Source organism: Macrotis lagotis, chromosome 5, assembly GCF_037893015.1.
Source record: "Macrotis lagotis isolate mMagLag1 chromosome 5, bilby.v1.9.chrom.fasta, whole genome shotgun sequence".
NCBI classification, from domain to species: Eukaryota; Metazoa; Chordata; class Mammalia; order Peramelemorphia; family Peramelidae; genus Macrotis; species Macrotis lagotis.
The window spans coordinates 149,106,527-149,683,242 of NC_133662.1; the positions used below are offsets into that span (position 1 = coordinate 149,106,527).

General features: G+C 34.9%; 5 protein-coding genes, 1 long non-coding RNA gene and 1 pseudogene across 11 annotated transcripts; 5 read left to right on the forward strand and 2 right to left on the reverse strand.

Annotated features, from left to right (window-relative positions):
* Window positions 1-8,457: 8,457 nt before the first annotated feature.
* Window positions 8,458-19,986, forward strand: HEBP2 (heme binding protein 2). The gene is made up of 4 exons (XM_074187701.1): window positions 8,458-8,779; window positions 9,447-9,582; window positions 10,531-10,711; window positions 13,328-19,986. The coding sequence occupies exons 1-4, from the start codon at window positions 8,678-8,680 to the stop codon at window positions 13,524-13,526; spliced, it is 618 nt and encodes a 205-aa protein (XP_074043802.1). The 5' UTR covers window positions 8,458-8,677; the 3' UTR covers window positions 13,527-19,986.
* On the reverse strand, window positions 13,370-277,433 carry NHSL1 (NHS like 1). Its single transcript, XM_074187692.1, is given in 10 exon segments — window positions 13,370-19,721; window positions 25,936-26,068; window positions 26,769-30,110; window positions 38,627-38,758; window positions 44,192-44,384; window positions 59,385-59,509; window positions 87,743-87,895; window positions 275,820-276,091; window positions 276,093-276,310; window positions 277,200-277,433. Coding segments are annotated over 9 exon segments (5,187 nt in total). The 5' UTR covers window positions 276,206-276,310; window positions 277,200-277,433; the 3' UTR covers window positions 13,370-18,997.
* LOC141488022 (uncharacterized) lies at window positions 277,052-290,402 on the forward strand. Of its 2 annotated transcripts, XR_012468567.1 has the most exons (4): window positions 277,055-277,280; window positions 277,496-277,616; window positions 278,657-278,710; window positions 288,385-290,402. It is a non-coding gene; the product is annotated as an uncharacterized LOC141488022 (long non-coding RNA). The 2 variants fall into 2 exon arrangements; XR_012468566.1 differs by having other exon boundaries at window positions 277,052-277,616.
* Window positions 290,403-313,610: 23,208 nt separating this feature from the next.
* LOC141489932 (large ribosomal subunit protein bL35m-like) lies at window positions 313,611-322,912 on the forward strand (annotated as a pseudogene).
* A 15,002-nt stretch (window positions 322,913-337,914) lies between these two features.
* On the forward strand, window positions 337,915-353,168 carry CCDC28A (coiled-coil domain containing 28A). The gene is given in 8 exon segments (XM_074187700.1): window positions 337,915-338,040; window positions 338,043-338,145; window positions 338,147-338,405; window positions 341,307-341,506; window positions 346,541-346,704; window positions 348,544-348,698; window positions 349,423-349,445; window positions 352,599-353,168. Coding segments are annotated over 8 exon segments (1,014 nt in total). The 5' UTR covers window positions 337,915-337,985; the 3' UTR covers window positions 352,654-353,168.
* A 1,453-nt stretch (window positions 353,169-354,621) lies between these two features.
* Window positions 354,622-467,030, forward strand: ECT2L (epithelial cell transforming 2 like). 2 transcript variants are annotated; one of them, XM_074187693.1, is made up of 22 exons: window positions 354,622-355,055; window positions 359,289-359,425; window positions 359,861-359,973; window positions 396,873-397,035; window positions 399,687-399,939; window positions 402,721-402,889; window positions 407,505-407,643; window positions 410,400-410,568; window positions 429,190-429,318; window positions 433,040-433,132; window positions 435,219-435,401; window positions 439,491-439,594; window positions 445,175-445,282; window positions 450,638-450,724; window positions 452,425-452,639; window positions 453,714-453,861; window positions 456,459-456,532; window positions 456,629-456,785; window positions 459,775-459,840; window positions 461,033-461,121; window positions 463,905-464,077; window positions 465,838-467,030. In XM_074187693.1, the coding sequence occupies exons 2-22, from the start codon at window positions 359,300-359,302 to the stop codon at window positions 465,966-465,968; spliced, it is 2,889 nt and encodes a 962-aa protein (XP_074043794.1). In that variant the 5' UTR covers window positions 354,622-355,055; window positions 359,289-359,299; the 3' UTR covers window positions 465,969-467,030. The 2 variants fall into 2 exon arrangements, with proteins under 2 accessions (XP_074043794.1, XP_074043795.1); XM_074187694.1 differs by lacking the exons at window positions 354,622-355,055; window positions 359,289-359,425 and adding an exon at window positions 377,820-377,872 and having other exon boundaries at window positions 359,903-359,973.
* A 1,638-nt stretch (window positions 467,031-468,668) lies between these two features.
* REPS1 (RALBP1 associated Eps domain containing 1) lies at window positions 468,669-550,162 on the reverse strand. 4 transcript variants are annotated; one of them, XM_074187696.1, is made up of 20 exons: window positions 549,994-550,162; window positions 516,949-517,072; window positions 512,529-512,725; window positions 510,346-510,499; window positions 509,439-509,563; window positions 508,737-508,899; window positions 508,362-508,425; window positions 507,394-507,548; window positions 501,251-501,372; window positions 496,859-496,936; window positions 487,648-487,735; window positions 484,222-484,323; window positions 481,889-481,958; window positions 480,267-480,385; window positions 477,303-477,367; window positions 475,377-475,562; window positions 472,430-472,528; window positions 471,234-471,382; window positions 470,463-470,568; window positions 468,669-468,939 (listed from the first exon to the last, which is right to left on the reverse strand). In XM_074187696.1, exons 1-20 carry the CDS (start codon window positions 550,144-550,146, stop codon window positions 468,871-468,873), a joined length of 2,388 nt encoding a protein of 795 aa, XP_074043797.1. In that variant the 5' UTR covers window positions 550,147-550,162; the 3' UTR covers window positions 468,669-468,870. The 4 variants fall into 4 exon arrangements, with proteins under 4 accessions (XP_074043797.1, XP_074043796.1, XP_074043799.1 ...); XM_074187695.1 differs by having other exon boundaries at window positions 496,859-496,939; XM_074187698.1 differs by lacking the exon at window positions 549,994-550,162 and adding an exon at window positions 544,811-549,387 and having other exon boundaries at window positions 496,859-496,939.
* Window positions 550,163-576,716: the final 26,554 nt, after the last annotated feature.

Sequence of the window (576,716 nt, forward strand, 5' to 3'; positions counted from 1 at the left end):
ATTTTTCTAAAGCAATAGTTATTAATATTCACTAACTAGTTATTGCTATGATTTTATGTTTAATCTAATACAGTTGTGATAAATTAAATTCATCCTATTCTATATATATCACTGCTAACTATAGCCAAAAGTCCTAGGACAATTCCTCTGGTAATATCATATTTTTTTGTCTTCTATTTCCCTTGATATTCTCAATCCTTTCCCTTTTTCAATTCCCACTCCAAGTCTAGGAGATCTAAGTCTGAAAATGCTTTGACAGACCTGCTTATGCAAGAATTCCAAAGTCAAGATCTCACTGATTCACTGGTACAAACAAGATGACCCTTAATTTAATGTAATCAAAATTATCTAGTTTGTTTTTAATGATGTTCTCCATCTCTTCCTTGGTCATAAACTGCTTTCCATTCCATAGATCTGACAGGTAAACTACTTCTTGAATATCTTAAATTAAGAAGCTTTTGCACAGACAAAACCACTGTAACCAAGGTCAAAAGAAATGTAGCAAATTGGGAAGCAATTTTTTATTATTAGTTTTTCTGTCAAAGTACTCATCTCTAAAATATACAAAGAACTGAGTCAAAAAATTTTTTTTTTAAAAAGACAAGCCATTCCCCAATAGACAAATGGTCAAAGGATATGCAAAGGCAATTTACAGATGAGGAAATCAAAGCAATCCATAATCATATGAAAAATTGCTCTAAATTCACTAATTATTAGAGAAATACAAATGAAAACATCTCTGAAGTACCAACTCATACCTCTCAGACTGTCCAATATGACCAGAAAGGATAATGATTAATGTTGGAATGGATGTGGAAAATCTGTAATACATTGTTGGTGGAGCTGTGAACTCATCCAACCTTTCTGGAGAGCAATTTGGAATTATGCCCAAAGGGCAACAAAAATGTGCATATCCTTTGATCCAGCAATACCACTACTGGGTCTATACCCTGAAAAGATTATGAAAAAAAGGGTAAATCTATCAGTTGTACAAAAATATTCATAGCTGTTCTGTGTGTGGCGGCAAAGAAATGGAAACTGATGGAATGTCCATCTATTGGGGAATGGCTTAATAAACTGTGTATATATATGTAATGGAACACTTTTTCTTATTAGAAACCAGGAGGAATGGGAATTTAGGGAAGCCTTGAAGGATTTTCATGAACTGATGCTGAGCAAGATGAACAGAACTAGAAGAACATTGTACACCCTAACAGCAACATGGGATTGATGATCAACCTCAATGAACTTGCTCATACCAATAGGGCAAAAATCAGCCACAATTTTGGGCTGTCTGTGAAGTAGAAGTACCAGGAGAAGGACATCTGTATTCTGAGAAAGAATTGTGAAGTTTGAACAAAGACCAAGGACTATTACCTTCAATTTAAAAAAATGTATTATGTAATTCTGCTACATCTCATATTATGTTTCTTCCTTAAGGATATGATTTCTCTCTCATCACATTCAACTTAGATCAATCTATACTATGGGAATGATGTAAAGACTAGCAAACAGCCTTCTGTGGGGGAAGGGGGAGGGAAGCAAGATTGGGGAAAAATTGAAAAATTTAAAATAAATAAAACCTTTCTAAAATTTTAAAAAAGAAGACACATAAAGGAATGGAGACACTGAAATACTAGAGATTTGTCTTTCTGAATGGCAAGTGGGAGTTGATTCTAGCTTCATCTAATTCTAGAGTTGAAGGTTTAAAAAAAAATTAAGTAACAAGATAATAATTCCATGATACTAGTAATAAAAATAAACACCATTTGAAAATATTGTTGCTACCACCAAATATTAAGGAAATGGTCTTCAATTAAGTGGTTAAAAATTTTCTCCAACTTGCTCATTCCATCAGTGCAACCATCAGGCACAATTTTGAGATACCTGCAATGGAGAATACCTTCTGTATCCAGAGAAAGAACTGTGAAGTTTGAACAAAAGACCAAAGACTATTACTTTTAATTTTTTAAAAAAACCATTATCTTATTATGTAATTTTGCCATCTCTTATACTTTATTTTTTTCCTTAAGGATATGATTTCTCTCTCATCACATTCAACTTAGATCAATGTATGCCATGGACACAATGTAAAGACTAATAGACTACCTTCTGTGGGGGGTGGAGGGAGGGAAGTGAGATTAGGGGGGAAATTGTAAAACTCAAAATAAATAATATCTTTCAAAAATTTTTCTCCAAGACATAATAAAGATTGAGCTCAATTCCACTAAGTACTTCAGGGAATATACTATTCTAACCACCTTTTCCACTTTAAAAGCATCTAGTCTTTTAACTCTATATTATATAGACTATTTTTTATACCATCTCTGTTTTAAAATGCTGACTTTGTATGAGGATTATAATATAAGTTTCTAATTGCTTAAGAGCTGTTTTCTTAGCCTCCAATATTGTTCCCTAAAAAAGTGATCTTTTCTTGTAGTATTTTCCTCTGGTACACACACACCCTTGAAGTGTTTTATAGCCACTTCTAAACATAGGTCCCAAAACTATACACATATGGGGTCTGATCTAACTTTTCATTGGTGGTTTTATGGGATGTTTAATATCTAAGTCATTACTTGTGCTTCAGGTTCAGTAACTGAAATGAAAACCAAAGAAAAAACCCCCCTTTAATGATTAACTACAATGAAAATTTAAAAACCAGTCAGCTTCTCTCCTACTTACCATATTTCCCCCATGTATAAGATGCACCCTTTTCCAAAAATATTGGGGTTTAAAAACAGGGAGCTTGTAGATTTTTTTTATTTGCATTTCTCCCTTTATCATGCTTCTTGTTTTTTTGTGCCCATTGTTTTGCATTTGTTACTGGTATATTAGGTTATGTTTTACCACATTCTGCCGAGAAATGGCTCAGAAAAGATTTTTGTACAATGCTGAATTCAAGTTCAAAGTGATTCAGTTTGCAAAAGTGAATGGAAATTGTTCAGCTGAATGTAAGTTTGATCCTCTTCCAAATGAGGAAACAGTCCAAGGCTACCTACAGGAAGAGATCCTACTGAAAACTCTGTGTAGAAGACCAAGAGAGGCAAGTCAGCCAAACGACCTAATTAGAGAGAGAATTAAAGAGATGGATTGAAGAGCAAATGGTCATTCGATTTTCTGTGTACACAAAGATAGTTCAGTATGAGGCAAGAAGAATTGCTGATGAAAAAGAAGAGGACACAATTGGTACTTCAGTTTCATGAAATCGAACGGACCATGCACCAGACTTGTGCAAAAGATGCCTGGAAGCTATGAGCAGAAGGTCCTTGAATTTCATCATTTTATCATTCATTGTCAGAAGACACATCAGTTTGAGTTGGGACAGATTGCAAATATGGATGGAGTCCCCCTTCAATTTGATGTCCCAAGTAACAGAACTGTTTATAAGAAGGAGGTGACAACTGTAATTGTGAAGACAAGTGATCATGAAAAGAGCCATTATAGACTTGTTCTAGCTTGTTGTGTCAATGGAATCAAGGTGCCTCCTATGCTGATTTTCAAATGCAAAACAATGCCAAAAGAAGACATTCCTTGAGGAGTGATTGTCTACATTCGTGACAAGGACTGGATGGATCAGGGTGGGATAAAAATCTGGTTTGAGAAAGTTTAGAGTAGGAGACCAGGTGGGTTCTTATGCAAACCTTCCCTATTGGTGCTTGATCAGTTCAGGGCACACATATGGTAACAACAAACACAAAGAAGATTGCTACAGAATAAAAAACAAAACTTGCCATCATAATTGGAGGCTTGACATCCCAGCTCCAACCACCTGATGTCAACATTAGCAAACCCTTCGAAGATGCACTGAGACATGAATGGAACCAATGGATGAAGTCTTCTGGGGACAATTTGACACCAGCAGGAAGAATGAAGAAATCAACTGTAGGAGAAGTTTACCCTGGGTAAAAAGATCCTGGGATAATATCAAGATTGAAATCATTGTCAAGTCATTTAAGAAATATGGCATTTCAAATATCATAGATGGAACTGAGAATGAGACAATATATGAAGACAGTGATTTGTCATCAAACACATGAGGACAATCTAATGGATGGAAGTTTTGACAGTGATGAGGAGTTGTATGAATTTTGTGATGAATAAAACTTGAGTTCAATAACTTTATGTAATATTTTTTTTTTCAGATTTCAGGCCCTAAAACTAAGGTGTGTCTTATACATGGGAAAATTTGTTTTCCACAAAGCAAAATAGTTTTTGGAAGACCTCAAATAGAAGCAGCTAGGTAGAGCACAGGGGTAGTTGGTGCAGAGGATAGAGTGCTGGGCCCAGAATCAAAAGACTTATCTTTTTGAATTTAAATCCAGTTTCAAACCCAGAGGGAAAGTCACTTCACTTTATTTGTCTCAGCTTCTTAACCTGCAAAATGAGTTAGAGAAGGAAATGACAAACTACTTCAGTATCTTTGCCAAGAAAATTCCAAATGGGGTCATGAAGAATACAGCATGACTGAAAAACACCTGAAAGATAGAGGCAGAAGGACTTAGGTTCAATCTAGACCCAGATATTTACGTTATATGACCCTGGACAAGTCATTTAATTGCCATCTACTTCAGTTTCCCCATCTGTAAAAGGGGGATAACACATATAAGGCTTTAAAGTTTGCAAAATACTTCACAACTATTATCTCATTAATCCTGGGAAGTAAATGCTATTATTATCTTCATTTTTCAGATGAGGAAACTGAGGCAGAAAGAAATTAAGTGACTTGCCTATATTCAAATAACTAGAAACTGTCTAAAGTTGATTTTTAACTTGGGTCTTCTAGGAAAAAGGTGACTGTTACTACTACTACTACTACTACTACTACTACTACTACTACTACTACTTTTATTACTATTACTGCTACTACTACTCAAACATCATCATAACTAGCATTTATATAATGACTACTATGACCCACAGACATCTTAAATTCCCTATGTGCAAACCAGAAATCATTTTCTTTCCCCTTAAACCCTCTCAACCTCCTATCTTCCCTATTACAGTTATTCCTTTCACATCAAGGGGTTTAGAGCACAGTGGCCCCACAATCTGGAAAATCTGCATAAAATTTTTGGAGCTTCCCTTCATACCAGAGACCTCTGATTTTTTTCTTTTTCTTTTATGGGATATTGATATTATACAATACTATCCATATTTTATGCATTTATGAGTTTCTAAACTTTTTCTGTATTATCTGCTGACTGTCATATGTCATCTGTGGTTTCTGCAAAACTCTCCCAAAATTCCCATTTAATTTCTTATGCCAACCTGTGATGTATTGAAACCACAATGGGGAAAGTAGAGATTTTTACTGCAGAGGGCAACACTATGCTCCCTCAAGCTCATAACCTAGGTGTCATCCTCATTTGACTCCTCACTATCTCTCATTCTCCATATCCAGTCTGTTACTAATGTCTATAGATTTCACCTTGAGGCTTAGGGAAGACTTCACTACCATCTTTTCATCACTGTATTGCCCCCTTTCTGATGATGTTTCTCCTTTATTCTTGAAGAAGACCATGACATCAGGGAGGTGATGATGTTATGACATGCTTGTGAATTGGATCTGAGTGAGAGAGTACTGTGCATCAGGCTTATTTTCTCCTTCAGAGCCATCTGTGTCCATAGGCCAGATATGAATCAGGTTGACTGGAGATGGCCCTGGATGTGAGGCAGTCAGGGTTAACTGGTTTTGCCAGAATCACATAGCTAAAAGCATCTGAGTCTGGATTTAAACTCAGGTCCTCCTGGTCTCAGAGTAGATATTCTAGCCAATGTGCCATCTAGCCCCTTCTATAGGCAGTTTTTGAAACAGTAAATCCTTATTTCTGCACCTGAAGTGGCCACTTTAATTTGGAGGATGAACTGGAGATTTGGGTCAAGGTGAGGAGGATACAAATTTCCTCCAGTATTTCTCAGTATACCCTAAGGCAGATCTAAGTCACTAAGGCTTTACTCAAACCAAAGGGTTCCTGGATAATATGACTTAGTGAACAAGCATAGCTTTTGACAATATTGTCTCTTCCAGAGGCCCTAAGGCCTATCTATCCTCTTTCAAATTTCTACTATTATGCCTTGGAGAGGACTGAATTATCTCTACATTTACTTGGCTGCTTTAACCTTGTGCAAGTATCCAAAAGTATTGTCTGAGAAAGCCAACACCCTCACGGTGCCCATCTGCTTCTTTTTCTTCTCCACACCAATCTCTAAAGAAATTGTATCCTTTCTTGTCAAGACTTAAAGTTACATTTTTTAAAACTTCAAGTTATGTTGAAAATAAACAGCAGAGGCCAGTTTTTCTGCCTTGTAAAATTCTTAAGGTGATAACTAGGTCTGCCTCTACAAACCTGTTCAGTCAGTGAGATCAGCTAGTGAGATCACTAGCTAGTTGATCAGGTCCTGGAGGAAAATATTAATTACTGGCATTTAGTTTTGTCCTTTTCATCACCATTACCACCACCCTAACCCTTAAGCTAAGTACAGTGTTCTCAGAAGGAAAAAAGAAAAAAAAGAAAGAAATTGACATTCAGACTGATTTAAAAAAAAAAGAGGTGATGCAGAAAAAAATCATAAATAATTCAAGAATCTAGCCTGATGCATTAGTCTGTAGAGCCAGTCTTGGAATCAGGAAGACTTGGGTTGGGTGTCACTATTGGCCTACTGACAGTGTGAACATAGGTGAGTCAATTAACTTTTCCTTGCCCAAGCAACTTTCTCATATTATAAATTACAATCACAGATGAGTGAAATCTCATTCAGGGAGTTTCTCACATGGATGAAGGTCATAAGAACATACTTCTAATCATAGGTGTGCACAATATATTTCATTAGGGTTTGTACCTAAGAATCTTAAACATTTATTTTTACAGTTGTGTCTGACTTTTCATGGGCCCATTTGGGGTTTTTCTTGGCATAGATACTTGTATTTTGCCATTTCCTTCCCCAGCTCATTTTATAGATCAGGAAACTGAGGCAAACAGGGTTAAGAGACTCACCCAGGGTCACAGAGCTAATAACTATCTGAGCTTGATTTGAATTTAGAAAGTTGAGTCTTCCTGACTCCAGGCCTGCCACTCTATTCACACATCTAATTTCTAATCATAAAGAATATTGTTTTTGTTTGTCACCTAAAGAAATTAAAATTTAATGTACAAAAAATAACTAAACAGTAAAAATAAAAATAAGATTTAATACCATTTTTTTGACATTAAATACATCAGGTGACCACAGATGTGGATGGACTTAGAGCTAGAAGTCTTATAGCCCAACTTGCTCATTTTATAGAAAAAAAATCTGAAACTGGAGAGGTTGTAACTTGCTCAAGGTCACACAGATAGTAAGCAGCAGAAGTTAGTCTTTTAACTCAGATCCTATGACTCCAAGGGCACTTTCTGGGGCACCATGATGTAAGACATGGGTAAAAGAATGAATGAAAAGTACATTGACTGGAAAGGGACTGAACGTCTTATTTCATTGGTATAAGAAATGCCTCTCTATCAATACTAGATTTGTTCCTTCACAGCAACTTAAAAGTTTACACATAAGGTTGCTTAAACTGGAACTTTAAATACATGCATATTAAACATAAAACACATAATATATATATATATATATATATATATATCATACATACACATACCCACATGTGTATACATATGTAATATATATATATATATATGTTAACATAATTGTTTACCCTCACAAACCTATATATTTTGTAAATTTAAAAATATGAGGTTTTTGAGAAGAGATTTTAGGTTAGCCAGACTGTCAGAGGGGTTCATATCACAAAACACCCCACTCCCTGAGATATTAAGTAACTGGAACAGGATGACACAGTCCCTACGTGTCTGAGACACATACTGAAGCCAGATTTGAAACGCAGATCTCCCTTCTTCCGAGGTGAGCTCAGCCCCTACTGTTTCTTGCTGCTTCTTCTAACTCACATTTTCATCTTTTTAATGTAAATGAATTAAGAGTTCTATTTAAAGAAGACAGAAAGGCGTGTTCCAGGTCGCGTCCTAGATGCCAAGGGAAACTCACATTCCTTTTGATTTTAAAGTTTCCAGGCACTTTTCTCAATCACCCTTTGATATTGGTAGGAAAAAAACAAACACTAAACCTGCAAAACCGGCCCGTGGTCCGGGCACCCTGGCCTTCCTTCGGTGGTCAGACTCCAACCGCAGTGCGGGAGAAATGGGGAGGAGACTTCGGGGAGCTCTGGCACGTAGGGAGAGAGAGAGAGCCCCCTCTTCCCTCCGCAGGTACCGGGCCTTCAAGACAGCCCTGGGGCTACCTGGGCGGTCACCCGAACTGCCGGCAGAGAGGGTTGGGCCCCTGTGGCGGTGCACGAAGGCGCCAGGTCCCCCTGAGGCGTGGCGCTAGCTCCTCGGCCCGCTTCCAGCCGGGTCAGACACCGGGGCTGGGACAGCTCCCGAGCGCGATCCGGGCGGGCGCGATCCGGGCAGGCGCGATCCGGGCGGGCCCGCACGCCGGGGCTCACCCTCGCGCCCCCAGGCCAGCGGGAGGCCCCCGCCTGGGCGGAGTCTCTGGCCGAGGTGCGGTCCCCCGGGAGCAGGGGCGGAGAAGTGGGTCAGATTACGTGGACCTCCTCTTCAGCCGGGCCTGGTCCCAAGCGCCTCGCATCTTTGCCTGGAATTGAACTCCACCGCCCATGTCCGAGATGCCCGACCCAGACCCAGAGGAAGAAGTTGCTGAAGACGCCCCCGCCCCCGAGACACCCCACTGGAAGGGCTTGGAGGAGGCAGCCCGGGAGGTAGTGATTGACTTCTGCAGGCGGGAAGGAGGGAGCAGCAGGGCGCGGAGCAAAGCGGTGACTCAGGATGCCCCAGTTCTGAGGCCCGGGGTGGGGAGCAACTTCCCTCGGGAGAGTGCAGCTGAAACCCATCCTAGCCTCCGAACCCTTAAAACACCCCATGGGGGAGTGGGGAGGAGGTTAAGGAGGAAGGAGCGAGAATTTCCAAGCTGAGTGGTTGACAGGGAGCGATTATTAGTATCTTTGGGAAGGCCTCTGGGACTAATCCTCAAAAAAAATCCCTTTTTGGGGGTAATTTTCAATGTATAAGTAAAAGTTCCCTGGTCTCAGAAGTTTAGCAAAAAACATTACTGTACTTTTAGCAAAGAAATTAATATATAAATGGGAGTCATCATACTTCAAGGCAATAAATAGCAGCCTTATGCTGGAAATGAAGGTCTAAAGAATTTCCTGCTGTAAAAATAAAGAAAATATTGCCTATGACATAGCAGTACTCGGGATTGCAGGTAATTATTATAGCTCTTTGAATTTATAAGGTACATGCAGAACAGGCTAGTTATTTTTGCACTCGGAGTGTGAATTCTAAACGATTTCAGAAGCAGGCCACCATTCTTGTTAAATCTGAGTTAGAACTTCTTCTGTATTCTTTTTTTCTGTTTTCCCTAAGCCTGGTAGTTATGAGATCCGAGAGTATGAACCTGCCAAGTGGGTTAGTACATCAGTTGAGTCAATGGACTGGGATGCAGCCATCCAAGCAGGCTTCACAAAACTTCATAATTACATTCAAGGCAAGAATGAGAAAGGTAAGGGGCTTCAAATTACATTCATATGAAATGGTGACTCAATAATAGGTTCAATGTGACTTCAATTTTAGTACATGAAAAGAATTATTTCAATAGGTAACTATCTTCTGTTTAATATGATAGAAAAATAATCACCATTGTTGCCAATTTTGCCATTCAGAATTGAAGGAGAGACAGGAAGACAGTCCCCATCTCCACCCCCATTTTTTTTTTTTAAGTCTTGGTTTCATGGCCTCAAAGATTTCTGTCAGCTGTAGTTAGTTGGGTCAGCAAAACAGAGAATAACCAGCAAGATGCAGTTCTTTCCCTTTTCAAATTAAGAATCTGGGCCTTAGTATCCTCACTTGTAAATAAAAGGATTGGACCTCTTTCCAGATCTGTGATCCCAAGCAATTGAGTAAATAAAAAAAAAATCTTGTTCATTTCTTATATTTGGTAGTGAGGAAAGTCAGTAGTTGAAGGTAACCTTTCACCAGTTATTTTAGAACATGAGGGATGGGAAGATGGTAAAGTTCTTTAACATATAGCTGAGAACAAAGTTGGGATAATACCCAATTCTTATCACATCCATGACCACAAAATATTTCTTCAGAGGTTTTTCAGTGTTTTTTCTTTCTGTTTCTGTTTAATGAATTCAGTGAATAAGCACCTCAAAATAGTCATCTGATCCACTCTTTCCTAGTGTTTCAAGTTTATCTGATGGATGTGATAACCCCAAATACTAGTACTATTTAATATGGGAAAAACCCATTTGTTTTTTTAAATGAATTAGTGTATGTCTATATTTAAGAATAGAAGTTTCCATTAAAATTGTATATTTACTGGAAAGTATGGAAGATCATTCTGTTCAAGATAATTATAGACAAGTAAGATGAGAACTAACTACATGGAGAACAATATAGTGTCAGCTCATTCTTTTCTTCTCCTCCCCATTTGTAACCATGTCAGAGGAAAAGATAAAGATGACTACCCCAGTGACAAGCTATGTGGAACCAGGTTCAGGGCCATTTTGCCAGTCTACAATTACCATTTCCTTATACATCCCTGCTGAACAGCAATCTGATCCACCCAAGCCTTCAGAGTCAGATGTCTTTATTGAAGACAGAGCTGCAATGACAGTGTTTGTGCGGTAAGTGGGAGGTAATTTAGCTCTTTAGACTGATAATTTTACTCAAGTATACAGTTCCTATGCAACTCAAATCTTATCAGAAAAAAGAACAAATCAACTTGCATAATCATTTCTTCCATGTTTAGAGTCAATTCAATTAAATATTTATTAAAATACCTACTATGTGCAAAGATACTGTCCTGGAAGTTGGAGATTAAAAAAGGAATTTACATTTTGTCAAGGAAAGGGAGGGTGTAAGAATGTGCATGCACCAAAATAAAATATAAAATATAGATAAATAAATTTCAGGGGAGAAGAGTATTGTTTACTAATGGGTCTCAGGAAAGGTGATGTATATGAATGAATGAGCCCATAAAAGGTATTTGGAAGGAAGATGGGGATTCCATGAGGTAGAAGAAGTACATTCCAAAGAGGACCACACATACACAAAAATAATGGAATATATGGAATATCTGGTAGTGGGAAAAGAGCTTGTGTGAACAGGGACACTCAGGACTGAAAAGGTAGACAGTAAGGTATAGCATGATTCTGTGAGAAATGCTTTCCAGGGGCCAACCATGTAGTTAGATAAACTAAGTTCAAAAACAGCTGTATTACAAGGTAGTGTGGGTAGAGACATAAGAGGAATATTAAGTTGAAAAAAGGAAGGAATTGCTCATCTCTGTCTAATGGATCAGGAAAGGCTTAAAGGAGGTGAGATTTGAACAGAAATTTTTACCAAGCCCATTTAACTTATATATCAGAATCTTCTACAAAGTGATTATTATTCTCTTGATTTTATTTTTCAAATGTAACAATACCTAACTTTTAGTAGTTGAAATGTGACTCTCCAACTCTCAAATGAATTCACAGGAATGAAAGAGGTTAGTGGAAAACTTTTTGTTTTATCAATTTATAATGTGTATATGAAATATACATTAGTATAATAAAGTAATATATATTACTGTTATATTTTATTTTTATAAATGATACTTAATAGACATGTGCTCATATATATATTTGAAGGGATCAAACATTTCTACATTACCTCTAAAGAGAACTGGAGGGGTAGGGGAGAAAGAGCAGAAACAGGCAACTGTCTCTCTCCCTAATCTTGATCTCCTCTTTATTCTCAGTTGGTACTTATTTTGGCAGAGATTTCAGGTACTTCTATGTATTTGTCTTTACCCTCAAAATCTACTACTCTCTGTATCATGTATAACCAGTAATTGTTGACACAAAACATTTAAGTTAATAAACCCATGAGGAAGTGAACTGCATTTACCCACATTTCCCCTGGTTCTTATTCCTCCCCGCCCCCATGTATATCATCTAGTATGTTTACATAATTAACAGGTATATGGGGTGTTAAGGGAGGACTAGCACCTCTGATGTGAGGGTGTGCTGAGTCCGTTTCAGGGCTGTTCATCCACTTTGATGTCCAATCACCCAGCTCTCACCTGTAACTCAAAGTGGGCACACTTTGGCAGAAGGGCTAAACCAGATGGAGGGTAAACAACAGGAATAAAATGTTGGCAAATTAGGAGGATGTCTACTCCAATCATGTGAAGACTTTCCCTGGTGGAATTGGTGGCTGAGAACAATTTGTTCCAACCTCATTAAGAAGGCCACTGAAACAAGTGATGTGGAGTGCTTAGAGCTTGGTCAGACATAGAAGACAAGGTCATCCACTGCATCCCAGACCATGCCACTTATCCTGACTTTTGTCTTACTAGACTTCTTTGATTCTGGGAGAATGAGGTTTAACAACTTTGTGCAATTCTGCCTCACTTAAGTCCAGTCTATATGTATCACAAGACATCAGCTAGCAATGTCATTGGAATTCTTTGGAAATAAAAGTACGAATGACTTATTAGCAGCCCATTTGAGTAAAGGGAAATAATTTTGCTGACTTAATGTGAAGATTTCTACTTTTTAGGTCTTTGTGTATTTTAAAATTTGAATGCAAAATTTAAATGCAACTTTTTCTTAAAACTTTCCTTTTATTATTTAAAATTGGAAAAGAACCCCCCTCCCACACACACGTTCTTAAACTCATTAGTGCTGGGTAAATGTTTGATGTGCATATCCCTTCTTACTAGCTGTCTTCAACATAGTTGTTCTGCAGAAAAGGAAAAAAACTATTAAATCTCATTCCAATTTCCTGCTCAGTTACTCTTGCATCTCCTTAAGGGAAAGGCTTGAGTTAGATGGCAAAAACATTTGAAAATAAAAATCCCTTAAATTGGTATTATTCAGAAAAGCATAAATTCCCCTCAAGGGGTTGTTCATTTTTATCATTATATCCCAAACACAATACCTGTTGTAAAATAGATGCTTAATAGATGTTGATTGGATTTCAAAGTTTGCAGTTATAGAGATGCTGGGGTTTGGCAGTACATCTACCAAATTCATTAGCACATTGCTTCTACTGGAACACTGCCTACACTACTACTTTTCTTACTGCCCCTTCCTTCAGGAGGAATAAGAATGAGAATTTTAGTTGGCCTGGGAAAAATTACTAATTTTAACTTTATTTTTAAGTGCTTATGTTAACCCTAAATCTAAGAGTATATGACTATTGTTACTAAATAATAATATTCAAATTATTCACAATTTTACTTTTCTTCTTCACAGGTCATTTGATGGATTTTCTAGTGCCCAAAAGAACCAGGAACAACTCTTGACACTAGCAAGCATTTTGAGGGAAGATGGAAAAGTCTTTGATGAAAAGGTTTACTACACTGCAGGCTATAACAGTCCTTCAGAGTTGCTTAATAGACACAATGAGGTGTGGTTGATTAAGAAAAATGAACCTCCCAAAGTAAATGAATAAAAAAATTCTGCTAAGGGCAAAAATTTTGCTTAATGTAAACCTCAATACTACTGTTAGTCTCTTCTAATTAAGAATACTATTAACTGAACTTTCTTATGTGCCTTTTACTATTCCTGAAGCTTTCCTTTGCTTCAAGAACAGACCGGCAATTCACAATTCCTGCTAAAAACAACAAAATATTTAATCTGATTAATGGTAATAGTCTTTCTCCTTTTTACCAGATGGTCAGAGGAAACGTCTATGAATGTATCTTTCTTCTTTTCTATCCTTGCTTCCATGGGTAGAACACTAGTTTTCTTCCACTAGTGAAATTCTTAAATATTTTACTGTCTGTAGGTGGTGCTAAGCTATCAGCCCTGGAGAGCCTACATTCCCCAGCAGATAGCAGTTAATCAAGATCCTAAACTTCCCATCATTGTGGAGTTCTCTATTCCATTATTAGATAATTTCCACCTACCCTCTTAAAGGACTATTAGTTCATAAAAGTTGCAACCAAGAATAGGGGAAGTGTCTAAGTGATTTCTAACCCTACATTTTTGACTCAGAGTGTTCTATTTCAAAGGATTCCTCAGTTATTTTTTTAAAAATCAATTCAATTTTTTAAAAAAAGTCATGAATCACTTTTAGGAGGAAATTGTAAGGAATTCAAACAAGTACTGCAATTCACATCCTCCCTTCCCATACTAGAAATTTTATCTTTTTCTAGTTTGCTGTTGTAAACTTCAGTATCTTCTCCATCATTTTGATTCCTTAATATCAAAGTGGACTTAAAACTATATGCCTTTCTACTGTTTAACCCGTTATATAATTTTTGAGCATATAATTGCCCTTTGTTAATAAAAATAATTTCAAGAATGACTTCTAGCTTTTGAGGTCGATATTTTCAGTTTGAAAATATATATCCTTATTTTCCAGAGATATTCTATTTATTTTGTAAGATTTAATACTTTCTTAGCATTATTCAGTCTAAGGATCATCCCACTGGCCAGGAAGAGCTAATGCGATTCTTTTACAATTAGTTGATCCAGTGGATCCAATTGTGGTCCTGGAGTCAGAAAGATTAGAGTTCAAATCCAGATTCATTTACTAGCTGTATGACCCTGGATAGGTCACAGGTCACTCAGTTTACTTCCTCATTTATAAAATAGGTATCATAATAGCATCTATTTCCCAGAGTAGTGGTGAAGACCAAATGAGATATTAATTGTAAAAAGCTTTTAGCATAGTGTCTGGCAAAGCACCATATAAATGTCAACTATAATGTTTCCTATGCTGAGAGTAGTCTGAAAGTTCCCTACGTAGAGAATAATTCCTTCTGTTGTTACTGATATACATAAGATATTCCCAGGATATAGCTAGATCTAAAAAAGTAATTTGTACTAATGTAAATATACACAAACATCTCTATATACACACTAACCTTATTTAAAATACTATTTAGTCTTAATAAACAGCAAGATTCTGTAAATTAGGCATGCAATGGACTGGGGAAATAATGATTTTCTATTAACTGACTATTCAGTTTAATATTAGATGGGAACGAACAATGCCATCTGGTAATTTTCAGGCTCCTAAAATTATTTCATTCAAACAGCATCCCAAGGAGCAAAGTTGTTAAAACATACTAAGGATTTTTGATCCTCATGACAATCTCTTTAGGTTACCCAAACTTGCTGCTTTTCCCCTTCAGTTTATCCTCCCTGCCTACACACTAGATCATAGATAGATTTTTTTTCCCCTTTCGCATAATTTTACCTTTTTGTTCCTCAAATGAGAATAAGACATGAAGGGAGAGATTATGAGTAGGCAGTCTGCATACAGCATAAGGTATAAGGAGAAATAGCATAATTAGCAATTGAGAGGAAGGAAAACAAGATAGGAATCATTGGTTTTATCTCTTTGGTCTGCATGGTTTGCTGCTATCCACAATTGTGTGGTCCTTTTGTGTAGTCTTGCTTATGAGGCAGGTTATGGTATGTAGGCTGAACAATTTTGTACCAGGTCAAATTCTAGATGTATTAGAATCCAAAGTTGAACACAAACATTGTACTTCTTTTTGGCTGAAACAATTCCTCCCTGCCTCATAAAACAGGATTCATATTCCTGTATCTTCTGTGAAGCATCTAATGAAGCCTTTGTGTGCCTCATCTCTGGAACCTATCTAGGCAGTAATTATCTTTAAATCCCTCTGCTTAATAATGACTTGATCTTATACTGCCTATGGATCAGAATAGGAGTGTGAGAGTGTGTGCGTGTGTGTGTGTGGGGGGGGGGCAGATGCAAGTGAAAGGAAAAAAGCTTTCTCCTGCTATTATGATTTACCATGTCAGCTAATATTTTTAATTCAAATGGTTTGCCTAAGTCCCACCAAAATACTCCAGGTATAATGGAAAGATTTCAAATAGCATGCTAAACCCAGAATAGCACAAGGGTAAAAGGCTGAGCTTAGAGCCAGTAAATTGGTAGGGGACAATAATACTATTTCCAATCCTTGCTACAGGGTGGCCACCTTAACTGGAAGGTACTAGAAGTCTTTCAGCCTATTTCCTTCTCTGTAAAGTGAGAATAATAGATCAGTAGTCCTTGAAAAGGTCATTGTAAAGAGCAAAAGAGTTAAATTAAAATAATAAGTTAAATGCTTGGTAAACCCTGATCTGTTATGAAATTATTCTTTGAAAGTAGTGTTTAGGGCAGAGATTAGAGGATACCCTATTAGGTTAGTCTAATCATTCATTCTCAGCCCTTCTTATAAAGACTGATTATTTTCTGTTCTCTGTAGTTTGATGGGAAGGAGGCTTCCTGGCCAAAGAATCAATCTATTACTATTTGGCATTTACAAATATTAACGTCAGAGGACAGGGTTGTCAGATTTGTCTTTGTCCACTTTTACAATGTCATTATATCCAACAACAACAATAAAAATGTTTTGTATCCTTAGGATATTCAAGAACACAGGAAGCTAGTTTACTCAATACTAGACAGGTCTTAGAATATATCTAGTTTAAGATTAAGGATTACGCCAGTGATTTCACAGGAATAGAGAATTCCCAGGTTAGGAAACTATCAAAACAGGTCAACAGCTTCTCTGTAATTTTTCAGTATCTTTCAGAGAAAGAAACCCAGGCCTTCCTGGCCCCTAAGTCATTTCACCATACCGCCTTCTCAGAAAAGTTGGAAACCTATGTCCTTATTGCCCTAAATTTTCCATTTGCCTGCAGAAAGCTCCTCCATCTCAGCACAAGCAATCAGGAAAGGCAAAATCCTTCCAAAGGTTATTTATATTTGTTATTTAGAATACAAAGGATTTTATTTGTAATTTCCTGACATGGCCCCTATCAGCACAGTATTTAATGGCCTTTTTGGGCTTCTCCCACTGGAACCTTCTTGTTGTAGTTGTTGTTCCTTTTTTTTCATTCAAGCAAAACACAAATTTGTCCCATTACCACACCATCATCGTGATTAAAACACAGTAGGAAGAAAGTTTTAAAATATTAATTTGTTTTTATTAAAGCAAGTTTAAATAGTATATTTGTACAATTTTAGAAAAATCTAATGATCTCTTAATGAGGTTTGTTATCAACTTTACCTTCAAAGTAGGTAATTTTTTGAGTAGTGGGCCCCAATATTCAAACATTTCTGATCTTACAGAACATTACTTACATTTTTACCATACACAGGAACTTCTTCTACCTTCTAATAATTCAGACTGTAGGACCCTTATACCTTATGTAGAGACAGCATAAACCACTTCTATTGTTAAATTCTAACAGGTCCTGATGACTTCCCAGCAAGAAATAAAATAATTCTACAAAAGATGGAAAGACACTTTTGATACATCCTTCAGACTATTCTCAAAGATACATTTTGTTTCCTGGCATGACTATGAAGTGCCTAGGGTACAGATGTTGGATGAAGAGATAAAAAAACATTAGTGCAGATCTAGGAAGATATTTTCATATAAAAGACAACATAACAATTGGCTGCCTCATTTTATTTGAGCTAAGTATCACAGCATAGTCTTCTTGGATCCCTCTGCTAAAGAAGGCATTAGTGAAGGTCCTGAATTTACATCACTAATAAAGAAGTTTAAAGGACAGGGAAGATGGAAGAGGTAGGGGGTCACAAGCATATTTCCCTAAAATAAATAAAGCTACACTTTCCCCCCACATACTAAAAATGGATAAGTTCTAAGTTGGGGAAGGTTAAAAATGTAATTAGCAAACTTAGTTATTTACAGATAATATAAAAACTGCACAAGTCAATTAATGGAAAACTTTGTTTTTAAATTGAAAAACTTCCTAATAATGACTCAAGTTCAGTTTAACATGCCAATTTCAGCCATATTTTTTTAACTAAGAAGAATTACTCAGCTTTTTTTCTAAGTATCATTTTTAATAGATAAGACAATTAAGATAGACCCTTCTATATTATGAAAATTTTTAAAAGAATACTGTAGGCAGCTTAAAAAGTACACAGCCACAACTTATTCTTTGGTATGACCAAAAGTTACCAAATATTGACATTTCAAGTGATGAGAAACTGCCAAATAGAAACTGAATTCTCGCAAAAATTAGAGTTTTAAAAGGAAAATCTCCACCCACAGTTTTGTAGTGCAAGCTTTCAAATTTAATTTTGAAAATGATTTTATTTATAATCAGAAAATTCCAACTCTAGCAGTATGTCATTTACTCTATTACTCTCTTATTGTCACTAGAGTCTTTTTGCATATCTACAGTCATTTCAGTCCAATTTGTCTAAATTTCTATTCAAGAAGGAAATTCATTCAAAAATACACACACCTTCTGATAATGAGGCTGATGGCTGTGAGTAGGTGGCTGCATAGCAGCAGACACCAAGTTTTAGTGGTGCCCCACACACTTTTGTCATTTTTACAAAAAAGAAACAAATATTTTTTTCCCAGAAAAAAGTACCTGAACCAATGACTCCAGCCCTCTCCCAGCTTCTCTGTATTAACCATGACACGCTTACACTCAAAAGCACACATGCATATATATTCATATGGTTTGAATTAGCAATGCCACCACCTTTCACCAGCTGTGAACCTTTTCCTGTTTATGGAACTCACTAAACTTGATAAATATACTTCAAAAGCATCAACCATCTTGTGTCCCAGAAGCTTCTAGTTACCTAAGTTGATCTCTTTGCTTCTATACTTTCTTCCCAATTAAAAAAGTCTCCCCAAATCCATACAAACTCTTGTGTACCCAATATCGAGGAAAATTTTCCCCAGAAAAGTTAACTTTCAGAAGTCAAGCTTCTACTTGCTTTTAAGCCAGAGGGCACAGATACCATGTAAGTCCTTTATGACCTTCCTCTACCATGAAAAGCCAGCATGCTGTGGCATTCAGCACAACCAATGGTACCAATCTGGGATTGCTCTTGGTACTTATACCTCATCCCCTGTGCATATCATATGGAATACTATAATAAAGTACATTTGTCCTTGATGTCTAACTCTCTTCCCTTAAAGAATTTCTACATTGTCCTGACAGAACTGCCTTATCCCTTGCATCTAATTGCTTAGGAACTGGTGAACCCTTGGAGCCATGCTCTTCAGAATATGGAAGATCACTAGTGTTCATTTCATTCCTGATAAATCCATCCACTTCTTTTTCCCTCCCAACTCCTGAAGTCCGATGGATTCTGTTCTCTGTAGGCTCCATTGCTTCTCCTTCGCCCTCAGAAATGACAGTCATGGGGCTACTTTGAATTCGGTTCCTCATGCTATACCTGCTGCTTGCTGCAGAAGGTGGTGTCCGACTCCGGCCATACCTAGGCCCAGAGAAGGACAGACTCCTTGGCATCAGGCCTTCGTTCTTGGCCCACTCCTCCTGGGCCCTCCTATTCTTGTTTGGAGAACAGCTTGAGGGGCTCTCAGGGCTGTCTGGTGAAAGTTCTGACCTGGATCTGTGAAACCTTGGGTCTGTATTCTTCAGCATCTCAGCTGCTGACATGCGAGAACTGGCATCTGTCCGGCTCCCCTTTTTCAGCAGCAGAGCTTTGAAGTTATCACTGCTGGTACTACTCTTTCGAATGCTTCTCTGTATTGATCCTGCTTGTTTAAGGGAAGTCAGACTGGGGGCAGCACCAGTGGGTGTCACTGGGGGTGATGGAGAATGGTTTCGGGAATGATCGTCGTCAGAATCCTTCCGGCCAAGGACTTTCCGTTTAGATCTGAAATGTATGATCAAATGCTTTTAAGTAAGTTATTGTATACACATCCACAATGAAGCAATCAATACCAACACATTCTCAATCACTGAAGACTCAAGTTGTCATCTGAGTTCTTTGTTCAATAGTAATAATAATAATAACATGCATATATATATGTATATATATATATATGTAAAATAGTTTCATGGTTTACAAAGTTTTCTGGTCTACAAAGAGTTCTATATACAGAGTGTCTCAGTGTTTGAAAAAAAAACTGCAACAAGTCTTTTGAGACACCCTGTACTATTTCAATTGATCCTTATCATGATCCTGTTAGGTAAGTGGTAAGTATTATTATTATTATTATTATCATCATCATCATCATCATCATCCCTTTTTTACAGATGAGAGCACTGAGGTTGAATGAGATTGAGTTGATCTGCCCAGACTAACAAAGTTAATAAGTAGAAGTGTTGGGATTCAAACATTGACTTCAATAGTATGTTTTTTACACTAAAACATTTCCTTATAGAATTTGTATATAATTGAATCTGTGTTAATACAATGCAAATTATGCCATTAAATTTTAACAATTTTTTTCTTCCTTCAGTTCTTTTCCAGTTTGTTTTCCAGCCTGGTCCAGGATAAGCCCAGTATATAAACTAGTTAATAATTACTAAAGACTCAGACTGGTCCAAATGTGGTGATTCACTGCCACAAATACCAATCATCTCAGTCCATTCTTCACTCAATTATTGAAGTGATCTTCTTAAAGTGTAGGTCTAACCTCCTCTCCAACTCAATAAACTCCAGTGATTCCCTATCACCTCTAGTATCAAATATAAAATCATCTGTTTGCCATTGAAAACCCTTTATAGTCCCCCACTTCCAATATTTTTACAATTTATACTCATCCTCATATACTCTGTGATGCAGTGACTCAAACCTCCTTGTCATTTGTTGAACAAGATGATCCATTTGTAAGCTCCAGTGATTTTTACTAGTTGTCCTCTATGTTAGAAATATGCCTTCTATCTCTGTCTTCTGACTTCTCTGTCTTGCTCCAAGTCCCAAGTAAAATCTCACTTTTACAACAAGAGTAGGGAATTTTTCTACAAATATCCTTTTGGATATTTATAACCACATTCTCAGGCTTTATGTGTTCAAACATTTAAAAATTCACTCCTAAAGAGCTCCTAGATTTGTTGAATTTTGAGTCTGCTTACAATTGTTGTCGCAGTACCAGACCAAATAGCCCATGGGCCAGACATTCCTCACCCATTTGTCAAGAAGTCATCTTTGATTCCCGCTTACTTCTAGTGTTTTTTCCTTTGTTGATTATTTTTCATTTATCCCCTATATAACTTGTTTGTACATAGCTATTTGCATATTGTCTTCCTTTTACCTTTCTTTATATCCCCAGGACACAGCACTGGGGATAGCATTGCCAGCAGATAATAAGCACTTAATAAATGTTTATTGACTAATGAAAATTGAATTAAGACTTTCTAAATTTCTAGAACCAAACCTAAATGTCCAGATGTGAAATTATAGTAATTACAAGAATTTATCACCTGACCTTAGAGATCCTGTTTACTCTGGAGTGGTTAGGGGACTAGAGGTTTAAGGGTCATACAGGTAGAGGTTTGGACCAGAAGTATTCATTTTAAAGCTTACTGATGAAAACTGATTGACTTGTGCATAATCTTGTTTGGGCTTTCTTTTTTACTTTGGTTGTTTATACAGACATAATTTCTACTTCTATTGGTATAGAGTGACTATTAGCTAAATAAACAGAACACTGCCTTTTTGCTGTTCTTCCTTAAATATCATTTCAATAATCCTGTGCTGTTCCAACATACTTCCCCTATTATTAGTACATTCATTCCTTCCAAACTGATTCTATAATGTTAAAAAAAAATTTACCTTTATCATGTCATATTCCCTAATATTGTGTTTTTACCAAGAAGCAATTAGCAACTTTGGACACTGTAAATTTTTTTTTTTTACAGATTTATAAAACAGATTTATAAAACAGGAATATAAAAGGACATACTATGATATTCCCTTAAATTACAAGCTCCTCTATGTTTCTTTTCTTTTTGGGGGGGCGGTTTGCAAGGCAATGGGGTTAAGTGACTTGCCCAAGGTCACATAGCTAGGTAATTAAGTGCTGAAGCTGAATTTGAACTCAGGTCCTCCTGACTCCAAGGCAGTGCTCTATCCACTGTACCACCTAGCTGCCCCTTCCTTCAAGTTTCTAATGCCTAAAATAGTATCCAATTTTTTAAAGTTGTAATGTGTTTTAGTAACATATTTACTGTATAAATCAAGGAGAGTCGTAATCTACTTTTCAAATACAAGTTTGAAACACAGCAGAGGGGAAACTTAACTAGATGATCATCAGAAAGGTCCTTTCCACCCTAAAATTCCAATATTAAGGAACTCAGATATCAATGCTGCCTTGCTGTTGCTTATATAATATCTTTCTACATTGTTAGCAACCAAAGAGACGGTAAATATGGAGAAGAAAAATAGCCCATAGATAATCTAAATTAAAACATTGAAAAACTTCAGAACTCTGATCAATGCCACTGGTCTAGTATGACTTATGGGGACTGATGATAAAGTATGTTTCTTACTTCTTAACAGAATGGTGGTAGACTTCAGGTATGTAATAAAGTATATTTTTTTCTGACATTTCTCTGATTACATTACATGTTTAATGATTTGCTTAATTGAACTTATTTGTCACAAGGGACTGTTATTATTGAGGGAGAGAGAGAGATTTAGTCTATCAGGATTTGATTAATGGAGTAGCAACAACTCAATTAAAAGACTGGCTGATAATGGTCAGGAAAGGACTTATATGTTGCCATTTGGAACTTCAGAACCTGATCCTAAAGTTCATTTAATTGTACTGAATAAGACATTGATCTGGGAGGAATGTTAAGTTTGATCCAAAGGTCACTAAAGGTCTACAAACAATCAGCTAAGCTACAAGGTGATACAAAGCCCATTTGTGTACCCTGAACTAAGCTTAAGACCCACAACCTCCACCAAACCTTGATCAACTTCTTATTTAGGAGGATTAACCTGGAGTACAGGAATCTGTTTTAATAACTATTTTATAACTGTTGTTTCAATACTATATTAGTTTCTTTTGTATTCCTAAGTATTTTTTTTTTGCATATCATTCTAAGAAAAAGTCAAAGGTTTTATCAGACTACCAAAAGGGTTAATGACAACAAGGTTAAGAATCCTGTCTTAGATTATTAAGATTAATGAATCGATACCTTATCTCTAGTGTGAATTTGCTATTTTTTTATAAAACAATGTAAAGTGAGTATGGGGACTAAGTTAGTTTGAAAATCATGAATCTCATTTTCTAGAGGTTTTTCTGGACCTGACCAATGTACCAAATTTGTATTCAACAAGTATCCAGGAAAATCTAATATGTCAAAAAAATATTTATTTACAGTATACCTCTGATTATTATTTATATACACATGGGATATATATATTTCAAATAATGTTTTGTTATTTTTATTGTAGAACTATTTTTAAAAAGATCAAATTTCAATTTTTTTATTCAAACAGTTTTAAAAATAAAAACTCTTTGAACATTGTCTCTAGTTAGAACATTTTACTGTAGGCAGGAGTGGCTTATTTACCCTTTCCTTAAAATTTTTCAATCAATAGTCAGCAGGACTGATCTAAATTTTCTGCTCAAATTGCATAATATACTGAAAAATAAAGCATAGTTATAGTACTTTTGGATTTTGTTTTTAATCACTGAATTAGATTAATGATATAGTTTGAAATCTACTGGAGTTGAGAAACAAAGACCTGGGTCTTTGATCTTGACATAAGATCACAACTCTTGAGTCTAATTTCCTTATCCATAAAATGGAAATAATGTGTGTGCCCAATGGACATTTTGTAAACTGTGAACTAAAAGGAACTAGGTTTTTCCTAATATAATATTTTACTCATAATAGCAGAGATTGATTGCTGTTAGACATTGATGTTGCATCAATTTTTAAAGGTTAAAAACAATGCAACAATAGAAAAGCCAATGTCTAACCAAACTCAACAAAAAGATTCATACTGTATATGTGGTTTTTAAAAAAAAAATGACTTTAAAAGCCTACTTAAACAGCTAATATTGGCTTAGAAATTATTTGCTTCATGAAATGTGAACAATTCACACCTCCTCGGGTGCTCTATTTTCCATCTGGCTTTAAATCTAAACTTGGTTGATATTCATTATGAAAGTGCTATCTAAAGCCTGTGCACTTAGAAAAATCAATCTTTCTTTAATTTTCCTTCCCTTTTCTTCCCTCCTTCTTTCCTTCCTTCCTTCAAATATGAAGTCTATATTCTGTTTAAAAAGTATTAGCTATTATGTCCATATCATTTAGATGAATTCTTATTGTTCTTCCTGATTAAATTAAAGCTGACAATGTATATATTTGATTTTTTAAAATCACAAACTACACTACTAGATCTGTAGTGGACTTTTATTTAGGCATCCACAGTATTTATACATGATAGCAAATGCAAAAGGTTGACTTCATATCTTCATATGCAAATGAATCATTAGGAAGAGAAATATTCTATTTTGGTGTTTATTTAAGACCAAGAAAATAAATAAGATCACAGACTTAAAATCAGAACAGACTTTTTAGGTCATCTAATCCAACTTCCTCACTTCAGAGATGAGCAAACTCAGATCTAGGATAATGAAGGGATTTGTCTTAAGTTATAAAGGTGGTTAGTAGAAGAGCTGGAATTTAATTTGTGTACACAATAGGAAAAATGCCTGAGACTTGTGCCAGCTTTTTGGGAAAAGTGCATATTTAGCAAGCCATTAAGGATCAGATTTGCCCATTGAGACCAAGGAATTTGTACTTGGAAAAAAATTCAAGTTAACACATCAAATTGTAGCCTCTTAATTTTTAATCCAATATTCTTTGCAAGTTTGTGGGCTAGTTATTGTATCATTGGTTTTAAACTCAAGAGCATGATTCTTTCTTATTTCCCAGGGTTGAAAGTGGAATGAAATGTTGAAGAGACAATTTTAGCAGCTACTAGAATTGGCTGCTAATGGTTGAATATTTAAGTGAAAAACATTTCAATTAAGATATAGGATTGGATTGTAAGCTCTTATGATTTTTAAAAACAGCTTTATTCATTAGCTTTAATGTGTGCAGAGTATTATTTTGATGTTCTCCAAGATGGGATATGTTTACATTACATAAGGAATCTTGGATGTAGGTAGAACAGTACCTTTTATCCCATTTGTTCCTCAATAGTCTTTTTAGGAAGAGACAGTTCATGTAATGCCATTTTAAATGCAGATAATTGAATACATGTAACTGATAGAATTCTTGTTCTCAGGTACAATATGGTAGTTCATGTGGAGTTTAAAATACTATGATTACCAGGTTATCAAGAGGCAAGAAAAATCATTTATTAAGTAAAATTTCAAATCTAACTTGTATTTCCTTCAAAAAGTGTATGCAGGATGTATGTAAAAATTCCATTAAAAAACCCTCTGAGTCCAGTAGATGGCACTAACAGAACACCTCAAAATCCATTTTTTAAAAGTTATGCTTTCTTTCTGTTTAAAAGCCATCTGCTTTTATTAGTACTGCAAGTTACCTGAAAAAAATCTTTACCAGATTAAGCACATTCAAACCACAGGACACCAAGACACTCATTCCATATCTCATTCGTGATTGGATTATGAGAATCTATAATCCAGCTCTTGTCATATATTTTGTGATATGACTGACACTTGGTGTTACTTGCCAGTATATGTCATGCTTGCCAGGAGGCATGTGTTGAATCTCTGTTCCAAACTGCACCATAAAAGCAGCAGAGTAAAGGAGTTGGAGCGAAAGAAGGAAATGGAAATAGAGACACAAACAAAATCAACAGTGAAGTTAGTCAAGCAAAGAATCACAAAATTTACTGAAGAGAACCTCAAAAAATTTTAGAACTTAAAACTTAAAGATAAAAAATTACCAAAGCAAATTCTGTTTCTTGGATTCCAAGCAATAAAGCATGATTTTTTTTATCTTGATTACCACTATTAGAGAGATCCATCAAGCAGAAATCTAAGCAGGATTCATGTATTTTAAATTTTAACTACTAATAAGCTGGGACCTTTAGAGAGGTTAAAGTAGGAGCTGTCATAAATACTTAAAAGGAAACAGGTTTTAGGTACCTGTGGATAGCTGCAAAAAGATCTTCTGTGGTCCTGGGTCTACTTGGAGTTGTCACCTCATCACCCCCATTTTCCTTAAGACTAATGCATGGTCCAGGAGAAATACATACCCCATCATCCTCAAATACCCCAACTGTAAAGGAGAAAGAATGCACATAGTTTACATAGGAATGATTTTAAATTTCAGTCTTTAAACTATTAAAATAATCTTCATTGCTATTCAAAAAATGCAAAAGCCATAGGAAGAAAGGCATTGTGGTTTAGAAGTTCCTTGTTCTCAGGCATAATATGGCAATTAAAATACAATGACATATAAGATAATCAAGAGGCAAGAAAAATAATTTATTGAGTAAAATTTCAAATCTAACTTGCATTTACTTCAAAAGTGTGTGCAAAATGCATGCAGAAATTAAAGCACTTTTAAAAATCCCATATTCTTTTTTCACTAAGAACAGAGGGAAAAATGGTGAGACAGGGCAATTGAGGAGACAGGTAATAACTTCCATGCTCTTTTCTACTGAATGATTTAAAACTCTATGAAATTCCAATACCTCTTTTTTAAAAAAATTCTTATAACTATCGTTTAGACACCAGCACAGAAATGTTTTACGTAGCCTTCTATTCTCTACTTAGTTGCTTTGACTGAGGTTGTTTTTCATCTAATTAAAAAAAAATCAGAAGCCTCTTCAAGGCAGTGTAGGGACTCTAGGCTATACTATATTGAGTTTTTCAATCTAATCTCACACCCCCTCAGTCCTAGATCCAAAAGTCCCAAACTCAACTGAGTTCAACCACACATTAGCAGAAAAGAAGACAAAGAGCAACAGACTTACCGGTTCCATCCTCTTGAGAAGGGGGACTGCTCACGTTACCACCACTGTCTTCACTGCTCTCTATCCTGCTGCCTTCATCTGAAGTGCTTGGCTCCTCCTGCTTTGGAGCTCCTTGAGCTGGTGATGCATCAGGCTGTACCATATATGCATCCGCTTCCACTCCTGCAAGGAAGGTGGATCCTGCAGCTCCTCCCTCTGGCACTAAGCTTTCAAACTCTGTCTCGGCAGGACCAGGTCCTGCTGCAAAACCCTCTTTTGTCTCTTTGCCATTCGCATCAACCACCTCTCCCCTGGCTGGGCTGCTGGCAGTTTCATTCACTTTGGCTGTTTTCTCTGCTGGGAAATCTACGTGCGGAGGTGGCACGACAAGGAACAGTTTGGGTTTCTTTGAAATAGGAGGTGGTTTCCTGCTGGGTGAGGAGCCATGTGGCTCTTTTGGAGAGCTGGGCTGCTCCTGGAGCAATGAAGTCCTGAGGCCGGCAGATTCCTCATCCTGCCCAGAAGTCTGCCCTCCTTCCTCAGTATTTGTTCCTGAAAAGGATGCATCAGAGCATGGTACAGGATAAGCTGCATCTCCATGCCTTTCAAGGGTGGTTAGCTCAGCTGCCCTGCTGGGCTGACCCCAACATGAGCCCTTTGCAGGAGACTGAAGCATGTTTTTAACAGGGACATTCTGGGCTTTGCTACTGTCCACTCCACTGATGCTCTCTCTGTGTTTCAAGACAGAAGATGATTTTAAAGGACCCTGTGGAACCACAGAATTATTTTCCTGAGATTCTGTTTCAGAAGCTGGCTGTGTTCCTGATGGTTCTGGAGGCTTTTTCACAGGCCTCAACCGTACCATCTGTAATGCTTTAGTGGTTATTAGGGGCATTGGTGGTTTAGTGGTTTCTTCCTTGGTGAGAGGCTGTTTAAATACAGCACAAGAAGAATCCTGCTGGCTATACTTTTTTAAAGAAGGCCAAGCTTCTTTCATCAACTTGGGGAGAAGAGGTGGAGCAGGTGGAGGAACTGAAGGAGGAGGTGGTGAGGAAGCAGCTGAATCTGGTATACTGAAAGATGTGGGGGGAAGAGGAAAACTTGTATCAGTAGCAAGGAAGGAAGAAGCAAGGACTTCTGGTGGGGGAGGAGGAAAAATGGGGGAGTGCTGTACAGTAGATGGCTCCAAGGTATCTGCTATAGGAGGAGGAGGAAGAGGGAGAGGGGAGTGATCAAGAGTATGTACAGATGCTGGGGAAAGAGGAGGAATGGGAGGAGTGCCTAGGACTGAATCTAACTTCTTTATATTCCCACTACCTTCAGTTGAAGTATTGGAAGAAAGGGAAGTTGAAGATGAAGAGATGGAGACTGAAGATATCAGAGAGGATTTTCTTTCAGGCACTTTGGGCTTCAACTTTGATTTTCCATTTCCTGGTGAAATAGATTTTAAAAACACAGGCACCGGTGTAAGCGCTGTAGGGGTATTCGACTGACTGGAATAGCCACTCGATGGGGAAGTAACCCTGTGAGACTTCTCTGGAGAAGTGTTCTTTGGTTTGGCCAGTCCACTTGACACTTGTGGAATAGGTATCCTGGACCCATCCTGGAGATGGCTGGTGGTAAAATCACACAAAGGAGCCCCAGCAGTAGGTTGACATGCTCCACCAGATTTCCCCTGATCTTCTTGCATGCCGGTGTAGTCAATATAATAAGCCCAAGGATCACCATACTCTGACTTGACGCTGCTTGTGTCGCTCTGAGATGGGGTCACGGCGCAGAGGGAATACACATTTGGAGCTGTGGCTGACACCATGCTGCTGCTTGTGCTGACTGTGCTCTGGCTCCGGGAACGGAGGGGCCATGGATCCTCATAATCACTACACGGGCTTTGGGAAGGGGAACTGCTATCTTTTCGTTGCAGGTTTAATTGCAGGGAATGTTGGAGGGTAGCAATCAGAGTCTCACTGAGCACCTGCCCATTAGATTGGGTTTTTTTCTTGGGAGACCTTCGAAGGGAGTCTGTTCTGAAAGGAGGAAGGGGAGGTTTCTTTGCTTTCTTTAAGGAAATGTTGCGTGGCAGAGATTTATCAAAATGTTGTGACTGGTCACCTTGGTTTTTCTGGTCTTTGACATCAAAAACATTAATCACACTGTGCCTGGGATTTCCAAAGCCTTCACTGCTACTGCCCTGGTTTCCTGATTTGAGACCAGAGTCCACAGGCATGGAAATGTAGAAACCATCATGGTCCACTGAGCAGACAGAACCAGCATCCTCTTTGACTGAGGCCTGATCTAAGCTGCTGCTGCTCAGGTTACTAGCAGGAGTGGAGCAGCCAGGAGTAACACAGAGGGGCTTGCGTGGGAACACCCTCTCATTACCAGAGGCTTTATATTCCCAGGACTCTGTGCTAACATGGGCTCTGTCGCCTGAGTAACTGGACTCACTCTTACCATCACTATCTTGGGAATGGTTGTTTCTGCAGCTATAGGCAACATTTCTGGACCCATTCTCCTTGCTTCCTGAAGCATTCAGAGAGACATCTGAGTCACAGAGGGATGCCATCATGGCCACGTTGCTGGTCTGTGAATGTCGTGAAGAGCTACTCTCACTCCAGTTACTGCAAGAAGATGGATGATCATCATTTATGGCACTGATGGTGGCAAGATTGTCTCTGGGCTTCATTGTCTTTGCATAAGATAATGAGCTGGTGATTTTGCTGTCTAATTTTCCAGTATTCTGGACTGTGTGAATAGCAATAACCTCTGATGATGAAGAAATTGTAGCATTTGCTATGAGGCTAGTAGAGTAGGTTGCATGAGGAGAAACAATACAAGCTGGGCTTGTTTTTTCATTTTCATGATGCCTCAGTTCTTCAGATTTGGGCCTTGACAATGTCCCAGGCCTTGAGATGCATCGCACATGCTCAAGGCTCTCTTCAACTTGCAGTTTACCTATCTGGTAGGAGAGGAGACTAGCCAAGTCTTCTTCAGGGTTAACAGCACCCTGTGGTAGCTTTAGTGACTGAAGGGATACTTTTGTTCCAAGTCGAGGAAGGCTATGGAAACCTCCATCACTGTGATGGCATGGAGGAAACACAACACCTGCAGAATCACTCATCACTGACATATTCCCTGATGAGATGGAGAACTGGCTCATCTGAGCAGCAATACCTTGCCCCTTTTGGGCCCTGATTCTTCTCATTGAAGGGGGCACAACTTTTACTTCATCAGTCTGACAACTGGAGTCCCTGGTTTCAGAACGCTGAATGACAGAACGATAGCTGTCAAGCCTTCCTAGTGTGGAGTAGTGGTCTGGGATATACATTGAGTGACCACGGAAATCATTCTGGCTAGTCCCAGTAGCTGGAGATAAAGCAAAAAAAATAGTTATTACCTGAAAATAAATGATATTTGAATTCATCACTTTTCCCCTTTCACACATATAGTACACAAGCTATCTGCCCTAATTCTTGGGCAATTTAACAAAAATACACTCTTTTTTTTTTTTGAATTTGATTTTTTCTTCCCTTCCACTGACATTTAAATCATTTTAAGTACCTGTATGCAATTGCTGGGGGGCAGGGGAAAGCTCAGTGTGCAATTATGTATCTTTCCTTTATTTTCACATTCTCTGATAGACTGAAGACTATATGCAAATCTCAGAAATCAAGGCTTCTTAAATTCTAGGAAGTCAGTAAATATCTCACAGATGATTTTGAAAACACCCAAACCAAAAAATACTGAGGTCTATTTTCTAGACCTCCAAGACAAAGAAGATTACTTTTCCCTCCACAGAGAGGGTGGCTGTTGGTCTGTGACCCTCATTCCCACAAATGGCTACATGTCTGTAGTTGAACCAAAATTGATTATTTAGATGCCACTTGTGAAGCATATTGCTTGAACAGAGTTAATACAACTAATATTTTATATAAGAAGGCATTCCTGAGAAAGAGAAATGTAATTTACAAACTCATCTGCATTTTAAACATTTTCTTCTACATCTTAAACCATAATCAGCTGTTGGTGACATTCAAAATTTCAATAGCAATCTGTTGTGCTATGGACAGAAAAAAGTGACTTCTGGTGGGGCATAAGGAATCAGAATAGATGAAATCTTTCCAAGCAAAGTTCTGAATCTTTCAAATTGCCATTATTTCTTGGAGCTATACATTCAAACAGAACATAAATATATTCTACAACTAAAAACAAGGAAAGAAGCATATAAAGGGGTGTGAGGAAGGAGTAAAAATAAGTAGTGCTAAACATAAAGCTTTCCAGTTTTCCAGGAAAGATCAGCAAGTAAAAAAAAATTAAGGATCCAGAAACTTTGCCAAAGTGAAAAGAAGTTCAATAATGCATAGCAAATACTAGGATAAAATAAATAAGGACAAAATGCAACACAGTAAGAAATAAATATTCCTTTCCATTCTGTATTACTGTCCAAACAAATAATTGATAGAATTGGTACCAACAGTATCCAATCTCTTGTATGATGTCAGTTCAAATATATGGTACTATTACAAAACACTTCTCACAAAAAATAAAATCAGATTTAAATAACTGGGCAAACATCAACTGCTCATGGATAGGTTGAGCTAATATAATAAAAATGACAGTTCTACTGTTTAGTGCCCTACCAATCAAAAGTCCAAAAAATTACTTTGAGTTAGAAAAAGTTATAAATTCATATGAGAAATAAAAAAATAAAGAATTTCCAGGGATTCAATGAAAAAAAAGTGCAAAAGAAGGTGACTTAACCCTACCTGATCTAAAATTATATTATAAAGCATCAATCATCCAAACTGTCTGGTATTGGCTAAGAAATCAAGTGGTGGACCAGTGGAATAGACTAGGTGAAATAGCAGGAAACAATTATAGTAATCTGCTGTTTGATAAACCAAAAGAGTCCAGCTATTGGGATAAAAACTCTCTCTTCAATTAAAACTGCTGGGAAAATTGGAAGTTAGTATGGAAGAAACTTAGATTAGACCAACACCTCACACCCTATACCTAAGATAAAGATAAAAATGGATACAGGATTAGACGTAAAAAACAATATAAACCAACTAGAAGATCAAGGACTAGTTTACCTGTCAGATGTATGGAAAGGGAAGCAGTTTATGACTAAAGAAGAGAGGGAGAACACTAAAAACAAACGAGATGATTTTGATTACATTAAATTAAAAAAAACTTTTGCACAGACAAAACCACTGTAACCAAGATTAAAAGGAAAAAAAGTAAACTGGGAAACAATTTTTACAACTAGTGTTTCTGACAAAGGACTCATTTCTAAAAATATACAGAAAACTGAGTCAAATTTATTTAAAAAAGGCCATTCCCCAATTGACAAATGGTCAAAGGATATGCAAAGGCAAATTACAGATGAGATCAAAGCAATCCATAGTCATATGAAAAATTGCTCTGAATCATTGCTTATTAGAGAAATTCAAATTAAAGCTTCTCCGAGGTACCACCTCACACCTCTCAGACTGACCAATATGACCACAAAGGATAATGATCATTGTTGGAAGGGTTGTGGGAAATCTGGGACACTATTACATTGTTGGTGGAGTTGTGAACTCATCCAACCTTTCTGGAGAGAAATTTGGAACTACACCCAAAGGGCAACAAAAATGTGCATACCCTTTGATCCAGCAATACCACTACTGGGTCTATACCCTGAAGAGATTATGAAAAAGGGTAAAAACATCACTTGTACAAAAATATTCATAGCAGCCCTGTTCATGGTGGCAAAGAATTGGAAATCAAGTAAATATCCTTCAATAGGGGAATGGCTTAGCAAACTGTGGTATATGTATGTCATGGAACACTACTGATCTATTAGAAACCAGGAGGTATAGGAATTCAGGGAAGCCTGGAAGGATTTGCATGAACTGATGCCTAAGGAGATGAGCAGAACCAGAGAAACATTGTACACCCTAATTATGGAGTTTGAACAAAGACCAAGGACTATTACCTTTAATTTAGGGAAAAAACCTGATATCTAAATGTCTGATCTTGCTATCTCTTATACTTTATGTTTCATCCTTAAGGAAATGATTTCTATCTTATCACATTCAATTTGGATCAATGTATACCATGAAAACAATATAAAGACTGGCAAATTGCCTTCTGTGGGGGGTGGGGGGAGGGAAGTAAGACTAGGGGAAAAATTGTAAAACTTAAAATAAATAAAATATTTATAATTAAAGAAATATATATGGTACTAGCTATGACTTAAACAATCACTCATCCATTTTTCATTTCTAATTGAGAATAGCTTTTCTGCTTTTCCAATTAATATTATGGAGTGTATCCATCTTGGGTTCAAAACCATAAAAATTTCCCCAGTTATAGAAAGGTTATATCAATATACTTATAGGAAGTTTGTATCAGCTGTATGCTAGGTATTCTGTGGTAAAAACTGCTTTCCACAGTACCAAACCAATGCCCTCAGTTTCTTTTCTCCTACCTTGATACTGTGGAAAATTCTTATCTTTGGTTCTCTCTAGGGGAGGGGAAAATATGATCAAAAATTATATTACTTGTCTTTCCTAGGAAGCGTTCACAAATGTCAAAACAGAAGAAAAATGGAACCCATTGCCATGGAATGAAAGGTAAGAGGATTATATACTTAATTGAAAAAATGATGATAGTGACTGTATTGACTTTAAAACTACACAGATTTAAAGTTCCAGTCATCCAAGCATAGTAGTACCCCATTTCCACCAAAACAATATTTGGGGACAGATGTTTTTCTAGTAGCATTTTAGATATCAACAATAAGCTGAACAGATTATTTTCCTTTTAAAATGATATTCTGCATTATTTCAGGCCATAATTCTAAGGTCAAATTCAACTTTAGTTTTTTCAAAATGGTAGTAAAATCAGTTATAATTTTATGTAACTAAAGCTACACTTGTGATATGATCGTACCTGGATTAATTATTTTGTTAAATCATGAATATATTCTACTCATCAAAGTATCAGGAAATAAACAAGTAAATATTATTTATATAAAGGTCCATATAGGTCTATATAAAGTCTATATAGAAGAGTTCTGTCATGCCTATTATATCTTATGCCTCAAAATGTTCTGGAACTGTCTCTACAATCTGGAAATATCAGAAGAGGTGGCAAAAATGACTATAATCCTTGAACAAGGATAGAAATTGGGGATTTCAATAATGAAAACTTTTCTCTACTCATGCACATGGGCATGCTCTCTGCAACATATAGGAATTTCTTAGAGCAGAGGAGTCAAATATAAGTGAAAAATATTTTAATAAGTAAAAATACAATAAAATAGAGATATTATTAATATGTGGTTTTCTAAGATAATATAAGGCTCAGATATATATAGATATATATATATGTATATGTATTTATGTGTGTATGTATATATTCTTTAGTGTAAACTGTTTCTTTTTGAATTTGATACCACTGACAGAGCACTCAAAAGTTAAATGATTTTTCCAGGGTTATATTCAGTATGTATGAGAAGTAGGACAGGAACCCAGATCTTCCTGGCTTTGAGATCAATGCTTTCTCCTCTATACCATACTGCCTTTCCACACTGCCTTTCATAATTTTTTTTTAAAAAGGAAAACTAAAATACAATTTAATTTTTAACCAATTAATCACCAACTACTTGGAAAATAGCTGATATCATATTAAAGAGGTAAAGTCCTAAATGGAATAACCAAGGTTCATCTGAAATTTAAATATGGTTTTAAAGATGTTGAATGGAAGTCCCACTTTTCCCCCTTTGTTATTTAGCCTTAAAAAAAAAAAACTAGGCAATTTGATTCACAGATGAAATTATGTCATCAATGACTGTTCTAGAAAAAAATAATAATTATGACCTTTTTAAAAAGGATGATGCCTCTTGAAAAGCTTATTTGTGATTTACAACATACTTTACTATGATATATACTCCCTATTCCATCATATGAGAAATTAAGGTTTTGACTGAGATTCAAAAAGCTGAAATCTGTCAGTAACTGAAGATGTAGTTATAAGGCACATTACCCAGATCATCAATTTGGAAGACTAAATGAAGTACTTTTTCTTAGTGACTGCCTCAAATAGTCGTTATTCACCTAAGTTATTTTACTATATATACTCTCTTTTTTGTGCCATGTCTGGAGATGATTCTTGATTATTCAAGGGAAATTTGATAATAAAAAGTTATAAAATTCAGAATTTCAAAATCTAAGTGTCTACAGTATATAACCCATAAAGAGAAATAAGTAGTCAAAGCCAACTGAAATGGAACACCTTTTGGGTATCTTAGGCATTTCTAAATTCTTATTTTCTAAAAAAAGAAAAATTTCTAGATATATATTCTCATACTCCCACTTTCAAGTTCTCTAATTAACCTATTTTCCCCAGGAAAGAAATTAGATAGAGCAGATGTTTCTTCTAGGAGAAATTAATAGATTTTATAATCTTAGTTGACCTCTGGCTGTTAGATGTATCTTCTCTAGACACAGTTTCACTATAAAGCTCAATATTCTTGGGTATGATAAGCCTCATTCCTCCAAGCAGCTGTTCACAGAATCTCAGAGTTGGAAGGAATATTAGATACTATTTAATCTAACTCATATATGTCAAGAATTTTCTTTGTAATTTACCCATTAAGTGGCATTCCAACTTATGCTTGAAAACATCCAGTGAGGGAGGAACATACTACTTGCTGAGACAGTCCATTCTACTTTTAGATGATTCTAATTATTACAGTGGCTTTTCTCCTTATATAGCAACCCTAAATTTGCTTCTTTGTAACTTTCTTCTGTTACCCTTAGAACACTGAACTTGGTGCTTGTCATTCAGTCCTTTGAGGTTTGATTCCAAGGAGAAATGAGCCTGGGCTTGGACACCATTCCTTCATTGAAAGGATACAATGTAATTACTGGAATATAGTAGACACTGTGAACTCACAATATTTTTCCATTACAATGACTTCAGAGGACAAAAAGAAAAGAGTTGTGCGGTGATTTATGGTATCACTTGGTTCAATGTCCTGTACTCAGATATTAATAATGAACTCCATACTTCTGTAGTACAAATTTTACAGTACAGAAATATATAATGTATACATTTAACAAAATTCTGTCTATATCTCAAACTTAATGTTTCTATGTATGATACACAAGCTACTTGGTTTCATCTGAGAAGAGCATTGATTTGGAATATGATTTATTTCTGGTGCCACTGGAGACAAGTCACACATTGAACTTCAGTTTCTTCATCTATAAAATGAAGGGATTTGTACTGTATAACTTCTAAAGTTCCAGATTTTGATCTACAATCCTACAAACTAGCATTAGAAGTGCAAATAAGCAGCTATGTATGTGATGTGACTTGATGACAAGTGAAAATCCAGTCCATCCAAGAAATTTCTCCTATTCATTTACCAAGTACCTGAATTTTCCAAAGTTTATTGAATCCTTCTCTGATGTTTCATCAAAGTTTAAGGTTACTTTTGGACATTTAAAGGCAGGAACACAAGTTTTGGCAGGTACTAAACCAGACTAAAAAAGACTTAGTCTTTTAAAAAAAGTTTTAGTCCCACAACAGATTATTTGTGACCCACTGAATTCATAAACTATATCAGTTGAAACCAAAACCCACAACAACAATACCACCACCACCACCACCAGAGGATCATCATCCTACATTACTGACTCACTCTGCATGTGACCTCCAAGAACTAAATGGTTGATTTGTTTTTTTTTATAATATAGTATGATTTTCTCCCCTTCCCATGGATATTCTTTTTTTGTTTTTTTTAATCAAGGCAATGGGATTAAGTGACTTGCCCAAGTTCACACAGCTAGGCAATTAAGTGTTTGAGGTCACATTTGAACTCAGGTCCTCCTGATTCCAGGGCTGGTGCTCTATCCACTGTACCACCTAGCTGCCCCACCATGGATATTATTTTAAGAACTGTCAAATTTTTTTTGTGATGATTCAATAAACATTATAAATATATTATGTGTAACATATTTATGATAAATAGGTATAATAAATATTATTATAAATAAATATTATAAACATGTATGTGTATAGAGGAACCCAAGAGTGTTCTGATAACTAAATGATAAGGCATGGAATGGCAGAAATCTTCATTATGTTAAATTTGGATTATAAGATCTTCTCCAGAATTAATTTGATCCAATTGCTTCTCTCACAGTAATAAATTAACCCATTTGCACCCAAATTAATAAATCACCAGATTAGTTGGCAACTGCCTAGTAGGGAATGAGTTCCTTAAAGAGTGAGCAGTTAGGGGCGGCTAAGGTGGCGTAGTGGATAAAGCACCAGCCTTGGAGTCAAGAGTACCTGGGTTCAAATTCGGTCTCAGACACTTAATAATTACCTAGCTGTGTGGCCTTGGGCAAGCCACTTAACCCCATTTGCCTTGCAAAAACCAAAAAAAAAAAAAAAAAAAGAGTGAGCAGTTAAAATTTTGATGAGAGAGGTTACAAGTGTCCTCAACAGGGCAAGCTTTGCAAAGGTGTTACAATGTCTACCCTAGTTAGAATGAATCTCCCGAGGAAAATGATTAAAAAGACTGTGGTACACTAAAAGAAGAGGTATGAGAGGAACAAAATAGAAAAGGTAAAAATGACTATCATTCATTACACAGTTTTGTGGGCAGTTGGCCCTTCCTCTAACCTAAATTCCCTACCTATTATGAGAAAAGAGTATTGCTTTACCTTTGTGGTGATTTTTCACCCAAACATGTAAATTTAGGTTAATATAGTCATTTTTTTGCTACCTAGAAGATGAAACAACAAAATATTCCTTTGAATTTGTTAGAGGGGAAAAAAGACAGAGCTGGTACACTTCAGAAATTGAAGAAAAGGTCATTTAAAAGGGCTGGGAAAACAACTATGCCATACTGGATATATTATTATATTATAAAGTAAGGAAAACTAGAGACCAAATTCAATTCTTTCAGATCCTCAGTTTTATAGGCAGAAGCCAGTTTCATGATCTTGGATTAAAGAAGACATAAAATGCATACTATAGCAAAATTGTTTGTTGCCAAGATATGTTAAAACTCGAACTATTCTGAAATTCCTAGAGTCTTGAATAAATCACTTTCTTGGAAAGTATTACAGAAAATAAGTTGCTCTAAACATGATCAAGAAAATAAAAATAATAACCAAAATATTTTGGAAAAATGTAGAGATGAAAAAAGAGGTCAAAACCCCCTAAACAAAATAAGAAGAGAATGTCAAAAAAACAAAAACTTGCAACTATCCTAAAGGCAACTGAAATGCTGATAACTGTTTTCACAGCTGATGCTGCTGGCAAATAAGTTCACTGAGGAAGTTAGTATGCCCCCTAATCGTTTCCTAGATTATTCTCAAAATAAGTCTTGGATATATCTCAATGGAGACAAAATTTCAATACCATTGCCAAATTATCCCATTACAGTCCTTCCTCATTTGAAGATTTGAATTTAAATTAAATGAAAGCTTAAATCCTGAATCAGTATACCTGTGAAAATATTCAGAATGCCAGGAATACTAAGGTGATAACATACCTCATAGAGCTGCCAGGAGGAAAATGTTTTATAAACTTTTCAAGCACCAGCAGTTAAATGTATAAATTTCTAAAATCTCAATTTAGACTTTAGAAATAATCTCCTCTGTCCACCATCTCACCCAAATTCATGAAGCTAGTCAGCATTCATGGATTAAGTTTGCTTCAAAGGACCTCATGTAGGAAGAACTCCAGCCCACTAGAATCATAACAGGCTATCAGACTGTATTGGCTTTATGAGCATGAGTAAATGGGATTAGTTTAGTAATAATAGGCAGAGAGGATGAAAAGCAATGAAATACAGTTCTGATGAGCCATACCTAGCTCCTTTTGTATGGTGTCAGGGATTCCTGTAATAGTCTTTCTCCTTTTGACTTTCTTCGGCCGTCTTACGACAGTGTCTGTGTAAATTAGAGACCGCCGAAGGCTGGCTTGGCGGTCGAAATTCTCCCCTGATGTAGAGTAGTGGAACAAGCAAAGCAAAGTTAATTTGAAGCACGCTGACACCATGCACTTTCTTCCAGTAGCTTGTTGTAGAAATGAAAAAAGGCATTAATAATGATGTTAGCTCAGTCATATGATAAGAATGTTGGCTTAAGGGAAAAAAAAAAGAGAAACAAAGCACACTATCACATGGAGGCTGGCTTTCACGCTTTCAATGCCCATATGCTTCCCAAAGTAACAAAACCACAAAGGAATTTCCCAGCCACTTTCCAAACATGGGACAAGGCAGCAAAATGTCTTTCTATTGCATCTGAAGTTAGAAGAGCATTACAGTATTATATAAAGGGGGATCCCTTGTTATTGAATTGCCCTGTGTAGTTTCAATGGTCTGTATAACTAATCACTTCTTTTGCGGTTAGTTTATGATCTTCCAAAATTGAAATCTCCATGAAGACAAAAAGACTTTTACATACTTCCACAATGACAATCATACTGCCTCACACCAAGTAAATGTATCATAAAAGAACAAATGAATGATCCAATGAATAGCTGGTATAAATAAGGTAATTTTTAATATATATAGATATAGATATAGATATATAGATATATAAACATCCATTGAAAAAAATTAAAAAGTCTTATAATGATAGAGTGATTTCCACTCAGTGACATCCAGTAACATTGCTGTGTGTAGTTAGAGCTAAAAAACTGGTAACAGTACAACCATTTAGGCTATATTTCATTCAAACTTGATATGCTGATAATAGACTCTGACTTTCTAGAACTTAAGTTTGTGTAATTGCCACACACAAACCATCAAATATATGTGTAAAGTAGAGAAATTGTGAAAAGTTCAAAACACTCAAAGCAAGTATACTTTTTAAAATAACAATAGCTAGCATTTACATGGTATTTATGATGTAATAGGCACTGTGTTAAGCACCGTACCAACATTACCTCATTGATCCTCACAACATACCTGGGAGGTAGGTACTATTATTTTTCTCATTTACAGTTGAGAAACTCTGAGGCAAACAGAGGATAAGTGACTTGCCCAGGGTCACACAGTACAAGGATCTAAGGCTAGATCTGAATTTAATCTCCCTGATTCAAGGTACTCCTGGGTAAATCTCAGCAAATCCCTTACAAAAACATGGTTTATTACAAATGTAAAGGGCAAATGATCATATAAAAATGGAATACAAAAAATGAAACTCACAAGGAAAGCAGATGGACTGCCTATGTAAAAAAAAACAAACTATTTTTTCCCAAATAGTCTTGTCATTAAATTTGGTCCTGATAGAGAAAGGAAAAACATACTACAAAGAGAAAGCCCTGTTATATTGGAATATACCAGGACATAAATTTGCCTGAAGGAGTTACTTTTCTGAAAAAATTTGGAGAGAGTTGAATCAGTTCACTTCATGAGATAAATTCTACACATATATTAACTGGTATTTACATGCATTATATTGAGACGTAGTATAGTAAAATACATGGGGATTCAGACTTAGTCCTGCTCACAACACTACACTAGTTGTATAAATCTGAACAAGTCACTTTACATTTTAATATTCTAGACATTTCTCTAAAACTGTATGTGGCAGAGAACCAAGCTGCTTTGGAAGAGATAGTTGTAGAGTTTTCTCAAACCAATGAAATGGAACTTTTTTCCACTATCTACGCTGTGTGTGGTATACCAAAATCCTTCATTCATTTTTAAGTTATTAAAGCTTATCAAAACTATTGAGGCTACTGTGGCTTAATATTGCACAAAGACTTCTGGAACATCCTAGATATTGTAGTTTTTTTAAAATTTATTTAAAGCATTGGGGTTAAGAGTGATTTGCCCAAGGTCACACAGCTAGGCAATTATTAAGTGTCTGAGACCTATTTGAACTCAGGTCCTCCTGACTTCAGGGTTGGTGCCTTAGCCATTGTGCCAAACAGCTGCCCCCATAGATATGTAGTTTTTATAACATCATTAAGACTTAGAAAATTTGCCAAAATGGTAATAGAAAAAATGCATCTTTTTTCTTTAGTTCTTTTTCTCTTTGAAAAAAGTAAAGACAAACCCAAATGTTTCAAAGAAATTATTAGAAGGAAAAAAAAATCCCCAAACCCCAAAACATCAGAATGAGAATCATCTTCTTTTACATTTTGATGCCAGTTAACTTTCCTTGCTCCACTTGGTACTGTGAGAGCTAAAAGTTTCTAATGTATCTTAATCCTAAAAGGTCAGTGTTATGAAGCAATATGCATTTTTCATCCAGAAATAGTTCAAAATTCAGCACTCTATAAATTTGGCAGTGTTATTTTATAATACTTTTATTTAATAATTAATTTCCTATATTTTAGGTAATTTTGTTCAATTCTATACTTAATTACCCATTATCACCAGATATTTTCCTTTTAGCTAGACAAGCTACAAACCTACCCCGGATGTGCAAAACTACTTTCCATAAAAAATAAATTCCCCCTCTCTCTCTATCTCTCCCCACCCCCCAGGTTCTATCTGGTTCAAGACCCAAAGGATTCAATCGATTTTTTAACCCAAGGTATGTAGCTTACTGTGTTAATGCCCCCTATCTGTGCCTGAAAGCTTTACTTCAGATTTAAAATAAATTTAGGTGTATTCTGTTCCACTGTAGAGACTACAGGATGAACATCCAAATAAATGAGGGCAAAAAGTAATGCCCTAAAAGAAGCTACACTAAGTGTTTAGTCCCCATGCTCTTTCATGATTTAATTTTTTCCATAATTTCTACAAAAACTATATGAAAACTACTTATTTAAAAATAAAAAAAACTTCTCACTCTGTATTGCAAATTAAAATTATTAAGCTAGTAAATCATTGTAGGTACAAAGAATATATAAGATATGGAGAAACTCATAGTGAAATAAAATCAAAACAATTTTTCTTTCAATGTTAATACTGTGAAGATTAGAAAGTCACAAACTAGGTCAATTTGAACAACTAAACTATTTTTGAAAATATTTTATATCCTTTAAAATATAGGGTATTTATATGACCTCCTTTTTCCCTTTATTTTTATTTTTTAGTGGATTTTTTTACAAGGCAATGGGGTTAAGTGGCTTGCCCAAGGCCACACAGCTAGGTAATTATTAAGTGTCTGAGGCTGGATTTGAACTCAGGTACTCCTGACTCCAGGGCTGGTGCTCTATCCATTGTGCCACCTAGTCGCCCCCATGACCTGTCTCCTTAATACTAATACTTTATTTATATGCCTGTACCCATTTTTTATAATTGGTTAGCAATTTAATTGCCAAAGAGAAGAGGACTCATTCTTTAAGAAACAATGCTGAGCTTATTCTCTGCCAATGTTAATGTCACTAAATCTAAATTGCATAGTAAATAATCCTTTGTTCTAAAAAAGTCTCCAATTTCCTATTCTCATGATAATGTAGCCTTCAAATAATTCTTAATAAAATTTTGTGCTTCATAGCAACATTCATCTCAGTTTGTTATTTTACATTTTCTCTGGATTTCAAGTGAATTGCATGTTTATATATTAATTTTATTATTATAATTCTAAAATTGTGAGACTTTATTTGGAAGTCAAAAAAGATGTTAAGTGGTAAGGTAGCTATTTATATTTATAAAAACATAGTTATATGATAGCTACTAGACATAGGAGTATCAAAGGTGATAGTTATGAATGGAACAGCTTAAAATGCCATGCATGCAATATGATGGTCAAGTCTGAAATAAACATCTGTGGAATGAAGATCACATGGAGTTTTAAATAACCTGGTTTTCATTAGGATTTAAGATTTTCAAATGGGGAGTGCTAAATATAACATTACCATTTCTACTGAGTATAAAACAAAAAACAAAAACCAACTCTTCTGCAACCAGCAAGAAAAAAAACATTCCTATTAGCCACTCCCACAATTACCAGCATCACTGTGCAGATGCCTCTGCTGGCAGTGAGCAATTGCAGCCTCACTCACACAAGCACAGTCCTGGTGCTGGGGGAATTGTTTATAATTTTATAGAAAATCCATCACTGTTTATCATTGAGCTTCTTCCCAGGCTCTAAACCTTTAGGTCATATTTTAGATATTCTGATCTATAATGAGCATGATGGTCTATTATGTCCACACTTGGACTAATTTAATTGAAACTGTCAACCCTACATGATATAGGGGTAGATTATCTAATTTTTACATTGTCCAAGCCTTTTGTCATTCCCATTCTATGCTAGCTATAATTAGATATTAAGAAGGAAAGATCTCACAAAGAAATAAAACAACATGCATATAAGAACTATTTCTGAAGTTTATCTTTCTATTTCTATCCTAATTATGACAACTAATTGAGAGTTGACTCAATATTACAAATAATGTTTATATAAAACAAACTATCATTCAAATGTTTTAACTTTAAAACTAATTAATATCCATGTATATACATGAATACATAAGATAAATTCTGGTATGTATGTATATATATATATATATTCATATATGTATCCATTAGGTTTAAAGTTAAAAATCTATTTCAGAATTTGAACCAAGGCTTTTGTTTTTTCTGAGTTCTATTTTTTCAAAGCAAATTAGTAATCAAAATAAAAAAAAAACCAAGACTAGATCTTGGTTCAAATTCTGATATTAACCTCCTGATCCTTAGAATTCTCATCTGTAAAATGGAAATAAATAATATCTGTACTATCTGCTTTGCAGTGTTAAAAGAAAAGCACTTCATTATCCTTAAAGTGCAAGAGTATATGAATGTGAGCAATGTGATAATCATCATTTGAGCAATCACTGTACTTTTCTTGATGTTTCTATATCTTAATATCTCTTTTAGATATTTCTTCCTGAGATAATTAATAGTGTTCCAAAACCCAGTATTATAAGGACTGTATATTACAAACTGCAAGTCACATTGGGAAAAGCAATAAATAGAGAATTAGGAGAGCTAGATTCTAGTATCCCATGGCTACTAATTATGACCCTGGGTAAATCCATATTTCTTCTCTGTGTCTCAGTTTCTCTAACTGTTAAATTCAGTTTTATTTGGTGTCATAGAACCTCTAAGGTATGCTTTTACCTAATATAATCTATGAATCTATAAAAACTTCTTTCATGACTGAAATCTTAAAAGACAGTTGGTCTATTCATGAAAAAATCTTTCTCAAGTTGAATGGCTAAATATCAACTCTTACCACTAGCCTTCAGTAAAATAGATAATTTTAATTTTTAAATTAACATTTTCTTCATTGAATTCAGTGATGGGTGTAGATAAAAGTATTCTTTATGCTCTATAATAAAATGCAAAAGTGGTAAAATTTTGAGAGAAAGAAGTAAGAACTGTAAAAAGTTCTGACCTGGTCTATATTACATATATATATATATATATATATATATATATATATATATATAGTCCTAAACTTGACTGAATTGTAAAAGCATACCAGTTACATTAATAGGAACCACATCTGTCTGGACTGTTTGTGCTTGCTGACGCATCTTCTCCTCTGGTGTTGGCAGTGGAAGTGATTTGGTCCAGTTTGTCTGGGTGTTAATATCCAATAAATCATTTGAAGTTGGAGTTCTGGCTCTCCTGGAACTAATAAGTTTTTCTTCCTCTGAGGAAGAGATGGAGCACTGAAAGAAAAAGAGAAAGGCACACGGTGTGTAAATAGGTAAGGAATACAACTTGTAAATTTCTGTTCTTTTTTTTTTAATAAGATTCTAACAAATCTGATCTAGTCAAAATAAGTAGCAAGATTAAACAGAGGTTTCCAAGGAAAACACTCACACATCTTGAACATTTACCAGGGGATTTTTATAAATTTTATTTATTTAAGGCAATGGGGTTAGGTGACTTGCCCAAGGTCACACAGGTAGGCTACTATTAAGTGTCTGAGGTTGGATTTGAACTCAGGTCCTCTTGACTCCAGGGCTGGTTCTCTATCCACTGCACCACATAGCTGCTCCTACCAGTGGTTTTTGTAGTCAATTGGTAAGAAGAAAGTAGTGAACCTCAAAGGCAAGCACAGCTTCTTCAATAAATATATCATGCCTTATTATTATACTTCCAACTATTTTTTCTATGTGCCAGAGACTTGGATAAAGGCATACCTGATTTGCTTATCAGATTTGCAGGTGATACAGAACTGGGAAGGATAACTAATGAACTTGATGACACAGTTTGGATTCAGAAAATAAAAATTAAAGCCAGAAAATTAGATCTAATCTATGTTGTAATTTCATAGGATTAAGGGTAAAGTCAAAGATTTGTAGGGTCATAGACTTAAAACTAAAAAAAAATCACAGAGGATCTGGTACAATTCCTTCATTTTCCAGATAAAGAAACTGAGGCTCAGAGAGGTTGCCTGGTTGAAATAGTCATTTCCTCCCTCACTGGGAAAACTTTAAGTAAAAGGTTTGAAGAATTTGGTCATGCCATGTGAAAATTCTTATTCAGTATAAGTTTGATTAGGTTGACTTCTGAAATTCTTTAAAGCTCAGATTCTGTGCTACTCTTCTATGAGCCTAAAAAGACAAGTTGAAGAAATGTTATTGCTTAGGGATTATATTTTTCATTTTAATAAATAATTATTGAATCCAGTTAAAAAATATGTTCATATCACAATTTTTAAGCCTTTTCTAATTTGTTCCAGACCATGCATCTGAGAACTAGGTCTTATAAGAAATAGCTATTGCAGAACAAGCATTCTTGTTCTCAAAATATAAGTAAATAAATATACAGAAACATCGGTGTGAAATTGTTAAAATATATCAAGTTTTAATAAATCTTTACTCTGAACCTTATCAGAACTCTATGGGAAACATTGCATACTGTGTAAGCTTTGATAAATATTCCCATACAAACAAAATAACCTTCAAATATCCTTCTTCCTGTAGCATCTTAAAAAGTATTTATTTATAGGGATAGTATTTCTTGGCAATCAGATGGTGATGAACTGAAGTAAAACCATAGCTTATCTTAACTCAATGACAAGAAGATACTGCAGATTTCTCAAAAATCGATGTTGTAGGGGGTGAAGTTACTTTGCTTTTGAGGGAAAATATACTAGTATTCTCTGATGATACATTCTAATTGCAATCTCTTTTAAAAGTCCATCTTGATCTATTTCTAATATCATTGTAATATTTTGCAAGGAAATGTGAAATGAAAATTATAAAAAATTGCTATGATATTAAGATTATCTTGTCATTTAAATTATTTTACTAATCCTGATGACTATATGAAAAATAATCCCTGATATTCAATAGTGCTTTAAAACTTACAGTTAATTTTATATTCATTTTTTTCTCATTTGATTCTTGAAACAATCCTCTAAGATGGATACATTTTATAGACACAGAAATAAAGTCAAAGAAATAAAGTGACTTCATCAAAGTCATTCAACCAGCTAGGGAATGACTGACTAGGAGACAGATCCAGGTATTATATAGTCCCTAGATTAGTATTATACTACACAATAACAACTCAGTTCAATAAAATTTCAAAAACACAATGAAAAGTCAGCAAAGTCACAACACCTGGGGGCCTTGAGAGGTGCCATTAACTTTGCTTAGCCTCAGTTTCATCATCTGTAAAATGAGAGTAAGAATGCTCACCCTATTTCAAAAGATCATTGAGAGCATTAAATGACATAGCATAGGTCTGTCCCAATCCAAACTTAATGTACTGTCATTAAAACAGAAATCAAATTTCTGAAACAAAAGAACTGGTACATAGGTATATAGGCATGTGTGTTTGCATATGTGTAAATATTTAGTGGATTTTAGTAGCAAAAATTTTGGGAGGAAAGGCATATTAAAATCTGAATAATCATTAAGATTCCCAGGATAGCTGGCTCAAGTTATCCCTGTTATAAACTATTTTAATGGAATTCTAGTTTCACTTACTTTTAAGGCATAATAAAGTAGTATGTGATTTTTTTTGAAGACATGAACAGGACTAAAATATAATAACATCAATTTAAAAATAGTCTCAATGACATTGTTACAGTTGTCTTTTTAAAAAAAATTTATCTATCATTGCAAATAAAATGATTCAAATTTTATGCCATTCTAATCAAACTGTTATAGTTGGCAATAATGACTGAAAAGCAGATGGAAAATGAAACATAAAGCTGTGTCAGAGATGCTCAACCTTTTTTTGGAAAAGACTTCCTATTGTCTGACTTTACAAATATTTCCACCCCATTCATACCCTAACACTATTTATATAGCCCCAAAAGATTTATGTCCATATAAACATCAAGCAAGTCATTTACTCCCTTTTGAGCTCAGATTCCCCCTCTATAAAATGTGTGTATATAATTTATTCCAGCTTTAAATCTATGATTTGGTGGAGATAACTGGACTCATATCTGATTGTAGTAAAACTAGGAATGAAATAGACATTTCTCTATAGCTCAAGTGAATCGTTTTTCGTACAGTGGAGAACCTTCTCACCATAGATGAAAATAAAGTTACATACTTTTACTAAACTTATCCTAAACAGAAGAATTAACTTTACACTAGGGTCTAGTATGACAATTTAAAAAAAAAAACCCAAATATTGACAAAATAAGGTTTGTTTTGTTTCATTTTAACTAGAAAGTAAGCAAAGTATTCAGGTGATGAATAATCTTATTCTATACTACACAAAAGTTTCCCTTTTTTGTCCATTTTTGGTAAAGCAAAACAAAACATTGTTCTGCCCACTGTGTGGGTTTCAGTGTAGGTGATAGGTCCCAATACCTACTTTTCTCTTGATAGTTCAGAATTGATAACTGTCTCAGTGAAACAATCAGCTTTGAGGAGGCAGTCACAGAGGACTGCATCAACGTGACAAATGACAAAGACACAAAATAAACCTTTCTAAAGTTCCAAACACCCTTCTGAGAAAATTTCCCAGGTAAGTAAAGCTCAGATAATAATTAATGTAAATGTAGCTCTAATTCAGTACCATGATCCACTATTTACCAACATCTATTATCAATATCCCTCTTCCCTTTAGAACCATTACTTATTGTGCTGAAAAATTATCTCAACAATCTGTGAACTCTTCAGATCCTCCCTAGACTCACCTTTCCAATGTCTAAATCCTCCTTTGTCTTTCTAATACCTTCTCTGATTAGAAATCCCATTTTATGCTCACTAATTAGTGAAACTCTTCACTTCTTTCCATATTCTTCTAAACAAGAAAAATCTTGCTCTACTCAGAAGAAAATGCATCCTTAAATATTGTCTCTAATACTAAATGCTCTTCTCATCCCTGTAAAGCAGAGTAGATATAACTTTGCTGCTTATTCTCATTTTCAAACGATTCCTTTGAGTCCATTATAACTCAGCAGCCTGCTCTGCTTTGAGGATTACATCAGTGCCACTTTTTACCAACATGTACACTTTCATCCAATGACAATGGCCTTCTGGACATTTCATCTCTCAGCTTCAGGCATCTTCTCTAGCTGTCTCCTAGGTCTGGAATGTTCTCCCACTTCCACTCTGCTCATTAACTTCCCTAGTATTCTTTAAGTACAGACAAAAATCCCTTCCTTTATTTAACTCTCTTAATTCTAGTACCTTCCCTCTGCTAATTATTTCTTCTCTATTTTATATACATATAACTTGCTTGATATATTTGCTAACATGTTATCTCCTCCACTAGATTGTAAGCTCCTTTAGAACAGTGACTATCTTTTGCCCTATTTTTTGTATCCCTAAAGCTTAGCACAGTGCTTGGAAAATAGCAGATTATTAGTGTTTATTGTTGAATTGAATATCCAATCACAATTTTTGAAGTCATCTACTAGCCTAAAGGTCATTCTTCATCCTTTTTTCAAGGAGTTCAGGTCTCAGATTTTACTCATCCTCTCTACCGTGACCTCATAGTGGAGACATCAATATACACAGTAATAATCTTTGTGATCATCCTGATCTCTTTATTCAGTAATATCCTAAATAGCATGAACTCCCACCTTCACTTCACTTCACTTCACCACATAACCACATTATACATAATTGTTTCACCTTCATATTTCAAATCTCTGAAATTTCTCTCTCCTAATCTTCACTGTCACTATCAACCTCACTCTTGCTAATTTATTAATTATCCTTTCCACAATCTTTCCAGTTCTTCTCATTTTCCTAATTCAATCAGCCCTAAAATAGGTCTCACTTTCTACCCATCAACTTTGACTCTAGAGATGAAAAGTTCAACCATATACCAACAGCTAGCTTGAACTGTCCATCTGTCCTATCTGTAGTCAGGCCTTGGCAAGCATCATGTCTGGATTACCCTCAATATCAGTCTTCTTTATTCCTACATTATATCCGTTGATTGCTGCTAGAAAAAGGAAGGCAATGATGTTGACTGGATTCACTGTAAATTTATCTATCTAATCTTAACAGGGACCTCACTAATTAATATGGGGACATCTTTTTTTTATTCCTGAGTGATTCTCTATCATATTCATTCTCCAAATATTCTCCACTTGCTTAAATTTAGACCATGCTCTTTCTTTCTTTCCATCTCAACAGAGGATCTCATCTCTTATTTTACTAAATAATAATAATAATAATAGATGCTATATATATCATCGCCTTAAAAAGTCAAAATCCTTCATCATACCTCATTCTTTTCTTCTTTGTACTAGTTTTTCATAAAGAGATGTCCTTTCATGTCAAAGTCAACTCTTCCTAGTGTGCTGCTCTTTATCCCATTATCCTCTCCTAAAAATCATTCCCTCTTTCATCATCAGTATCTCCTTTTTCACTTTTATGCCACCTTCAGTTATGACAAAGTCTCCTTCAATCCAAGATCTTGTTATTCCTTCAATTTTATCATTATAGATGTTTTCTCCCTTTTAAGTCAAACTTCTAGAAAAGACCATTCACCATTTCCCCAGCTCCCACTCTTCAATCTCTTATAATTTAAATTCTGCATCCTTTCATCTCCAAGTATACCAATATATTTTTATAAATAGTTTGTTTTTATATTACCTTTCTTTCCAAATATATTCTTCTACTATTCTCTTCCTTATAATAAAAGGGAAGAAAACAGTTGAGTCAAACCAACAGAAATATCAACTGAATTTGAGATATACAGAGTTCCCTACTCATAGTCCTCCAACCTCTATGAAGAAAGGAAGCAGGTACATTTTCATTATTCCTCTTTGCTGCCATCTTTAGTCATTATAACCTTAGAGCACTTAATTTCTAAATTGTTTCATCTTTTTCTTTTATACCATTATTGTCATATGTATTGTTTTCATAGCTTTATAAAATCATGAAAGCAATGCACATAATATATACATATATAGATAGATGTTGCTCCTGGTTCCTTGTATCATTTCATATAAGTCTTCCCATAATTATTTGTACTGTTCATATTCCTCACAATTTATTTAGTCATTTCCCAATAAATGGACATTTACTTTGTTTCAACTTCTTGATTACTACAAAAATTGTTTGCTAGAAATATTCTGATGGATAGAGGATGTTAAGTACCTAAATTTATCTTGTATTTCAAACTCTTAATCAAAGATAGTCTAATGATCTCAGTAGCAAAATCTAATGGTCTTTCCTCAGGCCTCAGGCTACTACTTAATCAATCCTCAGTGGCTGATATGGGTGAAGATATGCTCTTCCTGGATACTCTTCTTCTCCTTGGCTTTCATAATGCTGTTTTCCTTTTATTTCTCCTCCTCTCTGTATATCCACTCCTTCTGATTTTTCTTTGCTTAATCATTATCCTTCTTCTACCCATTAAGTGTAGGAGTCTCTCAGAGTTCTGTCGTGGAAGTTCTCTCCAACTCTTCACTTCTATGATATCTCACTAGATGCCATACTTTCCAATATTATATCCAGCTGGGTAATTTTGAAGTCGAAAATATCTATCTAACCTTTATTTTCTCAATTCCAGTCCAATTTAATCAATTTGCCTCCAGCATATTTTATCTGAGCATTCCTTATTTCAAATTCATGCAAAAAAGGAAGCTCATTATATTCCCCAAAACTCAATCTTTCTCAAAACTTCCTTATTTCTATTAAGGGCAATACTTAGTTTATACCTTAGAGTCATCTTTGACTCTCTCCCCACACTGTCAAGCCTATATCCTATTAGTTTCCAAGTCTTGTTAATACTACAAATCTCTAGTATACCCTCTCCATATAGTTATTACTGTATTTTGAATACTTCATAATCTCTCAGTTAGACTAATACCTCATAATTAGTTTCCCTAATCTCTGTCTTCCAACCTCCACAGCTACTAAACTGACATTATTAAAGTATATGATCATTTGACTTCCTATTCAAAAATCTTTAGTAGTTTCCTCCAAGAAAAAATATATTAATGCCCCAGGTTTGCATTTAAAGTCTTTCACTATCTAGTCCCCCCTATCAACCTATTCAGTATATTTCATATTAACCCCCATTCATGCACTCTGTTCTAATCACATTGACTTGCGAGCTATTCATTATACATTACACTCTATCACTTTCCTTTGTACACTTGACTCTCTACATTTTGAGCATTATATATCTTCCCTCACTGTAGACCTCAGCCTCACAATACCTCTAGTCAACTTCAAGACACAGATGTCATTGTCTATACACTCTTCTAAGTTGTAAGTGTTCTCTCTCTTGAATTTACTCTGCATGATTTTATATATATATGTATATATATGCATGATTTTATATATATGCATATATATATATATGTTTTGCTCTTGAAATTATTTTGTATTCTCAGAGACTACTTCAAAATAATGAATTCAGCTCTAAAAAAAGTCTATATCACTATTTTTTTTTCCCCTTAAAGTTTCCTTATTCTCTATGAGACTTTCCAGGAATTCTGCCTGGGGAATAGGAAGGAATAATTGTTATATAAAATTTCCAAATAATAATTTTTCATAAAGAATTGTGTAATTCTGACCAAGAGTTATTTAACAAATAGGTCTGAGAATTTCAAAGAATAATGAAAATTCCTGGTAATGGAACAAAGCAAGATCCAGATGCTTAAGTAATTATGCATTTTTCTTCTCTCCACTTATTTTAACTGAAAATAGAAAAATTCTGCAAACATGGCATAGCGTTTTGTTTTATAACCCTGACAAATTACTTCATATTGCTCTAAAAAAAGTTGGTTTGAGTGTGTTTTATGGTTACTAAGAAATCTATAGGCTATTTGAATAAGAGGGATAATTCCCATTTTCAATTATACATAGCATATAATACAGTACAATTTATGTAGAACAACTCTAATATATATTTATTACTTAACAAAACTGTTAATAATAAATTTGATGTGGAAGATAGATATATAAGATTTGCAAAGGGTTTAACATTTATTATCTCATTTGAACCTCAACTTTTGATCATTTGTTCACAACTATGTGAGGCAGTATTCTTATTATACCCTCATTTTACATATCAGGATGAGGTTCATAGAGTTTAAATGACATCAACAGAATCACTCAGACAATTGTGATATTAACTCATATCTTCCTGATTCTAAGTCCATTGTGCTACTTACTTGCTTAGGTTTTACAGAACACTTTGCAATTACTGAGTAGATTTTACTCTATAGCAGTATGCTATAAACTACAGTCTGCTAATTTGGCCCAAAGCCTATTTTTGTACGATCTTCAGAGCTAAAAATGGATTTTACATTTTAAAAAAATACAATAAAAGTTTATTTAAAAATGTAAAAACCATTCTTACTTAGTTGGATAGGGGAGGAGAACTTGTACAAAAACCGGTCAGCAGATTGGCATATGCAGGTTGTAGTTTGCTGATCCCTGGTCTATACTATCATTCATTCATTCATTCATTCATTCATTTATTTTAGGTTTTTTCAAGGCAAATGGGGTTAAGCGGCTTGCCCAAGGCCACACAGCTAGGTAATTATTAAGTGTCTGAGACCGGATTTGAACCCAGGTACTCCTGACTCCAGGGCCAGTGCTTTATTCACTACACTACCTAGCCGCCCCAACTATCATTTATTTTACTGAAGATTTTAGAAATGAGAAACAGTAGGCTATAGTGGGAAGATATAGAAGTCATTGTTGGATCACTTGAATTTAAATCCCAAGTCTGCCACTTAATTGTCTATTGCCTTGGGTTAATTACTACTATCCCCCCTCTAAATTTCAGGTTTCTCATTTAAAAAATGGGAATAAAAATATATGCCCGATCTACCTCACTGTGTAGGAACAAATGGTGCAATAAATGCTAAGAAGTTTATGACCAAAATGGGTTATAAATGAAACCTAGTATAATATAATGGTATAATGTTAAAAAGAAATCCATTGTTTCATGTTGTCTGTCCTATGCATTAAATACATTTTGAATAAGGTACGTTTTGCTTTCTAAATGACTGTTGGATCTATTTGTTCTACCATAACCTTTCTACAAATATTCTAGCTTTATCTCCAATTGCCTTTTAGAAATACTGAACTGGAGGTCTGGTACACATCTTAAATTTAACATATCCAAAACTAAACTCATTATCATTCACCTTCAGTGCTAACTCTAAACTCTAAGCTTCCTTATTATTATCAAAGACACTACCATTCTCCCAGTCACCCAAGCAAAGCAATCTACTTATTATCCTCTAGTCTTTACTCTCTCATTCCTCCATATCCCTATTGGTGGTCAGTTAATTCCTTGTCTTTTCTGCCCTTATGATATCTCTGATACATACAGTTTCAGTATCCTGTGGCTACATGCTACATGCTACAGGTCTTCATCCCTTTACACCTGGACTACTAGAACAGTTGACTCATTGGTTTTCCTGTCTTAAGTCTCTCCCCACTCTAGTCCACCTTCCTGCAAAGTTGCAGTGAAATTAATCTTCCTACAATGCAGGTCTGACCATATTATCCCCCTATTCAATAAATTCCAGTGGTTATATATTACATCCAGAATCAAATATAAAGTCATCTGCTTGGCTTTCAAAGTCCTTTATAATCTGACCCCTTTGTACCTTCCCAATTTTCCTACAACTTGTGTGTACTCAAGATATTTAGTCTCCTTGATGTGACTTGAATGTGACAATCAATCTCCAGACTCTGTGATTATAGTGGCCATCCTATATGCCTATAATGTTATCTATCCTTGTCGCTATGTCCTAGCATTTCTGATTTCCTTTAAGTCTCAGTTGAAGTTTTACCTTCTGTAAGAAGCCCTTCAGTCTCCCTTATTCTTAATAACTTCTCTCTGAAATTATTCCCAACTTATCCTGTATCTTGTACTCTTAATTTTTTTGTACAAAACTATTTGTACATTGTCTCCTCTATTAGATTCTGAGCTCCTTGAGAGCAGATTGGGTTTTTTTTTGGCCTTTCTTTGCATCTTTACAATATACTACAACTGGCCCAGATGAGGGGCCTAATAAGTGCTAGTCAATTGACTAGTTTATTCTTTTTTGCAAACCCCTGGAGTAGTCATTTTCATATTTAGTCAATAGCTTCACTATGTGAATCAGATATATCATATTTAGACTATTTTTAAACAACATTAGATAATGATTTTATTTCCTAACTTGTTAATGAACAATAGCCAAGTGAAAGTTTAAAATCCATTCTTATATTATGAGATTCTCTTTAAAAATATCTCATTTGCCTTTTCAATTACTAAAGCTTTCTATTCTTAGCTAATGCCACCTCCAATGAGAATACTACCTGAACTCCACCATAGTAATGCCAATACATTTTATTAGTATATGATGGTCGATGAACATATAATAATGATTAACAGCTCAGATTTACATAGTATCTTATGGCACATTTAGCACTTTTTTCATATTAACCTTATAGGGACATAGTACCCCAGTATTATTCACAATTTAGAGATAAAGAGTATTAATTGCAAAGAGGTCAGGTTACTTTGCCCATAGTCAATGTCATGCTAGAAACTAAAAATCAGGGCTTGTGACCTTACCTACTACATTATGTTGCTTCTGAACTTTGTTACTGAAAGCAGCAAGGATGTACTCCTATTCTGTAGTCTTACAAGGAAAATTCCATGGCAGAGAATAGTTATTAATTCATTAGTTATGAGTGAAAACAAGGTGGTAAGATGTAATAAAATGGTATCAAGCTGTATATATGACAGCTGGTAGATGGGTTGACAGGTACCTTGAAGTTCCATGGGACCAAGTCACTGCAGATGTTAACATAACACTCAAAGAGGCAGCCTAAACAACTAGGCTGCTGAGTGAGATAGGAGAGAAAAGAAAGAATACGTAGAAATCAATTCAACAAAAACATACAATACACACATGCATGCTGAATATAAAAACAGACAACAATCATTGTAAAGGATGAATTGTGTAGAAAACCAGGGGCATGATTCCTGAACCCATAGTCTTTGCACTTTAAAACACAAGTTAGCAGTAAGGTGGGAATGTGCTTTTTGTTTTTGTTATTGCCTCAATTTTCTCAGGAAAATAAGAAGCTTAAATCCATTAAGTTTTATGAAGATACTATCTGATATGTTTTAGTTTAAGATCATGAAACTTGTGGGGCCTAGGAAAAAATGTTCTAATCCTTTCATTTCTGAGGTTGTCTACTATGGGTTATCACTGTTTTCTAGATTTGTTTCTCCATAATCTCATTAACTATAATGCCCAAATACTACAAACTTGATCTGTGTGATCTCAATAAATCCTCAATGGAATTATTTATTTAATGAACTAGATTCTTTCTCATAGATCTTTTAATATTTCATGAATACTGATTCATTTTCCCACATTTCTTCCTTTCATATATGTTAGTGAAACAGAATAAGCCATCCCATTTTTAATGTAATCAAATAGAATTTGCATCAGAACAAGAAACAAGATGAAAAGGGAAATCAATGAAATTTCACTTCCTTGTGTAACAGACACATTTTCTCTTCTGTATTTATGGGTTGTTGTTTTTTTTACAATATTTAAGCAGTATTTAATCTCATCATTGGAAATGGGGTATTTCTTCCACTGAAACAGATGATACTTTTAAAATAATTGAGTAACTGGTCTCTGAGAGGTGCTGGGGCTAAAAAACTAATCATCTTACAGTCAAAGTAGTCATGGGACAGGAAAAATTAAAGCAGTATTTTGAAAAAAATCCACACTGGTCTTTTCTCTCCCCTTTCCCCACAAAATCAAACTTCAATGCAAAATATTTAAAGTCTGTAGTAGGTTATAAAGGCTTATGAGGCAATTTTGCTAATGGGTAAAATCTTACTATACTTTTAAGATGTGAGTGACAGTTAACAGCACTCCATTAATCAGTATTATTCAAAGCTGTCAGTTTCCCATCTGCCCCTTTATCTGCTTTGTACTAAATTATAGTTTGAGTGACACATTTGTAAAAAGGTATTTCAGATTTTAAAGTATTTATTGTGCAGTAAATTCATACTGAAATGTTCTAAAAGTTAATTTTACCATTACAAAATCTATTTAAAATCAGAACAATTACTTTTGCCAACATACTAATGAAAAAATCTGAAAATCAAAATATATTTTTGAATTTTTAATAGTATTATTACAATTAATATTTAGTTGATTTGAGTACTAAGAAGCATAACCTGCCATAAGTAACATATGGATAGTTTAAGAAATTTAAATTGGGTAGACATACACAAAAGGGCAGTTTTCACACCTTTTCTTGAATATAAATTTACTTGCTAACACCATTCATATAATAAAATCAAAGATTTTAACATAAATATGTTTCACAAAGTTTTCTTATCCACAATGCCTACCAGTGTCATCCACCTTGAATTTCAATTATTTTTCATTTCAAGCGAATAAATATCTTTTTTTTTTAAGGTTTTTGCAAGGCAAACAGGGTTAAGTAGTTTGCCCAAGGCTATACAACCAGGTAATCATAAGTGTCTGAGGCCGGATTTGAACTCAAGTACTCCTAATTCCAGGGCTGGTGCTCTATTGACTATGCCATCTAGCCACCCCACAAATAAATATTCTAACATGGTAAACATTATTCAAAAAAAAAAAGGAGGAAGATGGAAAGAATCATTAGTCAACTTCATGGTTTAAGAAACACAAAAGTAACCAAACATATCATGAAGGTAACTTAGAAACCCTTAAAGACTTCAGTGGCATGACTAGCTACTGAGTAATAGGCTCTGGAATGAGAAGAAAAGAAGCAGTTTTGCTTCAGAACACTCTTTCCAAGAGCACTTTTTTGATCATCTAATCAAATTATAGAAGTTTGAGCCAAAAGGGAATTCAGATACAATGGAAGGAACACTGGAATCAGAGGAGTTAGATTGAAATTTTATTTCTCTCTCTTACTTTACTTCTGTCTCAACACTGGATAGATCTCCTAAATTTTCTGGGTCTCAGTTTACTCATCTGTAAAAATTTGTAGTTGGGCTAGAAGGATTCTGAGTTGACTTCCAACTCTAAATCTAGGCTAAGAAATTATCTAGCTCTAATCTCTTTGAAAAGTTATTAAAGTCCAGAGTGTAGTAGTGGTTAGTCCAGTCACATACTCAGTAAGAGTAAAAACTAGATTAGAACTGAGGATTTTTCATTCTAAATCTAGTGATCTTTCTTCTATCTATATTAAAATCCTCATTTTTTAACAGATAAAGAAACTGAAGCTCTAGGGAAATTAAGCAATCTATTCAAAGTCACTGAGCTAGTTAGAGGAAAAAGTTTGAGCTTAGAATTCGGTTCTTTTGATTCCTATTCCAACTATTCTTTTCACTTTATCATGAAGGAAGCCCTATTGCCCTATGGAACAATGATTAATACAGAAATATCTTGGATCAACAGTGATATGAATATATGATATCATGGTTTTGATACATAAAGATAATAATATCATTATTCACTGCAGACTTTGTTGTTCCTCTATTGGTAATAAATTTGCATGTTTCCATCTACCAGTTTCACAATTAAGAGTGAGGAATTTGGGGTTAAGGGATCTAATTGCAGTCGTACAATAGAGAAAAGCTAACTAATGACCTTCCATTGCTGCACTCCTCCCGGAACTTCCATTTTCAGAAGTTGAGACTGGCCACCTCTTGGTCTTCTCTTACTTCCACTTTTGACTATCTGAACTTTGTCACCAAGTTCCCTTTTCCATCATCCCCCAGCTTTCAGCTCCTTTTCCTGTATTGTCTTCCCTACATAGAATATAAGATCCTTGAGGGATAGGTTTTTTTCTTATATTTGCATGTATTTATGTTTGCATATATATCTTATATTTGCATATAAGTAGAATATGAATAAACAAATTTGAATAAGTATAAAGGAATAAACAAAAAGATACTTAAATTTTTTTTCTCTTTCTTCTTGTTCACTCTGCTTGATACAGAATGTGATAAACTAAGGAGAGATGGTTATTGAAGCTCTTGGTTCTACTCTCAGGGACCAGAATACAACTTACTGCCTTGCTCGTAATAAATGTTGTTGACTTCTTAACAGGACCTTTGTAACAAGTAAATCCACTAGCCTGATCCTATTAGTGAATGTATATTATCCTAAACTTTTGAAATTATGTTCCTCTTTACCATGAGACTGAGTTTATTTGTAAAATATAGGTAATTCTCTACAAAAAAGTGCCATCAGTATGAAGTGGGCCATTGATTTGGGGTGGAAACCAACAATACTAAATTCCAGTTTTCCAGTCCTGCTAGAGGTAAACACAATTTTTGTCTACAATTAAATAATCTACAATTAAATAATTATATTTCCCTCAATATCTGTACTAGGTTGTAAAATATGAAGTCTTAATATATTATACAGCCCAACTAAAACTATTGGTTATTTTTATATCCAATCCATTTACAAAATATCAAAAGCGAAGAAAATCCTTCAGGGAAAGTGAAGCATCAACAAAGTTTTTCTTAGAAAAACTGGACATTTGACAATAGTATTCAAAAATGTACAAAAAAAGTTACTAATAAGCATATTTAACTCTGATTTTAATTATTTGAATGTAAGAACTTTACTTTTATGACATAATAGATGTTAAAATACCTTTATATTTATGTCTATAGCAAAATCATTTTGGTCATAGACACCTTAAAGACTAAAGCTGATTCTAAAACGTGACCAAAATCACAGAAAAATAATCAAACTTTTGTTTGTGTGATTAGTGAATTATTCTATACTACTTTAATATAAAACACTTTGAATAAGGGAATATTCCCACAAACCTTCATACTTTTATCTTCATTCTATCCTTAAAAATAAATTCATTTTTATTTACCTTATAGATAAATATGATTAACCCCAGGGTATCATCAAAGAATGGAAACTACAAAGAAAGCAAACCCTAAACTTAAAACAGCATTAGACTACACTGTTAGTCTATGCCATATTTAGTCTTTTTTTATTCTTTATCACTAAAAAGAACATGGACTATTTAGTAAAACAAGATTTAAAGTTACAAAGGATATCAGATAATCATTATTTTACAAGCAAGAAAATAAAGGGAAATAATTTGCTTAGATCAGACTTACGAGCTAACAGAGTGAGGATTTGAACTCATGTTGTCTTATTTGAAAATTCAGGCCTCTTTTCACTATGTTACATTGTTTCAGAAATGGTTTCAAGTGTACCAGTACATTTTAAGATTAAGTAATATTCTTTAAATATTCATTTGATTTGTAAACTTTACCTTCTGATCACTTTCTTCATCTTCATCTTTAAAAGGGTCACATGCCGAGTTGGATTTAGAGAAAGTTGGTCCCTGAGAGTAGTACTGAGAGCTTCGATAACCATCTCTCCTTAGTTTATCACATTCTGTATCAGACAGAGTGAACAAGAAGAAAGAGAAAATTTTAAAAAGTGTCTTTTTGTTTATTCATATTCTATTTGCATTTTGCAAATCACAATTTTAAAAGCCAAATAAGATATATTAATATCATTTTCAACTTTTATTTGAAAACAAAGAACATATAATAAATCCAAAATTCTATATAAAACTTTAAGCAATTCTCCAGTTCCTTCTTTTTTCAATTAACTTTATATCATATAAACTCCAAAGATAATTTTGATACTCCATGCATATTCAATTTGCATAGAGTGAAAACTGTAAAAGCACTTCTGTTGGTTCCATTAAAGATAGGAATGGGAAATTACTCGGGATGTTATAGGAATCCACTTGCTGCTTATGATTTCCATGAATCTGGGAATAGAGTAAGAGGTATGATGTTATGAGATTCGGGTTGGGGGAATAACATTAGTTGAGTTTTTAGGAATTTTTATTGGTTTTTTTTTATTTTTGCATGGCAATGGGTTTAAATGATTTGCCAATGGGTTTAAATGACTTGCCAGAGATGACAAAGCTAAGTATTAGTGTCTGAGACCAGGCTTGAACTCAGGTCCTCCTGATTCTAGGGGCTAGTGCTCTATTCACTGGGCCACCTAGCTGCCCCTTTTAGGAACTTTGATATCTTTTTTTCTATTATTCATGTTAACACATATTTTAAGAATATAAATGAGGGAGAGGTGATTTGGCTGTAATAACTGCCATATGTTATAAATTTCTTTCCTGAATGAGGGTCCTAATGTTGTAATAACCTCCAGAAGTTTTATTTTAAAAAAATTTTAAATATTAAAAGATCCTAACAAGTCAAATTCTTTAAAAATTGTGGTTTAACGTGTTAAAAAGTGGCTTTCTATTTACTTACAAACTACAACTTTATAATAAAAATGAGCTACAAAACAGTGAGTCCTTTATGCAGCATAAGTTTCTATATCACAATGCCTGTTTTAAATCATAATGTTTCAGATGAAATATAATGCTCGAGTTCAAGATTAAATAGTAGTATAGCTTTATGGCAGCTAACCAATTCTTTAACTTATCAGATTTTTGAAATCTTGTAAACTCATCACATTACACAGCCATATATCATGTTCCAAGTCTTGGTAATTCTAGGAAAATTTCCTTCTGTCAGTTTCAACAGTTCTCTTTGTTTGTAAAAACATGCCTTTGTTCATTAAAAACTAAGTGTATTGTCTGCTAGATGTGACATAAGTAAATAATCCAAAATCATTGTGAATGAACAAAGCCACTTTTCAAGTATTAAACCAATCAAGAGTCACAACTAGACAAAACAAATTCAACAGGGTACAGTCTATGTTGAAAGTATGCAAACTTTTAATACACACTCTTTGATAAGAGGCATAATGGCAAAGTAGAGAGAATACTGGATTTTCAGTTATTATGCCCATTTAAAGTCCTGGTTCTGAAATCTGTAAGCAATCTGTGTGAGACCAAGTTCATTTTTTCCCATCATACCATGAGGGTATATCTAATAATAAAATTAATCTTAGTATATTAAAATTAAAAATTTTCATAAACTACAAATCCTGCTTCCTAATTTTTTCACACTGACATATAACTAAATAAACCTTCCAGATAATAGAGAGGGTTTTTTCCCCTATAATGAATGTGCAAATGAGATTTTAGGAAAACAACCAGTTCTGAGGTTTTGTTAGTTATTATTCACTATTTAAATTTTAACTATTTCTAAACTTTCCCTAACTACTTTTCCTATAATACAACACAAGATATTTTTCTTTCCTCTTCCAATCTTCATTTTTCAAGAGATCTATGCAACACATGTTGGTTTATAACCACATTTTACACTATTTTTTATATTAAGTGCATAAAAGGAGGCATAATCGGTCCATCTAGCACGAGAACCTGTTTCTGACAATGGCAAAGACAATTTTACAGGAAAGAGCAGGTCTCCTTGCTTTCTGCCAGAATGGATAATGTGCTCTAACATCCCTTTAATAATACAGTCATGAATTATCTTTAAATTTCTTGAACCTTTTTTTAAAATAAAATTCATTCCTGATCTTAAAAAAAAAAAACCCATAAGACTTCAAACTTACAAATCTCCAGGTCAGATAATGGTAACTTAGTAGTTAAAATAGTTAAGAGCAGACCATAGAGTAATTAAATCCTAAAACCTAACTCCTAAAGAAACCATAAATCCAAAATAAAACAGGAAAGAGGATACAAGCAAAGCTTGGGAATCCATTAAGTATAGGAATTCAAGGCCCCCAATAAATGTAAAAAAGCAATGTAAATTATATTTTGTAAATGTAAAAAAATGGAAAGAAGAGAAAATTCCACATCTAAAATCCAAATGATGTGGGAATGCCCTCATGTTCTGTGGAGTTGCTTTCTTCAATTGTAAAATGAGACAGTTGAAATAGATGGCTTCTGAGGCCCTTTCTAATTCTAGAGTTATGATTTTTAATAAATACAGTCTAATTAATCTCTTTATTTCAAAGGAAGTAGTATTTTGAGAGGGGAAAGTTCCATTCTTTTGAAATCTTAATTAATTTTGTAAGATCTTGGTTGAATTTAACTATATAACATTTTTTCCATTCTTTTGCTTATCCTTCCTTGTATATATTAACAGCAACATTGTGAGATGATCAATTATGATGGATGTAGCTACTCCTAATAGTTCAGTGATAAGGATAATCATAAAAGAACTGTTAGGGGAGAGTGGCTAGGTGGCGTAGTGGATAAAGCACCGGCCTTGGAGTCAGGAGTACCTGGGTTCAAATCCGGTCTCAGACACTTAATAATTACCTAGCTGTGTGGCCTTGGGCAAGCCACTTAACCCCATTTGCCTTGTAAAAACCTAAAAAAAAAGAACTGTTAGGAGAAATGCTCACATCCAGAGAAAAAACTATGGAGTATGAATTCAGAGCAAAGCATACTATGTTCACTTTTTAAAACAACTTTTATGTTGCTTCTTTCCCTTTCATGGTTTTCTTTCTCCCTATAGTTCTAATTCTTTTTTCACAGCATGATTAATATAGTAACAAATCTCTAGTCTGACAATAATATGAATTAAATATTTTTATTGATGATTTCATTAGATCACTATAAGAAAGAACACTGCTAGATTTTCTTACTAATAGTTCATTCCTATGACTCATTATTTTTCATTTCTATTTCCCTTTGTCTTTAAAGTAACCAGATAGTAATATGTAATGTAGTACATGCATATATACATATTTAAAATATACTCTCCTGCAAAACTATAAAAGCTAAAGACTTATTTAAGCCCATATAATTGTCTTCCAATAAATTTAGATGTTGAGACCATTAAGAACTAATCATCACCTCAATAAATGAATTTAAATTATCCAATTAATCTATCATTAAAGGCCTAGCTTTATTATTTTGTATTAGGAGATGATCTAGGTTTTCAAGGCTATATTAGAGGAGAAATAGCTCTGAGAACCTCTTTGAAGCTGGCAAAGTTTTATATGGACTAAACCATGCACAATATCTGACATCTGAGTATGGTGAAGAGACTCATCACTGGAAGATTTATTACTGAGAATTTCTGATCTGAGTTGGTAGAGGGAAGACATACATTAATGGCATCACTGCTTCTTTGAAGCATATCAATATAAAAAGGCAAAATTAAAAAAAATTGCTTAAAATTCTTACCTTTATAAGAAACCTGAAAATTACTTTCCCTTTGTTGGTATGTCAAACAAAAGATCTTTGTAAAATAAGACAAAATGACTGAATAAAACAAAAATCCTTTGATTACTGATACCATTATATAAAATAAAGAAAAGGCATAGAGAAAGGTGATAATTTGAAAGATGCCAACCCTAGTTTTTTTCACAAAATCTCAAAGGGAAAATGAAAATAAATATACATTAAACTCTAATGACTTACAAAAGAGGGATTAAAATAATAGTATGATACTTTAAACTTAGACATTTATTAATTTGGAAAGAAATAATAACAAAGTTTGACTGTTTGAATTGATATTCATAGTTGGCTTTTTAATTTCCAAAACTAAGGAGAAATGGGAAGATCAAGTGTGATAAAGAGGAAAAGAGTGGTGGAATCAAAATCAACCCAGGATCTGGGTTCAAATGACTACTGCTTATGGCTTGTAAGTCTTGTTATTCTTTGGACCTAGTTTTCTTAGATTAACAGCTGACCAGGTGACCCCTTCCAACTCTTAAATCTATGATTTTATAATCTTAGTAATATGAATTTGAGAACTAAGAGTAACCAAAACATTATTCAAATTTGGCACTAAAATGTATGATGTGGTATCCCAACCACCCAGGGGGTTACATTGATTTTAATTTATTAGTTTTTATTTGTATTATCTGAGCAGCAATCAACTGGGAAAAGTTTAGTAAGAAGCCAAGAAGCAACTAAGGTAGGACCAGGAGAGCCCAGATTTCATCAACTCTGTAAAAATTATTTATGTACTCAATTGTTTAAATGTTGTCTTCCTCATTAGAATACCACTTATTTGAAGACAGGAACTAGTTTTACCTTTGTCTTTTTAATGCTTAACTTTTATGTCCATCACATAATAAGTGCTTACTGATCAATTATTTTTTTAAATGATTCTTTATTCCAAGGATAAACTTAGGGTCAATGAAGACAACTCACCTACTGCTTTTCCTTTCTGGGCCTAGATCATTATTTGCAATGATTTGAGAGACAAAGACATTCATGGACAAGATCTATTAATTGATCAACAAAACAATTTATCAATAGTAATTATTATCCATTGGTTTTTCCTCAGTGAATATTTAGGCTAAGCTCATTTGAGTGGTTATGGATGGTATCCAGGAAACTCTTTAAGGCTTGAAGAAATTTAACAATTTCATCAGCAAATCTATAGAGCCTCATATATTATTCTTTGCTGGACATTCTCCAGATGGCAACAAACATCTATTGCCTCCTTAGATCATAGGATCATAGATCTGGAGCTGGGACAACTTCAGAGATGATCTACTACTATTCCTTCATTTTGCTGATTAGAAAAATGTAAGGCCAAATAGGTTATGTTTTGTACAAGACCACACAGATACTACCAAGTGACATCTGAAATCAAGTTCCTGATTCCAGACATTTTTTTCCCATAGTATCACGTTCTAATAGTTCCAATGTATCTTACAAGAAATTTCTTTTTTTTTTTTAAGTTTTTGCAAGGCAAATGGGGTTAAGTGGTTTGCCCAAGGCCACACAGCTAGGTAATTATTAAATTGTCTGAGGCTGGATTTGAACCCAGGTATTCCTGACTCCAGGGCAAGTGCTCTATCCACTGCGCCACCTAGCCGCCCCAAAAAATTTCACATGATTATGATAAATATATAGGGAACAACTTGCTGGGGAAGATCAAGTATTGTAATGATTTCCTCTATTCCACATATAAATTCCTCTGTATGGTTTTTAAAATTTGAGGTCTCACCATTTTTTCAATTTTTTTCAGTTTTTAAGCATATTCTTGAGCAAAATACTTTCTAATATTTTTTAAAATTTCTTTTTCATTTGTTAAAAATTCTTTTTGAGATATTGGTAACCTGGGTTTCTCTTTTTAAAGTCAAATTAACATTTTATCTTTTTAGTTTTTGCAAAGTAATGGGGGTAAGTGAATACCCAAGATCACACAGTTATGTAATTAAGTGTCTGAGGCTGCATTTGAACTCAGGTCTTCCTGACTCCAAGGTTGGTGCTCTATCTACTGCACCACCTAGCTGCCTCCATTTTATCTTTTTTTAAAATCCTAGTTTAATGAGTCAATGACTTTCTTTAAATACTGTAAAACTTTTCAATGACTTTCAGAATTTCTATGTTGATGCTTAGATGGAAGTGTATTGTTTCGCTAGTTATTTTAATGGCATTCCCAATTCACTGACCATTTGTTACATTATTACTATTGTTGATCAAAGTGTTCAGAGATCAAAATTTTCTCCTCATAACTACTTTGACTGTATCCTAAGTGTGGATATATTTTGTCATTATCTATATTTTATCTGATAAAATTATCTATTGTTACTATGATTTGTTATTTGACCCTCCAATTCTTTAGGATTATTTAGACCCCATTTACATTTAAGTCTTTCTTCAAAGGTCCTTTTTCATTGAGTATAATTTTATTAACTTGTGGAAAGTAAAAGGATATGTCAAGTCTTTCTGCTTTTCTGTGTTTGTGAGATTTCACTTTTATAAAGGTTAGTAAAAGATGAGAAATATATGTTCACTTTTCAATTCCCTTTTGATAAATTACAGAGATCTGACAGATAACTTTTCTAAAGTTCTATTCAAGTGATTATAGCTTCTTTCTCATTAAACTTTCTGTTAAATTAATCTGTCTGAGAGATTTTGAAGTTCCTAACTATTAATATTTTGCTTTATTGTTCTGTATAATTCAATTAATTTTTCTCTCAGTAACTTTGTGAGGATAACTGAGAATAAAATGATATGTGTAAAGTACTTTAAAATGTTTAAAACACATCAGTTATTAAATATTATTGACATTTCAATATTTATTTTGCCTTTAAACATAATGTAATCTCCCTATTTAACTTTTAATCATGTCTGTTTTTACTGTTGCCTTATTTTCAGGTCGTGAATGATATATTCTCTTTTTTGAGTTAGCTTTAAGCATAATATATTTTAGTCCAGCACCTTAATTTACCTCTCTTTATGTTTCAAATATGTCTCTTCTGAACAATATGTTGTTGACTTCTGCTTTTTAATTCACTTTGCTGTCTTCCTCTTTATAGGTGAGTTAATCCCATTCACCTTCACCAGTTATGACTGCTAAATGTGAACTTCCTTCCATCTTACACTTTTCCCTTTCTTTGTTTCCTACTCCATCTTTACATAGAAAATGGTGGTGAAAGAAAAGGAATGTCATCAAAATCAGTCATCTATAGTTGAAGACAGGTAGTTAGGTGGCTTATTATCTAGCTTATGCTAGATTTGGAAAACAGGAAGATGCAAGTCAAAATACCACTTCAGACATTCATTTTGCTGTATTATCCTGCATGATTTGATTAATCTCTCACAGCCTAAGTTTCCTCACCTATAAAAGGGGAACAATAACAACACATACCCTTTAGGATTTTTGTGAGGATGAAAAGAGATGGTATATGTAAACACAATGCATGCAAATTCACATATATATATATATATTGTTTACTTTGCAAATATTAAAAATATATATAAATTATGATGATCTTTTTTTCTCTGTTCTTGAAGAAGACCAGGATTTCAAGGGAGGTGATGCCAGGACAAGCAAGTGAACTGGATTTGAGTGAGGGGCTGCTGTACTAAGTCATCAGTACATTTTTCTCTTTTGGAGCCATCTGGAGTCAGTGGCAAGATATGAATCTGGATGACTGGAGATGGTCCTATATAAAAACTAGCCACTGAGTTCACTCTTTTGTCCATTCTCTTATCCCCCTAACCTGAACCAAATCAATTGTTATTTCACTTTCTTTTTAATCCTTCCTTTAAGGTCAAACTTTCCAAAATTCATTTGTGCTTGATACTTTTACTTTCTCCTGGCCTTTCCCTCCTTCTTAAAATCCCTTTTTTCCCTTTTCCTATATAATGAGTTTCCCTGTTCAGTTTAATGCATTATTCCAACTAAATCTATGTGAGCATATGTGTTCAATTTTCCTTGGTCTGGTTCAAATGGGTGAGATTTATGCTTTGCTCCCCACATTCCTTCTATTTTGTTAATAAATCTCTCCCCTTTCTTCCCTACCATATTCCTTTCTACCTTCCTTTCATTAAAAGATTCTTAGAACAAAACACTGTTATCTTCAATTCCTGTGTCTTCATTCCCTATGTTATCTTTTACATCTTCATTATTCTGTGGGGACATTTGTTTTCTTTCCCCCTTTTATATAAATATATATATATATATATATATTTATATGACATGATCACTTTTTCATCATTTAGTCTATTTCCAGTTGTTCAAATATATTTATCTTTCTGGGTTTCTCTCTACTACTGCCGTACATTTCAATTTCTACTCAGTTCCAGTATAGTCTTCAGGTATGCCTAAATATTTATTTTTCCATTAACAGCCAATTTCTCCCAACTTATTCCCATAAAATTATACTCAGCATTGTGTTATTCTTATTTTGTAAGCCTTGCATGTAGTAGCTGCCAGGCCTTGTGTGATTCTGATTTCTTTGTTTTTTTAAATTTCTTTAAAAATTTGAAAAGATTGTGTTCCCTATCTCATCCTGGCTGGAAATGTAGGGTAAATTCATAGGTCTTATTGGCACAGGTACTTTGTTCTTCTACATTTCGGATCAGGATTGGTTCACTCCTCCTTGGACAATTTGGTTTCTCCCTTCCCTCTTTTCCTAAAAACTACTCACCAAAATGACTCAGAAATTAGTGTGAATATACTAGAAATCCACTATAGCTCAGAACTCGCAAGTTTAAGAGATTCGCTAGCCTCAGACTTCCTACTAGCTGGGATTACAGGTATATATTGATTGTGACTGCTTGCATAATTTAAAAAAAATTTCAGGGACATTAATAGCACCCTGGAGTTGTAAGGACTTGAATTCAAATTTGGCCTTAGACACTTAATAATTATCTTACTGTGTGACCTTGGGTCAAGTCACTTAGTCTCATTACCTTGTTAAAAAAAGAGAAGAAAAAACATTTCTGAGAGTTTTCACTTTGGGATTTCTTTCAGAAAGTAACTGGCATATTTTTTTCTATTTTTACTTTCCCCACTAGGTTAATAGATAAAGAGTAGTTTTGATTAACTACTCTGAAATATGAATTGGAGAAGGGAGTGGCAAGATTGGTATCTGATGATAAGAAATATTTTATTTATTATGAATTTTACAATTTTCCCCTTAATCTTGCTTCCCTCCCCTCACCCCCCACAGAAGGCAGTCTGTTAGTCTTTACATTGTTTCCATGGTATACATTGGTCTAAGTTGAATGTGATGAGAGAGAAATCATATCCTTAAGGAAAAAAACAAAGTATAATATACAGAAAAATTGCATAAGATAATGTTTTTTTTTTAAATTAAAGGTAATAGTCTTTGGTCTTTGTTCAAACTCCACAATTCTTTCTCTGGATACAGATGGTATTCTTCATTGCAGATATCCCAAAATTGTGCCTGATTGTTGCACTGATAGGATGAGCAAGTCCTTTAAGATTGATCAACACCCCCATGTTGCTGTTAGAGTGTACATTGTTTTTCTGGTTATGCTCAGCTTGCTCACCAATGTGATAATTCTTAATATTTCCTCTTGGCCAATTTTCCAGGTCAGCTGATTTTTTGATAAGTGATATCTCATATTTTCTACTATTTTTTTAATTCTTTTAGTGTTCTTATAAGATTTACATTATCTCAGGAAATCATTAATTCTGTTTAAGTCATTATAATTTTCATGACATTCATGAAATACATGGTTTTCTGTCTTCTGTTCTAAGGTTTCTCTTTTCTTCCCAATTCTTTCCTCCAAAACTCTCATTTCACTTATATTTTTAAAATCTTGCTTAATTTATTTTACCCATGTAGTTATTTTCTACTTCAAGACTGTTTTTATAGTTACTTTGAAGTTATTCCCTTTCTCTGGGTTTTTTTCTTGAGCAATATTTGCCTCATTATATTTCTTTAGTGTTAGGTATGTACTTCTGTTTAGAGCTCCAGACTCAATTCTGTTTTAGGACTTTGTATCAGGGCCAGACACTTCAGTATTGGATGCGGTGGTTACATACTGTTTGGTTCTTACATCACTTTCTTGAGTTACTATCACTTAGTCACTTCTCTTAGTGTATCTGCATTCACAGTGCACAGTTGCTTCATAGTCTTGGGTTAGGACTCTGAGGTAGGGTCTTCTATTTATTATTATCACAAATTTACCCTATATATGTATTGTTTGCACACAGTTGTTTGCATGTAGTCTATGCAATTAGACTGTGACTTTCTTGAGAATAGGGATTTTTTTTGCCTTTCTTTATATCTATTCCCAGTGTTTAGATAGGAAAATGGTAAATGCTTAATAAATGCTTATTGACTTTACTTATCTCTGATTTTCTCTTTTGCATGGGGATTCTTCAGCTAGGGTCCTGGATGTAATCTGTTTCCCCTAGTGTTTCTCCAGCTAGGTAACTGCCAAGGGCTTCCCTGTGCAGTGTTCTGTCAAACTTTTTGGCAATATTCATGCAGGATTCTCTGGCCAAATCTCTCTTCTCTCCTTAATACAGTTTCCTTTGCTCTTATGCAAGTCAAGCACCATATGAGTCTTTAAAGCTATGCCTTTAGAATTTGTATTGAACACATTCCTTTTTTTTTTTGGAAAAAAAGAATGTTTACTTAATTATATTACCATATATTCCCTACTGGTGTTATTTACTCAGTGCTTACTGACTAGGCAGTTATCTCCAAGTCTAGAACTACTTGTTACATGTCAATTTGCTAAACAGTCTATATCTATTCATACAAGATTATGGTGTGGCACCTCTCCTTTTTTAAAAAGTAGACTTAACTAATGGTTTATTTATTTTATTATTTTTACAATTTCTAGTTTGATTGACTAATTTTGTTAATAACATCTTTGATATTTAGAATTTCTACCTTCTGTATTTTGATATTTTAATTGCTGGACTTCTAGTTATTTTTATTAGATTTTTCAATTCATTGCTTTGTTCTTTTTCTTTTGTTCATGAAAGTGTTTAAATATATAAAATTTCCCCTAAGGACTGATTCAGCTTTATTCCAAAATTTTTAATTTACTGTCATAATAATAATAATAGTAGTAGCTAACAAATATACAGTTCTTTAAGTTTTACAAAGATCTTTACAAGTATTATCTCATTTCATCTTTACAACAACCCTGATAGTTACTTTTGCATTTATAGATGAAGAATACAAGGTGAACAAAAGTTAAGCGATTTACACAGGGTAACTCAGGTTTAACTCAGTTGTTTCTGACTTCAGGTCCAATACCGTATCCATTGAGACCAAATTATCTATTTTTCTTTTTGTAATTTGTTCTTTGACTCAATAATTCTATGGGATTAAATTATTAGTTTCTGATTAACATTTTTGTGCCACCTCTCTGAAATGAAAATTTTTTATACTGGGCAACTTATAACCCAACTTTTCAGTATGACCAAATTATAAAATTAAGCTTGGTTTATAGCATGAATTAGATGTGGAAGGGGTGACTAATGAGGAAAGCAAAGAAATAAGTCCTATAAATGATGACTTTTATGAAAAAATAAGAAGCTAAATCTCAGATCACTTTGGTTACACTTTGGTCACAAATAAGAATTATTCTATGAAATTAATTCCTGGCTAGAAACTAAGTATAGGAAACTGAAATATTATCTGATACTGAACAGTGAGGAAAGGAGTTTAATGATTACCAGATTATTTAGTAAAACCCTATAGGGGTAGTTAATTTTCTATCATAAACCTCTGTTGAAATAATCATAACTTGTGAAATAATTTTTAACACAGGATTTGCCAGATAGTATTGTTTCAAATGACAACCTAAATTAACCACAGATATGTTTGAGAAATTTGTAGACAAAATGATTCAGCTATTATTATTATTAGTCTTCTTCACTCTCAAGCAAATGGCTAGGTTGAAAGAATACTACAGATAGGGTGGCTAAGGTGGCATAGTGGATAGAGCACTGGCCCTGGAGTCAGGAGTACCTGGGTTCAAATCCAGCCTCAGACACTTAATAATTACCTAGCTGTGTGGCCTTGGGCAAGCCACCCCACTATCTTGCAAAAAAAAAGGAATACTATATATAACTAAAGATGTTTTGAAACCCATTGTGGGAAGAATTTAGCCAATAAAACTAGTATATTATTCATTATGTGCTCTCTATTGGTAAGGTGAATATCACAAGATATCCTTCATATCACAAGATATCCTTCAATTATTTCCATTAAGACTTATGTCAGGTTATATATGACAAATAACAGTAAGTCTGTTGGGTCTGTTTTTACTCACTATATTACAAAAGGTTAATTTTTTACTAGGAGCAAAGAAAGAGATGAGTAGCTAAGTTAAAAAAAAAAGTTATTACATATGCTACCAAGGACTATTATTCAATATTTGTGATAATACAGGGAGGCTACCCTTTGCTCCTTTAAGTTACAATTTGCAGCAATAAAGAACTATTGTGGGGCGGCTAGGTGGCGTAGTGGATAAAGCACCAGTCATGGAGTCAGGAGTACCTGGGTTCAAATCCGGTCTCAGACACTTAATAATTACCTAGCTGTGTGGCCTTGGGCAAGCCACTTAACCCGTTTGCTTTGCAAAAACCTAAAAAAAAAAAAAAAAAAGAACTATTGTTCTACAACTATTTACCATAACAGCAGCAGAGAAGGTGAATTGTTTATAATGTTCTACTAGGTTTTTTTTTGTTTTATACCCAATTCAAGTTAATTCAAAGAGAAAATGATAAAGCTTATTGTATCATGGTTAATTTTCAATAGTTCTGTACTCAAAATAGAATATATGTCTTAGTAAAACTATCACCAGATAAAACTCCCTTAGCTAATGAAGATTGGGTATAGGGCTTGGGAGGGAGCAATGAAAAAGTATGGTAAGGAAAAGATAGTGAGGAGATAAAGGTATGGCCCTTTTATATTAGAGATTTTTTTTTGTCATCAGAAAACATGGACAAATGACAAGCTGAAAGCTAAATTTAGATCTAAAAATTATCTCATCAAAATTTTAGGTCAAAATTTCACAATATGATCAAAGGAAGAAGTTAAGCAGAGTATGGGATAAGTGTGGAGTATCCTGAGGGTGTGAAATGTATTAATTGAAATAGTCAGCTAGAGTGTCAATTTAGGAAAAAAAAATCTGTTGATCCATGTGTTAATTCTAATTGAGAGACAGACTAGTGGGAGAAATGTGAGTAACTCTAATGTTTAAGTGGCTCAATAACTATGTGCAAGATATTTAATCCCTCTCAGCCTGTTTCCTCATCTGTAAAATGGGAATAATACTTATGTTGCATAACTCAGGATCCTAGTTGAAGAAAATCTGTAAATTTTAAAAATTCTTTGAGAGTAAGAGTTATTGTTATTAATGATTCTACATTATAATCATAAACATAAAGCATCATTCTTTTCTTATCTTCAAGGGGCAATACCTTTCTTTCTCTGATTTTAAAATAATAAAATGAACATCATTTCATAAGGCATTGTGATTTTTAGTGGCTTATAATAGAGAGAATATTTAAAATTAGTGTGAAAACAATCACCTGCCCCAAAATCTAAAACATGTCCAAAATGGTATATTGACTAGAAGTTCTCTTTTTTTATTCCATAGTATTTCTACCTGATATCAGATAATGTGGAAGACCTAAACTCATTCAGCTATACAGAGAACCAAGTTTTAAACAAATTAACTTAAGAACATGTGGAGAATTAAATCTAGTTTAAATTTTGGCACAGAGGTTTCTGGGATCCTTTATTAACCTGAGGGAAGCTAGCAGCTTGTAAGTTGCAATTTACACCCTAGCAATGTGCAGTCAAATTGGAAGATATCACATTACATCTCCATATTAAAAAGCCCCTAGTCTCTGCAGTAATGGAGTATCAGCAAGGTTACTCAATACCAAACAGTTTGAAAAGATTCTTAAAAAAAAACAGCAGACACGTTGCTTACATAGAGTTTGATAACAAATCTTATCCAAAGCATATTCAATGAAGCATCTTTACACTATATGAAATTAAATATAGCGGAGGCTCTCAAGTTACTATATCAAGAATTCCCACTAATTTGGTGAAACAGCAGACTGGTTACAATCACACACACACACACACACACACACACACACACACACACACACACACACACACACACACACACACACACAGACACACACAAAACCCTTTTTGTTCCAAACAAATCAAAGTGCTTTGTTACTAATGTGTTCATTTAAATGACTACCATCACTTTTCCCTCTTTTGTCTGTCTCGACTCACTCAAAAAGGAATATTATTTCACTGTACCAAAAATGTTAATTGTTTACTTGTTAACCATTTCTTTACTGTGCCAATTTCTCTTTCAATTTTAAACTGTTCAATGCTATAATGAAAATTTGTTTTTAATCAGAGACATTTACCAAATATTTTCTGAATCCAAAATGATATGGACATTTATATCTTGACTATTAATTTAATATAAAAGACAAAAATCCTCTTAATCATTTTAAATTTCCTGCAATTAAATTTCAGGCCAGTGTTTAGAGTTTGGGTTATTCCTGCTAAGAAAAAGCTTAAGATTGATCTTGATGTATCCAACTTTTAAGAGTTCCAAAAATTAAACATTAGTATTCAATAATGACATAACCGGAATTGATTCAGAATCATTTTTTAAACTCTTAAGTTTCATCATGATAATAGGGATATCAGGGGTGGCTAGGTAGTCCAGTGGATAGAGCACCAGCCCTGGAGTCAGGAGTACCTGAGTTCAAATCCAGCTTCAGACAATAATTACCTAGCTGTGTGGCCTTGGGCAAGCCACTTAACCCCATTGCCTTGCAAAAATCTAAAAAAAAAAATAGGGATATCAGCCTTTTTTCAGGAATTTCAATAAAATAAAAAATCTGAAAAATAGTAATACCTTCCTCAAGCTCTAGTATAACCAACCCTTTATCACAACACTTTATCATTTCAACTTTAGTCTAGAATAAATATTCCTATCTAAACCTTCCAAAGGGTACTATTCTAAACAATCTGGATTTTTCTGAAATATTATTTTTAAAATTGAAAAGTAAGGTACATCTTATGGGTGATCAATTCTACTCACACTTACCCATCTCAACAGTATGCATCTTAGCCTGTAAACAGTCATCATTTTAGAGCTGAAAAAACCTTCAAATTGTATCTAATGCACACTCTATATATGCTATAGATTGATGAGGAAACTGAAGATAAGTGACTTAAACTCCTGTGTTTCGCTCTTAAAGCCCTTCACAATCTGCTATCAAACTTCTTTCCTGGAGCATAATCTACTACCTCCTTTCACATTCTGTCTTCCAACCCAAATAGTCTGTTTGCTTTTCCATGCCGTACAACATTTCAGCTCTGTCTGGTCTCTGGGTCTTGACATAGGCTGGCCTCCCAGACCTCACATGCCTTTCTTCTTCACCTCTGCCTCTTAGAATCTCAGCTTCTTTTGGGAACCTCTCCTCATCTCCCTCAGCTACTAGCTTCTCATTACCTATCCCAATACCTTGCCTGGGGTAGATAGAAGTTCATTCGTTTGAGGGACAGCTTCAGTCTTTGCATAGGTATCCTCAGTACCTACCACTAAGCCCTGCACATTGTAGATGTTTAATAAATGTTTATTTACTGACTGCTATACATTTTGCTTTTACTTCTATCTGTGTGTATTGCTTGTTGTAGACCAGAGGCTCCTTGAAGACACTGGAGGCTTTGTTTTTCTCTTTTGTCTACTATCCCAGGGATATACTAGCTGCTTAACAAATGTCTATTTCTCCACTGACTTAGAATCTTATAGACAGCGGCAACGTTAGGACTGGAAACCAATAACGCCAAGGGTTAGAATTATTTAATTTTATGACTGCCTAGCAATGCATTACACAACACAATGATTAATTCCAGCATTTGAGAAACAGAAATTTTGTGTCACCTATTTTATCTCTTGCTTAGTAGCTGCTTTTTCTTAGGAATCATCCATTACCGCGTTAGTGGGTAGGAAAGGAATCATGGACACTTGAATATAAATGGTCGTTTTTTTAAATGATCAATTTTATAAGTTCTAAAAATTATAGTGTATTTTTTCCATTACTTGTTTTTAGGGGAAGATCTATGACAAGGTCATCAATCTTAAGAACTCTCATTGGGGAACACCCTTCACCCAAGTTCCCTTCACCAACTTCTCTATGAGTTAAGTCCTAAGAAGCCATGAGATATTACCTACCTGTCCGGCTGAGGGTCCCACAGCTAATATTAGGGTGAGGATTTGAACTCTAGTCTTTCTGACTTTAACTCCAACATTCAAAGCTCTATGTCATACTGCCTAGCTTTTATTTACATCAAAATACAATCTGTTAAACAACTCTAAATAATTAGCACTAAACAATTGAAGGTAACTTCAAATGTTCAGTCTTCCAAAGAAATTATTTCAATAATTTTTCTTTATTTTCTGGTAACTGCATAAGTTCTGTATCCTACCAATCAGAATTAAAACATTCACATGTTTAAATCTTTCCATAACTCATCTTTCATTTGCCCTTTAATAACCTGAGCACTCCTTCAAGTTTGCTCAGGCACTAACAACTTGCCTGGATATGTCAGACAAGAAATGCACTTGGTGGCATAAAAATGAAGCAATGATTATAGATATTAATCAAATAATGACACATGGGAAATGTCAAATGCTTCTATCTTCATTTGTTCTGAACTTTTTTTGAATTTAATGGCGAGAAGAACAGGTGGTGATAAAATATTAGAAGACTGAGGAATTACCAACTTGTTTTCCTTCTGTTCAAATGGGGTAATTACTATTGCAGAAATTTTACTGGGAGAGGAATAAATGCTATTAAAGGAAAGAAAACAATTTTCCCTGTGTCATTACACCCCCCCAAAAAATTATGGCTCTCTCTCAAAAATTTAAAAGAAAACAGTAGCCTGACTTCACTCTAGATATTGACTCATAACTCCTAGTCTCAATAACCTCAAAGTGAACTGATTAATTCATGGAAGAAATTGTGCCCTCCAACAAATTTCTGAGAAAACATAGAGTATTAGTCAACAGGTATTTATTTATTTATTAAGTACTTATTATGTTCCAGAAATTGTGCTAAGTCCTGAATAAAAGGCAAAAATCATGCCCTTGACCTCAGAAAGAGCATATTCTGATGTGAATGGAGGAAAATAATATTCAAATAAATATATCCCTGAAAATGTATGTCTAGATATATGAATGTACACATATGCATGTATGTACAGTATATGAAAGGTAACCTTAAAGAGAAGGCACTAGCAGCAGGAGAGTTAGGGGAAGAATTACTACAAAGAGGAGGATATCAGGGAAGCTAAGATGCAAAGGTGAAGGAGAGTATTTCAAGTATGAGGTAAAGTCAGTAAAATGGCCCAGAGTTGTGTAATAGATTGTTGTGTATGAGGAACAATAAGTTGATAAAGATGAATTACAGAGTGAGTGAAGAGTAGTAAAGTGTAAGAAGATTGGAAAGGCTCAGGTTATAAAGAGCTTTAAATATCAAATAGAGGTTTTTCAATTCTATCACAGAGAAAATCAGATGAAACTTATTGAGTAAGAGGTAACATGGTCAGATCTGAACTTTGGGGAAATTTCTTTAACAAGGGAATGGAGGATATAAGATATATTAAAATGCAGAGACACAAATCAGAAGAGCAATTAGAAGGCTACTGAAATAGTTCAATTGAGAGGTGACGAGGACCTATACTAGGTAATAGTTATAGGAATGAAGAAAAGGGGATGTATATGAAAAATGCTATGAAGTAAAAAATGACAAGATTTAAAAATAGACTGAATATGTGGAATGAATAGGAGTGAGGAGTTGAATATGAGACTGAAGTTACAAACCTGGGTGATTACGGGGGACACAAGTGTCTCCAATAGTATAAGCAAAGTTCTGAAGAGAGAGAGAGAGAGTGGTTGAGAAAGGCAATGATTTATGTTTTGAACTTGAAATGCCTATGAAACATCCAATTTGAGATTTTGAAAAGGCAGCTGGTGAAATGAGACAGAGGCTTAGGAGAAAAACCAGCTCTGAATCATCTGCACAGAGATAACTGAAGTCAAGGGAGCTGATGGGATCACTAAATGAGCTAGGATAGACAGAGGTGAGAACCTAGGACAGAGTTTTGAGGGATAACCATAGTTAGGGATCATATTCTAAATAAAGATCCAAAAAGTGAAATTGAGGAATTATCATATAGGTAGGAAAACCAAGACAGAAAAGTATTATGACAACCTACAGAGAGAATATCCAAAAAAGAGATGATCAATAGCATCAAAGGCTTCAGAAGTCAGGAAGGAGGGAAATTGAGGAAAGGTTATTCCATCTGATTGGAAAATTAAGAGATCAAAAGTAAGGCCATCACTGAGAAGGTATTTTCAGTTAAATGATTAAGTTGAAGAGGGTTTAGAATCAGTGAGAGAAGTAGAGGCAATGAATATAAATGTCTTTCTCAAAGAGTTTAGCCCAAAAGTAAAAAAGAAATATTAGAAAACAGCTAGTGAGGATGTTCAGTTCAAGTGAGAATTTTTTTTAAGGATAGAGGAGACATGTGCAGGCTTTTAGGCCTGAATGAGAGTGAAAAGGAAAACAAATCAAGTAACAGACTATTTGGGGGGGGGAGAGTTTGGTATAGCTGTTAACTAGACAGCACACAGCTAAAGAGACCCCACCAACTAGCCTTCAAAACTGCTATCTACCTTGTAATGGTAAGAGTACAATACTCAATAATGCAACTAAACCATAAAGAACACATGTCACTATTTCATAATGGACAGATTCAGTGAGATTTAGAAAATCAAGTTCATAAATTAGGGTTCATAATATAGGGTTTTTTAAAAAATAAATACCAGATGTGCCCAAGGATTTAGAGTTAAAAGTCACTTCCTACTTTAAAGGTAAACTCAAATAAGATAATATTTGTACACTGCTTCACCCAAAGCCGGACCATGGGAAGTGCTTAATAAGAGTTTGTTTTCCTTTTCCTCTTCTTCAAAGATAAAACTCAATTTTTCCCATTTCAACCTAGTACTATTCTAAAGCATCAGTTTAATGTTAGAATAGGGAGGGGAAACAACAGGTTAATATTATTTCATTGGTCAATAAATAGTCAAAAAACATTTATTAATTGTCTACTTGTGGTGGGCTTGAAACTAAGGAATACAAATATTACTCAGTCATTTAAATGACTTCGTGATCCCATATGGAGTATTCTTGCTGTTGTTTTGGGGTTTTTTGGCAAGGCAGTGAGGTTAAGTGACTTGCCCAATGTCACACAGCTAGGTAATTATTACTGAGCTGGATTTGAACTTCGGTCATCCTGCTGACTCCAGGGCCAGTGCTCTATCCACTGTACCACCCAGATGCCCCATCCAAGACATTGGAGTGGTTTTGCTATTTCCTCTTCAATGGATTTAGACAAACAGAGGTTCAGTGACTTGCACAGGGTCACAGTATCTGAGGTCAAATTTGAACTCATGTCTTCCTTGTCCAGGCCTAGTATTCTCTCCACTGAGTCACAGAGCAGTCTCTACCATGTACAAATCCCCCCCCCCAAAAACCCTGCAATCCCTGCCCTCAAGGAGGAAGACAATAAACAAAAGAAAGGTGAAGGGGATGGGAGGAGGATGGAAGGACCTATATAAGGCTATTGGAGAAAACAAAGAAGTTCAAAAACAAATGCATCTAGTTAAAAAATTAGATGTCTGACTTTGAAGTCATCAAATTGAATTATTGCCTCTATCTTTCTAATTTCACTATGGAATTCTAGATCAATATAATGAGAATGAAAATAAACTATATAAACTTTAAAATTATGTCCATTTGGATTTTTGTAGGATGATCTAAAGGAAATATTCTCTGTTTTCTAAAAGAATCTTGGGCTAATGCAGTAAAACCACTAAGAAAAGAAAATAGGAGAGATTCTTTGGGAAAACGGTCAATCATGAAGACCCAGGTTCAGTTTTTATCTCTGGAATACACTGACTATGTGACTCTAGGCAGGTCCCTAAAATTTCATTGTTCCTGTCAACTCACTAAGCCTATACCTTTTACCCTTTATAGAAAGAATGTTTCTATAGGAAATTCCCTATACCAATGAAATCACAGGAAAACTTTTTCAAAAAGGTAACGACGAAGAAGAAAATATATGTTTTTTGCATTTAAAAGAGGGGGAATTTAAAAATCCACCAAGAGATCCAAATATATGCTAGATTTTCATTTTACTAATTCTTTAAATGACCCATGCTTTTTCCTGAAACAAAGTTCCAATGATAGGGTGGGGAGGTGGACATCTGGGAACTCCTTCCAGCACCTCCCTTTTAAGGAGGGCACACACAGAATTCACCTCATCATTTCCCATCAAGTTGCTGCTGTCCTGGATTTCATGATCTCCACTGACTCATCATTCTAGAAGATGAATTCAACTTTGTAACTCATGTCTGCCCAGATCATTTCCTTCGACAGCTCCAGGACATCATCATGCCACTGTGCAAAGTCACCACTCCCATTTTCAGGTTCTTTTTAAAGTGTTGTTTTTCTACATTAGACTGTGACATCCTTTTGGAAAGGGACTCTCATATCTTTCTTTATATTCCCAGGGCTAAGTACAATGCAGGTCACATGCTAAGCACTTAATAAATATTCCTTGACTCTTGACTCTTTTATAACAACAATATTCTTCTGATGGAGTTGTAAGAACAAGAATTAAGGAACACTGCACATTGAAAAGATTTAAAGTGGGAGGGTCACCTTCAATTTTATTCAATGGAAAGGCATATAGTGAGTGGAGCAGTCTAACATACAAACCCCAAAAGGTTTAGTGCAATTATTTAAGCTGTTAGAGATTCAAAGGGCACTCAGTCTTTTGGGAAATCCCATATTACAAATAAAGAATTACAGAAGAGAAGCAGGGTAAAGTATGCCATCAGAAGGTCTCTGGATCAGAAAGAGACAAGTTATCCATATTTCTGGAGGAAGGAATGAGGCTGGAAGGATAGGCTTTTTGCTCTACAATTTGCAGTCAGGAAGTTTTGATCATGTGATAGAATTCCTGCATGGAAATTTTATGAGAAGACGTAGACAAGTTAGTTACTCAAGATGGGCAGGCATGGAAGGTTTACAATCTATATTGTTAAAAAAAAAAAAGAATATCTACATTGATAAGATTCTAACCCTGTACATGTAAATTCAAATTCTAAAGCCTCATAGTTTATATGATTAGTATAAACAATAATAAAAACATTAGTAATATGCATATTTATTACAAAGTGCCATTCCAAAGCTTCCATTGCAGCATGAAGGTTACTCTGAGTCAGACCAGGAATGCATAAACTCTGGAAGGTTCCACAAGTTGAAGAGCACTGAGTTAGAGTCTAGGCATCTCCTGAGCTTTCTGGAGAGATTCATCGCCATGGAGTTAGTAACAAGGTGAATATTTTTTTTATCCATCATAACAATGTCTACAAAGACATGGAAAACATTGGGATTTTTATCAGTGAAGAATGAAAGGTCACCGAACTATCAGGAACAATAGATAGTTCAATTGTTTTGATAAGCATTAATATAGCAGTACTCTTGCATGTTACTTATTCCTAGTTTCTTGAAATGACCTGACTTCTTAATTTTGCAAAAAATCATTTAAAATTTCACTATAGCATTGCCAAAACTGACAACAAATGCATTGTGAACTAATTTCAAACAATAAAAAACAAAGGATAATCATTAATTTAGTATTTGACATAGCCAAAGAGGGCACCTATTCCTCCCTGATTTAAAGCAAAGTCCTGACATTGTATACCTCGTTCTTTTAGCCTTTAATATTCTAAAACATCCAAATGATCTTTATAGGCTGTCAAAAATTCACTTCTTGATATCCCTATAAACCTGGAGCTGACCCTTTTGTTTGCATCGTTTTAATAAAACTGAAAATGACTGTCAGGAGACTAAGCTTCTTAAGAGAAGGATTATTCAGCATTATAGCTAACTCCAACTTAGTTCCCATTCATAATGATCAAGCCATAGTTATAAAAAGGGCAGAATACCACAGACTACCTATTTGCAAGTTCTCTCACTAGACCAATTAAATGCTTTATAGCTAATGGAATCAGTCTTCACCAAGTTTCATGTTACAACATTAACCAGATGTCTTCAAGAAGATGAATAAAGTATTAAATATCGTGTTTCTCAATCCATCTGAAGAGCTTGCATTGGTAGCAGTTTTGTGTTTTTATCCAACTAGCTAAAAGGCCCAAAGCATTTGATTTAAGAGCATCATCACCAATTTTCCATTCATTCTCTAGTGACTTTATGTAGCAATACATAAAAATCTAATATGTAAAAGTAGCAAAAATTTAAACCATTGCATTACTGAAATGAAAATACAAGAATATTATCATACTGAAATGAAAATACAAGAATATTATCATACAGGTAAATTAACCTGATATCATCAACAGCATCAAGTACATAAATAGCTCTATACTTGACTACAATAAATGTAATTCCTAACTGTTGATGGAGAAGAGTCCACTGAGCGTACAGCCATCTGATAGCAACCGCTATAAAGACCAGTAACCTAGACACAGCCACTGCTGATTACCATCTCAATATAAAGTCAACTCAGCTTGACGAATTTATCTTATGAATTGGCAATGACTCTAGTTTACTTTTGTACTCTGATTATCTGCCAGAACCACAGTATCTGAACAGTGAAGTGTAAAGTGTTGGATCTAAAGTCAGAGTAATTATCCAAATTCTGACTCTGTCACTTAACCACACACTTGGGTGACTGTAGATAAATCACATAAAATCTCTGGGCATCGGTTTTCACATCTTGACAAGGCTTTTCACTCTCTAAATTTGTACCCCTAAAGCTCTACCCCTGCAGTATGAAGTATTATCATGATTTTTTCATTTGTTGTATAAGTTTCATTTGTCCTGATCCTGTACCGAGGCTTCAGCCACTGAATCAGAGCAGCACTTATAGTATTTAGATCCTTAGATTAGTAGAATTCTATTTTGTGGCTCATTTGTCTAAGTGTGTGCTCTCAGAAGTTGGTGTCCCTAAGGAGTAGTTTTCTCCCCTCAGAACCAAGAGGAACTTAGTGGAGAAATTTCTTAGACTGAGATATCATTTTTAACTGAGACTATAGAAGAACTGAATTTAGCCACCACTGAGATAACTTCATAGGCCATTTCCCATATCTAGGATGTATTCTTCCTCAAGCAAAGCATATTCATTATCATCTTTAAACCATATTCAAAATTTGCCATTACTGTGAAACCTTTCTAGGCAAAGTTGGCAAGTTTCCAAGTGTGTGTGTGTGTGTGTGTGTGTGTGTGTGTGTGTGTGTGTGTATACACACACACACACACACACACACATATATGATTATGGGTCTGTTGTTTCAATATGTAGTTTTATTGTTGCTTGTCTTTAGATTGCCCTTGAGGAGTCATATATCTCTCCTTATTAATAATAAATCCCCACAATATCAAATTCAGAGTGGGCACTTAATAAATGATTATTATTAAACCACACCTGCAATTTATCATAAAGAATATGATTTCTTTCTATAAGAACAAATGATTGCTAAGATCATAGTACAGAAGAGAAAATAAGATTGAGTTATTTTATATTTTCCTTCCTGTATTTTAAAAAGGAAATAAAATTTAACCCTAGTTAACTTAGAAGGATAACCAGCTATATAGGAAAAAGGGACACACACTAACTGGGTTTTGAATACATAATCCTTCATTATGGGGTAATAAAAAAGAATACACTTAAATTCTGATCTTCATTTCAAGGTATAAAAATGCTTTCTGAGTTACGGTAATGAGGATCAATATTTCATAGACTTGGAAGGAATCAAAATTCTTATAATCTAATCTTCATATTTTAGAAGATTTTTTGTATTTTAGAGGAATCCTAACACACAAGGAGGTTAGATGGATAGGAAGTGACAAGGCTCAATCCTAGGTCCTCTAACTCAAAACCATCCCTTTTATCACTGCAGTGGGCCTTCTAGCTCCAAGCACCATTCTTTCTAGCCTTTTTGTATGCTATCTTACTACATGCTCTATTTTACATGTAAACATGCTCTCTTCAATTTCCCTTCCTCTATCTTCCTACAGTCCAAGGAAGAAAGAAAAGACATACTTAAATAGCTCCAAAAAAACAAATCAAACTCTCCTAAATGCTCTAAGAAAGTTATACTTCAAAAATCAAATAAAGCAAAAACATCAAGTGTCTTCAAAAAATTTGTCTTTGCAAAGAAACCTTTCCATCTCTCCATGTTAAAATCTTCCTTTCATCTTTGTAGACATAACTCAAATACCATGTCCATCATTAAGTATTATCTGATCCTTTCTTCAATCCAATTAGAAATTCACTTCTTCCTCAGACCTTAAATATGACTTTTTTTGCACCTCTCTTATCCTTTTATGCTCTATGCTGAAAATTCTGCATTTGAGTTACTAGTGAATGTAGTAAACTCTGTGAGGATTCTATCATATGTCATACTTATATTTCAGACCTCAATACAAGTGTTCTACATGGTAGATAATTAGTAATTGACTACTGAAGTATAAAACTTTTGTAGAGGAGAAAAAAACAGCAAACAGAGAAGAAAGGAACAAAGGGGAAAGAAGGGAGAAAGAGAAAAAGAGATAGAGAATATGCATACATATCTTGGAGTCCTCCCTCAATCACTATTCAATCAGTTCCTTTCTGTAAAGTCATAAGGCAATTATTTTTAAAATCTCTTTAGTATTTGAAATCAAATTTTAAAATGGACCTTGTGTAAGTTTTCCAAAAACTTGTAATAAAAATATTTTTCTGGGGCAACTAGGTGGTACAGGGGATAGAGCACCGGCCCTGGAGTCAGGAGTGCCCGAGTTCAAATCTGGCCTCAGACACTTAATAATTACCTAGCTGTGTGGCCTTGGGCAAGCCACTTAACCCCATTGCCTTACAAAATAATAATAATAATAGTAATAATAATAATAATAATAATAAATTAAAAAAATTTCTTGATGTATATTTGTTTTTAGGGTTTTCTTTGAGTGAATGACTCTAGGCATGAAAGTAATTGAAGCATTTGTCTTTTTAAAATAATACAAGTCTAGGCAAAACCAGCAATTGGATGATTTGGCATTGTTACACTGAAATGGTAATTTGAAAATGAAATTATGAGATTTGAATAAAGGCACTCAATATGATAAAAGGGCAGGAAAGATCTACAGATTAGGACTTTGGAAAATCTATTTAAGGGTGTTCCAAAAATCTCAGTGCAGTTTTAAGTAATTCAAAACTACTAAAGTTTAAAACTGCGTAAAGACTTTTTGGACACCTTGTTTAACACAGATTTTCCTGAAGTCCCATCAGAAAACTGACTATAGAATTTGAATTTGAATTTGATTTCAATGATTCAAATTGTTGCATTTGAAAATTAGCAATATAAAGATGTCCTATTAAGTAAAAGTATGAGATTTTTATCATTCAAATTCCACAGAATATGAATAATTAATTGCAAGGTCTCAGACTTTTGCCTAGAAATAAAGTAACTTCATACTGAAGACTTGCTAATAAAAGTGGGAAATAATTCAGGAGTATCTATAAATGACATTTACTAAGTTACTAAGAACTAGAGGTAGTTTTAGCAAATGCATTTACTTAAATAGTGAAAGGAGAAGCTAGGTGGTACAGTGGATAGAATGTTGAATCTGGAAGATTCATCTTCTTGAGTTCAAATGTAGTCTCAAGTCAAATAACCCCCTTTGCCTCAGTTTTCTCATCTGTCAATTGTCAGAAGAAAATGGCAAACCACTCCAGTTTCCTTGCCAAGAAAACACCAAAAGGAGTCTATTGAAAAATGAAAGAACCGCCACAAAAAAACAAGATAGAACTGGACATAAATGCAATAAGGGCAATAGTGAAGTAGCAATCCAGAGTTAAATCAGTATCAATTTTTACATAAGTTGTAGCCTATTAATTTATAAGATACTCAGAAAATTTTAAAAGAGTTTGACAGAGTATTATTTTTTAAAAGTTCAAAGTTCAAGGGGCAGCTAGGTGGCACAGTGGATAGAGCACTGGGCCTGGAGTCAGTAGTACCTGAATTCAAAATCAGACCCAGACACTTAAATAATTACCTGGCTGTGTGACTTTTAGGCAAGTCACTTAACCTCACTGCCTGGCAAAAACCAAAAAAAAAAAAGTTCTATGTTTAAGTTTCCCACAAAGATTGATTGAAGTTATTTGGCATTTTAACTTTATACAAAATTGAAGGTGAGTAGCAAAGAATAATTCCCCAAAGGATACCAAATAATAAAATAAAGCCTGATCAATCAAATCAGAGAAAATATTAGGCACACTCCTGTGGGGAATACTGAACTCTCTTTTAATTCCATCAGGAAAAGCATTTGTGACAAGATAAACTTTCCCTCCTGGCACCAGCATATTCTCCCTCCCTCAAAATTCTGTTAACATGGTTCAAACTAATGCTTTAGGGCAGTTAATGCTTGTTGAATTGAATTGTTTAAATGTGCCTTTCCAATATACCTCAGCACATTTTATTTTATAAAATATCCTTATTTGTGTATGTTATTTAAGTTCCCTACTAGACTTAAAAGCTCTTACATAGGAAGAATATAACTTTTATTTTTAAGTTCTGCAAGTATATGATATATACACGTACAAAACATAAAGATAAAATATATTTATTTTAACAGTTAAAAACTCCATTTTTAAGAAAAACAAACTTTTTAAAAGATATTTAATAAATCTTTGTTAAACCTGAGAAAATGCCACAACCATGATATATATATGCAGGGCTTTCCAAGGGCTGTTTACACTATAATACTACACCCAGGTCTTTTACAAAGCTAACTTTTTCTAAAGCAAAATATTAGAATTCTAATATTTTCCTTAGTATGAAAAGAACATACTAAGAATATAATCCAGTGGTGAAAATAGAGCAGGGAAATTCAAGAGTTACTATACATCCCCTACTTCTCTGCCCAATGGATGTGGTTTCCCTCATTAGAATATAATAAGCACATTGAGTTCAGATACAAAATTTGTATTTTGTATTTTGTATCTATATACCAGTGTTTATCCCAGTGCCTGGCATATATTAAAAAGGTTTTCTCATTTATCCATTCACCTCCTCATTCACTGTAAGAAAAAGCCCTGAAAAATCTCACCAGTGAAGAAGTATGATGAGAATTTGATTAATTTGTTTGGAAAAGAAAGTCTGAGCCTGAAGATAATAAAAAGAATTCAGGGTTCATGAAATACTGAGAATCTTTGAATTTTCAAATAAGTCAATGACTAAACATTCTAACCATGTGAACATTTTTCTGTCAAATGATAACAAAGTAGATCTAAAGGAAACCAACTGGTTGAAAGGAATAAAGAGGAGGAAGAAGAATGGAGGGAGGGAGGGAGGGAGGGAGGGAGGGAGGAGAGAGAGAGAGAGAGAGAGAGAGAGAGAGAGAGAGAGAGAGAGAGAGAGAGAGAGAGAGAGAGCGAGCCAAGAAATAAAGAATAAATGAAGAAACAAGAAAGAATGGAGAGTTCTGATACACACAAAAGAGTTTAAAGCTCATAAGCCTATTCTCTCACACATCTTATTCATGTCCATTTTTAAAGTTCTTTGAAGAGTTTTAAATTAAGGATAAATGTAATAAGTAATACTGGGTTTATAATAATTATAAATCACATATAGATATTTCCCCATTTGCCAAAAGGTTTACTTACTTATTTTGGGGAATCACTGACAATTGTGTTAGAAACAGATACAAATATCTAAATTCCCATTAGAACTTGTATTAAACAGAATAAACATAAGACAGAAATATTAAAACATTAGGTTTTGAGACCTAAAGATTTTTTCAAAAGAAACTGAAACTAGTATCCATTGTATTTGTTTAATTAAGTTAGACCTAATGAACTTGACAGTCTAAAAGGCCCTAAATGGTTCTCCCAACTTCAGCCAGGCTTACTTCTGATAACAGAGTAAGTATACAACAGTTTTTAAATAATGCCTTACCATATTATGTGGATCTTTTATAGGATGTGTACCTTTTAGTGAAAAAAAATCTATAAAGTAAGGGTTCTTAACCTGGGATTCACAGACACTCAAGATGTCCATGGGTACATTTCAGGGGGTCAGAAAAATTCTTTCTTGCAATAATTTATTTCCTTCATAATCATATTGTCTTATTTTGTGTGTTTAAAAAGTAAGCTCTGAGAAGTGATCCATGGGCTTCATCAGACTGTCAAGGGGTCCATCATACAAAGGAATCTGAATTGTCCTATATATATAGGACTCTAACAGATCTTCTCCTATAAAATTAAAATTACTGCATAGAAAATAACCAGATTATTGTCATCATATCATTCAATAAGCAAGCAAGAAAAAAAAAGGAATGATGTCAAACATTCTACCTCTCAGTACTGATTTGAGGTTCAGCTTGGCTTGTCGATGCAAGTCTTCCACACAGGGTGGCCTCGTAGTAGGTAGGAAGACATTTTCCTGCTGGTGCCAGGGTGCTGTGTAATGAACCGTCCATCTACTCTCTTCATCTAAATTGGAGACAGCTATAAAGAAAAAAACACAATTTTGAGTGAAACAATATTTGTTCCAGAATAGCTAGATCAAGGTGGGAAAAGGTAACCTGAATTAGAAAAATAACAAGGTACTCTGGAGGCACAAATTTTGATATTTAACCTTATAAACACTGTACTATTAACATTTTAATGGTTTCTAATTAAAAATCTTCAATTTTATTCATCACCCAAGATATAATTTACTTTTCAGCAGACTTTTCTCCCAGAATTCGATAATTCTTCCATAAAAAAATTACAAAATGATTGGATAAGCAGATAAATTATCTATTCCCTTGTCTAATAATTATACTGGAGCATCATAAGGCAATTTTTATCATTAAGTGTTTAATGCCCCATTTAGAGAAGCAAGCACCAAGTAAAGTTAAAAGAAAGGTAAAGCATTCCTTTCTAAAACAATGCTTAAAAGCATTATAATTACAGACTGCCAAATTTTGCTTTACAAAGTAAGAAAATGTCATTTAACAACTCTAAAAAACACTCCTGAGAATTTTTTTAGAAATCATTATTATTCTTTGTAAATAACTAAAATGCTTTATTTTTATTTTCATGCATTTTAGTTATTTCCAAAGAAGACAAGTTAACACTAGTCTAACATATTTGACTTATGAAGCTCCTTAGAACATTCTGACAAATGATTTGAAACAAAAAAAAAAAAGGGAAGCATTTTAACACTTTTACATCTTTACTACCAAGGATTCCTCCACGGAGGTCTTCCAGCTTCTCCCCACATAACCTAAGTTAAAAAGGGAGGCAGCATGAGGAGGAAGACAGCAAATATTCAACTTGCAAGTATTTATTACATGCCCACCTCTGACCTGATAATGATGGGAGAGAATCTGAGGGAATGGCAAGGAAGGGACACTGCTATAAAATGAAATTTTTTTTTGGAGAAACTTAGCTGGAGGAACACCTGTAACATGGATGAAAGAACAGCAGAGACCAGAACTGAGTAGGCCAAGAAGTTGAGTCCAAACCACTCTGATTATGTACTATTAAACATAGCTTTTACAGGTCTAACTTTTGCAACTTTAGTAAATCATAAAACAGACTAACCAAGTGCAAATCATTGGCAGAAAGTCAAAATGAACAGGCCAAGGGGTTAATATTATCTCAATACTTCAAGGAGGTAAGATTTCATCATTGTAGATACTTCTTCAATGATGCAGACTGGGACTTCTGTTGAATCCCATGACTGAAAAATTCATTACCAAATGCCATACCCCCTCTTAAGGTTTATAAATTGCTCAAGCAATTAAATATCAGAGGCAAAAATTTGACTCCCACTTTTCTGACAATTCAATTCTGTAAGTGAAGTACAGTGCTGGATATCAGGGGGTACAAGGGCAAAAAAGAAATAGCCCATACCCTCAAGAGATTTGTATAATTAAATAGGAGGTAATTTGAGGAGGCAAAGAGCACAAAGAGAAGGAAGATAAAGATCAGGAAATAGCACCAAAGATGAGGCCTGAAGGATGCTAAGAGGGAGAGGTGAAGCAGGAAACAGTTCCAGGCATGGCAATGGCCTGTGACTCTCAAGCTGGAGATGGAACCACCAGATGGGAGCACAGTCTGAAGACTTTAGAACTTTATCCAAAGTTCTATACTCTATGGTTGTCTCTTATGTGACTGAACTAACATTTCAGCAATCTGAACTCCCTTTACCTCCTCTATCAAATTGTTTTATAATCCTTATGACCTAATCTTAATCCATTAATCAAACTACAAGCATTTATTAAACACCATTCTATATCAGGGACTGGGATACGCAGATAGAAAGTTAGAAAGTTAATGTTCTAAAGGGACGGAGAGGGAAGAAAACAAAGTGAATGAATGAGTGAGCAAACAGACAAATAAAAATACACACACACTATAAATAGACATCATATATAAAGATATGTAAGGATCGTGCCTTCCCTATGCATTCATCCAAAGAGAAATTAAATCTTTGTGTTAAAGTAAATGCTTATACAGGATCCTATAGTTGATCTGGACTTTGAATTGTCTAGTTTGAATCCCTTATTTTAGATTAGTCGATCAAACATTTTATGTGTCAAGCACTGGGGATACAAAAGGCAGAAGGAAAAGAGGTGGTTGTGGGTATAAATTAGTTTTCAAGAAGATTAGAATACTAGGGCCTCAAGTGATCTGGTCAGTCACTTGGATAGCAGAGTTAGACTTGAACTCAGCTAGTACTCAAATTCCAAATTCTGCTTATCCTTAGTTGCCTTTTCTATTTGCTGAGCTAATCTATTGGTGATTAGGTTTTTATATTAGTCAATTAGACTAATCAGGATCTATTTAATGCCATTCTGACCTCCAATTAGAGGATAATATAGGTAAAGTGCTTTGTAAAAAATTTAAAATCATGTCATCTATTATTAGTAATACTATCACAATCAGTACCACCTCCACCTCCAGTAGCACCAGCACCTATCAACACCACCACCCACCACTACCACCACTACTCTCCACCACTATTGTCACCATCACCACTACCTTAAATGATGTAGGTTTTTTTTCACAACTGATCAAATCAAAGTATAATAATATTCAGATCTCTACATCTTTATATTCTATATTGCTACACATGGAAAATATTTATCAATTGGCTTACTTTGAAGATGCAGTTATCTCCTCACCTTGAACATTACTATCTGCCCCTCCTCTTTCAGTGCAGATTCAAATCATGAAGAACAGTTGGGTAAACATTCTACATGAAAAAACAGTCTCAGATACTATTCTTCTTTGTTTCTATGACAACAGTACATAGAATTCACTATTAAGCAGAATAAACAATTGATACCATGAAAGGAGGAAGAAAGAAGCAAAGTACAAAAAATTATCTAAATATTTAGTCATATTTCCAAGTAAATAAAAAAGTACCTGGATGGAGATTTTTTCTTTAGCAATTTTTCAACAAAACTATACTGCTATGGTTCTTGACTTTAAAATCATCACTCTTCAATTTAGTTACAATATGGTAGGTAGCAAGGCCCCTCTGTGTTTTAACAAGTACACAGCTGGGATCTCCTGAGGAAATTTTATAGCATTATTCCCATCTTAAATATGGAAAAAATCATTCAAGGACTTCCTTACCACATTACCATTTAAATCACATAAGCACACACATCCCTTCCTATATACAGAGGACAATACAAAACAAACAAATACATTTCTTTTGTTTTTTCAAAGTTTTATAAAGGAACAAAGAATGTTGCATAACTTGACTCCTATTTTTAAAATGGTAGGCTAAAAACAAAATGCTCTCCTTGTATTATTTAGTAAAAGTTTGAACCATAACAAAAGCTTACTTGCAAATAACACATAGTTAAATAGTGCTCCCACAAACATTATTTCATTGATTCTTTCAATGCCCCTGTGTGAAATAAAAATCAGTTTGTACAGGCAGCCATTTAAACTCCTGGTAATTATGCATTTCTAGCACTTCTTTCCATTCCATCACTCAAAGGGTAAGAAAGTGAATAAGACACACACAGTAGGGAATGAAAGCAAGATCTATAGAAGAGTGGGAGGAAATTAAGACAAAAAAACTACTTACAATTCTTCTTAAGAAGTTTAATTAAAGACTTGATCTTTGTTTTAATGAATATAACCATTTCCCAAGGTGCCTACATGAAGTTCTATAGTAGTTTATTTTCCATAAGAAGTCAAAAGCAGCAGCCAGATAATATTCAGTCTGAATTTGCCTCAACTTCTGTTGCTAACTTTCCTCCCCTTCTATCTCCACGAATGTAGGCATCTGCCAGAGCGATGTAACGAGGCAGGTCTGACTATCCCAGTGGTTACAAACTACTAACAATCCTTGAACCTGAAAAGCTTATTCTGAAACCTAATCCTCAAGGCTGAGAGCAGCCAGTTACATGTGGGGGGAAGAACAAGAAGCCAATCACTGTTCTTATTTGCATGAAACCCAAATCAGACTTTCTGCCTCAGGGCTCATTCATTCAGTTTTTCTCTCCCACAGATCAATAGAGACTTCCCCTCTTTCTAGTCTACCACAAAGTGCCGATTTCATTCTATAAAATAAGAACAAAAAGAAATGCTTTTTCCATTTTCCCCTAGGCCATTGGTAGCTCCCAGGTCCTTTGTAGCACAGTCGACAGGTCTGTGAGCAATTCCATGTTGATTCTTTGTCCCTCTCCTGCTAAGTCAGACTACATGGAACTGACTTCCAACCCCAACTTGCAACTATTATTTCTCCAACACTGCTCCCCTCTGCCCCACCCCCTACTTCCAACATAGGAACCATTTACAGGCAGTAAAGATTTTAACAATAGCATAGCCATTGAGCTGCAAATGATGACTCCACAGCATTTTCCAGCAAATTAGAATGCCCTGGTTTTCTCACTTTTTTGCTCAGTCTCTGCCAAAGATCCTGAAGCAGCATCTTAACAGCTCAACTAAAGTGTGATTCTCATTTGTATGTTCCTTCTACCACCTAGAAAATTCCTCCTCTTCCCTTAACCAACCAGGAAAATCAATTGCCTGCTAACCAATTAATTTAATCTTTAGTCTTAATTACTTAAATTAATACTTTCCCAAAGTAATGTGCAATACTGTTTTTTTTCAAGAGGATTTATAAAAGTCCTTAGACATCCCACCTTGTTTAACCCTCTCATTTACAGATAAGGAAACTGAGGTTCTGAGTACAGAAATAACTTGCCTAATATCACATAAGCAGTAAAGAATGAATCCAACATTCAGAGTCTACTTCTGATTCAAACCCAATGTTCTTTTGACTAAGTTTCCTCCCCATTATCAAATACTGAGAATCTTCTGGTATGTAATTATTGCATACTATAGTTGGTTGTTCTCTTTGATGCTCAAAGAGGACTATAATGACATTACTATGTTGGGGTTAAAGTATTGACTGTGGTTGATCAGATCTATCTATATGAGACCAGAAGACTCTACCATAGATGGAGAATAAATAGCCCAAATGAACATTTAGAGTAGAGATGTTTATGTTTGCCCATCTCACATTTCTTTTGAGCTACTGTAATTCTGATTTCAAAGTTCAGAGAAATCTTGAGTGTTCTTGTATTGCTTCTTCTGACATTCATGTGAGCTCTTATCTTTTGTGAGTTCTTTGTAAAACAGTCTATTTTGGGTAAACATATGCTCTCTGCTTGCTATGTCATATATACACCATCCTTCACAAAGAGATGGGAATGGGAATTCATGAAAAATAGAAGTACTTTGAGAACAACAGAACAATAAGTAAATGAACCAGACAATAACATTATTGTATTATTATTATTATTATTCCAATTACATGCAAATTACATTCTAAATTACATGCAACAACATTCATCCTTTTGCAAGTTTTTGCAAGCTTTTGAGTTCCACCTTTTTTTACCACTCTCCCTTCCTTCCCCCTCTCCCAAGGCATGGAATAATCTGATATAAATTGTGCATTTATAATCATGCTTAACTCAGAGAAAAATATTTTAAGGGAAAATGAATATAAAGGTGAGGAAAGGAAAAGTAAATCAATCTGGGTGTACTGTGAAGCATCTTAAAAAAGTATAAAAAGAGCTGTTTTTTAAAATTTTTTTAATTTAAGGTAATGGGGTAAAGTGACTTGCCCAAGGGCATACAGCTAGGCAATAATTAAAGTGTCTGAATCTGGATTTGAACTCAGGTCCCTCTGACTCCAGGAATGGAGCTCTATCCACTGTGTGACCTAGCTGCTACCTAGCTGCCTCCACAACCTCCCCCCTCCCAAGCTGATTTGGAACGCAAGAACTCCTGAGGTTCAAGTCTAGGCCTCTAAGACATATTACTTGTATGATCCTAAGTAAGTCCTCACCCCTTTCCAATTAAAATCCCACTTTTTACTGGAAGCCTTATTTCTTTTAATTATCTATTTATCCTTGTGTATACTTTATCTTGAATACATCTGTTTACATAGTGTCTCCTCCATTAGACTATCCTTTTCCCTTTTTTGTATCCCTAGTACTTAGCACAGTAACTGGAACATAGCAGGTGGTTAATAAACATTCAATAATTGATTAATTGATATTCCTATACAATTAATGGTCTAACATTTGACTGGAAAAGAGACTCCTGAAATTTTGTTTTTCTCCTTCCAAGTGAAGTTTCTGAAATAAAATTTTGTGAAGATCTTAACTTATATTGGTATGGATCATAATTGCATGGGGGAAAATGTAATAAGCCATTTATAATAAAAAGTACTTTTTACTAAGACTGAAATTGATGCAAGAGACTTCCTGCAGGGTAAAATTTGTAAAGCATTGTCCATTCCCTCTTTCCTCAAATAGAAAACAAAAACAAAAAAAGCCCACCATGTTTTTTCCTATAGTTCTTTAAAGACCAAAATCATAGGACTATACAGATTTCTACACCATGCTCTATTGCCCTACATAAATATTTATTTATTTAGAAACAAATACAATTGTTAAAAGACAATGTAGAAATATAGAAAATTTTGTCATTACAAGAGTGAAAACTGTCATCATGGACCATAGATAAGATTTAGAATTTGAAGGGATCTTAGTTATCATCTAATACAATCCCCCTCAATTTTCAAATGAGGAAAACCTAGATCAGAGAAGTTAAAAGACTTGCCTAAGGCAACAAAGAGAGTAAATGGCAGAAATGGAATTTTAATTGAGGCCTTTGAACTCCAAATCTGTAATATACCTTCAGATATGTCTTTGGTCTCCATATCAACTGAGGGAAGTCCAATACTAAACAGAATCATTCTAATTCATAGCACACTGATTTGGTGTTAAACTTAAACATACAGAATATTAGAAGAAAAGATCAAATGTTTTTTTTCTAGAAAACTAACTTTAAATAATGGGGCTAGGAAGGAGAGAACATATCTTCAAAACAGCTCTTTTCTCAACTGTTTATAAATCTTTTGATAAAGTGCAAATGCCATCCAAGTTATTTTGCAAAGCAAAATTTTACAATATGAATCCTATTTCCCAATTGGTTTTCACTTAAAGGGATTTTTTTGAGTAGTGCAAAGGAAAAACTAGGCCTGGAGAAAAGGATCCCCTTTCACAGAATTCAATCAGAGTAATAAACTGTTCTCCCTTGAGAATGCCATGTATTACCAATTAGTTCTCTTGTACATTGGAAGCTTATCTAAGGTCACTATGATAGGAATAAAATCCACAAACAAGCATTTATTAGGCACCTTCTAGGCACCAATCATTCTGCTAAAAATTGGAGATAAAAATCTAAGCCAAAAGAAAGATAATCCCTGTCCTCAAGCATCTTATTACATCCCAATGGAGCAAAAACACTAAAGGGAGCCATAAAGTTTGTGACTGTAGCAAAACAGGACATGGTAAAAACACAGAAGAATAAAACATACATTATATTACTATTAAATTCAAGGCTTTGGGCAACAAAAATCAAAATCTTCACTCCATTTATCAAGTATAAACTGAGGGAGTAAAACTAGATGACCTGTATTGCCTCTTCCATCACTAAATCTATGAACCTATGATCAAGTCTTCAACTTGAATTCCATATACAAAATTGTATATGCTCTAACATACATCCCAAGATTGGAAGGTCAGCATAAAAAAATAAACTAGCTTTCACTCAAAAAATGGCAAGCAAATGTGTGACATATGGGTTGGTCTCGGTATATCCAGTTCAGATAACATGGAGGCCTTTGTTCCCTACAATGGGGGTGGGGATAGATATCTTTGATTGGCTACCTACATCTTTAAAACTGGAAAACTGAGCCTATTTTTTTCTAGCTATACTCTCTCCTTTTTTAGCAACTTTCATCTATCAAGCTTAGCAAGAACATAAATGGTAAGGAGAGAAAGAGGGTCCTTCTTCTACTCCCTCTTTTACTCTAGTTACAACAAATGGACCTGGGGCTGATTTCTTTTTTGCTGTTCTCTGTCATTTGTACTTAATTTAAGGTACCAAAGAAGTGATCTTCATGGGACTGGGAGTTCAAGACAAGGGAACTTGGAACCACTATTACAGGAGGTACAGTGCAGCAAGTCAGCCTGGTATGGGAGCCAGATATCTAAGACTCAAGGCTGAGGAGCGTTTTGGTCTTAAAATATAAACTGTGTTCAATGGGAACCAAGCTACGAAGCTGTTAGTGACTAATGGGAACTGGGATGCGTGGTTTCTAGAGCCCCTATAATGGAGACAATATCACTAGTGGGAGCTAGAATCAGTGTCAGACAGTCTAAGCCCTGCAAATCCCTAAAAGGGCACCAGAGATCCTAGGCAAGGATGGAAGGATGATGGTAAGAAATAGTGAATCTAACATACCTTCAATAATAAAAGCCAGGGTGAGTTGTGTTACTTACTCAATAGTCCACACTCCCACTCCATTCCACCATCAATAGAAATGTCTCTGAGGACAGAGCCTGTTTTATTTATTTTTTCTTTATGCCTTTAATGTCTCACACATAGTATATGCTTAATAAATTTTTATAGAATTTGGTATTGAATTATCTTACCTCATAGAACACCTAAAATAGGGGAAATCTATTAGCAGTTTTTCCCTTAAAAATTTATTCAGTATGCCCAAAGGGCAACAAAAATGTGCATACCCTTTGATCCAGCAATACCACTACTGTGTCTATACCCTGAAGAGATTATGAAAAAAGGTAAAAACATCACTTGTACAAAAATATTCATGGCAGCCCTGTTTGTGGTGAGAAAGAATTGGAAGTTGAGTGAACGTCAATCAATTGGGGAGTGACTTAATAAACTGCGGTGTTTGTGTGTGTGAGAGAGAGAGAGAGAGAGAGAGAGAGAGAGAGAGAGAGAGATGGAACACTATTGTTCTATAAGAAATCAAGAGGGATGGGAATTCAGGGAAGCCTGGAAGGCTTTGCATGAGCTGATGCTGAGCTATATTAGCAGAACCAGAAGAACATTATGTACCCTAACAGCAACATGGGGGTGATGATCAACCTTAATAGACTTGCTCATTCCATGCAATGATCATCACAATTTTGGAATATCTGCAATGGAGAATACCATCTGTTCCCAGAGAAAGAAGTGTGGAGTTTGAACAAAGACCAAAGACTATTACCTTTAATTTTTTTTAAAAAGTTATCTTCTTATGTAATATTGCTATCTTATACTTTAATTTTTTTTTCCTTAAGGAGATGATTTCTCTCTCATCACATTCAATTTGGATCAATGTATACCATGGAAACAATGTAAAGACTAATAGATTGCCTTTTGGGGGGGGTTGGGGGGAGGGAAATGAGATTAGGGTAAAAATTGTAAAATTAAAAATAAATAAATTAAAAAAAATTATTCAACTTCCCCCCCAATCTCAGTCATTTTATTCCTACTTGAGAATATAAGAACTAACCAGAAAGCCATTTTCTCCTTTCATTTAGGTTTTAAGAAAATGATGTTCACTTTATTTTGACAGCTTTCAAAATTTCTAAACTTATACTTGAAACAGTTTGATTTAATACAAGAAAATGTAAAATTAAATGTCCTTTCTAATTCACCTTAAGGTTAGTTTCAATTCACCATGGGATAGTGGTAAATAACACTTTTTACAATTTGGTAAATAAGGGCAGACAGGAGAATACTCTCAGATAATAGGTGGTATGAATATAGCACCAGTACTTTTAAAAAATGAAAGAACTTATAAATTTTCAAAAAAAGGTATCATTAAATTTGTTTTATAGGTTCCTGCAATGCCACTTCTTAACTACATTTCCTGGAGAAGTTAATCATTTCTCTGAGTCTCTCTTTCTCTGAAGAGTGGGGATGCCAGTTCAATAAAAAGGGAATAAATAATTTTTTTACCAATACATATAGTTATTCCTAGGAGCATCAATGAGCTAGTCAAGGGAAATTAAAGTCCTATATATACATATTTAATTACATAGCAAAAATATCCACCATAAGAATCTCCTAAATAAATAAAAATTATATAAGAATGGTTATGTACTTGGAAATATTCATAAAGAATTTCATGACATATTTGACACTAATTCCTAAAACCAAGTAGAAACCATGAGCTTATCACTGCCAATTTTGTGGTCTATGTTTTCCAGTCTCTAGGCTAGGGATTCTCAGTTGCATACAAAGAGGGGGCAGATGCCTGTTACATACCCCAGAAGTCTCTGTATGTTCTTTACAACTTAATAAAGCTACTGCAGGTGTGGGGGATGGTGATCGATGACCCACAGTAGGGAATAGTAGGAAGCTCCTTCTCCCTGTACTTCCCACTTCACAAAAGGTTCAGGATAACAAGAGAACATGTCTCTCTCAGTGAGGAAGGAGGGAAAATCATAAGGATAGCTTGGAAGGAACTATGGGAATTTAGTTAGCACTATTCTGTCTTGAACACTTCATGTGGGATAGAATAAGGGCAGACAGGAGAAGAAATACTCTCAGATAATAAGTGACACACACACATCACTTTAGCATTTTTAAAAAATAAAAAAATTATAAATTTTCAAAAAAGGTACCTCATGGGGCAGCTAGGTGGCGCAGTGGATAGAGTACCAGCCCTGGAGTAAGGAGTACCTGAGTTCAAATCCAGCCTCAGACACTTAATTACCTAGCTGTGTGGCCTTGGGCAAGCCACTTAACCCCAATGCCTTAAAAAAAAGGTAAAAAAATGTACCTCATGTTGCTTTAAATCTCAAATATTTCTAAGTCTTAGAAAATCTGAGATTATAATTATGACCTCACTTGAATAAGAGCTACCATTTCTTTTTTTTTTTCTCTTCCACACCAAATCTTTTATAGAGCTACCATTTCTATAGTACTTTAGAGTCTGCACAGTGTTTATAAACTTCAGTCTGGTCTCAAAGTAAACTTTGAAATAAGTAATAAGGTATTATGATTCCTGTTCTTCAGGTGAGAAAACTGAGCCTCAGAAAGGTTCAGTGATTTGTCCAAGGTCATAAAGCTGGTTTCAAACCCTGGTCTATGTGATTCCAAGTTCAGCATTTTATCTATTATGCTAATTATTAGTATTTTGCTTCATAATCCCTTTAAGTTATGAAGTCATGGAATATATATTATAATATATAATAATATAATATAATATATATATATTATATTATATATATAATATATTATATATAATATAATATATATAATATAATATATAATAATATATAATATATATATATAATATATATATATAATATATATATAATAATAATACTTTAGTGCTCTTATATAATAGATCAGCAAAGTGAATCCCAGGGAGATTAAATTTCTTAACCAAAATTAAATAGTAAGTAAAAAAATATAATTTAAACCTAGCTCCCTTGACTCCAAAGGCCCTATATAAAGCCTCTCCACGTATAACATAAAAACATTTTAATATTAAAGAAAATGGCATATTACCTTATTTTTACTGACTAAATAGAAATTATTGAGAAATTCTGCAACAACCTCTATACTAAATGTATACTCTATACTAAAAATGTACATTTTAATTGCTTTGAGCTTAGTCTGAGGTTTTGCCAAACTCTATCTGTACATCTTCAGTGCTCCAATAAGTCGGTCAATAAGTATTTATTATATATGTAATACCTCTGCCAAGTATTCTGCTAGTGATACAAAGAAAAGCAAAAGACAGACCCTGTCCTGGAGGAGCTGACATAATTTCTCAGGAACATAGAAGAGATTAAGCTTGAGAGAAGGGATTTATGACTTCTCCATATAAATGATTTTTGTCCTGCTTGGGCCTACTGTCCTGGATCCCGATTCACTCTAATCTTTTTCATTTCCTAAATTTCAAAAGCCCTTAGATTATGTCAGCTGCTTTCATTTCTTAATCATTTATTCTCCTTCCAGAAGTAGGAGATCTGACTCCTGGACTCAAATCTATTACATTTAAAAATAAATTAGATTAACAATGCACTTTACTGTTGGGATATCTGTAAGTCATGTGGCCCTTTTCCAAACAGATGCCCTATAGTCCCATTGCTTGAGGGCTGTCTTGCTTAAGCCAACAGAAAGACAGTCTGTCATGATTATTCAATAAGGAATGAAATGATCTGAATGACAGGCAGTGCTGTCTTAGGGCACCACTCCTGAAAAACTACCCCTAGCCCTATTTTTGTCATAGATCCCTTTGGCATTTTGATGAAGCCCATGGACTTCACTTCAGAATATTCTAAAATATCTGAAGGAAATTTTAAATTTTAGTTTGCGATTAATGAAATTTATTTTTCATTCAAGTTCATGAACACCCTAAAAGCTATGAGTCTCAATAGAACCCAAATTAAGAACTCTTGAACTAGGAGTTGAAATCAATATCATTGAAAATATAGAATTTAAAAATCTATAATCTGTACTTAAGTCTTTCTGGACTCTTCTATTCAAGTCATAGGTCCCTTAGTCCATGGGTTAAGAAATTTAGCATATTTAAATCACATAGTGAATGTAACAGTGAAAACAGAAAAAAAAATAGGGCAAGTGGTCCTATATGGAACTATCTGCTTTTAAATGTCAGCTAAAACACATCCTGCTTAAACTTATATATTTTAGGGGGAAGGAATTTCAGAACCACTTTCATACCAAGCTTTTGGAAAGTAATAAAGGAAAGCAACCCATCTCAGGATTACATAAGATTCCCCTGTACTCCCATCTGCATCTCTGTTTCCATATCTAGATTGTAGCCAACCTCCCAACTGCTCCAGTGAACCTCATGGAACCTGAATGCCAAAACCCAGACCAAAAGCCATTTGTACCACATTTTCCAATGAAAGGATACTCAAAAGCAGTGAAAGGATAAAGAAGCAGTCAACTTTAATATACTTTAGTATACAGTTCTTGTACCTTATTAATCTGTTACATTGCTTCTTGTCCATTGGTAGAATGTCATTACCCTACCTACCCTTTCAGCTTAAGTCTAATAGCTTTTAAAAAACAACAACAAACTAGCAAGTTAGTGATAAGCTACTGCCTTTTACCATTAAGGCAGTAGCTTACAGATATTATCAACAATTTAGTAATTTCAAAATATTCTCATTCCAAATTAATATTACATGAGATCATAGTTCCTATTTTCTTCTTTATCTCAGGAAGCAGGTCTTAAACTTTAAACACCATATGAAATGAATTATGGGCAACAAGGTAAATTGGAAAGTGCCCTGAAATCAAGAGAAATTTACAGTTAGAATTCTGGTTCTAGGGTTCACTAAGCATGCAACAATGGGCAAAATCATTTATCTACCATGAGCTTCAGTTTCCTCATCTGTAAAGTACATATATAAAAATTCTTATAATACCTGAAGTATTAGTCATAAAAAATTTAGTCTGATCCTAAACTGTAAGCCTTCTTTAATGAATTAAATTGATACTGAATAAATAAGAATAATATTGTATTATTTTTCATGAGTGGTTTATAAACACTACATAAAATGTTTATTAGAAACAATTAATGAAAAACTGAAGCGCACATCACAACTCATCTATACTTCACAGACTTAAAGAATTGTATAGTGTATCAAAAAGGTGGGAAGGGGAGAAATTGAGAGTGAGAGAAGTGTATTTATTTATTTATTATGTATGCATCATCACTATGCTAACAAGCAAGTATGATAATCTCTGACCTCAATGAATTTATATTGTAGTGGAAAAGGATAAGGTAAAGAGGAGGTAGAAAATATGGGGAATAAAGGCAGCAGCATGGTTACACATTATGTGTCTGCCTATGTTTTCCTGATTCTAAAGACAGCCCTTTCCCCAATGGAAAATCCTTCATGTAGTAGAAGAAAATTTGGATTATTTTAACATACCTGTGATTTCCCTGGCATTGGGTAATGCTAGTAAGGAACTATCCTCTTTCAATGTAGATTTACAATTCTCCTGCAAAGGGAATTTTGTAAATGGAATTTTAAAGTTTTGAATAGTAAAGCAACTTAGTCACAAGTCAGCTTGTGTCAAAGACAAAATTGGGTCTAGTTCTTCCTCCATTATTATCTAAGTCCTACTATATCACTAATACAAACTCAGAGAGTTTACTAGTCCTTTGTAAGGAGATAAGGAGACTACAATATGTTCATAACCATAAGAGAAATTTTGAAAATAGAGAACTAATACATAGTTGAAGTGGGGAAGAGAGAACTTGGAAAGGCTTCAAGGAGGAACTATAACCTGAGCTAAACCTTAAAGGAAGATAAAGGATTACAAGAGGTAAAGATGAGAAGTAAGACTATTTCAGGCAAGATAGATACTGTAGTGTCCCACTTCTTGGACTCTCTCAATCTTCTCCAGGCAAGCATTGGAGGGGTGGGAGACAAGTACTCCATCAAGAACCCCAAGTGCTCCATCTATTCACCAAAATACCAGTGCCTAAATACCTATCCAGTCTCTAATCCACTCCCATTCCCATGGCACTTAGTAAGAAAAGATTCTGGTGTTCAAGGACACCAGGTGAAGATAATTTACAGTTTTCCCACACACAACAGCTAACCTTTGGCTTGATCCATAAGAGGGCAGTAGCAGGACAATATGAACTTGAGGAGACTTGAGAGCTAAGCTCTGCACTAAGTGCCAAGCTAAGGGAATTTGTATTTTATTTTAAGGCAATTGGGAACCATAGAGTTATTTTTTTGTTTTTTTTTTATTTTTTTTTTAGGTTTTTGCAAGGCAAATGGGGTTAAGTGGCTTGCCCAAGGCCACAAAGCTAGGTAATTATTTAGTGTTTGAGACTGGATTTGAACCCAGGTACTACTGACTCCAAGGCCAGTGCTTTATCCACTATGCCACCTAGCCTCCCCAAACCATAGAGTTTTTGAACAGTTATTTTATGATCAACTTTATGCCTGATGATTATTTTGTCAGTTTAACAGATAATGATTCAAAAAGAAGTGAGAATTGGAAAAAGGGAAACTAATTAGGAGGATGTTATAGTAGTCTATGCCTGAACTAGGATAGTGGCAGTATGAAGGGACAGTGTAAAAAATGCTACAGAGGAAAAAATCAATAAGACTTGGAAACTGAAAAAGGAACTAATTCCTTTAAAATAATACAGAATATATGTTTTTTATAAATGGTAATAATCTTTCTTGATTAACTGTTCACTCTAGTAAAATAATACCTGAATGAATCTGTTATCTGAGTAATCCACCTTTGAGGATAGCAAAGAATTCATGCTTTTTCTTATCTATATTTCCATAAAACATCCAAAGAGATTTTTTTCTTAGTCTAGGACATAAAATCCCCAAAACTCTTTTCCATGAAAAATAAAAAAAGTCATTATGATAAATAAGAGGTGAAGGAGTACCAGATGAAGGCAGTGAAAAAGATATTTAAGATTGCATGTATTCTACATTCAGATATTGAAGGAAATTCTACCTAATGTACACAGTGCTTTAAGGTTTGCAAGACGTTTTACAAATATTATCTTAATTATCATTATAACCCTGGGAGATAAGTGAAATTAGTATTCCCATTATATAGATGACGGAACGGAGGCAGACCTTGGTTAAGTGATTTGACCAAGGTCACAAATCTAATAAGTATTCTAGGTCATATCTGAACTCAGATCATCTTGACTCCAGACCATTTCTCTGGTCACAGCTCCAATTAATAATATCAGGATGTTGTGTGCATTTTTGTTCTACTATGTGCTCATCAGTTAAAAAAGTAAACCAAAAAAAAAGGTATTGGTAACTTCATAGTTTCACTGATGACATCAACTGAAGAATCTACTGCCAAATGAATTGATCATTCTTCATCCAACAAAAATTGTGTTAGTGCCTATTACCTATAATATAAGTAAAATTATCTTACTATTCTAAGGATCTTTTGGTACAATGATTATTACACCTATATATCCATTTTAGTAAACCTCAAAAGAAAAGTTTTATTGTCATCTGTCCCCTCAGATGAATGAATCTTATTAAAAACAGTAATTAAATAAAGCATTTGGTTTACATGATAATTTTGATTTAGGGAAGCACCTTTCACTCTACATGTGTTGCATCTATGTACTTCTGTCTCAAATCCCACTTAATAATTTAATCTGACACTATTGCTACCATCTGTTCAGCACTCTATTTGGCCAGTTTCAAAACATCAACTATCACTGTCTCATTCTAGTCGAGCCATGATATTCATGGGACAAATGCTGAACAAATAAAAAGATAGGCAGGCAGATAAAAGCATGTTCAAAAACAACAATGGGAGCTTATCTAAAAAAGCACTATAAGCTCATCAGTGTTCAAACTAACAAATGGGAAGATTCTATTCCACAGAAACAGAGAAAGGGGAATGGGAAAGTTTGCAGATTGTGTGGCCAGTTAGTGATAGGGTGATGTTCTATGAACAAGTCTTAACTGGGAGATGAGGCTTGTGTTTTTATTTGATTGAGGGTAGTACATAGGAGAGGATAAGGGAATGTCTTCTATGTCATCTCATTTAAGTGTAACAACAACACTTTGAGGTAGGTGCTATGATTATCACCATTTTATATTAAGGAAACTAAGGCAAAGAGAAGCTGAGTGACTTGCCCACTGCCACACAGCTGAAATGAGGTCTTCCCATTTAGTGCTCTATTCATTGTAAAACCTAGTTACCTCTGCATCTACTAGGGCCTACTAGAGGATAAAAAACGAAATTTCCTAAATTGTTTAGAATTGGTAAGAACTTATAGACACTATCTAGTCAGATTCTGCAAATGAAGAAAATAGAGCTTCCAGGATCAAATACAAAATTTTTGTTTGATTTTTAAATCACTTCATAGCACTTTCCTACCTTTCCAGTCTTCCATCTTACTCCCCCTTCAGATTCAGTTACTGGCCTCCTTACATAAGACACTTCATCTTTCAACTACATACATTTTTACTGACTATCCCTTAACCTCTTCCTCCTCTACTCTACCTCCTGGTTTCCTTCAAATCCTAGCTAAAAATTTCACCTTCTTTAAGAAGCCTTTCCTGGTTTCCCTTAAGGTTAGTACCTTTCATTTAAGAATATCTCCAATTTATTCTGTATATATCTTATCTATATGCAGTTGTTTGCATATTCTCTCCCCTATTAGATTCTGAGTTCCTTGAAAGTAGGGATTATCTTTGCCTTCCTTTGTATCAAAGTATACATATACTCTGGAGAGATCCCAGTCTGGACTTTGTGGAAGAATGCTCCTGTTTTTGGAATAGTTCTCTTAACATTAGGATTTTTAAAAAATAATTTCTTTATAAGGTTTTTTGCCTTGTGTGAATGTGAGATGATTGCTCACTCAAGAATAAAAGAGAGAAAAGAAAAAAGAAAAAAAGCTTATGAGAGGATTAAAAAAAGAAACTTGCCATGATAAACACGAAGTTTAATGAAATAGATACTGGGTTACAAAAAAAACCCAACAAAACAAAAAACAATACTTCAAAAATTTTCAATTAACTAAAAATAAGACACTGGTATGTACAAAGCATATATTTAGATTCAAAAAAATTTGGATCCAAATTTTAGTCCTGCTACTTACTATTTGACTTTGGGCAAGTCACTTTATGACATTCAGTTTTCTCAATAAAATGGAAGTGGTGGTGAAAGAAGTGAACTTTGTGATCTTTAAAGGTCTTTTCCAGGAATAAGTTGTTTGTTTTATATTTTGTGACTATATACATATCATACATACATCCAAGACTACAACTAGGCCTTTCTGCACCTTGACCAAATTCAGTTGGGGAGAGTAAAAGTACAGAAGACAAGTTGATTAGAGGTTTGGATTCAGGGCAAGATATTTGGCTCATTCTCTAGAGATTCTCAACAGTTATCATTGTGGGAAGAGACAGGTCAGATCAGGGAGAAGCACTTCAATGATATAATCTGAGAGTGGTGGGATGGGAATGTTTGATGCCTGAATATAATTATATCACATGGTTCTGTGGGTCAGTGGAGAACCATGCCATGGACCCTCCCAGGAGGATTGCTATAAGAAGAATTCTCCTAGATAGAAAGCCCTTTGGATACTGGTTCTCTGGATTAAGTTCTGGTTGCTCCTTACTAATTATAGTTCTATGTAAGTATTTATTTTTAAAAAGTCCGTTAAAATTTTTTTTCTGAATGAAGTTGTTACAAACCCATTTACATAAAATAAGAAGGCAAAGATAGCTTTGGTAAAAATAAATATAAAAATAAAGAGTAGTACATGGGGTAAGAGGTTGATCTTGATATTGGGTAGAGCTAAGTTCAAAACCTGCCTCTGACACATACTGATTATGTGACCCTGGACAAGCCACATAACTTCTTATTTGTGGCAATTCTCAAATATATGGTAAATGATAGACAAGCTATTTTTTATTGACCAAGACAAATCTCTGTAGATATTACATTAAAAGTCTAGGCAAAAAAAAAAATGTGAAATTCACATTAGATTATAAGCTCCTTGAGGGTAGAGACCATTTTGACTCTTTTTATATCCCCTAGCACTTAGTATTAATGCCTGGCCTATAAATTATTTATTATCAACTGAATGTATCTAATTGTATTATTATCCAGTCCTTATTTCTCTACCTTTTCCACAATAAAAGAATAGGATACTTTGTTGAATGTTTTGTTAAAATCTAGGTAAGTTCTATTTGACATTTCAATTCTCAGCCTCTATCTTCTCATTATACCTTGTCAAAAAAAGAAAAGGTTAGTCTGGTACTAGGGTCTAATCTTTATTTTTGATGTCTTTTTGCTATCATCCCTTACTTTTCTAGAGGCTCACTAATAATTTTTCCAGGAAACAAGTTAAATCAATGATGATGCTGAAAATGATTATGATAATGATGATAGCTTGCACCTATAGTATTTTAAAGTCAGTAGAATCCTCATTTGATCTTCCACAAATCTTGTGAGACAGGTGCTATTATTATCTGTGTTCTACAGATGAAGAAACTGAGGCAGACAGGACTTTTCCAGGGTTACACAGTTCCTATACTCAATTCACTATACCCATCTAACTACCAATAGTTTGACAAACTCTTTTTTCTTCCCTTTGTTTAAAATCAGGACATTTGCCCCAAGCAAATCTTGCAGTAAGTCTTCTGCTTCCCCTAATTCCTCAAATATTATTGGTAGTAGCTAGACAATAGCACATGCCAGTTTTCAATGTCTGAGGCTTGGTTCATTTGAGCCAAATGGCTTGAATTCATCAAAAGTAAATAAATAACTGTTTTCTTATTGTCTCCTTATTTTTCTTAGGTGTTACCTTCTCTGTACCAATTTTTGGTGTAAAAATCATTTGCCTTGATGGACAAAACAGAAAAAAAGTAAGAATTAGGAAGTTTTACCTTTTCTCTGCTATCTGCTAGTGATATCCCAGTTCTACACCTTCTCAGGTCAGTATTCTTTCTATACCATACAGAGGCAATTGGACATCATCTCAAAAGGTCATGAAAGAGAAGTGTTCCATGGAATCACAGCAAGGTGGGCATGTGGTGGTGGTGGAAGTATTTGTTGTTGTTGTTGTTGTTGTTGTTGTTGTATTTCAGACCCTTCATGACCCCATTTTGGTTTTTTTTCTGGCAAAGTTATGGAAGTGTTGCCAGTTTATTTTATAGATAAGAAACCGAGACAAAATGGGTTAAGTGGCTTGTCTAGGGTCACACAGCTAGCAAGTATCTGAGGCCAGGTTTGAACTCAGGAAGACTCATCTTTCTGACTTCAGGCCCAATACTCTATCCACTGTGCCACTTAGCTGCCAAAGGTGGTTGTGTTGAATGGTAATGACAGGCTCAGAATGGGATATAGTAATAAAACTTTACAATTTACTTTAGCTTAAATACAAAATACATACAACTCATGCTTGAAACAAATAATAAAATAATTCATATAGAGTATAAAAATAAATTGGTACAACTTCAGGCAAATTCCTTTAACTTAATTCCAATCAAGTGTATTGGAATAAAAACTTCTAAACCTGTTATATATTACTTTCTTTCAAGCTCCAGAATTATGTTGTCTAACAAAAAAAAAGCTCCCTTAAATGCTCTGCCAAGAAAGATTAGGAAAATATCAAATGAGAAATACAGTAATATTTCAGTATCTTAAGAAAAATATTAGGATTTATCTTGATAAACTTCTAGCACTGTTTTGTACCTAATAATGATCATATTTTTACTACAAAATTTAGTACTTATATGCTATGTTGTCTACTAATATTTTATGTGCTTTAGTCTTGTTTCTCGAATTAAATTGGTAAAGTCCTTTAGAGGAATTATATTTTATTATACATTGTCATAGCCTGTAGTGCCTAGAATAATTATGGATACACAGTAGGTGTACTAATTTAATAATACATAAAGATATCTTGATCAAATGGATAGTTAAATTGAAAGCTATAAAGCTTTCAATGAAAGTATTCAATTAGATTACAGTAGATCATTGCTCCTCTCCCATTTACAATTTTCAATATATTGGCATTTGAGGATTTGTTTAGTCCTTTAGTCAGAGCATTCCCTCTTCAGAATAATTAGAGCTTAAAAGTTCCATCATGGTTTTGCTTGTTACCAAGTCAGCCCTAACACTAATTTCCCCATGTAACTCTTGCTACATCTAGAAATTTCCAAATTATTAATTCCCTCCAGAAAACAGGTGATTCTCCTTCTTTATCTTCAATTTTAAAAAGTTGAGAGAGGTATTAAAATCTTTTGCTACTTTTTTTCTTTTAGAAGTAATTAATATGAATAGTAAAGATAGAGGGCAAGTATTATCTTTTAATAAAGAGAATAAACAACTTTGTTAACTGTAAGTCTTCTCTACCAGATTTGAACAATATACTTCTTAACACTTGCAATGCTTAGCACTAACTCTTATACTAACCCTGTCAAATAACACTAGCTAATTACATTAAGACCTAACTTCATTTTATTGTCCTTATGTTATGTACACAATGAAGTCTTATTCCAGGAAATAATAATAGTGCGCTCTATTTCATTTAGCTTAGTTCTATCAATTCACTTACTCTTTTGGAAGAAAAGGTAATGATATTCAAACACTTAAAAATTCATATTTCCTTTAAAAAGTTTTTGACCCCTTCAAGTCATGACAACATTTAAAAAGGGAAAAAACAAAAACAATAAAAAATTTATGAAGGAAAAATTCTATCAAAAATGTTAAGGTACAAAAATTTCAATTTTATGATCCTATAGATTTGTTTTCAAAAGTTAGATAAATTTGTAACAACTACTTTCTATGTGCTTCAAGTTTTTGATATTACAAATTTTCCATTCTCTAATATCAGGTGTGTAGATATGTGAATAGCCTATGTACTGTTACCTATCTACTGGAGGAAAACAAAGGCATGTGCAAGAGTTTTTTACCAAGGCCAAAAGTTTCTAGCATCAAGTGAAAGACTGCCATCTACAGGAAAATGCTTCAGAATCATGAAAACAACTACACACACAAAAAAAGAGGAAGTAAGAAAAAAAAATTCAAATTTCCAAAATAGTCCCTACATTCTAGAGAAAAAAAAAATGATAAATGAACTGAATTTTAAAAACAGAACAATATCTTCTGGAACAACAAATATCAAAGGAATCTTCATGGTCTTGAAATTATATCCAACAATGGACAAACTGACAGTGTGGTATAATGAAAAGAGTATTAGATCTGGAGTCAAAAAACCTGGATTGCAATTCTTTCTCTTACATTCAAAACTTCGGATAACCATAGGCAAGTCTTTTAATTCTGTAGGTTCATTTTACTAGTCCCTGTGTTACATGCATATAATGTAATGTTTATTACAAAGGAGCAGGGTATAGAGAAATACTCTGTAAAATTTTATATATATATATATGTATATATATATATACATATATATATATACAAATCAAAGTTATTAAAGGATGATGGCTCAAAGTAATGTGTGAACACTCTCTTCGACTGCCTATCATTTGAAAGCAGACTTATATGACAGAACCTTCTAGAATTATATATGGTATATCTGAACCATTAAAATGGCAGCAACATTTGATCAGATAATTAAGAATAAGAGAATCTTGATCATATAAAAGTATATAAATGGACCTAAAATTGAAGGATAGGTTAGGAAGAGTTTGGATAGAGAATATCTGAAAAACACCCCCAAATGCCTGGAAGTCATTTCACTCAAAAATACCCCCAAAAATATCAAATGTATTTCTCTTCATCTGGTTGTTTCAATACACCTAAATAATATTCTGACAAACAAGGATTTGAAGGGGGGGCATAAGAGAGCAAGTTCTTTTTTAAAAGTTCAGTCCATAAACCAATAGAAATCTCTATACTGATAGATAAATGCATCACATATGGGTTAAGATGAATACAGCAATTAATATGCAATTAATAAGCTGGTATGATCAACTGCTTTTGTTAGAAGAGACAGCTGGTTCCCATACAAAATGATAATTAGACAAATTAAGACAGACCATTTTTGTTTGCTGATGAACTGACAGAATTGCTTGATGATAGTTAAATGTTTCTAACTTTATTTGCTTTTCTCACAATATTGAAATATTGTTTAGGTGAGAGAAGTATTTTCCATTTATGAGGAAAAGAGGTCAGTGTACTATTCTTCTGTTTACTATATCACTAAATGGATAGGATTGTTCCTTTAGACAAGGAAACTATGCTTTCTTACTATGTATAGGAACTGGTAAAGATAGTGCCACTAAGGGAGGCTAAAGTGGTAGTGCAGAGAAATGCCAGCTTAAATGCAATAAACATTTACAAAGAACTATCTAGGTATATGGTGAAAAAAATAATGGAATCTTGCCTCATAAATGAACATGTAGGTAGCATAAAGATATAGTCACAGTAGCAGCACTACCATCAAAAAAATGTTTAGAAATGGTTTCTATAAGTGAAAACTCATAGCATACTAAAGAGAAAAAAAATAAAACAAACAAACCCCCCCAAAAGAGAAGGTTAAAATACAGGTTAATGTTTACATTGTTGCTCTTATCCCAGAGTACTAAATTGCAAGTATTCTCTTATTTCTAAAACTCCTTCCTAGATATAAAAGTACACAATTTGGATTTATAAAGTCCAAAAGACTGTAACCATTAACTTTAAGTAGAGAACAACAGGGAGAAGGAAAAGGAAACAAACTAAATGCAAATTCAGTAACTGGGTCCATATAACAGATGAGACAAAGTCAAACAAAACTTAAAGCCCAAATGCTAATATTGGTGTGGAGGAAATCCATCAATTTTAACACCACCAAAAAAATCATCTTTCAGTCCTCCCTATCAATATAGCAGGTTGCTGAAGGCAAACCCAAAATGCAATGTTTAGAAGCTTTCTAGATAGGTCTAACTTTGTTAAAAATGTGAAACTTTAAATAATTATCTTTTTAAAAAATTTTGCAAGGTAATAAGGTAAAATGACTTGCGCGAGATCACATAACTAAGTATTAAGTGTGCGGGGACAAATTTGAACTCAGGTCCTCCTGACTCCAGGGATGGTGCTCTATCCACTGTGCCATCTAGGTGCCCTCAAATATGTATTCTTTTCCTTTTAGTTTTTTGTTGTTTTTTTTTGCAAGGCAAAGGGGGTTAGGTGGCTTGCCCAAGGGCACACAGCTAGGTAATTATTAAGTGTCTGAGACTGGATTTGAACCCAGGTACTCCTGACTCCAGGGCCGGTGCTCTATCCACTGCACCACCTAGCTGCCCCCTAAAGATGATTTTCAACAATCATTCTTTTGTGAATTTTGGAGTTTCACATTTCTCTTCTTGCTCGGATAGAAAGCAAACTAATATAGGTTATTCATGTATAACTATGTTATAAAATGAAATGAATTTTTTTAAAAAAAGAATCACACAGCTTTTAAGAATCAAAGATATACCATAAGCAAATTGGAAGATCAAGGATTAGTCTACCTGTCAGATCTATGGAAAGGGGAGCAGTTTATGACTAAGGAAGAGTTGGAGAACATCACCAAAAACCAATTAGATGATTTTGATTACATTAAACTAAAAAGCTTTTGCACAGATAAAACCACTGTAACCAAGATCAAAAGAAATGTAGTAAATTGGAAAACAATCTTTACAACTAATGATTCTGACAAAGGACTCATTTCTAAAATATACAGAGAACTGAGTCATATTTTTTAAAACAAAAAGCCATTCCCCAATTGACAAATGGTCAAAGGATATGCAAAGGCAATTTACAAATGAGGATATCAAAGCAATCCATAGCCATATGAAAAAATGCTATAAATAATTAATTATTAGAGAAATACAAATTAAAGCTTCTCTGAGGTACCACCTCACACCTCTCAGAGTGGTCAATATGACCAGAAAGGATAATGATCATTGTTGGAAGAGTTGTGGGAAATCTGGGACACTCTTACACTGTTGGTGGAGCTGTGAACTCATCCAACCTTTCTGGAGAGCTATTTGGAACTACACCCAAAGGCCAACAAAAATGTGCATACCCTTTGAACCAGCAATACCACTACCGGGTCTATATCCTGAAGAGATGATGAAAAAGGGTAAAAACATCACTTGTACAAAAATATTTATAGCAGCCCTGTTTGTGGTGGCAAAGAATTGGAAATCAAGTAAATGTCCTTCAATTGGGGAATGGCTTAGCAAACTGCGGTATATGTATTTCATGGAACACTATTGTTCTATTACAAACCAGGAGGGATGGGATTTCAGGGAAGCCTGGACAGATTTGCATGAACTGATGCTGAATGAGATGAACAGAACCAGAAAAACACTGTACACCCTAACAGCAACATGGGAGTGATGTTCAAGCTTGAGGGACTTGTTCATTCCATCAGTGCAACAAATGGGAACAATTTTGGGCTGTCTGCATCTGTATCCAGATAAAGAGCCATGGAGTTTGACCAAAGTTCAAGGACTATTCCCTTTAATTTAGAAAAAACAGATATCTTATTGTCTGATCTTGTTACTTCTTAGACTTCTTGTCTCTTCTTTAAGGATATGACTTCTCTCTCATCACACTCAATTTGGATCAAAATACAACAGTGGAAACAAAGTAAAGACTGACAGATTGCTTTACCTAGGTGGGGAGGGAAGTAATGGGGGGGGCGGAAATTGTAAAACTCAAATAATTAATAAAAAATAAATTAAAAAAGAATCAAAGATAGAATATATATATTCTTAAAAAATCTTTAATTTCGAAACAAATGTTGGAATAGTTGTGAGAAAACAAAAGCAGTAATATACTGTTGATGAAACTGTGAATTGGTATAGCCATTCAGGAAAAAAAAAACTTGGAACTATACTACCCTTTGACCCAGTCTAGACCTATATGACAAAACGATTAAAGAAATGGGAAAAGACACATGCAAAAACAATTATTTACAAGATCTCTTTTCATAGACAGAGTTGGAAACTACGTGTACCCATCAACTAGGGAATGATTGAACAAATTATGGCATCTAAGTGAATTGGAATACTATTGTGCCATAAAAAATGATGAAAGGAAAAGAGAAGGTTTTAAAAGAATGTTGGAAAGATTTGCATGAATTACAGCATAACAAAGAGTACAGAACCAGAAGAACAATTTTTAAAATATTCTCAACATTATAAAGACAAACAACTAAAATTTTCATCAATAAAAGAATCAACCATGGTTAAGCATGCTATCTACTTCCTGACAAAAAAGGTAATGGACTAAGGATATATAGAAAGAAATATTCTTTGGAGACCAACATAGGAAATTGTTTTACATTACTATGAATTTTTTGTTACAAGGTTTTAGTTTTTGTGGGTTTTTTCCTGATAATAATGGGTAGGTGAGAGGCAGAGAAAATAAATTTGTTGATTGCAATAATTAGATAAATAAATGAGTTGGACAAAAAGAAATAAATAAACATTAGATGTATGAAATTTTTGTGCAAATTTAATGACAAAAAAATCTATTTGGACTATATAACAGAGACTTGGGCAGTCCATGCTAGTTGGCACCAGGCTGAAAGAGATTTAGGGGAGAGTAAACCAGATCAGATCATGCATCATAAAATAGCCTTTCTAGCAATTCTAGTAATCTAATCTCTGCAATAGTCTGATCAACCTTTTATCACCTTATCTGGAAACAGATGTCTCTTCCAGAGTAGCAATCTTTGAAAACCATTACATGACAAAATAGGTTTAAATTAGGCTGCCATCATCAATTTTTGTTGGCAAGCAACGTTCAATTAAGGTTACACTTAGGCTGAGAAAGGCAGTCCTAAAATGCTTTCACTTTTCCATATTTTGCTAAATGTTTATTTTAAGAATCTAGTTTTTTCACTTTTTAAAGAGAAATAACTACTTACCAACTGCAGCCCACTGAACAGTAGAATCAGCTGTAGAATCCAGAGAATATATTATATTCATTATCAACATAAATCCCAGAGCTCTAAATGAGAACATTTAACAGGCTCAAACCTCATTCTTCAATAGCCTTCTTTGTCACCTAAAAATTAACTTTTTCATGGTATTTGTATGGATCTTCCACCTGATTAAAGCAGACTACTCCAGTGCAGCAGATACGTCTGAACTCTGTAACTTCCCGATTCTCCAGGCTCATTTAAATTGTGTTAATAAATCTCTCCCCTCCCCACACCAAACTGTTTCTTCATTCTGCAGCTGCTGAGTGCCACAGATAGCTTCTTGTATGGTCTGACTTAAAATGCACCCCAAACTAGATATGTAGAATGGCCAAGTGAATGACTCATTGACAAGAAAAGCATGTAGGTTGTTTTAGATAGCATAATAATGTCAAAGCAGTCAGAGAGATTTAAAGAAAACATATCAAGTTCTTTGTTAGGGTACTAATATAAAAAAGGACAGAGATACTCAGTATATCTCATTAGCCAGTGTAAATGTGGGAGAGAAGGGGGGGGGGGGGATGACCCATGGCACTTTTACTCTTGTGGTTAAGTGAAAGGAGCACAAAAGTTGAAGCCAGAAAAATTGGGTTAAAATCTCTTCTTTTCCTTATTACACATGTGGCCTTGTACAAATCACAACCTTTCTGGGCCTCATTTTCCTCATCTTTGAGGTCTCTACCAACTCTAAAAGTAAAGCAACTGAGGAAAATACTTGTGTTTTCTTATCTGCATTTTAAAAAATACACAAGTTTGAAGTATCAACCATACCTTATCTCAGAATAGTATTATGAATTCAGAACTGGAAATTATTTCTACAAAATTATATTCTTAAATAGTACTTATCACAAATATTCTGGAGACTGATGAAGGCAATTTTGGAAAGAAAAAAAAAGTTGCACCAGATAACTCTGACCCTGAGTTGCAAAAGGGTTGTTGATATGTATTTGTAGAAGGAATTTCCTCACTAGAAATTCCCTGTAGCATGAAATCATAATTTGGGAGGAAAAATAATATGACCTTATATTTTTACTGTATTGCCTATGCATGTATAATTATGGTGAAATTAAGCAATTTGTACCACATAGAAAATACTCATTTCATGATTTCCTAGACAAGTAACCAAACCTTTCCCAGTCTCAGTTTCTTTATTTTTTGCAAAATGGGGGAAATGATAGCATAATCTCACAGGATGATCTGATTATATCAAATTGTATCAAATGACATAATCTGTAAATTACTTTGCATATCTCAAATGGTATAAATGTTAGCAATTATTATTACTTACTTTTCTCATATAAGTATTCAATAAATATTAATTAAGTGCCTTCTATGTGCAAGGTATTATGTCTGATAAATTCTAATCCTATGTATTTCCTGATGTAAAACAATAGTAAAGCTACCAACTCATCTCCCCATCTCTTTTTATTTTCTTGAAAGTTCTAACAATTAAAGGGAACTATATTGAATTAAATACTTCATCTGGTCAGTTTGAAAAAGTCAGAGTTGAAGACAGAAAATTGACAGAATAGTATAGATATATTCTAAGAGATGATAAAAATAGTTAGGGATGAAGAATGAGGACCTTGACTCTACTGACATGTTCTCTTAAAGGAATGAGCTGTAGTCACATAGTGTTTGCTGACCAGTCCCACAAAACCTCAATTTTATAAAGTCACAGATAAAGAACATTCATAGGTCAAGAGTGATGTTCACCAGAATTTAATGAATCAGAGAATTGTAACAAAGATGAAAGCTCTTCAATATATCAAGATATTAGAGAAAAATTGACCAAACTTCTGTTCTAAAGTCTAAAGTGAAAAAAAATATCACTTAGTATTTTTTAAAATTTATATTTAGGGGCAGCTAGGTGTTGAAGTGGATAGAGCATCGGCCCTGGAGTCAGGAGGACCTGAGTTCAAATCCAGCCTCAGAAACTTAATAATTACCTAGCATGTGACCTTGAGCAAGTAACTTAACCCCATTTCCTTGCAAAAAAAATTTGTATTTCAATTCCTACTCCCTAAAATCCTACTGTGAAGTATGAATATTCTGCTGGCTTCTCAAACACTAGATCTGCAGAAGACAAGGTCTGATAGGTTCTGCAAAGCAGGAAACATTTTGAGAACAGGCATGGGGACTGATGGCTTGCCAGTCATCCAAGGATAAGAATAGTTCATCATACTGAGACTCAGTAGCAGAAGGCTGATCATCAGGCTATTATTATTATTACCTCTCTTTTGGTCCCAGAAACTCATGAAAACTATCTGCATAAAGGTGTTGAAATGTTCATGGATATAAGGAATGCCAACATCAATGAATCCTCGAACATCTAAACTATTACAGTTCATAATGCACACTCCAGATACAATGTTATTTCCATTAGGAGTTGTGTAATCAGAAGCTGAGGAAATTAGACAAATGCTTCAGTCAAATAGTATCAGCATCTTATGGTGATAAAGACTAACCACTATTAACACACACCAATTAATATTTAACAATGCCACTTGCTGAGTCTCAATTGAACATATTCTACAGGATAGGCTATCTACCTCTGTTTTCTCTCCTTTTATCAGATTTTCACTAGGCACAATAGGGTTCTAAAGGAATTCACTTTTATACATAAAGGAAAAAAAAAGAAAAGAATTGGGAGGGAAGAAGGAAAAGATGCTTACCATAATGTGTAAGTACTTCAAGTTCCCCAGCTTATAAAAACCTAAATGAATGGATTCAATGGTATCATGATTCAAACTACTCTGAATTTTATAAAAATCAAAATGTACAGAATATATATATATTCAATACATGTATATTCATGCTGAAAATGCTGTACAATTTCAGCAGATGACACAAAATTTCATAATATAACCTATGGATGAAAAAAAATAAACTTTTTAGTGTCCTAATGATATTCATTAAGATAAATACAATTTCACTGATCAGAGATGTACAGTCACATCTTTCTGAATCTCATAACATGATCAATGTTTATTATATCATTAGTTAATTCAAAGTATCAATCTCATTCAAAAGTAGAATTATTTTATAAATTTTAGACCAAAAACACATTTTAAAAAGATTCTATCCAATGAAAAATCCTTTGACCTTAAATGAATGATTGTGGTTTATTCAACAATCAATCTAGGCATTCCTTCCAAGTACAAAATGTCAAGAATAATATGTCTTTGGTGCTATTTACAGAAAGATCAAATGAGAGAATTACAGAGATGTATAATTTAATTTAGCACAACTCGAATGGTTCCAGTACAAGATGATTTTCAATTGCTTGAAATAAACTAGATAACTAGACATCATGAGAAGATCAGCATGGAAGTAAAAAGAAAAAGAAAATCAATACTTCTCTGAATGAATCAATTCATTCCTTGCAAACAAAGTCCATCCACCAGCCTGCAGGCCTTTACATGGAAAACTTTATTTTCAGGCCTTGTGCATTTTTTTTTCTTCTCATGCTTTTCTGAAATACTACTCTATAAACAGCTGAGTATTCCTGGGAAGGAAAATGAAGAAAAGACAATCAGAAATGCTGACAGCTGAGTGCTTACAGAGACTGATATTTCCTCCAAACTTCAATGTTCAGCAAGATTTTGCATGAATGATTCTTTGCTCAATCATTCTGCAGAAATATTTTATTTTAATGTCATAAGCCTCAAATCTTGGAATGTGGATAGGAAGGGGAAAATCCCTGGGTTTTTATAGAATAAATTAAACAGGTCCTTAGTGAACTATTTTTTTGAAATTTAAACTATAACTGGTGCTAAGAGAATAATAATAAAACTAAAGTCATAGCAAAGTAAATAAGTACTACCTGGTTAAAACTATAATCCAAAACATGACCTTCACTTCAATATAGAACATTAAATATATTCTCTCTAAAATAATTCTCATCAGTTTTTCAGTTTGTTTTACTCACATAATGCATATTCCTAAATAGATAGTAACTAAAATGATTTCACTGAGAATGATTTTTCCTTTAAATAAAAGTTTTTCTTCTTGCCTTAGACAAAACAGATTCCACACAAATAATCAAGATCTTACTGACTGATTCATCACAAAGCAACAAAGCCACATGGGTAAGATACCAGTTTAAAAACAAAAGAAGGCAGGGGTCAAGAAAACACCTTCTCACACACCCTGCCATAATATTTTCTTACTTGTCCAGAAGCAAGTGTCCTCTGTTCAATAGTCTTTTTCTGAGGCATCACTGAACCTTGGAATGACTGCCTCCCAAATAATATCTATAAAGTAAAATAAATTCATACTCCTTACCCTGTAGATCCCCACTGACCTCTTTGTGAATACACAACTGCTGGTTTCACAGAAAGGCATCAAAAACATGCAATCTTTAAGAGAGATATTTCAAAGGACTATCCTCAGCCCACAGAGGGTAGGAGCAGGAGGGATCTTGTCCAAGCCCTTCATGGAACTAGAGAAAGAAAACATTCAGAAGGAACTAAAAATAATGAGTTTCTCTTAATTCAACTTCATGTCTTTTTCAGTAAATAAAAATAAATGTTTTATTAATTATCTAAAAAGAATATGCACTTAAAGGAAAAGCATGAAACTACTTAATTTCATATAGATCTCTCAACCTGGATTTGAAAAATCTAATATTGCACTAATAATAAGGATCAGAAAAAATATCTTTATCTGATTCCTTAAATGTTCCTGCTTTCCTTAGACCATATTCAATTATCAACACCTTACTATGACATTATGATTGTTCCCGTACTATGATCAGCCAATAAGACTTTATTTATTATCTACTATGTGCCAAACACTGTGCTAAGTGTTGATGATAAAAAAAAAATGAGCAAAAGGCAACCTCTGCCCTCAAGGAAGGGTACAGTCTATTGGGGAGACAATAAGCAAAAAAATATATACATATAAGCTACATACAGGATAAATAAGAAAATGTTAAGAGAAGGAAAGCTGTAGAATTAAGAGGCATAGAAAAAAAGATTATTGTAGAAGATAGAATTTTTTTTCTCTCAGTTACATGCAAAAACAAGTTTCAACAATCATTTCCAAAACCCTGATTCCAAATTTGATTCCAAGTTCTCTCCTTTCCTCCCACCCTACTTCCCCTTATTGAGAATACAAATTACTTGATATAGATTAAAAATCGCTGGTCATGTTATCAAAGTAAATATACCCCTCCAAAAAAAAGAGAAACCTCAAGAAAAATAAAGTGGGAAAAAAGTATGCTTCAATCTGTATTCAGGGACCATCAGCTCTGTCTTTGGGATGGATAGCATACTTTTATCAAAGTCCTTCAGAGTTTTCTTGGGTCACAGCATTGTTGAGAAAGGGTAGGTCCTTCACAGCTAATCATTCTGCAATATTGCTGTTACTTTGTATACAGAACATTTGCCATTGGATTTGTTCACATAAGTATTTTCCTGAGAGTATTCTGTTCATCATTTCCCATAAAAGAATAGCATTCCATCTCAATCACACAACCCAAATTGTTCAGACATACCCCCAAACTCTGGGCATCCTCTCAAACTCCAGTTCCCTGTCACCAGGAAAGAGCTGCTATAACTATCCCTATTCATATAAGTTCTTTTTCTCATATTTCATCTCTTCTTAAATAAAGACCAAAGAGTAGACCTTGCTTTATAGCACTTTGGGCGTACTTCCAAATTGTTCTACAGAATTGTTGAATCATTTCACAACTGCTCCAACAGTGCATCAATGTCGCAATTTCCCTGAATCCCTTCCAACATTTGTCATTTTCTTCTTCTGTTCTATCAGTCAATCTATAGGTGTAATAGAAGTGTTCCACCGGCATTACTTCTATCAAGGACATTTAAATAGATTTAATTTTAATAGATTTAAATAGATTGTATTGAGAATCTCATCTGAAAATTGTTCACATATCTTGATCATTTATCAGTTGGGGAATAATGACTGATTTTTTTATAAATCTGACTCAGTTCTCTTTGAGAAATGAGGTCTTTATAAGAGAAACTTTTTTCAAAATTTTTCCCCAGTTACTAATGTTAACTGTATCATCCTTCCCCCGCCAATTCCCACTTATTATATTCTTTCCTCTTCTTTCACCCTGTCTTCCTCAAGTGTTTTACATCTGATTACCCCTTCCCACAATCTTCTCTTTTCTAACACCTTCCCCTCCCCCATTCTCCCATTCCTTTCCTCTCCTACTTTCCTCTCCCACTTGAGAGTAAGGCTCTCTAATAAAAGTAAGGCTCAATAATTCTCCCTCAACTTCCCCCTTTTTTACTCCACTGAAAAAAATTTTTCTTGTCTTTTTTATATGAAATAAGTTATTCCATTCTTCCTCTCCTTTCCCTTTCTCCCAGTACATTCTTCTCTCACCCATTAACTCCATCTTTTTAATATAGTAAACCTTCAAATTCAACTCCCACCTGTGTCTTGTCTATAGATGCTCCTTCCAACTTCTCTAATACATAAAAGAGTTCATATAAGTATTCAGTATCATCTTTCCATGAAGGAATATAAGCAGTTCAACATCATTAAGTCCCTAATGATTTGCCTTTCCTACTTTTGTTTTTTGTTTGTTTGCTTGTTTTATAAGACTTGAGTCTTATATATGAAGAACAAATTTTCTGTTCAACTCTGGTTGTTTCATCACAAAAGTTTGAAAGTTCCCTGTTTCATTGAATGATCATATTTTCCCCTGAAAGAAAATGTTCAGCTTTGCTGGGTAATTGATTCTAGGTTGTAATTCAAGTTCTTTTGTCTTCTGAAATATCATATTCCAAGCCTTATGATTACAAACGGTGCTAAATCTTGTATTATCCTGACTGTAGTTCCATGATATTTGAACTGTTTCTTTCTGTCTGCTTGCAATATTTTCTCTTTGACTTGGGAGTTCTGAAATTTGGCTATAATATTCCTGGCAGGTTTTTTTTGGTTTCTCTTTCAAGAGGTAATCAGTAGATTCTTTCAATTTTTATTTTATCTTCTGCTTCTAGAATACCAGGGCAGTTTTCCTTGATAATTTTTTTAAAAATTATGTCTAGGTTCTTTTTTTAGGAGGTTATGGTTTTCAAGTAGTACAATTTTTTTTAAATTATCACCCCTAGATCTGTTTTCCAGGTCAGTTGTTTTGTCAATAGCTAATTCATATTTTCTTCTAATTTTTCTTTTGGCTTTTATTGTTTTTTGATTTCTTACTAAGTCATCAGCTTCCCTTTGCTCCACTCTATATTTTAAAGAAATATTTTCTTCAGAGAACTTTTATATCTCCTTTTCCACTTGACCAATTGTTTTTAAGGCATTTTTCTCCTCATTGGCCTTTGGACCATTTTTTTCCCATTTGGCCCAGTCTAGAAATGAACTCCTCATTGAACAACAAGGATTGAAGGCTATGTGTCAGCAAGTAAGGTATGAGAAAATTATATAGGTGAGAGAGGAAAGAGATGTGGTGGCTAGGTTCTTGAGTTTGGTGATAGAGAACTACTGAAGTATTTAGGAGATGAAGGGAGAGGGGCACTGGGAGAACTGACATGGCCAGACCTGTGTTTTAGGAAAACCACTTTAGTGGCTGAATGGAAGATGAATTGGAGTGAGAGTTGACAGATCGGGCGATAGTCCAAGTATGTGGCAGTAAACAACAAATACATCTATATATACAATCTCACAAGTTTATAGTAGGAATAGAGAAATGCTACATAAATGTTAGCTATTATTATTTTCATTTTCCTCAGCTATTCAATGCCTTTTCTATTCATTTAAGTGTGGGAACATGAGAACTTCCACATGGCATCTGAACTTACAAAAATATTGTAATGTTCCCCATTTTATCAGGGTGGTTGCAATTCTGCATAAGAGGAAAAGTTAACCACTACCAGAGTTAGCTAAATATATATATGTGTGTGTGTGTGTGTGTGTGTGTGTGTGTGTGTGTAGAGAAAGAGATGAAGACATACACATATATACATGTGTATATATGTATTATGTATGGATTACCATTATCCCAGAAGTGTTAAAGAACTGAAAAAAATTTAATAAGACCAAATCTATACATAATAAAGATTGCTCTGAGAAAAATATGAAGGATAAATTGGACACATGGAAAAGTGGATGTGGGAAGTTTATTGAAAAATTGCAGAAAGGAAGAAGTGAGGGCCTAAAGTTGGATGGAAGTTTTGATACTTTAGGAGAAGGGTACAAAGAAGGGTGCAAAAGCTATTAAAGACTAACTCGAACCTGGCAATTAGGTAGCTAGAAAAGGCAACAAAGAAAGGTGACTAAAAAGCCTCCAAAATTATAGAAATTAATAATTGGGTAAATGGTGGGACTATAGACAAAAATAGATCAAAAGGAAAAACTAGTAGGGAGAGGAAGATAGTAAATTCAGTTTTTAATATTTTACTTACATGTTCCATTGAGATATACAAAAGGAGGTAAGGAATCTAGAAATCTGAAGAGAGATCAGAACTTTAGAAAATATTTGAATGACTATATAAAAGAAGTGGTAATTAAAATTAATGGAATGACCAAAGGGAGAGACAGAGATAGAGAGAAAGAAATGAGTCAAGGTCAAACATTGAAGAGCTGGGAAGATGATGAGGATTCAGTAAAGAATACAAAAAAGTGATGAGGATGGTAAGATCAGAACATCTCTGATACCTAAGGGGAAGAAAGTAGTCAGGAAAGAATGTGGAGAAAGAGGGGAAGGAGAGAAGAGTGATCTGAAAGTGTTATAGGTGCAGGGAAATATAGAAAAGAAGATTGAAAAATAGCCCTTGTGTTAAGCTATTAGGAGACCATTGTGACCTTTGAAAAGACAGCTTCATTAGAGTATAGAAACAAAAGATTGATTGTACAAGTGAAGAAAGAATGGGTAATGAAAAAGTAAATACATCAGCAGTAAATATATTTTTAACAGAAGTTTAGCAGAAGATATGGTTATTAATTAAACAGGATAGAGGTTTTTTTTAATCAGGATTGATAGACTTGGAAATTTTTTATAAGAGGGAATAAGAGAAAGGATGCCTGTTGGAACCAAATCCTAAAAGAGGCCCAAAAGAATGACATCAGGAGTATACTTGGAAAGTGAATGATCTCTTCTCTTCTGTGATTAGATGGAAGGAGAATATAGAGAATAATGATGGTAGAATATTTGGGAATGGAGAAGGGCATGCTAAAGAGATAAAATGTGCTTAGTTTTCCTATTGAAATTGGAAGTTAAATGATCTACCATAAATAGGTACGTAAGCTAGAAAAGAGGTGAAAAGGTATGGAATAATACCAATAAAGAATTATGTAGAGTCAACAAGGGAGAAGGGTTTCTGAGCATTAACAAAAGCCAGATGAAGGTGCATAATGAATTTGTGGTGAGTGAAATCAGTTTAATAACTTTAACCTGAAGGCAAAAGCACAAAAATAGATCTAAAGCATTATTCAAAGTGGAATTATTCAACAGTGGAATTAAATAAGAAATTATGAAGTAGTAATTAGAGAGCTTTTAAAATAACAAGCCATGAGCATGAGACTGGTTACTAAATCAAGTAAAAGAAGAATAGAAAAAGATGGAAGAATAGGGATAGGTGAAAGGCTGCAATGACAAGAAGAAGCAGACTTAAGGTGTGTAAATGAAAGAATGAGATAGATAGAAAGATGAATATAATTAGAGAACTGAATTTCAAGATTTCAGAACATAATAGTGGTGAGATTCTGAGTAATGGCATATACAAAAATGGGATCTTTATATGTGGATGAAATGAGATGGAAGATGACACTAAAGTATTCTGAAGTCAAGGATATCTAAATGAATACTGTTGTCTCCAAGGATAATGATAGGAGATGGGATTAAGAGCAAGTTGAAATTGTTGAGAGGTCCAAATAATTTAGTCATTGGAACTGAAATTTCTAAAAAGACATGTAATAATGAAACAACATATTACTTAAAAGGAATCAAAAATTGTGCTCTTAATCATTGCCTTACTCTAAATACTTTATCTCTAACTCAAAGAAACTAATTTAGGAGCTCCCATATGGGCAGACTGCATAAATTAGATGCTTGTTCCTTTGTTAGAAAATTTGGTTTGATCTGGCACCATAGGCTTCTGCCAAAGAAAATTAAGTATTTATATCCTAATATACTAAATAATAAATATTTCAGAACATAATGAAAACATTTCCTTTTATTTTTACTTCAAGTAGAACTCAAAGATAGAAGTTATGTGGTCAGTAATTTCTCAGAAAAAAGATTTTAGATCTAGCAATTTTAGCAAAACCGTGGAAGAATATGGAAGAAGAAATAAGAATTAGAAGTTAGTGGACTAAATTAACAACTTATAATAGTATTACTGCTCTTGAAACAAATTCCCAAAGACAAGCCAGTAAGAAATAACAAAACTGCTAAGAAATGGTAGCTGTGCACTATTATTTCCACATACAAAAATACATTTTGATTTTCTGTATGACCTATAATTAAAGACTTGAATTACTTGAAATGTAGGTAAGAATTCACTAAACATCCTATTATCTTTTACTTTTTATGAATTTTGATAGTAAGTATAATGAAAATCAAATCAGATCTAAAATTGTCCCTTCAACTTCAATAATCTAAGGGAAATATTATATACTCAACCCTCAAAAGTTCATATTAATAAGAAAAGAACAGTATATTTTAAAATTCACAGATAGTAATCTTTTTTCCTGCAAAATCTTTTTTATTGGAGCTGAAGAGGAATAAAAATTTCCTGGTTTGAGATATCAAGAAGCCTTTCAAACTCTATTTTCTGTGATTTAGAAACATTTCCAGCCAAAGCCATCATGAAGTTTGGTTCTAAAGTCATTCTGAATAAGAATCCTGAACAGCATGATATAAACAAACAACACAATTTGGGAAATATATCTACTTATTTTCTGAACTAATGAATCACACTTACAATAGAAGAAAATAATTCTAGATGGGTCTCCTCTGCTTATAGATCCTGGCCACTGTGTGTTCCTTCCTTTCCCTACCCACAGCCCCAATATCCTGTGCATTCTGTCCCCTGCTAGGCCTTATACCAAGGGATTCAGTATAAATACTCGTGTGTTGGGAGCAGCTTATCCAAGCACATAGATGGACATCAAGGCTATGCTACTGGGCTTCACTTCTCTGAGTCTCAGTTTCCTTAAGGAGTGGGTCTATGATTGCTAAATTCTTTTACTGTTAGACATCCTTCAATACTATGAACTGAATGAAAATGGGGTTGAATAAGCCAGCAAGGAATTTCTCAAAGAACTTAAAATAATAGGTTGCCAGTACTGCCTTAAAAAAAAAAAAAAAAACTAAGTCCAAAATGTGTCTGAAAGGGCTGTAACTAAGTTCCAAGTAACAATTACAAAGTAGTTTTAAATCATAAAAGAATGTAAAGAGGGGTAACCAGAATGTCTACAGGTTGGGCTGCTGGTGACATAGTAGACTGAGTCATGAATCTAGAATCATGAAGAACTGAATTCAAATCCAGCCTTAGACATTTACTAGTTGTGTAAAAAGGGTTAAGTAAGTTTGCCTTGGTTTCCTCAACTTAAACTGGAGAATATAATAATAGAACTAACTCTCATGGTAAGGATCAAGTAATAAAATATCTGTAAAACACTTATTATCACAGTACAGGCACAAGGTAGGAACCCATCCCTCATATAGGAAGTAGAAAGCTTGACTTAATATTTCTGTGAAATAAAGAATAGATAGAACAAGTCTGTGCAACTCAGACTCAGAAAAGGTCACAGCCATAGCAGTCCAGTCCCATACCCTTACCATGTATAGGACCTTCATATGATTTAAAAAACAAACATACCAGAATCCATCATAGGTATACAAAATTGTTTCAAATACCACATCTCACCAGAGTCAGCAGTAAGTTTTGGTTTACTGAGAACAGAGCTGTGAAGGTCATTTAGGTGCCAAAGACTTACTTTGGAATTTAACAAATTAGAGGCAATAAAGTGGTGAAGTGGAAAAAAAGTGCCACTTTGGTTTCTTGAGGTAAGCAAACATGACTTCAAATTCAGACTCAATGATAAGTCATAACCTCTGTCTTTCTCAGTTTCTTGAACTGTCAAATGAGGATGATGATAATAATAGCCCCATTGAAAATTACTGTGATAACAAAATGAAATTTGTAAAAAATATTGCAAAACTTAAAATTGTTATGGAAATCTAGGGAAAAAATAAAAGTTGAATTGATAACAACAACAAATACTAGCATTTACATTGTTGTTCAGTAGTTCAGTCATACACAACTCTTCATGACCCCATTTGGGTTTTTTTTGGTAAAGATACTGCAGTTGTTAACTTCATAGTTGAAAAGGATGACTAAATTTTTCAATCAGATTCTAGAGAAGACAAATTACAGGAATTGATGTGGAGTGAAGGGAGCAGAATCAAGAGAACATGTACACATTAACAACAACATTGTGAGTTGATCAACCTTGATGGATGCACCTCCTTTCAGCAGTTCAGAGAACTAGTTCAACCCTAGGAGACCAGCTATGAACAATGCTATCCCCATCCAGAGGAAGAAAAAACAAAACAAAACAAAAAACCTACAGAATCTGAATAAACACTATATTCACTTTTTAAAAATTTATTTTATGTATTTCTTTCCTATCTCATGACTTTCTTTCTTTTTCCTTAATCCTAATTCCTCATATATAAAATGACTAAACTGTAAACATGTTCAACATAAATGTGTATGTATAATATTCACCTGACTGTTTTCCACTGAGGAGAAGGGGGTGGGAAGGGAGGGTGGAAAGAAATATGTATATGCATTTGCATGAATGTTGAAAAAGATTCATAACATGTAATTAGAAAAATAAACTAAAATATCAATTTGAAAAAAAGGATGAGTAATATTCACTTCGGTCTTAAATTATAAGTTGTTCTGCTGTTCAACTGTATTTCTCTTATTCATGACTTTTCTATTTCTTTCTTCTCTTACAGGGGCTACCTTGCAGGCATTAAGGAGAAAAGCTTTGAGAACTTCCAATGTCTTATATAAAGATCTTTCCCAAGTTGACAATATCTTTCATTTCACCCAAACTTCATATATTTAATTAGATTGTATTACTGATTTCCCAATATAGTTCAACCAATACACAACTAGGTTGATGATTATCCTTCAGAGATGATTTGTTACTGGGCTGTTGTTTTTTTTAATGCCTGTCATTCATTCTGTTTTTTTCTTTTTTTCAGTTAAATATATTTTTAAAAGGTAAATAAATACTGTCATGTATATAACATTTATTCTTTTGTCTTAACTTGACAATGTTTAAATATTGAATGCAAACATAGCCAGCTGTATACACACTCATGTAATCCCTATACAGTCTCTTTCTCTTTAGTCTTATTGACATATGGGATCAAGAAACTTCCTTTTACTTGGGGAAGGGAGGGAAAGAATTAAACATCAAAGCTTATACTTTGCAATAGATATGCTATCATTCTTAGATATAAAGCAGAAGCAATTTATTTTAGATTTTAGAATGTTTCAAAGTTTTGCTAAATCAAAAAAAAAAAAGCTTGGAATGACAATGGAATGATATAGTTAATAAGGCTGTTATACCTAAGGAGAGAGAAAGCAAAGCCCTTTGATGACAACCCCCAAATAGCAGCTAAATTTACAGATCCCATTAAATGGCATTTAAATCCAGTTGCAAGAGAACAATAGTAGTCTTCGGTCATTTATTAAATTCACTTACATAACGTTTAAAATTTGTTGTTCAGTTATTTTGTCAGGCATGTCCTATTCTTCATGACTCCATTTGGCGTTTTCTTTGTAAAAATTTTGGAGTGGTTTGCCATTTCCTTTTCTATCTCATTTGCATCAAGGAAATCGAGGCAAACAGTACCTTGCCCAGGGTCACATAGCTAGTAAGTGTCTGAGGCTGGATTGAACATAGAAGATGAATCCTTCAGACTCCAGACCCAGCACTCTTATGCACTGTGCCATCTAGCTTCCTTTTGTGGGTAACAATTCAGCACAGACTGTCCATAAAATCTTCTTAGGAAATTTTAGTAATTTTTTTTTACTTTTTTTTTTTTTTTGCAAGGCAATGGGGTTAAGCAGCTTGCCTAAGGCCACACAACTAGCTAATTATTAAGTGTTTGAGGCCGGATTTGAACTCAGGTACTCCTGACTCCAGGGCCAGTGCTCTATCCACTGCGCCACCTAGCCACCCCCAAATTTTTTAATGTTACAATATTTTGACAGTATATATCCTAAAATACATATTTCTTGAAAACTTTTAAATCTTATATTCTTCTCTGAATGCTAACACCCTATAATACTGGATGTTCTGCAAATTTTTTGACAAAGTTATCCTATAGTAGGCACATTATATTGTGAAAAACAATCTTCTTTCTTTAAGGTTTTCATTTCCTAAAAATCCTGATAATACATATGCTACATCCAACATTAAAAGACACAAACATTCAGGGAACTTTGGATTAGTTGGAAAATTTCTGCGATGTCAAAACAATGTAATATTTAAAAAATAAGATCTGGGATTTCAAAAAAATGATGCTTATTTGAAAAAAAAAATCCTACTGATTAGGAACCAATTTCCCAGTAGTGATTTTTAGTGATGAATAGGACTGTTGTCCTAATAAAGAATATAACTCCAGAGAAGTTTGCGAATTTACTGATATAAACTTAGGATTGGAAGGAATTTGATTTTAATTATAGGTTTTCAGGATTTGGAGAAGTTCATACTAGTAAACTTTTTTGTTGTTTTCTTTTTCACTTTGAAAAAAATCCAATTTAAGGATCCTACACTAAACAGTAACTAAAGTAAAAGTGTTTTTCCATTTAAAAACTAATAAAATACTTTTACTATTACTATTAGGAAAAATTTTAGGCTAATAGAACACAATAGCTAAAAGGGACAATCCTTTCATTTTTGCAGATTAGAGAACTGAGGTCCAAAGAAGTTAAAAAGGACTTGGCCCAAATCATCCAGGTGATAAAAAGCAGATCCAGAATTTGAACCCAGATCCTTGGATTCCAAATCAGTAATTTCCTTCAATATCATAATATCTATGTTTACACAAAAATTACAGTTTCTGCTCTCAAAGGTATAAACCAGATGAAATGCACCGGTTGAGATGATGCTATGGAAGAAAAAAATACATTCTGTGCATTTGAAGGAAAGAGCAAATTTTCCAAAGAAACCCTGAAATTACCATTAAGTCTAAAATATGAGTTTTTTCTTCTGCATAACTTTCAAAAATATTTTTCAATTTGTTAGAGAACAAGGAAACAAAGTGAAGGAAAAAACAAAAGATTGTTATGCAGAAGAGCTCAAAAGAACTAAGATAAATAGTACAAAAATGACAAATAAGTTTATAAAAGCACAAAATAATGAGACTCAGTGCCAATTTATTAACACACCCTTTTAGTTTTCATTCTTTTATTTCTCATGCCTGACTTTATCTTTTCATTAATTATTCAGAGTTATGAACCTTTTGTGATACTTTTGGGGGGGGTGTTGCAAGGCAAAGGAGTTAAGTGACTTGCTCAAGGTAACAAAGCTAAGTAAGCATTGTGTTAAGACTGGATTTGAACTCAGGCCCTCCTGACTCCAGGGCTTGGTGCTCTATTCACAGTGCCAACTAGTTGCTCCTAACCTTTTTTTGAATGATATTTCCCACAAAGAGTAGTTGAGTGAGTGATTTCCAAACTATGAGCACTGTTTAAAAAGAAATTGTCACTTTCTGATTCTACTTATAAGAAAACTTTGGGTGACAGCTGTCCCAAGCGATTTTAACACTTTAAGTGAATTTAAGTGATTTTAAAGTTTTTAAATAAGTATTTAAAGGATTATATTTTGCAGTTGGCATAGAATTCAAACTTACTTGATTTATTACACATTGAACAAAACAGAAGACATATATAGGAAGGAAGGTGCCTACTCTTTTTTTATTCGGAATATGGTATGCCTTACAGGAAAGGATTCTGGATGTGGGACATGAAATTAGATTTAAACTATGAATTAAACCATCTCTTTTTATGAGTACAAAATTCCAAGTTAAGTCAGGCTTCAGACAACCTCTGGCAAAGGATCAAGACTCTTATAAAGTCAATATTTGAAGAACAGTATTAAGAAAAACAAAGGTCTCAACTTTCACTTCAAAAAGAAAAAATTAGTACTAATATAAAATCATAACACAATCTTAGGATCAGACTTTGATGTAGTAAGACCAAAAGCAATGCTCATGTCCTGGTTAATTGATTTTATTATTATGATCTTTTTCCTGTATATTGTATCAACAAATAATAATCCAAGATTCCTTTGTTTTATTTTCTATTTTAGTTCCTGGAAGTCTGATGGACACTCAGAATCCTGACTTTTTGGTTTTAGTTTAATATAATTGAGCTGAGGATAAAAGAAATTCAGACACAGAAATTATGGCTACTGACAGCAACCTGGGAAATGATGACTTCATCTTTGTTAATTAAGATTTACTCAGCGCTATACTTTAAAGACTAGTAGCTATTAAAAAGCTTTCTAGAAGCAAAATTTCTTACTATCATAAAAGTACAAACCAATAAGTGGATTATTTATAAGAGTAACTCCCACTTGGGGAGAGAGGGTGGGGAGAAGGAAGAGAGGGTGGGGGGGAAGGAACATTCAACTGTGCAAAAATTTGAAATTGTTGATCTTTATATTCGAATAAGATGTGCTAAGTATAATTTTATCTTTCTGGTATAGCAAAAAGGTGAGCAAAGATCAATGAACAGAAGAATCAAAACTGGACAAAAGCCATTATTTTAATACTTGGGCATAATAAAGTAGCTAAATGTAAATAATCTAACTATATAATACAGAACCCATGTCAAGTCCTTGAAGTACTGAATAAAACTGACTGTTCAACAGTAAATATCATTTACGTTTAATTTAAAGGGTTTTTTTTTTACTGACATGAAATCACATGTTTATTCATTTTCTGTATGCTTATATACCTATAAATATTTACACACTGGAATTCATAAAACATAACAATGACTAAACTGGATCAAACTCATGGTTCAACTGACCCACTTTTATTTAACAATGATGCTTTTATATATGGGGAGGGGGTATTGTCATCTTTCTTGTCAAAAATCTGAAAATATCCTAGCTTTCTTTTTTCTTCTAGCTAAACTCTTTATTTATATTCTCTACCCAATGGTGCTCATCTACACATGCTGGTCTAGATTTTCTCACATACTCTGTCTTTTGCTTTCATGAACTGGAAATCTTGTGGATATTCTACTAGAATCTCAAATGTAAAATGTTCTCATCTTTTCCTGTGAATTTGTCCCTCTTCCCAATTTAACCCATTTCTTTTGAGATACCATCCTTACAGTTACTCAAATTTCAAACTTTAGTTATTCATGTCTCTTTTTTATCTATAAGACATTTAGAGTAAAACTCAACCAAATCTACCTCCATAAATTCTCATATCTGTTCTTTACTCTACATTTACACAACTTTCATCCTTCCTTCTTTCACAAGCCCTTCTCTTCTCCTGCTCAGATTACTATAATAGCCTCCTAATTGATCTCATAGTATCTTTCTCCTCTCCAATCAATCCTCCAACTAGATGTCAAAAATAATCTTCTGAAGGATGGGTTGATCTAAAGTTACATAAGTACTATCTTTTTAAAAATATTCTCTTGTATGTGATATTGATTTTTACTTCTGTCTTAACAAGTTGATAGTACAACTTTTTACAAACATTGATTCAGAAATGTCCATATTTGTCATCTCTTGTCTGTTTGGAGTCAGTTTCATGTTTTTTGATGCTGTTAAATGTTTTCCATGTTGTCTTTGATATGATTTTGGAAAAATATATTTATGATATACAGGTGTGAAGTTTCTAAGTGGTCTCAAATTTCTTTCACTTCCTAATTTTATTCTTCCTATTTCATGACTTTGAACCCCCTGGTTGCCATCCTTCAAACTCTATTCTCTGTTTCCACTCCTGATCCTTTATTCCCATTCCCTTCAACCCAACTCTCCTCCATGTCCTTTTTGAATGTTTTCTCCATAGAGAAACTTTTCCTATATCTTAAATCTTTTCCTTTCCCACTCCCTTCAATCTTCTTATTTTCATTGATAACACATCCTCCCTGGCTGCCCTTTCCCAGCTGATTCTATTTTTACTCAATCCCTCACCTGATTGTGGTGGGAGAGATGGAATACTCCTTTTTTCCCCAATGCTACTCTCAGATTCTCCCTCTACCATCATCATTCAGTAACCTCAAATCCAACTGAAAATTCTAGTAATTGTTGTCTGTGGACCTCCAGGATACTTCCCTTCTTTCCTCAATGAGTTCAGTCTCCTCATCAGTCTTTATCTCCTTATCAACTATGTCTTCATAATAGAGGGATTCATTATGCACACGGATATGCCCAAATACTCCTTATTTCTCTTACTTATTTCACATGATTTACTTCTCCACCCCACCTAAGTCACACACAAAGATGGCCATACCCTTGATCTTGCCAACAACTACAAATAAAACACTTCCATATTCATGAATTCTGAAATTCCTTCAGCTGAAGACAATCTACTGTCAAAGGGTTTAGCCACAAAATGAAGAAGATATATAGGGAAATAACTTAATAGGGGCAAGACTTTCAATAACTCTTTCTCCATTTTGGACAAGTCTAACAAAAAGAGGAAGAAAAAAGAAAATATAGAATTGAACAAATTGCTGGAGAATTTAATCTAGAATAATCTTAATACAAGAGGGATATTTTTTCTAAAAATTGACTGTATTATATCACAGATATTACAAATAAATGTAAAACAGACAGATAAAACAAAGATATTCTTTATAGACATAACACAAAAAAATTAAAAAAGGAAATGGATCTATATCTACAAAATTGTTTATAGCCTCACTTTCTTGTGGTGGTAAAAACTTGGAAACTAAGGGGATGTCTATCAATTAGAAAATGTGGTATACAAATGGGATGGAATAATATTATACTGTAAGAAATGATGAGCAAAATAGAAATGGGGCAGCTAGATGGCACAAGTGATGGAGCACCAGCCATGTCAGTAGGACCTGAGCTCACATCTGGCCTCAGACACTTAATAATGACCTAGCTGTATGACCTTGGGCAAGTCACTTAACCCAATGCCTTGAAAAAACAAAAGCAAAAAAGATAGTTTCAGAAAAATCTGGGAAGACTTAGGTGAACTGATGCAAAGTAAGCAAAATCAAGAGAACACTCTACAGTAATATTGCACAATGATCAACTGTAAAAGATTTAGCTATCCTCAGCAATACAATAATCCAAAACAATTCTGAAGGATTTATGATGAAAAATGCTATCCACCCACAGAGAAAAAAATATAAATCTGAATTGAAGCATACTTTTTCACTTTATTTTCCTTGCTTTTTTTTGCAACATAGCTTATATGGATATTATATTTCTTCTCAAAGGGGAGAGGAGGCATAAGAGGAAAACAGAATTCAAAACTAAATTTCTTTTAAATGAATGATAAAAAATAAATAAATAAAAAAATTTAAGATGAGGAATCTGAGACTCTTAGAGTACAAGTAACCTCCATGGTTATATAAAGCTATCCAAAAATCTGAGATAGCATTCAAAATTAGCCTTCTTCCTGTGCCAGTATGCCTCTTTTCAAAAGACACAAATGTCTTCCAAAAGTTGAGTTAAAAGTCCTTTTGAAAAAATAACTTTAATAGATCACAATTGGAAAAGGAAGATGGGGAAGGAAGAAGGTAATGAAACCATTCATTCATAATCTCTTAAGCAGAAAAAGTATACACTGATAAAAATAGGAACATGAGGTACACAAAGTAAAAACCAGACAGCCTATTCTATAAAATCAGAAAATTATGTAGGAATGTGAGTGGAAGAGACAAGAAAATACCTATTGAGGTGACCTAAAGAAAAACAATTTTTCAAAGTAAAAAAAAAGAAATTTTAATTATTGAAGGCAAAATGAGCAGGTTAAACTAAATATGTCCCTTACATTTTGAAATCCTACCTTGCTATAATGAAATCATTCATGTAATCTTACCAGATGTATTGAAGTATGTTATGAATCTTAAGGCTTCTGTTCTATGCCACTAATTAGCTTTATGACTGAGCAAAAAAACCACTTAATCTCTCTAACTCAGTTTCTGTATTTGTAAAATAAGCAGTTGAACTAGATAATCCAGATCCCCTTTCTCCCTCTAAAATTCCATGTTCCTATGATTTCTATTCCAAAAAAAATAGCAGAGAAATAGCCTCCAACAATAATTACTCCTATTTATTTTAAGAGCTCTCCCACCACTCCCAAATCCTATGAGGACAATTTTATATAACTTTGCAAATAGCCATACTCTCCTCTCTACAGTTCAAAGAATCAGGAATGCTGAATCATAAGGGGGGGGGGGATAGAGGAAAAAGAAATATACCCATTTAAGAACATTCTTGCTTTCTTAATAATTTAGATCCACCTTACCACTGCTTTATTCTGAATTGAAATCTTTACAATTAAGATATAGGAACCAATTTTCCAAAACTCCATTAATTCCTTGAGACAGAAAATCTCTTATTGAATTTATTTGATAAAGTCTAGAGGCAAATCTTTATAGCTAAATTTAGTATCATAGAAAGCTGTTTTTTTAAGAATTAAGTGAAATGGAATGAAGCTATCTTCACTCCCATCAAGAAGTGATGAACAGTCCTCATTAAAAGAAAGAAATTTAAACCTTAAGCCTATCAATAGCATCAAGCAAGAGAGGAATAAAATGAGAAAAAGACTAACAGGAATCCCAATCCTATAATTTAAAGCAAAACTTTTTTTTTATCTGCTGGACAAAATGATATGACATAGAATGCTATTTCTTAGACAATATTTTTCCTCTCTTGCATGGCTTAGCTTCAGATGGTTATTAAAAACTTTAATATTTATGTATTTTAAATTATAACTAGTCTTATCCCCCTAAAAAGTTATAAAACACAAATGTGGTTTAAATATCATTGTCTACACTGAAAATGAGCTCAATAAATGTCTGTTCAACTTCCCAAAATATGGAAGCAGTACAACCTTGAGATGACCCGAATTTGAGTTCTGGTTCTGAAACATAACTGTCGGAGCCATCTTTAGCATGTCAAATATCTTCTCTGTGCCCCAATTTCCTCACATATTTAAAGGAAACAGTCATACTCATTAATCCATGGGTTTCCACCAACTATTCAGGTGATGACTCATCCACAAATGCCCATCAAATGAGATTTATCCATGTTCTAACTAACCTACATTCCATATAGACAATCCACCCAATATGCAGGAGATCTACCCTTTTTTTTCTCCTAACATTATGACAGTCACAGTGAAGCACTCAGGTTGACCACTGTCATCCCTCATTCTTGACACATAACCAACGTTTATTCATTTCCTACCATACAATTCTTTGAAGACAACCTTTACTCCTGAACTTCTTCAGAGTTCCTTCTTGATTTTATGTGATAGCCTGTTCACATCCACCAAAAAGTCTATCCATTATCTTCTGTACAGTACTCATTTTTATTTCTTCAGAGACAGTAGTAGGCTTCCATGTCTCACTACCATATAGTAACACTGGTAAAATGTTTAAAAGATGGATTTTTACTTTCATGGGAAGCTTGGAGTCAGTAAATGAGGTTTATAATTTCCCAAAGAAAATTCAATTCAACCCTTTCTCATCTTCAATTCTAGACCCGATTACATGGCCTTTTTGTACAGGGTGCCCCATATATACAAAGCAATAATCAAACTCTATAAGGTTATCTTCCTGAAAATGAGGGCACAAATACTTTTATCACCACTTCAACAGGATTGTTCTAGAATAGACCTGACTTTACTTATATTACTACATATTTATGAATTATCGGACTTCCTTAATTGAAACTGGACAGGATCCAAACTAGTTTCTGACACAGATCCTTGTAAGCTTTAAGATCCTAAGACTTAAGAAAAAAGTATTTGCCTCCTCACATACACTTGAAAGTCACCTTACCTAAAACTAGGTAAAAGGAAACTTTTGCAGTGAAAGTAGTAAAGTTCTTACATTCAACTAAAGAGGGAAAAGAAAGCACTATCCTCACCTTTCTAGCCTAAGCCATATGGCCTGACCCAATTTCAGATACTCATACTACATAGAGGCTAGGGAAAAATGACAGGCATTAAGGTCCTTTCCCCTGAAATGGAAGTGAGAAATGAGAATGAAAGAAAAATAATAAGAGGCAAAGACCAAAATAGTGGCCGGGGAGAAATTCTTGGTATGCAATGAACCAAAGCAATCTCACCTATCTCTTCATGGGATTCAAGTTTTCCCCTTAGAGGATAAATTCTTTATCTTTTTTTTGTTTTGTTTATTTGTTTTTAGATTTTTCAGGGCAATAGGGTTAAGTGGCTTACCCAAGGCCACACGGCTAGGTAATTATTGAGTGTCTGAGGTCAATTTTGAACCCAGGTACTCCTGACTCCAAGGCCGGTGCTCTGTTCACTGTGCCACCTAGCTGCCCAATTCTTTATCTTCTACAGATAAGTTCTAATACTCTTCCAGGTTGGTTTTTTTTAGGATTTTGCAATGCAAATGGGGTTAAGTGGCTTGCCCAAGGCCACACAGCTAGGTAATTATTAAGTGTCTGAGACCGGATTTGAACCCAGGTACTCCTGACTCCAAGGCCGGTGCTTTATCCACTATGCCACCTAGACACCCCCTCTTCCAGTTTTAAAATTTGAGACATGAATTTTTTTTAAAGTGGAGAGACAGAAGAAATTATTCCTAAAATCAAGTTAAACTTGTTAAGAACACAATTTTATAATGAATATAAAGAAAATAAGGAAATGCAGAGACATAAAATGAGGGGGAATCAAAATAGTCTGCACAGTCATTTAATACTGCTACTGTGTTCCAGACATTCTAGATGCTAGACTATACATGAAAACATTTAAATATAGAAAAAGAAGCCATATATCTTGAAACTTCGGAGGTACATAGAAGATGATATATAACAAATGTATTTATTTCCTGGCTTTTAATTCATTTTGCTTTGGAGATGCTAAGAGTTTTATGTAAGAATATATAGATCTTATTTCCTTTGTTTAGTGAATGCATACAATGTTTAAAATAGAAGAAGGGACTATATCTGTGATGTTATGGATAAAGAGAAGTCCCATATGAGAAATCTCCCTTCTCAAACTCAGGTTGGAAACTTTCCACCACAAGTCAGGCACCCTCTTCGAAACTTCAAGACTTAAGAGAATTGTCTAGTATGACTGGCCAGGTGACTTGCACAGTATCACACAATTAGCCTGTATCAAAAGCAGGACCAAAACCCAGATCTTTATTTCCAGTCACCTATTCAGTTACAACTCTAAATTGTCTTTTGAAGCTTCATAATAAAAATTTAGGTTTACAATAAAACATTAGAGGGAAAGAATTTTAGCTGATTTTTCTTTTTATATTATCAGAAGAGCTTTGAATAAGTGATTTATGGTTACAACTCCTGTAGGAGGCAGAAAATGATTGAAGTTTGTAGCTATTATTCAAAATAAATAATTCAGGTAAAATCAGTTTTACTACAAATGCCTAAGTTAACTGGGGGGGGGAGGAATTTTAAGGAATTTTTTTTATATATCAAAGGATATATGTGAGGACCTGCCTTGGTTTATAAGACTACCTGGGGAATGGGGTAAGTGCTATTGTAAAAGCCATTTATACTATAGTTCTCTTAGCTAAAGCCTCAAGGGCAAAACTGAAACAAACTGGGGCTCCTTCAGTTAGCCCCTCAGACCACCTGTTGGGACTCTCTGAGACAGTTTAATACGCTCCTGAGAGAAATATTTCCCCTTTACATCTCATATTTCTAGAGAGTTAAAAGGAGGGGACTATAAGGGAAAGTCCTGTACTACCTGTCCCAGGAGGCAGATACAGGGTGGTTTGCAAGCTTTTTACTTCACTCCATTGTGATAGGGAGGAGCTGTAATAAGAAGGGGAAAAAAATAGTCAACGAGTTCTACAGGGACACCAAAAGGTTTCATATTTAATCTTGCGGGTTTGTTATATTTAAAAATGCCCACTGTAATTTACCATTGAAATTCAATGCATCATGTTAAGAAGCATGTTAAGCATGCCAGTCCTCAATCAACAAATGGCCAAAGATATGCAAAGGCAATTTACAATTGAGGAAATCAAAGCAATCCATAGTCATATGAAAAATTGCTCTAAATAATTACTTATTGGAGAAATGCAAATTAAAGCATCTGTGAGGTACCACCACACACCTCTCAGACTATCCAATATGACCAGAAAGGACAATGATCAATGTTGGAAGGGATGTGGGAAATCTGGGACACTAATGCATTGTTGCTGGAACTGTGAAATCACCCAACCTTTCTGGAGAGCAATTTGGAATTTTATGCCCAAAGGGCAACAAAAATGTGAATAACCTTTGATCTAGCAATACCACTACTGGGTCTATACCCTGAAGAGATTATGAAAAAGGGTAAAAACATCACTTGTACAAAAATATTCATAGCAGCCCTGTTTGGGGTGGCAAAGAATTGGAAATCAAGTAAATGTGCTTCAATTGGGGAATGGACTAGCAAACTGTGATATATATATATATATATATATGTCATGGAACATTATTATTTCTATTAGAAACCAAGAGGGATGGGAATTCAGGGAAGCCTGGAAAGATTTGCATGAACTGATGGTGAGCAAGATGAGAAGAACCAGAGAAACATTGTGCACCCCAACAGTAACATGGGGGTGATGATCAACCTTGATAGACTTGCTCATTCCATCAGTGCAACAATCAGGGACAATAGGGACAATAGCCTGATGAAGAATACCATCTGTATACAGAGAAAGAAATGTGGAGTTTGAACAAAGACCAAAGCCTATTACCTTCAATTTAGAAAAAAATCCATTATTTTATTATGTAATTTTGCTATCTTTTTAACTTTATTTTTCTTACTTAAGGATATGATTTCTCTCTCATCACATTCAACTTAGATCAATGTATACCATGGAAACAATGTAAAGACTAACAGACTGCCTTCTGTGTGGGGGAGGGAAGCATAAATGGGAGAAAAAAACTATAAAACTCAAAATAACTAAAATCTTTCTTTAAAAAAAAAAAGAAACATGGGGTGGCTAGGTGGCGCAGTGGACTGAGCAGTGGCCCTGGAGTCAGGAGTAACTGAGTTCAAATCAGACTTCAGATACTTAATAATTACCTAGCTATGTGGCCTTGGGCAAGCCACTTAACACTATTGTTGTGCAAAAACCTATAAAAAGAAAAAAAAGAAAAAAAGAAACATGTTAAGAAATAATATCCATGCCATATTGTAGTATATGCCTCTGAAGTAAAGAATTGACAAGTCAATTTTTGATGGTATGAACTAAATGTGGAAAGTCCAAAGCTTATTATTGTTTTTCAAAATAAAGCAATAATTTTTTTTAAAAAACAGGTATATGTACAGATAAAAGGAGGACACTATCCTTGGACATGGGATGTTTGTCTTATTCGTTAATAAAACGTACATTTTTTGAATATCTACTATATGTGCAGGACACCAAGGGAGGATAAGAAAATCATAAGACCCTTTCTCTACTCTAAAGGAAAGTGGAGTGAAGAAATAAAACCTGACTACAAATAATAGAAATGCAAAACAGAAGATGAGGAACACACGAGAAAGGTAGACTCAGGACAATTAACTTTCTTGATTTCAAGCATTTGAGTGATTTTATTTAGCAACCTCATTTTCCCTTTTATGTTAGCAATCATAGCTACAAACAGTAGAGAAAAATGGGAGGTGTGATGCATGCAAGTTTGTGAAGTGATGATGATGATGATATATATATATATATATATCTGTATATAATATACATATATGTATATATATTAGGTTTTTCACTGGTCTTGTCACAGTATCTTGTAAAAAAAAGCTCCCTACATATTCATTGCATATTTTCATTGTCTTTATTTTAAAAAAAAAAACAATGTTTTGTGTTGAAATTAGCCCCACAAAGCATAGTGCAGGTCCTCTGGTCTCTAAAAGTCCAAGCTTGAAGGGCAGTTAGATGGTGCAGTATATAGAGTGCTGGCCCTGAAGTCAGGAGGCTCTGAGTTTAAATCCAACCTCAGACACTTACTAACTGTATGACATTGGGCAAGTCACTTAACTCTACTTGCCTCACATCCAGACCTACCTCCAGTTGTTCTGATTCATATCTGGCACCCTGGACCCAAATGGCTCCAGAGGAGAAAATGAGACTAGTGACATCTCCCTCACTCAAATCCAATTCAAGTGCAGGTCCATGGCATCACCCCCGTTATCAAGGCCTTCTTCCAGAATGAAGGACAAACATCAATCAAGCCCAAGCCTGAAAAGTCAGTGTTGCAGCTGAATGAGAAAATAGAGGTGTTAGATAAACTTCATGCTGGTATGCCCTTAACCACTGTCAGCTGGAGACCCTTAAGGATCTCAACTCATAAGTAGATGTAGTTGACAGACTACAGACAGTTCTCACTTTATATAAGTGTATCATTCTTGTAATTTTAAGTAAAGCAAACTTCCCGGAAGACATAGAGAAGGAAAAAGAGGAAGGAGAGAAGAAGGGGTCCCTCAAGAGCCTGTGAAGGAAGGAGGGAGGGGACTGGCGGAGGGTTCAAGGACAGATGGGGGCCAGGGACAGAAAAATGAGAGCAGGAAGAGGAACACTGGGGCAGGGGCTATCCACTTGGGGACCTAAACAGAACTGAAAAGGGTAAAGGATAGTGGCACACGGATAGGGGCCAAATGCAGACACAGACAGAATAGAAGTGGTGACAAGGCAGGGTTGAACCCAGACACTAAGATAAACATGCTAGACTGGATTGGGGATGGGAGTGGCAAAGGTCTCTTCTCTCAGTGCCACCAGAGGTCTCAAGCCAAGTCCCAATCTAACTGCAGTAGCAGCTCTCTATTCATCTATTTTTCTGCTTTTACCTGAAGAATTTTGGTGTTTTTGTTGTTGTTGTTTTTGGTGGTAGTGAGTGGGGTGGGAAGAGGTTCTAGATCAATGAGCAAGGAGCAAAAAGAAAGAAAACAGTACTGTATAGTAAAGTTAATCTAGATTTATTTTTTGGAATGCTAATTTCTTTCAACATTCTTTTTTTTAAACATAAAGTGAGAAGCGTCTGAATTTTGAGCTGTGCATCTTCATCACTGCCTTCCACAAGCCATGAAGGACAGAATTTTGGGAGTATCATCTTTTAGCAGCAATGACTTAAGTCCCAGAAACCTCTCCCTTGGTATTCAGAGGACAGTCAAGGCTGAGAGTTTTACAACTGTATAGTATATGGAATATAAACTATAACTGAGATAGTGGAAGGTAAGATTTTGAGTTATTAAAAGTTTCAGTTTTAAGAATTTTATATGCCATATAATATTTATAGTACTGTAGAGTGTGTTATGAAAAGTGAATATTGTCTCAAATAGTTTTTTTTAATGAGATGTAAGCACAAAATATCGCAGAATTCTAGAGTATTACCATTGAGAAGAAATGTTCTGTATGCTTCCCATTTTATTTTGTGGCTTGGCATTTATGAGTTATTTCATGATTACTGTGTTAGGAAATGTGTATACCATCAGAATTTATGTTTTATTATAAAGAATTGTATTTAGAAAAATGTATTTTCAATAATCTCTAGTGAAAATATAGGCTTTGGTTACAGGGAATTTAATAGCCTATTTTGCATACTTTAAATGTATCAATATTCATGTTTTGGATTTTTGCTCCATTTTTGCCCCATGAATGTTGAGGATTGACTATATATACAAAATGCTATAGAGGTTTGAAGGGAAGAATAGGAAAAAAAATTTTCAAAAAAAGTTGAGATATTTCAACAAAAAATTTCTTAGGCAGTTCTGTTGACTGCTTAAATTTAAATTGTTCCAGGAGCAAACATTTTCAGAAAGGAAAACTTTGTTTCAGTTTCTAAAGTGGCAAACTTGGGGGGGGTGATAATAAATTGATAGCATTTAGGATTTATCTGTTCTAGTGTATGAAAGTATTTATTTTTTGTGCTCCTTCCCCAACAAATGTGACACAATTATTTTTATTCAAACTGTGCTTGTATAATAGCAATTCTAGAATAGAAACACTGTACAAGAATTGATGTCAAGAATTCTACTACTTAATGGAAGGCTGACAAATTTTCTTTTCTTTATAATTCAAAACAAAATACAGATACAAAGGACTGACTTGCTTTCCATTACAGGGTTTCAGAGTCATACGACAGGGAACTAAGGAACTAATAAAATTCTACTTATAAAGGTCAGTCAGTAATTTGATAAAATATGAATGCAATTTTTCAAGTTCCATTATTTAAATGAATTACAAACTGTTGAAGAAAGTTCCATCAAAACATTTAGGTCAGAGATTTTATGTATTCCAAATGTATTACAGCATAATCTCATTTATTACAACAAATTAAACCACACTATTTCAACTTATGAAAATATCTACTAAGCCAGTAACATTACTGGAATCCTTATCCTGTAGATCAACATGTTCACAATGGTCTCCATTTTCCATTTACCCAATTTAAATGCCCCAGGGAGTTTTTGATAGTGGCCACAGTAAGTTCTCTTTACTCTCTTTTACTCCCCTGGAAGAATTTTTTTTCCCCCTTACCTCTGCACAGTTTGCTGCCTGGGACAGTCACTTCACTTAATCCCTCCAGTTTTTGGACTCATCAAAGAACCCAGTGTAAGGAGTAGTGGGGAGGGACAGAGCTCAGATTGACAACACTGAGGATGAGAGTTAATGAAGAAGGTGGCATGCCAATCTACTAGATGACATCCTCATCCCTTTCCTCCCACTTCTACAGAGACTCCCTAAAGCCCAATGCTACTTGTCTCCCCCCCGCCGTACTTTTCATCCTTCCTTACCTGATCTTGAGGTTACTCTGAAATACATATGAATTTTTAGAACATATAAAAACTTATCATTAATGCCATAGTTTCCAACCCATCATTAAATTGTAAATTGGTCCTAAGGCAAAAAATAAATGGTGGGAGTCAGAGGAGCAGGTAAAATATAAAATATAATTTTATTTCATGTTTCCTATTTTACTTTGTTAGAACCCTTAAAATTCAAAAAGGTCGTCTTGTTTATGTGTCATTAATAAAGAAGAGGAAGAGAGAAATTCTATCTGCAAACAATAAATGGCATCAGTAGCAAAAGTTAGTAAACAAATTTTATTAGATGGACAGAATTGTACTAAGGACTGGGTACACACAAAAAAAAGCTAAAAGCAGCCCCTGTCCTCAAGGAGTTCACAGGCTAAATAGGGAGAGAGATGACACAAAGAATTATGTACATATAGAATATGTAAGGTAAATTGGAGATATCTCAAAGGAAAACTATTAACATTAAGAGAAGTAGGTTGGAGAGGGAGGAGGGGGAAGGTATGTATAGAAAAGCACCTGATTGTAAAACCATTTCAGAGAAGTGACCCAATTTTTTTTTAGGTTTTTGCAAGGCAAATGGGGTTAAGTGGCCTGCCCAAGTCCACACAGCTAGGTAATTATTGTCTGAGACTGGATTTGAACCCAGGTACTCCTGACTCCAGGGCCGGTGCTTTATCCACTATGCCACCTAGCTGCCCCTCAAGAGAATTTTTTACAATTCTTATCTTAAAAGACTAGATCTTCCTATCTTGCGCATACTGGAATTATAGGGGCTACTCACTGACATTACAAAACTGATAGTATGGGAGCTTTGGTTGATGATGGTGACATAATATGCTAAGCAGCAAAATGCCTTTATCACTCTGCTAAATCTGCTTCCATCTACTGAGTGCCATCTTTTACTAATATGTGTCTAGACTATTGGTGATATCTCCAATATTAAAACTAAGTTAAATGTAGCTCATGTGAGGTCAGTTCCCCAAAAGACAATCAAAGAGCAGAAAATAAATGGAAAAGGGAAAGAATGGACCAGGAAAATGGAGAGAGGAAGAAAGGAAAGAGCCAAATAAATCTAACAGTAGCAGAATGGGAAGAAGATGTTAAAATCAAGACCATAACAAAATATTGCCAGTTTGTTTTTGAAACTGAAGTAATATGACACAGTGAAACAATACTAAATTTCTTAGCTCCAAAAAGTACATCCAGTATTATCCCGCTACAAGGCTTGTTCTAAAACATCCCCCCACATTTTAGATACCTTAAACATTGATATTTCAATCAGTTGGTCAGAGTAACTTCTAAATTGTAATGCCTGCCTCTAAACTTATTTATAGGCTAATGAAGTTCCTGTAATCAAAATAAACAAATGAATGAAACAAGGAGATTGTGATACTTGGTCAAGGGGGGAAGAGAATAAAGGAAAAATGGAAACATTTTCTTTTAAAGAAGGACAACGGAAATTAAAAGAGAAAAAAAGGCTTGATTTGGTTTAGTTCATTAAATTTGAAGAGCTTTGCTCAATATCAATTTGAAAATCAGGTATCTTCAACATATTAAGACTGCTTACTTTAAATTATGGGATAAGCAAATCTGAAATGTCCCCAGACAGTTGTACATCATGTATAACAAGCATAATGCAATTTTAAAAGAGGGAAGGAAGAGAATAGGGAAATGCACACATAGAAAGATTGTTCAGACCCCAGTAAGAACAAAGGATAACAGAGTTACATGTTGAGGGCAATGTAAATGAAATTAATGTTTTCAGGGCCCTATAAATCATTATGCTTAAGCCTAATAAAATTTCATTTTAACCAAATGTCTTACCCTTTTCTCAGTGACTTAATTGACCAGCTTAGGAAAAAATACATTCAAATTATTGTTGTTTTAACTTGAAAAATACACTTGTTTCCACACCACATTAAAAAAAAAATCTGTTTCTGATTTCAAACATTTGATGAAAGTTGCCAAGAAAAGAATCCAAGGAATGTTGTTACATGCACAATACATATAAGGCAACTGTACAGGCCTGTGATCTTTTATGGGATGGGTAGTGGGGGAAAAGAAAGTTGCATTTCTAACATGAACTGTCCTCCAGGGATCAAAAGCACATGCTTGAAATTTTTCATGACCAGAATCTCCAACATAACTCTTCACTAATATAAGGCCTAATGACTGTCCTCAATCTGTAACCATGAAGCATAAAAGGATGTAGAAAATAACCAACAATGTTAAGCATGTAAGACATCTAGTTTATAGAATTTCACAACTCTACCCTCACTAAAAAAAACTGTACATTTCTAACATATAGAAAAGAGCTGAAGAAAATTAGCCAAATGAATTTAGTATAGAAGTCTGAGATAAAAATACTCATAAAACAGATCAAAATTAAATTAAAGGCTTAAAAATCAGGTTTATCACCCCCTCACATAGACTTCTAAAAGCAAAAGAATATGCTTAGATATTAGATAGCAAATATTAGCTATTTCTATATCTGACAACCTAGAACACTACATGCGCTATCTATGAAGGATTATGAGTTTATATTATAATGAATACACCATAACTTTGTTAACCAAAGCCAGCAGCAGCAGCCTTTTAGTAAGTAACTGATCAGATGTTTTCCAGAGAGAAAATATTTGAATACTTGGGTGGTGTGAAATCATCTATCTGTGTGACCGCAATAGCAAAAGGAAATTATCTTATCTCACTTGAGAAGAGCAGTGCGGGTTGCCCAAAGATGACATATGCATCATGCCAAAAGTAATTTCATGGAAACAAAAAACCTAGATAGATATTGTGGCCTATAAAAGGAGAGAAAAGTTTGTGAGAAGTTTGGAGCAAAAGAGCCTACAGCATTATGAGACACTTTCTGAATTCTGATGGTTTTTCTACATTTAAAAACCAATACACAAGAACATAATTCAAGCCAATAATGACATTTCCATTCTTCCTATTGGCAAAGCTAATCATAACCACCGAACAAACAACCCACAAACAGAAGTATAGCTAGATATGATACCTACAAATGAAATGACCAGTTCTCCTAAAACTCCCTAAAGTAAATGGAAAAAAGCCTTGATTTGAAAGTAGTAATATCTAGCTCTTAATCTCTTCCTGTTCAATCATAGTACCCTTCCCTTTATTACATGTTTATATCAATAAATAAATCAATAGCCATCTTTAAAAAAAACCTTAGTAGCAGAAATCAGAATTGTGAAATCACTTTTAAAAAGATCAAAATGTTAAAGGGTTTTCCAGGTTACAAAAAATCAGCACTCTCTTCATAGAAAAAGAATTACATTTAATTATTAATTAAAATATACTTTAATGTAAAAATCTAAAGTTATCAACATATATTCTATGCTTATCATTTCTTAGTTTGCTCTATTACTGAGTAAACTCCTAGGAGTCAATGATATTCCTTAATAAAATTAATTGCTGTTGTGGGATTAGGTGGAGACATTGAACTGCACACACTCACAAACACACCCCACCCTGTGACTATTCTACACCTGCATTCAATTAAAGGGGGAAAAACTGTAAAATTTAAAAATATTATTTCATAACCACTTCAATTTAAACTATATATAATTCTGAAATTTCAATTAAATTTATAGGTAGATTCTGTGTCATTAAAATCATTTTAGGTCAAAAAAATTTATCTTGGAAAAAAGTATATCAGAATAGCAACTTGCCCAAAGTCACACAAATGTTATTGCCTGAGCAAATGTCTGATTCCAAAATGTGAGCCATTATTAATATTCTACAGTGTCTCCAATATTCTATTCTTTATTTCAGGTCACAGTGCTAAAAACCAGTCAGAAAGCTATTTTAACCAGGCATTTGGGTTACATGCTAAACAATAACTTAGGACAGATTTGCTTTGAGTAGAAAATAATACCAATTTTGTTATATATTTAGCAAACTTGTTCATATATCCCATGTTTAAAAACTCTATCATCAAACCCTTTTTAGTTTAAAGGTGTCAACTAGGGCAAGCTCATAGAGATAGAAACTATCTATCTCATTAACAGACTCTGAGAACAGATTAACCAAAGGCAAAGGGACAGCATATGATCATTAATATCATATTTGAGGGGAGACAATAAAATATTTTACATCAATAGAAAGGTATGCATAAAAGAATTTTCATTGTTCAAAGACTTTTCATTGTTAGGGATATAAACTCAAATTCCTAGTAATCCATAGACAATATACTTTAAATTACCTAAATTAAATAAATTATCACAAAATCCCACAAAAATAAAGTATGGAAAAGCAACAACAAAACCATGATTACAGGATAAACATTGCAGACAGCCTTTGTACTTAACCAACTATCACACTATCTACTATAAAATCATTTTCTCTTCAAAGGTGTATGTTATGACAAAACACTGCCAATATTTTGTCCATTTTATATCTCTTCCCTCTACAGCTTTTCATTTCTGAATTTCATTTCGAGGGGAACTTTTCTTATTTTACTAACATGTAGAAATTACAAAGTTCACAAAAACACCCATTTCTTCTGCACATTTAACCACCTATGCATATCATGCCGTATCAATCACAATAACTGAAAAAATTCATGTAAATTACTAAAGAATTGCATCCCCTTGTAGAAAGTTGAGGTGGGGGGGTACTTTTTATAACAACAAAAAAGAATAATAAATCTCAATTTCTTTCTCATACACACACACAAACATTCCATCAATTAGCATTTGGCTGTTAGCCAGGCATGCCTCAGTAGCAGACCTCAAAACTATTTTGTACCCATCATCTAATTGTCATCAAGCCCCTCACCTTTCAGACAGAACATTCTGAAGTAGTTTCATAAAGAAGAAAGTGCTTCACTGTCCACAGCAGTACTAGGCACAGCTGTTTCCCAGTCCTCCTCTTCAGTATACTCAGCCAGAGAAGCCTGGCAGAAGGCCAGCTCATGTTATTACAGGAAGCTGCTACCCAATCCACTGCTTTCTAAGCTCTACTGCTGACACCTCCCTATCCAACCCAATGTAATCTCTCAATACCACCTTAAAAAAGAGAGGGAAGAAAACTCCCCATGCTTCTAGCTCCATTCAATACAATTAAAAGCCCATACTCCATTGTACTGAATTATCTATCAGCAGTTTCTAATGTGATAGATGTAGCATACATCTATCACATGATCCATAAGAGATCCTGAATTTAGAGGGAACTTCCAACAGCCCTTTATTCAGATGAGGAAGCTGAAGCTCAGAGAGTTCAAATGTCTTGCCCAGGCATATAGACAGTGAGTAAAAATGATCAATTAATTAAAAACTATTACAAATGATGAAACCTATTCTTGTCCTTTTTCTCCCATTTGCCAACTCCCTTGAAGAAAGTTTACTTTTCTGAAACAAAAAAAAACAGATTTATGTAAATACTAAAGATTATAACGCTATGCTCTTCATTTCATCTTCAACTATAAATCCTAGAATAGACATAACTTGTAGATGAATAAGGATAATAAAAACAAATTTGACCTCAGGATTTACTCACCTCTAACTCAGTTGCAGCATTAGGTCATCAAAGTCCTATTTTGGATAATTATTAACAATTTTAATCTGCAAGACTGAATAAGCAGAAGAATAAGTGAATGGTTCAAGAATGGTAAATAAAGTATGTCAAATCAGATCCCAAAAGAAATATTCTATTACCTATAAATCATTTCATTCCATGTTCAAAATTATGTTATGATGGCACATTCACAAATGTGTTTCAATTGAATCCAATATTATAAATTTACAAGAGACCAGAAGGTTCTTCATAAATCATTTATTTATAGTGTATATCCTGCTTTTTCCTCCAAGAAATCAATGTTCTTTTGCTTTTGGTATATCCTTCATTGTATTCATATTGTACTTTAGTTTTTTTAAATTGTTTCTTTTATTGCCCAATAAGATATCCCTTAAAAAAGCAAAAGCAGTTCAGCAAGGCCAACATATCAACCATGTCTAACAATATATGCAATATTACAAAAGGTAGTCAGTCCTCTCACACCCTCCACGTAAGCAGTGCATTTTCTTAATTTGCCTTTGGGTCCTTGAAAGGTTGATCATTATAATTATATAGTGTCCAACATTATCTTATCATTCTTTCCACTTTTTTGGGTACTCATTTTGTATATTGGTTTCCTGGTCCTACTTATTTAACTCTGTACTAGTTCTGATAAGTCTTCCCTTGGTTTTTTGAATTCTTCATATTCACCATTTCTTAAGGCAATTAAAATTTTATTATGTTCCTGTGCCACAATTTATTTAACTCTTTACCCAATGATAAGCATATACTCTTTCTAGTTTTTTGCTATTATGAAAAATGCTGCTACAAACCATATTTTTCTACCTTCCTATACATTTAACATATTTATGGAAGCTCAAATGTTCATCTTCAGAGTATTAGAGTGCATTTTATATTATTTTTACAAAGAAAGGAAAAGTAAAATTGACTTATAGAAGTTAAAAATAAGGTCTCAAGTCTAGAAGGACTTAGCAGTAGTATCAAACACAATTTTAATTCATACTTAAGGATTCTTGAAGGTTACATATTAATTTTAAAATATAATATCCACATTTTATTGTATTTTTATTATTCTATTTAATATTTCCTGAATACATATTAATATGCATTCTCAGGAGAGCTGTGGGTGTGGGGGAGCATGTTTGATAGTTCCCGGTGTGTAGGTTTTCTTAAGCATACTACTTACAAGGACAGCTAATATCCAAATATTAAAATTATTATATAGAGGAACGAACAAGAAATAAAGTCAGAAAATCTAGGTTCCAGTCTTAACTTGGCTCTGTGACCTTGGACATATCAGTTAGTCCTCCCTCCCAATCCCCCACCCTTGGGTTTTTATTTCAACACCTTTAAAATGAAGGGATTGAACCAGAACCTAAGACCTCTTGGTAGTTCCATAATTCATGGAAAGGAATTTAAATGAGCTTAGATCTTCCCCAGCTAATCAGTATCTTTTCCATTAGCACCTTGTTAAGTTATACTTGCTGACATGGTTAAAACATAATTTTAACTTGAAAAATACTTCTATCTTTGAAAAAAAAATCTTTATTTAATAGTTATATCTTTCTTAACCTATTTAAGTGTATCCTTTGTTTGGATCTTCCATCAACTGTGAATGAATTCATTGCTAATAGTCTTCCTGTGATTTAGCACAGAGGTTAAATATACTTGCTATATAGGGAAATGTAGAGGAACCAGTTTAAAATGTAATTGCAAAAAACAAATAATATAAAATAAAATTATAATATAGCATAGATAATGTTATTTTTAAGTCAATATATGGCCTGCAAGCATCCTTGAGTATAGTTTAGGAATCCCTTTTTCTATTTCAGTTTGAAATGACTGATTTAGCATACTGTTGAACTCTTTAAGAGTTACATAAGTGCAAGGATTCTCCAATTATAGCAATCAAATTATGTGTATCCTCAAATAAGCTTTGATAGGATTACCAGTTGAGGTGGAAAGTGAGAAAGTAGGTCCTATAATGATAATCTACTGTCTACTGCAATGTCTATTGCTCTTTATACAATACCATCTTCAATACTGAGATGTGTTTATGACCCTTAAAATGCAAAAGTACACATGGAAAGTATTCTTTTCTCTATGTAAGCATAGGTGAAAGTTGGGGGGAGGTAGACCTCCATACCACTAATTGATCTATGTGGCCATAGATCAAAGATTATAAATTCCTTAAGATATTACATAAAACAATTTTCTTCATATTCATTAATTCAGCATTTATATGTATTATCCTTCTGATCATAACAAAGTCCCTTTGCAACATATGACCTTTCTTTGACACCTCTGTGACATTATAATATCCAGTATCATGTTCACTATTAACAATTATTGTATCCATAATAGGGTGGGATGACTACAAAGAGTACCAAAAATGTGCAGAATATTCAATGTTTTCCAAACCTTAAACTATAATTCCAAATCGCACTGGTTCTATATTATTTATGCCATGATTTACCTTTATTTGAAATATCAGGGATAATATAACAATAATAATGTGTTTCAGATTCATATATCACATAAAATCAATGATCATCAGGTTATTACCAAAAAGAAAAAAATCCAATGAAGAATATAAAATTAATATGCTTGACTCATAACTTTCAAAATATCTGGAAAAGTTAGATATGAAAGAGCCATCCTATACACTTGAATTAGAGAAAAACTCTACTTCAGGATTTATGCCCACTTCTAACAACCAAGTCTAAACTATTCAAACACAACAACTTAGGACTTTATTCAGAAATTTCTGAACTAATGTGGTCCTGAGAAATTGCTATAGAGAACAGAATATATAGATAACTAGAATAAAGGAAGACTCAGTATCTCCAAATAAGGAAGTATACCCTCAGTTGACAAGTTTGAAGATAGACCTGCATTCATTAAAATGCTTTCATTGTTCTTTGATTCTACTTCATAATTCTTAAAATGTATTCATTCTATAAAGATATATAAACACATCACTTTTAACCATATTTGAGGGGGGAAGTAAATAGGTTTGCACAGTAATAGAAAGCTACTTGCTGGTCACAATTTCAGGTCATATTTGGTCTTTGTCAAGAAACTCAGGTTCTTCCTCTCCTATGGAATTTATGGGGGGAGAGGGTGTTGTTTAACTTCCAGGATACTTCCAGAATATTCTTAATATAGATAGAGACCTAGCTGGGTTTTTGTTTTTACTATTGACAAAAGGTCAGGAAGTGAAATGTCAAAAAGTCAGTCAGTCATAAAATTTCTAAAGTTGTTGAAGCATGCCTAGATAGTTAAATTATATTATTCTAAATACATAGGCTAGCCAAATAGAGAAATCTCCCTACTATTATATTATACCCTATTATAAAGCACTTCCCTTACAAGAGACCTATAAAACAGAGTACATAGATTTTTTATTCACCAAAGACTGACACTTGCAGAGGTGGTAGCAAATACTGAACAAAATAGCTGATGAAGGATTCAAATCTAGGTCTCCTAACTCCTTTACTCTTTCCATTCCACTGTACAATTTTAACATACATCTCTACTTGTTACTTAACACTTCCTTACCTTGGTATGAACCAAGATGGCAGTTAGAAGGCTCAATGACTAGAGCACTGGGCCTAGAATCAAGAAGACCTGAGTTCAAATTCAGCCTCAGATTCTTACTAGTTGTGATGCCCTGGGCAAATCACACAACCTCTGTTTGATTTAACTAGAGAAGGAAATAGCAAACTACTCCAATCTTTTTGTTTTGTTTTGTTTTTTAGGTTTTTGCAAGGCAAACGGGATTAAGTGGCTTGCCCAAAGCCACACAGCTAGGTAATTATTAAGTGTCTGAAGCCACATTTGAACTCAGGTACTCCTGACTCCAAGGCTGGTACTCTATCCACTGCACCACCTAGCTGCCCAACTCCAATATCTTTGCCAAGAAAACCCCAAGGTCCATGAGTCACAAAGAACTAGACTGCCTGAATAACAATATAAGCCAAGGTGGTACCACCAACTTGATTATTGCTATCTTTACCATGTCATTAGGGTTTTGGGTCCTAGCTATATGAAGACTGGCTCAAAGAAATGTTTATTTTAGACAAAAAAAAAAGACTCTGGGTGGGACAGCATGACTTCAAGACCTTTGAAAGATTGTGTTAGGGAAGAAGAGATTTGGTTATTTTTTTGTACCAGATTAGGATAACTAGGAGCAATAATGGTAAGTTGCAAAGAGGCACATTTAAGTTTAACATAAAGAAAATCTTCTAAAAATCAAAGGTATCCAAAGCTACTGGGTTCTCTTACAGGAGAGATTTTCAAATAAAAGTTGAATGTCTCTCTTGGTTGGATATGCTATAGATTCTTCCTAGATGTTACACTTCCTAGGGCAGCAAGGTCATATAGTGGATGGAACACCAGCCCAGCAATCAGGAGGATCTGAGTTCAAATCTAACCTCAGTCATTTGACACTTACAAGCTTCATGGCCTATGGCAAGTCATTTAACCTGGTTGCCTTGCATCAAAGGCCATTTCCATTTGCCCTGATTCATATCTGGCCACTAGACTCAGATGGCTCTGGAGGAGAAAGTGAGGATGGTGACTTAGCACAGCCATACTCAGTCAAATCCAATTCACTTCCTTGTCATGGCATTACCTCCCTGATGTCATGGTCATCTTCAAGAATGAAGTAAAAATATCACTAACTAGTCAATGAGATCCCTTCCAACTCTGAAATTCTGTGACTCTGGGCATATATATATATATATATATATATATATATATTATGACATCATACCTCTCTGGTCTCTTGAAGAAAAATGACCCTTTTTGTTCTAGAGTAGACCAGAAAGTATGGAGAAGGGCATGAATACAGGCACAGAAAGAGAATCAGTGGCACATTTGGGGTCTTGGGAAGAGTACACTGCATTACTTTTAAATTGCTAGGCTGGATTTTAAAGGGAATAGTTTTTTTTCAAACTAACTACACACACACACACACACACACACACACACACACACACACCTCTACTACAACTGTCAAAACAAACCTTTGAAACTGGTTTACCAATTTTTTTTTCCCATCCTAGGCTACAAATGAAAATTCAATGGGAAAGGGAAAGAAAAAAAGATTATGCTAGAAATGACCGTGCAAAGAATGTTGATGTCAGAGCCCCAGCTGGATAGAATATACACAAAGATGTCAGGACAATTACCACAAATCCCTTTCCTTAAGGGACTTGTAATGGAATGTCATAATGGAAGAACAAACAATAAGAGCAAATTCCAACCTAAATTTGACCTACCCAGTGCCTTAACACTTAGTATGCCTAATTTACAACTTTATATTCTCTATGTTCAAATATTTTGAACATACACAATGAAATATACTTTACTATCTTATATATTGTGCACAATTCATTCCATCAAGAGCATAAATATTCCCATGATAATCTTACACAAAAGAAAAATACTCATACATGACAATTTCCCCAATAAGGTAAACCAAGAGCTTCCTTAAAATAAAAGATCATTTATATCATTTTCTCTGGAGCATCTGAACAATTCAAAGAAGTCAAAAAACTTTCAGCTATGCAAACAGCTGAGCCCCCAAAAAAGCAGTCCTTTCTAAATAATTCTAAAGGGAAGCAATTCTACAAATCAGAGTTGTCATACCCAATGTACAAGGTTCAAAACAACAAGCAATTCATCTGAATATGCATTCCATCATGATTCATCTATTACTGGGTAAGAAAACATAGGTCAAACACCAGAAATAGTGAGAGAAAGATGATGCTTTTTGAATCATCAAGTAGAAAAAAAGAGAAGCATAATAAAATCCATGCTAAATTTTATTTGATATTTTTATTTTTATTTATAATTTTATTTTCAGATATCTTCACTGTCACCATCATCACCACATAGCACACATGTTTTAATCCAATTCACCAGGGTGGTATGGCAGAAAGAGTGCTAGTTTGGGGACAGTTAGGTGGTATAGTGAATAGAGAACTGGCCCTGGAGTCAGGAGGACCTGAGTTCAAGTCCAGCCTCAGACATTTAATACTTATCTATGTGATTCTGGACAAGTCACTAAACCCTACTGCTTTGCAAAAACCAAAAGAAAAAAAAAAAGAAAAAGTACTAGAGAGAATCAGTGGCACATTTGGGGACTTGGGAAGAGTATACTGCATTATTTTGATGAATCATGATGGAATGCATATTCAGATGAATTGCTTGTTGTTTTGAACCTTGTACATTGAGTATGACAACTCTGATTTGTAGAATTGCTTCTCTTTTGAATTATTTAGAAAGGAGTGCTTTTGGTGGGGGGGGGGGGGCTCAAACTAGTACTAGTACAAAACTTTAATGTATGAGAACCTATGACAAAACCCTGACTCTTACTTTCTACCAGTATGGCCTATCATTTAACCATTTTCAATCTCAGTTTGCTCAGCTGTAAAACAAAGGAATTAGACAAGATGATCTCTAATGAATCTTCAAATTCTAAATCTATAAACCCTGGATACTGAGGGGTCATGGTGTGGGAAGAGTATACAAAGAGAAGATAGGAGCCCTGCTTGGATCTTAACCTACTAAGCTACATTATGTATATATGAAGAATAAATAGAAATATAATTATAATTGTTTAAAAGTATAACACTTGACTACCAATCAACTATTTCAAAGACTCAGATTATCTAAATTATGCTGTATATGCTTTATTTGGACATTGTTGAGTGCATAGAGTCTCCCCCCTCCATTAGGATGTGAGCTGCTCAAGGGCAGGGATAGTATTTACCTACCATTTATCCCTAATGATTAACACATTGATAAATAAATAGCTGTGAACTTGACTTTTAAGACATACAAATACAGCATTTTTAAGCAAGCAAACACACACAAACTTTGAAAATTAAAAGCATTGTAAAAGAACCATAGAATATCTCTCAAAAGTTGCTCATTTCTATAGTTACCATATTCTCCAACTTTTGCCCCACCCCTTACATCTTAGAGGAAACACAAAAAAAGGAGATAATCATTCACTTTTCAAATGCCAAGTCCACTGAGTGGTCAGTTTGGAACCTCAGGCCAAAGGAGCTATTTCAAGGCCCATAGAATTTAAAATTATAATGACTAGGAAACCACAGCATTGAAGCACCATTTAGTCTCCTCACCCCCAACCCTGCCCCCCCAACCCCTAGCTTTTGAATTTTAAGAGTTCTAAAATAAGAAGGAAAAAAGTTTTCAAGCTGATGATCCAATTTCCAGGGTGGAGTCTTGCCACATTACATGCTAATCACAGAGTTAACAGAACCAGAGAGAACAGCACATCCCACAAAAGCAACATTTCATATGCTCTTCTTTGATCATTCTTAACCAAACACAATTTGGGCCTTTCCTTCATCTTTATTTTTGCCTTACAGTGACAACCTTCTATCCATCCACAGCCTTAGAAAAGAATGCCCTGATAGGATAAATCTGCAGTGTTATTAATGGTTAACTGTTGAAGTTCTTTAGATTTTGATTAAATGCATTCTATCAGAAACAGCTTCCTAATCAGAATAACTGTATGACCACACAAGTTTAAAAAATAATAAATACCAGTTGGATCAAAAACAGCACCTCAAACTATTTTTTTTCAGATTTTATTTATTCCTCCTGCAGCAGGTGTACTTCTGACAGTCCTATGTAGTTATCAGAAAACCACCAGGGAATTTAGTTTGTATAAAGAAAGGAATGCTGTCTAGTGCTCTTTGAAAGGAGAATTTATTTTTGCTTTCTACAGGAATAGTGACATTATAATACTCTGATTTCATTATTTCCCTCTTTTTTATTTTAAAGCTTTCATTCTATACACAGGGATTGCTTTTCTAAAACATATGAGTTAAATGCTTTTATCATGATTTGATTCAAATATAAGGTTAGTCTAGCACTTACCACACAAATGACAAAATGAACCTGTAACCTTAGAAATGACAGTTTAAAAAGTTGATCAGGAGAAAGAACACATTTCCTTTTGTGAGTGCAGAGAGCTAAAAGTCTCTCAAAGTCTGAAACCATGTTTTAGTCGCTTTGTAAATTTCCCAATAGGGTTTTTATCCACTGCACCAACTAGCTGACCCTTTTTTGTAGCTGGGTTTTGTTTTTGTTTTCTTTGTTTTGGGGGGGGAGGGTGGAACAGGTTTTCAATGAGTATATATTCAATAAGCACTAGTGTTTGGGGGGAAAAATCCTCTTTTAAACTCTCAATTTCAATTTTCTCATGAGCAAAGCAGGAAATCAGGTGGAAGGGATGAATCAGATGACCTCTAAATCATTCCTAGTTTCTATGTTGCTTTGATATGATATAGACAAACTTTGTCAACAACTTACTGTTGAATAAATTATTTACTTCTCTGAACCAGCATTGATTCATCTGTCAAATAAAGTGATTAGGTTAGAAAATCTAAAGGTACCATTTCAGCTTTAACATTCAAGGATTCAAAAAACCCACTTAAAGTGCAATAGTAGGGGCTGCTAGGTGGCGCAGTGGATAGAGCACTGGTCCTGGAGTCAGGAGTACCTGAGTTCAAATCCAACCTGAGACACTTAATAATTACCTAGCTGTGTGGCCTTGAGCAAGCCACTTAACTCCATTGCCTTGCAAAATCCTAAAAACAAACCAAAAAAACTGCAATAATATATGAGTCCTTGAAGAAAGTCCCTACATCTTGAAGAAAAAATAAACATTTTATTACAAATAAATTAACACTAAATACTAAAATATTTCAAATTATATAATTCAGAATAATATGTAGTTCAATATAATAAATATAAAATAAATATAATTTAATATCATTATGATAAATCAACAATTAAAAAATACCAATTGTATTTTAAAAAGGAAAAAAGAAAGTGTTATTAAATCTCTTCTTGACCAAAATTGGACACTAAATTTAAGTCTTAAAGAAGAAAGACATTCCAAGATTCAAACAGAAACACAAAAGTAATGATGCTGCCATCTCCAAATGAAATTGTATTCAGAAACATTTTTGCTAATAATTATTACTATAATTTATCTCTAGTTTGGATCTTTCTATTTACAATTGATTTTATATATGACAGTTTTAAGATGTAAAAAGGGACTTACATATATTAGCCTTTTTGGTCATTCAAACAAAGAGTTAAGTAAAGCAAATATCCCCATTATAGATATAAGTCTATGAGTCAATAAATATTTACTAAGTATCTTCTTTGTGCCAGGCACTATGCTAAGCACAGAGGACACTAAAAGAAGAGAGTATCTTTCCCTCAAGGGGCTTACAATTAAATAATAAGGAAACAGAAGCTTAGAAAGCTTAGGTGACAAGTCGACTTCCTAAGTGGAAAAGTCAGAATTCAAAACCCATTACTTTTTACTGCAATTTCCACTATGTTACACTGCTATTTTTATATATAAAGTTAAATCAATTAACCACTTATTTAACAGTTCTTGATAACCACCACATAGACTTTTGTATTTTATTCTGTCTAGTGAATGACTATACTATTCTAACCTTTGATAGGAACTATATAGAATATTAATGTTTTATTAATGAATTCATTTTAAAAATAGATCAGAACTTTAAGGAATGAATCTTCTAATTCCACAGTGATGGGACCAATATTTACCAGGATTCATGTCTCCTCTATCTCCAATGGAAAAACCAAATGTATTTTCCCTAAAGGGTAACAAAAGCTAAATTTAGTTGAAGGGGAAAAGTTGAGGAAGAGCACAAGGTATGCATCCCTTGTGACCTCTGACTGTGTTAAAGTGGCTTCCTGGTTATCTAAAGGCAAAAAACATTTGATCCATAAGGCACCATACAAGTGAGCACACCCTACCATATGGGGACCATCTGTTCAGTAGAGTATGGTGACTCAAATGGTCTTCTAATATTTAACTTAACCCATGTTGGGTTAGAGGGAGGGGAGAAACCTGGAACACACTGATCCTATAATACCCACTTGTTAAAATAACCCTATTAAATAAACAGGGTCAAAAAATCTCAAGTGATTTTGAACTAAGTTCTTATAAAAGGAAGAACATACTATCTACCTCATTTAGATTTAGAGAACTGCATTTCTTGCTGTTCTTGTGAGATGTAGATGCAAAAAGTGATATGAAATTTATGGAGGGAGATTAATTCTGTCATGTGAAAAATGATTAAATGTTACAGATGAACCAAACATGAGAGGACAATAAGTTGAAAAGAAGTCAGCAATATACTTATATAAAAGGAAATGAGAGAGTGTTATAACATAAAAACCAAGTTAGAAGCTTAAGAGACTTTTTTATCCTTTTCATTTTTTTCCCTCCTTGTTTGGCAAGCTGGTCAAACAACTCAGCAGACAGAAATTTATTTGGAAAAGAGTGAAGAGCTAATATACCTAAGAGTCATGTATGAAAACTAGTTAACCTTTATGGTAATGCAAATTCATAAAGAAGACCCATAATGTTAGAATATCAGTATTATTTCAACAAATATAGCCTGCTTTTCCAAGAAGTAACCTAGAAAAATAAGGAGTTCATCACTCAAAGGATAACTACTAATGATTAATTTATTGATCAGTTAATAAAAAGAACTATAAACTGGCTCAATTTGGTGTGGTCCTCTTTTATTTTTCTGTACTAACTGTAGTAAAATGGCAGAAAAAGTAAAACAGAAGGTCCTCTGAATCACATTTGTTTTTAGACCAACTCCAAGATTGTTGCTGAATGAATTCTTGTCTGTATAGATATTCTCAATAACAATGAAACCAGGAGAAATAAATGCATTGAAATAAGTAGTATAGCTCAGGTTCTCATGTGAATAAAGGAAAATAAAATAATTATCAGTCAGTTTAATCCTGAAACTGTAGACAATCAAAAAAAAAATACCATGTGCAAGGACATGTTTTATCTTGTTATTAGAATGCTCATGAAGAGCATACACACACTACTCCAAAGATAACTCAACTTATGCACCATTTTTTTAACATTGGAGTAAGAAATTGAAAAATTCTATGAAGAACTTAAAGCAGAACTTCTGAGCAAATTTCTGGTGGCAGAACTGGCTTGGTTCACTTCTCAAGGATGATCTGTTCCTAGCTTCCCAAAAAAATCTGCTCCAGGTTGCTCTATCAGTATAGATAACAAAATAGAGGAGCACATGGTTCTGCCCTTTCATGTTCCCATAAGCACCAATGTGAACTTCAGGAATGGAATGAGTGCAAAGATCATTTTTTACAGTCAAGGCTCCATTTTGATGTCCTATATATTTGAAATAATGAGGGATCTTATTTCAAGGGATTCATGTTAGTATTTTTAAGCTCATAATTTTTAACTCAAGGAATAGGAAAATCCCTAGGCCAGCAAGAGTTGGGAATATTTTATGTTTTGGCTTTTCCTCAAATAGCTTTCAGTAATTCTTGCTGGCAAATTTTTTAAATACATGAATAACAAATGTGTCCACATATCCTATGGCATTGATCTGCTGTGCTCTTGGCACAGGTACAACTTGAAATAATTTAACTGTACCCTCTTATGACAACAGCTCTATAGACTGGGTTAGCAAGGGTCACTGGGAGGCCACTGGGAAAAAGAATGGGACTGGGGGGGAGCACCCTGTTCTTTTATAGGACCTTATAAAATTAAGTTTCAACTTAATTTTAAATTAACATGTACAGTGATCCATATAGCTTTTAATGTAAAGGTATACACAAGAATATAGAGAAAAATATTGGAAAATATAGCAACCATTAAGAAATGAAAGAGACAAAACATGCTCTGCCATACATATATATATATATATATGAGTTTTGAGGAAAAGAAATAGATTTAATGAGAATCTCTCTCACTTTCCTTTCTCTCACAACATACCCGGACAACCACACACAAATGCTCCTTAAAGAGTTTACAGTCTAGCCTAGGGGAAGTGCTATTACCCCACACACACACACACACACACACTAGATTACAAATCACTTAAATACTCTAGCCTCAGTTTCCCCATCTGTAAAAAGTGTTGAATTAGATGACCTCCAAAGTCACTTCTAATTCTGTATCTGTGATCCTAAGTCAAAGATCAACTAAATGGTACTACTGTAAGTAGTCTCAATACCAATGAAATCATAGGATTATCGAAGTAACCATTTCTGATTGAAACTTTTAGGTTTTGGAGAATCAGTTTGATTATTTGAAAATTTTTTGTGATTAAAGCCACATAAATGTGGTCAAAGTATTAGTATTTCATTTCCATGAAAAGGGTGGTTATTAGTAACAATTAAGAAAGAATTCCTACCTACAACTTCTCTTCTAGATTTAAAGATACAAAGATCTCTTCTTCTTCTTCCAAACTATAGACTTTCTAACACTATTATGCCAGGGCAAAATATTCCTAAACCAAGTGGATAAACAAGTTCAAAGATAATATTTCTTCCATAGGGTACAGTCAATAGATATGAGGGAAAAAAATCTACAGAAAGAAAATGTAAATAGGTCATACGATGTGATCCCCCACTGGGGATGGACAGCAGGTGCAACTAATCAGCCAAAGTACATTAGTAGGTTTGCCTATGCTGCCTTCCAGCAGGGGGAACATGGATTAAATTGATAATCATTAAATCATGCTTGCCAATTTCCAAGCAATTCTTCTAACACATAGATATGCTTCAGTGAGATTTATAGAGACTGGAGAAGGAAGGTCCAGAAATACTTTTTATATACAAAGATTGCTTTACATACATTCCCACAGTTTATATAAAAGACAAAATACTTGAACAGAAATACAGAAATGATTTTTCTCTAAGTTGAATACCTTCCCTATATTATATCTCAGAATAGGATATTTTTTATCTTTAAGGTTTTCCTATGATCAATATCAAAAGGACAGCATTATATAGGACATAGGCTCACAGATTTTCCCTTCCTCAAGTAGAGAGAAGACTAGTATATAGAAGAAAAAATTGATTAAGGATGGTATTAGGGGACATACAAAGGACTAATGATAATTGTATTTCTCAGACATTCACATACAATTACAATGCAAAACTATTTTGCTCCCCCTCAGCTCCTATCCTGTATTTTTTCCAAGATTACTTTATGCAGTATGAGAGAAAAGTTATGAATGTATCAAAATATTTAATAATTAGCCCAATTGACTCACATGTCAAAAAAGAAATTAGGAATTATTCTCTGATCAGTTGGTTTAATGCTTAGGATTTCAGTGTTACTTTTAGAATAATGATATCCTAAATGAAGCTTACAAATTGCTTGAAGGCAAAAAAAGAAAGGAAGAGAGAGAAAGAAAGAAAAAGAGAAAGAAAGAAAAGAAGGAAAGTAATTAAGCCCTTAAGGCTTTTTTTTATATCCTAAAGAATCTTCAGGGCAGAGATTTCATGCCTACCTAAAATTATAAACTATCAGAAGAGCAACTTCCCAAACATCTACAAAAAACTGGATCTCATTCACTTATTTTTGTAATTTAATTCAAAAAATATTTATTAGGTGTTTACTTAATTTTCACAGCATTGAGCTAAGAATAAAAGAAATAAAGCAATTCTTGCTCTCAGAATACAAAAACAAAATCACATGGTCAAATATAAAATATAAAAACAAAATCACGTGGTCAAATAAAAGAACTACTAGCCTCTCACAAACTGTTTTTACCAGTAATATAAATGAGGAAAACAAAATATATAATTAAAATTTAATTCTGCTCTTCAAACAAATAATTCAATGAAATTAGATTTCTGCCTTATTTGTTAAAATTATAGGCATCATGGCCTAAGAGACAGAAAGCTAGCCTTGGAAAAAGGACCTATGTTTATGATCTGCTTCAGATCTGAATGACCTGCAACCCCAGATGTTTCATAACATATTTGAATGTAAACTCCTAGAAGGCAAAGACTATATTGCTTCCTTTTATGTGCATCCTCAGGGCTCAGCACAATCTGACACAGTAAGCACTTAATGTCTCCCCTTTCTCATTTCTTCTCTCTTTCCCACTCTCTTCTTTTCTCATAGAATCTGTCTGTCTCTCTATAAACTGGAAGAAAAGTTAATTTTCATTGAGGAATAGTTGAACAAATTGAAAATTTAAAAATTTCAATGCACAGAAAGAAATAATAAATATAAAATATTGACAGAAACTTCAGAAAATCTAGAAGAATTTACAAGAATTGAAAGCAAAATCAGGAAAGCAATTTTATGATCAAGACAATAAGGAAAAGGAAAACTACAGGAAATGACTTTAGAACTCAATACAAATGACTAGTCATGACCACAGAGAACTGTTCATAAAACCTCTATCCTACTTCTTGGCAAAGTCAAAAAACATGAGATAATATATGGATTTGGGGGGGATATGACTTGTTTTGCTTAAATATATTTGTTACAAGAGTTTACTATTGAAGGGGTAAGTCACTGAAAAGGTCTAGAAAAGAAAGGAAAAAAGGGCACATGCCAAGAAAAAGATAAATAGAATCATGGAAAGTTAAGGTCAAATTGCAAAATTAATGACTTAATCCTAAGAAAATAGTTTTGATTAACATAGCTACAAATTTATTCTTCAGGGTAGAAATCAAGGTATTTTTTCAAGTATTCAAAGTTTGAAATTTTCTATTGATGATAATGGCATGCAAATAAATATCAGAAAAGTGATTTTAGTAACTATGCCAAATTAAGCAGCAGGCAAAACCACTCACCAAGGTCATTTCACAAGTTGTCTTTTGTGTGTTCTGAAAAAGAACCACATCTAATCAAAAGTTAAGCAAGACAGACCTGAGTTGGGGGTAGGAATTCCTTCTTATCTCATACTGTAATCCAACAAAACCACTTAGTCAGCATCTACTCTAACTGGAGTTTCTAGTTACAAAGTTAACAAGAATCTTAGGAAAATGTGGTGATAATGAGAAATTATGGGCATACAAAATCATTTATATTTTACCTATCAAGATAAACATTACATTTTCAAAGAACCACAGTGTTTTGAATGCAATATTGTCTTTTCCTCTTAGTCCTTCCCAGGGACAGGGAATGGGACCTGCCATGTGTTAACATTAAAGGAAATCACTCTTGAATGGTTCAGGATCAGAAATGTTCCTACTTGGAGGACATGGAAAAGTGTCCATCTGGTCTTGCAAAACCCAGGAATCCTTCCTGGAGACCCCAATAAGATAGAGAAGGTATGAGAAGCTTAAGATGATAATAGGATCAATATGAGGAAATAGAAGAAATGACATCTGGTTTATTTTTTCACTGGTTAAAGATCCATAATGTGATGCCTTTAACACTTTAATAAGCATATAATTCTTAGTTTAATATTTCAAGGATCTTTAATTTTGCAGGGGTGGGTATACACTCCTGTGGGTACACTGCTCCTAGAAGCATCTAGATGGTTGTGGATAAAGTAAAGTCATAAAGACCTCAATTCAAATTTGGCCTTAGGCATTCAGTAGCTGTGTGACCTTAGTTAAGTAACTTAAAGCTGTTTGCCTCAGTCTCCTCAATTGTAAAATAGGGATAGTAACAGCATCTATTTCAGATATTTGTAAAGAGTTCGGAAGAGTGAACTCTCCTTTCATCAAAACAGATGGCAACCTCTCTTGTGCCTTAGTATATTGTCTTGTGGAGTTTCTGTGCCAGAAAAATTTAGCATTCTGAAGTCAAGCTGGTAATGATCTACTCCAAATTTAGCTAGACTGGTCCTCAAACTATGGACATATAATTCAACATTAGCCTCATAACTGGAGTCTTCCCAGCTTTATAGGACCTGCAAGATCATGTGATCTTTTGGTATAAGCTTCAAGATCCAGCCTCATTTGGACAGCATAGTCAAAAAGAGAAGTAGGACTCTAGTGAGAGCATATTGTAGAGTCTAAAAAATAAAAGGCGGTTGGATGAAAAAATTGTATGATTCTTGTTAAGTAAAAATTTGGAGTAAACCAAAAGTCAAAGAGGCAATTATTGCAAACAACTCCAGGCTCTCCAAATAGCAGTTTCAAACCAAAGTGCATTCCTTATATATAAACATATAAAAGACTCTACTGATTATACATGAGTGTTTTAAGCCCACATCCGCATAGGGAAATAGTGATCATTGTAAATGTTATCTTGAAACAGAAAGACCAGGAATAAAAAAAAGACTACTAAGAGCTTATAAAGAGAGATAATATGGATACATTAGGATACAAGAATGCTTTTCTTCAGATGTCTGTAGAAGTGCCTCAAGGACCACTGTGCCTTAAATTAAACTACTATATTTTCCCAATTCTAGGCACTCCACCATCCATCCCCATAGCCTTAAACATTACTTTAATTACTAATTCATTATTTATTGAGCATCAACAAGACATTGTGAAATATACAAAAGAGATTAATTAATTAATACTCTACCTTGAGGACACCTATAGTTTTATCAGAGATATTACACAAAAGTTATAATGAATTAGGAATAAATATATTCATACATTCATAAAACAAATACTAAAATGAACACTTATTTGTAAAGGAACTAGCACATGGTATAAATTCTTTCATCATTCCAATAGCCTTCCATGACTATATTTCCTACTTCACCAAAACAAACTGGCTCCTACTTTTCTGATAGTTAAGAATTGGATATATATTAGATGAACAATGAACAGTGCCCAAAATTAAACAGAAGAGTAGCCTGGATTGCCTTTGAAAAACTGAAGTTCTCTGAAACTTCAGAGTTCCCAAAGCTTCCATTTAAGGAAGAACTCTGGACAAAAATCTCATTTCTAACCTGGCTGCATTAGTTTGGGAATTCTCTCTACCTCTACCACATTCCAGGAAACTCAATCATTGTGAAAACTCCATCAAATCTGCAAGAACAAATCAACCTTTACTTAAATCCCATCACTACCCTCTGTCTCTCTAGCTGGAGGAAGAACCAAAATCTTGATTTAGGAGAGGACTAAGGACAAGTGTTTCCTATTTCCAACGAAGCTATGCTACTCAGAATTTTTCTGACTTCTCTGCCCTGTCCCCCTTTTCCTACCTACCCCTACCCAAAACCTACTTTTCAGCTTTCTTTAGTGTGTGGTCTTCCTCATTAGAATATAAGCTCCTTGAGCACTGAGGGCTGTCTTTTTCATGTTTATATTCCTAACACTTAGCATCAGGTCTGGCACATATTGGGCAATCAATGAATATTCATTGACTATTAATTACAATTTCCTGCCTAAAACAATGGATCAATTTTTTGACATCTTTTTGATTGAGTCATGGAACATCATAGAAGTCTGGTGATGTTCAATGACTTCAAATCACTATTTTTGAAGTTTTATTTTCTAGTGGTTTTCCCAGAAATTATGACTCTTTAAGGGAATGTAATGTTTAATTTGCTAGTATATTTTTTCCTATGCCTTATTTCTCCATTTGTGATATATGTGGTCATTACTAACTGAATTATAAACCAAAACACTATTTTCTGGTAACTTTACTACTAGAAAAGAGTAATACACCCAGCTCTAAATTACTCAAATAATAATTATCCAATTTACATATGACTCTTTTTACTTAATTCTTTTCTCCAGGGGTTATACTTTTGCCCTTTCTGTGGCTCACAGGTATTTGTACCATAAGGCAGAAAAGAAAAAAAAAAAAAGTTGAAACTCAAGATAGTCAATTTTGGCATATTATTATTATTATAACCAAGGTTGATGAAAAAGGAATAAGATGGTGTAAGTAGAAAAAGAATTTCCATCTCAAAATAAGGCAGAATTTCAATCATCATGTTATTGTACCTATCTCTGCCATTTAAACCATTAACTGAAGAGTTGGCTAAATGATAAAATATGACTTCTCTTTTCAAACAACTGAGAAGCTATAATAATAGCATATCTACTTTGCTTGATAAAAAATAATGAGAGCAAATTTAGGGAATAATAATAGGTTAAATTTAAAAAGCACAATTAGGGTCAGCTAGGATAGAGCACGAGCCCTGGAATCAGGAAGACCTGAGTTCAATCTGGCCTCAGATACTTAATATTTACTTAACTGTATGACCTTGGGCAAGTCACTTAACCCCATTGCTTTGCAAAAATTAAAAAAACACAGTTAAGAGTTGTTATATATATATATATGTGTGTGTGTGTGTGTGTGTGTGTGTATATATATATATATATATATATATATAATTGAATTTAATTCTAACAATTTTGTAAAAAAAAAATAAAGGCAGAACAGGTATTATTATTCCTATTCCCAGATGAGAAACCTGAGGGTAAGAAGTGAAATGTCATGCAAATGATTAGAAAAGAGCAAAATATAAAAGTTTTTTCCCCCAGACATGTGAAGATATGTGAGAAATCTTCATAGGAAAACAGGTGCTATAAGATAATTGTCAATTCAAACATGCTATTAATGTTAAAATTTTAAAATTAATTCAGTCATACTACAGGTTTGACTTTTTGTGATTTCCTATGTTACTGAGGAAATTGCTGAGTCACTAACAATTTAATAATTAATTGATAGAGAAGAGAAATGAACTAAAGTTTTCTGACTTCTGGGTCCATTGCTTTATTCTGCATATTAATGCTGTTATATTTCTGTGGGTTTCTTTTATACTACACTCCTGCATTAATTAATATAGTCCTGGTTTCAAAAAACTGATCCATAAAATATCCACTGAATTGAATGATGAGAGACAGAAGAATAGTACAAAATAATCCAAACCATAGCATCATGGATTTAGAGATAGAACCCCCTTGTTCAATCGCCTCATTTTATAGATAAGGAAATCAGGACCTAGTCTTTAAGCAGCTTTCGGGATCACATTAAGAGTAAGGGGCCAAGCCAGGTATTTGAATCTTATTCTTCTCATTCCATATTCTGTACATTCTTCTGTTCCTGTCTCAAGTCCTGTCCTCTTTCTTCTAGTTCATGTTGCCTAAGAAAAAGTTAGTTAAAGGAATAAAGTCTTTAATTTGCAATACAATCTTGCTCATATCTCAGTTAATTCAATCTTGTATTATCTTTTAATATTTAATTTTCCCTTTTTTATCTTATTTCATTAATGTAAGCAACTTGAGAACAAGAACTGAACAATAAGTTCAAAATGAGAGGTTAGAACTCATTTACATTGAAAAATGTTGTAAATTATTGATAATTACCAACAAAGGAATATTGCATTATCTGAATTATGGCAATAATAGTAAGAGCCTAGTCTATCCCTTGGGAACCAAAGACCATTTGATTTAAGAGGGAAGAAAAGTGGGGGTGGGGGGAATGAGAAGGGTTACTCTACATTTTCTGGGCATGGACAAATGCTAGGTACAATTTTGAAACTGTATACCCACCTAGTTTTCTTTCTGCAACTCTCTCCCCCATTTCTTATTGCTTCTCCACTCTCTAAATACCTACTGCGACATAATTCTGTAACTTAGAGTGCTATCCTTCCTTCATATAAGATATATAAATGAATAAATATTGTTTACTATGATATAACAACCTTAAGATTTGCAAATATCTCATTTTATCTTTACAACAACCCAAGGAGGTAGGATTTTATTCTTATTATTATATCAATTTTACAAATAAGGAAACTAAGGAAGATGTTAAGCAGTCCAGGTTTAAGGTTGATTTAAACTTGGGTCTTCTGGCTCTAGGTTTAGCATTCTATAGGGGAGCTAGGTGCCACAGTGGATACAGCACTGACCTTGGAATTAGGAGGACAGGAATTCAAATCTGGCCTCAGGTATTTGATACTTGCTAGCTATGTAACTTTGGGTAAGTCATTTAATCCTGAATGCCTCACATCCAGGGTAATCTCCAGTTGTCCAGATTCATATCTAGCCATTGGACCCAGATGATTCTGGAGGAGAAAGTAAGATTGGTGACTTAGCATAGTACTCTCCCACTCACAAAGAATTCACATGCTTGGTGAAGGCATCACCTACCTGATATTGTGGTCTTCATTGGAAATAAAGGAGAAACCTTATCAGCATTCTATCATGCTGCCATCATGTTTCTGATGTACTAATAATATATATGCATATACATTTTTATTCATGATTATAATCAATAAGATAGTCTTTTTTTTTAGGATTTTTATGTTCAGAAAGTTTATTTCCTATCCTTCATAGAACTGAATTGAGCATTTCACACATATATACCTCCCCAAGGATAGAAAGGAAATGGAAAGGGATGGAAAGGGAAAAAACCCATAATTGTTAACATTTTTCTCAGTTACCTCTATGAAAGAATTTTTCATGATTTTAACAAGCTTTTGTTAAATACTCGCTGACTTGACTTGATTATGTCATATGCATAATATACTATTTTAAAGAAGACCTTCTAAGACGGACTTGTGCCCTACCAAATTAATTTTTTTAAATCATAAATAAATATTAAGCATAGTAGCATTGTAAGTTCTCTACAAATTTCAATCATAATTATAAACATGTATGTGGCTATAGAATATCATTTATTGTAACTTCCTATTGTTTTCTTATATCTCTACCAAGGATTCTCTCAAGGCATATATAGTATATGTAGATATGTAGAATATTCTTACTAAAATTTGTAGAGATAGGCATTTAGTTCAGCAGTTATTAAAACATTTGCAATTGATTTTTTAATAGTAAGACATTCCCTAAAGTCCTTGAATACTTTGGGAACATATTCCTCAAGACCCTCTAAAGTGTATCTCCTCCAGCCCAAACTTCCTCTGCCTATGCTAAGCCTTAGTCCAGCTACTTTTCTGATTAGGTTTTCCTTAGGACTATTTCCACTTCCTAATACAGCACATTGGGAACTATGTTAGATTCTGAATGTAGTGACTCTACTCTCATTGATGGATAAAAGAATTTGTTCTCAACAAACACTACTAGTGAATTTACAATAGAAGAGTTTCATGCAATGTAAGTAAAAAGTGGAGTTAGGCCATAGTGGGTTCAGGAGTAGCTAGGGAAATAGTGATTATAGAAAGAAAACAAAACACTATGGCTAACTTTCTTTGTGACTATGTGTCCTTGCCCAGCAATGCTCACCTCCTAAAACTCTTTGATTTCTACAACTTATTTCTTGTTCTTTTTCTAAACTCAAAATCTTTTCTTCCTTCTAAAGATTTTATTTATTTTGAATTTTACAATTTTCCCCCCTAATCTTGCTTTCCCCACTCCCCACAGAAGGCAATTTGCCAGTCTTTACATTGTTTCCATGGTATATAGTGATTCAAATTGAATGTGATGAGAGAAAAATCATATCCTTAAGGAAGAAAAATAAAGTATAGGAGGTAGTAAGATTACATAATAAGATATCAGGTTTTTTTTCCTAAATTAAATGTAATAATCCTTGGTCTTTGTTCAAACTCCACAATTCTTTATCTGGATACAGATGGTATTCTCCATCACAGATAGTCCAAAATTGTCCTGGATTATTGCACTGTTGGAATGAGCAAAGTCCATCAAGGTTGATTATCACCCCCATGTTGCTGTTAGGGTGTACAAAGTTTTTGTGGTTCTGTTCATCTCGCTCAGCATCAGTTCATGCAAATCTTTCCAGGCTTCCCTGAATTCCCATCCCTCCTGGTTTCTAATGGAACAATAGTGTTCCATGATATACATATACCACAGTTTGTTAAAGCCATTCCCCAATTAAAGGACATTTACTTGATTTCCAATTCTTTGCCACCACAAACAGGGCTGCTAAGAATATTTTTGTACAAGTGATGTTTTTACCCTTTTTAATGATCTCTTCAGAGTATAGACCCAGTAGTGGTATTGCTGGATCAAAGGGTATGCACATTTTTGTTGACCTTTGGGCAAAATTCCAAATTACTCTTCAGATAGGTTGAATGATAAACGCAAAATCTTTTAAAAATCTAAGTTTTTCCACAGTATATAGGGGCTAGGGAGCAATGAGTATTTTTTATGTGGGGGAAGTTTATAAGTAAATGTTTATAGAGTGTACCTCTGTAAACTAATGAAATTGTTCTGCACATAGTGAGCACTTAATGAGTAATTTGTTGAATGCAGGGAAGAAGAAAAAGAAAGAAGGAATGAAGAAGCGGTTCAGATTCTCCAATTCTTCATAAAAAGCTTCACAATGTCTCACCTACTACACTATGAATTCACTTTCCTTCACAGCCATCTTATAAAACACTACATGGTACATTGAACATAATTCTGAAGAGACACTGATGCACACCCTTGATTTTTATTGCTTTTGATTTTGTTGTAATATAATGGAACATATCAGTTTAAGAATCTGATGACTGACAGTTACTGCTACCAAATTCTTTTCTCTTCCATCATAGCATAACAAATGACAATAAAATAAAACCTAAAAATTTGTCATGGTATAGTGACTAATACAGCCAACATTAGAAGTTAAATGTTAAGAGAATGTATGTCATTTTGTTAAACTCATTTTCATGGATCTAAGAATTGGTTTTAAACTCATTTTCATGGATCTGTTCAAACTCATTTTCATGGACCTAATTGATAAAACTGATCAAATGAGAGCTATCAGGGCAAGAATGTACAAAAAGTCAGGAAGACTCATTTTCACAAGTTCAAATCCCAGCCTCAGAAACTTACTAGCTGTGTGACTTTGGGAAAGTCACCTAATCCTGTCTAAGTTTCCTTATTTGTAAAATAAAATGAAGTAGGAAATGGTAGACCACTCCCAAGATCTTTGCCAAGGAAACTCTAAATGGGATCACAAATAGTTGGACACTACTAAAACAACAACAGTAACAAAGAGATTACTTCAAATCTAATCTGAATCATATATATAATTATCATCCTTTCCCTATCTAGTAAAGAAAAGTAACATTTTACATTTTTACAGCAGTTTGAAGTTTATAGATATCTTTCTTTAAAAGGACTCTATGACCTAAGTAATGGAAGATTTATTATTCCCATTTTAAAGAAGATTAAACTGAGATTTAAAGCACCTCAGGGGATTTGTACATTTAATGGGCAAACCATCTTTTATTTCAAGGACATTGTTCTTCCTGACCTCATTCAACAGCCATAGGAAATTGATTTTATTGCAGAAGTATGCTTTTATTATAAAGAAATAGAATTTCAGGGCAGCTAGGTGGTACAGAGCACTGGCCCTGGAGTCAGAAGTACCTGAGTTCAAATCCAGCCTCAGACACTTAATAATTGCCTAGTTGTATGACCTTGGGCAAATCACTTGACCCCATTGCCTTAAATAAAAAAAAATAAGAAATAGAATTTCAGTATAAATCAAAATTTAAAAATAGGAACATGAGTTGAGAGTCAGGTGACATAGATTCACAGTCAGCCTGACACTACCTGTGAACTGAGACAAATCACTTAATCTCTCTGGGACTCACTTTCCTCTTCTGTAAAATGAGGGGATGAACTAGATGTACTCTTCAAGTCCCTCCAAGTCAAATTCTATGAGAACTTTGTAAAGCTTTGAGTGTCATACAAGTGACTATTAATATAGAAATATTTTTCCTTTACATTTACATTCATAGACTACAAGGCAAATATTAGATTCATAGTACAAGGCACACTATTACTGCCTATGAACAGCAGAGAGAATTATAAATTGTGAATTGGCAACAAACTGGAGATGCAGCAATCTCTGGGTAAAAAAGAAAAGACCAAAAGTCTTAGAAGGACCCTCCCTTCCACTCTTTCCGCCCCCCCCCCCCCTTCAGTATATCAAGAACCTCAGTGAAGAAGACAACACATAATGTAAAGACATATACTAAGGAAGCTACAAAGCTGGTTTTTTTCTGGTCTGGTTCAGGATCTAGAATAAGTCAAATAAAAATAAACATGGGTAAATGAAGGGGTGACTGTGTATGAGGGTCACTATGAGAGAAAGGAAAAGAAAACCATGTTCCTTTTAGGTTAGTACTATTCAATAACTTTTTTTTAGGTTTTTGCAAGGCAAACAGGGTTAAGTGGCTTGCCCAAGGCCACACAGCTAGGTAATTATTAAGTGTCTGAGACCGGATTTGAACCCAGGTACTCCTGACTCCAAGGCCGGTGCTTTATCCACTACGCCACCTAGCTGCCCCTATTCAATAATTTCTTGCTTGAAACCCCAAAACTCTATGTACCTATGAGTTATTATCATCCCTGACTGTGTACCAGTTGATTAATCAATAAATATTTATTAAGAAACTAACATGTGCCAGGCACTATGCTAAGCGCTGGGGATACAAAGAAAGGCAAAAGACAGTCCTCTCTCTCAGAGAGCTCACAATTGCCTTCATTTAGTGCCGATGGGAATTTTGACCCATCTACAACTTTTCTTAATTTTTTTCATTTTATTCAAGTATAAACAAATGTCAGACTCACAGGCTTCCGAATGAACACAGAGTTGCAAGATCTTTTATAGAGACAATAAGTCAAATCTGGGAGCAGAACTTTTTACATAGGAACTTTTAAAGTGGGAGTAGATTTTTTGAATTTTGTTTTTAAGAGTTAACTTTTTCAGAAAAATCTATTTCATACCCTCACAATGCCTAAAGGTTTCCAGAAGCCACATGTAATCACAACCCTTTTTATTTTTTATTCACTAACTATACTCCTTAGCAGAAGGGATAAAAGATACAATCTTTTGTATAGTGATGTTCAACTACACAAACAAGTCCTCCCCTTTCCTGGGCTCTTCACAATGACTTTGTTATGTTTTATAATTCAAGTGTGCAGTATTTGTTTGATTCCAAATGAAATGAACACATACCAGTTCAGCAGAATCTCTTTCTCCCTAAACAAATCCCTTATCCTAAAAGTTAATTTTAAATGATTTTTATCATTAATTCAACAACTACTTCAAAAAGAGTACCACTGAAAGCAACTTTCTAAAGGGAAAAGTATTCAGAACTTTGCCAAATATAGCCTCCTGTTTCAGCATCATTGCTGCACAAACCCATTTAACATTTTTCCTACAAAGGTTTCAACCCAACCATTACTGAAACCACTGTGGTTTATTCCTAAATTGGAAAAAAAAAGCAAAAATTCACATCCTGGCTCTTGTCAGGAAAAATAGTACAAATGTGATTCCATTGTCTGTCCTTTTATCATAAAGGATATTGGAATTAGGTTTTTGATTTTAAGCTCTCATCTACTGACCAGAGCTTGTCAAGTATGAAACAAAACGGACAATTTTAGAGGACACAATCAGTCCCTCATGGGTGGTATTATATATTAAGACCACAGTTTAATTGAAAAATGGGCTAATGGTTTAATACCTGGTTAGTCTCACAATATACACTAAAGGACTAAATTTAAGAGGCTTTTCCTGCTCCTTACCCCCAAGACTCAATGACACAAACATATAGAAATGAATTAAGCATAGTTTTCTTCTCACATTTATTCATTTTGTGTCTCCAAGAGAATAAGAGAGCAGGTTACTGAAAGGTCCTGACAAGGGAGAAAGCCATCATGGAAAGAATGCGATAAGCAAGGGAACACAGTCATGCGGAATGCCTGAACTAGGTTCCTTTGTCAGAGTGACACAGTGCTCCCAGACCACGCAGAGCCTTACACAGAAAGAAGAGACCATTTTAGAACTTAGGCATTCAGCCCCCACCAAAAAGTCTTTTACCATAGTTGAGTGAAACCTTAGAAAATGTAAACAAAAAAGAATATTTATTGATATGGATATCCAGCAGGAAGATTATTTTTCTATACATTAAGGGAAGTAGCATATAGCCTAATCCAGGAAAAAGAGCACAAGACTGGTACCAGGAAAAAGAACTTGATTGCAATCCCTTGATTCCAGTCTTCTCCTGACTGAGAAACCTAAGGTCAAGTCCCTTTACCACTATTGCAGCTAATTTTCCTCAATTCAAGATACTATTTCACCTATTTCAATTGTATCTGGAAGGCCTGTAATGAGAACTGAAGAGACTGTATATAATTCACTGGATATTTCCTTATAAGGTAGACGCCATAATTGTACAAGGTAAGATATGAGTGCTATGCAATAATGCATCACAATGCATTATTCGAGGAAGAAGCTTTAGTTTCTAAAGCCAAATCTTATGACAATAAAGTGGTGGTGGAGCTATGCAATTTAATATTCCACAAATGCAGATTCCCCCAGTGAGAGCTTAAGAAGAAGGGGAAGGGACAATTAGTTTTTTTTCCTTAGGACAAGAGATCAAGCTTGTTGAGAGCAAATTATTTCTATGCATGTAACCATAAAACAAGTCAAATTATTGTAATAAACAAAAAAACTGAAAGAAATGCAAAATAAAGTAGTCACCTTTTCTGTGCTGAGTTCTGTAGATCCAATTTTCATCATCATCTTCTACCTGCTGCCCACATATTGAGAGCTCTCCATCACTTCGAAACAACCTCTTTGTCTGCCTGGACAAGGAGGAGAAATTTATCCAGCTTACAGCACGTGAGAGAGAACCTGAATTTGACTTGAGTCTGAAGGAACCTGAAGCACACTCCTTTTTCATCTTTTTTTACATCACAATCTACTGAACGTAAAAATCAGACTAATCAAAAAACTTTTTCAAAAAGTTGCTCCTGGTCCTTTAACAAAGTGCTCCTCTACACCTTCCAACTAGTTAAGCAACATTCAGAGCAAAATCCAAAAGGGTTACTTCTGGCCATTCCTTTAAAAGATTGAGAGGGTGTGGGAGGCAGAGTCTGAAAGGGGTATCCAGAATGGAGAGTAAAGAGAAAGTGTTTGAACGAGTCACACTTCTTTGGTACCTGGTCACTAAGTTGATGGAATCTTCCCAATTCCTTTTCCTCGGAGATCTTTTGTTCACAGTTAAATATAACAGAAGAAAAGAAAAGCAATCAAAATGAAGCAAGCTCTTGATTTCAAAAAAACTTGTTAGGACTTTGTGCAGGGCAATACCAAAGAACACCCATGTGTTCCTTGTGCACCTAGCCTCCAAGACTGTAATCTTACTCCTCTGGAAGGCATTTTTCTCCCACAGGGACTGAAATCCAGCCTGCTGGTGCATAAGGAAGTAACTCCTCCTTGCCCTGGGGAATAAAGACTCAGCTTTAACTTAGGATCCCAGTTTGCCGATCTCCCACCAAGGCAACAGTTCTCCCACCCACACAGGTTACCGGAGAAGAATCCAAGAGCTCCGTTCCTTCACCCTGGTACAACTCAGCACCAACCCTCCCACTTAGCCACTCTCCTCTTCCTCCTTCCCCTCTATAGGAAAAGCTGGATCTGCAGAAGGACTCCACAAACAATAAAACAGGCTGCGTGGCTATTGCTTAGACTACAGAGCAAGCACTGGAGTGCAGTGTGATAGGCTCTCTCCCCGAATAAAGGCACTTCATTGGAGGTTGAAATCTCCGCCTTTCGGCAGCCAATATCTCAGTGGCAGAGCAAACTTCTGAACTGCTGTGGCAGGGCTGGGAAAATGCAACTGTCTTGGGAAACTACTAATTCCTAAACAAGTAAATAAGAAATGAATGGATTTATAATCAGTTTCCAGGGAATACTTTTAATCTGCAGGATTTTTAGATATAATTTTAAAGATTTCTATCACAGGGAAGTATGGGTTTATGATTTTTACAAATATAATAAAGATGTGAGACCCCATTAGCTGTCATAGTATATCACCTGAATATAGTTATTAGTCCACTTGGGGGGGGAGGCAAAAGCATCACTCCGTGCCCTGAGCAGACAAGATACAAAAGGAAAACATAGACCATCAACATTCTCTCATTCTTTAAGGGATATACAGTGATACTTAAAATCCTGATCAGCTCTCCACCTGTTCCATCTTCTAGCCTCCCAGAGTTCTAAATAGTCATACTGCTCCAGATTTAACAATATTTGTATATGTTAGCAACGCAGAACTACATCATCCAGTTTTATATCATTCATTCCAGTCACCCAGTACTGGGGCAACATTTGTGGGTGCAAAACTGACATGTGAGCAGCAATAAATCAATGGTTAACATGTGATCATGAGGAAAAGATATGAGACTATACCTCTATCTCTTATTTGCAGACTTGATGGATATATATAAGATTGAGTTTATGCTGATTAGTTTTCCTGAAGTACTCCCCCCCTTTATAATCTTTTTTTTTTTTAGGTTTTTGCAGGGCAATGGGGTTAAGTGGCTTGCCCAAGGCCACACAGCTAGGTAATTATTAATTGTCCAAGGCCGGATTTGAACTCAGGTACTCCTGATTCCAGGGCCGGTGCTCTATTCACTGCACCACCTAACCCCCAGCCCCTTTATAATCTTGGTAACAAGGATGGTTCTCTGTGTAGGAGAGGAGATGGATGTACTGAGCAAACAATATGATCCCAAAAATAAAGTCAATAACAATTTTTTTAAAAAATGATCATGGTCTGCCTGTCCTTCATACTATTAGAGCTAATAGCACTTTTTCATATATAGTCCCAAGTCAAAGCCCCCTTTGCATATTGAGCTTTTGTATAGTAATGCAGATTATTGTCAGGGGAACACTGAAAAGTATTAAAGAGCTCAATCTTACTTATTTTCTTTGCTCCTTACTAAAAAAAAAATAGAAGAGCAAAGTGAAAGTAGAAGTAAAACCAAAATATAAGTGAAATAAGTAAAAAAACTGAAAATTATTTTTACTATTTGGAAACTTTCCCTTAAATCAGTATTGTTTGCTTCTTTACAAGTTTTTCTATCCTAGAAAGAACAACTAGGATTAGCCCAATTCCACTTCCTTATGATAGCCTTTCAAATAATTAAAAGACAAAAAAAAGCAATAGAACCATCTCCAAGTAGACTTTTTTTTAGGTTTTTACAAGGCAAATGGGTTAAGTGACTTGCCCAAGGCCACACAGCTAGGTGATTATTAAGTGTCTGAGGCTGGATTTGAACTCAGATACTCCTGACTCCAGCTGCCCCCATGTCTTCCTTTCTAGATGTTTACTAAAACTCTGCCTTTTCTTAAATTAGGGCAATGCCCTTCTATCCTGCATTATATTTATCATTCTCCACACTCTTCTACAGGACCGTGAGTCTAACCCCCTCATTTCTAGATGAGGAAAATGAGGCAGAGAGAGAGAGAGAGAGAGAGAGAGAGAGAGAGAGAGAGATAAAATGATTTGCCTAAAATCATACAGCTAATAGGTATCTAATGTAGTATCTGAAATCAGATCTTCTTGACTCCAAATCCAGATCCCTATCCACAGCAGCCTCTTTCAAAGATGGCAGCTCAATCAGATTCATCAATTCTTTTAATTCTCTAGAATGTAGTATTTGTGCCTGAAGACAAACACCAAGGTGCTACTCTATTACTGTCTCTTTACTTATCTTGAGTTCCAGCTCCTATTATCTTATCCCTCTCCTTCTTCCTTCCAACTTATGGATATTTTCCTTGGGAAAGAAAAGCAAAGCAAACTTTATCCTCAAATAATCACATTATAATTGGACATGGAATGTTCCAGAATAAATATTGCAGATAACTGAAACTAATTCCTTCAAATAATTTTATGAAAATTTTCTCTATTACATACTATATATTTGCCTTCATTCTTAAATGATGGCATCATTCTTGATGAATAATCATAACAAAATCACTTTTGGTGATATTTGACTCTGTGACCCCATATAAGGGTTTTCTTAGCAAAGGTACTGAAGTAGTATGCTATTACTTTCTCTAGCACACATAACATATGAGAAAACTGAGGCAAACAAGGTAAAGATATTTGGACAGGGTCACACAACTAGTAAATTCCAAGGCCAAATTTGAACCCAGGAAGATGAGTATTCACAACTCCAAATCTGACACTCTATTCATAGTACCACAGAGCTGCCCAACTGTTATTACTGTGTGCTCACAGAGTTCAATGCTAACTTTTTAGTTTTTTTTTTTCTGGCTCCTCCTTGACTAAGAGGCTATTAGCTGTTAATCTGGTGATTTTGCCTCTACTCTCCTTTTCCTTCAACCACTAGTTTGCTATTCCTAATCCACTGCGGTCCTGGAAAGTAAGTAATCTTGTGGGGGTTTTTAATGGAATATAAAATAAAAGCTAATAAGACTTTGCCTAAGAGCCTACACAGCAAATAATTCATTTATATAGCACTGTATCAGTTGTGATCACTTGATTTATAAAGCACTTGATCAGACTTTGAGATAGCTAGTTAAATATCACCACCTTCCTTTTTTTCAAAAGAAAAATCTACAGAGAGGATAAGTCACTTGTCCAAGGTCCTACTTCTATAAGTGTTTAAAGTGGCATTCAGACAAAAGTTTCCTGAATCCAAGTCCAAACTTCTTTCTACCATTCCACATTGATCAAAATGTTACAAAGGTTTTAAGACAATTATTTGAAATGTTCTTTGATTTTTCCCCCCTACACATGGTCTTGGGAGCACAAGGAAATAGTATGCTAGAAGACTGTACTCCAAATAAATGAGGCATATGTGGTTTATTAATTTTGCTACTTGATATTTTTTAAGGCTCTTGGCAGAGAAGATTATATTTCTTCCGACAAGAGGATAATGGAAAATTACCTTAGATGGCAGTTGGGAAGCAATCAGACAAGAGAAGAAACTAAGGTCAAGGACCAGCAGCTCCTCTAATCTCCAGGTTTACAAACAAGCACATTAACCCTCCATTTACTTTTTATCTTGTTCCTATACACTCAGGCAAATTTGGAAGTAAATTGAGAAGTTTAAAGTTAAACTCAATGTAGAAAAATGTAAGAAGGGGAGAGACAAAGAAATGTTAGGAAATCAGAGAAAAAAAGACTCCTATATGCTGCCCCTGGGTCTAGATAGGAAGCAGCTAGCTAAGCACTATATTGCATTACCAAATGAATCAAGGAAGCATAGCAAAGTGACCTTTGGCTCCTGGGACACAGTACAGTAGGTTCCCCAACTGTCATCTTCTGTAAATAATTTAAGAGGTAGATTTAAATGAAAATGTCCCTGGGAAGTAATAACATATACAAATCAGGAATGAGAAGCTTTTTACAAGGTCCAAAAGCAAGCAGCTTAAAACAGAAATGATTAAAAACTTAGCACCTGAATCGTGTGTGTGTGTGTGTGTGTGTGTGTGTGTGTGTGTGTGTGTGTGTGATAGAGAGAGGGAGAGAAAGAGAGAGAGAGCAGGAGAGAGAGAGAAGGAGGGAGGATAAGGAGGAGGGGAGGAAGAAAAGGGAGAGAAAGAGAGGGAGATTTAAATTCCCTGTAATCTAAGGTTAAAAACAAAACCCCACATAAGGAATCTCATCACCAATTCATCAACAATTGGAAACAAAAGCACAACAAAATTGCTATTCTCATGTGCTTTTTTTTTGAAATTTTAAGAAATTAAAGCATTTCCTACTAGGCAGATAAACTTTAGGTTAAGAATTTCAGAAAACCAGGCTCTTTTCATTAACATTAGTCATTGTGCTCCACCATACAAGGGTCAAAAGGAAACAGTACTAGAAGCATGATTATAAAACTTCTTTGATATTTTCATGTCTGATAAGTATTGTTGCACAGAAATGTTGTCTCCCAAATTAGCTAAATAATTGTCACAGGATGATTTGATATACAAGCAATACTGCAATGTATTATTATTCTCAATCTTCAGAGGATAAGCAAATTGTAAAAATAAAAATAACCAATCTCTCATGCTAAAAACTGATACTAGTAGAAAAATCAAGCTCTCCTTGTTCAGATAATTAATTTGTCAAACAATGATTTGACAGAAATGCTAACATTGCTCCAGTCTTTTCAATAATAAATCTCTATTCTCCTGGTAAGGTACCTGCATGAAGATTTTGGCATAACAATTGTACCTCCATGTATTTGTAAGACATGGAATGCCAACACCCCACATGAACACACACACACACACACACACACACACACACACACACACACACACGTCAAAATCTTACAGGGCTCCAGTTAGGTGGATTCTTTTGTCTGAGCCACTCAGATGAAAGTGATTTATCCCTCCTTAATCAAGGACTAGGAATCCAAATCAAGACTAAGAAAACAAGGACAACAGGATTGATAAGTATGTGATGCTGGACAAATCATTTAACTGATCTCTGTCATAGATTCTAACTATGTAAAATGGAAACAAAAATAGAATTTATATCACAGGTTTATGACACCAAGATGATTTATATAAAGTACTAAATACTAGTAATTATTATTGTTGCTTCTCCATTACCTAAAGTCTAATTTCAAAGTTTGGTCAGACCTCAAAGGTGCCAAGGTCATCCAATGCATGCTCAGGCATCAAAAGGCATCTTGACTTTTTTCTTGTCACTGGACTTATATGACTCTGGAAGAAACTATGAGGTTGACAAATTCAAGTAATTCTGCTTCACTTAAGCCCAACTTGTATAAGAATTAAAAGATTTCTAATCACCTCTCTAATATCAGAAGATTTCTATTGCTCCATTCAAGCATACCTAAAATAGAAAAGCATCCTGTACAGTACAGTTCATGTCTGTAGTCAGCAGGGTTTGTTTTTAGAGAATATATGTGTCCTGTGCCTACAAGAGGGAACTCTGTTGCAAATGCTCCTTCCTTGTGGAAGTTCTGGCCAAAAGACCCTTGCCCAGTCTGCATCTGATGGACTGCAAAAGAAGGTTCTTTTTTTTCTTAGGCAAGATCTAAACATTAGGCTGAAGTCTATTTGAGTTCCAATATAAGCAGTAGTTTTGCTTTTGACTGCTATGATTCCTGGTGTATTTTCATTTTATTGCCTCCAAAGAGAGGCTTATAGTCATTTGCTGGATACTATTTATGAGTCCCTATTAAAGCCTGACACCCATATTCAATTATATCCTCCATATATTTCAAATCAGCAGATATCTCCTAAAATGATGATGAGTTGGAGCAAAATAAATATACTAAGTTTGCAACAATTCATCTTGGGCTAATTCATATTGTGTGAAGGGAGAAAGTGAAAAATCTTTTTCACTCATATATTCATGGCTCATTATTTTGCTTGAAATGCCAAATCCCTTGGTCTTAAGATATATTCAAAAGGCAAATATAGCCTAAATACTTGAACTAGATTGTTAGTCTATGTTGCTCAGGTGATGACTGAAGTTATTGTTCAATGACATTTCTGAGAAAAAGCCAGTCAGTACAATTGAAAGAAGTCATTTTGAAATGCAGGATATGGTCAGAAAAAAAGACAGTAGTCCAGTCTACCTATTTTATAGGGTATATGAAGGAATACTGTAGAAGATACAGTCATAATTGGATACTGAAGGAATTTGAAATAGGAATTTGAAATAGAAGGTAACATGGAACCAGATAGAGCTTGGCTTTTAACACCCTTTAAAACCAGGTATCTTTTGACCTTTCTTGCATCTTACTCTGCTCCAGGTATCTGGGATATATAAGGATCCTGGTTTCTTTGCTATTTGTCCACGCCTCTACAGTGAGGAGCTTCACAGTGCCTGGCATACAACCTGACCATGGTCATATAGCCATGTGTACCAGAATCAAGACATGAACTCTACTATGCCAAGAATCTATCTCAAGCATGTACTACTTTGCTGAACTAAATGACCTGAGAATGATTGTGTGAGTCAACTATTAGATAATGTATGAACTTTCTCAAGACCCTATGTAATTTTCTTCAAAATTGCTTAAAGACAATATTCAAAGTGTCCTCATTTCATCCCCCAAAAAACAATTAAAAAGCTAGAAAAATAAGTCATATTCAGTCAGAAAATATAATTATTTAAGTAACAGAGAGCTTAAAGTTTTTACATTCTCCTAGCACAAAGAAGTTTAAATTCAAGACTCTGAACTCACTTTGTAGCTGAAAAAAAGAGGATTTCTGGCTACTTTATTTGATCCTCATACAATCTTACTTGAATGTGAAGGATGTTACTAATATTGCCCTCAATGGTTCTTTTCTCAGATAATATATTCCTTTGCATAAGGCGATGACCCTTCTCCCAGATAGATTTTTATTAACCTTTTTTTATAAACGTACCACATTTCTGAAGACACTATTTTTAAGCTATCAAAAAATATTTCTTTAAATTCCAAAGAAGAAAAATTTTTTTCACAAGTTTAACCCTAAGTACACTACAATCTAAAATAAAATATCTTACCAGACCAGTCCTTATTCATCTGCTATGGAAGGAGTTTTAATTATATGTCACAGCAGGGGTGGCTAGGTGGCATAGTGGATAGAGCACCAACCCTGGAGTCAGGAGTACCTGAGTTCAAATCCAACCTCAGACACTTAATAATTACCTAGCCGTGTGGCCTTGGGCAAAGCCACTTAACTCCATTGCCTTGCAAAAACTAAAAAAAAAAAAAAATATGTCACAGCTCCCTCAAGTTTCATAATAATAAAATTTCAATTAAAAAAATTACGATTTGCAAAGCACTTGGTTTTCACCCCTGTGAAGCAGGTAATGCAAGTTATTATTTCCATTTTATAAATGAGGAAACTTCACCTCTGAGAAGTAATGACTTACCCATTTATTGTTTAGTTGTTTCAGTCACATATGATTCTGAATAATCCCATTTAGGATTTTCTTCATGCAGATACTACACTGGTTTTGCCATTTCCTTCTCCAACTCATTTTAAGATGAGGAAACTGAGGCAAACAGGATTAAGTGACTTGCCCTGGATCATAAGCTATTAAATGTCTGAGACCAGACTGAATTTAGGAAGGGAAGTCTTACTAACTCTAGACCCAGCACTTTATCCTCTGTCCCACTTAGCTGCCCCACAAATTTACTAACTGTTGAAGGTGAGATCAAAATCTGTAACTAAAAAAGCTATCTTGGGGGCGGCTAGGTGGCACAGTGAATAGAGCACCGGCCTTGGAGTCAGGAGTACCTAGGTTCAAATCTGACCTCAGACACTTGATAATTACCTAGCTGTGTGGTCTTGGGCAAGCTACTTAACCCCATTGCCTTGAAAAATCTAAAAAAAAAAGCCATCTGAAACAGGGGGATTCACAATGTTTCAATTTTGGGGTCTGAAATTACATATTATTATATAGTGGTAATGCCTTCATCAGAATGCATTTAGAAAACACTCATTAAAAAAACTGTAATAAAAAGTCTGGAACATTCTCCCATAGTCAAAAATGCATGTTTTAATAATTTAATTGATACTCTTGTTTCTATAGTATGATGCTTTATCCACATTAAAAGTACTTTTCAGCACATTTTGCTTCTACAAAATATACATCAGATTTTCTTCTCTGATTTCTTAAAGATGAAGTACTAAGACTGTAGGAATTGGAGATTTCTGTCATCATTAAGAAAAATGTATTATTTTCCTACACTGTACAGAGTATAAGAGGTATTAGAAAGGTTGGGGAAAAGAGATTCAAATTCTCAGGCTTTCAATGAAGTATTTGGACTTTGAAGGAAGAGTAGTAGGTTAGAGTAGAAAGAAGATAATCCATTCCTAAAATCCTAGGATATTATATAGCTGTCTAATATATATATATATATATATATATGCACATATATATATATATATATATATATTTATATGAGCTGTAAAGGACCTCAGAAATTCCTTCCCTTTTTCACCTAAAGAAATTAAGGTCAAAAGAAATGAACTGATTAAGTCACAGGATATTAGTAAAGAGTAGGATCAGGATGTGAACCCAGGTCCTGACTCCAAATCCAGTGTGCCTAGACAGGCAAAGGGTCTGTGAGCCAAGGTAGAACAACATCACAGGGACAGGTAATAATGAGGAAAGTAATTTGGTGGGAGTGGAGAGGGTTCAGTTTGTGTAGAGCAGTAGCAAGAGGTTCCTCATTTGCTCTACTGATAAAAGGATAAAGATTTATGCATATCATGTAACTATTAAAGAAAAAACTTGTAGCATAATTGCACTGCTACTCTCTTGTTCAGTTATTTAACATCTTTTTCTTCCCATAACAAAGGGAAACCATAGGGCCAAGAGGAAAGAAATCTTAATTCAAAATCAGAAACCATTACTTCCATAGTAAGAGCACTAAGCACTATTAATTCATAAGTGATGATGCCAATTTTTAAAGAAAGCTTAAAATACATGAGTGAAGGAGATGAAACCAAGATGGCAAAGCAACAAGAAGCATTGTATCTGGATACCCGTGCACAAAACTCCTCCAACCAAACCTAGACAATGCACCAGACTGAATCCTGATGGAGAAATTCAAGAAAATGCCTGGAGTGCTTAGGCCAACAGACATAAAAGTCTGCTGACACTGGAGATAAAGTCAGGGATCAAATACATCTGGTCTGAGTATTCCAATGGTCAGATAAAATCTATGCACCAGAGCAAGAGGAAGTCCTACCCTGATACTGGGACACCCCCAAACCAAATAGAGCATTGTGACAAGGACAAACTCTGTTGCCTACTACCTACCTAAATCTGAGTCATAGGTCCAGGGTAGACTGAGAAAGGACTCTATCTTTGTGGTTAGATGGCAAGGGCTAGGATCTCAGTTCAAGCATCTGGAAAACTTGCAAAGGAATAACCAAGGTAGGAATTCCAAAACAAAGTGGAGCCTGAAGTTCCGTCACTCTGAAGGAACAGACTTCCTAGACAGTTGATAGGACCTAAAGTAGAATTCTATTGTTGCTCAGACCAAAACTAAGGTCAGGAACTTGAAGATTTCAGATCAAGTGGGTAACAATCACTTTGCCCTGGTTAAGAATACTTTACAAGCAGTGAAATATTGCAAATCTTTGTAAAAATTTCCTGTCCCCTGAGATAATAAAATAACATAAGAAAGTAGCAAGAAACAAAGCCCAGGTCTTCCCTCTAGAATTGGGGCAGAATCCAGGCCTAAGGTCAAGTCCAAAATCAGGAAGTTACCTGGATGAATGGGCAAGCAAAAAAAAAACATTATGATGAGTTATTATGGTGGTAGGGACTTATGACAAAAATGCAGGGGGGGAAAAAAGACTCCAAGACTTCTTTCTACAAGCAAAGCTCCAGAAAAATATACCTTGGGCACAAACTCAACTAGAATTCCTGAACAACATGTAGCAACTTTTTTTAAGGTTTATTTTTAAAAAATCTTTTTAAATAAACAAAATGAGAGTGCTTGAGGGAAAAAATGAAAAAGAAATGAAAGCTAAGGAAGAAAAAAATTGAAAAGGCAACTAACATTTTGGTCAAGAAATACCATGCCTAAGCAATGAAGTTTCTGAATAAAATGGACCAAATATAGAAGCCAATGACCCCCATAAGACAAAAACATTAAAATAATGATAAAAAACTGGAAAAACTGAACATAAACAGAATCTCATAGGAGAAAAATAAACAAGGAGAAAACAGTCATTGCACTTATATTAACACCATGACCAAAAATGGGTATGGACATCATATTTCAAGAGGTCATAAAAGAAAACTGTAAGATCTCTTAGAACCAAAGTATAACTAAAAAGAATCCAACTCATTAAAGAAACCTGGAAAGGAAAACTCCCAAGAACATCATAGCCAAAATCCATAACAAGGATCACATAGGCTTTATCAGTCACTACTATAAAGGAATAGAAAATATGGTATATGGATCCGCCAGAAGCAAAGATTATGGATGACTTGCAGCAAATAACTTACCTGTTAAAAACTGGCATAAAAATATTATTCAGAGGAAAAAATGAGTCTTAAATAGAAGACTTTTAAGCATTCCTGACAAAAAACAAAGCAACAACATCAAAAACTGTAGATGAATAGAAAGTGTTCAAAGGAGATAAGAGAAATATTAAAAAATAAGCATGAATGAATAATGATACTTTGCTAAAATTTAGCTATATTCTAATGTAGGGAAATGATACATGTCCACTCTAAGTCCTATCATTACAGGGAGTCTAATTAGACAAGATCTGGGAGTGGTTCTTTTATGACTTCATGTGTTGAAAGAAGAATGGAAAGAGTAATACACTGAGTAGAGGGAGGGAGGAAAAGGAAGGCTAGGGTCAATTCTTCCATATAATCATTGTACACAAATAGAAATCTATACAAACCAGGAAGAAGGAGTTGGGGGAACAGCTGACACTTGGTTAAAAAGAACAAAGAATACACATAATAAAACACATACAACAGAGAGAGTTAAAAAGGAGGGAAAGGGGAAAAAAGGAATTAAGAGGGAAGATAAATTAATCATCTAATCAATAAACATTTATTATGTACCCGCACTTGTTTAAGCAAGGGGGATACAATAAGAGACCAAAAAAAAAAAAAAAAACCCAACAGCACCTGCCCTCAGAGCTTGTTAACTAATGAGGAAAATTGACAAATAGGTACAAACTAGCTATATACAGGATAAATGGAAAATATTTAATAGAGGGAAGGCACTATAATTAAAGAGGGGGTGGGAAAGACTTCCTGCAAAAGATAATACTTTAGTAGGGACTTAAAGGAAGTCTGGGAAGCCAGTAGGGGAAGATAAGAAGTTAGAGCATTCCAGGAATGGAAATGCCTGGTATCAAGAGTTCAATTCTCTTATTCATGGAACAACCAGGAGGCCAATGTAACTAGATTGAGGGCTACATAATGAGGAGTGGTGTCATAAGAAGAATAGAAAATTAGGAGGGAACTATATTTCAACACCAAACAGAAGATTTTATATTTGATGCTGGAGGCAAAAGGGAGCAGTAGTGTTTTGGTCAGACTTGTGCTTTAAATCTCTGAATAGAGATTTAAAGTGACTGAATAGAGGATGGATTGGAGTGGAGAGAGATTTGAGGCAGTCCAATCCATCATCAGACTATTTCAGTAGTCTAGGTGTAAAAGTGGTAGCAGTATGAGAGGACAGAATGGAGTTGCAAAAATGAAATCCATTGGTCATGGCAACAGATTGAATGGAAGGGTTTAGAAGGCAAGATAATGAGTTCTGTTTTGGACATTGAATGTAAGAAGTTTACTGAATATTCAGTGAGAGATGTCTAAAAAGCAAAAAAAACTGAATTTAAGATGTTTACTAGATATCCAGGAAGAGATGTCTAAAAAGCAACAGAGACCAAAGGTAAGCAGAGAGATTATGGCAAGATAGGAAATTTTAGAATAATCAGTAAAGAAATGGAAATTAAATCCATGGGAGCTGATGGGATAAACATGTGCAGGAGTACAGAGGAAAAAGAAAGGTCAGTCCAAGCCAGAACACCTAGGAGGAGAACCAGGAGTGAGTGGTATCTTTTAAAAATATCAGAGTAAACAAAATTCAATTCTACAATAATAACCTTTTAAAGTTTTCATCTATCTTCAAATGGAACTTTAAAAAGTCTTACATTTAAGTCCTGACTCTGACTCTTATATATGGACTGTATAATCAAAGGGAAACTCTCAGTGACCTGGGCAACACAGTGACCCAAGAAAAGTTGTAATATAGTAGCTAATCTAAAAGTAGAAAAGGTTCTCTATATCAATGAAATTATAGGTTTGAACAAAAACAAAAACAAAACAAAAAACTCAACAGAACTACACAGTACAATTTCTCTTAGCATCTGAGGATGAAAACTTCATTTTGGGTTCTGACTAAGGTTTTACTAGTTCAATCTAACCAGTTCTTTTCTTAAATTATATTGTTTAAAGAAAAAGAGGGGAAAATAGCATGCTAGTGTCCCAATTCCAAAGAGAAAAGATATGTCAAGACCAGAAAAATGTCGACAGAATTCAACAGAATCAAAGAATTATTGCCACAACTCTATTTGTTCATGTGATACATCTAGCCCATGAATCAGTGAGGTGGCTTGATGTACAAAAAATTGTAATTTCTAGAATGAATAGGAAAACAAACCAAAAAAAAAAAAAAACCCCAAACAAGTCAATTACTTTCCTTTGCCTTATAAGATAAAATTATAGAATTTGAGCTGAAAGAAACCTTGGCTGCATGATTTTTTACATTTTTAATAAGATAAATTACATTTCTATCCCAAAAAGTTTAAATAACTTGTCAAAGACCAGTTAGTTAATGAATAAATAGGAGACTTGAACCTAAAACTTATAATTCTAGATCCAATGCTCTGTACTTCATTCTCAAAAGTTAACATTAAGTGCTAAATGTAAGCTCCAAATTAATAAAAATTCATTTTAACACATTAGATATTTGGTCAAATGAGATTTTTGCAAGGAGACTTTTTGCTACATTTCTGCTCTGTCAGAAACTACATTTAAAATAGTTTCTAAAAGGTAATTTCAAGGCACTATAGCAGAGTTTGCTTATTAAATGACCACAAGATGGCAGAACAGAACAAAATTCAAGGAGGGAGCAACCACCAACATTGGCCAGTTTAAGGATTAAAAGATGGAGTTCTCAAAAGTCAAAACTGAGTAATTCTAAATTAGAATACAGAGATTATATATTACATATCAAAAGGAACTGAGATAACATTAAAATTTGAGGATAGATTAAAAAGCAAACACAGAACATAATTCTATGTGCTGTCTCTTTAAACTTGTCTAAACCCTTACCTGTAGGGTAGAGCTGGGAGAGGGAGAGAGTGTCCAGAGTTGACTTTTGTAATAAATCTTTAGATATTCACATCCATTTCAATTGGAGGGGGGGAGGGTCGTGACTTGCAACTTTATAATTTTTGATATCCCTAGGGGATGAACTATCTTTTACCAACGCAGATCTCCTTTGGTTCTGATTAAATGATTTGTCCAGGGTCACATAACCTCATTGACCTCAGATCTTCCAAATTTCTAAACTGAAACTATTCTTTATGGCATGTTGCCTCTCTATTCAAATAACTTAATAAACCATCCCAAATAAACACAGTTCCAAACTTACTAACAAATTTTAATCCATAACTATATAGAACATGCCGGTGTAGTAATGCAAAACACATAAATTCAAATGTCTCTGCTTTCAAAGATTTTAAACTCCACAGAAGACAAAATTACATGGACATGTTAGAATATAAATACAAGATAATTATGGGCAAAAGACATTACAAGTGGAGAAAAGAAGGGAACGAGAAAGTTCCTTAAGAGGTGGTTCCTGAACTGAATTTTGAAGGAAAACCAAAAATTCTAAGTAGCAGAGATGAGGGTTAGGAATACTCTCTGTAAGCAAAGTTGCAAATTTTTAAAACTGTGTGTCGGATTTTTAATATTCAACATTCAAGCCAAATACTAAAAAGTTGAAGAGTTTGCAGATTCAGCATTTAGGAAAAGAATTTTAATATAAAAATAATATATATTTTGAGTAATTTTTATGCACTAGTTTGCTATTTTGCTTCTGAAGGAAATTTTTCATGCAGCAAGGTATTTATTTGGGGGAACACAAAGGCCAGTTCAGATACTAATTTCATCACTGTGGTGAATTCTTGGTGTAGAAACTCCCTCCACCAATGTAGAATTAGAAAATTCCCTGGAATACTGAGCAATTTAGTAACTTGTCTGTGATCTCAGCAAGTCTGTGTTGGAGGACTTAAATCCAGATTTTCCTGACATTGGATCCAGCATGTAATCCACTAATCCTATTGTTTCACTTCCTCCTTAGCCTCACAACTACAAAAATTCATTATCCTGTATAACAAATGGCATATCCACACAGGATTCATTCTCCACATCCTCTTTAAGTCAAAGTGCTTAAAGAGAACTTCCTTATTCTGAGTCAGCAGCTTTCCTTTTATGCTATTAGCTACTGAGTCAGTTAACCAAAATCTCAGTTATTCTAATGGAGGTGGAAGTGGTAGGTGGGGGAGAAATAGAACTTTAAAGGATCAACATTAGATGCAATTATAATACATATCTACCAGGTATACAACCCACTAAGGATCACTGATTTTTATGAGCATAGGGAACTTCCTCCCACTTCAGTAACTCCAATTCATCCTTGATCTCGGAGATGAGTTCTAAGGAGTTAGTTACCTACGGTACCAAAGTCTAGCACTCTGCCATAATGTTTCATATTTGAGATATAAAATAATGGAATTTTAAAGCTGAATTTGCCCTTGAAGATCACCTAGTTAAATTTCAAATTTTGATTGAGGGAACCAAGACCCCAAATTATTGGAGTCGTCCCAAATCACAGAGCTAGTTAATGGTAAAGCCAAAGTTAGAACTTATTGCCACCCACTTCCTAATCTAGCACTCAATGGGGTTAAATGGCTTGCCCAAGGCCACATGGCTAGGTAATTATTAAGTGTCTGAGGCCAAATTTGAACCCAGGTACTCCTGAATCCAAGGCTGTTGCTCTATACACTGTGCCTCCTAGCTGCCCCCTAATCTAGCACTCTTAAAACAAAATCATATTGTTTCCTCCTGACTCCTTTTCTGGCTGCTTGCCTTCAAATGCCTTCTGTGAGTCATTTTTGGGTTCTCTTCCTCTTCCAAATAGTTCTGACAGTATAGAATTCATTCATTAATATCACCCCTAATGTACTAACAAACTATGCATTTTAGCCTTTACAAAAAACTTCTAAATCATTCAAGTCATCTGAAAACTGCTAATCAAATCTAAAAATAAAAGTATAACTAACATCTTTAAACTTCTGCCTTAAGAGTACAAACATTTGTTTCCAATGTAATATAAAATAACAGCCTGTTGAGCAGATGAAAAGTGACTCATGACTTTTCATCCAAAAGCCATTGTTTCCCCAGGCACAACAAACATTTTCTATTTCATGGGGTCTTTAAATATTTACTTGTAGGAAATATTTTTTTTTCCTTTCAGATCCAGGATTGTGGTACCTAGCAACCCAAAAAAAGAAACAAAGATGGAGATGGTTATAGGCTCTTATAGTGCTTTGTTAAAACATCTCATCCCTCAATTTCACTCATCATAAACTACAGCAGGAAGTAGTGAAAACAAGCTCAGCAGTCAAAAATTAATACTGAGAAAACCCTATCAAATTCAATTTTCAGTCTATTTTACCCCTCCATCCTATAATATAGAGGAAAGATATCATAATTGCAAAGAAAACAGTGCAGGACAGTAATTTCTCAATCAATGGGAAGAAGGGATATATACATTTAGGAGAATGATGAAAAATAAACCATTATGAAAAACGTTTAAACTATTTACACTGTTACTATAGGAGTCCTAAACCTAGTTAATCCTTAATAACTACTTAACTAAGCAAGTCTCTTCACCTTCACCAATCTGAGCAGCAGTTTCTACCTTTGTAAAATCAGGAATTTTAAAAATTAAGGTTATCAAAGTGGTGAAGAAGATAGAATGCTAGTACTGGAGCGAGGAAGGCTTATCTTCCCCAGTTCAATTCTAACCTCAAACATTTACTAGCTGTGTAATGCTGAGCAAGTCAATTAGCTGTATTTGTCTCAGTTTCTTCAACTATGAAATGAGTGGAGAAGAAAATGACAAACCACTTCAAGTATCTTTGAAAAGAAAATCCCAAAATGGACATACAAAGAGTTAGAGACAACTGAAACTACTAAGCAACAACAAAAAATCAGAGTTTGGACTATGACTTCTAGTTCTATAATTCTACTAAAAAGTAATTCTCCTGAGGACCAGGAACCACATTTCTCTTTAAAGCTCAAATTGTACCTAATGCAATTTGGATTTGTACATTCTAACAATTTTTGAATCACTTAATCGATACTAAATTCTCTAATCTTTCTAACTTGCAGTAAATTTAAACAATAAAAAATTCTTCAAACATAACAAGAACTTCAGAATCACTGAAATGATATCAAAAAACAAAATTTTCCATTACATATGTGAAAAGCATTTAAAGAAAGCAAGAACAAATAAAGGAACAATACTTGACAGATTATGCAATTATTTAGACAGGATAAAACTCATTTCCAAAATGAGTTTGGTGAATGGCTAATCCTAAAATATCAAAGTATCTGTAATAGCAATATGACATGAGGCAGCATTCCATTTACTAAAATATTAATTAAAAAGAACTTTGTTTTTAGAAACTACGTTAGGTTGGAAAAGGACTGATAGCAGATAATAAAAGAGTAACCCAAGGAATACATTACATAAATATAGCAAAGCTGCTCCCTAGTGATCAACAAAACTAGGTTAGTTTACATTAGTTTCCTATTTAGATTCCAGAAAAAAAGTACTCTGAGGACAAAAGCTTCAATGGGAAAACTCATTATACAAGTCTCTTGAGAGGAAGTGTACAAGAAATTAATCTTGATGTTGCAGGAGCTTATATTGCCAGAGGGGAAAAAAACCTCTTCATCCTCTCAAAGAATGTTTCATGTTGTCAAGATTTTCTTCTCTGGCAATTCCTAGAAAAGTTAGAAGAACCAAGTTCAAGTTCAAGAAAAATGTCTAAATAAGTAATATATAAATAAGGCTTGAGAATATAAATATTGGTGATTAGAGTTTTTTGGGTTTTTTAAAATATTATTCATCTTCTCATGGGGTAGCTGGGTGATCATTGGCTAGATCAATAGAATTGGAACCAAAACACTCATCTTCATGAGTTCAAATCTAGTCTCAGATACTTAGTAGTTGTGTGACAAGTAGCTTAACCTCTTTCCCTCAGTTTCTTATAATGTTAAATGAACTGGAGAAGGAAATGGCAAGAAAAAGGGTCATAAAGAGTTGGACACAACTAAAACAACTCAACATCTTCTTACCAATGTAACAATCACCTATTATGATATATGATGTAGATATATGATGATAGTGAGAGAACAAACCAATATTTAAAACAACTCCTGTCTTCAAAAAGTTTATATTTATAAGACAATAAAACATAAACAAATACAATGTAATTATGAGGAGGGAGAAAGCACCAGTAACTAGGGAGATCAAGAAAGTTTATTCTTTAAGAGAACTCACATAAATTGAACAGGGAAGGAAGATAATTCTTAGAGGTGAAGAGGACATTTTCCTTTGTATATGAATCTTGAATATAAATGAAAAGATACTGAAGCATTAATGTAGTTTTTAAAATGCTACTACAAACAAGTTTTAATAATTCAGCTTCATTCTAATTATAAATATATCTATTATTTTTTTCAACAATACTATATTTAGATTTTAACAAGTCAATTTCTTGACAGCAAAAAAAAAAATAGAATACTTTAAAGCATATAGGGCAGACCTTTTCATAAATTAGGAGACAACCCAACTGAACTTTCTCAATTTTCCCCTCAAAACAAATTTGAAAATGCCTCAAAACAAATTTTGGAGCTGCAGAGCCAACAAAAGGTCAGGGTTAAACATTTTTCTGTCCTAAGAAAACTTAGAAGGTTGGCAGGAAAGGTTACCAGAAAAGCCTGTCCAGAGTCACACAGCAACAACTGTGGCCAGAGCAGCAACTTCAAGAGTTCTTGGACTACAGGTGGTAAGGGAATCAGACAATGATGGTAAGGGAATCAGATGATGAATCAGATAAGAGATGACAGGGAATCCTTTGCTGAAACTGAATAGAGGTGGCACTTATCAGTAACTCTATTGACCATATACAGGTCTGAGGTACAGTTTCAGAGCGAAAAACACGAGTCAAAATTCCAAGGCAAAGCTAGTGCTTATGGTCACAGGGATCCTGGAGCCCTTCAAGGGGCTCAGACCAGAACAGCACTGACCACATCTCTACCAGTATCACATCTTCCTTGAAAGCATCAAACTTGCAAACTCCCAGAATTAGTTCTAAAAATAGCAGCATAAAAATAACTGAAGCTTAGGATAGTGCCTCTCTACCCCTAGATGTTAAGAGCCCAACTGTAATATGAAGATAAAAGTCGAGAAATAGAATGGGAAAATGAACAAAAAAAGAATCTGACCATAAAATCTATTTTATTCTCATTGAAACTGGTTCCAAGAAAGAAAAACACACACGGATACAGACACAGACAGACAGATACACAAACACACACACACGCATACACACACATACACACATGCATACACACACACACACACACACACACACACACACACACACACACACAATTTCTTACCCATTAGGGAAATAGAAGAGAAAGGAGGTGGTCAGATAAATGGGAGGTTGGACTAAGAGAGGCAGTGATTAAAAGTAAAAATAGACTTTTGAGAGGGACATGATTAAAAAAGAGAACAGAAAAAGAAACAGAAGAAAATGAGATTGTGGAGAAAACATAGCAAATCAAAACTGAGAATGTAAATGGGATAAATCCATCCATAAAACAGAAGCATAAAAGTAGCAGAATGGCTCAGAAACCAGAATCCAACAATATGTTGCTTATAAGAGAGATACACTTAAAAAAACAACACACCCAAAATTAAAAGATTGAAACCAAATCTAAAATGCTTCAGTTAAATTAAAAAAAAAACAGGTAGCAATCATGATTTCAGACAAAGGAGAAGCAAAAAAATATACCTATTTAAAAGGGATAACAAGAGAAACTATATTTTGCTAAAAGGTTCCATAGACAATGAAAAATTTATCAAAAAACAGTTATAGCAAGCTTCTCTGATAAAGACCTAATTTCTCAAATATATACTGAGTGTAAAACAAAATCAAATTTATAAAAATAAGTCATTCCCCAACTGACAATAGCATAAGGTTATAAACATGAGATTTTCAGAAGAAATCAAAGTTATCTCTAGTCATATGAAAAAATGCTCCAAATCATTACTGATTGGAGAAAAATAAATTGAAATACCTTTAATATCTACATCACACCTATCAGGAATGTCTGATGCTGGAGTTGATGAGGGAAAAATAGATACATTAATGAACTGTTGGTGGAGTAATGGGCTATTCTAACCATTCTGGAAAATAGTTTCGACTAGGCCCAAAGGGCTATAAAACTTCATACCCTTTGACCCAGCAATACTAATACTAGGTCTGTATCTCAAAGATATCAAAGAAAAAGGAAAAAGATCTATATGTACAAAAATATTCATAGCATGGGGCAGCTAGGTGGTGCAGTGAATAAAATACCAGCCCTGGACTCAGGAGTACCTGAGTTCAAATTCAGCCTCAGACACTTAATAATTACCTAGCTGTATGGCCTTGGGCAAGCCACTTAACCCCATTTGCCTTGCAAAAACCTAAAAAAAATTCACATTAGCTCTTTTTGTGGTGGCAAAATATTTGAAATTGAAGGGTGTTCATCAATTGGGGAATTACTGAATAATTTGAGGCATATGATCGTCCTGTGAGAAATGATGAAGATACAGTTTCACAATAACATGGCAAGACCTATACGAACTTATGTAAAGTGAAATAAGAAAAACTTGGAGATCATTGTGCATAGCAATAACAATATTGTAATGATGATCAACTGTGAAAGACTTGAACATTCTGATTAATACAGTGATCCAAGACAATTCCACAGTACTCATGATGAAAAAATGTTATCCACATACAAAAAACTAATGAACTGAGTGCAAAATGAGGTAAAATGTTCTTACATTCCTTGTTTTTTCTTGCTTTCTTTTGAAATATGACTAAGATGGAAATATGTTTTGCATGATTTCACATGCAAAACTGATATCATACTGCTTGCCTTCTTAGTGGGTGGGGTAGGGATGGGAGAGATAAAGGAAGAGAATTTGGGGCACATAATGTTAAAAAATAATATTTTAAAGGTGGGAGGTAGAATTGCACATAGGCCTGTTAGTCCAAATTGAAAATTTACCAATAGTAATAATGTGATTTAAAAAAATCTTGATAAGAGAGGCTTAAATCATACTGAAAAATTTTAAAAGTCAAGTTGAGGCATTTTAATCTAGAGGCAATAGGAAGCTACTGAAGACTTTCAAGTCACAATTAGACCTATGCTTTAAAAAGATTATTTTGACAGCAGTGTATAAGATAAATTGAAAAAAGGCAGATAGTGGAAGCCAGAAGTTCAATTAGGAGTTTATTTTCAACAATTCAAGTGAGATGCAATAATGCAAGTGAGAAGTTTGAACTAGGGTGACAAGGGTGTTTATGGTGAGAAAAGGGCAATGTGAGATGTTGTAGAGGAAGAAGAGATATAGGTCTTGGCAACTGGCTGAATATGCAATGGAGGAGGAAGGGTGCTGCTAAGGGAAAGTGAAGAATTGAGGATAACTCCAGGCATGTGAACTTGGTTGTCAAGGAAGAGATAGACCTCAACAAAAATTTAAGAGATTTAGAAGAGATATCTTTAGAGAGATTGTTGTTGTGTTTTGTTGTATTTTGGACATTTTGAGATTGAGGTGCCTATGGGTCATCCAGGTGAAGACGTCCACCAGGCAAGTGGTGATATTCTAGGATATTCTATTCCTGAGCAAGTTTTATTTAACCTCTGTCCCAGTTTACTCAATTGTGAAATGGGGATAACAATCTCTCTCCTAATGGGTTGCTGTGAAAATCAAATGAAATAATATTTGTAACATATGTGTTTGTCTGTTGTCTCCCTCCTTAGACTGTGAGCTCCCTGAATGAAGGACTGTCTTTTGCCTCTTTTTGTAACCCAAGGAATTAGCAGTGTATAGTACACTTAGCACAATGTACTTAACACATTATAGTAACTTAATAAATGCTTATTTTCTTACATTTTCTTTCCTTTCCTGATGTGATACTCACACTTCAAAGAGAGATGAAAGAGGCCCACATAATTCATGGCAGTCTATACAGACATAATGGAAAGCATGGAAGTTAGTGAGAGTTTAAGAAAGTTTCTATTAGCAAATAAAAATAATTGGCAACAACTGGCAGTGTTGTGGAGTGAAAACTCTATTGGATTTGGATTCAAGGGATCTGGATTAAGTTATGACTTTGTTGACTATGGGCAAGTCATGAACTTCTATGAACTTCAGGAAACTATGAAAGGAGAATTAAAAAAATGCACAAATTACCTCAGATGACTGCTGAAGGCGAATGACATCTGGAAAATGCTGGAAATGTGAGCAATAACTAGTAGTATTATTATGAAAGACTCTAAAAATATTTCTAATTTCAGTTGCTTCTGCTAAATTAATATAATATCTGGCTATTACTTTTTTTTACCATAATGAATAAAGCATTTATTAAGAGCTTCCCTCATGTTAAGTATTGTTATCTAATTTCTAGTTGTGCATATCATAGATACTTAGTATGCATGTACCATATATATATATATATATAAAACATATATACATACACACATAAATATGCCTCCCTCCCATAACTCCTTAAGTGAACTATTGCCATCCTTGCTTTTTTTTTTGTATCTCCATGGTTTTTGAACAGTACTTGGAACATAGTAAGCACACATTATAAAACCTTGTTCTTTAGCTAGTTGACAGAAAATCCAGGCAATCCTTGCTCCCAAAGAGGTCAGATTCTAATTGGGGAAGAAGACACATTTAGGAGGATTCAGCTGCCAGGAAGACAGCAAAGCCCAGAAATTCTTATGATGTCCAGATGGTAATACCTAGAAATCTGGGAAGTATAGTGAGGGCAGGTAATAAGATCTAGAAGGCCAGAAAATACTGTATCAGAGCAGGTGGTCCTGCCCTGATCCAGTTAGTCTTTAGTTGGAGCAATATCAGAGGGATTAGTTAGCTAATTCATTGATTATCAAAGTGGTGTGAATGACCATGTCTGCCCCACAGTCAAAGGGCTGAAGCTTACAGCCTCTCAAAATTTGTTAAGTGGGGAATGAGTCTGAGTTTGAATGGAGCAAGTGTCCCAGGCTCCTTCCTTTAAGGGTGGAAGGGAGCAGGAGGGAATCAGCATCTAGTTGAAAAGAGAAAAGGAGAATGAAACATTGACAGGAAGACTAGGGGAAGGTGAAATTTTTTGAGGAGGATTGGACTCTCTCCAGACCAAGTTAATTTAATATGGAGGAGGAAGTATATGTGGAAAAGTGAAGAGTTGGGATATGAATTTAGTTGAGTGGAAAAGTGGTAACCTCAAAGGAAACCAGGAAGTTTGAAGGAAGGGTGGGTTGGTTGTAAAGGATACAGCATTTAAGTACCTGTAGCAGGGTTCTAAAGAAACTTTAATCCTAAAACTAATAGTTTACAATAACCATATGCCATGTTCTTCTAGCAGGTTTTTACATAAATCAGTCCCAACATTTTCTGTTTTCAGTCCTTTCCTCTGCCTTCTTTTTCTCCGCTACATTTTTTTCCATTTGAAAATATTCTCACCCCCACCCCTTACCCACACAACATCAACTACTTCTTCTAAGCACAGGATTCCCAAACCAACAATTCAAATCCAACTTCTCCCTTGAGCACCAAACTTTTACTCCTCAACTGCCTGTGAATTTTCAAACACTTACAAACTCTTAAGACGTAGGTAAGTTACAGGCTCCCCCTTCCACTACAAAATGAGGAGCTCAAAATTATGTTCTATCAGGGCAGCTAGGTGGCACAGTGGATAGAGCATCGGCCCTGGAGTCAGGAATACCTGAGTTCAAATCCAGCCTCAAACACTTATTACCTAGCTGTGTGGCCTTGGGCAAGCCACTTAACCCCATTGCCTTACAAAAAAAACTAAAAAAAAAAATGTCCCATTATAGAGGTTAGGAACTGAAGCATAACTGTAAAGTGGTAAAATGTGAAAATTGTCACATGAGGCATATCTTTTTGTGCCACTCTGAAAAAATCTACTGACAAGTATGTGATTTCTCTACAGCTGGGGACCTGATAGCACTACTCCTGCCCAGCTATTTTCCAAGACTGTGATTTACATGAGTAACAGAAATAAATACATTCCTGCTGTTTGTGTACAGAGCAAAAAGTTCCAGCACATATTATAACCTTTTAATGAAACTACTTTGATTTTCTTGGAGAAAAGAAAATAAAGTGTTTGGGGGTTTTTTAATAATTAGGTTAAAAACCTCCATTTGAAAAAAAGTAAAATTAAGCCAAAGTTATTATTGTGAAAATATTAAATGAAATGAAGTTCTTTCTTTGAAAAATAAAAGATGGGGAGAAGTAAGACTAAAAGTTCTCTAAGTTCCCTTCCAATCTTATGTTAGCTGATTCTATAATCTTAAACCTATGAATGTGTCACATTCTCCTCTACTTCCCACTTAGATTCTTAGTTTCAAGAGGACTGGAATGCAACTTACAGAAATCTTGCATCCAACAGGTCCTTAATAAAGGCTCCCTGAATTTTAATTTGTCCATAATAAATCTCTCTATTTGATGAGTGGCAGATTAATGATCCTTATAAAAAATTAATTGAAAATAATCATTTTCTCATCAAAATGGGTAAAAAGATTCAACACATTAATCAATTCTATCATGCCTACAGCTTAATCAAATTAAAAAGTATTTAAATAGTAATAAGCTATTGGTTTTGATATTGTCCTGGTAAATTAATTGGCAGCCTCAAAATTTATCTGGTAGCATTTCATTTAAATCTAAAGTCATTCACTAGGAGTTTCTAAAGAAACATATAGGAAGGAAAATTGACATTAGGGAAACAAACAATATTATTAAAAAGATGTAGTTCAACCAGTATCAAAAAGGGGAAATGAAAATGTTCACTAATTGAAAGTCAGAACAGTGTCAAGTATTTCGATTTCAATTTATATTTCCTATATTTTTTAAGGAACTTCTACAATGTCAACAAAATAGCACTTAAATGTTTTATTGCACTTGACAAAGTTTTGGTAAAATACTTCAACATCTCCAAATGGAAAGCTAATCATTCTTACATTTAATTTCTTTAAGCAGAAAGTAAAATTATTTAGTACAAATACAATACATCAAGTGAAACAACTGATTGCTTATTACTTGAAAGGCATAATGATAGAATTGTACATCATATTTAATATTTTTTGGCCTCAATTGTGTGGTACAATGGGTCTGGAATGTGGTACAATGAAAAGGCAAAGGACCTTGTCAATTAACCTCTCTAGGTTTCAATTTCCTTATCTCTAATTTGAAGGAGTTGGCTAACATCTCTTCTAGTTTATTATCTACAATCTTATGATCTCTTCCAGTTCTGTGATTCTGTGAAACTATAATAATAGTTCACACATCAAGAAACTTTGATTTTGTGAAAGCATGACAAACAATGAAAAATTAAATAAAAATGTAAAAATTCAAGGATAACAAAAGTGTATCTAAATGCATTACATGATTTACTGCCAGATGAATGGTACAGAAAGTCAATACCATAGAATTCAGAAGAAAGGGAGATTAATATCTGGAGGACTATTGGATTTCAGCATGAGTATATTTTGGATAAATGAAGGACATTCCAGGCCCAAGAAAATTAGCCATGATGCAGGGTGTCTTTGGACACTAAATGAATAATCCAGAGGGTTTGTACTGGGAAGTAGTAGGTGATAAAGCTGACAAGATAGACAAAAAAAGATTTTGAAAAAGTTTTGAATGAAAAATATTTAAATATTGCCTTACTGTCAAAGAGGAGTCAATGAACATTTCTGAGAAGGCAAATAATATTAAAGCAAGATTTTAGAATATTGAAATCATAGCAAGAGTTAAATCATAGCAAGAGTTAAAAGGGAACTCAGACATCTATTTCATTATAAGGATAAAGAAGAAAAGGAGACCCAAAGTAGAGGACCTGGAGTGGCATGCTTAGAGTTAGGAAGACTCATCTTTAAGAATTCAAATTTAGCTTCATTTACTACCTGTGTGACCTTGGGAAAGCCACTTAACCCCGTTTGTCTCTGTTCCTTATATATAAAATGAGCTGGAGAAGGAAATGGCAAACCATTACTAAGATCTTTGTCAATAAAATCTCAAATAGGGCAATGAAGAGTAGGATACCAATGAAAATGACTGAAAAACGCCAGCAAACTGAAGAGAAATATCAAACCTACAAACCATTTTTAATGACTATCTAAAAATAGAAAAATAAAGACAAAATATAATTATAGCTTTCTCTTCTTCATAACCTCAAATATCATTTCAAGTTTCCTTCACATAAACTAGAAACAGATCAACCATTTTTACAATCATATTCAAAAGATCAATAACTCTCTAGTGAGAGAAATACGACAAGACATCTTTCATTTCCTTGGGTATTATATCAAGCAAAAAGAAGAACAAAAACAAGGAAGCATTTCAAATTCTTGTACATACTGATTTTTTTACTATCTGTCATAGATAGTTATTCAAATGCACGTGACAAAGGAATTTTACTGAACTCTTGAAAATCCTCTGAATACAACTTGAAAAGATATTAGTTCAATTCAATTCAATTCAACAACTATTTTTAAATACCTACTATATATACTAAGCACTAGGGATACAAAAAAAGGAAAAGAAAAATAGTCCCTGACCTTAAGGACCTTACAATCACAGAAACACGGGGAAAAAAAACATAAAAAGAAACTGGAAAGTGGTGAGGGTAGGGGGGAATAGAGCATGCAGTACTTCAAGCTCCAGTGCTACAACCAGAAGGAAGAAGATGATGAGGGAGGTGGTATCCAAGATTTGAGTTTTCAGCATGGTTATGAGATCAGAAGTAATGATCTTATCCTGAAAGAGGCATTTTGTTCAACAGTCCTGAAAAAATAAAGGAAGTGGGCCTCACCGCTAAGGCTAAATGAAGTTCAGTAAGTGTATAAGTATAATTTCTTCATGTGTCCAAATAAGAGGGTTCCAAATAACTGGAAAGATATCTTCCAAGACAAACATTTAGGGAAACCTTTTCTTATTCATATCAAAGTATCAATAAAACTATTCAAACATGTTAATAAGTAGGTTTGTATCTAGTTACCATATGTAAGTATACTAGATTATCTCCAGAGGAGGGTTTAAGGGAATAAAATGCTATATTTCTATGAAAATTTAGTTACCAGCAGCCTCCAAAGAATGTGTCACACCTTTGTATTCTAATCACCTTATAAGCAATGGTCTCCCTCTTGTCTTATTCTCTTATTTCACAGGACATTTGGCATAATTCATGCATACAGTAGATGATTAATGAATATTATTTGAATTACTGAGTAAAATAATGAATACAAATGAGCCTTCTACTAGGAATGATAGTAACAATAACTGACTAGTGCCAGAAACGAAGTTTTGTCTATTTATATTTCTCTCATTTTCATATACACTGAATTAGTTCTCTTTTTACAGCAAGAAGGCAGACAGAGAAAAAATGAGCAGATGAAACACCAACTAACCCAGGGCAATTGTTCAGTTCTGTCTTCTATAGTAAACTACATAGAAACATTACAATAAAAACATAAAATTGCAGTTATCCTTTTTTCCTTTTACTGTTTTTCTGCTGGAGGATATACATAATAGGTATTTATATAAATATTGACTTTCCTTCCTCATTTTCCTACATGACATTATTAGAGAACAGGGAAATATTGTGGTCTTTTGATTTCTTTTTTATCTGTCATTTCTATTCTTTTTTTTAAATAAAATCTCATTCTCTCTATTCAGTGTTCAAATGACCATTTTAGCCTTTCCTCTAGTTCTTATCCTCTGGCCTGGTCTAGTTACAAATTGATGTTTTGTTTTCCTCTCTTCCCTACTGTCCTTGTGTATACATATACATATATGTGTCTGTGTGTGTGTGTGTGTATGAATAAATTTATTACAACTGTTTTCCTGTCAGTACTGTCTTTTTCTGTCAGTGCTATTTGTTCTCCATTGTCCAAATTCCACTTTTTATTTCTTAGCATATTTTTCTTGGTCTTTTCCCAATTGCCTTCCTTTGATTCTATAATTTCAATTCCTGTTTTATTCCTATGCCCTAATCCCAAGTAAGTTTTCATTTCTAAGTACTTTAGGAGCCACATGTTTTAGGCAAACATTTTCCAATTATTTCTTACATAATTTTATTATATAAAAATTTTTTTGAATACACAGAGACTTTAATGAAAAGAAAATTATTTTCACATTCTTTCAAAAGCTACCTTCTCAAAAAAAAGTTACCTTCTCCATGTGTGCTCTTGATTATATACCCTAACTCTGCTCAAGATTTTATTCCATTAATTATCACATCTCTTTCTTGCCTTTCCAATATCTTCCTTTCCATGGAATCTTTCTTCTCTGTATTCAAACATATTCAGGCCCTCCTTATCCCCAAACTATCTCCCCCTCAACTATACTAATCCATACAGTAGTCTCACTTTAAATTAGATCACTCTATTAAAATTTCTTTCCTGAAGCAGGTACTCTGAATTTCTAAGTCCCAATGTATTGCTTCAGTTCCACATTTCCAAAAACCTTCTAAAATTTCTCAATTTTCATGTCTCAATTACACTTCAAATACAACATTTCCAGAAATGAACTTATCTTTAAAGTACCTCAGGGTAGGAAATTTAAGTCATTTTTGATTCCTTCCCTTTTTTACCTATTCCATTTCTAATTTATTGCCAGTGGTGGTCTATCAGCATAGCCTTTCCATTTCCCCTGCGAAATGTGACAAAGTTAGACTACTACAACAGCTTCATATATTGTCTTCCTCTCTCCAGTCTCCCTCCTTTTTTGTCTTTGCAGTATAGATTAAATATGTACCTCTTTCCTTAAGCCTTTGCCCTGCTCAAAATCTTCAATAATTCTCTGTTATCTATGAAAATAAGCCCAAGTTCCTTATTTCCAGGTTCTTACATTAGTCCCCTTTGCATTACTTAACTACATCCAAATGGATGATTTGATATTCCCTAAAGAGAACCAATGGTATTCCACATCTGTACCTTTACACAGAACTATCTCTATCTATAAAGGTCTGTACTTATTAAAATCCAAGTTATTCTTCCAGTTCCAACAAAAAGCCTTCAGTGACTATTACAGGTTGAAGGAATTTCTCCCTTGTGAATTACCATAACACTATTAACACCTTATTTATATTCCCCTTGTTATACTGGTCATGTTGTTGCTGTTGTTGTTGAGTTGTTTCAATTGTATTCTACTTTTTGTGACCCTTTTGGGATTTTTGGTGTGTTTTTAGCGGGGGTGGGGGGAAGATACTGGAATGGTTTGCATTTTCTTCTCTAGTTGATTTGACAGATGAGGAAATTGAGATATATAGGGTTAAGTGACTTGCCTAGGGTGACACCCAACTATAAGTGTCTAAGCCTAGATTTGAATTCAAGTAGTACTTATTTTCCACTATGTCCTCCCCCAAAAATGCATCAAGTCCTGGTTTATCAGTTAACATTTTGTTATTATTTGTCATTTCAGTCATGTCTGCCTCTTTATGACCCATTTTGCGGTTTTCTTGGCAAAAATAATAGAGTGGTTTGCCATTTCCTTCTACAGTTCATTTTATGGATACAGAAACTAAGGCAAACAGGGTTAAGTGACTTGTCCAGTGACACATAGATATCTGAGATCAGATTTGAACTTATAAAGATGAGTTTTCCTGATTCTAGGACTGGTACTCTATCCATTGTACCACCTCATTATATACTATCTTCAAATATATGTATATGCACACACACATAAAAACAGAGAGAAAATGCATATACAATATACATATGTTTTATGTCCATGTTCCTATTGCATTATATAATAATTGAGGTAAAATGTTACATGTCCTTTTAATCTTGATGTCACTAGCATAATGCTTTACAAATATTAAGTTCTCAATAAATATGTGAAGTGAACACTCAGTGTCTCTGCACAGTCCCCCATTGCCTTTGGATTGCATTTCTTCTCAGGAGTTATTGTCCAAAGAAACTTAATATTTTCAAATTCCAGTTTCTTATTCTTTTGTATTAAGTGCATTTCTTCCTTTTCATTGTTTTCTTTATATTTTTAACTTATATTATTTTGCTTTGTGGAAAGTTTAATTCAATTTTGTCTAATAATATATCCATTATTACCCTTTGCAATTATTTCATCAATAATATATATTTATCCAAGTGTACTTGTCTTAAAAATCTAAATGCTTGTTTTAATTCTTTCTGTTTTAACTTTTTTGCAAATTCTTAGGAGTTTGTCTATAATTGTCATGAAAAGAAAATTACTTAGATTATCTGAAAAGGATACGAAAAGGATGTCTGTCTCTCATGAACTAACAATGCCACACGGGCTTATTATTGTTTTCTGATCTATTAGTGGTATGATCCCTTTTCTCAGCATCTCTCATATATCCAGTCTAATACTAAAATCAGATTTAAGGTCGAACAGGGACTAAGAGCACAGATTTTTTTATGTATCATTCATAAAATACTCAGAGAGCCTATCTTGCAGATGAAATAATCAGCATAGCTCTATGACTGAAGTCCCTCAGAATCATCCCCTTTGATAGCTCTGACTCCATCTGTTAGAGGTTACTACCCCTTTTAATTCATAGGAGGTATATTTCAGATGAATATTAAAAAAACAAAACTTTTGTAACAATAATAATTAGTTATCCCTTCCAAAGCATGGTGATTAGGAGCTTAGTTCGCCTAAAATCTGGAAAATCATTTAAAATCTTTCAGTCCTCCCTTCATGCCAAAGAATATTTGAATTATTATGGTATTAAAAGATAAAATATGTTGATATTATACAATGCTATACATGCATTGATTTCTGATTTTCTAAATTTTTTCTCAGTTATCTTCTGACTTTCATATGTAAATCTGGGATTCTGCAAAACTCCCCCAAACTTCCCATTTAATTTCTTATATGGACTTGTGACATATTGAAACCACCATAGGGAAAGTTGCAATGTGGAAGGGATAACTGTATATAAAGGGGGAATAGACTGTTCAGTGGGCTTTGAATCCATGGTTGTCATTATAGAGAAACTATGTTGTAATTACTGATTCATGTTTGAATGAATCAGTAGGGGTTGGACCTATCTAAATCTCTCAGATCCCTGGGAATTCTGAAATTTGCTAAATCAGTAGTAATTTGATCTTGAGTAAAGGCAAATACTTTAAATTAAAAGTACCAGCAATCATTTAATACCCTTTTAGGAAGGAAGGAGCTGACAAAAAGTTTTGATATGTGAAAAGAAAGCCAGCCCCACAGCATTGGAGATTTAACTGAAGAGGAGAGTGAAGGTGCAGAACCATCAGATTGAAGACAAACCCCTCCCCCCTTCACAAGTCTTCCCTGACTCAAGCTATTAATATAATATGTTTGTCCAGAATAAAGAGCTACCAGGTTATTCCCTTAGGGCCTTCTCCACTTCATGTCTTTCCATAGTTTTTCAGTTTCTATATCCATTCAAATTTATGTAGAATTTACTAGTTTAAAAATGCTTGCATATATTAATTTAATCCTTATAAGAATCCTATAAAGTAGAGAGCATCATAATCCATGTTTTTCTAGTGAAGAACACTTTGAAGGACTGAGAAATTAAGTGACTCAACTAGAGTCATACAGCCTGTAACTAATAAAGCTGGAAATGGGACCCAGATCTTCCCTTTTAAAGTGCATTATTCATTTGGCTTTATTAATAGAAATAGAGTATTGCCCCACTCATCTAGAGGTTAAATTTCCAGCAATATAACCTCTTTTACCACAGGTGGCAGTCCAAGAAATATGGAAATCCCAGAGGAGCAAGAGGAAATAGCTATCAAAGTCCATGTACTTTATTAAGTCTTATATTGCATATAAAGTCAAGGTTACTTATCTTTAAAATTTGATTTTCTTTCCTTCTCTGGCAGCCTTCAATGATATCTTGTAATAACGGAAAGAAATTTAAAAGGGGACTAATGAGAATTAAGAAGGGGAAGAAAAGCACAGAGGTTATGCTTGATGTACAACAGAACGATTGAAAAAAGATTATATGACAGCAAGAAAGAAGATAGGGTGACATAGGTTGAGGTGGGAGAATCTGGCTTGCATTCTACAGTCATTTATTTAGTGAAAAACAATTCTCTAGAAAGAGCACCTGAGCTCAAATCCTATCTTTGACACTAGTTATATGACTTTAAATAAGCTGCTATCCTCCTAGGACCTCAATTTCTTCATCTATAAAGTGAATGAGTGAACTAGATGATTTCTGAGGTTCCTTCCAACTCTAGATTTGAATATTTCTTTAGTATCCATATAGTACAGAAAATGATATTTAACAATAATGGTACTGATTTCTAAAAGAAAAGAAGTTAAAGTATATACATTATATTATGTTTACTAGGTGGAGAATAGTATATTTTTCATAGAATTATAGATTTAGAGGAGGAAGGAACTCATTAATTCCAACCCCTTCATTTTACCACTAAGAAAACTGAAGAACAGAGAGGTAGTCTTGCCAAAGGTCACACAATCTGAAATTTATCACTCACTTCACAGAACTCCGCCCAATTGCTTTATTTGTATGCTTCTACTTAATTTTCATCAAATAGGAAAATGTTACTAAAGAGAAAATTTTTAATTGTATAACAAACCTAATTCCTTAATAAAACTGCACAAATGAGCATCATAAGATTCTTGAACCTTAAGAGTTGGAGGAGGTCTTAAAGAGATCCCATCTTATCTACATTCTTTCACTTCATAGATAAGGAAACACAGAGATCAATGCAATTAAATGACATTCAGGTTCTCATATAAGCCTCAGAGCAAGGATTCAAATGAAAATCTTTTGACTCCAATCTAATATCCACTAGAAAGCACTTAATGTGTTCTAGGATACTGTCTGCTGTAGGGTTGACAACTATTTTTTCTTTTGAGAAACATTTATGGTGACTCTCTAAGGGAAACAATTTCTCAAATTACCACTCCCTGTTGGAATTCTATTGATTTTCTCTTAATAAATGTACTCTAAAAGTTATTAGTTATTTAGGAATGAAATAATTAAGGAATAATTCCATAAATAATCCATTGAATTGACTGTGTTTTTTCAAAGTCCAAATCTAAGTCTTAAAAGTGATGTGTCCTTAATTAAGCATCAGAGTTAATGAGAAAATTTTATTTCACTCTAAACTAGGGTAATTTACATTCTTTAAGTTCTTTCCATTACATCTTTCATTGATATTAAAAGACAAAATATTTAAGTAATATTTAATACAATCTATTCTATTTCAATGAAAAATTAGTAAAAAGAAATAAGTATAGATTCCCCCTCCAACTCTTCCCTCCCATCACTTTATTTGACAGGATATACCATATATCTGACCTACAAAGAAGAAAAAAAAATCTGTTCCTGAAATGGTGATTTGAAAGAATGCTATCAGGAGGGAAGGAAATTAACAATAATTTATGAAAAGCAACAATAATAGTATCATGAAATCAAGCTATAATAAATAACTTTACTCTGTGCTAATAATTCTGTATTGTCCCAGCTGAAAACCTTTTGAAAAATTAAACTTTATTAGTAATGTTAATATTCACTACATTGGCCAAAAATGGGTCTAATATACTAAAGACTTAAAATTTAAGTATCAGGGACATTTAACAATTTAAGGAATCCTTTATAAAAATGAGTCCAAGGGGCAGCTGGGTTGCATAGTGGATAGAGCACCAGCCCTGGAGTCAGGAGTACCTGAGTCCAAATCCAACCTCAGACACCTAGCTGTGTGGCTTTGGACAAGTCACTTAACCCCACTGCCTTGCAAAAAAAAAAACTAAAAAAAAAAAGATTTGCAAAAATGAGTCCAAATCGTTCACAATTACCATAAAATAATCTTCAGAATACTCACATTCTAGGGAATATTATAAGGAAAATTATACTATCGGATCATAAATTTAGATCTGGAAACAACCTAAAAGATCTAGTTCTACTTTATAAATCTTAAAAATAATGAAACTGAGGTACCAAAAGGTTAAGTGGGATACACTCACTTGTAAATCAGCTTAAAATTTAAAAACTGAATTTGAATGTCTGCCCGACCCAAGAGATAAGAAATATTTGTAATTATTATGTACATCAAATTATGCATAACTTAGATCACCACAAAAATCAACTTGAGTCTTTCATAATTTGACAAAATTAAACACTTAAACTGGGACACTATAAGATTTCCTTAGAGTTAATCATTTTCGTTTTGATAAATATTACTAAATATAAACAGCACTGATTTATATATATACATGTTTGCTAAACAGACTAGGATACTTTTCTATTCTTCATCCTCTCTTTATAAGCTCTCTACAACAGAAAAAGGGAAAAAAGGGGGTGATCATCATGCCTAATGTTACAGCATCCTTACACACAAAAGCAGAAAGATGAAATTACAGTGAATGGCCCTCTAATATTATTTTGTAATTATGGTAGTTGCTGTTTTAAATCATCTTCACTACAATGTTTGAAATTGTTAGATTGTAAAACAAATGAGAGGAAAAACAATATTCTGGGCAGGGAGTGCAAACCTTAAGGTTCAATTCCCAGCTCTGTCTCTGACTCACTGTTTGATCATCAGCAAAGTATCTAACCTCTCTGTGTCACAGTTTATCCATCCAGCTGTAAAACTGGAATAATATGTGTTGCCTCCCATCACAGAAAGAGGGTAAGATTTAATGAAACAGTTTCATCTTGGTATCCAAAAGATTTCAGATAAGTATCCTTCCAAAATAAATCTCTGCAAAAAATAAATGCAAGGTAACTTAGACTATTTTGTGTTGATTGGGTAGGTATATTCAGGAACAAAACTACTAAAGAAATTAGAATTGACTTATCTTATATCAAGAGTGTAACCAAGATGCCCTGGAAACCTCAAGTTTCTAGTTGGGTGTCTGAGATACGTTACAGTAGAGTACTTTATCAAATGAAATGTCCAGTTTGGTCCCATCAGATCTCAATGTAAGGATTCAAGCTGGGACAGTTTAATCCCTGTATAAAAACCAAAAAGGTACATTAAAAAATTCTATCAAGGAAGGAGCCAAACTAGCAAACACTTCCAAACCTATTGCTTCAATAGTAAGCCAAATCCACTAAAGACAGTTTAGAAAGAACCATACTGGGTAATGCAAAAAATTGATAAAAAAAAAACTAAGAATTTTTTTTCAAAAAAATTTCAATTAAAAATTCTTCTTTAAGAAACTAAAATTTGGGGTGGCTAGGTTGCACAGTGGATAGAGTACCTGCCCTGGAGTCAGGAGTACTTGAGTTCAAATCTGACCTCAGACACTTAATAATTACCTAGCTGTATGGCCTTGGGCAAGCCACTTAACCCTATTTGCCTTGCAAAAAAACTAAAAAAAAAACAAAACTAAAATCGAGTTTTTGTGGCAATATAAAAAGTCATTAGGCTTGTTGAGAGCTCTCAAACTTAAAACAGAACACATATACTTTTCCCTTTCAAATTACGTTCTTCATTTTAATTCCAAACTACATAGCAGAATGATTTGTAATCCATGTCATTCCAGATTCAGAGAAGCTGTATCTTACTAAAATGCTAGATATTACTCAATTTTTTTTGAAAAATATAATTAAGTGGAAAACACTGACACTTTAATTGGATATAAAATTTCATTTGAAATGTGCTCTTAATTGAAGTTTTATAAGAACTTCGGAAATTTGTTGCATTTCATCAGCAAGGATGTATGTTTGTATGTTTGTGTGTGTGTGTGTGTTAGATAGCATGCTAAGCCTCCTAGATTCAAATCTGGCCTCAGACAATTCCTTGATCCTCCTGCAAGTCACACAACTATTTACCTCAGTTTTCACATCTGTCAAATAAGCTAGAGAAGGAAATAGCAAACCACTCTAGTATTTTTGTCAAGAAACCCCAAATAGGGTCACAAATAATTGTATAAGACTGAAACAACAATAAATTCTATTATTTAGACATTGCAAATATCTAATGTGAAGAAGAAAAAAATTGTATACAACTCAATGATAATGATGGCTGTACTTCAAAACACTTTAAAAATTTTATTCCACAGAAATACTATTATACTAAAATCATTTTACTCTTCTTGTTACTCATTATCTGCATGGCATAAAACCGCTCTAAAAATGATTCAAATTTCCACTGCAATGAGAATAAGATGCTCTATTCTCAAAGGACTGGTTCTTCCTTTAAAGTCATTCAAAAATACTTTAATAAGAAGTATTTTAATTGTACTCCCTTGGCTGTTTCATTTCCTCAAAATAACTATGAGACTATTCACTTCTGAAGAAAAAAAGTTCTATAAATCATCAAATACTCTGCATGGCTGGATAGAAAGGAAAAAAAATAAATAAAATAAAATCATTTGGTTCTACTATAAATATGATCTTCCTTATGCTAAGATCTTTATTTAATGCAAACCTTATCAAAACTATTTAGTTGTATTTAGTTTTCCTCTTTAAATTTTTCAGCAAAGAAATTCTATTTTGTTCAGTTATATTTTATGGGGTGGGGTGTGTGTGTGTGTGTGTGTGTGTGTGTGTGTGTGTGTGTGTAAACTTTCCTAATCTTTGATTACATCAACGCCTAAATAAGTAAGGAAACACAAAATATTCTTAGTCAACATTTCTTGGTTCATCCTTTAACTCTTTACGAGGATAAAATGAGAAAATAACTGTAAAGATTTAGCACAATGCCTGCCTGAAGCACTTAGTAAATTCCTTATTCCCTTCCCTTTCCTATGTTACATATTCAATACTACTTCTGACACATATTCACAATCTGACAATAAGCCAATTTTAAGCTCTCATTCTCAAACCAATTCTCCAAAATTGTAAGTTGCAAGGATCCATCTGCAGTAGAAATTGTACCTCATCTAGAAATTCCTTTTATCAATAAAATTATCCCTATTCCTCAATTTTTTTTACCTCAGTCTAATTTTAGCTTTTTTCATTTTTTCTATGGAGATTCATCAAAGCTGAACTAAGGAAGGCTATCTATCCTTTACTAACTTTACTATTTCAAAATCTTCAAGATAGCATCCATGTAGGTTCTACCTCCACTGTTAGATCAAAACTCCTGCCTCTTTGTGATGACTGTGTCCTTTTTGTTCAGTCTCAGTCAATCAATCAATAAACATCAGCATTGGTTTGATGAAAATTATGGAAAATTTGGAAGCTACTAAATGAAAAATGAGAATTGTAAAGGGTCTATGAGTCGGGAATCAAAAGTAAAGTGCAAGCAAAGTTTATGCTGATAATAACAATATAAAATGTTTTTACAATGCCCTGAAGGATATTTATGGGACCAAAGATCATTGGTGCATCTCAACTACTCAGCATTGATGGAACCACATCAATGAATGATAATAACATCATCCTGAAAAAAAATGAACTGAATATTCACAATGTTCTCAATAGACCATCATTAACCAATGCTGAAGTCATTGTCTACATACCTCAGACAAAATTCTAACTAAAGAAGTTTTAAATGCCATTCTCCTCTTGTATGGCAAAATGCGTGGTGCTGATTCCATTCCATTCCAGCAGAGATCTTCAAGAAGGGTGGTGAATTGCTCATACAAAAGCTTGCTGAAATCTCCTGGGTTATATGATTAAAAGGAGGTTATCCCTCAGGAGATCAAGTATACTTTTCATTATCCATTTATATAAAGGTAAAGGAAATAGGTTGGACTGTGACAAGCACAGAGGGGTCTCTTTCTTAGTCATTACCAGCAAGATTCTTGACAGATAGGTTGGTCCTTCATCAGAAAGATGGTCATCTGCCTAAGAGCCAATGTGGCTTCAGAAAGAGCTAACTGGCATGCTGCCTGACAACTCCAGGAGAAATATCAGGACCAGAAAAAAGTTCTGTATACATTTGTTGACCTAACCAAAGTCTTTGATATTGTCAGTTCTGACAGTCTATGGAAGATCATGTCAAAATTTGGCTTGCCTAGAAAAGTTCATCAGAACAGTATGATGGGTTCATGATGGTTCTGGGTTCTGGAAACGAGTGAAGCAGGATTATATGCTTATTCCCATGCTTTTTAGCATTCAATGACATTGTCAGACAACTTCAACAAGGGTGAAAATGGCATGAAGGTCAACTTCCATGCTGATGGTAATCATTTAACTTGAAAAAAAAATAAAATCCAAGATTAAAGTAGAGGAGAGAATGTCTGCAACTTTTTGTTAACTAATGATTGTGCACTCAATGTAGCCTCTGAGGCTAGGATGCAACAAGGATGGATTGATTCTCTGTCACTTGTGCTAATTTTGACCTAATAATCACCACCAAGAAAGAAGAGGTTTTCCACCAGTCAGCACCATACCATCTATGTATGCATGGAACAATTACTTACAGGAGATGGAGAAATTTTGAATGCTGTGGATAAGTTCACCTATCTAGGCAGTATACTTTCCAGGAATATACTCATAGATTAGATTAAGGCATGCTGTATCAGAAATAGCTTAGCATATGGGAAGCTCCAAAAGAAAGTGTGAAACAGAAGAGGTATTAGGCTGCTTACCAAACCGAAGATATAGAGTCATTGTGCTGATCTCATTATTGTATGCCTGTGAAACCTAGATAGTCTACCAGCATTACACCAACTGAACCATTTCCATTTCAATTTTCTTAGGAAAATTCTGAAAATTGTCTATTAAGATCAGGACCTAAACACTGAGGCCCTTACTCAAGCTGAACAGTCAAGCATTTTTTACTGCAGAGAGAACTCCAATGACCAGACTATGTTATTTAAATGCCAAAAATGGGGGTACCATCTTTCCAAGCTCTTACCTGAAATCTTTCATTGTTTCTAACTAAAACGTTCTTTCACTTCTTTAATCAGAAAAGTACAACTTTAAAATTTTCGAAATATTTCTAAAAGCAATGTAGTTCAACATAAAAATCCAAAATGGTTTTGTTTTCCTAAGGGAAAGGAAAAAAACCTGTACTATCACAGTGATCAATGAAACAACATGCAAATATGAATATGAGAAAAAAATAGGTTCTATTGGCATCTATGGAATTATTGCCAATAAAAATTTTACTTGGCCCTAGTAAGGTTTTCAGTACTACTCTCCTATTTAATGTAACTTGGCACTAATAAAGGAACCTTTAACTAAAATAACAAGGCAGAAATACAGAAGACTAGATTAATTCAGGAGCTCAAACTGGCTATAAAATAGTAAATGAATGCTGCTGTACTGCTCTGGTCTTTTCCCAGTTCATATCCAGTCTTACTTTTCATAGCCAGCATAGAAGTTTGTGGAGTGTTTCTGAAATCCATAAATCAGAGTATTAACTATAATTTTTTTTGGGGGGGGGAGGAAGCAGAGAGGAGTTGGTTAATGTTGGACCTTTTGTAATCCTGTCACTAAAAGTCTTGAAGTTTAACTCACTAAATTCAATTCTCCAAAGGGGCATATTAAACATACAGCCTTTCCTTGATAAATCTTTTTTCCTAGTTTGTTGAAAGCATGTAATATGTTTAATTATAGTTTTGATGACTAGACATAGAAGCTAACCAAAACATACTTACCTTTCTTCTCCAGTCCTTGAGAAAACAAGAGAATATACTTTGTATTTCTGGAATGAAGATTGTAATGAATTGTTGACTAGTGGCAAAAATGGAGAAAGGTGACAGTTTCACAATTCTTCTAACTGCCCTAAAGTTAGATCTCATCAATAAGCAAAAACTACATAATTTTATTTGAAGAAAATTTCCAGAATACTAAGCACACTCATGCATATGCAATTGAATAATCTTGAACACTAGAACAAAGAGAAAACTTCAATAAAAGTCATTTTTTTTCAACCAGAGTATGGTTCATAGTAAAATTTTGTAGGTGACAGTGGTTACAAATTCTCTATATTGTCACATGGTCACTATGTGATAGTTTGCACTATTTATTAGGAGGGAGAGAGGAAAGTTCAGATCCTCATAATTATCTTCACAAGGAAAACATAAATTATCAAATTATCCTTCCAAGATATGCAAAAATTCAGGAGGGAAAGGAAGAATAATAGTACTGATATGTCTATGATCCCCTCTCCTTTCAATTCAAATCCATAGATATTTTAACATTGTTTTCCTTAATTCTAGAGAGAATTTGTATTGTCTATGCCTACAGCCTAGGAATATGATTTATTTCTACAAGTGTATCCTTTTTAATACAATTCCACTAATAAAACACTCAAGTATTCCATATAATGGGTTCAATGTGTATAAAATATAATTAAAAAAAAAACACATTCCAGATCCTGCTATAATGTTCAGGTCTTTTACCAGAAGCTCACATCTAGCCTTATTCTTCATAGTTTTTATTTCTCTTCCTATATTCTTCATTAAGTAATGAAGTATGCAATTAATTAATCATCCCAATACAGACTTATAATTTGGTCTTGATTAATATAATAAAATCCTAACTGGCCTTCCCTCTTCTGTTCCTATATATTATATTGTCCAAATCATTACATTATTTGCCTCTTTTGTTAATTGTACACATTACTGCTAAAGTAATTTTCTTGAAGGTAGATACTATTTCAGTAGTTTCTCACTGTCTCTAAGATAAAAATTAAAAGTTCTACTCCAAAAGGCATTTACTATATATATAAACAAGTCATACAAGGTTCCTTGAAAGAAACAATAGAAGTAACTGAGTTTGATAATCATTAAACATTTCTTCAATATGTATTCTAGTGTGGTAAAGCTAAATTATTCCTTTATATAAAAGTAATGCTTGAAATGAAATTAGGAGTACACAATTGCATGATGGAAAGAAGAGACATCTTTTTAAATATACTAATCACTAATACAATCATACACACACAAAACTTCCTACTGAAAATTTATTCCTTTATTATGTATGCCCTGTAATAAAATTATAAACCACACTTATCTCAAACTACTTAAAAATATGAAGAAAAATAAGGTAGTTTTATATATATATATATATATATATATATATATATATATAATTTCAAACCGTGCATTTTTCTATCTTTAAAAGCCACAGATAGCTATGCATGATATTGAGAAGTTAACACAATCTTTGATTTAAAGTTTTATGTTCTGTTTCACTATTTTATAATGTCTAGAACTTTGGAAAACCAAGTTTCATGCCACTGAAACAATAGCAAGAATTAAAACAAGAATAATTTCACATAAAAATCAGAACTCACACCCATTATCTTAAATCTTCAGTTCATTCTGTACTTCTCACTTTTGTATTAAATACTAAATTCTTCTATTTCAGAAAAGACAACTATTCTGTGAGAGCTTTACACGGAAAAACAAACTAGAATGTTGTTGAAACTGCCTCAAAACACACCCAACAGCTAAGAAAGAGAATGAAAAAAGTATTTATGACTAAAACAACAGAAACCAAATCAGTACGGTGGCCTAGCTTAACATTGTTCTAAAACAGACACTTGCACCTGGGGACATGATCAGTTTCTTCTTGGATCTCCAGAAGTATAGCCTCCTCTGAGGCATTCTCAGAGTTAGCATGACAGTGACCCAAATCCTAAATGAACAATACTAAGTATCTCCAAGTTCAGCAGTGAAGATCTTCCCCCCACCTTACCTCCCCAAATGCAGTCAAGCAGAACAAAGCAGCAGCAACCCTGTAGGGAAAACAATTTTACAAAAGCTAATCCCAATGCCTGAAATTCTAGACTAAGAAACCTTGTTTTGAAAGCCTATATTTTTGCTTATAGGCAGATAATTCTTAAGATGAAAGCCTGAGTTTGTTCAAAAGAAACTGATTTCATCATGTCCATCAGAAAATGAATAAGAACCACTTTAAATGACATGTTGTTTTTTTTTTAATCTAGGTAACTAATAGGATAAAGAAGTAAAGTTTTCAACAGCAGAGGTTAAAGACAACGTAGAGATTTTAAATTTCTTATCCATATTCAAAAAAAGCTTTAATTCCATTCATATTTAGAAATCAGACATAGGAAACAACTCACAAAGGTAGTTATTTTCAAATGCCTCCTAAGCAACTTAACTTCAACCAGTTTCAGGGAGAAGGAGGGAGTTAATACAGCAAAGAGGGAGAGGTAGGGAGGAGGCAGTGTAGAATAACCAACATTTAAAAATGGTTTCATTCCAATAATATAGCCTATCTATACAAATAGCCTATCCTACAAATTAGGCACTAATGTCATACTATGTCACTTTTATAGAAAAGACAAAATCCATAGTACAAAACCATCACCTGAGTCAGATAACCAGGGTAGTTAGTTGCTGTTGCCATAGACCAGGGTCAGGGAACCTCTGGCCTGTGGGTAGGAGTGATCTGGAGTTACCAAAGCAATGGCAGGCAGGACTTGAAATTCAGTGAATCTAAGAACCTTTTAGGGGTGAACCAATTAAATGTTTAAACAAATATAGATATCAAAAATATTCAAGCGATCCTTGGCAGAGGAAAAAGTCACCATTAATAGGACTTCAGAAATTCAAAATAACAAGGAGAAATAGGTAAAATAAAACCAGCTATGACTCAATATCACCAGATGTAATAGAAATAGTAGAGGCTCTTAGGTACTTCAGCTCTTAGAACTTAAAACATGCTGAGGAAAATAAGAGGCAAGACATGGTATACAAGGGAGGTAGTGACACAAGATTACTAAATAGCAGTATAAGAGTCCAGGCCCTGCTCCATCACTAACTATTTGTGTGAATTGAGACAAGATACTTAGCCCCTCTATACTTTCATTTCTTCATGTGAAAAGTAAAGAATCACAGAAGATGATAGGTAAGGGTATACCTTTTTTAGTTATAACAGTAATTAGATCAATATTTGTCATAAACTGTGATCTATAGAACAAAGCAGGCCAAAGATAAATAAAAGTTGTTACAGGATGAGTCATGTAGCAAACATACATGCTTTGCTGTCTGAACCAGGAACATGCACAACATATATATTCAAGGAATTTGGGAATATCACCCAAAGAGTTGCCCTCCCAGTCAAAAATCAGTTGATGTCATTTTTATGCTGAGGTGACCATTTGTACTTTTAGGATTTTTATTACAAATATTTTGTACCATTGCTAATTATGGATAATTGAGTAAAATCGAGATATCTAAAGATATAAAAAGTCTGCTAATAACCCAATAATCACATGATCAAGAAAATATCCAGAAATATGAAAGAAATACAAGGATGAAAATATTCTCTTAACTTAGGTTTTACATAAGCCTTAAGTCTTAAGAAATATTAATCTTGCTACCTACAACACATTTACCAAAATTTTAAAGAATAGTTTCTTAGCACAGAAAAAAATAAGAAAATATTGCAAGCAAGATTTATAATTTGAAAATAAGTTGTTGAGTTTCTAAGCTAAAAGTTGGAAAAAAAAGTTTAAGCAAATAAGTCAACCAGAATATTGACTTATTAAGTAAAGAAAAAGGTTAAAATCCTCTGAAACTGATTACAAGGTGAGTTATTCTTACCAATTTTTTTCTATTTTTAAAGTTTCCTTTTCCATGAAGCCTTCCTTGATACTCCCAGTCTAAAGTGATTTCATCTTACTTAGGAGTCCCCCAGTACTGTATAGATAGATACCTTTAAGCCTCTATATTGTAATAATCCTAGTAGATAAAAGATTATAGAATCCTAAACTTCTTGAATGCAGAAATCTCTGTTTATCTTTGTATCTTCCCACAGTATCTGGAACTAGTCTTTGCACGTGATAGATATTTAATAAATGTTTGTTGAATGAAAGGCTAAACAATAAAGTTAACATATTAAGCTGTTATCTAAAAGCTGGTGAAGAAATGCCCTACAGTAAATATTTAATCATTCAGTCTCTCTCTCTCTCTCTCTCTCTCTCTCTCTCTCTCTCTCTCTCTCTCTCTCTCTCTCTCTCTCTCTCTCTCTCTCCTTACAGCACTCTAGGCTTTGAGTTAATTTTGTTGCCTATACTAAAAATCAAGTTTTTCTTATACCCTGTAACATTTAACTTTACTAACTGAGAAAGATAAGTAAAAATAAAGTAGCACTTAGCAGGTACAGAAATGATTTTAAGGATGATTTAAGATATATACTAAGTTAGCACCTCTCCAAAAGACATTGAATATCCATAAATCATTCAAATTATAAAATGAAATGTTCCTTTCAACCCTACTCAGAACACGCTGAATTAGGGGGAGGAGAAGAATTACTTTATAGGATCAAGGTCCCAAAGACTTGCTTTTAGAATAACCAGACACTGGAAACCATGTTCTTCAACCAGGTAACTGAGCTTGAATTAACTGTACTTGAATTAGTTTTCTGTTCCAAAGAAACAGCCTTGAAACAAAGCTTTGGAATCTTGGCATGTGTCTCAATGGAATTTGAGCTGTTTCCCTCCTTTTTTACTGAGGATTGGAAATGATTTTGGAATGAAAAATCTAAGCCCCAGACAAACAAGTGTGAGAAACTGCTGTGAGTATTGAATAGTTTTTGTCTTCCAAAAATCAAGAATAGGTAGAAGAGATGAGAAAAGGGAATGAGATAGGATACCAAACCAAAATGACATAAACATATACATTTGTCATTATTTTTGATCTTGGGGAGATCATATAGAGGACAGAATCTCCTTCTAAAAACTGAATTCTACTTACTGATGTATTGTAAACATGATATCCCAAAGATTATCATCTAAAATGGAAATTATTATGCCAAGGGAACCAAATTGTCCTATACTAACAGATTCAGGCAAGACTTCTATTCAGTTTTATCAGCACTCCTCATGGAATGAAATATCAATAAAACAATGGATATGAATGACCCTACTTGGATCACAGAATTTGAGGGGACCTTTGAAATAATTTACTCCCTCCATATTTGCACAGACTGGTTTCACTTAGATTCAATTCACTTGCATTTCATGGTATCACTTCCCTAATGGCATGATCCTCTTCAAGAACAAAGCAAACACAGAAAGCCAATTAAACTGAATCCATAAGGATAAAGTGTATTTCCTGATAATTTGTGAGAAAGCTATGTGAGAAAGTGGATTGCAATACCAATCTTTTATTTATATATCACTTCATTCTATCTCAAATTCTTCTGGATATTCAATAGTACACTGCTTTCCCAAGTTCTGGATAGCCAAGAAAGGTAATACATTAGGGATCCCTTGTGACCTTGTTATAAATTCCAATGATGCCAACAAGATCAAGCCTCCAACTCAGCTACATCTGAGATCACTGAAAAAATTAACTTTAGAATATGAAAATCATGGAGCCAAACATACCATACAGGCCTCATAATCACTCTAAAGGATATCCACTCTGAACTTTACTGATTTTTACTCTAGATGTCCCAGGAAATTAATTATAAAACAATACTAGTGATGTTCTGAAGATATCATGCTGTTCCAGAAAATTGTAGACCTCATCTACATTTCCAGCATTTTGGGGGTTATTAGAATTCTTGAATCCTGGACACCCTTTCTGCCTTAACATTTCTAGAAAATGACAAAGGACTAAAGTGTTACTCCTGCTAATAGCTATTCTTTTCCACAAAAATATGGACCCATAGAGTCATCCTGAATGATTCATAACCTATCCCAGAGTATAAATTAGATAGATGTCATAACTAGTCTATTCCCATTGACAAAAAAGAGTTTTGATTGGGAGTACAACTTTCTAGTTCATATCTATCTAAAACAGAAGTCCATTTTAGCGTTTGCATTCAAATTCACCTACTTGAACTGAACTAATATTCATCACCACCTTCTTAATAAAGATATTTATTCAATAAGGAAGAATTGCCCTCTGTTTTTCTGCCCTCTACTTTCATTTTCTTAAGTGTAAAAAAAAGTATTTTAAGTTAGACATGGACAGGGTCAACCAGACCAAGAAACCACTCCTTAGTATAAAAATAACCCCAGCAGGTTCTCAAAGAAGACAGACCAGTTTTGAGATAATAAATCCAACTGTTATTGATTGACATTAAGATCCAATGCACTCATTTATGCAGTTCTTGTTTTAACTACAGCAATGTTGAAAGTAGTTTTTAAGCAAATTTATTACTTTTTTTAAAATTTACTAGTTTTGGGGTGGCTAGGTGGCACAAAGGATAGAGCACTGGCCGTGGAGTCAGGAGTACCTGAGTTCAAATCCAGCCTCAGACACTTAATAATTACCTAGCTTTGTGGCCGTGGGCAAGCCACTTAACCCCACTTGCCTTGCGAAAACCTAAAATAAAATTTACTAGTTTTACACTCAATTTAATAGTAAAAGATGAATCTGTTTTGTGAATCATGTGACATCACTGAGACAATAACATCAACAAACCAGTTGTTTTAAGTATTTTAGGATTCTTTCCCAATTTTCAATTCTTCTAAAGAAAAACAAACAGGATAATGAATGAAAACAGACTATCTAATCCAAAAATTTTTATTTGTGAATGTACAATTGCTAATGTAAGTACATACATAAACATATACATATGTGTATATGTGTGTGTGTTCAACATAGTTCAAATTTTCACTAGAACTAGAGTAACCTCAAGAATCCAGGGAATTGAATTAATCATTTCAAGTTCTCACACATGATGGGAGGGGGAGGGGAGAAGACAGTATGACCATAAGTCAATATGTTTGTTGGTCTTCCATCAGGAAACTTTTGGATATGAAGACACCTATAAGAAATATAAGCACAAGATCTCTGACACTGGACATTTATGTGGCATCCAGAAGTTTTAAAAAAAAAGCTCTTAGCATACAATCTCTCATCTGAGCCTCACAAAAATCCTTTGAAGTAGGTATAACTATTATTATAATACTTATTTTTACAGTTAGAGGGACAAAGGATGAGAAAGACAAAGTGACTTACCCAAGATCAAAGTTAATATCAGAGGCAGGAGTTAAATGAAAGTCATGTGACTGCTCTTCCCATGCTATCATGACATATTAGTATATGTCAGAAAATGTAAAATTATCATATAATTACATAAAGTTAGATGAGACCAAGTTTGCCATAAAAGATAATAATAAATTATAAAAGCAAATAATTCATTAATTAAAACTTTTACAGTAGCAAAAGGCTAGATAATTATCCATATCACTCCACTGCTTTTCACAAAGCAATTGTCTTATAATAAAATAAAGCCAAATAGGAAGACAGACATAAGCTCATAAAATTTAGAGTTTGTAGGGAGGTAAAGCTAACAAAATACCTCTTCCCTTTTTCAGATGAAGAAACTAAGTCCAAGAGAGGTTAAGTAACTTATCTAAGGTCACTGAAGTCCAAATCCCATGTTTGTGCCACTATTCCCCAGTGGCCAAGAAAACCCCAAATGGAGTCACAAAGAGTCAGATATGATGAAACAACCAAAAAACAATAATACTGTACATGGAATGACATACTAAAAAAAAGCTTAAATCAAACTAGTCCAAAGAGCAGGAAAAATGCAAAACATACTGTCCTTTATCTACAAAGATAACATTATTAACCTGTCTTCAGTTTATGATAATGAGCTTGGAAACTTTTTTCTATTAGTAATAATGAATGGTATTGTCATCAGTACCTGTGTCATCCCCCTGTGAATAATACAACTTTCACAGAATGACTGGTAACCTAATTCAGATACTTCCCCATAGTTTATATAATTCAGATAGTGCCCCAATAGTCCAAACTTAACTTGACTCAGAACCTCCAGTCCATCCCTGCATATCACTTTATCATAGGACCAGCCCGGGACTCTATTAACTAGCATCTTTCTGGCCAAAGCTATTGAATACATCAAAAACTAGTATAGAATTGTAGTTGTACCTCCCCATGCTGACCATGGAGACTCAGCGGAGTCATGCTTATGATTAGTATCAATTCATAATAGGTTCAGTCAAGGGTCAAGCAAAATGAGCTATGCTCACTAAAGTCTAGCTACCAGTTATTTCTCAAATACTGACCAGTATATTTCTTGCTTTTTTTGACTTCACCCCTGCCATATTAGAGTTTTGGTAATTAGTGAGGTTGTACATTCAACTTTGACCAGGCTATTAGTATGACACACCATGAATCAAAGTATTCCAAGAAGAAATATTCATTAGCAAAAATATTCATGGTAGACATATTTACATTTTTGTCCTCACAGATATATATTGACTATGCATTAAGCCACAAAAAAGTCTTTTAAGAATTTTACTTATAGAAAAAAAGTTGGAAAATTATAAGAGATGTGTCCCTGCCAATTCCCCATTAGAGTAAGCCCAGGTTAGCATGGCCTGTAGGGAACTACTATACTTCAGTTAAAATTTAAGTACAATTTACCCAGGAAGTGTTTCTCTTTTAAATGATTCATCAGACTGGTAGCATTGCAAGAAAAATATCTTCTTCTCATGAATCTATTCACAATTTGGATCACTTGAAAGCAGATCCTGATTTAACACCTAATTCTACTTGGTATGACAGGAAACAATTGGACAAATGAGGAGCAAAAATGGGCAATTAATTTTTAAATATAGAGCTATCAACTGGATGGAACTAACCTCTAACACGTGAATGACCAGAGAAGAACAGACTAGAGACAAGAGGGTCAGTAATGAAACAGAAGTTTGATAGTTTGAGGATATTCAGCAAAGAAGTGAATGAGGCCCACCAATAGCCATAAATATATAAAGACTAGCAATAATATGGACCAATTCTTCTAAGAGACTATCTTTTCATCTTCCTAAAGTCTCACTATTGATATATATCTTCTTTTAGGTAAGGAAAAAAAGGAAATCTAAAATATGCCTCCATTTGCTTTAGATCTCTCACCTCCCAAAACTTAACCAAGAAATAAGCAACAGAAAGGTTGAAATGCATTTTTACATCTCAGACACTACAGATTCTGGACTGATATAAGCTCAAAAAATCTTGAAGGGTAGGAAAAAGAGGAGATATGTTACAATAAGATACAGATTAGAAAACTCAAATTTCTATGAATCAGTAAGACTAAAAATTAGATTTTTGTACTTTCCAGGTTTTTAAAAAGATTATGACATGTATCAATTATTCTGGCAATTCATATCTAACACTTTTCAAAAAGTGAGCTAGATAAGTTACTCAACTAAAAAATTCAGGAATAGTTCTTATAATCTCCTGAAAGTAGAAATTTCTATTTGCAACAAGTTAGCCTTTAACCACACAGGCATATATATTATCAAATATGTGTAAGTAGAGTCAACATAGACACATAGTATTTACAAGGTCTTGATAGTAATTGGGACTAAAGACAGCTTTGTGACATCAAGCTTAATGTTTTGGGGATATAAAAGCTTTTAAGAGCATGGTCCTGAACTTATGGTCAAAAAGAAAACTTCTGAATTCTCTCAGTTGTTTCTAATCAAAAACTTTAAGAAACATGTAATTAAGTATTAATAATACTTAATAATACTTTTCTATAATAAATTTGTTAACTTGTTTAGTTATAAAATTTTACAACTATTGCTAAGTTAATACATTTCTTAAACCAAAGTTACTATAGAAAAGCATCAGTGCTTCCTTAGTTCAGTGAAAGTTCTGCTTTGTGCCAAGGGTCAAACAAGTTTGCCCCTTAGATGCCCCAAAGGAAGATGTCTGAGTTTCCCTGCTTTCTCCAGTTCTAGCTGGCACTGCCATTATTTTTATAATGGAGAGTAGATATGAGAGAGAGAGAGAGAGAGAGAGAGATTAAGGTTCATTTTTAAAAATAACAAAAGTTCCAATTACATATGATTAAATGTTTGCACTAAAAAATTTTCCCAAGATAAATATTTATAGGGAAACTACATGGTATTTAGTATAGCCATTAAAAACTAAGATAGTATGGACAGGAATAAGAGTGATAGCAGCAATTATATAAGGATCAGATGACTACTTTCTTTGATTATCATTCTATGCAAGTTCTTATTTTCATCTGCCTAAACTAGGTACCCAAGAGATCATCCACAATGAGAAGTAAATTATTTTATGTAGGACCTGTCAATGAAGGCTTAATTTCAAAAATCCATTTACCTGTCATTGTGTGGCTCACATTTATTTAGCTCTTTAAAGTTTACAAAGCAGTGAAACAAATAATGGTAACATTATTACTTTTTTATTTTTTATCATTATTTATATTACATTTTTTTCATTTTACAAATGAAACAAAGATGTTGTATGATTTGTCCATTATAGCACCCAATAAGTGGTACAGCTACAACTAATTAATGTGGGCTGATTCTAAGTCAACATTCTGACACCCATGTCACCATTGATGGGTTCTTCTTGGTTTTAGGCTGAAGTTTTTGTGAGGGCAAATACAAGGTCAAGGTCATTCCCATGTAGTATACAGCCCATTCTCCTATTTTAAAAAAATAGCAGAGAGGGAGTCAGTTATTTCAAATCATAAGATTTTATCATTTAATATAAGACTGTGTGGGATTTAATGCAGTTTTCCCCTACATGTAGAAACATAAAAATTATGTTACTATACAGTCAAGATTATTTTGAAGTGATACAGAGCTGATGAATCTACATTTTCTAAACAATTTTCTCTAAGCAAATACCACCATTGAATTTCCCAGAACACAGTACTTTAACTTACTATGCACACTATGGACTTCCATCATGTCCCTTTTCTGATTATAACAAATTCAAAACCTAAGCACCAAGACTTTTAGCTGAACTTCTTGAAAATTAATAGGCAAACAGGCAATGTTTTATTCTGAGATAATGTGCATTTCAATGCCTACCCTAATCCAAATGAGGGAAAATGGGAGATGGCATTTAATTTAGAGAGAGAAATCATTTAAAGCAGAATAACTTATGATTATTAATAACCATTGGCATATATATAGGACTTTACCTAATAGTTTACAAAGTACTTTATGAACATGATCTTTAGAATAATCTGGTAAAATAGGTATAAGTATAACTACCTCCATTTTAGAGATGAGAAGTGAATCCCAAAGTAGTGAAATGACTTGTAAAACAACAAGTATGCAAAAGTAAATGTGCATGGGTTTTATTGAGAAATAACTTGTATGGTTATTTTAAAAAGAGTATTATCACTTCTTTTCTCCTAATCCTCTGGTATTGGTTCTATTAATCTCTTTATTAACAGCAAAGTTCTAGAGTCATGGAGGCATACTTAGTGAGTTCAAGTGCCTCCCCTGATGCAGTATGTCTGAGTGATTTCCTTCAAGTCCCTTAAACACTCAGCACTACTGGCTAACACCCTAACACTGTAAGTTGCAGAACAAGTTGCTGCTCTGCACTGATATAGTAAGTTTCCTCACCAAGGCCCTCCCTACATTGAAAAAATCATAAATCCAACCCAATATGTTCAACACAACTGTTATATTCATTCTGATAATGCATTTCATTTTGAATCTATTCCTTCCCATACATTATAATTCTTGTCCATGTGTCCCACGATTTTGCCATAGGAAGTGAACTTAAAATGCTAATGGTCCTTGATGTCTCGACATCCACAGGTTGCTTGATATCTTTCATCCACATCACAGGACTAGCTCATCCCTTTCCCTATCATCCATTTCTCTGATTTTAATTTTTTTGGAGGTCCAGACTAAAAGAAAACTTCTAAAAATTATAATAAGTGAATCTTATTTTTCTCCCTTTATCAACTCATCCAAAGTAATTAGTTACTCTCTACTTTGCTAATGTGACCTTTATCACTTCATTGACTCTATGTGCCTCCTGATAGTCTTCTTGATTTTCTGAACCCTTCTTGTTAACTTCTTTAATATGTTTTTATTTCCCAATGAAAAGAATGTAATGAATAAAGTTACCCAGAAGAGAGCTCATCAGATCTCATAAAGTTGTACTTAGAGAGCTTAAGGCAATCCTTACCAATGATTCATCTCCTTATTTTTACTAATATGTGATACTTCAAACATAATGAAGAAACTTAAAAGTTTTTCTCTTAAAAGAACAGATTTGTGATGACTATAATTAGAGAATGTCAAAATATTTTTTCAATTTTAAATTTGAGCATTTTTTTACTTTTATTCCCAATACTTAGCAAAGAACCTGATACATGATAGATAGTGAATAAATGGCTGTTTAATTAAATAAGTATTCCTGTTAAGATCCCATTATTAGATAGAATGAAACCAGAAAAAAATATTCATGATAGAGAATTCACATATAAATATGTTTAAGCCTGAAAGAAGTAGATATTCTTTAGACATAGAAGCAATAACACTTAAAATTCTGCAGCAGTGCAACTAAGATCCCTGCACAAAAGCAAAAAAGGAGTTTCAGTCTTCCAAGAATAGCCCTGGGGGCACCAGCTGGTGGAAGCAGAAGCAGTTTTCAGACCTCCCACCCCAGAGAACACCAAGCACAACTTGGAAGATCAGTGTGAGTAAGCCAGAGTGAGCACAAAGTGAACACAGAGCCCAGGACAATGTGGCCCTGGGAGCATCGGATCCTGGGAAACAGAATAAGGGCACCTAGCAGGGAGCCACTGGCAGCTGCTCCCAGAGTGCTCAGCCCATGTAAGGTAAGGCAATGGGGGGAGATTGTCAAAGTCTCTCCTCTGTTTTTGGGACAGAATTCTGGTGCTTTGTCCAGACCTGGTCACAGTCTTGCTCCTACCCATTAAAAAAGATTAGGGACCCTCCTCACAGTTCCAGGGCAGAAGGGAGAACTTGTGGTCATCCACAGACCAGAGCACAAGATAGGAGAGCAGTCAAAGTCTCTCATAAGACCTTGAAAGAACTGAAGTCCTTGCAGGGGAAGCACTTCAAAACCAGAGTCCAGGCTAGGGAAATGAGTAAACAGGAAAAAAGGAACCTGACCATAGACAATTACTTTGGTCCTATGGAGACTCAAAACATATACTCATAAGATGACAAAGTCCCAGCTTCTGAATCCAAAGCCTCCAAGAAAGATAGGAGTTGAGTTCAGGCTATGGCAGAGCTCAAAAAATATTTTGAAAATAAAGTAAGGGAAGTAGAGGAAAAATTGGGAAGAGAAGAACAATGCAGGAAAAACATGAAAACCAAGTTAGCAGCTTAGTCAATGAGATACCAAAAAATGCCAAAGAAAACAACATGTTAAAAACCAATTTAGGTCAAATGGAAAAAGCAGTCCAAAAAGTTAATGAGAAGAAGAATACCTTAAAAGGCAGAATTGGCAAAGGAGATGAGAAAGCTAAATAATTCTTTCAAATGTAGAATGGAGCTAAAGGAAGCTAATGACTTTGTGAGGAATCAAGAAACAATAAAACAATACAAAAGAAGAAAACGTGAAATATCTCATTGGAAAAACAACTGATCTGGAAAACAGATCCAGAAGAGACAATTTAAAATTTTGGGGGCTCTCTGAAAATCATGATCAGGAAAAGAGCTTTGCTTTCATTTTTTAGAATTTCTATGGGAACATTGCTCTGATATCCTACAAGCAGGGGATAAAATAGAAAGAATCCACTAAATTTTCTCCTGAAAGAGATCCAAAAAAAAAAAAATAGCCCACAGGAATATTAGAGCCAAATTCCAAAACTCCCAAGTCAAAGAGAAAATATTACATGGAACCACAAAGGAACAATTCAAGAATGAACTGATGCTGAGCAAGATGAGCAGAACCAGAAGAACATTGTACACCCTAACAGCAACATAGAGGTGATGATCAACCTTGATGGACTTGCTCATTCCATCAGTTCAACAATCAAGCACAATTTGGGGCTATCTGCAATGAAGAATACCATCTGTATCCAGAAAAAGAATTGTGGAGTTAAAGGTAACAGTCTTTGGACTTATTTTTTTAAAAAAAAACTATCTTATTATGTAATTTTGCTATATTTTATATAATTTTGCTATATTATATTTTTCTTCCTTAAGGATATTATTTCCCTCTCATCACATTCAACTTAGATCAATGTATGCCATGGAAACAATGTAAAGCCTAACATATTGCCTTACAGGGGGGAGGGCAAGGGGGGGAGGGAAGCAAGATTGGGGGAAAATTTTTAAATTCAAAATAAATAAAATCTTTCTTTTATTTGAGAAAAGAAATGATTCAAATATGGAGCTACATTCAGGATTACACAGTATTTAGCAGCATCCACATTAAGAGTTCATAGGGCTTGGAATATAATATTCCAGAAGGCAAAAGATCTTGGAATACAACCAATAATCAACTACCCAGAAAAACTGAATAGCCTTTCCAAGGGAAAAGATGGGCATTCAATGAAATATGGAAATTTCAAATGTTCCTGTTGAAATGGCCAGAGTTGAACAAGTTCTTACAAGGATATTATAGTAATGTGTAAATAAACAAAAATGTAAATTTAAAAATAAAATAATAAAATATCAATTTTTTTAAAATTCCCCCCAATTATGCAAGCACATTCTAGAGTGGATGTAGTACACAATGAACTTAAAATTAAATAGGAAAAAAAATAAATATCCAAAGACATTAGCTCAATTTCTCAATACTTATACAGAATAAGTAGTTATTGGATAAATATATTAGAATATTATGCCTATACTAAAAATGTTTAACTAAACAATGGTCATTTCCACTATCCCTACAATAAAAAGTGATAGCAAAATGCTATTAACCAAAAGAACCATCTCAGTGAATAATCATTCTCAACATAGAAATCTATATCTCCTATTATTTGGTGTAAATGGATTAGGACAAATTACTTTATATGTAATAACCTAATATAAAATGATGAGATCCTATTGGAAGAGGGAAATGTATTTTCATATGATCCATACTATACCCAATCCTGAGCAATCAAGATATGTTCAACATAGTATGCATAGGCTAATCTAGAGCTTAAAAAATATTATTTACAAGGAAAGTTTCAACATAACTACTCTGTTTAATTTTTCAAACTTGAAACTAGAATAATCACTACCTGTCCCTATTATTTCTCAAAGTGTGCATATTTTGATAAGTTAGTTGAACATCAAGAGTTATCCCTTGGGGCAGCTATGTGGCACAGTAGATAGAGCATCAGCCCTGGACTCAAGAGAACAGGCCTCAGACACTTAATAATTACCAAGCTGTGTGGCCTTGGGCAAGCCACTTAACCCCATTGCCTTGCAAAAAAAAAAAAGCTTAAAAAAAAAGTTATCCTTCAATTGATAAATTATTCAGTATCTCACTGAACAATTCAGAACCTGATCTAAATTGGGACTTCAACAAGATCTTCTTATTCCAAATCCAGTGATTTTCCCTTTAACACCACAACCACACTTTACTCCCATCTTGCCATTTCCTCATAGCCTCTTTCAGGGTGGTCTTAACAGTTCCTAGGGCTTTAATTATCATCTCTAAGGCAATGATTCCCAGATCTATATATCTAGACCTATTGTCTCTTCTGATTTTCTATCCCCAACTATCAGTTGTTTCTTTGGTTGTTCATAGTTTTAAAACTAAGAATTAAAAACTATAATGGCCTAATTAAAAGTTGCCCCAAATCATTAATAATAAGAGGTGCTCAAACTGAAACAGTGTTGATGCTTCACATAACATAACATAAAAGTCAAAAATAACAAAGGTCAGAGTTGTCAATCCAAGAGAAGCTGGGAAGGCTAGATAACCAAGGTCTCATTTGAAGAACTTTATAGTTCTCCAATCATTTTGAATTTCTATTTGAAATGTAGAAAAAATGAATATCTATTAATCAGTACTAAGACTATAGTAGACAGCAAGGTAAAAAAGTAAATAAAATGATAGCATTGGAGTCAGGAAGATTTTAATATAAATCCTGCTTCAGACATTTACTAACTGTATGTCCATGGTCAAATCATTTAACTTCCTACAGTTTTAGTTTCCTAATCTGTATAGAACCTACTTCACAGGAATGTTGAAAGGACCAAATCAAATGAGATAATATATGTAAAATGCTTTGTAAACATATATTTATTGACTATTATTATTATTATACTCCAAAGAAATAAAAGACAGAAATAAATATCCAACATATACCAAAATATTCATACCAATTCTATATGTAGAAACAAGCAATGGAAACAAAATAGGCACCTATCAATTGAGATAATGTTGGGAAAATTGTGGAATACAAATTTAATACATTACTGCAAGGTAAATTATAAATCTAATCAATCTCTACAAATATGGGAAGAATTATAAGAACTGGTGGAAAAACAAATAGATCATATACAATGAAAACAATATAAAAAATAACAATGCAAATAATACCAAAAGAACATAATATTAAAGATTACTAAAAAGAAGTTGAAATATAAACAACTGAAAAAATAAGGCTCTAGAGATAAATAAGGAAATGTACCTGCATATTCATGGAAAAGTATTAGAGAACACCTATGGTAAAATATCGACTAGTTTATCATTTATGTGTCATTGGATGCTTGTATTTGTTTTTCTTTCTCATAATGGGAGATTTAACACAGAAGTGATTAAATAATTATGCTATAAAGACAAAAGTATAAAGACAAAGGTATTTTTAAAAATACTGAACTTCAAGTCAAGCTTTGAGTTGATTTTTTTGCATGTTATATCTTGTTTTTATCTTCTTAGTTTCATATCTAACAATATTACTTTTGTCAGTTCACCTAATCTCTTTTATTGGGTTTTCAATTTGTCATGAGTCATACTTTGAGAAAAAAATATTCATTTAAAAAAACTAACCATCATCACCATAGCCAGTATTTATATAATGCTTTATAGATTTTGAAGCAGGTCTTATTATTATTATTATTATTATTATCCCCTTTTTACAGAAGAGATCACACAGCCATTAAGTACCTGAAGTGGGATTTGAACTCAATTCTTCTTGACTCCACTTGAATCTTCAAATTTTTTTCATTTCTACATATTCATAAATATCTGTAGAACTTTCCCAAACAATTCTTTTAGGAAGGAAAATATGATTTAAGATCATAAAGCAATTATAGTCAAGAGGGAGAAATTAGTAAAGAGAGATAGAAAAAGGATCTTCTTTATATTTAACTATAATTTCATCAGTGTAAAATAAGTTCCAGTGAGGAATTTATAACTATGCAAATTAGTATATTTTCTGTTACTTATAGTGTTAGTTATCTGGGCCTATAAGAAATTAAGTGACTTGTGCAGGGGGCAGTAATTATCAGATGCAAGAGCACCTGTCAATCTAGGAAATCATCTCTAAGAAGGCACCAAACAAAATTTTATGGGAAAATAGCTTTACTCTATATCATCTTCAAAAGGAAATTAAAATTTTTTATTAATATTTTGTTTTCCAATTATATATAATAGTAGTTTCTACCTATCATTTTTGTAATATTTTGAATTTTCCAGTTTTTCCCCACCCTCCTTTCCCTCTCCCCTCCCCCCACAGAAGGCAGTCTGATAATCTTTACATTGTTTCCATGCTATACATAGATCAAAATTGATCGTGTTGAGAGAGAAATTATATCCTTGAGGAGAAAATAAAATATCAGAGACAACAAAATTATGTCATACATGAGACACTTTTTTTTTAAAATAAATTGAAGGCACTAGACTTTGGTCTTTGTTTAAACTCCATAGTTCTTTCTCTGGATACAGATGGTATTCTCCATTGCAAGTACTCTAAAATTGTACCTGATTGTTGCATTGATGGAATGAGCGAGTACATTATGGTTGATCATCGAAGGGGTGGCTAGGTGGCACAGTGGATAGAGCACCGGCCCTGGAGTCAGGAAGACCTGAGTTCAAATATGACCTCAGATACTTAATAATTACCTAGCTGTGTAGCCTTGGGCAAGCCACTTAACCCCATCACCATGCAAAAACCTTATAAAAAAAAAAAAGGTTGATCATCAACCCATGTTGCTGTTAGGGTGTACAATGTTCCTCTGGTTCTGCTCATCTCGCTCAACATCAGTTCATGCAAGTCTTTCAAGGTTTCTCTGAAATCCATCCCTCTTGTTTTCTAATAGAACAATAGTATTGCATAACATACATATATACCACAATTTGTTCAGACATTCCCCAACTGATAGACATTCACTCTATTTCCAATTCTTTACTACCACAAACAGGGCTGCTATGAATATTTTTCTACAAATGATGTTTTTACCCCAAAAGGAAATTAAATTTGCAACTACTAAATAATTCGAAAAAAATCTTTCCTACTATATCAAAAGTATTTACCAAATCAAAAATATTTTCCATTCACTGAGAAGGAAAATAGCACAAAATTACCACAGATTTTCTATTTTCCTCTCATTTCCCCTTGCCTATATGGAGATACAGAAGATTACTATCCCTTATATTGATATCATGATTACAATTACAAATCATTATCACAATAGATTTTAATTGCTACTCAAATTCCACCATTGGAATTTGCTTGATTCAAATATTGTTCAAAATAAATGTCATAAGTGATAGAAATATTTTTATCCAATTAAGATACTATTGGACTGACTCTGATGGAATTTATTATAATAAGAATTTTTTGTAAAGCAGAATTCACTTAACCTTTGCTCTGAATAAAATGTTTAATTATAATTATTATAATTAAAGAGATGGGAAAGAGTACTGGATATTATAAAGAAGAGTAGGATGCAAAAGATGAATACTTGCTAATCAGTCAGAAATTCTCCTAGACTCCATCCTTTCCCAATCCAAGGGAAATTTGATTTGTCCTTATGATTGACAGCACCCAGACTTCTAGATTCTCCCATAAAAGAAGACTGTAGTGAAAGGAAGCAAAGAAACCATATGGAGTAGGAGGGAGAAGCAACAGCATTACAGAGCACTGGAAATACCTGAAGCCCAGATGATATGACAGATGTAAAAGAGATGAGATAAAGGAGCAGGTACTGTTCTACTTTGGAGAAAATTGATCAGTGCCTTACTGGAGAGCTCAGGAGGCTATCCTGGGAAGTCTAGCTTTCTATTCTTTGTTTCTTAAAAACTAGCAATTTTGATAAACGGTTAAAGACAGTATTGTTAATCTCAGTTTACTTACTGGGAATGCAATTGGGAAGAGGTTTTTGGATATGTGCATTCTAAGAAAACAGGAAGTTTTGAAGTTTTGGTTTTTGCCTGTAACTGAAAAAATGAGAATTATGAACCCCTTTTTTCACCTTCCTATGGTAGAGAAAGAGTATGGTATCCATAATAATCAGAGAACTGGGAGAAGTTTTAATTGGCTAAACTAGTGCTGAGACTAGAACTTGCCTTTCCTGACCTTGATTAGAAAGTTCCTCCCAGAACACAGAAATACTGAGGTTTTGGCTTAGAGTGTTCTGATAAACATTTCAAACTATATTATTAATAGTTTCTCCATCACATTCTTAAGACTAGGCAATCAACAAAACATTAAATCATGCCCTGATTTGAGTTTTGGGCAATTCCAAGATATAAATGCTCACACTGAAAATTTAATAGAGAGCTCAAAGTCTGTATGGACTGAAGGACCCCTTCTTTGTGGTGGGTTGGGCTCTGTCAAGGGAGACAGGAAGGGTGCTTTCAAATATAGTAACACAATACCCAATTGCTAAATATGACAGATATTTCTATGTATTAGGTTTCTAAAGATAAACTAGTCAAATAATTCTTTAAATTTTTTCCTTTGGGGAGGCTAGGTGGCATAGTAGATAAAGCACCGGCCTTGGAGTCAGGAGTACTTGGGTTCAAATCTGGTCTCAGACACTTAATAATTACCTAGCTGTGTGGCCTTGGGCAAGCCACTTAACCCCATTTGCCTTGGAAAAAAAAACATAAAAAAATTTTTTTCCTTTAATTTAGAGTATAAAAATGTGTTTCTCAGACTTATCACTAAAACATTAAATATTGTCATTAATCTAATTTTTTAAAATTTGCTTTCATAACTAGTACTTATATGAAATTTAATTTTTATCATTCTAAATAAATTACCCTAAACAAAAGATATGTGCAATTCCTATATGCAGATAGTTTAGTAAGATTTCTTTCTCATAAATAAGAAAGAATGCAAAAACTATAAAAAAGTAAAAAACTTTAAAACTGTAACTACATTGCACCCCCCCCCCAAAAAAAAGAACCACAAGATAATTCTCTATTTTATTTGGCTAAAAAGGTTTAAGAAAATGAAGACTGGTAACAGTATTCCAGGGGACATTTGCATCTTTTCTCAGTCAGACTATCATCTGATCTTTCATTGCCCAACTTCCAACCCTTTGATGCCTTCTTGGGCATTATAGATCAAGCTGAATATCAATGAGTAAAAGCAGCCAATGAGTACAAGTTCCAGCCAAAAATACTAGGACAGACAAGAATAGATCTATTTTCAAGAAAACATCCTTTAAGAGCTCCAGTCTCCCATAAACCAAGCCAAAAGGGAAAGGGGTGGGGGAGGGAACTGCCTTTGGATAACAGTAAAAGAGTTTGAGGTTTGCCTAAATACGATGGTAAAAGTCTTAGTTGTTTTGGGGTTTTTTGTTTGGTTGACATTTTGTTGATGTTGTTTCTATTTCTCCATCTCTTTCAACAACATTAAATCTTAGTGAAATAGGGCTAAATTGTTTTTCTTCCCAAAGCAACAGAAACTGAAGGTGGGAAGAAATATATGCAAATGAAAGTTCAAAAGAATATATGAAAAAAAATTGCTAATTTAGATCTCAAAATCTTCCATAATGCTAATGCTTTCCCCTCTCTTTGTGGTCTCTGATTCATCCTGTATATATCTTGTTCATACCTATGCATTTTCATATCATCTCTCTGATTAGGCCATGAACTCCTAGAAAGTAGATTGTGGGGTGGCTAGGTGGCGTAGTGGATAAAGCACTGGCCCTGGAGTCAGGAGTACCTGGGTTCAAATCCGGTCTCAGACACTTAATAATTCCCTAGCTGTGTGGCCTTGGGCAAGCCACTTAACCCCGTTTGCCTTGCAAAAACCTAAAAAAAAAAAAAAAAAAAAAAAAAAAAAAAAAAAAAAAAAGGTAGATTGTGGTCATGTGGCTTTCTTTTTCTCCTGATGTTTAATACTTGTCTTGTACATAGAAGGTACTTCTATTTATTGTAGACAGAAGGTATTTCTATTTATTGACTATTACTAATGAATATCCCCAAAGAGATGAATCAGAAATTAATGACTCAAAATTAGACATAAATCTATCGTCTACGTCATGGAATTTTAAACGACCAAGACAACAAACATAAAATCATATTGCCTTGTAAAATAAAAAAGTAAAAGAAACTACTTTGATTACTAGAGTTAATTTTCTAATCTTAATTCATTTGAACTTTCCTGAGGAGCTATATCCTTTTTTTTCTGAATGGTATCAGCTAACTGCTGGCACTTTAACTAGCACTGTCCTACTTCTATCACATTTAAAAATGGTAATTTGATCCCCCCCAATTGAATCTCTTCTTCAGGTCAAAAAAAAAAAAACTTCAAGGTATATCAAATTGTTTAAATACTAGCATGATTTAAAAAAAAAGAGAATTTCAATTCTGAGTCAGATAATTTGCATTTTAATTTTGACTATGCTGCTTATTTTCTTTGGACAAATCACCTAGACTCTCTGAACCTCAGTTTCCACTTCTACACAATCAGGGTGTTGAACTGGATGTTCTCTACTGTTTCTTCTTTGCCTTAATCCTACAGTCTTGTAATTAACGCCTAACATGATTGGGACTCAAATTCAAGTTACATCAAGACAATAAGCCAGTTACTGTGCTAACCTCTCAGCAGGTTAAAGTCTGTCTAATGGAAGAGATAATATGAAAATATGTATAAGCAAGATCAAACATGATGCATACACAATATATTGAAGAAGATCGTAAAGGGAAGGCACTAGCATTAAAAGGGATCAAAACATCCCCATTTCTAAAGTGCCCATATCTTGAAAAACATGATGAACAACATGAGAAATCCTTCAATAGATAAATGGTCAAAAACTATGAATAGTTTTCAACTAATAATTGAAGACTATAACAACCTCATGAAGACATTCTCTAAATCACTCACCAACAGTAAAAGGAATGCAAATTAAAACATCTCTGAAGTTTTGTCTCACAATACATTGTGGGTTATATCAATATGTTTCTAACCAAAAGTTTTAGGCAGATGTTTTTCAGCCAAGAAGCCCTACAAATATGAACGATCTTCTCCTCAGATTTTCCCTTTGTTTTAAAATTTTACCACACAATAATTCACCATATTGAAAACAATATCAGATTCCAAAATAAGAAATCAAAAGGACTTGAGGCGAAGAAAATATGGTAGAAGACTTTCAAAATGTTACCTAATTTTTATAAAATACATATGCCCTACCCTTTGATCCAGCAATACCACTACTGGGTCTATACCCTGAAGAGATTATGAAAAAGGGTAAAAACATCACTTGTGCAAAAATATTCATAGCAGGTCTGTTTGTGGTGGAAATGAATTGGAAATTAAGTGAATGTCCTTCAATTGGGGAATGGCTTAACAAACTGTGATATACGTATGTGATGGAACACTATTGTGCTATTAAAAATCAGTAGGGATGGGAATTCAGGGAAGCCTGAAAATATTTGCATGAACCGATTCTGAGTGAAATGAGAAGAACCAGAAGAACACTGTACACCCTAACAGCAACATGGGGGTGATGATCAACCTTAATGGACTTGCTCATTCCATCAGTGCAACAATCAGGCACAATTTTGGGGTATCTGCAATGGAGAATACCATTTGTATCCAGAGAAAGAATTGTAAAGTTCGAACAAAGACCAAAGACTATTATTACCTTCAAATTTTTTAAAAAAATGTTATCTTATTATGTAATCTTGCTATCTCATGTTTTATTTTTTTTTCTTCTTAAGGATATGATTTCTCTCTCAATACATTTCATTTAGATCAATGTAAAGCATGGAAACAATATAAAGACTAACAGACTGCCTTCTGGGGGGAGAAGCAAGATTGTGGAAAAATTGTAAAATTCAAAATAAATAAAATCTTTCAAAAAAATACATATGCCCATACCCTTCTAAGAATATTTAGTGAAAGAAATGCAGAAAGTTCCATATTTAGCTGAACTTACTTTTGAGTTAGTATTAAGATGTTTCTAAAATCTTAGTTCTTGCTGCTTTTCTCCAAAACTATTCCTCTACTTCTCCAACCTAAATAACATGCCAGTAAAATTCAATCCAATACTCAAATACCATACTCAGATTCATAATGTCATAATATATTGAAGAATATATTTCAAAGTCTCAAATTGCTTTATGTTTCCTAAAGACTAATTAATAATCTTTAAAAGAAGGAATAATCTCAACTGAAATCAGTTGAGTAAAACATTTTATCTATCTAATCCCAAATATTCTTCAAATTTAGGGGGAAAGTTTTATAATTTGAAATATAGTCCACAAAGAAAATAACCAAATATTTATTGGGCCCTTACTCCATGAGGGGTATCAAAGAACTGTGAGAAATGGTAATCACCCTCAATGAATTTATAATCTAATTATAAAACAAAACAAAATCAAAACACAAGAAACAAAAAGGGGTCATAAAGATTAAATTACAGACACTAATTGGAACTAAAAAAGAGATTCTGAGGAAGAGGAAAAAGTTATAGTAAAGAAATACTAATCCCTAGAACTGCAAAAGAAATTGCAATTAAAGGTTGATTATTTCTATATCCAAGGGAATCCCTTTTTTTTAAGTTTTTTTGCAAGGCAAACAGGGTTAAGTGGCTTGCCCAAACCCACACAGCTAGGTAATTATTAAGTGTCTGAGACCAGATTTGAACCCAGGTACTCCTGACTCCAGGGCCAGTGCTTTATCCACTACGCCACCTCGCCACCCCAATCTTTTAACTTGTGATCCCAATTCTAAAAGGAGGATGTGTTTATTTATGGAAAACTAGGAAGTTTTCTAGAAACAGAAACTATTAGATCTCTTAAGTTATAATGTAAATCAACTGGAAAATATTGTTTCAATAGTAAAGTTAACTTATTCACATTTTCCAGCAGAACATGGATTGCATAAAGTAAGGCAAGGCATGCCTTGACAAGTGTTAGCTAAGACATAGTATAGAACAAGTTCATGTACAAATGAAGAAGAGTATTCAACTGTCCTCTATCCCTTATGCATGATCTTTGCTTTTTTTTTATGTCTGTGCCTTTGCTACTATCCTATTACCTGAACAATTATAGATATTCAAAAGTGGAATGGGCTGCCTTGAATAGTGGGATCTCTGTTACTGAATGTCTTCAAGTAAAGTCCAGATGGCTATTTGGAGGATATATTGATGTGGAACTTCTCTATGGAGATTGAGTTGAACTGGATCACTTAGATCCTAACTCTATCATTTTATGATCTACTCATTTCTCCAGTACCAAAGCTGGTTTTCACATCTGTATCCTAATTAATCAGGAACAAATTAAGAGTCTTCTAAAATATATTCCTTCCTTCATAATGTTCCCTACAAATTAATGCATGATATTCCCCTTCTCCCCCAGGAAGCTCCCTAAAGAACTGGACTCCACTATGTATTCATTTCACTGACACTGTGCCATGACCACACCTATAAAGATGCCAACTTTATATCTAGCATGCCTCTGAAACTCTACTCATATCTACCAGGTGATCTCTACAATAACTAAACAATGAACAACACATTAATACATTTACTACTAGTTTCAAAAATCCACCATTGTGTACCCCTGCCCATTTCTTCATAGAAGTCCTAAAAGACTTAAAATTTCCTCACCTGTTTTTAAATAGAGATTTTTCAAACACTAGCTTAGGTTTATTTATCACCCATGTGTTTTCATGTTGTCATAGAATAAGAGCTTTAAGAAAACAGAAATGGAAAAATAAGGATGGCAGAGTTAACTACCATGCTCAAAGTCACACAGGTGATCAGTACCAAAGCTAGGATTCAAACTAAGATACTCTGATTTTCAGCCCAGGATTATGACCATATCATTTTCCAAAATGTGTCCATGCTTTATTCCTTTTGTAAAAAAAATTCTATTGCATCCCAACTGACTTCCCAAGAAAAATTATCAGGCCACCTTCTTAACATAAGACATGAAATAACAACTTCAGTCAGTGGCCTAAGTGTAAATTATAGACCCAAAGCAAAACTTCCCAAAGGATTTTACCTGGGCAAAGTCTCACTGACCTTCAGGAAGAAACTCAACAGGAACCAAAGTATCTCCTTTCATAAAGTTCTCATCATCAAAACATAAGTTATGTGGGTATAAACTACACCTATGACTCTAGTTTAAATCTCAAACAGACCCAAGCTGAAATTGTGATCATGGTTAATTAAGTATGTTTATTTAGACAGCATCAAAGATTAAAAGTTAGGAGAGACTTTAGAAGTCATTGAGTCCAACAAGACAGAGAGCATTGTGAATTCACTTTGCCTCATTCACAATTCAGTGAATTCTGAAAAAGTGTTTGATTGTGGGAAGAAAAAAATTTAGCTTCTTAATATTAATATTATTTATTTATCTGGTCTCAAACTATATTGGTATGCAAATGAATACTTGGGAGAAAATTCAAGTTCAACCTAAAAGCAATCAGTCTTGGTACAAGTAAGAGTCAACAGAAACTGAAATTGATTTTCCCTCCAATTGGACTAACTTTGGGACTCTGCTAATGAAAGTATCAAGGCTTAAAAAAATTTTAATTCATCTATGTGGACATTTTAATAGAAACAACTATTTCCTTCTAATATGATTAGTTATTTTGTTTTACAAAACATTTATTCTGTACTAGTCCATCATTTGTCTACCCTAGTAAGTAGCATTAAAGTATCAACCTTTGCCTTCTTTCCTTACTAATCTCTCAAGATTAGTAAATCCCTGAAGGAATAGCACTGGCTACTAAATTGAATGTATTTTGTTCAGCAGTTTCCTGTCCCTAGGGCACAACAAACACATCCACACAAAACAGAATGATATACAGCACACACAAAAAAAATCAGTTTAAGGCATCAAGCCAAGCAAGCAATACCAAGTTTTACACCAGAGCCAAAGGCTCCTTGGTTTCTTTTAAAAATTTTAGTCGTGACAATTATTTTGATGTTTCTTGATGAATGAGATCTATCTGCAAAATAAAAGCCTATTTAAGGATTCTGTGTACTTTAAGGAATGCATATTTTCAAAGCTTATTCTCTTTTTTTTAAGAAAGCAGTTCACAGGCAGATTTAAAAGCTAATGAGCTTGTGTGAAAACATTTATAATCAGTCAATCTGCAGGACTGTTTTACTTGAAACACCTGCTAAAAAGGATAAAAAAAGCTGTTGCAAGAAAAAAATTTAAGGAAACTTCTAACCAAAAATCAAGTTTGATATTTTCTTACCAATGACTTTCTCCCAATATTGTTGCTACTGCTATCAAATGAATTATTCTACAATAAAGCTATGCCTGGAGGGAAATAAAAATGTTAAGATAATTCATGTGTTTGTGTGTGCACACACACAAACTCACTTGCTTTAGATTTCTTTTTTGAAGGTAGTTGTCCAGACATGGGATTTCATTACTTTGGAAAATACCAGAAGAAAAAAATCTTTCCACCATTTCAAATTGACAACTTCATCTTCAAAAATTACCTCCATGAATTTAGATAATAAATGACACACAGTATATGTATTGGGGTGGGAGGGGAGGACTAGAATCAAGATCTTCCTCACTCAAAGGCCAACTCTTTATCCACTACACTAGACAGCCTCACTACTTTGGAATGACTAGATCATCAATATATTTCACATTAATAACAACTGTCTACTAAAACCTATTCATATTTAAATTATATTGTGTAATACATATGAAAAATGTATAATTAAAAAATGCTAAGACTTAGCTTTTCCTGTTTTGGTCATTTGTTTATGAAGTTTAGTTTGTTTTTTATGCACTCTATTTTTGGCTAGAAATCTGAAAGAAATTAGGCCAAGTTAAAAAAAAGATCAGATTCAGATATTTATGTTCAAATTGCCTCATTTTTCCTGCACTGCAAGTTGCTGAGACTGAGTACTATAAAATAGGTGAAGGGCTAATAAAAGATTTAAAGCATAATGTTCTAAGAAAAAGAGGGTTAGAGCCTAAAAAGAATGTATTAATAAAATTGATATAGTCAACTGGAAAACAATACTGTGTAGATAGGAAGAGATAACATGGAGAATAAAATCACAAGAATATTTCTCTGACACTAAATCTCTGTGACTTCAGTTCATTGGATTTTGCATTACCCCAACTCATTCACTTGGCAAAATTAAGAATAAGAAACAGAATAATGAGCCTGTAGTCCTTAATTATTATGCCGCACACACACTCCCTGAGGCCCTTAACAAGGAAAAGAAAAGTTAGGTTACTGACAGGCAAGTTTTTATAGTTCAATCTTAGCAATATATGACTACTGCTATTAGGCTGACTGAAAAATCAGTGTAAAGGTTAGCATGGAGGTCTGCCTTATGACGCAAAGCCCTCACTGTCACCTCTATTGAAGCAGTTTGATTTGTAAAGTTTCCTAGCTCTCCATGTAGGCAGAGAATATCCTAAATTTCCTTTTAAAAAAACAGTTTTTACAACCAAGAGATTTGAAAACATAGTGTTCTGTTGATTCTCCTTAAACTGAGTCTAAAGATATTTACACCACAACTGACAAGGAGCTATAGCTTTCCATAAGACAATTAGAAAGAAACACAGTATACAATTCTTGAAAGGCTCTTTGTAGATTTTCCTTAAGTAAAACAAATTAGATATAGCTTTAACAAAGTCATTTTAAATTTCCTTTTACTTTAAAAATTCTAAAGATTTTATTACCACACAAGTTCTAAACAACTGAAAAATATTTAGTCATTGAATTTTTTGCTTTAAATTCACAAATTTACTGATTTTCTACAAATTTCTGCTACCTTTTCATCTCAGAATGTGAAATTAAATGGAGTATATATAAAATTGCTTTAGAAATGAAGACTGAAAACCCCTAAAGTATAAAGTAGAAGGACAAAAAGGAATATGGTGATAACCATAAAATTAAATTGGGCACATGAAGCCAACATTCAACATTCACTTTCTTTTCTGTCTCTTCTTCCACCAGCCTGACTCTTTTTTCTTCAGTATGGAGCCATAAGAAAACAGTCTTTATTAGCCTTTCTCCACAGGTAAATCATAAGTCAATAGGTTTATAGGCACGACAACTGAAATGTAATTAAAATTCATGTGGTATGAAGTCACCTTTTTTAGTAAAAATAATAAAGAAAGGGAATTACAAGAAGTAGTAATGCAGATCTATGCTAAAACATATGGTTACTTTCAAGCAGATGTGCAAACCTGCCTTTATAATGATTATTAAAAATCTCTAAAGACAATTGATAGAAATGTCATTTGATAGTCATTTAAAGCCAATCTTCAAAGAAAAGTAACCCATTTTGTGACCAATAGTATAAGGTTATATTAAAATAGCATTTCTCTCTGAGGAGTTCAGAGTAAATTCATAATTAACCCTCATTATACTTGTTCAGCAAATTGGAAAGGTAGCCTCATTTCAGAGTAAGAGTCAACATTTGATTCTACAACCTATAGATTTAACAATATTGAGTTACTTCTCTAACTTATGAATTGAGATTGAGAACCGCCATACTTTTCCATATGTCTTTTAGTTCCAGCTTCATAATGTTGACTTAGACTACTTCTATGAGACAGTATGACATCTCTTAGGTTTAAAGATTGAATTAAATTTCTGCAGAACCACATTTAAACTTTAAAAGGTAAAAGTATTCTCAATTCAAGAGAGCAACAAAATATCCATGTTCAAATGGTATCATCAATATTATAGTTCATGTTTATAGTATTGATAAGCATGTCAAAGTAAATCTAAGAGCTACTTATAATGCAAACACTATGAACCTATATGCTATATTTTGCCATTAAATGGAAAAGCAAGAGAATAAGTAGAAAAAAGCAAAACTCTATTGCTTTGTAATCATAAAACCAATGTTTTCAAGATTCGATTAGCATTTATAAATCACATTTTAAGGCAAAAGAAGAAAAGTTTGAATTAGTCTAAAATATTTTGAAATAATTTTTTCTCAATGAGCTTCCTATCTTAATACTCCTAAGATACAGTTATTTTAAGGTAGCAAAGATAAAGCAGGGGAGAAAGCAAAACAATAATTTAATTAATCATTTGGTACATTACCATACATTAACTCAAATTTATGATTAAAATCCTTAAAAAGTATGTCATTGATTGTAAAAGGTGAGGCGCACAAAAAAAGCAAAATTTCTAATAACAGAAAAGTCATTGTTTATCCATAAGACTCAAGCCTTAAGCCACCTGAATACCAGCCAGATAATGAATTACACTACACCCACATTCAAGGTGTTCCATCACTTTTTAATTTTAATTACCTTCTGTTATTTTAATCATAATCAGTATGTAATTTTTCCAGGCAACCAAAGATTAGCATTGGAATTGGGGTGTGTTAAGAGACTCAAGTACCTCTTCTTGGAAAATTATTTGGCAACTATGCCTCAGCATGTGATGAAACTATTGAGTAGCAAGGATTTGTTTTCCATTCTCTTTTCTGGGAAGGGTCATATATTTTATATATGCAGGTGTATAACTGCACTGACACCCAAATAATTACAATGCTCAGTTAAATGAAATGGAATTAGGAGTTTTTTCTTTCTTTGACCCAAACCCAAATAATTCTGGAAGGCATACAGGACATACAGGATCAACTTTCAGCACTAATTCTACATTAGGACCCAAATAGGGTCAATTCAGCTTAAGTTTAAGTGACTATGAAGTTCCTATGAAGCAGAGCTAGCCTTTTATTCTTTTTGTAAAGAGTCACTAAACCAAATCTAGTCCTATAAATGGGAACAATAGGGGTTTCATTAGCAACTTAGTTAGAAATAAATTATATCAAAGTTAATTCTCAAGTCTAATCCATTAGTTAAGCTTCTTTCTGTATTCCCATTCATCATTAAAAATTGATTCACATATCTCAGAGTAGTTACAAGAGACCCTCTGGTCATTAATGTCCACACTGACCATGCCTATATACTAGAATTAGAACATTAAAGAACTAATATCAAAACATGGAAAATTTATAAATGAGACAGTTTCCATACTATTATTGAAAAAGAGTTCTATGGAAATTTGAGTATCAAATATTAGGTTGCATCAAAATGCAGCTTACCAAGTTCTTCTGTTAAAAGTTACTTTTTTATTTTAATAAAGAAGGAAAGGAAAGTTTAAGGAAAATTCATTCTCAATGATAAGATTCCCAAATTTCTAATTGGTTATCTTGAAATTTGTGAATTTTCCAAAATGTTCATTAAGAAACAGTCATATGAAAAGGTCACTCTGCTTTATACAAACAAGCATGGGTAGGTAAAGTCATCTACCAAAGTGACTCTGAGACCTTAGAAGATATGTCAGTAGTTGCAAGTTTGGACAAGTTCTACCAAGTCAAAAAGGTTTCAAATACAGATCTAGTGAGGGAATTCATAACTTGTCCCAAGACAAGCCCAGATAAGTTCAAAGAGCTAACTGTTAGATTTCATGGTGAGTTGGAATTTTTCACAATTGTAATTCTCAAAGACTACCTACTAAATTATAAGGAGTGGGGTTCACTAGTATTAATGGAAAGAATTCCTCCTACAATGATGAAATTATAGCTCTTTGAAGTATAAAAGTAAAGATGTCCCCCCCCCCCAAAAAAAGACCTAAGTTAGCTTAAGAGTTTTGTCATTTTATACTTGACAGAGGATGACTCAAAGAAAACTTACCTAGGTCTCAATCCTGGATTCTTATTGGTAAACATTTATCCAGAATCACCAAACCACTGTCCTGGCTATCTCCCCACCATACACATCTCTACCTCTTTCCCACTATACTTCCTGATTTAGGTATAACAATTGCCTTATGATTAAATACCACTACTCATTCTGATTTTCTAGTTAAAACATTCCTCCCTCCTAGCCACCACTACCTTCACTGTGAAATTTTCTCCTATTAGAATGTAAGCCTCTGAAGGGTGCTAGAAAAAAATATACTGCTTGCTTAGATTTGTATTCTCAGGTCCAGCATAGTACCTAGTAATCATTTAATAATTTTTAAATCATCATTCATAATAACAGGAGGAATGTAGGGATGCAGATTGAACCTGTGACTTCATTGATACAGGGAGTTCCAATGTAAGCTACAACAAAGTGAGATCTCTAAAACAAAGATTTGTACATTTTCTGAACTTAGTTAAAGGAAAGTTATCTAAAATAATGGTGTCAAATACAAAGAATAGGACAAACACTCTGAACATAAAGATTGCTGCCAGTAGAATAGTGACTTATAAAATCACATATTAATATTTCTATATTCTATTTTTATTTATTTCATTAAATATTTCCCAATTACATTTTAATCTGGAGTACTAAGGAGTTCAGTGACCAGACAGGGTCAGAAAGCTGGGAAGTTTTGAGGTCAGCTCTCTACTGCACCATGCTGTCTCTCTGGTCAGAAAGAGAAATAAAATTAAAATTGGTCCTCTCTAATTTGTGACATACTGAAATTTCTAATTCAACTGCTTCTAAATATTGAAGATTTAAGTAAAAGCAAATAAAATGTTAGCATTTTAATCATCAGATAATTTCCAAGAGAAATAAAAATTCAATGAAATGAGTAGAATCTTAATAACTAGAAAAGCAATATCATTTCAGTGGTGTTCTAAATTAAAAATCAAATCTTGTTTGAAAGACTGTAATAGGTAATATGGGAAAATGATGAAAATGACATTGATCTTAAAACATTTCAATGAGAAATGAGAAAAAAGTTTATTGTTCTGTCAATCAATCATCAAACAAGCTTATTTAGGTATAGATAATGTGCTAAAAGCTGAGGACACAATGTAAAGGAAAAAAGTGTTCTTGTATTGTAATGAGACAAACAACATGCAAATAAGTCAGTACAAAAAAACAGATCTATACATAGAGCATAGAAGGTAATCTTGGAGGGAAACTTCTAGCATGGTGGGAGGGAGGGACTGGGAAAAAACTTCTGCAGAAGATGACCATTAAAATGAGTCTTGAAGCCAAGGGGTATGGTGCCAAAGAAAAGTATGTCAAACATGGGAGACAGTCAGTGAGAAGCCTGGAAAGAAGATAGGAAAAGGTTGGGTTGGGAGTCATTGAAGTTTACAGGGTGTGGAGGGGAAATTGTTTTAGAGCAAAATGTGAGAAGCCTGGAAAGAAGATAGGAAGAGGTTGGATTGGGAATCACTGAAGCTTACAGGGTGGGGAGGGGAAATTTTTATAGAGCTCTTAACACATAGAAAGACTAGATCATTAGGACTTTCCAGTCTCTCAGAGACAAGGTTTTTTTCCCTTCAGCAGAATACTAGGTAAAACATCTTCTGGAGTTTTATTAATTAATTTTAACTTTAATCTTTAATTAGCAAGTTTACAAAATTCCATTGAGCAATAGAAGCAATGGTCCCACTGCAAGAAATTATCCTGAAATCTCAACCATTTATAAACAGTATCCTTGAACTTTAGATAATAACTGTTTTAACATTTGAGCAGTTAGGGGGCACAGTGGACAGAGCCCTGGACTTGAGTTAAGAGGACAAGAGTTTGAATGTAGCCTCAGAAACTTGATATTAACTGTGATTTGGGCAAGTCACTTAACCCTGTTTCTCATTCAGGGTCATGTCCAGTCATCCTGATTCAAATCTGACCACTGGACCTAGATGGTTCTGAAGGAGAAAGTGAGGCTGGTGACTTTACACAACAAACCCTCACTCAAATCTAATTCATGTCCTTGTTGTGGCATCATCTCTCTGATGTCATGGTCTTCTTTGAAAATGAAGGACAAACATGACTTTTAACTTTCACTCCTTTACAAACTTCACCACCATTCACCCAAATCAGAACCTTTCAGGTTATCTGTAATTCCTCTCTCACTTGACCCCAGTTTTCATCAGTCCTAAAAGAGTTCCAAGGAACAGAAAAGATAGAAAGCTATCTTTGCATTCCTGAAGCTACCATCCTCATTGAAGAACTTACATCCTCACATTTAGACTAATGCAATAACTCCTTAATTTATCTGTTTCTAGTCAATCACTTGCCTAGTGTATTCTGTACACAACCATCAGATGATAGGAGCATAGATCTAACCTGAGAGAATATCAGACATGCAGAGGATAAGGGATTTGCTCAAGATTACAGAAGTAGTAACAGCTATATGTTAATCTTATATTTTACTTAGCTTTTCATATGTATTTGTTCTCCCCAAACAGATCAGACATAATCTTTTTTAAATTATTTATCTCCCCAAAGATAGTTTTCAACAAACATTTTGTGGGTAAGGATTTGAGTTTCACATTTTTCTCCCTCACTCCTTCCTCCTTCCCCCTTTGGTGAACATATTTCCACATTCATTCTCAAAGGAGATCATGACATCAGGGAGGTAATGGCCATGACAAGCATGTGAATTGGATTTAAGTAAGGGGATATTGTGTTAAGTCACAAGCTTTACTTTTTTTCCTCCTGAGCCATCCAGTGATATGAATGAGTAAGTCTGGAGATGGTCCTGGATCCTAAATAGTCAGGGTTAAGTGACTTGCCCAAGGTCACACAGTTAATATAAGTGTCAAGTGTCTGAGGCTACATTTGAATTCAGATCCTACTGACTCCAAGACCAGTGTTCTATCCAATATGTCATGTTGTGAAAGAACAGAAAAAAAAAGAACACTGAAATGGGAAAAAACTATAAAACATGAAATAAATGTTAAAATTGAAAATAGCAAGCTTGATTTGCATTCAAACTCCATAGTGCTTTCTCTGGATTGGATGATATTTTCCATCACAAATCCTTTAGTATTGTCTTTGATTATTGTACTTCTGAGATGAGCAAGTCCATCACAGTTGATCATCACACAATGTTCTTCTAGTTCTGTTCATCCAGCATCAGTTCACACAAGTCTTTCCTTTCTGAAGTCTAGACCCTTCATTTTTTTTACAAAACAATAGTACTCTGTCACAATCATGTACCACAGTTTATTCAACTATTCCTCAGTTGATGAACATCCCCTCAATTTTCAATTCTTTGCTACTACAAAAAGAGCTGCTATAAATATTTTTGTACATGTGGGATTTTTTTAAATCTATGCTTAGTTTCTGTCATGCTATTTTCAAGTAACAGTTTTGATGATTGTTGCTTTATAAAATAATTTTAGATCAGTATAGCCAGGCCACCTTCCTTTGCATTTTTTCTATTAATTCCCTTGATATTCTTGAACTTTTTTCTCCATATAAGTTTTGTTACTAGTTTAAGAAACTAATTTTTTCATAGTTTGATTGGGTATGGCACTGAATAATCCCACCAGATAAGGCCAGTGCTCTATCCATTGTACACTTAGCTTCCTTAGTCTACAGTTATTTTAAATGAAATTTCACTTTCTATTTCTTGCTGTTGTGTTTTGTATAGCAATGTTGATGATTTATGTGGGTTTATTTTATATCCTGGAACTAACTAAAGTTTCTAGTGTTTCAAATAATTTTTAGTTGATTTTCTCTAAGTATACCATCATATCACCTGCTAGGAGTGAGAGTTTTGTTTCTTTGCAACCTATTCTAATCACACATATAATTTTCATGAAAATACTCTGACCAATTTTTCTTTACAGCAGTATCACTAATATATCATAACAAACACAATAATGTTGATATAGTATCATCCAGTTCATTTTCTAAGATATAAACTACATCATATTCCTATTGAACTCCTCTCTTTAAAACTGTTTCAGCTATGATCTATGGATAGGGACCATTGTGGATAGGGATCCCTTATGGATAGGGACCACTTCTCAAATTTTTTAATATCTAATAAAATTATTAGCCAGAATGTGACTCTCAACAAATACTTGTTGGTTAATTTTCTAGTTAGTTGGTTGTTGTCCCTAATTGTCAAAGAGGACTAAAATGATATCACTATGTTAGAGTCAGAGTGTTCACACAGAGTGTTCAACTGAGGCAGATCAGACCAATGAGTCCGTGTAATCATTTGGGGCGTATTCTCTGAATGTGGGCATCTCTCATTTCTTTTGAGCTATTTCAATCCTAAGGGCAAACCATGCTGGGTGGTCCTGTGCCAATGTCCCCCATGCTTCATTATCAAGGCCAAAGTTCTTAGGAGAGCTCTTCAGAGTGTCCTAATATCATTTTTTCTGACCACAATGGATACACTTGTTTCTATAAAATAGTCTTTCTGACAAGTTGTTGATTAATTTATTACTGTTCCACTAATTGATATCTGCTGTTACCCAAGGGAAGCAAAAAATTTTATTTTCTTCTGTTTTATATACAACACATACCCTTAAAGTCAAGATCGCCAGTAGATCATAGAATCTGATTTCAGTGAATTATGCTGAAATATTCTCAAAGATTAAAGACCACAAAAAATAAACTCAAAGTGAGATTATTCTATTCTTACACTTCTAGCAATAATGACAGACAGATACAATTTGTGCTTTCTACTACTGATAATTTTTCACATTAAACTAGCTCTCCTAAATTTTGAGTATTTGTTGGAAGACTATAAATATCTTTTCATAAACATAACTATATAAACATTGAAACTAACATAATCCATCTGTTAAAGCTCACAATGCATAACTTTCTATTATATTACACAAACATATACACATGTATGTGTGTGAATGTTTTATACATATATATGTACATTTTACATATATATATATATATATATATATATATATATACTATTTTTCCTAATACTGTCAACAGGTATACCTTTTCTAAGATCCTCAATGTGCCAAATAGGATAATTTTAAGTTTTAGCTCTGAGGTTCTAAACATTTTAAAAAGACTTTTGATGAAGATTTCCAAAAGAACATTCCAATAAACTTCAAGGGTTATGGGGACCCTTATATAAAATGCACAAATAATGTAAATGTATTATTTGCCTAAATAGGATTAGAGGGAGTAAATTTTTAAAATTGTGATTATTTTGATTTTTAAAATGAAAATAAATTATATATATGTATTCAAATATTCAAAACATGAACCCACATGTATGAGTGTGTGTGTGAGGCACCTAGATAGAGTACTGGACTTATCTTGAACAAAATGGACAAATCTTGCCATATATACTAGCTGTGTGACCCTGAACAACATGAAATTGACAGCACCTACTTTGCAAGGTGGTTATAAAAATAAAATGATACACTATTTGTAAAACGTTTTGGAGTGCATTAAAGCAGTATTTAATACTTTTGGTATTTTTATACATTTATAAGAAACAGAAGAGAAGAAAGCGGGAAAGACAGAAAGAGAAATATATGGTCTAGTAATCCCAAGAATTACGTTAAAAAATACCTAAAAAGAACTTACATACAACAACTTGTAATCAGCAAACAACACTTCTGAGTTGCAACTGTGAGGCATGTATTCAATTCCATCAACATCAAACCAGGGCCAAACATGCCAAAAATCATAGATTTGGAAGGAGAAAGATAGAACTATAGATCTTCTTACATTTGACCCACTAACAACTCAACTACAAAGTAATCATCAGAGAAATACCTAATCATGTGTAATTTTCATAGCATTTAGACAGTGCCATTTACTGGCTACAATCTGGAACTCAGATAATTTATATAATACACTAATTGGGAGAAGTGATGATTTTCCTGCAACCACACCCAATCTAAAACATACAACTCTTCTAATTCCTTCTTTTCACTCATCATTTCATAAATTACTCTTACTATTCACTTAGACACACTTGATATATGTTAAATGTTAACATGTTTGAAAGTGCCTAAGCCCCATTGATTTTCATCCATAGTCAATATGGCATAGTGGGGGAGGGGAGGAACAATGCACTTAGCATCAGAAAACCTTGGGTTCAAATTCCAACTGATATGTCAGCTTCCCTGATCTTGGACAAGTCATTTAACCTCTAAAACTTATGTATAAGATAGGTATACCAACTACCTCACAACTGGGAAGAAAGTACTTGCACATAGCCCAAGCTTAATAAAAATACTATTAAATTAATTGAATTAAAAGGTGTTTATAAACTTTAAAGAAATAAGTATTACATCCAATTATAAATAAACTTCATAAAAGCAAAGAACTCTTAAAAACAAGTCTGGCCCCCAAAAAGAGACTTGAAAAAGACACCTTTCCCTCCTCTTCCCTCCATCACCTTCTCCATCTACAACTAAAAAACATTGCATATAAAGTCAGACTTTTCTTTTTAGATTGGTTTTACTGATTTTTTTCCACATATCCCTCTTTTTCTAATATTTATCATAAGAGGTGCAGCAAGGAGGAGGTATACAAGAGAAATCTTATCATAAAAATGTTTTTAAAGTGGTAAAGATCATGTCTAATTTATTTAATACTTTGCACAGCATAGGAGCAAAATAAAATTCTTACTACTTTTTACAATGGTATCAAGTTATATTTCCCAAAGACTTTCAATTCAAATGCCCTTGAAAATTGCTGACCATGCTAAATCATTTATTATCTATCTAATTATCACTTTTTCTTCCATGTTTTCAGGTCACCTAAATATCAGCAATAAAACACTAACTCACACAGGGATGGGGGGAAAAAGAAGAATCACCTGATAGTATATTACACTATTTCCTAATGATATTAAGGTTATCTGACAACCAAAAAGAAGCTACTGTAATGTTGAAAAAACTGATTAAGGAACTTTCAGGTAACATAGCTGCCTAAACAGGAGATGGACTACTTAGTTCCTATGTACTTATTCTATAAAAACACTAAAGTCCACACCATAATTCCAACAAAAAACTAAAGTAAGTGACTTTTACTCCAAGACTGGACAAGAGTTTGGGCAAAAGACCTTCCCAATGGGACCAGAAACTGCCATAACATATGAAGCCTGTAAAGCTCTGGGGGACTTCTCTGAGAAAAGCCTAATGTGGTCAGAAAACACCAGATTGGAGATCTTGGAAGTGCCAGGGAACAGTAAACAGCATTAAGCAATGATTATAGTGTGCAAACTATAACACTCTAAGTTCAGGGGCTTTTAAGTCCCTCACACTCTGTACTGGGACATCAGAGAGGGGCCTGGAGCTTCAGAACTCTGAATATCAAAGATCCACACAACTGAGAGAAAAGTCAATGAAGAAATTCAGGGAGAGATCAAGTAAAACTATATCACCCCAAAAGCATAAGTGATTTGGAACCAGTCCTTGGCACAAAGCTCCAAATTAGCAATTAAAGATGGAGAGATGAGTAAACAGAAGAAAATATCAGCATTTCAAAAAATCATTACAAATCCAAAGGAGAGATTAACTATATTAAAATTGCAAACAGTGACTCCAAGGGGAGAAAAAAAATGGAATTTTTATAAGTTCAGTATGAATACTCTGAAGATATGAAGCAAGAGTGAAAAATGAAATAAAAGCTCAAGCAAAGAACTGAAAGAAAATAATTAGCTTAGAAGAGAAAATGGTGGGGTGGCTAGGTGGCGCAGTGGATAGAGCACTAGCCCTGGAGTCAGGAGTACCTGAGTTGAAATCCGGCCTCAGACACTTAATAATTGCCTAGCTGTGTGGCCTTGGGCAACCCACTACACCCCATTTGCCTTGCAAAAAAAAATCCTAAAAAAATAAAAAAGAGAAAATGGTGATCCTTATCCAAGTAATGGATTCCCTGAAAATCAGAATAAACCAAATAGAAATCAATTACCCCATTAGATATTAGAACATAATCAAAGGATTCAAAAATTTTAAAAAATATAAGAACCAATATTAAAAATTGAGTTAGAAAATAGGTCAAGAAGAGATAACCTAAGAATCATTGAACTTCCTGAAAATCCACAGCGTTCATCATATATTAATAATTAGAGCACATATGCTGAATACGAAGAGAAGTTTTCCACTTTAAAGGTCTCTGACAAAGATACAATGAAAGCTCTACCAAAGAACCTAGAACAGAAAGTCTTACCAATAGGTTCCTAATACCTTTAGGCAAGGAAGGAAATTATATTGCTGAAAAAAAAATTGGAGCTGTTAAAACTTTAGGTTTTAGTCTTTTAGGATATAAAATTTCCATTTAATATGTAATATAATTTCTCTTTCCATACTTGAAATCAAATACAAAATATAAATAAGCCTTTGAGATTTTAGAAAGGTTAGGGCAGAGACAAGGATCCAAAAGTGGGAGTAAAACTCAATCAAGGCCACAAATTTAAATTATTCAGTAAAGTATTTCCCTGCAAATCAAATAACAAGAATCATTTTAATTTAACTTTCCTAAATTCCTTCAGGTCTCAGCTGAAATACTACCTTCTGTAAGAAACCTTTCCCAGCCCCCTTTAATGTATATACCTTCTCCTGTATATAACATAACATAGCATAACATAATATAACTAATATAATACCCCCAATATATCTTTATTTCTCATTTGTACAGAGATGTTTGAAATGTAAGCTCCTTGAGAGTAAAGACTGTTTTTGCCTTCCTTTGTATCCCTAATTTACAGTACCTTCTTTTTGGTTGTCAGATAACCTTAATATCATTTGGAAAGAGTGTAATATACTATCAGGTGATTCTTCTTTTTCCCCTAGCAAGGAACTCTTGATTTTTCCAAGTACTTACACAATTCCAACAAACTCATTTTTGACCCACTTCTGAAGTAAGAAAGATCAATTTAGAATGGAAGCTTCAAAGAGGGGTTACACATTTCTCATCTGCTCATTATACAAAGCTCATTGTGTGCTCATAGTATTCAGCTGGTATACTTTAAATATCTTATAATAATGCTAATAGAAGGACAATTCCACTTATGACTACAGAATCACCTCCCCTTAAAATATCTGCCAAAAAATACATTAATGCAATTACTAAGAGCCCACACAATGAGTTCCATTAGAAGAGAACTGGCCCCTCTCTTTGGGAAGTTAATATTTTAAATTGACAATTGCATCATTTCACATTAGTTACAATCTGACCACAATATATGTATGTATATATATATATATATATATATGTATATATATATAAAACTCATTAATGTGCAATGCTTTGTCCTGAAGGCATAGGGGTTGAAAACTTTCCACCCAATCCATCTCAGATGGAAGATATTTCCAAAAATGTTCTTAGTTATGTTGACTTCCCTAAACATATTTGAATTAGATGGGGGTTTTTTTTAATGCAGACTCTGATTAATCTGATGTCTCCTCCCCTTCTTTTCCATTTCCAACAAACAAGTGAGTCACAGTAGCATGCTGCAAGGCTGATTCCTTTAGTTTCTGGATACTTGAAGATGTTCAGGCAAGCAAGATTAGATAGCAATTCATACACTAAATTTATTTGCCATACCTAGTTACCAAATGTATAGCCTAAATTAAAAAATTATCTTATACCAAATAATATCTTTAAATCAGATACAAAATAGACAGAGATCCTAGTGGAAATATATGACATCTGTGCTTGTTTATATTTTCCTAACAGTTGCAGCACATACTAGTTGGTCAGTCTATAGCAGCAAGTGGGTAGTACTGCTAGTACTGCTTCATAATAGAGATTTCAGGGCCCTATCAGGCAGTTTTCCCCTATGTTAGCACAGGTACTTATATAGCTACATATGCTGCAGATTATTTCTGGAAGTCCATTAGTATGAAATGCTTACATAAAGCATTATATTACATTCATCCTCACTAAATCAGTATTGAAACAGGGAGGATGTACACAAAGTTGTAGGAAACTGAGGGAAAAGTCAATTCTCATGTAAAAGTGCAGGTGAATATTTTTGAGATCTGATATTTGTTTGGATTGGGGGGGGGTTGGAGGGTTTGGATTACAAAATTATCCTTCTGCAATAATATCCACAAGTTAATAGCATTTTACACTATATAAAGAAAATGCAAAATTTCCTGGTTTTTAATAAGCTAATTATAAATTTAAGATCTGACTAAAAATCCCACAAGCCAAATAGAAAAATTAACTTCATTACTTTCTAATCACACCTTGTATCTGTGAATGTATGATAATATAGATCATCCCTGAAGCCTGATTGTATTCTATTACTACCCTTAAAGTAAAAACACAGTCTCTGTGCTTGAGATCATAAACATAAACTCATTATAGTTACACAATAATTGAGAGGGAACTGACTTCTTCCTGGGTTTAGCACTTTGAGATTAGAAATGAGAGAGAGAGAGCCTCAGAGACACACCTTCAAAAAAAAAACCTAGTCAACCTAGTCTGGGGACATTTCTCATCTAAGACAGATACCTCAATCAACCAGAGCAGGTAATGCCAGTTCCCCAGTTCTCTCCTGATACTGGGTAGAGGCTAATGGAGCACTCCTAGAGAACACAGGAATAGGAAACATCCCTCTTTGTGTCATTCTAAAATTTGGAATGAGCCAGAGACATACTCTCCCAACAGACCAGTAAAAGATCCCAGCAACAACAAAAGGGAAATTCCCTAGTTCACAGAGTTCATAATAAAATGTTCACAGAGCATTTCAACTGGGAAACTGCCCAGTTCCTGCCTTGCAGTAATTTCTCTTAATAGAGAAATACAGTTAATCAAATCACCAGAATTTGAATTCCACATATAGGTGATCATAGGCAGGCCCAAGCTAAATACATTCATTTGGGATATGAGATAAGTATATATATATATATATACATATATATATATATATATATACATATATATATGTATATATATATATATATATATATTTCAACTGCCTCTGGAATATTTAGGGGAGTTAGGGGTAGTACATTTTTTTTCTTTGAAGGACTATAAAATTTATTGATTTTCCCTTGCCACTGTAGGGAAGAGAAAAATAAGAAAAGGTACAGTTTATCTTTGGGGCCTCTCACCTTTCCCTTTTAGCAGCAACCCCAATTTTCAGTACATTCCCCTTTTCATCAGCAAAGTAAACAAATCAAATTATAATTTTGGTTTCTTTAAAGTACACATGGCCCAGTAAATATAGAGTTGTTCTTAAGAGTCAAGAAAATTTAGATTCAGTACTACTTCTAATATGCACTGACTCTCCAACAATGGGTAAGTCCATTATCCTCCTAATGCCCCAAGCAATTCTTTAAGACTATTAAGAATAGTCTTCAGTGACATAGGGACACTGACCCTCCCTTGATGAAATCATAGCTCCAGACAGAAAACACACCACCACCTTATATTTATATAACACATTACAGTTTTCAAAGTGAATTCATATACATGATCTCACTTGGTCTTCACTTTTGATAGAGCTGGTCAGGTAGTATTATCCACATGGCCTAGGAATAAGGACAGAGATAGCACTGAGACCACTAGATTTTATTAGTATAAGGGGAAGAGAAGGAAGACAATGGAAAAGCAGTGAAAGAAAATAAGCATCTACTATATGTAGGCACTGTGCTAAGCATTTTACAAATACTATCTGACTTAATCCTCACAACATCCCTGCAAGATGGGCATTTTATTTTATCCCTATTTTACAGTTAAGGAAACAGTGGCAAAGAGAAGCTTAAGTGACATATATAGGGTCTTCCAGATTCTATCTACTGTGCCACCTAGCTACCCCCAGAACTCCAAGATGAAGAAATTCCCTCTACCAATACAGGTTAGAACCTTCTCAGAAATTTATAATCTTAACAATTACCTCAGGCACTTATTCAGAGTAACAAGGCTGTTATGTTCCAGAGGCTGGACTTGACAGATCCCACTGTAGAAATATGAACATGAGACCAAGAAAAGTTAAATAATCAACTCCAGGTTACCAGAATAACAAAATCACCAAAGTACAATAGTTATAGGATCATTGATTTGAGCTGCATACAGCATCTAGTTCTGGGATTCTTAACCTTTCAAAGTGTTTTTGTGCCATTCAGACATCAGGTGTAATCTACAGCCCCCTTCTCAGGATAATGTTTCTAAATGCATAAAATACCAAGAATTATACTCAGACGAATCTACATGTTCAGTCCTAGATTATGATATATGACATTTAGAAACATGATCCTAAGAGACATACAAGAATTTCAGTTATCAAAGATTCAGTCTTGTCACAATACCATACTTACTAAAGCAGAAACTACAGCTACCTCTGAAGAACCAGAAAATTATTGTCATCAAAGTCTTTGGCACTAGAAAGCGGTTCATCATCAAAAACTGATGTGACTTTAATCAGCAAAAATGACATTAAAGGAGAGTCATTATGATCTCCTTTGCCGCTCCATCCTAAGGACCATAAAACCTCTACTTCTGACTTGCAAGGGAAACCTTCCAAATGTACTGGTTTCTCCACTAGAAGGTGACCCCCTGAGAACAGACTGTCTTCTCTATTTGTATCCCTAGAACCTTCAATGTTGTTTTGTACATAGTCAATGTTTAATAAATATTTCATTTGTTTAGAAAAAGCAGAGTTGAATATCTAACAAAGATATGTAATAACAAACACTCAAAAATAATTTTCTGGTTACATCTCAGTTAGCCAGAATATTCCATTAAACTAGAATGTCCCATTCCAAACTGTTCTATCAAAATTGCAATTCATCTAAGTAATTAGGACTAATTCTTATTATGTCATCTTAAGTAAATATCCACCAAAGAAATATTCAAAAGCTTGGAACTTATTTTACAACAGTTTCAACTTAATTTCATTAGTCTGTCTGTAAAATGAATCCAAACATCAGCTAGCAATTTGTGGAGAACTTATGCAAATATTAATAATGAAAAAAGATTAGATCTAAAATAAAAGTCAAATATGGCAGAATAAAACTTCTATTAAGGAGTCTGAGGCCAGTGGATTACTTGAGTTCAGAAATTTCAAAGTGCAGTATAGATGAAGCCTTTGGATAACTGGCACTACATCTGGCACAAATATGGTGAGCTTCCATTAGCAGAAGGCTACTAGGCTGTCTAATAAGGAGCAAAATGACCCAGTAAGATAAAGCTTCCATGCTGATGAGTACTGAGACCATATTAAAGCTTCTCTGCTGATCAACACTGAGTTCCACCAATGAATGACAGGTTAACTTTCAGCTTGAATGAGATAGAGAAGAAGAAAAGGAAAAAAGGAATAAAAGGAAAAGGAAGCAGCAGTTGAGGGGGGAGGGGAGGAGGAGGAAGAGGAGGAGGGGCAAGAGAAGGAGGAAGAAGAAGAGGAGGAAGAAGAAGAGAGAAAAATTTAATTTGAAAGATGAGTAACTTCTTTAAAAAGGGGTTAAAAACGGGGCAGCTAGGAGGCTCTGTGGATAGAACACCAGCCCTGGAGTCAGGAGTACCTGAGTTCAAATCTGATCTCAGATACTTAATAATCACCTAGCTGTGTGGCCTTGGGCAAGCCACTTAACCCCATTTGCCTTGCAAAAAAAAGGGGGGGGTTAAAAACACATTACAGTAAACCCTATAACACATTAGCAATCTAACAAACTGCTACTTGTGAAGTTTCCCTCAGCTGATTTGAATGTTTATTTTCCTTCTATTCAGTTCCACAATTTTCCATTTCAGTACTTTCAGGTTACATTTTTGAGCCAATTTTTTTAAGTTTTAACAGACCAGTTGAATTTTAATCATTTTTTGAGAAAAGCTTGACTCCTCAAATACTGGTTAGAAACACAAAGAGACTAACTTGAGTGCCAACTGCAAAGAAAGCCCTGGAAAGAGAAGGTACATCCCCATCCACTAAGATATGCTATTGATGTTTTAAGTCTTCTTTTTCCTCTTTGTTTTTGCCATGAGATCAGCATGTACAGTGGAAAGAACATGGACTTTGGAGCCAGAACTAGGCTCTTTCATGAGCTCTTCTAAAAATTTTGGTTACCTGTGGGCAACTCACTTAACTTCTACAGGTTTTGGTTTCTTAATATGTAAAATTAAAAGACTGAATAAAAGCTAAGTCCTAGAATTGTTATACTTTTAGAACCTTTGATATTTTACATTTAAAGTCCCTGGGGAAAGGAGAAATCAGATATGAAAATTTATCTCTTTACCACATTAAGCCTTAACAACTGCAAAATAAATCTAGGAATCCAGTTACTAATACTGCTCTTACAGCAGTATTGTTGATCCTGATACCAAGTTTAGTTGTAAAGAAATAATTGGCAACAATATTTGAATTTTTAAACCAAGAACCCTAATTTCCATTTTTAATGTTTGTTAATTGAGCATCATTTGGTAAGTCCTTACTGTCCTGACAATAAGCAGAAGCTGTTTAAGGCACCCCCTGGGAATTCAATTTTTAGCAGATTTATTAGCTGAACAAAGTGCTAGGGTCACTGAAAAATCTTCTAATGAGACAATATAATTGTAGAATAGTCTTCCAAAGTCCTGCTAACAAGTTTTTTTTCCCCTCCATTACTACTGGCAGATGATGAATTCAGTACCTTGACTTAAAAGTTACAAGTGATGAGTCTAAGAGATGATGGCCCAGAGCAAGCTGCTTTACCAGTTGTTAGTATCTTCCCTCACACTAAAAGATAGGTAAACTTGCCTATAGTAACAATTAGCTATTCCCATTATTATACATTATCCTTCACTTAAGGGTTGTGATTTTCTGAAGCAGGAAGGTCATTAGGCAATTATAGATAGCATATTATAATTTTATATAATTAAATACTGCAAAGACTTGAGGGTGTTATTCTATCAATATGTTATTTGATTAAAAACAAATTTTAATTGAGCTTACACTGACTTTATACTTTAATGGATTTCATAAGCACGATATTTGTGTTTCCATCAATTAATCAATGAATATTTAGTAAGAACCTACTCTGTGTCAAGCATTATGCTAATTGCTGAGGCTACAATACAAAAATGAAACTGTTCTTGCTTACAAGTTGTCTAAATTCCATTAAGGAGACAGTCTTAATAGATACATAGAAAATTAAAATGCAATAAAAAACTGTAATGGGGGTGAGGCATTGGAACCTGGGAGGAGTCAGATCAGAAAAGACTTCCAAGTAAAGTTGCATTTGAGTTGAGTTTTTTGAAGGAAACCAGAGACTCCAAAAGGCAGAAATAATGAGGGAGTAAATTGAGGCATGAGAAAGGAAAGCTATAATCAGAGTAAACTCTCATAGATGGGATTTGGGATACCACAGGAGAGGAACAACAATGGCCAACTTTTCTGGACTTTTAGTGCACATGAAATGATGCTAGAAAAGCAAATTAGGAAAAAAGTTTTGAAGGTTTTTAAAAGCCAAGACATAGTGAAAGAAAGCATTAGAATCTAACTCTCCCTCCACACTCCATTTTTTTTTAGCCCAGACTGATTTAGGGGGATAGAGAGATCTGCAGGGAGGGGACAGAGCCCAGAACACAACTTTGATGGTAGCTTCAGGGTGCATTCTTGCACCCAGAAACTGAAAAACAGGGAGAAGCAAAAGAAAAAAAAAATCCCAGGAAATCCCTAAGGAAACAATGGGTGTCATCTGTCAGATATTTAATCACCAGCCATTGTCAGGTCAGAGATCCAGGATAGCCAGGAGGGGTGGCCTTATCTCTGAACTGAGCACAGAACAAGTTCCAGGAAGCAAATACTGATGACTCTGATCCCCATTGGCATTGCTTAAAGACCATACAAACATTATTAACTCACCACTAGCAAAAGTATAGTAATGTAGCAAATTATTTATCCTCTTTAGAAGGAAAAAGAAGAAATCCAAAAGATCACTTCCTATCTTCAAAACAACAATTTCCTCATAACTTGGAATGAGTTAACAGTCAACAGCTAATGAAACTATACTGTCATGATTAAAATAACATTTAAATTGTAGAGAGGCAAGTTCCACCTATATTTCCATTCTGTTTTCCCTTTGATTAGAACTTGGAGAAGAAACTCTCGACCAATGCAGTTTGACAACTTTCTACAACTCTTCTTAAAAGTCGTCTGAAGTACTGAGAACTTAGGAGATTTGGCTAAGAAAACCACCAATAGATGTCAAAAGGCCGAATCCCTACCTTCTTCATTCAAAGACTTTCCATTGTGGCATTCTACCTCTCACAACATCAGAATCTGTATTTCTTGAACACATTTGTTGGAAGTTGACTACATTGTGAATTATACTTATCTAACTTGCTTTCTCTCTTAAGCTAGAAATTACAAAAAGATCATTCTAATTTTTTAAAACTTAGATTTCAATTTGTTCCAGTTAAACTATCATCTCTCTCTGAGTGAATGAGGCAGTAAACATTTCTGTTCAATCTTCAACTTTTACCAAAACAGTAAGAACAAATGGGAAGTTGGAGATAACCTTCCAGAGCTATCTTTTTTTTTGAATCCTGCTGGGCTTCCTATAAACAAACTCTTTATGTTTCCAAAAGCAGACAACAGCCAAGGCAGAAAACCTAACATAGATGTCCAACTGCCATTTTGGCATGGGTGTGAGGGATAGAGAGGAAAAGTTTGCTTCTTAAAAGATAAAGAGGAAAATAGAACCAATAAATAATATACATATGTGTGCATACGTATATGTATACTCATACACAAACAACACAAAAACACACCCAAACACAAATATTTCTGCACCATGCTCTAGGATAGAAGAGGCACTCTACTCAGCTAAATTAATCAATAGATATCTAGATCTAAATAATTCACACATTTTTATTTCAATCATTTGTTGTTTTATATATATAAAGCTGGTCTCTATATATAAAATATATTCTCAAAAAATGTTCAAACATGATATGTTACTTTGTCTTAAAGAAAGTAAATGCAAAAGAATTTTTTTCTTATTTCTATCACTAAAGATCAGGAGGGGAAGAGGAGAAGCTTTAGAATCAAAGCAAGGGTTTAATTTTCTTACAAGGAATGGATGACTACACAATAACTTTTAACAGCTGAATGTCAACACCCAACCAGACATTATTATTATTATTTAGTTTCATTCATATAGTGTTCTTCTTCTCAGTTCATCACTAGATACTTGGTTTAAAAAAAGTTCCCAAAAAAATATACGTTTCCACAAAAGGAAGGACTGCTGTAATCAGTGACATGATCCAAAAGAATCATAGCTGTCACAGAATTATCCTATAAATTCTTCCATATTTAGAGCTGTTTTATCAATACATTTTATAACTTATTAACTAAGAGTCTCAAAAGGTTTACTTTTTTAAAAAAATTTACTTTCAAGTATATAAAACTTACATAAGATACCAGATAATTTTATGATTAGCATCTACACCCAAGTATAATATTTTAATTACCATTTAAATTTTTCTATATTAATTCAGGTCAAAGCTCTGATCACGAAATAATAGTTACTCAAAGATTAGGAAAAAGGATGATTTTAATGACCATAATTATTTCATTCATGTCAGACTCTCTTGGCATTGTTTAGAACATTAACTCATACACTGAAAGTCACAATGGCAGTAATCAAGCCAAATATGAAAGTATGTCAAGCACAAGTTATGGGGCAGACTGAAAGTACTGTGCAACTGGGAATTACTATTCTTCAGGTGTTTGTCTTCATACGACACCAAAGGCTTAATGTGAAACTCCTACTGTCCCATGATCTTCCTTTATCCAATATTGGGGGGGGAAAGTCAGATTTTCAGCACAATTATATTAAGATAAAAGGAAATAAATTATAATTTTTGACTCTTAACTATATATTTATATTTACTTTTCTATTCCTTTTTCCCTTCTTTATGGGAATTTTAAGTTCTATCTGTTTGTGAATTTTATACATTAGGTTAGGAATGCTCTTAACTAATAACTATTACTACTATAAATAATATCAAATAGAAACAGCATAATAAACATTTATACAGTGCTTTATGTAACTTAACTAGTACTTTCCATACATCATTTGGACACCAATATATTATCTTCAGTTTTTGATTTTTTAAATCAATAATAAGTAGTCTCAATTTTTTTTTAGGTTTTTGCAAAGCAATGAGGTTAAGTGACTTTCCAAGGCCACATAGCTAGGTAATTATTAAGTGTCTGAGGCCGAATTTGAACTCAAGTCTTCCTGACTCCAGGGCTGGTGCTCTATTTACTGTGCCATCTAGCTGCCCCATAGTCTCAATTTTTTGCAAAATCTTTCAGATATTTGGCATTGTACAATAAGAAAGATTTCATGTAAAGGACATATGTAGAAAAAGCAACATTCAAAAGTCAGCTATCATTCATATTACTCCAGATGTTATACATATTATCTAAATGTGTTATAATATTATCCAAGTAATAAGTAGATTTGTTTTTGGATTTCATGGCATTATTATTTTCACAGTAGATTCACCTAGTTGACATTTAAATTAGCTTGCATTCCATGTGTGCAAAAACCAACTAATGACGAAAGAAACTGCAGGCCTGCGTGGGATTTTTTTAAATTAGCATATATAGATCACCAAGGGTTCATAAAAGTTCCATATTTTAAGGACTGTCATCTACATCATAAGATTTTACATAAAAGAAAATTTGCTTAATCATACTTTAAACTCATTATATTCTTTGAATGTGGAAATGTTGATAGCTGCAAAATTTATAAAGATAAAGAAGAAAAATATCTTTGAAATATCAAATTATATCCATTAAAACTTATTTAAATACTCAGAAATACTTAATCCCAATTAACTATAAATCCCTTGAACGTCAATTCCCAGGTATGCTAACTTTTAATATATTAGAAGGAAAGATGGAAGGGAACCAATTTTGGTCAGAATTAATTCTCTTGGATGGACAATTGGATAGCAACTTGATTAGCATGAGGCATTCTCTATATTGGGTTATAAAAGTGTAACCTTGAATAAACTGTGGTCATAACAGTAAGACTATCACTTGGAAAATCACAGACCTGAACAGTGCTTCTCAGATGCCAATATAATAAGATTTTTGATGCATAGAACAGACCCTGCTTAATTGAATTTCCTAAACTACATATAAGTCTACTGTTGAGAGCTGCTCAAGCAAGTTTGGGTTTATAGGTCAGTTATGACTAAAGAAGCCCAAGCTTTGGTGGCCCATGAGCTGAAGGCTTTCCAAGGAACTCTGATTTGATAACACAACTGAGTCATTCGTGGCCTCACTTGTTGATAGCCCTTTTCTCAAACTTCTTGACCTGGGTTACATCCTGCCAGCTTATATCCTGCCCAAGTTAGAGTTACATAATTTTTTTTTATCCTGTATGCTAATTCTGTGGTTTTCTACTATAAAGAACTGTTTGATACTGTCAATAAACAGCTCTGCCAGTTGCTCTGCTAGCATCCCCACCTGAGTGTACACATGTTTCTTTTCTCTCCTGAGCTGAATTAATTCCCTGGTGGACAGGGGAATTCAACAGTCTACTATAGAAACATTTCATCCAACATCTAATTTAAAAATCTCTCATTTTATTTTGTCACCAAGTATTATAATCTAATTATGCTACTTCTACTACACTGCATCTTGTTGATGAAATGTTTAATGGTGTTCACCTTGAAGAGGCAAGAAGTACAGGATACCAAGATAGAAAGTATCTTTACGAGAATAATCTTAATAAGTCTTCGTGTTCAAAGTAAAGCAAGAAACTGCTTTCCTGTATGGGTATAAACTAAAAACAAAAACAAGAGATAAAATGAAAATGGAAATGTGCTAATGGATGGAAAATTCCACTTATATGGGGGGGGTGGAAGAGAAGAGGAACTTCTACCTGATTTCAAAAGTGCTTATATTCATTTTTGGAACTCAACTTCTCAGAAGAGGGAGGGGGTATAGGGTTAGGAAGGGAAGGAGAATGCTATATAAATAAAAGACTATTATTGTACCTGTGAGATATTTAGTTACCCAAATAACATAAGCAACTCCCCAATTTATTCATGGGTTATGGTCACCTCTAAGATTATTTCCTGTGAAATCTCTAGTTACCTAAATACTATAAGCGAACTTAAGTTTATGGCTGGGTTGTTTGTTGTTTAGAATACAGATTGCTTTTTATTCTATAGAAATCATGTTACATTTATACCCATCATTTGGTAACGAGTTGCCCAAACTATCCCCAACAAAGTCTATTTAACCCATAAGTCATTATTGTCAGGGAACTGTGATTTCTTGGATATGGGAAGTCACTCCACCTACACAGATTGTAACCTATCTATAATTTAAAGTCCTGAAGAGTTGCCTGAGATTCAAATAAGCATAATCCCTAATGTAATGAAATAGAACTGGGTTCTGGGACTCATAACTTTGAGCACTAAGCCCTCCTTCCAGCACCCTAATGGAGTTGAGGAAAAGGGGAGGAGGGATAGCCGACAAGTTGCTTGAAAGTTATAGACACTATATCTCCTAAGACACTTCCCGACTTGTTTTGTTCATCCATCTTAGATCCATCAATCCTACATCCATCCAAAGCAGTTATTCCAAGTTATTCCTCAAGTTTCATGGCATCTCATTCTATCGCCCTTCCTCACATTTCACCCCAAAGAATAAGGTCATTCTACAAGCTCCCTTTTCTCCCTTTTTCATTTTCCTTCATAAACATCTTCCATTCATTCTTGTATCACATGATCTCCAACAACATCTCCAAAGTTACCAATGATCTCTTAATGGTCAAATATAATAGGAAAGTGAAGGAGGTAGCAGTGGTCATTAATTATACTAATAAAAGATTATAGAAACTTCTCAAGACTTCCCCCTCAGTCCTGAGACCATATATTACAAATATGACATGCTGGTGAAAATACAACAACTTTACTTGGTCTCTTTACTATATTGTATTACTCTGAATAAATCTAATAAAATAAACACAAATCAACAGTTATAGTATATTGTTATGAAATCATTCAAGCATCAATTGAAATTATATGTATATAAAAACATGCATATATATCTATATAGATGTATATATATATATATATATATATGATTCTTCAAAATTAATCCATCAAGGGCACAGCAATCTAACTTTGTCATAGACTACACCGAAAACTTGAAAATCTCACATCTATCTCTAAGACCTAATAACAAAACAATCTATATCCAAGAAAGCAGCAACAGAATCAGCCCAGAATTTTCACCAGAAGTATAGGAAAGTCCAGTTCTAACAAAGTTATGACCTGAATTACAAATTATAAAAAAATCATTTTTCTTGCTTAGAAAGCTATCCACTACTGAGACAGAATGTGCTGAATCTAAGAGGCTGATATGGTCAAAGCCATAGAGTCAAAGCCTAAAACTTCCCAGTTTCCCTTTTCAAAGTCTTCCCAAGGTATCTCAGCTTCAATATGGACTACTTGCAAAAGAAATGTAATTTCTAAAGTAAAGTTAAATAATATAACTTCTAAAGAAAAGAGCCTCAAAAGATTACTACTTAAAACTAGTTTCTCATCAAGTTTTTAGTTCAGTTGAGTCTTTGAATGATGCATTACAGAGAAATATGTGAATGAGACCTAGGTCCCTGTGGCCTTGGCTCTGAAAGAATCTCACCCAAAGGCAGTTGCTTTATCTCAGCAATTCAACTACTCAGGAATTAAATTCACTTTTTAATATATAGCCAGAATTTTACACTGCATGGGAAAACAAGCTGCAAGTCATTTTTTAAATCAGCAGCATCAACCTGAATTGAAATTGCAAAAAGTAAATAAAATTGAAAGGCTATATCATTAAACTGATGCTTCTGAAGCAAAGGTTCTTAAATGCTCTGGATTATGAAGCCCCTTTGGAATCCTATAAAGCCTTAGAGAACCCTTCTCAGAAATGCATTTTGTTGCCTACATTCATTATTGGAGAAAAAGCTAAATTTCGATTATATATTAGTGAAATAAAGAAGTATTTTTCCCAAGTTCCCAAAAACACTAAGTTCACTTAAGAATCCTAGCTCTACAATTTGGAATTATTCCCAAAGGGCAACAAAAATGTGCATACCCTTCTATCCAGCAATACCACTACTGGGTCCATACCCTGAAGAGATTATGAAAAAGGGTAAAAACATCACTTGTACAAAAATATTCATAGCAGCCCTGTTTGGGGTGGCAAAGAATTGGAAATTAAGTGAATGTCCTTCAGTTGGGGGAATGGCTTAACAAACTTTGGTGTATGTATGTCATGGGAAGCTATTGTTCTATTAGAAACCAGGAGGGATGGGAATTCGGGGAAACATGGACGGATGTGCATGAACTGATGCTGAGTGAGATGAGCAGAACCAGAAAAACATTGTACATGCAAACAGCAACATGTGGGTGATGATTAACCTTGATGGACTTGCTCATTCCATCAGTGCGACAATCAGGGACAATTTGGCGCTATCCACGATGGAGAATACCATTTGTAACCAGAGAAAGAATTGTGGAGTTTGAACAAAGACTATTACCTTCAATTTAGGGGAAAAAACCCATTATCTTATTATGTAATTTTGCTATCTCTTATACTTTATTTTTTCCCCTTAAGGATATGATTTTCTCTCTCATCACATTCAACTTAGATCAATTTATACCATGGAAACAATATAAAGACTAGCAGACCTGCCTTCTGTGGGAGGTGGGGGAGGGAAGCAAGAATAGGGGAAAAATTGTTAACTCAAAATAAATAAAATCTTACCTTAAAAAAATTAAAAATAAAAATACAAAAGAATCCTAGCTCTAAATAAAGCTAAAACAATAGTGAAGTACTTACTAAGAGTAAGAAACATTTTATGATAAAAGCATTCAATATAAACTTTCCTTAAATCTAAAGTACCCTGGGAAAACATTGCCTTCATTTTGCCAAATTTTTCTTGTTTTCCAAAGACAGTAAGCTAGCAAAAGAATTCTCAATCATTATCTAGTTTCTCTTTCTGTTCTATTCCAGTTATTTTTTTAATGTTGTTACCTTGGAAACAACAGTAAAAAAAACCCCATTTGATTTGACCTTCAACACTGGGCCAAATTAGATCACTCCCAAGCAATCATCCACTTAAACATAAATCTGAAGGCAGTAAGCATTTGGTAATTATGTAGCTTCCTTAAGACAAATGAATGTTTTAAATGCTTACAACATTGGCAACAATGGTTTTATGTTTTGATTTGAAATATATACACTTCTAATGCTGAAGTAATTTGGCAATATGTAGTGAACAGAGTCCTGAACTGGGATTCAGGAGAACTAAGTTGTAGTTCAAATTCTTCTTTTAACTGACTGTGTGACCTTGGGCAAGTCAATTCATTGCTTTAAAGCTCATTTTCCTCATCTGACATTTCTATAAAATGAGTGTTTGCATATAACATATATATATATATATATATATATATATATATATATATATAAACCTTATATGAGCTTCACCACTGCTCTGTAAGATACTTATTTGCAATTAAAACATGAAGAAACTCAAAGAGCTAGTATCAGAAATAGAGGGATGATTTCTAAAGTTCTGTCCATTTTTTTACTTCATTATTCTTTTCCTTTCTCTTTTACTAATCTGAACAGATAAACAATTTCCCTAAAATTGAGGCACATTCTTTTATCCATAATAATATTTATACTTAAAAACAACATATAAGATGATCTGATGACAAGAAGCTATGACAAGACATAATTATGAGCAGGTGCATTGTTTCTAAAGGTCCAATCTGATTTCTTTGGAAATCAGTTAACTTTTTTTTATAATTTAAATGGTGTTATTCATTTGATGTGCCAAAAATATACCTAAGTGGAAAGAGAAAACTGTGCACTCAAGGTGCAATGTCCAATGAGGGTTTTGGTGTAGAACATAACACAAACACACATATTTTAAAAATAGAAAAATTGTATTAGTAAAAGACTAACATTTAGCTTTTATCACATAAAAATTCTGTGATTATAGTCACAGAATTATAATCATCTAGCCTCATCTCCTACGCTTATAGGCAAAGAAGTCCTAGGATGATTAAATTACATGCCCCAGGTTACATATTTAGTTAAGCAGGAAAAGTGAGCTAAAGCCCAGATATTCTAATTGCAAGATACTTCTTTCTATATTCCATTGTCTCCCTTTCCCATTCTCTCCTTAAAAAAAACAAATTACCTTATGCATAATAATAAAATCACTTTTTTCTAGTTTAGAAGACATGAAATTAAGGAAGTTAAATCATCCTTAAATATTAGCTATATCTTAGAGATAAAAAATATAAAAAATATGTAATGGATATAGATAGATTCAATACATTCATGTGTATGTGTGTGTGTGTGTGTGTGTGTGTGTGTGTGTGTGTGTGTGTGTGTGTGTATGTGTCAGAGTGAGCATGGTGTATTGGAAAAAAAGTTGGACTCGGGCAAGAAAATATGGGTTTCAAGACTTGCTGACCCATATGACTATGTGACCTTGAGAAAGTTGCTTGAACCTCCTAGTATATAAGTTTCAGAGCAAAAGCTAATCCTTATTGGTCAAAAGAAGTTCCTTAGTTAGAACCCTCCATATCAATGAAATTAAGGTCAGTATACATGGATGCAAATACTGATAATACAGATAAATGTATGTATGTATGTGGGTATATACACTATAGTGTGTGCCCACTGCTTATATTTTTCATCCCAGAAAAAGCAGAACACTATCTAAACAGTAGTTTCTAGTGGTTTGGCTACTAATTCATATTCTTTGTGGGAACTAAAGAACCATATTCCTATGGGTATTTGGCCTTTCTTGGAAATTTTTGTCATGTAATAGAGCTAAAATAGGTCAACTCAAAACATACTTAATATATAAGGTACATATTAAGAATAACTGAAAATAAGTTATGCCAATCTACTTTGAAAACTTCCTACAAATTGAAGGGGGGTGGAATGTATGCTTCATTAGGTTCTTTTCAAAAACCAACTACTAAAAAGAGCCAAGAATTTTTCAACTTTTTTGGTCTTCTTTATCTTTAGTATATAAGCAGTAGTTTTATATAAGTAGGGTATTTTAAAACCAATTAAGCTGTATAAGAAATCTTTATCAAACAATTATACTCTCAGAATAAAAGCTAAATTATCTTTTAGATGAGGGCTATTCTAGGTGTGCTTTCTTCTCCCAAGGTTTCTTACTAAGGTTTCATCACCTCCCTAACTGGATCAGACCTTTTTTTTTTTTGTCACACATATAGCCAATGCTGTTCTGGTTTCTGCAGGGCAGAGATCAAAGCATAGGATTTCAAGTTAAAAGAAACCCTTAGAGACATGTAGTCTCAATTATTCATTTCTATATGTAAGAAAATAGAAGTATTTTCATCCAGGTCTTTTTTTGTTAACTTGTTTTTTTAGAACTTGTCTTCTAATAAGGCTTAAAATTACTGACAAAGTTAAGAAAGTTTTGACTGAAGTTGAAGGGAATGAACAGAAGAGTAATTAAAATTTCAACACTAAATGTTGAACAAGTAGTGTATCTTCAGAGTTTCTGCTTTTTTCACTATACAGTGCTGCCTCCTACTCATTGTTTTTGACTGATATTTGGGGAAATTAATATATTACCCTCCTTAAAGTCTTGTAGTTACAATTCTTGACACTGAACATTAACAATTTCAAAAGTAATAATTTTCTCTTCTCAATAACTAAGCATTTATCAAGTGCTTACTATGTATCAGTAACTCACCAGACAAAGTTAGCCCTAGTGGCAACTTAAGAAGAAATCTAAGCATGTTGCAAATGATGTGCTTGCTATTGCTATTATTATCTATTTAGGTGCTACAATCTACATCAGTGACTGAGTATATACACATCAATTAAATGATTGATCCTTGAAGTACAATGCAAAAAAAAAATTGATTTCAGGGCAGCTAGGTGGCGCAGTGGATAGAGCACTGGCCTTGTAGTCAGGAGTACCTGAGTTCAAATCCTACCTCAGACACTTAATAATTACCTAGCCATGTGGCCTTGGGAAAGCCACTTAACCGCACTGCCTTGCAAAAACTAAAAAAAAAAAAAAAAAATTGATTTCTAGCTATAGGGTTCTAAGAAATGATTACCACAGTGAAAATCAGTATTACGATATGCAGAATATAATTTAATTTAAACTCATAAAAGATAGAGGCTTATCAATAATTAAAGAACCCTATTTTTGTGCTGAAAAGAAATGATGATGAGCTTTCTCTCCTCTTTTTTTGGTAGTTGTCAAAACGGGCTCATTTGTTTTTGTTGTTGTTCAGTAACTGAACAAAAATTCCAACTTTTCATGACCCCATTTGGGGTTTTCTTGGTAGATATATTGAAATGGTTTTCCATTTCCTTCTCTACTCATTTTACAGATGAGAAAACTTAGGCAGACTGAATTAATTGACTTGCCCAGGGTCACACACAACTAGTATGTGTCCAAAGCCAGACCTGAACTGAATCTTCCTGATTCTAGGCCTGGCACTCTATCCACTGACCACATAGCTGCCCTGATTTAGAAACCGCTCGGGCTTTTTGCTGCCTAACAGAAGACTGAAACTTCCATCACATTTGTACCTTCTTATAAGTTCTTGTTGATCTCAGATCAACCTGAGAAGAGACTCAATATGTTGATCCTAGTCAGCAAAACTAGTAAAATAACTTATCCCATAATATCAACATTGTGAAAACAGAAAGATTTAAAAAGTTTAATCAGTGCAGGAACTGACTGTGATGGCAGAGGACTGATGATAAATAATACTATCTATATCTTTACATTGGTGATGAATTCATATAAGAATGAAATGCACATTTTTTGACATGGTCAATATGGCAATTGGTTTGGCTAAATTTATTTGTTGCAAGAATTTTGCTTTTCATCTTTCTTTAGGGGAGAAGTAAAAAAGGAAAAAAATAATTTATAACTGAAAAAAATAATTTTAAAAAATTTCTCTCTAAAACTTTATCTATCGAGAAAGAGTCAATAGTTAAGGCAAATGTTAAATTTTTGATTATTTGAAATTTTTATTTATATACTCTTCCTAAGCTAAAAAAGTGGTATTCTTTAAAATCTTTCTAAAAGAAAATAAGTTACTTAAAATAAGAAAATGTGTCTTTTTCCATGGTAACAGAGACAACTGTCACTCCACTTTGCATCTGTTTCTCTACCTGATTTCAATTCCAAGGAATAAAATGTGCCTCCCTTTAATGATACCACCTACCTTAGTTTCCACCCCTGTTTAAAGATTTGGAGGGTGGAGTACCAAACTCCTCCCACAGCATTCTTTTAAGGAGAGCAGGAATTGGACTTCCAAATCACCCCATTTTGGGGGCTCAGCTCTACAGAGTGCCCATAATACCCAATAAGATGTTCCCTCTGCCTTCATCATTCCCCTCTTTGCCTTTCCAGCCTCCTTTGTATATTGTCTTGTTCATTAGATTGCAAGCTCTTCTTTGAGGGTAGGGACTTTGTTTTTCTTATTTGTATCCCCCCAGTACTTAACAAGTACCTACTACATATTAGGTGATTCATAAATGTTTACTGAATTCAATTCAATTATGTATGTATCTATCTGGGTATAGATATCTATATATTCACCTAAACATGCATATTTAAAAATTTTTAATAAATGCTGAGTAAAGTTAATTCACAAAGATCATGTCCCTTTTAACAGTCTAAGGAGACAAACATCATAAATTATTTAAAAAGCCAATATGTATTTCTTGGCTAAAAGTCAACCATAGGACCTACAAGAAAATAAAGTATATGTTGACTTAGATCTAAAGATCACCTAGAGGAATATTCACAGCAGGAAAGAACAAATGAGCAAATTAACAAATTATACTTCTATTCACAGGACTAAATTATGTTTAAATTCTTCTTGTTTGATCAGGATAATATTTGATGATTTCTGGTTTGAAATAAAAAACACTTCAGATATGTAAAAATATTTGTGGAAGTTGAATAACTTTAATTTACATAATTTAAACACAATCTTATTGCTAGTTTTGGAAATTCAAGAGTATATAGAGAGGTAGCACATGAATTTAATCCTTGCCTTTCTGTATTCTTGCTTCCAATGGAACATGTAATGAGACCAGCAAAAGGTTCTACTATCTGTAAATGTTCTTTAATTCCCAAAATAGGTTTCTGTATTCTGGCTCAGCTAATTGCATACCAAATGTGTAAATTCCAATTGATATACAATCATACCCCCCCAAAAAAAGATAAGTAAAAAAAAGTTAGGAAGTATAATGATGGAAGAAATATAATGATGGAAGAAGGGTCCTGAATCTACATTCATGGTAATTTTCCACTTTCAAAGGAGATTCTACTCAAGTACTTTCTGATTTTGGTATACACATACATAAGGGTAAGAAAGAATTTTAGCATAAGTTTTTCCTCTAAAGACAATTTATAATGACACATGTCACTAGTCTGATCAAAGTTTTTGACAATCATCTTACATTACATAGAGGAAAAAAGATATACTATAGGAAGCTATCTCATGAGTACTGTGCTATTCATAAATGTGAAGGTTTCAAATGCAATTATATAGCTTTCTATTCCAGTGCAAATTTTTTAAGGTCAGAATTTAATTATCTTCAAATAATATTTAAAAGAAAATGTTAAAGCAACCTTGGGACCCAGATAAACTAGAAGAGACAGGAATGTGCATTTCTTAAACTTCTATATAAATTCATCCTAATAGAAATAGTATTTCAATCGGGGTCCCTAACGTTCCCATTTTAAACATACATTGCTGATTCTAAGAGTAACAAGAGTAACATACAGAAAATACTTCTTCCCTCCTCCTCCAATCTATCAGCCTATCCACCAAAGCTACTCTTGGTTATCCCAGGGCTGCAAGACAGAAAAATAGAAAAATACACACACACACCCCCACTGAAAGTTTCACAGCCCTGAGCCAGCAGGAAATTCCAATTGCTTCATGCAAAGGAGCCCGTTGAGCTGCTGAAATGAAATGTGATGTTTAGAGAGATCACCATGTCATGAAATAAACTTGATTTTCAGGGTTGGAATGAGGTCAAGAAGGGAAGATGAATGAGATTTCAGGAGGTTGAGTTCAAGGTCAGGGATCTATGAATCACTGAAAATTGATATCATGGATTTACAATCTATAATACATAGCTAGACAATTTTGGAGTTTCAGAGTTTAACACCAAGAGTGAAAAACAGCTGTAAGTGTATTTTGATTTACGATTGAATTACGATTACGATAATGACTTTCCTTAAAGGGGAAAAAAGGGTGGAGGCGGAATGGAGCAGTTAGCAACTACCTGAAATGCCCAGAGAATTTCACAAATTTTCTTGATGTCCGAGGAACAAAACAATCAGAGGACTGCCTCCAAGAAGTCCTTCTGGTTCTCGAGGATTCAAAGTATGTATGTACAAAGTACATAGAGTAAGACTCTAGCATAATGTGTGTGTGTGTGCGTGTGTGCGTGTGTGTGTGTGTGTGTGTGTGTAGATATAAAATATCTGCCCATCCTCTTTTCCTGTTCTACCTGGCCGGCCAGATTTCCGTGCTCCTTTCCTCAGACCTGACACAACTCCCTGCTGTTTACGAAACGCACGTGTCTGCCGGCCTCAGTCTCCCACGCAGACAGACGCAAGGATGGGGCAATGGGATAGAAGCCCAGTTCCCACACCCCGGCACCCACACATAGCAAAACAAAACAGAAGTCCAAACCCAAACACGAACTTTCCGTAAATGCTAGTCGGAGGAGAGAGGGGGTCACATGAGGCTGACACCTGCCAAGTGTCTCCCGGTTTCAGCCACAGCCAAGTGGAAATCTTTGCTCCTCTCCCGCGGTTCCAATCTGGGCTTCCAGAGCGGAGGCCCCCGCGAGGGCCGGCAGGGGGCAGGAAGGAGCAGGACCCCGCGCCGACTCCACATTCCCAAGCAGACTGTCCCCCCTCCCCCAGACCCAGCCGAGAGCTCCAGGGGCCACTTACGGATTCGGACTTTGCGGTGGTCCAGGCGGCCGGCCGCGGCTCGCAGGGCGTCTAGCCGGCCGTGGAGCCGGGCGGCTCGGCGGCCCAGGGCGGCCGCCTGGCCCTCGATCTCGGCGAAGATGTCCCCGGCGCAGCGGGAGAGGTCCGAGAGCTGCCAGAGCAGGAAAACCAGGGAGTGCGCGCTGACCTGCTCCAGCGAAGTGAAGGGCAGCCCCCCGGCCCCGGCGCCCTGGGTGGCCGCGGGGGCTCCGGCCGCGCCCGCCGACGGCCCCCCCCGGCCCGGGGCCGCTCCCGCATCTCCCGGAGACCCCGGCCGCCTGGTCGCCGGCCGCCTCGTCCAGGCGGCACATCTTCACGGGCTCCAGCGTCCTCTTGTGAAAAGGCATGGTGGGTCCGGGCGGCCGCCCGCCGGCCGCTCCGGGCAGGGGCCGCGATCACCAGCCCTTCCGCGGCCCCTCTTCGGCAGCCTTCATCCAACACAAAGAAGAGTCCTGGACAGCGGGGTGGAGGGGGAGGAAAGAGGGCTCTGGCTCCCGCCCGGGCTGCAGGGAGGGAGGGAGGGAAGGAAGGAAGGAAGGAGCGCGGGGAGGGGGTGCTGAGGGGGCGGCGAGGGGCTCGCCCCGCCGGGGCCCGGCCGGCGTCCGCAGCGAAGGGAGCCCGCGGACAGCCGGGGCCAAGGTTCCCGGGGGCCGGCGCAGGCGCTGCCCAGGAGGTCCCGGGACCCGGGAGGCGGCGCTCCCCCCCGAGGAGGGGGCATTCCCCGGCCCGTCAGCCGCGGGAGAGGAGGCTGGAAGGGAGAGGGGGATGCGGAGGAGGAGGGGCCGCGGCAGGCCGGGCCGGGCTCTCCGCGGGAGCGCAGCGGGGTCCCGCACAAGTTTGCCAGGAGGCAGGAAAGAGCCCGACTCGCCGGCCCTCCCTCGCGATTGGAGAGGGAGGAGGAAGCAGGGGGAGTGCCGCCGACACCGCGGCCGCGGAGAGGGGGCGGAAAAAAGCCAAAGAAAGAAAGGGGAGGAGAAAAGGGCCCAGTGTAGCAACCACCTGCGGCTCCCACCGCCGCACCCAGCCCCGCGCCCGCCCGCCCGGGGATAGGTGGCCGCTCTCGCTCGACCTTCCCGCCCCGCCCCGCCGCCCCAACAGGATCCCCCCCAGCCCCCTTCGCCCGTGACCGTGGCTCCAAAGACAGCTCCCCCGCCCCCCGGCTTTCTGATGTCCCTCTACAAGTTTTGGTCTCACCCCCCCCCCCCATCTCCTTGTCCCCCCCCCTCCCTCCTATTGGATGGGCTGACTCGAGAAAGGGGCGGGGCGGGGCGGTTTGCTGTGGGGGAGGGAGCCCAGACTGCTCCGGGTCCAGCCCAGGCTCACCCCGAGCCCGCTCCTCACCTGCAGACTCCGGGAACCTCCCGATGCTGAGTCAGGAGCCGGGCACCTTGCAGCGCCTTGCCTCTGGGGGAACCCCTCTTAGTTAAGTCTCCTCTTGTTCCTTCTTGTTCTTCCTATTTTTCCATGCTCAGTAAAGGATAGGCAGGCACAGCTTCCTCGGACTATTCCTAGGGAGTTGAGGAAGGACGCATTAAATCAAAACTAACCAAATCAAGAATAATTTGACATCCCCTCTACCCTTGGATCTCGGTCTCCAGTCCCACTTGAAGGGAAACCTAAAGAATTTTCTTTTTCAGGTGGCTTTCGCAATCCACTATCCAAGAATGAGGAAATCAAGCTTAGCCTTCCCCGTGGTCAAAGTTCCTGAGGCTCCCTTGCGACGCTTGACTGAAATGTGTGAAATCTTAATTTTTCCAGGTATCTAAATTTTCGGTTAAAATAAGTTACAAGATATTTCAAAAGAGCATCTGACTTTCAGAGTCTTGTAAAGGTTTTAGCCTTATTCTGTTGAGAATGTGGTCATGGGGCGCTATGTAGTCATCTTCAGCCTACTAACTCAAACCTTCTGGCCAGAAGTATTTGAGGGGGCTGAGTACAATATCCTGGAGCTGAAATCCCACTGGCCTCATCGCTGTGTTTGCTCAGAAAAGGAATCTTAGTTCTTTGGTTTCCTCCCCACAAATGACCCTCATTATATTGCAGTTTGGGAATCAATCTCTCATAGTTGTGCTGAAGTTCTTTCCCTCCTACTATGAATTCAACCTGGTTGATAGACTTGAGAACTATATGATTGGGATTACCAGCCTAAGAATGAAAATCTGCTGAGAAAAATTACACTTCTTCTAGCAGACACTGTGAGATCTCAGCTTGGGACAGTGGGAAAAGCACTAACCTGGAATCAAGAGGCCTAGGTTTTATAGGGTTCTGAAACTTACTTTTTTAGTAATTATACACAAGTCACTTCAGTTTCCCCATCTGTAAAATGGGGATAAATTCTATTTGCACTCTATTTCACAGGCTAGTATGAGGAAAGCTTTTTATATACTTTTTAAAGTGCTATACTCATGAGTTGCTAACTTCTCCCCAGCATATGGTGCTGTAAAAGGGGCACTGTGATTCCTGCCCTAAATATGGGGGGGGGGGAGATAATGTGTGAAAGCAGTTTGAATATTGTAAAGTATTGTATAAATAAGGGATTGATATTTAGTTATAACAGTTGAAAGATATTAATAAACTAAGTACAACATATACTAATATAGTTCATCAGACTTTTATCACTAATTTTTTCTTTATTTACATAAGGGAAAGGAGATAGATTAAGATAACTCCATAAATATGCATCTTATGACCTCTTAATATCTTTTTTGAAATGAAGTTATGAGAAAAATATGATATAGTTATAATGTTTATGTAATAGGAACAAGTTATTTCTGTAAACATGTAATTTCACTTAACAGGTGCTGAACCTGAAAAGTAAACTTGTATCTCCATGGATTTATGATCTTCTTGATGTAGGTATTGCCTCTAGTATTACAGTTTTCTTACCTTCAATGATTCTCATTCATATCTTCTCTGTCTTCTCATAAATTCTCCACAGAGGTTCTACCAGACGCCTTGAAGGCCTTTCTTTCTCTTTTAACAACATGAGGATTTAAAGCATGCATGTGTAAAGTAGAGCAAAACTATAGGTGTATTTTCAATGAGCAAGAATATCTGTATGTTCAACATGAAGCCACCATGGAAAACAAAAAAAAAAAAAATGCAAGACATTCCTTGTCTTCAGGAAGCATGCAGTCTAATTGAGACAGTATTTATACTTGAAATAATGATGAAATAATATACATGAATAATACTTGAATAACTGGACAGCATCCATTTAAATGTTAAATTGTATAGCATAGACAGAGGAATCCAGAGGAATTGGAAGCTGACTAGGGTTCAGAATACCCAGGAAAAGCTTCATGAATGGGTGACAAATGAACTGGACTTCAAAGAATAGGTAGTATTGGGGGGAAGGAGATAGTTACAGTATAGGAAGGGAATAAAACCTGGAAAACACAGTACTATATTCATAACAAATATATGTTTTTGAAACAGTAAGGAAAGTTGCCTGACTCATAAATTAATCGATAAGCATTTATTAAGTCCTTATTTTTAAGCCTGTATCAGGCTCTATGCTAAATACAAAAAAAGGACCTCACAATCTAATGGGAGAGGAAAAATGCAAATGATGTACAAACAAGCTACATACAAGATCAATAAGAAATAATTAATAGAGGGGAGGCCTAGAATTAAAAGAAATTAGCAAAGACTTCCTATAGATGGTAGAATTTTAGCTGAGACTTGAATGTTCTGTGGGATGCTATCCCTCTACTGACAAAGGAGCCCATTCAAGGTGGGGGGTGGGGGTGGCAAACAGTAAAAATGTCCAGAGTTGGGAGATGGAGTGATTAAAGTAGAAGTGGTATACTGAGCAGTAGTGGCAAAAGGTTTTGGAAAGGTAGGTTGGAGCCAAGTAATGAAGGACCTTGATAGTCAGGTCGAGGGGTTCATTTGATAGAGCAAGAAATAAGGAGCTACAGAAGGATTCTGAGCAAGGGAATAACTGACTTTTATTAAGTATCTACCATCTGTCAAGCATTGTGTCAAGTGTCAGGAACAAAAAGACAAAACTCAAATAGGACAACCACTGAAAGAATACAATATCTATACATATATAAATAACAGAAAAGTTTTTGGAAATTGAGAGGAAGCCCATCACCTGGGCAGTGAACAAATTGTGGTAAATGAATATGATGGAACACTATTGTTCTATAAGAAATCATGGGAGTTCGCAATAGCCTAGAAAGACTTGCATGAACTGATGCTGAATGAAGCAAGCAGATCCAGAAGAATAGTATACACCCTAAGAGCAACATTGTGAAGTGATTACCTATAATTAACTTGCTTATTTCAGCAGTACAATAATCAAAGACAATTCTATAAGACTTGTGATGGAAAATACCATAGCCAGAAAAGGAACTATGGAGTTTAAATGCAGACCAAAGCTTACTATCTTCAGTTTTTAAAAGTTGTCATATATTGTGGGGTTTTTTACTCTTATGTTTTTTCCCAATTTGATTTGATTCTTCTTTCACAACACGATTAATATGGATTTATGTTTAACATAGTTATACATGTGTAACCTACATAAAATTGCTTTCTGTCAGGGGGGTGGAAAGGAAAGGGAGGAAGGGTGAAAATGTGAAACTCAAACTCTTGCAAAAAACTATCATTGCATATAGTTGGAAAAATAAAGAAATAAAATATTAAAAAGCAATGACAGAAAGATTCCAAAAGAATAAAAGAAAAATGAAGAACCACTGAATATTTTTGAGGAAAAGGGAAGATGTTCAGATCTGTGTTTTAGACAGATGAATCTGGCAACTGTGTGCAAGATAAACTGATGAAAACTATGTTTAAGGAAAATGAACAATATTTTCAGGACAGATTGAAAAATGGAAATAGCATAGTCAGGAGAGTCAAAAAAAACTTTAAATTATCCAGTTTAAGGGTAATAAAAACCTAGACAAAAATAATGGATAACAGTGGGAATAGAAAAGAAAGAATGGCTATAAAAGACTTTTGAAGGAAAGATTTCTTGAACTTGATAATTTTATGATATTGAAGAATAGTGAATCATAAGTTATCTCAGGATTTGAACTTGGATAACAAGTATTATTTGCAATAAAAAATGGAAAAGAAAACGGATTTAGGAAAAAAATCTGTGCTCAGTTTTGGACATGTTGAATAAATAGTTGATGGTGATAAAATAACTCTTCAAGGGAAAGAGTATAGAGAAAAACAGATTAAAATAGCAATGTCTGAACCTTTAAGGCAATCTAAAATGAAGTCAGGAAGAGGAGCAGCAAAAGAAACAATAAGCAGTGGTTAAATTAGAAACTACTGTATTGATTTAAAGACAAAAGAAAAGATAATACAGAAGTAAAGAAAAATGAATTTTAAGACAAGGTTACTGAATTTTAACTCAGTGGAGGTACAAGTTTACTTTCAGGATAGCACTTTTGGCAGCATGAAGGAAATTTAGCAAAAGTTAGATTGCAATGGAGGAACTTCCTCAGAAGTTCCAAGATGTTACTAAACTAGTGAAAAGCAAAACAGAGACTATTCAGGCAATTTCCAGAGTCAGATTTCTCAATGGTGAGGGAGTTATACTAATACAGCACCTTGCATATAGAAGGTGCTTAATGTTTAGTGAATTGAAATATATTGGAATGGCAACATGGTATTCTGGGGAAAATATAGTCAAAAGAATCATAGCTTCACTTTGAGCAAATAATTCAAGTTCTTTGAATTTGTCTCCTTATCTATGTCAGTTTTTAGCTATAAAATGAGCAAAAACTACCTGTCCTATCTACCCATAAGGTTATCATGAAGCTCAAATAAGGAAGTATATAAATAGCACTTTCTAAAAATAAAGAATTGCACGATTTTAATGTTCTTGTTGAGGTGAAAATAATGACAAATGTTGAAACTTATGTTCAATGGAGGCAAAGTCATCTACTGAGCATGAAATTAGGAATAAGGATTTCTGATGAATTGTCTTAAAATAGCTACAGGGAAGTTTTTAGGAAAACAGCAAGAAAAAAACAATAAGAGTAATTATCAAATGTTGGAAAGGATCTAAATGAAGTTAGGCAATTTTAAAATGTAGTGGAATGGCTGCTGTACAAAAAGACAAATGTGAAGAATTCAGAGAAACTTGAGATTTTATATGAACTAATATAGAGTAAAGCAGAATGAAATAAACAATAAGTAATAAGTGTATAACCTATAGCCTAGCAATCCAAGATCTGAACTGCATAGATAATTTAAATATTGAATGTAGCTCCCCAAGATATGGTTGTCTTTTTGCTGATTATCCTTTAGGCAGTCTTGCAAAATAATACTTCTTGGGATCATTTTGATCTTGCCCCAGGCTATCTTCCAAATGATAGCTAGAATATAGTTTATAGCTAGGTCTCCACAGATGTTGACAGAAATATTCATTAGCTCCTATATCAACATTCAAAGTAACAATGTATAATAGGTAAAGAATAGCCTTTATTTCACCCCACAGATCATTCAGAAAACATAAATTACTCTCAGAAACCCAACTAAGTAAAACTTACCCTTTTTGATAAGTGCCACCTATCCCCAAGTAAGTCAGGTCTCCAGATTTATACCACCACCCTATGCGTTGGTTGGACTCCCCCTTGAAAGGCAAATTCACTTGAAGTTGCTAGAGAAACAACCTGCACACATTCATTCTGAAGAATCTCACTTTCAGTCCAAAAATAGATATAGATACACATATATACATACATATATACACATGTATATGTTATATTTATGCCTTTAGTCATATGGTACTATCCTAACTCCCCCAGAAATGGAATGAACTTGAGGTCTCAGAAGAACAAATTTCTTCCCACTGAAGATAATTCATAGTGATAATGGACATTATTTGAGGCATCTAGATGGCAGTGGTTAGAACTCTGGGCCTGTAGTCAGGAAGACCTGAGTTCAAATCCAGCTCAGACACTTACCAGATGCATGACCCTGATAAATCACTTACTTAACCTCGGTATGCCTTAAGCCCTGGAGAAGAAAACAGCAAATCTTTCCTAAGAAAACCTCGTGTACAGCATTGGCATGCTATGAGCCACAGGGTCATAAAGAGTTGGACATGACTTAAGCACCACAATAATGAAACACATTGCTCCCCCATATTATGGCTCAGTGCCTTACTAATTCTCCAAATTGAAGGTTATATGCTTGATCCTCTTCTCCCCAGAAATCTAATCTTTTCTCTTTGGAAACCTAGATTCCAAAGACTGGTACTATCCAGAAACTCTGCTTTCTCTCCTTAGGAAGTTGGATGCTCTTTTCTTCAAGAGGCTAGTGTTGCCATTGTCTGGCAAATTTCCTGTCCTCTTTCCAAGAGGCTGGGACCCCAGAATTCTACAGTCTACCCATGAATCCCTTCTTTATTGCTACCATTTCTCAGATTGAAAAGTTGTCACTGCCTCTCTGTGACTGAGGTCAAGCAGTAAGTGGGCCCAGGAGAATTCTTGGACCACAGGGTTCAATGAAAGCAGATGCAAATACAATATGCCTCTATCCCAAGACAATCATTTAGTAAATCCAAACCCTCCACAGAGTGATACAATCAAAATCCCAAATTGTTGCTTCCTGGTAAACTCATTAAGTTGATTAGTGAACTTCCCTAATCAAAAAGTAGTTTATAATCAACTAACTAAAGGCAATAATTAACAGAAAACAGGTTGAATTCAATTGTTATTGCCATCAAAACATTCAAGTCATAACCAATATCCTTTCTGTTAACACACAAGTCATCCCAAGTGGGATCAATTGCAACCTCTCATTTAGGCAATCAAATCTTAGACATTTATTGTCTGTGTTACTCTAAGTCATTTAACCTGTCTGCCTCGGTTTCCTTATCTGTAAAATGGATAAATAAAAGCAACTCCCTCTCAAGGATAAGAATAAGTTAATATTTATAAAGCAGTTTGCAAATCTTAAAGTGCTATATAAATGCTATTATTATTTCAACTCAACAAAAATTTACTGCCTACCCTAAATGATATGCACTGAAGATACAAAAATGAATAGCCCTTTCCTTGAAGAACCTTACATTTTATTGTGAGAATAATAGCATGTAACTATGAAGTATCTAAGAAGTAGCTTTAACAGAGAAAAAGAATATTTAGGGCCTCAAAAAAAGGCTTGACTTGGTATCTGAACTGTGCTTGAAGAAAACTTGAGCAGTCAGGGGTGAGGAGACAGTATATTTCATGTGATATCAATCACCTCTGCAAAGGCATAGATGTGAGATATAGGGTTATCATGTGGGTAAGCAGCAAGTGGGGAATAAAGCTTTAGAAGAGCAGGAATAGAGGGAATCATATTAAGTCAGACTAGAGCCAGGTTGAGGAAGGCTTTCATAGAATTATCCAATTAATTGTAGTGATCAATAGATAGATATTTATCTAGTAGTAGTAAACAGAAATTAAAAATCTCAGACCTTTTACTCCCATTTCAAAACAAAAAATGTCTGTAGCATTCAAAAATTAATTTAGTGTCAAAAATTTGCCTCACAGTTCAAGAGATGTTATATGTGTTCCTTGATCTCAATGGCTTATAAGCAAAAGTAAGATAAATGTTTGAAGTGACGGTCTTCTAACATTATGGTAAAGAAATTGTTAAATAAAGAAAGAAATCACCATGCCACAAATACTGAAGAACATGGCATGGTTGTGCTAATCTCCAGTTCAAATTACCCCCGATGCAATACCTTACAATCAGGCTGGGTTCAACTCCTGCCTCTCTATCCCTTATTATCTAAATGGTCAAGTCACATAATCTTTCTAGGCCTTTCTTCATCCCTGGATAACATAAAATGAAAGGTTTAGATCAGATGGCATTTAAAGTCATTTTCAGTTGCAAAACTATGATATTAGCTTCCTATAATCCTATGAATGAAGGTTGGAGGGGTGGGGGAATCTAGAAAGAAGACATTGAACTTCAACTTTCAAGGCTTAGATCACACCTCTCCTACATGACTACCACTGCCACCACTCTTTCCCCTCTCCTCATAAACTCAGCAAGTGGTTTGGCCCAATTCCATGTGACTATTAATCTTTATTCAATAGTCACCAAAAACCTGCAAAAGAATGAAATGTGGGAGTAAGGCCCTCTGACAGATCTGTACCTGAAATCTTGTACAACTTCCTGCCTTCATTCTATTATGTTTGACCTAGAACTTTCAGGCCCTTTTATTCACACTGATTTATTGAACAAAGACAGACAAAGCAAAATTCTACTGAATTCATTAGTTAAAAAGAAATTCCAAAATGAAATTTGTACAAGTTCACAAATTTGGGAAGTTAATAAATGAAAGTTAAGTGGTTGTCAATTAAAATACAAAATGTCTTGCTTTCTTTTGAAATTCAATGCTACCATCCTTTAGAAAAATAATCATTTCATATATTAGAAAATTTTAGTTGAGACAAAAAAAGACAGACTATTATGACAGTCTAGTTGATAAAAGATGTAATAGTTATAAAGTCATCAAGGCATAGTTTATCAAACATTCTACTCATGTTTCAGATGAGCACAGTGTAGTGACTTAAATTTTGTTGTTTTTGCAGGCAAGTTAATCAATACCTTTTGATTGTTATGCACAGAATACTCTAATAGAAATGTTACTTCAATTTATAAATGAGTAATGGAAAAATGATTCAGTTATAAACAATACAGTATGCTTCCCCTTTACCTTCCCTAATTCTCAATGATCCAAAATGATCTAAGAGAATGCAGACTAGAAAAGCAAGAAAATACATAGATTTACCATGGGTTCACTATCTTCCCCTCCCTATCTTAAGCTACTGACACTGAGGGGGATGAGAGAATGCTAGACTTGGTGCCAGTAAGTCCTGAGTTCAGATCCTGTTTAGATGCTTAAATAATTGTGTAATCCTCAGCAAATCACTTTACTAACCTGGGCTCAGTTTCAATTATCAGTAAAATGAGGGCGTTGAACTTAATGACTTGCCATTTTCTTTTCAACTCTAAATCTATAATACTATGACCCTAGTGTTTCAGTGAAGATTTTTGGAATTTAAGAAAGATCATGAAAAGAAATTTGTATTTTTTTAAACTCCTGACAGGAATGCTATTTGTCCTTCATTCTTAAAAAAAGACCAAGGTATTGGGGGGGGGGGGTGATACCATGATGTACATGTGAATTGGATTTGAATGAGAGGGGCTCGGTGTTCAGTGACCAGATATGGATCAGGATGACTGGAGATGGCCCTGGATGCGAGGCAATAAGGGTTAAGTGATTTGCCCAAGGTCACACAGCTAGTAAGTCTCAAGTGTCTGAGATCACAGTTGAACTCTGTACCTCTTGACTCCAGGGTTGGTGCTCCACTGCACCACCTAGCTGCCCATCAAAACATGTATTTTTGGTTGATGTAATTCATCAGTTTTTAAGGAAGAAAGAGCATCAGACCACCTCAGGAGATTGGAAAAAAAAAAAGCTCCATATATACCAAATAGTTGTAGTATTACTGTCTGTGGTAGCAAAAAGTAGAAATAAATCCATTAATTAGGAAATTGCAAAATAAATTGTAGTATTGTGAATGTAATGTAATATAATTGTGCAGTGACAAATTCATAGAAAGATATACATGAATTGATATGGAATGAAACAAGCTGAACTGAAAGAACAATAAACATGACTACTGAGACAATATTATGTGTGATACAAAATAATCATGAGGTAGAAGCAAAAAGACATCTTCATGCTGTCATGCTCCTGTGTTCCATTCTCTTCTTCCACTACAAGTTCCAACCTTAGGACTCCAGGTTTCTAAGTAGTGAGCATTTATCATTTCTTACTACTCCATGATCATTTTAAAACTATGCCTGGGCCAGGTGCTTATCCCTGAACCCCTATCAATTCCACCACTGAAAACAGTAATCAACAATACAAAAATTGTTCTTTCTGGTCAATACTCCCCTACAGGGGTTGTCTTTCCCTATTACACTGTAAGACTGATGGCAAGGACTGGATTTGTATTCCCAAAACTTAAAACAGTTCACAGTACATACTAAATTTTTTTTCCATATCATCCCATTCTAACATGACTTCTAATCACCATATCTGAACCTCATGCTACTGATTAGGATTCTTTGAGACAGAGAGTAGAGATGGTCAAGCTGTTAGAAGGCTAGGGTCACAAGGGTAGTAGAGCAAAAGAAATTAGTGTCAGTGACAAGAATTTCCCATTCTGGTCCTGCATCACTAGCACTGTAATACCAGAAGTGTTTTCAAGTAGAAAGGAGAGTTCTAGAGGTTTTCTCACTTTGTGGTGGACTAGAATAGCACCCAGTAACAGAGAAAAATTCACTCTGACAGAGGTTCAAGAGGGGAAAGTGGCAGGAGATATAATAGAAAATGAAAGCAAATACTAACAGAGTCACTAAGGAACCATGAGAGACAATATCTATTGTGGGTCCCACATCATTGTAACTTTATGCAACTTGCATTCAGTGATCACTGAGAGAAGCTGTTCACTGGAAGGCATACTTATTTTCCCAGAACTCTTCTGAGACCTATTTTGATTTCTTTGACCTTTCAATAAAACTTTTAATCAATTTTGTTAACTGGATTATTATAAAGAGAAGCTAGTAATCACAAACTGGATAGAATCAAGTTTTCCAAGACCTCCTGGGTAAGGACTTTAACCAGAGAGATGAGAAATTCCCCACAGTGATTTCAGGGCCTTCATGATATGAAAGCTTCTAGCACAGTTTACATAGTCTTTAACTAACTATCTTTGTTACATTTGGTTACACATTTTTATAACATCCATTTCATTCACAGCAGAAAAATGAGTTGACCAGATTGTGAATTAAAGAAAATAAGTAATTTTGGGTTGATTTTTTTTAATCAAAGCCTAGTAAGCTTAAAACATATTTGTCACTCATATATTCATTTTTGTTTAATTTGATAATACTATGAATTGTTTAATTTTATATTATCAATAACACCAAACATTTAGTCATTCTTTTCGATGAGGATTCATTATTGACATGATCCCTACTTTCTAGGAGCTTTGACAATAGTGTTAAGCTCTCTCACTGCTTCACCAAAGCACAGAAACAAAGGAGCAGTCTAGTACTTATCAGTGAGGTCATGAGTCTACATTCAGAATGACAGAAATGGGGAACACATACCTCCATCATAAAATGGAACAACTCTAAGAAGTCTGATTAGTGTCAGTCATTTCCTTCACACTTGTGGTAGCTTATCTCCTGATCTCCATTTTGACAATTAATGCTGGTTATGGAGATAGAAGAATTTCAAGCAGAAGAAACAGCATAAGCAAAAAGGTATATATATATATATATATATATATATATATATATATATATATATATATATATATATATATATAAATAAAAGGCAAGGAGTAGTCAAAAAACTGGCAAATAGTTCAGTTTGGCTAAAGAGTAGACATGTATAAGATAGCTTTGGAGACAGCTGTGAACCTGGAGTCAGGAAAATACAAGTTCATATATGAACTCAGAACTTCCTTTCTCTCTTTGGGTCCAGACATTGGGCTCCCCTCTCCTCTTTTCTTTTCTTATCTATTTGACTCCACTCTAGACAGATTCCGTTCCACTGGATGCTGCCATGTGCTTCTGCTGCAAGATGCCATTGCAAGAATCAGAAGAACATTATTCACACGAACATCAACTATGATGGACTTGTTCAATTTTGTAGTACAAAAATCAAAGACTATTTTAAAAGACTTGTGATGGAAAATATCATCCATATCCCAAGAGGGATCTGTGGAATTTAAAGGCAGACCAAAAATTTACTATCTTCAATTTTTAAAACGTGTATTATGTATTATGATTTTTCCTCTCTATTGTTTGTTTTATGTTTTGATTTGATTCTTCTTTCACAACGTAACTAACATGGATTTATATTTAGCATCATTATATATGTATAGCCTATATTGGATTGCTTTCTGTCAGGGGGAGAAGGGAGAGAAGGGAGAGAGGGAGGAAAATATAAAACTAAAAATCTTGCAAAAATATGATTGTTGAAAACTACCATTTTTTGTAGTTGGAAAAATAAATAAATAAAATATTTTTTTAAAGGTGGCATTTTCAAACTCTTATTTTAGAACTTAATCTTGGTTTTAAAGGCCACCATGAACTTGGCTGATCTTTTAGCAAGTCAGTCACTAAAAGATCCATTTGCTCTGTCAGTTCCCTCCATCCAGTGGTCAATGCCTTATAATTCCATCAGGGTGAGTGAGGAATTTCTTCATGACCTAACAATGAGTCATATTTTATTGTTATCAGCTTCTTTACCAAACTCCACTCTGTTTTAGAGCTTTTTCTATTTCAAATACCATCACCTTTTCAAGTCATTCAGGTTCATACATTCATTCATCCTCTTCACTCTCACCTTCTATGTCAAGTCATAGATTTTACCACTGCTCTATTTCTTACAGCTGTTCGCTTGTCTTGATTATACCAGAACCAAACTAATTTAGGCATGCATCACTACTCTACATACACTATTACAATGGCCTTCTAATTCTCTCTTCTCTCCAATCCATCTTCCACACAGCTGCCAAATTGTTATTCCTAAAGCACAGGTGTGACCATGTCATGCCCTGCTCAAGAAGTTTGTTTCTACAGTAAAATTTTTTAATTAAAAACATTTAAAGCCCTTCATAAACTGCCCCCTTCTGACCTTTCCACACTCTTTATATTTTATTTCTCTTCATATGTCATTCTATAATCTAGTGATACTGGCCTTCCTGCAGTTTCTTACAAATGGTACTTATTCCATCCCCTGACTCCCTGGTTGATCACTAGCTCCCTTCCCTGCCTGGATTGCTTTCCTCACTTCTGTCTCCTGGCTTCCAAGACTCAGTTGAAATCTTATCTTTGACAGGAAGTCTTTCCCAGAATCCCACTCCACACTCCCCCACACACACTTCCAGTGCCCACCCTCTAATTTTTTACTTTTCTGGTTGTACTTTAGCTAACTTGTTTGTAGAGTTATTTATGTGTTATTTCCTCTGAGAACATGAGCCTCTTGAAAGCAGGGACTGTGTTTTTGCCTATCTTTGTATCCTTGGTGCTTACCACAAAGTAAACATTTAATAACGCTTACTGACTGACAATGCCTTTTTTGTACATTTATAGCCTTTCACAATTGGACTCCATCTGATGTTTTCTGCACTGATCTCACAATACTCTCACCCATTCTATTCAAATTGTCCTAATTGATAAATCCTGGACATGGATTTGCTTTCTTCTCTTCACCATCCAAGATGCTTGTCATCTTTGCCTCTCTACCTCTTGGAATCATTAGCTTCTTTCAAGGCTTGGTTCACATTCTTTCCTATTTTACCTATTGTTTGTCTGTATTCCTCAACCCCTCAAAGTTACTCTGTGTGTGTATGTGTGTGTGTGTGTGTGTGGTGTATGTATATACATATATGTATATATTTTGTAAATAATTCATTTGTACACGTGTTGTTTCCTCCAGGAGAATATAAGATTCTTGGAGCAACAATGTTTGTTTCATTTCTGTCTTTGTATCTCATATGTCTAGTACAGGAACTGGCACACTGGTGGTTGCTTTAAAAAGCATTTGCTGAATGGAATAGAATGTGAAGACCCAAGGAACATATCGACCAGCTTAATATTTTAAAAGGCTTGTGGAAAAGATAAAAGTATGGCTAAGTAACTGAAGATGAGTACAATTTGTGGCACTATCCAGAAAGAATAGTGTTAAGAATGCCAACAGTATGAACTCAAGATGGAAAAGAAATGCACAATAAAAAGGAGTGGTAGTTTTTTTTGTTTTTTAACAATATTAGGGAAGAGAAGATCAAAAAAGAGATAAAACTGCAATTTGGTGTAAATGAAAGGATCACAACAAAAAAATACAGAGAAAACAGAACTGAATAAGTCATATTTTTGTTTTCGCTTCCAAAAGAATGATCTTTGTCCTGGAAAACAAAGAACAAAAATGACTAAAAAGAGATGAAATCAATACTAAGTAAAGTCATAATGCTTACCTACTATTCTTATGTCATCAGGCTATACCACTGAGTGCTGAAAGAACTGGCAGATGTTATTCCTAAGCCATGTCATCTATGAAACATGATGGAAAATAAAAGATCTGACATTGGAATAAAGGAAACATGTCCTGAATCTCCACCTACCCCCCAAAAAAGAAAGGGATAAGGAAAGAAAGTAGAACCTGCAAGCTGTAAGATGATGATCTTGCTTTTAATTCCTGGCAAAATTCTAAAATACATCATTAAAGGTGTGGTTAGTAAACTTCTAGAAGAAGAAACAATGATTATCTAGGGCCACCAAAAAGATCATGCTGGACTAAACTTACTTTGTTAGTTGATAACACAATGAAACTGGCAAATCAGTAGAATGCTTCAGATATAATTTGCCTAGATTTTTTCAGTGTAACATTTTGACAACATTTTCATACTATTCTTCTGGAAAAGTTGGAAATAAAAGGCTCACAAGTCAAGAATGTTTTTTTTAAATAAAATGGTTTTTAAATATTTAAATAAAGTATTATTGTCTTTTAAAATGTAAACATCATCCTAAATTTTAAGACTTCCAAAAATATGGTTTGGTCAAATTTGACCCTCAGAATATAGTGTCTAACCCCTGAGGCCTGAAGACACATATATTAGGTAGATACAAAACTGATTGAATGACTAAGTTCAGACAATAATCACGATTCTCTATCAGCTTGCAAGGAATTCCTATGTAGGCTATTAGGACCTTGAGGGAATGTTTTAGTTGGCCCTGAGCTGTTTATCAATTCTCAAAGACTTGGATAAAGGTAAAAATGATATGTTTATCATATATCCAGGTCAATCAGTCAATAAGAATTCACTAAACACTAAACACTAACTGTGACAATGCTGGGAAAGATAGTTAACATATTGGATGGTAGATTCAGAACCCAAGATCTTCATAGACTAGAACATTGGGCTGAATCTAAAAAGATAAAATTTAATTGGGATAAATATAAAGTCATACCATGCAGTTAAAAAAAATAAAACTCACAAGTACAGATGGAAAGAAGTTTAGACTGAAATGGGTATGAAGAAGATGTAGGGATTTTAGTGAACCCCAATGTTAATTAACAGGGTGATATGGAAGGAAGCTAAAATAGTTGATGAGATCTTGGACTACATTCCTTGAATAAGGAAATAGTCCCACTGTAGGTTGTTTCATCTGGAATATTATGGTCAATTCTGGTTGGCACAATTTAGGAAGGCCATTTTCAAATTGGATGATGTCCAGAACAGAACAACCAGAATGGTGAAGGACCTTAAATTCAAACCATATGAATGTCATTTGAAGACAATAATTTTTAACACAGAAAGAAAAAATTCAGTGGGGATCAGAGTGGGTAATTGCTATCTTCAAGTATCTGAAGAGCTTTCATATTTTTTAAAAAAAAAAAGGATTATACTTTTCTTTTGACCCAGAGGACCAAAGGATGCAAGAATACAAAGGATAAGTTGAAACGATATAGAATTAGTCTTGACTTAAGGAAACACCTCTAAATAAGAGATATCCCAAAGTGGGCTAGAAAGGGCTGCCTTAGAAGATAGCTGGTGCCAATACTTTGGATGTAGTCAAAAAAAAGCTGAATGACCACTTAGCAGGTATGTGTGTGTGTGTGTGTATATATATATATATATATATATATATATATATATATATATATATATCTCCTTACTATAGTAAGGATTCTTTTTTGATATGGTTCGGACTGGTTGGGTTCAGATGTTTCTTCCAAATCTGAAATTCTATGTTTCTGTGATTATTTGAACTAAAGAAGGAAAGAATCAGAAAGCAAACAATAACTGAAGGATACAGTAAAGGGGAAAAAAGTATGTAGTAAAGTAATAAACCATCAAAATTTAATTTAGAACTTATTTCTACCACTCATAGCTTTATATTTTGTTTTAATCTGATATAAAATTGTTTTTTTTTTCAGGTTTATTGTAATGGTTTGCCATTTCCTTCTCCAGGCACAGAGATTAAGAGACTTGCCCAAGGTTTGAGTTCATCCATTTGAGTCTGGATTTGAACTCAAATCTTCCTAACTCTAAGCCCAGAACTCTATCCATTGTGCCATCCTAGCTAACCCATAGATATTGTTTGTATTCATAAATAAGTATAAACCAAACCTTTCAATTTAAAAACTATCCCAGATTCATATCATTTTTTGAGTCACCATCAACTCAAAATAACTACTTGTAAGCCCCAACTAAGGTTCCTTTTGCCACACCAAACATTCAATAGCAAACATTTTTGCTTTAGACATGTACTATCGTCAGTGTAAAAAGAATGAGTAGGAAAGTGTAGTAAAAAAACAAATGACAAGGGAAAGTCCCCTCTTTACACAGGAATACACTTCCACAGAATCCTCCTTCAAACCAGCTTCCTACTTCTCTGTCATGATTCCAGTTCCTGTGCTTGTCTATTCACACTGTGTGAGTGAGTAACTCAGGAAGCTGTTGCAATAGTACTCAAATAACTCTTCTGCTTCCCCAACACAATGAGAGGATAAATACAGCACACATACTCAGTGGGTACTAAGAAAACCTCATGAAACTCAAAGTGTGCAGGGTTAAGCATTGATACTATCAGAACAGATCCTCTGAACAAGAACTGCCACTAAGGGGTGAAATCTCCTATTACCATTTCTATCAGGGATCCATTACACTGGCATGACCTAGACAGAAATGAGGAAAGTCTCCTGGAATGGCTAGCATTCAACACAGTCGTGCTGCCTAAATAGCAATGCTGCTTCTGCTGACTCTGCTAATCCCTTCAGGGCAGGGGCTCTGAGAGAGAGAGAGAGAGAGAGAGTGATGGATGACAGATACATGCAAATAAAAGACAGACAGACATGCATAATTACATTCCTTTGTAATCAGATGCATTTTATTTTATACATTGCAAACATTTTAAGAAGTGCTCCATGGCTTTATCCGAGTGACAACAGGGTCCTTTACACACACACACACACACACACACACACACACGCACGCACGCACGCACGAACGCACACACACACACAGAGTTAATAATCCTTGTTCTAGGGCTTGGATGCAATAGTCATAATATTCATATAAAAGATGGGACCTCTATAGCTATGGAGCTCTTATTTTTGATAATTTGAGTAATTTGAGTACTTTTCTAGTTCATGCCCTGCATAGCTACGAGTCTGGCCAGCCTAGATTTAATGTTCAGTGTAAGGATAAAGACTGGGCATTTGTTGACTGAATGCTCCCTGACAATTATAGGGATATAACAACCTTTAGGAAGTCTGCACCACATGTGTACCATAGCAGTACTGAGGTGATTGCTTTCGGATGGTTCAATGAGAGTGCCATGTAGTGAGCAATGCGGTTATTATACTCTCTAAATGGAAAAATGTAAATAATGACACACTGCCATTATGTAGGCTTAAGAGAGTCAATGAAGCAATTTGCATTGTTTACAACAATCTGCATATTCACTATTGTAATACTCCTAATATCACAAACATGTTAAATATAAAACGTTCTTGGGTTTCCTTGATGGTTAACTATGTTCATTTAAACTAACTATTGCTATTATCTTTCTAATTCAGTCCCAAATGATTTTTCTGATAAACCTACATATTACAGAAAAGCAATTTCTTCATTTCTGTATAATCTTTTAAATAATAGGTTTTTCCTTGTTTCATCAAAGATACTATTTCCAACCTTGATAACTTATTTTTTAAAAAATCATTTGTTTCCAATTGTGATTTGTTGGTTTGTTTATTTTCACAACTCTACTAACAAAACTCACTAAGGGAACATAGCCAAGAAGCAGAGTAATTCATCATCTTATCCATTTAAAGAACAGACAGTTAATTATTTGCAATAGAGCCTATTTCATAGCTCCTAATTGTGAAACTAGACAGGTACTTTGTCAATTTGGAAAAATATTTGCCTTCTCAGAAATTTTCTTACTTGTCTTAGTGAAAAGAGTTTCAGTAGTTTATTTTTCTGCAAGGTAAAAATATGGCTTCAGCAAAACAAGGCTGGTTTGAGAAAGACAATTCTAATTATACAAAGTCAAGAATGATAAAATATATACTATTTTGGTTGTTGCATTTGGTTATCATCAAATCATTTAGCAATAATCTCTTGAGGAAGAGTTATTGTTGTTTCTAAAGATTAAAACTAAATCTAATTGCAAGATAACTTAGAAGTTCCACAGGAAAGGTGTGTTTCATTGAGACTGGGGGTTGGAAAAAAGCTGCTGCTGCTCAGCCCACCCTAGCCCAGCCCAGGGATCACTGGCAACAGCTTGAAGGGGCTGTGAGAGATCTCTGCTACACCAGAATGAGTGTGGAGTGAAGAGCACCAGCCTCAGAACCTGTAATGAGAATTGGGGGAAACCAGCCTGTACCTCCAGAACATAGCCTACAAACAGTAAGGGGGTCAGGGGAGACAGCAGAAAGCTCTCTGCTCTCCCTGGGGTAGGACTCTGCTGTTTGTCCACACTCAGATCCAGGTTATAGTTTGGCCTTCCATACTAAGATAGCAGGGCCCCTCCTCACAGCTCCAGGGCAGAGGAGAGTGCTGTGGTCATCTACATATCAAAACACAGGCAAGAGAGCATATGCCCTCGGAAGAATAAAGGTCCCAGTGGGATGCACTTCCATTGATACATTTCTCTTTTTGAGAGTGAAAAAACAAAATTCAAAAGAAAAGGCATTTACTGAAATGGTATAGTGAAAAAGAATATTAGGAACAAAGTTTGTCCCTCCCCATAAAGCTGGAAGACTTTCATAAATATACACAATACAGAGATCCAGGACAACCCTGGGAAACATGCTATGGACAATGTCATCCACATCCAGAGGAAAAAAACACAGTTTGTAAGCCTACTATGTTCACTTTTTAAAAAATTATTTTATGCTTTTCCTTCCTTTCTCGTGGTTTTTTCCCTTTCCCCTTACTTCTAATTCCTCTTTCATAATATAACTAATATATAAATATACTAAGCACAAATGTACATGTACAACTTTTACTAGACTGTTTGCCACAATGAGGAATGGGGAGGGAAGGGAGGATGGTAAAAAATGTGGAACTCATAAATTTGCTAATGGATGAATGTTGAAAAACTACCATTGCATGAAATTGGAAAAATAAAATAAAATTTGAATTAAAAAAATAAACATGTATACAGTATCTTCAGGAATAGTGGCTGCTCATAAAATTTTTAAGTGGAGAGGCATATATATATATATGTATGTATGTATATGTGTATATATACACATATAAATGTGTATATGTATACATATATAAATATATACATATATGTGCATATATGTATACACACACAGATATATACAGGGAAAAGGCACTTTATACTTCTAGCACTTCTGGGCCTTCCAATGTCTTCTCTTCCTAGATTGTGACATCCTTGCTTGATAAATTGATCTACTAATCCCCATGGACATATGATGCCAATATTTGTTCATGATCTGTACCATCACCAGATACAGGCCCAGCTAAAATACTGTCCTAGGTTCCAGTACTACTATGTTCAATAAATCAATAATCAAGTACCTACCATCTAGCAGACACTCTGACAGAGATAGAAATATAATTAAAAAAATTCCTATATTTAAGGAGTTCATAGTTAAAGGAGCTCAAATTTTAATTTTTAGGGAGTTTGTCATTTATTAATTATGTGTATGGCTATACATTATTCACATATGCATATGTATATGTGTAGGTATATATAATATCTATATCTATCTATCTATCTATCTATCTATATATATATATATGCATCTATATATATGTATTATAAACAAGTTCTAGGGCCAGCAGAACTACAGGTCTGGAATCTGATCTCCAGAACAAGGTTCAAGTTCCAAATATTGTTCTCTCCTTTCTTCTTCACTCATCTATTTGACTCCACTCTTTGTTGGATTCTCTGCTCTACTTGGACACTTTTCTTTAAGTTGATGTCATTCACATTGAGGACAGAGATGGAAAGTGATATATCTCTTTATCAACTCCTCTCAGAGGCATAAAGGAAATGGTGAAAAATAAACTTTCTCCAGAGCCTACTCTTATTTTTCTGGGATCTGCCAGGGGTCTGGCACAGGTCTGGCAGATCCTTCAGCAAATAAAATTCTAATTTCTGATTTCTTCAGCAAGTAAGACAGTTTTTATGCCCTATTGATTTCCTTCATCCAGTCATCAATGTCTTATCTTTCCAACAAGATACGTGAAGTACTTCTTTATTCTGATCAACAACTAACAATGAGCCACACCATTATGGTTTAGGAAACACTATTATGCTGGAGTAATCCCTTATATTGTTATCAGTTTACTTGGGAAAAATGCTAAACAACTTTATACTTAAGTACTCAAATTTGTCATCTTGAGTTATACCTTGCCACTGGCCCCAGTTGGTTCAGGAGGAGAAAGTGAGGCTGGTGATTTTACATAGCCCTCCCTCACTTAATTCCAATTCATTTGCAAGTCATGGCATCACTTTTCCTCTTCTCTCCTCCTTCCTCTCCTTCAGTATACATAGAGTATCATACTCTTACCTATGGGTGCTCTGCCCAACAGAATATAAATGTTGATCCCCAAAATCTCTGAAACCAAGATATCTTGAGATTTAAGAATTAAATTTCTTTCTTTAAGGACCAAGTCTTAAACCCATTGACCATTGTGGTCATTGTTTGGACCCTTGATGGCTCACAGTAAATGTAAATAGCGATTGTTTCTGTTTTGGTCAGAAGACCTGGGGGTCTTCCTCTGAAGTTATTTTTTTTTTTTTGGATTAAGCAAAATAGGCCATTCTTTGCCTCACTTCTTATATAACCTTAATCATTTAAAGGCAGTTGCCTCAGTCAATCTGAGACCTGAGGAAGATTTTAGCTTAAAAAGGTCAAAGTGTCCCACTACAGCCAGAGTCATCTCTAATCATCCTGATCTGTATCTTGCCACTGGACCACCTGGTCTATTTTAGGAGAAAGTAAGACATCTGATGACTTCGTACAGCCCTCCCTCAGTCAAATCCACTTGCAAATCACATCACCTTCCTGATGTCTTGTCCTCTTCAAGAATAAAGGACAACAACAAAAATAAAGGACAACAACTAAAATTTGAGTAATTTTAGCATTTGAAGATTTAGACCAAAAGATGATTATCACATGCAAAATAATCTATAATAACAAAAAAACTGAAAAAGAACAACTATACCAAATCTTTTCAAATAACATTTTATATGATGCTAATGTTCTAGGACAGCTAGTGGACAGAGCACCAGCCCTGAAGTCAGGAGCATCTGAGTTCCAATTCAACTTCAGACACACAGTAGCTGTATGCATGTTTTGCATAGTGCACCAAAGACTTTATTGAACAAAGGACAAATTCATGGATGACTGTCAACTCATAGTGTTCAGACTGAAAGACCCCTTGCAGATAATTTAGAGTAGTATGCTCAATGTAGAGAGATTCTTCTATTTTTTTTTAAAAAAAAAGTAAGTCCAGCTTTAGAATTGCTATTAAATTTAGCAACCATGGACAGTTAGTTTAGATCTCATATCATCTAGGTTCTTATTGACCATGGTCAATACCTTGAATTACATTAAGAAATAAATGAGTAGCCAGAAAAGAGTATACAGTATATTTTAAATACTTGTATAATTTTATTTCTATGGAAACGTATATTTCAGTGACAGCTTCCAGAGAATCTCATAGGATCTGGTGCAAAAAATCAACTTGCATCCAACCCATTTCCTCCAACATATTGTCCCTTCTGTTATCAGCATTCTATCACTAATCTTCAATCTCTTCCTGTCTATTAACTATCTATAAATATGCCAGTGTCTCACTTAGTCCTTCTATCTCTGTTAATTGTCATTCTATTTCTCTTTTTTGCCCTTTGTGGCTAAACTTCTTGAAAAAACTATTTATATTACACACCTTCATTTTCTCCCCTTCCACTCACTTCTTAAGCTATTACAATTCAGCTTCCAACTTCATTCCACAAAATAATTGTCTCCAAAGTTACCAGTGACCTCTTAATTGTCAAATCCAATAGTCTCTTCTCTCCTCAGTCTTCATTCTTCTCAATCTCTCTGCAGTCTTAGATACTTTGAAATGTTGATCACTTCTCCTTGATATTCTCTTCTAACTAGGTTTTCAGGATACCATTGGCTCTGAGTTCACCTCTTGCTTGTCAGATGACACCTTCTCATCTCTTTTGTTAGATCCAACCCTCTAAACATAGATGTCCCCCAAGGTTATCCTAGGCTCTCTTTTTCTTCTATCACTTTATGACCTCATCAATCATTCTCAAGGATTTAATTATCCCCTTCATGTTGACAATTATCAAATTTACTTTATTTTTCTCCAGTCTCTCAGCTGACCCCCAATTTCACATCTCCAACCACTTTTAAGATATATCAAATTGGATGTCCTATAGATATCTTATTCTTAACATAGCTAAAACAGATCTCAGTATCTTTCCCCAATGTGCTCCCTGCCTCCTTCTCTATCTCCCCTTTTACTGTAGAGGGTAATAACAAACTCATAGTTTCTCAGACTCACAACTTAGGAGTCATCTTAATTTCCTTACTATCTCTCACCTCCCATATCCAATCTGTTGCCAAAGTCTATCAATTCACCTTTGTAGCATCTACACAATATGTTCCCTTTCTTTCCTCTTACTGCCACTACAGGCTCTCATGACCTCACTCTTAGACTATTATAATAGTCTGTTGGTGGATCTGCCTGATTCAAGTTTCTCTCCGTTTCAATCCATTCTCCCAATCAGTCACCAACATAGTTTTCCTAAGGTGCAGGTCCAACCATGTCACATTCTCTCATTTAATAAACTCCGGTGACAGGGGCAGCTAGGTGGCACAGTGGATAGAGCACTGGTCCTGGAATCAGGATAACCTGAGTTCAAGTTCAGCCTCAGATACTTAATACTTAGCTGTGTGACCTTGGGTAAGTCACTTAACTTCATTGCCTTGCAAACCCCCCCCAAAAAATAAACTCTAGTAACACTGGTTTCTTTATTGTTCCATGAATAAAACACTGTATTTCTTAGTTCTAGCCTTTTCTTTGGCTATCTCCCTTGCCTAGAATTTTCTTTTTCTTCATTTTAACTCCCTGACTTCCTTCAATTCCTAACTAAAATTTCATCTTCTACAGGAAGCTTTTTCCAACCCCTCTTAATTTTAGTGCCCTCCCTCTTTTGATCATTTCTTATTTGTCCTGTATGGGGTGTCCAAGGTGTTCAGGGAAGATTAACACCTCTGGAATGAAGGTTTGCCAAACCCTTTTCAGAGCTGCTCATTCACCTTTGGTGTCTACCTTTACCCCTATTTCACCTGTGGTTCCAAGAAGCTGTAGCAAATTCAGTGGCCACACCCTGGTAAAAACCATCTCTGAAGACTGACTAAACAAGGTTGAGGGTAACAAAAAGGCCTGTGGGTGAGTTAGGGGAATTTCTATCCTAAGCATATGAAGATTCCCCTGGAGGAATGAGAGGATGAGTACAATATGTTCCAATCTCCATGAAGAAGGCTAAAGCAGGTGTCCCAACCATCACAGTCAATTTTTTGTCTTGACACTGGATGACTCAAGAAGAAAGGGTGAAGCTGATGACTCTGTGCAACTCTGCCTCACTTAAATCCAATTCATGAACAATTCAAGAATCACCCTCATCATGATTTGTCCACTTTAAAAACAAAGGACAAAGAGAGCAGCTAGTTACAACATGGACAGAGCACCAGGCCTGGAATTGGAAGGACCCGAGATATGAATTGCCCTTTTGCCATATATGGTCTAAGCTTGAAAACACTTTCCCCTGGACTCTGTGTATACTTGGGAGAAGGTATGTTACAAACTTTGGGGAAGATATTTTGTACCAGTTCTGCCACCATTGTTCCTAAAAGCTAATTAAGTCTGCCTACCTAACTGATATCACTGAATGTTATAGGGGAAAACACCCCAATCATGATAAATATAATATTAGAAAATATACCTTCTCCCCTCAATGGTATTCTTAGATCTGTGAGGAGCCATAGCAACTGAGTTTTGAGGACTTCTTCCAGTATAATGGGTATTGGAAGATAGCTCCAGAGTATGCATTGTATCAGGAGAGCATAAGCACATCCCTCAAAAAGAAGTCAAAGTGTATGTCTGTCTCTATAGCAGGTGTCTGGTCTAGCAAGTCAGAATTTCTTGATCACTCCCATTACAATATTGTGAAGTCTGTATTAATAAACCAATGTTGAGAGAAATTTTCCTAGACCAATGATGGTTTTCTTTGTAACATTGCCCCATGCCAGAGACTAGATCAGATTCCAAATTTCTTCCCTTTTGCTGACAATATATGAAGAAAGAATGAAGGAAATACAAGATATTGTTTCTATGGTTGAAAACTAAAATGTAGACAAATACTCCTTCCCACACACATACTCAGAGCTTGAGGCATTCAGGGTAGTCTCTTTTTAGGGTGGAGGGACAAAGGATTAGTTTAAAGCCAGGTGTCACATTAAGGAGGGTGTGGAGAAATCTGAAGAGGCACTGGCTCACCCTCCTACCAGGAAGTATTTAGAGTGTCATTCATCTCTTGATGTCGGAGTCGTAATGTTGGCACCTGCTCATCAGCATTTCCTGATATCCTCTAAAGGGAATCATTTGAGGGAAGAAGGTGTGCTCATATATTCTTGGATCATCCACTTATGTTTATAATAGGCTCAAACGACTACCCTTCCTTCCACTTTAGCTAATCTCTTGTTCCTTTTCAACGCCCCCCCCCCCCGCCAGGTCTAATTCTGTTCCTTGCTACTCCATTTGCTTATTTTTAACTTCACTGAGAAAGTTAATACCCCTCTTGCCCCCTCAATCCCGTTTAACCCCTAACAACAGCATCATCCTCTAGAATGAGTTTCAGAGATGTTCAAAATCTCTATAGTTCAGTAGGATATGAAAACTACAAACTTTAAAAAATATGGAGAACAAAATTAGATAGGAATATTAGATACTGGACCATTTTTACTTTTTGATTCAGTACTTTTGGTTTATTCAAGAAAAAGAAAAGCAGGTGCCATGGAAGAATTAGTCAAAATTCTTTAGGGACTATCGGTACCCAGTCTGTAATAAATATATTCCATAGGGTAAATTTTTGCCACTAATTTCCATTTTTTACAAGTTGGACATACATGAAATTAACACACTTGTGAATATAATATAAATATATATATGTATATATATATATATATATATATATATATGTATATACCTGAGTATATATGACTATATGTGCTTAGGGTACTATACCTTAATATGCACCAAAATTTTAAAGTTCATATCTGGAATGTGTTATTTTACTTGCCAATAAGCAATTTCTTTCTTCTATTTCCAAATAAATATCTTTTCAAAATTAGCATTGATTCTTTCTTCAGTCCAAACAGACCAAGTTAAAATGCTGTTTCAAAGATGGGTAACTCCACACTTTAAGTTATCAGAATTTTCCTCATGAAAAACTTTCTGTGATGCCTTCTTGTGGCTTGCCATGACTCTGGATTCCAGAATGTATGCTAATAGAAAAGCAATTATTCTGGCAGTCCTACAAAAGTGGAAAGGCCTCAAGTAGGGGTCTGACAATGGATCACACATCTGTAAACCAAAGGAACAGTATGGCTAATCAAGGAGTGGCTCAACCCTAGAAGGGATTTTTTAGGTCCCAACATTCATGAAGATTACTAAGGTACAGAGGGTTATAATCTATGTGGGTGACTACAGAATCTTTTAGAATTAAATATTACTGTGCTTATATTCTAGGACAAGTCTAACTTATTCTGATCTAGTTCAAGCTAAGAGTTGAAATAAAATGAGATATTCATAGATCATTTAATATTTAACAAAATAATATTTGATTAATATCATAGAAAGGATATTCAGCAAGCATTTAGCAGAGATTCAAGTGATTCACTTGGCACAGTCTCCCCCTTTACTTGCCTTGTGATGGAATCATCTAATCAGCAGTTTATGTCAGTCTTGAAGATCCCTAACTCCTTGTGTGTTGGGCTTTTATATTTAATCTGTAAACTAGACTGATTAAATCTCAAAACAATTTCATTGCTTTCAAGGGGAAAACTACCCTATCATACCTGCTATTTTTAAGAGTATTTTTATCAAAGACAAAGAAACAAGGATTTTTACAAACAGAAAAATTAGTAGACATGATATAGGGCAGAAATCCCAGGACTTCATGACTCTTAAAAAGTAGAGTTTATAGGAAGAAATCCCCAAGATTCCGTTTCCCATGAGATTAAAATCTAGGTACAGGATGCTTGCATGAGACAAGAAATTTATCAGGTCTTTATAACATCAAGTCCAACACTCTAACATAGCTGCCTCTCTAATGAACTGAAATAAAAGTCTGCACTGGAAAAATTTTAACAGATCTTTGTACTAACTTTCAAGAATGAAGAGAAAACTTCTTAATACTCAAGAAAAGTTTTACATGAGAAGCCCAAAGCAAACTGCAGTGAAATCTAAATCCTTCTTTACCATCATGTCTATAGGAGATTGTACTCACTAATTTATAGAGAGGGCTAAGAATGTTGCTTTTACCTTACTTTTTTAGTCTCTTTTATTTATTTTGCAACTCTACTTGCTATTTTTAGGGAACAATTATGAATTTAAAATACTTTTCACTGATCCCAGGTGACATGAATTCAGAAGTTAAGGTGTTTAACATTTTACCAAAAAAAGTAACTAAATCATAACTTGATATTTCTACTTAACATAAAATAATACTAATGAAGCAAAACAAAAAATTAAAGAAAAAATTTAAGGGACCAACCATAGAAAGCTTCTTAGCAAATTTATATTTGTCCCTCATTTTTGAAGAAGACTACATCAGGGAAGTGATGCCATGACAAGCACATTAATTGGATTTGAGTGAGGGGGTGCTATGCTAAATCACCAGTCTCACTTTCTCCTCCAGAGCTATCTGGGTTCGGTGACCAGATATAAATCAGGACAACTGGAGATGGTCCTGGAAGTGGGGGCAATCAGGGTTAAGTGACTTGCCCAAGGTCACACATGGCAAGTGTCTGAGGTCAGATTCGAACTCCCATTCTCCTGAATCCATGACCAGTGCTTTATCCACTGCACCACTTAACTGTATCTCTTAGATAAAACTTTGGGAAAGAAAAAAAATTAAAATTCTTTTAAAAGGATAAATAATATCTATACATATGAACACATATGAAAAAATTCAATGAAGCATTCTATTCCAGGTGCCAGAAAATATATTCCATGAATAGATTAGCAGAGGGAAATCTTCCATAGATATCTCAAACTCAGTATGTTCTCCAATGAAGCTGCTATCTCCCACCCTTCTTCTACATCTCCTTTCTTCCTGCTTTCCCGATTACTGTTGAGGTACCACTATCTTCCCAGTCTTCCAGGTTTATAACCTAGGGGTTATTCTTGACTCCTCACTCTCTTATTCCCTGCCCCTTTCATATTCAATCTTTTGCCAAATCCTAGTTCCTAGCATCAGACACAGAACAAAGTAGGCACTTAATAAATCCTTACTGAATTGAAATTTGTGCCGAAAGACTATTGAATAATTAGAGCGAAGATTCAAATCGATTGAGAAAAAAGGAAAAATATGAGATGACTGAGAAGATGGTATAATAAAATGGCATTAGCTTTTGGTCTACCTAAACAAATTACCAAACCCTGCTTCTCCCAAAAGAGAAAAGGCAAAACTGTGATTCAAGCTACCACCATCCCCTCAACTAATACTTTTTAAACTCGGTGGAAGAAAAGTCAAGGGCCCTGAGCTCAAGACCCCCCCACAAACCACCATTCTTGATTCCAAACAAACACTAACAGGGAAACTGCCTCTGGAAGTTCTACAGAATCTACCTCCTCAGAAGGCACCTCTATTGAACTCAGAAAAATTGCTCTTACAGTCACAATCCTTGACACTGTCCAATAGTCAATATCAGAATTAGATCTTGTTCTATCAATGGAAATAACATTAAAGAAAATCCATCGCTATCTCCTTGTCACTAACTCTAAGCACCACTGGACCTTCTTGTTATTCCTACAGTTAAGCCCTCCTATATTGTCTCCTATTAGAGTAGTAACTCTTTGAAAGTAGAGAATCTCCTTTTGTCTTTTTTATATCCCCCAACAATTAGCACAGTACTTGGTTAAAAACTTAAGTCCTTAAAAAGCAATTAAATTAGATTAGATTTGGAAAATTGTATGGTACTTGTAATGATTCCACACTGCTTTCTAATACAAAAATTCATCTTTTAAATCCAACTTTCTCCTGGTGATTCTGTATATTTGTAAATCTTGGGATACAATCTCCAAAGAATTTATGATGTGGATCAGAGGATCATTGCCAAAGAACTGAAATGCATGATTTTAGTAGTTCAGTCCCATCATTTGTCAGGTGAGAAAACTGAGACTTCAGTGATCATCATCCCAATTCAGTTCTTCTCATTCCAAATCCAAAAATATTTCTACTCATTATGCTTCTATAATGTAGGTAATCCAAAGGGTAATAGAGAGAGATGCATGGTGGAGGTGAGTGATTACAAATAATTACCAAAGATATCTGTTTCAAGATGATTAAATGGATCATAATTCAAATTTAAGGCATAATTCAATAATTTAAGGCATAATTTGATAATTTTAGAACTGTTCCAAACTTCAGACTGGGCAGATGAACTGAGAGTTTTACTTTGGGCAATAAAATAATCATAACTCCCTATTTCCAAACCTCATTCTTCTAACACATTTTCAGTAAGTATGGTAGCATATCATTTCAGATAAAGATTTTATTAAAGGTGATAAAAAGCATAGTTTTTATAATGTTATATATATTTTTATTGATTTAAATGGAATGAAATATTTGTATAGAATGAACTTTTCCTGTATCTAGGTTCTTTGTAAGCAACTTCAGGTCTACAATGCATATTATGTTCCTACTAGATAGAAACACTCTGTCCCATGTGGCTATGCCTCATATAATCAAGGGATTTTGCTCCTTGTGCTCTATCATGTTCTTCATGATTTTCTAATAGTCCTAGTGATTCTTTACCTTAGAGCATTTTGTGTAGCCTATCAGGGTAAAAGACTTCTAGAATCATGGCAGTCTCAGGAAAACCTAGAGCACACTGGATAGTCCCTCTGAGTTGAACGTTTGGTGGAACATGGAAAAGAGTCACATATCAGATGGACAGGCATAGATGGATTGTGATCTGCATCACTGAATGGAATTCTTGAATCAATGAGATCACAAACCTATTATTTGGTATTTAGTATTTTTGTGTGACCAATGGTAGAAGAAACATTCAGATTAAGTTTGTTTAGAAATAGAGATGGGTAGGTTATAAAAAGAAAAAAAAATTGAGGAATAGCAAACTATAGAGTCAGAGGACTGGGTTCAAATTCAAATCTGCTTCTGATGCTTATTACCTGTGTAAACTAGGGCAAGACATGTAATCTGCCTGGACCTCACTTTTATCATTTGCAAAATGAGGAAGGATTGGTCAAAAACATTTCAAAAGTTTCCTTCAATTCTAGATCTATGCTCTATAAGCTTAGATGGACAAATCAGATGTTGTACTTTTTTCCCCAAAAAAATAAGAAAATTTAAAAAATTCATGACTCTTGAAGATCTATGAAAGAATATGCATAAAAATTACATAAGATAAAAAGGCATAATCAATTACAATCCATATTAGGTGGAGGCAATACCTCTATCTATAAGATCACAACACTACTTGGTATTAGAATATAATACCTATAATATGATGCATAGTTATATACAGAGTATATGAAGCTAGTCTTTGAAAACGAATAGTCATCACTATTCTACAATGAAATTTTAGATTTGGCCTTTTTTTAAAAAAAGTATTTCATAAAATTATAAAGCACAAAATCAACAAATATGTTATCAAAGTATTTTAAAGCTGTTATCTTAAAATAAACATTTAATTTACTATAACCAGTGTCTCAGAGTTGAAACTATAGGGGATAGTGGATTGTGGACTTTTCTCAATAAAAGAAAAAATTAAAAAATATAAAATACTATAATGGAAGTTCTAGTTATTTTATTGTATATACAATATTTAAGACAACATGGACAGAAGAGGGAAAAAAAGCCATGACTTTCTTTAAACATTATGAGAGACAATCTGATCTCTGGGGTGTGGGGGAGTCTTGAAATCATGAACCATATATTCTAATGCTGCTTTTGCTTACTCACTTGATTTATAGCTGTGTTAAAAACCATAGGCTGTCATATTCCTTATTACAAAATAGGATTAAAGATAGTGATCTACCTCAAACAAAATTTAGCCTCAAGTAGTTAAGAACATTATAAAACTTTATGAATTATAAGAGTTATTATTAAATGCTTATAGAAATTTAATTAAACACTTTCACTTTGGGTCCTTATTTTTGCTCATTTATAAAATCTTTTTAAAAATTTTCCCCATTTATAAAGCTTTCTCTGTAAAAACTGATAGAGTATAGCACAACTAATTAAGAAAAAGAAAGAAAAATCAAAGGAAAGGAAAAAATCTTTAATGAACTATGTATAATTCAAACCTTCTATAACTTCCCAATTAATCTATTCAATTCTTTGATTTGTGGATCAGTGTGTAGATTTATGCTACATCTGCTAAGTCATATGATCTGAGTAATGGAAAGAATATCTATAATGAAAATACAGATCCTTAATCTTTTGATATTTTAAAATAACTCTTGTAGGCTAAAGTATCAATAAAATTTCAAATTCAGGAAAGATTTACTATTGATTTCTTCTTAATAATCCAGAGGCGGGGGGGGGTGGAAAATTGTATTAAAATGCTTTATAGTAAGATGATATCAAATTATTTTCATCTATCAATTTGGTGCTAGTTGAATTAATTTTTAAAGCAATAACCTGTTAGTGATCCCTGTAATTCTTTAAGCTGATTTTTTTAACCAAAGAAAATGATGGAACAAGGAAGTCTGATTGAATATAACCAATTCACTTAGCTAGACTCTCCAAAATACTCTGGAATAAAATCATAGAATCATAGATTTAAAAATTAAAGAAATCTTCTAGGTTACTTGGTCCCACTTCATCATTTTTATAGTTGAAGAAACTAAGGCTAATTATATTATATATATATATATATATATATATATATATATATATATATATGTATATATATATGTATGTATGTATTTGTAACTTGTAAAATCTAGCCATTAATCTGTTACTGGTTACTGTCAGTTATCCCTAATTTAATGTCAGTTTTTTGATTTGAATATCAACTTTCATTCCCAGATATTTCAAAAAGGTTTGTAGAGTATGTAATATAGTAATGTAGGAAAATGTAGATTTTCAATTCTTAACAAAATGACAACAAAATCGTATCTGTTAGTAAAAGAGAAAACTTTATACCACCTAAATAATAAAAGAGAAGGGACTGGAATAAGCAAAATATAATAATTTGGGTTGGATTTTTTCCCAGGTTTTAAAAGGAATATGTTATGTTGTAACTTAAAGGTGTCCTATTTCACAATGAGATTCATGTTCAATTATTAAATACTTATGAGAAATGAAGATTATAGCCAAACAAAAGATGCACTCAGTTCTTTGTAGTACAACCTTCATGGCTCATAGTATTAAATTAGTAATAACATTCATTTAAAAGGTAGAAAAACACAACTACTAAGGGAATATGATAGTTATTAAGTTCAGAGACTATAATAGTAAAGAATATTGTTACAGACTTCAGATTTTTTTAACCATTATTTTAAATGATTTCAGGATCCTGGGAATATTAATTATTCTTATTTGAGATAATCTATTAAGAGCTGGAAGCAAATGTAGGAATCAACTTACAAAGAAGAATTTTCTTTTCTCTACTAGCCCACCTACCCTAAGCCCACTCCCAGAACGTTAACTGTGTGATTTGCAATCCCAAGAAGTCAGGGCTATTGGCTTCCTGAAAAGGTGATGGTGAGATGGCCTTCAAGAACCAACAACCTGAAGATGTCTAAGATTCTATTACTTGAAATACTCTAGAATTCCTAGCATGGAGATAAAATCTATCTTCCTCAGAGGGGGAAAAAGTTTATCATGAAAATTACTGCATCTTGCACATGAAGAAATTAGAGAAGTTACTCACAATCTCAGTTTAGTAAGGAGCAGTGCCAAGATTTGAATGTAGGTCTTCTGACTCCATAAATAATGTTCTGTACAATATACTACCTAGAACTTCCTTAACTTGAAATTTTCTTTTTTTAAAAAAAAGTTCCTCTTTAGTCTTGGTTTGTTTTAGTCTTGAAAAAAAATCTAAAGAAAAAAAACAAAAGACTTTGAAAATATTGGATGCTAAACTATATGGGAAACCAGAGTGATTGTTAAGATATTCAATATTTATCTAGTAATGTAGTCTTTTTCACTTTGATTTTTGTAAAGTGAAATTTTCTTGGTCTTGTATTTAGATATAAAATTGATAATGACATTTGTGTCTGAATGCATGCATAAATCTGAAGATTTTACATCAGTGTGAAACCAGATTCTTATGAGGTTCATTCATTGCATGCAGGGTAGACCAATCCAACATAGTAACAGTGAGAACTAATAACGTAACTATTTTGTTGGATAGAATGAAGATAAGCCAAGCAGAGCCTGGGGCGGGGGGTGAAATGAGATGCTATGCTCAGTCTCACTTTTACCAAATCTCTGATTTATTGAATAACATAATCTACTTATCCTTTTCCTCTACGTCAACAATAGATTAAAACCTCTAGGAGGGCAGTGACTGTGTCTTATATACTTCTTCAGTTTCTCTAGCATAATGCCTTGAAAATTGCCTGAATTCAAATAATTGTTGAAGGAAGGAATGACAGCAATCGTAAATCATACATTGTCTAACAGCAATGAATGCCAAGGAAATATTGTTTGGAGGTAGATCAAAAGCATGGCTCATCAATGTGGGGTTAGAAAAATAGATTTTTCAGGAATGTGAAACAGACATGAAGGAAGAGGCAGCTAGAGTAATAATTTGAGGTAAGTAGAGTAATGGGAATATAAAATGGGGAAACAGAGTGATGTAAGGGAATAGTTAAAAATATTGAGAGACAGCTGGGAGAAACAAATAATGTGATTATAGCAATTGTTATTCACATTTTTTCAAATAGTGTTCTAGCTGGGTTCCAAAAAGTTAGGTGTCTTTAATTTGAAAATAAGAGAAATTACAAACAGTTTTGCTGAATGTACTTTTTATAAACTAGAACATCAGGAAATTAGGACTGATTTGTGTATGTAACAGTCTCAAGTTTTATAAAAGGTTGAGCTTCAAAAATTCATTTGTAAGTAAAATATTACAAGCTCAGAATGAATTTTGCTAAGAAAAGAATGGTGTAAATGATCCAAAGTAATACCATGAAGTCAGAACCATGAGCTTCCTAGAATCTGGAAATTTTATCATATTAGGATTTACATTTTGGAGAATGACGAACAGTAGAATTTTTTTTTAAAAAAAAGGAAGAGAATGGCACCTGCAATAATAGATCAATGAGTTTGAACATTGTTCATGAAAAAATTCTATAAAACATTACTAAAAAGTTTGTTAGAAAAGGAAATGTCCAAGCACAAAGTGTCAGCATAACTTTTTCAAAGACAAGTCATGTCAGACTAGTCTTATTTTCTTTCTTTTTTTTTTAAATTAAGTTTATTGACCTACTAAGTCGGTAAAATGATGTTAAAATAGTAGGTTTAGCAAAAGATATGACAAAGGGTTCTCACATTATTCTTGTGGAAAAAAATAGAGAGATGTAGACCTATCTATAGCAAAATTAGACAGATTTGACTGGCTAGACACAAAAACATGTTATCTGGAAAGGAAGTTTCCTGTTGAATATCAGAGGATTTTTATTTGGTCTGTGCTGTTTAAAGTTTTTGTCAGTAAATTGATTAAAGGAATAGATGATTGCTTATCAATCTTCCAGGTTTCACAAAGCAGATAGAGTTGGCTAATAAACTGAACAATGAGTCAATATAAAAAGAAAATTCAAAGGATATCACAAGTTCTTTTAGAGCAAGAACTTTTGGTTTTATCTTTCTATCTTCAGAATCTAGCTAAGTCAGTGTCAGACACAGAGTGAGTAGCTGAGTTGTTGAATTTTGGCATGCTTGTCATAGTAGATAAAAAAAATACTGATTTCAAGAACAATGGGTTAAATGGGAAAAAAAACCAAGTTTAATGAGGAAAAATACAAAGAGGGTAATATCTAAACTTTGGTTTTTAAAAAAATCAGTTTCACAAGTATAAGAGGGAAGAGACATGGCTAGGTAAAAGTCAATCTGAAAATGATCTAAGTGCTTTAGTAGACCACAAGATAAATATGTATCAACATGGTGATATAAAAGTTAGGAATGCTAATGTGATCTTAATTTTAAGAAAGTTCTGTTGTCTGGGACTAGGAAAAAGATATTATACTGCTCCTGTCCTGGAAAGACTGTGCCATATTTTAGGAAGGATAATGTTAAGCTGGAGATTTTTCCAGAGAAGACTGAATAACATTATGAAAATTATGACTTATTCATATCATAGTAAGATCAATTGAAATGACTGGGGATTTTTAGCCTGAAAAAGAAAAGACTCAGAGGAAGAAGATCCTAATATTCTTCAACTATCTAAGGAACTGTCATGAGGAAGAAAGATTAAATTTACTCTCTCTGATCCTACAAACCTCAACTAGAAGAAGTGAGTGGAAGTTGCAAAGAGGTAAATTTAATGAATTAATTAGAACTGTCCAAAAGGAGAATGAACTGGATCCCTGGAGAAACAGTGGGGTCTCTCTCCCTGGAGGTCTTCAAACCAAGATTGGTTGATGATTTGGTGGATGTGAAACACAGTATTATTATTGGAAAAGCTAACCTCGATGGTTCCTTCCAAATTTTTCCCAATTCCTATACCTCAAATTCTCTCAACAGAATTGTTCATTTTCTCCTCTTGTTTCATTCCCCCATTCCTTAGAACACCCCCCCCCTTGATTCCTTCCCCTCCTTCTATGATAGTTTATTCCCTCCATGTTCACATGTCCAGATCTCCCACATTCTTAAGTAATGGAGGTCTTACTAACACATACCACACTGGAGTATATGAGGAGCTGAACTGAGTTCCTCCTGACCACTTCTGGGGACACTTGCTTAATGTTGCAGTATTTTGAAATGTAGCAGCAATTTCTTTGCCCTGTGATGGTGATGATGATGATGATGATGATGATATCTAGCATTTATATAGTTAAGGTTTGGGAGTCGTTTTACAAATATTATCTCAATACACTATAATAACAACCCTGGTAAAGGGAACTGAATCTGAGAGAAATTAAAAGATTTGCTAAGGGACACAGTCAATAAATGCCCAGAACAGAATTTGAATATAGGTCTTCCAGACTCCAGGATAGCACTCTGTCCATACCACCTAGCTACTAAGGGCTACATTAAAAAGAGACCAGGCCACTGAGCTAGAAAGAACTATCAACTTGACAGACTTTAAGGTAGAAAATATTTATTCCACTTTCTTCTTCTGCTCTTTTAAATGTTTGGCTTAGAATTTTTCTGAAGATTTTTGGGGAATGAGAGAGGTGATTCTCCAAAACCCCAGTAGTTATGGTGACCACTTGCACCTGGATCAACTGTAAGTGCTGGATGGATGGATCGCAAGTCCTTGACTTCCTCTTGTTTTGTGTTTCCCTGAGCACATAAGACTGAGCAACAATCTGGATATGGACATTTCTGTCCTCTGGAGCGCTCTCCCCTTGCTGGCCCTTGAGGGCCCTTGGTATTCCAAAGTATGTCAATGCTGAGCATATGTTTCTCTGGAAGTGGACAGTGAAGGTATAAGTCAGGTCCTCATATGCTCTGTGGGATGAGCTTGATTTATAAGTCAGTCAATAAGTAAATAAACATATTAAGTCTTACTATTTGCCAGTTATGGTTAAAAGTGCTGGGAATACAAAGAAAAGTAAAAAAAAAAGTTCCTGTTCTCAAAGAGTTCATAGGCTAATGGGGGAGACAAACTTGTAAACAGCTATGTACAATTATCTCTCTCTCTCTCTCTCTCTCTCTCTCTCTCTCTCTCTCTCTCTCTCGTTAATTTTAAATAATCGCTGGGCTAGAGGGGAGGCAATGATCAACAGAGAAGAGAAGCTAGAACTAATAGGGATTAGAAAAGGTTTTCTGTATAAATTGGGAATTTAGGGATTTAAAGCAAGTCAGGGAAACCTAGAGGCACAAATTCCAAGTGTGGCCAGAGAATACATTCAGAGCTGAAAGATGGAGTGTCTTATATGAGATGGTCAGGGTAATTGGATCACAGAGTACATGCAGAAGTAGCAGGGTTAAAAAGATTGGAGTGGGAAAGAGGTATAAGGTTTAAGAAGACTAGAAAAGTGGCATGGTAGATTATTAAAGGATCTAAAGATCAAAAAAAGAAGATTTTATGTGTCATCCTGGAAGTCATAGCTAGCCTCCTGAATAGGGGTCAGGGGTGGTGGCATAGTCAGATCTGAACTCTAGAAGGATCACTTTGACAGCTAAGGAGGCATTGTTGTGTAGAGAGGATTCCAGAAGGGAGATCCTTCAGCAGGACAACTAACAATTATAATTGTCTAGATGTGAAGTGGGGTGGCAGCAGTATCAGAGAAGAAAAGGGAGAATATCTGAGAGATGTCACAAAAGTAAAACTGACAGGTCTTGGCAACAGACCATATATTGAAGATGGCAGAAGAATGAGAGAGGATGAAGAGTCAAGAATAACACTGTAGGTTGATGATGATGATGATGTTTTTCCTTCATTCTCAAAGATGACATCAGAGAGGTGATGCTATGACAAAAACATGATTTGGGCCTGAGTGAGGGGGTGCTATGCTAAGTCAGCAGCTTCACTTTCTGCTCCAGAGTCATCTAGCTTTAGTGACCAGAAATGAATCAGGATAATTGGAGATGGCCCTGGATGTGAGATAATCAGTTTTAAGTGACTTGCTCAGGGCCACACAGTATCAAGTGTCAGAGGCCAGATTGGAGCACCTGTCTTCCTGACTCCAAGGTCAATGCACCACCTAGCTGCCCCTAGGTGTCATATAGGTTGAGAGTCTAGGTGACTAGGTAAATTTAGAAGTGGGTGGAGGGAATTTGGGGGAAAAAATAAGTTCTTTTGGTCTTTTGAGTTTAAGGTATCTATAGGACATCCACATGGTGAAGAATAATCTATATTTGAAGATAAATATAGAGTTTGTCTGAAAAAAAATTGATTTTAGATTCATTAGAAGAGATAATAATTGAATCAGTGGAAGCTAATGAGATCACTAAGAAAATTACTATAAAGGGAAAAGAGAAGAAACTCAGGAGAGAGCCCTTTGGGATAATCAAAAAAGCAGAGTATAGTCTGGATGAAAATCCAGCAAAGGAGACAGAAAAGGAGTGATTAATTAGATAGGTAGGAAAAAACCAGGAGAGATCGATATTACTAATATCATCAGAGAAAATGGTGTCAAGGAGAAGGGGGTGATAACAGTGTCAAAGACTGAAAAATGATCAAAAAGAATGAAGACTGAAGATAAAAGAATATCCTCATTCCTCCAATTACAATTATAAAAACTTGTACTTGAATAGCCATTCCTTCAAAGAAAAAGTCATTGATACATGACCTGCTTCAGACCCTCCATGTCTCCTCTACTTGAGCTATCTCCCCCACTTCCTCTTCAATAATATGAGTCCTTTGGTTCTGATAGGTCAGTTTTGGTTTATATTGCCAGGACCTAGGTCTCCATGCCACTTCCTGATCCACTTTAAATCATGCCACTATATCCTTCACCCTCCACCTATTTTCTAGTTCCCCTTTATGTATTGTCTTCTCCCATTAGAATGTAAGCTCCTTAAGGGCAAGAACTATCTTGCTTGCTTGCTTGTCCCTAGGGCACCAAGTAAGTAATAATTTTAAAAAGTTTTAATCATCTCTTATCTGCTTCTGTTTCCCCTCTTTCTAATCACTTTTTAGCTCCTTTAATCAGGTTTCAAACATCACTACTTCATCAAAATTACCAAATTGAATGAACTGTTTTTTTTTATCAATTCTCATTCCTCATCATTCTACAGCATTTGATTATGTTAAGTGCCCTCCTCCTAGACAATTTTTCCTTCCCAGGCTTCAGTTCTGATTCTCATCCTATCTAACCACCATTTTAGAATTAGGATCAATGTCTTTCTTATCATGGGATTTAACTCAGGCTCTAATCCTTTTCCCTTTCATTCCACATTCTCTCTAGGTAATCTAATTAGTTTAAAACTTTTCATTTCTAACCCTCATCTGTTTTCTGAGTTCACATTTTGGATAACTAATTGTCATCAAGATACCTAAACCTAGATTATTCTTAGGAACTAAAATTTAACATTTCAAAAATAGGTTGGAACCTAATTGAAAAGGACCTTAACTGCTCCTTCTTGCAGCATTTGGCAGTTAAGGTCCCTTACAATTAGATTTCAACCTATTTTTCCAGGCTTATTTCACAACATTCTCCCTTCCCTCACACACACTCTCTACATTCCAGTCAAAGTGGCCCCATCGATGCAATTCCTCATAAATGACATTCCATCCTTTTCTTCCATGCCTTACACAACCTACCCCCAACATCACTTCTATTCTCAGAATCTTGTATTCTTCTATGCTCAGAAACTGCTTCACACTACTTAAATCTCACTCTAGAGTTTATTGATATACAAACTACTGATAATACCCATATATATATAAAAGTGCTGATTTTATTCTCTAGCCACTGTTTTTTAGCTGTCATTTTATTGATCTAGTCTTTCATTTTCTCACATTTCAAATGAAAAAAATTATACTAAGTAATCCCAATGAAAGAATTTAGGATTTTAGTGTTCTACATATTATCAAGCCCTTTCATAGAAAAATAAAAATGAAAAAATAAAATGAAAATATAAAAATGAAAATATAAAATGAAAAAATAAAAATGAAACCCCGATGATGATCCACAGAGTTTATCAGAACAGAAATTCAGTTATGGGACTTTAGACTATTGTATTGCAATTTGCTTAATACATATATCTCTAGTTGTTGCTTCCCCCTCTTTCTCTCTCACTTTTAAATTAAACATCTATGTGCTACATTGTAGCCATTCTGCTTTCAAGTGGGCTTGGGGCCAGTCTATTGGGCTGCTGAGTACTAGGATGCTTTCCAATTTTTAAGTGAGAGTTCTGAAAATCATTAGGTGCCTGACAGCCCTGAAAGTCAGAGCCCTTCAGGTCACAAGTGTCTCTGACATCAGGATTAAAATTAAAGAGAGAGAGTGCATATTCAAGTCTGAGTCAATGAGGAAAAATAAGCAAAAGAAATACATAAAAAGTTCTTAGACAATGATTAGTCCCTGTTAATTCAGTCTTATTCTTTCCTCAAGTTAATGAACTGTCAAGAAAAAGAAACTATTTTGATTGTGTCTGTTTTATGCTCATATATCCTTGGGAAATCAATTTTAAGAGTTGATTCTTACATGGGAATGGTTTATCAGCAAGCATCTACTCCATTCCTTCTCGTCTTTAATAACATGTTTTATTGTGGTTGATATAATTTTAAACTCTACAAATATTGGTTAATGTCCATTAACTAACAAACTAGTCGATTATACTTTCTACTGATTTAACCTTAGGGATGATTCACTTACCTAGTCGCCTGAGAGTTCCTTATAAAACAAAAGAACATTTAAAAGGGGGGAAAGTCTTAAAAGAGTAAACACAAACAATTTATCATTTTGTCAAATGCAACGAATACCCCTTTTGTGGTAATAGACCATAACAAGGACAAAAATCCTCTAGTTAAATGAGTATTTCATTATACTGATAGCTGAAAAAGTCATATAAGCACAATCTACTTATTTAAGTATCTACATACACAAAATGATTATGGTATAGTGGAATGAATGGTAAGAATCAGAAGAGGTGTGTTCTTTTCCTGTCACTACTACTTAATTCCTCTGTGAACTAGGGTCTTCAGACCCTGGGTTCATCTGTAAAATTAGAGGGTTAGATTTGAATAACCTCTAAATCATCTTTAGAACTAAATCATAAGATTTAGAACTAAATCTTATGAGCCTCAATAAATTCAAAAGATCTTATGAGTTTAACCTTGATGAATATTTTCAAGTAAGTGTAAAGTGGACATATAAAATATCCATTTTCTATCCATATTCTATTAAATTATAGCTATGTCCTTACATATATTGTTGAGGTAAAGGGTTATTATATTGTAATAATATTTCAGAAAAGATCCTTTTATTCCACATTAAGTATCTAATACAAGGCACTGTAATGACAACTATGGCTATCAAAAAAATATTTACTGAGCAGCTACTATGTGTAAGGTACTGTGAAGGACTAAATATGTTTGTGTAGTCTTAGACTTCAAGGAGCTTGCAATCCAGCTAAGGCACTAAGATGTACATTGAAAGATAACTACCAAGGGTGGCTAGGTGGCGTAGTGGATAAAGCACCGACCAGCCTTGGAGTCAGGAGTACCTGGATTCAAATCCAGTATCAGACACTTAATAATTACCTAGCTGTGTGGCCTTGGGCAAGCCACTTAACCCCATTTGCCTTGCAAAAACCTAAAAAAAAAAAGATAACTACCAATTCAAAGAAATATATGATAAAATGCCCAATGAGTGGTTGACCCAATAATGCTATAGGAGGTCAAAGGAAGGAGAAAAAAGACTTCTAAATGGAGTGATCAGGGAAGGATTTAAAGAAAATTTTTTCTGGAACTTAAAATTTAGATTAGAAAAGACATCTTTATGTCTTGTTTTAAGACATGGTTTGTTTTAATAAAGGCTTAAAATCAAGTCATGTTACCATATGAATACGTAAATTTTTTAAGACAATGAATCTTCATAATTAATTCAATGTGTTCTTATAGCTAAAAGAACTACAAAATACTGGACACCATTGAAAAGAGTACTAGAAACAAAAAGAAAATGTCTTATCTTTGTATTTCATATATATATATATATATATATATATATATATATATATATATATAAAATATTTTTAAAGTGTACCATTTCATTTGATCCTTACAACAGAGAATGTATTTGTCAGAACACTAACCAATCTAATGAAGAGGGTTTTAAATTTTAGGGGAGTGAATGGGAATATTCTTCATATACACCTACTAATCTAGGCACTAGAGAGGGCAGCAAGTAAGATGAAAGAATAAGAGTAATAGAAATGCTAAGTCTACAGACAACCTTGATTAGGAAAGAGGTAGAAATGATATTTATGGATTCAGGTGCCTATATATATGAGAAGTATAATTAAAGTGAACTAGAGATTTCAACATAGTGTATTACTTAGACTTGGTGGAATGCAATACATGACTTGAATAAAACAATGAAAGGGTACATATTTTCTAAAAGAATAGATTAAAAAAGAAGTGAGGAATGATAGCACTTGGACTCAACAAGATATTCACATGTATATCAAGTTCATGATCTTGAGGTAGAGAGCATACTAGTGATAATCTGAGTAAAACTCAAAGGGGGAAAAATATTTAGAAGTTGGAATATACTATAAACCATCAGGCCTACTGGAGAAGTTGGGGTGACAAGTTCCTGAAATCATTTAACTTCTCTGTCCTCAGTTTCTTTATTTTTAAAACTGAAATATTTGTTCTACTTACTTAACTCATGGGGCTGTTAAAAGGAAAGCCCTTTGTGAACTTTAAAAGTGATGTACCATGATGTACCATTGTTGTTTCTCTTACCTATGATGTTATATTTTGTTGTTGATTTTTTGGGGGAGGTGCCAAGAGTGTGTGTGTGTGTGTGTGTGTGTGTGTGTGTGTGTGTGTGTGTTATGTGTGTGTATGTGTGTGTGTTGTTAATCACCACAGTAAAAAGTGGAAAGAATGTTGAACTTGGAATTAGAAATTCTGGTGGAGAAAGTATTAGTGCAGAAAACAAGATCTTGAGGGCCTTAGGGTGTGGCAGAACAAATGGTCCCCAGGAAGGTACAAGAGTCAAATTGTCAGAGTGGATTGGAGCTATGTGATACCACCATCAAAATGGGAATTCTGGAGCTAACATCTAAATGAATTTAGGTGTTTTTGCACTTGGTGGGAACTGTGCAGTAAAGGCCTGACAACTGGGTTGGGAAAGGGAAAATAAGTCATATCTTGTAAATACAATAGTATGTGTACATAATTTATAAATATATAAATATGTACATGAATATAGTATAAATATACATCTATATTGGGAGCTCATGCTCAAAAATTCATTATTGATTAGGGTGCATCATCAAAAAAAGTTAGGAAATGAGACGTACACAAGTATGATACACGGGGGCGGTTAGGTGGCACAGTGGATAAAGCACCGGCCCTGGAGTCAGGAGTACCTAGGTTCAAATCTGGTCTCAGACACTTAATAATTACCTAGCCATATGGCCTTGGGCAAGCCACTTAACCCCATTGCCTTGCAAAAACCTAAAAGAACAAACCAAAAAAAAAAAAAAAAACAAACAAGTATGATACACAGCAGAGTGTGATAGGAACAAAAGAGAGACATACAGTCCTAGAAGAATTTGGGGAATATTTGCAGTCAGGGGAACACAGAAAACTTCCCAGAGAACAAGGTCCCTTGATTTCAGACTAATGTTAGAAATACAAGTAGGCAAGATACAGTAATAAGGATAACTAAAGTGCTTACTCCTTGTTAGGCACTAAGCTAAGGTTCATATCCTAGATGTCTTTCTAAACTCTTCTCTCTCTCTCTCCCTCTCACTTCCCATATCCAATTTCTTCTCAAATCTTATCATCTGTGCCCCTTTCTCTTCCCTGATACTGCCATTCCCTGATGCAGGCCCTCCTCATGTGACAGCCTGCAGCTTGGTGTCCCTGCTTCATCTCCCCCCACCCCTCCCAGTCCATCCTCCGACTGTCAAACTGCTTTTCCTAAGTGTAGGACAAAGCATGATACTCTCCAATTAAATCAACTCCAGTGACGCTTTTTTACTTCCAAAACCAAATGAAAAATTCTTTATTTGGATTTTAAAGTTTTTCACCCCCTGGTTCCTTGCTAATTCTGAACTTCTGTCAAGACATTTCCACTGACTGAGTCTTATGCCTAAAATTCTCTTCTTCATCTCTGCTTCCAGGTTTCCCTATCTTCTCTAAAATCTCAAATAAAATTCTACCTTCTGCAAGACTCTCCAGAGTTCATTTAAATTCTAGTACTTTCTCTCTGTTAACTATTTCCGGTTTATTCTATTTATATCTTGTGTGTATATGGTTGTTGCCATTCTACATGTGTAGAATAGAAAAAAGGTATTTTTCTAAAATAAACTATAAACACAGTATAGCAATAGTTTATTTTCTACAAAATTGTTATGAATTTGTAACAAAACAAAGAATATTCTTTTATATGGAACTAAAATTGTATTAATTATTTCTTCCTGAAACCTTCAGCCATTGATAAATGACTATAGATTCCAATTGATTCCTAAGCAACACTACCATGATAATAAGATGAATATTTATTTCAGTACAAAGAAATGCCTCCTTTTTCTCATGGACTAATTTTTATTATAAGGTGTCTCTGAAAACAATTAAACAGTTTAATATTCTTAGCAGAAAAAATAATTTTATATTACTAGATGATGGCTGATCTTTGTCGGTCTGGATTTCAAGAATTGTAAGAACCCTCCCAAACCCTAGGGAGAGGGCTAAGCTGTTGCTGGAAGGAGGTGGGAAATTGTGTTCAGTGAACATATGGATACTCTTAAGTACTCTATTTAACACTAAAGAGTCTTTATGTATATAAAACTTCTCAAAATTGAAAAGGAAAAACTGTGAAATGACATTAAAAGCTTGCTTAATTACCAGTATGTTTCTAAAACAACATTATTTGTCCAAATGCCATTTAATGAGTCAAAAAAGTCCTTAAAATTCAAGGGGGAAAAAACTTTAAATATAGAAAACATACATTCCTATTCTTTCCCTCCAATCTTCTTTCCCACAATCACTTTGAAACATACAGCTTTAGTTAATGGTCACTTCCAAGAAGTTTGCACATGATAAACTTGCTAACACTTTGTAAAGTAGGACTTAAATTCATAATAACTATTGGATAAATGTTCAAAAATTAAAATAATAGAATTCTATCAAAAACAAGAAGAGATAGAAAAATAAATTCCTTTCAAAGGAACTATAAAATGTATAAAATATCTAGAAGTCTATCTACCAAATACATAAGGAATTAAAGGAATACAAGTAAAAGACATTCCTTGAGAAATAAAGACAGACAAATAGCTTAAAAGAAATTATTTAAGTTTGGACCATGCTAAATAACAATAATAATATCTAAATGAATTTACAGATTCAATGTCATCAAAACAATAAGTCAGCAACAGAAAAATCATAATGAAATTCATCTGGATGAATAAGAAGTCAAGAAAACAAGGAAAATAATGAAAAAAAAGGTTCAGTTTGAAGCCATTCTTTGTCCAATCTGGCCTTACCCATAAGTAGAATGAATGGTATTTTGTATGATAATCAATAGCTTCCTCTCCTCCCCCCCCAGGCTGCCCTATAGTGGATCATACCTACATCCCCTCCTCTGTACCCCAGAACTGAAATCAATAGAACCATTCCTTTTTTTGGTTGTTTCCTTGGTTTTTTGGGTTTTAGCAAGGCAAACAGGGTTAAGTGGCGGTTAAGTGGCTTGCCCAAGACCACGCAGCTAGGTAATTACTAAGTGTCTGAGACCGGATTTGAACCCGGGTACTCCTGACTCCAGGGCTGGTGCTTTATCCACTGCGCCATCCAGCCGCCCCCTGGTAGAACCATTTCTTAAAAACAAAGAAAGGAGTACTGCCTCGAGGAGGTCGTTGTTGAAATGCTTAGCTGTTTCTAGAAGATGAGGTGAAGCACTTGTAATATAATTAGCATGAATTTTTGCTGGAGCTTATCTAACAATATAACCTTGGAAGACAAAAAGATCTTGAGTCTGGGGAAATGATGCTAGATAAGAGTCAAGAAAGAATAGTATAAAAGAAAGAAATTTTTGAATTAAAGGAACTGGGTTAGAATTTTGACTATTTCTATAGACAATTAATTTCTATATAAAATTTTTCCTTTCAATAAAATGAAGTGACTGGGCTAGATCAGGAGTAGCAAACTATGTATGCTTCATGAGCCAAATCTGGTTCCTTATCTGTTTTTGTATATAAATTATGAGTAACTTTTATATTTTAAAATAAAGTTTTATTGAAACATAACTAAGAGGAGCGGCGGGAAGATGGCGGTGCGAGCCGCCGCAGCACTCATTCGACCCCTCAATATTTTGGTTTCATCAACCTTCCAAAGTTGTTCCAACTCCTTGCGTCTGGTTTCCACGCTATCTGGACATTTCAGTCATATTCAAGCACCACTGGCTTCTCCTGTTGCCCAACAAGTCCCACCTGCTAGAAGTCTGATATGTAGGCACCCTCCATCGATCCTTAACAGTGTCACCCCTTTGTCCATCTGTACTCCAACCACCAGTCAGAACATTAACATACTATAGTTTGAGAAAAGGAAAAAGGAAGTCTGTGAAAGCTGTCCTCTTCAGGTTCCTCCGATTGCACTGTGGTCTTTGGCTGAGAAAAAAGGCGGGTTACAAGAAGAGGTTGTGGAAAAAAGAAGCCCGCATGGAAAAGACGCCTCAGAGAACAGGTGTTCTGCAACAAAACTCAAAGCAAACTGCTTGACAAAATGACCACATCTTTCTGGAAGAGGAGGAACTGGTACGTCGATGACCCCTTCCAGAAATACCATGATCGCACCAACCTCAAAGTGTAGGCCTGTGCACCCAGGATGCTTGGGACAGAGCGAGGGGGATCTCTGATTCTCTGTAGACCTTTATATTGCCGTACAAAGATGAATAAGGAAGATGGTTTAAATACAAAATTCCAGAATAAATCATACTTGATAACAAAAAAAAGAAACATAACTAAGCTCATTCATTTACATATTATCTATGACTGCTCTCTCAGAATTGAATAGTTGTCACAAAAACTGAATGTCGCATTACTTCATACTGTCATTGAGTATACTACAAATCATAGTGACATTGTTATAATTTGAAAGCATTTCAAGTGCATTCGTATTGTCACATTTTTTTATTATCCTTGCATACCCAACATGTCAAAACACAAAGAAGAAAATTTTCATTATATTTTTAAAGTAAAGTAACAAGAAAGGCAGCTAAGTGACACAGTGGATAGAGTACCGGCCCTGGGTTCAAATCCAACCTCAGAGTTCAATAGTTACCTAGCTGTGTGATCTTGGCCAAGTCACTTAACTCTGCTGCCTTGCAAAAACCAGAGAAAGAAAATCGTATGAAAATTTGTTGAACAAGAACAACCATTATTGTTAAACACTGAATGGCTTTGGAAATTAGCTTTTGCTGTAGTCATGATAATGTTTCTTTTGTTTTTCTTTTTTTTTTTAGGTTTTTGCAAGGCAATGGGGTTAAGTGGCTTGCCCAAGGCCACACAGCTGGGTAATTATTAAGTGTCTGAGGCCAAATTTGAACTCAGGTATTCTTGACTCCAAGCCCAATGCTCTATCCACTGCACCACCTAGCCACCCCTTAGATAATGTTTCTTAATGAATTTAACCTAAAATTACAAGACAAAACAGTATTTATATACAAAACTTATATTACAGGAAAGCCAATTTAATGAAAAGTAATGTTGTTTGAATTACAAAGTAATGTCAAGCTCTTTATACAATTTCTGTGCTGTCAATAATTAAAACAAGATCTCCATTCCCACACAAAATTTTAGCATATATATATATATATATTATATATATATTCTGATTCAAACTACAGTTCCAATAGCATTTTTAGATGTTAATGCAAGTGAAAAGAAATTTCCATATTTCAAAATCAATTTAACTGTGCAACTAAATACCTTTTACTTAACCTTCAATTTTAAGTAATTAATGTGCTATGAAATGACAAGGTAAATATCAAGATAAGAATCTACTAGGATTTTGTAAATGACTTCTAAGCAAAGAATATTCTCAATTAAAATTGCATTATAATGCACAGATAAAGCACCTGACAGTCCCTATCTACATGAAAAGACATTTCCAGAGACAAAATATGTAGAATTTTATTGAGATCTACATTAATAGATGGACATTTTAATCAATTTTGATGGTAGGGAACACTGCCATTACAGAAAATGTAATCCTCCCCAAAGAATTTCATTCTACAGTAGTTTTCCTGTATGGCAAAAATAAACATACTCAATTATTATCAGATTTTGATTTTGTCAATAAAAAATTTTTGAAAATGTTTTCTCATTATATAAGTACTTATATAATATCTTTGATTTTGTTTCTTGGCCTACAAAATTTAAAATATTTACTGTCTGATCCCTCACAGAGATAGCTTATCTCTAGGCTTGGTGATCTCCAGGGTCTTTTCCAGCTCTACATATTTACATTTACACCTATGGTAATTGCTTCACAATAAAGCCCCAGCATATTTTCAAAAACAGCAATAGCCTGAGTGTTCTGGAACAGAATTGTGACAGAGATGATGAGCAATTATCTCAGTTCCTAGAAACTAATATTTAGGATTCAGCATTTGGGATATTTTTGAAACAGACATTTTCCAGGGAAGGATTCATGGCATCATAAGGCCCTGAATGGTGATAGATTACTGTGATGAGAGGACCAGGGAAAGCGATCTAGGATGACAATAGGCATTGTGGTATGGGGATAGAAAAGGGCAGCTAAATGAGCAACTTGCTTTTGCCTAGGATTATCCTCACTATATGTGAATTAATACTAAAATTGAGATTTTAATAAACAATGATTAAAAAGTCTTTTCTAGCTATTATTATTTTGTTGTTGTTTCATCATTTTCTGTCATATTCAACTCTATGTTTTCTTGACAAAAACACTAAATGGGTTTGCCATTTCCTTCTCCAGCTCATTTTACAGATGAGGAAACTGAGGCAAAGAGGATGAAGTGATTTGCTCAGTCACACAATTAGGAAGCATCACCCAGGGCTTTATCTTCTACGCCACCTGGCAGTAGTACTAGGGTGCTACATCTAGCTAATTTGAGAGAGATGTGGGAATCTCATATGCCCTCCTCTCCCAGATACACTCCCTTGCAACAGATTGGGTCCTATGAGGATGACTAAATCAGTTCCAAAGGGACTATATCCCTAAAGTTACAGTTCTCAAGTCCCTGCCATTGTAGTTTCTTCAATACTCAGCCAGATGAATCAAAGAAGCTCAAAGCAAAGGTATTTGCTCAAATAGCTTAGTAGGAACAGACTGTATTAATCATACTCCTTCACTCCTTAATATGAACAAATAACACATGTGTCAGGGCTCTCACTTCTCCCCAGCAACAGAGATTAGTTTTCCCTAAAAAGAGACAAAATTGCACCTAGGACCTGATTTGAGCCTTGCTTCCCTTGACAATTAATTGATGACTTAATGATCCTCCCATGTGGAGGTGGGCCCTTCAACATGGTATATGGTTGAAGACCACTTGAGCTTACTCCATATGGAGACATTCACAGAAGCTAAGTGCTACTGTATCTTGTTGTAGATCTTTTCTATGTTAGGCCTAAGTAAACCTCCTTTAGTTAACTGTTCAATGATTTACCAGCCCCACATTTCATTCCCAAATTGAAACTAGACTAACAGGGTATCTTGTCCGGACCATCCATAACACATCATAAACCTAGGACATACTCTCCTATAAATTTTACAACAGCAATGTGAAGAGTAAGCAAACACCCGGGAAATATTATTGCTAGCTCTTAAAAAAAAACTTTTCTTTTCCCCTTGAACATCTTTTACAGTGCAGGGGAACAGAAGGTGGAAGAGAAGATTCATCTCTCTTCCTTTCACAATGATTCTTTTGAAGGAGCAACAAGACCAATAAGAGATGTCACAATTCAAAGAGAGTAAGACTGGGCAGTCCAGATGAAGAATTAAATTGAGCTGTAGAAAAATAACAGTCTCAGGAAATCAAGTATAGAGAATTGCCCATAAAATGCTATGCCCAAGGAGAGTATTGTGAAAATATCATAAAGAAAAACTAAAGGAACTAAACTTACAGAGTTTAAAAAAGGGAAGTGTCTTTTTTAAGTGCCTATTTAAGTACTTAGAAGAATTTAGCAAAAGACAGTGATCAACTGTTTTCCATCTTCATTTATGACATTGAAGAGTTTTCTGGGAATAAATTTTAGATTATATATCTAAGTAGAGGTCTTTAAGAATGATACTTTATCAGTATAATATAGTCTATAAATATAATCTAATCTATAACTAACTAGTAATTATCCAATGTAAAAGTCTCCCACACTGTGCATATTCATAACCTTAACTGAATTCAATTTTTTTCTATTTTTTTTTAGGGAAAAGATGATTATTTATTTTTCAAACTGCCATAACTGAATATATATTCTATTTTTATATGAAAATATCTAATATCATTGAGAATTTTTAAAAAATACAAAATTTGTATTATTTTGACATTCTCTGGGCTTCTTCACTGTCTTTTCCTTTAAAATCCATATTTTTCCCTAATAAAAATTGTAATGCAAGAATCTCAACTGAGAAGACAGAAGGAAGAATAGTCATGGGAAATTTGAGGAAAAATGAAAATGTTTGGAAGAGCTGCTATGGAGAATGGGAAACTGAATTGATAAGGGAGATATAGCAAGATTGACTAGAAGTAGCAGGTGAAGTTGTATAAAATGATAAAATTCATTTTTATGAGTCTAGATTCTTTTGTCATAATCAACAATATTTTACTAACAGTTTTACACTTTAAAACACATTTTTGTTTTGTTTTTGTAAGGCAGTGGGGTTAAGTGACTTGCTCAAGGTCACACAGCTAGGTAATTATTAAGTATCTGAGACCAAATTTGAACTCAGGTCCTCCTGATTCACAGAACAGTGCTCCATCTGCTGAACCACCTAGCTGCCCCCTAAAACACATTTTTAAAGAAAATACAATTTAACTTAATTATAAACTGTTTTCCATAAAGGCACACTTCAGCAATTTCCTAAAGAACATAAAGCCTAAGAGTTCTGTTGTAGAATTAAAGTACAGATGATAAGTGAGTGGTTCTAATAGATTTGGGAATCTCATAAAACTTCTTTGGAATACACCTGAAGCTATGCAAAGGGAAGATACATGACTGAAGACAAGAGTGTTTCTTTCCTTGAATTAGGCAAAAGGTTTATCAATATTGGGGGGCTTTTGGCTGTATACTTTCAATGATTAATGATAAAATGTAAACTTAATGAATTGGAAATACTTGACTCAAAAATTGATTTGCATAGGAAATTAACAAGAACATTAGACTTAAATTGTAATAACTTTATTTTTATGTTTTATTTTAATTAGGGAATAGTATATGAACTTATGAAAAATTCTGTCAGGTGGTGAGCTTTTCTTTCACATAATTCATAATAGCCAAAATAGCCAAAAGCACAATACAGAAACAAACTTATATACAAGCCCACATTAACATACTCACATAAATAATAGCTATATTCATTTCTAGGTTCCTATATTATTAACCTGTGCATTTGCCTGCACCATTCACTATCCTTGATGGCCTAAACCACTGGTAAGGAGACTAAATCCAGAAGCTATAAATTTAATGGGGACCTTGAAAGAAATTTAAATGAGAATGAGAGAGGCAATATTATGGTAGGTCATTGATTGAGCAGGTCAAGCAATAGCAGAATACTTACAGGTCTCCTAAAAATATGGACGTAAGGTGTTCTATGTTTCATAGAACTATACAATAAAATGGAACTTTGAATCAGAATATCAAATGGAACTCAATTTTAAAAATCCAAATTTTCTTATATCTTAATAAGTCCATGAAAGAATTCTGGTGTCTACAGACCAGTGCAAAACAAAGAGGGCCTGTACAGTAGCTAAAAGTAAAATTTTGCTGCTCAGTTGTGTCCAACTTTTCTTGACTCTTTGTGGGATTTTCTTATAAAAACCTCCAGTGAATTAAAGCAGAGGTTAAGTGGCTTGTCTGGTTTCAGTCAGCTAGTGAGTGTCTGAGGTTGGATTTGATCTCAAGTCCTTCTGACTTCAAACCCAAGGCTCTAAACCCTGAGCCACCTAGCTCAGTAAAATAAGCAACTTCAACTTGTAAAAGATATAGTAAACAACCTTTTGTCTATCACTAATATAGTTAGATAGCAGAAACCAAGAATGAGGTTCAGACTGATCCAAAGTATCCTTAACTCTACTTCTTTCCTCTCCATTAGGAAGATCATAAATAAGATGGCTCTCTTTTTTTCCTCAAGTACCTCAGCTCAATGATTTCTACTTTAACCAATTTCTTTCATATGTGTGTGTGAGTGTGTATGTACATATATATATATATATATTCAGTCTTTATATGTATGTATACATGAATATATATGCAAGAATTAAAAAATTCTTTTCCTCTTCCAATTGTTTATTTTGCTCAAGTTCTTAAAGAAAATTTCTTACCCCCTATTTTTTTCCTATTCCATTTTTGAGGGCAAAAATTACTCTAATCTTGACTGATAAACATAAGGGTAAAGTCAGTGACACATTTATATTAAGAAGAAGGAAAGCCATAAGCTTTGAAGTGAAATTAGACTTAAAAAAAATAATCAGCATTTTCAATCACTAACACTTTAGGAAGTGACCAGAATTCCTTTCAGAATTTATACAGTAGTCTCTAGCTTCCTCCTAACTATCCTCATATTAAACTGTTTTTCTTTAAACTCAATATTTAACATAAATTATTTTTAAAATGATATATGTCTTAACTATTGTATTGGTCTTGGGTTTTTTAAAAAAGTTTTAAGCATTGCAATACTATTGGACCTTTAAAAATCATTAGTCATTGAAAATGTGATTTTTTTTTACATTATGGGATAAATAGTATCAACACCAAATTTTATTGGATAGTTGGAGAACTTGACAACTTATAAAAAGGTTCCTATGGTAAAATGTATTTTGAATTACAAATAGTTGATTTAAAAATCAAGAAACTATCTAAATATGCCTTTTATTATAGTCTGAGATTTTGTTTATCTATAAATTAACAAAAGGACAACTTTCAAAAATATTTTTTGTAGGTTTTTGCAAGGCAATGGGGTTAAGTGGCTTGCCCAAGGCTACACAGCTAGGTAATTATTAAGTGTTTGAGACCAGATTTGAACCCAGGTAGGTATTCCTGACTTCAGAGCTGGTGCTTTATCCACTGTGCCACCTAGCTGCCCCCTCAAAAATATTTACCAGGTAATCTGGTATTTTTGTTGTTGTGCCAAGTTAGAAGATTTGGGCTAGTTACCTATGGTTCAGTTCATTCAAAATTCTACTGAATTGTAACAAATACTAAAAGTAGATTCATGTATCTTTTATTTTGCTGTTTCATTCTAAACTGTGGTCATTAGCTATAGAAAAGTACCAATTTTTTTTTAGTAGATTTAAGTTTTTCCTGATACAAATAACATAATTCTCAAAAGTACTCTATATGAAATTACACTGCCATCTGGAGATCAGAGACAGGTATGACTAATCATCTATTTTATTCTCTAATAAACAACCTATGATAAGCTAAGAAGCAAAGCAATGCCTTTCTTTAGTGAGTATCCCTCCCATCTCACTTTCTGAGCTTATTTTCCACTTCATGGTTTTTCTCCTCTGCTTTCAAAATACCCAAAGTCCTCATGCTGTCTGGAAGTCTAAAGCACCACAGCCAGCTTTAACTTGTTTTCCTCAACACCCCTCCATTCCCCTTCATTTCTCATAGCTCTTGGATCTTTCCTTTGCCTTTATAGTCTTAGGATGGTTCATAAGATCAAAGACCTAAAGTTGAAGGAAACCTCAGAGGTCAACTAGTACAGCTCTCTCACTTTACAGATGAGGAAACTGAAACCCAGAAAGATCAAGTGACTTGCCCAAAGTTACACAGGTAATAAGCATCATAATTTATTATACTTATTTCAATATATTTGCCTTTTCTTCTATATTTAAATCTCCTTTGGGAAGAGACTATGTATAATTTCATTTTTTGTAACCTAGTAAATTACCTTGTTTAAAAGAAAGAAGTTACTGTCTGTTGCATGGAAAAGTTTAATTGAATAATGTCATTGATGCAATCAATGACCACATTCTGTCCTTTGTGATCTTAAATATGACTTCTTCCTTCCTTTCTCCTCCTCACCCAACATATTTTTTGCTTTTCTTCTTTCTTCTTCATGATTTGAGCTTATTAGCAGTATTGTTAACATATTGCTAACAGTATTGCTTCTAATAACCAGTATTGCTTAGTTCTAACCAACTGCTTAGTTCTACAGGTGGCATCCACAGATAAAGACCTTGCTTATCCTTGACTGAATAACAGGAACAAAATTGCTATTCTCAAGTATATTTCATCTTCTTTATAAATCTATAACCAAGAGTGTGCTAGAGTCAGCCCCTAACAAGCTTGGAATTGTTCAGTTTTCATTATGAGTATTCACATCTCAAAAATAAAGGCTACACTTCAGGACTTAGTTGTTTTGTTTATTGTCTAGACTTAAAGTGATGGGAAAATGTTGATAATGCAGATTAAATTTAAAGTCCTGTTGTGCTCAGAAAGCTGGTTGTTAAACATTAATCAATACAACCTTGCCTATAACCTAGCTCTCCCCCCCCCTTAAAATGCAAAGACTGTAATCAGAATTGAGAGCAAAATAAGAGGTACAAACTTGACAGCTCCATTATTCCATGATCTAATTAATCACTTTTAGTCTTTAATAGGGACTTGAACCAAATTGTGAGCCAAAATCTGGAACCTCCTGATTTGCTGATTCACAAACAAAAATAAGTTTTACATCTATCCAAGTCTGTTTCTTCCTTTGCAAAATTAAGGAGTTGGATTCATCTCCGAGTTCCCTTCCAAACTAAAACTCTCATCTATAAATGAACAAACTGAGCACCTAGTATCTGTAATACACTGTGTAAGTTTTATGGGAGATAATAATAAGTTGTAGACATGAAACCTGCCCTTTAAGAACTTGAATTCTAGTAAAGAAGATAAGACACAAATTAAGGATAAATAACACCATAAACAGAGTTAATTATTAAACAGTGGTGGTTAGGAAAAGCTTCATATGAGCTAGCTCTTAGAGATTTTAAATAGGAAAAGAGAAAAAATTAACTGAACCAAAAGATTTGACATGCACAAAAAAAATCTTCTAATTCAGTTTCAACTGAAATGGTGCATGCATGCATGCACGCATGCACACACACACAGACAGACACACACACATTCTAAATTTAATGGTCTAATATAATGCATATTATATTGCTAACATCCTCTGCCTCCTTTTGTGCCATTTTCACTGAAGTATTTTTCTTCATTTAATGGAGTCATTGATGATAAGCCTCACTTAACATAAGTAGGCTGGTCCTCAAAAAAGCATATTATCCACATTCATATGTTAAGATATATATACACATGACATTGGAAAACAATATGAAAAAGTTATCATTCATGAGGTATCATGAATTTACATTCTCTAGACAAATAGCTCCTCAGCTAGTACTGTGACTTTACCATCTTAAACTTCAATTTACCTCTCTCCAGAGAAATAATTCTCTTTGAATTAGTCAGGTGCTATAAGCCAGTGACCAATGGCTGGTTAATTTGATCCTTGCAAGCAATGAACTTTGTTTTTAGTTAACACTTATGGAATACTCTTAGGAAAAGGATAATATTATTCAGTACAATGAATGTACTTTTGATAAAATGTACTAAAATAAAAATTTTTAAAGGTTATGGTGGTGAATACCTGGAAATTCCAGTTAATCAAATTTAATATCTGAAAGTTGTTGTTGTGTTGTTTGTCCTTCATTCTTGAAGAAGACCATGACCTTCATGTGAATTAGATTTGAATAAGGGAGAACTATGCAAAATTATCAGTCTCCTTTCTCCTCTGAAGTCATCTGGGTACAATGACCAGATAGGAATCAAGATGACTGGAGATGGCCCTGGATGTGAGGCAATCAAGGTTAAGTGACTTGCCCAAGATCACACAGTATCAAGTGTCTGAACATGCATTTGAATTCAGGTCATCCTGATTCCAAGACCGGTGCTCTATACACTATTCCACTGAATGTTACAAGCAAAGCAATAATAGACTATGCAATAAGGATCCGATATATTGTACCCAATATTAAAATAGAACACCTTAATAACATTTATTATTGAAACTAGAGAGTATAAAATAAGTAGATATGAAATGGTTTATCTAAGATGTACATATTAATTTGAATTTTATCACTTTAGTTCCTGATAACTGCAGAAGGAAATATCAATGGCATTTAAAATATGAAGCAGGGAAGATCAAAGGAAGAAATTCATATTGTAGTAAATTAAATTTCTCAAAGTAACAATTTTTAGGATCTTTCAAAGATAAGTTGTAATTTTACTTCAATGGCAAAAACAAACAAAACAAAAAAAAAAAGGCATCAACAACTTTTCCAAATTTTCCACATGCCTACTTAATTCTCTAAAATCTTGATGAAAAATAGTTAATGAATATATTAAGTGAGTCTTGAAAAGATGAAAAAGAAATAGATGAGATTTTGTGGGTGATTTTAAGACATCATCAAAAACTTACTGGTGTGGGGGGAATAGAATATACAACAATGTTTATTGTTTATTGACTTCAAAATAGAGTAACTGATTCAAGAGAACAAAATAAAGTCTAAAAATCATTATTAAGCAAAACATAAAACAAAAAAGTATACTCACTTGAGTTGGTCACTAATAATGTGGGTATTCTGTGAAAAGTTCTCATAAATTGTGAATTTTCAATCAATGGTGAAATTTTCCAGAATCAGATGGCATTTTTCTTGTTATATTGAGTCCTAGAGCAACAAGGATTTCCTCCATGAGATCCATGTTCACCTCAAAAAGATTAGTCTAGTCATCTAAAAAACAAAACAAAAACCAAAAACAATTGTCAAAATTATGATATGCATCTGAATAAGCAACCAATTACAATACTCCAATATAAATATTTTTGTACAAATATGAAGATGGAGAGATTAAAGGAAAATTGAACAGGAGGAGGAAGTTGAACTGGATCATATTGAGCAACTATCCAATACTTTCAATGATCTTTTTTCTTTTAGGTTTTTGCGAGGCAAATGAGGTTAAGTGGCTTGCCCAAGGCCCCACAGCTAGGTAATTATTAAATGTCTGAGACCAGTTTTGAACCCAGGTACTCCTGGCTCCAGAGCCGGTGCTTTATCCACTGTGCCATCTAGCCGCCCCTACTTTCAATGATCTTGAGATGCTATAAAAGTTAATTTTAAAAATATTTTCATGTGATGCTATGCGGTTGGAAATAATGTAACACTATGATCTCAAAATAAGCAAAATCAGGTCACTTAAAGGATTATGGAAGAAGAAAAGGTATAGATAAGTATGCTGATAAGTATAGCACAGTCACTACTCTTTTTTAATCACCACTTTTCACTTATCACCACTTTTATTCAGGGTAAAAACTTGGAGTGTTAGTGATCAAGCAAACCTCTCTGGGACTTATAGTACTATCTGGAGGCTCTTTTCCCCATCCAACACCATAACACGGAAAAAAGAACTCTATTATAGGTGGTCCAGAAAACTTCCCCTCTTTCCATTACAACAATAATATCATTGTAGAGATTGTTTCACACAGACTTTCTGCATCATGGCTCCTTGCTTTATCTTTACTTGGCAATTCCAACTCTCCATATTATGGTAGCTCCCATCTTGGTACTAGTTCTCCATAAATTCATGATTTCTTAGAGGTGCTAGATTACTGAGCCTTCCCTTCAGGGAACTGATTCAGTGTGAGCTCTGACTCTCCTGGCCCTCTTCAGCTGTTTGGAATCTTCAGTTAGAAAGTAGCCCATTTTAAAGGTCAAATTCAAAGTTATAACTTTGATGTATAAATTTGATGCAAACTTTCTCATCAATGTGATGTTAACAGATAACAGTTGCTCAAGAAAAGGCAAGTATCATGAATGTTCACCTTTTCACTGAAACTTTCACAATATAATCAGTAGACAATACAGGGGAGTAAGGGGGCCTATCTATTTCTCTTGGAGCATGCTTGGGTTCATCTGCCATATAGATGTTATATTTCTCTAGTAGAATTTAAATTTCTTGAAAGCAAGGGTTTTTTCCATTTTGTCTCTATCTATGCCTTATCTTATTTATTTAATTTGTGTTTAGGTGAATATGTAGACCATGCTTATAAATAAGCAAGCAGGGTATGAATTAGCTGTTATTGTCTTCCTGGTCACACTATATCTGATCTTTTCCATTCTTTTGGAATTCTTCCCCTTTCTGAAATATCTTGAGAAATGATCTCTGAATGCCTTGTGTAATGTTGCCTGTAGTACAAATTTCTTTTCTGTGTATTTGGAGAGGTACTTCTGGATTTTATCTATATAGGAAGTGGTATTTAAATACTATATACTATAATCTGAAGAGAACAGATTACAATATAAAAGTAGACTCCATTTATTATTTTGTTAGATTAGAATATTTCTTGAGGGAAGCTAGGTGGCACAGTGGATAAAGCACCAGCCCTGGAGTCAGGAGTACCTGGGTTCAAATCCAGTCTCAGACACTTGATAATTACCTAGCTGTGTGGTCTTAGGCAAGCCACTTAATCCCATTTGCCTTGCAAAAAAAAGAAAAAATATATTTCTTGAATCATTTAAACAGAATTGAGTAGGAACTTTGTATACTTCCTTGAATCAATCAAAGCTCAAGAAGAGGAAACCACTTGGTTCTTAGGAATTCTTAGGAATATTGCCATTAGGCTTAAATGATCTAATTTCTGTGAAAAAAATATGAAAACTATAAAAATGTAGCAAATTTGATTTGAAAAATATTTGTTTTCCTTGATATTTCATATAAAAATGACCTCTATATAAGCCTAGCTGTTTTCATACTAAACTCTCTGGGGTTTGTTCCCTCTATTATACTCCAAAGGTAGTTATCACTTCTTGTTTTTCTTTTCAGAGAAGCACATAGTAACAGTTCAAAAGTTGCCTCAGAAGCTATCTAGTCTCACAAATGGTCATCCAGATTTGACTGATAACTTCTAATTAGAGAGACCGCTATCTCACAACATAATCTTTTTTACTTTTGGAATATTCTATTAGGTAGTTTCCTCTTAACATTCCACCAAAATCTAACTCTTTTCATCTTCTACTTGAATCCCCTCTTCTGTCCTTTAGGAGCAAGCAGAAAAGTAGAATATACATAATCTCTGCCTCCTCCTGATTGTTATTGATCAGTTGTTTTCAGTCATGTCTTATTCTTCATGACCCCATTTGGAGTTTTCTTGGCAGAGACACTGGAGTGGTTTGCCATTTCCTTTTCCAGCTCATTTTATAGATGAGGAAACTGAGGTAAACAGCAAGTGAATTGCCCAGGTCACACAGCTAGTAAGTGTCTCAGGTCAGATATGAATTTAAAAAGAGGAGTCTTCCTTACTCCAGACCCTGCACTCTGTCCACTGGACCAACTAGCTGCCTTCTACTTGAGAGCCCATTAATTATTTGAATACATCATGCCTCACTACCACCATACTGTTTTCTCTAGGATAGCCATTCCCAGTTTCTTGACTCATTACTTATATTACATAATCTTGAGGCTCTTTACTATTTTGGTTATCTAATTCCAGATGCTATTTTGTCAATGTCTTCCCGAAAATGTTGTACCCAGAATTAAATATTATCTAGATGTGGTCTCATCAGAAAATGGTACAGCAAGACTATCATTTCCCCAGTCCTGGATACTCTGCCTTTATTAATAGAACCTAGGAATTGAATTCGATTTATGGGCAGCAGTGTCACATTGGTGATTGTAGTGATCTTAAAAGCAAACTGGAAACCCCTAGATATGTTTAATACATCATGCTAATTTTAATAATAATTAACTAACTTAATTATAATTTTAATACATCCATTCCTTAAAACTTTTTAAATCCAAGTATGGAACTTTATTTAATTACATCTTATGAGTTTAGGGCAATTGTTGAATTGTGTCATTTTGATTCCTGCCATCTAATGTAATGAATATCTAGTCTTTGGATATCTTTTCATATAGAAATTTGGTAAACATTCATCCAAGTCATTGATAAAAAAAAATTTTAATTAGGATAGGTTCCTTAGAGCTTGCCAATACAATGATAGAATTTTGTGACAGACCAATTATATAAACACTCATCTGTCTGCATTTGGAAAAAAGAGAATGAGAGAGGGTTCCATTCCAACATATTATCACCAGTTTTGAATACCAATGCAATCAGTTGATGTCATATTTCATTGTAACTGGATGATGAGGAATCCAAGCACCAAGACTGTGTAGGGAAGCATACTGAGTAGTAAATGGTTAAAGTTTAGCTGTAGGGAGGAAAATAGATCATGCAATTCAACATTTATTATGTATCTACTACGGCAGTGTGCTAACTGCTGAGGATACAAAGACAAAAAAAATAGCATAAACCTCAACACAAATGAGATTTTTTTAAAAAGTAATTTCAGGGGCGGCTTGGTGGCACAGTAGATAGAGCACGGGCCCTGGAATCAGTAGTACCTGGGTTCAAATCTGGTCTCAGACACTTAATGACCTAGCTGTGTGGCCTTGGGCAAGCCTCTTAACCCCATTTGCCTTGCAAAAAAAAAAACTAAAAAAAAAGGAAAGGAAAGGAAAAAAGGTAATTTCAAAGGGGCAGCTAGATGGCACAGTGGATAGAGCACTAGCCTAGGAGTCAGGAGGACCTGAGTTCAAATTCAACCTCGGACAATAATTACTGTTTGATTTTGGGCAAGGCACTCTTAACCCCATGGCCTTGCAAAACCACACAAAAAAAGTGCTTCAATAAAAGTAATTTCAAGAAATTTCCAGTCTTTGATATCTTATTGTCTGATCTTGCTATCTCTTATACTTTGTTTCTTCCTTAAGGATAATGATTTCTCTCTCATCACACTCAATTTGGATCAATGTATACCATGGAAACAATGTAAAGACTGACAAAATGCCTTCTGTGGAGGGAAATAAGATTAGGGGAAAAATTGTAAAATTCAAAATCGTTATAAAAAAAATTCCAATCTTCTAGGAAGGAGCCAAGAACAATATTTTGTGTTTACACAAACAGATAAATTCTAAAATAGATTAAAAAATAAAAAGTAAAAGTTTACAATTTACTAAAGGAGAGAACAATATTTTGTATATTGTCAAAAACAGGTAATTTTTTTAAATGGATAAAAATAAAAGTGATTTCAGGGATTAGCAGTGAACAAGTAGGTGACATCAGGAAAGGTGTTTGTTAACTTTATCATCTGAAATGAACGCTGGAAGCTGAATGGGGAAGATCCAAGAGGAGGAGAAGGGGAGAGAGAACTTTTTTTTTTTAGTTTTTGCAAGGGTTAAGTGGCTTGCCCAAGGCTACACAGCTAGGTAATTATTAAGGGTAAGAGACCGGATTTGAACCCAGGTACTCCTGACTCCAGGGCCGACGCTCTATCCACTGAACCACCCAGCCGCCCCCGAGAGAGCACATTTCCGACCAAAAACTACAATATTCTTTGAGGAAATAGTAAATACCTAACTCTAAGAGCTTCAACATTTCGAGGAAAGCGACCCTTGCTCCTTTTCTAAACACCATTAAAAATAAGGTTTAGGTGAAGTTTAGCAGGGTTTTTCGGTTCATTTATCCACTGGAGCCGGGTAGAGCAGAGCCGCCTCCGGCTGCCTCTCGGTCCCGAAGGCGACCAGCTCCGGAAGAGTCGCTATGGTAACGCAGTAACTTCCGGCCTCTGACATTTAGTGCCAGAGCATGCTGGGAAATGTAGTGGGCAGGGCTTGCCCCTTCCCGCAGGAGAGCGAGGGCCGGCTTCCGGCATGTGGACTACATTTCCCATAAGGACGCTTGACCGCTTTTCAGACCTTACTCAAGGGGGAAGCAGCGGCTCCATCCCTCCTCTCCCCGTCTCCGTATCCCCCTTTCTGGTCCCAATGACAACGGCCTCACCGGCTTCCTCCTCTCTGTCCCTACTAGAGTGAGAGCCGCTGAGAGGAGCCGAAAAGACAAGACGCCCCAAAACCATGCGCGAGAAGGGGCGGAGGCAGCGGCCCGGCGGGGCCGGCGGGAAGGGGCGGGGCTCTTCCTCGGCTTGCCGGGGCGCCATCGCGGCTCGTCACTTCCGTAAACAAAGGGGCCCGAGGAGGCGTCCCGGCTGCCATGCCACTGCCGCCGCCGCCGCCGCCGCCGCCGCCGTGCGGGCAGAGCCGGGTCGTCGCAGCCTGCTGCCGCCGCCGCAGGTAGGGCCGGGGCGGAGCTGCGAGGGGCTCCCCTAGAGGCTTTGGGGGCCTTCCTTGTGGCTTTTTCTCCCCAGTTTGGTTGTTGCCGTCGATTTGGGGGGGGGGCTTTGTCGCTGAAGGCGGAGGACACTTAGAGAAGGAAGGGATTCTAGTCCAACCTCCTCAGTTGATCATGAGAAAACGGGGGCCTGGAGAGGCGAAAAAGCCCCCAAACTGAGGATGATAAGGGGACACGGATCGGAAGCCTGGGACCCCGAACCCCCTCTAGTGCTCCTCCCCATTGCATAACCCTGTAGCCACCTACATGTCTACGAATGAGTGCGAATCCTGTACTCTTCCGGCCGGGGCTTAGGCAAATGGTTTGAATTCTCTTTGCACTTCTTTTTTTGCTATATTCCGGCTGGAAGGGAACCCCTCTGAAAGGAACCCCCTTTTTTTATTTTTTTGATGGAACGCTGACGAAGAGGGAAGGTGCTACCCGGAAGCTGCAGCATTTTTATTTAAGCTGATTCATACTCGGAGGATTGGAGCTTGGATGTTTGATCCTAACGAAGTAAAAACTTGGTTTGCTAAGGAGCAGCAGAAACTCCGGCCGATTTGTGGTGGAGTAAATTGACTCTGAGAAGACATAGAAATATCTTATTATCTAGATTTTAATCTAAATAATAGTGAAAAAGACTGGGACCCAGGCTGATGGTTAAAGGACTTGACTGGGACCCAGGCTGATTGTTAAAGAACTTTTTTTTATGACAGCTCCTTTTCATAGGGCTTAGCTTAGCTTACAAAATAATGAGCCCTCTTTGAGACATGCTCAAATCAGACATAGTTTTCAGATTATATGGTTTTTAAAAATTATCCAAGGAAAAAAATCACTTGAATGAAGATTTCTATAGTCTTTTCCTATAGGAAAATATGACACTCTGTTAGGTGTGGAAACCATTTGGTATCTGTTGAGATTAATCCTGGCAATGGAAAGAGGCTAGGAAATTTCATGTCTGATTTTCTTTACAGAAATGCCATTTACTGGAGGCTAGGTTGCGCAGTGGATAAAGCACCGGCCCTGGAGTCAGGAGAACCTGAGTTCAAATCCGGCCTCAGAAACTTAATAATTACCTAGCTGTGTGGCCTTGGGCAAGCCACTTAACCCCGCTGCCCTCCATATTTGGGCCTAATAACTCATTCAGTTTACCTAGTCCATTGCAGTTTAGAACTCTCAAGCTCAATTAGTCAACCTCAGCACCTTTGGCAGTAGGGTTATAGGCATTTGCTACTACTAATTGTTACTAAAAAAAAAAAAGAAATGCCACTTACTGCCATATACATATATATATACACACATATATGTATACATACATATATGTCTTCTTAGAAACAGTACTTTTGTCACATAGAATCAATCTTATACATATATGTAGCATGATTTCAATTGCTGAGAGCTCCTTGGGCTTTTATTAATACCTTAAATTCTACAAGAATATATTATTTATTTAGGAATTTTTGTTCTCTGTTAAAAGGCAAACACTTCAGATATATGAGGATGTAACACTCTGCCTGCCAAATAATAAGTGCTTTAAAAATGCTTATTATTAATTTACTCTCTTGTGTAAATGTATTTTTCAGACATTATCATAGCAAATTTTGATTTGGGAAAGGAAAGACAAAACAGTCATTTAAATGTCACAAGATATTAAGGTATGGGGGAAAGGGACACTTTTGAGTGAGAGGAAGATAGGAAAAGAAGTTAAGAATTAAAGCTTCCCTACTTTACAGATTACCTAGAGCAGTCCCTGTAATATAGCCCTGAATTTTAGCAATGATCATCTTAAACTTTACTATTCACTTTAGCAATTTCTATTGTGATGTTTGTTTATTAGTTGGTTTTTTGAGGCTCCTATCTCACCCAGGCTGCAAGTCTGGTGGCTACTCACATCCTAATCCCACTACAGATCAGCATGGAAACTTGATCTTATTTTATCATATTTGGTCTTCACAAAGACCAAAGTTAAAAAGGTGAGCCTTCATTGTTTGGGATTTTTTTTTTTTGTTTTTTTTTTTTTTTTTTTTTGGTTTTTACAAGGTGAGCCTTTATTGTTTGGAACATTTTTCTTTTTTGGTTTTTACAAAGCAGTGGGGTTAAGTGACTTGCCCAAGGTCTCACAGCTAGGTAACTATTAAGTGTCTAAGTGTCTGAGGCTGGATTTGAATTCAGGTTCTCCTGACTCCAGAGCCGGTGCTCTATCCACTGCGCCACCTAGCTGCCTCCTATTTTGGAACTTTTTTTGGAGGAAAATGTTTAAATCAATACTAATTATTTCTTATTACTTCCTAAAAAATTTAATGTATCTGGGCCAGTTTATACCTGGTCCTTATTCCCCAATGTCAACTCTTGTCCTTCCATATTTGGGCCTAATAACTCATTCAGTTTACTTAGACAATTGCAGTTTAGAACTCTCAAGCTCAATTAGTCAACCTCAGCACCTCTTGTAGTAGGGTTATAGGCATTTGCTACTACTGCAGAATGTAAACTGTTTTGCTATAAACCTACTTTTCCACTTGAATATTAAAATACTTTGTACATACATCATAGCTAGATTATAACATGCTTATAAGCAGGAAATCTTATTTGTGTTTGTAGCCCTCCCATGCTTAGGTTTTCTACACACAGTAGGCACTTAATAAATGTTTTCCAGATGACTTTGCATGTACAATTGATATATTGCTTGCCTTCTCAAGAGGTGAGAGGCGATAGCAAGAGGCAGATAAATTAGAACTCAAAATGTTGTTATAAAATGACTGTTAAACATTTTTAATGTAATTGGGAAATTTTTAACAAAATAATATATAAAAGTTTGTTGAAGGAATATTACATGTATAAATAATAGCTGTGTTTTCCTCATTCAGGTCTTAAAAAACTGGTCTTGGTGCAACAAGGAACTTAAAACTATGGAAGAACGAAAAATAAAAAGGAAGAGTCCTAAATCCTTTAGTTCCCATTCTACTCAGCTTGTTAATTCCAAGAAAAATTCAATGCCAGTTAGTAAAAGCACAGGATTTTCAAATCCCACATCACAGTCAACTTCACAAAGACCAAAGTTAAAAAGGTAAGTCTTCATATTTTGAATAGTTGGAAGAAAATGTTGTTTAAAGCAACATTAAATATTTCTTATTACTTCCTAAAATTTTTTTCTTTTGGCAGTATTTTTGTTTATTTGCTAAATGATATATCTTATAGAATAGTTTGTATGACAGAGAGTAATGATTCAGTCAAGTGAATGTCTAGTGGAAGTGGATAAAAGCTCTGTTTTGAAGATGATGACATCAAAATACTTACAAAGAGGTAGATCCAGTGGCAATGTAAATAGAATGCAACCCAGGAATCAAGAAAACTTGAATTCAAATTCACATCAGACCCTTACCAGACATGTGCCTCTGGACAAGTCATTTAAACTCTGTAAAAAGAACTTTGCTAGCCTTAAAGCGGTCTATAAATATTGTAGTGTTGAGAAGACAGTGTGATATAGCGACAGGATGCTGTTCTTGGGGGGTCCAAAAGATGTAACTCAAATATTTATGGACTAGCTTGTGTGACCCTGAACAAGTCCCTTGACTCTTTTGAGTATTATTTTTCTCATCTGCAAACTGGAGATAATGATGGCCATTATATCTCACGGTTGTTGTAAGGAACAAATGAGATAAATTTTGTAAAATTTTTTGCAATATGTTACAATATAATAGAAATGTTAAGCATAGATTGAATGCATAAGTGGTTAAATTGTTATTTTTAGGTTGTTTTTTTTTTTTTTTTGCAAGGCAAACGGGGTTAAGTGGCTTGCCCAAGGCCACACAGCTAGGTAATTATTAAGTGTCTGAGACCGGATTTGAACCCAGGTACTCCTGACTCCAGGGCCGGTGCTTTATCCACTGCGCCACCTAGCCGCCCCTATATTTAGTCATAAATTGGTATATTTAATCTTGAAGGACTAGACTTGTATGCTAGTTCTTGAAGAGGAAGTAAAGCATTTACCTTTTAGGAAAAGAGTAAGGAGACACTTTGGGAGTGGGGAAAGTAGCATGATGAAGAGCATAGAGGCAAGAAGAAAGCATATTGTACACAGGTGCTGTGAGGGGGTTTTCTTGGCTGGATAGGAGAACCTTGATTGGAGAATGAGTTGGGCTTAGAGGGGAGAGATTAATCCCTCTCCCCCAAATTTGAAATGAATAAAAAGCAAATAATATTTGCATGTGTATATGTAATTATTTATAAATCACAAAATTTCTTAATTATAGAAGAATTCATTGGTCAAATAATATGTATAATCCATGCCTTAAAACCTACCTAATAAATCATCATCCAATTATCCATTATTGAAGTCCTAGACTGAAGGGAAACAGACTTTTCAAGCAGTGGCTCCCTATGGAAGTCAGCCCATTACATTTCTGAGTTTAGTTATTCATCTAAAGATAAATCCATGTTCTATAGGTCTGACCTCACTCAGTCTCTCCCCTTAGCTTCAGTTCTGCAGTCTTCAGTTGCCTATTGGATTTTTCATATATTCAAAGCAAAACTCATTGTCTTCACTTCACCCTTCTTCCAGATTTCCCTATACTTGCTAAAAAACATCACTACTTTTCCCATTCTTTCAGTTTTGTAACTTTGGCCATACTTGACCTTGACTCTTCACTCTTCCCTCACACATACAATCATTGCTTGCCTTTCTTCATCCATGCCTCTAGGCTCCAGCCACTTCTCTCTAGTAGTTATCCCCTTAGTTCAGGTTCTCTTCATCTCTTACCTAGATCATTGATCGCCCTGTTTCAAGACCACCCCACTTCATTCCATCCTCTACACTATTGCCTGAGTGATTTTCCTTAATTGCAGATCTGACTTTGTCATTTCCCATTTTAGTAAACTCCACTAACTTCTGTTGCTGTTAGAATCAAATATAAACTCTTGTTTTGCTATTTAAAAACTTTTCCACAGCCTATCTTTCCAATCTCATTGTAGATTACTCCTTCCACATTCTGTGATTATAGTTCAACTATTATCTCTTTTCTCTCTTCCTTCCATGGACATTCCATTTGCTTCCATTTCCCCTGCCTTCTCATGCACTGTGTTCCCCCATACCTTGAATTTACTCTCTCCTCCCCTTCATGTCATAGAATCCTCTTTCTTAAAGATGTAGTTTAGGCACCTTTTTTACATGAAGCCTTTTCTGATATTTTCAACTGCTAGAACCTACAATCTTAAAATACCTGATATTTAACTACTTTGTTATTCTAGTCTCCTTATTCTCTAAATACACTTCAATATGTATTTATTTCCTCTGTAGGATGTAAACTCCTTGGTTTTTTGGTTTATGTATTTGTATTCCCAGTTCCTAGGGTGATGTCTGAACTGTAAGTATATGTTTATCAATTGATTAAGGTTTAAGGTGAAATATTAATACTATGGGGTGGAGGAGAAGGATCTAGTGCTCTAGAAGTATGAATACTAAGGCTAGTACTTTATCAAAGAAATATATGTTTGTGTAAATGTGTTTTATATATATACATATGGACATGTATATTATATAACTATATAATACATTGTATAGAATGTATAAATATAGTGTGTATACACACTGTATATGTATATACCTATTATATGAGTATCAAGAGTATGTGTATTAAGTTTACATTTACCCAGCAGTTCAGAGAATCTAGGGTGTTCACACATATATTAATATCTTAAGGGGCGGCTAGGTGGCGTAGTGGATAAAGCACTGGCCCTGGAGTCAGGAGTACCTGGGTTCAAATCCGGTCTCAGACACTTAATAATTACCTAGCTGTGTGGCCTTGGGCAAGCCACTTAACCCCGTTTGCCTTGTAAAAAAATAAAAAATAAAAAAATTATCTTAAGCAAAAGAAATTTCAATGTAATACTTAATAAAAGCAGGCTAAAATTCAAAAGGGACAAGTTTTATTTTTTGGTAGAAATAGATTTAGAGAGATTCCATTAGGTCCTAATTAGCATAAATAATTAATTCTGGGAAGTCACATTTTTCAAAATATACATATTCTATTGAATTAGAATCAGTCACCATATAACTTTAAGTGCGTAAGTTTGAATACATAAGATACCACTTCATTATTTCCATTAATTGTGACCTAACTGTAGGCAGGTAGATGGAGCATTTATTAAAACCTTACTATGTACTAAGTCAGGGTGTTAAGCTCTGGGAATACACACAAAAATGTAAGACAATTGCTACCCTCAAGAAGCTTGCATTCTACTGAAGGAAGAAAATACAGAAAGGAGCTGAAAAGGGGAAGGGATAAGGGTAACCCCAGGAGTAGTAGGACAATGTGATGGTGAGGAAAAAAGGAGGTGTCCCCATGAGTGAGGTGTAGCATGTCAGAGGTCTTCTTAAAATGATGGTCCATCTAGACAGTCATCAAGGAGAAAAAAAGACTTTTTCAGACTGGCAGTGTGTCAGGCTAGAAAAATGACAAAGAGTCCAGAAAAGGAGAATTCAGGTATGACTATTCATGAATGTTTTTATTTAGATATAATGATTTAAATTAGGGGAAGGCTAATCATTTAGTTAAACTTTTATTAAGCACCCACTGTGTGAAATGCACAGTGCTGTGCGTTATAAAGATAAAAATCTCTTCAAGCAGCTTTGGTATGTTAGAATACACTTGAGTATAATAAAGAATAATTTGAGGAAGAAGAGAATGGTTACATTTGATGGGGTTTGGTGAAGGCTTCAGGTTGGAAGGACCTGAGCTGAGCCTTAAAAAAAGATAGAGATTCTAAGAAACAGAGGTAAGGAAGAGAGTTTATTCTGGATTTAGGGTTGGTTCACAGGAATGCACAGATGCAGGAAATGGAATATTGAGTTTGTGAAACAGCTAGCAGGGTAGTGTAAGATAAAGCCAAAAGATGGATTGAAGCCATATTAGGAAGGTCTATAAATGCCAGGCTGAGGAATCTAAATTTTATCCTAAAGGAATTAGGGAGCCTCTGCAAGTTTTTAAACAAGGGATGCCAAAGGATGTCAGTGTCAAGGATGAGAGAGAAAAGAATCTAGGATAATTCTAGGTAACCAGGAAGACAAAAGTGCACCTCACTGGAAATAAAGAAGTTGGGCAGACAGATGGGTTTGGGGGAAGATTTGTTCCATGTTGAGGTGGAGATGCTGATGGAACATCTATTTGGTTATATAAAATAGGACTGGAGTTTGAAAGAGATGAGTGCTGCATTTGTGAATTTGGAAGTTCCAGGAAAGGGAGAAAGAAAAGAGAAGAGGGCCTAGGATATATCTCCAAGGTACACCTACACTCAGGTTTCAGGGGCAGAACTAAAGGAGTGCTGACAGAGAAAGGAGAAGAAATAGCCTGGAAGCCAATAGGGACTAAACAATGATGGATAAACTTCTTTCCCCCAACTATAGATGCTTAGACTAAATTTATCTTATGTAATTAGTTTCACTGAGGAATCCTTGTAACATTTCAGGGTTTAATTTAATCAGTATAATATTATTTGCAAATAAATTTAGAAAATCCTGACTTCAACAGGAAATCCTTTTTTTTCAGACGTTGGAGCACCTTCCTTACATGTTTCTTATTGAAGTATTATTTAAATAATAAAAATAATAATAACTAGCATATGACTCTTACTATGTGCCCCAGGCACTTTACTATTATTATTATTTCATTTGATCCTCACAACATCCCTGAGAGAGGTAGGTACAATTGTTATCTTGTTTTACAGATAAGGAAACTGAGGCAAACAGAAGTTATATGATTTGCCAGAGCCATACAGATATCTGAAGCGGGATTTGAACTCAGATCTTCCTGACCCTAGGCCCAGTCTACTGTGCTGTCTCAATAATAAAATGAATAAATCCAATTTTACAATGATCTAATATCATTTTATAAAAGTTTTAAGACTATCACTACTTATGCTTACTTGTAGTCTCTGCTTTGGTTGTTAGGGATTTTGGTTAGTCTTTTTTCCTTATTCTGATTTTTAGGGACATCTCATTAAGTTTGCTAGTCATTGCATAATGCCTTGCAGGATTGGTTTTAATGTGTTGTTTATAAGTGATTCTGAAGAAAGATGTTTCACTGAGCATATTTAATCTCTTCAGAGGCATGAAAGAAAAGGCAAGACCTCAGGGAGTAGAAGGAAAAGGTGCCCAGGCAGCTCCAATTCAACACTCTTTTCTCACTGATGTCTCAGATGTTCAAGAGATGGAGAGGGGTCTCCTGAGCCTTTTGAATGATTTCCATTCTGGAAAACTTCAGGCATTTGGTAACTAACCATGGATTTTTCTTAAAGATTTTTCTGTCATTTTTGTTTCCTAATTTTCAGGATCTTTTTAATCCTTAGTATTTATCATTTTATATTGTATCTACTTAATATATTCTTCCTCGGGTAGGAATTATAAAAATTCCTGGCTTGTTTTCATGCTGAAAAAGTATAAATCAAAATTTGACTTATAAAATTTCAGTAAAACAATTTAAGTAAAAAAATAAGAGAATGTGCTTGGACACTTAAATTGGATTACTGTTACCAAATAACTGTTGAGCATGTTGAAAATGTGGATAGACTTGGAAAATTCATCCTGTGTTAGTCTTTCATGTTAGGAAGGTCTCAAGGTTATTTTCCTCCTTCCTTCTAAACACAGGCTTATTTCCTGCCTCTGAATTCAGTCCCTTACAAATATATCAGGTTCCTGTTCTCTAGCTATTTTTAAGAAAAACTGAGACCATAGCACATTTTATGAAAATGTTCGATCTTGTCAGTTTATAAAGTTTTCCTATTCTTTTCCTCCTCGTTATTCTTATCCCCCATTATTTTATCCTTCTTAGGAGAACTACATAAACGTTTTGCTATTGTTCATTGAATGAAAATGCCTTAGTAAATTTGAATGGCCTAAAAAACAATCTACTAGAATTTGTGATAGTACAATATTTTCTAAGTACAAAAATATCAGCAGAATCTTTTCATTAAAATAATTTTCATTATATAGAAGCAGCTATCTTATCCAGAAAGAATTATTTTTGTTAGAACAAACTGATTAAATTCATAATATAATATGACGTGAATATTCCTTCTAGACTTGCCTTTTTTATGGGTATTATGAACTGACAAGGTGAAACACTTAACTTTCTTTTAAATTCAGACTTTCTTGCTTCTTTTTTCCTTCACTTCAGCTGTGTGTAGTACTGTGCCAGTATCTGTGGAAAAAAATTTTAAGTTGAATTTGCAATATAATAAAATTGAAGAGGGGACATGTTTAAACAAACTTGATATTTTAAATTACTTCAGTATATTAAATATACATTATAGTATAGTATACAGTATATTAATATATCATTTTTGATATGGCGCTCTAATTTCAAAAAAATCTTACTAGATACAATAGTACGAATACTTAGAAACACCTTTAACTGGTGGTATAAATTATTTTGCTGCCTGTATCTGAAAGAAATATTATAACATTTACTTAATGTTTGTAATTGATATTTTTCACTATTTCAAACTGACCTTCCCTAGATCATATTAACAAAGTTAAATGCAATTGCTATTTGGTTGCTACTAGCATTATAAGTGCCACATATTACTGTTTTGCTCTGTTTCTTTTCTCTTATAATGAATCATTATTATAGATTATTTCTGCTTCATATATTTGAATGATAAAATGATTAAGAATTGAGTTCTTTTGGACTTTAATTTCATGTAGACCATCACATTTATCTAATTTAAAAGTCAGCTGCACTAAAATAAACTAAGTAGAAATATTCCTTTAATTTATTATTGCTGTGAATTTATACTTTGTGGTTATTAATACTTTGATTTTATGATCTAGCTTCTTTAGCCTGATTTCAAAATATTCCAATTGTTCTTTATTGTGTTTCAACCATTGTCTTATTATTATAAGAAATTTGTGTGGAATTGAAAGTTACTAAATAGATAGTATAAAATATTATGCAGGGCTTATGAAAATAGAATGCTTGGAAGTCTCCCCCCAGTGCTTTCTAACTTTGAATTCCATTCATACTCATATTTTTTGTAAGCCAATTAAAGTAATGAATCTTCCCCCCCACCTTTTTCTCCTTCCCTTTTTCCCCTCCTCCCTCCCACTAGGAAATGAATGTTCCATAGAACAGATGGAACATGTTCGAGGAATGCAGGAGAAGTTAGCTCGATTGAATTTGGAGCTCTATGGGGAGTTAGAAGAACTTCCTGAGGATAAGAGAAAAATAGCCAGTGACGCTAATTTGGATAGGCTTCTGTCAGATGTGAGTACAATTTGAAAAAAAATGGTTTTTTTTAAAGAATATATTAGAAAAGAAACTATTATGTTTGAATGTAATATGCTAGATGCTAGATATGTGATTCTGTACAGATTCTATTAAAATATAGATGTGTTGTAGTACTTTTGTTAAAAGATTTTTTCCTATATCTGATGTATTTTATCATGTTGTTTTTAAAAATTAGTATTTTTGTATAGATTTAAAGAACTATTATGCTCAAATAGTTTAAATCATTGACAGTTGCATTCTTAATACTCATTTATATTAATTTCAGCCTTAGAATCTCTTAATTACTAGTCAGAAGTAGCAAACTATTCCAAGTAAAAAGTAAAGAATGTAAATTTCATTTAATTTTCATTCAGGCAGAACAACTGTTAAATTTTTGTGCTTGTTTCAATTCTATAATATTAACTATTTTGCCTAGTATACTATGTATTTATACATCTCTTGCAGTTAACCACAGCATAATCATCTATAAATTTTTCATTTATCAAAAATTTTAAAGAATTTTTTCACACTTAGCAATTGAATAATCATGGGTAATTTTACATTGGAATTAAAGCTCCAGTTTTTAATATTGTTCTGGCTTGTCTTTTAAAGTTTTAACTTATTAAGGCAGCATGGCAAGTGTCTGTTCTGTGGAGAATTATATGATTAATAGGATTTTACCTTCTTGTAAGAAGTAAAATATTTTTCTCATTTATTACAGTTAGAAGAACTGAATTCTTCCATGTATCCTTTGCTAAATATCTACAGGGAAGTTTTTAGCTAAGGGTGTTGCTCAAAAGCAACTAAAGAGTGTTGGCAACCAACTGTTAGTTATGGGCCCTATTCCCTTTGCACTTTGGACCTCCAGTCACAATGTCCTGGTTATTTTATGGCTTAATTCTGTAACCTTTTGTGCTTTGTCCTGAGGAAACTTTCTTGTTGATAGCAAGGAGAATTGTTCATTTTGAGGCAAACAAAAATAGGATTTACATTGGGGTACAATGGCATGCATAGAATTTAAAAACATTTTTTAAAATTCTTTTAAGATACCTAAAATTAGCTCACAGTCATTAAAATGTAGGTTTTCCCTATGTGATTTTGTACTGTATAATGGCATCTGTTTTGTTAGTCACAAGACATTTTTTTTAAGTTAAATATTCATCGTGGAATCACTTCTTCCTAGAGTATTTAAAGTATTATGTTACTTAATTTAAAAAATTTTGATTTGTATTCAACTTTTCAGGAACTTTCCAATCACATATATTTATTAAGTATGCCCTATGTGATGAGCTTGAAGAGTTTTAAGTACAATTTAGACCTTATAAAACATCCCTCTTTTTAAATAGTTAAGGAAAGAAATCATTATAGCATGAAACAATTAGTGAACAAGACTATTAGAGATTACAACATTATATACTGATAAAGTACCAGATTATATTATTCATTAGAGAATAGGACAGCGCTTACGTGCAGAATGAATTAGAGAAAATAGAAATCGATCCTGGCTGCACTATCATGTGAAAAATTTCAGACAATGAGGAAGGACTGATAAGCTTTCCCTCCAGGCTTAGTATTTGCTTTTCTGTTCTTTCCCCATGTCCTCTTTCCTTCAGAGAGAGCTTCCCTTATGGCATCAGCTATTTTCAAAATGTTGATGACTCCCAAATTTTTATATTCTGTTCTAGATTCTCATTTGAATTTTAAGCATTTACTAAACATTCCATTTTAATGCCTTGTTATCACTTTAAATTCAGCGTTCCCCTTCTCTGTTAGAAATACTCTCTGTTCCTCCAATCACCAAGTCCCTTGATTTCTTGCTTATAACTATGTGATTCTTGTCCATTTCCTCCCATAAATTCATCACCAGAGGTTTACTTCATAGGTTTTTTTCCATTTCTCTTGCCATCCTGTAATGATGTGGACCTCTGGAGTTGTACATTACTTGTCATCCCTCCCTCTCGCCTTTTGATTACATATTTCTTGTGAATGACATGCTTTACTTTGGTTCTTTGAAGTTCCATATTGGAACTACATTCCTAATCATAGCATCATGAGATATAATTTTTAATTCTTCAGAGATCATTGCATTCCATGTCTCACTGCCTTGAGCAACACTGATAGAAAGTTGGAATTAAAAAGATTACACAGGCTTGGGTGGGGTGGATGAGTATGTACATATTTGGAAGGAACTTTTAAAACAATGAAATCACAGATCAAGCTGAAGAGAAGCCAGAAGAGGGCAATGAGCATGGTAAAGGACTTTGAGTCTATGACATCAAAAGTTGTTGAAGTGGGGATGTTGAGAAAGATAATGGGGTGCAGTGGATAGAGCACCGGCCCTGGAGTCAGGAGTACCTGAGTTCAAATCTGGTCTCAGACACTTAATAATTACCTAGCTGTGTGGCCTTGGGCAAGCCACTTAACCCCATTTTGCCTTGCAAAAACCTTAAAAAAAAAAGATTATAGAAGATATGATAGGTGTCTTCATATATTTGGAGTGTTGCCATGTGAACAGCAGATTAAACTTGCTCTGTTTGGCTGTATTTGAAACAGCAGGCAGTGGGTGTAAGTTAGAATATGTCAGGAAAATCTTGCTGTCAGGATAATTTTCCCAACAGAGCTATCCAGAATAAAGTAGGATTCCTTGGAAGACAGTTGTTTCTCTTTGGAGGTCTTTTTTTTTTTTAAAGGTATTTTTGCAAGGGAACCAGGGGTTAAGTGGCTTGCCCAAGGCCACACAGCTAGGTAATTATTAAGTGTCATGAAATCAGATTTGAACCCAGGTATTCCTGACTCCAGGGCCGGTGCTTTGTCCACTGCGCCACCTAGCTGCCCCTTCTTTGGAGGTCTTAAAGAAGAGTAGCTAGATGACTACTTGTCAGATATGGGTATGAACTGAGCTATATGGCAGTTGGAGGCCTTCCAATGCTAATATTCTGTGATGAGGAGGGGAGGATAGTTAAGGTAAAAAGAATAGAGTGAATATTTGTAGAGAAAAAAAGATTAAAGATATTGAAATATTTTTTTAAAATCATCCCCAAGATATCTTTATAGCTTTAGAATTTTATTACAGTATTTTCCTTGCATTGTAGAAAGAACATTTGTCTTAGTGTCAGGAGACCCCATTTCAAGTCCTAGTATTGAAATTTAAGGGACAAGTCACTTGATTTTTTTTCCATACCCTAAGGGAAGTACATTCAAAATGTCACTCATACTCCTCATATCACCCACTTTACACAACTGTAAGAAAAGAATTTTGTAAACCCTAAAGTTCTATATAGATATGAATTGTTTCTAATATCATGTTTGATATTTTGAAATTTTAAAATTTCCAGAACTGTTAGAACTTTAGAGTATTCTATTAACCTGAAGTAGATTTTTATTCTAATCATAACTTACGTTATTGATTCAACACCATGGTTTAGATAGAGCCTTCTACCAAAATGAATCTATACACTCTATTGAAATCTAGCACACAATCTCAGGACAATTCAGTATCAGGCACCTAAAACTTGCTATTAAAATTGAATACAAACACAATTTGAATTCCAAGGTAGAATGTTCATTAAGAGATTTCCCTACCACTAAAACTTCCCTAGCCAGAGGATGTTTTCTCAGGATATACTCAACCCTTGTAGCTCCAAAATTTATTTTACTTTTTATAACCTCTGAATAAAACTTTTTTTTTGATACTTAAAAATGTATTTTAGAGGGGCGGCTAGGTTGCCCAGTGGATAGAGCACTCATCCTGGAGTCCGGAGTTCAAATCAAGGCTCAGACACTTAATAATTACCTAGCTGTGTGGCTTTGGGCGAGCCACTTAACCCCTTTTGCCTTGCAAAAAAACCTAAAAAAAATGTATTTTAGAAACAAAAACTTCTTAACTGGTCACTTCAGACAAAAACTTCACTTAGCAGATGCTCAAGATGTTCCAAATACCTCCACCAGCTAAAATAAAATGCTGTTCACTCATTGTCTTGTGATTCAGAAAAAAATAGTAATCTGAATCCAGCTGAATTCAGAAGCTGATTCATCTTCTCTGCAACAAAAATTTTAAGTGCATATGCAACTGATTGTTTTCACCCATTGCTTTTAGTAAATCTGACTGCTGTAATTCACCATAGCTGGAGACCAGGCTATGTTGAAGTCTCAAATCAGGAAATGTGACTGCAAGATTGTGCTGCTATGCTTTATATTACTGCCTTATCGTCTAAAAGCTGAGGGTAAGACTTGAAAGTGCATTTATTTCATGCTAAGTGTTGTTCACAGGACTGAAGGATTTAACCTTCCCAAGCTTATTAGCCTTGTTCCAATTTTTACTCATAAGTTGGCTTGTGACAGCTTAGCTTCAGTTTACAAGTAGACAATCGGCACACTATTCAGTGTGTATTTCAGTGGCCAATGGCAACAAAATGTTAAATAAGTATTTGTGAATTTGCTATTTTTAATAAAATAACTTTTAAATTATTCTCTGAATATCTTTCTTCTTTGAAAATAGAAGATCTTGTCTATTTAGGAATATATATGATCCACTCATGTAAAGCTAATTTTTAGTAAAAACGTTTAGCTAAAATTAACTTTTCCATAAATTATACTGTTTACTCCCCCTGAAAGAAATCACTGTGTTCAAGCTTTTGCCACATTTATGAGTCCTTAAAAAAAAGTTAAGTAGCATTAGATAACAAATTGAAAAGTTATGAAAAAATGGAATTTTTAGTTAATTTCAGATTACTCAATTTTTACAACATTGATTTTAAAAATATTTGAGAAAATGTCAGAAGTGTGTTAGTCAGTTGGATAGAAAGAGTAGAATATTACATAATACCACAGTGTGTGACAAAGACCAAAAGCAAAATTTACCAAAAACATGTTAAATGTTTTTCTTGGAAAGTTGCTGAGTCTAAGTCAAACAAAAGCTGTTTCCTGTGATTGCTGGTGGATTCAGGCGACTGACCTTTTTATTCACTGTAGTTTTATCTTTTGCAAAAGATATGGGTCCCAGGTAACCTCATTTTGAGTTATTTAACATAGCCTTTGTTAACATTTTCTACATATATTGAAATTTAAACCCAAAAGGACCTCTTACAATCCATCTAGTCCATTTCCTTCATTTTACAGGTGAGGAAACTAAGGCTCAAAGAGTAACAATTTGCATTATACAACTAGGTAGTGGTATTTTATTTTAAGAGTAGAAAAGTGGTTGTTCTGAAATAGCTTCACCATAAATAAAAATATTTTAAGATGATTGTGACTTGCACTGGAAAAGTTTTTTTGGTGTGGACTCTTGAGAACCACTGTGAATAGTAGCACCAACCCTGGATTTAAGAGGTTCCAAATTCAAAGGTAAATTCAGACAGGATTACTAAACTGTGTTGATTGGGCAAGTCACCTAACCTGAATTACATTAAAAAAAAAGTCACTTTTAAACACTACCATCAAGAGGCAATTAATGTTCCAAACTCTTGTAGTTTTGATCACTTGACTAAATGTTGAAGTTCAACATGCTAAACAACTGGATCCAAAGAATAAAATCCTTATCAATAATACCAAGACTAAGCAAAGAACTGATGGCAAAGATTTTGATTTAGCTGCAGTTATTTGAGAAGCCATCAGTTGAAGAGGATCTGGCTTCCAATTTTCAGCTCTGCCCAAGTAACCTTGAACAAGTCAATTTATATCTCTTGGCCCTTATTTCCTTATCTTTGATAATCAACCTCTAAGCATCCTTCCATCCAATTTCTAACACTGTTTAGAGGGACCAAGCAATGGCCATCTCAGCCACTCTAGTTTATTTACCTCTTTGCCAGCTATCCTGCACAGAGACCTGACCACATTAGAGGACTTGGGAGGAGCAACATAAATGTAAGGGCCCCTTTGCCACTGGGACTGTGCTTAAATGAAGGGAAGGGGAGGGGAATGGGCTGGAGTTCCCAGGAATGGGAGGGGGGTAATTATCAGTGTCCAAACCTGTGTCACTACTCATTTCCGTCCTGCAATGCCCAAGAAGTACTTCAGAGTCCGTTCACCTGTGATACATACAGGGCACCAGAGAACGGATGGCAAGGTCCCCCAACCCACACAGCCAACAGGCGCGGCCCTTTTTTACCCTGGGCCCTTGGCTCTGTGAGATGTACTTAAACCTGCACTGCCTGGGTGCAGGGCAGCACTTCCCACTGGATGCTGGGACTGGCAGACTTGTGCAGGCTTGTTGTGGTGTCCCTATGGAGATGGGGTATACTCCCATCCCCCTTCTCCAGTGAGTTGCAGACCAGAGGCTGTGACAGAAGGCAGCAAAGGCAGCTTCCTCCAGAAACTCCCTTCGTTTTTCTTGCTTTCATTCCTGCTTCCTCAGAGGTAAGACATGTGGGACATGGGCTATGCATCTCTTAATTACATAAAAGGTTTCCTCCTTACCAGGAGAAAGAGCTTTGGCATCTAGCTGGACAGAGGAGGCTGCAGGACTCAGAAAAGGAACAAGTTTCTCAGATACCTCCTGATGCCTTCCTAGGGTCATAGCTTTAGAGTTAATTGGGGAAAGAGAGGTCATCTGATTGCTGTGGCTAAGGGGAAAGAGCACAGGTTTTGGAATGAAAGGGTCTAGGCTCAAATACTTCCCAGCTACAGTTTGGGTGACCTTGAGCAATCCTTTTACCTTATACTCAGTCTAGTCTCTCATCTTTAAAATGATGGGGCTGGACTCTGACTTCTGAGATCATTTATGGTTCTAAATCTGTGATTCTAGGCTTTTCTTTTTACAGATGAGGGAAATGAGATCCATAGAAATTGAGTGACTTGCCCAAAGCCAACCCAGGAATAAGAGACAGAGGAGGAATCTGAACCTAAGTCATCTACCTCCAGATCCAGTGTCTGATGAACAATTTGGAAATTTGTTTTGCTTGATTAACACACACACACATACACACATACACACATACACACACACACACACACACACACACACACACTCAAAACAGAGAGAGAGAGAGAGATTTGATATAGGGTTGTTTTGTTCTGAAGTGGAGAGAAAATAAGTACTTATTAATTGATAAAAATATTAAAAACAAATCCAGGATCTAAAGTACAAACTATTTACAAAAAATAGGCTTTAGAATTTAACAAATTAATTTCTTCACATAACTCTATAATAGTTATAGTCATCATTTTACAGAGGAGGAAAAAGACTTGAAGAGATAAAGACGTTAGCAGAATTAGGATCCAAAGCCCAAGACCCCTAAAGCCAAATTCAATGCTCTTTTCACATATCATACAGTAGTTTGCTTATCAGCCCCAGGTTCAGGTCCCAGTGGATGGAGAGGGGGGAGGAAGAAATCTCCTCACTGATATCTTTTTTTAATGTGACTCCTCGTTTATATGTACGAACCACTTCATTCCTCTACTCCCCTGATTTCTATCCCATCACTTGCTGATTTTAAAAGTGATGGAAATCATCCATTCTGAAGTACCAAGCAGCTTCCAGAGGAAGAGAACATTGACTGGACTAGGGCAGTACCTTTCAGAAAAGAAGATAATTTCACTGGGGAGCATAAATTTATCTTTCTTGTTTTATGCTTTTCAGTATTTTCTTTGTATATTTGTTCCCTCTTTTGGGTGTTGGGGGAAGGCAGAAGACAGAGGGCAGAAGGATCAACATTCATACAAACATATTTGGAAATGTTTAAAAAAGAGAGCCTTCAAATTGTAGTCAGAGGGCTTGGATTACTTACATATTTAACATTAGCTTTAACAAATCGTTTCCCTCTGGGTTACAATTTCCTTTTCTATTAAATGAAATGTGAGGTTAAATTAGATGTCCTTTAAGGTCTCCCAGCACAAAATCCCATGATATTTCCCAAGTTACTATACTTCGTTTGACCGAAAGGGAGAAAAACACATCAGATTAGTTTCTTGCCTCTTTCTTGATCTGCTCTGTTCTCTATGTGACTCACTCTCCAAAGCAGGGAGGGCACTGATGGAAATGGAATCCCACTCAAACATTTCAAATTTCCAGTCATTTGAATTATAAGTGGGGCCAAGCTGTGGGAACTGTTGCAACCAAACAAGAAATTGGATTGTAGGTTAGTCAGTCAGTAGACTTTTATCTCAGCATGAAGCACACTAACAACTGGGGGATAAAACAAAAAAAGACAGTCCTTGCCCTCAAGGACTATACCAAGGATTATATCAACCATCTATATCAAGGAGCATTACCATCCCACACATAACATTCACATATATGCATACACACTGAAAGCTAAAAGGAGGGAAGGGGAGACTAGGGAAGGTTCTAGCAACAGGGGGCATGTGGACATACTTCTCTAGGAGTACAGTTGGTGCAACATGAAGAGTTGTTGGCCTGGGAGCCCACTTTAAAGAAAGGCTTTGGGAGTTCTTTGCTCTGTCCCCTGGTTCTCCAGTCAGATGGGCAGAGGACACTAAGGGTACTGATAAGATATGAGTACCAAACTAATGCAATCTCTCAGATTGATGAGTTTCCCAATGAGATTTCCTGAAAAGCTGATCATGGTGGAGCTCATGGAGACCAAGGAGTGTGCCACAAAAGGTGTAGGTAATAACTTGAACTTTGGCAGTTCATATGTTTCTATGTATATTTGTTAGTCTGCAAATTAATAATAAAACTAAGAATTAGCATCCAAATACCACTCCAGCTCTACCTCCAAATCTTTTTAGTGGGTTAATTTTTGTGCAGTTCTGGTAGGAGATTTTAAGTGTCTTAAACAAGGGTGATGGCTATGTGAGCGAAGAGAAGACAACACATGAAAATGCTGAGGAGATGAAGAGGAGTTTCTACATCAGGAAATCCTCACCACCCATCTAAACCCTCCCCACACACAGATACTTGTTAGTATGAAGATAGTGCAATGTTGTAATAATTGTAGAAATGATTTAAACAGAATCCTCCAATCTATTGTATACTTCTATATAATAAATTCTATATTATTTAGCTTTAGGGTATATGGGGCGTTTATGGAAGACTATTACTCTAGTATGAGGACTTGCTGAGCCCTTTTAGGGCTGTTCATCCTCCTTTGTTACTCCCTGTTACTCAACTCTAACCTGTGGCTCCAAGAAACTGGAGTATGCATAATGGCCACACCCTGGTAAAACTGTTTTGGCAGATGGGCTAAAGCAGGTTAATAGTTACTGATTGACCTCAAAGTCATTCATAAATTAGGGGATGTCTACTCCAAGCATGTGAAGACTTACCTCAGTAAAATGGACAGATGACAACAATTTCTCTTCCACTAGCTATGAAGTTGGCAGGTGCTGTGAAAACTTGGTCAGACATCAAAGATGCCAAGGACATCCACTGCATCTCAGGTCATTGCCAGTTGTCCTGACTTTGATCTTGCCACTGGAATTTAGTGACTCTAGAAAAGAAAGTGAGGCATATGACTTTGAAACTCACTTAAATTCAATTCACAAGCAAGTCAAAACATTACCCCGTGATGTCATTGATCCTCTTCAAAAATGAAAAAGAAACAACATTCAGTTGTGAAAAGTGGTGCAGCATAATACATAGTCTAGGGAATCATTTATAGATGTGAGTTCAAGTTTTGCCTCTGATACACTAGCTGCATGACTCTGGGCAGATTACTGAAGCCTCTTGGTTCTACAAACAACTTTCTAGGACTCTTGAGTTTCTTGGGAATTGCTGATCTACCTTAATCAATCAACAAGTATGTAGTAAGTGCTTACTGCAAGACAAAAACTTCAAGAAACTTACATTCTATTCAGGGAAATAAGATGAACATACAATGTAGTTTTAGAAGAGACTATACAGGTAAGTGGGATGGCACTTGAGCTGCATCTTGAAGAAAACCCAAGATTCTAAGAGGTAGAGGTAAATAGAGTTCATTTCAGGCTTGGAGGATAGCCAGTACAAAAACTAGTGTGCAGAATAGTAGATAAGCTAGTATGACTTAGTCAGAGTATAAAGAAGGAAATCAAAAGAATGAAAAGCAAGCAAGGGGTCATATTATCAAGAAATTTAGAGGTCAAATATAAAAGCTTATAATTGATCCTAGAGGCAATAGGGAACATTAGAGTTTATTGAGTAGGAGGCATGACATGAAGACTTGTACTTTAGGACAATCTTTTTGGTGATCATGGAGGATGGATTGGAATGAGGAGAGACTTGAAGCAGAAAAATCAAATGGATTATTGCAGCAGTTCTGGTAGGAGATTTTAAGTGTCTTAAACAAGGGTGATGGCTATGTGAGCGAAGAGAAGACAACACATGAAAATGCTGAGGAGATGAAGAGGAGTTTCTACATCAGGAAATCCTCACCACCCATCTAAACCCTCCCCACACACAGATACTTGTTAGTATGAAGATAGTGCAATGTTGTAATAATTATAGAAATGATTTAAACAGAATCCTCCAATCTATTGTATACTTCTATATAATAAATTCTATATTATAAATATATAATATAATGAACTATATAATAAAATAAATTATTTATCAAATGTATCTATTATATACTTCTATATAATAAATATATATAATATAAACTTCTATAAAATAAAATAAATTCTTATTTATCAAATGTAATAAACTTTTAGCTTCTGGAACCATGAATAGAGAAATCTCTACAGAAATGTCAGTAAGAGACTCTTCCAACGAAAGCAAAGTGATTGAGTGTTTTCAAAGGAGGTTCAGTGCTTGGACACCAATTATCAACAAATCATTAAATAAACAGGTGAGCTACTCAAAGTTGATTTTTACTTTGAAGTATAGACTCACATTTTGCCAAGTTTTTTTAAATTCCCCTATAGGTTCCTAGATTTATAGATTTAGGACTGCAAGGAAATTTGGAGTTCATCCAGGCCCATACCTTCTTTTTTACCTAGAGATACTGAGACCCAGAAAGATTATCTAACTTGCCCAAATTTGTGACATATAGTAAGCATCTGAAAATTAGTTTGAAAACTAATTCAAACTCGAACCCTCTGATTCTAAATCAACTACATCACAAAATTATAGACTATAAAATGAATTTCTTTAAGCAGAGATCCAATTGTACTAAATATGTCCATTTAGCAATATTTATTTATTCTGCCTAGGTGATTAGTGCTAGGAACATTTAGCTTAGAAATCAAAATGTGTAAAAATATTTCATTTTATTTTCTTACAGCTCTTTCAGGAAAGAGTTAGTCTTATAACTCATTGGTTTGATCTGTGGTCTGACAAGCAACGTAAAGAATTTCTACTTACAATACTGCAAAATTGTAGTCACTCACAACTAAAGTAAGTTTTAATACAAGGATATGCTTATTATCTTTTAAAGAAATTAAAATATGGTAAAATGTTTGTTTGTACTTAACAAAAAATTATTTCTCTTTTCTTAAAAATAAAAAAGTAACCAATTTTCTAAACTTTCTATATATAGAATCTTTCCCTACAAACTACCTGCTGAGAGAAAGAAACTTTAAAAGGAACATTAACTCCCTCAGGCAGCAGAAATCTACAGTTTAGATCTAGAAAGGAGCCTTAGAGGCCTTCATTTTACAGATAAGGTAATTGCAGCCCATAGAGGTGTAGTGACTTCTGTAAAGTGATATAGTGATTATCAGAGTAAGGATTTGAATTTTGGTGCTAACTCCAAATTCAGGTGTTTTTTTTTTAATGTATGTTATCTCAATTCAGTCCAGCAGTAATTTGCAAAAAGCTTCAGTAATGTTTTCCCTCTATACAACTGAGCTCCTTAGAACTATCAGGCTAATGTTGTATTCATCATAATTAAAGCAAATAGATGGTACATGAAATAATGCTAACATCAGCATCTCTTATGACAAGCATGATATATAATTGCTAATATTTGAAAACATAACCTTTTTTCTTTTCTTTTTTTGGTCAAATAATAAGGTTAAGTGTTTGAGGTCACATTTGAACTCAGATCCTCCTGATTCCAGGGCTGGTTCTCTAACCAAAACATAGCCTTTTTTCTTGACCCTCTTTCCCCGGCCTCTCCCTTCTCAGATCTTCCCATTTCTCTTTCCTTTTTGCTTATCATCTATACTTTTTCTCACCTACCTTGTTCTTCTCACAATCTTTCTACTTTCTAATTCACACACTTTCTTTTTGAATGATTTCTTTTTAAAAATTTTATTTTATTTTATTTTTAAATGTTTTCACCCCAGTTGCATACAAAATTAAGTTCAACATTTACTTCCAAAACCTTGAGTTTCAAATTTTCTCCCTTCCTCCCACCCCACTTACTCCTTTGAGAAAGTAAGTTACTTGGTGTAGGTTAAAAATGTGTAGCCCTGAAATACAATACTGCAATATTCATGTTGTAAAAGTAAACATAATTTCCACCCCCTCCCAAAGAAAGAGAAACCTCAAGAAAAATAAAGTCGGAAAAAAGAGCATGTTTCAATATGTATTCAAACACCATCAACTCTTTGGGATGGATAACATTCTTTATCATAAGTCCATCAAAGAAATTGCTTTAATATTTTTCCCACAGTTTCTATTGCTAACTATATTTCCCTCCACCCTATTCCCCTCCACCCCAATTTACTCCATTCTCTCACTCCTTTCACCTGTCCCTCCTCAAAAGTGAGTTGTATCTGACTACCCTCTCCCACAATCTTCCCTTTTTTCTATCATCTACACCCCTCTTTTCCCACTTCTCTCCCCTTTTTCCCATCCCTTTCCTCTCCTATTTTCCTCTAAGATTAAGATATATTTCTATACCCAACTGAGTGTGTATGTTATTTCCTCTCTGAGCCACTTCCAATGAGTATAAAGGTTCTCTCACTCCCCCTCACCTTCCCCATCCCCTTCCACTACATTGCAAAAGATTTTCTTTGCCTCTTTTATGAGAAACAATTTACCCTATTGTGCCTCTCCTTTCCCTTTCTCCCAGTATATTCCTTTCTTGCCTATTAATTCCATCTTTTTAATATATTATATGTTCAAATTCAACTCCCTTCTGTGTCTTCTCTATACATGATCCTTCTAACTGCCCTAATAAATGAGAAGGTTCATAAGAGAAATCAAGCAGTTCAACATCATTAAATACCTCATAATTTGCCCTTCCCATCCACCCTCTATATCCTGTACTTGAAGATCAAACTTTCTTTTCAACTCTGGTAGTTTCATCAGAAAAGCTTGAAAGTCCCCTATTTTATTGTATGTCCATCTTTTCCTCTGAAAGAGGATGGTCAGTTTTGCTGAATAGTTGATTCTTGGTTGTAATCCAAGCTTTTTTGTTTTCTAGAATATCATATTCTAAGCTCTACAAGCCCTTAAGATAGAACCTTCAAAATCTTGGGTTATCCTGATTGTAGTTCATGACATTTGAATTCTTTCTGGTGCCTGTAATATTTTCTCCTTGACTTTGGAGTTCTGAAATTTGTCTGTAATATTCCTGACAGCTTTCAATTTGGGATCTCTTTCAGGAAGTATCAGTGGAGTCCTTCAGTTTCTATTTTACATTTTACTTCTAAGATAGCAGGGCAATTTTCCCTAGAGAATTTCTTGAAAAATGAAGTCTAGGCCCTTTTCCTGGTCATGATTTTTAGGTATCCCTATAATTTTTAAATTATCTTTCTAGATGTTTTCCAGATCCATTGTTTTTCCAATGAGACATTTCACGTTTTCTTCTAGTTTTTCAATTTTTTTGGTTTTGTTTTATTTTTTTTTTATGATTTCTCACAAAGTCATCAACTTCCCTTAGCTCCATTCTACATTTTAAGGAATTATTTCCTTCAAAGAGCTTTTATTTCTTCTTTTCCATCTGGTCATTTCTGCTTTTTAAGGTATTCTCCTTATTGGCCTCTTTGTACTGCTTTTTCCATTTGAACCAAACTGACTTTTAAGATGTTATTTTTTAATATTTCCTTCACCAAGCTGCTGACTCAGTTTTCATGATTTTCCTGCATTGCTTTCATTTCTCTTCCCAATTTTTCCTCTGCCTCCAAAACTTGATTTTCAGAATCTTTTTTGAGCTCTTCCATAGCCTGAATCCATTTCATATTTTTGGTAGGCTTTGGATACAGAAACTTTGCCCTTGTTATCTTCTGAGTATGTATTTTGATCCTCCATAGGACCAAAGTAATTGTCTATAGTTGGATTTTTTTCTTCTTCTATTGTTTGTTCATTTCCCCAGCCTATGACTTGATTTTAACTCTTTGTTAAGGTGTGTCTCTGTTTCCAGGGTAGAGGGTGCACTGTTCAGCTATTGAGGGCTTTTGCAGACGTTTTCAGGGGCACCTCCCAGGGACCTCAATCCTTTAAGATCTTATGGGTAACTATGACTGCTCTCCTGGCCTCTGGATGACCACAAGCACTCCCCTCTGTCCTGGTACCATGAGGAAAATCCCTGCTCTGCTAAGATAGTAAAGTTCCTTTTCCTGAGACTGGAAACAACAGATTTCTGTCTCAGGGACAACAAATAGGTCTCTGTAATCTCTCCCAATCCCCTTTCTATTCGTGAGTGGAGCACTCTGGAAGAAGCTGCAAGGTAGCTTCCTATGGGTGACTCCCCAAGTCTACTCCTGGTCTCCTGGGGCCAGGTCTGTACTGAGGTCTGTGTTGGACTGGGCTCCACACTCACTCTGGTGTGGCAGACTTTTCTCGATGACCTTCCAAGTTGTCCTTGGCAATCCCTGGGCTGAGAGGTCAGTCCCCTGCCATGGACCTAGGGGTTCCCAGGGACCCAGGTGCTCAGCAGGCTGTTCCTGGATGGCTAAAGCCTGTTTGCTCTGGTCTGGTCTGGGCTGAGAGGTCAGTCCCCTGCCATGGACCTAAGGGTTCCCAGGGACCCAGGTGCTCAGCAGGCTGTTCCTGGATGGCTAAAGCCTGTTTGCTCTGGTCTGGTCTGAGCTGTGCTTTGACCCTTTCTAACCCTGGTGTAGCAGACTTCCCATAGATCTTCTAAGCTATCTCCATCTTTTTGTGGGTTCTACCACCCTAGAATTTTGTTAGAGTTGTCATTTAAAAGTATTTTGAGTGGTCAGGGGGAGAACTTCTGGGAATTCCTGCCTTTACTCTTCCATCTTGACTACCCCTTATAATTCACTTAAATATTTAATTAATTCCTTCTCTTCCCTATTCACCCACTTCACTTCCCAATATTCCTCTGCATAATTCTAGATACTCATATGCATTTGATGCAAATTTGTTGAATGTTAAGAGACAAACACCTGCTCATCTATCTTCAAAGAAATTGCTAAAAATAAATTACAAGAAAAATATCCAAATCACTGAATTTTTAAACTATAGATTTTGTGATAAATCCTAGTTGTGATTTGTTTTTCTTCATTTCCTCTTTTAGTTCTTGTGTTAACAAATCCCATCATTTTGTAGTGTGACTTTAATTTTATCCCATATCACAAATCAAGCAATTTTAGCTATAGCCACTTGAGGTCATTAGAGATCTTGTGGCATTTTTCAAGGACTACCTGAAATTCTGACTTCAGGTAAACCTTTATCATTTCTGTAGCATTTAGATTTTTTTTCCTTTTGTAGGACAAGAATGACTTCAGTTCTGTAATTAGCCCATTTGAAAGGAACAAAGTGCAAATTATTATGCTAATAACTAGGGATAGAAATAGAAAAGTAAGAAAATCTCTTGTTTTTAAGGAATTTACTTTCTTATAAGGGTTTTTTTAGTCTCAAGTCATATGGAAAAGGCCAGTGACTCTTGGGTAATGTATCCTCTTTAGTGTTTTTTTCCATTGATAATACTATATCTGTAGAATCATTTAGTTAAGTCAAGGATTTGTTGAGGAGAACTTTCTTTCCTTAATCTTCAGGAGAAATGGAGCCTGAGAAGATAGGGATTGTAACACTTGAAGAGGTTTCCAAGTCTCATATCCACAAAAATTGCTTCTCTAAATAATGACTGTGTGACTGATGATGTCTGTGACTAGAAATTAGACTGGTTGTCTGAAAGGCATTGCTATTGTTGGGGCTCTGGGACTCATCAGTTAATGGTGGTGATGGGGATAGTAGAATAATGCTCCATAAGGGTTGTTTACCCTGATGATAGCTATAGAAGATAGACTAGAAGCAGGGAGAGTGGTCTAGGCTGTAACTTTTAAAGACAGGGCTTTAGGGAACATGGTTCTAAGTCACTATTGCCATTAAGGCTAAGAGGCAGATGGTGGTCAAGATGACTAGCAGTAATTTAACTCTCTTGATGCATACCATCCCCTATCTCTCCCTCAATTTGCCCTGCTTCTTCAACTGGGTCGATTTGCTCACCTTGCTGGTGATAGTTGGTTCTGGAGGAAGAAAACTATGGGAGACCCTTTGCTTTCTTCCCTTGGACCATGGCTTTGGAGACTGAGGTAAAATTTGGACAAGTGAGCTTAGTGATATTTATAGTACTCTACCTCATATAATAGTAGTTATATTTCCTCATAGGGAAATATACTTTTCAAACTTTAGTGAAATGTTTACTAAATATTCCAGGTCAGCTGTTGCCCTCAAATCCCTAGTTATCTGTTGATATTAGTGAAAATTACATGTGGATATTTGATAGAAATGTTTGACTTGCTTGGCTCATCTTAAATCATATGAGGCTAAACTCTATATCATGTTGGCTTAACACTAGACCAGCTCACACTAAGATTGTCAGGGACTGCTCACTATCCTAATTCCTACTCATATTTGTAGGTTAGGTATCCAAGATGTAAATGCTACTTCAAGTTATAGGGACAATTCTGTGCATAGCTATCCCTAACACTGTACCTCACAAGCTCCTATCAGTGTGTTTCCCATTCATTATCAACTAATAAACTCAGATTTTGGAAGATATTTCCTCAAATGATACAACAATAACTGTAGTTACAAAGACCTCTCTCCCTCATCCAAATCTGGGATATCCTTTCCCACTAAATCTCATAGACTGAAGAAGCAGGTGGAGGAGGAGAAAAAGTGGTCACAAATTTTAAAAATCGTAGTGAGGCACATAAAAAGGGACACTGCTACCGCAGGACCTCATTGTTCTTTCTTTTCCTTGAACATCCTCATTCACTTCACTACAGGACAGGTATCCAGGTTGCTAGACAAGTTTCTCTGTTGTTCTCTTGACTATTCCTTTACAGAACATAGTGTCTCTACTGGACAGTTTGATTCTCTACTGGACTGAATCCTTACAGGTAATAACACCAGGACAAGATCAGTTGATTTGTTGGACTTTTAATAGGTTTTAGGTTCAGCTCTGTATGACTGGGTTCTTTTAACTGACCTGATACTATGACTTTTGACTTTTAGAAAGGACAGAGACATCTAGCCTGGAATTGACAGAAGTCTTTCTAGTCTTGCTCCTTTATAGTCTTTGATCTAAGGTTTATCATTTCCCATGCAGGAAAGATGAGAGATAATACCTCTTCTTTCTGAGGGTTTTGCCTGGTCCAGGCAGATCATGTTGCAATCTTATGCAAAATGAGTGACTAAAGAGAGTCCCTAGGGGACAAGTTCATCTTCTGTCTTGACCTTTTCATATCCAACTGAATCACCTTGAGCCTCAGAATCCCTTTTTTAAATAAACCTTAATTTATACCTGAAAGAGCCTCACCCTAATATTTCACCTGTCTTTGCCTCCCTTAAGCTTTAATTTTGCTGAAGTCAAAAAAAGAGGAACACCTTTATATCCAGAGGCCCTGAGCTTTACTTGTGCTGGGAGACTGTGTGATTCCATGGAGATGGGACTGGATTTGGAGATAGAGAAGCTGGATTCAAATCCAGATCAACTACTTAGTCAATGGGCTTCATCTATGTTCTTTATGATCTCTAAGGATTATTGTGGTTGTAAATCTATGATCTATGGTTGAATTTTGACTAAATAGCAGAAGGGGGGAAAAGAATATGAAAGTCAAAATAAACTCTTCCACTTGTTAGTTCTAGTAGATTTGTTCCAAATAGATTAAAACTGGGGATGAGCTCCAGATAACTCCTACCTGAGGAACACCATTGTTAAAATTTCATTATATTCACACCTTAGAAACTATCAAATGTTACAAATCAGGGCTTGATGTGTCCTGCATATAGAACCATTTGTTGAACATTTACCAACATATCCTTGGTTAAAACTCTTGGGGAAGGGGTGGCTAGGTGGATAAAGCACTGGCCCTGGAGTCAGGAGTACCTGGGTTCAAATCCAGTCTCAGATACTTAATAATTACCTAGCTGTGTGGCCTTGGACATGCCACTTAACCCCGTTTGCCTTGCAAAATCCTAAAAAAAAAAACTTGGGGAAGATGAGCTTCAGGATAAGGAAGAGTCCTCTGTAAGTTTTGGTCTTAAAAATAATAATTAGATTAACTATGTATTAACCTTCAGAGTTTGTCCTAATAAGGGACAAACCATTAACCTCCAGGGTTTGGTCTCAAGAAAGAGCAAAACAGAATTAGTTTAATATATACATTTATTAATATTTAAGATTGCTGATTATACTCGGGCAGGGGGTATCTAACTAGAGAGTCAAACCTTCAAAGTTTTAAAAGGATTTTTAAATTCAGTTTCACTATCAGAAGGCAGGATCTGAAAAGCTGCTTCTGGCTTATCTATCAAAAGAAGGGGATTAAGCCTTCAATTTAGGAGGGGGCCTGGATATCAGACACGAACTAGAACTCCCAGACACATGTCTAGGAGAACATGCCAGAAGGGATGGTTCCTCCCAAACCCAGGATCCTTGTGCCTTATCAGTTATGGCAAAAACTACACAAATACAAAGTGAATCTTCCCCTTCAGGATGTCAGCACATCCAGTGATCTTTAGAAGTCAATAAGGATTTCTCATATAATTCATGGAGACGTTATTCCCATGAGCAAAAATAACCATCTATGTGAATAATAGGTAAAAGTCACACTTATTGAAGGACTTATTTTATAAATTGTAATGTAAATAAATCAGGTTAAATTCTTTTTACACTCAAAAGAATGGTCCATTATCCAATATTATTATCATTATTTTGCTTATGACACATCAAAAGTACAGATAACTGCAATAGAGCAAGTTATTATAATATGAGAAATATTCTTCCTCATGAATGTTTAGGAAGTAGACCTTTAAAAATAATTTGAAGAGCATTTTACTACTGTTTCCACAGGTTCATATACATGAAAAAATATACTGATAATGTGAATATCAGAGGCATGCCAAAAGTGATTTCTTACTGACTTAGACCAAGCAGCCAATTCCAAAGATGTCTCATGGTTTGTGGCTCTTAAAACAAGAGCAGCAGGAAAAAGTCCAGGTGCTTTAGCAAGGAAGGACTAGTGCAAACTAAGTTCTCTTGAGTCAGCCTCCTTGCTAAACTTGTAGAACAAGTTTTCATAAACAGGCAGTGGCATGCTTCCTGTTTATTCGTTATGCAAGAAACTTTTTTAAAGGTTAACTATTTTCAAACAGGCAAGCTCTTGTTTCTCCTAGGTTGGTAGGGGAGTTTCAAAGTAATTTTATCCCCTTCAGTAGTTTTTGAGTAGGATATTAATAGTAACCTTATTTAATAAATTCATTTCAACAATGGAGTGCAAGATCTGATTTTTTATGGCTATTATGGCTTCAGGTAGGAAGTGGCAAGAGAGACACAATAAATGAAGTAAAGGCACAGAAGACATAGAGAATCAGAGCCAATCTTAAGGACTAGGGAACCTTTGACCAACTACATGCTTTTATTGTATGGTTACCCCAACTTCCAAAAGGTGAAATCCAGTTAAGATAAAAAGTTCAAAATGAAAGGGATTTTGATTAAAGTAATATAAAAAATGTCCTTGAGTAATATTGAACAATGAATTAAATTTGTTGATGTTGGAAAAAATAAAAATGCCAACAGAGTAGCTTGGGCAAAGGATCACTTAAAAATATTGAGAGCAGCATTTAAGAAGAAGGTGTTAGTAAAATTCTAAAATTCTAAGGAGAAATAAGTCTATTTCTTTTGTAATATTTACAATGAGAAGGGGCATTTGGAAGAGGGGGGGTCGTATATTATGTACTGAACCTAAGAACCTCTTTAGCATGAATTTTAAAAATTACCTAAGTCCTGTTACAGACACATAGCTCTTCAAGGGAGTGGGGGGAAGTAAGATTGTGACTTGGCCTGGGGAGAATGATAAATTTTGTTACAAGGAAAAAAGGAGGTAACATTTGAATTTCCATCAGGGGAAAGAACAATAGAGCAAAGATTTGGAAATTCTTAACAAGAGTAAGATGTATACATATGTAGAGTAAAAAGAGAAATCAAAAATGTTTATATGATTCATATTTACCACCTGCAGTACCTCCTCCCTCATAGGTAAGTCTCTAGGAAAAATTACCCAAAGTAAAACATACTCTAGATTTGCATCTACTCAAATCTGTGTATTTATTTTTACTAATCCTTCAAAAAACTATTAATTAGTTCAAAACAAAAACTTTTAATGAAATAACATAGTAAGAAAGGTAGCAGTAAATATCCTTCTCATAAACCTGGGGCACACTGTCCCTTAGGTTCATATACCATCAATGCATGGGGAACATATCTGGAGAGATACACTTATAGAGAAAGACAAGGAACCAAAGTGCACAGAAGGAGAGATAACTTATTTCTTTCATCCTGTAGTTCCTCAGTGTCTTCTAGCAATGACATTGTCCTGAGTACTCTGAGACTGAGCCCTACTGGACTTACACCTGAGTGTTTCATAATAGTTCCAGTTCTTCTTGCTAGGTATCTATCTTGTCTTTGTGCTCCTCTACCTCTCCTTTTGCTATTTTTGCTATTTTCACTGTTGCTGCTATAGGGTGCAAGTATAAGTATCATAAAATAGATAATGGTCCTTATCATCTCTATTTGAGTTTAAATCGCACAGAGGTTAAATTTCATCCCTTTCAGACATTCTCTCTTCAAACTTAGTCTTTGGAGAGGAACAAAAAAGTTCACTTAAATTTCTATTTAAAGGCAGATATGTCAGTCAGCTCCCAGAATCTTAACTCCCAAGGCCAAAACTCTTTGGAAAGCAGAGCAAACAGCCAAGTAATTATAAGTAAAATTAATGTCCCAAAACTATCTGATTTAGGATTAGAAAATCAACTCTAATTTAATTCTTTATGGGGATCTTGCTCTCCCAAAACCCATATAAAGCAATCTTCCCAAAGAAATCACCATTAAAGAATCAGAAGAGGATGTGTGGATACTAGGATATGAAAGAGCCCACTTTTCTCTCAAGATCTTTTGATTGAGAATCTAAGTGAAAACTGTAAAATCGTTATCTTTTATCACTTTGGGCTACATTTATGCCTTTTTATGTATTTATGTCTGGCAACTTCTCAGGTTTATTTGGAGGGACTGAGAAATCAGGGGCCAGTCCTTAAAGTATGCTCTTGTTTGCCCTTCCTGGCATATACAGATAATACCTAACTGGTTCCCATCAATTATTTGGTACTTAAGGGAATCTGTTTCCATTTATTTGTGACTAAGAGGGTAGCTCTCTGACCTGACCAAAAGCCTCCTAAATGGCTGAGGAACCAGAAAGATTGCTGACTCTGTAGATGCTAAGCTAGAACTGAATTTTGCATATAAAGGTGATGAATTCATTCCCTTTTTGTTTCTTTACCTTTCTGGATGCAAGGATTTATTTTTCCCTAGTTATAAGTGAATTAATATTCCAATCAGGAATATTTAGGCAACTGGGAGATTCATCAGAATTATTGGAGTTTCCACTAGCACCTGGATTTGGTAGTGGAATCCCCTAGAGTGTTGTCCACTTATAACAGAGGAATTGTCTGCAGGTGAAGATGGACAGTCCTTCTGAATGTTACCAGCTTCACGGATCATGATGAAGCCTGCAGAATGGCTTGGGAAAGGGAGCTTTAAGGATTGAAGGGGGTTCTTTTATAAGAATCACAAAGGCTTTCTGACTCATGAGGGTAAGAAAAGGCTTAAACTTTGATTCACAGGTTACAGCAAAAAGTTCACAGGTTAAGTTCTTTGGAGAAGCAGCAAAATAGTTTCAGTAGAAGTAGTGAAGTTTAGCAAAGAAGAAACAGCTACCAGCTGGGCTGTTGAGAACATGAAAGACTGTTAAAGAAGAGGAAAGGGGAAAGGGAACAGTGAAGAGATAGGTAGCTGGGCTGGGATCAACATGGAGAAGAGGGTGGGCAGACGTTTTATAGGGAACTGTGTAAAGACTTGGTGTAAGGGTTGGGGGAGGGTCAAGGAATGACCCACTGGGACATGACCAGAGTCAGGTGTACACCTTGGGAGGCTAAGAGCCAGACAAGTGGAGGAAGGTAGAGGATAAGGTGTTAAGGTTGCTTTCTATTTTCTTAGTGGAGATTTGTGAAAATTAGATTGCACAGTGGGGAAAAAAGTCAGAGACCTAAAGAAAATGCTAGATAAGCAAAGATGATAGTTCCTTACTATTTCAGGAAAGCCAAGACAAATATTTCTTTAATATTTCTCCTTCATCATATCTTATAACAAAAAGGAATAGTAACTCTGGATTATTTTATCAATTCTTAGAGCCTTAGAAAACAGTTACACACTTCAAAGGGATCTTATGAGAACTCCACAAAAAGGAGAAAAAAGACTTCTGTAGTCGTGATTCATTTTGGTATTCTTTGTTCCCTACTGAGTTTAGGGAAGAATGCTTTTGTAACTATTATTCTTACTTTACCTTCTCAATAAATCCCTTTTCTAAAAGCTAATAGAGATCTACTGGATGATTAATAATGGGGAGCATACTGGATAGGGTCTATGTAGAAATGCCAGTCTCTCAAGGGTTACCCTTAGAAGTTGTCATCATCATCCTCTAGGGACACAACCTGCCAGTGCAAGTGGGAGTCAGAAAAATAAACCTAGAGAAGGTGCTACATGTTTATAAATTGGAGTCAGTTTAAAAAAAAAAACTAGGTCACCTTTCCAATCTACCTTGGTGTTTACTCTCTTCATTTCTTTCTGTTACGTTCTTCCCCAAGTATTCTAGGCAGGATATTATTTTTTCTCTTATAAATCAGTTAGTTATTGACAACCTTGTTAAGTATTAGCATTTGTCTCTATAATGGAAAACTAGGGGGCAATGGGACTAGACACTAAGAAATATATTATTTCACAGCAAGGAAAAGAGATAAACCAATAACTAATTTGCTCTTGGATCATTGGCTTAGGTCAGGAAAAATTCATCATAATTTAGTTTCATTTCTCACTTTTCATACCAGCAATGGAATGATTCTATAATGCATAAAGTAATGTCCTTTGGGGATATTTGACAGAGAAAAAATATTTTTATTTGGCAATTTTTGTGGCAGGGAATTCTTTCAAAGTAATTTATGTAATCTGATTATTCATTCTTTACTTCTTTCAAGGATTTTCACTCATTTGAGGTACTATTTATAGAAAGAACTTGAAATAGTAATAATATCTTCCATCTACCTAATTTTTGTCTGTGTGTGTGTGTGTGTGTGTGTGTGTATCTTTGAGACAAGTTTTTAAGAGCAAATTTGTATCTCTGTTGATTCAGACTTCTTTTCATCATGTTGGTATAGCTGTTAAAATGGCATGTGAATAGTTATTGCTCAAAAAGGAAACCTAAATAAGATGGCGCAAAATCTGAACTAAGCCAAATATAGTGTTAAACAGATCATCATTCTCTTGGTGCTAATTTTCAGATTTTTTAAGTTTTGATAATATCTTTTTTTATCCCACAATTCCTGATATCCCCCAACCATCCATACAGTAACTATCTTTTAATATCTTTTTTATTTTAAAAAGTGTTTTAATTAATTTTTCAACTTCATGCAATTGGAGTTTTCAGCAATCATTCTTTTCCAAGGTTTTGAGTTTTATATTTTTCTCCCTCCCTTCCCCTCCCCATGAAAGAAAGCAATCTAATATAGGTTACACATGTATAACCATGCTAAATATAGATATATATTAATTATGTTGTGAAAAAGAATCAAATTGAAATTTAAAAAATAGAGAGAAAAAATAATACCTAAGACAACTTTTAAAAATTGAAGATAGTGAGCTTTGGTCTGTATCTAAACTCCACAGTTCCTTCTTTGGATATGGATGGTTTAATATCTTTTTTTTAATACTGCAAACATTTCTTGATATTTTCTATCTGTCTACTCAATACTTTCTTTTATCACAAGGAAAAATAATTAAGCAAAAACTTGTTGGTTAACGTCTTTAAATGACACCTCTCTGTTAGAAGAGGAGAGGTGGGTTTTTTATTTGTCCCTTGAAGTTCAACTGCTTCTTATTATTGTTTTCATTTACATATTTGCATACATTGAGTATATTTTTAAGTTGGTTTTATTTTTATTTTTGTATCAGTTCCTAAAAGTCTCCTAAAATTACTTATATTTGCCATTTTTTAAAGTGAAATAGTGTTCCAATTCATTTAAATACCAAAATTTGTGAACACAATCAATGAGCATACATTTTGGTCTAGTTTTTTTTTCCCTGATAAAAAAAATGGGCTACTATTAATATCTTGGTATGGTCAATGACCATATTTAAAATCTTTATTTAGTACCTTCTCTGCTTTGGTCAGCACAAAATTGGATACTGTTTTATCGAAAATTTGTTAATTTTGAATAAAAGCATGAACTATTTGTGTAAAGCATATGGTCAAGTATGTGGAAGCATGCAAAAAAAATCTGGTTTTTAGTTCAACTGAAAATATTAAGAAATATTGGATTTTCCAACCTAAGTTCCTTTGGACATTTCCCTATTTTAATACCTGTATTAAATACCTTTTCTTGGGGAAATGGATTACGGATAGACTCAAACTTTGAGCTAAGAGTACCTTTTATTATGGGGCAGCTAGGTGGTGCAGTGGATAGAACACTGGCCCAGGAGTCAGGAGTACCTGAGTTCAAATCTGGCCTCAGACACTTAATAACCACCTGGCCGTGTGGCCTTGGGCTAACCATTTAACCCCATTGCCTTGCAAAAAACCTAAAAAAAAGTACCTTTTATTTATTTTTTTTAGTTTGCAAGGCAATGGGATTAAGTGGCTTGCCCAAGGCCACACGACCAGGTGTGTCTGAGGCCAGATTTGAACTCAGGTACTCCTGACTGCAGGGCTGGCACTCTATCCACTGCACCACCTAGCCGCCCTGGGTACCTTTTATTGTAAGATCAATGTCTTACCCCAGCCTAGGCACAGAAGATTAAAAAAATGGAAAAGATTCCTAGTCTTAAAAAAGTTTATTGGGGCAGCTAGGTGGCACAGTGGATAGAGCACTGGCCCTGAAGGCAGGAGTACCTGAGTTCAAATCCAGCCTCAGACACTTAATAATCACCTAGCTTTGTGGCCTTGGGCAAGCCACTTAACCCCATTTGCCTTGCAAAAAACTAAAAAAACAAACAGAAAGTTTATACTCTTTTGGAATTTCCCAAGTTTGAACAGTAAACAACAAAGAGAACTTGAATGTGAATTTTTTGATACTGAATTCTGTGAACTTTATATGATACTACATCATTCTCCTTCCTTGACAACTCAAATACGTGATTCACTTCTGTGAATCTGAACCACTCATTTGTCATTTAATTATGTTTTGCCTTTCAAATGTTGCATTCAGTTATGGGGCCCATATTTTTAAGTGGAATATTAATAACTAGAGAGTGCTTAACATGAAAGGATTGAAGATCATATCTCATGAAGAACTGAATCCACTTTCCTTGGAGACAAGATGTATTTTTATGCCCTAATACATTGTCAATTTTTGTGAAGTTGCAATGAATAACTGAGAAAAAAGATAAACTCCTTTCTCTTCCCATTCAATTTTCTCAACAGGTCTATTTTATCAAACTTTTTTAAAAAAATTCTATCCATCTCCTTAACTTCTTTCTTATTTATTGTATGGTTAGATTTATCTAGTTCTGAGAGGGGAAGTTGATTCCCCACTAATATGGTATAATATAGCATAGTCCTCCTATAACTCAATTATTCCTTTTAAGAATTTGGGTGCTCTGCCATTGGTGCATATATGTTTAGTATTGATATTTAGTGTCTATGGTACCTTTAAATAAAATGTAGTTTCCTAGATTATCTCTTCTAATTTATTTTTCTCTTACTCTGTGTGAAATAATGATTGCTACCTCTTTCCCTTTTTTAAAAAATCTCAGCTGAATTATAGATTCTGGTCCAGCACTTTATTTTTACTGGGTTTTTGTGTCTCTGTTTCCAGTTTGTCTCTAGTGAACAATATATTGTTGGATTTTAGTTTTTAAACAATTCTACTGTCTTCTTTCATTTTATGGGAGAATTCAGCCCATTCACATTCATGGTTGTGATGATTACTATTTTTCTCCATCCTGTTCTGTCATTCTCTCTCTCTCTCTCTCTCTCTCTTTCTCTCTCTCTCTCTCTCTCTCTCTCTCTCTCTCTCTCTCTCTCTCTCCTCTCATTCCCTCCTTTCCCCTCCTACTTTCCTATTAAGATAGATATTTATACCCAAATGAAGGTATATGTTATTTCCTCTTTGAGCATTCCTGAGGAATTCAAATGGCACTTGTCCCCACCCTCCCATCTCCCCCTCTACTACACCTCTTTTATGGAAAATATTTTCCCCTTTCTTTCTCCCTCTTTCCCCTCTTTCAGTGCATCCCTTTCTTACCCCCTTAGCTCCATTTTTTTGAAATCATCCCATTTTATTCAACTCATACCTATGCACTCTGTCTATATACTTTTTCTCAATATCCTAATAATGATAAACTTCTTAGAAATTATAAGGATCATCTTTCCATGTAGGAATGTAAACAGTACTTTCCTGTTTACTTTCCTATGTTTCTCTTGTGTCATATACTTGAAACTCAAATTTTCTTTTCAGCTCTGGATTTTCATCAGAAATGCTAGTAAGTCCTCTATGTCACCGAATGTGGTGTGGTTCTGTCTAATGGAGCCACCTGTGTTTTCTTGGAGTTAATGTTAGATCAAAATTAGCACAAGCAGCAGATCCATACTTTGTGTATCTCAGCTTCAGAGGCTATATTGAGCACAATCATCTGCAAAGAGAAGATCATGCACCAACACTCCCTCCACTTTGGTCTTGGCTTGTAGCCTTTTCAAGTTAAAGAATTTACCATCAGTGAGGTAGCTGACCTTGAGACCATATTCATTCTCATTGAAGGTGTTTGATAACATGGTTGAAAACATCATGATAAAAAGTGTGGGAGCAAGGACACATCCTTGTTTCACTTCATTGGTTACTGGAAAATCTCAAGAGCATTGTCCATTATCCAGGACCTGGGCATGCACACCATCATGAGATTGACGTACAATACTGATGAACTTCTCCAGGCAACCAAATTTTGACATAATTTTTCATAAACTTTATGACTGACAATATCAAAGACCTTGGTCATATCTACAAATTTTGTGTTACAGATCTCTGTTTTGTTTCTGGCATTTTTCCTGGAGTTGTTGGGCAGCAAATATTTGCCATATCGATAGATCAATATCTGTCTGTTCCTTGACCCTTTCTGAAGCATCAGCCTACTGAAAAGGACTCTGGCAAGAATCTTACCAGCAATGACTAAAAGAGAAATACCACTGTGATTGTCACTGGATAATCTATTCCCTTTACCTTTATAAAGATGGGCAATGGAGGCATCTTTGAATTCTTGGGGGATAACCTTTTCATGCCATATTACCTGGAAAAATTCAGTCAGTTTTTAGATGAGCAATGGACCTTCCACACTGTAGCTCTCAGCTGGAATAGAATCAGCACCAGTTGCTTTGCCACATGAAAGGAGTCTAATGGCATTCAAAAAGCTTTTCTTCACTTGGAATTTCATCTAGGGCCTGATTGACTTCAACTTGAGGTAAACAGTCATTGGCTTCTGCACTGCTTGTAGATGGTCTGATAAGAACACTATGGAAGTGTTCAACTCATCTCTTTAGGATCATGTCTCTGTCATTAATCAATGTGGATCCATCAGCACTGAATAGTTGAGATGTACCATATGTCTTTGGCCCATAAATAGCCTTCACGGCATCATAAAAGCATTTTAGTTTGTTATTATCTACATATCATTGAATTTCACCTGCCTTCTTACTGAGCCAAGAGTCCTGAATCTCTCTAACCTTTATTTAGACTTTAATTTTGATGGATTTAAATGCTGCCTTCTTAGAACTAGTTGGACTATCCTGCTGGTAAACTCTATGGAGTTCTCGGTTTTCATTTAGCAGCTTACGTATTTCCCCATCACTTTCATCAGACTAGTCTTGGTGTTTATGAGTGCTCTGGCCTAGATAAGCAAATGTAGTGCTGTACATCAGATATCTGAAAGCTTCCCACTCCTTTTCTTTTCCATTGTTTTCAACTGTGTGTTGGCTCAGTTTTCCATCCAAGTTAATAAACTGTTCCCACTCAGAGCAACACTTTGATCTCTTGATATTAATCCTTCCAGTATTCATTTTACCTTAGGGCCACCACTTTGGTTGAATATAAATATTTAGCCTAGAGAGGATGAGTCCAGCATTTTGAACTACCCATTGCCTTGTCCCTGTCACATCCTGTCTATCTTTTCTCCTTACAATCACATAATCTAATAGATGCCACTATTTCTATGAAGGAGCATCCAGGAAATGCTATTGCATTTGGGTAAATGGAAGACAGTGTTTGTGATGAGAAAGATCATGAGATGCACAAGGTTTTAGTTGAAGGTGACCATTATTATTGCTGTTCCATTTCCATTCCTCCCAAGGACTCCCTTCCTTGTCTGGGAAACTGAGCCTAATCTACCATTGAAGTCACCCAGAATTACAAGCTTTCCCTCTTTTGGTAAAGGTCTCTAAGTCTTCATAAAATTTTTCTTTAACTTCATCAAGTGTTCATCATGGTGGGAGCATAGGCACTGATGATGGTTGCATGATGTTTTCCTGGAAGTGACAAACTCATTGTCAGGAGTCTATCATTTGCACCTTTTGGTAGGCATTTAAGAATGTTTACTAGGTTAGTTTTGATTGCAGAAGTTACCCCAGTTTCATGGTCTTCCTTTTCACTGCGACCACTCCAGAAATGAGTGTATACAGCTCCGACTTCAGTAAGCTAACCCTCATTTGCCAGTCTTGTTTCACTCAGGGCTACTATTTGTATACCATTCCTGCTGAGTTCTCTCACCATAAGAGTTGTTTGTCTTTCAGGTCTTTTGGATCTTGTATTGTCTATGAGAGTACACATGTTCCATGCACCAATGGTGAGTGGAATCTTCTTTGAAAAAATTTTTATAGATTATTTTGTGTCTCAATCGCACTGGGAGATCCCTGCCAGCCACAGTAATCAGGCCAGGGTTGGGTAAGCAGACAATTTTTAGGGTACCTTTTCTAACCTTTTCCTCACATCAGGAAGTAAGCAGTGTAATCCTTAAAAGAACTGCTCAGTCACCCAGGGGCTGCCAAATCCCATTGCTGCTTTCAGTGGAGAAATGGCCCTGGGCCTCCTGTGTGCAGGTTGTGACTGTAGTTCCCAGTGTATCTACACCTGCTGCTTCATCACTTGCCTCTTGCCATAGGACTTTGAGGAATGGTGGTTGTTGGTTGCATGCATAAATAGTTTTAAGTGAGGTAAAGCTGCATGAAATCAAATGCCTCGCTCTTTCTTTCAAAGTCATCGTAATCCATCATAGCAATACAGAGCCAAGACAACTGCTGATGGCTTTAGATGTAGTGGATTGGCGTCTTCAATGACTAACCAAGCTCTAAGCACTCCACAGCACCTGCTTTAGCTTATTCATAGCCATTGGAATGAATTGTTCTCCTCTGCCCATTCCACCATGGAAGACTTCACATGCTTGGGGTAGACACCTCCCCACTACTCATTGATGAGTGAGTTTCCCTTGATCACCCTCAACCTGATTTAGGCCACCTGCCAAAATGGTTTACCAGGGTGTGGCCACTGTGCATGCAATAGCTTCTTGGAGCCACAGGTGAGAGTTAGTTGGCTCAGGTGGGCACCAAAGGTGGAAAGCAGCCCTGAAGAGGGCTCAGCAACCCTCACACCAAAGGTACTAGCCTTCCTTGATCACACCTTACACCCCTGCTTAATACAATAACTTGGAAACAAGCAAAAATCATCAAAGAAAGAGGATAGGAAAAATTTCTGATTGTCTATATCATTTCAGGAAGTCCAACACAACAAAGCACAAGTTGAATCAAGAACAGGGAGCTTATGGATCATTAATGAACAACTGAACAGTTATATCAAGGAAGGTGATTGAAACTTAAGTTCTTGAACAATTGGAAAGTAGCAAGGCTGGATGAGAGTCAAAATTATAGTTCAAAAATAACATTGGCACCTGAATTACTAATAAAGCATTTTCTCTCAGAAACAGACCTCATCACACCTTTCTAAATGGAAGCAATAACATATATTTTATGAAAAGACAAGAATACTCATAACAGCACTGTTGCCAATTATGTGTTTATATATTTATACAAATTATTTATAGTTTTTATCCTTAATAAACTTATAGCAATACTTATAAGTAAATTTTATAATAATTGATGAGTGAAAATAATGTGCCAATTTTGTAAAAAACAATTGATTCAGTAATTATTGAACAAGCTGCCACATGCATTGACAACATTTGTATGCATTTCTTCAGTATCTCAGACTCATTAACTTAATTTTTCACCATGCTTATTCATATACTACAAATATATTGAGTAGATCAGATATAGTGAGAAAACTGTAGAACTTGATATCCATAAAGAAAACTGTTCCCTATTTAAAACACACTGTTGAGAAAACAGCATTATGAGCAATTCACATAAAACATGTCATTATTCAAGGAAAGAAGTCCATTATGGTTCTTCCATATTATTTCACTCATATAGGTTTAAATATGCTTAGTTCCACATCATGCGACCAGTAAGATGGAGGATTAGGTATTGTCCTCCAGTCCCTACTAATTGTCAAAAAACCTCACAAGAGGAATTATTTGCTAAAAGATGAGCAACTATAGCTATTTCCAAAGGATCAGAAAGTAAGAACTTAAATTAAGAAAAAAACAAAAGGTTTAAACCACCAGACATCTGAGGGGAAAAATCATTTAAAAACCTGGAGCACAAGCAGATAAATCATAGAATATATTAACATTAGGGGTTGTGTGAAAATTAACTAGGCACTGCCAATAAGCCAAGCATGAGTCACAGTCAAATTTTACTGCAGCTTATTCATTCAGATTGTGATATATTCCATGAAAATGTATGTCCTTCACAATTCAGTTAGTAATATTTATGTGTTACATGAGACAAGCTTTTGAAAATGGCTTTTCATTATAGTTTAACTAATTGGATATACAAAAAAGCAGTATACACAGTAAGGAAAAAGTATATTGTTACAGGATCCAGGGATTGGTAGGACAAAGGAGGGGATAATTCCTTGGGTGTTGAAATCTTCCTTTTGAAACAATTAAGTCTTTTTTGTACCAATTGTGGAGGAAAGAAGACACTGAATGGAATAATCTGTTGTTTCTGGCCCAGCCATTGATGCAGAAGTCAAACACGTAAAATGATGAATTCAAAATAGAGTCAGTTCCATCTTCCCCCAAAATCTATTTTTAATCAAGGGAAGATGAGGGACAAGATATCTAAAAAAACTGCAAGCATCTCTAAATAAATATTGTAAGATAAAGGAAACTGAATCAATATCTGATGAAGCATTCCATTAATTCCCAGGAAAGGATGGAAGCTCAACAGGATATTCCGAAATAGTTCAAGAGAGAAATCAGAATTTTGAGAGAAAATTTGAAGGGATTTATGGCCAGATGAAAAAAATCAGTAGAATAGAAAAACCTAAGTCCCTAATGGCAAGTCTCTCCAAGAAGAGAAAGAAAGGATATAGATTGTGAATATGAAGTGAAAGACAATCTGGAAGCAAACAGTAATATCATTAAAAGAACCCAAATCTCTATATAAGCAAACAAATTAATCTTCAAGACAGGATGCAGAGACAATTTAAGGATCATAGTATTCCCAGAAATAGCTGAACAATCTAAAAATCCTGAACACTACAATAGAAGAAAATAGAAGAAAATAGGGATGTGATCTGGGAAATGCCATCCACATCCATAAAGAAAACAAAAAACAAGGGGCAGCTAGGTGGCGCAGTGGATAGAGCACTGGCCCTGGAGTCAGGAGTACCTGAGTTCAAATCTGGCCTCAGAAACTTGAGCTGTGTGGCCTTGGGCAAGCCATTTAACCCCATTGCCTTGCAAAAAAAAAAAAAAAAACAGCCAAAAAAAAAATCTTAACTATGGAATCTGAATGCAGAGTAAAGCATACTATATTTACTTTTTAAAATTTCTTTTATGTTTTTCTTTCTTATGTTTTTCCCTTTAGTTTTAGTTCCTCTTTCACAACACAACTAATATGAAGATAAGTTAAACACAATTGTACATGTACAACTTTCACCAGATTGGTCACTACCATACGAAGGAGGGAGGGAAGAGAGGATGGTAGAAAAATGTGGAATTCATAAACTTGCAAATGAATGAATGCATACACATTAATGTCAGCTTGGACATCTACTCTCAGTAGCCTCTCCCACTTGAGGTGCTGTACTTGTCCAAAAAAAAAAAAGACCCAAAGAATTGTCTTATTAATCCTAAAACTCTAGCAAAGCAGATAGCTCCAGGACAAAAATATTTGCAGTTTTCTATTCCTCATGAATTAGTGCAATAGCTTTCAATATGTGTTTCATGGACCTCTTGGGATCCACAAAGAATAGTGACTGTCAATAGAGAGAAGGGAACTGATAGGACAGATATTGTGGAGGTGAAAACAATTAAAAAAGTAAAAGAGTAATCTCTAGGTAACACTAGAGATAAGACATGAGTTCAAATTCAGTTTCAAATTCAGGATAAGCATTTTTAGGACTTCCTTGAAATAAAATATGAATATATTAAATTTAGTGAATATAGTAAATTTATATATGTATCATCTTTCCATCAGTTTACTCCATGAACATTATACTAGGGATAAGGATAAAGGCATGAAAACAGTTGCAGAATCTTGCCCAGCCTTAAATGTTTGAAAACTACTGACCCAGAAAGAGGGAACACAAAGGCATGCTCCCACTAGGAAAATAAATACCTGCGTCAAAGCCACCCCAATCTCTTCTAAGACTCACCTTGCTAATCTGCCAACCTAGTAATTTTCTTTACAGTTTTTGGCAGTCTTTCTCTAATTCTTATCAGAGATTTAAGAACACAGAGCCAGATTCATGTCTCATATTGCTAAGCCTTGTTATTTTTGCAAAATACACATTGTACATTCAGTGGCACAGTGCAAAGCATAATCATGAATAATTTAAACTCAACTATCCTTGTCACAATAAATGAGTAAAGCACATTTGGTTCCTTGTCTCTTTACATTTTGTCTTCCCCACCCCTCCCCATGCTTTTCTTACTTGGCAGTGTTAATTAAAATGTAATGAGCCACCTGTATTATAGAATTCTGCTGTTCATGTATTGATTTTTTTTGTATGTGTGCATGTTTTGTGTGGCTAAAACATTTATTTTATTGCTAAAGAATCATTATGTTTTAATGTGTCCTTGAAATATGATGAAGTCTAGGAAAAATATAAAAGGCATATAATTCAGGTACATATTTTAAACCAAATCACATTCTGTCTGTTTCTCCCTAGCTATAGGACAAAAACATGGCTTACAGAGATGGTAAAATTTGTTTGTTTAGAATGATCATAATTCAGCCCTTTGGGAAGTAAAAACTTATTTGTTTAGAATTATCATAATTAAACATTTGGTTCCTTCAGAAAATAAGATAGAAAATTTTATAGTGTTGTATGTTTTAGGGAAGGAAAGGGGTAAGGAATAAGTATTTATTATAAACCTGCTATGGGGAGTTCCCTACAAATAGTATATAATTTGATACCTAGGAAATAAGTACTATTAATCATCACTGTTTTACAATTGAGGAAACTGAGACAGGCAGGGCAAATGACTTGCCCAGGTTCTCCTAATTAGTAATGTTTCAAAACTGAATTTGAACTCAAGTCTTATCTCTAGTGTGTTACCTAAAGATTACTTTTACTTTTTTAATTACTTGTTTTGACCTCCACAATATCTGTCCTATCAGTTCCCTTCTCTCTATTGACAGTCACTATTCTAGTCCATCTGACACCTTCTGGTTGTTTTCCCTGTCTCAAGTCTCTCCCTTCCTTCCTCCATACAGCCAAAATGATATCCTAAAGCTCAGGTGTTCCTGTGCTAAGTGCCTCAGCATCAATTTAATAAAACTTCTTGATGGGGCAGCTAGGTGGTGTGGTGGATAGAATATTGACCCTGGAGTCAGGAGGACCTGAGTTAAAAATCTGACCTCAGACACTTAAAAATTACCTAGTTGTGTGATCTTGGGCAAATCACTTGACCCTATTGCCCTGCCCAAAAATAAATAAATAAATGAATGAATGAATGAATGAACGAACGAACGAACGAACGAATGAACGAACAAACAAACAAACAAACAAATAAATAAATAAAGGAATGCTATGAAACCTCTTGGCTCCCAATTCACTCTGGATCAAATATGAACTCTTTTATTTGACCTAAAACCTTTTAAAACCTACCCCCAAAGTAATTTTCAATCTTACTATATCTCATTTCCCTTAGCACTTCATCTAGTCCAGTAAAACTGGATGGAGACTCTTTTTTATTTTCATGTTGTCCTCCAAACTAGAAAACCTAATCTACCTTCAAAAATTCAGTTCGAGTAGCATTTCATACATATATATATATATATATATATATATATATATATATATATATATATATTGAGTTTTCCTGATCCTTCAGTTCCTACTGCCTTCCTCCTCAAAATTAACTTATATTTATTTTGTATATATTTATATATAGGAGCATTTTTCCTATGATTATATATTGCTTTTATTTCTTTGTTTGAAAACTGCCTGTTTGTATCCCTTATCAATTTATTGAGGAATGACTAGTAAACTAATAAATTTGATTCAATTCTCTATATATTTTAGAAATGAGACTTTTATCAGAACCTCTAGCTGTGAAAATTGTTTCCCAGCTTCTCTTTTCCATCTAAGCTTTTAGCATTGGTTTTATTAGTGCAAAAAACCTTTTTAATTTAATATAGGCAAAATCATACATTTTGAAATTTATAATGTGCTCTAATTCTTGTTTGGTCATAAATTTCTCACTTTTCTATAGATCTGACAGATATGTTATTCTTTGTTCTCTAATTGGCTTATGGCATTCACCCTTTATGTCTAAATCTTGTACTCATTTCAACCTTATTTTGGATTAGGGTGTGAGATGTGACTCTATGCCTAGTTTTTGCCTTGCTGTTTTCCAGTTTTACCAATAATTTTTGTCAAATAATGAGTTTTTATTCCAGAAACTAATGTCTTTGGGTTTGTCAAACAGTAAATTACTGTAATCACTGACTACCATTTCTTTTGAATCTACCCTAATCCACTGATATATTACTCTATTTCTTAACCAGTACCAGGCAATTTTGATGACTGCCACTTTATAGTATAGTTACAGTTCTAGTAGAACAAGTCCATCTTCTTTTACATTTTTTCTCAGTTCCCTTGATATTCTTGACCTTTTGTTCCTCCATATGAATTTTATAATAGGCACCTTGTTTCAGGAGACATTTAAAGCTGCAGTTTTATTTTTACCAGTGAAATTTTTTTTTGAAATCAATATACTATATATATATATACATATATATATATGTAAGTAAATTGCATATTGTTTGCTCTTTTTAATCATGTGACTGTGAAGTGTGGTCTGCTATAGAAAATCTTCTACAAAACATGCCATTTCTCATAATTTCTTAAATCAAAGTTACTGATTTATGCATAAAAATTCTCATATAGATTTTATAGAAATAAGTATGTGAATCAGTAGCTGCAGATGTTTCTCACATGCCTTTTTTGTGGTTGCATAATCCCCATAATCTTTTCCATTCTTTTGGAATCTTTATCTCTTTCAGTCAGCTATCTTGGAAACTGATTCCTGAGAGCCTTTTAACTTTGATTTAGCTAACCTCTGTGAACCAGCCCCTCCCCAACTCAAGGTCTCAGCAAAATGAAGGAAGGTCAGTGGAAAGGTAGATCCATAGAAAAATTCTTGAAAGGAAAAGACCCTAATTCAGAGAGAGCTAGAACCTCCAAGGAGAATATGATCTAGTCTCCAGCACAGAAAGACTTCCTTGAAGAAATAAGGAAGGAGTTTAAAAATCAATTGGAAAATTTGGGAAAAGAAACCCAAGAGAAGATTAGCACCTTGCAAATCATTGGACAAGTGCAAAATGAGAATAATTCTCTCACATCCTCAAATGGGAAAATACAAAAAGAAAATAATCCTCTCAAAAACTCAATTGGTCAAATGGAAAAATCCTTCAAAAATAGAATTGACTGGGGTGGCTAGGTGGTGTAATGGATAGAGCGCCAGCCCTGGAGTCAGGAGTACCTGAGTTCAAATCCTGCCTCAGACACTTAATAATTACCTAGCCATGTGGCCTTGGGCAAGTCACTTAACCCCATTGCCTTGCAAACCCAGCCCCCCAAAATAGAATCGACCAATTGGAAAAGTAGCTGCAAAAGATAAATGAAGAAAACTCTTCTCTAAAAAAAAAAGAATGAAGTCTGTGTAAACTAATGAGTTCATGAGACAGAAAGAGCCTGTTAAACAAAACCAAAAAATAGAAGAAAATAGAAGAAAATGTAAAATACCTCATTAGCAAAACCACTGACCTTGAGAATAGATCGAGGAGGGGCAACCTGAGAATTATTGGACTTCCTGAAAACACTGAAGAGAAAAAAAGCCTGGACTTAATATTATAGGATCCAGTGATGGAAAATTGCCCTGATATCATGGAATCAGAGGGCAAAGTAGTTATTGAAAGAATACATCAGTCCCCTCCAGAAAGAAATCCTAAAATGAAAACACCAAGGAATGTTGTGGCCAAATTCCAGAACTATCAGATAAAAGAGAAAATCCTGGAAGCAGCCAGAAAGAAACAATTTAGATACCAAGGAGTAGCAGTAAGGATTATGTAGGACCGAACTGCATCAGCATTAAGGGATCGAAGGTCTTGGAGCAAGATATTTAGAAGAGCAAGGAAGCTTGAAATACAGCCAAGAATCCACTATCCCACAAAGCTGAGCCTTCTTTTGTCAGGGGAAAAGATGGACATTTAACAAAATGGAAGAATTCCAAAAATTTCTGATGAAAAGACCAGAGCTAAATAGAAAATTTGGACATCAAACAGGAGGTTCAAGAGACACATGAAAAGATTTAAAAAAGAGGGGAGGTAAAGAAAAAAACTGATATCAATAGGATGGAGTTGGCTATATCCTAGCATGGGAAAAAGATTCTCATAACTCTTGATAATTGTAACTCTAACAGAGAGAATATACCTAGCCAGAAGTGATGGACACTGATGACTTATCCATGAGACTGCTACCCAATGGGATGAAACTGGCTATAACCCCACTTGGGAGAAAGACTGTAATAACTCTCAAGAATTGTAACTCCATGAGAGAAAATATACTTAGCTAGAAATGATGGATACTTAGAATTTTCTATGACTCAGATAGAATGATTTAAAAACACTTCCTCCTTAAAAAGGAGGACAGGAAGGAGATGGGAGGAGGGAGAGGATTGAATGGGGTAAATCTCATTACATTAAGAGGTACAAAAGACCTGTGATAATAGAGGGGAAGAAGGGTGATGAGAAACACCTGAATCTTCCTCTCATCAGACTTAGCTTAAAGTTAACTTATACACATACTCAGTTAACTTAAAAAATATCTTACCTTTCAAGTATTAAAAGGGGAAAAGGGAAAGGAACAGAGACAGGGAAGGGGAGAAAAAAGGAACTAACAGAAGGAAGGGGAAAGAAAAGGGAGGGGTGAATATAGGAGGGCAAACACACTGAAGGGGGTCGTATTCAGAAACAATACTGGGGAATATAGAGAAGGGGGGTTAAAAGGAGGAAAATACAAACAGCATGGAGGGAAATAAAGGGTTAGTAATTATAACTTTGAATGTGAATGGGATGAACTCTTCCTTAAAATGTAATCATTGGGGGTGTCTAGGTGGTGTAGTGGATAAAGCACCGGCCCTGGAGTCAGGAGTACCTGAGTTCAAATTCGGTCTCAGGCACTTAATAATTACCTAGCTGTGTGGCCTTGGGCAAACCACTTAACCCCATTTCCCTTGTAAAAACCTAAAAAAAAGTAATCATTTAACAGAGTGGATTAAAAAACAGAATCCTACAATATGCTGTTTACAGGAAACTCATTTGAAGCAGAGAGATACATATAGAGTAAAGGTAAAAGGTTAGAGCAAAATATATTTTGCTTCAACTGAAGTGAAAAAAGCAGAGGTAGCAATCATTATCTCAGACAAAGCAGCGGCAAAAATAGCATTAAAAAAGATAAGGAAGGAAACTCTATCCTCCTAAAAGGTACCATAGACAATAAAGTGATTTCAATACTGAATATATATGTACCCAATGGGATACCATCTAAATTCTTAGAGGAGAAGCTGAAAGAACTACAGGAAGACATAGACAGCAAAACTCTACTAGTGGGAGACCTCAACCTCCCACTCTCAAATCTAGATAAATTGAATCACAAAATAAACTAGAAAGAAGTTAAGGAGGTAAATAGATTGTTAGAAAAACTAGATATGATTGACTTATGGAAGAAATTGAATGGGGATAGAAAGGATATACCTTTTTCCCTATAGTACATGGCACTTATACAAAAACTGACCATGTACTAGGGCATAAAAACCTAATGATCAACTGCAGAAAGGCAGAAATAGTGAATACATCTTTCTCAGATCATAATGCAATAAAAATCACATGCAATATTGGACCAGGGAGATATAGACCCAGAACTAATTGGAAACTGAATAACCTCATTTTAAAGAATGAGTGGATCAAACAGCAAATTATAGAAAGAATTAATTATTTTAATAGATAATGACAATAATGAAACAACATACCAAAACCTATGGGATTCACTCAAAGCAGTTGTGGGGGGGTTATATTATATCTTTAAATGCTTACATGAATAAATTAGAGAAAGAGGAAATCAATGAGCTAAATATGCAATTAAAAAATTAGAGAAAACAAATTAAAAATCCCCAATTAAATACCAAATTAGAAACTCTAAAAATTAAAGGATAAATTATTAAAATTGAAAGCAAAAATCTATTGAATTAATAAATAAACCCAAGAGTTGGCTTTATGAAAAAAACCAATAAAATTGATAAACCTCTGGTCAATTTGATTTAAAAAAAAAGAAAGAAGAAAACCAAATTGCTGGTATTATAAATGACAAAGGTGAACTCGCCACCAATGAGAAGGAAACTAAAGTAATAATTAGCAATTATTTTGCCCAGCTCTATGCCAATAAATTTGACAATCTAAGTGAAATGGATGAATATTTACAAAAATATAAGTTGCCCAGGTTAAATGAAGAGGAGATTTAATACCTAAACAACCTTATCTCAGAAAAAGAAATTCAACAAGCCGTCATTGAACTCCCTAAGAAAAAATCTCCAGGGCCTGATAGATTCACAAGTGAATTCTACCAAACATTTAAGGAACAATTGGTTCCAATTCTATATAGACTCTTTGGGAAAATAGGGGAAGATGGAACTCTGCCTAACTCTTTCTATGAAACCAATATGGTTCTGATACCTAAACCAGGAAGAGTTAAAACAGAGAAAGAAAATTATAGACCTATTTCCCTGATGAATATAGATGCAAAAATCTTAAATAAAATCTTAGCAAAATGGTTACAAGTTATCACTGGGATAATACATTTTGACCAAGTAGGATTCATCCTAGGAATGCAGGGTTGATTCAATATTAGTAAAACTGTTAGTATAATCAATTATATCAACAACAAACCTATCAGAAATTATATGATCATATCAATAGATGTGGAAAAAGCTTTTGCCCATTCCTACTAAAAACACTAGAGAGTGTAGGAATAAATGGATTGTTCCTTAGAATAATTAGCAGTATCTATCTGAAACCATCAACAAGCATTATATTCAATGGCTAGAGGCATTCCTAATAAGATCGGGGTGCAACAAGGATGCCCATTATCCCCACTACTATTCAATATCGTATCAGCAATTAGAGAAGAAAAAGAAATTGAAGGAATTAGAATTGGGAAAGAAGAGGCAAAACTCTCACTCTTTGCAGATGACATGATGGTATAAATATCTGGGAGTCTATTTGCCAAGGCATACTCAGAAACTTTTAGAAAACAATTATAAAATACTTCTCATACAAATTAAATCAGATTTAAATAACTGGGCAAACATCAACTCCTCATAGATAGATCGAGCTGATATAATAAAAATGACAATTCTACCAAAACTAAACTACCTGTTTAGTGCCCTACCAATCAAAATTCCAAAAACTTACTTTAATGAGTTAGAAAAAGTTGTAAGTAAATTCATCTGGAGAAATAAAAAGTCAAGAATTTCCAGGGACTTAATGAAAAAAAGCGCAAAAGAAGAGGGGCTTAGCCCTATCTGATCTAAAATTATATTATAAAGCATCAGTCATCAAAACTGTCTGGTATTGGCTAAGAAATAAGAGTGGTGGACTAGTGGAATAGACTAGGTGCAATAGCAGGAAATGATTATAGTAATCTGCTGTTTGATAAACCCGAAGAGTCTAGCTATTGGAATAAAAACTCTCTCTTTGATAAAAACCACTGGGAAATTGGAAGTTGGTATGGAAGAAACTTAGATTAGACCAACACTTCATACCCTATACCAAGATAAGATCCAAATAGATACAGGATTTAGACATAAAAAAAAATACTATAAGCAAACTAGAAGATCAAGGACTATTTTATCTGTCAGATCTATGGAAAGGGAAGCAGTTTATGACTAAAGAAGAGATAGAGAACATCACTAAAAACAAACTAGATGATTTTGATTACATTCAGTTAAAAAGCTTTTACACAGACAAAACCACTGTAACGAAGATCAAAAGAAATGCAATAAAACTGGGAAACAATCTTTACAACTAATGTTTCTGACAAAGGACTCATTTCTAAAATATTCAAAGAACTGAGTCAATTTTTTTTAAAAAAGCCATTCCCCAATTGAAAAATGGTAAAAGGATATGCATTACAGATGAGGAGATCAAAGCCATCCATAGTCATATGAAAACTTGATCTAAGTCATTACTTATCAGAGAAATGCAAATTATAGCTTCTCTGAGGTACCACCTCACACCCCTCAAAATGGCCAATATGACCAGAAAAGGCAATTATCATTGTTGGAAGGGTTGTGGGAAATCTGCGACACTATTATATTGTTAGTGGAGCTATGAACTCATCCAACCCTTCTGGATAGCTATTTGGAACTACACCCAAAGGACAACAAAAATGTCCATACCCTTTGATCCAGCAAGACCACTACTGGGTCTATACCCTAAAGAGATGATGAAAAAGGGTAAAAACATCACTTGTACAAAAACATTCACAGCAGCCCTGTTTGTGGTGGCAAAGAATTAGAAATCAAGTAAATGTCCTTCAATTGGGGAATGGCTTAGCAAACTGTGATATATATATATATATATATATATATATATGTCATGGAACACTATTATTCTATTAGAAAGCAGGAGGGATGGGAATTCAGGGAAGCCTGGAGGGATTTGCATGAACTGATGCTGAGTGAGATGAACAGAACCAGAAAAACACTATATACCCTAACAGCAACATGGGGGTGATGATCAACCTTGGTGGACTCACTCATTCCATCAGTGCAACAATCAGGGACTATTTGGGGCTGTCTTCAATGGAGAATACCATCTGTATCCAGAGAAAGAACTGTGAAGTTTGAACAAAGACCAAGGACCTTTAATTTAGGGGGGGAAAAAACTGATATCTTATTGTCTGATCTTGCTATCTTTTATACTTTATGTTTCTTCCTTAAGGATATGATTTCTCTCTCATGACATTCAATTTGGATCAATATATACCATGGAAACAATGTAAAGAGTGGCAAATTGCCTTCTGGGCGGGGGGAAGTAAGATAGGGGGAAAAAATGTAAAACTCAAAATAAATAAAATATTTAAAAAGAGAGAGAGAGAGCATGGTCCTAAATTCAGAAAGGAGCCAACTATCAGACTCATCTCTAGGAGGTATGTACAGGAGGACATTCCAGGAGGCATTACCCTCCCAAAGCAGGACCTCTTTGGGTTATGTTAAGACTTCCACAATCAAATCATGTGAATCCGGATGTCAATGCCACCTAGTCACCGAAGATTTATATTTGTTATTCATTTATTGAGTTCCAGGCACTAAGCCTTACAAATATTATCTCATTTGATTCTCACAATGATTCTAGGAGTAGGTGCTCTTGTTATCCCTATTTTATGATTGAGAAAACTGAAGCAAACAGAGATTAAGTGATTAACCCAGAGTCTCATAGCTAGTAAGAGTCTAAAACTGGATTTGAACTCATGTCTTCTGATTCTATGGCCAGCACCACCTATGACAAGATGGCAGAGTCCATATATAGTAGTTTCATTATAAATTATTGTTCCATTTTGTGCCTCTTTATTGTCTTACTCCTAGTTTTATCTGTCAATACTTTTGTGATGATCTGTCTTTTTTGGTTTTCACATCATTTTCTGTTTGGTTTTTTTATGATGTAGTCTTACTTATCTTCCATTGGCCTCCTCGTAATGCTTTACAAATTAGCTTAAATTGTAAACTGGCAATGACCCTGATTTCTCTATCTCTCTATGTAGTGAGTCAGTCAAGTATTTGTTTTCTGATGAAAGATCTGAGTTCTTTTGGATTTTGTTGTTGTGACTATTTTGTATTTTTTAAGCTTATCTGAGACATAGTGTTACAATCAGTGTTTTTGGATATTTTTGTTTACTTCTCATTTTCAGTATTAGCGGCTTATTTAAGCAAGTAATTTTAGAGCTATCGAAATTGTACCCATTATCATCTCATTTTTGCACTTATTTCTAATTTAGTGTTGATTTTGACCTTTGACATATACTTCAATTAGTTATCTATCTGACTAGATTTAGGTAATTGATTCTAAAATGACTTCCAGTAACCAGTCATTTTCTATCTGTTAAGAAATAACCAATTTCATTTTTTTGAGAAGTTAAAGAATGCTTTTTATCCAGACTATGATCTGAGGAGAAGGTTTGTGTCTTATTTATTCTTGTTTCCTGTTTAATGCCTTAGAATAGCAGTTCTCAATCTTTTTTGTTCTCAGAATACCTTTACTCTCTAAAAAAGTATTGAGGACCTCCCAAATAGCTTTTGTTTATGTATTTACCTATTAAAGATTAAAAAGAAAAGAGAATGACAAGAATATTCAATAGGATTTTTGCAAATTTTTTATTTTGTAAATAGTCACCTTTCCTTCTCCTATAGTGTTGAAGGCTCTAAGTATAAGCAGAATTTTAGCTAATCCACAATTCAAAAGTCAGTGTTAACCAAGTAAATATAAATGTATGTTACTGATGTAGATAAAAGGTTTGTTTATTCCTATAATACCCAGCATGCTAAGATTTATAGATACAATATGAAGAGCCAAGAATGGAAAAATCATATCAAGACAAATCTGGGATTGAAAGGCAGGAGTCAGATGCAGGTATACTTTAGAGACTAAGTAAGGAACTAGAAAGTATCCATGAGTAAGTTTTGAAAATGCCCTAATTCAAAGCACAGATGAAACAAACCAGAGGGAAAAAAAGATAGTAAAATGGAGGCATCTTCTACTTCAAACAAGAGATTTCAAAATTTGCTGTACAAACAGAAACTAGATTACTAGAGACTAACACCTACAATGTGGTGCATATTATGTTATAAAAGAAGTTCTTAATCTGAGGGTCCATTAACTTTTTTAGAAAAAATTGATAACTCCATTTCAATATAACTGGCTTCCTTTTGCTCCTATTTATTTTATTTTATGCTTTAAAAAACATTATTCTGAGAATGAATACATAGAATTCAGAAGTATATGATCTAAAAAAAAAGAGTAAGAACCCCTATGTTAGAGGATAATAAGTAGGGAATTATCTTCAGAGAGAGGAAATTCTAACTTCAAATTTCATCCAAGACAGGTATTGTATTTGGTTGTTTTTTGTTTTTTGTTTTTTTTTAGTTTTTGCAAGACAGTGGGGTTAAGTGGCTTGCCCAAGGCCACACAGCTAGGTAATTAAGGGTCTGAGGCCAGATTTGAACTCAGGTACTCATGACTCCAGGGCTGGTGATCTATCCACCGTGCCAACCTAGCCATCCCCAAGACAGGTATTTTAGATTTAATTTTCAGTTTTTCAGAAATGAAAAAAATAAAAGCAAAAAAAACAGGTTAGATGCAAGTAACAGCTAGGGTATAAAAAATATTTCTATTAATCCCTTGCTTCAACTTAATATAAAACAGCAGCAACAACAATACTCTACAGTATTGTTGCATCATTATTCTGAATTTAAAATGCATCAGATAAATTGGTAGAATAAAGTCCCTCCATGTTGACTGTGTAAGAAATTACTTTTCAAAAAATTCTCTGAGATAGATATCTAATCTTTACAAAAGAAAATAAGAGAAAATAACAAATAATAATCTTCTAGAAAATAATCATCTTCCTGAAAATACAACTGGGTAAACTCTTCCAGAATTTTATATACATACATATGTGTGTATATCTATCTATCTATCTATCTATCTATATATATATATATATATATGTAGATGTAGATGTAGATGTAGAGATACAAATATAGAATGATTTGTTTTACTTGATCTTTAAGAACAGAATTGGTCAGAAAGTCACCTTTCACAAGGATACTAAGAAAGCCTTCTCAGAGAAGCTAGGTGGTGTGATGGATAGAGTACCAGCCCTGGAGTCAGGAGGACCTAAGGTCAAATCTGACCTCAGACACTTAATAATTACCTAGCTGTGTGACCTTGGGCAAGTCACTTAACCCCATTGCTTTACAAAAACAAAACAACCAAAAAAAAGAGAGAGAAAGCTTTCTCTTAATCAGAACAAATTAGTAATTGTAATAAGTGAACCTTTTCCTTGTGAGAGCTTCAATTATAAAAGGCGAACCTGGTCTTTAACTTAAGAAAAATACTTGCCTACCTGTCTTCCAGATTCCATCAAGATAGCACCTACAGTTTGGAAGTGGAGAGGATGCCATGTTTTGTGAAGTATAACTGAATTTTACTGGAATGTCTGACTTCCAGCTCCTCCACTTTATCTGGAGTTATCCTTCACCCCCTCCCTACTTTGATTAGAGAAGCTGAAGATGGCTTTTCAGATCTTGCTTTTTTGAAAGTCAAAACTATAAAAACTCCAGTGTAGAACTCTATTTTGGTAGTCTGGCTATGTACACCTATATAATCAGCAAACCTAGAGAAATATTAATAATATTTCTTTCTTCCTTGAGGTCGAACTCTAGAGGTTAATGTTTGTCCCATATTAGGACAAACTCTGAAGGCTAACACATATTTAATTTAATTATTATTTTAAAGCCAAAACTCAATATATAAATTCTTCTAGAAAATGATTTAAAATCGTTAAAAACTTTTAAAATCCCATGTTCTGGTTAAAGCCACTATTGGATAGGATAGGATACAACTGGGAGAAAAAAGAAGAACAAAAGAGAAGTGTTTGCCATTTCTTCTTCCACATTGGGAAGGAGGATCAAAAAGGAGAATATAATTGAAGAGAAAATATGAAAATATGGTAGTAAATAGTTTAACACCTTTTGTATTAGCTCTTACTACTTTTATTCATTACTATTAGCCATAGAAGTTGAAAAAGGAAGTATAGCACATGCTTGGGTCTTACCCACCTCACTTTGGTTGATTTTGTTCCCATAGGTAGCACGGTTCCTGTGGAAGTTTTGAGGGACTGGGAGTATCCATCTAATGCTATAGCTTATCAACCCCCAATGGTATTCTTCCTTCTATAATTATGAATTTATGTCAGTTAATCAGTAAGTTTTAATTAGCTTTTAGAGAAGAACACACTGTTGCCAGAAATTGGTGAGGGACAGCTGTGGTTTGTTTTGGGTGGCTAAATCACCAAATTCTCTCCCTCAGGGTGGTAAGAAAGACTTAGACTAATTCACAGGTGGCACAAAAGTTTATAAACTACTACAAAAAATTCACAAGTTATATTCTTTGGAAAAAGCAGCTAGATAGTGAGTTTTAGTATTGCTGAGGGCTAGATAATGAGTTTTAGTATTGCTGTGAGCTAAAAAGAAAGAAGAACTTAAAGGACAGGTTGATTAGCAGAAGATGAGGGAAAAGAAGGACTAAAGTGAAGGCAGGAAACCACTAATCCCTAATGAGGGAGAGAAGTTATGTGGGAATCAGATTTTGGTTCTTTAACAAGGTAAAGGTAAGTTTTAAGAAAGTAATTAAGCAAAAAGACAGTTATAAACTGGGAAAGAAGTTGAGTTTCTAACAAGGTGGTCAAGTCAATGCAAAGAAGAGACAGTTGGGGAAGAACAGCAAAGAAGATAGGCACAAGTTAAGTTAAAGGAAGGATGTTTTTAGGAATCTAGCCTGGAGAAAGGAAGGGAACAGGAAATCTCCTGCCCAGCCAAGTCCCATAAGAAAAAGAGATCGAACCAGAGCAGAAACTTGCTTAAATATATTTCTGTGGTGGGAGGAACAAGGTGATTGAGGATGGTTTGACACCTGGCTTCAGGCAGTTTCCAATGCACATGCCACAGGGACAGTCTTTAAAGAGTGACTGACAGTGAGGTAGTATTCCCTGGGCATGAGTTGTGTTTACTGGTACTTCACTGTTAAACTCCCCTTCAAGTCCAAAGTGGCTTAGGAAATAGGTTTTACAAGAGCCAAAACAGAATGGAGAACACTTAACAGTACAGAAAAAATTACAAAATTTATTTCCAGTCCAATATTTCTATGGTATCTAGAGTTCCCCGACTTTAATACTAAGGTAGTATAGTTAGAATAATTGATACAGAATATTCCCCCAAAATTCTGTAGCATTCTCTCCCAACAGGACACATAGAGTCCAGGGAAAAGAGTTCTCATAGTTAAAAAGCACATGTGGCAAAGAGGTGACTCACAGCTCTTCATTGCTAAAAGTCCTTTCTTCCCCTTTGTGGGATACTTGGAAAGTTTTGCTGAGATATAGTGTTTTCTTCTGTGTTCCTTGTAGAAACTTAAAGCTGCCTTTCTTCGTTATTTCCAGCTTTTACTTGGCTCCCAAATTAGACAGTGTGTCTCCAGTTCTGCTAGGACCAAGACAGCCATGAACAAGTCTTCCAACTCTTCAAAGTCCTGAAGGTTGTCCTCAAGTCAAATTTCAAGCAGGGAAAAAATAGGGGGAAAGAAATGAGACATTCTCTTACCCTGGCTCCCAAAGAATTCTTTCTCAGTGGAGGAAACTTCCACTACTAAGCTTCTACATACCCATAGTCCAAATGAATTCTTAATTGGCTTGCTATTTTATATTAAAAAAAATCAGATGTGACCAAGTATTCCCAATCGATCTAAATAATGTACCCACTATAGTATCTCTCCATTTCATCCAAAGGCTTTTAAAAAACTTCTAAATGAGGGGCAGCTAGATACCCAGTGGTTAGAGCACTGGCCTTGGGATCAGGAAAACTTGAGTTTAAATCTCAGATACTTAATAATTACCTAGCTTGGGAAAGTCACTTAATCCTACCACCTTGCCAAAAAAAAAAAAACCCTTTCTAAAAACTTCTAAATGGATAAAGAACATTTTACGTTGAGTGTAAGGTCTTTGATTCATCAAATCAATAGAGATATCTAAATTTTACTTACACTTTGGTCATGTTTATAGACTCAAAGGTATTTTCACCTGAGTTGTCAGGACAAAGTGGGGATGGGATAATTGATTGATTGACTTAATCAATTTAGTACCTTTTCCTTACAACAGAAAATTTGTTAGAGGAAGGTGAAATAATGAATGAAATGGTATTTTAAAAATTAATTAGCCTTGATATCATGTGGATAATTAAAAGTTTGATTATACTTTATGTAGTATTTTTTTTAAGATTTAATATGCTCATCAAGTAGAAAAACAGCGCAAGAAAAGTAGTCTGAGTCTCATAGTCAATTTTGAATATCAGTGCTAAGTACTAAATTCCTCTATCTTTTTCATAGATTTATCAAAGACTGGTTTACTGAGAAGATTCCAGTGGTCAAAGTGGATTTCTGTACCATGTTACCACGTTTCATTTCTCTATACATCTTCTCCTTCCTGAATCCCATGGATTTGTGTGCAGCAGCCCAAGTTAACTGGCCTTGGAAGTTTTTAACTGAACAGGTCTATGGATTGTCAATTCTTTTTTTAAAAAAAAAATATTTATTTGTTTTCCAATTATATACAATAGTAGTTTCTATCTATCATTTTTGTAAGGTTTTGAATTTTACAATTTTTCCTCTACCCTCCTTTCCTCCCCCATGCCCTCCACAGAAGTCAATCTGATAATCTTTACACTGTTTCCATGCTTTACATTGATCAAAATTGAATGTATTGAGAGAAAAAAACATATCCTTGAGGAAAAAAATAAAATATTAGAGACAACAAAATTATGTATTAAAGATTTAGACTTTTTTTTAAAAATTGAAGGTAGTAGCCTTTGGTCTTTGTTTTAACTCCACAGTTCTTTCTCTGGATGTAGATGAATCCCCTAAAATTGTCCCTGATTACTGCACTGATGGAATGAACAATTCCATTAAAGTTGATAATCACTCCCATGTTGCTGTTAGGGTGTACAATATTCTTCTGGTTCTGTTCATCTCACTCAGCATCAGTTCATGCAAATCATCCCATGCTTCCCTGAATTCCCATCCTTCCTAATTTCTAATAGAACAATAGTGTTCCATGACATACATATACCACAGTTTGTTAAGCCATTCCCCAACTGATGGACATTCACTCAATTTCCAGTTCTTTGTCACCACAAATAGAGTTGCTATGAATATTTTTGTACAAGTGATGTTTTTACCTTTTTTCATGATCTCTTCAGGGTATAGACCTAATAGTGTTATTGTTTTAATTAGCATTTCTCTAATAAGTAATGATTTGGAGCAATTTTTCATATGACTAGGGATTGCTTTTATTTCCTCATATGTAAATTACCTTTGCACATCCTTTGACCATTTGGCAGTTGGAGAATGGCTTGGTTTTTTATAAGTTTGACTCAGTTTTCTATATATTTTGGAAACAAGTCTTTTGTCAGAAATACTAGTTGTAAAAATTGTTTCCCAATTTACTACATTGCTTTTGATCTTGGTTACAGTGGTTTTGTTTGTGCAAAAGCTTTTTAATTTAAAGGAATCAAAATTATCTAGTTTGTTTTTAATGATGTTCTCCATCTCTTCCTTGGTCATAAGCTGCTTCCCTTTCCATAGATCTGATAGGTAAATTATTCCTTGATCTCCTAGTTTCCTTATAATATTGTCTTTTATGTCAAAATTTTGTACCCATTTTGATCTTGTTGTAAGGGTGTGAGATACTGATCTAATCCAAGTTTCTGCCACACAAACTTCCAATTTTCCCCAACAGTTTTTATCAAGGAGTGAGTTCTTATCCCAGAAGCTGGATTCTTTGGGTTTATCAAACAACAGATTACTATAATCATTTCCTTCTGTCTCTTTTGCACCTAGTCTATTCCACTGATCCACCACTCTATTTCTTAGCCAGTACCAGATGATTTTGATGACTGATGCTTTATAATATAATTTTAGATCTGGTAAGGCCTAAGCTACCTTCTTTTGCACTTTTTTCATTAAATTTCTTAATATTCTTGACTTTTTTTCTCCATGTGAATTTATTTATAATTTTTTAGCTTATTAAAGTAAATTTTTGGGAGTTTGATTGGTAAGGCACTAAATAAGTAGTTTAATTTAGGTAGAATTGTCATTTTTTATTTTATTAGCTCAGCCTATCCATGAGCAGTTGATATTTGCCCAGTTATCCAAATCTGATTTTATTTGTGTGAAAAGTGTTTTATAGCTGTTTTGAGAGTTTCTGAGTCTGCAGAATGCATTATAGATGACAATTCCTCACAGAGTCTTTAGAAAATTCTTATGTTTTACCATAAAATACCAGTTGACAGGGACAGCTAGGTGGTGCAGTGTATAGAGTACTGTCTCTGGAGTCAGGAGGACCTGAGTTTAAATCTGACCTCAGACATTTAATAACCTAGCTGTATGACCTTGGGCAAGTCACTTAAGCCCATTGCCTTGCAAAAACCAAAAAGAAGAAAAGACAGGTCTTACAGTTTAGCTTACAGTTCTTCATATTCAAAACTAAAAAGATACATTCTCTCCAACTCCTTAGGAAAGCACAACTCATAGAATGACCAAAAAACTGCCAGTCCAAATTGCTCTTTCTGCAATATTCCATTGAACTCTTAAAGATACAATAACACAATCTATAGTCTATGTAGAAGAGCCTAAGGAAAACAGTGTTACACTGTGATATAGAAAACTTTTTTTTCATTAAAAATAGGAATACTTTTAAGGAAGGTCTATAATGGGACTCTCAGGGAGTAGATTAATCTATCTCTAGGATGAATGAAGCAAACTATGCACAATGATTTATTTTGAACCCTAAACTGAAGACATTTTTAAATGTTCCTTAAATTCTAGGGTTAGGAGAATAAAATCTTCCAGGGAGAGAGGTTAAGTAAGAAATGTGTAGCTGAAGATTAGCAATGTGCCTCGATCATAGATGCAGACCAAGCAAAGTTCAGTTCCTATCCCAGTAAGTGGAATTTGTTCATCCGTTCTCAGAAACATATCAAGTCGTGAGATAATTGAAAGCTTAAATTCATATGTTATCTATGAAGGGATTAATATGTTAATATATGAAGGAACTCTAAATGTGAGTCTTAAAATATCTGGAAACTTGTGTTGAAGAAAAAGTGGATGATAGCCTCTCTTTCCTTTGTATATCTTTGTTTCAAGGACTGCTTATGGAGGCCAAAGTGCATCAGGCTTGGATGGTTTCTGCCTTATGATCCCTCAGATAATGAGTATGGAGCTTGGAAGCGTCATTACATTGCCTGTGTTGCCACCTTGGATTGGCTAACCCCAAGGGAAGCTTCTGCCATCTACGGGACCCTCAATGAACCCAAATCAGAAAATGAGGAACAAGAAGAAAGGCAAAGAGAAAGATGCCTAAGGAGAATTATTTTGGGGAGACTAGCACTACACAAGAGTCAGTAATACTTCAGAAACCGTAATAATCTCCCAATGTGGAGAAAATATCTTTTGGTTGGGCCTAAACTGGAAATGAATGTGAACAGGTAGTCTAGATGGCATTTAATTCCCTTTCAAGGGAATTACCCTAATGATTTGTCCAAATTGTCTTGCATTTGAATCTGAGGCATGTAACTTGAAGAACTTGAAATGAAGTAGGTCATTTTTTGGTGTCTGGAAATCTTGCTTATATAAAGGGTTTTTTTTGAAGGGTGGTACTTATTCATTCATTGATTTATAGTTATAATTATTTTTGTCATAATAGGATTTGTTCAACCAGTAATGTAGACCATAATTTTGTTTTCATCCAAGGAAGTGGACGATTGACTCATTCAGTCTATTGTTTCAACTTTTACTTCCTTTTGATTCACAGAGCATCAGATGAGGGGTGGCTAGGTGGCATAGTGGATAAAGCACCAGCCCTGGAGTCAGGAGTACCTGGGTTCAAATCCAGTCTCAGACACTTAATAATTACTTAGCTGTGTGGCCTTGGGCAAGCCACTAACCCCGTTTGCCTTGCAAAAAAAAAAAAACTAAAAAACATCTAGTGAAATCAACAAATTCCCCAAAGTAATTTGTGGGGCGGCTAGATGGTGCAGTGGATAAAGCATTGGCCCTGGAGTCAGGAGTACCTGGGTTCAAATCTGGTCTCAGACATTTAATAATTACCTAGCTGTGTGGCCTTGGGCAAGCTACTTAACCCCATTTGCCTTGCAAAAACCTAAAAAAAAAAACAAACAGAGGATCAGATGATCATTGATCTAAAGCTAGAAGGGATCTTAGAAATTATCAATTAATTTATTCATTTTATAGATAAGGAAAAGGAGGCCTTTGAAGATCAAGTGCTTGTCCAAGTTTCCATTGGTAGCAAAAAGCAAAATTGGACCTTAAAATCCTGTCTGATAACTCTAAATCCAACACTAGTTTCATAATATCATGTACCTTTTTTTCTTTAATCAGAAAAATAAAGTCAAAAAAGATTTATTTTATTAGCAGTTTACCCAAGTAGGACAAAAGCTGAATTATATGCATATTATATTTTCTTTTTTTTAATTTTTATTTATTTAAGTCAATGGGGTTAAGAGTGACTTGAACAAGGTCACACAGTGAGGCAGTTATTGAGTGTCTGAGGTCATATTTGAACTCACTTCCTCCTGACTCCAAGGTACTCTATCCACTGAACCACCTAGCTGCCCCCCCATTATATTTTCTATAACAAATTCTTAAGTTGAAAAACTCTAATGAGGAGTAGAAGAAAAGAATAGTCTCTATCATTATCATTTTTTCACTTAACATTTGAAGTCTTTTAAAGATAGTCTTGTCTTAGAATTAAGAAGATCACAGTTCAGATTTTATTTTTGATATTATTTCTGGGGTTATGGACAAGTCACTTAACTTATCACAACCTGTTTCTTTATCTGGAAAGTGGAGAGAGCTCTAATGTTTCCTTTCCACTTTGTAGAGTTGTTATGAGATGATAATGATATTATATCTAAAGCACTTTTCATACTTTTAAATATGATATAACTGTTAGCTACTATTGTCATTGATAGTATTATTGTTCTTAATACTTAATATTGTTCTTAATATTGCATTGGAAATAAGCATGATCAAAGCATTCTTCCCTCTATACTACTACTTTTCTTCCTGTATTGTCACATAAGATTTTTACTGAAATATTTTATTAAAGCTCTCATAAAATCACTTTCATTGGTTTCTAGATAGGCTATATATTTTTACAATTGAAAACAAGATGTGAGGACAACTAGGTGGCGAAGTGGATAGAGCACCAGCCCTGGAGTTGGGAAGACCTAAATTCAAATCCAGCCTCAGACACTAAATAATTACCTAGCTGTGTGACCTTGGGCAAGTCACTTAACCCCATTGCCTTAGGGAAATTAAAAAAAAAAGAAAAACAAGATGAAGGAAAGTAGTGAATAGGGTTAAAGATGAGAAATGGATGTAAATTTGTTAAGAAAGAGAAAGAAAAGGAAAGAGAGAGAAAGGAAGGGAGAGAGAGAGAGAAAGAGAAGGAGGGAAGGAAGGAAAGGAGAAAGGGAGGGAGAGAGGGAAGGAAAGGAAATGAAAGAACATCATGATTCAACAGAAAGACATGGGTTCTTAGAGGTTCTAGTTTCTAGTTTCAATGTAAGCCTGTGACACATTCCCTATTTGACTTTGGGCAAGTCACTTAATCTTTAGGAGCTTCAGTGCTCATCCTGTAGACTTGGATTAAATGGTCTCTGAGACTCTTTCAAGTTCTACTTGTATCACCATCTGTGTGTTAAAGATTGGTTAAATTACAGTCTATAGGAAAAAGCTGGGATATGATCAGACACATTTGTAGCTAAGACTTCATACTTCTGGAATTCACAAGTAGCAAGATTGATCTGAATTTTGAGATTTGAAAGGAGTGTCTCCTTTGTATGTATTCATCTCTACTATGGAGGCTAATAAAGAGGAAAAGACAAATTCAAGAAGAAGGAAGGAAAAATATATAAATAATTTAATTAATTCCCAAAATATGAGAATTATTTTTTTTCTTAACATTGTTGGTTTCTAGCTAAAATCACTAGGCACTTTCAGTTGTAATACCAAGAACAAATAAAATCCAATAGTTATTTCCAATTAGATTATCACCCCTAATTCCTATTTTATTTCTGGTGCTTTTATTTATATCTACATGACTTTAGAGAAATCTTTAAGTAAATAGGAGACTCTGTTAATATTTATTTTTCAGGAGAGTTATTCAAAGTTCGACCTCCTTGGATGAGTGGAACTCATTGTTCTACAGTGTTAAAATCCAGATGCCAGCTACAAATCCCGCAGGTTATAAAGGATCACATAGGACTGAGGACAGCTTTGGAGAAACAGCTTGTTTTAGCATCTTTAGAAGCTTTACCTAAAAAGTAAGCAAATCGTCATTTCCCATAGGTTAGAGTTCATTTTAACATCTTAGTATCTAGCTTTGAAAAAATTCAGTTAACATGTGGTCTTTCCTTAAAATAATTCAATTTCATTTTTTTTGTTTTTGTTTTTTCAAGGCAATGTGGTTAAGTGACTTGTCCAAGGTCACATAGCTAGGCAATTATTATCTTATTCCAAATTTGAACTCAGGTCCTCCTGACTCCAGGGCTCATGCTCTATCCACTGTGCCACCTAGCTGCTCCATATTTGTTTTTAGCATTAACTCTAATATGTAGTTTCATGAGACTTCATATTTTTTACTTTTCTTCTAAGCATCATTCTACCTTGTGCTGTGATTTTATATCAGTATTTGATGGTAATTTGATATCAATACTTTAATATTTTGGCAGTCTTAAAGGATTGGTTTTATCTTTCATCAAAGGCAACAAGAAAGATAATTTAAAAGGACACTTCCTTAACTTCTATGGTAGTGTTTATGGTGATCATTTATAAAAAAAATTACAATGAAAATAATTGTTTATTTATCAATAGTCATTATAGAGGAAAAGAAGGTAGAGAAATTCTATTAAGACTTTAAGATCAAATGAATTCTCTGTCACCACATTCAACTGAGATCAATGTATAACATGGAACCAAAGTAAAGACTAACAGAATGCCTTCGGGGGGGGGAAGGGAAGCAAGAATGGGGGGAAATTGTAAAACTCAAAATAAATAAAATCTTTCTCAAAAAAAAAAAAGACAGGGCGGCTAGGTGGCACAGTGGATAAAGCACCAGCCCTGGAGTCAGGAGTACCTGGGTTCAAATCCGGTCCCAGACACTTAATAATTACCTAGCTGTGTGGCCTTGGGCAAGCCACTTAACCCCACTTGCTTTGCAAAAAAAAATTTAAAAAGACTTTAAAATCCAGGGGTGGCTAGGTGGTGCAGCGGATAGAGTACTAGCCCAGGAGTCAGGAGGACCTGAGTTCAAATCAAGCCTCAGCCATTTAGTAATTACCTAGCTATGTGTCCTTGGGCAAGGCACTTAACCCCATTGTCTTTAAAAAAAAAAAAGAATTTAAGATCCTCTGAATTAAATCAACATATTTTAATATTCAGGGCAAAGGTGAACATAAAGAAAAATGATGAAAAAATATTGCATCATATGGCTCGCTTCTCCTTTCTTCTTGTTTTCTTCCTTCTTCTCTTCTTCTACCTTCTTTCTTCTTCTATCTTCTTATTTCTTCTACTTCCTACTTCTGCTTTCTTCTTCCCCTTACTTCTTCTTTCTCCTTCTCCTCTTCTTTTTCCTCTCCCTTCTTCTGCCTCTTCTTCTCCTTCTCCTCCTCCTCCTCCTTCTCCTCCTCCTGCTTCTCCTGCTTCTCCTCCTACTCTTCCTATTCCTCCTCCTCCTTCTTCTTCTTCTCCTCCTCCTCCTTCTCCTCCTTCTCTTCCTCCTTCTCCTCCTCCTTCTTCTCCTCCTCTTCTTATTCCTCCTCCTCCTCCTTCTTCTTCTTCTCTTCCTCCTTCTCCTCTTCCTCTTCCTCCTCCTTCTCCTCCTCCTTCTCCTTCTCCTCCTCCTCCTCCTCCTTCTTCTTTTCCTTCTTCTCCTCCTCCCTCTTCTTCTTCTCTTCCTTCTTCTGCTCCTCCTCCCTCTTCTTCTTCTTCTTCTTCTTCTTCTTCTTCTTCTTCTTCTTCTTCTTCTTCTCCTTCTCCTTCTCCTTCTCCTCCTTCTTCTTCTTCTTCTCCTTCTCCTCCTCCTCCTCCTTCTTCTTCTCCTCCTTCTCCTTCTTCTTCTCCTTCTTCCTCCTCTTCTTCTTCCTCCTCCTCCTCCTCTTCTTCTTCTTCTTCTTCCTTCCTTGTCCTTCATTCTCAAAGAGGACCAAAATGACATCACTTTGTTAGAGTCAAGTTATAGTGTGACAGACTGTAGCTGATCAGATAGCTTGGAAAGCTCTTCTGCAGCTTAGTCACAAATAGATAATATGAACATTGAGTTCTTTATTCTAAATTTGCACACCCGGTGTTTCTTTTGAGCTACTCAATTCTACTTGTTTATATAGTGCAACACCTTTTCTGATGAGGGCATGCCATCCTGGGCAGTTTTGTACCATTATCTCACAATATGGCTTACAATCAATAAATTAAAGAGGTCACAGGCTGACAGACCATACAAATGCCTCAGGCCCTATTATCATGAATATTTTCTTCAAGAAGAAGGTTGGGAAGTGTTAAATATGGCAAATATTGAATAACAAAAGATATGAAATTGATTCTCTCTTAATAGATAGGAAATGACTGATTAGGAATGTGAAAGCCATTTCCAAATCAGCTATAAAGTCAGAATATGAGCTTATTATTGCCAACATCAAAGCAATACCAAAGTAGAATAAAATGGGGCCATGTGACTTGCAAATTGATAACTCCAACTTTAACTATTTAAATAAGCTAATAGTATCAAAAACCATTTTGAAAATAGAGAAAATAGAAATATATATAGACTATTATCAATTCTTAAAGATTTACCTATGTAAATCAGTTGCCATAATGAAGAATAAAAAGAAAAACCTAGAAATAAACTTTGAGGTCACAAATGATCTTTTTTTTGGCTAAAGAGACAGAAGAGACCACTAAAGCAATTTATATTAATATCTCCTTTTCTGGATCGACTAAATATTTATGATAACACTATGCCCACATATTTTAGGACATCCTTGATGAATATATGAAAAAGGGAATAAGCAGGCTTTCATAGATAATATTCTGTAATAGGCCACATCTTTAAAATCACAAAAGTGACTCACTGTGCTTCTTGTTTGTGTATATATGTGTGTGTGTGTGTGTGTGTGTGTGTGTATACATACATACATATGCCACCATTCATTGGGTAGAGCAAAATTCTTACTTGAAGATTTTACTCAAACAAGGTATTACTCATACATATGTAGCTCATACATCATATGAAATAAATGAAACACAAGAGATAACTGATAATTTTGTGATGATAAATCACAAGTGAGGCATAAAATAGAAATATATTTCCATAGAAAAAGTCTAGCATAGAGTCCAAATAAGAGAGAGATTTACTATGGGAGGTGAGGTCCTCCAGAAGACAGCATAACATAGATAATATGTAACCAAGAGTGACTGAAAGAAACAATAGAAGAAAACTGTTTTCCATTGAAGAACATGGAGTAATCAAAGAGAATTGAGAAGTTGAAATATCACTGCTATTAATACTCTAGGTGGCTTTTTGTTCTGTAATTAATTGATTAGGGCCTCCCATAGAGTACAAGTAAGTGCTCATGATCTTTCCTTTCTGCTTGCTTACTCTGGGAGTTAGTGATAAAATAGGAAGATTTAGTTTCTATTATACTCAGGAAGGGGATTTGCAGAGTCACAAGGAAAATAAAGACAGGACTAAGGAGTGAGATACCATTTTATAAAATATAAATTAAGATAAACTTTCCCACTGTTTTTTTTTTTGTCTGGGATTACAAAAAATAATTTTATTTTATAGAACAGAACACTACCCTCTAAACTCTTTTACTAGACAATGCCTCCCATTCATACATCAAGATTTTTCAGGATTCCTTGGAAAATAGAAGAGAAGAAAAACCTGACAAAATTTAGATGAGATATTAAACAGAAGTATTCACCATTGTGATGGAGGAGAACCAGAGCACTGTACAGGTAGAGAGATTCCTTCTGGATGATGAGATCCTACAGATGCTCCTGTTTGTGGATGACATTGTGTTGATTGTATCAAACCCCCAAGACATTTAGGAATCTTTTAAATGAAGTCCGTAATCACTCAAAGAAGTTTGATTTATGTTAAACACCAAAGGCCAAGTGAACAAAGACTGCCTATTGCCTAGATTTCAACATTCATTTGGGAAAAACATTCTAGAGAAGTTGCCCAATATCATGCATACCTGGAAAGGACATTGCAGTTAGACAGTGAAGTGAAGTCAAAGTTGAAGGAAAAAAAAGAGTGGATGAATTCCTTTCAGGAAATTCCCTTCCCCTCTCCCCTCCACACCCCCCCCATTTCTCCTTGACAGCAAAGATTGATTTAAAAATAATAACATTTTGCTGGCCTTTCAATTTAGCTCTGAAATATGAATCATGCCTGCTTCTAAAGACAAGGCAACATGATAAAATGGAAAAGATATTGGACTTAGACTCAGAAAGACTTGGGTTTAAGAACCATCTCAGACACTTATTAACTGTATACTCTAAGTAAATCCTTCTTTTAGTCTCAGTTTCCTCAACTGTAAAATGAAGCAGTTGGACTTGTGGATAACCAGTGCGTGTCACTGGTGTCTTTATAATGTAAGGGAAAAGTGAGAAAGGCTACCAGCATATTGGATGGATCATCTGTGGTGAATTTTGGGAGAATATAAATGAGAATCACATAGGATAGGCAAGTTCAGATGGGTTAATCTGTATCAATGGATTGAGTTCCCAAATTGATGAGATCAATAGAGCTATTGGAATATTTATGATAGCAAGTATTTTGGTTCCCCTATACTTTTCACAATCCAAGTAGAAGAAATTTAAACTTAACAAGTTCCCTCACCCCCCCCCTTTTTTCTTCCATCTGTTCCCCTGTAGAAAGAATGTGTCTGGAAGTCGTTCTTATCCTCTGTTATCAAACAAGCATTTCCCCAGAGTTGATCACAAGTATGGCAACTTTTCACATTCAGTCCAGACTTCTCTGGTGTTGATATCATCTTGGATACCTGCATATGAGGTATTAATTTTGTCATAAGGCCAGTACTTTTCTGTGTAGCCTGTCTTGGTCTGGAAGAAAGTAACAATGGCAATCCTCAGTGGCCCCTCTTCTAAACTATGTACCTTCTAAAAGGAAAAAGAGTTTGCTCTACTTAGCATTGCATGATACAGTGGAACAAGCAATGTCTCTAGAATCAAAGGTTCTGGGTTTAAATTCTGCCTCTAATGTTAACTATCTTTGTGACCTTGACTAAGTCACTCACCCTCCCTCAAACTAAGTTTCCCATCTGTAAAATAAAGGAGTTGGACTAAATAGCTTCTGTGATCCTATGATCCTATGATCCTATGATCAAATTTTACTATGCCAAATTAAAGACAAAGAGAATACAATTCAGAATTCTCCCCAAATTTCTTTAAGTCTAAACTAATAACATGAGACAGGTCTCCCTAAAGAATGTTTGAAACGCAATTCTTTATCATTACTTAAGCATAAAAATCTCTTTGATGTTTGCTTTCGTATGGGTATAGAGGCAGAACTTATATGTATTTTATGAGACTCAGACTTGCTTAAAGACACAGAGTTAAAAAGAGACCTAAAGGTCATCTAGACTAGAGGATCAAACTTACTGCCCACCACTCAAAAGGTTGGAACCATATTTAAATGTAATTAGTAAATATTTAACAAAATACACAAAAATACAATACAACATAGATCTTAATTTGTGATTTTCTAAGTCATTATGCAGTCTGTAGAGATTGTTTTCTATTTGACTTTGACCTTGACTAGATCAGCATGTACGAAGTTCAGAACCAAGGCAGAGAAAACCTATACCAGAGGTTTAACTAGCAGGTGATGAATGTTAGCCACAAGTCATGAAATTTGCTAAAACATGAAGAACTTCACTATCTGTATCAGTGTGAAAGGTGCCCTTATCAATGAAATCATGCAGATTCTTGAAGTTATTGAAATGTTATTTTGATCTTTATGTAAAAGATCTTATTTTTAAAAATTTTGCACTTAAATAAAAAATAGGGACCTTCATAAAAAAACAGACTTTTTTCTGTATAGCAAAAAATTGCTATTTTTCATTGAGTTATTCAACAAATTTCTATTATGTAATTCCAATTTCAGAAATTCTTTTTCTGGGAGTAGCTAGGTGGTGCAGTGGAGAGAGCACCGGCCTTAGAATCAAGAGGACCTGAGGTCAAATGTGACCTCAGACACTTGATAATTACCTAGCTGTGTGGCCTTGGGCAAGCCACTTAACCCCATTTGCCTTGCAAAAACCTAAAAAAAATTATTTTTCATATGAAAAGAAATAAAAAAGGAATTAAAAGGAATAAAAGGAATGAAAAGGAATATGTACACATATATGTATATAGACACACACATGTATATGGAGATAGAAAGCAAGAGGGAGGGCACCATTCTTTTTAAAATTTTATTTAAGGCAATGGGGGTTAAATGACTTTCCCAAGGTCACACAGCTAGACAATTATTGTGTCTAAGGCCAGATTTGAACTCATGTACTCCTGACTTCAGTAACCTAGCTGCCCTGAGAACACTAGTCTTTATTAATATATATATGCACAATTGTTGTTGTTGTTGTTCAGTCATTTTCAATTGTTTTCCACTCTTCATGATATTGTTTTGGAATTATAATGGTAAAGGTACTGGAGTGATTTGCTGTTTTATTCTTCAGCTTATTTTACAGATGAGGAACTGAGGCAAACAGAGTTAAGTGACATTATCAGGGTAACACAGTTAGCAAAGTGTCTGAGATCAGATGCGAATTCAGAAAGATGACTTTCCGGATTCCAAGCCCCATGTTCCATCAGCTTGCCATCTAGTTGCCCTTATACATAATAGGATGAAGTTAAATTAGTTAATTCAGTTAGTTAGAACTCTATGAAAATAATCAAATATTGAGCCTTTAAGCACCTGCTATGGACCAAGCAATGTGCCAGGTGCTAGGAAATACAAAGAAAATAAGATAGTATCCTTCAAGGAATGTATACTCTATCAGAGAAAACGATATGTATATAGGTGTGTGTGTGTGTGTGTATATATATATATATATATATATATATATATATATATATACATATAAAATATATGTATATATAACACTCACAAAATAAATATGCTTATTTGTTTATTTTATTTATTTGTCTATTCATTTAGCTAAAAGGAGTGCCCTGGAAGCTAGAGAGAGATCAGGAAAGGCTTCACATGGAATGGAAAATGTTGCTTGATCAGAGTTTTGAAGGAAACAAGGGATTCTAAAAGGTAGAGAGTATGAGGTTGCCCCAGGCAAGGAACTAAGTCTGGCTAGCTATTTTCTTGGATGCAAGGTGATAGAAAAGGATAGATCTGTATGAAAATGAAGCCCCTCAGAGATGGAAATTTGGGGATTAGTATTAAGAAGTGCTAGAAGAGGGGCAGCTAGGTGGCGCAGTGGATAGAGCACCGGCCCTGGAGTCAGGAGTCCCTGAGTTCAAATCCAGCCTCAGACACTTAATAATTACCTAGCTGTATGTCCTTGGGCAAGCACTTAACCCCATTTGCCTTGGAAAAAAAAACCTAAAAAAAAGTGATAGAAGAGTAGGCTTGCATAGGGTTTACTTTCTATGCCTTCAGAGGCCTCATAACAAAAAAAAATAGATTATTTCTAAAAAATAAATGTTATTTTTAATGTTAATTATATATTGTGCATTAATAACTAATCAGCAATAAGTGAACTTCATTTTCTAAAACTTAGATTGTTCCTCTAGATGGTTCTGGACAGTGTGAAGACTGGTGTTATTCCTCTGGTATATGAATATACCGGTTTGACCTTGGAAAGTCTACTATTGCTTATAGAAAAAGTTCTTGATGGTCGGAAGGCACAAAGTATTGGGATATTCAGTGGTGGAAATTCTAGAGAAATCAATTTGCTTCAAGGTAATATTACTGATCATCTTTATAGAAATGCAGAAGTTAAGATCAATTTTGTCAAGGGAAAATGTTTAAATTTTTTAAATGGAGGTATTTCTAATACCAATAAAAAAGAGAAATCTACAGAATTATTGATACTTTAACTGATACTGGAATTAATCCAGTTAGAAAGCGAAGGAAGAAGGTAATAAGCACTTATGTAGTATCTATTATGTATCGGTACTATGTTAAACACTTTTTTCCCTACAAATATTATCTCATTTGATCCACATAACAACCCTTCAAGTTAGGCATTGTAATTATCCCCATTTTGCAGGTGAGGCAAGCAGAGACAAACAGAAGTCAAGTGACTTATCAACAGTCATATAGTTAGTCTGACACTGGATTTGAACTAGATCTAGATCTTCCTGACTTTTACTGAGTCATCCAGATGTGTCAGTTGTAATAAAAACATTGGTTTATTCACCTTGGACTAACAGCCAAAAGGCTTTATTGAAACCTACTTTATTTTTTTATTAAAGATTTTATTTGAGTTTTTGAGTTTTACAGTTTTTCCCCAATCTTACTTCCCCCCCACCCCCCGCCACGGAAAGCAATCTGTCAGTCTTTACTTTGTTTCCATGCTGTACATTGATCCAAATTGAGTGTGATGAGAGAGAAATCATATCCTTAAGGAAGAAACAAAAAGTCTTAGAGATAACAAGATCAGACAATAAGATATCTGTTTTTTTCCCTTAAATTAAAGGGAATAATTCTTGAACTTTGTTCAAACTCCACAGCTCTTTATCTAGATACAGATGGTATTCTCCATTGCAGACAGCCCAGAATTGTCCCTGATTGTTGCACTGATGGAATGAACAAGTCCATCAAGGTTGATCATCACCCCCATGTTGCTGTTAGGGTGTACAGTGTTTTTCTGGTTCTGCTCATCTCACTCAGCATCAGTTCATGCAAATCCCTCCAGGCTTCCCTGAATTCCTGTCCCTCCTGGTGAAACCTACTTTATTGACAATTTTTGTAAAGGACTGAGGAATTTCCTTCAGAAAATCACTATAATTATTAACAGGAAAGAATTTTTTAGAATTAAAATTGCCTTTCAGACTGTTTCTATATTATAATTTGCATTGGAACTTGTTTAAACCTCTGTAATGTATACTCCATATGAATTCCTTCAATATCATCCCTCATACAAGGCATGAATCATTTATTTTCTCTCTAGGATGGCTTGCTCACTCCCAAGTTGCCCTCCCATTGGTCACTCATGATTTCTTACAGAACAATATGTAATCTTGTAAAATACAGAACAATAAACATTCATATACCAAAACTTGTTTAGCCATTCCCGAATTGATGGGCATCCCCTCCCCAATTTCTAATTCTTTATACCACAAAAAGTGCTGCTATGAATATTTTTGAACATATCAGACTTTTTTCCATTTTTTATGATCTTTTAAAGATATAGATCTAGTGGTGGTACTGTTGGATCAAAGAGTATGCAAAGTTTTATTACCCTTTGGAAATAGTTCCAAATTGCTCTCCAGAATAATTGTATCATTCACAACTCCACCAACAATGCATTAGTGCCAGTTTTCCCACATCTCCTCTAATATTGATCATTTTCCTTTTTTTCACCTTAGACAATCTGATATGTGTGATGTGGTATCTCAGAGTTGTTTTAATTTGCATTTCTCTAATCAAGAATGATTTATGGCATTTTTTTTCACTTGACTATAGATAGCTTTAATTTCTTCTTCTGAAAACTGTCTGTTCATATCCTTTGACCATTTATCAATTGGAGAATGACTTGTATTCCTATAAATTTGATTCAGCTCTCTATTATATGTTATTTTTTTCCATTGGAGCATTTTATTTGACTGTATATTTTACACTCATAGAAAAAGAATCCCAGGATTTTTCTTCCTGTGTGTTTTTATCTTGCTTCCTCATGGTCCATGATTCCAGTTGATGCTGAGAGCACAAACTGACAGCATGGTAACAGATTTTTCTGCCACTTTTCCAGATCTTTCAATTGAACATCAAATCTGGGACTGATCTGCCCATGAGGTTCACAACAATTTTTTCTGCTCTGTGAACATCAATGGTCTCAAATTCACCAGGGTTAACCATGTTTCCTCATCACAGTTAAGAACTAGACAATTACTTTAGAGTTCAGTGTACTGAGAACCTAGCATTTTCCTCACTTTTCTGCATTATTGATGCTTTTGAGAGCATATGCCAGGACATTCAAAAGATGGCAGAAAGAGGAGTTCTCCATATATTTGAGAAATGAGTCCTTCCTCAGAAACACTAGATGTGAAAATTGTTTCCCTGCTTTCTGCATTCCTTTTAATCTTGGCTGCATTGGTTATATTTATGCAAAAATATTTTAATTTAATATAGTAGAAATCATCCATTTTGCAATTTATAATGTTCTCTCTCTCTCTTTCTCGTTTGGTCATAAACTTCTCTCTCCATAGATCCTACAGATAGACAATTTTTTGTTCTCTTAATTGGACTTTGGAATCATCCTTGTCTAAATCCTGTACCTATATCAACTTTATTTCGGTATGGGGTATGAGAGGTGGGTCCATGCCTAGTTGATACCAAAGTATTTTCTAGTTTTCACAGCAGTTTTTGCCATAAAGTGGGTTCTTATCCCAGAAGCTAGAGTCTTTAGGTTTATCATACAGTAGATTTCATTTACTATTCTTTCTTTTTTTACCTAAACTAATCTACTGATCCACTTCTCTATTTCTTAGTCGATAACAGAAAGCTTTGATGATTGCCATTTTTTTTCAAGGATTTTGTTTATTTTGAGTTTTACAATTTTTCCCCTAATCTTGCTTCCCTCTACCCACAGAAGGCAATTTACCAGTCTATACATTGTTTCCATGGTGTACATTGATCCAGATTGAATGTGATGAGAGAGAAATCATAGCCTTAAGGAAGAAAAATAAAGTATAAGAGATAGCAAAATTACATAATAAGATAACAGGTTTTTTCCTAAATTGAAGATCTTAAAAAGATCTTTGGTCTTTGTTCAAACTCCACAATTCTTTCTTTGGATACAGATGATATTCTCTATCACAGATAGCCCCAAACTGTGCCTGATAGTTACACTGATGGAATGATAGAGTCCATCAAGGTTGATCATCACCCCCATGTTGCTGTTAGGTGTACAATGTTTTTCTGATATATATATATATATATTATATATATATATATATATATATATATATATCATAGTTTGTTAAACCATTCCCCAATTGATGGCCATTTACTTGATTTCCACCACCAACAGCTGCTATGAATATTTTTGTACAGGTGATGTTTTTACCCTTTTTCGTCATCTCTTCAGGGTATAAACCCAGTAGTGGTATTGCTGGATCAAAGGATATGCACATTTTTGTTGGCCTTTGGGCATAATTCCAAATTGCTCTCCAGAAAGGTTGGATGAGTTCACAGCTCCACCAACAATGTATTAGTGTCCCAGATTTCCCACATTCTTTCCAACATTGATCATTGTCCTTTCTGGTCATATTAGCCAGTCTGATAGGTGTGAGGTGGTACCTCAGAGATGCTTTAATTTACATTTCTCTAATAAGTAATGATTTAGAGCAGTTTTTCATATGTTTTGATTCCCTCATCTGTAAATTGCCTTTGTGTATACTTTGACTATTTTTCAATTGGGGAAATGGCTTGCTTTTTAAAAAATTTGACTCAGTTCTCTGTATATTTTAGAAATGTGACTGTCACTTTTTAATTTAGTTTTTAGATCTGATACAGCTAAGTTACCTTCTTATGTATTTTTATTAATTCCCTTGATATTTTGACTTTTATTGTTCCAAATGAATTGTATTATATTTTTTTCTATCTCTGTAAAATAGTTTTTTGCTAGTTCGATTGGCATATCACTGAATAAATAATTTAATTTGGGTAGAATTGTCATTTTTTATTATATTAATATAGGTCAACTAACCATAAGAAATTGACAGTTTGTAAATTAATTAGCTTTGACTTATTTGTGTGAAAAGTATTTGTATTCATATAGTTTCTGGGTTTGTCTTGGGAGGTATATTCCTAGCTATTATATATTGTCTACAGTCACTTTAAATGGAATTTCTATCTCATGCTCTTGGGCTTTATTGGTCATATTTAGAAATTCTGATGAGATATGTGGATTTACTTTATATCCTGCTACTTTGCTAAAGTTGTTCATTGTTTCAAATAGTTTTTTTAGTTGATTTGTAACCACCTTTTTTCTCACTAGGATGCTAAATTGTTCAATTAGATCTCAGTATCTCTTCCTATACAGCAAAATAGTTACAAATCTTCCTTCCACTAAAGAAAACAGAAGAGAATAACAGATATTCTGAAAGTTTACCTCTGTCAAATAGCTGAAACTGAAATTATCCTCCAACAAGTTTAAACCTTTGTTCAGGTAATCAGGTATGGGCAGCTGAAGTTTTCTTAGCTGATTATTTCAGCTGCTAGGTCCTTCACTCAGTTCAGAGTTGAGTCCTCTCTTGCCCTTTCTGGAGCACTCCATCCAGGCTTCTTTAACTTCTTACTCAACACATATCACAAGCTTAAATCAGAGCCTCCTGATTCTCATCTTTCACTGATGAGATTAAAAACTTAACCAATATGCAATGTGAAATCAATAATACTTACTTTATCATCTCAGTTTCCACAGAATTATCTGATTTTTCATTTCATGAGTTTTGTCTTCTTAAGTCTTAAAACCATTAAATTCAAATAAAATGCAAATAAACAGAGGAACCAAAATGCCTAGCCATTCCATAGTTTTCAAATATTTTCACTTTTAACAGTTGGTACATTCAACTGTTTCTTCCTAATTGAATCTTAGCAGCTTTTACTAAATAAATTTTCCTTCTCTTCTGTTTCAAATCATCAAACTGTTTTATTCCAAAAAGGGCATCAATCTGCAACTATCATTAGGTGATTTGAGTCTTCATGTTTATGCCACAATTTATTTTTTTATTTTTACAACTAAACTGTTCATAACCTAACTGAAAGTTGTTTCCTTATACACAGATATTAACAATTTTTGTCAAACAGAACTTATTTATCTATTTCTTTCATGTACTATATTGATCATCTATCAATAAATCAGTGTCTCACATCCTTTGCCAGTTAATTTGCTTTTAAAAATTTATTCTGAACTTAAACACTTAAAAAAGAGCATTTCAATACAACAGAAAACAATAAGAAAATTCTATAGGAAACCATGAATTTCTATTTCATTCCACTTATCATTTTTTTAAAAGTATATTTCCAAAACTTCCCTGTTTCTCTAACTTTCTTTTATATTTCTTTCTGTCCTCTTCTATGTATTTTTTAAAGTTGTAATGGCCCTCTTTTTGGAACACAATTGCTGACTCCCCCCACCTCAGAATCCAGATTGAAGATGGAAAGAAAAACAAACACTTTTTAAACAAATAGGCATAGTCAAGAAACTGATTGCTATAGTCATCATGTCTAAAAATGTATATCTCTGTACTTTTTCTCCATCCAACAGGGATAACATGTTTCATCATGTCTTGTAGAAATATTATCAGTCATAACGTTGATTGGTCTTTAGTACAGTACTATACACAGTCTTCATATAAATTATTTTCCTGCTTTTGCTCAGTGTTCTCTGAATCTATTCATACTACCTAGAATATTCTTAAATCATCTTTTTCATAATTTCTTATGGCACAATAATATTCCACTACAGGCATATACCACAGAGCTCTTGAGTACCTACACTGGCTCATTCTTAACACTAGGATATGATGCTGATTGGCAACACATTGTCTCTTCCACTGTTACTCCCTGGGACCAATGATTGCTATTAAAGAATGAAACCCTCAGGTTCTTTTATTTAAATCTTATTTCTTTACAATAGCCAAGGAATATACCTCTTTCTTTGTAGACTAGGCTTCTCAGATCTAAAGCAATCATCACTTAGAGCTCTCATAATGAGATAGGAAAGAAGTTCTACTTGATTCATCTCTAAAAAGTCCTTAAAGTTTTGCTTTTGTCTTGATCTCTTACTTCTTTTTGATTTATCTTTATTGACATATTTATTTGCCTAGAACTTGACTCTAGAATTCTGAAACTTCATTAAAGAAGCAGCATGGTGCTGTGTGTTCTCTCCTAATTCTCCTATTCCTATTAGTGGCGCTATTCTCCTATTCACTCAAACTTGAAATCTTAGAGTCAGTTTTGATTTGTCCTCATCTTCTTTTTCATCTTCAACTCCAATCCACTCAGTCAATACTTCTTGAAATTTCTTCCAGTACAATATCTCTGAAATTTCTTTCCTTTCTCACTACCACCACTCTAGTTCATCCCCTCATGACTTCTTCCTGGAACGTCTGAAAATTAGCCAATTATTCTTCCTGCCTCCAGTCCCATTTGATATTATCATATTAATTTTCCTAAAACATAGCTCTGAGGTGATCATCTTGTGCCAAGAGTCTTCAATGGTTTCTCATCAGCTACAAAATAATGCCCATACTTTTTTATAACTTGGCATTCAAATTCCATTTTGATCAAAAGTTGTTTTCTAATTTTTATTTTTCACTAGGGTAGTAGATAGAACTTTGGGCTCGGAATCAAAAAGGTCTGTGTTAAAATCTGGTCTCAAAGACTTCCTAGCTTTGTGACCCTGGACAAATCATTTAATCTCAACTGTAAAATGGGATAAAAACAGCACATCTCCTTCAGGATTGTTGGGAGGATGGAATGAGATAATATTTGTAAAGCACTTAGCATAGAATCTGTTTCCATTTCTGTTTCTGTCATTGTCTGTGTCTGTCTCTCTATGTCTGTCTATCTGTCTGGCTCTCTAATATAATCTCAAGTATGTTTTTCACTTTTCTAGCTAAATGACATTAATCATTCTGTTCTTTCTACCTAAGATGCCCTTCTGCCCCATCTTCATTTTTTATTAGGTTTTTTGTAAGGCAAACGGGGTTAAGTGGCTTGCCCAAGGCCACACAGCTAGGTAATTATTAAGTGTCTGAGACCGGATTTGAACCCAGGAACTCCTGACTCCAGGGCTGGTGCTTTATCCACTATGCCACCTAGCTGCCCCTGCCCCATCTTCATTCTAACCAATTTCTATACATTCTTTATGGGTTAGTTTAAATGCAATTTCCTTCCTAAAGTCTTCTCTGATCTTCTAACAGTAATGGCTCCAAACTCTTGACTAACTTTGCACTTTGTAGTGCTCATTGTGTTTTTAGTCTATGTAGCATTATAATTATTTGTGTAGGTGTCTAATAAACTCTTTGATGGATGTTATTGTCTTATGTATATCTTCCACTGATGTGTAGCACAATGCTTCACACATAATAGTATTCAAAAATTAATTATTCAGTGAGTAGTTATAGCCCTATGAACTCTGAATTTACAGTGTTTTACCATTTAATGAGAGAGAGGGGTCCAGAAAGAGCAAGACTCAAGTTGATTTCCAACAGCATTTTTGGTAGTGCTATGATGTAATAATGTGTTTCACAGTTACCTGTATTAGAAAATGCAAGATAGCTCTCCTTCCCAAGAGGACAAAATAGTCCCCTTTGGCCTCTACAGTGAGATTGGCAAAATGGTGGAGAAAGTAATAGAAAATACTAAAACTCATGGGTTTTAAGCCATCTATAAATTTTAACACAGCAGTTGGTAATTCTTGTCCAGTGAGTGAAGATTTGGAGGAAAAAAATTATGTCTTGGCATTTTCACTTTAAATGAAACCAGAAGAATGAAATTGTGACTTCTTAAAGAGGATAAATAGAGGAGTTTTAATGGGTACTCAAAGGCAATAAGAAGCATCATTTCATAGGACATTTGGTTGTATTGTACTCAGTGTTTGCAATACATATTTGTCTTTTTGTTGTTGTTTTTAAAATTTTTATTTATTTATTTTGAATTTTACAATGTTCCCCCTAATCTTGCTTCCCTCCCCGCACCCCACCCCATAGAAGGCAGTCATTTAGTCTTTATATCGTTTCCATGGTATACATTGATCTAAGTTGAATGTTATGAGAGAGAAATCATATCCTTAAGGAAAAAATAAAGTATAAGAGATAGCAGAATTACATAATAAGATAATGTTTTCTTAATTAAAAGTAATAGTCTTTGTTCAAACTCCACAATTCTTTCTCTGGATACAGATGGTATTCTCTATCACAGATGTCCCAAAATTGTGCCTGATTGCTGCCCTGATAGAATGAGCAAATCCATTGATCATCACCCCCATGTGGCTGTTAGGGTGTACAGTATTCTTTTGGTTCTGCTCATCTCACTCAGCATCAGTTCATGCAAATCCTTTCAGGCTTCCCTGAATTCCCATCCTTTCTAGTTTCTAATAGAATAATAGTGTTCTATAATGTACATATACCAAGTGGTATTGCTGGATCAAAGGGTATGCACATTTTTGTTGCCCTTTGAGCGTAATTCCAAATTGCTCTCCAGAAAGTTTGGATGAGTTCACAGCTCTACCAACAATGAACTAGTGTCCCCGATTTCCCACATCCCTTCCAACATTGATCATTGTCTTTTCTGGTCATATTGGCCAATCTGAAGGGTGTGAAGTGGTACCTCAGAGATGATTTAATTTGCATTTTTCTAATAAGTTGCAATTTAAAGCACTTTTTCATATGACTATGGATAGCTTTGATTTCCTCATCTGTAAATTACCTTTGCATATCCTTTGACCATTTGTCAATTGGAGAATGACTTGGTTTTTTTTTATAACTTTGACTCAGTTCTCTATATATTTCAGAAATGAGTCCTTTGTTAGAAATACTAGTTGTAAAAATTGTTTCCTAATTTACTACATCTATTTTGATCTTGGTTGCAGTGATTTTGTCTGTGAAAAAGCTAATTTAATGAAGTCCAAATTATCTAGTTTGTTTTTAATGATGTTTTCCATCTCTTCCTTGGTCCATAAACTGCTTTCATTTCCATATATCTGACAGGTAAACTATTCCTTGATCTCCTAGTTTGCTTATAATAGTTTCTATGTCTAAATTGGTATATAAGGTATGAGATGTTGTTCTAAACCACATTTCTGCCGTGATAAGTATTTGTAAAAAGGCCACCATGAAAATAATTTTGGTTTATACACCAGCATCTGCTATATAAGATGCAGAAGCAGAGAAACCTCAACCCCAAAACTCAGTAAGATCCTTCAAATTAAATCAGTATATACTTTGATTATATTTCTGTATCATGAATATGTGCAAGAAAAGAATGAGTAGGCCCCAGCAATGAGAACTGAGAATCATTCCTGCATCAGCTCTTTGTATGTAGTCAGACCACTAACTTCTTAAAGCAAGATCAAAATTAGTACAAATAAAGAAGAATGAATAAAAATGAAAAATATAATATTCAATAGATATGAACTAATCCTAATGCATTGAAACAAGTTATTGAAAATGAAACATGGGGATAATAGAAAAAAATTATATTTAAATATCGAAAAAATTTTTTATAGAAAGTTTAACTGACAAATCAATTTCCTGTTGCCAGGAGACCAAAAAAGTCTAAAAAGCATGTTGGACAGCAAACATTTTACTTCCTTTCCAAGTGAAGAGGTTCATGCTTAGATCTGAGGTTAGAAAGAGCTTGAAAGGCCATGTGATCCAATATGTTCACTTAAAAAGAATGTTTTTTACATGGATCAATAATCTATCCACCATGCCATCATGGAATAAAAGCAAAATAAAAAATGCATCATATTCATATATATTCTAGCAAAACAAATATCCAAACTGACCAGGACTGAAAATTTATGTGTTTCTCTCTGCATTCTAAGTTCATCCTTCTTTGACAGGGGGAAAGTGACATATTTTATCTTTAAGCCTCTAAAGATTTATAGTTTGGTATTTATTCAAAAGAGTTCTTGAGTGTTTCAAAATTTTGTTTCTAAATAATGTTATCGGGAGCCAAGATGGCGACAAGAGTGGAGGGTGTCCTAGGAGCTCTCTCATAAATCTTTGAAACTAAGGACTTTAACTAAATTTTCGAGAGACAGAACCCATAGAGGGACCCAATGAGGCACTGCTCCTACTCAAGGTAACCTGGAAAAGAGCAGAAAGGCTCTGCTCCCTGGGGTCAGAGGGGTGGCCCGCCAGAGCAAAAGAACTTCAACCTCCCGGAGGCAGCCCCAGGGTGCTGGAAGCCACGGCTCACAGCAGCGGGGGAGTTTCCTGACCTGTGCCTGGGGAGCATGGGGCACGAAGTGGGGGACCAGCGGGGGACCTCTGTCAGAGTGAGCACATGGAGTAGAGCCCTCAGGGCACACAGCAAGCTGCCTGTGCTCCCTGCATTCCAGATCCAGGAAACAGAAGCAGGAGGAGCCGCAGGAGCCCCCAGGACATGAGTCCATTGAACTGAGGGAGGGGAGTGAAAAGAGAGAGACTACCCAGCTCTGTCCTCTGCCCCTGGAATAGGACTCTGGGGCTCTGACCACATTCAGATTCTGATTGCAGTCTAGGCCCCCCATAGAACAGCAGGCCCCCCCCCACCTCAGCCCTGTGGCAGAGGGGGCGCATATGGTCATTCACAGACCAGGAGGGAGGACAGAGCCTCACACACTGAGACCCTTGTGGGAGTGTCCCAAAAGCTCAGGAAGAACCCCCAAAACAGGCACAGGCTGGAAAAAATGAGCAAGCAGAGAAAAAAGAGGAACACAATTGAGAAATATTTTGCAAATGAGCCCAAGAAGGATCAAAATATTCAGTATGAAGATGAGGAAGCACAAACTCCTACATCTAAAGACTCCAAGAAAAACAAAAATTGGGCTCAGGCTATGACAGAGATTAAAAAAGGCTTTGAAAATCAAATGAGAGAGTTAGAAGAAAAACTGGGAAAAGAAATGAGAGAGATGCAGGAAAAACATGAAAATGAAGTCAACAGCCTAGTCAAGGAAATCCAAAAAAATGCTGAAGAAAATAGCATGCTAAAAAACAGCTTAGGTCAAATGGATGAAACAGTTCAAAAAGTTATGGAGAAGAATGCTTTAAAAATCACAATGGGTCAGATGGAAAAAGAGATAAGAAAACTCTCTGAGGAGAACAAATCCTTCAGACAAAGAATAGAATTCAGGGAGATTGATGAATTTAACAGAAATCAGGAATCAATACTTCAAAACCAAAAAAATGAAAAATTAGAAGAAAATGTGAAATATCTTGTTGAAAAAAACAACTGATATGGAAAACAGACTTAGGAAAGATAATTTAAAAATTATTGGAATACCTGAAAGTCATGATCAGGAAAAGAACCTTGACATCATTTTCAAAGAATTACTGCAGGAAAATTGCTCTGATATCCTAGAAGCAGAGGGCAAAATAGAAATGGAGAGAATCCACCAATCCCCCTGAGAAAGAGATCCCAAAAGACCAACCCCTAGGAATATCATAGCCAAGTTCTAGAACTCCCAAGTCAAAGAGAAAATACTACAAGCAGCCAGAAGGACACAGTTCAAATATCGTGGAGCTGTAGTCAGGATCACACAGGACTTAGCAGCAGCTACATTGGAAGCTTGTAGGGCTTGGAATACAATATACCAGAAGGCAAAAGAGCTTAGAATGCAGCCAAGAATGAACTACCCAGCAAGGCTGAATGTCCTCTTCCAGGGAAAAAGATGGACTTTCAATGAACCAGGGGAATTTCAAAGATTCCTTTTGGAATGGCCAGAGCTGAACAGAAGGTTTGATCTTCAGATACAGGACTAGGGTGAAGCATAGAGATTGGAGGAGAAGGGGAAAATATGAGGGACTTAATGATGATGAACTGCATGTGTTCCTGCATAGAAAAGTGACACTGATAATACTCATACAAACCTTCTCAGTTAATAGAGCAGGTAGAGGGAGCTTTTATAGTTGAAGCACAGGAGAAAGCTGAATTCAAACATAAAATATGGTGTAAAAATGGAGTCAATAGTAAAAAAAGGAAATGTAATGGGAGAAAGAAAAAGGAGAGGGGGAATAGGCCAAGATATTTCATATAATAAGATTTTTCTTTATTATAATGAGCTATTGCAATGATATGGAAGGGGGAAGGCAAGGGGGAACAAGGGAATCTTCGCCCTTATCAGAGGTGGCTAGGAGAGGAAACAGCATATATACTCAATGGGGTATAGGCATTTGGAGTAAGAAGGAGGGGGGGACAGGAGGAAGGGGGGGATGTGAGTGATGGAGGAGAGGTTGGACCATGGGGGGAGAGTGGTCAGATATAACACATTTTCTTTTTCACTTAGTGCAAGGGGCTGGGATTGGATGGCCTGTCTGGGACCACAGGGCCAGGTGGATTCTGGGCCTAAGGGGTGGTGTGGGGGCTTGGGGCCTCTTGGCCCCAGGGCCAGGGATCTGTCTGCTGCACCACTCAGCTACCCTACAGCAGAGTCAGAGTGAAAGGAGAGAGAAAATATAGTACATGGTAGTGGAGAAATAAGAAAGGAGGGAGTTGCGATCAGCAATGGCAACGCTGGAAAAATATGGAAGTAACTTTTGTGATGGACTTATCATAAAGAATGTGATCCACCCACAACAGAGTTGTTGGTGTTGGAACAAAAACTCAAGCACATCTTTTATTACTATTTTTTGGGGGGGTTCCAGGGCAAATGGGACTGGGTGGCCTGCCTGGGGCCACATAGCAGGGTGATCCTTGGGTGTCTGAGGCCGGATTTGGCCCTGGGTGCTCCTGGCTCAAGGGCCAATGCTCTGTCTACCACCCAGCCACCCCTACTATTATTACTATTTTATTTTATTTTGGGTCTTTTTTTCTTTTTTTTTTCTTTTTGGTTTTTGCAGGGCAGTGGGGTTCGGGTGGTTTGCATATCACACGGCTGGGTGATTGTTGGGTATACGGGGCCAGATGTGGGCTCCAGTGCTTGTGGCTCCAGGGCTGGTGCTCTGTCCATTGCTCCACCTGGCCATACCTACAATTATTACTATTATTTTTTTTTAATTTTAATTTTTTTCTCTCCCCTTTACTTTATCACTGAAGCAAGTCTATATTTATGGGGGGTATCTCATTCACTCTTAAACAAGAATATTTTACTAATGTAAAAATAACATTAATTGTACAAAATGAGAATAAATATTAAATTTAAAAAAATAAATAAATAATGTTAGCATTGTATAAATTGTGCTCCTAGTTCTACTCAACTTGCTTTCACCAGTTGATATAGGTCTCCACATAATTTTTTTAGCCATTCCTTAATAGGACATTCCCTTAGTTTCCAGTTTTTAGCTACTAGGAAAAAAAATCTGCTATTAATAGTTTTTTTTTAGGGTTTTTTTTGTAAGGCAAATGGGGTTAAGTGGCTTGCCCAAGGCCACACAGCTAAGTATTTATTAAGTGTCTGAGACCGGATTTGAACCCAGGTACTCCTGACACCAGGGCTGGTGCTTTATCCACTATGCCACCTAGCTGCCCCATTAATAGTTTTTTATACATATATACCCTTTTCTTCTTTCTTTGATCTCTTTGGGGGTTTAGTTTTATTAGTGGTATAGTTGAATCAAAGAGTACTTACCCATAACTTTGGGGCATAGTTCCACACTGCTTTCTAGAATAACTGGTAGAATTCTCAGTTCCACCAATAGAATGCATCAATGTACCTGTTTTCCCATAGACCTCTTCAATATTTGTCATTTTTCTCTGATAGGTATGAGTTCCTTTAATTCACATATTTCTATTTAATGGGTTAGAGTATTTTTCATTTGGTTTTTGAGAGATTTAGAATTTTTTTTCCCTTTCAATACTGCCTGTTCATATATCCTTTTACTATTTATCCTTTTGGGGAATGGCTCTGGGTTTTATAAATAAGTTTCAATTCCTAGTATATCTAAGTTATGAGATCTTTATCAGAGAAACTGTCTGCAATGATTTCCCTCCTTCCCAATTTCCCATTTCCCTTGTAATTTAAACTAATTTAACATATCTATTGAAGCCAAGGAAGGTAAGGTGACTTGTCCAACAGTATAGGTGTTAAGCATCAGAATCAAGACTTCACCCTAGGTCCTCTGACTTCAGAGTTGGGGCTTTTATATTATACCACACTGCCTCCCAAAGGTCACGATGCTTAGAATACAAACTCATCTCTAAAATTTTGTGGAGAAGGATGGTAGAAAATTGTGAGCAATATTTTTACATAAATAAAAGAGAAGCAGTGGAAAGTAAAATATTTTTTTAAAAACTTGATTAGAGATCCTAAAAAGGGTTGAAGAATTGATTCAGAATTCTACCATGTTGGCTTAACAAAGGCATTTTTCTTTATAACTTAAAGCTATAAGGGAAAAAACATTTCAAACACATACATAGAATTTTAAAACCATGAAAAAAACAACTCCTCCTTGAGTTAGAGCAAGGCTGAAATTATAAAATCTTTAGACATGACAAAACTCAAATGAAAGCACACAAAGTCACCTGTGAAAGGGTGGTACAAACTTAGGAGACTGATGAATGTTTAGTGAAGACAATGACCAGGTCATGATTAGAATATTTGGAGAACAAGTAATACAAGTTGAGCAGGTGTTTTCTTTCCATTGTTCCACCTAAAGTTTCTCATGGGAAAGAAAATTTCTCCTCATAATTTTTTCAGATTAGCAAAATCTCTTCATACCTAGTCTACTCATAGGCCTTTGAAATAATGTTAACTCCAGAAGCACAAGATAAAATCCTGATTCCAGTTATCCCTAATCACCCTGAAGTCATTTAAAAATGAAAATGAGAGGAAGGCAAAAAAATAAAAGAAAAATGATAAAAGATTATGAAAAAATTTATGAAAAAATAATTTAAAACATGACATTCCCCAAAGTTCTTATAAAAGAGATATAAATGTCACTAAAGAGAACAAAGTTGGGGGAAATAACTGGATTATAATTAATATACATGTGTTGGAGATGATATAATAGTGAGGGCAACAGAAAAGGTAATATGAAGGAAGGAAAGATACCAAAGGCATAGAAAAGCAACTCATTCCTTATTAATAGTGAAAAAGGTAACCAAATATTGGTAACTTCTGACCTATATATCTTCTTTTCCATCTCTAAAAAATGTTTATGAGAATCATCTCAATAAATATATCTAGGGCATGCTTGATTAGAATACAGAGTGGAGGACAGGTAGGCTTTCTCAAGGGATATTCAAACCCTCTCTTTACTATCATTTAATTAAATGAAAGATTTAGAGAAGACAAGATTAATTATTTTTTAAAAGCATTTGGTGGAGTAAAATCTGCCTTAAAGACTCTCTTCCTACATGGTATCTTCCCTACATAAATCAAAATTATGCGAAATTCCTTGAAAGATATAATAACAGAGATAACCTTGTTTGACAACTCACTGATCATCGATATCAGGTGAGTCATAAAATCATAAATACCAAAGGTATTTTCCACTGTCTTGGAGGAAATCCTGCCCAGAGTCCACAGGGAGGAAGGATTCCCTTTAACTGGAACAAGTCCTTTTGTAGACCTGTTTGTAGATGATATTCTGGTTGCATCAAAGCCTGGAACATTGTAGAACTTCCTGAAAGAGATTGATAAGCAATCAAAAAAGTTTTGTCTGAAATGGTTAAAGGATATGCAAAGGCAATTTACAGATGAGGAGATCAAAGCAATCCATAGTCATATGAAAAATTGCTCTAAATCATTATTTATTAGAGAAATGTAAATTAAAGCTTCTCTGAGGTATCACCTCACACCTCTCAGACTGGCCAATATGACCAGAAAGGACAATGATCATTGTTGGAAGGGTTGTGGGAAATCTGGGACACTATTACATTGTTGGTGGAGCTGTGAATTCATCCAACCTTTCTGGAGAGAAATTTGGAACTACACCCAAAAGGCAACAAAAATGTGCATACCCTTGATCCAGCAATACCACTACTGGGTATATACCCTAAAGAGATGATGAAAAAGGGTAAAAACATCACTTGTACAAAAATATTCATAGCAGCCCTCTTTGTGGTGGCAAAGAATTGGAAATCAAGTAAAAGTCCTTCAATTGGGGAATGGCTTAGCATTATGGAACATTATTGTTCTATTAGAAACCAGGAGGGATGCGAATTCAAGGAAGCCTGGAGGGATTTGCATGAACTGATGCTGAGTGAGATAAGCAGAACCAGAAAAACACTGTACATCCTAACAGTAACATGGGGGTGATGATCAACCTTGATGGACTCGCTCATTCCATTGGTGCAACAATTGGACAATTTGGGGCTCTCTGCAATAGAGAATACCATCTGTATCCAGAGAAAGAACTGTGGAGTTTGAACAAAGACCAAGCGTTACCTTTAATTTAGGGGGAAAAAACTGATATCTTATTGTCTGATCTTGCTATCTCTTATATGTTTCTTCCTTAAGGATATGATTTCTCTCTCATCGCACTCAATTTGGATCAATGTATTCCATGGAAACAATATAAAGACTGATAAATTGCCTTCTGTGGGGTGTTGGGGAGAGGGAGGGTAAGATTAAGGGAAAAATTTTAAAACTCAAAATAAATAAAAATCTTTTAAAAATAAATAAATAAAACCCCTAAAAAAAGTTTTGACTGATCATCCCTCTAACAAAAAGGCAGTGAATATCTATTATTCAGATTATGATGTAGTTATATAACCCAAAGAAGTAAACTATGCATTAGTATGTGCTACACATAGAAGACTATATACATTAGTTTAAATAAAATCTTGACAGTGCAATCAGACAATAAATTGATCAAACAACTAAACTCTTACCTTCTCCTAGAAAATAAAGGCCCACCTTTCTAATACCTATATTCTACTTATAATATAGGATTGTGAATTATGGGACAATAAAGAATTTAAAATGAGTGTAACATGGAGGGCAATGGAGAAGCACATGATAAGAAAAGGTATCTTGAAAAATCTAATCAAAAGAGCTTTAAACTAAAAAGGATGGGAAAGGGGAGATAGGTAGGGCCTGTGTGTGTGTGTGTGTGTGTATGACATCAAAGGTAGTCATCATAGGAAGTGGTCTCAAAGAAGAAAGATCAAGAGATTCACAGAAGTTAAAACCCAAGAATAGAATCAATAGTAAAACCATGACCTCTGTTGTCTATACACAATTATCTAAACTTTAGACAACAAACAAGTGGAACTAGAGGTTTCAATACAAGGTGCAAATTTTACCTCATAGTTATCATTAAGATTTAGTTATCCTGATAAATATTTAACAATCAGCTTTCTGAGGAGAAAAATGAATGCACAACCCACCTTCAGGTTTAATCTGCATTACTAATATTTCCTCCATTACTTAAGTCTAGATAATCAACAATATGAATAAATCAATTCCTAATTTGTTTCTAATATTTTCTGGTCAAAATATAAATGTTCACACTGAAAACTTAACATTTGTCTCTCAGATTTTAGAGAGAGCTAGCTACAACATCTATATTTGTCTGTCTCTTTCCATCTGTCTCTCTCCTTCATCCATCCCCAAGTCAAAGCAATTAATAACTTCACTTATCTTGTTATAATTTCATTAAGGAGGAATGATTCCTATATTCAAGTAGTTGAAGGGCTGTCTTGAGAAGTAATGGTTAAATTTGTTCTATTTGATTACAGAGGACAGAATCAGAGGAATGAGTTGAAGTTGTAAAGAATTTAATTTAGGCGTGTTATCAGAAAAAAAACTTACTAACAATTAGAATTGTAAAAAAAATTGAATGGTTTGCCTTAAAGAGATGATGGATTTCCCTTCCTTGAAGTCAGGTCTCAGCATCAACTGAATGACCGCTTGTCAGGTACATAGGTTACTGTAAATATTCCATCATGAATTCTACAAAAGGAGTGCTGAGGTCCTTCCCAACTCATAGATTTTGTAATATTAAAAAAAAAAGAAAATAAAGAGTATATATATATATATATATATATATATATATATGAAAAGGACAAGAGTCATGCAGGATAGTCAGGCATGAGTGGATGGGAATAACATCATTGAAAGTCACATCCAGGGGTGGCACAGTGGATAAAGCACCGAGTGTGGAGTCAGGAGTACCTGGGTTCAAATCCGATCTCACACACTTAATAATTACCTAGCTGTGTGGCCTTGGGCAAGCCACTTAACTCCATTTGCCTTGCAAAAACCTTAAAAAAAAAAAGAAAGTAACATCCAAGTTGATGAAATCCATGGATATTCACAGAGAATCAACTAGCCAGGGTATAATCTCATTGACCTTTCCCTTGATGGCCTGTGCTCTGTACTCACATATGATGAAATCTTAAATCAATTTATTTTAGTGGAGCTATCTCTGTGTCTTCCTAGTAATTTGAAAACTCCAAGGACACTGGTCCTTGAACTTTGTAAGCAGTATATGTAACCTCTGTCCCTAATCTGAACAGAATAGGTGCTTAACAAATGTTGACTGAATATTTATTGAGTGAATAAATGATTGATGTGTTAATATGACCCATATATTTTGGCAATGATTAGCTTGATGCATTTCCTGTAGAGTGAGATTTGTAAAGTGATTTTCAATGATGTGATAAAGTTGTTTCTTCCCCATATGACAAAGCAAGCAAACAAACAGACCAAAAAACCTCTTGACTCTGAAATTGTATCTGTTTTTTTTTAATCAGGCTATTCAATTGGTGTTGAAAATTTACTGACTCCTGAGGTACGAGAGTTTTGGGAGAAACTTGGAAGCTGTGTGGCTACTCAAGAAGAAGGGGGCCATGTTGATATCTTTGTCCCTCTGGCAGCATCAGGTCAGCCTTTGCCAAGTTTTAATTAGAATACATCAGTCCTAGTCCCAATATGCAATGATAATTTTTGAAGTTAACCCCAAGTAGAGCCATAATTAGAAATTCCTTCAATTGGGGTAAAAACAGGTCACATGAGAAATAATGTCAGGGAGTGAGAGTACAGTGATAGAAAGATAGAGAGGATGATCTAATCATGCATGCATGAGTGGTTGTATTGGGAGGTCTTCATTTCTTTCACAAAGTCAGACTATGGTAACCTAAAGATTTGTTAAGGGAAAAAAAACAGAATAAAAGAGGTCAAAGCTCCTGAAGATGGGGTTTTGGCAACAAAAGTCTGAGTGTAGCTCTGCAAGCCAAGGGAGGATCATGAGTTGAATCTTTAGGTTGGTAGTCAATGCATGGAAAATGCCCCCCTCCACTCCCCTTGGTTTCCTGAAACAAAGACCTATTCACTGTACACTAGTTGCAACCCTGGTTTGAGGTCAAGTCATTACTCATTGGACATTTTCTTTTTCTTCCTCCATACACTGTTAATGCTGAGTTATTTGGATTGCAGACTAAGTAGAAAATATCGTTCTCAGTAATGACTGAGAGAAAATAAAAACTTGTAGGCTATAAAGAAGCCTCAAGCATATATATTTTCTTCTAATCACTGAAGCACACAATTTCCTCAACAGAGGTGTGAAGTAGGAGAGGGTATTGATAAAAGCAACAAGTACCACCTTGCCTACCCTTTTTCCATGAAGGTTACAGTCTTCCATTCCCACCCCAGACAAGTCTTACCAAATTTGCCATAGAGACTGTATCCTAGATTTGGATTGAACCAAAACAATAGCAATAATATGTAAGAGATAATAATAGCATGTAACAGCATAATACAAATCCCCATTTGTTGACCCTCAGAAATGTGAACTTACAACTATCATAAAAATTTGAAAGAAATTTCAAAAAATATTTCAATCACACAAGATTTTGTTCTAATTTTTTTTTTTGTTTTTGCATGGAGTCATTGATTTTTGTTTGTTATCTTCTAATTTTCTTCTAATTACCTGAAAGGTAAGTTTTACCATTTTTCTTTTCAACACTATTTAATCTCCCAATTATTTTCTCCAGAGCTTTTATTTTAATTTTTAATTACTTGCTTCACTTACTCTAGCTACTCATATTATCCTTATGGAAAATCCATCTTTTTTCTTTGAGTCTTTGTTTACAATTGTAGAGTGTCCTTCTTCTCTTGGGTTGGATCTTGGGATATCTCTAATTTATAGTAGTACCCCAAACCTAAGGTTTCAATTCTGGATTGAGTATTATGCTCCTCTTTACTTCCCACATTATGGGGTTCCCAAGCACCCTAGAACTTCCTCCTGGGAGCCTGTTCTTGCTGACTCCAAACATCAAGTCTTGAAGGCTGCAGGTGCCTCTAACCCAATTTCTAACTATGCTAGGAAACTTCTATCTTGTTTGTTTGTGCTGGTCTTGGCTTTGCTGGTGGGACCTCTTTCATATTTATTGCCTGTTGGGGTTCGGAGTTGATTTTTTTAATAGAGTTCTGAGTTGGATAAGTTACTTATGACAGTTTTTCGTTTTTTATTCTTGATCATTATTTGACCCCGTACTATTGTGAAGTTTTTGCTGGAATGCCTCTGAGAGCTAGGCAGTCTGCTTTCAATTATGTAGCCATTTTACCCAAAAGTCACAAACCTGACCATTTAAAGATTTGTTTTTAGTATAGTGACTGACACTGCTGGCTGAGACCTTAGGAAATGACAACTTGCTCTAATCCCTGTCTTTTACTTGTCATCACAGTTATCCCTGGGTACACTGCTCTGAATTATCTCATTCTCAGTAGGGGAAAACAGACTTTCTAATTCTGAGTTTCATTGGCTCTTTACTCCCCACCCTAACTATTCTGGGGATAGCTGCTACTTAATAGTGTGGCTAAATATAGAAATATAAAAACTTGAAGTCCAAGGTTTCTTTTCATCAACGGGGGGGGATATTTTTCAAATTAAACCTAGAGAAAAATGAATAAAGTACAGAACAGGTAATTTACTCCTACACAGAAAAGGAAATATTTAGCATAAAGAAACATAGGATGATTAGAACACAAAACAATAAATTATCCCTGGTGGTATGGTCGGTTGGAGTGCTCTTACTTAAGCCTTTTTGGGGCACAAACATTTTGACAAGATTGCTCATTAGCTAGTTAACATTTCACCTTCGTTTAGCATGATCTAGTCAAATATCTAGTGGGATCTTTTTCCCAAGGGTCTGATCAACATTGCAAGTACTTTTCTTGTCACAAGTCCAATCCCACAATGCTACTTCTTCAAAACTGCCCTGGTAAACACTGTCCTTGCCACCTGTACCTAGAGGCCTTCCAGGACTTTTTGATGTTCACAAGGTCACAAGGAACAAGCAACTAGGGATCATTGGTACAAATCTAGCTAATTGAATCTATGATATACTTAAAGACTGGGGTCCCAGAGGAATCTGGCTGGTTCAGTAGGCTGAGGTGAGGGAAAGTTCTCCTTTCTCCACTCCCTTCCTGTAGATACATCTTGTCTTCTTGAAAGCCTCTTCCAAAGAGTTCCCTGAACTGGAAGCACCATCTTCTTCTACCACATGTGAAACACATCACTAACTTTTCTCAATGGACACTCAGTCTACTATGACAGAAGATAGTTTCACATACTCCAAAAGGCAGGGGAAAACCTGTTAAATGTATATCATCCATGACCTACAAAGGTAGAATATTTATAGTAATTCTGGCCAGATCCACTAAAAGCTAAGCATCAGCCCTAAAATAAACAGATTACACTGTCTCTCTTTTTATTCTATTCAGTTTTTGTTTGTTTTCTTGGAAAACTTTGGGGAAACACTTGGGTTTATTAGTTTATTACCTGCATTTAGAGGCTTTTTTTTCCTCACAGGGTAATCAGAGGAGGAGAAATAGAAAAGACAAGAGGTTTTTGTAAATGTGAGTGGAGTCCATCCAAATTTTACTTGACCAATAGAATTTTATCAGACATAATTAACTTTTAGAAAACATTTTCTGGACTGAAAGGTCTTATGAAGAAATAAAAGCTATAGGTCTGACTAAAGGACATTTAGATTAAAGAAAGGAGTGAAGGAGTCCATCTTCACACTAGTTGCTAATTCCAGTTGCTAATTGCAGGCAATTAGAACATTGATTAGTAGAGCATTAATAGAAAGAGTGATAATCAAATCTCTTAGAGTATGCAATTGTAATTATCTCAAATTCAAAGATATTCAGTTATACCCTGGGGAAGGAAATATATTGCAAAACTGTGACCATAGATGGCACTCAACCCTAACACTTGCTTATAATTTAAATTGACCTGTTTGGATTTTGTGACATTTAAACTTAGGACCATTTTAAATGTCTCATTTCTGTAGCTAGTTTGAAAATAAATCTACTTCACTTTTCTAGCATTTAAAACAAACATATCCTCTTGGGAGAAAAATGTGGAGATAAATATGCTTTGACTCATTAGAGTAGAAACAGAGAAACGAAGTGTTTGTGTTCAGCCTTTAAGGATAACTCTATGAAAACTCTTGGTCTCAGCTTCCTAATGATAGCTGGATTGAGAAAGAGTGGTATTAATGGACTATCTTGGCCTGCTCACTGTACTTTCTTGGTAATATTTAATTGTTCCCTGACAGAGGCTGTAAACTAATAGAAGTCCTTCTGACTTTGCAGAGGCAGGCACAAAAGTCCTTTCCCAGCTGTCTCGGTTGACTGGAACAATGTTTAGCTCGCCCATGGGGATAGCAACTGGATCCTACCAACACAGTAAGTTTGGATAAGGTGCTGATTCTCCACCCATCTCACCCAACTTCTTTGGAAAAGTCTCATAATCGAGCATTCACAGAGAAAGAACAGATCGATAACTTAAATGGCAACTAGCTAGGGCTGGTATAATTAGTTTAGCTCTTCTTATCTAGGCAGGTTCAGACAGCAGGGAGGTATTTGAAATCAGGGAGATCCCATCTCTACCAGCACAGCTTGCAAAGCTGTACAGTTACCTGGACCTACTAAGGGCCCACAGTCTGAATGTGTTAGAGATAGGATTTGAACCCAGGTCTACCTATTGTATTAATCTTCTTTCTCCATTTAGATTTTAACCAAAAATAAATGGATCTTAAGTTTGTTTGATGTTGAAATCACAATTCATTTTAATTCAATATAGCAACCTTATCAAACTTCCCCTGATTAGATCCTAAGGAGAAATCAGTAGAAATGAAGTCATTATATTAGCACTACATGGATAGAGTGACTTCTAGTATGGACAGGATTATTTTCTTCCTTGATAGAGTACTATGTCATAAAACCAGGGCATAAGCTTACACCAACCAGGGTTGGGGTTTTTGGTTTGTTTTTTGGGGGAGGCAATCAGGCTGAAGTGATTTGCTCAGAATCACAACTAGCAAGTATATGAAGTCAAATTTGAATTTAGGCCCTCCTGAACTGCTGCTCTATCCACTGGACTAGCTAACTGCCCAGGTTTTTTTTTAAAGGTAGATAAGGCAACCCCCCAGAGATAACAGAATACAAGTCCCTTAAAAGAGGGGATCATTTTATTTTTCCCTCTGTGTTTCCTGTACCTGGTGTATTGCCCTGCCCATGAGCACAGAATGGCCGAGAGCTTAATTGAATATAAATATGAAGCCTTCTTTGTATGTTAGCATCAAGAAATATCTGACAAGTTTGATTTGATTATCCTAGATGAAGACTTTCCAAAATATTAATCATTATCAAAGAGTATCACTTCTCAAGGAGTTGGAGTTAGGTGGACTTGAGTTGAAATTCTGCCTCAGATATGAACAGACCATGAGCAAGACCTGAGCAAGTTAACCTTTCTTAGCCGAAGTTTCTTCATCACTTAAATGAGATGATAATATACTACCAGAATTGTTTGTGAGGCTTATATACAAAGTGATCTGCAAAACTTAAAGTGCTATATAAATTATTGTTAGCAACATATGAAAGTTTAAGTTTATGCCTATAATTTATCTATATAACAGATATAATTCAAAATAAATCAAAGACAGAGTCAAAAACAAATGAGCCATATTCTTACATTTACTTACAGGCCCAAGAAAATGTTTCAATCTCTAATTTGTGATTGAAAGAACTCTTTGGCTGCATTTATCAGCAAAATTCTCCAACCCTAAAATCACCCTGCCTCCATCACCTATCCCCACCTTTTGTCTGGGAACCTGCAAAGCCATGTTACATTTAGGGCAAGGACAATGCTTGCCCTCTCTCAAGACTTTCTGCATTTGGAGAGGGGAAGCTGCCATCTAACCTAGAACAGTTAGCTAGGAGGCCATCTGTGGTCAATGGCACAGGAGATGGGTATCATAAACCCACTTCCCATTCTCTTTTCCTCTGAATGCCTCTGAGTGTACTGGGCACAACTAGCTGTGTTATGTGAGGTGGGGTCAGTAAGAGGGAAGTTCATCAGCCACTCACTGGTAACAAGATGTAGCCTTTGCAACCTGGGGCAAGTTATTTTATCTCTCCAGGGCCTCATCGATCACCTGTAAAATACGGGACTGAATCAGATGACCTTTAAGGTCTCTGAATGGGATCTGGATGAAGAGAACAAATAGGCATGTATGGAATCTCTGATTTCACCCTTGAATGTCAGACTGTCGGTCCCCTCTTTTAAGGAACTTTTATTCTGTTATCTCTGGGGGGGTTGCATTATCTACCTTTAAAAAAAAAAAAAAACCTGGGCAGTTAGCTAGTCCAGTAGATAGAGCACCAGTTCTATCCACTATTTGAATTCAGGAGGGCCTGAATTCAAATTTGACTTCATTTCACCCATAAAGCAGATATTAATGTAAACTATGGCTATCCTTTATAATGTCAGTTCTTAGTGATTGGCTGGGACAGAAGCAAGGAACATTCCCTCCTTCCATTTACTTCTGTGACCACAAGCTCCAGACGTGGTACAGCTTCACAGAATTCCTGGAAGAGACCCTGAAATCTGTCCGGAAGCAACTGAGACCTCATTTCGAGATGTTGCAAAGGAACATCACTGGCAAGATTCTTGGTATGGTTTCTTGCTACTTCTATTGTACAAAATGTGTTGTTACATGCTAAGGACGATTTTTAAATAAGTGCTTTGGGAATAAAGTAGATCAGGTTAGAAAGATTCCTAAGTAAAAATTCTTCAACATCATTAATGTCCCTTATGTCTTTTATCTTGCTTATAGCTCTCCTCAGATAATAAGTGTTGAACTCTTGTGTTTTTCTCCATAAATTGAAGCTAGCTTCTACTCTGAAGTTCTGCCATAACTCACTCTCTCATTTTGAAATTCAGTGGTATCACAGGTGTTAGAAAGCATTCTCTAGGCACAGAACATTACTCTATTCTAGGTACTATATGGAGATTTAAAGAAACTAGACAGGGACCCTGTACTCATAGAATTTATGTTCTAAATGAGCAAGCACAACAAATATAGAACAGGTCAGAACATGGAAAAGTTATAAAACTAAAGTATAAAAACATTATTAAAAAGTTGTTAAATATATAGAGTATAAAACTAAAATATAAAACTAAAAGTATAGAACTATATTATTATTATTATTATTATTATTATTATTGTACTTGATCTTCATAATATTCATAAGTACTGAATGATCAAGGTAGTTAAAATTTTAATTTATGGATATTCTGATTGCTTACCTTCTCCAGGAAGGGGAAGAGAAGGGAGTCAGGGACAGAATTTGGAACTCAAAACTTTAAATTAAAATGTGGAAAACAGTCTCAGACACTTAATAATTACCTAGCTGTGTGGCCTTGGGCAAGCCACTTAACTCCATTTGCCTTGCAAAAACAAAACCTAAAAAAAATGTGGAAAAATGGGAAAAAAAAGATTTATGGATATTATTGGGGAAGTTGGGTTTTAAGGAATCAAATCAGAGTATAAAGAGATAATTTTAGGGCTTAGATATCATCTAGCTTATCTCATCATTTTGCAGATAAGGAAATTGATAAGCCCCAAAATCCTTTCTCAATTTTGAGATTCCATGATTCTGAAACCCAGAAGGGTAGCAGCTAAGGGGGTGCCATAGAATACAGAGCAACGAACCTGGAGTCAGGAAGACCTGAGCTCAAATCCAGTCTCAGACTCTACAAGCTGTGACACCCAGGAAAATTCACTTAAACTCTGTCTACCTCAGTTTCTTCAACTGTAAAATAGGGTAAATAAAAATCTCCCAGGATTGTTTTGAGCCTCCAATGAGAAAAATGTGAGGCCTTGACACAAAGGTGAGTAACTATATAAATGTTTTTATTAGTATTAGTATTATTATCATTATATGTTATTTGAGATCTAATTATTAACATAATATAAGTCATTTGACACTACAGACAGTTCAGAGATCCAAGCCTCCTGCTGCAGGGTCATTTTTATCCTGGACACTTCTAAGAAGGAAAGGATTCACCGTGGCTAAATCTAGGACAAGAAGAGAGACGGCAGGTTGACCTGGCAAAATAATTGATTCTCATCTGAAAAATCAGAACAAGTAGAAACAATATGATGGAGACCCAAGGGGCAGCTGGTGAACAGCTGGAACACGAGGACAGTTGACAGTCTCATTGGCTTACTTAGCAAGAAAATGTGATAACCAAAATGACAATTGAGGAAAACTGCTCACATCTGAGTGCAGCTCTAGCATAATTATATCCTATGCTTTTCCTGTTCTGCCCTTTCCACATTTTATCTGTCACTGCCTCTTTTGAATTCTGGCTGTTTATCTTGATGAATTCTCAACTAGCCAAAATTATTAGCTAAAAGATTCCTGAGATTATTTTTTTTCTTCTCTTCTACATGTGGGTCAATTGCAATCTGGATGTCATAGATCAAGGATTCTTTACATATGGTCCATGGATGGATCTTTTACTTTCAATTTAGCAACAAAGCAACAATTTGTTTGCCTTTATATCTTCATACACTTAAAATTATTCTGAGGATAGGCCTTTATCATGCACACATCCCATTAAGAAACATTCTTATGACTAAAAAGTTCTATCTCAAAAATACTGTTCCCATACTCAAGACCAAGATGTAAGTAGGACAAGGGTAAGAATATAAAAGAACAATTAAAACCTAAGCCAAGTAGAAACTTGAGCCTCCCTGGAATGAAGTTCCTTTTTAAGGACTGCTTAAGGAAATCCTTCAGCTGTGATGACAGGAGCTACTACAAGTTTAACCGCATCTTCTCCAAACTTGCTTCCTTGAAATGCAATGATTCATCCCTCATCAATCTCCCACCTTATGGGCCAAGAGCCCTTAATCATTATTCTTCTGTCCTCCCACCATGTTTATCCTTTATGCTATTTCTGCACAAATCATTTTGACCAAGCACCATTAAGAGCATTCCAACCCTTGAAGAGTTTATTTTAATTCACCCTCCAACTGAAAAATAAGCTCTTGAATGTGGACTTTGAGATCCAGTGCCATCTGGCCTTATCTTACCTCACTGAGTCTCATGATAAATTTTTATGAATAAAGCCTTTCAGGAAAAAACCAATATTTACAGGCTTCACTGGTTCTACTTTGCATCTTATTTTCTTTTTCCACTTTCAGCTTCATCTGGACTACCAGGGCTTTTTCTTTCACCTAAATGATAACTTTTTTCCTCATTAATCCCCTCTTCAAATCAAATGGCTTAAACTGAATTCCTCAAACTTTGAGTTTACCTTGACTCTTCCCTTCCCCGACTCCTTTCTGCTATGTACTTTATATTCTACTTGCTGACTTAGAAAATGTGTACAAGCATTGTGACAGATTTATAAGTATTTGTCCTTATGTCTCCCAGCAAATATTTTACATCCTGGCTCAACCCCTTCCTTTTGATTTTAAACATTTCAAAGGGAGGGGCACATCCTATTTTTGGTATTCAGTAATACTTTTTGAAAAATTGAAATGATGGCACAAAATAGGTGTGAAATTATATTGTGGTCTTTCTTGGGATTTAGAATTCTAGAGAAGAGTGGAAGTGAAACTTTTTAACAGAAATAATGTCTCATACAAGGAAGAGAAAATGCTGTTCATACTCTGAAAATGAGAAGTAATGGGAATACTTATGGAAATTCAATTCAATTCATCAAACGTAGTAAACATTTGTATATAGTTATATAACATTTGCATACATAAAATTAAATTAATATGCTTTGCTTTTTAAAGCAAGGCAACAAGTAATTATTATGTTATTTTTTTCTTTTTTAAAGAACAAGGATATGTGTGATATTTCATTTGATTTTTTAAAAATATTCCCTAACTACGGGGTGGCTAGGTGGCATAGTGGATAAAGCACCGGCCCTGGAGTCAGGAGTACCTGGGTTCAAATCCGATCTCAGACACTTAATAATTACCTAGCTGTGTGGCCTTGGGCAAGCCACTTAACCCCATTTGCCTTGCAAAAATAAACCTAAAAATAAATCTTATTAAAAAAAATATTCCCTAACTATGCACAAATATGTAGGAAAGAATAGATACTTAGCAAGAATGTCTAAAAATCAAAATGGTAGGTTACTGATTTGTTTCCCTGTGCTACTTTTCCCCTTCTTTTTCCTCCAAACTTTAAAATTTTTATTTTGTATCAACTTTTTGAGAATGGATATTTTTCATATATTGTCAGAGTTGACTGCCCTCATTTTTATTTTGGTTCTTATTTGGTTCTGCATAATAGTATTTATATATTTATATCTTGTTTTATGTGCTTTTTTTTCTTTCACTAAAACAGCAGATCTCAAGGCACATTTAGTTATTGCCTTCCTCTTTTTTGCAGATGATTTTATTGAAAATCTCTGCCTATAGGTGGACAGGGACCTTTATCAAAATCCAGATGGTTGTTATTGGTTATTGTTGTTTAATTACGGCCAACTCTTGGTGACCCCATTTGGGGCTTTCTTGGCAAACAATCTAGAGCCGTTTGCCATTTCATTCTCCAACTTAGATGAAGCACTGAGGTAAACAGGGTTAAGTGACTTGCCCAGGGTCACACTGCTAGTAAATGATTGAGGCCTGAGTATGCCTATCCATTGTGCCACCTAACTGTCCTTAAAAATCCAATTACAAAATGCAAACTGTATTTAAATAGCTAATGTGGCTTGTGATCTTTTACCTTTTAGGGCAGTTTATGTTTGATTCTCTGAGCCTTGCTAGTGTTCTGGCTAACCAAGAAACAGCTCAGGTCCTAGCTGACGGATTGATTCAACTGTCAAAGGAGAAATCAGTAAGTGCTTACTGGGAGAAAAACAACATCAACAAGCAAGTGAAAACAAAAACACAAAATGAAAAATGTTTGAACCAAGCTTTTTAAGCATGGTATCCCTTTGGAGCCATTTGCCTTACTCCCACTGACAATGGCAAGCTGAGCCCCAGAGGGTAGATAACTACTCTCTTCAAGATTTTTAGGGATAAGGTTGAGAGGTTGGAGCTTTCTCAGATTATCATTCATGAGCCCCTGACCACTAATGCCTAAACCAGATTTTTGAGCCCCAATCTGTGTGCTTCCAATAGGTAATCAAGTAACTTCAAATAACTTTTAGAAAGGTATATCTTGATAAACACATACTAAGCACATAAACAATTATAAAAACAGTACCCCTGAGTCAAGGTCTCTCCTTGCACTCACGACACACGAGTCCGAGAGAGAGCAGGCTTACTTAAAATACAAAGATAGATTCATGTAGCAAGGAGGTAACTTATAACTTCTAGTCATTAGGAGCCCTTTTCTCCCGTAACCAATAACTCATGAAGTTTTCCTTTTGATCTGCTTAGAATCCAAGGATTGGTGCCTCTCTAGAAACCATACCCATATTTGCTTTGCCCCAAAATACTCCCTGAAGCTACCTTTCCTCAATGTGTTGGCTGGATCTCCCACGTCTGAATTCAGACACTGCTGTCTGCCACTACTATTTCAGGGAAAAGACTCTTGACACAGATAAGAACCCCAGATGTTCTGAGGTTCATCATGTGGTCAGTTAGGAGGAGGGAGAAGAGAGAAATTCACTATCTCTGAATTTGTTTTTATACACACACACACACACATATATGTTTGTTTTTATACATAAACTAAAGGGTATTTAACTTACTCTCTTGACCAATTAACAGATTTACTTTCCTCCAATGGTCCAAACACAATGGTTCTTTCAAATTTTTTCAAATATTCACACCTAAGAGTTTTTGTTTTGTTTTGTTTATTGATTCAATCAAGATGTCTGGACCTTTTTTTGATTAATCTTAAAATAGAATAGAGCTTTGTCATCTTCTGAGATGTTTTGTTGACTTTGAGGGCAGTGATTACAAAGTTTTGAATCCATTCCTCCTTTATTGTCTCTAAGCAAGCTTATACCTTAAATAGCATAGATATAATAAAACTTTTTCTGACTTGCCCTTAATTCTAAATAGAAATGCTTTTTTTGGAGAAGGGGAGCCAAGATGGCGACAAGAAGGGATCGAGTCTTAGGAGCTCTCTGATAAAATTCATCAGCTAAGGGCTCTAACTAAACTTTCGAGAGACAGAACCCACAAAGGGACCCAGTGAGGCAGTTCTCCTACTCAAGGTAACTGGGAAAAGAGCAGAAAGGCTCTGCTCCCCGGGATTGGAGAGGCGGCCGCCAGAGGGGTGGCCCGCCAGAGCCAAAGAACCTCAGCCTCCCGGAGGCAGCCCCAGGGTGCTGGGGGTCTCAGCTCACAGCAGCGGGGGAGTCTCCTGAGCTGCACCCCGAGGAGCACCGGATACAAAGTGGGGGAACAGCGGGGGACCTCTGCCAGAGCCAGCACTTGGAGCCCAGCCCTCAGGGCACACAGCAAGCAGCATCTTCTTTCCCCAGCCCTGATCCAGGAAACAGAAGCAGGCGGAGCCACAGGAGCCCCCAGGGCATGAGCCCATTGAGCTGAGGGAGGGGAGTGAAGAGAGAGAGACTGCAGAGCTCTGTCCTCTGCCCCTGAAACAGGACTCTGAGGCTCTGACCACATTCAAATCCTGACCACAGTCTAGGCCCCCCCATAGAACAGCAGCCCCCCCCCACATCAGCCCCTTGGCAGAGGGGGGCGCTTATGGTCATTCACAGACCAGGAGGGAGGACAGCCGCACACACTGAGACCCTTGTGGGAGTGTCCCAAAAGCTCAAGAAACACCCCAAACCAGGCCCAGGCTGGGAAAATGAGCAAGCAGAGAAACAAAAAGAAGACTATTGAGAAATATTTTGCAAATGAGCCCAAGAAGGACCAAAATACTCAGTCTGAAGATGAGGAAGCACAAGCTCCTGCATCTAAAGACTCCAAGAAAAACAGAAATTGGGCTCAGGCTATGATAGAGCTCAAAAAAGACTTTGAAAATCAAATGAGGGAGTTGGAAGAAAAACTGGGAAAAGAAAGGAGAGAGATGCAGGAAAAACATGAAAATGAAGTCAGCAGCTTAGTCAAGGAAATCCAAAAAAAAATTCTGAAGAAAATAGCATGCTAAAAACCAGCTTAGGTCAAATGGATAGAACAGTTCAAAAAGTTATTGAGGAGAAGAATGCTTTAAAAAGCAAAATTGGCCAGATGGAAAAAGAGATAAGAAAACTCTCTGAGGAGAACAAATCCTTCAGACAAAGAATAGAATTCAGGAAGATTGATGAATTTAACAGAAATCAGGAATCAGTACTTCAAAACCAAAAAAATGAAAATTAGAAGAAAATGTGAAATATCTTGTTGAAAAAAACAACTGATATGGAAAACAGACTTAGGAAAGATAATTTAAAAATTATTGGAATACCTGAAAGTCATGATCAGGAAAAGAGCCTTGACATCATTTTCAAAGAATTACTGCAGGAAAATTGCCCTGATATTCTAGAAGCAGAGGGCAAAATAGAAATGGAGAGAATCCACCGATCCCCCAGAGAAAGAGATCCCAAAAAACCAACCCCTAGGAATATCATAGCCAAGTTCTAGAACTCCCAAGTCAAAGAGAAAATATTATAAGCAGCCAGAAGGACACAGTTCAAATATCGTGGAGCTGCAGTCAGGATCACACAGGACTTAGCAGCAACTACATTGGAAGCTTGTAGGGCTTGGAATACAATATACCGGAAGGCAGGAGAGCTTAGAATGCGGCCAAGAATGAACTACCCAGCAAGGCTGAATGTCCTCTTCCAGGGAAAAAGATGGACTTTCAATGAACCAGGGGAATTTCAAAGATTCCTTTTGGAATGGCCAGAGCTGAATAGAAGGTTTGATCTTCAGATACAGGACTCAGGGGAAGCATGGAGATTGGAGGAGAGGGGGGAAATATGAAGGACTTAATGAGGATGAACTGCATGTATTCCTGCATAGAAAAATGACACTGATAATACTCATATGAACCTTCTCAGTTAATAGAGCAGGTAGAGAGAGCTTTTATAGTTGAAGCACAGGAGAAAGCTGAATTTGAAGATAAAATATGGTGTAAAAATGGAGTCAATAGAAAAAAAAGGGAAATGGAATGGGAGAAAGAAAAAGGAGAGGGGGAATAGTCCAAGGTATTTCACATAAGATTTTTTTTATTACAATGATATGGAAGGGGGGAGGCAAGGGGGAATGAGGGAAACTTTGCTCTCATCAGAGATGGCTAGGAGAGGAAACAGCAAATATACTCAATGGGGTATAGACATCTGGAGTAAGAAGGAGGGGGGAGCAGGGGGAAGGGGTGGGGATGTGAATAAAGGAGGAGAGGATGGACCATGGGGGGAGAGTGGCCAGATATAACACATTTTCTTTCTTACTTCTTGCAAGGGGCTGGGAATGGAAGGCCTGCCCAGGACCACAGGGCCAGGTAGATTCTGAGCCTAAGGGGTGGTATGGGGGCTCAGGGCTTCTTGGCCCCAGGACCAGGGATCTGTCTGCTGTGCCATTCAGCGACCGTACAGCAGAGTCATAGTGAAAGGAGAGAGAAAATAGAGTACATGGTAGTGGAGAAATAAGAAAGGAGGGAGTTGCGATCAGCAATGGCAAGGGTGGAAAAATATGGAAATAACTTTTGTGATGGACTTATCATAAAGAATGAGATCCACCCATGACAGAGTTGTTGGTGTTGGAATAAAGACTCAAGCACAAAAAAAAAAGAAATGATTTTTTTAATATATTTTATATTTTAAGAAGACAGGTAAATACAATAGCCTGGTAGCCAGTACTGGAGAAGAAAAGAAAATATAGGAGAAACTGAGTAATGATTGAAAGTAGAAAAGAGAAAAAAAGAGAGAAAAATCCTTAGGGAGAGGGAAGCTAAGGGACTGATAACTAAAGAAGGAAAGCAAAATACAAAGAAAAAGGAATTAAGTGAGCTGGTCTTGAGAGTGAGGAAGGAAGAGATTTTTTAAAAAATCTCATCAGACACAAGATAGGCAGAATTGACTTCTAAAGAGACCCATTCAAATGTCAGAAGTATCAAGGGGAGTCCAAACTTCAGAAAATAAAAAGGCTTAGAGGAAAAATGAAGTGGAAGGTGCTAAATTTGGAGTTGGTAAAGAGAATGAGGGAAGGAGAGGAAAGGTATTCATGTTTCCATGCTATATTGAGCTCCCTTAGATTTTCAGGAAATTGTTCTTCTTAGAGGAAGCATGACATAATCACTAGGAATTAGCCTATTAATCTGGTAGACCCGGGTTCAAGCCATACTGATGACACCCTAAGCAGTGGAACCCCAGGTCCCAAACACCAAAGACTATTGGTTATAATGAAGCTACCAGGATTATAGTGTAAGAGGGAGTTCAGAAAGAAATAAATTACAGGACCAAAAAACAAGCAAAAATGAGTTCTTAAAAATACCTTTCAATAATAGTAATTTAACACTACAAGTCTATAGGTTAATTTAATTTTTTTCCTTGTTCTTTTCTCATCTGCTTCAATTTCAATTTGGATAGGATACTAATTTATTTTTTAAATAGGGGATGGATTTTCTGGGTAGATTAACAGAAATCTCTTAGAATTGCTTTTTTGGTGCCATATTGTGCTGGACCTGTGAAAATGCAGTTAGGAATGATTTATTAGTCTTTCAACATAAGGACATGAGGGGCTTAGCTAGCCTTCTATCAACTAGAACCCTATTAGCTGTCACTTCTGGGTTTGCTGCTATGGTGATATTTTATGTTCATAATGCTGACCAGAGGCATTGCTGTATTTCTAAAGAAAATTATGTTCAGAATATTTTTAAAGTGTACTTCATTGCATTTGAATTCGTTATACATAAATAATTAAGTAATGACATAATGGCTTCCAGGCTTTTTTTTTGCCATGGAACACATTGAGATATGTTATGATATAAATGGAAACTGAAATAGGGAGCCCTAGACCACTTATTTCAACCCAGCTCCTCTAACACATGCACAGATACACACACATTTACATTCCTTGGGAAAATAAGTAGGAAAATATATCCAAGGACACATAAAATTGGAGGGAAATAGACTGGACCTGGATACAGCCTTTCCTTCAGAAGCTCCTCCCAAAAAATAACTTTATTTTCCTCACTATTCCATCTTTGACCTAAAGAATGGGAAATGTGTCTTTTTTCTGTGCCTTGACACTTTCTATAGCCTCCAAGTTACCCTAATTCGTATCATGACCTGAACTTGAAAAACAATAAGGTAACTATTCAAGGGAACCTAACTGAGTAACAGTGTTTACTATCATTGTTTTCTAAAGATAATTTATTACACCACACTAAAAGCCAAGAAAAAAATCTTCCCTTCCCTCACACTTTATACAGCCCAAAAAATTTTAGATGATGATTGTTTTTAATAGGAATTCCTTTCTGGGTTTTTTTTCCCTCTCTCCCCCCTCCCCCCAGGAAAATCCACTAGAATATCTGTCATATTTTCTGCTGAAGAAATCTAGCAAAAAGAACAAAGAATCTGATGAACATTTTATCTCGACAACTCTCAGTTTATCAACAAAGGTAAAGCTATTTCTGTCCTTTCAACTGCAATCTGTATTGAAGAGAAATAGATATTGGAGGATATAATTCCAACACTCTTCTTCTATGTAAAGGAAGATGCCCAAATATAATTAATTTATTCTTCATTACTTAGCTGGATTTGTGATCTCATTGATGTGGGATTTGCCTCCAAGGGTGCACCTTACAAACCATCTGTACTTCTCATCCAGTGAAACTCTTATCTCCCTTAAATTCTCAGTGTTCTCCCCAAAATCCTCCGCAATTGGAGTATATCTATCCAAACTGTTAGGGAATCTTCCTCAAAGTCTTTGAATATTCTATCTATGCCAACATTTATTGTAGACTTTACTTTTTAATGTGTAATTTTGGTTGGAGGTTTAAAAAGTGCTTTGCTCATGACAAATAAGTAAAATAAATCATCCAAGTTTTTCTATTCCTGGTTGAAATTTTAGGAAACAGATTTATGTAACATACCAAATAAGATTACAAAACTAGAATGTAGGTCCTCTGGTTTTTAGACTAATGCTCTGGTTTCTTCATTTAATAAATGAGGAAGTGGGATTACCTGGCCCCTGAGTGCCTTTCCAGCTCTAGATCTATAGTTCTATTCATGCTACTGCTGCTGCCCAGCGCCATGATAACACTTGGCACATTTTCAGAAATGCCATTTCTCCCTGAGAGCCCAAATTACATTCTCTAACTGGGAAATTATAAATAAGTGAAATCTTCTTGAGTGTTGTAAGATTTAAGGAATAATTATCCTATGAGAAATTCACCATCCAAAAAAAGGAGTATTCCTTCCTCCAATTTATTTTTATTTAGTTTTAACACTCTTTTCTTTTTAAATTTTGAGTTCCAGATTCTCTCCCTCCCTCCCAATAGAGAAGGCAAACAATATAATATCAATTATACGTGTGGAAATAATGCAAAGCATATTTCCTTATTAGCTTTATAACAAAAAGAAAGAAAGCAAGAAAATCATTCTTCAGTTTGCATTTAGAGTTTATCAGTTCTCTTTTTGGAGGTGAATATAATTTTTTCATCATAAGTCCTTTAGAGTTGTTTTGGATCACTGTATTGATCAGAGTAGCCATGTCTTTCACTGTTGAAGTCATTGCAATGTTGTTGATCTTATCTATGAATAATGATCTTTTCAATTCAATTCTCATTCTTTTCAATTCAATTTGCAACAGTTTCTAGTGTTCTTGCCATGTGTTTTTGGAAATCATTTCCCTCATCACTTTTTAATAGCAAAATAGTATTCTATCATCATCATATGCCACATCTTACTCAGTAATTCCTTAATTTCCATTTCTTTGCCAGCAAAAAAAATTGTACATAAAGGTCCTTTTCCTTTGATCTCTTTGGGATACAGTCCTAGTAGTGGTATTCCCAGTTATTTCATAACTCTTTGAGAATAGTTTTAGATTATTCTCCAGAATGGTTGGACTAGTTCACTACTTCACTAACAATTCATTAATTTAATAATTTTCCCTCATCACCTCCAGCATGTCATTTCTAATAGGTGTCAGAAGCTACTTCAAAGTTTCTTTAATAAGCCTTTCTCTAATAATAGTGATTTAGAGCAATTTTTTTTCATAAGATTGTACTCAGCTTTGTTCTCATATCTTTTGACCATTTATCAACTGGGAAATTTCTATCAATTTGATTCAGCTCCCCATAACTTTGAAAAATCAAACCTCTACCAGAGAAATTTGCTATAAAATTTTAATATTACTTGACTGTCTATACTATCTTTTAGTAAAATATAGTTTACTTGATTATCTCTTTTAATTAAGTCTATTTTTGCTTTTGATTTGTTTGAGATCCTGATTGTTTTGTTGTTCAAGTTTTTTCAGTTGTATGTGAGTCTTTGTGACCTCATTTGGGGTTTTCTTGGCAAAGATCCTGGAGTTGTTTGACCTTTTCCTTCACCAAATAATTTTGCATATAAGGAAACAAAGCAAATAGGGTTAAGTGACTTGCCAAGGGTCACGCAACTTGTTGAGTGAGGCCACTTGTAAGTCTTCTAACTTTACTTACTAGTTGTGTCACCTTTGGCAAGTCACTTAACTTCTGTTTGGTTCAAATTCCTCATCAGTAAAGTGGGGATGATAATAGTAACACCCTCCTAGGGTTGTTGTGAAGACCAAAGAAATGATAAATATGAAGTGTTTCCCATAGTACCTAGAACCTAATAAGTTCTTTTCTCCTTCAAATCAAATGTCAAGTGATGATAATAAATGTCTTCTTCTAAAAATTGTGTTGACTACTCTTACTTAATATAAATGTCACTCCCTGATGTTTCCCTTAATAGATGTCATCCTTGTGACAAAGAAATACAGTTAAGCAAAGCATGTCAATACTTTGGCCCTCCATTCTTTTCATCAAACCCATAGAGGACAGAGGAATGCTTTACAATTAGTCCTCTGAAATCATACACCAATGTCTTTTCAAGTAGCAACAGGTCTACATCTTTCAACACTCCAAAGAGATTTATACCATCATAATCACCCACTGATGCTCTAAAACAAAGACTGGGAGCACCCCCCCCAAAAAAAATACTGTATTATTAGAAAGCAGATGGTGTTCTGTTGCCTTCACTTGCCTGTGGTAGCCAGACACATTATACTCCCAATGCTAAGGATTTCTTTTGACCTTTTACCAAATTGTTAAACATATCTTAGATTTTCATGTTGTTTGCCCATGATTTTATGTCTCCGATTCATGACTCAACTGCCATTTGGACAAAACCAAGCAACACCAAGGCCCACTGAAGTAGAAGAGAAGTTTTGGCAACTAGCCACTGATTTTCCTCTGATAATCCAAGGTAGGGGTTGAATAAGGGAGTACAGAAAGAAATGGGAAGCATCTGCCAAGTGAATTTTTTATATACATTTAGGCCTGCCACCACTTTGTAAAACAATTGTTCTTACAGCAGTGGGAACATAGATATCCTGTTGAGATAAGTATTCTAAAGACCTTTCCCGGGGAGGCAGGAAATGTTCAAAAACTAAAGGAGTGAAGTAGAAAGGATTCATCTGCTGAACCAAGGAATAACTGTCAAAACAGTGACTCTTATCCTGACAGCTACCCTGGATACTGGCCATATGTACAACTACACATTGTACCTAAATAAGGGCACTAGTTTCCATGTGAGCAGAAGTGTTACTGTCCTCTTGACAGTAGCAACAATAATAAACATATCACCAAAAACTGTGGAACGTACCCGGATGCCTCATCACTCCCATCTAGATTTGAAAGTTGATAGAATTCCCCATGATGGTCAAACATGAGTGAAGGTGACCTAGTCAAACTCATGCAAATTTTTCATATTTTTCTTCTCAATGCTCATTTCACTACCACTGTTACTTCTACTGGGCTCAGTAATAGCAAAATTAATTGTACATTCAAAGTTTACTATAAATGTGCAAATGTGTCTAGTGTAAATGAAGAAGTTTATCAACTTCAGACCTCCTAGAACCAGTCTTAATCTCAGACCAACTTCACAGAAGCAAAGACATCCAGACATCCAGAAGTTGCAGTTGGCCAGCCCAGAAGGGCAACAAAATAATAGTCAAGCTAATTAATGCTGTGGTGTATTTATTGATTCATTTGTTTGTTTAAGAATGATGTTTGAGGGGCAGCTAGGTGGCACAGAGAATAGAGCACTGGCCCTGGAGTCAGGAGTACCTGAGTTCAAATCCAACCTCAAACACTTAATAATTACCTAGCTGTGTGGCCTTGGGCAAGCCACTTAATCCCATTTGCCTTGCAAAAAAAAAAAAACCTAAACATTTTTTTTTTTAAATGATGTTTGAGCTGAGGTTCTAAATTTATCAGAACCAAAGGTCTGAATCAGTGTGGGTGTGGTTAACCATTTGCTCAGACCAAGTGAGCTTGTTTTTCATATGGTAACTTTAAGTCCTTGCAGTGGAAAGAGAGAAGAATGTGGAGTCAGACAACCTGGGTGTGACTCCCAGATCTTCTAGTTCCTACCTGTGTGACCTTGGGCAAATTATTTAATCTGGACCTTGATTCTTCAGCTGTATAATAAGAAGATGGTCCTAGATGGCCTCTGAGATATATTGAAGTACAAATCTTAGATCCTATGAGCCCAAACTTTGGCAAATATTTTACTTATTAGTGTTATTATTAGAGTTGCTCTAACTGTGCCATAAGCAATTGAATTCATCTTCATTGTTGTGGAAAACTGGGTAAGGAAGAAATTCTGTTGAGATGATTTTTGTCCAATAAAGATCAAATCTTTCTGTCCTTATCATTATTACACCTGAGAAGCAATCACCTGGGATAGCAGCACCAAGCAGGGAGGGCAGATGAAGAAACTGAATTCCCTAGACCAAAGTTTTAAATTGTGTGGCTTAGCTGAGGATGATTGGGGAAAACCAGGTCCAGATAGATTAGCTCTAAGAAATGGGATGGGACATTTTTTGAGCAAAGTCTTCAGGTGCATTTCTTAACCACCCCCCAAAAAATTAAGGGAAATTAAACTTGACATGATTCTATGAAGAGATAAAAGGGATACTGGGAATTGTAGTGAATATAGTAAATTTGAAAATAATTAAAGAAATGACTTTATCAACTTTCCTGAGAATTTTCCTTCTTGGGTCTTAAAAAAAGGTGATAAATTTGCTCTCATTGGCTAATTATAGATCAGTCTGATTTGAGATTGAAGGGTATAATCAAAGGACCAGTTTGATCCCTTTCAGATCTGACTAGCAATTGTGTGATTCTTTACTGATGGGAGAGAATGGAAGTTTGAATCTTCTCAATCTTAAGATAATAAAAGTTTGAGAGTAGTTTTAAAATATATAAAACCATTTAATTGAACTGAGAACCAAGGAATTTTACTAAAGAGCTATACTTATTTTTGGACAAATTTTATTTATTGATCTAAATTTATATCAACTGGCAAGTCTGTATTTTCCTCTGTTGAAAGATTATTTGACCATCTATATCCAGATAAAGAGCCATGGAGTTTGAACAAATTTTAAGGACTATTCCCTTTAATTTAGGGAAAAAACCAGATATCTTATTGTCTTATCTTGTTATCTCTTATACTTTTTGTTTCTTCCTTAAGGATATGATTTCTCTCTCATCACACTCAATCTGGATGAACATGAAAACAAAAATAAAGACTGACAGATTGCTTTCCATGGTGGGGGGGGGGGGAGTAAGATTGGGAGAAAAATTGTAAAACTGAAAACTCAAATAAAATCTTTAAAAAATTAAAAAAAAAATCATTTGTTATGTGTCCAGCATATGATGGTAGGAAAATAGAAGAAACCTGACAGTGACTGTCCCCTTTCAATAAAATGTTCATTCCATTTCTAGGAAAGAAATATGAAAGGAGATCATTCTCAGGACAAAATGACTAGTATCAGTGAAGGTGATTTAAAACTCGAAGTCCTCGTTAATTTGGTAAGTCACTTCTTAAATGTTTACCATTTCCCATTGTTATCACTCATGTCGAGTTTCTGACTATCTTCTAAAGTTTTTTTTTTGCATGAAAGTTTTCCTTTATAAAAAAATAAATAAATAAAATGACCTAATCAAATTAGAGATAAGCTAGCAAGCACTTTTTCCTTCGAAATGATGGTTATATTACCTCTGCAAAATCTGAACCATGAGCAAAATTAGGTCAGGGAGGGATGCTGGTTTATCTAATTGTCAACATAACCAAAGTGTGTTCTTACTTTTTTCAGCATTATTTTGACACATAATTTAAAGAAATGGCATTATAGTGATAGAGGGGTCTTATTTCTGATTTGTTCATTAACAAATTTCTTGTTTTTAAAAAAGTTAAGGAGTAATCTCTGCAACTTCAAAATGAGTTAATATATGGAAAGCCTTAAAATTCTATATAAATGTGATTATTATTATTATTATCATCATTTTTGTTTCAGCTCTTGTTTTAAAATGTATATCAATGAGGACCTCCTACCATAGCAGATGGTATTTTGTTTAATTCTATCATATAAAGAAATGATTTTTCAATAATTGCTGGTAATGAGTTGATCTAGGCACTATACTAATGCTATCTTGGGTCTACAAAAGTAGAAGTAGAAGATCTACTATAAGGAATGAGTAAATAGTAGTGTATTTATAGGGCAAGGCTGAATATTATATTATCTCCTCCTCACATTATAAAGGCCCCTTGGCAGAGAGTTCTTGAAACAACATTGAGTGGTTTGGCATTTGAAATATCAAATATATAAATCTGTAACCAAAGCCAGAATTTTGAAATGATCCAAGAACATAGAAAATATGATATATACTTCTAAACATTACCAAATGGAACACAGTAATCCTTCCTAGCTCTCCCAAATTAGATTATTATGTTACCATTTGAATAATGTGTTTCAAAAGTGTTTATGTAAAATGACCTGGTAGAATATCTCTCTAGGACAAATTGAATATAATTTGCTCCAACTAGGGTAGATCCAGAATTGGAGAAAGGGGACAAGTTAGAAGGCTGTGATGAGGGCTTACCTGTGGTGGTGGTGTCTCTGTAAGTAGAGAGAAATGATTGGATATGGGAAACAGAAAGACTGGCAATTGATTGGATACGTGGGAAGAGGGTAAGTGAGAAGTTGAGGATAATGCTATTTTACCTCATCTCTCTCTCTATGATCATATCAGCTCCCATAGGTTAAATTATCATTTCTATGTAAATGAATCATAGAGCTATATATTCAGGCCTCTCTCCCTGAGTATCAATACTGTACCATCGATTGCCTATCCACCATTTCAAACTAGATTTCTTACACAAACATCTGACACTCAACATGTCCAAAACTGATTCATTAATTTTCCCCAAACCCACCCACCCTTCTTCCCTGTTCTCCCAATCCCAATGTTTCGGCATTATCCTGTGATTCTAAGAAAATGGGATTGTTGGAGAGAGTTAGTGACAGAGATTGTACATAAAAACATGTGATTAGTATTATCAAAGTTCTACATAACATTTAACATCTTGCAATCGAAAAACACTTCCCAGTGCAAAAAACTAATTGCTAAATGGGCTTAGTTCCTGTGCTTACATCTACTTTACTTATTCTGAAATAGTAAACCTTTAGCTGTCTGGTTTTTTTTTTTTCCGTTTTTATGCTTTTCCATAGGAAAGGAAACTGCAGATGGATTTGGCAGAAATGAGGACTAGAATTGCTGGAGAACTCTTGAAAAGCGAGAGAAAATATGTACAGATGTTGGAAACTGTGAGAGATGTTTATGTCACACCATTGAAAGCAGCCCTGGCATCAAACAAAGCCATCCTAAGTTCCACGGACGTCCAGATCATCTTCTCTGACATACTGTGTGTCTTAGATCTCAATAGGTAAATTTGAGAGAGCTACTACCAAACTATTGAGTGTTAAGTGGAGAGGAACCCATGCTTCATTTCCCAAAGTGTAATTAAGTACTTGGAGAAAAGCGAAAAGGATATTTATTTGTGAGCTGAGAACCTGAAATGAGAAAGGAACAAGGGAAATTTTGATAAAAGACTGAAAATTTCATGTGTTACTGTTACAATTGTAACAGAAAGGAGAGTATAGTTATCCCTTCTACATGGCAGGGGTTTAGGGACGGGAGGCTTCCATGATGTGGAAAATCCATGTAAAATTTTTTGGCCCTCCCTTTGTACCACAGAAGAAGTCTGAATTTTTTCTTTTTCTTTTATGGGGTGTTTATAGTACCTTATTGAAAAACTTGGGATTATATTATATAATACTATACAATATATTTTATTCATTTCTGAGTTTCTAAATTTTTTCTTTGTTGTCTATTGACCTATGTGTGTTGCCTGTGGCTTCCACAAAACTCCCCTAAAATTCCCATTTAATTTTTTATGCCAACCCGCTGTATATTGAAACCACAATGGGGGAAAGTCATAATGTGGATGGAATAACTGTGATCATTTCCACTTAGGACAGAATAAGAGAAGTTGACTCTGAGCTGCCTCCTGAGGAATTTGCAACAGATATTGGGAAGAACTTCCTGTGGGATTTAATAAGCTTTGGATCTACAAAAGAAGTTTAGGAAATTCTTTCTCTAAGGATACTTAATATCTCTAAATATTTGAAGATGAGAGGATGGAAGTCTTAGGTGGGGATGGTACTGAGGTCTTCTAAATGTTACCTTGTAGTCTGTGAACTCTGGGTGACAGCAGAAAAAAAGTTCACTTAGAATTGCAGGAGAATCCACTTCCTTAAGGACTCCAGAGCTCCTTTTCTTTTCTTTTTGCCACACCCTCTACTTCTGAAGACCTATGTCAAAGCCAGGGGGAAAAAACAGCCCTAAGTCTTATTTAACAATGTGGACTAAAAGGATGAAACATGAATGTGATACCCAGAGGGCATAGACTTCTACTTCTTGACTATAGTTCACCTGTTGGGAATGTCTCATCTTGCAGGCATTTTCTAGAGGAATTAACAGGGAGACTCCAAGAATGGGGTCCAGCACAATGCTTGGGAGAAATATTCACAAAGTTTGGACTACGGCTAAAAATATACACCAACTTCTTCAACAACTACCCCATCATTCTGAAAACAATTGAGAAGGTACCAAAGATGGCAACATTATCAAGTTATCAAATGAAATAATATATGTAAAGAGCTTTGCAAACCTTAAAACACTGTGCTAATATTATTTATTATTATGGTAGTCATTATTATAGTGTTCACAAGGATTCTTCTGAGTTAAAAAGAAACTTCAGCTTTGATTCCTTGAGTCAAGGATCATCATTAAAAGGGAAAACTCCCCCCTCCCCTTTATTCTTCCCCAGATATCCTGTAATGATTGGAGAATGACCTTGAAGCCCCCAATTCAAGTCCTGCCTTTAATACATAAAGGTTGTATGACCTTGAATAGGTGACTTTACTTAGTGCCTGATGTAACTTTCTAAAACCAGAGAAGGTATACACTTGTCCTTAGGAAGTTTTCTCGTCTAGGAGTTTCTCATATGAATGAGATCATAGATGTAGTCTCTAATATATTCTCTCCCTTAGCTTTTGGGTTGCCTCATGATCATCTGCCTTTAAAATCAGTCTGGGAAAGATGTAGATAAAATAGATGAGAAGTTTAGAACTATCAGAAAACCTCGGTGGATACTTGCCAATATTTCATTAACCCAGCTCTGATAAGGCAGGGGAAGGCATCCTCTGTTATTAGAAATTTTTGATGACTTCGAGCAAGTCCCTTAACTTCTTTCTGGGTCAGTTCCTAAAAGGTGGTGGTGGTGGGGCTAACAGTTAGAGGCAGGGAGCTAGTAAAGTGGAGAGGAGCTGAATTTGGAATCAGGAAGACCTGAATTCCAGTCCTGCCAGAGACAGTTAAAACTATGTGACCCTGAGCACTTAATCTTTCACTGACTCCATTTCCTCCTCTGTAAAATGGAAAAATATCTGTCGTACAGGGTTGTTGTAAGGATATAATGAGATCACATTTATAAAGATTTATAGTTTATTTATAAATTTATAAAAATTTGTTAAAGAACTTAAAGGGTATTCAAACTTTAAAAATAATATAAAAGCTAGTTATTTTGTTCTTATTGCTAGTATAGTTGTTCTCCAGATTAAGAAAGCACAGTTTCACCATGTTAAAAAGCAAAGAATTTCTTAGTATACCAGAAGGTAACTATATTTTAGAATTTTCTTCAGTTCTCTTGTCTCTACACTGTAGTGACAAACCTTCTAGTATCAGTTATTGCTCCCATAGAAGGGAAATTCAGCTTTGGGGTTATTTATTTATTTATAATGTGTTTACAAATCTCTGTCTCCTCAAAAGAAAGGAACAGTATCACAGACAGAGAGTGGGCTACCATATAAAATATCTGTGAGTAGAATCACCAGTTCGCATTTTGAAAAGCTCCATCAAAACCAGAACTTGAATAAAATTTAACAGAAGTCATCAGGCAATGAATGGCAGCAGAAAACCTTTGAAGAAAATTATAAAAGATATATATATATATATACATATATATCTGAATAATATTGTAATATATTACACATGCATGACATGTATCACAATATAACACATTATACAGAACTGTATATATGTATACTATGTGCTTAGTCACAAATGTCTAATATATGTAATATATCATACATAATATATAGAGTATTATATTATGTATCTGATATATGAGATATATATTTATATCTACCTATCTAGGCAAAAACAGTATATAGAAACTTGATTTTATATGTGTGTGTGTGTGTGTGTGTGTGTGTGTGTGTGTGTGTATGTGAAATTAAAAACTTAGCAACTTAAGGTGAGTGAAAAATTTAACAGCAAAAGCCCTGGGCTCTGCTACTTCCATTACTTCTTCATGGATTTCATTGTAGTTTCTAGTACTTTTATTTTTGAGAATTGATTTGGTGACTACTTTTGATTAATTTAATTGAGACCTTGAATCATTAAGAAACATAATTCAATCTAAGGCTTACCTTGCATACCATTATCATCTGACCATCCTGTGTTTAAACAGTGCTTCCTATTTGGCAAAGCATTTTCACATTTGTCATCTTATTTGCCCTTCACAATGTATTCCTTTGAGATAAATAAAGAAAATTGAATTTATAATTTGAAAGTGAGGCACTGAGGCTATAGGAGGTTAAGCAATCTTAGTTAATGATGAACCCTATATTAGAATCCAGCTTTATTAGGTACTTGGTGAAGATTTTATATGTAAAGTGAAGTTGAACTCACTTATATTAATGTTGGAGGACAAGACTGGCATATTTATTATAGATAACAACTCTACATTTACACTTTTAAGATTTTCAAAATTGTTTTCCTCATAACTGCCTGTGAGATAGATATTTGCAAGTATTATTAGTCCCATTTTACAGTTAAGAAGACTGTGACTCGGAAAGAAAAATATTCACATAGCTTGGAAGTGTCTATGTTATAGTTTTCCTTGTACATAGTTAAGTTTGGGTGGATGAGTTAGCCTGTGAGATATATATATATATTATATGTATATAATATATATATGTATATGAATTCATTATAGTAGGGTTCTACTATGCTAATGGTATATTGATTTTCATTAGATTTGAATAGAAATATTACATACACAGGGGAAAGAAAAGCTGTAATATTATGCAGCAATGTTGTAATAATAAAATTAAGTTATATAATTCTCACTTTTCAGTGTAGAGAAATAATTCCATCATTCCGGGCATTTTTGAAGAGGCAGGATAAGACCATTGTTACAAGAATGATGAGGTAAGTTTTGAAGTGGAACATATCTGTGGCAATAGCAAGAAGAGTGAGCCCATTGGGTTTTCTATATGGTTTAGATATACCCTATGTTATATGTAGCCTGCAGGAGTTGTTCTTGTACCTACCGAGAAGATTTGAGGAATATGTTAACCTTCTCTATGGTCTGAGGCTTCACACACCTGCAGATCATGTTGATCGTGAAGATCTGACTACTGCAATCAAGCAAATGAAAAGATACATAGATTACATTAATCAGGTTAGTTGATGCATGTGACCCTATCTTCTGGAACTGTGGCTGCTAGATCTTCTAGAAACTAATTTTTTCTCATTATTATTATTATTATTATTTATTTTGCATTATTTTCTCATTATTATTATTGGTAGCATCATTATTTATTTTGCATTATTACAATAATCTTGTTGTGAGAGCAAACATAAACCCCTCCCCCCAAAAAAAGATAGAGAAATATCAAGAATAGTGAGAGAGAAAGAAAAGTGTACTTCAGTCTGTGTTTAGATTCCTACAGCGCTGTTGCTCGGATGAGTTGCCTTCTTTATCATAAGTCCACCAGAGAAGTTGCTTCACTATTTTCCCCACAATCGATATTATTAATTGTATCTCCACTCTATTCCTCCCCACTCTCTTTTATTCTATTCTCTTTCTCCTTTTACCCTGTCCCTGTTCAAAAGTGTGTTGTATCTGAGTACCCTCTCCCATGATCTTCCCTCTATTCTATCACCTACTCCCCCCTTCCCTCACCCCATTTCCCCTTATCCCATCCCTTTCTTCTAATTTTTCTCTAGGGTTAGATTTCTATACCCTATTAAGTGTGTATGTTATTTCCTCTCTGAGCCATTTCTGATGAAAATGAAGGCTCACTCATCCCCCCTCACCTTCTCCCATTCTACTCCATTGAAAAAGCTTTTTCTTGACTTATGTGAAATACCTTAGTCCCTCCTTCCTCTCCTTTCCCTTCCTCCCAGTACTTTATCACCCATTGACTCTATCTTATTACTATATTATACTATTATATTCAGTTCCTTCCTGTGCCTTGTCTATGTAGTTCTTCTAATTGCTCTTATAAATGAGAAAGTTCATATGAGTTATCAGTATCTTTTTCCCATGCAGGAATACAAACAGTTCAACATCATTAAGTTCCTCATAATTAATCCTTCTCCTCTACCCTCTCTATGATTCACCTGAGTCTTGTAGGAGTTATTTTCTTCAGAGAGCTTTTGTTAATCTCCTTTTCTGCCTGGCCAATTCTGCTTTTTTAAGGCATTCTTCTCCTCATTTGCATTTTGTGTTGCTTTTTTCCATTTTGCCCAAACTGGTTTTTAACATATTATTGTCTTCAGTGGGTTTTTTGTATTTCTTTCATGAAGCTGTTGACTTAGTTCTCATGATTTATTTGCATTGCTCTCATTTCTCCTCCCTTAATTGCTTTTCAAAGTCTTTTCTGAGCTCATCCATAGCCTGAGCCCATTTTCTATTTCTCTTGAAGGTTTTAGATACAGATGTTTCAACTTTGTCATCTTTTGAGTATGTATTTTGATCTTCCATCGGACCAAAGTAATTTTCTATGGTCAGATTCTTCTTTTTCTGTTGTTTACTCATTTCCTCAGCCTATGACTGATTTACTGCACTTCCAAGGCTTCAGGGGGCTTTTGGAACACCCACAGAGACCTTAATTCCTCCAAGGTCTTATGAGAAGTTCTGATTGCTGTCTTGCCTGAGCTCTGGTATGTGGATGATCACAGGCCCTCCCCTCTGCCCTGGAGCTGTCAAGAGGGGCCTTGTTTGGCTATGGTAGTATGGGGGCCCAGATTGCAACCTGGATCTGAGTGTGGGCAAACAACAGTCTTGCCCCAGGGAGAGCAGAGAGACCTCTACAGTCTCCCCCAACCCCCCTTACAATCTGTGGACTGGGAGCTCTGGAAGTATTGGGTGGCTTCCCCAATTCCCGCTGCAAGTTCTCACTGGCTGTTCTGAGGTCAGTGCTCTGGACTCATTCTGGTGTGGTAGAGTTCTTTCACTACCCCTGTAGGCTGTCCCCAGTGATTCCTGGGTCAAGAAGTCTGGAAACTGGCCCCTCTGCCATGGACCTAGGTAACCTCAGGCACCTAGGCACCACACAGCACTGTTCCTGGAAGGCTGGAGCTCGTTTGCTCCACCTGGCTGCACTGCACTGTGGCTGTGGCTCTTTCCAACCCCTGGTCCCAGTGAAACAGACCTTTCCTGGATCTTCTAAGTTGTCTTGGATTGGGAAATTGTATCTCTCAGTCTTTCTGTGGATTCTGCCCCCCCCCCTCTAAATTTTGGCTTTACAGCTTTTGGAGTTTTGGGGGGAATGAGTTTCTGGGAATTCCTGCCTTCATGCTGCCATCTTGTCTCTGCCCCCCCATAATCAATATAGAAACTAATTTAAAGATATTTGGACCAAAGTACTTTGAGTTCCTGTGCAATTTTTTTTTTCTTTGAAGGTCAACATTTTCAAGAAAATTCTCTAATACCTGTGTTAATTGATTTTGGACTTCTCTAAAGCTAACAATGCTGTGGCCAGTAATCCAAACCACATGTTTCAAATGCCCCCCCAAAAAGTAGTTAAGAACTAATGCTGCCAAATGAATTACAATAAAATCTTGATTAACCAGAAAACTTTTGGAATGGGATATAGAAATTTAATATTCCGGTTAAATGGGAGTTAAAAAATCCTTCCTCTCCTCCTTCCCCTAGAGCATATTAATGAAAATCTTTCTAAAATGTATTACTTGACTTTTCTGCTTAATTCATTGAAGTTTACTAATTCACAATCTTCTAGTACCTAATGGTTATTATTCATTTATTCAATAAGCATTTAACTGTAAGTTACATGTCATGCATTCTGGCAGGTCATGGGATTCAAAGATGAAAAATGACCATTCCTACCCTCAAGGAATTTACCATGATCATTTGAGTGCTACATTTGTGAAAGGCATTAGAGACTAGACTGAATATGTGCAGATGCCGAGATATGCTCTGGAAGCTGCTTTTAAAAACATATAATTAATAAGAGCTTGTTTTTCCTTTCCTTTTCTTTTTTTGCTTCTCTCAGAAGACTATGAACAAAAACTTCTGCTTTAGATTTTGAAAGTATTGTCTTAGATGCTGTAGAAAGGGTCCTTGGGCTGAGTATTCTTCCCCTCATAAACACCAAAGTTTATAATTATTCAGTTTATCTAAAATAATGACTTTGTTTTTTTAGTTGAAGCAAAATGTCAACAGGAAAGATCAGTTGTCAGACATAGAAAGGAATGTCTGCGGATGCCCGGTAAGTACCTCAGTGATACCCATAACTGCTCTTATACCAATGGCTACTTCTGCCTCTGGCAGCTTAAGTTGATTTACCACCCAGAAGGGACAGAAGTTCAATCTTTATCAGAGCCCCAGGCCTACACTGCACTCAGATTTTTGCTTTTTCCTTCAAAGCAGCAGCTAATATGGGACTCTTCCTTCACACAATAAATGTTCAGAAAATATTAATGGATTGGACATTTAGTGATTTTAATTGAATTTTATTATTTGGTTGGGATGAAGGACAGTTGTTTTTACATTTGATTGGGCAAGGAAAAGAAAAGAGTTGCTAGAAAAAGGTAAAAAAAAGTAATTTTTTTTTAGAACTCAAACTGAACAGAACAATTTCTGACATTGCCTCTTCCTTTAACTATTAGCATGATTATTATCTCTCCTTCGCATATGCTGGGGGTCTTATTCCTTAATATAAGTAATTCCATTCTGTAAATTTTCCTCTAGAATCTGCTTTTGCACATTCTAATCCAGTCTGACTTCCAAAGGGATAGAGATTGGATCTGTGATGTCATTGATAATAAGGAATTCCCAGAGGAGGAATTTCTTTTACTAATTCAGGTCAGCACCTTCCTGCAACTTATAGACTTACAGAATTGCCTCAAGAACTGAGAGATTCAGTATTTATTCATCAGGGATCTGCCTTTGACTCTCTGTATCTCCCTCCCCAAGTATTCAAGAAATCTAAATTAGAAATTGTGCTAGATAGTTTCACAGTGGACAGAGCACTGACCCTGGAACCTAGAAGATCTGAGTTCAAATGTGACCTCAGACAATTCACACTTACTAGCTGTGTGACCCTGGGAAGTCACTTAACCTTAATTGCCTCCCCCACCAAAACAAAGAAAAAGAAATCAACTTCCCCTAAATATATTTCACATTTATCTAGTTCTAAGATCAATTGAAGAAATAGATTTTAAACAGTTTAGTTCACTGAATGTAGCTTTCAAAGTTGAACTAAGCAACTTTAACAGCAGTTACATAGTTATTCAAGAAGTTAAATTTGTAGAATGGGACTACAATAACTTTAAAAAGCTGATGATACATAATTTTGTCTCTTCAGTTCCAAGCACAGTGTTTAGCACATAGTAGGCACTTTAATAAAAATTCTCAGATAGATTAGTGATCTGATTTTGATTTTGTATTCAAATTCATAGACTCTCTCAGAAGGCAACAGATTCCTAATTAGGGTACAGGATGTGGCCCAGCTTCGCTGCTGCAATGAGGAAGTCAGCTTCTCATTAAGGTAAATATATCAAAGCACAGACATAACCCATAGAAGTTATAATTCATTGGTAATTCTTTAGACTCTTTTAGTCTCTGTGTTCTGTTTTGAACATTTTTCTTTAAAGTTTTGAATTCCAAATTCTATCCCTCCCTCCCTGAAGTGGTAAGCAATCAGGTAGTTTATGTATTTGCAATTATGTAAACATTTCCCTATTAATCATCTTGTGCAAGACTTGAATAAAAGAAAAAATCCAAAGAACAATAGTCAAAATATAGCATGTTTCAGTCTGTATTCAATCAATATCAGTTTTTTCTCTGGAGGCAGATAGTATGCTTCATCATTAGTCATTTGGGATTATCTTTAGATCACTGTATTACTGAGAATAGCTAAATCATTCAGTTATTCCTCAAACAATATTGCTGTTACTGTGTACAATATTCTTCTGGTTTTGTTCACTTCACTATGTATCAGTTCACTTAAGTTTTTCCAGGTTTTTCTGAAATCATTCTGATTTTCATTTCATATTGCATAAGAACCCACTACAATCATATACCACAGTTTGTTTAGCCATTCCCCAAGTGATGAGAATCTCTGATTTCTGATTCTTAACCTCCACAAAAGGAGCTGCTATAAATATTTTTGTACACTAGGTCTTTTTCCCTTTTTTAAAAACGTCTTTGGGAAATGGCATTTCTGGCTCAAAGATTATGGACAGTTTTGCAGCCCTTTAGGTCCAAATAGCTTTCTACAATGGCTCAATTTATTACAACTCCACCAAAAGTGCACTAGAGCCCCAGTTTTCCCAACACTCCAATATCTTTTTTCTTTGTCATAGAAGTCATTCTGATAGGTGTGAGGTGGTACCCCAGAATTGTTTTAATTTGCATTACTATGATCATTAAGTGATTTTAAGTCTCTTCATTCTTGTTATGTAGTCCAGGATGCCTAAAAATATTGTTCTTTATTCTATTCCAAAGTCAAATGGCAAAATTATTTAATGGCTTGTCACCTTCACCTTTGGCTCCTGTTGCCAACGTTTCAGTTTACAAAGCCTTTTCATCATGCTAACCCTCTGGTGTAGGTCTTTCATACGATTTTTGAAGCAGATGGATGATGAAACTGAAGCTCAGAAAATTGAGTTTTGTAGATAATTGGAATAGAACAGTTAAGTCTATCCTACAGATTCATGTCACCTAATTTGCAAGTATTCATTTTTTTAAATGAAGTCAACCTACAAATGTATTATTAACCCTCCCTTTTTATTGAAAGTTTTAAAAATACTATATTAAAAATGCTGTATGACCATGGGCAAGTCACTTAATTTCATTATTTTGCAAAAACCAAAAATAAATAAATGCTATAGTAAAACCAAAGTTTTTTCATTCCTGAACATGATGACCGTCCAAATGTAAAGAAATCAATGCCTCTATCTTTTTTCTCGGTGGGAGAATAACTTTTCACTTCACTTTAATACTTCCCACTAAATTAAGGCAGGTGACATTATGCAGTTTTTGCTTTATGTAAAAATCAATTACACAATTGTGCCAAGACTCTCTTTGTGTCTGTAGAATTTCAAATATGATCTCTCAATGGAATAGAGAGGAAATGATGTTTGTCCATTATTTTCAAAGGCCATGACATCAGGGGAGGTGACAAGCACATGAACTGGATTTTAGTGAGGGGGTATTATGCTAGGTCACCAGCCTCATTTTCTCCTCCAGAACCATCTGGGTCCAGTGGCCAGATATGAATCAGGATGACCAGACATGACCTTGGATATAAAGTAATCAGGGTTAAGTGACTTGCCCAAGGTCACACTGCTAGCAAGTGTCAAGTGTCTGAGGTTGGCTTCATACTCCTATCCTGCTGACTCCAAGGTCAGTGCTCTTATCAACTGTGTCACCTATAAGGATGAAGACTATCCAATTAGAAATTCCTGGCAAACTGATGGGATAAGGAAACACTCAAGACAATTGTTCAGGTTCTCTATTATTACAACTCAAAGTTTTAATATTTAGTTTCTTCAATTATAAGATCACTTAAATTACTTAAATATGTAAAAATTAAAAAAACCCAAACCTTTTTCTTCATGAGGCACTATCTTGACTGTCAATTTTCTATCAAGCAAGCAAGAAAAACTTGATATTATCTTGCCCAAGTGTAGGTTTCAAGTACAAAGTATAGGTCTATAGAATAATGCAGGGACTATTTCCTTTATGTGCCTGTGCTTGTGTCCCTAAGGGAAGAGTCTAAGTAGCTCTCAGCAAACACCAGATAGATTAGTAAATAGACTTTGCACAAGACATTTGAAATCTTTGTTCCTGTTTCCTTATTTTTAAAATAGTGGTAACTATCTCACAAAATTATTTTCTCCTCAGTCCTACCAACTTTCTAGGCCTTCACAAAATTTTTAAATTTTGCTTTCAAGCATGAACTCATCTAACAATTTCAATTTTATATTTACTGAGAGCTAGGGTTCATGCATTTCTAGCATTAACTCCTTTCTACAGTTCCTTATACTGGAAAGCAACTCATTTGGCTGTGTACAACACAGTGAGATGGGCAATTCAAGTATTAACCCCACTTAACAAATGAGGGAGCTGAACTTCAGAGACTGTGACTTAACTACTGAGTTCCAGATATGACTGGAAGTCAGGTCTTCTGACCTTATCAAAGTTTGGTAAAAATTTGAAAAAAAATTCATATATATGTACATATATATATTCATATGTACACACACACACACACACACAAAGATCGAAAGCAAATACATGCTCTTGTTTTCTCCCATTTCTGCACAGGCTCTATGAACACATCCATGACCTCAGCCTTTTCCTCTTCAATGACGCACTTCTTGTTTCTCATCGGACTATAACTCACACCCCATTTGAAAGGACTATTCAGACAACTTATCAGTTTCTAGCACTGGTAGTCCTTCATCGACTGCTAATAGAAGACATCCCAGACTCCAAATGTATGTCTTTACTCTTCTTTAGTTGGGTAGCTTTAGGATCTTATAGAATTCTAGAGTTCATAAAGTTGCACAAAGAATTAAAATTTTCATATGCCAGTTTGAAATTCACAATTTCCAAGGAATCTGAATTCAAATATATAAATACTAAGTAAATTCTAAATTATTTTCAGGACAGATGGTAAAGGAAGAGAATATTGGGAATAGTCAAGGAATGTTAGCTTGAGTATACTATCCCTTTGGCCTAAAATTCAGATTAAAGTTGGTATAAGAGAGGATAAAGAGCTCTAAGAAATTAAATTCTGATAATCCAATGATGACAAAATTCAAATGAGGAAGAAAAAGGAGGGTAGCATCCAAAGAAACCTCTATGATCAGCCAAGGGCAAATACGAACAAGTGACCCAAAGTTTTAATAATGAGATCACATCAGAATAGCTGAATTAGAAAGCAACAAAAAGGTTATGCTTTTATATTTAAATAGGATGAAACTTTGAATTCTCATTCTCCTGCTTTCGACCAAACACTGAACAAGTCTAACATCTCTGGACTTGTTTCCTCAGAGAATGAGGGGGTTGTATTGACTTATAAAGTCAATTCTAATTCTAAAGTTGTTTTCATGCAATGACTTAATACAAATGAAAGTCCTGGGAATTTTAATTCACAAGCACAGTGAGGGCAATGAGCTGCTTAAGAAATATACCATCTTCAGTCTCATTAATATAGATACAGTATCCAGATTAAGAAAAGTAATAATCTCAGTTTGCATTAGTCAAACCTTAGCCTGGAGACTCATGGTTGTTTCCAGGCATTACATTTTAAGAGGTAGTTTTAATCAACAAAAGCACATTCAAAGAGGACAACAGATATGAAAACCATAGTGTATGATGGGATAGTCAGGGAAACAAAAAAAAAATCCTGAAGAAAAAGTTAAAAGAAAACATGATTACAGAACTTCAAATATCTTAAGTGTTATGTGATAATGTTATTACTATGGTCAATTTATTATTAATTATAAAAAAACAAGATTTTGGCAAAATATCAGTTCCTAAACACCCAACTCATGCACACACGTGCATGCATGCACACACACACACACACACACACACACACATATACATCAAAACACATCTTTATGATTTAGTTTTAAACTGTTTAAGATTATCTCATTGTTCTGTTCCATTAAAAGGAAAGATGACTACATGTTTTTAGTTGAGTTTACCTTTAAACTGAGTTTTTTTTAAATTGGAATTATTCTCAATCTTAACCTGAAATGATACCCAATACAAAAAAAACCTTCCTACTTATTGTACCCATTTATTTTATGATGTATAGTCTATAGTCTATCAAAAATTTACAGAATTTATCATCTATGTATTCACTAGAAAATTAACCTTTTATTCACAAACCTGATATATGGCACAATTCACTGAAAAAGGATTCTTTGTAATTAATCCATTCATTGTATACTTTGGAAAAATTCTAATTATATTTTATCTAAGATAGATGACAATTTTTTCTGATTCTTTTGGGTTCCTGAATCATATCTATAATTACTTTTAGGAAAAGCTATGTCTAAAATCTATTATGTATATATCTTTTTTGATAATCTGATTAAATATTTTAGAAGATGTTAATGATGATTAGAAATAATGCAAATTTTGTAAATATTTGTAATAATCTTTAAACACTAGCCCTAAAATCTCTTTGTGGAGTTCTACTAGCAGAACTCGGTTACTAAAGTAAACCTTTCTGTTGTTCCAGATATCAAGAATGCATTTATTCTACAAGGCCCAAAGTGTCAATGGATTTGTTCAACAGAGAATGAGGATAAATTGGTATGGCTGTCAGTGTTGCAGAGTTCAATCAGAAGCAGTATTGAGAAGTATGATTAGACTTAATGAAAACACCAAGAGAACTTAATTGTTCTGAAGGATCTAGTTTAAAAGTCTAAGAGCAGATATTAATGAGACTCTCTCATTGGATGGAAGATTAACTAGGATGACACCTTCCAACTCTAAATACTCTGATTCTGTGATCTATGCTCAAATATTTATTATAATTAACAGAAATAATTAAGTAAATTTTGGATTCTTCCCTTGGGTAATTTTAATGTCCACTGTTAATTTCCAATGATTTAAACAAATTGATTCAAGGCTGACAGTAAATTTGGATTCTGTGCTCTAATGAGTAACAAAACCAGGAGGAATTTTTGCATGAGCTCCTGAGAAGACAATCACATATACATACACATCCAGTGTAATAGTAGGAAAAAAGTGAATTCAAAATTCAATGTTCAATGTTCAACTTGGCTCTTTACTTACTACTTGAGTCAGATTTTGTAAAATTAGGGATACTAGACTAGGTCATCTCTAGAGTCTCTGAGTTTTAGTATTTTATGATTTTTGAAAATGAACAATCTTTACTATCTTCCCACTTGTCAGGTATATTCCATCTTAAATTTTCTTCAATCTAACTAATTAAGAATATTCAGAGGTCTAGGAAATTTAAAGAATTATTTCTTCAAGAATTTGGAATGTTTTCCTTTCTTTTCTTTTTTTTTTCCTTAAGGTTTTTGGCAAGGCAATGGGGTTAAGTGGCTTGCCCAAGGCCACATGGCTAGGTAATTATGAAGTGTCTGGGGCCAGATTTGAATTCAGGTACTCCTGACTCCAGGGCTGGTGCTCTATGTACTGCACCACCTAGCCACCCCGGAATGTTTTCTTAATGTTAATATACTACAAAATTCAGATCTAGGAAGAATTTAGTTTATAATGCGTACGTAATCTTAAAAGGTTAAAGTTCAGAGAAGTTATGAGGCAAAAGTTACACAAAACAGCCTTTTGAGAGAAAAAGAGCACCCTAAGTCAATCATTTAACTTCTCATATATCCTGTATTGGTAAAAGAAATGTCCTCACTGGAAGGTTCCTAGAAAGAAGAAATTGTAGTTCTGGGATGGGAGTTGGGGTGGGGGTGGGGGAGAAGAAAAGGTGGGTGGTTTCCAAAAAAATTTAAATGTTATTTCAGACATTTTATTTTCATTACACAATCAGCTGGGAAGTTGTTCCTTCTGTCTTTTTGCTTCATTTTCTTTCATTGAAAAACTTCTATAACTACTAAATATGAAATCCAGTCAAATGTGACTGTGTTAATACTGATAAAAGAAAATTAGGATGTCTTCAAAACCAGATAATAGACTTACTGCTGAACTAGGTTTTTGTAGTTTTCTGATTAAACTATCCAAATAGTTTTTAAAGTTCCTCTGGGAACTTTAAGAAACTGATGCAATAAAGCTATAGTGTGTGCCTTCACTAAACAGAATACATTTCCAAGGGCTACCCTCCTTACTTGTTTGTTTCCTAAGCAGGAGTAGCAGACAGACTGAACTGTTACAGAAGTCTGGAAACCTAGTTAATGGTTTTATGCTAACTGGCAGAAATAAGATTAGTGTCTTCACTTCATGATGCAAAAAAGTATTCCTTGTGTAGATTTTTAAATCCTAGTTAAGAAAGGAACAAAAATGAAAATCTTGTGCTGTTTTATTGATGTAAAAATCACACATTTGCTAGTTCTGATTCTGCTGAGATACATCCATGCAATTTAACATCTATGATCCCACAGCCAGAATGAGCCGTTAAATAGATTATCTGCTGTTAGTCAGCATTAAAGCAAATTTACATGAGATCAAAAGATATGTATCATACAATATACAACAAATCCTAATACAGTACATCGACCTGAATAGTAGGATACGCTCAGGGAACTCTGTTAATGGTGTAAAGCCTGTCTATATGCCCAAAGAATAAGGCTAATGACGAGATGACAGACAGTAACCCAGAAATCCTACGTACTTTTTGTTGGAATTAAAAGTCCATAGAGGTATTGACACACAATATGACAATCTGTAACAGGAAAGACTGATGGATATGAGTTATTAAAAGATAAGTGTTTGGAACATGCAGAGAGAAGTGATAGTGGGGGGAAAATTTCATCTATGTTGGGGATAAAATTCCTCCCTCCCTTTTTTTCCTGCAGAAGAAACTTGAGAAAGGATTCCCTATATCATAGTTGTTTGAATTCTGCTAAATCAAAAAAATGTGGAAAAACTGGACAGGAGACTTTTAGCTACACTCCATAGGGTTAAGAAATATGACAACTTGGTTGATATGGCAAGGCAGCCTGCAAAGACTCTGTGGCACCCTGAATGATTTGGTTTATTGCAAAGAAACAGGCTGCTTTTCCTGTACCCAGTATGTAGGCAGAGAAATGCTTTGCCTACTACAGTACTGACAATTTTAAAGTCTAAAGGAATTTTGCTTTAATGATTTACTTTCTGAGAGCAAATATAGATGTAATATGGAAAAAATGAAACTCGAAGAGTAACAACTCTCAGAGTCATTACATTTTACTGTTTTTCCTTTTTTACAAAGACATTTCTGTGGACAGTGCTTGACATGCAGCTGAGAAGCCCATTATGTACATAAATTCCAGTTTAAAGTTTTGGCCACTTAAACATAATACAATGGATCAATATCATATACTCCTTATATTGGGGGTCAACAAGTATTGGGAGTGGCAACAAATACAACATTCCTTCCAGAAAAAGGTCATCCTGGCCCTCTTTATTGTTGAAATTAAAAAACAAAAACTTAAATACAATGGTGAACATACAGGACAAAACAATCACAAAACATAACGTTGAATAGAGCTAAATGTCTGTCTGGTCTTCAAACTGGCTTAGAGAGAGCCCGATACCCCATTAAAAATGAATATGTTCACAGTTAACGGCAATTGGCTTATAGGTGAGAGAATGGTCGAAGCTGTTCCAGTTGAACTTCCAGGGAAATTCTCTCTTCAAGAACATCCTAAAAAAGATTAGGATGTGTGAAAGTTAAACATGCAGATTTCATTTAATACATTTCTTAATAACACCAATGTTCTCTGCTTTAAGAATGCACCACATTCAAATATATGAGCTTGTAAAATAAGTAATTGTTTACTTTATAAAATAAATTACTGAGGGTTTTTTTTAAGTTCCCCATGTAAATTTATTTTTCTAAAATTACGGTTTATACAACTTTTTTACATGTAAAAATTCACTTCTTAAAGCAGGGTATATATACCTTAAAAAAAAAAATCAGAAAAATAAAGGGCACCATTCATATTAAGATTACTTCCAGGATACATTAATAAAAGCATGTACAAGTACTTTTTTTTTCATTTTTTTTAACATTTTATTTGTTTTCCAATTATATACAATGGTAATATGTACCCATCACTTTCAAAGAAGAAATCTTATTAGTCTAGTTTCCTTTCCAGGTGATCAAACCCCGTACATTTAATTTTTCTAGGATGTATCATAGTTATTACATAGTTTTTATATAGTTATTTTATTCTTTACAGCCACATTGTGATCACTATTGGTTCTCTAAACCCAATTAGTCCTTTGTATCAATCAGAGTGTCACCAAATTAAGTTACTTCCCTTCCTCTGTACATTACATACATGGTATATCTGTCTTGCTTTTTTTTTCATATTTTAAATCACATAATCTATTTTAAATTTTTAGTCTAAATAACTACTCATAGATGACAATAGTAGTTTGTCTTTTAGTATAGAATTAAAGTGTTGGCAGCATGATATGGATACCTAGACTTGGAGTCAGAAAAATTAAGTTTGATTACTCCTCTGATAAAACTAGTTAAATGATCTAGGATTAGTCATAAATTCAGTGTTCCAGGCAACTCTTGAAGACTGAGCTCCAGATAACCATGTAAGTTACATCAAAGTGGGAGAAATTTTCACAGGAGAGTTACCCATACCAATTAAATCACAGGGATATAAAAACAAACATTAATTTATAAAGGTCTTTTGGGTCCTAATAGGAAAATATTTTTTTCAGTCTTATAATAAAGTAAAATAGAAAACCAACATATATATTTTCTCCAAACTAAGTATTCAATCTTTGTTTCCAGTTCTTTGACAGATGTTCTTCCATATACCTGAAATTTCTGTCCTTTTTCACCTCTGATGCTTAAAATCTCTATCTTTTCAAGGCTTAACTTAAGTGCTATTACAACTTTGGGGAAAGTTTTCTGTTTCCCTATATTAGGACTGACTCACTCCCCACCCCGCCAAAGGATCTATTTATCTTTGTACATGTGGTATCTCTGAAGTAAAATATAAGTTCCTTAAGAACAGGACCTTGTCTTTACAACCCCAGTATCTAGCATAGTACCTTGCAAGTGTAATTAACTGTTGTATATAATGAGTTATGTGAAAGATTCAAAATGTCATAAAAAAAAATACAAAATTTCCCCATTTAAGTAAAATACCACCATACTACATCTTTTTTACATAGTTACAAGAATCCAGAAAATGTCATTACCTTTAATTGTTGCTGCAATTCACTATTCAATCTGGCCAAAACTGTATTGGTTTCCTTATTGCGCCTAATTGATGCCTGAATAGCTTTCTTATCCTTCCCAACTGATCTGAGAAGATAAAAGGGGAAAAAATATAGTCCATTTCTAATCTCTGAATTCTCTTCATCTCAAGTAACTCCATCCTATTACTTTCACACAGATATTGAACAGAAGAAATTCTTTGCTATTTTTTGGCAATTCAACTCATACCTATCCCATATTCTAGAAGATAAAAGTATACCCAGAAAAGGAACTGTAGAACAATTATGGTCAATGTCATTTTAAAAAGTTTAATATTTCTGATTAAGAATTATTTAAGGGGCAGCTAGGTGGCGCAGTAGATAGAGCAATGGCCCTGAAGTCAGGAGGACCCGAGTTCAAATATGATTTGAGATACTTAATTACCTAGCTGTGTGACCTTGGGCAAGTCACTTAAAACCCCATGGCCTTGCAAAAAACAAAACAAAGAGAATTATCTAAATAGGTAGAAAAAAAAGAACTATAATGACTTCCTTAGTCTTTCCAAATCAACCACTTTGGACTCTGATGGGAAAGGGAGAAAAGGAAAGCAAAGTTCTAGTAAAGAAAAGTTTAAAGCAATACATACAAAATGAGTAAAGTTACCCAAAAGACAAATGCATCTTTACCCAACTCAAACTGAAACAATACAAACACTATTCAATCTGAATAGGAAAATATGATTTCAAATAAATGACCTTAAAATTTTAGCTTACCTGGGTATAGAAGGCTGTGAGGCTAAAACAGCAGCTAAAACACCTGTCTTTTGAGAATGTTCGTCAACTTCCGGTCTTAGTTCATCTTCAGATTTTAATCTTCTACGAATAGGCTTAGGAGGTGGAGCAAGAGGTGTTGTGCTTTTGCCCTAAAAATAATATGAAACAATAAATACCTAGTTCCCAGTGTCTAGCACAATACCCTGCCATGGAGGGAAGTAATAAAACTACAAAAATGAATTTGATACAGGGCATTATTCAAAGACCTTTATGGCTAGTTAATAAATATTCTAGCATTGTTACTTATCGAATTCTGGGGGACCATATTCAATTTAAGTTCTCTATATACATTATAAACTTCAAAGCATTTCCTTTTCCTTCCATCAGAAGATGAATGTAAAAAAAGAATATAGGTGGTAGTTGTTAACTAAGCTATAGGAAATTAGTGCACTTTGACTTTAAGAGTAACAGACTTTAATGAAGGCTTCAAAAAGAATTTAATAAAATAAAGCATTTTTATTTTTTCAAATTCTCATACAAAAAAACTTAAAAAGGAATGATTCAGATTCTTCTGTACTGAAACTTTAACTTTAACAAAATTAAAATGAATGGATCACTGGCTGTGATTTACAAGCTAAGGGAATTTAGTGCCCCCAAACTTGACAAACTAGAAAAATATATATCCAAAGTCTATCTTCCCATAATTCTATCCCATCATTTCACCAGGATCTTCATACAGATCTGACTTTCAGATGTCTCTTTTCAGCCTAGCCTCTCTCTTAAGTTCAAGGCTACATGACTAGTTCCCATAGTTGGCATGCAGGCAGCAGAGAGAATCTCAACTCACCATTTCTTAAACAAAACTCACTGTCTGCCTCTCTGAAACCACCCCTCCTCTAAACCTTTCTACTTTTACTAAATAAAAAACAAATGAACAAAAACCCAACTAGTCATAATCCTCTAGTAACTCAGGTTCATAACTGTGGAACCACTGACTTTTTTCTTCTTTTAAATAAGATGACCAGAATATAACAATGCCTCAAGGCAAAAGAATGGATTAGATCTTTCATTCCCTAGAAATTTATATATAGTTTTCTAACTTCTCGAGTCTCATAAAAAAGTTAAAACTTTTGGTATGTAATACTGTATATGCAAAAAAAAAAATCAACAAATATTTTAAAAGGCTCTTTGGATACCACATTGGCAGGAGCACTAGCAGCTGTCTTTTCCTCAACTCTTCCATCTGTTTTGGCAACTCTAAGAGAAGAACTTGAAGGATCAGAAGATTTTTCAACCTACAAAATATAAAATGTATAATTAAGCATTTAGTGAATAATTAATCAGTTAAGTAAAATAATTGATAATTTTCTAAGTGTGACCACTGACTATATAAACTATTTTTAAAGATAAAGAAAATTCTATAGCATTTCTAGGACGGCTTGTAGTTTCTAAACTTTAGTGCAAAATTCAGCTAAGATCAAGAATGTACTAATTCAAGATTTATTAATCCACTTTATATCTGCTAGAGATAAGAGATCATAGGTTACCTAATTTAATATGCCAGTGTGATTTTGTTTTTATTTTCTCAATAGCCCAAAGCAGAATTCTTCTGTGAAGTTGATATGTAATTTTAAAAATCTGTTCTATAAGTTTAGAATGGGAATAAACTATGTATAAGCAAGAAGCATGAAATAAATTTTAAAAGTAGTGAACTACCAACATAGCAAAAACTATCTTTTATGCTGTAAGACCATTTGGAAGCATTACTGATGGCATTAAACACTACCACCAGTGTGAATGTGCTTGAAAATGTGTGAAAGTGCTCGAAAAATATTGAGTACAATTTAATACAAAGTAAGAAATATATAAATGAAATTGTTTTTTCCTTCATTATTCCAGACTTGGATCTTATATTTTAACATGTATACATTTTTGTTAAGTTACTGAATTGTACATGTTAAATATCAATTAAAATATATCTCTTTATATTAACGAGTTATTTCAATCAATTGGGTTCAGATTAATGAGGGTACTTTCTTCTAATGATATGGGTCATAATTTGAGTGCTTCTATCCTCCATGCTTTATCTATATTCTCACAAAAATTTTCCACAGAAAGTTCACACTCCCAACATTTTGGAGGCCTTCCTCTAGATTTCTTAGTATTATACAAATATCACTACTATAACACATCACTTGAACTATATCCATGGACTTTCACTACACGACCAAACCTACCTCCTTTTATCATGTATCATTTTGATGATAGCTTTTATACCACTTTTTGTGTACAATTAATGTTGAATTCTATGATACATCTTTCATTTCTCCTCAGATATCTCACAGGCAGTACTATTACATAATTCCCAGTTATATAGTCACTGAAAGTATAGTGTAGTTAGCAAGCTGAATAGTTTTTCCTCTCAAAGAAAATCATAAGATCGTTGTAAAAAACACATGAAAATTTTCAAGTACAATCCAAACCACTCTCTTCTATTTAATTCAGAGCGCATCTCTCTGTCCATCTGCAAAGCCTATATAAGTAATATGTGCCAATGAACATGCTAAATGGGCTGCCTATCCTGCCAACTGTACCTTATAATATAAACAATAGGCATTCTTTATCAACTGGCATTTTCTAAGTGAATCATTAGTAGAAAATTGTTTTTGAGTTTTCTCCCATTTAGGGAAGTTTATTTAGGAAAGTTTGATTTATCAACTAATAACAGAAACAACATCTGGAGGACTTCATCACTTGGACTCTGGGCTAGAAATTTCTTTGATTATATTAAATGTTTTTGATAAACAAATTACTCTCTTTTTTGTTTTCCTTGATAATCAAAGCATAAGAAAATAGTCTCTGTTAGGTACATGCAATGGAAGATGATCCCACTATAAGAGCATTTAAGATAGCATTGTGCTCTAACAAATCAAATGCTTTATTTTTCCACCAACAAAATACTGGGATTTTGTTTCCCTCTGCCCCTTTAAGTTAATTAATCATGTGACTATAAATGGACTTTTAGACCTTCTGCAAACCAGAATTTGATGGATCTCTACATTTTGATTAGAATCTAATATAAATTAAAAAAAAATCAACATCTAGCATTTCTCTTATTGGTTATTTGGAGAAATATTTTATATGGTAGCTAATCATTTGTAATTTTTTCTTTGGGAATTGTCTGTTAATGGCCTCTGACTATTTGTCCATGGATGGAAGAGCTCTCTGACCTCAGTCTTTTAAGAAGGCTTATTCTTGGGGTGGCTAGGTGGCGCAGTGGATAAAGCACCGGCCCTGGAGTCAGATCCAGTCTCAGATACTTAATAATTACCTAGCTGTGTGGCCTTGGGCAAGCCACTTAACCCCATTGCTAGCAAAAACCTTAAAAAAACAAACAAACAAACAAACCAAAAAACCCCAGCCAACTTATTCTTACTAGCTATCAGGTCACTTACCTCCACCTACAACCACTACCACCCCTACCACCGCTAGCACCAACCTCCAGAGAATTTCCCCCCCTAAGGAAAAAAGTACCTATTAACTGTTAAAAGATTTTATTTATTTTGAGTTTTACAATTTCCCCCCCTATTCTTGCTTCCCTCTCCCCAACCCCCAAAGAAGGCATTCTGTTAGTCTTTACATTGATCTCAGTTGAATGTGGTAAGAGAGAAATCATATCCTTAAGGAAGAAAAATAAAGTATAAGAGATAGCAAAATTACATGAGATAATGGGTTTTTTTGCCTTTGGTCTTTGTTCAAACTCTACAATTCTTTCTCTAGATACAGATGGCATTCTCCATTGTAGATAGTCCAAAACTGACCTATGGACTGTTAAAAACAAGGGTGGCAAGTAATCTGTGTCAATGTGGGGAAGAGGGTATCATTCATACCAACAGAAATTACAAATCCTGGGATGTATTGAGCTTTCATAGTCTACTTATGTTTTAGTTATTTGTGTACATGCGACAGTTTCCCTGTTTTAATGTAAAGTTCCTGATGGAAAAGACCATAACATTCTTTTTTTAAATCCCACACTGAGGGCTCAGCAGAAAACAAATGTTCAAGAAATGTTTACTGAATGAATGATAGAGGACAAAGATTCATTACTTGAAAAGGAAATCATATATACTCCTAACTACTAACCTGCAAGACTTCTGGATGCTTCTCAGCTTCTTCATCAGGTTCTTCATTTACACTAGATGCAGCAAATACTTCAAATTGGCTGAAATCTGCAAAATTTGGTTGTTCTGGTATCTGTTGAGGTGAGGTACTAGTGTGAGTTATTAGGGCTTCAGCATCTACTGGGCGATGCACATGAGGACCTGGAGCCTATAAAAGAATCAAGAAAATAGCATACAAAGAATAACAAATTTGAATTTTAATTTAGCAAAGTACTTCATCTATTCTATACACATTATTACTATGTCAATATCAAGACAAATTTCTACAATATATGTTAATAAATTATTCATATTCCCAAAGGAGTTTGAATATATGTTTGATTCACTTTAGTAATTACCTTTCCTTCAACATTTTTCTTTATATATATAAAGTCATTATCATTATATGCTTTGTTGAATTTGCTCAATTGCATCTGACTCTTGATGACCCCATAAAGGGTTTTCTGGCAAATACACTGGAGTGGTTTGTCATTTCTTTTTTCAGCAGATTAAGGGAAAGATGTTAAGTGCCTGGGGTCACACAACTAGTAACAGCTAAGGTCATATTTGAACTCAGATCTTCCTGACTCCAGGTCCAGTGTTCTGTTCACTAAACTACCTGGAGCCCCATCATTGAAGTCTACAGAGTTTTTAAAAAGAACAATAAAGTTCATGCTACTCAAATTTCTTCATCTGTAATATTAGATTCATGGTTTGTTTTTTTTAAAGCGCTAAGAACCCTCTAGAACAACAATTAAAAACAAAACCTATAAATCTAGAAAGTGTGAAAGATTCTCAAAACGGGATGGTTAATTTCTAGGGGGGGGAGTCTACTTTTAGAAAATAGTTGTTGGCAGAGTTGAAAGAAGAGAAAAGGAAAAGGGCAGGCTTAAAAATGCTTGCACTGTTCACATTCTGTTGCTTTGTACAACTACTGTGAAAAGAAACTATTTGATTAACAGTTCATTTTCTGTTTCAAAGAGTTGATAATTCTTCAATTTTCAGTTTCCCTTAGATTTTCAAAAGGGACAATTTGATTACTCCACGATGGTTTGGTTTTCCTTTCTATTTAAGTTTTCATGCTTTTTCAGTTAATTATTACATAAGGTTTCTTCTAGGGCAGCTAGGTGATGCAGTGGATAAGAGCACTGGCCTTGGAGTCAAGAGGATAGGGATTTGAATCCAACCTCAGACACTTGACACTTTCTAGACATGTGACCTTGGGCAAATCACTTAACCCTGATTGTTTCTCATCCAGGCCATCTCTAGCAAATAATATCTGGTCACTTGCCCCACATGGTTCTGGAGGAGAAAGTGAGGCTGGTTGACCTAGCATAACACCTCCTCACTCAAATTCAATTCATGTGCTTGTCATGGAACCACTTCTCCTGATGTTATGGTCTTCTTTGAGAACAAAGGACAAACATCATCATCAATTCTAAGGTTTCCCCTGGTGCTCACTTCTCATTCTTTGCTTCATTTCTTCCCTCCCCCCTTAGGCTCCTTAAATTTTCTTAAGAAGCAGTCACTACTCTTGGATACTGCTGCCACTGCTTCATACAGTTAATCTAGAGTGAGTTTGTTTTTTTACTTAAAATGAAAGTTTAATTCACAACAATTTACCAAATTAATTGTGTACCTTAATTCAAGAGCATTTTTCTTCCCTAATAAAGAAATAATATTTTGTACTTTTTCAATAAGTAGCAGAAATACAAAAAATTTTAATCCCATTATCTAAAACTGGGTTTAATTTCACCTTAGTTGAAGGTTAATTAGGAATGATCATTAAGTATCTCCTTTTACTCCTTTGAATTAATCCTATGAGAGAATCAAATGACTAATGAGGAAAATGGGATTATGGGCAGCAATAAATGAAATTCAAAAGCAAATGCTGAACTAATCAAATTACCTGTGAAGGCTGTGGTCTTGGAGGCACTGCAGGAGGATGGGCAACAACTCCAGTCTGTTGTTGTCCTAAAAGGATATATAATAATCACTATTTAGTAAAAATATATGGGCTCAGTCATCTAAAGGTAAATTCTATAGAATCAGTTCAAAACCTATTGTGCACAATGTACTCTTTGAGACTTTGAGGATACAAAGACAAAATGACAGTTCCTGTCTTCAAAGAATTTAATTCTGTATGGAAAATGTCACATGTAAACAAATAAATACAAATGTAAAGGAGGAGAGAGCATTATAGGAAATGGAAGACTGAGTTTGGGAAAGAGTAAATATGACAATTTGAATGGAATAAAGATTGTATGATGAAGAATATAAAATCCGGTGGGTTAAATCAAATTTTGAAGAGCCTTAAATGCCAGGCTGAGTTGAGCAATGTTAAAGTATCAGGAGTGCCAGAGGAGTGATAAGAGCCTGAAGCAAAGCAGGAAGTTGGCAGGGGGAGAAGGGCGGGGACAGGAGACATGGCAGAATTGGCAAAATTCACCAGATAAATAATGAGAGGTAAGGAATAAAGAACTGTCTAGAAATAGTTAAAATTCCTGGGAAGATAGTGGTATCAAGTCAATTCAATGCTTTATTAAGCATTAATTAATCTTTTTCATGACTATACCCTGTATAACCTGTATCAGACTGCTTACTGTATCAGGGAGGAGAAGGGAGAGAGGAAAGAAGAGGATTTAGAACTCAAAAGGTTTTTTAAAAAAGAATGTTACAAATTACTCTAAAAATGATATGGGAGAGTATCCAGTAATAGAAAAACAGATACTAAAAAAGGCTCAGGTGGCAGATTGTTTTGTATCCTGAAGATCAAGTGGCCCTGTCAAACCTGGAATGTAGTGAAAGAGGGATGATAAAGTTCAGTCAACCTGAAAAGAGAGGTTGAAGTCAGATTATGAAGGGGTTCAAATGTCAAACTGAAATTTGTACTTCCTAACAGAAAAGAGGGGGGGGGGGCAATGATGGGAGAGGTGAGTTTTCTGAGAAGAAAGAGCAGGAGGGGGGGGTCAATGGCATCCACTTTAATCAGCAGCATTAACTGATAGTCTACTATGTGCCAGATACACATAAGTTCTAAGTTCTAGGAGTTCAAAAAACAAATATGAGGAAGTTAACTAGCTTCCTATATAAATGAATTAATCTTGACAAGGAGAAAACAACTCTTCAGAGACTGGTGCTAAGTAAAGGGTTCTGATGTGGATGACATTTCAACACCTATTATGTAATAAGACATCAGGAAGACAAAAATAATAATGAAAAGCAACAGAAAAATCAAGAGCAGGAGTCAACTTCTAAAAGAAAGGAGTGGGGTAGCATCAAGAGGAGTCTCTGGAGACTTAAGAGCTGGAAGGGAATGTTACTGAACCCAGGAAAAAGAGGTTAGGAGATGCTAAGTGACTTCTCAAAGGTCATAGAGCTACTAAGAGACTGAGGCAGGATTTGAACCCAGGGTTTCCCAATTTCAAGTCCACTGCTCTAGCCACTGCACCAAGGGTGTATGACTTCTTCCAACAGCATGCAAAAGTTCAGGAGTAAGCTCAAAGAAAGTAGATGGTGGGGTTAAACTAGGGGATTGAGAACAGACAACAACAAAATGGATCAAAAGTTAGAGAACAATGTGTCCATGGAACTGATTTCAAATAGATCAAGAGAATAAAGGGAGCCTAAAGCAGTGATCTTGAGGAGAGACCATAAATGGAGAAAAGAAGTCATAAAAATGCAGAACAGAATTAGGAATAAGGCAGAAAGATGAAAAGACAAGAAATAATCAAAGAGGAAAATTTCAGAGTTCACAATTGTAAGCCATCTTGAGTTGATAGAGAGTACTGAGGTATGACAGCTCCTATGGATGGTTAAGGTAGAATGGGTTTTTATGTAAAAACAAAGAAAATGATGAAATGGGAAGCCAAACTGTTTAAAGAGACATATTAACATGTCAGTTGCAAACATGAGGGGAAATGCTATTTCATTATAATTGTGTTCTCCCATCCTGTACCCAAAAATCCTGTACCCTTCCCCTTCAATGTCACCTTATATTGTATATTATAGATTGTCTTCAGATGATAGAAAGCTCTTTTAAGTGGTTTCTTTTTTCTTTATATTCCTAGAGCCTAACACAGAATGACATGCTTAATAAATGCCTGTTAATTATTAATTTTTATATTTTATATTCCTCCACTGCCTAAAAATCAGTAACAATTATGTGTGTGTGTACACACACACACACACACACACACATACACACACACACGTCAAAAATGGAATCCCAATGTTCTTTGAAATTTCAATAGAAGTTATTAAAACAGCATGATTCTGGTAATATCATCCTAAATATACATACATACATCACATACATACATACATACATACATACATACATACATATATATAGAAACTACTTGAAGTAACAAGTGTGTGCATCTTAACATGAAATCTTTTTTTTTGTTATATTATTGAAAACAAATCAAGCTAGGTGGCACAGTGGATAGAGCACTGGCCCTGGATTCAGAGGGTTCAAATCCGGCCTCAGACACTTAATAATTGCCTAGCTGTGTGACCTCAGCCAAGTCATTTAACCCCCTTGCCTTAAATTAAAAAAAATTTTTTTTAAATTAAAATAAGAAAGCAATGCAAGTAGTTCAAAAACCACCAGTGGCCATCCTTTAAGATACATGCAATATCCACACACCATGATCCTTCACCCATCTCTGCAATGAAGAAGCAGAGGTGCATTTTCTCAACACTTGTTTGGGCTTGCGTAAACTTGGTCATTCTAATTACAAAGGAAATAATAGTTTCAAAACAGCACATGTATTCAAAATAGGTTAAAATTATATCATATTTTATTTGGTACAATTTCAAAATTTAATTGAACTAAATTTAATTTCTATCAGAATTCTCTAATTCCTACCTGTTGTGACTGTAAAGGTTCTATTCATATCTAAAGATGATGATCTAGAATGAGAGGGATGAGGTCTTGGAGGTGGTGGAGGGGGTGCAGTGTTGTCTGGAGATGTTCCTGAATGTGACCTGAAAAATAAAATTAATAAAAAACTAAATTGAACCAGTGATAGTTATTATAGCCTTTTAACTTTAACATTAACTTGATATAACATTTAATTTTACTGATCCCAAAATTAATCGATCAGCTCTATTTTATTTGTTTACCTTCTGAGTCTAGGTGGCTTTCTGAAATAAGCATTAAGTAAGGCAGAAATATTCAGGGAGCGCGCATATCCCTGAAGGAAAGGAAATGTATGTTCTTATTACTTTACGACCAGACTCCTAGAAGTTGGGCTTGGGCCTTGATGTCCCTAGAGAAATATTTCTTTGCTACCACATGCTAGCTGCATTATCTATACTCTGGGTTTTGTAGGTTTAATCTTTCCACAAGGAAGAAAACTGGATACATAAATTTCCATAAAAAAGGAAACCTTAGAAGATGAGAAAGGATATATATATATATATATATATATATATATATATGCAATTAAGAGAAGAAAAACTGCTTTAATAAAAAGAGATATCACAAGAGAAAGAAGTCTGTCCCTGTGCATAAGTCAAGGGCATACAATTCTTTGTAAAGAGTAATACCAAATGGGGCAGCAAGGTGGCGCAGTGAATAGTGCACTGACCCTGGAGTTCAGAGAACTTGAGTTCAAATCCAACTTCAGACACTTAATTACTACCTAGTTGTGTGAACTTGGGTGAGTCACTTGTAACCCCACTGTCTTGAACAAAAATACCAGAAAACTCACAGCTTTTTAAAAAAATCAGATTATATATTCAAATTTATAAGTGGAGGAATTTTTTCAACATAAAAATTGATGAGGCTGTTTTAAAAATAAAATTCTCTTGTTGCTACTTTTAGGTTAATAACATCCAATAAGTTCACTCATTTGCCTCCTTATTTAGACTCCTACTACTCAGATATAAAAGGACTAATTTACATCTCCAAAGTTGAAGACTTAAAAGTTGTTTTAAAAAGCCTTCAGAGGGGGGCAGCTAGGTGGTACAGTGGATAGAGCACTGGCACTGGAGTCGGGAGAACCCGAGTTTAAATCTGGCCTTAGACAATTAATAATTACCTAGCTGTATGACCTTGCAACCCTAGCAAAAGCCTAGAAAAAAACAAAAAACACAAACAAAAACAAAAAGCCTTCAGACAAAGGAAATTCAGAAGGGGACACAGACAAGCAAGGTAATTAATCATCATCATTAGTTAAGTTTTAGAGTGGAATTTTATATACAATCCTTTCTTCTATTATTCCTTGTATATCAAAAGCATTCATGTTTCTTAATGCTTAAATTCATAACAAAATGCTTTTAAACACTTTAAATGTTTTTTAAATTAATTACTTAAAAAGCTTCTACAAAATATAAAAAAAATTCTTCACTTAAATAAAACAGTAAATACCACAATTATTTGATTCCTGTTCAGCTGAACTAGCAATTAAATAGCCTTTGGATGAAAGAATAATTTGTACTATATTCAAAATATTTTAAAAAGTCTTTATTGTAGGAAATACTGACCGTTGCCGAGTTACAGTGTTTCCAATTTGCTCTGGGTCAGAGGTAAAAGAGTCTGAACTACTGTACCCATCTGTGGTGGTAAAGGGGAAAAAAATATACAATTTCACAATTAGTTACCTCACCTTTTACTCTTTCCATCCAACACTTGTAATTTTAGATTTTATACATGATACAAGACTGCCAAGTGAAATCATATCTAGTTTAAGAAAATAAGTACTGAACAATTTTAAAACAAAATTAGAAACAAGAACTCTCTCAAGGAATACAAAAAATTATCAACTTATGATTAAGACAACTCTCCTGATGGGTTATTTTTTACTGTGGCAACAGTAGCAAACTGGATATCAAGACTTCGGTAGGAAATTCAAGTAGTTTCTGCTGATGTTGTTGATGTGAAACATTTAGAGGCAGAGTGTTATAGCGCATTTAATTTGCTTACTATTTATGTGACTTTGATCAAGTATTTTAAGCTCTTTATTTAATTCAATAAAAAGATTGGACCAGATAACCTCTAAGGTCTGCTCTTCCAGCTCTTAAACATGTTACTGAGATAATGCAAACATTCGTTACTTTTTTTTTTTTTTAAGATTTTTGCAAGGCAAATGGGGTTAAGTAGCTTGCCCAAGGCCACACAGCTAGGTAATTATTAAGTGTCTGAGACCAGATTTGAACCCAGGTACTCCTGACTCCAAGGCTGGTGCTTTATCCACTACGCCACCTAGCCACCCCTGTTACTTTTTTTAATGCTGACATTACCATGCTTTCTTTACCTGTGTTGTCTAGAAGTCTGTTAATGTCCTTATACTATTTAAATACTTTCATAATGATGTAAACTAGTCTAGCCTGTATTTCCAGTAAGGGAAGATAGGTAAGGTATTATGGATATAGGATTGGGCTTTTATTCAGGAAGACCTAATTTCATATCCCACCTCATACACTTACTAGCTCTGTGACCTTGGACAAGTAAGTCACTTTAACCTGCCTTCCTAGGTGTCCTCCTCTGTAAAATGGGGATAATAATAACAAAACCTACCTCACAGGTCTGTTGTGAGGATTAAAATAAAATAATATTAGTAGAGTGGTTTCTCTGACAGAATAAGACTTACAAATACACTGCCTAATTTCCTCAAAGCAACCCAGACGTCTTTCTTTCTCCTATCCAATGAATTGCTGAAAAGATTAGAGTATTTCCCAAATTATCAAAGAAACTAAGGCTTGTCATAGAATCTTTTTAGAAAGACAAGATTGTGGCTGGTTTGTTCATAAAGTGCTGGACTGAAGTCAGAAAGACATGAGTCCAAATTTAGCCTCAGACAATTACTAGTTGCGTGAACCTGTAAATCTCCACCTGTAAAATGGGGATCAGAATAGCACCTTCCCCCCAGGGTTGTTGTGAAGATAAAAATAGAGAAATGTAACATGTTTTACAGCACTAAAAAAATGATAGTCATCATTAACATAAATTTTTCACATGGCTAAAATATAGTAAAAAATGCTGGTGGATATGCAATAACAATAACTCATTAAAGCATTTGTTTTAGAGTTAATTTTGCAACAAATTTTGACAATAAAATATAACTACAATTTTACTCAATATAAGCATATTGGAAAAATAGTACATATTAGAATGCTCTTTTATTTTACTCTGCCCAGTATTCTGAAATTAATCCCATTTAGTTATTTCAAACCTATTCAATAGTTTACTTAAAAAAAATAGTTTACTTTATAATGAGGCTGATAATTTGGTGAACTGGCAAGCCAATTAAAGAAAAGTAGATTTGATAGGAAGGATTAAAAAGACAGACTTCTATGACTATTTTGAAATGTAGTATTCAATCAAGCAATTCAGCCCTAACATCATGTAACACAAGCATTGTACTTATGCCTATCAATCTTGACCATGGTTGGGATTTTTGGTTTCTCAAATAGGATACTACTTGGAGGACTAAATAAATTCCCTTTGAATAGGATGAAGACAAATGAACTGAATTTGTGATTTGTGAAAGAAGAAAAAAGGAAAACGTTTTCTATATATACACTTTCCATAATGTGGAAGAAAGGCAATAGAGGAGTTAAGAAATTGAGTCAGATTGTTCTCAAAAATAACATACAGGTTCAATCATCAGTCCAATAAAGCCCAACTATTGTTCCAGATACAGATGAGAGATTCCAAAATGGGGTAGGAGAAGCAGTATGCAGTCAACTTTTCACTCCTAAAGTTAGGTGACTTATTTGGAAGTGTCTATACTTGCATTTAATACAAACATTTAATTTCTTTGGTGCCTAAATCAAAACTGATAGTTTTAGATTTTAAAAGCTACATTTTAACTTACCAACTGTATTTCCAGAAACAAATTTCACTGATGAATTTATCTTATTTTCTTCTGAAAGGTCAGGTGGTTTCACAAGTAATGGGCTAGTGGGATTAGTGTGATCTAATAGAAAATGTATTACACAAAAATATCTAAGTAAAATTAAATACATTTTAAAATTATACAAATCCATAAAATTTGTCATAAAAGATACTTCCTTTAAGTATCTGTAGATAGGAAAAAATTTCTTTCAAGGCTATAATTTGCATTTTTTCACTAAAGTATAAAATTCAAATGTTAATCTTACATATTCTCTTAGTTTTTAGGTAGACTTTTAAGTAATATCCAATGGTTTCTTTTTAAATCTCAAATTAATAATGTGGGTCCTATGTTTAAAACATCTTAATTACAAATTCATAACAGTCACATGAAAATGTAAGTTATTTAGAGTCTCTTTTCAACTACATTCTTAATATATATATATATATATATATGAATAATACACACACATATATAGTTTATTCATTTACCTTGAATGACAATTTCCAGTAAATAATATATACCTCATATTTTACGTATGTAAAAGCTCTTTGCCAGTCAACAAGCATTTATTAAGTGCCTACTATGTGCCCAACATTGAACAAAGAGGTAAGGAAGCAAAGCAAAACTATCTCTGCCTTTAAGGAATAACGAGGAGGGTAGTTGGGTAGGACGCCTCTGACTCCCAGGGCTGTTTTAAGGATCAAGAAAGAAACTCTGGTCAAACTCTCAGCAGAAAGCCTGCAACATAGCAGACCCTATATAAATATCAGCTATTATCATTATTCCTAATATTGCCTAAGGAGTCTAATGGGTATGACTACAAGCAAACAGCTGAGTACATACAAAATAATTAGGGTGAATTGTAGGTAACCTAAGAAGGAAGACACTAAAATTAAGGTACAAATCTGTAAAGTATTATATAAATGTTGGTAGCTATTGATTATATTAATCTATTCTATCTCCTGAAAACTTATTTCATCTATATAAATGTGAATAAAATTTTAGGATTAAAATTGAGTCAAAATTAGGAATGCTATACATATTATAAAAGCTGTAAATTTGGAAATTTGAGTGCTCTTCACTAACACAAAACTGTCTTAGTAGAAAGTCTTCAAGTGTTCAAGTAGGTCATCTAGAGATGAGGCTCTCATGCTCAGACAGATACTTGCTGGGCCTACATATCAAAGCCTTTTCATTCTGGAAGGACCTGACAGAGTACCCACTTTTGCTGCTTTAGTCTTTAAAAATTCAGAGTCACTTCAAGAATGAACTGGACAGGGTATGCATGAGGTTAAATATCTGTGATGAGTAAATTGTAAATTATAAATCACTTTATGCAATTTCACTTAGGCCTAACTACAAAAAGACTCTTTTAAAGGATTCCTTAACTCATTCTCCACATTCAAAACTTTGCCTTCTCTTCCACTGCCCATATGTTCCCTTACCCTATCCCCCTCAAAGCCAGTGCATTTGAATGAGCTCCCTCTCTCCCCTTCACTTTATCTCAAAACCCCTTAACACCATTCCCTCTCCTTTTACTGTTCCCAGCCCTTACAATGAAGTGACTCTCCTCTTTGCCAAGGCCAATTTATACCCTTGATTTCATCCCTCTTGTCTTCTTTTACATCCTTAAATCACCACCTTCCTTTCAAATCCTTCAATCTTTGCCTATCTACTGGTTCCTTCCCCAATGTCTTCGAGTCATCCAAAGCTTAAAAAACTTTTACTAGATGCTACTGTCCTGTCAAGTTATTACCCTACATCTCTCTGCCTTCTGTCAGCTAGTGCTTTCTTTTGCCTCAGAAAAAGCTATCTAAATTAAATGCATTGCTTCCATGAGGAATTCCTTTCTTCTCACACACTCAATCCTTTGTCCACCTTCAGACTGTATTAGTCCACTAAAATGTTTCATCTGAAGTTACCAAAAATCTTAGTGGGCAAATATGATGACCTTTTCCTCCTTTTCAACCTATACTGTGCATTTGACACTACTGACTACTCACTTATTCCTCCTAGATATTCTCTTATTCATGTGACATTTTTCTCTAGTGGCTTTTGTCCTACCTGTTTAACTCTTCCATCTCAGTCTCTTGCTGGTTTATCATCTATGGGACAACCTTCAACTGAAGGTATTCCCCAAGGTATAGGTCTATGTCCTTTTCTTTCTCTCAATGACTTAGTAGCTTCCCAAGGATTTAATTAATAGCTCTATACAGATGACTTCTAGATCTATATATTCAACTTCAGCCTCACATCACCAATAGCCTACTGGGTATTTCAAACTGGATGTCCCATAGACACCTCAAACTCAGCATGTCTAAAAGATAACTCATTTCCCCCAAAACTCTCACCTCCAAATTTCAATTTTGTTGACACTATCACCATTTTCCCACATAACCTTAATGTTATCTTCAACACTTCACTTTCTAAACCCACATACCTAATCTACTTCTATGACTACAACATCTCTTGCATCTACTCCCTCTTTTTGTATACACACAACTATCTTAGTTCAACCTTCATCATTTCTCACCTAGATGATTGCACCAGCCTCATGTGTTTTTCCTTCCTCATCCGTCCCTTCTCTAATCCACTATACAGCTGCCAAACCTATTTTCCTTAAACTCAGATCTGAATATATCAATCACCAACTCAAACACTAGTGGAACCCTACTGCTTCTAGGATAAAATATAAATTCTATTTAGCTTCTAAAGCCCTTAACTTGGCCTTAGCCTATTTTCCACTCATTCAATACTGCATTCAATCATCAAGGCAAATTGGTCATTTTTTCTTGTAAATAACACTCCATCTCCTAACTCTGTGCCTCTGTCCCCCATGCCTGAAATGTCTTTTCTCTTCACCCTCTGCCCCTCCTTCTTCAAAGAAGATTCAAGCAGTAGGTACTAAATAAAGCTTTTACTGATAGCCACTTACTAACTAAAACTTTCCCTTCCAAGGTATCATCTATTAAACTACATTTGATTTATTTTATAAATACTTATACATATTCTTGATGTTTACCCTATTAGAATGCAAGTTTCTTACAAGTAGGGATTGTTTCATTTCTTTTTATTAGTGTCACCAGTGCTAGCAAAGTATCTAACACAAAGCATCTGACACAAAGCATGTTTAATAAATGCTTGCTGATTGTTCAGTGGCAAGTTTTCATTCCTTGTTCATTCACTTTTCAATTGTTCAACCATTCATATTACATTCAATTTAGTTTTCTATCCAGTTCTATATGTTTTTGTAAAATGAAGAGAAAAATTTTAAAGTGAGTTCCTCTGAGTAGAAAATTGCCATGGAAAAGAGTAAGCAATTAAAGAACTAAAACTGATCACTAAAAGCATAATTATTCTGTTGTTTAAATTGATAGCACCTTCTTTAGAAAACTGTTTCCTTACCACTTCCAGTTCTTTTAAGTTCCATTTCCTGCATGTGAATTTTGCTTGGAGTCATTCGAATGGGAACTGGATGAACAATAGCAGTATCCTAAATACCAAAGGGAGGAAATAGAGCATGTTAATGTCACATAACTTTTTTAATGTAAGATTTTTCATCTGTATTTAGGCAAACATGTGTTAGTATTATAAACTGGTTAAGTCTTTTTTTGAAAAGATACCTGGCTAGAAATTAGAATGGAGAATAATTTGATTTGTTTTCTAATAAGCACAATTCAAAACAATTTGTATATGTTTAATAAAGACATCCAATAAAAATTAGTGACTTATTCCACCCCAGAATTCCATGAAAAGTCAATAAGATCACCAGGAGTAGAAAAAGGTCCTTTCAGCAAAGTTGGTACAAGTATAAATTGGGATAGGACACACTTATTCAGTAAAACTATCTTGAGGCATGAAAAGCAAAAAGTGCCCTCAAGAAAACCCCACAATAGAGCTCATCTAACCTTTCTGGAGAGCAATTTGAAATTATGCTTAAAGGGCAATAAAAATGTGCATATACTTTGATCCAGCAAGATCACTACTGGGTCTATACCCTGAAGAGATGGTTAAAAAGGGTAAAAATATTACACTTGTACAAAAATATTCATAGCTGCCCTGTTTGTGATGGCAAAGAATTGGAAATCAAGTAAATATCCTTCAATTGGGGAATGGCTTAGCAAACTGTGGTATATGTATGTCATGGAACACTATTCTTCTATTAGAAACCAGGAGGGGGGTGGCTAGGTGGCACAGTAGATAAAGCACTGGCCCTGGAGTCAGGAGTACCTGGGTTCAAATCCAGTCTCAGACACTTGGTAATTACCTAGCTGTGTGGCCTTGGGCAAGCCACTTAACCCCATTGCCTTGCAAAAAACCTAAAAACAACAACAACAACAACAACAACAAAAAAGAAACCAGGAGGGAAGGAATTCAGGGAAGCCTGGAGAGATTTGCATGAACTGATGCTGAGTGAGATGAGCAGAACCAGAAAAACACTGTATACCCTAATAGCAACATGAGGGTGATGATCAACCTTGATGGACTCACTCATTCCATCAGTGCGACAATCAGGGACAATTTGGGGCTCTCTGCAATGGAGAATACCATCTGTACCCAGAGAAACAACTGTGGAGTTTGAACAAAGACCAAGGACTATTATCTTAAATTTAGGGAAAAAAACTGATATCTTATTGTCTGATCTTGCTATCTCTTATACTTTATGTTTCTTCCTTAAGGATATGATTTCTCTCTTATCACACTCTTTTGATCAATGTATACCATGGAAACAATGTAAAGACTGACAAATTGCCTTCTGTGGGGGTGGGGGGAGGGAAGTAAGATTGGGGGAAAAATTGTAAAACTCAAATAAAATCTTTAATCTAAAAAAAAACTGTATCTTGAGGCATGAAAAGCAAAAAGTGCCCTCAAAAAAAACCCCACAATAGAATTCATCTAATTTTTCTGGAGAGTAATTTGGAATTACACCCAAAGGGAAATAAAAATATGCATAACCTTTGATCCAGCAATACCACTACTGAAGAGATGATGAAAAAGGGTAAAAACATCACTTGTACAAAAATATTCATAGCAGCTCTGTGGTGGCAAAGAATTGGAAATTATGTGAATATCCATCAACTGGGGAATGGCTGAACAAATTGTGTTATATGTATGCTATGGAACACTATTGTTCTATTAGAAACCAGGAGGGATGGGAATTCAGAGAAGCCTGGAAAGACTTGCATGAACTGATGCTGAACGAGATAAGCAAAACCAGAAGAACATTCTACCCCAAAACAACAACATGGGGTTGATGATCAACCTTAATGGACTTGCTCAGTTCATCAGTGCAATAATCAGGGATAATTTTAGGGTATCTGAGATGGAGAACACTATCTGTATCCAAAGAAAGAATTGTGGAGTTCAAATAAAGCCCAAAGACTGTCACCTTTAATTTAAAAAAAAAAGTTATCTTATGTATTAAGTAAGTTTGCTATCTCTTATATTTTATTTTTTTCCTTAAGAATATGATTTTTCTCTTAACACATTCAATTTTAATCAATGTATGGTATGGAAACAATGGAGGGAAATTATAAAACTCAAAAAATCCCCATCACAAAAACCAAACCCCACAATGGTCAACAAGTTCCAGGGATCAATGCTATACTGCTCAGTACTCAGAGCAGGACAACTAAGTTCTATAAGCTTTCAAATACTTTGTCCAGAGATGACAAGACCCAGTGTTCTGAACCTCTAAATTCCATTTGGGCATAATCCTGGGAAGTAAAGGTACCCAAGGCAAAACGAAGAAGGAAAAGACCAACAAATGTAGGTGTGAGGTCTGATCATGGGACAAAGCTTCAATTCAGAAGAGATAAGTAAATCAAAGAAAGCACCAATACTATAAAAAAATTATTGCAGAACTAGAGATCATCCTAAAGTAACTCTGTAACAACTATAAGCAAAGATTCAAAGGGGGAAAAAATGGACTCTACACACAAGGACTACATAAATTGCTAGAAGATATGAATCAAAAGATTAACAAAAAAAAAAATCTTTGAAGGAAAGAATTGAAAGAATTAAGTAGCTTAGAATAGTGGCATCAAACTCAAATAGAAAGAGGTGCCTGCAAGCTCCATAATGACTTAGAAAACCACAGATTTACATTACCTGTATTGTATTTTATATTTATTTTGTTAAGCATGTCCTAATTACATTTTAATCTTGCCACACACTTTTGGCTTAGAAGCCAAGTGGTAATCTTACATAAGAAATGGACTCTTAGAAAACTAAAACAGACAAGATACAAACCAATGACTCCATGGCAAACAAGAAATATTAAATCAAAATCAAGATTGAAAATAAAACAAAAATTAAAATTAAAAAAACCGAATTGGAGACCAGTTCTGGGAGAGATATTAGAAAAATCATTCAATCTCTTGGGGGGCAGCTAAGTGGCTCAATGGATAGAGCACTGGCATTGGAGTCAGGAGGAACTGAGTTCAAATTCACCCTCAGATACTTAATAATTAGTTATGTGCTCTTAGACAAACCACTTAATCTCATTGCTTTGCAAAAACAAACACCCAACTAATGAGGGGAAGAAGGCGATAGCTTGGACACTTTATTTCAAGAAATCTAAATGGCTCTGTCACATTTCTAATGCTTTAAAATGTACTCTTGCTGTATTTCTTGCTGTTCCTTGAATATAATCTCTGAACTCTAGGGCTATTCCCTGGTTGTGGTACATGCCTAGGATACCCTCCTCAGTACTAGTGCCCCTTGGCTTCCATGCCTTTCTTAAAAATCAGCTCAAATCTACCAATTTCAAGAGATCTTTCCTTGAACTATCAATGCTGACGCCTTCCCAAGAGCTTCTCCCTTTTGTACAATACACACACACACACACACACAAACACGTATAGTAGTTTGCATATTGTCTCTTCATATATATGTACAGTAGTTTACATGCTGTCTCTCCCCTACACACACACACACACACACACACACACACACACACACACGTATAAATAGTTTGCAAGTTGTCTCTCCCTTTAAAATGTGAATTCCTGGGGGTAGAGGCAGTAACCCATATCCCAAAACAGCATCTGACACATAATAAGGGTTTAAAGGCTTGTTAATGAATATGGTGAAAACTGCTCAAATCTATTAGGTCCAGAGAGTCAGGTGAAGATAAAAAACATACACCAAAGATCTCCTGACAGGAATGTCAGATGAAAGTTTACTATCCAAAAAATTTCAACTTCCAAGTCAAAGAAAAAAATAGAAAGAAGCTGTTCAAGCACCAAGAAATTTTACTTTTATACTAATGTAGAATAAAGGAACAAAGGAGAAGGAATTTTCTATTTTTTTTCATAAATGGAGAGGTTAGATGTGTGAGAGGGAGAGAAGAAAAACATACAAATATGGAGGAAGGGGTACAAGAAATAAGAATCTGATGAGCCTCATTTTTGTATGAAAGTTAAGCCTTCCTGCTAAGGTGGTTACAAATTAATCCCTACCATTTATAATACTTAGGTCACCTGAAAGTGAGGCTGTAACTGTACCGTATTTACAAGCAATTTATCAAAAAGCACTTATTAAATACTAACTGTGCCAGGCACCATGCTGGCAAATTAATAAAGGAAAACAATCCCTACTTGCAAGGAGCTTACATCCACCTCCATGGTCTCAAACTCAATAATCTATTTCAACTACAATCTCCTTTAGTTCCAACACTATCTCTTACTCTTAGACCTCATAAAACCAGATCCTTTTCCTAGACTTTCTGGGATAACTGCTTTACTAATCCCTAACACCTCGTATAACACTCACCCCCTGATTTTTCTTCTGGACAGCCTGAAAACAAACTGTTCACTCTTTTCCCCTTCTTTATGCTTTCACTTAGTCTCCCCTTCAATCTCAAAAAAAAAAAGGTAGACCTTCTTAATTCCTCTTAATTTCTTAATTCTTCTGTCTAAATCTTCAATCCTATTCCCACTTCCTTGCTCTCCATGCTCCAAGAATATCCTGAAATTTCAGTCTTTCCCTCTCCACTGGCATCTGTATAACAAGTATATTTTAGTCTTCCACACATTCTGAAAACATTAGTTTAATCCTATCTATTTAATATGTATCATCTCTCCCACTTCAAAGACAAAGAAAGAACATAATCATAACCTCCACTTCCTCTCTACCCAGTCATTCAATCCCTTAAATATGTGCCATTTGCCCCCACCACTTTACTGAAACTCTCAGAAGTTACTCCAATGGCCTATTCTCAGTCCTTAATTTTCAACTGCTATTTGACAGTTATATCCCATTTCTTGATATCCTTTCCTTCCTCAGTCTGTGTGACAATACATTTTTCTGATTCTCTTCCTATTTTTAAAATTATTCTTTTTCTCCTGAGTTGTTATTTGTCCCTCATCATGGGTTACATAATACACTATCCTTGATGTCTTTCTGTACTCTTTACTTTGGTGATTTTTTTCTATTTACCTTTATGCTGGTAATTCTAAAATGTCTATCTCCAGCCTTTTTCTGAGCTCCAGGCCCTGCTAAACCACCTGAATTTCTCCTCAGGATTTAAAAATCTGTTAATCATTCTATAATTAATTAGGCTCAAAAATCTAACTATTCCTAGTAGATAAAGCACTGGCCCTGGAGTCAGGAGTACCTGGGTTCAGATCCGGTCTCAGACACTTAATAATTACCTAGCTGTGTGGCCTTGGGCAAGCCACTTAACCCCATTTGCCTTGCAAAAACCTAAATAAAAAAATCTAACTTCCTCACTAGCTCCCCATCTTATATCCAATTACCAAGTCCTAACAAGTATACCTCTGCAATACTGCTTCCATATGAATCCTTCCTCACACACTTCTGGGCCCCCAATAATTTCAGAGTTCATGCCTTCATTATCTCCTACCTAGGAACAGTCTACTGAAATCTGTTCATTTGTAATGTTTCCCTTGACAATGACAGAACTTGAGAGTTAAAAAGAACTAGTAAGAATCTTTTCCAAGTCATACCCAAACAAGAATACCTCCAACAATATCTCCCAGTGATCATGAAACTTTTGTGTGGTGAACTCTAATGAAGAATATACTCAACCGTTTAAGTAGGGCATAGGCTCTAATCACTAGGATTTGTTTTTTTTTCCTCATATTAAACTTGAATTCAGTTCTTTATAGTTTTTATCCACCATTTCTAATTCTATTTTCTGGGAGATAAACTGAACAAGTCTAAGCCTTCTTACAACTAATAGCTCCTCAAAAACTTGAAAACAACTAGTATGGATCCCTTCAGTCTTTTCTTCCCCAGACTAAACCTCTCTAATTAATTTCACACAAACTTGGTTGTCTTCTTGTGGACACACTCTAACTTAAGTGTCCTTCTGAAGTATGCCACCCAGAAGAGGACACTATAATACAGATAAGCTTTGACTAGAATAGTGTTTGATGTAAGAAAATATTACCTCTCTCATCTTGGACACTGTGTTTCTTAGCCAAAGACTAAATAAACTTTTTCCTGGTTTCATGTGATATAAGAAATTTGCAATCAACTAAAACCCCAGAACATTTTCTGATATAAGGCTACCTTATACCCATTCCATACTGTTCGTGTGAAAATGATTTTTAAAACCCAAGTGCAAGAAAGTACATTACTTATAACTATATTCCTATTAAATTTCATCTTTTATAATTTAATTATAATTTCTGTTACATATTTTCTTATGTATATGAAAATAATTTCTTTTATGATCTTTTAAAATTATGCTAACATTCTTTTAGGTATTCTGTGTTGTTGTTTTATTCTAGCCTAACAAGATCTTTCTGTGTTTCTATTAATCTCTCCCAGCTTTGTGTCATCTGCAAATGTGATTAGCATGCCACTTGTACTTTCATCCAAGTTACTGATAAAAATGTTAAATAGCATAAGGCCCAGTATAGATCCCTACTAAGTTGACAATGAATCAGTAATAAATATCTTACTCATTAGATATGGCAACTTATCTAAATATATTTGCATCCAGCTCACATTTCTTTATCTTATTTGCAAGAACAGCATGTAACTTCAGAAAGAAACTCTGCCAACATCTAGGCAAACTAAACCACAACATTCTCTTCAATTATAAATCTAACAACTAACAAAAAAATAGGTTATTTAGCATGACCCAGTGATCCTCTTTTTAAACATGTCATTTTTTGTGGACTGTCTTATAACAAATTAACTAAATCAAATCAACACACTGGCCACACATAACAAAGTAAGTCTCATTCTACACCAATAGCCTACTGGCCCTCTGTCAAGAGAAGGAAGACATTTTCCTCCAAAAGTTGGCTACTGCATTGATAAGAATTTCGATACCTTTCAAAGCTACTTTCCTTTATATTCTGATGATCACTGCATATATTATTTTCCTAGTTCTTTTCCATTTAAATTTGCTTGATACATTTTTGATGAAGCCATACTTTTTCTAGAAATCAACCAATATCTAGAATAATGAATTTCAGTGAAATCTAGCATCACTGGCCTATTTTTTCTTTTGCATTTTTGATTCTCTTCACTATTCTGAAAATTGAGAAACACTCTCCCTTCTTCATAACCTTTTAAAGATTACTGACAGGGGCTCAGCAGTCATATCTACCAATTCTCGGAGACTTAAAAGTAACAGCCAATGCAAGACTTACTTGCCCAAAGCAGCCTGATTTGTCAGTGACCCGTTCAAAACTTTAAAGGACTTCCCACTGGTGTTAGGAAAACAAAACAAAACAAAACCCTCAATCCTAGAGTTAGGAGGGGAAAAAATGGAGTTTTTTTTCTTATTCATTAAGAACTTGCATCACAAGATTTTCTTATATAATTAAGCTGAATAACAATAACAATACAAATACTAAAATTACAACAGAGAAATTGAAACATTGACTCCACTACACTGAAATCCCAGGTTGTTGCATATACCATTCTTTTTGGGTCTCACAAAAGCCCAAGGAAACAAAATGTGATCATCTTCAAAATCCAACTTAATCTCTGTTTTGTGAAGAGAACATTTTTCCATGGATATATTTAAACCTCTCTGGCCACTTTCATTAAGTACTTGCAATAAAACTAAACTGTGTCAAAAAAGACAGGAATTATATCAGAATTTAAATTCACAAATAATTCACTTACTTCAAGAAATGTTTACTAAAGATAATAGTTAGCAAAATTAACAAGTTTTGAATTTCATTTCCTATTTTTTCTGTCCACTGTTTGCCACAGGTGTGAATGAAAAAAAGGCATCAAGGAGAAAAAAAAGAGTATTCCCCCAGAATAACAAACTATTAAAATACTTGTAAAATTTCAAACATTATGTCCAATCTACTGTAAGATGTAGTACCCTAAACATTTCAATCAAAAATTTCAATACAAAAAGTACATGATACAATGGAAGAAATTAGAATTCAAAGAATGTAATGTCAAATCCCAGCTTGGTCACTTATATTCTAAGACCTTGGACAAGTCATATAGCCCTGAAACTTCGTTTCCTCAGCTGTAAAATGAAAGGGTAAAGCTAGAAGAAATGTTAATTTAAGTCTCCTCTAGATCTATATCTACAATCCCATGTAATACATTTTTAAAGCCAAAATTTCAAAACTTAAAACCAAATTTCATTCATTCCAAGTATTCATGAAAAGAGGTATGTCTTTTTTACCCCACTTATATAAAATATACAGGGAAAAGAACCCTTCCTGAAGTGAAGAAATTGTAGTTATTAGTGGTCAAAACATAAGATATTAAGTCCCTTTATCCAAATTTTCCTTAACCCAATTTCTCCATTCCTACTTCCTTTCATACTCTTCTTTCCTTTCTACTTACCCTCTTTTAAAAGGTTCTTTAGGACAGTCCTCTCTTTCAATGACAACAAAGAAAAGAAAAAGTCGAGTAGAGAATAGAGATAAATGAAGAATAGCTTAAACTGTTAAAGTTTTCAAATAATCTGGGGATGGTTTAGATATGTATAAAGTTAAACCTCTTTAAAGCTATGTTTTGAATCAGACAAACAGGATATAAATTTTGTAGCCTTTCCTAAAGAAACACAGTAAACCACAGACAAAACAGTTTCAGCTATATGAGACTCATAGATCAACATATAAGTTATGCTGAATTAAAAAACCTCAACAGAACATAGTAAAGAACCCAAACCAAATAAGCCCAAAGCCACACCATTTGCAGTGTTAAAAAAAAGTCATTGCATAAATATTTACAGATGCATTAAGCATTTATAAGTAGTTATAATAGTATATAAGTACTTAAATATGATTAATAAAACAATGAATTAGTCAATGAAAACTTGGAATCAATTAACTAATTTAGCTGTCACGGATCATTTCTTTAGATGTGACAACCATTAAATAGAATTTAAAAGAATGTATTTTCCCCCCTAACTTTAAGATGACTTGACAATATAGAGAATGGCAAAAATGTTTTTCCCATCATGTAAGCACATACAAAAAATACACACATTAAAAAAAAAACCACAACGACAAAAAGAAAAGAGCCTGCCACCATTCCCATTAAGCACTCCACTGAACCATGCATAACAGCTTAAAAAAAAAAGATCAAAACAATGAATGGAAATTCAGGGTTAATAAAATTAATTTCAAACAAGCAAGCTAAGTGATTGACTTACAGGATCAGCTGGTGCAATGTTAGAATCAAATTGGGTCAGAGTTTGTGAGCTTGAAGAGCGTTCACTAAATGTCTCCCACTGCTGAACAGACAGAGGAGAGACAAGTCAGCATGATGAGAAAGATGGAGTAAAAGATCACTGGAGAAGATTTAGCAAAGTAATTCAGGAGTTGCATTGCAAGTTATGTATCATAGGCCTGACTTAGAATAAAATACCATAATATTTATTTTTCATAAATACCTTATGTGTTCAAATTACTTTCCTATTCTAAATGTGTATCACTTTAATATGACCAGAGGTATAGAATCTATTTTGAACTCTATGGAAATCTTAGCAAGATTTGGAAATCTGAAGGCCATAAAAGTACAACAAAACATTTGGAAAGTAAAGTGTTAAATGGTATTCTAACCTGAATGTGATTCTCAGGCATTAAAAAAAAAACTCCTTTAAGAGAAACATCTAGAAAAATAATTAAAATCTGATCAAAATACTGTTAGTGCAGAATTTAAGGAAGTTTTGAGTAATAAATTCTTAGTTGAAAATATTATTCTAGTTATGACTTAGCAGTGCAACTCCTGAAAGATGATTCTATTATGCATGTGCACATATTTAATACAAATGTATAGATATTTAATTATATATAATTGAGACATAATGCAAAGAATTCTTGAATAACATTTTTGAGTTTTTGTCAATTTGTAGCAAGTCAACCCCTGCAATCAGCACTACAGAACATGGCCATGCCAGATAACAAGACAGAACTGCCAATCAGGCATCTCAATTCATGCTAGAAAAATTAGAATGCGGCCACAACGAGAGCAAATCAAGCATCGTAGTATGTATTACAAATATCTTTTAATGCAAAAACAAATTACTCTTCTAAAAGAGGTACAGTGAAAAAAATTAGACCTCCAGATAAATCAGTGGAATGATGGGTCAATTGTAATTTGTATGGCAGGTAAAATTTCAAAATGAAAAGGGCTATTTTCGAGAAATGTTTAAGTGAGTGTATAATTAAGAATCTTTGTATGGGAAAATGTTAATACCATCAATATAAAATTTAGTTTTTGTATCAGCTTTTAATACAAATAACTATGGAAACCCAAGACTTTTTTTTTGGGGGGGGGGGAAGGTAGGTAGAAGGACAACTAACCTTTGAAAAGGGGAGAGAGGGAGAAACCAACATAGATGCAGTATATACAAACCAATGTCAACATACATATACATCTACCCCATCATCCCAAAACTGCATTTTTAGTTCAGAATGGAATTTTTGTGCCTCTAACATCTCCCTATCATTTAATAAGCATCCCATTTGAGATAATATGAAGAAATAAAAAATTACACACATATATATATATTTCTAGTCTATTTCAAGTCTACGGGTTTATACTATAGGTTAAACTGTTGGTAATTACCTGTGGGGAAAAAAGAAAAATTCAGCATTCTCCTTCCCTAAAGAATCACTTTTAACTCATATAGAAGTAGAATTTTTTCTAGGAAATCTTTGCACTTTTACTTTTTATACTATTACTAATAACATGTTAGGAATAATAAATAGAAATTACTGATATTACATGGAAACAGATAAAGTAAACATTAAACTACATTTGATTCAGGAGATTTTTATTCAAAAGTCACATGAAATAGCTTAAGATTCAGACTGTTAACTGCTTTGAGGGCAGGGACTTTTCATTTTTGTTTTTGTGCCTCTAGCCATCAGCCCAGTATTGGATATATATATAGTAGATATTTAATAAAAGTTTGTTTATTGATTAAACTCCAAAGTCAGAGACTATGGCTTACTCTTTCTTGCCCTACAAGTTACGATGTAAATAATTTGGTCTTTATACACTATGGTTAACTATGGTTGATCAATACAAGTCCTTAATATTAAAGTTAATTAGTGTAACTCTGTTTCTTAGATCACCCAATAGGAATATAATCTGGCCACATGAAGGAGTATAACAAATACTAGTCTTAAAAGATGTAGGTTTGAGTCCTGGCTTCACTGTTTTTTAATGACTTTGTTTAAGATGCTTAAATGCTTCCACATCTAAAATTGGGAAATAATGAAAAATACCTAGTTTTAAAGGTTATATGTCAAGATTAAAGCAAAAAGATAATATATGAAGACAAACCCTTTGTAATTCTAAAGCATTTATGAATATGAATTGCTATGAAAGACAAATAGGTGTAAAGACTAAAGACCAAATAAAAGACTTTTAATGAATAAATTATTTAATCTTATTAAGGACCACAGCTTTAGAACCAGAAGATCTCAGAAGTCATCTAGTCCAACTCTTGCTTTTACAGATAAAAAACTGAGGTCAATTTAAGTAATCTATTCATGAGTTTTTTCCAAACTGTCACCAGCAGTTTGTCTTAATAATGAAGTGATGTAAATGTGGCACAGTAGAGTACATTAGGTTTGAAGTCAGGAGGCCTAGGTTCAAACTGAGATTCAGATGTTCAATTAGCATTATGATCTTGGATAAATCAATCTCTCAGGGCTTTATTTTCCTTATCTGTAAAGAGGAATAATAATACTTGCACTACTTAGTCCCCATATCTGTTTTACATAAACTGCTTTATAAATCCCAAGTGTTATGTTATTTTTTAAAAATTCAACATGAAAAATATTGATTTATCTTGGTCATAGAACAAAAGCTGAAAAAGTCACAGCTTCAATTCTTTTTAACAGGAAAACTACATTCTCCACTACAACACCGAGCTACATTGGTTTGTCTTGGAATTAATTTTTAAAATGTGGTTTGAATTAAAAAGAACACTGAAATGACATTTAAAAGTTAGGTCATTAAGGAAAAGTTAAATTGTTAGAAAATGAAACCATTTATAATAGAAATTCCCTTACTTTGAAATCTTAGCAGACCTCTTAACATACAAAGGTTTTTCCATTTAGGTATATATATTCCATATTATCTCCAATTCCTAGAATAAACTCACTAATTTTTCTGCTGTTAACTGCCACTACTGTGAGTAAAAGAAAAACAATCCCTCTTTTTCTCAAAAATGTGTTTCATGTGGCTAAACATTAAAATACTTCAAATGCTTCATCTAATGCGAGTTTTTGAAATAATATAACCTTGGGGAGTGTTTTTTACTACATTTTAAGTTTATTAAACTTAAAATTTATAAATTTTAAACAACTCTAAAATCTTATGCTATATTTAATGCTATTAAATCTATACCATTAATATATTATTTAAAAGACTAGAGTGACATTATAAAACTTTAATTCAGTTTTATATCTGACCCTTATTACTTTAAAAGAATTTTAAAGTCACTTGCATATCCCTAGCTCATAATTAAAAAACAGATCTAATATATTCTCAAGTACACTGAAATACAGACCAAGATATAAACACAGACAAAAGTGAATAAGAAAAATCTCTGAATATTTATTATTGAAAATGAAGATAAGATCTGGAAAGTTACGACTTTTCTGGCACTGGATATGATCCAAGGGAAAAACTAATTACAAGAGGCAGGGTGGCATACTGGATACATGTGGTAGTCTTGAGACTTGGGAAAATCTGGCTCAAATTCTGCCTCTGACACAAACATTATGAGCACAGAGAAGCCAATTAACACAATTGAGACTCAAAATCCTCATCTGTAAAGGGAGATAACAAAACCTAGAGTACCAATCTCAAAAGACTGCAATGAGGCTCAAGTGAGATCTTGTATGAAAAAAAACTTTGCAAACTTTAAAGTGTTAGAAATAATGAGTTATTGTATTAATTTATGAGAAGCATAATGTTTTAGTAGATAGAAGGGCTATAGCCTTGGAATCAAGAAGACCTGAGGATCAAGTCCCGTCTTTGATACATACATATGAATGAAGAGCAAGTCAACTAACTATCCTATCAATGTCTTAGACAACTATCTACAGTGTATAAATTCCCAGTCTGCTTATGTGAGGGAAATTTTGACTTATGAAATCACAGCCAGGGATGATACTATCCTCCATTATTCTCCTTCCTGACTACACCAGAGTATTTAAGAATCAAAATCTCACTGCTCCAAAAGAGAAAACTTGCTAAAAATTTTATACATACACAAATGATTTATTCAATACAGCATATAGAAGAAGACAATTTCTATTCTTATAACATATATTAAAATTGAGTTAGAAATGATACTGTCACTGAGTAGGATACTGATATGACCTCTAAATTTCCTTTTGATTTTAAGATCCTATGATAGTGTCAAAAATAACTTGCTTAACACAATTAAGAAAAGTACCTAACAACTCAACATTTCAAGCATTCATTTTTCTTTCCTTATTTTTGCTTAATTTTATTGTCTTCTAAAAATGAATTAATAAGGAAACATTTCTACATCAGAGAAAATGGAAGCTTTGCTAACCTCACTGCTCTGATTCAGCTCTGGCCAGGTCTGGTTTAATGATGGCATTGATGGTGACTTGCTTGGAGGTGCTTCTGCAGGAGACCCTGAGTAACCTACCTCACCTGACTGATCTCCGACATCTGAAATTTAAACAAAACAAAACTACAAATCAGATACCTTATTTTAGAAATGCTGATTTTAAAAAATGCCCACCAACACTCTTACATAATGATCACATTCGTATGGTTTTTCTCATCTCATTTTATTTGGATAGATATTTCAAAAAAATTTTTCAATTGATAGACAATATTGGTACTTGGTAGTTAACTTTTTGCTTTTACCTTAAATCATAAAATTACCTGTTATAAACCCATCCAGAAAATTTTATATATATATATATATATGTATAAAATCTATGATCTCAGAGTTAAGGACCTTCAAGGAGAAAAAGTCCTAAATTAATAACAAGATGCACATTTTTCAAGAAAAAAATCTTTTAGTGATAAAGGAAATAGGAACAGCATATTAGTAATAATGTAATACTATTTAGCTATTCTCAATAAGGCACATGCCTCAAGTTGTTTTTCCTAGAAGTGATGATGAATTTCCAATGATGCATCCATTATCTCTCTCTTTCTCACTGTTGTTAGCAACAGTGTAATTATGCAAGACAGCCAATGATGTAAGGGTAAGTCTGTAGCATGAAATAGAATAAAGTTAAATAATATGAATGGAAATTCAACTCATTTTATGGTTTTTAACCAACTAAGCTGGTAAGCCACAGATTCATAAAGTTATTTTCTATTATTTTCTCAAGTGCTTTTATTATGAACTATCAGTCTTCTTTAACCATAATAAATTCCCCTATAGCTTCAAATAATCAGTGATTTTCATCACAATTCCATGAGGAATTTCTATGTGCTGAAGTTAAACTTTTCAAAACATTATTTTTAATTCTTTTTCACAAACACAACTATTTTACTTTTCCTATGTTTTATAAATCCTTGAATGTATTCAACAGATTAAAAGAGTATATAGTTGCTAAATTAATAAAATATGCATGAATAGTGATCAGGACTTGGGTCATTATCTGGAAATTTAGGCTTTATTCACAGATCTATCACTATATTGCCATGTGATCTTGAGCAAGTCATGTAAACCATAATACCTCAGTTTCTCCATCAAAAAAAAAAGAATATTTTTTCAGTGTTTTTACTGTATTATAAAGAGTTAAGGCAAGTAGATTTTTCAAGTAATAGTTATTTTCATGCCCTTTTCTAAATTCCTACATTTACTGAATCTTTCATAGAACTAAATTGTGTTTTTACCATCTGATGAGAACATACTCTTCTTGGTGCTATATCACAGATATAAGTGATTCAAAGTATCATAAGGCTTTGCCTCACCACCCCAATTTTCTGTCCTTGTGTTGAGGACTGCAGATTCTAAGTTCCAACCCATCATTGTTTTTCTTTTTTACCTCTCAAATATTATGACCATATTTTTTCCTTTTCAGTCCTTTTAGTTCTCTATAAAGGACCCGCCTTGGTACTGCTAGTGTCAGGGGCAGTAAAGAAACAACAAAACAGAGGCAAGTCTTAGGTACTGTTCTATGAGATACCTCATCTATAAAGCTTCTTTGATACTTTGTATAAGTAATTTACTGTGATAAAATAATAGAAATAATTTACTTCTGAAATATTTTGAGGTTAAAAATGGAGAAAAAATGCATGCCTATTTGTTTTGGTAATGAATAAAAGTATGACGGGAAAGGGAGGCAAGGAAAGAGGGCAGCAGTTATTACACTTCGACAGATTACTGAAATGACTCTAATAAGAACTTGACAGCTGAAGAAAGAGTCTAGAGGAGACTAAAAACAGACTGACATTTCAAGGAAGGGAAATGAATAGAATCAGAATGACACTTTAAAATGTGGTACATTTTAAAGGCATCAATTTAAAGCAAAATTATATTATATGGATTCAGCTATACAGACTATTTCAGCTCCACCTAGATTCAAGAATCCACAGAAAGATCAGAATTATTATAGAACTAGGTTAAGGAATTTGTCTACTTTAAGGCAGGCCTAAAGGCCTTGACTCAGTCTAGAATCAAGACTACATACAGGCTTAAGCTTATTGTGATCTTTTAGCTTTGAGATGTTAGGCTACTCTGGGCAATCTAGAGCTACTCAGGATTATAGCAGACTCTGGTACTCAACTTTTAAGGGTAGCATAGTATTGACCTAGTCCATACAATCACTTAAGTATAAACACCTATTAGATGTAAAATACAATTTGTTTTCTCCAGACAATCTAAATCATTATGCCTAGCAGAAATCAGCTATGTATCTCTACAAAAGCCACATAATATTTTTTTAGCTTGTGTCCTACTTCCTGCATAAAGCTATGAATGGTAAGGGAAAAACAATAAAGTACATTTGGAAAAGAAGCTCATTCTTACTATAAGCTGGCAGTCACTCATTTGAGAAGGAGCATCAGGTTTGACAATAATATACACCTTCATCAACTTATTTCATATATATGATCCAGCAAATTACAGCTTCATATCCACATATAAGTTAGTCCTAAAGACTTTATCCTTGTGGAGGCAGGGGTGTAAATTTACTCTTACCTGATGCAGTGTTCCAACCTAGCCTCCTGCTGGAACACTGTGTCAACCCTGCCTCCCTCCTGCTGGTTCTGTTCTGCCCCTGACATCATCACAGAGCATCAGGGCTGAAAAAGAAGAGTATGATCCTAAATTATTTTTTACGCCAACCCCAAAAGTGATTTTACTCAAAAGGCACTTTCCATGTGCGCTGGAAAAGATAACATAATATAACTACGCTGGCATGCTGTTTATCTACTTTTCAGATGTAATGTTTGCATTAAATGAGACGAGACCACTCACTCAGGTAAGATTATAGAATCAAAAGGCTCCTGAAAGAAATGTTGCCACTAATACCTATTTGAAAGGATCCGAAAATATTCTAGGTCTTTCTTTCATCCCTCTTCGTCCTGATTATGCTGGGCTTTATACTTATATCAAAGCTTTCTAACCCTATTTAATTGATGAGGAAAATTCATCTTGTTCACTAACAATGTACACCATCTGAATTTAAATTCCTGATATTACACTTACTTGTTTGTTTAAATCGACACCCTTTAAATCCACTAAAGCTACTATGCTTTCACAAAGTATGATTTGCCACTCCTTAAGTTATATGTTCTTTTCTTCTATTCGGTTAGAAAGAGCCCTAAGTGCCTCAAGGCAAAGCTTATTTTATCTTCTATTTACCTGAAATGCCACTTTTAGAGGCGAAAAAAATTCAACATAAAATAACTAACTAGTTCTGATCTTAGAATAATTCATGTATTATAATTTTTTCTCTTTTAAAAAAAAATTAAGTGAAGTTTTAATTTTCCTCTTTTGAGTTAGTTACTAGGAAACTAAACAGTCAAATCCAAGTTCAATAGTAGTATTCATATCAAAAGCCTGATAGCATTTTCTACTCATGTTCCTTTTAGAAGGTCTGTATTCTTTTATTTTTAATTGAACTAATATTTTGTTTTTTGCTTAAGTCTGAAGTCAACAAATCCTTTACTTTCCATGTCCAGAGAAAACTTGCCCTGTTATTCTACAAAGTTAAAACTCAAATCATGGGATAGCAATTGTAAAAAAAGAATAATAATAAAACCTAAGAGAAAAACAACCTAACTCTAAAGTACTAAACCCACAAACTCAAATCAAGAACATGATGGCAGCAGGAATAAGTACAGATAAAACTGCCAACTTGCAAATGGTGGTCCATCACGGACAATGTTTGAGTGTACATGAAATCAGACTAAAACTGAAAACAATTAAGTGATGATTTTTATGTTATTTCAACATTTAAATGAATGAGATCTTTCCCTCTTTTTGACTTCATGGCACTTTGTAATTCTCAAATAAAACAAATTTAGTACTAAATATATTTGATTTTGTCAATGAGACTGTGAACTCCTTGAAGTAGGCAATGCATCTTTATTATCTTCCATAGCATCTAACACAATGCATATTTCTCAAAAGGAATTTATTACTATTATAATGTTATGTATATAATTTCTATAGTCAAAGGAAATATTTAAAGTTATAATCATTCCACAGACCAATGATAGCAAGATAAAAATAAATTCTCTTATGTTAAAGGCAGTTTATTTTTAACAGTACTCAAAAATGTCTTTGTAAGGCCAGAATAAAAACTTTAAATATATTTTTGAAACAAGTCCTAACATGATAGCAAGATAAAAGTAAATTCCCTTATGCTGAAGGCAGTTTATTTTTAACAGTACTCAAAAATGTCTAAGGCCAGATTAAAAACTTCAAATATATTTTTGAAACAAGAGGAAGAAACAAAGTAGACATGAATCTGTGCTATAAAAATATTATTGCACTAAATGAAGAATTTAAGTACAAATCTATTAGGCTAAGGAACAAAATTTAGAGTATAAGTCCTTAAATTTTCAATCTGGTTAATTTATAGTATAGTCTGTCAATAGATCTGAACTTCCCATTTCCTGAACAAGTCTAACAAGTCTAAATTTGAAGAGAGTCAAATGTGCTGAGTAATGTAATTCATCAGTCAAAGAAGTTGTAACAGTCAGTACACAAATGAAGGTTAAAGACCAGATAAGAATTATCTTAAAAACAAAACAAAATCTAGAAGCCAAAAAACAGACTGATGAATTTGAATGCTCCCAAGAAATGAAAGCACTCTAGAAATCTTTATAAAATTATACATAGGGTATATTAAGATTATTTTAAGCAGTTGTCAATCTGTCCCACCATGCTATTAGTTTTCAAAGGGCTGAAGTTAAATGGCATATCCATCATGCCCTAAATTGTCCCCACAATTTATACACAATTTTCCCATCCCAACCTTTACACTGTCAAGTGATATACTAAATGAGATTTAATTTGTAAAACATTTAAATTTAAATAACTGGTGCTTATATCTAGTTATTTTGCAGTCAGCTGCGAATTACTGCAACTAATATTCCTTAACATGTTGGTTGCAAACCAACAATCAATACTTCAGTAGAGTAAAAACCACCAGGGCTTTTTACAAGTGAATGAAATATATCTATAAAGAAACACACACACACACACACACACACCCATACAAAATTTTACATATACCTATATTAAAAGTATAATGGAATGTTTCATTATCATGAGGAGATAACCCTAAGTTCTTTCCAGCTAATAAGCACAAGCTCTAGATGGTCCAACTAAGCTGGAAAAGTTTAAAATATGTGTTAAACTGTGTCCGTCATTCAAGAACCAGTCTAAATTCAGAGTCTTGTTACATTACTAGCCAGTAAATGATGAATGTTTATAGAAGGGTTTTGAGTTGTCAAGGAAATACCCATGCCAAAGAAATTGTGTATCTTTTCAGGTGCAATTCCTATATATCCAATGGTAAGTTTCACAAAGATTTCAAACACCAAAACCAAGGCCTAGTAAAAAAAAAAAATGATCTCAGACCCATATAACAGATGGAGAAACAGAGAGGGGATGTTTAAAACTTGCCCAAGGTCACATGAGTAATTTGCAAAGCTAGAAGAAATTTAGTATTCTTGACTCCAAGATTATCAACAAATTTCAAGCCTTCTGAACTACTGGAGGAATCCTTCCAAATATATATATATATATATATATAATTTTGAAGATTAACTCATTATTCATAGGGAAACATAAAATACCATTTTATATGGTCTTACCAGTCTAGAAGGAATTTAACATTCTGTAATATTTAAATATATGAATCTAAGGAAATTATAGCTATAGGTTCATTTATGCTTTATAAAGAAAGATTTAGGAAATGTAATATTACTAAGGTTCTCACAGTACAAAAATCAGACTACACCCTTTCTCCCTTCTGATCTTAGCTTTGGAAAAAAAAAAGCCAAACTCATCATTTAATTAAACTCTAAATTTTCAGATTTTTTTTGGAATCAGCAGAAAAGACAACTTAACCACTTAGAGAAAAATTGTCCATGGCATTTTACATTTCAAAGAATTTCTTCAAATAAATCATTAAGTTTTGAATTGGTCATAAAAATTTTAACATTTATCAAAAAAAGTAAACAGTGGTTTTCTTGAGCTATCCATCTTACCTGCTGAATCTTCCAAATCAATCAATTTGGGCATTAAGCTTTCAGGTAGTTTTTCAGGTAAGTCATAACCATTCTTCCTAGCAACTACCAGATGAAAAGCAGCACAAAATTCATCCAGTGTCAAAGCGCCATCTTTATCAAAGTCTGAGAGTTCCCTAAAAGATAAACTTTACTATAAATAATGATCAAATACTTTCACAATCATTTTACTTCTCAATAACAAAACACTTTCCTAGTGAAAATCTAATAATTAAAAAATAATCAGCAATTAATGCTCCAAAAATTAACATATACTGTTTCAAACAATGTTTAGTTGTTTGAAATTCAATACTAAATTTAACTATGATTCATTTATATGTATTAGCTTTTATCTTCAAAATTTGGAATTTAAAGTTGATCCATAAAATTTATAACAATAATATATAATAAATTTCTTGGGAAAACTACATTTAATACTACAAGAAAATGTTTTGTCATTTAATCTGATAAACTCTAATTTTCATCTTCTAAGTTTTTTTTCCAAAAAGAATTTGTTCTGAACAAGTTATCCAATGATTATGCTTCAAACCACATAGCAATCTATGTCTGTGATGAAAGGTGAATATTGTGTTTAAGCCCATGTATTATATAGGGCTTATCACAAACTTGTTCAGAGACAAATGTTATCAACTCAATCATGCATGAGCAAATGGTTTTTAATTCCATGCATTTCAACAGCATTATGTTGGCAATATGAAATAATAGGTACAGCTTTATGGATTCTAGGATTCTAGAAAGTATGAATAGATGCTTTTGCATTATCTTTTATGGTTTTTATTTTAAAGAGAAACATGTCAATGGTTGTGATGAGTTAATATTGGGTGTCATTGGATTTTTATAAGGTGATATTATTTGTATTCTGAAAGACTACTAGTTGGAAACTCTTCTAAAACAAAATATATGGCCCAACTACAACACACCACACTTACCAAATATGAGAAAGTTCAAGAATAGGTAGTTTTGATTTTGTAAAAAACTCTTTAGCTGCAGATCCTGCAATATTAAAACAATGATGTTTAATGTTGATTGTAAGTTTTCAGATTTAAGGACAAAAATCTGAGGCATAAGAAGACATTTTATTTTTGGGAAGCTGTTCTTTATAGTAAAATGTATATGGGTTTTTGTTTTTGGCCCCAGTGCGAATAGAACCTTTGTAGATAAACCATACCAAGTAAAGAATTATAAACTGTTTATAAACTGTCCAAATTTGACAACTGTAAAGACTTCAAAATAGTTCCAGAAGATATGAAACTGAGACTAGGGCCTGCCATGTCTATAATAATTTCTGTTTTTTAGCAACTCACCTGGAATAAATCCGTTTAGATCAGGTTGAATGGTTTTAAACTGATTTACATAATACTGTCTTTGTTCATCTGTTATTTTCCAGGGATCATCATAACTACTGGATTGCCTACGAATTTCATTGGCAGTTGTAGCTGATGCTACAGTTCGTACTGTTGTCTGGTCCTGTAATGAAACATTTTTTCCTCAGTATGTTATCTATCTATATGACCATATGGACCATCGTTTCTAGACTATTTGTCCTTGGAAGTAAAATAAACTTTTTGTAGAATTTTTGACATCAAAAGCTTCAAACTCATCAGCAAACCACATATTTATGACAAATAGGTTATCAGGAATTTATTTGCACAATGAAATAAATGGATAGAAATGATGATAATTATGTATGCAACTCAAAGTTATGAGAAATATGCTAAGAAAGCCAAGCAAAGATATTCCTACATGTGGGAACCTTTTAAAAAATTCTCTTTAAATGTTAGAAAATTTTTATTTTAAATGAAGCCAAAACCTTTAGTGAACATTCCAGTAGAACTAGACTGTTGCAGAAAAGGGTATAGAACAGATTACTGTTCTCTACAAAAAAAAGTGAACTTCTACTAATGAAATTTGCAACAGCAAATACAAAAAAGAAAGAAAGAAAGAAAATGACTGCAGCAATAATTGAAATGAAGCAAATAAAATGCAATACCAATTAAATGTCACACCTGGACAGAAGCAGGATGCATGGCTAAAAGAGTACTGGTTGGTGGAGTATCTGCAAAACTGACCCAATTTTCTTGAGGTGGAGGTGGAGAATGACCAGACCACATTGCATCACCAGCTGAAGAACCTGGAAGAAGAGAAATAAATATATAACAAATAAAAATATGCAAATCACAAAAACCTCTTAAGTAGAAATGTTTTGTTCATTTTAAAAACATATTCCATCTTCATTCTAATATACAAATGAGAATCAACATTCTGGAAAACAATACAATACTAGTCCCCTCTACCTCCTCAGAATCTCATAAAAAAAAAAAAAAAACCCAAAACACCACAGCACACCATTACATATTTCCATGTAAAAGAAAAGAGAATAGGGGTTCATCCACTTGTAGATTTTCAGTGATTCCAACTGCTATATGTAGGCATTTAACTTATCAACCCACAATTCTAAATTATCCTAGAAGACTTACTTCCACTTGTAGTGAAATATGCCATCCATATCCAGAGAAAGAACTAGGGAATCTGAATGCAGATTACAACATACTATTTTTACAATTTTTAAATTTGTCTTTTCTTTGTCATGTTTTCCTTTTTGTTCAGATTGTTCTTTCACAATATAAAACGGGAATATGTTTAACATGGCTGTGCATGTAAAGCCTATATCAGATTGTTTGTTGTCTTGGAGGAGGAGAGCAATGGGAAGGAGGGAGAAAAATTTGGAAGTCAAAGTTTACCGAAAATGAATGCTGAAAATTTTTTTTATATGTAATTGAAAAAAAAAGTAGTATTAAAATTTTTTAAAAAGACTGACTCCTTTTTACCCAACTCCATTAAACATCAGTCAACATTATTTCCAAATCTCTTTAAACTCTAAGAGTAAATAATCACAATATTAATAACATCTACCTGTTTGTGCTTCACTAAATGGTGACCAAAAAGGCCCAGGTCCAGCAAGAGGACGTTCATTATTTCCTCCACTAGGATGGCGGTTGTGCTTCCTCCATGTGTGTGGAGAAGTTGGAGGGGACTGTTGTGGTGAAACTACTGGAGATGTGGATTCCTAAAGAGAGAGGAAAAGGAATTGTAACAAATCATATAAAAAAATGAATATTTCAGTTTTGTCTCTTCTTTACCTACCTATATATCTTTATTTTCTTTCTCTTGTCTTCTTGTCAGAGTTAACATTTCCATAACTTTATCAAATAACAATGATAACAGTAGGTATTCTTGATATATCCCAATATAGACTGATAAAACATAGTGTATCTATATTATATACTGATATTTCCTTTTGGTTTTCATTTATTTCATATTTTTAAAATACATTTATGCTTTTACTTTAAAGAAGTTTTAGCATCAATTCTAATAATAGATAAGACAAAGTTTAAAGCTACAAAATAATTTCAAAAACCTAACACTATTTCTATGTAATAACAATAAGATTCAAGCACCAACAATAGAGAAATTCCTTCAAAATAATTACAAATAAAAAAATTTGAGAATCAACCTACCAAAAACACTTACAGATTCAATTGTAAAGAACTACTTAAATGAAAAATGTCTTAAATAACTGAAGGAATTTTCCCAGCTTATGGTTGGACCATGCCAATATAATAAAATAATTTTTAAAAATTATACTTGAATGAACTTTCAGACCAAAGTAATACAAACTAGACAACATGATGAAATTCATTTTGAGAAACAAAGATTCTATACATAAAGGGAAATGATGAAAAAGGATTGTAATGGAAAAAGAATAGCATTTCCAGACCTCACATTATATTATAAACCAGGAAGCATTAAAACCACTTAGTATGCTTAAAAATAGAAAATGGAAGTGACTAGTTCAGACAATCAGAAACAATGAAAGTCAGTAAACCAGGTTTTGACAAGCCCTGAAAACATAAATTACATAGGAAATAACTTCCCATTTGCCAGGAACTATTGAGGAAACTGGAAAGAATTAGACCAACATCTTACATCATATTTCACAATTAAATTCATAATGAGTGTTACCTGAATATTAGATCATGCCATAAAAAATTAGAAGCAGATTATATACTATTTTTTAGTGATCTTTTTAAAAAGATTTTTCAAGGCAATGGGGTTAAGTGGCTTGCCCAAGGCCACATGGCTAGGTAATTATTAAGTGTCTGAGGTCGGATTTGAACCTAGGTACTCCTGACTCCAAGGCCGGTGCTCTATCCACTGTGCAACCTAGCCACCCAGATTATATACTTTTTTGTTATGAGTGGATGAATTTCCTAAACCAAATAAGCAAAAAAAAAAAATCCTTGTATCAAACATCTTTGATAAAGATTTGGCCATCCAAAATATACATACAATTATCAGAAAAGTCATTACTCACTAGCTAAGTCATCAAAAGGTAGTAACATTACAATGCTCAAAATAATTGCAAACTATTAACATAATCATGTAAAAAAATACTCTAATCACTAAATAAGATAAATTCATATCAAAAAATTCATATGGTTTCACTTCGCATCATCCTGCAAACAGTCAAATTTTATAAAAGATGGGAATAATCCTTGTAAGAGGAGGACATAGGAAAAAAAGGCACACTAGTCCATTACTGGTAGAACTCCGCGTCAGTACTAGTGGTTAAAATGTCCATATACCCTTTGATCTAGAGTTTGTATAACGACTAGTAAGCATTCCCTCCAAGGAGATAACTGACAAAAAGAAAGATTCCAAAGTACACCAACAAAGTTATGGCAGCATTTTTTTACGGTAACAAGGAACCAGAAAGAAAGTAAATTACCATCATTTGGGGAATGGCTAAACAAAATGTGGCATTAAGACACTATAATCAGACAAATATGAGATAGCTTAAGCTTCACTGCTGCTACTACTACAGATTTTAAGAAAGTCAAACTAGGATATCTCAAAAGGTGGAGAGCAGTTTTAAGTTTTCATGGCTTGGGAGGAATTTTGGGACACTATATATAGTTAAGGTACTATTTTTAATCTACTATAGTACCAATACACATAGTAGATTCTTAAAAAATGCTTGCTGAGTAAATAAATAGTATTTCAACTGATAGCATTTATATTTATTTTGCCATTACCTGTTGATCTGTAGATGGACGTGACTGGACAGTATCATGGCTCACAGAGCCCTTTTTGACTTGTACTCTACCAGGTGGTGGAGGAATTACACCTGAATAAGAACCTTGATTCTCAGCATCTGAAGAATATGAGGTTGCATGCCGAGATTCTTGCTCATTCTTTGAGGCTCCAAATCTGGGCAGGGGGAGATCCTTTACTGTTAAAGACATAATTATTAATAGTAATTTTAAAATCAACTTAAACTTAATAGAACAAAAGGTATTTCCATCACACTCTGAATTTAATAAGTATCTATGCCACCATTTATCTGTGTTTGCTGAACTAAAATAATTCAAAACTGGAATAGAATTTTTAGAGAACTTGTCATTTCAGACATAGTCATATCCAACTCCTTGTGGTCCCATTTGAAGTTTTCTTGGCAGAGTGTTGTGTCATTTCCTTCTCCAACTCATTTTACATATGATGAATTGAAGCAGTGTTAAGTGACTTGTCCAGGGTCAGACAGCTAATGCCTAAGGCTAGATTTGAATTCAGAAGATGAGTCTTCTAATTCCAGGTCCTGCACTCTATTCCCTGGGCTACCTAGATATTATGAGGTAAGGTCTTACTTAGAGACACTGAACTATACTACCAAAGTGTCTTCATTCTAATATACCAAATTTCTAAGTAAAGCATGCTTAGAATAATGGCAATTTTTAAGTTTAATACACTGGTATTCTATTCAATAAATTTTCTTGTAATTATTGAGTACCTATTAGGGACAAGATATCAATGGTAAATTGTGATTAATACTAAATGAGGAATTAATTAATATTTAATGTATTTTCTGTTGATCAAACAGTATTATATACCCAGACACTTTGATTCATCACAACAAAATCCTGGGTCCTGATACCTGTTTCAGTTTGTCCAGAAAGGTGGAATAATAACCACTGTAGAGGGAAGAAATAATTCACATGGGCATGTACTTAAGGAATGATTTAAGTAATAAGGTCAAAATTTGTGTCATATGGAATTAATCTCACTATATGCTCTTTTTGTGGTTTTATTTTTTAAAAATCTTATTTCATAAGGACCTCTGAGAAAAAAAGACATAGAATCCCTATGATTGACAGTAAAGATGGATAGAGAAATAGGTATTCAAGGAGTTCATGGAGAGGACAGAAACATATAAAAAGGCAAAAAAGAGGAGATATATATACTCAGTGTGGCTGAAAAAAGGTTTACCAACACAGTGAATTTTCAATTCCTAAGAGCAAGGGTTAAACACACATGCAAGGCATTCTAGAAAAAGAATGTGAAACTTCTTTTATTATTTTGAAAATTAAACCAACTAGATGACACAGTAATAGAAAACTAGACCTGAATCAGGAAAACCTGAATTAAAATCCTGCATATTATATTTACTAGCTATATGACCCTGGGCAGATAATTTAATCACTTTGAAGCCTCAGTTCCCTCATCTGTAAAATGGGGAAAACAATAGTACCTATCTCCCAGGATTATTGTAAGGATAAAATGAGATACTTCTAAATGTTTTGTAAACTTTAATAAAGGTGGATGTGTTGGATAAAGGGTTTAGAGTTGGGGAGACTTGAGTTCAAAAGCAGCCTCAGAAACTTCATACCTGTCACCTTGAACAAGTCATTTAATCTGTTTTTCCACTGATCAGTGGAGAAGAAAATGGTAAATCACTCCAGCATCTTTGCTAAGAAAATCCCAGGGATAGAGGTCCACAAGATCATAAAGAATCAGATACAACTAAACAACAATTATCATATTATTATTTAAAATGAAATTCTTCTAGAAATCATAAAGGAAAAACTCTTTTCAGGCTGTTTTCTTTAAAATATCTATTTTTTACTTCCAATTTTTTCTAAAAGCATTGTTATAGAACTTCAATAGGCATTATTTTCCCATTAAATAAAAAAAAAGAAAAAGAAAATAGAGGTGGAGGTGGAGGTGGAAACTAAAAGAAAACTAGAAAAAGAATTGAAAACATCTTCTTGGGTCAAACACAGAACTAAAAATTTGTTCATACTTAAAAATTCTGAGGTGTAGAATTGATTGGATCTCTGGGTTTACCACAATCTTAACTGCAATAAGCCATCATATTTGCCTAAGAATAAAAGAATCTCTGAGACAGATGGAAGCTCAGTTGGAATCTAGTCCATCCACCATTGATCAAGAATATTCTCTACTACATACCTGACAATTGAAGCTTCAATGGAACCTACTTCCTCCATTCCATCTTTTGGTTAGCTCTAATTGCTAGAAAATATTATGCTCCAATTCTCCAAAGATCATTATCATTCTGACCTGTTAAATCCAACATCCAAGTTGCAACCTATCCATACAGTCATCCTGTAGATGCTTCAACAAATATTTCCATAAGTACACCACAGCAGGTCCACCCAACATAGTAGGGGCCTTCTTTATTTTCTCTTGAAATAATGAGGTTCCCAAAGTAGCATGAGGACTGTCTATTGGTCATCTCTTGCTCTTGACATGATTCATTTTTTGGTTTTGTTGGAGGTCTTTTTTTTTGAAAGGGGTTGTTGGGGGGGGCATATTCATACCATATAATTTTCTCTTATCAAATGAAATACTTGTAAAGTAGTTTACAGTATCTGCACATAATAAGTACTATATAAATATTGGCTATAATTGTTACTGTCTTATGAGTTTAATTCTTTGTAGATTGTGATGTTCTATGACTTAAGAGTCATATAATAGCAGCAAATAACACAAGTTAAAAGTTGAACTTATGTTTCAAGAAAAAGTTTGGAGTCATTCAAAAAAAAATGCAATTTCCCAAATGCAATTCAGGTATTTTCCCATTGAAATCTAAGGCCCTGTCATAATCCAGTTAAAGCATTTGTTCAGGACATAAACTATTAGGTTTGGCATTCAATTGCATTAGCATAATCTGGCCAACAGGCAATCTTAATTCACTTAGTCCTAAATGGACTATGTCAAACTCTTTTAAAAATCTCTGGAACTCATTTAGGAAGCTGTGCAATCTGCTAGAGCTTTATGAAAGATATTATACAAAAAAATGAGGATGTGGAAAGCCTCACCATTTATAGGGAATCCCTCTTCAATAAGGACTCCTATGATGGATCAAGTTACTCAAACCTCTATTTTCCTCTGCAACTTTTACCCGTGTCCTTATTTTTGCTACTTTTGGAATCAAGCAGAAAAAGTTTAATACTTTTTTCCTACCTTGTAATCCTTCAGATCTTCAAGTAACATTTGTAGTTACCTCATCATTCAGATCCTTAACCCAGGGTCAAAGTTTAAACTGAATTCAACATTTCATATATATATATATATATATATATATATATATATATATATATATATATATATATATATATAAAGTTGAATATATATATATATATAAAGTTGAATATATATATATATATATATATATATACACATATATATATAAACACTCAAAATTATGCATCTAATATACACCTAATACTTCATATAATCCAGAATAGAATGTTATTCTGGGTTGGACAAATAATACCATTTGTAATTTACCTCAGAACTACTTAACAATTCTCACCTACTAAAAAGAACTTAAGACATTCTCTCCTTAAATGATCTCCTTGAAAATTTAACTGCTAAGAATAGTTCAAAAGCAAATATGTCCCCAATTCTGTGACTCTGAAGCTACGTAATACAATGAGGGAGTTCTGGGGCTCATCTTAACTTGTCATTCTAATTCTGAATTAGCAAATCAACTTCTGAATAACATATGAATTATAATTCTTACCTTCTTTCCCTGGCCTAACCCCAATTAACTATGAATTTAATCTGCCATTATAGTTGATCAAGTTGTAGTTCCAAACAATACAGAAGAACCCTCAAGACCTGAGTTCAACAATAAAGGAAAGACTGAGAACATAAAAAAATGGAATGCTATTAAATTCATTTACCTGGAAAAATCTACAAATAGGTGTATGTGTATACATATATGTGTATATCTATGTATGTATGTATGTATGTATATATATATATATACACACACACACATATAAAACACCCCTTTCATTACTGATTATATATTATTTCCCTCAATATAATTATTCTCTTAAGAGATTAAGTGAAGAGATTAGATTGAGCCCAAATTGCTACAAATCACAAAAAAAATCTTAATTTCTAATTTCTAACATCTATGAATATAAATTAGAAAGAAACCTTTCCTCCTCCCACTATTCATGATTAGAACTGTATAAATATGGCATATCACACAAGAATACTAACCATTAAAAATTATTCAATACATGTTTATGTGACTAGCCTCACACTATAAAAATAAGACTTAAGAATTCTCTATTAACTGTGTTATTTGTGATTTAAAATGTCCATTAATTATCAGTTTCCAATAATAAATTCTATATTTACCTGTATTTATGCTTTCCACTCTTAATGGGAGACCAGACTGAGCCACAGCTACAAGTTTTAAAGCAATGTAAAATTGACTTCTTCCAAAATAGCCAAGTCTTGTTGCACCACAAAGTTCCATAATCTGCAAAAGAACAAAATGTTACTGTAAGGATATACACCTCCAAAAATAATCTGCTTAAAAAAATTAACTCATTTTACAAATTTCCTCAAAATAGAAGGGGCTATTGATGCCACTCTCTTTTTAAATTTTTTTATCTTTTCAGGTTTGCAGACTTTAAAATAGAATTGTAAGACCTTGAAAATCATTTCTTAAAATTCTTTTGATCAGGGCAATTCTAAAAGACTCATGTTGGAAAATGCCATTCATATCCAAAGGAAAAACCTATGGAATCTGAATGCAAACCAAAGCATACAATTTTCATTTTTTAAACTTGTTTTATTCATTTTTTTCTTTTTCTCATAGCTTTAGTTCTGATTCTTCTTTCATATCATGACTAATATAGAAATATGCTAAACATGATTGTACTTGCTATATCAGATTACTTGCTATCATGGGGAGGAGAGGGGGAAAGGAAAGAGGTAAAAAACTGTGGAACTCAAAAAGCTTACAAAAAGAGGAATGTTGAAAACTATCTTAGTATGTAATTGAAAAAATAAAATATTTTTAAAATTCCTTTAATCTTTGTGTGTATATAAAGCCTACCATTTTTGTAATTTCATTGTTTCATATTTGCCATCTGTGTTTCAATAAGATAACTAATAATGAAACTTTATTTGCTGCCTTTCTAAATGATTAATTTAATATAATGATATAGTGACCAGAATGGTCGATTCAGAAAGGTGTTTTTGGTTTAGTGGGACAGAGTAAGATAAAATGAAATTTATAAAACTGAAGCGGGGCTAACTCATCCTTTGAAGCAAAGGCAAAAAGAGGGGACAATAAAGATACAAAGAAATTTTAAGATATGGAGAAAGGAAAGATTGATGGGGATGGGGTATGGAGCAGAGATGAGGAACTTCAAATAAAAGCTTTGGAACAGGAGCTATGGAGAATAACACTAGAGACGAATAAAAGAATTGCTGTGAAACAGTAAGGGTCCAAATGAACTTAAGACAGTAAGAATTTGTAGTGCATTCAGTCAAGTAGAATTTTATGACTTCCTCTAGCAGGGTTCAACAACTCTGATACATATTTTTGAATATGACCACTGGGGAGATTTTTCCCTCAAATGATACCCCAAGAAATGCAATTGAAACTTTTTTTTTAAAAAGGTACAGTAGAAAACAGGTCAAAAAGAAGTACTAATAAAACAGGATAACTTTGAAAATTATAGCAGAACTTATCATAAACTTTTTAAAAAGCAACTGGTATGAACTAAAATTTATAATTTCAAATAAAATCCTCTTATGTTCTGCTATATGTATAGTGATGTTATTTTTAATGTTTAGGTTCAGAATTTTTTTTTTTTTGCAAGGCAATGGGGTTAAGTGGCTTGCCCAAGGCCACACAACTAGGTAATTATTAAGTGCCTGAGGCCGAATTTGAACTCAGGTACTCCTGACTCCAGGGCCAGTGCCCTATCCACTGTACCACCTAGCCACCCCCTAGGTTCAGAATTTTAAAAAGAAGTTAAATATACGGAAGAGGATACAAATAAGGACAGTGTTAGTACTATCATGTTTAATAATATTATAATAAAAAACTAGCATTTATGTAATGAATTAATATTTTCAAAGTACAAATTATGTCATTCTATCCTCACAACCTTTGAAGGTGTATATATACATATACATACATACATATATATATATATATATATATATATATATACATATATAATCCTCCTTTTACAAATAAGAAAAGTGACATTGAAAGAAGTTAAGCTAACCTCACAGGGTCACATAGCTATTAGATATCTGAGCTACAAATTTTTTTTTGTTTTTTTGTTTAAGCAAGTTTATTTTTGTTGATTTGCTAAATTCATAATAAAAGAAAATTCAAAAACAAAACAAATGAAAACCAAAAAAGGCATGCTGAAAGGTATCTCTCTTTCCAAATAAACAATACAATAAAGAGATAATGTCAATTGAGCAGGTTGATAAACTGGGAGGACAGGGTATTCAAAAGAACATCAAGATGTATACCAAAATTACCAAGGGTGTGCATAGGATATAGTAGAAAGGAAGACTGTAAGCAACATAATGAACTACGTTAAGAAAAAATAAAAATGACTTGGAGTTTAACGGACACAGTAACAAGGATCTGGTCAAGGTGAAATAACAGGATTGCATATTCTCCAAAGGAGAAGAGAGGTTACTGAGTGATAGATAGTGAAGGGCAAAGTGATAGTGGTGGCTAGTCAAGAAGTATGCTGACTCCTTTTCCAACACTGAAACAAAAAGGAAAAAGATTAGTCACAATTTGAAGAGCGTGTTAAAGTATGAGGTTTCTTCAGAATTCCACATTTCTGTAAACATCAAAAGAAGGAAGGAGTTTAAGCATTCAAGAATGACAAGGAATTTAACAATATACTAGGTGTTTCAAAAAGAACGAAAGAAAGTCTTAGAAACTACAAGAGACAGCACTGAACTGGATAGGGATGAGAACAGCAAGGGGTAAAATCTTTAAGGAGAGCAATTGTTCTGAATCACATAAAAGAATGTGAGCAGTGCCATGACTGCTGAGTGATAAAGCAAAGAGTACCAAATATGAAAAAGTTTATGGATTAAACTGGTCCTAAAATTCTGGGAACATTGTTTCGGGAAATGATACTTTTTCCTCGAGTGATTATAATAGCAAAAGGAGGACCCCAGTTTGTTTTTGGTGGCTAGGAAGATACTGATGTAAAGGAGGTTTCTGATGCTATTTCTCAGGTGGAGTCCCCTGTTTATTTGACTAATAATTATGTATTGTCTCTTCCTGAAATTCCATAATTGTCTACTCTACTCCACTCCCAAATGATATATATCATGTCATGTCCTCAGTAGTTTCATAAAGTATAGTGAAGAAATAAAATTTGAAGTCAAATGGTATTTATTTAGAACTGTAAAAATCCAAGTGTCAGTATCAAGGTAAGATTTGAAAAGAAAAAGTCCTCCAGATGGAGATATCTACAAGAAGTGTCTGTGAATACTTCATTTTTTGAAAAAAATCTGGAAATTAAACACCTAAATAACCCTTATCTCAGAAAAAGGAATTCAACAAGCCATTACTGAACTCCCTAAAAAAAATCCCAGGGCCAGATGAATTCACAAGTGAATTCGGTTCCAATACTATATAAACTCTTTGAAAAAATTGGATGAAGACAGAACTCTGCCTACCTCTCTTTCTATGACATCAATATGGTGCTGATACCCAAACCAGGAAGAGTTAAAACAGAGAAAGAAAATTATAAACCAATCTCCCTGATGAATATAGATGCAAAAAAACTTAGCAAAACGATTACAAGTTATCATAGGATAATACATTATGACCAAGTAGGGTTTATCTCAGGAATGCAGGGTTGGTTCAATATTAGGAAAACTGTTAGATAATTAATAATATCAATAACAAACCTATCAGAAATCATATGATTATATCAATAAATGCTGAAAAGATTTTTGACAAAATATAGTACCCATTCCTACTAAAAACACTAGAGAGCATAGGAATAGATTGTTCCTTAGAATAATAAGCAGTATCTACCAAGCATTATATGCAATAGGGATAGGGGCTAGAGGAATTCTCAAAAGATCAGGGGTGAAACAGGGATGCCCATTATCACCACTACTATTCAATATTGTGTTAGAAATGTTAGCTTCAGCAATAAGAAAAAGAAATGGAAGGAATCAGAATTGGGAAGGAAAAGACAAAACTCTTACTCTGCAGATGACATGATAGTATACCTAGAGAATCCCAAATAACTGGGCAAATATCAACTGCTCATGGATAGGCTGAGCTAATAATAAAAATGACAATTCTACCAAAATTAATTTAGTGCCCTACTAATCAAAATTCCAAAAAATGACTTTAATGAGCTAGAAAAAATTTGTAAGTAAATTCATAGGGAGAAATAAAAAGTCGAGAATTTCCAGGCATTTAATGAAAAAAAAAAGTGCAAAAGAAGGTGGCTTAGTCCTACCAGGTCTAAAATTATATTATAAAGCATCAGTCACCAAAACTGTCTGGTACTAACTAAGAAATAGAGTGGTGGACCAAGGTAATAGACTAGGTGCAATAGCAGTTAATGATTATAGTAATCTGCTTTTGATAAACCCAAAGAGACCAGCTATTGAGCTAAAAACTCTCTCTTTGATGAAAACTGTTGGGAAAATTGGTAGTATGGCAAAAACTTCGATTAGACCAACATTAATCTCTACCAAGATTTAGACATAAAAAACAATATTATAAGCAAACTAGGAGATCAAGGAATAGTTTACCTGTCAGATCTATGGAAAGGGAAGTAGTTTATGACCAAGGAAGAGAAGGCAAACATCATTCAAAACAAACTAGATAATTTCAGTTTCATTAAATTAAAAAGCTTTTGCACAGATAAAACCACTATAACAAGATTAAAAGAAATGTAGTAAATTGGGAACAATTTTTACAACTAGTATTTCTGACAAAGGACTCATTTCTAAAATATACAGAGAACTGAGTCAAATTTTTTTAAAAAACAAGCCATTCCCCAATTGACAAATGGTCAAAGGATATAGAAAGGCAATTTATAGATGAGGAAATCAAAGCAATCTATAGTCATATGAAAAATTGCTCTAAATCACTAATTATTAGAGAAATGCAAATTAAAGCATCTCTGAGGTACCACCTCACACTTCTTAAACTAGCCAACATGACCAGAAAGGACAATGATCAATGTTGGAAGGGATGTAGGAAATCTGGGACACTAATACATAGTTGGTGGAGCTGTGAACTCATCCATCATTTCTGGAGAACAAAAATCTTAGCTTTTTTACCAAATTTCTATGGTATTCATTATGAACTGTCAAAGAAAGTATTCTATTTTCCTATTAGACTTGACGAACAGTAGGATAGATTTTTTGTTTTTAACTGGTCACACAACAATTATTTGATAGGAAACTGATTATAATCTGCCTAACAAAGAGGGAAAAAAAAAGAAAGAAAATGTATCTTTTACTCCACCTAAAACAACCGCCTCCTTTCCTCTCCAATATCCAAAATCACTTTATCTTAAAATATAATGTTAGACTAAAACTAACCTATTTACATCCTTAACTACTGTATCAAATTCAGAAAAGTAAGAGGCATCCAGTGGTGAAATGAAATAAGCTCTAATTCTAAAGTGATCATTATTTTGAATCTTGGCTCTGCTATGTTTGGTGTGATCTTCAGCAAGGCATTAAGGCCTGTTTGCTCATGTGTAAAATGAGTTTGTTGGACAAGATTATTTCTAAGGTCCCCTTCTACCTCTAAATCTATGATCCTACTAAAATTGTTTTACTGAAAAAGGAAGTTTGATACCATAAATTGTTTTCTTGGATTTTACAAACTTTCAGCTTAATAGTATAATTATGACCAGACATCTGTTCATAATTTGTTAAGAAAGATGACATCTTTTTACTCAGTGTTTCTCTACCCCTCTCTGCCCCCAGGGCTGTTTTAAGTAAAATTTAAAATTTTATGAGTGGCAGTGAAGAACCAGAAAATAAAAAAAAAAAATTAGATCTTAGCATTTCTCCCAAATGCTATGTCAAAGAACTTAATTTGTAGTCAAATCAAAATTATATGGAAACTTGAAGTAATTAACAATTTTGTTATTAAACATCAAATCAAAGAACTTCATTACAAATTTCACTTAAACCTAGACTTCAGAAGTCTATAATTGTTAACATACATAAAAGTCTCTATTTTGGGGCTCAAGTCAGACCAGAACAAATGGTTACAAGAGTGTTTTTAAGACATTTAAAGACTCAGAAGCAAGAACAAAGTTCATTAGACATCAATAATAACTCACATAAGGTGGCCCTGAACAATGTTATTTTACAATGCCTCAGAAAGGTGGGGATCACTGCTGACATTAAAATCCCTGGACCAAGATCAGCTGGCTACTTTGTTGTTCCTGGACTGGGAGAGAAAGGTTCCAAGTCTTACTGCCTCTGAGGAACTGAGGATGGAGACTTTTTTTGTGGGAGACTTCTTTACCCTAAAGTCTGTTACTACTACTAGTAAAAAATGACCAGTCAAACTATTTGGAAAAAATCTTCGTAACTATAAAATACCCAGATGTTAGGCCTCTCCAGGCCCTGTCCAGGTTTCAAACACCAGGTTTTTTTTTTGTGTTTTTTTTTTTTACTACTAAGTACAAGAGTTGAGAATATGCTCCGTATGTGGCATGAATTTAGTTAGGTTACAACTGGTCACTCACTACCTGTTAAACACCTCCAAACATTCTCCAGGTTATCAATATTCTTTAACTACTGCTCGCAGAACTGAACCCAAATAAATAGTCAGAAGCTGTCGGTCTGATTTGAGTAAATCTACTATTTCTGAACTCTTTATTAAGCCTACACTAATAACTCCAAATTTTTTTTACATAACTGTCTGGCAATGTTTTCTATTTTCTACATCACACACCTATGACATTGACTTTTTGTATTCAAATCTAAGATTTTAAATTCATTCCTATTGAATCTCATCTTACTATATTTCAATGTTCTAGCCTGTCAAGGTTCTTTTAGATCCTATCATTCAATGTGTTAGTTATCCCTCTGAGCTTTGTGTCATGTGCAAATATGATGAAAATACTATCTGTGCTTTTATCCATGTCACTGATAAAAATGTTAATTAAACAGCAGAGCAACCTTTCTCATACTGACACTGAATCATTAGTAGTCTTTGAGTCTCACTTCCAACTAGTTCTGAATCTATCTACAGTTGCCCAATCTATATCTCTCCTCTACTCCACAAGAATAGTATAAGATACTGTATCAAAAAAATTTGTTAAAATCTAGATAAAATTATATCCATACACTTTTCTCCATCTAGTAGTTTAACAATCTATCCAAAACTATACCCCCTCTAGTACAGTATGTTCCTGTCATAGTTCTAAACACTCAGACTCAGAAGGAGCGAGTATACTCACTGATACGCCTTGAAAATCTCAGATCTGAGGGACAGCTAGGTGGCAGAGTGGGGAGCAGAGGCCTTGGAGTCAGGAAGACCTGAGTTCAAATTTGACCTCAGATACTGAGTAATTACTAGCTGTGTGACCTTGGGCAAGTCACTTAACCCCATAACCCTGCAAAAAAACAAAGGAACAAAATCTCTGATTTTTTTCCTTTATCATTATTACTCAGCATCCTTTCTTTCTTTGAGGTTTACTATATATCCCTTGTCATATAATCTAGCCTATAGTTTCTATCTCTAAAACCTACAATCTCTGTCTACATAAACAGAACACTGTTGCTATAATGTAGGGAAGAACATAAGGATAGTTATGTTGAAACTAGTAGATTCCTGTTAGCAAGGATATGTGGTTTTTTTCAGTAGTGTTCAGCAGCATATGAAAAGAGTGAAAAGGAAGATGGTAATCTCTGTCTTTGAGGTCTGGCAACAGGTGAGTAGTATAAGAACAAGGTATCTATATAATTTAAAATTTTTAAATAAATTAGAGGACAGGAGAGGGAACATTAAGTGCCTACTATATGGGCAGACACTATCCTGGGAACTTTACAAATATTATCACATTTGATCCTCACCACTTCCCCGTCAAGTAGGTATTTTTATTTTTCTTATTTCATAGTTGAAGAAACCAAGGCAGATGGCAGGTAAGTGAGCTGATCAAGGTCACAAATCTAGTAAGTGTCCATTTAGAATACATAAGAAGGGGCAGCTAGGTGGCGCAGTGGATAGAGCACCGGCCCAGGCCCAGGAATCAGGAGTACCTGAGTTCAAATCCGGCCTCAGACACTGAATAATTACCTAGCTGTGTGGCCTTGGGCAAGCCACTTGACCCCATTGCATTGCAAAAATCTAAAAAAAAAAGATACAAGAAGTACATTTAATACTGAGGACATGGATCACATAAATATTTACAATTGATTGCTCAAGTATACATACATATATATATGTATGTATACGCGCACATATAGTACACATACACACATCTAAATTATAAAGGAAGGAAGCCAGAGCTGAAGTGATAAAGAATTTATACAACAGCAAGGTCTATAGGGACTAGAGGTTGAAGTGATGAGGAAAAAAATAGGCTTAGGAAGAAAGAATAGGATGATCAGAAAAGGAAATTTCAGAGTTAAGAATCAAATTAGTGGCAAAATTATGAATACTGTGAGATCCAAACAAGATCCATACCTGTGAATGACTAGTGAAATAAAGGTAATAAGTTTTGGAGTTGAAATTTATAAACTGGAAGTAAGGGATCTGAATGGACATCATAACAGACTGATGAGTAGATCTTGGCTTTTTTTTTTCAGGGAATGTACTTTGTAAAACAGTCTCATGTTCAAAACAAAGATGTTTTTTCCCCCTAATATATATTCAAATTCCCATGAATAAAAGCTGGCTTAAGATGGAAAGACTGAGCCAGATACAGAAATTCTTTACCTCTGAGACTCAGTTTTCTAATCTGTAAAGGGTTTGTCCTAAATGACCTCTAAAATTCCTTCCAGCTCTAGTTGTTAAAATTCTCTTTCCTCAAATCACCTTGTAATGTATTTGTATAGACTATATTAGTGTTTTCTGTCAGGGGAGAGGGGAAGAAAGGGAGAAAGGAAGAAAAATGTGAAACTCAAAAACCTTACAAAAAAATAATTGTTGAAAACTTCTTGCTGTTAGAAAAATAAAGAGAATACTGGGGCAGCTACATAGCACAGCGGGTAAAGCAACAGCCCTGGAGTCAGGAGGACCTGAGTTCAAATCCAGCCTCAGACACTTAATAATTACCTAGCTGGGTGATCTTGGACAAGTCACTTAACTCCATTGCCTTGCAAAAACTAAAAACAAAAAAAAACATATTGGATGTTTGTGTGTGTGTGTGTGCGTGTATGTGTGTGTGTGTGTACATACACATGCTGTATCCTTCTCCAAAAAATGTAAGCTGCTTAAGGGCAAAAATTACATAGCTGTGTGACCCTGGCCAAGTCACTTAACCCCAGTGCCTTGCAAACAAAAACAAAAACCAAAATCCCAGAAAGTGAAGTAGGAGTCAGGAGAACCTAAAGTTCAAATCTGATCTCAGATACTTAAAAATTACCTAGCAGTGTGACCTTGGGCAAGTCATTTAACCCCACTGCCTTGCAAAAAGAAAAAAGTAAAGTAGGATCCATGTATGATGATACTGTTCTTTTAAAATCTGCTACTCTTTACCAATTGCTGAGGATTGGACAGCAACTCTGTGTACTCTAAAACTTGCTCACCACTATCCAGAAACAGTTAGGAATAACTTCAATTAACACTGTCTATACTAAAGGCAAAAAAGAATAAAGTTAGTACTAAGTCCCCCATCTTTTATATTAATGTAAAACCATGTAAATGAAGATATCAATGTCCCTCTCATAAATTTACCCCAAAATGTTAAAGGTCTTTTTTTAATCTCTTGAAATTGCATGGATACCAAAATACACATGGGTTGTCCATCAGTAGTCTCTTGATCTCACTACGAGACTGGCTCATCATTTCCCCCATGGAATCATTAATACCATTTTTTTCTGCCTAGTTTCTTGTTTCTAATATTTTGAAGCCCATTCACATTGAATTCTTTAAATCATTCTTCAGAGACTTTAGTATTCCACAACTTGAAAACATATATTGTATCTTTTTCTTTAAATAATCAGAGTATCAAACTGTTTAAAAATATGTATATATGTACATATATGTGCATGTATACATAGATGTGCATACACACATACATGGGAGATATCTTGTTGGAAGAAAATCTGAAAAGTTACCACTTTCTCTACCACAACAATTTTTTAAAAATAGATCGCAAGTGATAAAAAGTGTGTGATTCTGACATCAGTATACCTTTCAGTCAATTGGAAGATTATAAAGAAGTGGAAAATTGTTTGCAAAAGCCTTCTATAACCCCCATTAAGAATGTCCTTGATTTATGTGTATCCTCAAAAAAAATAACCATGAAAATATGAATATGAGTCAGTAGTTAATAACTTAAAGTATAAAGGTATGGAATTTTTTTTCAAAATCTTTAGCACCTCTTCCTCCTATCTGCTACCTCTCCCCCAATGTGCAACTGAATTAGTCCATGCGCTCCTCTGATCTTCTGTATCCTTCAACATTCTCTGTAATCCTTCCCATAGCACACTCAGAAATATAACGCAAAAAGGATATTAATTCTATTCACCCTTAATGGTTTTAAAAAAAAAATCCCCCCCCCAAAAAAACCTTTTCCACAAAGATCCTTAGAAATCTATTTCCTTTTTTTTGGAGTATCTTTTTCTTTTATTTTCATCTTTAAGTTTACTGATTTTACTTAGTTGGATCTACATAATTTTAAAATTTAAAAAATAAAACTAGAGGGACAGGAGAAGAAACATTAAGTGCCTGCTATGTGACAGACATTGCACTAAGTGATTTACAAATATTATTTCATTTGATCCTCACCACTACCCTGTAAAATAGGTATTATTATTATTTTTCTTATTTCAGTTGAGGAAACTGAGGCAGATAACAGTTAAGTGAGTCGATCAAGGTCATATAACTAGTAAGTGTCTATTTAGAAGAAATGAGAAGCAAAATTAAACTGAAAGCATATTTACCACCCATGGCTCAGATAAAAAAATTATAATCCTTGTATACTCAATAAGAATAGACATTCAAATAGTCAATGAACATATATTATGAGGTAGTCTAAGTATACTAGAGAAAGGAATACTGCAGTGGGCAAGAACAAGGAAAAAAATAGCCAGATATGGCAACATTTCTGTTCTTTCTTGCATATTTATCTGAGTTACTCATTTCTATTCATTTCTACAAGGGTAAGGAAAATAAATTAAAAGATCAGTTCTAAAAGGGCTATCAAACTGTGCATTACCCTCTGATTCAGTAATACCACTGCTAGACCTGAACTACAAAGAGACTTTTTTAAAAAGGGCCTATGTGTTCAAAAATATTTCTAGCAGTTCTTTTTAGTAGCGAAGAATTGGAAATTTAGAGGATACCCATCAATTGGATAATGACTAAACAAGTGGTGGTATATGATTGTGAAGGAATACATTATTATTCTACAAGAAATGGCAAGCAAAATGCTTTCAGAAAAACCTGAAAAAGATTTATATGAAGTGATTTAAAGTGAACAGAACCAGAACAATATGTACAGTAACAGCAATATTATACAAAGATCAAATGTGAATGACTTAGCTATTTTCAGAAATACAATGGTCCAAGACAGCTGTAAAAGGAATTATGATGAAAAATGCTATCCACTTTAAGAGAAAGAAATAATAGCATCTGCATGCAGGTGGAAGTACATTTTTACTTTATTTTTTGATCTTTTTTTTTTTGTAAGGCAATGGGGTCAAGTTATTTGTCCAAAATCACATAGCTAGATAATTAAATGATTGAGGAAGGATTTGAACTCAGGTCCTCCTGACTCCACTGAACCACCTAGTTGCCCCTTACTTTATTTTTTTAAGTTTTTTTTTAAGTCTGTGTTTTCTTTCACAATATGTTAATATATTTTGCATGACTGGTTCATGTATAATCTATATCAAATTGCTTGCCTTCTCAATGAGGGAAGAGAAGGAGGAAATTTGGAAATCAAAATTTTTTAAAATTGTTTTTTGTATGTAATTGGAAAAAATAAAATATTGGGGGAAAAAGAATGGTACCATAAAAAATAATTAGCATTTATTTTTTAATAAGGTCTACAAACTGCTTTACCTATATTATCTCCTTTGGTTTTCACAGCACCCCCTCTGAGTAAGGTTCTGCAAGTACACAATCTTGCAGATGAGGAAGCTTAAAGTTCAGAGAGAGTAAGTGACTTGCACATGGTCACATTGCTTTTTAGTTCTAGGATTCAAACCCAGATTTTTCCTGACTCCAAGTCCATGCAACACTAACTTTATCTCCTTTAAAAAAAGAAAGAAAATGTTCACCAGACTGCTCTATCAGGGAAATGCTATAGAAAAAAGTATACCCAGATTTGAACAAAAAAAAATCTGTCAGTTTCACATGTTATCCTTAAAGATGAGACTAGGATGAGATGACAGTATATGAGGAGAGTACAGTCATGAAGGGCCACAGTCCCAAATACTCATAAGTAGGTAGGAGTAGCAACGTAATGTGAGTTGAATGGTCCTGAAAATCAGGAAAACTTAGAAGTGCTGCTTCTGATATCTACCTATCTTTGTGCTCATGAGCAAAGTCACTTCAATAGTCAGTGACTCAGACAACTTTTAGGTTATAAATTTTAAACATCTAGGACTAAAAATTACAGACTAGAGGCCTATCTGCATTGTTGGAAGGAATTTCCATACTGAGAATTCTACATAGATTAAATCAAACAGATTAAAAAAAGTCCAAGTTAACTTGAAAGGAAGTCTCAGTGGAGAACAGGTATAGTGTACTTGGCCTTATGCAGTTTAAGATTTTTATAGATAAATGAATCAATCAATCAACAAGTATTTATTAAGTACCTGCTTTGCACCAGACTGGTTCTAGGCTCTGGGGATATAAATTACATGAATGCCCTTAAAATGAGTTTTATTCTAATTAATGAGGAAACAAAGACATTTATAAAGACATACAGAATAAACATAAATAAATACAAAGTATAAATATTTGGGGCACTAACAGTTAAGGGAACTGGGAAAGGCTTCATATAGTAAGTTAGTGCTTAAGATGAGTCTAGACTTTTTCAAAGGCAAGGAGACAGGAGATAGACTGCCATTTTAAGAAACATTGTTCATTCCATAGTATTGGGATCTAGACAAACCCATCTTTCTCTGGAGGAAGAACAATACCCAATGTAGCTACATGGTAGGGGAAGGGTCACATTATAAAAGGCTTTTTTAGAAGAGATTATATTTAATCCTAGAAAGGGTAGGGAGTCATTGGAGTTTAGGAGGAGGAAAGTGACATGACTAAATCTATACTTAAGGAAAATTCATTGTGGCTGCGCGTGTGGAAGATAAGACTGAAATTGGCAGACTGGAGACAAATCAATTAGAGGGTCACTGTAATAAATGAGAAGTGATTCAAGTCTGAACTAAGGTGGCAGATGTTGGTTGGTTCTTGTCCTTCCTTATTAAAGAAAATCAAAATGACATCACTATGTTTGAGACAAATTACTTTGTCAGACTATGGCTGATCAGCCCAATACGAATTTAGAATGCTCTACAAAGGTTGGGCACAAATAATCCATGTGAAACACCTGGACTAAGTACTCTAAACTTACAGATGTCATGCTTCCTTTCATTGGCTTCAATTCTGCCCTTCTCATAGAGCACAGCACCCTCACTGATGAAGGCACACCACGCTACACAGTCTTGAGCTAGTGTCTCCCATGTTGCACAATCAATTCCAAAGTTCTTAAGAGAGAGACCTTCAGAGTGTCCCGGTATAGCTTCTTCTGGCTCCCTTGTGAGCATGCATTTGCCCTGTATGAGTTCTCCAAAAAATAAGTCTTTTTAGTGGTAGATGTATGGATGGAGAGAAAGAGATGTGAAATGGGATGGTAGTAATAGCAATATTTGGCAACTAAAGGGATATGTGAGGCAGGGAAAATGAGATGAGGATAATATTGGTTATAAACCTGGAACTAGGAAAACTGATGCTGTCTTCAACAGATGTGAAGAAAGAAAGTGGTGAAATGATTTTTTTGGGAGAAGTTTGCAAACTTGGATTTGGATGAAATCTGAGATTTCTCTGGGACATCTAGTTTGAAATGTCCAAAAGGCAACTGGTGACGCGGAACTCAAGCTCAGGGAGATACTCAGACTAGATACATATATCTGGGAGTCATGGACAAAGAGATGATAATTAAACTCTTGAGAGCTAATAAGGCTACTGAGAGTATAAAAAGGAAAGCTGAAGGACTCAGAGCCCTGGAGGATATCCAAAGCATAAGTGTACAACACAGTTGATGAACCAGCTACCAAGAAGAAAGAGGTAAGTATAAAGAGAATCAGGAAAAAGTAGCACCACACAAGCTCAGAGAGCAGAGACTAGTCAGAAGTGTCAGAAGTAACAGACAGGTTAATAAGGAGGATAAGGGTCAAAAAAAAAAAAGATCATTAGATCAGACAATTAAAATAAATTTTGAATATAGACATCACATGAAATAGTATTTGAAGCATACAATGAAGAAAGGGGCATTGTATATGAAACTGAATCTTTATTATGTAAATTTGGCTTTTCATTTTAATCATATAATAAATTCAACATGTACCTTTCAAAACTGAGTTGCTCATCTGTGATTCCTTCTGAGTTTTCTTCTATTTTTTCAATTTTTTGGAAGGGGGGAGGAAACATTGAAAAGAAAAAACTTTCTTCCTACAGACAATACCAACACGGTGAACATCCCTCAAAATCACAAAACATAAGAAATGTGGAAAACTCAGCCTCAAAGATTGCCAGTGCAAGACCTTTCTAGAGAGCAATTTGGAATTACGCCCAAAGGGCAACAAAAATGTGCCTACCCTCTGACCCAGCAATACCACTACTGGGTCTATACCCTGAAGAGATGATGAAAAAAGGTAAAAACATCACTTGTACAAAAATATTCATAGCAGCCCTGTTTGTGGTGGCAAAGAATTGGAAATCAATTGGGGAATGGCTTAGCAAACTGTGGTATATGCATGTCATGGAACACTATTGTTCTATTAGAAAACAGGAGGGATGGGAATTCAGGGAAGCCTGGAGGGATTTGCATGAACTGATGCTGAGCGAGATGAGCAGAACCAGAAAAACACTGTACACCCTAACAGCAATATGGGGGTGATGATCAACCCCGATGGATTCACTCATTCCATCAGTACAATAATCAGGGACAATTTAGAACTCTCTGCAATGGAGAATACCATCTGTATCCAGAGAAAGAACTGTAGAGTTTGAACAAAGACCAAGGATTATTGCTTTTAATTTAGGGGAAAAAAATGATATCTTATTGTCTGATCTTGCTATCTCTTATACTTTATGTTTCTTCCTTAAGGATATGATTTCTCTCTCATCACACTAAATTTGGATCAATGTATATCATGGAAACAATGTAAAGAATGACAAATTGCCTTCTATGGGGTGGGGGGAGGGAAGTAAGATTAGGGGAAAAATTGTAAAACTTAAAATAAATAAAATCTTTAAGTAAAAAAAATAAAGTGCCAGTACAAGAAAACCAATTTCCTACATGAAGGCAGGAATCCTGAAAACTCGTTCCCCACAAAACTCCAAAAGCAGTCAAATTATGACTCTAGCCAAAATTCAGAGGGGCAGAACCTACACAAAGACTGAGTGGTACAATTTCCCAATCGAAGACAACTTAGAAGTTCCATGGGAAAGGTCTGTTTCACCGGGACTGGGGGCTATAAAAAGCCCCTGGGAGCACTGCTGAGGGCAACTTCAGTGCAGCAGGTGGAGTGCCCAGATCCCTGGGGGTACATGGGTCCAGTTTCCAGACTTCCTGGCCCAGATATCACCAGGAAGTTGTTGTGAGAGGACTCTGCTGCACCACAGTGAGTGTGGAATGAGTTGAGAACCTGCAGCGGGAATAGGGGAAGCCAGTCTGCACCTCCTGAGCGCAGCCCACAAAGGATAAAGGGGAGAGTGCAGAGGTATCTCTGCTCTCCCTGGGACAGGACTTAGCTGTTTGCCCAGACCCAAATCCAGGTTGTAATTTGGGTTCCCATACCACCATAGCCAAGCAGGGACTCTTCTCAAAGCTCCAGAGTAGAGGGGAGGGCCTGTGGTCATCCACATACTAAAGCACAGGCAAGAGAGCATTAAGACTCTCTTGACCTTGGAGGAATTAAAGAATAACTCTCATAAGAACCTTGGAGGAATTAACGTCCCCGTGGGTTGTCCAAGAAAACCCTAAAGCCTTGGAAGTTTTGTAAATCTGAGGAAATGAACAAAGAAAGGCAAAAGAATCTGACCATAGAAAATTACTTTGGTCTCATGGAAGATTCAAAAGATGACAAAATTGAAGCTTCTAGACCCAAAACCTCCATAAGAAATAGAAAATGGGCTCAGGCTATGGATGAGATCAAAAAAGACTTTGAAAAGAAGTTAAGGGAGGTAGAGGAAAAATTGGGAGGAGAAATGAGAGCGATGCTGATAAATCATGAAAACCAAGTCAGCAGCTTGGTGAGAAAAATACAAAAAAATGCTGAAGAAAATTTGTTAAAAACCAGTTTAGGCCAAATGGAAAAAGCAACACAAAAGGCAAATGAGGACAATGCCTTAAAAAGCAGAATTGGTCAGCTGGAAAAGGAGATAAAAAAGCTCTCTTAAGAAAATAACTCCAGGGGCGGCTAGGTGGCGCAGTGGATAAAGCACCAGCCCTGGAGTCAGGAGTACCTGGATTCAAATCCGGTCTCAGACACTTAATAATTACCTAGCTGTGTGGCCTTGGGCAAGCCATTTAACCCCATTTGCCTTGCAAAAACTTTAAAAAAAAAGAAAAAGAAAAGAACTCCTTCAAATGCAGAATAGAACTAAAAGAAGCTGATGATGTTGTGAGAAATCAGGAAGAAACTAGACTATTCCAAAAGAAAAATTACGAGAAAATATAAAATATTTCACTGGAAAAACAACTAACCTCAAAAACAGATCAAGAAGAGATAATTTAAAAATTATTGGGCTACCTGAAAGTCACAACCAGGAAAAGAGCCCAGACTTCAATTTTCAAGAAATAATACAGCAAAATTGCCCTGAGATCCTAGAAGCAGAGGGTAAAATAGAAATTGAGGAAATTCACCATTCACCTCCTGAAACAGATCCCAAAAGAAAAACTCCCAGGAATATTATAGCCAAATTCTAAAGTTCCCAAGTCAAAGAGAAAATACTAAAAGCTACCAGAAACAAGCAATTCAACTACCATGGCCCTATAGTCAGGATTACACAGGCTCTAGTAGTGTCTACATTAAGGGCTTTGAATATGATATTACAGATCTTGGTTTACAACTGAGAATCAATTACCCAGCAAAAATGAACATCCTCTTTCAGGGGAAAAGATGGACTTTCAATGAAACAGGGGATATTCAAATTTTCCTACTGAAACAACCAGAGCTGAACTGAAAGTTTGATCTCCAAGTACAGGACTCAAGCGAATCATAGAGAGGGTGGATGAGAAGGACTAACTATAAGGAACTTAATGATGTTGAACTGTTTGTATTCCTGCATGGGTAAAAGATACTGATAACTCATATGAACTTTCTCATTTGTAATGAGCTGTTAGAAGGAGCATATATAGACAAGGCACAGGAAGGAGCTGAATATAATGGTATAATATAGTAAAAAGATGGAGTCAATGCGTGAGAGAGGAAGTACTGGGAGGAAGAGAAAGGAGAGGAAGAAGGGAATATTTCACATAAGAGTCAAGAAAAAGCTTTTTCAGTAGAGTGGAATGGGGGGGGGGGAAGGCGAGGGGGAATGAGTGAGCCAAACCTTCATTTCTCATCAGAAATGGCTCAGAGAGGAAATAACATACACACATAATAGGGTATAGAAATCTATCTTACCCTAGAGAAAAAATGAGAGAAAAGGGATGGGATAAGGGGGAGGGAAGGGGGGGGTGATAGAAGAGAAGGAAGATCATGGGAGAGGGTTACTCAGATACAACACACTTTTGATCAGGGACAGGGTGAAAGGAAAGAGAATAGAATAAATGACAGTGGGGGGGGGGATAGAGTAGAGGGAAATACAGCTAGTAATAACAACTGTGGGAGAAATATTGTTTGGTAGACTCATGATAAAGAAGGCAATTCATTCCAGAGACAGAGCCATTGGAATCTGAACACAGACTGAAGTACATTTTTTTCTCTCTCTCACTATTCTTGAGGTTTCTCATCTTTTTTTTTTTGGGGGGGGGGCAGGGGTTTATGTTTACTCTTACGACAAGATTATTGTAATAATACGAAATGAACTAAAAAAAGAAGAAAAAAGGGATATGACTTATACTTGTATATGTCAAACAAAGCCAATTTTCCAGGGGACATAAAAGGGGAAAGAGTACAAAGAATAGTTTAAATGTGCAGATCTAAGAAGTCTAAGCATCACAAGATATAAGTATATTGAATTGGTAGATAAGAAAAAAAGCCAACTGATCCTTGTATTTTGATAATAAAAACAATTATAATGTTGAAATTAAAATTTTTTATATTCCTTGGTCACAAATGTGCTCTTTTGATAGGGAAAAGACTTGAACCACACTATCTTACAACATGTGAAATTTGCCCCATGCAGAAAAAGCAAATTGATGGATGAAAATATGACCAAATATGTATCTTTGACCATATACTAAATCAGGTTTGAATGTGGTTCAGAGAAATGTTCTAATAAATCTTGGCTCAAAATCTTTTGTCATTTGGAAAGTCCAATTAGGTAGGGAATGGAAAAACAAAGTAATAAAGACAGGGAAAATTTATGGTCTAGGCCTAATGAACTGGCATGTAACAAAACTTCAATGAGTTTACTTTCATGAACTGCCCTCCTTCAAAACATCATCTTAACAAAGTGATGCCTTCTCATAGGTACCTCAATAAAGTAAATCAAGGATCAAGTCTAAGAAAACTAGCATAGTAAATAAAATGCCTGGCGGTAGGATAATTCATTAAAGCAGGGCTTTTACCTGAATGAACTGCTGATGGTCTAATTATGTGACAAAAAGTGAAGGAGTTTTCATTTACTAAAGATGATTTGCAATAGGGACCACTTGTATGGAAGTCACTGAACCTGAATATATAATGATTATTTGTATTGTCACAGGCATACCAGGGAGGTAAATTTCATGGAAAATGTCTGTTTTAAACTCTGAAACTGTCTCCAGCATCTAGAATAACAATCTTCACACAAAAGTGAAGTATTTAAACAAAGAAAAGAAGGGGAAGAGAGAAAAAACCCATTATAGTAAATATTCAGAATCAAGGAAAATTGTCACAATTGTCAAGTCCAAAAATGCACATCTCACTATGCATATTGATTACACTACCTCAGGAGGTAACCAGCTTTGACATTAATACTGTTATCATGAGGATCATTGTATTGAGCAGAGTTCTCAAGTCTTCCAAAGTTGCTTTTCTCTCCAATGTTCTGGTTACATACATATAAATTGCTTTTCTGGTTCTGGTCACTTCAGTCTGCATTAATTCATACAATAAATCCTACACAATTTGACCAGTGCAAAGTACTACAGGAATCTCATCCTTCTGGTCACTACAATACAACATAAGATCATTTCAGGTTTTTTTAGTCTTTCACATTATATTTTTTGAGTCCTCTTAATTATGGAAGCCATTCATACCTCCAATTATCCTTCACTCATCTTTAGCTATGCCTTTTCTGTCTTATACTTGTCTTTAAAAAAAAGCCAAACACATCTATTTTGCTTTGACACAACAGTTTCAATTTTGTACTTATGAAGTTAATAATTTTAATGTAAGCTCTGATAATTACTTATTAAATTTCATCTTGTATTTGGCTCATTGTTCTAGTCTGTCAAATTACTTTGCCATTCTAGCATCATGTCTCTTGCAAATTTCATGATTGTGCTCTCCCTAAAGTTACCAATTATTTCTTTTCAAAAAATAAATTTTATTGAAACATTTCATTTTATATTGCCTACATACTTCCTGTTTTCCTCTCCTACAGAGAATCAATGATCTCTCTTAATGGCTAAATTTGTAGTACCAGTGACAAAAGAAGAAAATGACCAGCGTTCAAGGGGCTACAGGAAAACATGAACACTAATGTACCGATGTTGAGATAGAAACTGGCCCATTCATTCACAAAAGTAATTTAGAACTATGTTCAAAAAGTTACTAAATTGTGTATACCTGAAGAATCAGCAACACTGTGTATTGTACTACTAGTTCTCAAAACTATACTCTCTATCATTTGTTGTGGTGTCTTTATAGCCATAAGAACCATCAATTTGGGGAACATGTGGAAATTATCAAGGCCGAACAGGGAAACTTCCTATGGCTCCAGAAACCTGAAAGAGCAAGGGACGATACAAGAATTGCTGCATGCAGAATATAACTTTCCATGCATACTGACAGATACCAAAATACCAAAATACCAAAAAGATGTTTTCATCATAAGGAAAATAATATTAAGATAAAATAATATTAAGATTCTCCTACAGCATACACAATTTCCCCCTAGAAAAGTGTGTTGGCTAATATGCTGAAGAAAGAGCTAGTGTAATACAAACAACACTGGCTATGGAATCAAGAGACTTGGGTTTAAACCCAGATCTGCTGGGTTTCTTTTTTCCTTGCTTTCCTTGTGATATAAACCTAGTAATGGTATTGTTAAGCCAAAGGGGATGGCATAGTTTGAACTTTTGGAACACAGTTTCAATTTGCTTTCCAGAACTGCTGGATCAATTCACAACTATCAACAATATATTAATGTATCCATTTTCCCATTCCCGCTTCAACATTTATCATTTTCTTTTTTTGAATTAATTTTGCCAAACTGATAGATATGATGTAAAATTGCAAAGGTACTTTTTAATTTACACTTCTCTAATAATTTTTTGGATTTTTTTAAATAAAGTTATTGATAGCTTAGATGTGTATTCCTCAGAAAATTGCTTGTTCATCTTCCTAGACCTTATTCTTTTCATGAACTTTATTTCCAAGGCCTCATAATGACAATGATGATAATAATAGCTAACATTTGTTAAGTAAATAAATTCAAAGGAACAATGATTTAAATCAAGAACATTAGAAATTATATAGTCTAGGGCGGCTAGGTGGCATAGTGGATAAAGCACCGGCCTTGGAGTCAGGAGTACCTGGGTTCAAATCCGGTCTCAGACACTTAATAATTACATAGCTGTGTGGCCTTGGGCAAGCCACTTAACCCCATTTGCCTTGCAAAATCCTTAAAAAAGAAAGAAAGAAAGAAAGAAAGAAAGAAAGAAAGAAAGAAAGAAAGAAAGAAAGAAAGGAAGGAAGGAAGGAAGGAAGAAAGAAAGAAAGAAAGAAATTATACAGTCTAAATTTCTCATTTTGAGAAAACTGAGACCCAAAGAGATTAAGTGACTTGTTTAAGGTCATGGAATAAAGGTTAGGAAAAAGCTATTATCTCCAAAATAGTTAAAAATGAAATTGAAATATAGAAATGATCCATAAAGTTAAAAGCTGATTTTCTGAAAATGCTAAATCAAAGAAATTAAATAATTCAGTTAACTTAATCAACCAGATGAAAATTAAATTACCAAAATTAATTTGAAAAAGAATGAAAATAGCAATTTTACAAGATAAAAGAAAAGTAATTATTGGAACCCAGTATATAAATAATAACAACAAATAAGAACTTCAAGGAAATGGTTGACTAATAACAAAAGTATAAAATATTCATTTAATAAGATAGAAAAAGATCCTCTGACCCATCACAGGAAATGAAATTGGAAAACCAATAAAGAATTACTAAAGTAAAGAAATCTCACACATATATGGATTTACCACCAAATGTTGAAGGAGGACCTGAGTTCAAATGTGGATGAAGACACTTAATAATTACCTAGCTGTGTGACCTTGGGCAAGTCACTTAACTCCATTGCCTTGCAGAACCAAAAAAATAAAGGTACAGAAAAAGTTCTGATAAAATACAATGAATTATTCTAACAACGTTTAATAATGCAGGTATAGACATCTCATTTAATAGGATAATGCACATGCAAATACATGCTCAAAACCCAAGCATTATTTGCATTAAGAAACACTAAAATAATTTCCAATAAATATAGGGCTTTAAAACAAAGGTGCTCCTTTCCCCATTGTTGTTTGACAAAGAAATAATATTTCTAATTATATGAGAAAGTCGTTAAAGACAAAGATAAGTAAAGAGAAATTAAATTATCCCTATTTGTAGATTACTTAGAAAGCCCAAGAGAAACAGTAAAGAAACTGAAACAATCACTTCAGTGAAATAAGCAAAATAAGAAGTAAATACATAAAAACATTAATATTTCTATATAATAATGAAAACCAGGATGTGAGAAATCCCAAATAACCACATAATGCATACATATCTAAGGCATGAAGTACCAAGGCACAATTAAAACATATAAAAATGACTTTAAAACACTATCTAAGAAAGAGAATAAGTAGATATAAATTTCTTGTTCATGGCTGGACTACACCAATATGATAAAAATACTACCTAAACTAAGTTATAGATTTATTGCTATAACAATAAAATTTCAAAGGGGAGAACTACATAAAATGGAAAACTCATCTGGAAGAACAAAAAGCAAACAATTTTAAGGGAAATAAAGATTAAAAAGTATAAAGAGGGGGCGGCTAGGTGGCACAGTGGATAGAGCACTGGCCTTGGAGTCAGGAGTACCTGAAATAAAATTCGGCCTCAGACACTTAAAAATTACCTAGCCGTGTGGCCTTGGGCAAGCCACTTAACCCCACTGCCTTGAAAAATCTTAAAAAAAAAAAGTATAAAGAGAAGGATTAGATATCACCAGACTTTTTACAATATCTTATAAAGGGCTTCCAATTCAACAAGAACTACTGAGAAAACTTTATTTGGTGAAAAAAAATTTAGACCACCATCTTGCACTATATAAATACAATGTTTCAAACTGATATGCAACCTAAATATAAAAGATTAAGTTTTTAAAAACTGGAAGAAAATGGATAGACGGAAGTACCTTTTAGAATTATGACCAAAAAATATTAATTACAACTACAATAAAGTGAAAAGCTTTTGCAAAAATAAAATCAACATAGCCAGAGGAAAAAAGGGGAACTTGGATAAGAGAAAAATTTTTACATTAATTATCTCAGATAAATATCCAAATATGCAGGGAATTAACATAAACATTTTAAGTGTAATTTTAAATTGTATTAACTTCATAAATGCTTCAAACTTCATTTGGAAGATTGGTTAAATTTCTTTCATACATACAATATTCTGAATAAATTTTAAATTTAAGGTGTGGTACACTATCACTATGCATTATGTACAACAATTTCTGGATAACACTTTTTCATTGGTAAAGAAAGTCTTCTAACTTGGTCATCTGATCTACCTCCATAAGACTTTTTCTTGTGGAGTTACATTAAAATTGTTGTCTGTCATCAAAACCTCATCATTTGAATGCTCTAAAGGTAAAGATTACAAAGATAACTCTTTTAGTGACTGACTGGCAACTGATGAAAGATTTTACAAAATTCAAAGACTGACTAGAGTGCTATATGGCACAAGACAGTGGTTATGGTGAATTTTATTAAGAAAAATCAATTTTAATCAATTGAATAAGAAAAAAATCATATTACAATTTCAATTCTAGAGCCTATACTTCTGAAGATCAAGAATCAATTCTAAAACTAGATAGCTGAATAAAGAAAATGAACAGTTCTCAAAAAAAGAACCATAAACTACCAATAATGTGAAAGTGCTCCAAAACACGAACAAAAGAAATGCAAATCAAAACAATCCAGAGGTTTGAATAAAATCCCAGCTAACTGACAAGGAAAGAAATAGTCAGTGTTGGAGGAGCTCCAAGAAAATGAGCATATTAAGGCAGCATTGTGGAGCTCTGGATTTTATAAAAACCATTTGGAACTATCCAAGAAAAGTGACTGAAAAACACATAAAATTTGATCAAATGTATGAATGAAAACATTTATTAAGCTCTTAGTATGTTCAAGCCATTGTGCTAAATGCTTGGGATACAAATACACAAAATAATCCCTGCTCTCAAGGAACTAAAATTCTAATGGAGATGGTTAACAAAAATATAGGTTATAGATGCATGTCAATATACAAGGGCCTAAATATGTCTCCAAATATACCACAGCTGAGCCTATAACTCAAGAGATCAAAAACAAAAAGAAAAGCTTCTATATATAATAAAATATTCACAGTAGAACTTTTTATGATAGCAAAGAATTAGAAACAAAGTGGATACTCCATCAACTGATGGCTAAATAGATACATAAATGGAAAAGAATATTAAAACAATTATGAGAATTCAGAAAAACTAAGCTTCTTATGAACAGATAGAATGAAGTAAACAGTATGGACCTACATCAATAATAGGAGGAAAAAAAACCAAAAAGAAACAATGCTGTGCAATTATAATGACAAAAACTGACCCCCAAGTGGGGTAGCTAGGAGGCACAATGGATAGAGAGTACCTGCCCTGGAGTCAGAAGAACTTTAGTTCAAATCTGGCCTCTGACACTGAATACTTACCTAGCTGTGTGACTTTGGGCAAGTCACTTAATTCCACAGCCTTGAAAAAAAACACAAGAAAAAGCCAATATACTTTCCTTCCTTTATTTAGAGGAGAACTACAAGCATTGGATGCCACATTTGCTACAATGTCAGTTGACTTTACAGGAACTTTGGTTCCTTTTTTTCTTTCAGTTTTTATCTTTCTCACAAGAAAAATTTATGGATGGAAAAAGCAATATTTGAAAATATTTGATGTAAAAAAACAAAAAAAAACACAGGTAAAAATTGTTTTTAATCTCCAAAAATAAAAACTACATTTCTTCATTATGATTTCTTTCATTCACTCAAATATTTACTGAAAGCCTATATACTAAGCAATGTGAAAAATACAAAGATGTGTGAAATATAGTGCACCTTTAGGAGTTTATGACCTAATAGTGGAAATAAAATGCATAAAAATATATAAAGATGAAAAGTATGGCACAGTGAAAAGGGCTGGTCATGACATTTACAGGACTTGATTTCTACTCTTGCTTCTAACATACAGCAGCTGGGTGAACCAGGCAATTTTTATCTCTCAGAATATTGGTTTCAGAACAGTTGCCAATATGCTAGAGTTCATGGGAGGAATTCTTATTACTAATGATAATTCAAGACTCTTCTGAACAAAGAATGAAACACTGGAAGACTATTGGTAGTTTTTAAAATGAGAAGGCTTTTATTCATGGAAAAGTGTGGGAGTGATTTTCTAAAACACTGCAACCCTCCATAACAAATCTAGTTTCACTTGCCACCTTATATTCAGTTCCAGATCTGGCCTACCTCCATCTTCTCTATCTTTCTTAGATTATGCCCTAGTCCAATAAAACAGTATATCTTAGTCTAGACATTAGGCACTCCTCAGATAATTAGTTATTCCCAAGTGCAAGGTTAGGGAAAACTCTTGAATGCTTAGGGAACTCATTTAGAAGACTCAAAAGTTCCAGAACTGGACAAGCACAACAGTATGCAAATGGAAGCATCTCAAGGATCTCCTCATCTATGTGGAATTCCCCTTCAGGGACCAACACCTTAGTTCAGAATGTCCCTTTTTAAGTCTTACTAATATTAACAATCAAGTAAGTTCTGTTTCTAAAAACTTTCAAGTTATTTTATATGACTTTGACATCCTTAGGAGGAAAATTTTTAGACTAGCTCTATAAAATTAAGCTTTTTTCAGAATCAACAAAGTTCAGTGGGAGCTTATGGGTCTCAATAACTTCCAGTCAATTATTTGATTGTCAAACATTACTAAGTATTATCCACTTATGAAAGTCTGTTGGCTTCCTTCTCATAGAGGATGTCAATTCAAATAGAGATTATTCGCACAAAAAAAAAATGTATATAGATAGGAAAGTAAACACATGGGCTGTTAGCAGAATCTCTTTGGTCACCTATTCTGGAGGTGGGGATGGTGGAGGGAGAAGGAAGAGAAATAATAAGCCTTCTAGATCTTTATTATCTTCTCTTTCAGTAACCCAGAGACTATCCCTCAATGCCTTCAAAATTATGCTACCTATAGCATAGAATTTCTGTTATGTTGGCATAGTCCATCTGTTTTTCTCATTTTTTTTCAGTAAAAATATGGATATGCAAATATTTCATTTGCACTTTAAGTATTATAATATTAGAATCAAAATGTGGTGATTTCACTGTCCTTGATAGTATAAAGAATTATACAAATTTTAAATAATTTTCCCATTTTGTCTTTGTTGTCCTTTCAATTTCATCCTTAAATGCCTTTGAGATAACATTCCTTAGTTGGATTTCTTGCCATACTTCCTTTAAACTTTAATTTTCAGCTGCTTCTCAATGTTTTAAAAAATGACACGTTATAATCTTACAATATTATTCTCCATAAGTTTATCAAGATCTTGAAATTAGTGTTTTCCCAATTATCATCTCTGCCTGACAAAGAGATCAACTGTCTGTAGGCTCTTCTGTTTCCTCATTATTGGAAATTATATGAACTGGTTAAATTTCAATTGTTATAACCAGAACAGATATTCTTTCAAACTCCATCCATTTCCTATTTTTCAACATACCTGCTAAAATAAGGTAGAAATTGTTCTAATTACATTGCAATATCTTTTTTTTCACATTCTTATTCTCATTTTGTATTAATTTTTACTTTTGCTATAAAGACCACAGTTTGAATGTATGCGTTGATGACAGAAATATTAAAATAAGTTAAAATCTTGACATATACAAAAGCAAATAAAGGTCTTGGGTTTCATGGAAATTAAGAAAGGAGCCAAAAAATAAAAATGTGTTCAACACTATGCAATGACTAATAGTATCATTATAAGAGATTTCAGTTAAGATTAGGACATGGAAGAAGTAGCATGTATGGAAAAAGAGGTAAAATATAAAAGAGTTTATTAATAATAGGGTACACTGTAAGAGGATAATAGAGGTTACTAGGATGCAATAAGACTATTAAGAATTAAGTTGCAAATTGTATGTAATAAAAAAAATTCTAGGACAGTGGATAGAGCACCAGCCCTGGAGTCAGGAAGACCTGAATTCAAATATGGCCTCTGACACTTAATAATTACCCAGCTGTGTGACCTTGGGGCAAGTCACCTAACCCCATTGCCTTGCAAAAAATAAAAATAAATTTAAAAACTAGCATGAGGATTTGCTTCTGCTAGTTAGTGGTGGTAGTGAAGGAGGCAGAAGTTTAATAAGAAGAACAAAAGAACGTGTTAGGATTGGAAAGCTGAGTAGACTAGGTTTTTTTTTAATTGAAGGAGTTAACAGATCTAGGTCCATATGGAATGCTAATGACAATGCCCCAACTTGACCCCAAAATGCAGAAATCCAAAACTGAACTTGATTACTTGATTATCTTCTCTCCAGTCAACTCTTTTCCTCAACTTCCCTACTTTTCATTGCCATTATCCTCCCAGTCACTGAAGTTAGAAACTTTCAACTCACTGCTGACTCATTCTATTCCTACATTCCTTGACATAGCCATACTAAATCCTTCATAATTTCCATGTTTCCACACTAATCCATCTCACCTACCAGTTCTTCCAGACTATTCTCATTCTATTTTAATCCATCCTAAGTATCAATGCCAAATTAATCTTTCTAAAATACTAGGTTATATACAATTCCGAAAAGGTCAAAACACTGTAGGTCCTTATGATCTTTTACAACTACTCTCACAATTTACTTTTCCACACTGAAGAAGCAACAAAACTTTATGTCTATTACATCTTCAACTATCTGAATCTTGCCCTATCCAACTTAATATCCCACTCCTTCCCCAAAGAGGTATCTTCTGCTCAAATTAGTCCAACCTTCTCATTCCTGTTTTTACTTATTCCTTCTCTATTTGCTCCTTTCAGCCTATCCCCAATACAGCCCCTGCTCAACTATTATTCTGGAATGTCTTCTTTAAGACATTCTATTAGATTGACCCTTCCTTCTTTGAAGTCCGAATATACTTACTGTCTTATATTAGTTTCATTCTGGTCTCTCCAACTTGCCCAGAGGAAACTGAAACAAAGAGATGTGGCAAAGTGATATGCCAAAGACCACACATTCATTTAACAGCATAGTTAAAACTAGATCTTAGTCCAGCATCCTTTCTCCTCTGCTAAACATACACTTATAATTCCCCACAGTGCTCAATAATAATTGCCAATAAACCATAAGTTGGACATAACCATGTTACTAATTGAAAATATTTGAACAGAAGATATTTAGAGAAAGTTGGGATTAAGTAGATAGTAGTGTGCTTTCAACTTGGAATGAAGGTATTTCTCTAAATTCTACAAATCTGAAGCCAACCCTGTCTTCCAATGTACAAAGATCATTTAAACTATATATCACATTCCCTCTTGTGTTATGAATTAGTCCAATTTTTAAGTCATTGAGCTTGCTAGTTAGCATTGAGTATTATAAAAGTACAGCTTCTGGGAGTTTCCACTGTTGCCAATCGTGAATACTTTTGCTATTTTTTTTTGTACTTTATTCAAGGCAATAAAGTGGAATGACTATTTCTAACTCAGTTCAACTCAGCAAACATTAATTAAGAGCCTATTAATTCCAAGAAATTAGGGGTACAAATACAAAAAGTTCTTACCATCATTTAGCATTTTCTACCACCATATTCTTCTGGATAGTCTCTCTCTTCCCCAGATTTTTGTGCCATAGCTCTGTCCTGATTTAGTCCCCATTGCTGTGATCAACCTGTTCACATCTCCTACATGTGGGCACACCCAAGTTCTCTATCCTGGATCTCTCTACTTTCTTTACTCGATCTACCTTAGTAATCTCATCAGTTGCCTCAGGTTCAATCACCTTATTTAAAAAGAGAACTAAAAAATATACATATCTAGACTTCATCTCTTTTCTGAGCCCTAGTTTTGCATCACCCAAGGGAAACTTCCATTAGGATGTTTTAAAGGTATCTCAAATTCAACATTTTAAAAACTGAATTCATCTCTACTCCCTACCCCTTCTCCTAACTTTCTATCTCTGTTCCACCACTCATTACCAATCAATTTCTATTTGTGCAACATTTCTCTCCATACTGTCTCTCCATTCATATAGCCGCCACCACTGTAGTTCTCGTCCTTACACCTTTCTCCTGGACAACTGCAATAGCCTCCTAATTGGTCTCCTGCATGACAGCTTCTTCTCCCTCCAGTCCTTCATCCTTTACAAAGTTGGCAAACTGATATTCCTAAAGCACAAATGATACCTCTCATCAGTTCAAGAAACATTGTGTCTGTATGAGAAAAGGAGAGTTTATTAACAATAGGGTACACTGGAAGAAAACAGTAGAGGGTTACTACTGATGCAATAAGACTATTAAGTTTAAGTTGTAAATTGTACATTAAAAAATCCTAGTGAAAGGATTTGCACCATGGTAAAGAAGGCCTAAGTTTAATAAGGAGACACGTTGGGACTGTAAAGCTGTGTCAACTCTGTGATCCCACTGGGGTTTTCCTGGCAAAGATACTGTAATGGTATTGCCATTTTCTCTTTCAACACATTTAACAAATGAAGAAGCTGAAGCAAACAGGGTGAAGTGACTTGCCCACAGTCAAACAGCTACAAAGTACAAAGTATCAGGGACCAGATTTGAACTCTCCTGACTAGATCCATAAATCCATTCTATCCACCTAGTGGCCCACAAGAAGCCTTATAGTAGTTCTCAATTAAAGTTTCTAGAAGAAAATATGAGCTCTTCACTTTGGCATTTAAGGCCAAATCAGAATCTGGCTACAAACAAGCTTTCAAAATTGCTTTCATATTACTCTCCATGTACTTTATGTTCTGGCCAAACTGTAACTGTTCCCTAACTTAACATTCCATCTCCCACCTCCAAGCCTTTGCAGAGCCTGCATTTCTCCATGCTGCAAATATTTCCGCTCCTAACCTCTGACCCTTGAAATCCACAGTGCCCTTCAAATCTCAATTGAATTAGATGTTTCGTAATAGTTAAATCTTAAAATAATATGGGTAGATCTAACAAGTTTTGTCTTTTTTTTTTTAAAAAGGAGTAATTAATTCATTGTGCCTATCAATGTATCCTAAATCTGAGACTCCAGATTGTCTCAAAGTCCACCCAGAGGAGCAATCTCCCATTAGTATATCCATTTCTAATATATTCTAAAACAGAAATATTCTTAACATGAATTACTTTTTTATGACTTTGATGACTATTTCAATACAATAGGATTCCTTTAAAATTCTACATACTTTTAATATGTTTTGTTATTGTTGGTTTCCCTTGTAATTATGAACTCTATATCTAAAAATCACTCACTCAGGAAGGGGGTCTAAAGGTTCAAACTGCCAACAGAATCCATGATTTTAAAAAAGTTTTTTAAAAAGAATTTCTCCCCTAGCTTTAGCTTCCAAACAATATAAGGAATGCATTAAAACATGTTAACTTCTACAAAAAAGAACCACACCTTTAATGAACATGCTCAGACACAATCTTTATTAAGTCTAAGTCCAAAAAAATCCATATCCAGAAAAAGGTTCAATATTATACTTTCAACAAAGTAGTAAGGCAAATCTAATGAGGTTGTAAAAATTGGCTGTTATCCAAATCTAAAACACAGAACACTAAACTTTTTGCTTCAAGGTTAAATTTAACTTATACAAGATAAACAAATAGTACTCATTCAAGACAGATGCAGCTTACACAAGATCTCTAATGAGTTGTAATACCTACAGAGATGCTACAATTTTCTGTATTTCTGTGCTTTCATAATTAAAAGACTTGAAGATGGGAGAGCCTACCTAAATTCCCATATTGCAACTGAAGAAATCAAAACTTACTGAAGAAGTGATGGAACTGAAAGCCAGTGTTTCAAGTTCTTGCTACTTTATTCGATATGTGTATTACATTGGTCCAAGTCTTGATTGATGTAAATAACTGATTTAGATCAATATTTAAAAGTGAAAGATTAAAGCCTATTAAAGATATCCTGTTTAGGCAAGATCTCTCTAATAATTAGTCATGCTTCTTATTAAAAAGAGAATTTTGCTAAATATTAAAACACACTACAAGAAAGTATCTATTTTTCTAAAAGGTTAAGAGACAAAAATACCAGCTTTTAAAATCAGTATGGGGCAGCTAGGTGACATAGTGGATAGAGCACCAGCCCTGGAGTCAGGAGTACCTGAGTTCAAATCCAGCCTCAGACACTTAATAATTACCTAGCTGTTTGGCCTTGGCAAGCCACTTAACCCCATAGCCTTGCAAAAACCTACAAAAAAGTGAAAGGTTAAAGCCTATTAAAGATATCCTGTTTAGGCAAGATTGCTCTAATAATTAGTTGTGCTTCTTATTAAAGAGAGATTTTTGTTAAATACTAAAATACACTACAAGAGAATGTCTACTTTTCTAAAAGGTTAGAAGGCAAAAAGACCAGTTTTTAAAATCAGTATCTACTAGCTGTGTGGTCTTGGGCAAGTCACTTAAGCCTTGCCCCCCCCCCCCAAAAAAAACCCTGAAAAAATAAATTAAAAATAAGGGGCAGCTGATGGTACAACAGATAGAGCCCCCATCCTAGAGTCAGGACTATCTGAGTTCAAATCCAACCTCAGAAACTTAATAACTACCTAGCTGTGTGGCCTTGGGCAAGCCACTTAACCCCATTGCCTTGCAAAAACCTAAAAAAAAAACCTAAAATAAAAGAAGTGAAAGGTTAAAGCCTATTAAAGATAACCTGTTTAGACAAGATCTCTCTAATTAGTCGTACTTCTTAAAGAGAGATTTTTGTTAAATTCTAACACACACTACAAGAGAATATCTACTTTTCTAAAAGGTTAGGAGACAAAAAGACCAGCTTTTAAAAATCAGTTATCTACTAGCTGTGTGGCCTCGAGCAAGTCACTTAACCCCATTGCCTTGCCAAAAAAAAAAAAAAGAGAACCTAAAAAAATTTTTAAAAAATAATAAAATCAGGGGGTGGCTAAGTGGCCTAGTGGATAAAGCACCAAGCCTTGGAGTCAGGAATACCTGGGTTCAAATCTGGTCTCAGACACTTAATAATTACCTAGCTGTGTGGCCTTGGGCAAGCTACTTAACCCCATTTGCCTTGCAAAAACCTAAAAAAAAATAATAATAATAATAATATCAGTATCTATTTTTGATAAATAGCTTCAGGATGAACCAAATCAAGTGAACCATAATCTAGAGAGGAGAAAAATATATTCCTGAACTTGAGGAGTGTCCATTCAGGAGCAAAATTCCATAAATAACTAAATGTTTTTCCTTTCACATATGTGTGCAAACTATAAAAGGACCAAGTTTTCTTTTAACTTTTCAAGAACCATTGAATAGAAAAAAAAAAATAAAGGATAGGGTTTGGGGAAGGAGTAGAACTTGAAGTTTCTACCTGTTCTGGTGGCTCAATTCTCAATCCTCTAGAACCCCAAATTCTGACTACAAGTCATTCTGCTGTAAAGCAGAACACATGTGGTATTGTGGTGTGTATATATACACACACATACATGTATGTACACATATATGTATATATACACATATATGTATATGTGTACACACATATACATATACATGTATATTTTTATATATATATATAATATATATATATATATATATACACACACACACATATAGTGAGTTATGCTTCAACTCTAAGTAGTTGCTCTCGTAATAGGTAACCAAGCCGCGACAAAAATGAAGGCGTCTCCGATGCCTTCAAGAAGCCTAATGAGGTGGAAACGATGTAAAGACTGACAAATTGCCTTCCGTGGGGGGTGGGGGGAGGGAAGTAAAATTAGGGGGAAAATCGAAAAACTCAATAAAAAATAAAAATAAATTTAAAAAAAAGCTTAATGGGGCAAAACCCGTCCAAAGGAAAGAGAGTGGAGAACGCGTAACGTGTACCTGAAAGTGCACAAAGGTAACACCAGGCGAACACTCCTGCCTGAAACTTCCAAGTGCCGTGGGCTCTCTGGTGCCGCCTCAGCTCCTCGCCCGCTCCCTCCGGCCACAGAGAAGCCCGGCACCTCCCCAAGGCACCTGCCGGCCCCGGGCCGAGCCGCGGCCCTGGCGCCGACATGGTGGCGCTGCGCCGGCGCCCGGCCCGGGCGGCCCGGCCCGGAGCGAGCCCACCCGGCCCGGCCCGGCGCGGCGCGCTCACCTGCAAGACCACCTCGCTGGGCAGCTGCGCGGCCCGGAACAGCTCCACCACCCTCCCGTTGGACGCCACCTTCTTGGTGCTCTCGATGTCGCAGTAGGAGAAGAGCTCCGAGTAGTACTTCTGCTCCGCGTCGCTCAGCGTGAGCCCCTCCATCTTCCCCCGCCCCGCGCCCGGCTCCCGGCCGCCGCCCCGCCCCGCGCCCCCGGCTCCGCGCCGGAGCCCCCCGCGCCCGCCGCCCTCGCCGGGCTCCCGGGCGGGCGGGCACGCGCGCGCGCGCACACGCCGGGCCCGAGCGGCCGCGGGCTCCCTCGGCTCTGTGCCGGCCGCCGCGGAGCCCGAGCGGCGAGGCCCGGGCTGCGGCTCCTGCAGCCTCCCCCCCGCCCCGCGCCCCGCTCCACTTCCCGCCCGGCTTCCTCTTCCGCCCACCCGCTCGGGGTCAAGCCCCGCGGAGAGCCGCGGCGCCGCCGAGAAAGTTGTGGCGCTTTCAGGCTAAAGTTTCCGCGGGCGCCGGGCCCGGCGCGGCTGCCGCTCCGCCTCCCTCCGCCGCCATGGACTGCGCTCCGGCCCCTCCGCGGACGCGCCCGCACTACCACTGACAGCGGCCGCGGCGGCGGCGGCGGCGCCAGACCCGGATGTGAGGCCGAGGGCGAGCGAGCGAGCGGGCGGGGGAGGGGGAGGGGAGGGAGGGGAGGGGGAGGGGAGGGGGAGAAGAGACGGAGAGAGAGACAGAGAGAGGGAGAGAGAAACCCCCAGCAGAGTCTCGCCTTTCCCGAGAGAGGGAGATGCCAACAGCGCCCTCTGCTGCTGGGCGCCCGCGCGGCCCGCCCCCTAGGCGCAGCCCGGACCCAGGAAAATGGCAACAAAATGTTTTTCTTAGCAAGGGCCCCCCCCATCCCGGGATCCCCCACTCCGATTACTGGCACCCCCCTTGGCTTCCTTTAAATCCTCACTAAAATCTCACCTCCTACAGGAAGCTTTCCTTAACTCCTCTTCATTCCCTGTTAATTATTTCCTATTTAGCCTATGTATAGCTTGCTTTGTGTGTGTATTTGTGTGTGTATATATATATATATATATATATATATACACATATATATGTGTATATATACGTATATATATGTGTGTACACACATGTGTGTACATGTGTATGCATATATGTAGTGCATACATCGTGTGTGTGCACATGTGTGTGCACATATATGTGTATGTACACTGTGTATGTGTGTGCACACATACAATTAGTTTGCAGCTTGTCTTCCCCATTCATTGTAAGCTCCTGAAGAGAAGAAACTGCGTTTTGCCTTTTTTTTCCCCCCAATATCCCTAACACTATGGAAACAAAGTAAAGACTGACAGATTGCTGGGGGGGGGGGGGAGTAAGATTGGGGGAAAAATTGTAAAACTCAAATAAAATCTTTAATATATCCCTAACACTAGTACAATGCGTGATACATTGTAAATGCTTAATCAATGTTCAATTGAGTTGATGGCAGATGTGAGGACACCGGTATTATCAGTATCAGCATCAGCATCGTCTTACATTGCCCAAGTGATTACTACTTGTTATTTATTGCCTAATATAATATACAATAAAATTTATATATAAATACATATTAGTGTTAATATTATTTCATTATACTATTATATTAATGTGATATTAATATAATGTATATATAATAAATTTTAAAATAACCGTGCTTGACATTGGTGTAACTCTTTAATTTCTCAAAACATTCACAGGAACGAATACACAGATGCCATTCAACCTCCCTGCTCTTCCTGAGAAGCAGATAAATCTTTTATTCTTATCCTTTTGATTTTCTGGAGGAGAAAAGAACATCCAGGGATACCATTTCCATCATCCCAGACCTCCAACTTTGGACAAATCGGGTCATCTCTCTGGACCTCAGTTTCCTAATCTGTATGTTAAAATTGCAGGTCTGGGGTGATTGATTGACTGGGGTGGTTGAATGTCGCTCAATCCCACTCAAACTGTGTTAAGATGTCCTGATACTTTAAGAAGATGAAGTAATTCTCAATCATTCAATCTCAAGGATTGGCTTTAGACTAAATATGTCCTTTTTGGAACTGGAATGACAGTCCCCAGAAATCCTGTTTAGATTGCTTCAAGAAATTTGATAACACTCTAGGGATTATCTTTGAAGCTGTCAAACTAGTTCAGATGAGAAGATTAGAGCAAATGTGTCATTTCAGTAAAACCCTGAAAAGGAACCCTCAGGGAGAGAAAGGAAAGGAAAGGAAAGCCTCAGCTTTGGCTCCCTCCACTACAGCCCCATTTTAGCCAAGGGAGGACCTTGCAAGCTTCCCAGGATCCATAATATTTTGGACTTCTTGTCCCTATCCTAAAAGCTCCTGGAACATTCATAACAAGATATAATTTAGGGAGGGCATTTTCACTGTTCCACCTGAAGTTTGGCACAAAGAATTAACAATAATGCCTTCTTAAGAACCCCAAAATGGAAAAAAGTTCAAATAACTAGGAATTATGAGTTACTTCTTAGCCACATATACTTTCTGAGCTTGAGTCTACTTTTGCCTGGACTCTATGGACTGGTGGGAGAGTATGTCATAGAGAAGAGGGAAGGATGATTTTCTAGCTACTATTGTTAACTGAATTATGTAAATAACTCTTTCTAAAAGCCACTTGATGACTATTGACTAAATGATACCAACTAATGATCAATGCTGGGAAATATATACCCCAGATGGAGACTTGAGCTCAGAGTACTAAATAAATATCCCCTACCCCAGTCCCTTCAGGTTATGCTAGATCCTCATAGGAACCACTCTCCAGGAATCTGACTCCTTGGTCTAAATGTGAGTTGGAGTAGATAGCAGCATGGACTGCATGTAAAATGAAAGGGGTTAGGGGCAGCTAGTTGGCTTAGTGAGCCCTGGAGTCAGGAGTCAGGAGCACCTGAGTTCAAATCCGACCTCAGACACTTAATAATTACCTAGCTGTGTGGCCTTGGGCAAGCCACTTAACCCCATTAAGGTCTTGCAAAAACTAAAAAACAAACAAAACAAAACCTAAAAAAAAAAAAACAAAGACGAAAAAGCAAAAGGGGTTGGACTACATTGATGATGGCTGAGGTCTCTTCCAGGTCTAGAGCTATGATCTTAGGGTCCTAATCAGAAATAGGGTTAGATCTTCCCTAATGGTTAAATTCAGTATCAAAGCTAGGGAGCCTAGAGAAATGGAAAGAAGGTGGATTTGAAAACAAAGGACTGTGGACAAATAACAATTCTGTTCAGTCTTATTTTCTCACCTGGAAAAATAATAATAATCCTTACCAGTCTTACAAAATCATGGGGGGAAAATGTTTTGCAAATTACAGCTGTTCCTCTATGTCATAACACAGCTTTCTCAACTCAAAAATAAGAAGATTGGATGAAAGATCATTTGAATTCCTTTCCAATCTAACTCCATGACCCTATAAAGACTTTCACAAAGCAGACAAGTAACTACTAACCAGAATAACCATGATTTGACTGGAGGCTGCATCAGATCTTTCTATCTCATCTGGAGGGAAAGATTCTGTATACCTTACCAGGCAAAGAGCAAGTTGTTTTTTAGTATAAATTGATTCCCACCCAGATTTAGATTTCATAATAGCATTTTGATTCTATAATTCCATTAGATTCCATAATATACTGTAGATTAGACTGGAAGTATGAAATAATATTGTATTATATATGTCATATATATATATCATTATTATTCCTAATAATTTTTTAGTAAAAATTTCCAAAATAATTATTGACTTATAGTTTTTTTTTAATATTATTCCATACTGAATTCACATTTTTCTCTAGGGTTACACTCAACTCTCCTCTCCTAGTTCTCTGATGTCCTCATCACTGCCATCCCTTTAATGTCAGATATCATTGAAGATAAAGTCAATTCCTCCTCCCAGAACATAGTTTATGAACTCTCACAAATACCTGCACACTTCAACATCAACAGTAACTGTTTATCTGAGAAGCAATACTTTGCTGAATAGAGGAAGCAAAGGTGAAACTAATTTGGTATATGTAAATATTTATTTAATTCAAAGTATGCTATTTCTTCTGTGTCTTAATCTGAAAACAATCTTTTTCTGGAAACCTGTAGCACTGAAAGTATATGCTTGCTGTTTGATTTTACATTTCTCTTTACATAGCATTCTACCATTTGCAAAACATTCTTCCCACAATGGCCCTGTAAAACTGGTAAGGATTATTATTTATTTTTTTAGGTGAGTAAGGCTGAACAGAATTGTTATTTGTCCGCAATCAAACAACTAGTCCATTATTCCATCCAGGATACCATATCATCTCCTTTACATCTCATTTAAATAACTAGTTGGCATTTAGAGAATATTTTAAGCTTCAAAAAAAGTGCTTTACAAATATCCAATTTAATCATCACAAGAACCATGTAAGTCCTCTTATTATTCCCATTTTTACAGATAAATGTTGTCATTCATTCATTCTTTGTTTTTGAAGAGGACTGAGGCCATCATGGAGTACATAAGTTGGATTTAAGTGAGTCAGAGCTGCACAAAATGATCAATCTTACTCTCTCCTAGACTTTATCTTCAATGATATCTGTCATCAAAGGAATGGCAGTGATGAGCACATCAGAGAATTTGGAGAGGAGTGCTGAGTGTAAGCCTAGAGAAAAGTGGGATGTGAATTCAGTATGGAGTGATACAAAATATGCCATCTTCATCTTTACAGTGGCATGACAAAAGTCAAGATGACTGGTGAAGACATGAGATGCAGTGGATGACCTTGGTATCTTTGATGTCTGACCAAGCTCTATGTGTTCCACAGTGCCTCCTTGAGTTGCCTTTGAGGCTCTTGGAATAAACTGTTGTCATCTGCCCATTACACCAAAGGAAATCTTCACATGCTGGAGTGAAGGAGTCAGACCTGTAAATTATCCTCAACCTGATTAGTTCATCTGGCAATGCAGGTGTAGCCACTGCACACATTACAGCTTCTTGGAGGTGAGAGGAAATGGACTGAGAGGTTAAAGCAACTTGTCCAGAGCTACACAACTAGTACCTGTAAGGCAAGGCAGGATTTGAAGTCATGTCTTTCTGAGTCCAGTACTCTATCCATTGTGCCACCTACATTATGCAATAATGTTTTAAATAACATATGAATTGGAACATAAAGCCTTGACTACACTAAACTTTGTAGAGGGAGAAAATTCAGCCTAACCAAGCAATCTCTTCACTATCTAATCTAACTGACCAGATGGGTGTCAGCACCCAATTAATTCAGTTCAACTCCACAACTGTTTATTCCTCAATGAATTACAAAGCATTTATTAAGCATCTACTGTTTACCAAGCACTGGAGGCAAGCACTGGAGACACAGAGTATACATTCTAATAGGGGAGACATACACATGCACACATTAAATATATATATATATATATATATATATATATATAATTATATACAGAATTTTTAAAAGGTAGCTTTGGGAGGGCATTATCAGCTGGGAAATGCATATTAAAATAACTTTGTGATACCACATCACACCTATCAGATTGACTAAAATGATAGAAGGGGGAAATGACAAATGTTGGAAGGGATGTAGAAACTCAAGATACTAATAAACTGTTGTTGGAACTCTGAATTGAGCCAACCATTTTGGAGAGCAATCTGGAATTATGCCCATAGAGTTATAAAACCCAACAATATAACCCAACAATATTACTATTAGGTCTGTTTCCCAAGGTGATCAGGGAGAAAGCAAAAGAATCTATATATTCTAAAATGTTTATAGCAACTCTCTTTGTGGTAGCATAGAACTGAAAACTGAGGGGATGCCTAGCAATTGGGGAATAGGGTAAATGATATATAATTATGATGGAATACTACTATGAAGTAAGAAAGGATGAGCAAACTAATTTTAGAAAAAAATGAAGATTTGGGGGTGGCTAGGTGGTGCAGTGGTTAGAGCACTGGCCCTGAAGTCAGGAGTACCTGAGTTCAAATCTGACCTCAGACACTTAATAATTACCTAGCTGTGTGGCCTTGGGCAAGCCACTTAACCCCATTGCCTTGCAAAAAACCTAAAAAACAAAAACCATAAAAAATGAAGATTTGCAGGAAATAATGAAGAGTGAAGTGAGCAGAAAGAAAAAAACATTGTATACAGTAATATTGTTCAAAGAATAACTGTGAAGTGAAATATCTTGAAGAGAAAATCAAATTTCTTGGTACACTAAAACTTTGGAAAGAAGTATAAAAGAACTAATACATTGTTGGAGGAACTGAGAACTGATCAAACCATTCTGGAGAGCAATTTAGAATTTTGCCCAAAGAACAATAAAACTGTATGCCTTATTTTTTAGTTTTCCCAATCATTTTTTAACAAAGTTTTGAGTTTTATATTTTTCTCCCTTCCCTCTCACCTTCTCCTGACAGAAAGCAATCTAATATAGATTCTACACGTATAATTATGCTAAACATAGATGCATTTTAATCATCTTGTGAAAGGAAAAAAAAAGGCAACTTTTAAAAATTGAAGATAGTAAGCTTTGGTCTGCATTTAAATTCCATAGTTGCCTCTCTGGATATGGATAGTATTTTCCCATCACAAATCTATTGGAATTGTCTTTGATCATTATATTGCTAAAATGAAAAAGTCCATCTTAGTTGACCATCTCCCAGTGCTGTTGTTAGTGTAAAATAATGTTCTTGGGGGCGGGGGGTGCAGCTAGGTGGTATAGTGGATAGAGCACCGGCCCTGGAGTCAGGAGTACCTGAGTTCAAATCTGGCCTCAGACACATAATAATTACCTATCTGTGTGGCCTTGGGCAAGCCTCTTAACCCATTGCCTTGCAGAAACTAATAATAATGATAATAATAATAATAAATAATAATAACAATAATAAATAATGTCCTTCTGGTTCTGCTAATTTCACTCACCATCAGTTTATACAAGTCTCTCCAAGCTTTTCTGAAATCCTGTCTCTCATGATTTCTTATGGAACAAGTGTTCCATCACATCCACATTCTACAGTTTGTTCAGCTGTTCCCCAAATGATAGTCCATCCCCTCAGTTTCCTGTTCTTTGCTACCATGGAAAGAGTTGCTATGAATATTTTTTTATATGCGGATTTTTTTTACCCTTTTTTGTGATCTCTTCAGGATACAGACCTAGTGGTGGTATTACTGGATCAATGGGTATGCACAGTTTTATTGCCCTTTGGGTAAAATTCCAAATTGCTCTCCAGAAGGTTGTATCAGTTCACAACTCCACCAACAACGTGTTAATGTCCCAGTTTTCCCATATCCCCTCCAATATTGATCATTTTCCTTTTTTAGTCATATCGGCCAATCTGATAGGTGTGAGATAGATCCTGAGAGTTATTTTAATTTGAATCTAATCAATAATGATTTGTATCATTTTTATATGACTATAGATAACATTAATTTCTTCATCTGAGAAATGCCTTTTCATATCCTTTGACCATTTATTAATTCAGGAATTTTAGAAGTAAGTCCTTTGTCAGAAACACCAGTTGTAAAAAAATTGTTTCCCAATTTACTGCATTCCTTTTAATCTTTGTTGCAGTGATTTTGTTGATCAAAGTCAATTCCAAAGGACTTGTAATGGAAAATGCCATACACATCCAGAGAAGGAATATAGAGTTCAAATGCAGACCAAAGCATACTATTTTCAATTTTTAAAATTTGGTTTATGTTTATTTTTCCCCCCTCTCATTTTTAGTTGTTATTATTCTTTTACAATGTGATTAAAATAAAAATATGTTTAACATGGTTGCATATGCATAACCTATATCAGATTGCTTGCTGTCTGGGGGGAGTGGAAAGGAAGGGAAAAATGTGAAAATCAAAACCTTATAAGGGGATGAATGTTGAAATCTTATCTTTGCATGTAGTTGGAAAAATATAAATAAATGTACTAATTAAAAAATAAAAATAATTTAAAAAAATAAAAAGATACTGGAGATAAAAAAGAGTTTGATAATAATAGAATAGGGGTTCCAGAATGTAGAATAGGAGAGAGCAAAGGAAATACAGGGATGAGCTTGTGAGAAGAGATAACAAACAAGAGGGGTTTGGCAGATAGTCTGAATTGTAAAGGTTGGAGAAGGTGTAGAATGTGTTAATGATGAATCTAAGGAAAAGGAATTATTAAGTTTGGAAAAGCTGGACAGTGATGATAACAGTAGAAAGGATGATGATGACGATGATGATGTTCATCCTTTGTTAATGAAGAAGACCATGGTATCAGGGAGGTAATACCATGATAAATAAGCACAGGATTTGGATTTGAGTGAGGGGTGCTGTGCTAAGTCACCAGCCTCACTTCTCCTCCAGAGCCATTAGGGTCCAGTGACTTGATATGAGTCAGGACAACTGGAGAGGGCCCTGGATGGGAGACAATCAAGATTAAGTCACTTGCCCAAGGTCACAGAGCTAGCAAGTGTCTGAGGCTGGATTCAAACTCCCATCCTCCTGACCCCAGAGTCAGTGCTCTATCCACCACATCACCTAGTTAGCCCAGTGGAAAGGATGATCCCAAGATAAAAAAGGACCTTAATACTTGCCATTTCCTCAGTTGCTATTTTCAGCTGTAACCTCCTTAATTACATAGAGCGAGTAACAAAGAAAGGATATCAGGGAATGGGAACATCTACCTTTGCCTATTTCCATAATAATGATTTTAATTTCCAGTTCTATCATTGCTAACTACCCCCCAAAAAAATACAACTGTTGAATGCAGTCACTCAAATACAGTCTTATAAAATATTCTGATATCAATGCCTTATTTCTCCATCAGTAAAAGGGATTACTTAAAGAATTATACCAGTATAATAATAAAAGTAACAAAAAAGAATTCCATTTTGTCCCTTATTAATAAATATACATTTGATTAATTTTCCAAAAATTCAAAGGTATTTTCTGTGGTTTGGGAAAACTAAAGTTGATAGGGAAGCATGAATTGTGACTTGACCTTAACTATTATGTTGCTTTTTATAATGTCTGGTCTCTATAGGTCTAGACCCTTTTCTTATGTGTATAAAATCAGGCCTCTGATATTTCCTAACTGTGTAACCCTGGAAAAGTCACTTAACTTCTAATTGCTTCAATTCAACTTTTTAGGGCTGGCATGAGGATCAAATGAAATAATAGTTGTAAAGTGTCTGACACATACTAAGTGCTATAGAAAAGTTAACTAAATGATAGTGCTAATGCTGATGATATATTTTTGTTTCCTAGAATTTTGTAGCTACATAAATTCTCCTTCTTTACTTTGAAAAATGAAAATGAAACTGTGTTGCTTGTTGCAGATTGTATACATGCAAGCAAACATTCAATTATGTATAGCTATATTAAAAAATAAGGCCTTTTCCCTTTGTCGGATGTTTGGACAGGGAGTTTATTCCCCATTCCCCTTATGGAATCTATTAGAATTCCTATGTAGAATCGCAAGAGGTTAAAAAAAAACTATAAGCACCTTATGTCACTTGAGAGAATAATCCAAGATTATTCTTCTGGCACATAACAGAACATAGGCATGTATCCTTTCTCCCCTGAACACATCTGAGAAGGTCTCTCTATCTTATCCAATAATCACTTAACACATAGTTAAAGTATTCTTTTGGGCCTAGGCAACTCCATAGCATCTGGTACCATAGAAATAACCCTTTACGTTCCCTTTGTGAGCTAATTTTGAATAAATAAGAAACCATCTCAGTCCATACTCTCATGTCCCTCATTTAATTACTGTACCCAAAAATCTGGAAGCCAAACTACCACATGATCATTGCTCTCCACTAATGACTATTTTGGAACTCCCTAAAAGGAAGGAGCATTTCTAACACACAGAGAAGACCTTTTCCTATACAAAAAAGGAAAACTGCCACACCACCCTAATTGTCACACTATACCACCACTCAAGATGCACTGGAGGCCTCCAACATCTTACTAGCACCTTCAACATGTGTAATGATCATCTTTTATTAAATCTCTTTTGAACACATAGATCTTTGGAATGGGGAATGCTAAACCTTTTCCCTACGAAAAACTTTTGAGAGACTGCTTCACCCCTTCTTCTGTGGCACTTTCACCCTTATTGCCAATATAGCAAAGAATCTTTCAAATGATGGTTCTCCAAAACCTCTTTGATGATGAATTATATGATGAATCAGAGCGCCGAACTTGCTGCAATGTGGAAGGGTCACCCAGTATTACATTAAGGTCATCAGTGTGCTGCATTGGACTTGCCTTTTGCCACTGCACAATGCTCACTCTTCTGCAGCTTCTGCTAGGGACCTAGACACTGTCCACTGCCTTCTATTGCTAGAGCCTGTCTCTGCTTCAATAGGATCTATTTTCATGGCCTGCTTTGACAAGGCCCCTGTACCATTTAGCATAACTTCTACTTGGAAGGCTTCAGCTCTTCTGTCCTATTCTTGGAGAAAGACCTAACTGCCATTGTCTTGCAACTGCTGGAGCCTGACTCCATCTCATTATGGCATGTTAGGGCCTTCCACTATTGGTAGGGTGCTGCTATTTCTGACCTCTGACTCTACCCTCCTCTGCTCAGGGAAAAACATGAAGCAACACAAAAATCAAGAGAACCAAGGACTATTCTAAGCTGGAATACATACTCTATTCCCCATGTACAATAGTTATTTTTTTTTCATATTATGGAATTGTTCATGGGGCAGAGGTTCTGTGCTATTCTAGGGGTCCTCAATTGAATAACCAGATTCACCAGGAGTTATATTTCAGAGTTCCCAATTCATGATCTGAATAGGAACTAGTTAAATTGATGTAGCAACCCTACCTTCAACTAGTAAAATGAGGTGCCACTAGCATATTAGGCCATATCTCTAGTTCTAGAAATATCTCTGGTATCTTAAAGAAATTTTGGCATTGTTCTCCCCCAGTGACTTGAATCAAAGATTTGCTACAAAATCGACATGGCAGAACTGTACTCAGTCTCTCAAATTCCAAATTAAAAAGCAAACAAAACTCAGTTTATTCATTACAATTGTCAATCATAAAATTCTGTCTTGGTTTGTATTCTGTCATTGTTTCTCCATGATGGTTCATCAAATCACATATATGATGGGACTAAAAAAGTGCTAATTCAGTTGCATTGTCATTTCCAAAAAGCCATTCAAAATCAATCAACTTACACAAATAAAATAACCCTAAACATAAGAGGGATCGTTTTCAGGAGGTCTCACTAAGCAACAATTGAGTGATAATGAGCACTAGTGACAAAAAAGCATCCAGACTTAGCAAGGGAAGAACACCAGTTCTTCTACATGTGCCCTTTTCTGATAAAGGGAAAATACATCTCCAAAACCTCATTTCCCTCCAGTCTACTTTGAGGCTAAACTGAGTCCTGAAAAAGATTTTCTAGTAGAACTTCAAGAAGTTCAAGGAGAACTTCAAATTACAAAGTTAGAAGTTCCTAAAGCTGGAGGGCCCAAAGCACAGTTTACCACAATTAACTTTGAGATGAAATTCTTTAGTGTACAGAACATACATTGTTCACTTCTTGCTGAATGGCCACAGGCATTCTAATATCTTGGAGCCAGAGGTGCCTCATAGTAAGGACCCGCCATTTCTAGAGCCATCACCAAAAGTATAAAGGGCTAATCTGAACTCATCTTCCTCTTCACTGCCCATCCTCCCACTTTAAGGAGATCGTTATGTTCCAGTCCTTCAATGTTAAGCCAATTGTTCCTGGCTGGGCCTGACTCAGGCAAATTCCCTGGCAGATTCTCCTAAATCATTCAGCCTTTAACAAAAAAAAAAAAAGATTTACTTAACCATAGTAGGAGAACAAGATTAGATACTAAGGATAATTTGAATTGATTTAAGCTGGTGGAATCCTTTGCCTAAGCTATCCATTGTGATCCATCAGCCAAAGTCTCAGAGGGTCCTAGGAGCTCTTCTTGGCTCTTGGTACTCAGGTGATGAAGAGATGGTGTCAAAAGTCTGAACCTTTAGTCTCCTGAGTCAATCAATTCTTTATTTTTTAAGGCTTTTTTGCAAGGCAAATGGGGTTAAGTGGCTTGCCCAAGGCCACACAGCTAGGTAATTATTAAGTGTCTGAGACTGGATTTGAACCCAGGTACTCCTGACTCCAGGGCTGGTGCTTTATCCACTGCGCCACCTAGCTGCCCCGAGTCAATCAGTTCTTGAGGAAAATCTCAGCACCTTTTAAGGAAAAAAAAAATTAATCTATCATTTTTAGGAGGAAGGGGAACTGGTTACAATATTGTCTCTCCCACAAGGGGATAATTTCCCAATTGACTTTTTTAATACTTCACCATACAAACTAATACTAAGTACAATGTCAGAAATAAGTAAACAGAAAAAAATAAGACAATTTGTGCAATTAACCTCAGAAAATTTTGGGTATTGATCTTCTAGCTTTCTAATTTTTAACCACTTAAATTTGAACCATCCGGAGTGATGGTCCATAACTCTTCTCAATGACTTCACACTAGGTCTTTTTGAGACACAAGCAGCATCCTTTCTTATATATTCCTAGGCATATCTATTTCAAACTGATGGCTTGAGACATCTATTTTTAAAGGTATGTCCTACAAAGAGATTTGCAAATTTGAAGGTGTAGAAACTTAGGTGAAAGTAATGCCATAAATAGAGACAGCTAGGAAAGGGCAAACAATGATAAACCTTAGGGTGCTGAGTTTAGTGGGTACTGACAGAACTTGCAGTCCTCCAGAAGCCCCTGATTGGCAAATGTGATTAGTTAAAACAGGACCCTACCAAAGGACAGATTCTTCTTGTGTCACACCTTGCCTCATCCCACTCCTGGGACCAATGAAGGGGATGTTTTCTGCCAATCGCTACAGGCACAGTTTATAGTATTTGTTTTGAAACAAATTGCTAGTTATGGCTCTGACAACATGAACTTGAAAAGGATGCATGTATCCTTGCACAGCAGCTGTCTTCAACCACATTCCCAAATCACTCTGGCTCAAATATGATTTATGTTATGTAGTATATTATTTATTTTTACACTATTAAATCAGAGCTAGGCTGACTACTGCTACCCTCAAGTTTCCAAGGTAGTAGTAACCTTGAAGGACTATCGTTCTAATATTGTTCATCATCTCTATCCTTTGTATTCCCCATAATAACAGTTGTGGCTTAATATCTCCCCATTAATCAATGTGACCAGGTGATCTTCAATTAATATCATTTAACCAATTCCTTTTTACAAATGAATATTTACTGAGAGAGTACAATAAGAATGGAAGTATAAAATTCTCCCAAACTAGGAGCAAACTCTCCTTTACCACTTCAGGTCCTCAGAAAAATACTTAAACTTAGAGATTGCTGCTAAATTACAATTGTCTTCTGCTCCCATCAAGGTAATTTCTGGGGGTGGCAAAATTGGTGGATGTCACTCTTTTGTTTTCAGGGAAGGGTGCTTCAGCTGCCAGGTTGATTCCCTTCTGGACTGGTTCCTCAAGAGACTCTGCTACAAATTCCAATAGTACAACCTCTATTGTCTCTTATGACTTGTCAAAGTTTAAAATGTTCCATCTCTGATCCTTTTTTGTCCTTCATGTCCAATCATGCCCTCTTGACTTGCAAGTGAATTGAATTCAAGTTGGGGGAGGAAAAGGAGTTGTGCAAAGTCAACAGCCTCACTTTCTCCTCTGGAGCCATCTGGGTCCAGTGGCAAGATATGGATCAAAATGACTGGAGATGGACCATTAGTTAGGAGAAGAGGCAGCTACTAGCAGCAAATCACTGCTATATTGTTACTCCTCACCCATTGGCTTACAATGATTCTTATATTCCTTCACTCAAAATCTACCAGGGAAGAGAGTTTTATGAGATAGCCATCAGTTTGATCCTTATGAAAGTACATTCAGTTCTGAATCAGTAATCAAATAAAAGACTTTTATCACTACTCAGTAAGCTTCTAGGAAACAGTCACATTATTTGTTCAGGGAGGATAAGGGACCCCTCCATCATAAAATTTTAGAAGTAGGTTCAATAAGTCTCTACAAGTGTATGCAAAAGGCAATGCATATTAAATAGAGAGTCCTAGGAACTGGACCCTCATTGTGCAGTCTTTCCATTGTATAAAAAACTCATTTGAAAATGTATTATTCTTAACATATCACATTTACCTTCTTTTTTTAAAGGACACACATACATAATCATCAAAGATTTTTAAAGACATAGCACAAACAATGGCAAAATCTACCTTGGCTATAAATCATTCTTTAATATCTTTGAAAAATATAAAAATACTAAACATGGAGGTCTTTGATTATTAAGAATAAATGGGATATATATCTGATAATTAATATAAATGGATTTGTATAATAAAATGCTGAATTCAATTTTCTTTGAAATATTTTGGAAGCAACTTTGGAAGCTTCAATAATTCAGATTATACTTGGGCAGCTAGGTGGCACAGTGGATAGAGTACCAGTCCTGGAGTCAGGAGGACCTGAGTTCAAATTCAGTCTCAGACACATAATAATTATCTAGCTTGTGTGACCTTGGGCAAGTCACTTAACCCTACTGCTTTGCCAAAAAAAAAAGACTAGGAAAAAATAATGCAGATTATAATTAGTAGTTGGTGACAACAAGGTAACTGAACTGAATTCCAAACCCTAACTTCTATCGATAAACTAGCCCAGTCTTCTAGGAATCTCTAGTACTAAGGATAGTTTAAGAATACCCTGTACTAGCTGGAGTTGGATTTTCTCTTTCCTAATAGACTTGAAATCCCTGGAACATTTTCTGAAAGTAATTCTGAGGTAAGAAAAATGATTACAGTTTGCTAAAGGTACCTAATACATGACTAAGATGTAGTTGAGATGCTGAGATTGATTGGATGTGAGTATCAGACAAAGCTAAATTGATTGACTCCTTAGGATAGCAGAGATATTGAGGAGAAAGAACATTGCCATAGTAAATGGGGAAGCTGGGTTCTGAAGAGGCTGGGCATGTAAGATAATCATTTTCACTTTTGTCTAATTCAGTTGCATTTAATAGTGAGAACTGCAGCTGAAGACATCATTAAATGTGGGGGCCACACATAATTGAACCTCTAAGTAAGCTCCTGTGCAAACAAGATTTGGGTCATCTAGGTAAGGGAGGTAATGTAGGTAGCAAGGAAATGTAGTGGATAGAGTGTAGCATTTGAAATTAGGAAGACAAGGACAAATACAATGAACTTGGGCAAGTCCCTTAACCTCCTTCAATATATTGTCCCCTAGGGGCGGCTAGGTGGTGCAGTGGATAGAGCACTGGCCCTGGAGTCAGGAGTACCTGAATTCAAATCCAGCCTCAGACACTTAATAATTACCTAGTTTAGCTATGTGGCCTTGGGCAAGCCACTTAACCCCATTTGCCTTATAAAAACCTAAAAATAAAGTTGTCTCCTGAAGAAGTGAGATACATATGTAAGATTTTGCTTATTGTTACCACTGAGTTAAGTGCTAGGGATTGAGTGAGATGCCCTTGTCCTCAGGGACCCCACCTTCTAAAGAGGGAGACATGTATAAATAACTAGATAAATGTAAAGAGAGTAGAATGAAAGGTAATCTCAAAGAGGAAGTCACTAGCAGCTGGAGAAAAGGAGGAACCAGGGAAAAAACCTTCTGTAGAAGTTGAGACCTGAACTAAGTCTTTAAGGAAATAAGGCAGAATAAGGACAGAGATATTCTTGGCATGAGAGATAGCCAATGCAAAGGAAGGGACAAAGGAGATAGAAGGTTATCTCCATTATTCCTTTAACCCTCCAACTGGTAGCTTCTTTCTATCTATACCATATGGTGGTAAAATGCAGCATGTGATTGTGGAGTGAGAATTCATGATAGGTCAAACTCAGTGGTTATAGGAGCCACTTAGGACACTTAGATTAAGTCATGAGGAGTCAGTGAGAATTATCCTGCCTTCTTCAAGGAAACAGAGTTTGACAGCTGGGAAAAAAAAGTTTAAATTATTTTTCTTGATGTTAAGCAGATCCCATTTACAGGAACTGATATATTCCTTGCTTGCTATGAAACTGCATGTAAGATTGTGAGATAAGAAAAGCCTTTGAGCTTTCCTTAAGTACTAGCAGAGATTTCCCTGGTACTTAATTTTACCTTTCTTATATTTTTGAAAAAGATACCTGAATTTATAGCTGACTCAGCATCTGCATTTAATGTGTGTGTGTGTGTGTGTGTGTGTGTGTGTGTGTGTGTGTGTGTGTGTGTGTGTTTGTGTGTGTGTGTAATATGGGGATGTTTGGATTCCATGAAGGGAAAATTGTTAGTTCACATTACAAAGACTGGGATTTGCCTGTATTGTTGCCTATGGGCAGGTATGTGAGTTAAGACAAACCTTAGCCTCACCTGCTCACAAAAACCTGAGATTAGGTCAGGACTGCCCCACCTAGCTCTACTTTAACTAGAGTCTGCGTCTTTCTCCTTTGCCCATGCTCAAGGAGGTGGGGAAAACATATGGGGGTATGAATGTATCAATTAGATTCGTGACCCCAACCAATGATTGGCATGAAAGGGTAGGAACAAAGCCTTTCAAAGTGCATATACTAATAAGCATTTTGGGGATTTCAGAGCCCCTCTCCCCTTAAGAGAGAGGTGTGCCATTTATGTCTTTTTTCTTTTTTTTTTTTTTTAGGTTTTTTGCAAGGCAAATGGGGTTAAGTGGATTGGCCAAGTCCACACAGCTAGGTAATTATTAAGTGTCTGAGACTGGATTTGAACCCAGGTACTCCTGACTCCAGGGCCGGTGCTTTATCCACTGCACCACCTAGCCACCCCCCATTTATGTCTTAATTTAAAAAAAAACATTTTAATCACTCTGGACTAATATATATATATATGTGTGTGTGTGTGTCTGTGTGTGTGTATACACTATATATATATTTACACACATACATAGGTATAATTACTATAGATATGGATAAAGAATAACTAGAACTTTAAACTTTATAAAAGTTAACATATGGTATCTTATTTAATCCTCAGAACAATTCTGAAATAGGTTTTATTATTATTATCCACATTTTACAGATATAGAAGCTAAGGTTGAGAGATGTTAAATGATTCACTTAGAATCACACACAGTCAGTGTCTGAAGCAAGTTTTGAACTCGGTTTTCCTGACACTAAAACCAGCATTCGAACACTATGTTACCAAGATGCTTCATATGTTTGTTATTAGAGAGCACACACATACTCCAACATGTTTAAACACTGAATAATTTTTATTTAACATCATTTGATTCTGGGCACTGGGGTTTAAGATGGATTTTGAAAAGCTGGAAAGTGTCCAAAGGAACACAACAGGATGTTGAAGGGACTTTCAACCATGTAATACGAAGATTAGTTGAAGGAACTGGGCATGTTCAGTCTGAAGAAGAAATTCTTACTGGAAAAAAAATTCTTTCTTCAAGTAATGAATAGGCTGCCATGTGGAGAAAGAATTTAAAAGTACAGAACAGGTAATAATGGCTTGGGGCAGCAAGGTGGTACGATGGATAGAGTCCTGACCCTAGAATAAAGAGGACCTAAATTCAATCTGAACTCAGACACTTACTAGCTATTTGACTCTGTCACTTAAACCATTACCCCCCCCCCTTGCAACTTTCATTCTCTCCCCTGAAAAAAGTAAAAGAAAAAAAAGAAAAAGAAACAATGGGTCAAAGTTGCAAAGAAACCAATTTCAACTCCATACCAGGAAAAACTAAGAATATAAAAGCTATTAACAAGTTATTTCAAGAGGTAACTGGGACCTCTTTACTTCTGGGAGAAGTTGGAAAATCATTTGTTTTGAAAAGCAAATGTTAAGTGAGCCAGGCACAGTGGCTCAGTGCAGTGACAACAAATACTAACAAAAAGACAGTTCCTGCCCTCCAGGAGTTTACATTCTAATGGGGAAAGACAACACAAAATAGAGAGCTGAAATAGAAAATGTAGTACTTGGCTGGGGCATGATAGAAAGTTCCCACAATACAGTCTGGTGAGAAATGAAGATGTGGTTGGCCTGGGTGCCCCACTTGAATACACGTTCTGGAAGGGGTCATCAAATCAGAGGGAGTAACTTAAGGGGTAGAGGATACTTCAAGATGAGAACTCCAGGGCTGAAGGGATCTTAGATGAAGACATTTCTGGGGCTTCAGGGCTTCAGGGATCTTAGATGAAGACATTTCTGGGGCTTCACAGAGAAGTCCAGAGTAAAGCCTGGTGAGAAATGAAAAATGTTACTATATTAGAGTAGGGATTCTCTTTCATTTATGAATTTTCCTTTCCAATTCTTAAATTCTGTAATTCTTTGATTCTCTGACTGGAATCAAGAAATCTTATAAACTTTAAACTATCATATACATTTTGTCATTACATTATTATTATTACTATTTTTAAACATGCTTTTAAGTGATAAATATAGCAATATAGTTATATTGTGATATGTTTGAATGCTGGCTAAATGTTTAGTAGAATATTCACACACATAAACTAGGATATTTTTGCTTGCCTATCACATTCCTGAAATTTCTAAGTGGCTTCACTGTTAAGCCTCCCACTCCAAAGATTCATATAAATGTAGATAAATGACTAACTACAAGGCCATGTATGATAAGCATGTGATGGTGACCATCAATTCTTTTTTGGTTCCCTCAACCAACTGTAATATCCAGAGACCACAGGCCTAAGGCTGGAATTAGAGGCAAAAGATAAGAAGTTGTTTTCTTACTAATGTAAATAATGGAAAGCCCAAATTTTAAATGGGTAATCAGGGAACTGGAGATAAAACCTTGGGCACAGAAAAACACAAAGAATAAACTATTATTAAGAACAGTGTTTAGCACCTTATAGACATCTTACAAATGTTGGTTCATGATTTTGGATATAAGCAGTCAATATAGGATACTTCCTAGACATAAATGAAATGTTTTCTTAGCTAGTCATTTATCTACATTTATATATAGCATATATCAAGAATCTTTACTTACTCTTAGGACACAGGTGGCCATACCACATTGAACAAAGTTTGCCATATTAAATGAATTATATTTTACATGTCATGTTTCTCCATATGTCCAAGAAGCAGGAGGAGAGAGAGAGAGAGAGAGAGAGAGAGAGAGAGAGAGAGAGAGAGAAAGGTCTGGAATTATGCATCAGAATTATTTATTTTCAAAGAACTAAATGATCCTATTGAAGCTAATGAGACTATCAAGGGAGAAGATGTAGAGGGAGAAAAGAATCCAGTTCAGAGCCTTGAGGGACTACCATCTCCTATTAGGTGACTACAGATTTACCACATAACAATCCAATAGGAAGTATGTCCACATCCTAGGACACTTTAACATAGAAACTGATACTCTCAATTCCTCAATTGACTCATTTCCTTGATTTACTCTTCCACCCAACCATAGCTAAATAAGGAATGGTGTTTGATCTTGCCATTACTCACAACTGTTCCACATCCACATTGAATAGTTCACAAACTCCTAGATTCCTTTATCTATTTTTTTTGCAAGGCAATGGGGGTTATGTGACTTGCCCAAGGTCACACAGTGTGAGATAATTATTAAGTGTCTGAGGCCTGGTTTGGACTCAGGTCCTCCTGACTTCAGGGCCAGGGCTCTATCTACTGTGCCACCCTTAGATTCCTTTATCTAAACATAATCTATTGTCATTCTACCTTTCCCTCTGCCCAGTAATTCCAGACCTGATATTTCAGTGAAAACAATTAAGGTCATTTGCAGTAAGTTTCCTTCCTTTTTATCAAATTCAGATGTCTATTTCCTTCTTCATCCTTATTTCACATGAAGAGATGTGCCAAGTGATTCATTCCAAATTCTCTAGTAGATTTCTTTTGTGGATAGAGCACTGGCCCTGGACTCAGGAGGATGAGAGTTTGAATCTGGCCTCAGACACTTGACTCTTACTAGCTATGTGACCTTGGACAAGTCACTTAATCCTGATTGCCTCACATCCAGGGCATTCTCTGGTCATCCTGATTCAAATCTGACCACTTTTCCCAGATGGCTTTGGAGGAGAAAGTGAGGCTGGTGACTTAGCACAGCATCCCCTCACTCAAATCCATTCATGTCCTTGTCATGGTATCACCTACCTGACATCATGGTCTTCTTTGAAAATGAAGGACAAAAGGGATAGAGTGGATATAGCAGTGGATAGAGCACCAGCCCTGGAAACAAGAGGACTGGGTTCAAATCTGGCATCAGACACTTAATAATTACCTAGCTGTGTGACCTTGAGCAAGTCACTTAACCCCATTGTCTAGCAAAAAAAAAGAAAGAAAGAAAATACACATGACAATGTTTTCCCCATCCTCAAAAACCTCATTTAACCCTCCATCCTACTAATTATTCTCCTATAATCTCTTTTTTTTGTGGCTAAATTCCTGAGGTCATTTTCAAAGGGTACCTCAACTTCAGTCTCTTCTTAACTTTGCAGTCTGGTCTCATAATTCAATTGGCAATTGCTGTTCTCCAAAGCTACCAATGATTTCCTTAATTGCCAACCTAATGACTTTTTCTCAATCCTCATTCTTCTAGGCTCTTTGAAGCCTTGACATTGTTGAACACCTTCTTCTTCTCCCTGATGCTATCTTTACTCGTTTGTTTTTTGACTTTACTTTGTCCTCCTCCTCCTCCTCCTGACTGGACTAGTTATTCCTTTTCAGTCTCCTTTGCAGCATCTTTATCCAGTCTATCCTAGATCCTCTTCTCTTCTCCCTCTATATTTTACTTGGTGATATCATCAGTTCTCATGGATTAAATTGCCATCTTTATGCAGATGACTCAGATCTACTTGTACAATCCAAACTTCTCTCGACTTCTAGTCTTACAACTCCAATTGAGAATTGAACGTTTTGAATTGTGTGTCCTATGGACATCTTAAATTCAACATGTACAAAACTGAACTCCTTTCTCTACCACACTGCTATTCTTTCTATCTTTCTTATTGAGGGTCCCATTCTCCTTCCAGTCACTAATGCTCTCAACCTAAGTATCATCCTCGACTCTTTACTGTCTCTACCCCATAACCAATCAGTGATACAGTGATCAAGTTCAGTCATTTCTACCTTCATAACATCTTTTTATACACTCTCTCTCTCCTCTCTTTTCTCAACATAGTAGATAAGAGATTCATATCACCTCAGGCCTGGACTACTACAATAGATTACTAGTTGGTCTGTTTGTCACAAGTTTCTCCCCACACCAGTCCCTACTGCACTCAATTCTTGTTGCCAGGGGTTGGTGTCACTAATTGAAGATTAAGAATCTTTGAAAGGTGAAAGAATTCACTCATTGCCCTGGGATATTAAAGCTGCTCAGGATTTATTATGGGAACCTATAAAGTATACAGATTAAAACCTTTTCTCTTTCTAGAGAAGCAGCAAACACCTTATAAACTACTAGAGGCAGGAGAAATAACAAAAGGCTAGGTGGGTTTCGTTTGAGGGGGAGAGGGAGAGAGAGAGAGAGAGAGAGAGAGAGAGAGAGAGAGAGAGACAGAGACAGAGACAGAGACAGAGACAGAGACAGAGACAGAGACAACAGGCTGACTCGAGCAAATCTGCAAGTCACTAGTTTAGATCAGATTTTTTATAGTCTTGTCCATTCTCTGGATACAGAAAGGGTCAGGAGACTATGAGCAAAGGGGAAATCCCTCCCTCCCATACAAAACGAAACCAGGTAAAAGGTTGAAAGTTGGGGATTAAGAATGAGGAGAGGTTACAAATTTTACAATTAACAATGGAACAACAGGAGTCAATTTTGCAGTATAAAGGATTACAAAATCTGTTTCCAATTACAAATCTCCTATGTACCTGTGTCATATTCTCATAATTCCCTGCATCACTATCAGAGAGATCTTTCTAAAGCACAAATCTGACTGTATCTGTTCAATTAGTACCATCAACTTCCTATTACCTCCAGTATTAAATACATAATCCTCTCTGGCTTTTATAACCTAGCCAATTCTTAGTTTTCCAGTATACTTTTCTCTTTTCCACCTATTCTGTGATTTAGTGACACTGTCCTCCTTGATGCTATTTAACAGCACACTCAGTCACCCAAGTCTGAGTATTTCTTTGTTTTCCTTCAAATCTCAGCTAAAATCTTACTATCTACAGTAATCCTTTACCAGTGCTTTTTAATCTTAATGTTTCCTTTGTGAGATTACCTCCAATTTGTTCTGTATATATTTTGTTTATACATAGTTGTTTGTAGATTGTCTCTACCATTAGATAGTGAATAACTTAAGAGCAAGAACTGTTTTTGCTTTTCTCTGTATTCCATCATTGGCATATCACATGCATTTAACATTAATTGATTGATTGATTGACTAATCACACCTTTGACCCTAGTTTACTTGCCTACACCCTATTATATCTAAACATCATCCTCTTTCCACTTCTTATCATTCAAAGTTTAGGTTATCCATTTGTAACCCTCTTTCTAAATTATTATTCCAAGTCAGGACCTATTTTCTTGTTTTGGAGAAAATATCAACAGCTACCTTACCTTCCTTCCTCTTCAGTCAGACCCTCATTATCATTCTTTTGGACATTAACATACCTGGATTCTTTAGATATCTATCTCCATTCCTCCTACTAGTATGATTTTACCCAGGCAGTTAGCCACACAAGGAGTGGCCTCATCTAGAATTCCCAACCACCATCTCTTATCTACCATCTCATGCATTCCCCAGATCTCAACCAAGCAGGATCTTCCAGTTAATCCTCCCCTCCTCCCTTTTTAATTAGCTTATTTAATTCCCCTTGGCTACACTAGACTCCCTATTCATTCAGCCATTTAAATAATGGCCTTACCACAACAATAAATTCTCATAACTTATGATCTTTGATCATGTGAGCTTGTGACAATTCCTAACCTTGTACCAGCAATCATCTTTTTTTTTTTCCTGCTGCTTCTTTTGGGATTGCTTTGTGTTGTTCAGTAGTTTTCAATTATGTCTGATTCTTTATGATCCCATTTGGAGTTTTCTCACAAAGATACTAGAGTGGTTTGTCATTTCCTTCTCCAACTCATTTTACAAATGAGGAAACTGAGGCAACAGAGTTAAGTGACCCAGGGTCACATATCTAATAAGTGTCTGAGGCCAGATTTATACTCAGGAAAATGAGTCTTCCTAATTCCAGGTCTGGCATTCTATCCACTGCTCACTTAGCTGCCTTTTGGACTGCAGATAGCTACTGGAAAATGGAAAATCATTAATATCACATACTCATAGCTAATAAGCATCCTTTTCTAAAGATCAGTTGTTACAATTCATATGGGCAGCCTAGGTTGGACCTGATAGTAGCTTTCATCATTGTCTCTTCTCATTCTACTATCTAATATATATGTACTTTACAGAATCAGAATAGTATAGTTTCCCTTGATACCTCCTACTTAGTATGAAAAGCTCAGGACCAAATACATGAGCCCAAGAGCCTAGAAAAAGCAGTGACTCTTAGACTGTCAGGTCTGGCACTGGCTCTGTCTCATGTGGTCATTTTGGAGGGGTTTCATCTTAATGAAGAAAGGACCTATCATTTTTTTTCATTACAAACACCAACCACTTGGTGACCAATGGCCATCTGTTTATGGTCCAGATTAATTTTATTTTTTTTCCCCTTGTTCTTATAGTAACAGTCCAGAAAACAACACTTGTCCACATCTCCAGATGTGACCTGGAAAGTTCTTCTGCAAGTGCTGCAGCCTTCACTTCATCAGCAGCTATGGCCACTGAGAACTCAGAAAAGGAAGTTCCCACAAGCAAAGACCTTGAGAGTGTTAGATGAGTCAATATAAAAAATGGAAATGATTTTATTCATATGAATTATATTAAAGGTACATTATCATCTGCTTTCTTGGGTTGCCTTTAAAGACCATCAACATTTTGATATGATTTGCACCTGAAACTTCTATGTTTTGTCTCCCTCTCTTAAAATGTAAATTTAAGAAGAAGCACTGTTGAACTTTTCTATTTATATTTCTAAGGGGACAGCTAGGTGGAGCAGTGGGTAGAATCTGGTCCTAGAGTCTGGAAGACTCATTTTCTTGAGTTCAAATCTGACCTCAGACACTGATTAGCTTTCTGACCCTGGAAAAGTCACTTAACCCTATTTGCCTCAGTTTCTTTAACTGTAAAATGAACTGGAGACAGAAATGTCAAACCAGTTAAAGGCCCAAATGGATCATCTAGTTGAAAAGGACTGACCTGAACTTTGTACATAGTAAGCTCTTAATAAATATTTTTTTCATTTATTATAATCTTGTTGATTCTCCAGACTCCAAGAGTCTCTTTCCTCTATTCCTATTTCTATATTCCTATATATCTTATGTTGCTCTTTCATAACCGTGTAAGGCTATTTTTAACTTATATCATTTCCTCCTCTGTTATTTGGCTTCCTTAACTAACTGAATTAACAGAAGCATCAGTATGATTAGATTCTACTAGTCAGGCTTTGTCCAGCCTCTTGCCCTGGATATCAATTCTGGTCTTTTCTGCCTATTCTTTAACTCCTTCATTTCCTGAAAGTTTTTCCATATTTATATTTTATAAACCATGTTTTACTTTGTTTTATTTTCTCACTCTACCAAGCAAGATCTTTTGACTTATCTTTAGGATGTAAACAATACTCAACAATTCTAACCAATCTCTAGACTTCATTTTGGTACTTTATAGCATCTCCATTCAAAAGACTCAGGGGTAATGCTAGTATAATGAAATTATGAAAGAGACTGCAGATCCAGCTCTCTGAGCCCTCTCTAGGAAGGGTTCTCTCATCAATGTAAAAGAAGTGCCACATGCACCATTAAGTAAAAATATGAATTTGAATGAGTTTATCATGTCATTATTATGGATGTGTCCTGGAGAAGTAACAACTATGTCTTATCCATACTAGCCTATACTCTTTGTTCCTTCCCAAATGTTCCCTATTCCTAGTTGTATTCTTTCTCCTCTTTAGGAAGATAACCCAGGAGAAAAAACCTAAAATCTAGAGGATCTGGTATCTCAATCATTTCCCCATCTCTAGCTTCACATACTAGAGATTTCAGGAAATTTTCCCTTAGGTGAGATTGAGTGATCTCTCTCCCCCTCCATTCCTTTCTCTCTCTCTCTCTCTCTCTCTCTCTCTCTCTCTCTCACTGTATGTCTTGCTCTCTCTGTCTCTTGCTCTCTCTACCTACTGTCTCTGTCTGTCTGTTGAACTGGGATATATTTTCCCAAATGGGAGATCTTATTCACTCTGTGTATTGTCTGGTATACTCTCATCTCTGCAGTTTTTCTGATTTCAGTTTGCTATCAGCTCGGATAAATGAATTTATTTGTTCTTCACTATGTGTGATGATCTTTGTTAAATTAACATTTGATGGAAAAGGAGGCAGACTTTTGGATATATAGCTTGGAGTATTCTTCCTGTTAACAGGAAATTTAAACCCCAAACTATTTTTCATACACTATTTAGGAGGGTGAATAAACATCATCTAGCCTAGTACTCCCTTTCTAAGGAGAACAGAATGTCCAGCTTCCTGGTAACAATCTCTGGGTCCCTTCCTTGTAGGAATCAAATATCCTTGGGATAACAGCAGATGGAGAAGCATCTAGAAATATTTATTTATTCATTCCTCCCTTCAAACCGCATTTAGACAAATCTATGTGAATATACAAAACATACAAAGCAAAAGGTACAACACCCTACCATGGTTATAGTACTGTCAGATCTGCAGCCTTGTTTTTATTTCTGCTTCCATAATCACATAGCTTTCCTGCTACAATAATCTTTCCTAGCTATCATGATAAAACAACTGATCACGTCAAAACTACCTTCAGAATGCCAGTATGTCTACTTCTATTTTTTTAAGAAAGATTTTATTTATTTTAAGTTATACAATTTTCTCCCTAATCTTGCTTCCCTCCCCCCACCCCCACAGAAGGCAATCTGTTAGTCTTTACATTGTTTCCATGGTATACAATGATCTAAGTTAAATGTGATGAGAAATCATATCCTTAAGGAAGAAACACACAGTATGAGATATAGCAGAATTACATAATAAGAAAATTTTTAAAAATTAAATTAAAGGTACACAGAAAGTCTTTGGCCTTTGTTCAAACTCCACATTCTTTCTCAGGATACAGATGGTATTCTCCATCATAGACAGCCCCAAATTGTCCCTGATTATTGCCCTGTTGGTATGAGCAAGTCCATTAAGGTTGATCATCACTCCCATGTTGCTGTTAGGGTGTACAGTGTTTTTCTGGTTCTGCTCATCTCACTCAGCATCAGTTCATGCAAATCCTTCCAGGCTTCCCTGAATTCTCATCCCTCCTGGTTTCTAACAAAACAATAGTGTTCCATGACATACATATACCGCAGTTCATTACCTCTATTTTTTTTAAATTGAAATCAATGACTCTATGACTGCAAGGGATTTTGGATATCATCTTTTGCTGATGAGAAACTGAAACCAATAGAATTTTAAGGAACTCAATCAGGTTCACAAGGTAATAATTAGAAGAATTAGAATTTAATCTTAAGTCCCAATTATGGCAAAATAGTCATTGCATCATTTTTTGCCCAATTGTAAGAAAGAACTGAAAGCAAAGTAGGTACCCATCGATTGGGGAATGGATGAATAAATTTTGATATGTGAATATA

Excerpts from the sequence above, each read along its gene's own strand:
- HEBP2 (XM_074187701.1), top strand. The coding sequence starts at position 8,678 with ATGTCCGAGATGCCCGACCCAGACCCAGAGGAAGAAGTTGCTGAAGAC. Across the intron at positions 9,583-10,530 it reads TCAAGGCAAGAATGAGAAAG|AGGAAAAGATAAAGATGACT; the intron begins GTAAGGGGCTTC and ends TAACCATGTCAG. Across the intron at positions 10,712-13,327 it reads GCAATGACAGTGTTTGTGCG|GTCATTTGATGGATTTTCTA; the intron begins GTAAGTGGGAGG and ends TCTTCTTCACAG.
- ECT2L (XM_074187693.1), top strand. The coding sequence starts at position 359,300 with ATGAATAGAGAAATCTCTACAGAAATGTCAGTAAGAGACTCTTCCAAC. Across the intron at positions 456,533-456,628 it reads ATTGTTACAAGAATGATGAG|CCTGCAGGAGTTGTTCTTGT; the intron begins GTAAGTTTTGAA and ends TGTTATATGTAG. Across the intron at positions 456,786-459,774 it reads ACATAGATTACATTAATCAG|TTGAAGCAAAATGTCAACAG; the intron begins GTTAGTTGATGC and ends TTGTTTTTTTAG.
- REPS1 (XM_074187695.1), bottom strand. The coding sequence starts at position 550,146 with ATGGAGGGGCTCACGCTGAGCGACGCGGAGCAGAAGTACTACTCGGAG. Across the intron at positions 484,324-487,647 it reads ACTTAAAAGAACTGGAAGTG|ATCACACTAATCCCACTAGC; the intron begins GTAAGGAAACAG and ends ATTTTCTATTAG. Across the intron at positions 468,940-470,462 it reads AATTGCAGCAACAATTAAAG|GATGTTCTTGAAGAGAGAAT; the intron begins GTAATGACATTT and ends AATCTTTTTTAG.